This window comes from Lutra lutra, chromosome 1, assembly GCF_902655055.1.
Source record: "Lutra lutra chromosome 1, mLutLut1.2, whole genome shotgun sequence".
NCBI lineage: Eukaryota > Metazoa > Chordata > Mammalia > Carnivora > Mustelidae > Lutra > Lutra lutra.
In genome coordinates this window covers 135,409,009-135,942,040 of record NC_062278.1, presented here as the reverse complement: position 1 = coordinate 135,942,040, position 533,032 = coordinate 135,409,009, and the positions used below count along the sequence as shown (strand labels likewise).

Below are 533,032 nucleotides of genomic sequence, written 5' to 3'. Positions count from 1 at the left end.
CCCAACATTTGACTGACACGTCTTTAAAAAGTTATTTTTTTCTTTCAAAACAAGGGTGATGGTTCCTGCATATTAAAAAAAAAAAAATCCCCCATCAACTGGGAAACACAATCACTACAGAGTTTTGGCACACTACTTTGGGGGAAAGAGGTGATTGAGAAGAAAACACGCTAATATTAAGCACATTTGTTTAAAGCAAATGTCTAAGTTGTATCCCAGAGTCAGGGTAGATTCCAGCAATTTCTTTCTCATTCTGCATCTGTAGTTTTGGTCAGTGCTGAACAATGGTTATAATGTTGACCCTTATACACATTAAGCTCCTGACCATCAAAGGAAGAATAAATATTGTTTGGTGTAATGTCCTTGCTAAGGCAAAAGATTAGCCTAAAGCATTATTAAAAAGAAAATCACAAGCCCAAAACAGAGTCCCCTGTGCTAGGCCCATGTCTCTAAACCAAGATTAATACTTAACATACATGCAGTTTCGGTCTTCCTTAGGAATGTAATCTTAACTGGTCAGTCTAGAATTTCCTGGTCAGCACCGAAGAGGTAATTCATCCAATAAGATCCATTTGTCCCCCCCAAAAGAATGTAACTTTGGCTGAAATGATCCTTTTTTGTTGTTGATGATGACTTTTTTGTTCCACTCTCTCTCTGCCTTTAAAAATCTTCCCTTTTGTACAGATATTTGGCGCTTCTTTCCACTTGGTAAATGAGATACTGCCCAATTCGTAAATAGTTTAATAAAGTCAACTAGGTCTTCAAATTTTACATGGTGAAGTTTTTGTTATTTAACAAAATTTCAGAAAGATTTTCAACTTTAAGTGAAACAGTCATTTTAACCAAATGACTAAAAAAAAATAGAATCCGTATTCCTTGAGTACTCTGGTTAAACTATTACCTCATGTGTAAAATGAGAAAGTCCTCGTAGAAAGTTCATTCATTTATTTAGCAAAGTTATTAAGTGCCTAATTTGTGCCAAATGCTATGTTAGTGTTGGAAATACAGTCATGAACAAAACAAAATCCCTGAACTCATATGACTTATAGATTTCTGGGAGAGACAGATATAAAGCAAAAAATTACATAAACAATTCATAATTACAATTGTGATAGGCCCTACAAAGAGGAAATACAAGATGTTATGAGAAAGTATCATAGGGACAGAGAAACCAATAAAAACATGTACAAAGGTACTGAGGTGGGGGTGGAGCCTGATCCTTTAGAGAAAAGGAGAGTGGGAAAACAGCTAAAACAGTATAAATAAGTGTTCGGGGATGAGACCAGAGAACAAGCAGTGACTAGATCAGTCAGGGCTTTGTTGATCATAATGATGAGTCCATACTTTATCCAAATAACAAAAGGAAACAATGGCAAAGACACCTATTGTTCCCCAGTATCTGTTCACACCTTTTTCCTTTAGCAACAGAACCCCTGAATGTAGGCAGACACACAGCTGCCCAAAACAAAGGCTACATTTCCCAGACTCTTATGTGACTGATTTCTTGCCAATGAAATGTAAGTAGAAGTGATAGAAGCAACTTCCAGGAAGTGTCTTTAAATAAGAGGGTGTATTTTCTCTTGAGTGGGACTGCTGATCAGATGGCAGGAATCTGAGTACCCATCTTGGACCATGAAGGGAGAAGCCACATACTAAGGACAGCAACGCTACAAGGTGAATGAAGTCTGATTACGTATCATCATGAGGGGCCAAACTACTTCTGGATGGATACCTCTGAGCTTCTACTACATGAGAGGAGATTACACTGAATTATACATCTATTCAAGCCACTCTTGTCAGAGGCTTTCTGTCAGTCTCTGCTGAACCTCTTCTTACTTGATACAGAACTCATTTCTTAAAAGTGGAGGTTAAAGAAAGGTCGCTCATGATGGGATTATGATCTGTTAAACCCACAAATTTCTATGACATTTATGACATACCTGAATACTTAATCTAAGAAATAAAACTGGAGCAAAGCTTCTGTTTGCTTACTCGTTCATTTTTTTATTCATTCACTTTATCATTTGGCACCTGTCACATACAAAATACTTGTCTTAGGGGTTGTAGAGGACAAAATCACAAACTCTTTGATGCCTACTCTAAAAGGATTCACAATATGAAAATACAGATGTGGATAACCCAAGAAGATAGTTAAAGAAAAGCTGATGTTAAGAACACGGACAATTCACTTAGATAATAAAACCAGCATGCATTGAGTCTAATTGCACCCATAAAGCTACCACATAGCCTAAGCTCCATTCCAATTCAGAAACTATCTAAACTAATACTCTAAGATACAAAGTTTCAGAACAACAGGACGCTTTAAAGAAAGCCACTACCTATCTAATCCGATAATTAATAGGATTCTGTTGACCTCAGCAGACCACTCAAGCAAAGTAAACAGGCAAAGAACATTTCCTCCTTGAAACCAGGGATTAACAAAGAAAACTCAGCCAAACACTGGGCTTCAAACACCTGCTGATGAAATCTGTTTTACCATTGTCACTGCCAAAGCTAGTCCCCAGTCACAGGTTTATCATAGCTGCTGAGATCTTACTTAAGAATTAGCACTGCAGTTTCACAGGAGAGAAACCTGATGTGATATTTAAAAGTAATGTTGAAGGACAAACGCCTCAGCAAACAATCCTTTACGAACATTTGTGAACGTACACCAGCTGAGGGAGGAAGCCCATGGAAGACAGTGTGCTACAGTCTTGGGTGAGCAGGCAGTAGAGGGGAGGAGGGCTATTTCTGAGCACTTCTGTGCCAGGGATTGTTTAAGGCATGTATTATAGGAGAGTTTGTTTAATAGTGACAACATCTTTGTGAGATTTGAATGTTGTCTCCTTTAACACATAAAGAAACTGAGGCTGAAGAGGATATGATTTAACCAGATCATGCAAACCAGATGCGTTCTGTCCATTAAGTCTGGCAACACAGCTCTGTGGGAGACAGTGTCATCGACTGTAAATTGGAAGTGAGGGGTGTTAGCAGATGGTCTCCAAGGACATTTTCCTTGTAAAAGCCAACTTATAGTTCTCCACCTAACAGTCAGCGAGCCTGTTTCTGAGCCTTGAGGGTGCCTGCCAGTTCTAGCAAGAGTAAAGTCTTCCCTTTGTACTAAGATGATAAATTCAGCACAATAAACCAACTGTCTCTACAGTTACTCTTCATTCAAGGGAATCTTAAATCTTCATTTAAAATTTGAAAACATCTTAAGACATATGAAAACTGGCACTTTGAAAGGCTACAGTGCAAACTTCTATGGAAAAAAATGAGAAACATTTGATAGTATTAACATGTAAAAATTTGGATTCTATAATTCTATTTAATGATGGGTTATTTCCGTCTCATGTAAGAGTCTGGAGAAAGGCATTTAAGCTAGTGTAGTGCTCTGCTTGATGAAGTCCTCAGGGACATAGGATTCTCCCAGGCCAGTGCTCTAACATCCCTATGATGTGGCCCTTGTCTTCATGGTCCAAGAAAGGGGCTAGAACTCCAGACACAACATCTGCATACTAGGCTTTGAGATAAAAGACAAAGAAGGAGGAAAGAATGACTCAGCTATGACTATATCGCAAGTTCCACATAGTACCTGTGGTTACATCTCATTGGCCAAAATTTTGTCCTAGGGCCAAGTGTTCTTACAATAGAAATATGAGATATAGTCTTTATTCTGGGCAGCCAAAAGTCTAAGGCTTTATAATGAAGGAAAAGGAAGAAAATCACACTGGTAATAACCAGCAGTCTATGCAGTAAGTAAACAAGAAGGAGAGGAGTTTGTATAATATGCTATATGTGAAGAAAAGAATATATGTATATACATATAAAATGTCCACAGAAACACTCAAGAAACTGACAGTTTCTTATAGCCCTTCAATACTGTTTATTTATTTATTTTTTTAAAGATTTTATTTATTTATTTGACAGACAGAGACCACAAGCAGGCAGAGAGGCAGGCAGAGAGAGAGGAGGAAGCAGGCTCCCCACTGAGGAGAGAGCCCAACGCGGGGCTTGATCCCAGAACCCTGAGATCATGACCTGAGCCGAAGGCAGAGCTTTTAACCCACTGAGCCACCCAGGTGCCCCTGACTGTATCTGTTTTTAAAAGAATTTATTTATTTATTTGAGATAGAAAGAGAGCATGAGTGGGGGCAGAGGTAGCCTGCTTTTCTGCCTACTTGAGATTTCTCTCTGTCAAATAAATAAAATCTTTAAAAAAAAAGTTACAATCAAAAAGATAATCCAGAAAATCAACAAGATCAAAATTGGTTAGATTGATCAAAGAAGAAAAAAAGACAAGTCTAAAGAATGAAAATGAAGATATAACTTGAAATAATACCAATATTAAAATAAAAGATTATTAAGAAAAAAGAGTGCCAATACATTTGAAAACTTAGATGAAATACATAAACTCCTAGAAAAATAGAAATCAACAAAATTGATTCAAGAAAAAAGAACCTGACTAACTCTAATAATTTGACTCAAGAAGAAAGTACTGAATAATTCTATGAAATAAACTAAACCAAAAGTTTAAAATCACACAAAACAAACCAGACCTATGCAGTAACAAAAATTTTAATCCTGTGAAAAATATTCTCAAGTACAGAGAAAGAGGGAACACTCCTCAACTAATCTGATCAGGCTACCATAATCTTCGTAGTAAAAACTGACAAAGATAACATGAGGGAAAAAAAAAGAAAGTCAATTTCAAGTCATGAACACAGATATAAAAATCCTAAACAAAATATTAACAAACTAAATCCAGAAAACAGATTTACTGTTACTACTTTTCTTTAAATGTAGTAACGATGACTATAGTAGGCTTGTCACAGGATTGAGAGGTTAGTTTAAAATTATAAAATCAATTAACATAATTAACTATAACCTTAGTCTAAAGGCGAAGTATTACACATTATCTTAATAGACACAGTAAAAATATTTTTTTTAGAATTCAACATACATTTCTGACAAACATTCTTAAGAAACTAGTAATACAAAGAAACTTCCTTAACCAATAAACAGTATCTACCAAAATCCTACAGTAAACATTATACCTAATTGTGCAATATTGAAAGCATTTGTTTTAAGTTCAGGAGGGGGGGAAAAAACCCAAAAGAGCACCTGCCATCATCTCTTATATATAGTCAACCTTATATTGAAGGTCCTAGCCAATACAAAAAAAGAACAACAACAACAAAAAAGAATAAAGGTAAGATGTGATCCACAGTAAAACAGTCATTATCCATAATTGATATATCTACACATGAGTCCCAGAGAACCTACACACCAATATTACAGTTCATTAAAGATGTGAGCAAGTTCACCAGATGCAAAAACCCATATATAAAATTCTAGTGCATTTCTACATATAATCAATACTTTGAATAATTTTGAAGGGACACCATTTACAATAGCATTTAAAAAAATTAAGTACCTAGAAATAATTGTACTAGGGATATGCAAGTCCTAATGGAGAAAATTATACAACTTCTGTGAGCTGTATTTAAAAAGGCAAAAATAAAAGAGGAGTTATGCTATGCAAATATACTGGAAATTTTGATGTTATAAAGATATCAATTCTTCCCTAATTAATCTACAGAATCAATGTAGGTTTAACAAAAATTGCAACAAGTCTTTATTTCTAACTCAACAACCTAGATTCAAAAATGTATATGGAAAAGCAAAAGGTCAAGGATAACCAAAACATTCCCCCAAAGGAGAATAAGATGGAGCTTGCCTGACTATATATCAATACATATTATAAAGATATACACTATATAATTGATACAAGAATAGACAAAAAGTCCAATGGAACAGAATAGAGAGCCTAGAAATATATCTACACATATGTAGAAACTACATACACAGCAGAATTAGCAAAATGGACCAGTGGGTAAAGGATGGGTTTTTCTACTGTGTTGGGACTGTTGGTTATCTATTCTATACTATATATACTTCTTACCATACATCAAAATCAATTCTAGGTCAAGCAAATATTTAAATATGAAAAGCAGACATACACCAAGCATTTAGAAGACAATATAGGAATATAGATTTACGAACTTGAAGTAAGGAAAGGATTTCTTCAATAAAACACCAAATGGCACAAAAATCATATATTATATGATTAAAGCCTTAGTTACATTAAAATCAAGAACTTTTGTTTATCAAAAGAAAGAGAATAAAAAGAGAGGCCAAAATTTGGAAATCTTTGCAACGTATACAACTAAAAAAGTATCAGTAACAAAGTGCACTGTAAAAACTTCCACAAAAAGGGGCACCTAGGTGGCTCAGTGGGTTAAGCCTCTGCCTTTGGCTCTCAGGTCATGATCTCAGGGTCCTGGGATTGAACCCCACATCGGGTTCTCTGCTCAGCGGGGAGCCTGCTTCTCCCTCTCCCTCTGCCTGCCTCTCTCTCTCTGTCAAATAAATAAATAAAATCTCAAAAATTAAATTAAATTAAAAACTTCCACAAATCAATAAGAAAAAGACCACATAACCAAAAACATACTAAAAACTTAGGCACTTCAGAGAAAATATAAAATGGCCCATAAACACATGAATAGATGCTCAATCTCCTTAGTAACAAGGGGAATGTAAGTTGAAACCACACCAAAATAAAATTTCACTCCTACAACTAGCAAATTTAAGAAATCTGATAATATCTAATGTCAGAGAGATTATGGAGCAACAGAAATTCTTGAATACTATTGGGGGAGAGTGAATTGGTATAACCATATTGGAAGACACTTTGACATTACCTAGTAGTGTTGAAGTTTTGTATACCTTATGATCCAACAATTCCACTTCTATTTATGCCCTAGAGAACTTTTTGCATGTGTGTATAAGAATATTCATAGCTTCCTATTCATAATAGCACAAAATTGAAAATAATCCACATGTCCATCAGTAGAAGAATGAATAAATTCTTGTGTGCTAGATACACATAATGGAATTGTATACAGAAGTGAAAATAAATGACAGCAACATGCATCAACATGGACAAACCTCAAAAGTATCAAATTTAATAAATATATAAATCAAATTTGCATATAGAATCCATTAGCAAATTTCAAAATACGCAAAGCTAATCAATATGTTATTTAAAACTATAAACATGTTTAAACTATCACAAAAGAATGACAAATAGGAACATGTCTCAACATCATTAGCTCTCAGAGAAATGTAAATCAAAATCACAGAAGGTACCACTTCATACTCACCAAGATAGCTATAATAAAAAAGACAGATAATACCAAATATTGGTAAGGATACAGAGAAATTGAAACCCTCACATATACTTCTGGTGAGAATATGAAATGACTCAGTTACATTGGACAATATCCTGGCAATTCCTCACAAGGTCAAATATGGCATTACCATATAACCCCAAAATTCCACATCCAGGCACTGAAACACTCTAAAGAGAACTGAAAACAAGTCCACACAAAATATAAGTTTGCAAGCGTTCATAGCAGCATTATTCATAATAGTTAAAAAAAAAAAAAAGGGAAGGAAACAGCCTAAATGCCCTTCGGCCGAGAAATGGATAAATAAAATGTTGTCTATCCATGTAATATTATTAGCATTAAAGAGGAATGAGGTACTAATACAGACTACAATGTGACATTACACTAAGTGAAAGAAGCTAGTCACAAAGGCCACATATTATATGATCCCATCGATTTGAAATTCCCCAAATAAGCAAATATGAATATACATAAAGTTGATCAATAGTTGCCTAAGATGGGGACAGGGCAAGTTGGGGAATGGAAAAGTAAGGGTAAAAGCGTACAGGATTTATTTGGGGTATGATAAAAATGTTCTAAAATTTATTGTGGTGATGATTGCACAACTCTGAATGTACCAAAAACCATCCAGTTACACACATTAAATAAGTTCATTACATGGTATGTGAATTATATCTCAAAAAAAGCTGTCATAGAGATGCCTGGGTGGCTCAGTCAGTTAAGCTGCTGCCTTTGGCTCAGGTCATGATCCCGGGTTCTGGGATGGAGTCCCTCATCAGACTCCTTGCTCCTTAGGGAGCCTGTTTCTCTCTCCACCTCTGCCTGCCACTCTGCCTGCTTGTGCACTCTCTGTCTCTGTCTCTCTCTCTCTCTGACAAATAAATAAATAAATAAATAAAATCTTTAAAAAAAAAAAGCTGCCACGAAAGATAAAAGAAAATAAGGGCAAGGGTCATTAAGAGAAAGGTAAACCCATGAGGTGATGGGTGTGTTAATTAACTTGATGGAGGGAATCCCTTCACAATTCATACATATATGAAATCATGTACATTTTAAATATCTTATAATTTTATTTGTCAATTATACTTCAATAGAGCTGAAAAAAATAAGGGCAAGAGAATGTAAATGCAAAATTCAGAATAATGGTTACCTTTGAGGGGGAGAGAAGGGAATGGAAACAGGGAAGGACCCACAGAACATTTCATGGTAAGATGCTTTTTACCATACTAGATGGTGATACGTGTATCTATGTTGTATCATAATTCTTAGGACCATATATATTCAAAATATTTTAATGGCTAATAAGTATATGAAAAAGTTGAAACTCTCCAACACTAATCAAACACAATCACATTTTTGTCTTTTGTCCTATGAAACTGCTAAGGGTTGGCATTTCCATGGTGGAATACATGCTCTCATACACTGCTTGAGGGTGGTGGATACACATTGCAGGGGACAATTTGATAATCTGCATCATGAGTCTTAACACATGCATACTCTTTCTCCTCATATTTCCATTTCTAGGAGCATATTTCTATCTCTCTTCCCCCAGATCCTTGGCAGGCCCTATGACTTGCTTTGACTAACAGAATGAAGCAGAAGTGATACACTGGAACATCTAAGCCTGAGCCTTTTTAAAAAGGCTTATCTGGTAGTTTCCTCTTTCTCCCTCTTAGGAGCTGGTCACCATACTGCAAAGAAGCTCAGGTTTCACTATGAAATGAATTAAACAACAACAACAACAACAACAACAACAACAACAACAACGAACAACAACACATGGAGAGCCCTGGAGGAGGTGAGACTGTCTTTCATGATACAGCCCAAGCCAAGCTATCAGCTGAGTATAGCCACATGAGTGACTTCAGCTGTACCACATGGACAAGAATTTCCCAGCTGAGCCAAATCAACCCACGGAATAGTGAGACATCATGTCGCTGTTTTTAGCCACTAAGTTTGGAATGGTCTGTAACGCGACAACAGAACTAAAACAATATCCTAAAGAAATAATGAGAGATATCAACAAATACTTATTATAAGGCTGTTCACTTAAGTAATAGCAAAACATTGAAATTAATCTAAATGTCTGTGTTGAACTTCTGCTGTTCCTTTGGCTACTCAGCATTCCATTTCTTTTATTTCTTAAAAGAATCCACAGTTTCTTTTATGAAAACCTCCTTCTTCATTTTCAGTCAATGTGGTTCCAGTGAGGTTTCCCTTTGCACCAGGAGTGGACATATGACTCAGACTCAGTACTGGATCCCCCCCAGAGATTGGTTCAGGGATGGGCCATGACTCACACAATATGGTCACAATCAGAGTGAATCTCAAATTTGTATAGTTGCTACAGGAGAGAGTTCTTTCTTTCTTTTGAGACTGTTGATAGTCTAAATTTTTGTAGAGGAGAGTTCCTAAGAAACTGCAGGCAATAAAGAATGGAGAGAACCAGGTCTAGATGACATTTTTTAGTTCCTAGATCAAGCAAGCTACTCCCTGGACTTTCTGGGCATGTGTGCCAACAGGAGTCCTTTTTTGGCTTACCCCAGTTAGATTAAGTTTTCTGTCTCTTGCAACCAAGATTCCTAATCAATACAAGGCCTGTCTTAGATAAAGTTTGTTTGCAAAAGGAACAGACATCCATTCAAAAAAGACAGGAAGCAAAGGAAGAGGAAGGTCTTATGGGATCATGAGACCTGGACAGTTACCAAGCCACAAGCTCTGCATTTCTCATGGTCTCTATTTTAAATGTGTCTACACCATTCCTTTGCCCCCTCTGTACAGACTTCATTGTAATAACCTCAATATCCAGAGTTTATATTACCTATAAACCCATATCCATAAATATAACAGATAAAGTTTTAGTAGCCAATGTCAAATCCTCAAAGGGAAAATCTGATGGACTCAGCTTTGGCTGAATATATACCTGTGGTCTAATCAGCCATGCCCAAGGGCAATGATCATGAAATCTCTAGGTGTTGCTTTTTTTTGGAGCTGTTAGCTGAACAAGTACCTAAAGAAAGGTGCAGGCAAAAAGTAAATGATATGCATATCTAAAACAGTACAAGGTGAGGGAAGAATGTGTAATCAAGGAGTGATACACTATAGGATAGTAAGCAGTCACCAAAACCACATTTTCAAAAAGCCCTTAACAACCTTCAACAAATGGTGCTGCAACAACTAGATTTCCACAAGCAAAAGAACGAAGCTGGAGCCTCACCTCACAGCACATACAAAAATTAACTCAAAATGGATAAAAGAGCTAAGTATAAGCATTAAAACTATAAAACTCTTAGAGCAAACACAGGTGTAAATCTCCATGATCTTGGATTTAACAAGCCTTTGTTAGATATGACACCAAAAGCACAAGCAACAAAAGAAAAAAAAATAAATTAACTGGACTTCATAAAAATGAAAACTTTCTGTGTGTCAAATGACACTATCAAGTGAGTGAAAAGACATCCCACAAAATCGAAGAAAATATTTGTAAATTATATATCTAATAAGGATTTACTATCCAGGATATATAAAGAAGTTCTCTAAACCAAAAATAAAAGAAAAATGATCCAATTTAAAAATGGGGAAAGGACTTGAATAGACATTTCTTTAAAGAAGATATACAAATTGCTAGCAGATACATGAGAAGATGCTCAGTGTCATGAGTCATTAAGGAAGTGCCTATCAAAATCATAATGAGATATCATTTAATCTCCTTAAAATTCTTATAATAAACCATAAGTGTAAAATTTCATTAGGCAGTGGCTTCTTAGATATGACACCAAAAGTACAAGTGACAGAAGGAAAAATAAAGTATACAATCAGAAAGGGAAAAGAAGGGGCACCTGGGTGGCTCAGTGGGTTAAAGCCTCTGCCTTTGGCTCAGGTCATGATCCCAGGGTCCTAGGCTCAAGCCCCACATCGGGTTCTCTGTTCAGCAGGGAGCCTGCTTCCCTCCCCCCCCACCTCTGCCTACTGTGATCTCTGTCTGTCAAATAAATAAATAAAACCTTTAAAGAAAAAAAAAAAAAAGATAGGGAAAAGAAGACCCACACAACAGGAGATAATATTGCATCTGCATATAGAATACATAAAGAACTCTTACAACGCAACAATAAAGAGAAAATAACATAATTACTAAAAGGGGCAAAGGACTTATATGGATATTTCTCCAAATAAAACATATGAATGTCTTTTTCTGTAAAATGTGGAGAAAGACCTCTTACTAGGATGGCTAAAATTAAAACACAGACAATAAAAGTTGTTGACTTTTATTGCAGATGTAGAGAAACTGTGTCCCTTATACATTGCTAATGGGAATGTAAAATGGCATAGCCATTGTGGAAGACATTTCAGCAGTTCCTCAAAAAGTTGAACACTGCGTTACCATATGATGCAGGAAACCCACTCCTAGGTAGATACACAGGAGAACTGAAAACGTCCACACAGAAACCTATACACAAATGTTCATAGCAGTGTTATTCATACTTTTTAAAATTTCATACTATTCAGTCAAAAATAGAATGAATCCAAGTGTCCATCAATTGTTTAACGGATTTTTAAAAAATGTGGCACATTCATAGAATTGAATATTCATGAGCAATAAAACAGAGTGAAGTGCTGATACATGCTATTCCATGAATGAATCTTGAAAACATTATCCTAAGTGAAAGAAGCCAGACACAAGAGACCACATAGTGTAATGATTCCATTTGTAGGAAATACCCAGAAGAGGAGATCTATAGAAACGGAAAGTAACTTAGAGTTTTCCAGATGCTGTGGGAGGGGAGACTGGATAGTGAATGCTAAGGGCTCCAGAGTTCCTTCTTGGGGTGATGAAATGTGCTGAAATTACATAGTGGTAATATTTACACAATTCTGAATATATAAAAAATACTGAATTATATATTTAAAAGGATGCATTTATGATACATGTATTATATCTCATTAAAACTGTCACTTTTTAAAAAAAAATTTTTATAAACATATAATGTATTTTTAGCCCCAGGGGTACAGGTTTGTGAATCGCCAGGTTTACACACTTCACAGCACTCACCACAGCACACACCCTCCCCCAATGTCCATAACCCCACCACCCTCTCCCAATCCCCCTCCCCCCAGCAATGCTCAGTTTGTTCTGTGAGATTAAGAGTCTCTTATGGTTTGTCTCCCTCTTGGTCCCATCTTGTTTCATTTATTCTTTTCGTACCCCCCAAACCCCCCACGTTGCATCTCCACTTCCTCATATCAGGGAGATCATATGATAGTTGTTTTTTTTTTTCCGATTGACTTATTTTGCTGAGCATAATACCCTCTAGTTCCATCCACGTTGTCACAAATGGCAAGATTTCATTTCTTTTGATGGCTGCATAGTATTCCATGGTATATATATACCACATCTTCTTTATCCATTCATCTGTTGATGGACATCTAGGTTCTTTACATAGTTTGGCTATTGTTGACATTGCTGCTATAAACACTCGGGCGCACGTGCCCCTTCGAATCACTACATTTGTATCTTTAGGGTAAATATCCAATAGTGCAATTGTTGGGTCATAGGGTAGCTCTATTTTCAACTTTTTGAGGAGCCTCCATGCTGTTTTCCAGAGTGGTTGCACCAGCTTTCATTCCCACCAACAGTGTAGGAAGGTTCCCCTTTCTCCACATTCTCGCCAGCATCTGTCATTTCCTGACTTGTTAATTTTAGCCATTCTGACTGGTGTGAAGTGGTATCTCATTGTGGTTTTGATTTGTATTTCCCTGATGCCGAGTGATGTGGAGCATTTTTTCATGTATCTGTTGGCCATCTGGATGTCTTCTTTGCAGAAATGTCTGTTCATGTCCTCTGCCCATTTCTTGATTGGATTATTTGTTCTTTGGGTGTTGAGTTCGCTAAGCTCTTTATAGATTTTGGATACTAGCCCTTTATCTGATATGTCGTTTGCAAATATCTTCTCCCATTCTGTCAGTTGTCTTTTTGGTTTTGTTAACTGTTTCCTTTGCTGTGCAAAAGCTTTTGATCTTGATAAAATCCCAATAGTTCATTTTTGCCCTTGGTTCCCTTGCCTTTGGTGATGTTCCTAGGAAGAAGTTGCTGAGGCTGAGGTCAAAACTGTCACTTTTTAAATGTCCATACTGATTTTTTCATCTTTTTAAACTATAAAACTAAATATATGCTTTTGGAAAATATCATATGTTCAAGAGTTTATAACACAAAAAAAGAATCCAATAGTAATTTCCCACAAGGAAGCCACAAGTAATCGGGGGAGGCATATGCTGATAGGGTTATTTCTCTAAATATTAATTTTTTACAAAAATTGTACATTTTACACTATTACCTACTGTAAAATTTACATTTTGTAACTTAATTTTTCCTCTTAGCTTATACCAAAATGTCATTCTTAAGTCAGTAAATATAACTCTACTTCCTTTTTAATTCTTATGTAGTATAACGCTGCATGAATACAATGATTTATTTGATTGCTTCTGTACAGATATACATTGGAGTTGCTTCCAGTTTTCCTTTATTACAAATAATTCTCCAGTGGGTATCGTTCATAAGTAATTTTTTTTCAAACATTTTATTCATTTATTTGACAGAGAGAGATCACAAATAGGCAGAGAGGCAGGCAGAGAGAGAGGAGGAAGCAGGCTCTCCACGGAGCAGAGAGCCCAATGTGGGGCTCGATCCCAGGACTCTGGGATCATGACCTGAGCCGAAGGCAGAGGCTTTAACCCAGGCCACCCAGGCGCCCCCATAAGTAATTTTTATAAAAATTTCCATGTGGATAGAAGTCAGAGCAAACTATAGAAGTCTTTTTTGGTACACAATGGATAATGGATATCTGCTGTTTTGACCTGCCTACATCCATTCCCTCATCTTTCTGTAACAGATCCCATTTTTCTTTGGGGAATTGCCTCTCCCTATTCTATGTGGTTCTGGTGGGGCTGCAAATCCGAGTAGCCTGCTACTTGGGCCACGGTAATCAATCCAACAGGACCTGTTGACCCAAGCAAAGCTATCAGATTCCTTCTATGGGATTTTACACATGGAGGTGGAAAAGAGAGGAACTTTCTTTGCCTGGGGGTGGTTCCCTGAGACATAGGAACATGGAACTCTCTAAAGCCAGACTACCTCTTCCCTAGTTCCTATAGGGAGCCCACCTAGAGGCAGAAAAATAAGTGAGAACTGCACTGCACAGAGAGAAAGGGATGGAGACTGAGCTAACAACATCATTCCAGTTACTGAATTCAACTGTGTCTGAAGTAATAGCCATCCTGGACTTCCCAGTTATATAATAAATTCTCTGTTTTCAAGTAATGGAAAGCCTTACTGGTTTAGCACATTGTTCAGCATCTTTTCATGTCTGATGTCAGAGCCAGATTTCTGATTGGAGGGCTAGTTACTCCAAGTTTTCTAGTTGATGCTAGAAGAGAAATACCCCCAGTGCTCAGATATATGTAGTCAGCACAATTCACACAGTCCCTAGGCCCCTACAACTGTTTGGATAGATGGGTTCCCTGGTTTCCTAGCAACCATGTTCCCCTTCCCCTTCCTCAAACACTTACACCTTTTGTGACATCTCCTTTTAGGGCTATTTCTATTTTATTTTTTTAAGTTTTGTTTTTTTTTTTTCACTTGAGAGAGAGAGAGAGAGAGAGAGAGCGAGAGAGGGCGCACAAGCAGTGGGGAGCGGCAGAAGTAGAGAGAAAAGCAAGCTCCCCACTGAGCAGGGAGCCCAACATGGGGCTCAATCCCAGGACCCTGGAATCATGACCCGAGCCCAAGGCAGACACTTAACCCACTGAGCCACCAGGCGCCACCTTTTAATGTGTGCATTTAGGAGACAGAAAAGAAGGCATGGAAATACACACAGTGTAATTTACTCCAGGTCTTGAGACCTGAGACTGTACGTGAGGGGTGGCCTAGCTTATAGATTTAGAACATTCACTGGCAGATAAAAATAGCAAGAGATTTTGCTTTATCATTAAAATTCTAGTTTGTTTATACCTAATTAGTTTTGTAAAAATAGTAGTACCTATTTTAATCAGCTCAGGATGCCATAACAAGATACCATGGACTATGTGGCATAAGCAACAGAAAATTATTCTTCACAGTTCTAGAGACTAGAACACTAAGATCAGGGGGCAGCCTGGCCAGATTCTGGTAAGGTCTGGTAAGGTCTGCAAAAAGCCACCTTCTTATTGTGGCCTCACATGTCCTTTCTTCTGTCTGTGTGTGAAGATGGATGGGGTGGAGGATCTCTTCTTACTCCTCTAAGAAGGCCACCAATTTTATCATGAAGACCCCATCATGATCGAATCTAACTCTATTACTTCCCAAAGGCTCCCTCTCTAAATACCATCACACTGGGGGTTAGAGCTTCTGCATATGAATTTGGTGGGGAGGGAACATAAACATCCTGTCCACATCAGCATCAGAAATATTTTTTATATTGAAATATTTTTTATATTTTTAATTCATGACATTCACAACAGCCATGTAATAGGGGAGGCTACATTTGTATCACATGATGCAATCCAAGGACACATTAAGGGACTTGTCCAGAGTCACATAGTGTTCCCCTCACCTACGGACTAATTCATTTGTCTTCTGTCCTAGAGGCTTCTGATAATTTTCTCAGCTATGTGCAATGTCCTATTAGACATGGCAATGCTAGGACTGCACAGTGTTTATGCTACTTTTATTTGCAGTACACAAGGCTCTTTCCCTGTCTTTGGTTCAATACCAGATTATACTGAAGTCAGTTAATAAACAGGTAGGTACTGTAATAAATGTGGCTACATAGGGTGCATGGTTTTACAAGACAGTAACAGACTGCAGTGTCAAGAATTATGTTATTCTCATTCTGTGACATGGACTGCACTGGAACTTCTGTCCATCCAGTCTCTCACCCAGAGTCTGAGTCACCCTTGACCCCAGACTCTTGGCCTCACCCACTCCATCAATTCATTACCAAGGCTCTACTTTCAAAATGGGAGTGAGATCTACTCCATGTTGCCATCTCCAGCATCACCAATTCTTGCAAGATGATCCTAGCTGGTTTCTCTGTTTCTTCCCCCCCTTGCTAAGTTTGCCAATAACTCTGAGCACCCAGTTAAACTCGGGCAACTGATAACGTTTTCAGATAAACAATGAACACTCTTTAGTATAAGCACGTCCCACACAATATTTGGGACATGCCTATCTGTTGTTAATTTGAATTTCAAATTTAACGGGGTATCGTGAATTTTTATTTGCTAACGCCCTGCCTCTTGTCCGCCTCCAGTCCACAGTTAGTAGAGTAAGTTTCTGAGAATGCCAAACTGATCACGTCACTCCCAAGCTTCAACTCTTCAATATTGTGTCATTACTCTTAGGGAAAAAAACCAATTCCTTGACAGTAAGTCCTGCAGGATCCATTCTTGAAGGTAGTTTAGGTTCTGGAACCAAACTGCTTGGGGGCTTGTTTTGAATATCTCCCTTAAAGGAACCCTCCCAACACCCAGACCCTTACTGAGTAACTCCTGTGGTCCCTTATTGGGTCCTTTACTATCATACTTCCGCGGACCACTTATTCCGCACCCCCCCTGGCTCCAGCAGACCTCTACTGGAGTAACACGCCTCACTCCTTGCCTGCCGCTAGCGGAGGAGCAACGACTCCTCCGATTGGTGGCTTTAAGACAAGGAACTGGGCATGTGTGGCCCATCCCTCTTGCCAGGAGAGGCTGTCTGGTCTCCTCTACGCCTGCAAGGTAGGTTTGATGGCAAAGGCTCAGCCCTATGCATCGAGGTTTAGGGGAGAAGGGTGATATGGCCAATGCTGGAGGGAAATATTAACAAGCCTGGTTGGCCATACCTCAGCTGTATTCTTTTTTTTTTTTTTTTTTAAGATTTTATTTATTTATTTGACAGAGAGAGATCACAAGTAGGCAGAGAGGCAGGCAGAGAGAGAGGGGGAAGCAGGCTCCCTGCTGAGCAGAGAGCCCAATGTGGGGCTCGATCCCAGGACGCTGGGATCATGACCTGAGCCGAAAGCAGAGGCTTTAACCCACTGAGCCACCCAAGTGCCCTCAGCTGTGTTCTTTTGATCAGCAATGAAGATGATATTTTAATCTCCATCTCCTTTACTTATGTGTGTCTCAGTTTCTAAACCAAGGTGGGGTGTGTGTGTATGGGAGGGGGTCAGCGTCTTAATTCCTAGCCTCCTAAACCCTCAGTAGTACTCACCACAATTTGTATTTACATGTTTATTTATGTTTCTTTGGCTGTTTTTTAATGTGTAGAGACCATGTCTATTTTGTTGACTGTTGTGTCCCCTGTGCCGACTACACTACTAGGCACAGATTTCTATCTTCTCCATATCAGGATGACTGAATAAATAAATGAGACCTGTTGCTACCACAGTGCTGCCACCCCAGTCACTCTGAGCGGCATTAAGCCCAGTTCTGGGATGGCAGTTGAGTGCTAACTCTGATCACTTGGTGATAGGTGTTTGGAGTTCTGTGACCATGCCCAAACTCATCATGAATTTGCACACATGTCAGAGTGGGCATTGTAGGACAGCTTGCACAGATTTGCCCACCTTGGTTTAGAAACATCTGGGACCATGTTGTCACCACCAGATCTACTTGCTTAGAGCAATGTCAGTCTGGGTGGGATTTGAGCTGCTCTTCTCTTGTAGACACAGATTTGGGTATTTAGTCACCTCCTGCTGGTCTCATCCTACAGCTGAGCGAGTCCTGCAAGTGAAACCCTAGTCCGGCTGTTCCTGGCTTTCTTTGCTTTCCCACTGGGTCCAATGGAGGCCCAACAGACTGTGCCTATATGAATTATGAGAGATGGTTTCACGGCCCATAAACCTTGCTGCAGTGGGAGGTAACAGAGTGCATACTGGCTTTGGCTGAGGCAAAGGTGCAAGCAGTACCTTTCATAAGAGAGCCAATTTAGCTGTAATTCAAAGACTTTTCTTCTAACACTCGGAGTTCTGCCTAAGGGAGGTCCTTGGTGTGACCGTGACCCTGAAGTTGGTGATTTTCTGACTAACAAATATTTGTTAAATGCCTTCTATTTGAGAGTAGCATCATATGCACATTTAACAGAAGTGAATGCAACTATGGAATGAAAACAGTAATCATAACTAAATATTCTGTACCGCTTATAATGGGCCAGATACAGTCTTAACCTATATTAACTCATTTCATTCTCACAACAGCCTCCCCAAGGTTGGTGCCATTATTATCCCCACTTCACAGATAAGAAACTGAGCCACAAAGAGGTTAAATAATTTGTCTAGGTCACGACACTAACTAGTCAGTGATGGAACAGGCCTTCAAACCAAGCAGTCTGTCTCCACTGAACAGTCTCTTAACCATACCTCTCTATACCATACGCTTCCTAGCATGTGGATGACTATTTAAATAATGAGTGCAAGTGCACTCATTTGCATTTGTAGAAATTACCTATCAGTTTATTTATGAGCTTGGGGTGAGGGGTTCCCTTTGCCTCTCAGAAGACAAGTATCTTGCTGCACTGAGGGTGATTCTATTATTTAAAGATCTTACTGTTGAAACACTAACACAAGCTAGCTAGTTCATCTGCAGAAATAGTGATCTGTTCCCATGTTAGAGTAAAAATGACAGTATTGGCTTTTAAAGATGGCATGTTGGCCTCCAGCACAGTCACATCCTAAGGAAATGTTCAAGGGCAATTTTAACTATAAGCAATTTACATCTTAAATCCTGGCTTTAGAACCGAATTTCCATTTAAGACGCGCATGTGCCAAGTACTGGACATATAAACCCAGTCATTATCTCTGCTTTCATTTACACTCTTAGTAAGCCCCTTCTTCCTTGCAGACAAAACCCCAGTTTTTGTTCTGGGCAGTGATGTATCCAGCCACTGCTGATGAATCATTTTGGTCCCTGTTAATCATGGCAATTCTTTTCCCCAGTTTCCCAGCCTCTCTCTGCAGTAAGGTTGCATGATTTCATTCTGGCCAATGAGAGATAAAACTATAAATCTAAGTATACTGGAAGACTTCTGGAAAGCCACGACTTTCCTAATAAAGGGAGATAGAAGTAGCTTGATCCATACCTCCCCTATTCTTTCTGCATTGATTGTAGATATGATGGCTGGAATAATGGCAACAATGAAGGAAAATCATAGAGACAAAAAAAATTAATAGAGATACCGTCCCTAATATCACTGAGTATGAAACAATATCAGCAACTGCCTAGCACCAAACTTCTTTATGTGAAAAATATAAACATTGAATTCTCTACATTCCCTTAACTTGTAGAGACATTCCTTCACTGATACACCTGCTCTCATGGAGATTACCATTCAGCTGGGCACACAGACATCAATTAAATGTAGCATATGGATACATAAATAGATCTGTATGTCTGCTCCCTCCCTTCCTCTAGGCCTCGGCTTAGGAGAAACAGGGTATAAACCCAGTCTCAGGAACCTATTGAAATAATCTTTTTCCTACCTTCTCCATATCTCTCTTCACCCACCGGCTGCTAACCTAGACAATCCTTAGCTCATTCTGAAGGTAAGAGGCCTGCTGATCCTCATTCTGTATTCTTCCAAATTTACTGTCTTTGCCAGGCCCTTCTAGGCAGGGCCTAAAGTTTTAAATCTCAAAATCCAAGAGAAGATTCCTTTTTCCGAGAGGTCTCCTCTCTCCCTGAGACAGAAAGTATCCATTAATAGTTGCAAATGTTATCCTGCCACCTGATTATACAAAGAATATATAATTACCAACGGAGTGAGTGCCAAGTGAATTATTCAGTGAGAGAATATAACAAGGGGATCGGACCCGGTTTTGATGAGGGGCTCAGAGAAAGCCATTCATATTACCTTTGAAATATATCTTGAGTCTGATCACTTTCCCTCACTCTCTGCCACCTCAGTCCCACCTAGTATCATCTCTCACCTATATGTATCCTATAGGTTCCCATATATAGGATATAGGATGTATATAGGATACATACAGGATATATGTATCCTACTCTTGTCTCTGCTGCACAGAAGCCAGAGGGCATCTTCAAAGACAAAAGTATAATCATGTTACTTGGGGGCAGTAATTCCCCTTATCACTTGGTGGGGGGGGCGGATCCAGAGTCCTTACCATGACCTAAAGGCCCTCTATGGTCTGCAGCCTCTTCCCCATCTCTTGAAGACCTCATCTCCCTCAGTCCCTTCTTTGCTGCTCACCCTGCTGCAGCCAGACTGGCCTCCTTGCTCTTTGTGGGACAAGTCGAGAGCACTCCCACTTGCAGGGCCTCTGTACCCACTTTGCATTCCCTCAGTCCTTCTAGTCTCTGCTCAGATATCCCATTAGCAGAGAAAACTTTCCTGTCTACCTGTCTAAAGTTAACAATCCCATCCCCACCTTGGCTTCTTCCTTCTTACTGTGCTTTGTAGTCTTAGCACATCTAGCCTCCTGACAGATTGCATATTTTCACATTTATTTTATGCCCCCTTGCCTAGACTATCCACTTATGAGAGGAGGGACTTTTTCCTCTTTGCCCAGAAGATTGCCTGGCACTTAGGAAGTGACCTTATTGCTGAGAACTAAAGGGTGAGCAGGAGGATGAGAGAAGTTGGGGCGGGGGAGGGGGACTATTTCACGAAGAAGGCAACACTTATGCAAAGGTCCCGAGGTGAAGACAACATAGATGAATTAAGAGGTCATTGTGGTTGGAAAACAGAGTGAGGTAGGAAGTAGTACACGGCAGTGGGATGGTAGGAGGCAGCATCTAGATCATAAGGGCCTCCCAGGTAATGACTAGGAGCAATGAGAGGTGAGGAAAAGATAGTAAGCTGGGCGGGTAGGTGATAAAATCAGAGCTGCTTTTTGAAAGCTCATTCTGGATATGCTGGGGAGGCGATCAGGGAAGGGATGAGAAGAATGAGGGAGAGATTCTGTACAATATCCTGAAGAGAGAAGATGGTGGCTGAGAACCTTTGATTCTCACTACTAACATGCTCTTTAAGCACAGCTCTCCAAGAAGACATCTACTATTTCACAAGAATCCCTGTGTTGGAAAACAAAATAAATGTCTGCAAAGGCACCAGATATTATAACCATTTTGATAGCAGCAAAATGACATTTTATGAATGAAAGGATATCTAAGGGATGCCAATAATCTACTAAGTAGTGCAAATAAAGTATGCTTCATGTGAATATATAAATATTCATAAAAACTGCTGTACCTCAGATGACCTCTGCATGAGGATGAATTTTCTTGATTTGCACCTTTGATCTTCTAGTTAAAATGTCTATTTATTCTGACTTCTAAAACCTACTTGAAGGTAACACATTCATTATCCACAAACACAGACCTTATACAATTTTATTTCTGTATAACTGTGCATCACAGGACCTTCTGATCTCTGATAGTTTTGCTTACCTCTGTGAATTAGATGACCACTAAACTATCTCCTTTGCTTTTTTAGATATAAAATGATTAACTTGAAAAGGGCTTCTGTGTTTTAAGGGTTATAGAGAGAAATTCCAAAATAGTGCGCTTTTTTTGGTAAATGATTTCTCACGCTCATGGTATATTAAGACTACGTCATGCCTAACATGTTTTAATTTAATAAGCAGAGCTGTAATTACATACAAAGAACACCCATCCCTCCTCCTGTTGTAGGTTGGGTCCCTACATTCTGTTTACTTGGCAGTAGTTTGCACACTTACTATTAGTTAATTTGTTAATTAGTTAATTACCTCTGTCCATCTCTTCCACTACATTGCCCCAGAGCTTAGCCCAATGCCTAGAACACAGTAGGACTATAATGCAAACTCGCAGCCTGCCCCACTGGCTTCCTCATTGGTCCCTTCCTGTGCCTTCTTACTGGTAGCATAGGGATCAGTTCTGTCAGCCCACACTGACATTATTACACTCCCTCAAAGACTGCCTATTTCCAGTCTCTGTCACCTGCAAGCCATTCTGCAAACTTCTGGTAAACCCAGCTTGCTAAAATCCCATGTCCATAACACTGTGACTCTTCTCAGAAACCTTTAATGGATCATTATTGCTCATTGAAGGGAATTTAATGCGGTGGTTAAAAGTGGGAGTTCTGGAATCATCCTGCCTCAAGTCATATCCTGGTTTCCACATTAGTAGTTGTGTGACATTGGGCAAGTTACTTAACCTTCCTTGGTTCTATTTCTCTCATTGGTAAGAGAAGGGTAGTGTTACAACTTACGGTTGAGAGTTGCTGTGAGAATTAAATGAAATAAAATGCATAAAATACTTATAAGCATGTTTTTTTAATTTGTCTTAAAGTCTACTTTGTCTAAGAATTGCCACCCTTGTCTTTTTTCTTTTTTTCACTTACATCTGCATGGAATATCTTTTTCCATCTCTTCACTTCCAGTCTGTCTCTTTAGGTCTGAAGGGAGTCCCTTGTAGACAGCATATAGATGGCGCTTGTGTTTTTTTTTTTTTTAATAGAAAGTACTCAATAAATGTCAGAATTATTGATATTATTATGGTTTAAATCAAGTCCAAATTCCTTAGCGGTGTCCAGGGCATTCTACCATCTGATCTTAGTGAGTATTTTTACCTTTTTCTGTTCTACCATATCCCTTATCCCATGAGCCATCTGCTGAGGCTGGTAGGTCTGCCCCTATATCTTCAACTTTCCTACTTCTGGGATTTTGCTTATGTCTTTTGATCCTACTGAATGTCCTCCTACTGCTCTCTATTTGTATCATTTCCATCCCATCCTTCAGGGTGGACAGAAGTCCCAATGCTTATACAAAGCCTTCCCTGACCTGGTCAAACCCCACTGGTTTCCCCTACACGTCTGAGGAATCCTGTGCCAAGTTCCCCAGTTGAGCAAATCCTTCCCCAGGACAACTCATTTTTCTCCTCAAACAACTGAACAAAATTCTTAGTTCATAGCACACTATTATCATTGGTCCACGGAATAACCCTCATTTTATATTGTATCTTATTTGTTTTATTAAAAACATTTTCTTCTTTATCTTCCTGTCCCAGTCCCAATATTCACCAGTATTATACTCTACATCTCACCTGGCTTGTTACTCTCCTGCCTCAACTTTTTGTTTTTAAGGTTTCTCCTATGTTGATATATGGATATGTAAATCTAGTTTATTTCTTGTAACAGCAGAGTAGTGTTTTCTTGTTTGTTTTTCTTTTTTTTTTTAAAGATTTTATTTATTTATTTGACAGAGAGAAATCACAAGTAGGCAGAGAGGCAGGCAGAGAGAGAAGAGGAAGCAGGCTCCCCGCTGAGCAGAAAGCCCGATGTGGGGCTCGAACCCAGGACCTGGGATCATGACCTGAGCCAAAGGCAGCGGCCCAACCCACTGAGCCACCCAGGCGCCCCTCTTGTTTGTTTTTCTTAAACTACATTTTATTTTTCTTCTTTCACTAAAGGACATTGAAGCTGCTTAAAGTTTTTGCTATGAAAAATTCTGGGATGAAAATTTTTATTTAGTTCTCAGTTGTATGCCTATTTATTCCTTTTTTCAACAACTATTTATCAGGTGCCTACTGTATGCTACGTACAGTGAGATGTTAGGCATACAACCAGAACAAAAACAGACAAAGTCCCCTCCTTTATTTTAGCAGGAGAGATAATAAATAGACAAATATGTTTGTCCAGTATAATGCTAGGTTATGGTAAGTGCCAAGAAGAAAATAAATTAGGATAAAAGGATAGAGAGCAATGAAGGGCGCTATTTCAGATAGAGTGGTCAGGAAAGTGCTCTCTAGGAATGTAACTACTTTTGATAGAGACTTGATAAAATAAGAGTAGGCCATGCTGGTATCTGGAAAAAGAGCTTTTCAGGCAGAAGGACCAGGGAGTACAAAGGCCTTGAGGTGGAACTATGCAAGATGTGTTCCAGGAACATCAGTGGGTAGGGCTAACATGGAGGGAGTGGGGGGAAGATGAGATTACAGGGCTAGGCCACAGCTGAATCCGATGGAACACTATAGCCATGATAAGGACTTTAGCTTCCATTCTAGGTGAAATGAGAAGGATTTTGAGGAAAAGAATGAAAGATTGAACTTACTTTTTAAAAAGATACCACTGGTAGGGGTGCCTGGGTGGCTCAGTCAGTTAAGGGTCTGCCTTCATCTCAGGTCACAATCCCAGGGTCCTGGGATCAAGCCCCATGTTGGGCTCCCTACTCAATGTAGAGTCTGCTTGTCCCTCTCCCTCTGCCACTTACCTGCTCATGCACATGCTCCCTCTTAAATAAATAAAAATATTTAAAATACAAATAAATAAAAAGATGCCACTGGCATCTGAGTGGAGAGCACACTATAGCAGAGTAAGAGTGAGAGGGAAGTCCAGTTAGGAGGCCATCGCTTGGTGCTAGGCAGAGATGACAGTAGTTGGCCTAGGTGGTAGTTGCTTGAAAAAATTACATTTACACAGTGGTGGTGGGCAGAGGGGATAGGACTACCAAAGCATATTTTGAAGGTAGAGCCAATAAGATTTGCAAGTGGATTGGATGTGAGCTGTGAGAGGAAGAAAAGAATTAAGAGTGACCCCAAGAGTTATCACCTAAGCAGCTGGAAGGATGGAGTTGCCTCCATGGAACAAAGAGGATGGGGGGTCAGTTTCAGGGACAGATCTATAGTTTTAATCTTTTTTTTTTTTCTAAGATTTTTACTTATTTGACAGACAGAGATCACAAGTAGGCAGAGAGGGAGACAGAGAGGGAAGCAGGCTCCCTGCTGAGCAGGGAGCCCGATGCCGGGCTCGATCTCAGGACCCTGGGATCATGACCTGAGCCAAAGGCAGAGGCTTAACCCACTGAGCCACCCAGGCGCCCCTATTTTAATCTTTTAAGTCTGAAATATTATTTGGATATCCAAGTGGTAGCTGTCAAGTAGCTGACTTCTGGAGTTTGGGGTCAACGTCTGTGCTAGAGATAAAGTTGGGAAGTCATCCTTGTATACATAATCCTTAAAGCAGAGATCACCTAGAGAGTGAGTGCAGATTGAGAAGAGAACAGGTCAAGGGACAGGGTAACATAGAGTCTGTAAAGGCTGTGAGAACCAGCAAGGAGAGTGAGAAGTAGAGGCCATGGGACAGAAGAATCAAGCAAGAGAGAAGTATCCCTGGGGCACTGAAGAAAAGGTTTCAAGAAGAAGAAAACCATCAGTTGTTTCAAACAATGTTGACTAATGGACCCAGCAGGGGAAGACTGATGATTATAAACAATTCTTTGGAGAAATCTTGCTGTAGAAGAGAGCATAAAAATGGAGCAAAATATGGAGGCAAATGTGTAATAGAGGAAAGTTTTCTTTCACTTTTTTCCTCCTTTCTCCTCTTCTCCCTTGTCCTTCATCTTTTCCTCCTCTTCCACATCCTTCTACATGAGGACTACAACTGCCTGCTGATGTGACTGATCCAACAGGGAGAGAAAACTGACGGTGCAGGAAAAGAGAAGACAATCCAGGAGCAAACGTCCTGAGGAGGCAAGAGGCATCGGAGAAGTTAGTCCTGGGAAGGGAGGTAGGCAGAGGACATGGGCACCCTTATGGGCAAGTTGCTAGATCTGGTGAGGGGAACATGTGGAAGCTGTTTGCTTCCACTCTCTCAGTTCAGTAAGAAGTGAGGTCACCAGCTGAATGTATGGAAGGAAGAGAAAATATTAGAGAAGTTAAGCAGGAGAGAGATGGACCTAGGAGCACTGGACACTGACCTGATCTATAGCCCGGTAGGATGGGTGTGTGAGAGTTTGTATGCGGCACATACATAGGAGAGGATTTGTGAGACTGTACCATGTACCTTCACATGCAAATTCACCAGACACCAGCTGTTCTCCAGAATGGCTGCACTGGTTGTGCATAGGGTTTTGTTTCTCTAACACCACACAAGCACTTTATAGGATCCAGATTTTTAATTGTTGCAAACTTTTGGGAGAAAAATAATTCTCTATATAGTTTTCATTTTTCTGTTTACAGAAGTTGAGCATCTCTTCCCACACTTGTCCTTTCCTATTACCCCTTCTGTGAAATGCTTATTTCTATCTGCCCTAATCTGGGTTCTCCTAAAAGCAGACTTACAGACAAGGACTTGAGTGCAGGTCATTTATTCAGAAGCACAAGTGAAGGAGTAAGAACAATGGGACAAGGGAGAAGAAAAAAAAGTAGGTTATAAGTAGGTTACTATTGTGGGCAACCAGACTGTGTCTTTTTTTTTTTTTTTTTTAAGATTTTATTTATTTATTTGACAGAAAGAGAGAGACAACAAGAGAGGGAACACAAGCAGAGGGAGTGGGAGAGGGAGAAGCAGGCTTCCCACTGGATAGAGAGCCCAATGTGGGACTTGATCCTAGGACTCTGAGATCATGACCTGAGCCAAAGGCAGATGCTTAATGACTGAGCCACCCAGGCACCTCCAGACTCAGTCTTGATGGGGACTCTCTGAAGAACTGTGCCAAACATCCTCAGAATTATTACACCAAGAAATGGAGAAACTGAGCTATAATACACCACCCCTGGTTCTTACTGGTTGAGGGTTGCTCCTGGGAGGATTCAACCACCAGTACTTCCAATTTGCACTGCACCTAAATGCAGGGTGTCCTACAGTACCTCCAGAGAACCTTCAGGCCGAGGGAGAAGTTCCACATTGAGGTGGGAAGCTGTGTGATGCAGGGAAACATCAGCCTACCACAGCTGGGAGGTGAACTCAGAGGTAGGCCAAGGGATGAGGGCAGGACATCAGCAGGGTCTGCTACAAAATCCTTTATCATTTTCTGTTCTTTTTAAAATATTTTATCCATTTATTTCAGAGAGAGAGCACAAGCAGGGGAGGGGCAGAGGAGAGGGAAAAGCAGGCTCCCCACTGAGCACAAAGCCTGACACAGGGCTCCATCCCAGGTCCCTGAGATCATGACCTGAGCCAAAGGCAGATGCTTAACTGACTGAATCAGCCTGGTGCTCCTCCTTTACCCTTTTCTTTACTTTTATTTATCTGATTTGCAGGAATTCTCTGGATATTTTGTATATCACAACCTTGCATGTTACTACCATTTTGTCACTTCCAATCTATCACCTCTCTGTTAAGTTTGTTAACAGTATCAGAAATCTTCAATTTTGGTGTCATTAACTTCATCAGTTATCTCCTTTATGGTTTTCACTTTTTGACATCTTAAGAAATCCTTTTCCTTTCCAAAGTCACAAAAAAGGATACTGTACATTTTCTTCTAGTCGATGTATAGCTTTGTCTTTCATACTTGTCTTTTCACCTACCTAAAATTCATTTTTGTGTGCAGAACAAGGTAGAGATCTCATCCCAGTTTTTTCCATATAGTGGGCCAGTTTTCTAGAGACAACTGATGAATAATCTATCTTCCCTCTACCAGGTTGTGGTGGTGCTATATACACCAAGCTCCCCTATACCCATAGGTTGGTTTCTAGATTCTTTTCATTTGCCATCCACTCAGCTCTTCAACCAATTCTTTATTTTGGCAATTATATATTTTTAAAGCCAGTACCATTGGTGAACTCTCTGTCGAAACTACCAATTCTTATTTCATACTTGCAATATCCTACTTAGGATTAAGATTCATTTTCATTTCCTATCAGTAGGTCTCCTTCTGCTATACGTTGTTCTGTTTGTGAATATTCTCTCACAGTACTTATTTTTCTTAAATTGTTATATGATTTTTGGCTATGGGCTTATCTTCAGTCCTATGAGACCATTAACCACCTCTGCTTCTGAGGTCTAACTGAAAGATGTAGGAAAAGCCATGGCTAGGTAGGTGTAGGGAATGAGTGAGACACAACTCACAGGTGAGTGATCTTTCTACTGATGGTCAAGCGTAAAACACCAAATTTTCCACTGGGTACCTCTCAGAATATTGTACTCTCCCATCATCCCAAGTACCAGTGCCCTTGTGGGATGCCAGCCAATTTGGCCCATAGTGACAGTCACCATCCTAATCAGATTCTTTCTTAATCTGTCATCTGTGACTACCCCATGCCTCATTCCCACCTAACAAAGACTTCTTCCCCCACCCCTGCAAAAAAAAAAAAAAAAAAAAAAAATCCAAAATCCTTCAGTCATTCCTTATGTCATGGTTCTCAAACTCCTGATCACTTGCCAGTGGGAATCTTCTAATTGTCACTGTTCATCTTAAGATGTGGTATCCAGACCAGAATATAGTGCTCTGGGTGTTCATAATAACATTTGGCCAGGTGAATATCAAGGTTGTAAAAATTCTTTATTTTTTTTTAATTTAAATCCAGAAGTTTTCGTTGAAATAGTTTAATTGTTCAGCTTCTGAGAGGAAATCATAAGATGTGAGAAAATCATCCTAGCAAGGGAGAATGAGATTGTTCTAATCACAGGATGGACAGTAAGGAAAATTCTGATAGAAACAGGATAAATAAAAGAGCACTATTAAGCAATCTTCTTAGGCATGTGTATCATTATCAGCCATACCTGAGACGGAGAAATCACAAGGAGAATAAGGAGAAGACACAAGGAGATGCATGTAAATAAATAAATAAATAATAAATGAGAAAGAACAAAGGGTATGGGTATATTAATGGGGAGAAGGAAGATTCTGGAGTTTCAGAAAATAAAAAAAGAATTAGATTCAGAAATGGGAAGCCCTGAGGGGGAAAAAAGGAAAAATTCATGAAATTTTCCCCATTCATTTCTGAGAGCAATTTAAAAATGAAAAAAGAATGGATTATCTTTGGAGGTGAATGACATTCATAATATAAATTATTTGCATACTGCTGCCCAGCCTTTGCTCTCTGACTAGTACTTCTAAAAACTATATGATAGGGACATTTGCATGAGAAAATATTTAGAGGAATGTCTGCAACTAAATCAAGGAATGTGTTTTTGACAGATAAAACAAACTGGTTTTGAAATTTAAGAATATTTTCATTCTCAAGTATTGGAGAAGATAAAATGAAAAATTTCAGTAGGAAATGGGAAGATTTTAACTGTTTGCTATTCATACTAATGCCTCTTGTGGATCCACGTTTCAAAGGCATAGTGGTTTATATGTGTTTGTGGAATGAGTGAAGGAAAGAATGAATAAGTGAGTGAAAAATATGATGAAAGAAAGAAGGGGAGGAGGAAAGAGGGAAGGAAGAAGCAAAGAGTGTTGTAATACTATCAGAATTCAGGGCATCGGTGCCATTTGAATTCCTTCAGGAGTTTCCTGGCTAAATTGGGGTGGTGAAGATGACTTACAAATGAAACACTTGCACTATTACTTTCTCTTTCTTTTAGTCTTTACTTTCTGGAGCTCACGAATGAAGTCAGTCAGTATTTGCAAATACGTCAAATTGATAGTAATGATAGTGATGATGACAATATCAGATACCACGCCTTCTTCCACTGCTCTGTTTATCAGAATTCCCTGAAAAAGTTATTTGATGTGTTCTCCTCTCCTCACAGCTATACCCTCTCCAGTTCCTTTCCTACTCTTCTCTCATGAAGTCACTTCAGTCAGACACCAGCCCCTCTCCCCCGACCCACCACCCCACAAGAGTAGGGGAACCAATGGCCAGGTTTAAACCCTCATCTCTGATCTGTCAGCAGCGGTGACATCTGATGGAGCATCCCGCTCTAGAAATACTCTCTCCTTCTGACTCCCAGAAGTCTGCACTAGCGGGGGTTCTTCCTCACCTGGCTGCTCTTCCTGGGACATCTTTCCTGGTTCTTCCTTATCACCCTCATCACCAAACTGCCCCAGGGCTCAGTCTTTAGACTTGTTTTTGCATCAATATTTGTTTCTACCTATATGTTGGCTTCCTATTTTTCATCTGATTCTCCTTAGAGAGTGTTAAAAATGAAACAGCTGTGCATGTTGTAGTAGATAGAATAATGGCTCCTCCTCCCCCTGAAAGATACCCACGTCCTAATCCCCAGAACCTATAAATACATCATTACTTCGGATGGAATTATGTTCTCCAAACACATGAAAGTCCTTAAGTTGAAGCCCTAATTCCCATTATGGATATATTTGGAGACAAGGTAAAATAAGGTAAATTAAGTTAAATAATGTAATTAAGATTAAATAAAGTCATGATGGAGAGCCCTGATCTGACGGGATTAGACACTAACCTTTATAAGAGGGGACACCAGATGGTTTGCTCTCTCAGCCATGTGAGGACACCTTGAGAAGGCAGTTGCCTGCAAAACAAGAAAGAGAACTCTTAGCAGGAACCAAATCAACTAGTCCCTTACTCTTGGACTTTCCAGCCTCTAGAATTTCTATGTTAAAGCCACCCAGTCTATGGTGTTTTGTTCTAGCAGCCCAAGCAGACTAATGCAATCACTTTACATGGCAAAAGGGACTTGATAGGTGTCGTTAAGCATCTTGAGATGTGCAGATTGTTCTGGATTCCAAAAATGGGTGCAATGTAATAACAAAGGACTTTCTGTGGGGGAAGTAGGAGGGTTAGAGTCAGAGAAGATGTGACGGTAGAAGGAGAAATCAGAGATAGATTTAAAGATGCTTTCCTGGCTTTCAAGGTGGAGGAAGAGGCCACAAGCCAAGGCATGCAGGTGGCCTCTTAAAGCTGTGACAGACAAGAAAGGGATTCTCTCCTAAAGCTTCCAGAAGGAATGCAGCTCTGCTGACACCTCCAATTAGCCCACAGAAGACCTATTTCAAACTTCTAATCTCCAGAATTGTAAGATAATAAATTTGTGTTTTTTAAGCCCCCGAGTTTATGGCAATTTGTTACGGCACCAGTAGGAAAAACTAATACTACACCAGAATGTTTTGAAGTGAAGTATACTGATTCCTGAACCTTTTTTGGATATGTATCAAAGATATGAGACAGGTCTACTGGACAGACAGAGGGATAGCTAGGTGCAGAGATGTGTGATGAAGCACGCACAGCAAAACGTGAATGGTAGAATCTAGGTGGCGGGTACACGAGTGCTAACTTAAAATTCTTTTTAGCTCTTCTGTATGTCTGAAATTACAAAAATAAAAAATGTTAGGTAAAAACAAAAAAAATTAGGTAAATATTGTAATTTTTCCACAACTTGTTATTTGGCTTCCAGAAAAGAAAAATACATGTCTTCTCCTTGCCTCTTCCCTCACAAAGGGCTTGAATTTCTCTGGAAGTTTTGTTTCTACCTATTAAGCTGTTTAGTCCCCCTGGTGACTAAGTGAATGTATTTTAGAAAGGGCTGGAACACAGCAAAGGTAATTAGACGCTGTGGAGACTAAAGACTTAACCTTGACATCAATAGAAACAGGCAGTCATCAACTGGGTTAACTAGCCTAAGGGAAAAAAGCATATAACCCCAGGGGATGCTAATACGTGGGCTTGCAACTGAAATGGCTCAGTAACCTCTCAAACCTGAACTACTGTGAGGTACTCTGAAAACTGCTAACTCTCCTTACTGCAATGGGAAAAAGATAGGGAAAAAAATCATGTTACTTTCAAGAACTGTGTGCCACTCCCATCTTTATGAGAAACTTGTTTTCATAGTAAATACTATTGGATAGTGAAAACAACAGGCTGTATCTAGAGGTCTTTCCATCCACATCTTCAGATATGACTACCTGGGTTGGAAGTTTGACATTTGTATATCTCAGAAGCCACAGCATGTTGAATGGGGGTAGAGTTGGCTTCTTTGGCATGTCTTCTGATACGTATGTAGGGGAGAGGGGTATTATTTTAATACACAAGCTGCTGTTTTCCATATCTAGTAGTGGCTTTTTTTCTTACCCTACACCTTGCCCCAGCATCACTGCCAGGTGGGGGCGGGCTGAGCCCTGTGGGTTTCTGCCTAGGAAGGTGACTGCAAAGAATCTGGAGTCTAATTCTGGGCCTTTTAAGTTTCCAAGCAGGCCTTTGAAATTCAAGACAGAAAAACAAGGGTTTTTGTTACAGAATCTGTGCTTTTTAAGAGAGAACTTAGTTTTGAGTAACAAAATCTTGGTGAGAGTATCAAAAACAAAGCTCTGAAGAAATCAGGGTATATAATGCAGGCCAACACTGTCTTGCCAGGAGTTGAGACAAAGGCTAGATCTCTCTTTGGGTGAGATTAATTCCTCACTACACCCTTAAATTTTCTGTTCCTCAGTTTTCTCATTATGAAATGGATATTAAAATATTGGTCTTGCTGCCTTGTTAGGGTTAAGGAGGATAACATAGGTGAAGTTCCTAGCACAGTGCCTGGCATATACTGGCACTCCCATTCTTTCAGTCTTCTATTCTCCTGTTTGAGCAAATCATTTCTTAGAGAAAGAAAAGTAGAGTCCATCTTGGGTATGTTGACTTTAAAAATAAAAACTATCAGTCACTTTAATGGCAAAAACAACCCCCACAAAAAAAAAACCACACACAAAAAAAAAACCAAAAAAAAAAACCACGTTTATTTGGGAAGAGCAGAGAATTATAATTTGGGACAAACAAGCTTGGGTTACACCCTCACAAAATGTTCTCAGGTTTCTCCAGAACAGACGTTCTGGGAGTCTAGAGGTAGGCACGGATTTTATCTAATCTTCAGACCCATGGTCTTATGCCAAAATGACAAAATTCTAGTATCTGTGAAGTTCAGACATGCTTATTTTACAATTTATTCCCTAAAGTTATACTCAGTTTTTTATTATAATAATTATAATAATAGCTAACATTTCTGAGCATTTCCCATGTGCCAGATCCAGATCCTCAACTCAATACCTATATGCTACTTCACCCTCTCCCACAGCCACTTCACAGGGCAGAGACTGCCAGTGCTCTCAACTGTAGAGGGTGGGAGGCCCAGAGAGATCAGGCAGCTGGCCCAGGTCACACAGCTAGGAAGTAACAGACCAAGGCTAGACTCCAGGCTTTGTCTGCCTCTAGAAGCCATGCCATTAACCGCAAAGCACGCCAGGGGAAAGTAGCTGACATTAAAAAAAGATTGAAAAATAAAGAGCATAAGGGACAGAGAGAGCAAAAGGAGGAAATCCATGAACTAACAGGGTCTAGTGGTTCCAGCAGAAATTCTCCCTTGGTTCCCCTGCAGAATGAAAGCCTCAAGCCACAGGGAAGCAAAAGCTTGAAAGGGCCAGGGGAACTTATTCAGAAACTTTGTGGGGTGGGGGTGGGGGGGTGGGCAGCTTTGTGTTTCACCTCAACACTTTTCCTTTCTTCACATTCACTTCATCTTTCCTGAACCCGTATCATTCTGTTCCAACAATGCCCTTTCTCCCCGCTTCAAAAACCGTCATCTGGCCTAGCAGATGATTTTATTGACACCCTCTTCTCTTTGAGACTCCTAACAGGAATGCATATTAGGAATTTATAAACTTGCTTTCAAAGACACCACAGGAAGAGTATACAATTTTTCACACACTGCTTTGTGCCCTTCTAAGAGAAAAATAAGCTTACAATGGAATATAGTGAGTTAAAGGTCTTAAGTGATAGCAATTGATTTTCTGTGAAATCTTTTCTTCGAATGCCTCTTAGACACCAGCAGGGGTCCCCCCCCCCCAACTTCCCCGGGGGATCTCAGAACCATTCTTCCCTCTTATCTTGCAAGTTGGAGCTGGCACGGAGGTGTCAAGCCACACGGGAGGGCTGTGGGGGCTCAGCCCCAACCTTCATTATCTATTCAGGGAGGATAGCACGCTGTTCTCTAAGCGTTGCCTGAAACCAGCTCTTATGTCACACACCAGCAGCCTTTAGTCAGAGAATGTGGACATCGTTACCGCTTTTAATCTGGTCATTGTGTGTGTGTGGTGGGGGGGACTCCCAATCAAAAGCCTTGTAATATGGCTTCTGCATAACAGGTTTCAGAGCCTCGTGCTACAGTGGGGAGGCCTCCTAGAGGATAGAGCCCATGTCACTAATGATTTCTGGATCCTCTTCTTCACATTTGAAAAAAACAGTGGAGAGAAATGGTACAAACTACTTTCTTCCTAAGAAAAGCCAATTGTTTTCAAAGGTTTTACTAGAGAAGTGTTTCCAATAGAAACATAATGAGGACCACATTTGTAATTTTTTTAAAAAACATTTTATTTATTTATTTGACAGAGAGAGAGAGATATCACAAGTAGGCAGAAAGGCAGGCAGAGAGAAAGGGGGTAGCAGGCTCCTTGCTGAGCAGAGAGCCCAATGCAGGGCTCGAACCCAGGACCCCAGGACCCTGAGTTCATGACCTGAGCTGAAGGCAGAGGCTTAACCCACTGAGCCACCCAGGCGCCCCCACATTTGTAATTTTAACTTTTCTAATAGCCATGTTAAAAAAGGTTGAAAAAAACAGGTGACTAATAGGTGCCTAACAGAAATACATTTAATTTAATGCAACATAGCCAAAACATTATCTCAACACGTAATCAATATGAACTGGTGAATGATTCTGTATTCTTTTTTTCACTTGAAATATCTGACCTCAGGTGGATATTTTACAAGTACACACATCTCATTTTGGACTAGTCACATTTGAAGTGCTCTACTGAGAAGCATGTGACTCACGGCTATTGTTCTGAACAACACAGGAATAGATGTTTAATGTCAGTTCATGTACATACTGTTTTGTACAGATCTTGACAATAAAAGTCAGGATTCACATAAATCAGAGCATATAACTATTATTGTTTCCACTTGCTCTCAAGCAAATTGCAAACACCTTGGAGGAAAGGACCTAACTCATAGCCAGATATGTAGCATTTCCATGTTTATGAATGATGTTGGTAATTTAGTGGATGATTAGGCTTATCTGTTTCTATTGTTTCTTTAAATACCAATTACTTGTCTATCTGTCAAATTTTAATTTTCTTCTCTTTCCAAACATTTCATTTTTGGAGGAATCTCCATATTCTTATGTATAACCATTGGTCCAACCTCACCACCTAAAGCCATCTCCAATCCAAAATATCCAAGACTGAATTTTTGACTCTGTCCTCCCCCACCAAAAAAGAATAAACTTGCTCTACCTGCAATCTTCTGCATCTCAGTTGATGGCAGTTCCATCCTTGAAGTTACTCAGTCCAAAAATCTTAGTCATCTTGATTCCTTTATTTCTCCCATACCACACATCTAACCTGTCAACACATCTCTATCCAGAATCGACCACTTCGCACCAACATTCCTTTGACCACCTTGGTCCAAGTCACCACCCTCTCAAATCAGGATCCAGAAAAGTAAAACCTAAGTCAGACCAGTCTGTATTGCTTAAAAAAAAAAAAATCTGACAGCTCCCTATTTCACACTGAGTAAAAACCAAAGTACTAACAATGCCTTATAAAAGTAGATGTGATCTGCTCCTCCTCCTCCATTTCTTCTCAGACATTGTCTCCCTCACTCTCCTCTCTCCCTCTGTTCCACGCATACTGGCCTCTGCTGTTCCTTGATCTTGATGGAGCCAGGCATGCCCTTGCTTAAGAACCCATGCCCTTGAGAACACTTCCTCTAGGTAGCCACACTAGGTAGGCTGACTTCCTTCACCTCTTTCAAGTCTTGCTCAATCTCCCCTTCTAAGGGGTGCCTCCTCTGATCAATCTATTTCATCCTACCCTCTCTCTCCAGTCTGTTACCCACCTTACATTCCTCATCCTTCCTATCCAGATCTACTTTTTTCTCCTATAGCCCTGGAACACTCTTCCCTCAGGCAGCCACGTGACTCACTCCCTCCCTCACCTAACACATAACACATGGGAGGCACTCAAAAAATATTTGATGAATGAAAAAACAAAACAAAACAAAACAAAAAAATATTCGATGAATGAATTTCTTTCTTTTATGCCAAATAAAGTACAACAGTATAATTTTTAAGAACTTAATAATAATTGTTGAAGTTTCCTTTTCAAACCCTCCAAAGACAATTTATAGGCAATTTTGTTCAACCTTTAGTGGTTTTACTACAACAAAATGCAGGACCACTTATTCACAAATTGATGAAATGGTTAAAATTTCTCTTCCTTACCTTCTCGTTTTGTTTTTGAACACTGTGTCCCCATCTCTTTTATTTTTTGTCTTCTGTTTACTGAACACAAGTTAACCAGTTAGCATGAACACAATAAAAGAGTGGTGGAAATATCCCATATCTTTATTGTCCAGTGTGATAGCCATTAAAAATATGTGGTTATTGAGCACGCCAAATGAGGTTAGCACAACTGAGGAACTGATTTTTTTAAAGACTTTACGTATGTATGTATGTATGTATGTATGTATGTATGTATGTATATATTTATGAACATGAGCCAGAAAGCAAGAGCGGGAGCAGGGATGGGTAAAGGGAAAGGGAGAAGCAGGCTCCCCACTCAGCAGCGAACCTGATACTGGGTCCTGGGATCATGCCCTGAGCCAAAGGCAGACCTTAACCAACTGAACCTCCCAGGCGCCCCCTGGAACTGAATTTTTAGTTTAATCTAATTGGTTTAAATTTAAATAGTCACACATAGCTAGTGAAAGTACAGTTTTATCCTTGAAGAACATTTTTAAGCTCTTTGAGGAAAAATATGTCTTCCTACCACAATGCCCTTACAAACACCTCATGCATCATCATATAAATTAAGAAGAGAGCCAGTTAGTGATCCCTCCTTACATAGAATTGGGTAAAGTATTGTAGAAAGAAGTGACTTACTGAGAATCATTAGATGACATGCAAACTTTTAAATAAATGGAAGATGCCTAAGGTTGAGGGAGAGGGAGACTGGCGACATAGGTTTCTTCTTGTCTCTTTTCCATTTCAGTGCCAAGAACAGAGATGTTAATAATGTCCATTCCTGAAGCAATATGTAGGTACTTTGTTTTAATCAATACTCTTTTTTGATGAATTTTTTATTAAGATTTTTATTTTAATTCCAGTATAGTTAATATACAATGTTATGTTAGTTTGGGATGTACAATTTCAACAATTCTATACATTACTCAGTGATCATCATGAGAAGTATACTCTTAATCCCCTTCACCTATTTCACCCATCCCCTCTCCCCTCACCCCCTGCCCCAAGCATCAGTGTGTTCTCTATAGTTACCTCTGCTTCTTGGTTTGTCTTTCTCTTTTATTCCTTTGCTCATTTGTTTCTTAAATTCCACATATGAGTGAAATCATATATTTGTCTTTCTCTGACTGAATTATTTCATTTAGCATAATACTTTCTAGATCCATCCATGTCATTGCAAATGGCAAGATTTTATTCTTTTTTATGGCTTAGTTGTGTGTGTGTGTGTGTGTGTGTGTGTGTGTGTGTGTGTATTGCTTCTTTATCCATTCATCTATTGATGGACACTTAGGTTGCTTCCATAAGCTGGCTATTGTAAATAACACTACTATACACATAGGGGTGCATATATCCCTTTAAAATAGTGTTCTTGTATTTTGGGGATAAATGCTTAGTAGTGCAATTACTCGATCATAGGATAGTTCTATTTTTAACTTTTTGAGGAAACTTCATACTGTTTTCCACAGCAGCTGCACCAGATTGTACTTTTACCACAGCGCATGAGGGTTCCTTTTTCTCCACATCCTCACCATCACTTGCTGTTTCTTGTGTTTTTTATTTAGCCTTTCTGACCAGTGTGAGATGATATCTCATTGCAGTTTTGATTTACATTTCCCTGATGATGAATGATGTTGAACATCTTTTCATGTGTCTGTTGACTATCTGTATGTTTTCTTTGAAGAAATGTCTGTTCATGTCTTCTGCCCATTTTTATTTTTATTTATTTATTTTTGTTACCAGTGTGCAAGTTTTTATTTGTTTTTATATTTAAATGTTGTTTAACACAGTCCATTTTTTAATTATTATTATTTTTTCAGCGTAACAGTATTCATTGTTTTGCACCACACCCAGTGCTCCACGCAAACCCGCGCCCTCTCCAATACCACCACCTGGCTCCCCAACCTCTGCCCACTTTTAATGGGATTATTTGTTTTTTTGGATATTGAATTGTATTAGTTTTTTATATATTTCGGATACTAACCCTTATTAGATATGTCATTGGCAAATATCTTCTGTCGTTTAGTAGGTTGCCTTTTAGTTTAGTTGATTGTTTCCTTGCTGTGCAGAAACTTTCATTTTGATGTAGTTCCAATAATTTATTTTTGCTTTTATTTCCCTTGCCTCAAGAGACCTACCTAGAAAATTACTGCTATGGCCAATGTCAGAGTATTTCCTGTCTGTGCTCTCTTCTAGGATTTTCAGGTCTCACTTTAAACCTTTAATCCATTTTGAATTTATTTTTGTGTACGGTATAAGAAAGCAGTCCAGTTTCATTCTTTTGTATGTAGCTGTCCAGTTTTACCAACACCATTTGTTGAAGAGACGGTCTTTTTCCCATGGCATATTCTTTTCCTCCTTTGCTGAAGAATAATTGTCCATATACTTTTAGGCTTATTTCTGGGTTTTCTATTCAGTTCTATTGATCTAAATGTCTGTTTTTGTGCCAGTACCATAATGTTTTGATTACTACAACTTTGTAGTATAACTTGATGTCTGGAATTGTGATGCCTCCAGTTTCATTTTTCTTTTTCAAGATGGCTTTGGCTACTTGGGGTCTTTAGCGGTTCCATACATATTTTAGGTTTTTTTGTTCTAGTTCTGTGAAAAATGCTGTTGGTATTTTGATAGCGATTACATTAAATGTGTAGATTCCTTTGGATAGTATAAACATTTTAACGTGGAATGTCTTTCTATTCCTTTGTGTCATCTTCAATTGCTTTCATCAGTGTTTTACAGTTTTCAGAGTACAGGTCTTTCATCTCTTTGATTAAGTTTATTCCTGAATATTTTATTATTATTTGTACAGTTGTAAATGGGACTGTTTTCTTAATCTCTCTGCTATTTCATTATTAGTGTATAGAAAACTAACAGATTTCTGTACATCGATTTGTACCCTGAAACTTTACTAAATTCATTTATTGGTTTCTAGTAGTTTTTGGTGGAATCTTCAGGGTTTTCTATATATAATTTCCTATCATATGAAAACAGTGAACATTTTGCTTCTTCTTTACCCATTTGTATGACTTCTTTTTGTTGTCTGATTGCTATGACTAGGACATCCAGTACTATATTGAATAAAACTGATGAGATTGGACATCCTTATCTTGTTCCTGATCTTAGGAGAAAAGTTCCCAGTTCTTCCCATTGGGTAAAATGTTCACTGTGAGTTTTTCATATAGGGCCTTTATTATGTTTAGGTATGTTCCCTCTAAACCTACTTTATTGAGGGTTTTTATCATGTATGGATGTTGTACTTTGTCAAGTGCTTTTTCTGCATTTATTGAAATGATCATATGATTTTTATCCTTTCTCTCATTGATGTGATGTGTCCCATTGACTGATTTGCTAATACTGAACCACCCAAGCATCTTGGGAATAAATTTCACTTGATCATAGTGATTTTTTAATGTATTGCTGGATTTGATTTGCTAGTATTTTGTTCTTGCATTAATATTCATCAGATATATTGGCCTGTAGTTCTCTTTTTTTGTGGTGTCTTTATCTGGGTTGGGTATCAGGGTAATGCTGGCCTCATAGAATGAACTTGGAAGTTTTCCTTTCTCTTATTTTTTGGAATAGTTTGAGAAGAATAGGTATTAACTCTTCTTTAAATGTTTGGTAGAATTACCTGTGAAGCTGTCTGGTCCTGAACTTTTGTTGGGAGTTTGATTACTCTTTGAATTTCATTGCTGTTTGAATCTTACTGGTCTGTTCAAATTTCCCATTTCTTCCTGCTTCAGTTTTAGTAGGTTATATGTTTCTAGGAATGTATCCGTTTTTTCTAGGTTGTCCAATTTGTTGGCATTTACGTTTTCATAATACTCCCTTACAATTGTTTATACTTCTGTAACATTGTTTATTTCTCCTCTTTCATTTGTGATTTTGAGTCCTACCACTCTGTTCTCTTGCTCTCTTTCATGGTTTGCTGACTTTGTTTAGTGATAACTTGGATTGTTTTCTTTTTATTCTTTGCATATCTATTGCAGGTTTGTTTTAACCAATAATCTTATCAAGTTTTCACAATCCTCTGAGGCTCTTTAAACTGTTAACTCCACTTGACACAGAGAGGGACAAGCCTGGGAAGCACAACTTCCCCACACAGCCAGCCTGAGTTGCTGAGTTTGTCCCACACATCTACCCTGGGATACTGAGTCTGTCTGATCTCGGGCCTCAGCCCTGTCCTGTGCTACCTTTCACCCTCCTCCCTCAGCCCCGAGACTCCAAATATCTTTAAAGTACACTGAAGTAAACTGAGAGCATCTCTATCATCTTTGCTTTTTCTACACAAAAGACTAAGTGAGATTGGGAATGTAACTGATGAGAAGTAATTTATCAGTTCCTTAGCTTATTAAAAATAAACAAACAAACCAACCAGTGAATGCAGGGGAGTCAAACAGAATAGCCTCTTAGACTATTTGGTTCTAGTCTTGCAAGATGAACAGTTTTTGTCCTTTTGCTTTTCTTGACTCATATGGTTCTATGAAGGGACTACAGGTCTTATTTATATTCCCCTCATTGTAAAGATGTGAAAATAATAAATTCACCCATAGTTAAAAGCCAGGAAGAACGTCCCACCCTCAAGTATTCCCACCCTTGCTGTGGGCTTTGCCTCTCCACCCAGCAGGAGAGCCCCAGCATTTTATAATTACAGGTTAATGAAGAACAGAATCCTTCCTTGTTTTATTTTGCATTTCATTTCCAGAGTAATTTGATGTGTGTGTGGAGAAGGGCGGGTGTGAGGAAATGTAAACAGTGCTCATTTAATACAGCTTTAATTTAGACCAGATCTCCCCCTAATCCAATTCTGAGTAGCACAGTTTATACCAGTGAGCAGTAAACACTAATAAAGATCAGCTGCAGGAAGGGGAGGGCCAAAAATTCTGCTGGTATGCCTGTCAGTGAAAAAAAAAAAAAAAAGCAAAAAACTCTAATACATTCAGGATTTGCTACCTAATTTTGACTTATGTATAGAAAGCATGACACAATTTTAGTTTTAAACTGTTTAGTTCTATGAGGTATGTTCTTTCAATAATCTCTTGACTGCCTATCCTCAGACCCCCAACTATGCCTTAGCCTTCACTTCCGCCACTACCAAAACTATAAACCCTCTAAAATTTCAACTTCACTATCTGAATTTCTAGCTCCTCCCTCTGGTATCCTATATTATAGTTCTACTGCTGCTGTAGCAAATTATCACAAACTCTGCCTCTTAAACAATGCAAATTTATTACCTTCAGTTCTGTGGTTCAGAAATCTGACATGAGTCTAACCAAGCTAAAATCAAGATATTGGCAGGACTGTGTTCCTTTCTATGGGCTCTGTATAGGATCATTCCCATTCCTTTTCTAGCTTCAGAAGGCCACCTGCATTCCTTGGCTTATGTCTCACTCTGCCACCTTCAAAACCAGCAAAAGCAAGTTGTGTCCTTAAATCATATCACCCTGACCATTTTCTATAGTCATGTCTTCCCTGACTCTTCTTCTACCATCCTCTTCTATTTTTAAGGATGCTGTGATTACATGGGGTCCACCTGGATAATCTTCCTATTTTAAGGTCATCTAATTACCAAACTTAATTCCATCTGTAGGCTTAATTCCCCTTGCAATTTAACTTAACATAATCACAGTTTCCAGGAATTAGGATGCAGACATCTTAGGTAGGAAGGGATGGGGGGGACATTATTCTGCCTACCACATGTCTCAACTCCAGTAATGCTTCCACTCCCAAGGACCAAAAATCCATCGTTTCTACAACTTAGAATTCTGTCACCTTTTTAATACCTTCACTTCCTTCCTTACCCAGCTGGAATTCCATGATTAATTATTACGGTCATGTCTTTCATACATCTTCAACTCCCTGGTCCCCCTCTCCTATTTTGTTGTTCTTCCTTGGCAAAACCTCAAAGAGCTGGGTTGACTCCAATTCTCTGCTTGTTCTGCACCTGCATCCATGCCATTGAAACAAATAGAGCAAACACACTTCCAGACAGGACTGTAATGCTGCCCACCAACTGTACATTTTCCTGGTCTTTTCATTCTCTCACTCTACTACATGACAATTTCACACCTTTTTGTCTTTCTTTGATTGACTCCACATTTCCCATTCACACTTTCATCCAATGACCTTTTTCATTGAGAAAAGAAAGCAACCAGAGAGACCTCCTGCAAATTCCCTGCATCACATCAACCAAGGGTCAAGCACAGGTTCCCATGTGAGTTCTGCCTTCCCTCCTAATACTATAAGACCTCTATCCAAGACGAGTACTTCTCTAAATTCCAATCTCTCTACTGGATCATTTCCATTAGCACAAAGTCATGCGTTATTTCTCTTTTCTCAAGAACAAACAACAAAACCTTCTCTTGATCCCCACTGACTTTTCTGGCTACAATCTTATTTCTCTGCTACGTGTTCGAGCAAAACTCCTCAGAACAGTTATTTGTAGTTGCTGACTCCTAGTCCTTTCTTTCCGTTCTCTTAACCTTTTGCAGTCAAGCTTTGACCCCATCCCCCAAACCAAACTGTCTTTGTCAAAGTAACCAAATGACCAAAACTAAAGCCCCTAGAATCTCAACTTCACTATCTGAATTTCTAGTTTCTTTCCTCTAGTATCCTATATTATTGTTTTATTACTGCTGTAGCAAATTATCTCAAACTCAGTATCTTAAACAATGCAAATTTATTATCTTACAGTTCTGTGGTTCAGAAATATGACATGAATCTAACCAGGCTAAGAGCAAGATATTGGCGGATTATATTCCTTTCTGTGGGTTCTAGAAAGGATGATAAAACCAATGGTTTTTCAGTCCTGGTCTTACTTTATGTACTGATTGCAGCATCACCCTTGAAACACTTCCCTCCCTTGACTTTCAGCACTCCCTTCCTGTGTCATGGGCCACTTTTTAGTCCCCTTTGCTGGTTTCTCTTGGATTCAAGTACGAGATCCGTCTTCGGTGCTCAGGTTTTCTTGATCTATAGTGTCTCCCTAGTGAGCTCAACTATCTTTATGACTTAAAATCCATTTGATGATGACACTCAGACGTATATATCCAAACCTAACATTTCCCCAGAGTCCATATTCTTATCCAGCCACTTAAGTGTCTGGTAGTCATCTCAAAACTCAACATGTTCAAAACTGACTAGTGATCTTCTCTTTAAAACTTGATCTAGGGCGCCTGGGTGGCTCAGTGTGTTAAGCCTCTGCCTTCAGCTCAGGTCATGATCTCAGGGTCCTGGGATCAAGGGCCGTATTGGGCTCTCTGCTTAGCAGGGAGCCTGCTTCCCCACTCTCTCTGCCTGTCTCTCTGCCTACTTGTGACCTCTCTCTCTCTGTCAAATAAATAAGTAAAATCGTAAACAACAACAACAACAACAAAAACTTGATCTACCCACAGCTTCCATATTCAGTTTATGGTAGGTCCATCACCTTTTGCTTAGGCTAAAAACTTTGTAGTCATTCTTGATTCCCCTCTTTTTCTTACCCATACTTACTCTACCTAAAATCCTTGACTTTCAGAGTATCTCTAGACTCTGTCCATTTTTCACTATTCTCCTGGTCCAAGCCACCATCATCTGGCCTCAACTATTGTAATAACTTCTTAACTGTTCTTCCTGATTCTAACCTGCCTGTTCCTACAGTCTATTACAACACAACAGCCAGGGTAATCCTTATAAAATGTAAGTCAAATCTTGTCCCTTAAATACTCAGTGTTTTCACTTTTACTCAAAATAAAAGCTGAAGCCCTTAAATGACATACATGGCCCTAGAAGTTTTAGCCCCCACTGTTCTCTTAGTGCTCTTTCCAATACAATCACATAGGCCTTCTTGGACTTTTTTTCGAAGCACAGACACACTACCAACTGAGGGTTTTAGATTTGCTGTTCCCTCTGCCTGGACTACTCCTTCTCCCTCTCCTTCCACCTCATATAATCATGTAATTTACTCTCTTATTAAAGCCTCTTCACCAAAGAAATCTTCCTGGTCACCCGGTTCAAAATTGCATGCCTCATTATTTTCTATTCTATTTTCCTGCCCAATTTTCCTTCATAGGATTTACAGGCTTCGGGCGGAAAAAAAAACTGTAAAACATGTTTGTTTTGTATATTATTGTCTTCATTTACTGAAATGGAATTACTGTATTGGCAGGGATTTTGTCTGTTTTGTTCACTGCTGTATACCCAGTGCCTGGTGCATAATAGGTGCTCAGAAAGTATCAGTTAGATATGAATGAATGTGTGGTTCTTTTTGAAAAGATCACTTTCTGTCAAAAACTGGACAGTTGAAAAATTTTCAGGGAAGTTTAGCTTATTAAACACCTACACACATTTCTCTATTTAAAAGATATTTTTTAAAGAAATTGTAGTAAACATTATTGATTGCCTATAGAAACTGTTCTCTTTTCCCTCCCTATCTCTTGAGAATACAGCTCTGGTTTTCTCTGTACTTAGACAGTGTCCCTAGCTCCAGGAGTTTAATCACAATGAGTCTAAGCCAGTTATGGCAATTCTAGAAATTCATTTTTTCAGTTGCTTAGCCCCCTTCAGGTGTCTATGTGGTCCTACTACACACAGGGAAGTCAGTTGAGGCACATCTGAGAAGCATTCTCCTCTCTGATAAAAAGAGAGCTTTTTCACCCCTTTCTTTTCTGCTTTGAATCCCCAAATGTTTGGGAATATAATGTTTAGAGATGTGGCAGCAGTTTGTGACTGTGAGATGATAAACTTAGGAAGCAGGTCTTTATCCCTGAGGATGGCAGAGCAGAAAGATAGAAAGAGTCTGAATCTTTGATGATATTATCAAGTCTTTGGACCAAATCCTGGAGCTGCCTATTTTCAGACTTCTGTGTCCCAGCCCACGCCCCCCCTTTTCATTATTCTCTGATGATACTTCATTCTTTTTTTTTTCACCAGTACGTGTCACATAAACATTTGGCAAAAGGGTCCAACCATGGTACCTGTGAGGAAACTTTGTGGTAAAAACTATTTGCTGTTGAATCACTTTGCAAAAACAGTACAAAATGATTACATGTACAAGTTTACCCTGTTCAGGTGTCGGAGCACCTGACAATAACTTTGCTTTCACTTCTGAAGCCAAAAGGCCTATCAGGAACTCTGAGCTTTTCAGTTGTAGTTTTCTTCTGGATACTACACTTCTTTCCATCTGTGGGATAATGGGCTGGACAAGGGAAGTGGATACCCACTAGGGACAAATGTGTGTGGGAGGCCCACCACAAAAAGGAGCCCCAAACATGGCAATCCTACTTTGCCATGTTGTCTGGAATGAGCCTTACCTGAAGCCCACATTTCAGATGTCCAGCTTTAAAACTGAGTTTTACTAAAGTCCATCTTAAATGAGTGCTGAAAAACTGCAACTGACAGGTAAACCTTAAAGTATATATATATATATATTTTTTAAAGATTTTATTTATTTATTTGACAGAGAGAGATCATAAGTAGACGGAGAGGCAGGCAGAGAGAGAGAGAGAGAGGGAAACAGGCTTCTTGCTGAGCAGAGAGCCCGATGCGGGACTCTATCCCAGGACCCTGAGATCATGACCTGAGCCGAAGGCAGCAGCTTAACTCACTGAGCCACCCAGGCGCCCTTAAAGTATATTTTTTAAATGCTCATTTGCAGAACTGACCAACAACAACAACAAAGAAAAAGATTAAAAGATTAAATAGTGCCCTAGCATTATTCTTGATAATATATTCATGTTGTAGAGTGCTGTTTTGTAAAGTGATTCAACACTGAGTTTGTATGAATGAGCATTGATTCTTCTGATTTTCATGGTGTAAACATCATGTGAAAGCAGCAATGGCATGAATATCACACCTTCCTTTCTGTCACCACCACCCACTGGATTGCAAAACCAGGCATCTGCCTCCATAGCTCCTTCTCATGCATCTCATCCTGAAGTCAGTGCACAGTTGTACCCAACCTACTTCCTAATGACTCACTTTGCAGCCCCTCCACTGCTGTGATTCTTGTCAGGACCTTCATCTTTTCTCTTCTGGATTCCCCTGGCCTGTCCCACAGCCCCCTGCCTGCCCTCCCCACCCCCTACTTGCTTCCTTCTAATCCATTCCCCACATGGCAGCCAGAGGGATCTTTTAAAATTATAAATCAGATTGTGCCACATCTTGACTTTCAGACTTTGAGTGACTCTTCACAAGGAGTAAAAGCCAAGCTCCTTACTTGGCCTCCAAACCCTGAAGCAGTCTGATCCCTTTCCTCCCCTGCAGCCTCATCACCCTCCCCTCTCCTCCTTGTTCACCATACTCCAGCTACTGTGGCATTCTTGCAGCTTTGTGAAAGGACCAAGCTCTTTTCTGTCCCTGCTTGGAACTCTCTTCCATTTACTTCTCACCAGAGTCATTACCCCCACAGGAAAGCCATCCCTGCCATCCCTGCTATATATATTTGGCCTCTCCTAGGACTCCCATACTGTTCCTTCATACAACTTGGACCATGTGATTATTTGTGCAATGTGTTTCTCCTACTGCACTCTAAACTCCATGGGGGCAGAGATCTTATCTCTCTGATTGACCACCAGATCTCCAACACCAGACACAGTGCCAGGTTTATAACACTTATTTAAAAATGAATAGATTTTATTTTATCATAGCTCAATCTTACTCTCACCAGTTTTTCAAGGGGAATTTCATACCCAGAAAATAAAGGGTTTGATCTTAGATGTTGACAATTTCTATTTCTATAAAACACTGCATTCTATTAGTTTCCTGGAAGTAGAGGAGATGAACTAGAGACAAACTAGAGACGAGATGAACAGCAGATTGTTTTCACTGGGTCAAATGTACAATACACTTCTTACAAATCACTTTGAAAAAATACATAATATGTTGGAAGGTTTTAAGAACAGAGCCTGTAGCTATTACCACTAGGCTTAGATTCTCAACAAAACAATAAAACTCCTAGTGGTTCTGAATGCCGCTGAGACTTTCCACAGCTCTTCCTTAACTCCAGATCCTTGGAAGCGCCAGCAGTGGAAGGTCAGAGTTACACTAGATTCTACACCAAGCACACTTCATGTAGATCTGATTGCCCCTCTTCCAAGGCAGCATTAACTCACCAGGGAGGCAGGGGGATGTAGGAAGTTATTGGTGTAAGGGATGAGGAAAAGGAGTGAAGTGGTCCCAGAGATTCAGGAAGACACAACCAATTCTAAGGGGGATATCACTCAGGATTTGATCAGTGAAGCAGGAGAGTTATACACTAGGAGATAAATCTTCCAACAAGGAATTTATTTTGGGATTTCACCTTTTGCGATAATGGGATTTGGTTATATAGTCTCTGTAAGACATTCTGTCATGTTAGAGCCTGAAGTCATCTGCAGGTAGTGGGAAAGAGAAGATAGATATAAAGTAGCAGTTCTCAATCACGGCCAACTTTGCCCCAATCCTTCTCACCTGGCTTCACCTCCACTCTGGGGATATTTAATGGGGTCTGGAGACATTTTGGGTTGTTACAGCTGTAGGATGGGATACTGGCATCCAGTGGATAGAGACCAGGGATGTTGCTACACTTCCTACAATACACAGGACAGTTCCCCACAATAAAGAATTATCTGACCCAAATGTAAATAGTACTAAGGTTTAGAAACTCTGATGTAAAGTGAAGAACAAACTGAAACCTGTGAGTGTAGCCCAGAGCCAATGAAGATGGACTAGAACCGATGTGCCTTATTGCTTCGAACTTCAGGAATGCAGGGTGTCCTGCAGTAGTAGCTGGTGCCTTTTATCACAGAGCTAGCCGTGGGCTTGGCTTATGCATTAAGAAAGCCAAGAAAGGACCCAGGGGCAGGTGAAAAAGCTGCAGGCCCAGCTGCTATGCCACACCAATGAAGTGGACCAGCAGGTAGCAAAAAGGCATGAGCTACAACATCACCTGGTGCCTCTGCACTGAGTACCTGTACACTCTCCCAACTCTACCCCAACACATAAAACCAATAGGGCGACTGCTCCCAAATTGTGGGCAAAATGTGTCTTGTGGCCCACCTTCAACAGGGAAGAAAATTCTGGAAAATATAACATAACATTGTCAAGTTGACATTTTATTTATTTATTTAAAGATTTTATTTATTTATTTGACAGATCACAAGTAGGCAGAGAGGCAGGCAGAGAGAGAGGAGGAAGCAGGCTCCCCACTGAGCAGAGAGCCCGATGCGGGGCTCAATCCCAGGACACTGGGATCATGACCTGAGCTGAAGGCAGAGGCTTTAACCAACTGAGCCACCCAGGCACCCCAAGTTGACACTTTATAAAGCCACCACAGGATATACATAGAAGAGTAGTATATTAGCGTTCTCCAAAGAAACAGAACCAGCAAGATAGATGGATATGATAGATGGATAGACAAATAGATAGATAGCAGATTGACTGACTTCTTACAAGGAATTGGTTCATGCAGTTATAGAAGATGACAAGTCCCAAGGTTTGTAGTCAGCAAACTGGAGACCCAGTAGAGCTGGTGGTGTGAGTTCCAGACTGAAAGCCAACAGGCTCGTGACCTGAGAAAAACTGATGCTTCAATTCGAGTCTTCAGGCATGATTAGACCACTGTCTCAGTTCAGAGGCAGTCAGGCAGAAACATTCTCTCTTATTCAGCCTTTTTATTCTATTTAGGACTTCAACTGGTGGGATGAGGCCTATCCACATTAGGGAAGCCAACCTACTATACTCACATGTTAATATTATCAAGAAACACCCTTACAGACACACCCAGAATAATATTTGACCAAATATCTGGGTACCCTGTGGCCCAGCCAAGTTGAAAAATAAAATTAGCCATCTCAGAATTGCTTAAAGCATTTCCTAAATTGTGCATTAGTACCTATAGGAAGCTGGAATAAGGACCCTCTCTCTTCAGGCCTCCATAGAACCTTGAATTTTCTCTCTTATTAGGAGTTAGACTGTTCACCAGACTTCTAAGAAAGATTCAGGTCCTCCTATGTCAACATCTTCTTAAACCTTCCTGGGATATTCCAGAAATAACCTCTTGGAAAATTGTGTTAAAGTAAAAAAACAAATTTGTCTTTTCTCTTTTTAAGAATCTAGTAAGTAGAGAAAAGACATTAAGAGTTGATCTTTAAGAATAATCAATGCTTCAAGATCATTTTTCACATTCAAAACATAACAGTTAAGCAGCAAAGTAATAAATCCTAAAATCTGAAGCAGCAGGAATATACAGGAGGGAAAAGAGCAAAGGACAACCTGTGGTTCTACTCTAATTACAAAAGGTATCATTATATTCAGCCAGAGGGAAAAAGCTTATGGAGGCGAAGGTCCCCAGAAAAATAAAATCATTGCTTCTCTACTTTTTATGAAGGAGAAAAACAAGAAAGTTTGGAACTTCACTGGTCACCAAGAAAAGCCATATTACATCAAAGAGGTTTTTAAAAATTACATTACACTCAATAGGCCAAATAAAGAAGCAGAACCTCAATTTCTATAAATTTCTCTATGACACTAATAATTTCTGAAGTTATTATGCACCTTAAAACATGAAGGTTTTGGCAGCTCCCTAGTTTTCAATTGGTATCTACCCAGCATCTGTTATCTAGCATCTGTGAAGGAATTAGCACCAGAGAAGAAATGTTCTCAAATCCACTTTCCACAAGAGTCAGGTAAATGAATAGAATACCACAGTCTCCATTTTAGGGTTATCTGTCATAAGTAGTACCCAATAAAACAGATGAAAGTCCTGACTGAATTAGTTTCCAAATAATGTGAAATGTCTCTGGTTTTAGGGGAAGAAAAATTCCAGATTTGAATTTGAAAAAATAGGGATTTAATTTCTGTCTCTGCCACTTATGAACTATATGATCTTGAAAGGGAGAAGGAGGAGTGCTATGGATTGGACTATGCCCCCGCATCAAATTCATATGTTGAAGCCCTAACCCCCAGTGTGATGGCATTTGGAGATGGGGCCTCTTGGAAGTGATTAGATTTAGATGAGGTCATGAAGATGGAATCCTTATGATAGGATTACTGCCCTAATAAGAAGAGACACCAAAGAGTTTGCTCTAGCTCCCTTCCTTCTTCCTCCCTCCCCCTTCCCTTCCTCCTTTTTAATTGAACTATAATTGGCATCTTCCTTCTCTCCCTCTCTCTCTCTGCCACATGAGAACATGGCAAGAAGCAGACTGCCTGCAAGTTTAGAAGGGAGAGTCTCAACCATGCTGGCACCCTGACCAGGGACTTATAGTCTCCAGAGCTGTGAGAGAATAAATTTCTATTGTTCAAACATTCTAGTCTCTAGAATTTGTTATGACAGCCCAAGCTGATTGATACAGGGAGTCATTCAACTTTTCTGAACTTCAAAATCACATTTATAAAATGAAGATAATGATACATAAGCCATAGGGTTATTAGAAATTCTGTGAAATATTATGAGAGCTTTTAATAAACTGCAGAGAACAGTACAAATGCATGGTCTTGTTCCATGATTACTTATGTAATACTAACATTTTGTAGAGTACAGTTTATTATATACTTTTAAACATTTAATTTGATGCTTAAAATAACTGTATTAGGTATACAAAACAGATGGTATGCTTATATTGTTGTTGAAGAATCTGGAAGCCACAGCTTCCAGAAGACACAGAAAACCAAGTCTTCTGACACCAAATCTAGCAGTATTCCCACTCTGCTCTTACACAGTATTCTGTTCAACTTCAACAAGACCCCCAAATGGTGTGATGAAGGCTCAGTCAATAATACAGCTCCACACAAACATAAGACCTTTCCTCCCTAGCTCTTGCCCACTGGTGTAAGTGCTACACCATCTCCTTCCTTTCAGCGTTCACTCAGTGGGGTGGGATTGATTTGCTTCTGGCACAAGTTAGAAGTGTGAGCATCAGATTAAGAAAGAAGGTGAGAGAAGATCCACTAATGACTATAAGAGTTACCAGCAATCTGGAAATTTTATTTCAGCCCACATCTATTCTTTCTACTATACCAGACCACCTCGTTAGGATAACCTCAACTATCAGAGGAAATCCGTACATGTCCATTGGGCAAATGGGTAGGCCATAGTTTTGCCTTCTCAACCCTCTCTACATAGCTTGGCTTAGTTTGAACTGAAAGAAAGAAAGAGAGAGGGAGAAAGAAAGAAAAGAAAAGAAGAGAAAGGGGAGAAAGGAAAGGAAAGAGGGAAGGAAGGAAGGAAGGAAGGAAGGAAGGAAGGAAGGAAAAGAGATTAGAGCTAGTATTGTGGTTTTTGCAAACGATTATAGTTTCCATGGCAAATACAGTGTTATTGTATGATGAATTGGGGTCAGAAAGGACTTCCATTTTACCACACTAAGTCATAATCATCTTTTGAAAGTGAGTCCATTTTTTCTATACACTTATTAAACAAATATCTTCAGCCTCTAGAGACATTTTATAGTTTGTTGATTTCTTTATCTTCCCTTTTCAAAATACCAGATGGTTTTTATTGTAGTGGGAGGAAAAGATTAAAAGAAGTAGACAGGTGAGTCCAAAAACCATGATTCCCAAACACACATTGCAATGTGGAGAAAACACAACTTTTTGTCCTAAGAGTCATGGGAAATAGAAAAATATATAATAGTTAGATAAGGATTATCTTATGGAGTAAAATATGGTCATGATATAAAGGAAAGAGTCGCTTTGTCTCTGTTTAAATAAAAAAAGGAATAGATTCTAAAACTGTATTGTGGTCATACCGCACAGCTTTATACATTTGCTAAAAGTCATTAAGTTGTACATTACAGAGTATGAATTTTGTGGCATTAAATTTTCTTTCATTAAAGCCACGGAAAAATAATAACCAGTAAGGGGGGGGAGGTATGGATGAAATAAATTTGACAGCATATCGATAATTGTTGAAGCTGGGTAATGGGGTTTGTTATGCCTTCTACTTTTGTGTATGTTAGAAATTTTTCATATTAACAAGTTTTTAAAAAGGAATGGAGTAGAGAGGCACCTGTGTGGCTTAGTTGGTTAGGCGTCTGACTCTTGGTCTCCAGGTCTTGATCTCCATGCCATGGGTTCAAGCCCCGTGTTGAACTCCATGCTGGGTGTGGAGCCTACTTTAAAGGGAAAAAAAGGGGGTGGGGGGGAATGGAGTAGAGCAAAGGAGATACTGTAGCTTTGGTTCTCCCCATTAAACCTTAGATGAAGTGGTATTTTGCCACTATTCCACATTGTTCCATGCAATTAATAACTATAATGATAATTACAATAATAAGGATAGTAGGTGCCATTAATTGCGCTCTTAATATGTGCCAGGCATTGTGCTAAGGCTTTGTAAATGTCCTATCTTTACAAGAGCCCAATGACAGAGACACTGTTTTTGCTCACATTTTACAGATGATGAAACTGAGTTCCAAAAAGCCTAAGAAACACTTAAGGCCACATGACACTATGAAACTGCAGGTGAAGAAAACTCTATTTTTTTCCTTCTACCCTTTCAGTTCTCAACTGGGTCTCTGTAACAAAAAGAAAGACAGATTAAAAAGAGAAAAGCATACACATTTATTTAAGTTTTACGTTACACATGAGCCTTCTTAAGGAAATGAGGAAATAAAGATATGGTTAAACCTGAGGGCCTTTAAGCTAGGTTGGATGAGGAATGGAAAGTTGTGAGGAAATGTGGTAGGACAAGATTGTGAGCTAAGTGTTGTAAACTGGGGGGAACTTAGACATGTTTTTTTAGTTTCTTCTGGGCATGCCTCCGTCTTGGAGATAAGGATGCTCCTTTCTTCCAGGTATAGAGAAGACACCTTTTACATTAGGGTCATACGATCTGTTTCAGGGGAAGGTCAAAGCATTCTTTCGCTTGCCATTTCTCATACTCATTCAGTTTAAAATATTAAGTACACAAATACTGTATTTGGGGGAGAGCTGTCCTGAAACCTATCAGAATCATGTGGTAAGTGCTGCGCTAGAGAAAGAGAAACAATCAGTGTGCTTTGAAAGCACAAGGGGGTGGCAGTTACTTTTGCAGTCAAATGCTCTACCACTGAGCTATACATCCACGCCTGTGACAGTTACTTTTGAAGGGTGGTAGGGTGGGGACAGGGATATCAGAAGGCATTCACAAGGGGAGAGAAATTCAGGTTGGGAACTGAGAAACAAGTAAAAAGAAGAGAGAGTACGAGATACTTTCAATCACAGAGAACATCAAGTGCACATGTCCCAGGCAGCCACAGGTGCGAGAGGTGGGGAGTGGCTTACACCAGGGATGGAACAGAGAGGAAAGGCAGGTGGGGCTCAGGAGACCCACGATGGTCTCTAACCAACGGGTGCCAGTCCTGTGGGCACAGGTCTGACGATGGGCCGGCAGAAGACCTGAAGTGACCGTCAATGACTTCAGCTTGTCTTCTACTTAAGGAGGTCCTGACATATCTCCCACATAAGATTATCCAAGAATGCTGGAGCAAGAATGAGAATGAGTCAACATACATCAAATGCTTAACCCAGCACCAGCCCACTCGATAGTCTGTGTGGCACACAGAGCCAGGAAGAACCACCCAGCTGTAATAGAACAAAAACACAGGTGTTTTTTTCAAGTAAACAACCTCACTTCACCTCGCCTGAACTCACATTACATATTTCATTTTGTCTTGCTCACCAGAAATTGATCCAGGAATGCAGGAATTTACTGATAAGATGTTTCAGTTGGAAGGAAAGCTGAACTGCACACTCTTGTCCTTTTTTATTTATTTATTTTTAAACATGAGGGCCATTTCTTAAGGGGAAACTCAACCTGTCTATGAATTCATGCCCAAAGGGGTAAGAAAAATGTTGAAGTTTAGAGTTTCTGCATCAATTTCAAAAATCAATGTCCTAGCCCAGATATTGGAGTCCCAATATTTTTCAGTTCCCAATTTCTCACTTCTTTGAGCTAAAGGGAGGTCAACAGTTTAAATCAGAGATTCTCATAAAAACACTCAATGTGTACTTTTTATATGGGTTTAAAGAAGGGGACTATTAAATACTGTACATCTTCACTCTATATATGATAAAATACCATTATTAACATTGCCAAGTAATCCCTTTTGCCCTGAAATATCATAATGAATTATGCTCACCTAATGACCTGGTTTGAAATTCTTTATTCCCAAGTGCACAAGTGACAGTAAATGAACTCTGCTAATTAATCCTGATCTCTTGTCTGAGAAGAGACTTAGAATAATTAGAGGAACTGAAATTTGCCTGTGAGTGAATTCAGAGCAGACCACAGGAAGACCCTTCTGTTTCCATTGCTGCTGCTCTGTTAATCTCCAGGAGAAAAGGCAAGGAGCTGACGTGTCCTAGTCTGAAGAACACCTCGGGCGGCAGGGCAACTCAGGACTGGGCAGAACCTGTGCCTGAGGCCCTTTCAAGCTGGTTTCTCCCAGTGCTGAAATCCCTCCAGAGTGTCAGCAAGACCACCACGGTGGAACAGTCCCTTGGAGGTGTGGGAAACTAATGCCTTTCCTCAGGCATTAGTTTCATCCTCAACCACTTCACTGTTCATGAAGTGAAGGAAGAAAGTTCTCATTTTCCTCCCCCTTAACTATTCAAATAATTACTCTGGCCTCAAAAACACCCTGTGGATCGTGACTCTTACAGACACGGGACTTTCTCCCTGCCTTGAGGTAAAATGTCCGGTGGGATTACAGTGGCAATGCCAAGAGAGAATTCATCAGACTTCCTTTACAGGCACCCACTGCCAACTAAACCTAAGCCTAAGGCAGGTCTTTCTAAGTTCTCCGAAGCTGCCTGTGTCACTCAACTTAGGGGACTACAGGGCCCCCTTTTGCCAATGGCTGCTCAGTAATGATGGAGTTTAGGGGGCTAGCCATCCTCTTCTTGGAAAAAGTGGCCCCAAACATGTTACTCTACAGCCTACTGTACAAAAGGTCTATTTTTCTTGGGGAAAAAAAAATCCAGCTCTTGTCATGATAGCCCATGTCATCCTAACAAGAATCTTGAAATTTGAGATTTTAAAAGGCTCTTTCGAGACTATCTCATCTAAGCATGCCATTTTACAGATGAGGAAACTGAGGTTCGGTAAGGCCATATGACTTATGTAAAGCCCTCTAACTAATCAGTATCCCCTGGAACTGGAGCAGAAATCTCCAGGTGCTAGTCCAGTCCTTCTGGGGTTCAAGATAATAGGCCGGCAAGAAGCAGAGCCTTAGGGTTAACACAGCTAATTTTTCCTGAGCAGTTTTCATGCAGTAATAATCTAGAAAACATTGTTTCATACTAGAATGTACAGATTAATTTTTTTATTAAAGATTTTCAAGGAAGTTTCAAGCTTATGGTAGTGTTTAGAGCTGTGTTCCCATGCCATAAACAGTAGAGCTGTGCTGTCAGTATGGTAGCCACTAGCCATGTGAGGCTACTGAGCTCTTGAAATATGGCTAGCACAAGTCGAGATATACTGGAAGAGTAAAATGCACACCTGAACTGAAAGACTTAGCTCAAAAAGAATAGAATAAAACTTCTCAATAATTTCTTATGATTACATGTTGAAATAATATTTAGATACATTGGTTAAAATAAAATACACTATTAAAATGGATTTTATAGATCTTGGATATCAGCCCTTTGTCTGTGGTGTCATTTGTAAATATCTTCTCCCATTCCATGGGTTGCCTCTTTGTTTTGTTGACTGTTTCCTTTGCTGTGTAGAAAAGCTTTTTATCCTGATGAACTCCCGAAAGTTCATTTTCGCTATTGTTTCCCTTGCCTTTGGAGACATCTCTTCAAAGAAGTTGCTGTCGCCGATGTTGAAGAGGTTACTGCCTGTGGTCTCCTCTAGGACTTTGATGGATTCCTGTCTCACACTGAGGTCTTTCATCCATTTAGAGTTTATCTTTGTGTAAACAGGTATAAGAGAATGGTTGAGTTTCATTCTTCTGTATATAGCTTGCCAATTTTCCCAGCACCATTTATTGAAGAGACTGTCTTTTTTCCATTGGATATTTTTTCTATTAGATATTCCATTCGGTATTTCGAAGATTATTTGACCATAGATTTGAGAGTCCATATCTGGGCTCTCTATTCCATTCCATTGGTCTATGTGTCTGTTTTTCTGCTAGTACCATGCTGTCTTGGTGATCAAAACTTAGTAATATAGTTTGAAATCAGGCAACATGATGCCCCCATCTTTTTTTTCTTGGGGATTCAGGGTCATTTCTGGTTCCATACAAATTTTAGAATTGTTTGTTCCAGCACTTTGAAAAATGCCATTGGTATTTTGATCAGGATGGAGTTGAAAGTATAGATTGCTCTGGGCAGCATAGACATTTTTGTTGTTGTTACTCCATAAATTTTTTTTTAATAAACATATAATATATTTTTATCCCCAGGGGTACAGGTCTGTGAATCGCCAGGTTTACACACTTCACAGCACTCACCATAGCACATACCGTCCCCAATGTCCATAACCCCACCCCCCTTCTCCCAACCCTCCTCCCCCCAGCAACCCTCAGTTTGTTTTGTGAGATTAAGAGTCACTTATGGTTTGTCTCCCTCCCAATCCCATCTTGTTTCATTTAATGCTTATTCTTCTGATCCATGAGCTTCTCAAACTCAACATCGAAAAAACAGATATTCAAGTCAAAAAATGGGCAGAAGACATAAGCACTTTTCCAAAGAAGACATACAAATGGCTAACAGACACATGAAAAAATGTTCATCATCATTTGCCATCAGGGAAATTCAAATCAAAACCACATTGAGATACCACCTTACACCAGTTAGAATGGCAAAAATTGACAAGGCAAGAAACAACAAGTGTTGGAGAGGTTGTGGAGAAAGGGGAACCCTCTTACATTGTTGGTGGGAATGCAAGTTGGTGCGGCCACTTTGGAAAACAGCATGGAGTTTCTCAAGAAGTTAAAAATAGAGTTACCTTATGACCCAGCAATTGCACTACTGGGTATTTACCCCAAAGATACAGATGTGGTGAAAAGAAAGTCCATATGCACCCCAATGTTCACAGCAACAATGTCCACAATAGCCAAACTGTGGAAGGAGCCAACATGCCCATCAACAGATGAATGGATAAAGAAGATATGGTCCACATACACAATGAAATATTACTCAGCCATCAGAAAGGATGAATACCCAACATTTGCATCAGCATAGATGGAACTGGAGGAGATTAGGGTAAGTGAAATAAGTCAAGCAAAGACAGCCAATTATTATATGGTTTCACTTATTTGTGGAACATAAGGAATAGCATGGAGGACATTAGGAGAAGGAAGGTAAAAATGAAGCAGGGGAAATCAGAGGGGGAGATGAACCACAAGAGACTGTGGACTCTGGGAAAGAAACTGAGGGTTTTAGAAGAAAGGGGGGGTAGGCGGATGGGTGAGCCTGGTGATGGGCATTGAGGAGGACATGGATTGCATGGAGCACTGGGTGTTATATGCAAACAGTGAATCATGGAACACGACATCGAAAACTAATGATGTACTGTATGGTGACTAACATAACATAATTTTAAAAATAAATAATAAAAAATAAAATTAATTATACCTGCTTTTTTTTTCTAATATTGCTACTAGTAAACTGGAAATTACATTTGGGGCTTGTATTATACTTCTATTGGACAGTGAGTGGACCAAAGGGTAGATATTAGGGCTGGTCAGTAGTTGAGTTCTCTTCCTTCCAGGTACAAGGTAGGATTGTAGGTCTCTGCCCCCTTGGAAATTAGGTGTGGTCATGTAATTTACTTTGACCAATGAAACATGCGTGAAAGAGACAGGTGTTCTTCTGTGCAGTGCACTTAATTGCCCATGCAGGGCATTGCAGTGCACTCCAAGGAAATTGCAGATATGGAGACTGAACCCCTGCCATGCTGACTGCCAGCTGAGGCTCTTGCTGACTCACCCAAGATATGGAATGTGAGCTCAAAATAGACTTAAAAAAAAAAAAAAAGCAGTAGAGATTTGGGGATTGTTCATTCCTGTAGCATAACCTATTTCTAAATATAGCTTTCTGGTGTGAAGGTGGGTAGAGAAGGATGTCACTGCAGCATGGCCCAAGCTTGCTTAACTGCAGAACACTTTTGAAAGTCTAACTTACTGACTGGATAGTAATTAGAGCTCATGAGATAATCATCCTTAGATTATATTAGTAAAGACAGAAAAAACAGATCACATAGATCAATTAATTGAGCCAATGATCGAAATCTGATTTCCATGTCTTATTATTCTTAGAATAAAACCAAAAATAAGTCATTTTTATGTTAAAAATAAACAAATCAAGATCATTTCTTTTGCTTTTCAAAGTTTTGTTTCATCCAGATTTTCTTATGTGACTTTTTAAAAGTTGTCCACGCCATCAGAAACAATGTTGCTGATCAAGGGCAGCATGTAGTCTATTCCTAAATTTTGTCCTTAATACACTATAATCTGAAAAAATTCACATTTTCCAGAAAATTAAGAACAATATGATCAGTGTGCTTTGCTATATTTGGGGACTACTGAAGCAGGGCTCTACAAATTTCAATTATTTCATCCTGAATAGCTCACTTCCTTCTTTTTGTAGAAAACAAAGTCTGCGATTTTTCATTTTTCACTTTGAAGCATATTACTTTTTGCTTATTTTAGACTAACACAGTTTCCAAGCTATCAAGATTGCTTTATGTTTTAAACTGTCTTTTTTCAATTTCATATCTACAAAGAACACATTTGGTACAAATATTTTTATACACAATCAAAACTAAATATTACAAATTAATTTTTATCAAGATATGTCACAGCCTCTTAAAGTGGTTTTTAGTATATTCACAAGTCATACAGTCATCACCACTAATTTCAGGACATTTTCATCAACCCACAAAGAAACACTACCCTGTTACGCACAATTAGCCACTTCCCTGAACTTCTCTCCTCCTGGCAATCACTAATCTACTTTGTCTCTATGGGTTTGCCTTTTCTGGACATTTCTTATAAATGGAATTTAAATAAGATATAGTCTTTTATGTCTAGTTTGTTCACTTACCATGTTTTCAAGGTTCAACCATGCTACAGTATGAATCAGTACTTCATTCCTTCTTATGGTTCAGTCATATTCCATTGTATGGAGAATATGCCAAAATGTGTTTATCCATTCATAAGGTGATGGACATTTGTGTTGTTTCCACCTTTGGTAATTATGAATAATACTGCTATGAACATTCATGTACCAGCTTTTATGTAAAAATATGCTTTCAATTCTCTTGGGTCAAATTAAGATTTTGAGACAAAAGAGTAATTTTTAAGACAAAATACATAACACAGACGTGGGTAAATTCTGCCATTGCAGCGAAGTGCAGATTAAATATTCTCATCTGCACATGAGCACCAAGTATTTCTGGGGAATAGGGGTATGCTGGGAGATTTCCAACTGCCCTTTCTGGTCCCATCCTGGTGAGGCAGGAAATTTCACTTTAAGCCCCCATCATTACCCTACCCCACTCTCTAATCCAAGGAGTTCCTGAGCATCTGGGCTGTATGTACTTGGGATGAGTCATAGGGGGACCCTGAACAAAATCTCAGAGCACAGATGGCCATCACTCCTGCTAGATGACTGGGAAGCACTGTGCTGGCGACTGTCTATCAGCAGTCCTTCTGGACCACAACAGTGAGTACAGATAAGCCTGTGCTTGACTTCTGGAGGACCCCCTGGAACTGAAAGCATGTGTTGATTCTGGTGGGGCCTTTTGGGCTTGCTTGTAAGCTGCACCCCTTTCAAATGGTTCCTCCCAATCCTTCTCAATATATTTCTCCCCATCCCATTTATCTAGTCTGCCTTTCACTACCTCTACAATTGTCTACTTTTCACCAGCATATTTTGAATTCAAGACTCAAACATACCTCCTTTATTTTCTTGTCTTCAGTGTCTCTGTCCATCCAGAAGAGAAGGTAATTCATGTCTGACTGCCTGGGTTAGGAGAAGAGGCAAAAGATGCAAGTAAAGGAATTTGATTTTAAAACACAATTTTAGCGTGGAAAGAAGAATGTAAGAAGAGCATCAGTTGATTATTCTCAGTATTATCCCTCAAGAGCAGTGTTCTCAGTAACGCTGTACCATTTCTTAATGATAATTATCCCATGAGACTATAGGTTTGATATTTTTCTTAGCTATTTAAAAAGAAAGAAATTCATCAGTGTCAGTTTCCTCCCACCAAATCCTAAAGATGCCCTGTGCAAACGTAATCCTCTGTGGGACCCAGTTTTGGGAATGAGGCACCCCAAAACATGTAGCCACAAAATGTCTTTTTTGAGCTTTGTATCATTAAATGCCCTCAATTAGTCCCAGTTGAGGAGTCAAAATAGCTCTTTCAAGAAACAAAGGACTCCAAACTTGAATTGGCTTATAATAACAAGAGTTTATTTCTTTTTTTTTTTTAAGATTTTATTTATTTAACAGACAGAGATCACAAGTAGACAGAGAGAGAAAGAGAGAGAGAGAGAGAGAGAGAGAAAGAGGAGGAAGCAGGCTCCCTGCCAAGCAGAGAGCCTGATGCAGGACTCAATCCCAGGACGCTGAGATCATGACCTGAGCTGAAGGCAGAGGCTTAACCCACTGAGCTATCCAGGCATCCAACAAGGGTTTATTTCTTACATAGCTATGTACTCATGGAGGTTTGCTGTCACTCTGTTCCATGTCATTTTCACTCCAGAATCTCCAAGGACATCGCAGCCATCACAGGGAACATTGCCAGCTGGAGCTAAAAGAGCAATGTAAACCACACACTGCCTCTATGCCTTGCCTAAAAGTGACACACATTACTTCCTCCTACATTTTACCTACCAAAGCAAATCACTCAGCTATGCAAAGGGTCATAAGGTGGGAATGTATAATCCTCTCAAAGGGAGGGGCATGATAGTGAGGAGCCTTGAATTTGAGTGAATAGTAAATAAGTCAGCTACAGTACCAGAATAAGCAAGACCCACAAATCTTTGGAACTTTGTGTGGGACCTATCACTAAGCCATGCTTTCTCTTTCCCTCAGTGAGTTCTTCTTTGAGATCATATGAGTCCTTTTATACTGGGACCACATCTCCTGGTCAGAGCCATCTCATTCTATACCATCTTCCCCTAACTTTGCATCTCAGAAAGTAGGGATTAAGTTCTCAGACTCTTCCCTCTGAGAAGGCCCTTGGTCCTTATGCAAATTGGCTTCCCTCCTCTTTAGCAGTGGGCACAGCATTCTGTTGACTGGCTATTCTACTCCATACTCAGAGGCAATGTCAAGGGCAGGAAAGCCATCTCAACAATTGGCTACATAGCTAGCTCTGATCCCAGGCTGGGTCATGGAGAACTCCAAAGTTTGAGCCATTGTTTTCCCCTGTTCATGATTTCCTCTATATGACTTTGACCAGTTCTAAGATAAATGCCATATCTTGAATATAAAACCATATGATCAATTAACTCATGTTAACAGGAGCAGTAATAAGTTGACAGCATTCAAGAAGTTCTCTCAAACATACATGCTTGTATTTATATATTTATTCTAAATCTAAAACCCTTCCCTTCTTTGGTCACTATATCAATTAAGATTGTATTTGCCTGCAAATAACAGAAAACCCCCAAAATGACTTAAATAACTAGGTGTTTAAGGGACTATGTTCTTTTTCATGTAGCATGATGTTCTAAGCTAAGCAAAGCTAGTACCAAAGCCCAGTGATGTTATCAAAAGATCCAGGCTCTTTCTCCTTTTCTACTCCCCCATCTTTTTTTTTTTTTTTTTAAAGATTTTATTTATTTGTTTGTCAGAGAGAGAGAGGGAGAGAGAGCGAGCACAGGCAGACAGAATGGCAGGCAGAGGCAGAGGGAGAAGCAGGCTCCCTGATGAGCAAGGAGCCTAATGTGGGACTCGATCCCAGGACGCTGGGATCATGACCTGAGCCAAAGGCAGCTGCTCAACCAACTGAGCCACCCAGGCGTCCCTCTACTCCCCCATCTTAATGCAATGATTTTCACATCTACGTTTGTCAGTTCATCGTTCTCCAATGGTTGCTGCCCCTCCAAGCTTCATGACCATGTTCAAAAGAAAAGAGCAAGGCACAATGGGCAAGGAGCTTTCTCTTCAGGAGGCTTGGCCTTTTTATCCAGGAAGTGACACGCTAAGGGCTCCCCCTTATGGACTTCTGCCTGTATCTCATTAACCTGAAGTGTGTCATTTGGTCCCTAACTATAACAGACACTGAAAAAGAAAATTTCAGCTTTTACAGCCTCTGTAGTTGAGACAGATAAGGGAAAAGAAGACTGGAGGTCGAGTTCCGGTCAGGCAGCCTACAACATCTGCCACAATCCATCTTTTGTGAAGTTTTGCCCACTATCTCAGTCTGGTCTGTATGATTCCCCTAATGCCACCTACGTCTGTGCCCAAATTAAGCATTTATGTGCACTACATGATTATACTCTTGGGAGTGGTTGGTGTTCCAAGCTTCCTTGTTTGATACCTCTACAGTCCTTCCTTAGTAAATACCCTAAAGCAGTTGGTTTTCACCTAGTGTGTATAAGTCATATTATTCTTGGGTGATCAAAATTATTGAAATAACTATATGTTTGTTTTCTTTTCTCTCAGAGACACCAGTTGGTACTAATCTGACCTGATTTTGCACCATCCTTGTATTTTTAATTCTATTCTTGGTTTAAGCCTAGTTTTCCTCATACAGAGATAAATTTCTAAAATACTAATTGAACCTCATCACATTTAAATATTCTCAGTTTTGGGGCGCCTGGGTGGTTCAGTGGGTTAAGCCTCTGCCTTCCGCTCAGGTCATGATCCCAGGGTCCTGAGATCGAGCCCCACATCGGGCTCTCTGCCCAGCAGGGAGCCTGCTTCTCCCTCTCTGCCTCCCTCTCTGCCTGCCTCTCTGCCTACTTCTGCCTACTTGTGATTTCTCTCTCTGTCAAATAAATAAATAAATCTTTAAAAAAAAAAAATAAATAAATATTCTCAGTTTTGTCCTCACTGTTTGACTTCCTAACATGCACCAATATAGCCTATGTGAAGACCTGATATTAACAAGGCATAGAAAACTTCTATTGTACTCTTCCCTCAGAGAACTGGGTATGTCTAGTTAGATAGTAAGAAAGACCATTTTAAGTGATTCTTCCCTGAATAAAAAAAAAAAAGCATTACAAAGTAATTTGTTGTGTCTTACTTATAGAGTATTTCAGTTACAAATAGTATAACAATTAGTTGTAAAAAGAGCAGCACACTTTCAAAAGGGGGTGGACAAATAAAAACTATTTGTTCAAATAGTCTGTGTGCTGAAGCCAATAGTAAACAAAGGTTAAAAGGAAAAGGCAAAAACAAATATAATTACTGTCAAGGTACCTATGACCAATATTCTTTGAATTTAGTAAGATGCAGGAAATCATGGAAAAAGATAAAAGGAATTCGTATTTCAGTCTCAAACAAAAATATACACGCATATTTAAATTTGAAAGTTCCATCTATTCGATGTAACAGAGTTAGCTGCGATATATCCCTACTGATTCTTATAGCACCATCATTCCGCTTCCAAATTCTGGGTGGCTTCCAACAGACACATTGATGGTTGTGTTGAAGACAGCAAAGAGAGAGCTTTTCAAGATGTCTATCTATCTGTCATCTGCTGGTCTTCAAAGGAGGATATGGCTTGGTGGCTGCTGTCCTTAGATCTTCTATCAAATGCTCAAGGGAGAAAAATCCCAGAAATAGAGACAGACAAAAGTAGTCATTTAATTTTGAGTTGAGAAATTTCAGAAAATTCTGAACATTAGTAGATAAGCATGATTTCCAGGGAGGTTGCAAACACAAACTGAAGTTTCATTCCTGTCATCTTCTCTATCACTTCTCTGTCCTCACCAAAAATATACAGTAAGAAGAAGAAAACCGACTTTGGAATTTATATTCTCAGAAAATCAACTAAGGTAGGAAATATTCTCCATAGAGAACTTGAAGATAAAACAGATATGGAATCCATACATATACCCATACATATACACTTAAGATGAGGGGAGCACTTAGGCAGTGAGAGTAACTTTGCCCTTGCTAAAGGACACATTCAGTCTTTTAAAATTTCCAAGCTATGTCTGGACTTTATTTGTAGGTCTAATTCATAAGCACATTTAAAAATGACATTCAGAATCAAAAAAATGGTTTAACTAGACAATTATTTTCTCCCTGATGATATGCAGTCTTTAGAATTCTAGGGGAATCTAGTTAAACTACATGACCTCAATCTGAGAGACTAAGAATATGTAACTAATGCTGACATCTTTTCTTTAATAATGTTATTTATTATAAACTTAACATCAATAAGACATTCATATCATAATGAATTATATTCACATGCCATAGAATATACATATAAAATTTACATTATATATTATATATATTATAACTGTTACATGTAATATAGTCACATCATGTGAATATTATTCAAAATATATTTTTGAACCAATACCAATAGATAATATGTTCTGTAGTTATCAATACATATATCTATCTTGCTACGACCATTTAGGTTAAAATGTTCTATTATCTGCCAACAAATCAGTAAGATTTAAATTTAAAAATCAGATCAAAGACAATTATAGTCAAGTATTTAGGATAAAAAGTATGGGAGATATTGGGCAACTGCATTATATTAACAGTTTTGTAATGTGCATACAATTGAAGAGTCTTGATTCTTCAACCCATTGTTGCCTGCCATGATAAGGTCTGGTATTTCTATGAAGTGAAAGTAGGAATTATAAAACATGGGTCTTTAAAATTAAGGTTGGATTTGTAGACACAGGTACAACCTGGGCTTCAAGAACGTTCTGAAGCATCTAGTACACCTTATTTTGTAGAAAAGGAAATGAAAATCAAAGAAGCATTGACTTCCTCAAAGCTACGCAATAAGCTGGAGAAAAGCTAGAATTAGAAAGTAAGGGTTTTTTCGCTTGTTTGTTTTCACTTCTAGTCAAATGCTCTTTCCACATCACCATAAATTTGGAAACTCGAGAATGTTTTCCTGCAACTTGTTTCAGGATGGAATAATAAAAACTTTTCAAGTCAGAGACTTCTGGCTACCTCTCAATAACCATGTTCCCTCCTTCCATAGGGAAGGATTCCTCATTTTGGGTGGGCACATATTTGCCCACTATGCAACCTTCGTTCACAGCATTCCTTCCAGCTAGATGTGAGATAAGTGTCCTGTAGCATCTTCTTGAAGCTTCCTTTTATTTCTTTTTTAAGATTGATTTATTTATTTTAGAGGAGGGTCAGGGAGGGAGGGAGAGAGAATCTCAAGCAGACTCTGCACTGAGCACAACCTGACTTGGGGCTTGTTTTCACGACTCTGAGATCACAACCTGAGGCAAGAGTTGGATGCTTAACTGACTGCACCATCCCAGCACCCCTTCTGGAAGCTTCCTTAAAAGCCAGCTGACATTTACGTATTGCTTTTATTTTCCTTTTTTTTTTTTTTTTCTGAGAGAAAGCATATCCTGTCTTGGGCCATAAGATGATCTTGAGACTAAATGTCACACATGGTAGACTAAGCAGAGCCAAGCAGCCCTCAGTCATGGAGTGCTTCCTGGGGCCATATCTGCCCTGGACCTCCCACTTCCAGACTTTATATGAGAACAAGTCATCTTCAATCTTATTTATTCCACTATTGCTTTGAGGCAGTACTCCAGACAACCCTAACCCTGATACACAGTTGAAATACTTAAACAATTCTCCCAGATTTTTATATTCCCTTTTTGGGTGATCTGACTTTTTCCCATTTCCATCACAACCCCAGGAAAGGGAGGTAGAGCTTCTGGAAGAAGGAGGAGGAAGTTGGCATGACAAAGGAAAAAAAAGGCAGCCCTTTCTGCAAAGGGGAGCACAAGCTAGGAGAGCAGTATGTCCTCACATTCCAACTCAGGTCAAAGCCCCAAAGGGCCAGGATGTGTCAGATGAAGGGAGGCAAAACCAAAAACAGAGGGGTTCTGATAGGAGGAGCCTCACATGTTCACTGGTGGGCGTGTGGCATAGTGGTGACAGAACCAGGCTGGCCAGGGAGAAGGAACCGGTTAGCCCTGAGACCTCCGTGAGCCAGCTTGTCTCCTCTTCCCTTGCTGTGCTTTGTAGTATGGACTGTGGTGGGGCTCATAGAGCTGTGTTGCGGGGGTGCTGCCCAGGCCAGCCACCGCATGAATCGCAGACCCCTCGATCTCAGGCCAGTGAGGACTCACATGGAGCTAGGTAACCAGGGAGTCAACCCTGCCTGAGGACCCAGACAGAAGGGTCTCTGGAAAACCCCAGAGAGGAGAACTGGCTGACCACACTGCAAATGTCACTCAGGAAGGTCCAGCATAGGTCAGAGGCCCTTTTCTTCCAACAGGAGGTCTTATAAAATCTCCATCTGCCAGCTGTCATTTTGTCTTGAAACTGGAGAGAAGATTTAGTCTAATCCTAACACATAAATCCAATGAATTCACCCCAAAGGGATACATTAGCGCCAGAAGAAACTTGCGTATTGGCAGGCCAGATTAGAGTTTGTCTCCCCTTCACTCACACCTTCCTTTACCCGCCACAGCCTGTGACCCCCATGGGGACCTGTTGAAGAAAGTTAAACTTAAGGAAGCTACCTTTTTCTTTGCACATCAGAATGTTGCATGGGTGAACATTGGGCACCAGTAACCCTGATATCAACAGCAGTGGATCTTTAAGGATGAGAACTCTGTGTATAGGCTGCCAGTCCTGTGATAGGAAGGTGTGGTACTTACATAACATCACGTCCTGAAGCACTTTACTAAAACAATAGTGTTTATTTACTAGGTACAAGAGTACAGTTTTTTGTGGCCTCAACGTGAATTCTTAAGTGGCAATTGTTTCTGCTTAGAATCAAAACAAAAAATGTATTTTCTTTATTGTTATTTTGGATACATCTGCGGTCCAGTTGCAACATCTGGAATGTGTTGAATTTAGCTCTTTTTATAAAGAAAAAGAATTCTAATATTAATTTTGTTTTTTAAAGAGATGGATATTTACTTACACTGGAGCTGTTTGATATAAACTGTTCAGATGTTAGGAAAAAAACAGATTTGTCTAATTTGTGGCTTGAAACAAAAGCTTTTGGGATACTGGATTCTGGGAGAATTTTGGTTTTACTTGTCAGACTTTGTACAAATGCCCATCAAACTTTTGAATGATCTGCTAACAAAGTAGCATTCCTTTTAAACAATGAGCAAAGATGTAAGAAAAGCCAAATGATTTTAGACTAAAACATAGCTAAACAGTCTTTTGTTCATTTTAAAATCATGTTTTAAATTAAATAGGAAAAGAAGAAAAAAAATAGGAATTTTATTTTAAGTTCTTTAAGGGAAAATTTAAAGTTTGGTATCACGTGAGTTTTAAACTGTGTTAAATTTTGCTATAGGATTAATACTATTCTAAGTTAAAAGGAAATTAAAATCCAAAACTTATACTACAAAATGAAGGCCAAAGTTGGTATCCCTAATAATAAAGTTTAGTTGTATCATACTGTTAGACAAAAGAAGGGAAGTAAAGAAACATGTACTAAATGGCCAAATATTTTTTCCCAATTGCTTTACTTGAAATTAACATTTCTTTTTAGATTCTGAAAGTAATTCATGTCCTGCATAGAAAATTTGAAAGGGATTAGTATGATGAAGATGGATTTATAGTATTACCTTTCATAGGTAACACAACTACTGTTTTTATATTGAAGTAATCTCTTTATTCTTCTGTCAATTTGTATATTTTAAAAGATCTTAAATTGGGGCGCCTGGGTGGCTCAGTGGATTAAGCCGCTGCCTTCGGCTCGGGTCATGATCTCAGGGTCCTGGGATCAAAGCATGTGTCAGGCTCCCTGCTCAGCAGTGGAGTCTACTTCTCCCTCTTCCCCTCCCTCTGACTCTGCTTGTGTACGCTCTCTCTCTCAAGGAAATAAAGTCTTAAATATATATTATTAATATATTAATATAATATACTAATATAGTGTATATATAGTAATTATATATATGTATATATAATTGTATTTCCCTTTTGCCAGATATGCATTTATCTAGACTCCTTTTGAGCTGAAAGTGGATACATCACACAGTTCTGTCCGATGAGATACAAAAAGAAGCCTGTTAGAAAAGATTCTCCTCTCAAATAAAAGAGAGATAGAAGAGAAACCCTTCCTTCCTTCCGTACTCTTGACTCTGAAGATAAGTCATCCTTTATGGAACAAACCAAAGAATTCCAGAGGCGCTAATTCAGAGTCCTGATATCACTGAGCCTCAGAACTAATGCTGGAACTGCTAACATCTAGAGTTCGCTTTAATATATATTTTTAAAATATGTACTATTTAATCATTTTTAATCAGGCATTCTGTTATCTATATCTAAAAAGCTAGGTATCTCTTCTGGGGCTGTGACAGAAGTAGGTTCTCTCAGAAAGTGGTATGAGGACAGGAAGAAAATTACTGGTAGAGCCGGTATCGTCTTTTATGGGCCAGCCATGGTGCTAAGTACCACATAGCTATCCTTTCACCTAGTCTATCCTTCCCTTGATCTTCTTTTTTTTTTAAGATTTTATTTATTTGACAGAGATCACAAGTAGGCAGAGAGGGAGAGAGAGAGAGAGGGAGGAGGAAGCAGGCTCCCCGCCTAGCAGAGAGCCCGATGCGGGACTTGATTCCAGGACCCCGAGATCATAACCTGAGCTGAAGGTAGAGGCTTAACCCACTGAGCCACCCAGGCAGCCCTTCCCCTGATCTTCTAAAGTAAAACAGTATTCTCTCCCTTTCATGGACAAGAAAATGGATCTTCAGAGAGGGTAAGTAGCCTGTCTAGTGTCATTAAGTGCTGGAGACAATGCAAAACAAATGCAAATCCAAGAACTTGCTATACTCCTCCAATTTGACAGGTGTCACCATCCAAAATGGCACATTACATACTTTGGACATTGAAATAACCATGAGAGAAGAAGACAAAGGTGGAGTAGACAGAAAATTTCACAGACCTTGAAGCTTGACTAGACCTTCAAGAATAGGCAGAATTGGGGTGCCTGGGTGGCTCAGTGGGTTAAGCCTCTGCCTTCAGCTCAGGTCATGATCCCAGGGTCCTGGAGTTGAGCCCCACATCGGGCTCTCTGCTCAACAGGAAGCCTTCTTCCCCCCTCTCTCTGCCTGCCTCTCTGCCTACTTGTGATTTCTCTCTCTGTCAAATAAATAAATAAATACAATTAAAAAAAAAAGAATAGGTAGAATTCAGAGAGGAAAAGCACGGCTGAAAAAGCATTCTAAATGGAAGGAATACAGAAGACAGAATGAGAAGGGAATGTTGATGAGACAGTCTGATTAGGCCTATGTAGGGTGAGGTCATATATAAAAGGGTTCTAAGAGGCTGAAAAGGTTAAATTTAATATGATAAAGTTGGAACTAGGGAACACCAGAAGGTTTGTGAGCAGAGCAAAAAGCAAAATATTGACAGTAGTTGATGGAGACTTAATTGGCATGGATCCTAGTCATATAGCTATTGGAATCCTCCAAGCACAAAACAAAGAGAACATGATCTGATTGTTTTTCTTAAGCAGGTTACCTGCTATGGTCTAAAAGAAAGTGATAAATTAAAGGAAAACAAAGAACTTGATGACTGACCAGACATGGGAAACGATAAAAGAATGTTTCCTTTAACTATTTTTCTTTTTCCTTTTCTTTTCTTTTTTAAGTATATGTGCATTCTCTTCTTTTCATGTGTCTTTTTTTTCTTTCCTCTGTGATTTTCTTTCAAGTTACATTCTACTCTTCTGTCCTCTCATTTCATTTTTCTTGTCCAGGCTAGCTGAAATGCTAGCTGCAGCTACACAAAATAAAACACTTTCCAAAAGGGAAGCCATGGTGATTCTGAAATCATAGACAGATATTTTTTTCAGTCAGTTCCACATAGAAACTGAAGGAAAAATTCTTGCTGGGGAAAGGAAACATCTTAGCTTCTCCTTCTTAGGGTGATCAAAGATTAATTTATATTTATTAATGAAATTATTTTCAGAGAGACTTACCTGCTAAGCTCCACATCCTAGCCCTGTGAATGTTGTATTTATTCACCTAATGTCTCATTTTTCTCTACAGATATTCTCACTCTAAACCAGGGGCAAGAACAGAACATCAGAAGTTGTTGGACCTCAGCACATTGTTGGCCTCAGCAGATTTCTTTAAGACTGTCACATTGCCTAAGGAAAATGCAATATATAGAAAGGCTCAGCAGAAATCACACCCCTAACAGCTCTTCCTCTCTTTGGCAATTCCTTGAGATCCTAAAAAACGTTCTTTGAAAATAAGGGACAGGCTGATTTAAATAAGAGCTCTAATCTGGTTTGTTTAGGAGGATGTTCAGGAAAGAGGTAAAGGGCAAAGGCATCGCAAGGGTCAACAGTTGGTGTTTACACTAGACATTTCCTTTTCTCTCTTGTTTGTGGCTTCATTCTGGGGAAAGAAATTCTTGGAAATGAATGTAACTCTAGTTCATTACATTGGACTAGAACTTCAAGGAGGCACCAATACTCTTCATCCATTGCCCAAGAGGCCAAGGAGGAAAAGAAAAAAAGGAATCAGACTCCCACAAAACAATAAGAAAAAAAAAAATCCAGAAGAAAAATGGCTAAAGGCTATGAACAAACCATTCACAGAAGAACCTGAACATTCAACAAATAGTAGAAAGAGGCTCAACTCCGCAAGCAATCAGGGAAATGCAAAGTAAAATGAAAACAGATGCCATTTCTTGCCCATCAGGGTGGCAATTAAAGTATGATAATATCAATATTGGCAGGTGAATAGACAAATGGGACTCTTAGTCACAGCTGTAAATTGATATATACTGGCACAGCATTTTAAAGGGTAGTTTCATGCAATCCATTAAAATTTGAAATGTTCATATCCCATAATCCAGTAATACTTCTTGGTGTTCACTGCAGCAAAGGACTCATGTGGCTCCAATTAGATAGGTTTGTTGCATGTAATTTGTAACAATGAAAAAATGAAAATAACCTAGATGTCCATTGACCAGGGAATGGCTAAATAACTATGATATATCTACATTATGTTAAATTACGCCAGAGTTATAAGGAATTAGGTAGATCTATACAGATATTAGAAGTCTGTTGTTAAAGGAAAAAAAAACAAGTTATAAGATGCATAAAGCATGATACTATATGTGTTAAAAACATATAACAAAATACTATATATTCTAAATATATATGTACTTTAAGTATATATAGCATAAGTATGCATTTTCTACAAGTATACTAAAAGAACTACATATTCTTTATTAGTACAAGTACTTTCTGTAAGTACAAACACCAAATATTTTACATAAGTACACAAAAGGGAATGCCTAGAAAAAGGTCTGAAAGGATTCATACCAAACTACCAGCGGTAGTTACCTCTGGAAGAGATCTGGGAAACATCTGCTGGTCAAAAGGGGACTTAAGTCTTGCTTTCCATGCTTTAGTGTTTTTTAAGAAAGGGAAATACAGGGGCACCTGGGTGGCTCAGTGGGTTAAGCCTCTGCCTTCGGCTCAGGTCATGATCTCAGGGTTCTGGGATCGAGCCCCGCATCGGGCTCTCTGGTCAGCAGGGAGCCTGCTTCCTCCTCTCTCTCTGCCTGCCTCTCTGCCTATTTGTGATCTCTATCTGTCAAATAAATAAATAAAATCTTAAAAAAAAAAAAGAAAGGGAAATACATACATGTATTCTCAAAAGTGGGTAAGGAAAGGAAAAAACTTAAACAGAGAAAGAATAAAACTATGGAAATGGAGCTGAAAGTGACTAGGGGTAAATAAAGGAAGATGGGTAAGTTCTACCAGCTTTTTCTCCCTGCACCTCCACAAGTATTCAACAACTTCTGCTTCTCTGATTTACAAAAGTCTGCTCAGTGATGCCTCTTGACTCAGAAAATCAGTTTCAAAGTGATTGGGAAGAATATATGTGTGAGTAGGAAGCCAATGGTGTAGGCCAGGACTGGAGATAAGGTTGTCAGACATTAGATTTAATTCCAACACTTGAGAAAAGGACTAAGACATTCTCTAACAGGCAAAATTCAGAAGGAAATTTCTTTTATGTTAAGTGGGTAGCCTCCTCAAGGGCTGACTGTGTTGGAGCAATTCACTGGTGTAGGCTCGTTTAGGTGTCGATTTGGGGGGTTTGCTTCATTTTGACGGAACGTCTGAAGTTCTGATTCTGATCCTTATTAATGTAGATATACCAATGTAGATATATCAGAAATGACTAAAAAATTTTTTTTAAATCGGAAAAGACTTGCACAGCTTCCCTTTTTATTTGGCCATTCTCATGGAAACCAGGGATTTAATATACAACTTTGTCCCACTATATTAATTTTCTTTTAATTTTTTGTCCCACTATATTAATATAGCATAATGGTTAAGAACTCACATTCAGGGACGCCTGGGTGGCTCAGTTGGTTAAGCAGCTGCCTTCGGCTCAGGTCATGATCCCAGCGTCCTGGGATCGAGTCCCACATTGGGCTCCTTGTTTGGCGGGGAGCCTGCTTCTCCCTCTGCCTCTGCCTGCCATTCTGTCTGCCTGTGCTCGCTCACTCTCCTCTCTCTGACAAATAAATAAAATCTTTGAAAAAAAAAAGAAAGAAAAAAAAAAGAACTCCTCACATTCAGGGGACACCTGGGTAGCTCAGTCAGTTAAGCATCTGCCTTTGGCTCAGGTCATGATCTCCAGGTCCTAGGATTGAGCCCTGTGTCGGGCTCCCCATTGGACAAGGAGTCTGCTTCCCCCTCTCTTCCTCTGTCCCCCTCCGTCCACTTGTGGTCTCTCTCAAATAAATAAATAAAATATTAAAAAAAAAAAAAAAAAAAAGAACTCACATTCAGAAGCCTAACTAGTTTAAAAGCATCACTCTGATATTTACCACCTATGTGATCCGGGGCAAGTTATCTGACCTCTTTGTGCCTCTGCTTCCTTCTCTATAAAATTAGAATAATAATAGTATCTATTACTGTCATAAAGATTAGATGAACTGGCATGCCTGGTGGCTCAGTAGGTTAAGCGTCTACCTTCTGCTCAGGTCATGATCCTGGGGTCCTGGGATGGAGTCCCTCATCAGCATCCTTGCTGAGTGGGGAGCTTCTCCCTCTGTCTGTAGCTCTCCCTATTTGCACGCGTTCTCTTTCTCTTTCTCTGACAAGTAAATAAATAAAATCTTTAAAAAAAGAGATAGATGAACTAATAGAAGTAAAATGGTTGGAATAGTACCTGGTACATAGAAAACACCCTATCAGTATCAATAATTACTGTCGTTTTAACTTATTAAGTCAGCTTCGTTCAGACCAACCCCAAAATTCAGTCAACCTGCCTAAGAGATTAAGTGTTGAATTCATGAACTATTATGCAGATACTAGGATTAAAGGGGAGCAAGCCAGGCTTAAGCAACATTGCTCAGTGGACAGACATCTCTGCCAAGTATGCACAAGTGAATTGGAGATGTATGCTGCTATGCTGAGCCATGTGAATACAGGCCCAATAGAAGCTGAGGCACCATACCTTGAGATTTAAATGGAATTGGCTCAAACTTGGCCTACATACAGTGGGACTAGCACAATGTTTCTTCCTATCCCTCTGGGAATTCTGAGATTATGATTTATGCTTTCCCAGGTCACTTCTGGTGCCAAGCTTCTTTCCTGCTAAATTACTTCATCTGTGGATTGCCCTACTGTCCAGCATGTCTTCCCTGGCTGTACCACATTGCTATAGAGAGGGAAAAGAGATCACTTCCTTGATATCCCTCACAAAACACCACTGGTACAAAGCTTTTGTGTACATAGTAGAATCTTACTAAAGGTTAGGAACAATAGAGTGACATTATGTTACCAAGTCACAGACCAAAGATTCACAAGTCTTCTACCTCTTAACCCTCTTCCTAAAAGTGCTTTGACTGACTTCATTTATCACCAATTTCAGTCAAGGTTCTTTGTTACAAACAACAGCCACAGAAATTTTGGCTGATTTAAGCAGGAAAGGAATCTCATAGAGGACTGAAGAACCAGGTTGGAAGTCTGTGTCTCCAGAAATGACATGCAAAATCATGCTGCGGAATTGGTCCAGTGAAGAAGCTTCACTGTCCCTGCTGGGCAGTGAATTGCATGGCAGCTTGCACAACTGACAAGAGTAGACAGTGCAGCTCTAACTAATGCCATGGCTGCTGCTGCTGTTGCCACCCTTCTCCAGAATGTATTCTCTATAGTCCCTGCTTTGTGACATCATTAGTCCCCTATCCAAAATTTAAGGCAGGTGCATTTCGTTGCTGTGGTGTAGGTCACATGCCCAAGTCTAGCTGCAAGAGAGGCTGGGAAAGCAGACTCTTTCCAAATCCATCCATGCAAGTTGTTTATTGCAATGTTCTCTATGCCAGTGCTTCTGGAACTTTCATGTGTTTGTGAACCATCTGGAGATCGTGTTGAAATGCAGCGTCTGATTCAGTAAATCTAAGATAGGGTCTGAGATTCCATGGCACCCGGTTGTTGCAAAGCTGCTGGTCTGAGGACCACAATTTGAGTAGCAAAGCTCTATAGCGAAGATTTTCAAATGTTAGTTGCATATTGAAATAACTTGAGAAACACTTTTAAAAAAAATACTGATGTCTGGGTCTGACCCCCAGCTGATTTAATTGGTCTGGGTAAGGCCTGGGAATATAAACCCCTAAAGGCTTCAGATGATTACAATGTACTCAGATTGCATCTTTCACTTTAGGCTTCAACTTCTTGTCACTTTTCAAGGTGAGTTCTTTTTTTTTCAAATTGCAAAATGTCCATTTTTCCAGCCTTGCTTGATTTCCCTTTCAAATTCAATTACTCTCACTTATTATGCAGAACAATTTGACACTCCACCCCTTAGTTCCTTGGACCTAATTTTACACATCCAAAGATTAAAAGAATTCTCCCAGTCTAGCCCTTTCCAAAAGTATGTAACCTGTTGCTCTGAAAGAGTGTGATCTGAAGTGATCCTTGGGTGGTGTTTTTAAATTTTAATAGTTATTTACTTTGATCTGAATTGTTTTAAAAAAAAAAGTAACTAACACAATGAATGTGATTTCATAAATACTACTGCTTAGGACAATAAGTCATTTTTTAAAAATTAGGTAAATAATGATATAGAGATTCAGAGCAGATACAACAAAAATCTTGAAAATGGTGTGTAAATGAATGAAGTTTGAGGGTGCTTATACGAATTATAAGGCTTCTGTTAAAAATCCCAGGCTTGGGGCGCCTGGGTGGCTCAGTGGGTTAAGCCGCTGCCTTCGGCTCAGGTCATGATCTCGGAGTCCTGGGATCGAGCCCCGCATCGGGCTCTCTGCTCAGCAGGGAGCCTGCTTCCTCCTCTCTCTCTCTGCTTGCCTCTCAGCCTGCTTGTGATCTCTCTGTCAAATAAATAAATAAAATCTTTAAAAAAAAAAAAATCCCAGGCTTTAGGAATATAAAAAAACTGGCAGAGAAATTAATATCAGCCTTTTTTCCTCTTCTTTCCCTTCTAGTCCTTGCAAGATAAGGAAACAATATAGAGATCTATTTCTGAATTTATATGAATTATGCTACCAATCTTAATACACAAAAATGGCTACTGATTTCAATAATGGCTACTGATCTTAAATACCAATTTTTTTTCTATTATGTGAAGATTTCATAAAGTTTCAAAGTAATACCACCAACATTTGAAAAAGTCATAATCTAATTGAAAATAACTATAAGAATTGAAAACTGTGAGAATTAAAAATAGGTTAAATTCTTTAACCAGTTAATCTTTGACAAGAAAGGTGAAAAAAAATTATAAGATTTTATTATTTATTTTATTATTTTTTATTTGAGAGAGAGAAGGTGTATGTGAAAGAGAGCACATCAGGGGCTGGGGAGAGGGAGAAGCAGAAGCAGATTCCCCACCAAGCAGGGGGCCTGATGTAGGGCTCTACCCCAGGACCCTGGGATCATGACCTGAACCAAAGGCAGATGCTTAACTGACTGAGCCACCCAGCTGCCCCCAAGTGAAATTTTTTTAGAATTGTTGAAAGTTCATCCACAAACCCACAAAGCCAAAAAACTCCTAAGCAGAAGAAAATTTTCAAACTGCCCCAGTGACATCATTGTGAACTTTTTAGAACACCAAAGCAAAATAGATCTTAGCCAGTATTATATTAATAGATTTCGCAGTAGCAAAAAAACTAGAAGATGATAAAATAACAGGTTCAATATTCTGAGAAAAAAAGACAACTGTAAACCTAGAATTATATATCTAGTAGAATTATCTTCAATGATCAAGAGCAAAATAAAAGTATTTTAGGTGGGGAAAAATCTGAGCACATCACATTCTCATTAAAGGAAATTCTATAGAATTTACTTTAGGCCCAAGGAAAAGAATCCAGAAAGATCTGAGATATACAAAGAAATGGTAAACAAAATAGTTTTACAAATATTGGTGGCTCTAAAAAATATGATGTCTAATTTATAGAAGGAAAAGAACTAATAATAATAGTTCATAAATTTAGAGGGGTGGTACAGGGTTAAAACATCTTAAGAGCTTTGAATTATTTGAAATGAGTAAAGACATTTATTAGTTTTAGACTTGAAGTTTACATGCTAAAATAGTAGAATCACCTTAAAATATACAGAGTGTATTGCTCCAAGTGAATAGTGTGTTAATATTTTTCATTTTGAGGGTATCTCAAAGGGTCCTTTCTTATGAGTATTCTGTTGAGCGTTTTGTGGAACTATCCATCCAGGTTGGCTTTATGTTTGTCTCTGGAAGGCATTCCAGACCCCTTGTCCAAGATCTTTCCGGGGAAGAGGAAAGGGTTGGGGAATCAATTTCTAAGTTTTGAGATTCTAACAACATGTAAGTGCTAAAAATTAAACTCCAAACTCTTATGAAATGCAGGCAATGGGTTTCAAAATTTCATCAGAGTTAAATAATTTTTTTCTTTTCATCCAGAAATGGAACAAGCTTCCCCATCTGGTTATCTACTGGGTGTTTTATATTTTCCCTAACCTATCCTTTTCCTGAGGATTATGTCTTTCAGGGACAATGGCTTTCTGTATTGTACTCCCTTCCTGCTCCCACCTTGAACTACTTCAAACCCTTATCTTCTGCCCATATACTTCCAGACCTCTAGAGACTAACAACATCCTGCCCACATTGAGGATGGCCAACTAAATGGTAATCCTAAATGGTTTGCCTGGGACCTGGTTCTCTGGGTTTGGGTTTTTTTTCCAGGGCAAAAACCAAGAAAGTCCAAGGCAAACTAGTTTTGTTGGTCATTTTACACCCCAGTCCCCATACCTAGGACTAGAGAATAATCAGTGTAAGAAGTAACTACTACCGTATTCAGTTTCAATTTCTGGCATCTTCATATTTCCCTTCATTTCTTATGGGTTTGGCTAAATATTTAAAATAAGGCTAGTTATTATTTTATCCAGTAACACTAGGTATTGGTAGTGAGAAAGTTTTCAGGTTACAGAAGTTCACCACTATTCCAGCTCACCAAGTGACATTTTTATGCTTTTCATCAGTACAAAATAAAGTTTGAAGATTAAAGTCATAGCTGGTTATCCTGTGAGTAAAGAATGCTGGCGTGGTTCCCAAACGTGTGTTATTTGCTCTACCAACTGCCCTAAAGCTCACCCTTGCTCTAGGCCTTGTTTCTCAGACCCTGAGAATGTTCTAGAATTCTCTAAGCAGGCCTAGTTTCTTCCTGTAAGGCCTAGAAAATAAACTTTCGCCCTTACAATTTAAAACTCCCTGAGGTTAGAAATGTTCGCCTGTTTTCTTGAATTCTGTACCTGTGGTACCTGGCTGTAGTCACTCAATACCATCAAAACATTTCTTGGAACTGGTGAACGCCCTGAACACCAACCAAATTGGCCTGCCCTGTTTTTCAATCCAACTCCATCTACTTCAAACTTGGCAGAAAAACGCCCAAGTTTGTGGACTTTTGGGGTCTCCTTCCATGTTTTTATAAGCTTGGTTCTCTTTTCTCTTTCTGTAGGCATTTAACTGATTTTTGGGGGCGATGATAGGGTAATCATGATCGGGCTAATCCTACGCGTTCAGGGCGCCATTTTGAAATTAGAGCCTAGACGCATTAAAATTTTTTTAATTTTAACATATATTTAAAGATGCATATTCATTTCAAGTGCACCTCAAAGGCATTTTCAGGGTGACACCTGTGGGGGGGGGGGCGAGGGAAGGTCTGTCAGTCTGTCTCACGTCGGTACTTCCCTGGTTGCGGAGAGCCGGCCCGCGCGCACCCCCTGCACACCCCCGATCAGAGAGCCGGCATCCCCCCCTAAACCCCCCCGCAGGGGGCGGGGGGCTGCCACCCATTGGCTGAGGCGTCTACCACGAGCCCCCGTACCCGGCGCAGGAGCCACCTCCGGGAGCCCCGCAGGCCACGCCTCAGTTCGCCAGCGCCCCTCAGCCTCGCCACTCTGCTCTTAGGGCTCCTCAGCCTCTCCGCTCGCCTTTGATTTTCCTCAGTCCTCTGACTTTTATCCCTTTGCCCAGTCGAAGCCGGGCAGTGCCACGAGAAGACCCCCACAGCAGCCCCAAGAGTGGTGCCAGAAGCGCAGCCTCTGCTCCTCCTCGAGCCTCACCAGAGGGAACTGCTAGCTGCCGCCATCATGGTGAGCTGAGGAGAAGGCCTAAAGGGCCCATGCCGGGTTGGGTCCTCCCGGGTGGTGGAAACTCGGCTTTTCTAGCGCAGTGCCGGAGAGTGGCTGAAAGCGGGGTCACCCCTTTCCCTTCCTGGGTGCACCACGGACAAGGCCTGAGAGAGGAGGTCGAGGCAGCCCAGAGGGGTGGAGGAGTGGCGGCATTCCCGCGGGTGTCGCAGTGGGTGGAGGCCCTGAGGGCTCGCTGTCCCACCCGCTGCCTGCTGACCGCTGCCTGCTGACCACGTGCGGGGTCGCGGCCTTCACGCCGCCCCGCCTGCCTCCCGCCCTGGCGGGCTGGGTTGTGAGGGGGGCCCTTGGAGTGGGCCTCCGGGACTCAGCCGGGGGAGGGGGGCACCGCGCGCCTGCCCCACCCCCACCCCGCAGGCCTCCCTTCCCGCGCTTACCCTGTGGGGAGGAGGCAGCGCGTTGGCCGCGAGATGGCGTCGGGCTGCCGCCTACCGAACGCCCGCTGGCACCGACTCCCTGAGGGAGTCGCCTTTTGACTTGGAGGGCCGGAGTTTCCTCGTCTAAGGGTTCCTTCCTGGCGGATGGGTAGGGTGAGGGTGGGATGGGTGGGCGTGTTGGGAGCGGTGTGCTCCTGCGGGAATCGGGTGGCGGACGGGACTGGAGAGCCTCCGTGGCGACCCCTTGTTCCTGACTTGGCGCTGGGGCCTCCCTCGTGAGGCAACCAGGGATGGCAAACTCGCCGTCGCCATCATCTGCGCACGAGGTCGGGCCTGCCTGTGCTCCTCCCGGACCGCGGCCCTGAGTAGTTGACAAGTTTTGTGCTTAGGAGGGACCCTTTTTCTCTGGATAAACTAAGAATTTCGACATAACGTACCTACGGTAGTACTACCTCTTTGGGGTGTACGTTTATGTTGAGTTTGGGTAAATGTAGAGTTGCTTCACCACAAGATGCTACACTTTTAACCAACCTTACCTCACAGATGTATTGTATACTGTGTGGATTTATAGTATGATCGTTAGTCTCCAATTTTCGAGCTAAAGGGAGGAAATTTACGTAGTTTATATTCCTATATAGAAGTACTAAAATGAAAATGTATAATTATACGTATTATTCTGTAGTGATTATTTGTGTTACATCATTATCCATGTTACTAATTACTTAATAACCAGAGTTACTATAAAAAAAATTCCAGTATTTTTTTCACTATATTTTTAGAGGGAAAGGGGGAGATGCTAATAGCTGTTTTTTTTCCCCCTGATTATAGCAGTAGCATGTTAACTCATTTGAAAGTAATCAGTGTAAGAAAATATTGTCCCAACACCTCTAACCACTAGTCAAGTTTTGCTGTATGAATGCCCTTCCAGATTGTTTTTATGCATGTATTGCATTTAGAGAGGTGAACTTTAATTTATAGAATTTGGACCATGTCACATAATACTTTTTATATCCTCTATCCTTCACCTAATATAGCGGACCTTATTTCAAAGATAAAATGATTTTAAATATGTAATGTTAAGACTATAAGATTATATCATTTATTTTTATCAAATTCCCTTATAATGAATACTTTTTTTTGTTTAAAAAACAATACTGTAGTAAGTATATTTGTGCAAATGTTTTGGCATGACTATTCCATTAGTTCCTTGAAATTAATTGCCAGGAGTGGAAACAACTGGGTGAAAGGCTGATGCCCATTTTAAAACAATTTTAAATTATAGTATATCCTTCCAAGTTACTCTTTTCTTTTTTTTTTTTTAAAGATTTTATTTATTTGTCAGAGAGAGAGGAGAGCGAGCGAGCACAGGCAGACAGAATGGCAGGCAGAGGCAGAGGGAGAAGCAGGCTCCCCGCCAAACAAGGAGCCCGATGTGGGACTCGATCCCAGAACGCTGGGATCATGACCTGAGCCGAAGGCAGCTGCTTAACCAACTGAGCCACCCAGGCGTCCCCTTCCAAGTTACTCTTAATGGAACCAGGTCCCAGTGTGTATTCCCACTGTATGTAGAGTGATCTCTTCTCCACACTCTTTCCAATGAGAATTGTTACAGTTTTTGAATTGCCAAACTAATAGCTGGAAAATATGTTTTAATGTGTTTTTTTCCTTTTTGATCATTAAGTTGAAGTCATTAGTTTTCAAAATTTCTCATAAATTTTTAATGCACCTTTCTATTTGGATGTTTATCTTTTTTAAAGGATTTTTAAGAACTCTTATTAATTCTTTGTAATTTACAGTGGTGGTACAGAGTTGCCTTTATTTCCTAATTATAGTGGAAGTGGCGGATTCATTTTAAGCCCCATGTTAGCTTAAAACTACATCAACAGAAGACTCTTCCCTTTTATTTAGGTTTTTAAAAATTAAAAAATGAAAAAAAATTTAAAATGTTGTAGTTTTTAAAAGCTTTTTCAGTGGTGAGTTACAGTAGTAGCTTTCCTAAGAATGAACCATTCTTGAATTTTCAATATTAGAGGTTGAGGTGGACCATTTTGATAAGGCTTTGTTATTGAGGTGTTAGTTTTGTAAAATGGTTTGAGTAATTCTCTTTTCCTGTCTTTTCTCTGGAATTTTTTTTCAGTTAAAGTGACTGATATTTTTTAAAGTTTGTTTATTTAAGTGATCTCTGTACCCAAGGAGCTGAAACTCACAACCCTGAGATCAAGGGTCAGACACTCTACCAACTAGGCACCCTTGAATTTTTCTCCTGCGCACCTTTGAATTTTCTTTCTCCTACCCTCTGTCATCTGTCTACCATTGTTTCTGTCTTGGTGCCCTGCACATGCACAAATAATCAGTTTCTTTACAGTTTGAAAAAACTCCCAGTGAAACTGAGCCTAAGAATCAAGTATTCTTTCCTTTCTTTAGATTGTTTTTTAAAATTGACATTTTTCTAGAAAGTTGACTATTTCATCAGGATTTCCAAATTTACTTCCAGAGAGTTTTTACATAGCATTTATCTTACAATCTGTGGTCATAGCACCTTTTTCAAGAAAAATGTATATTTATGCTTTCTAGTTTGATTTATTGTTTGGATTTCTTCCCCTAAGAGTCCACTCTTGGATTTACTTAGGAGGTCTAATTCTGATTTTCATTTCCTATTTCCTTTTAGCTTTTCTCTTTATTAGCTGCTACTTTTATGGGTAGAATTTTGATGACTACAAATTAGACCTTTTTTGTAGTCAGTTTTAGATTTCAGTTTGCTTGCATGTAGATATAATAGTTGAATGAAATAATATTAGTTGACAGCCCAGGAGCTTTAGTAATGATACAGCTTTTTTCTGGCTTTTAGTTAATTTTGTCATTTTGTTATCCAAGTAGAACAGTGAATGTATTACCATAAATAGCAGTGATGAGTATTGTGTATATGATGGCCTCCAAGTTCCGCCCTATTTAATATCCTAGCATTACTCATCTCAAAACCCACCAACTCACTTGAAGGTATAATTAAGAAAAATAATTACTTATTATGTTAAATTTGCTTTAAATTTACTTTCTGTATACTATTGATGGTTAAGGTGAATACTTTTAACATCAAACTTTTGCTTTAGCCTAAGCATTTATTTGTGGAGTGTTTTTAGCAATAGTTTAAAAGTATTAAAAGTTGTTTATTGGTTGTGGATGTTGTATATATAAATTGTATATTAATCATATGTATAAATTATAATTATGTGTAAATATACACACAGTAAAAGTTTAAAAATCCCTTAAAAATCAGTCTTGGTAAAAATGGAATACTTTGCTTACTTTGTTAGCTTTGAGCGCCCCCTGCTGGCTGAGGACTAAGACAGGCTAGTGCCTTAAGATGTTAAGACACTAGTAAAATGATTTGATGAATATTACATTTAATTTCTCAATTAACCAAACTGAATTTGAATAAAGCAATCCCAAACCAAACTTCCTATAATATGCAATGGACTTCCCCCCAAAATTATTGTTTAGTGTCTCAAATATCCATTTTACTTCTATAAATAGAATATGAGAATCAGAACTTTGCTTTTCAATTCCGTACACACTATCACAGTTTCTCAACCATGACTCTATTCACATTTTGGGACAGGTAATATCTTGCTGTGGGAAGCTGCTTTTGCATTATAGGATGTTTACTGTATTCTTGGCCTCTACCACCAGATATAAGGAGTACCCCTTAGCTGTAACAATCAAAAATGTCCCTGGGCCACAAAATCTCCCCTAGTTGAGAAATAATACATTATCATAACTGTATATAATCTGGCACAGATTTCTGGCCTGGTACTATATACCTCCAAATTAAAATACATTAATCCATTGTCGTTCGTGGATAGATAATACTAAATAGTTTGCAAATAGAAAGCTATCCAAAGTTCATCCACAGATGAAGGGAAGATTGAGGAGAAAAGAAAGTCTTTAAGAATTTCAGAACCACTGTTTTATTTGTTTTGACTTCCGAAGGAGCTAACTGAAAAGGATTGGTAAGTTGTTTATAGTGAAGGGAAATCTAGTTAAGTTTCAATGGTTCAAGATATGTGGCTTATGTAATACAGTCCCATGTAGAAAAAACTAAAAACAAAAAATGAAAAAAGTTTAGCAACAGGTTTTTATACTACTGCATTGTCATGAAATATTACTATACTAGAGTTACAGGAAAGAATTAGGAAGTACCCAAATAGAAACACAAAAAAGTAAGTACAGTTGGCTTTTTTTTCTTTTTAAGATTTTTATTTATTTGACAGACAGAGATCACAAGTAGGCAGAGAGGCAGGCAGAGACAGAGGAGGAAGAGGACGCAGGCTTCCTGCTGAGCAGAGAGCTCAATGCAGGGCTTGATCCCAGGACCCTGGGATCATGACCTGAGCCGAAGGCAGAGGCTTTAACCCACTGAGCCACCCATGTGCCCCTACAGTTGACTCTTGAATAATACAGGGATTAGGAATGCTGACTCACCCTCCCTCCACACAAACTCAAAAGTTGGCATGTAAATTTTGACTCCCCCAAAACTTAATTACTAGTAGCACAAGTAATATATATATATAAGTATAACACAAACCATTGATAAACACAATTTGTATGTTATATGGATTATATACTATATTTTTACAATAAAATAAGCTAGAGAAAAAATATTTAGAAAATTATAAGGAAGAGAAAAATGGATTTACAGTACTGTACTGTTTTAGTTTTTTTTAAATCTGTGAATAAATGACCTGGACAGTTCAAATCCATGTTTTCAAGGGTTAATTGTATGTGCACAGATTAATAGAGAAAAACCCAAACACATTTGGTGATGGGACAGTTCGATTTCATCTCTAAATAGTATAACAATTTGTAGAATCTTAAATTTATCAGTAACTTCAAAAATCTAACAAAATAAGAATTCTAATTCAAAAAAATACTCTAGTATTGTTACTAATTTCTGTAAAAATCACTGTGCTCCTCTTTTAAAAAATATGTATCCATTGTTTTTTTTTACCCTGTTTTTCTCCAGAAGAGGAAATAGAATAGGTTTCTCTCTTTTGTAGTCTTTTGTATTTCCCTCTTAAAATCAATAGGCACTTCATAAATGAACTTCAAATAAGTGGATATACCATAAACTAGTTCCTTGAAGTTCCAGTTGAAAGTAGTTGTTAATTAATAAAACATCACAAAATAAGTAAATAGTAAAACTATTTTATCCTCTTGAAAATAAATTCAAATAACAGGACACTAACTTATATTGGCATACCACATTATACTTTACAAAATGGATTTGCAGATGTTGTCTTACTTCATTCTCGAATCAGTTTTCCCAGATATAAACAGCTGCCAAATAAGTGGCTTCTAACTTAGTAAGGCAAATGAATCTTGATCCCCTGACTAAATCTATTTTTCTTTCAATATGCTATACTACTTTTCCAATATATATATTACCAGCAAATTTTGCTTCAGAAAAATTTATATTAATATTAGTATGGAAAGACTAAAGATAGAGGTCTGAATTAGAATCCAGAAAAATAATGAGTTTCATGTGTGGGTCTCTTCAACTGAAAATAAAGATAATATCATTTTTTCTATTAGCCCACTGTGAAAATTAGAATTATCAGTGGGACTTACTTGGTGTTATTGAAGAAGAAAAATGTTATTTCAAAAGATGCTTTGAAAACCCTAGTACTAGAGGAAAAGATTGTAAGCCCTTTTCCAGCAGGAGCTATGATATGTGAGCAAATAATGTTTTCATTTCTAAAGTAAATGCATACTAACACATGGCGTAGTTAATTATAAAATCCATGTTGATTTTGGTGACTAGAAAGAGGAGGGAAAACAAATCAGTTTAAATCTTTGATGTGTATTTTTGATACAGATTTTTGAAAAGTTCATTTATATTTTTCAAAGATTTCCCGTGTTTTTTAATAAGGCACTTAATAAAGGGAAAGTTTGTTTACTGGCATACAACAGGATGACTTTAGGAGCTATTTTTACAAATCTGAACTTTCCAGTTCACAAACTCAATATAAAGTCAGTATTCTACTCTATGTAAGAGATGATGAACAACACTGGTTTTAAGAGGGTCCTATATTCTTTTGTTAAAATTTCATGCTGATTTAGTTTAGTTTACTTCAGTTTAGTTTTAGAGAGGGGTGGGCTTCCGGAGAAGGAGAGGGAGAGAGAATCTTAAGCAGACTTCACACCCAGCAAGGAGCTGACATGGGGTTGGATCTCATGACTGTGAGATCATGACCTTGACTGATTAAGCAACACAGGTACCCCTAGTCTGATTATTTTTAATCCTAAACCTAAACTGAGCTGTATTGCTGGCCAATTTACTGTGAAAGTAATTTTTATGAAAATATTTTGTATTTTAAATACAAAGATTTTACTTCATATATATGGTTTTTGCCTGAATGTCTAGTGATGAGATCTACTTTCCAAATTACAGTCTGCTGCAAATCCTGAGACTCCAAACTCCACCATCTCCAGAGAGGCCAGCACTCAGTCCTCATCAGCTACAACCAGCCAAGGCTATGTTTTACCAGAAGGCAAAATCATGCCAAACACCGTTTTTGTTGGTGGAATTGATGTTAGGGTATTGTATATTTCATTTATTTAAAAAAATATTTAGTGAATAAGGAGGTTGGGGCCCTGTTGTAAACATAAGGTTTTTTGGAATTTCATTCAGGTTTGGAATTGGGTTTATGTTTAACGTATAGGACTAAAACTATCATTGACAAAGATCTACAGGTGGTTTGGGGATACTTGGGGGAGATATTTCCACATCTTCAAATCTTCTTTATAGTATACTTAAAAACTTTGAATGTTGAGTTTTTACTCTTGAAGTCAAATTCTTCTCTATAGATGGATGAAACCGAAATTAGAAGTTTCTTTGCTAGATATGGTTCAGTAAAAGAAGTGAAGATAATCACGGATCGAACTGGTGTGTCCAAAGGGTAAGTACGTGTTCAGTGTGAAAATAAAAAATAACCTAGAAAAATTCAAAATTTGTGTTCTTACACTTGTATAAATCTGTTGCTTTGTTCCTTTCTTTCATATAAAGGGTAAGTTTGTTGTCAGCTCTTCTACTTGTCATTTTCACAGTGTTTATATGTAAATATTTTCCATCATTTATTTTATTTAAGTGGATTAATCAGTTTTATCCAAGAGTTATTTTCTTTTCTCTCTTTTTTTTTTTTTTTTAAGATTTTTATTTATTTATTTGACAGAGATCACAAGTAGGCAGAGAGGCAGGCAGAAGGGAGAGGAGGAAGCAGGCTCCCTGCTGAGCAAAGAGCCCAATGCAGGGCTCGATCCCAGGGTCCTGGGATCATGACCTGACCCGAAGGCAGAGGCTTTAACCCACTGAGCCACCCAAGTGCCCCACAAAGAGTTATTTTCTTCATGTATTAAGCAGTATTTTAAATTTTAACCATCTTGCCTTGGATGATAAATTCAGGTTCATAGATAGGAATTTTCTGTTAGCAAATGATGTTCTACACTACATTAATCTTTACACATTCTCACATAGATCGGGGAAGAAAACAAAAAACAGTAATACTAATAGAGGATCGATCATGTACATCTAACATATTTCAGTACATTCTTCATTTTTTATTATTATCATTTCTTTCAATCATTTCATGGAATATTAGAAGTTTTGTACTATTATGCTGGTGATTTTTACACATTATTTATCTGTGTTTTTAGCTATGGATTTGTTTCATTTTATAATGATGTGGATGTGCAGAAGATAGTAGAAGTAAGTAATCTTATGGCAAAATCTCTTAATTAGCTTAAGGATGCAATGCTTAGTGTTGTTTGAGTCCTGAATATATATAGCCTTGTATAAAATATAGAAATAACTTCCTGTTTGAAATCCAAACCTGGAGTAATCTTATGTAACTTATCAGACCTGTTTATTTGTAATTGGACATCTGGCTTCATGAACTAGAGATAGGAAAGGTTTCAGACAGAGTGTAAAATTTTTTGATCCAAGACTCTTTTCAACACTTGAGTGGTGAGATGTTAAGGTAGCTTCATGCTGATAAATTTTGATTGAGTATGTTGTTACTATTGATCTTCTCTGAGGGTATAGATTTTAGAAGACCTGGGGTGTTTACCAAAGTCTTGAAAGTAGACTTTTAAAATTGATTTTAGTTTCGTTGTTTATTTTCAGTCACAGATAAATTTCCATGGTAAAAAGCTGAAACTGGGACCTGCAATCAGGAAACAAAATTTATGTAAGTAAAGAGGAGAGTTATTCTTTTTGACATGTATAACTTTTCAGAAAACTAAAAGTGGGCTTTATTTTCATTTTATTCTTTAAAAAGGTGCTTATCATGTGCAGCCTCGTCCTTTGGTTTTTAATCCTCCACCTCCACCACAGTTTCAGAGTGTATGGAGTAATCCAAACACTGAAACTTATATGCAGCCTCCAACCATGATGAATCCTATAACTCAGTATGTTCAGGTAAGAATTACCTATATTCTTTTTCCTTTATTTTTTAATGGTTTTGGATATTTTTATTGATGGGGCCACCTTAAAAATAAGCCAATCTCACATTTTACTCTCTGAAATGAGAAATGGTGGAATTTCCATAATAAGTGATATTACTCTCTGAATACTTTGAGTGATGGGAAGGAAATCTGTTACTTTTGTTAGAAATCTTTTGTTCTTAGTTTTGTTTCTTATACCAAGCTAAAATCTGCTGCTATATAGTTCGTAAACCTTTATCTTAGAACTGACCTCTGTAGCTACAAAACATACTCATCTGTTTTTTCCCTGCCATGTGGTAACTCCTAAAATATTTGAAGGCAGCTTTTCTTACATGTTTGCCTGGTTTATTCTCTAAGTTTGGCAGTTCTAGTTATTCTTTATTTGCAGTGATTTTCAGATGCCTTCTCATACAGATTCCTGGCTTCTGGATGTGTTCTGGTTCTAGAATGGGGAAAGGTTTCTCAAGACAACTGTATTTGTAAATTCTGTGAGTTTCTGGTATATAATTTGCTTGGTCCTGGTTTCTTTAATATTTGTAATGGGCTTTGGAATACTTATTGATGATGAGTAACAATGATTTTTTTCTTTATTTCTTCAGTTTAAAAAACTTTTATTTGCAGGAAAAGAGAAATAGTAGTGAAGTAGTTCTGTAGTGTCTCTCATTAGTTTACATTTTCCACCTATCTGAAATGTAGGGTATATATTTGTTATTTTTCTGGCTCTAAACATGGTTAGAAGAAAACCCCTACTTGTTCCTAATACTTACTGTGAAGTATTATTTACTTGGGTCTATTCATGTATATATTACATAGACGATTTCAATCAGTAAATATTGAAGGGTGTAAGACATTCTATTAGGGGTTTTTTTCCCCCTTCAGTTTTAGGTTAAATATGGCCTTTACCTTTTAGAAATGAAATACAGAGCCATTGAGTATGTAGGAGGACTACACATTGGCTACACATTACCCAAAAGGAATACAAAATTTCTTGAAAATGTTTTAACAAAGAAATAACAGGTGTATTAATATAACTTTAACATGGAAGTCTATTCTATTAGAACTTTATCACCAGTTAAGGAAGACACTTCTTAGTAGAGGTAAATATACAAGTAAGATAAAAATAAATGGGTAAAGTAAGTCACTTCCCTCAGTTATCTCTTCCTCCTCCCCAACCAAAAGACTTAATATTTGACAAAGAATTTTTCTTCATGAAGCCAATCACTCCAATAGAATTCTGCATTTGTGTATAGAAAAATAAGATTTCTTTGTTTTCATACTTGGGTTGTATTAAGAATAATACTTCTTTTTAATTTTTAAGAATTTTGTTTGTTAATGCAGTCTTTCTACAAACTTTATTCTCAGGCCTATCCTCCTTATCCAAGTTCACCTGTTCAGGTCATCACTGGATATCAGCTGCCTGTATATAATTATCAGGTAATTTAAGAGGGAACAACATGATTTCCTTTGGAATACTATTGAGGCCTTTATTCATATAAATTTCTGTAATAGTTTGTTTAGTTGAGTATGCTTAAAATAAGGTAAAAAGTTAGAATGAGTCTAGGATTAGGACCTCTAGTTATTTAGAAAACATGGAATGTATTTTAACAGGAATGTACTTAGCACAAAGTTTTGTCTTGTATTGTCTTAGAATATTTGCTGTCCTCTTATGTATTTCAGCATACATTCTGCCATCCTTGTTGTCAAATAGCTGAAATGTCCTGACTGACTTTTACAATTTCTTCTAGTGGGATTGGTCAAAATAAAATGATTACTCAATTCTTAGAGCATTGGATTCCAATTATATTTGGTAGTGTTTATTTTAGCTGACTACTACAAGGGAGTAGGTCTCTGAATTTCTACCATAGATATGGCCGTATCTGTGACCCATGACCATTATCTATGGTCATAAATTCAAAGCTATTTTTTTTATTTTTTTCTGAAAGCCAACAGAAAATTGAGAAAAACTTAGAGTTTATATATGAAAGTAACAAACCCTCAGGTATTAGAAACATAAAGTCCTTTTTCCTTCCATTATGTTTCTGTTACTACAAGTTCAAGGATCCAGCTTGATAAATACCTCAACATTGTCTTTCACATTCGTGAAAATTTATAGGAATGGTTAACTAACTGTTACTGCCTCTCTCTCTCTCTCTTTCTCTCTCTCTCTTTTTTTTTTTAAGATGCCACCACAGTGGCCTGCTGGAGAACAAAGGAGTTATGTTATACCCCCGGTAAGGTGAATTAGCCAAACATATACTTTCTTTGATTTTTTATTATTTATTTACTTATTTATTTTTGGAGAGGGAGAGAGAGTGGAGGGGAAGAGGGAGAGAGAAATTTAAGCTCTTTCAGAGCAGACAATGGCTGCTCTGCATACAACAGGTGCTAAATTGTATATAATCCAAGAAAAATAGTATTAATACCTATGCTAATTCTAATTCAATGAATTTAGAATTAGTATTGAAACTGTCTCTAGTTTTCTACCCATAAAAACATCTGTTGAAGAAAAGCATATATTTCACTGTTAATACTGTTATATGAGAAATAAAAGAGGCTGTTAGCTCTGAAACACTTGAGCTTTTACCTTTTTTTTTTTTTCTTTTTTTTCCAAGCCTTTACCTTTTATCAGGATTGGACCTTTGAATAATATAACATGAGTTAAAATTCTCAGGCACTGGTAAATTCTTATTCTATTACTACATGTTGGAGTGTCTTTTTCTTAGAGTCCTTCTAATCTAATTTTGTTGAAGCTTAGAAGACTTTTCAAATAAAAGACTATCTTAGTGCTTTTCAGCTATTCAGTTTAAAGTTTCTGAAATAATACAAAAATGACAACACAACCCACATTTAAATGCTAAATATAAGCTCACTAATTTGAAGAATAAATTGTTTAGAAATGTATCTAATGTACATCTCTTTAATTATACTTTTATTGTAATCTAGGCTTATACTGCTGTTAACTACCACTGTAATGAAGTTGATCCAGGAGCTGAAGTTTTGCAAAATGAATGTTCAGTTCATGAAGCTACTCCATCCTCAGGAAACGGCCCACAAAAGGCAAACATCTAATTTTGTTTATTGATATTTATATTTTCACAATTATTTTTTGAAGTTTTAATAATGGCCCTTTGAGATGTAAGCATCTTTTTTCAAATTTAAGTATGGAAGCCAAAAATTACAGAGCTTAAGTAACTGACTAATAATTTGGCAGTTTTTATAAAAGTTGATGAAATTTCGGGTACCCCCAAGCTTTCAGTGTTTACATATAGTTTCTGATATAGTAGACCTTTTCTCTCTTATATTTTCATGGTTTTTAAAATCATACTTAAGTAACTATTAACGTAATTGGTAGAATGCAGAAGACAGGTTTCCTCAAGAATCCTCTCTTCAAGAGAGATAAGTATGAATTACACCTACCTTTTTTCCCATTTAAACATTTATTTAGCTGAATAGTAATATGTAATTATTTATTGTATTCTCTCCATAACATTATATATGGTAGCAGCTCTCAAGAGTGGTGGAGTCACTAGTTATAATTGAAATACTGAAATAGGTGGAGTTGCTTCTTTTTTAATCATTAGAACAAACTACTAGCAGTGCTCTCTTCAGTGCTCCTATGTTTTTCTTGAGTGTGGGAATGTGGAAGTAGTTGATGTGATAGGAATGTATATAATAATATTGAAGGTTTCCCATTGGATTGTGTGAAATTTGTCCTTGTGTTTCTCATGGAAGAAGCTGTTGAGAACTACTCCAACTACAGAGTAAAAAAAAAAAAAAAAAAGCCTTGATTTGAGTGATAAATAGTTAAAATTATCAGGTTTTATCCTGGATGTTTTTTCTTGGAATGTTGAAGTTCACTGTTTCTTATCTATCAGGAAAAATTAAAGAGCCTTGAGCAAATACCTGAGGGTTTTACTAAATTGAGCTTTACAACTAGTACTCTTAAGATTCTAAAAGATTTTGATAAAAGTTACATATTGACATGTAATGAATTATATGAAAATGTAATATATTGTAAATTACATAGTATTTTATAGATTACATAAGAATTCTTCAGAAAGAAGCACATGTATTCATTCAACTTTCTTTAAAAAGCTTGTTAAAGTGAGTAAAATACTTCTCTTTTTAGAAATCTGTGGACAGAAGCATACAAACTGTGGTATCTTGTCTATTTAACCCAGAGAACAGACTGAGAAACTCTCTTGTTACTCAGGACGACTACTTCAAGGTATGACAGAATAGTATACAGGATAAAAAGCATATCTGTCAGCTATGAAGCATCTTTTTTTCTGTGGTATATATGTTTTGAGATTACAAAGAGCATTTAATTGAACTCTTGGATTAGACTGTAACTAAGAAAACCTCTGTGAGTGAGTTTTACCTGGCTATTTTATGCTGCTCAAACCTTGATATAGTGTAGTTTGTCTTTGGGAAGAAACCTTTAGCAGAAGTTTATAATTGAAAAGGTTGTGAAAGAAGAGAGTTGAAAGAGAATATTGGCTTGACCAAATGGAAAAAGAGGAAATTTTAGGTACACAAAGCAGAACATACCTCGGAGATACCTCAGGTTCAGTTTCATACTGGTGCAATAGGATAAATATGCAATAAAGTAAGTCAAATGAATTTTTTTGTTTCTCAGCACATATAAAAGTTATGTTCACACTGCACTGTAGTCTATGAAGTGTGCAATAGCAGTATATCTAGAAAAAAGTATATATATATCTTAATTAACATATACTTTATTGCTTAAAAAATGCTGTCATCTGAGCTTTCAGTGAGTCAGAATCACTGACCCTAGATAACCATAACAAATAACAATAATAATAATGTGTGAAATATTAAGAGAATTACTAAAATGTAACACAGAGACACAAAGGGAACAAATGCTGTGGGAAAAATGGTGCCAGTAGACTTTCAGTTCACTCTAATGGGGGAGGAATATTGTGCAAAAGAAAGTTTTCTTTTTAATAACAGGTTTATTGAGATATAGTATACTACCATACAGTAAACCCATTTAAAACAATTCCATTTTTTAGTGTATTCACAAAATTGTGCAATCATGACCACAATCAGTTTTAGAATATTTTAATCCCCTCTTAAGCCATTAGCAGTCACTCTTTATTTCCCCCCAGTTCCTCTACCCCTAGGGAGTGACTAACCTGCCTTTTTTTTTTTTTTTTCAATAAAGATTTTCCTATTCTGGACATTTCATATAAATAGAATAATGCAATATGTGACATTTTGTGACTGGCTTCCTTAGCATAATGCTTTTAAGGTTCATCAATGTTACAGTGTATATCAGTACTTCATCTCTTTTTATTTATGGATATACTACCCTTTGTGTATTTATTACTTAGGAGACAACTTGGGTTGTTTCCACTTTCTAGCTCTGATGAAAAATGTGGTGAACATTCATGGACAAGTTACTCTGTGGACCTATGCTTTTATTTCTGTTAGGTATATACCTGGGAATGAAATTGCTGAACTAATAGTAACTATGTTTAACCTTTTGAGAAATTGCTAGAATTTTTCCAAAATGACTTACACCATTTTATATTCAAAGGGAAGTTTTTAACTATTGTTTTCTGTCTTAAAACAAGGAAAGGATAATAGCTTTTTTTCTGCCTATGAATGGGCATAGGATGAAACTTAAAGCCTTTTTAAAGGATATACTAAGGACTTCTTAATACAGAAGAAGAGCAGAGCCATAGCAGGATTAAGTTATTGTCATCTTCACAATAGGAAGTAAAACACATTGATTTAAAATTTTGACGTTTGTTCTCTTAGTATTTCATTATACACAGACAGTATAATTTAAAAGGAAAGAACTAGGGTTGTATGGCAGCCTACCTTTCCCAAAGTTCTGAAGGTTCAATAGGTAGTACTTAAATGATTTGTTTGCAAAAGAGAAGGTACTCTTTACACTTGAGTTTTCACCTGGTATTAGGCAAAAACCTTACTTTGAATCTTCAGTTTTCGATTCTTCTGCACTAGGAGTCAAAAGTTGGTAGTCTAAAATTGTCTGGTATCTAGACCTCTTTTGATTGGCTAAATGTTATTGTTGTTTTATTTGAATTTGAATGTATCAAGGCAAGGTATATACTTTTCCATGTTGTCTTTAAAATCTTCACATCCTACCTGACCTCTGAAGATAACTTGAGTTTGTGACCACTTTTCTGGGCTTTAACCTAAATAGTATATTATCCTGTTGACAGATTGCAAAATTTCCAGAAGCCACTCTTCTTTATATGACAACTGAATTTAATCTTAGGAAAAGGGCACAGTTAAGCTCTTAGAGAAAAGAAAATACCATCGTGTTAGTACTAGTTCATTCAGCTCCATTCCTTTTTATAAGGCCTTACTTCCTAATATTTGCACATCCGCAGGCAACATAAAGTGAAAGGAAATTTTATGTATTTTTTTTTATTTATCTCTTCATTTCCTGAAGAATGATATATCTTGATCACAAGTTAAGGGTATGCCTTTAAATACAGCAAAATTTTTGTTTTTTAACCTAAAAGCATAGCATTTCAGTTCGAAGTGGAGTGCTGTACTCAAGATGTGATTTCTACCAGATGCACTCTGTTAGTAAAAACAGTACTTTTAAAAAATTACGTATGTTTTCTGCCAGCTGTCTTTGGTGACATCGCTGCCAAATCATTAATTAAGAATCTTAATAAAGTGACATTGACTCCCAAGTCCTCTGTTTCGGAGTTTACTGAGATTTCTTTTTAAATTGTTGAATAAAACTAGGTCATTGGTTTATTTGTTATCTTAAAGTTCAAGAAAGCTTCCCAGAAAGGATCATTTTTCTCTGGTTATTTATAGTTTGTTTTTGGTTTTTTTTTGGGGGGGGTTTTTTAAATTTTTTTAATTTTTTCAGCATAACAGTATTCATTATTTTTGCACCACACCCAGTGCTCCATGCAATCCGTGCCCTCTACAATACCAACCACCTGGTGCCCCCAACCTCCCACCCCCCACCCCTTCAAAATTCTCAGATCGTTTTTCAGAGATTTATAGTTTTTTTTTTTTTAAACCCAGAATAAATGCTTTAAGTATTTTGCAACTATCTTAGGTCATAGTGATAATACAAAATTTCCAATGAAGTAAAAAAGGACTGTTTCTGTCTTTTCTAGGATAAAAGAGTACATCACTTTAGAAGAAGTCGAGCAGTGCTTAAATCTGTTTGATCCTCTCTGCTAACTTTCTAGTCTCGTGGAAAGTTGCTGGTTTTGAATATTAAGAAGAGACTGAAAGTTTTCACTATTATAGAAGTTTAATTCTGAATTTTGATAACTCACACTCAGACTTTCTTACATAAGTTGTGGTAGATTGCCTAGTTTTATTTTACATTGAAACTGTTCATTAGATATTTATTTAGAAACTGGTTCTGTGTTCAATATATAGTTGAAAGTAAAAAATAATTGAGACTGAAAGGAATAACTTTATCTGTAAGGATTTTTTTAAAATTGAAACTGACATTTTAAGAGTTTAAAAGCAATTGCTGATTTTCCGAAAATTAGAAAACCTATTTTGAAAGGTCAGAATTTTGATAGTTTGAATTTTCAAGCATTTCACTTCTCCAACAAGTACTTGTGAACAGTACAATATTTACAGTATTGTTCTTTACACTTATGATTTGTCTCGAAATTTACCACAAAAGCAGAGTTTTTAAAACTATTTTTAATCAGTGGAACTCAATATATAGTTAGCTTTATTGAAGTCTTCCTTGTCTAAACCCAGTAAAAGAGAGTCTAAACAAACAGTCCAATCAGTGGGTCTTAAGTTTATTAGTTCAAAGTACTTGTTTTTTATCTAGAATCCACACATAGATATCTTATTTGATTGGGATGCTAATTAGGGTAACTAAAATTCTGGGCATAATTTTTTTAAAAATCCAAAACAAAACTTTACTAGGTACATAAGCTGCTTCTCAGTGAGTTACCATTCTCCTTTTTTCTTTCATTTTTTTCCCCTTGAAATGCTAAACTCAATGGCTGTATCTTAAATTGTGCAAAATACTGCTATTAAAGAATGCTGAAACTTTTTTTATGTCACTTAAAAGGTTAATCAGAGTATCTGAAAGGAATTGTTTTTATAAAAACATTGAAATATTAGTTATTTGTTAAAGAGCAAATAGATTTTATTTTTGCCTGTTAACCTATTATAGTTCCCTTTTTAAAGTAAAATATGTTTAAAAGAGTCAAAGTGGCTGTGTTTCAAACCACTTAAGTTTTAAGTGTATCTCTAGAATATACTAGGACAGAGCTAACAATCATTTCTAGATTAGCTAGTCTCCTTGTTAGATGTTGTAAATTGTGACAGACAGCTAGAGCACTAGAGCCCCTTTGCTGCCCTTACAAGTCTTGATTTTCCAGTCTGTAGCACCATTCTTCCAGGAGGTTTGCTCCTTGAACAGATGATATAAAGAAGAGAAGTAGCAACTTAAACAGTTTGAGGGCTAAGCCTTGAAAAGGTGGCAACAGGACAAAACCTTTCTAAGGGAAACACTGGATCAGCATCATTTGACCTGCCATGAAAATGAGTTTAAAGTGGCTTCCTGGCCTTTCTTTCATTGGTCCCTTCACTAAAAACATGGAGACTCTATTTAGCCCTAACGTAACGCAACTACTGTGGGCCATATCATCAGTCTTCATTGTTGTCTTATAATCCCTAATAATTTTTACTCTGAATCTGAAGGGAAGAGTCTTTTAACTTAAGGATCCCTGAGAGGGCTTTCTTATGCCTCAGAATTTGAAAGTGCCCTGAAATTTGTCCTTTAAAAAATTCTCTGTACTTTTTTTGGGGTGTGCTATAACATTCTTACATGTATCATTCTGTGATTAAATTTCCAGGTTACTCTAAATGATACCTAAATTTGAAAGAGCCAATTCTAATTATCCCAATGTGACCTTAAGAAAAGTAAGAGAATAAACTTTATTTTTCTGCTTTTTTGTTGGACTGAAGTATTTAAAAGAGTAAGGTAGAAATAAGAGACAAAAAGTCCTGAACCTTTCAAAATGGAAAATTAATTTTAAACTTCTAAGTATGTTCCTATTGCCTATTGTTGAAACTGTTTTTGCATAAATGAATAAACAGAAATAAAGAAACTTTTTTTTCCCAAACGCATTTCAACCTACTTATTCATGTCATATCAGCTAAAGAGATAGTGGGGAGTTGGGTGGGTAGTGATGTGAAAAGGTTTAGATTCTTAAAATTCAAAAGTTGTAAATATTGTTCAATTTATTAATCTGATAGAGTTACTTTATGAAAGCAAATTTTGATACATTGCATTTTATTGCTCTCTTATGAAATTAAGAGATAGGTTTTTGTGAGAAAATAATCCCTCATAGGTTAAGTTGGAAATGGTTAATGGGTTCCAGTGCCATGAATTAACAGAGCGGTGCCTGGTGAGAATGCTGGTAAGTCACATGTAACTATAGTTTCATGACCAAGGTCCCTCTCATTTTGGACTCTGTATATAAATATTTTGTGTATTGCATACTTCGGACCTCACCTCTGTGACCCTTATTTGGAAGTATTGTAGTTGTCTATGATAGAGCTTAAATTTTTCATATTATATGTACTTCATATGAGGATGTATCCAAAAGATCATTTCTCAAGCTCCAGTACTCAAGAGTTCTATAAACTAAGGCCAGAAGAGATGAAATTCTCCCCTTTGGACACTCTTATGCTACCTTTCATAACTGACTCATTACTAGAAAAATAGATACTAAGTTTTTCTAAGAAAAAAAGAGTGCCTTCTGAATCACCAAAAATTAAGTTTTGATATTTAAAGTATAATTTGTTGAAGATTAGTAATCCTGAAATGTACATGTGTATGTAGGTATACACACATACATATATACTGACCGTTTTTCAGAATATTTGATTAGCCCTGACTAAGCTAAATAAAAATGTATAACATTTTGAGACCGTAAAGCTAGACTACATATGTCTTAAAACAGTTGTTCTAAACCTGCTTGAAAAGGCACCTGGGAGGCTCAGTGGGTTAAAGCCTCTGCCTTCGGCTCAGGTCATGATCTCAGGGTCCTGGGATGGAGCCCCGCATCAGGATCTCTGCTCAGCAGGGCGCCTGCTTCCCCCTCTCTCTCTGCCTGCTTGTGATCTGTCTGTCAAATAAATAAATAAAATATATTTTTTTAATTTATTTATTTGAGAGAGAGAGAGATCACAAGTAGGCAGGGAGGCAGGCAGAGAGAGGGGGGAAGCAGGCTCCCTGCTGAGCAGAGAGCCCAATGTGGGGCTCGATCCCAGGACCCTGAGATCATGACCTGGGCCGAAGGCAGAGGCTTAAGCCACTGAGCCACCCAGGCGCCCCAATAAAATATTTTTTAAAATGTCCTCAAACATATTTTCAGGGCACCTGGGTGGCTCAGTGGGTTAAGCCTCTGCCTTAGGCTCAGGGCATGATCTCAGGGTCCTGGGATCAAGCACCGCATTGGGCTCTCTGCTCAGCAGGGAGCCTGCTTGCTCCTCTCTCTCTCTCTCTCTCTGCCTGCCCCTGCCTACTTGTGATCTCTCTCTGTGTCAAATAAATAAAATCTTAAAAAAAAAAAACCTGCTTGATATTTATTTATTTTTTTTTATAACTTTGTTTATTTATTTGATAGAGTAGGCAGAGAGGCAGGCAGAGAGAGAGAGGGGGAAGCAGGCTCTCTGCTGAGCAGATAGCCTGATGCAGGGCTGGATACCGGGACCCTGAGATCATGACCTGAGCTGAAGGCAGAGGCTTAACCCACTGAGCCACTCAGGTGCCCTGAAACCTGCTTGATATTTTAAACATATTTGCAAGTTGAGGATTACCTCAAAATTCTCAACACAAAACCAAGTCTTTGGGATTGAAAAAGAAATTTCATATAGCATCTTTTTTTGGTAAAATGTTGCAAATTATGACAAAAATCAAGTGATGTCAAAAAGGTTGGTCAGCCCTGTAAGAAATATATTGTGTGCTTTTTCCCTCTTAACATGTAACCTTTGTATGGTTTAAAATAACTAATACTGATTACTCTATTTTAACTGCAAGGTATTTGTTGACTTTCAAAAATAAATACTCCACAGCAGTTCCTTGTATTCATAAAAGTCTCTATCCACTTTCCTAAAATTCTCTTGGTTGTCTTTAAAGGTAAACTCATAAAAACGGGCCGCCACATTGCTTAATCGTCTTGCCTGCTTTCATGACTGTTGTTTGAGGGTAATAAGGAGCAGCAGTGATAAGGCAGCGTGCCACTCTGCTTTTGCAAAGATGGCAATAGAGAGGGTGGGGGACAATAAGGGGGAGAAAAGCGGCAGTATTTTCCATTGACCAAGTCTTGCAAATAGGCCCAGCTGTTGAGTAGGATCATTTGGAATCCCTGAAACATTTCCAGATGAGGATTGCTCCTGTACATACATTGATAACTGTATAATCTAGCTCTTCCCGACATTCCATGTAATATGTCTCTCTGTGTGTAACTGAATCTTCTTGAGCAATTCCTCACCACCCATCATCAAAGACTCTGAGTTTTCCATCTGTAGACCGTACATTTGGTGGTAGAAAACAATAAACATAAGAAGCTTAAACTATAAACATGCGTTTTTGAATGCTCATGCAAAATATTCAATCTGTAGCAAAGAAATGATAGGTAATTCTGCTTTGCATTTAGAGTTAAAAACATCTGTCTAATATGGCTGTAGCTGTGGGCCAATCCCAAGGAAATGCAAAAAATTGTCTCTTGATACAGAAGTTGAAACTAGCACTGTACAATTAAGCTCTACGGTAGCGATATTTCATGTTTTAAACTGGTCTGAAACTGAAACTTCCCACTTAGTCTCTAGTTCATTTCCCCAAGGCACATGGAGGCCTTGTATCTTATGTGTACATCCATTAAGGCTGCATGCCAGGAATATGCCTTTTCCCACATAAAATTCCCAGATACCAGTTCAGTAGGTCTTTAACAATAGAACAAATGCTTGCATAACTGGGATATTGGGGTCATGAAAGCTCCTTATAAATTTGAAGCAATAATATTTCACGCAGTTCAGAAAGTTGGAGGTTTTATAATCCTTAATCAGTACTTTTTTACAGAAAACAGATCTAGCAAAAGTACATGAAGGTTCTAATCTCATCTATTGTCTTTCCCCAGAATAAAATGAATAGAAACATACTCTGTTCTGGCTCAATCTTGGGTGAAGCTATTTATTGTAGAAGAAAGGCAGGTCAAGTCAACTGATCTTTACTGGTATAGCCAGATCAACTGTTTACAGTTGGGCTGGTCCCCTCTGCCCTTGCACACTTGTTAAAAATGTTTAATATTATCAATTTACCACCATCCTCCCCCCGCCAGAATAAATGGCTAGACTAGTAGGAATAGAGAGAAATCATTTAAAATACAGAGGCCATTTTCTCTTTGTTTTTTCCTAAGCTTATCCCCTACCTAGTGTTTAGTTGCTTCACTGTGTAAAATCTGAACACTGCTTAAGTAATACACCTGCTAAATGAGAAAAGTTTTAAATGCATTTTTTTCTTCTGAACATAGTTTGGTTACTGTTCATCGTCTTGGTTTTGGTGGTATGTCAGTCTTTGACAAAATAAAAACCTATACACTCGCCTTGCAAAATTATATCTATAATTAGATCAACTTTTTGTTTGATGGGGTAAGTTTCCTCAATGATACCAATCAGGAAAGTCAGAGAACATCAGAACCATCATTTGGGATGCTTTTCAGAGATTAGATTCCTGGGTCTTAATCTCAGATGCTTTTATTCTGTAGGCCTGGGCTCAGAAATCTATATTTTTACCATGTCCCTCGGGGATTCTGATCTCTGCAATACTTTGAGGAATACTGCCCCAGATGAAGATCTCTCAGTACGTCATCTCAGGCTACCTCTAACTTTGAGATAGATAGATTTGGAGATCAACTCTGTTAGGTCCACTTTGACTCGTTCACAAATTATTTTGTTGGCATAATTCATCTTTTCCTGCCAAGCCAACAGGTTCAGGAGTGTCTGTTGTCCACACACAAGGGAGACTCACAAAAAGGCTGAAAAGTGGATCGAATGAGGTCTGAAAGTCAAGATATGTAGCCAAAAATAAATGTTAAGACAGAAGAGGGAGTGACTGCAGAAGAAAAACTGGACTCTGAGGCCAAGTGCTGGTATGCCAAGGGTATGGAACTAGGCTCAGCTGGGAAGGGGCAGAGTGCACATTAAGGAGGCAGAGATAATATACTTGCTTCCTGGAGAGAGGAGATCTACCTTTGGCCCACTTGGAAAATTTCAGTATACTACCCATGGATTTTAGAGGAGCATGGCCTGTTCATTGCTTATTTTCCGACCTTGGAATTAGTATCTCTCATCCTTAACAAGAATATTAATAACGAATATTGTTCTGTTTTGTTTTTTAGATGCTAGAAGCATTCATACTTTTTTCCTCAATTATTTTTTATTCCTGTTATTAAAAACTTATTCAAATTCAATTAACATAGTGTATTATTAGTTTCAGAGGTAGAATTCAGTGATTCATCAGTCTTTTATAACACCCAGGGCTCATTACATCACATGCGCTTCTTAACGTCCATCACCCAGTTACCCCATCCCCACAACCACCTCCCCTCCAGTAACCCTGTTTGTTTCCTATGATTAAGAGTCTCTTATGGTTGGTCTTGATTTATTTTTCCCTCCCTTCCCCTATGCTCCTCTATTTTGTTTCTTAAGTTCCACATATGAGTGAAATCATGTAATTGTCTTTCTCTGATTGTCTTATCTTGCTTGGTATAATACCCACTAGTTCCATAAATGTCATTGGAAATGGCAAGATTTCATTTTTTGATGGCCAAGTAATATTTCATTTTATATATATATATATATATATACACACACATACACACATACATATATATATGTGTGTATATATATATATGTGTGTGTATGTGTATATATATATACACACATACACATACACACACACTACACACACACCACATCTTCTTTATCCATTCATCTGTCAATGGTCATCTGGGCTCTTTTCATAGTTTGGTTATTGTGGACACTGCTGCTATAAACATTGGGGTGCACATGCCCCTTCAGATCACTACATTTGTATCTTTGGGGAAAATACCCAATAGTGCCATTGCTGGGTTGTAGAGTAGCTCTATTTTCAATCTTCTGAGGAAACTTTGTATTGTTTTTCAAAGTGATTGCACCAGCTTGGATTCCCATCAACAGTGTAAGAGATTTCCCCTTTCTCCACATCCTCACCAACATCTGTCATTTCCAGACTTGTTAATTTTAGCTATTAACCTCACTGTTGTGAGGTGGTATCTCATAGTGGTTTTGATTTATATTTCCCTGATGCTGAATGATGTTGAGCATTTTTTCATGTGTCCATTGACCATTTAGATGTCTTTGGAGAAATGTCTGTTCATATCTTCTGCCTATTTCTTGATTGGGTTGTTTGTTCCTTGGGTGTGGAGTTTGTAAGTTCTTCATAGATTTTGGATACTGCCCTTTATCTGATACATCATGTGCAAATATCTTCTCCCATTCTGTCAGTTGTCTTTTGGTTTTGTCAACTCTTTCCTTTGCTGTGCAAAAGGTTTTCATCTTAATGATGTCCCAATGGTTCATTTTTACCTTTGTTTCCCTTGCCTTTGAGACAATGTCTAGCAAGAAGTTTCTGCAGCCAAGGTCGAAGAGGTTGCTGCCTGTGTTCTCTTCTAGGACTTTGATGGATTCCTGTCTCACATTTAGGTCTTTCATCCATTTTGAGTTTATTTTTGTGTATAGTGTAAGGAAATGGTCCAGTTTCATTTTCTGTATGTGGCCATCCCAATTTTCCCAACCCCATTTGTTGAAGAGACTGTCTTTTTTCCATTGGACATTCTTTCCTGCTTTGTTGAAGATTAGTTGACCATAGAGTTGAGGGTCCATTTCTGGGTTCTCTATTCTGTTCTATTGATCTGTGTGTCTGTTTTTGTGCCAGTACCATACTGTTTTGATGATTACAGCTTTGTAATAGAGCTTGAAGTCTGGAATTGTGATGTCCCAGGTTGGGTTTTCTTTTTCAACATTCCTTTGGCTTTTCTGGTTCCATACAAATTTTAGGATTTTTTTGTTCCAGCTCTGTGAAAAAAGTTGATGGTATTTTGATAGGGATGGCATTGAATGTATAGATTGTTCTAGGGAGCATAGACATTTTAACAATATTTGTTATTCCAATCCATGAGCATGGAACATTTTTCTTTTTCTTTGTGTCTTCCACAATTTCTTTCATGAGTGTTCTATAGTTTTCTGAGTATGGATTCTTTGCCCCCCCTTTTTTAAATTTTTATTTATTTATTTATATGATAGAGACCACAAGTAGACAGAGAGGCAGACAGAGAGAGGAAGGGAAGCAGGCTCCCGGCTGAGCCGAGAGCCCGATGCGGGGCTCCATCCCAGGACTCTGGGCTCCCCTCCCAGGACCCTGGGATCATGACCTGAGCTGAAGGCAGAGGCTTTAACCCACTGAGCCACCCAGGCAATCCTTTGACCCCTTAGTTGAGTTTATCCCTAGGTGTATCTTATGGTTTAGGGTGCAATTATAAATGGAATCAACTCCTTAATTTCGCTTTCTTCTCATTGTTAGCAGAAATGCAACTGGTTTCTGTGCTTTGATTTTATTTCCTGCCACATTGCTGAATTCCTGAATGAGCTTTAGCAATTTGGGGGTGGAGTCTTTTGGGTTTTCCACATAGAGTATCATGTCACCTGCAAAGAGTGAGAGTTTGACTTCTTTGCCGATTCTGATGCCTTTTAATTTCTTTTTGTTGTCTGATTGGTGAGGCTAGTACTATGTTGAACAATAGTGTTAAGAGTGGACATCCCTGTTGTATGCCTGACCTTAGGGGAAAAACTTTTCAGTTTTTCCTCATTAAGAATGATATTCACTGTGGGCTTTTTATATGTGACTTTTATGATATTGAGGTATGTTCCCTCTATCCCTACACTGGGAAGAGTTTTGATCAAGAAAGGATGCTGTACCTTCTTAAGTACAATGATTTTTCTGCCATCTGTTGAGAGGATCATTCAGTTCTCATCCTTTCTTTTATTAATGTAGTATATCACATTGATTGATTTGTAGATGTTGAACCACCCCTGCAGCCCAGGAATAAATCTCACTTGGTTGTGGTGAATAATCCTTTTAATGTACTTTTGGGTACTATTGGCTAAAATCTTGGTGAGAATTTTCACATCCATGTTCTTCAGGGATATTGGTCTGTAATTCTCCTTTTTGGTGGGGTCTTTGTCTGGTTTTAGGATTAAGGTAATGCTGGCCTTATAAAATGAGTTCGGAAGTTTTCATCCCATTTCTATTTTTTGGAACAGTTTCAGAAGACTAGTATTAATTCTTTTTTCAATGTTTGGTAGAATTCCCCTGGGAAGCCATCTGGCCCTGGGCTCTTGTTTGTTGGGAGATTTTTGACTACTACGTTAATTTCCTTGCTGGTTATGGGTCTGTTCAGGTTTTCAATTTCTTCCTGGTTCTATTTTGGTAGTTTATAAATTTCTAGGAATGCATCTATTTCTTCCAGATTGCCTAATTTGTTGGCATATAGTTCCTCATAATAAGTTCTTGTGATAGTTTGTATTTCTTCGGTATTGGTTGTGATCTCTCTTTTTTCATTCATGATTTTGTTTATTTGGGTACTTTCTCTTTTCTTTTTGATAAGTCTGGCCAAGGGTTTATCGATCTTACTAATTCTTTCAAAGAACCAGCTCCTAGTTTCATTGATCTGTTCTACTGTTCATTTGATTTCTACTTCATTGATTTCTGCTCTAATTTTTATTATTTATTATTTCTGTTCTTCTGGGTTTAGGCTATATTTGTTATTCTTTCTCCAGGTTCCTTAAGTGTAAGGTTAGGTTGTGTATTTGAGACCTTTCTTGTTTCTTGAGAAAGGCTTGTATTACTATATACTTCCCTTTTAGGACTGCTTTTTCTGCATCCCAAAGGTTTTGAACAGTTGTGTTGTCATGTTTGTTTGTTTCCATGATTTTTTAAAAATTCTTCTTTAATTTCCTGGTTGACCCATTCATTCTTTAGTAGCAACCTCCATGTATTTGAGTTCTTTCCAAATTTCCTCTTGTGACTGAATTCAAGTTTCAAAGCATTGTGGTCTGAAAATATGCAGGGAATGATCCCAATCTTCTGGTACAGGTTGAAGCCTGATTTGTGATCCAATGTGTGATCTATTCTGGAGAATGTTCCATGTGCACTCGAGAAGAATGTATATTCTGTTGCTTTAGGATGGACTGCTCTGAATATGTCTGTGAAGTTCATCTGGTCCAGTGTGTCATTCAAAGCACTGTTTTCTTTGTTGGTCTTCTGCCTAGATGATCTGTCCATTGCTAGGACATTGCTAGTAGGATGTTAAAGTCCCCTACACTTATTGTGTTATTATCAATGTGTTTCTTTAATTTTGTTATTAATTAGTTTATATAATTGGCTGCTTCCATGTTAGGGGCATAAATATTTACAATTGTTAGATCTTCTTGTTGGATAGACCCTTTAATTATGATATAGTGTCCTTCCTCATCTCTTATTACAGCCTTTTCTTTAAAATTTAACTTGTCTGATAAAAGGTTTGCCCCACCTCAGCTTTCTTTTGATATCCATTAGCATGATAAATGGTTCTCCACTCCCTCCCTATCACTTTCAATCTGGAGGTGTCTTTGGATCTAAAATGAGTCTCTTGTAGACTGTATATCAATGGGTCTTCCTTTTTTTTTTTAAGATTTTATTTATTTATTTGACAGAGTTCATAAGTAGTCAGAGAGGCAGGCAGAGAGATAGGGGGAAACAGGCTCCCTGCTGAGCAGAGACCCCCCCCCCCCGATGTGGGGCTTGATCCCAGGACCCTGAAATCATGACCTGAGCTGAAGGCAGAGGCTTAACCCATTGAGCCACCCAGGCGCCCCTGGGTCTTGCTTTTCTATCCAATCCGATAACCTGTGTCTTTTGATGGGGGCATTTAGTCCATTTACATTCAAAATTCACTATTGAAAGATATAAATTTAGTACAATTGTATTATCCATAAAGTCACCAGTCCTGTATATTGTCTCTGTTCCTTTCTGGTCTGTGTTACTTTTGGGCTCTCTCTTCACTTAAAGGATCCCCTTTAATATTTCTTGCAGGACTGGTTTGGTGATCACAAATTCTTTTAGTTTTTGTTTGTCTTGGAAGCTCTTTATCTCTCCTATTCTAAATGACAGGCTTGCTGGATAAAATATTCTTGGCTGTATATTTTTCTCTCATTTGGCACCCTGAATATATCATGCCAGTCCTCTCTGGCCTGCCAGGTTTCTATGCATAGGTCTCTTGCCAGTTTAATATTTCTACCCTTATAGGTTAAGTATTTCTTATCCCAAGCTGCTTTCAGAATTTTCTCTGAAATTTGCAAGCTTCATTGTTATATATTGAGGTGTTGACTTATTTTTATTGATATTGAGGGGGTTCTCTATGCCTCCTGGACTAGATAGAATGTCCATTCCCTTCCCCAGATAAGGAAAGTTTTTTTTGCTCAAATATACCTTCTTTCTCTCTCTCTCTCCCCCCTTCTGGGACCCCAATTATTCTAATATTGCTTCACTTTATGTTATCACTTATCTCCTGAATTCTCCCCTTGTGATCCAGTGATTGTTTATTTCTCTTTTTCTCAGCTTCCTATTCTCCATCATTTGATCTTCTATATCATTAATTCTTTCTTCTGCCTCATTTTCTTAGCAGTTAGAGCCTCCATTTTTTATTGCATCTTATTAATAGCCTTTTTTATTTTGACCTGATTAGAGTTTAGTTCTTTTATTTCTCCAGAAAGGGATTCTCTAGTCTGTCCTATGCTTTTTTCAAGCCCAGTTGGCATCATTATAATTGTTATTCTGAACTCTAGTTCCAACATCTTACTTATATCCATACTGAGTGGGTCCCTAGCAGTCAGTAGTGCCTCTTGTTCCCTTTATTTTTTTAAAGATTTTATTTATTTATTTGACAGACAGAGATCACAAGTAGGCAGAGAGGCAGGCAGAGAGAGAGAGAGGAGGAAACAGGCTCCCTGCTGAGCCGAGAGCCCGATGCAGGGCTCGATCCCAGGACCCTGGGATCATGACCTAAGCTGAAGGCGGAGGCTTTAACCCACTGAGCCACCCAGGTGCCCCACTTGTTCCCTTTTTTAATTGAGTTTTTCCATCTTGTCATTCTATCCAGAGAAGAATAGATGAACGAGAGAACAAAATACTAAAATAGCAACAATGACCCCAGAGAAATAAATACTAAACAAATCATAAGAAACCAAAACCAAAGAAAAGAAAAGGGAGAGAATATAGTCATACAGATGAACAGAACTGAGCAATACACTATATCCTGGGTGTATTTTGCTCTGTTTGTTAGAAGAAAAAGGATCCCAAAATTGTAAAGAAAGAAAAACTTCTATATATACAAAAATGAAATTAAATACAATGAAAGAATAGAATATAGGTGTAAAAATTAAAATTAAGAAAGACTTTTTTAAAAGATTTTATTTATTTATTTGAGAGAGAGCATGAGAGGGGAGAGGTCAGAGGGAGAAGCAGATTCCCTGCTGAGCAGGGAGCCCGATGCAGGACTTGATCCCAGGACTCCAAGATCATGACCTGAGCCGAAGGCAGTCGCTCAACCAACTGAGCCACCCAGGTGCCCCCAAAATTAATAAAGACTTTTAAAAAAGAGTTGATAAAATAAGAAATTAGTTGAAAAGGAAAAATAAAAGAAAAAATTAAAATTGAAAGACTAATGAATCATGAGAGAAAAACACAATTCTATATACTATTTTCCCTTAGCACTGGAATTTTGCAGTTCTCATTGATTGGTAAACTTGGTCTTGGCTGGATGTTCTTGCTCCTCATCTGGGGGAGGGGCCTGTTGAATTAATTCTCAAAAGTCTGCCCAAGGTGGAACTGCACCGGCCCTTGCCAGGGGCCAGGCTGAGTAATCTGCTTTGGTTTGCTCTCTGTGGCTTTTGTTCCCTCAAGGCTTTCCATGCAGCTGTGGAGGATGAGAATGAAAATGGCAGCCTCTCCCTCTGCAGCTCCCAAGCTGATAGTTCACACCCGCCCCACTCATCCAACCCTTACGGAAAAGCAGTCAGTCACTCCTCTCTCCCTGGTCTACATCTGCACTCTGCTCATCTGGCCTATGATCCAACATTTCTATCTCAGACACATGACCCCGCTTTCAGTCTCCAAACCCTGCAGACTCCTGTAGTTTGCTCCTGTGCCGCTCCTCCTAGGGGTAGGAATGGAGGTCTTGCCATGATTCTGCTGCTTCCTGGGCCCCTACTCAGAGAGTGGTTGCCCAACAGTGCCACGGTTCATGGTTTATAGCAACCCTGACCTGAGAGGCCACTCTGGGGCTCACTGATTGCTCCCGTCTTCCCCGTTCTGATGCCTGGGAGCTCTGCCACACTCAGGCACCCCCGGTCTTTCTGTGACTCCAGGGATCCAGAAACCACACTGCTCCAGTGAGGGTTCTGCTCCCGTTCACCACTCGAGTGCCTTTCAGGCCAGGACATCCCTCACTGGATCCAACTTCTAAAAGTTCCAATTTTGTGCTCCACTGCTCTCTCACTTGCTGGGAGCTGACTGATGGAGACTCCCTCCCACTATGGTCTATCTTCCTGTAGATCGCCTAGGATTCACTTCTCTGCACCTCCTACCTTGCAGAAAGTGGTCACTTTTCTCTTGTAGAGTTACAGCTATTCTTTTCTTAACATCTCAGTTGAGTTCGCAGGTATTCAGAATGATTTGATAGCTATCTAGCTGAATTCCAGGGAGCAGGTAAAACTAGGGTCCCTTACTCCTCCACCATCTTCCTCCTGCCACAAATAAATATTTTTAATGAAATGTTTTAAAAAAAATCAAGTTCCAGAGACAATCTAGGGCATATTAAGATTCATATGTATGTGTGCGTGTTTAAAAAAATTTCACCTGATTTGGAACTCCTGGGTGGCTCACTGGGTTAAACATCAGCCTTCAGCTCAAGTCATGATCCCGGAGTTCTGGGATCAAGCCCTGCAGCAGGCTTCCTGCTCAATGGAGAGTTGCCTCTCCCTCTCCATCTGCTTCTCCACTCCCATCCCCATTCATGCTTTTCTCACTCTCTCTCAAATAAGTAAATCTTTTTCAAAATTACATGTAATTCATATAAAAGTATAAAATAAATATACCTTTGTTTAAAACATTTTTTTAAATAACTATGTTGAAAAAAGAATAATAAAAATAAATACCCAAATTGGCTTAAGGAAGAGAACATTCCATTAATTTAGACCACATCTTCTCCGACCACACCTTCTTTCTCCTCAACAAGAGGTAACCACTAAATTGAATTTTGGTTTAAACCACTAAACAATTTGTTTTTTCTTTTCACGTGTTTTTGTGTGTGTGTGTTTAAGGCTTTACTTTTTAAAAATGACTATTTAAAGACATTTTTTTAAGAGCAGTTTTAGGTTCACAGCAGAGCTGAGAGGGAGGTACAAAGGTTTCCCATCACCCTCTGGCTCCCCACACACATAGCCTCCTCCATTAACATATGACAACAGAGCAGTTACAATTGATGCACCTCCATTAACACATTACAGTTACCTAAAGTCCATTGTTTTCTTTAGGGTTCACTTTTGGTGTTATACTTTCAATGGGCTTGGACAAAATGTATAATGATGGTGTTCCAACATTATAGTACTATACAGAGTATTTTCACTGTTCTATAAATCCTCTGTGCTCCACCTATATATGCCTCAAACCGCACTGTTACCTTTAACCCCGGAACCACTCATCTTTTTGGTATCTCCATAGTTTCACCTTTCCTACAATTTCTTAACGTTGAAAAAATACAGTATGTAGCCTTTTCAGATTGACTTCTTTCACTAGTAATACACAGTTAAGTTTCCTCTATGTCTTTTTATGGCTGGCTGGCACATTTCTTTTTAGCACTAAATGGTATTGAATGTACCACAATTTGTCCATTCATCTACTGAAGGACGATTGGTTACTTCCAAGTTTTGGTAAATATGAATAAAGCTGCTAGAAACATCCACATGCAAGTTTTTGGATGGACAGAAGTTTTTGATTCATTTGCATCGATGCCACAGAGTGCAGTCACTGGACCATATAGTATGTTTCATTTTGTAAAAATATGCCAAACTGTCTTTCAAAGTGGCTGTACTATTTTGCATTCCCACCAGCAATGAAGGAAAGTTCCTGCTGTTCTGCATCCTTGCCAGAATTTTGTGTTGTCAATATTCCAGATTTTGTCCATTCTAATAGGTGTGTAGTTATATCTTGTTTTTTGGGGTTGCATTTCCCTAATGACATGGGATCTTTCTTATATGTTTGTCATCTGTATATCTTCTTTGGAGTGGTGTCCATTAGGTTTTTGGCCCATTTTTAATTGCCTTATTTTTTCTCGTTGAGTTTTTAGAGTTCTTTGTATATTTTGGATAACAGTTGTCTATCAGATAATGATATTATCTGATTATCAGATAATGATATTGAACATCTTTTTATGTGCTTGTTGGCCATTTTTATTTCTTATTTGTAGAAATGTCTATTTGGTCCTCTGCCCATTTTTTGTTTGTTTTTTAAAATAATTTATATTTGTCGAGAAAGAAAGAGAACACAGTAGGGGAACTAAAGGCAGAGGGAAAAGCAGGCACCCCACCGAGCAAAGAGCCCATTGAGAGACTCGATCCCAGGACTCTGAGATCATGACCTGAGCTGAAGGCAGATGCCCAACCAACTGACCCACCCAGGAACCCCCTTTGCCCCTTTTTTAATTTGGTTGTTTGTCATTTTACTTTTGAGTCATTAGAAATCTCTCTTTCTTCATCCCTCTCTCTCTTAATATATTCAAATAGATAGATCGATCGATCCATCTACAGATGTATTCACACAAATACCCATCTATATTTTCCTGGATACTAGACTCTTATCAGAGATAATTTACAAATATCATTTGTCATGAAGATTTATCCCTGCATGTTCTTGTTATGACACTATAAGCCCTAGAATTTCATAAATTTCCATAAACGGAATCAGGCAGCCTAGATTTTTTCACTCAGTATAATGTTTATGAGACTCTTCATATTGTTACATGTTTTAGTAGTTTATTCTTTTTTTTTACTGCCAATTAGTATTCCATTTGATGGAGGTACCACATGTTGTTTCTCCCTTCACCTATTGATGGCCATCTGGGCTGTTTCCAGTTATGAACTGTTATGAGTAATGCTTCTGTGAACATTCATGTAAAAGTTTTTGTGTGGAAAATATGTTTTTACTTCTCTTGGGTAAATACCTAGAGTAGAATTTCTGGGTCATATGCTAAGTGTCTGCTTCACTTTACAAGAAACTTCCAAACTGGTTCCCAAAGAAGTTGTGTTATTTTGCATTTTCATTAGCAATGTAGGAGTGTTCAGTTGCTCTACATTTTTACCACAACATGCTAGGTGTTGTCAGTCTTTTTAAATTTAACCATTCTGTGGGGGAGCAGTTTTTATACGCTCCCCAAGATTATCTGTGCCTTTCTGTATATAGTACACCAATTAAAAGTTGAGGGGGGAAAAAGAACTTCCTGCATGATTGTAATGTGCAGCCATGGTTGAGAACCGTTGAGTTCTCCAGACAAATGAGTTCCAAATACTTAAGTAATGACAGGTATTTGTGCTTCTGTATTCATGGTTTACTTGTTTTCACTCACCTACTCATTTACTCAAAAAGAGCTGCACTGACTCTTTACTAAGTGTTGGGAATATAGAGATACTATGGTACATTTGCCCTCAAGAATCTGTGTAAAGGTTTTTTTTTTTCTTTCTCTTAAGAAAACCAAATTTCACATGCCTGACCAGTATTTCAGACAGTTTTTTTGTTCATTAGTTTGTTTATTTTGTTTTCTACTGATCTATCTTGGAATTTTGAAGTCCTGGCCTAAGTTCAGTCCTGATGAGGGAGAGAAAAGGTAATGGGATCCTTCCTGGTGTTTGAGATGTTGCTTTTTTAGTTTTGTACTTTCCCTTCCCTGATTCCTATGTCTCATACTTCCTTTAGTATAATTCAACTTTGGGCACAATGTCTTTAAATGAGTTAGGTAGGGAGTTGTAAAAATAAAGATAAAATGGACATATTTTACCCTGGTATTTGCACTCTGGTGCCTGAGCATCGTAGAGCCCATGGCCAGGTTTTGATCTTTGTATTTTATCTCTCCCTTGTTTGTTTTTTTGATGTAGACATTCTTCAATAAACAGGATATTCTAATAAAAATAAGACAAACTGGCAAAACATAAATCCTCACCAGAAGCCTCATAAAGAAATATAGTAGATGGGTGAAAATAATTTGACCTATAAGCCAAACAAAACTCACATGTAAAATTGTGTCATTAAATAGTAAAGTATTTTCTCATTTGCTGTTAAATTTACACTATAGAAAGACTTTGGAATGGTACAACAATTCCCACCTCTTTGGAACTCTTAGAAAATAAAACCTAAGGTAGAGGTCAGTGTGAAGGTTGTTAAAATTGGCTGCCACTTAGTTGGAAAACAAATTCTGCACAGAGCAACTGGGGCCCTAGTGACTCCAGAGACCACAGAAATCTTGTAGGAAAGTGGCTAATGAAAAAAAGTCTGACAAGGAGTAGAAAGCTATTAGTGAAGCTCTGGTCTAGAGAAATCTCATCAGCAAAATGGATAAATTTTCATCAAGAAAATGTTTTCTAGAGCAATCTCAAGCCAGCTTAATTGCTTGATTGATATTCTTTACAATGCAGTGGAACCATTCTCAATATTTACTATATTTTATTTTTATTTCCCTGAATATTTTTACTGCAATTATTTTTCTATTTTCATTTTTTAACACAAATTGGATTAATTGATCCGTTTTCCCCAGCTTTATTGAAGATATGATTGACAAATAAAAATTAAATCTCTTTAGGTTGTACAATGTGATTTTTAAAGTGTACAACTGATGATTTAATTAATATACATTTATACTATAAAACAATTACCACAATCCAATTAATTAATATATTCATTACCTCACATACTATTTTGTATATGGTCAGAACACTTAAGATCTATTCTCTTAACATATATATGCTAAGACATAATATATAATTTAAACATATTATTATATTATTATATACTATTATATATGGGCTCAGTCATTAAGCATCTGCCTTCAGCTCATGATCCTGGAGTCCTGAGATTGAGCCCCATATCAGGCTTCCTGCTCGACTGGAGGCCTGCTTCTCCCTCTCCCACTGCCCCTGCTTGTGTTCCTTCTCTCGCTGTGTCTCTCTCTGTCAAATAAATAAAATCTTAAAATAATAATTATAATATTATATATAATAGTATATATTACATGTTAATATATAATTATATAAATATGTGTATTATTATATGTATGTATAAGATATAATATGTAATATATCACCTATTAATATATAATCATGTATTATTACATATAATATATTTCTATTATTATATATTATATATAATATAATATATATAATTTTTATATAAATAAATTATATATAAATATATAAAAACATATATGTTTATCCACATATACATACATATATAGATATACTGACTTCATTTTCTTTGAGATATATTTCATTTTCTTTGATTATATACCCAAAAGTGGGATTGCTGGACCAAATGGTAGTTACTTTTTAATTTTTTAAAAAAGATTTTATTTATTTATTTTTCAGAGAGAGAAAGCACAGCAGGGGGAGCAGTAGGCCAAGGAAGAAGCAGGCTCCCTGCTGAGCAAGAAACCGATTGTGGGACTTGATCCAAGCACCCTGGATCCTGAGCTGAAGGCAGATGCTTAACCAACTGAGCCACTCAGGTGGCCCCTCCTTTTTAATTTTTTGAGAAATGTTCATATTATTATCCGTATGACAGCGCTAATTTATATTTTCACCAACACTGTATAAGGGTTTCCTTTTCTCCACACCCTCACCAACAGTTGTGATCTCTTATCTTTTTTTTTTTTTTTAAGATTTTATTTATTTATTTGACAGACAGAGATCACAAGTAGGCAGAGAGGCAGACAGATAGAGAGAGAGGGGGAAGCAGGCTCCCTGCAGAGCACAGAGCCCGATGTGGGGCTCAATCCCAGGACACTGGGACCATGACCTGAGCCGAAGGCAGAGGCTTTAACCCACTGAGCCACCCAGGTGCCCCTCTCTTATCTTTTTTATGCTGGCCATTCTAATAGATGTGAGGAGATACACATTTGTGGTTTTGATATGCAATTCCCTGATTATTAGTGATATTTAGCATCTTTTCTTATACTTGTTTTCGTTTGTCTTCTTTTTGAGAAATGTCTATTTAGGGTCTCTGGATGGTGGTTATTAGTATTATTGCTGTTGGTTTATTTGGATTCCTTATGTATTTTGGATGTTAATCTGTCATCAAATATGGAAAAATGGATGTGGCTCAAGGAATTGATTTAGGAATTTGTCCTTTTATTGGACATGTGTCCCAAGATGTGTATATGACTTCTTTCATCAACAAAAATTGGCAACAAGCTAAATGTTTAACAGTAGAAGAGTAATTCAATTAGGACATTTTTACACTGTTTTAATACTCAGTCACAAAGCAAGGGTTGGCAAAAGCTTCTATCAAAGAACAGATAGTAAATTTTGAAGGCTTTGTGGGCCATATGGTTTCTGTTACAATAGTCAACTCTGCCATTGTAGCAGGAAAGCAGTCGTAGACAATGTGTGAAGGAGTGGGCATGGCTGTGTTCCAGTAAAACTTTATTAAAAAATGGAATTTGTTTATAGACCTTAATTTATAGGCCCATGGTTTAAAGAAATGATACAGATTTGCATTTATTGACATGGAGAGTTTATCATCATATACTATTGGGTAAAAGAAAAAAAAATTTGGCGTAAGTGATGGTACTTACGTAAAATGAAGGTGTATATGTGTATATATGCATAAGTGGAGAAGTGTCTAGAAGGATGTTCAGCAAAAATTAATGGAGGTATTATCTCTAGGTTGAAGGGCTTGGGATGATTTTTTTCTTTAAAATTTTGCATATTATTAGAAAAATATTTTCATTTAATAACTTCTGTTCTTTGTCAAAGTAATTTCGTGGCTGTTTTTAGAATCATCACATAGAGCTGTGAAGTGTGCACATTGCAGAGTTTCAGAAGATGCCATTGACACAGCATGATGGAGGCTGTCCCCCAGAGCTGTGTAATGAGGTGGCCCTCATCTCTATTCCCATCTCTGGGCAGCTTTGTCCAATTGATTCAACAAACATTTCTTTCACATCTCTTGTGCCAGACATTGTTCTGTATGCTACAGAAATACCAGCAAAACAAACAAAAATTTCTGCCCTTCTAGAACTTACATTCTAGCAGAGACATGAAGAGTAGAGAGTGAAGTATCTAGTACATTAGAGAGTAGTATAGAGCTGATTGATAGGAGGATCCAGAATGTTACAGCAGAGATGGGGTTTCCGTTCTAAGGAGGATGGTCATTGACACAGAAAGCTGCGATTGAGCAAAAACTTGAAAGGGGTCAAAGAGGAAGCCATGTTGATGACTTGGGTAACAGTGTTCTAGATCTAGGGGCCAGCCAATACAAATAAAGACCCTGACGGAAAAGCATGCCTGGTGATTTTGAGGAACAGCAAGAAGGTGAGTGTGGCAGGTAGAATAAGGGAGGGAGAGAACAGGAGGAGATGAGGACAGATTGGTGACAGGTAGCCAGATCACATAAGCCCCTGCAGGTCAGAGCCACTGAAGTATTTTTGAGCATGGCAGTGACCCGATATGACTGACACATTTAAAGGGCCACTCTGGATGCTGGGCTGAGAACAGGCTGTGAAGTACCAGGAGCCCTTGACACAGTGGTTTGTAATTTCCTTTTTTCCCCCTGTCTCTCATTGGCCTGTAGAATTCCGAAAGTCAAGGGGTGCTTTGTTATTTTCCTCTGTTCCTAGCACAGTTTTGGCAGAAGGAATAGCTAGAACAAAAGTACTGAGGCCTTTTTACTGAATGAAAAAACGCAGGCAGAGTAAATACTACTCCTGTTTTACAGAAGAGAAAAGTTAGAACTTACAAATGTTTCAGGGACGGCCCAGGGTCAAAACAATGTCAGCACCACAACCAAGGCCTTTCAACTCTGAGGCCAGAGTTCTTTCTGCCCTGGGACAAAAGACAGACATTACCTACAAGGTAAGGTAGAGATGAAGGAAGAGAGGTGGCTTGAGTTTATTCTGTGGAATTTTATGACAGGCCAAAGCATTTTGGCTTCCTGTAGTGAGAAGGATTATAGCTATATCATATTTTTAAAAAGATGTATATGAACATGTCAGGAGATCTACTACACACTGCTGCTTGGAAAAGGCAGATTGAAAAATAGCATTAGAGTATGATTCCCATGTATTTAATACAGGAATCCATTGGTGGGAAGATGTTCGCCAGTGTCAGTGATGTTTATTGCTTGATGGTAGGATTTCAGAGAGCTTAACATTTTCTTCTTTCTTCTTTTCTGGATTGTTTGAATTTCCTACAATAAGAGGACAAGAACAGAAGAAATAAAATACAAAGTGATGTGAAAAAGGTAACATTCAGCTAACATTTATATGCACTTTGCAGTTTCACACCACCTGTAGTTACCCCTATTTCTTTGTAAATTCTTCTAGGGCAGGAACTGTGTTTTATTCGTTGTTATAGGCCCAGCATGCAAAGCTTGGCACAACTAGGTGTTCAGTAGGGCTTGTGGAATGAATGCAAATTGCCTTTGTGAACTGTAGTTTTTATGATCTTCAGTAGACACTTAGGGGGTCCCAGGAATGACATGAACAAAGGTTCGAGCTGAGAGGAGTTTTATCTCTTTCCTGATTGGTGTTGCCATGGTACTCAGGAGACCAGGAATCTTTGTACAAAAGTTTTAAAAAGCTCAAATGGTAAATTTACAGATTTGTGATGCTTGGTCCCAAGTCCTACCTTAGCATTCTACAAAAATTGAGTTTTTCAGTGGAAGAGGCTTAATAAACAATCAGTGGTGGTGTCAGCCTTTACTCTGATAATATTTCAATCTAGTTTTTGGGTTTTTTTTTTTAAGATTTTATTTATTTATTTGACAGAGAGAGAGGTCACAAGTAGGCAGGGAGGCAGGCAGAGAGAGTGGGGGGGGGAAGCAGGCTCCCTGCTGAGCAGAGAGCCCAATGCGGGGCTAGATCCCAGGACCCTGGGATCATGACCTGAGCCGAAGGCAGAGACTTTAACCCAGTGAGCCACCCAGGTGCCCCTAGTCTTTGGGTTTTAATGACAGTTGTCATTACTATTGAGTTATGTCATTCCCAGGAAAGCCTTCCTTTACAATCAATAGCTCAGGGTTCATTTGCTGACAGTCAATTGCCTGATTATCTGAACTCCTCAAAAGTGCTGGGTTTTGCTTCTTGAATCATCTGTTTGGTTTTTAATCATTGTATAAAGATAATTAGGATTGAATGGCGTTAGGCTACCTGTTTAAAATTAGTAGCTTTAAAAATATTTGATTCCTGTTTTTTACTACTTATATTACTTATTGTTTACATAATTTAGAAAAAAAATGTTATGTTATTCACCATAGTACATCATTAATTTTTGATGTAATGTTCCATGATTCATTATTTGCATATAACACTCAGTGCTCCATACAATAATGCCCTTCTCAGTACCCATCACCAGGCTAACTCAGCCCCTCCCCTCTAAAACCCTCAGTTTGTTTCCCAGAGTCTATAGTCTCTCATAGTTCATCTCCCCCTCTGATTTCCACCCTTCATTTTTCCCTTCCTTCTCCTAGTGTCCTCCATGCTATTCCTTATGTTCCATGAATAAGTGAAACCATATGATAATTGACTTTCTCTGCTTGACTTATTTTACTCAGCATAATCTCCTCCAGTTCCATCCAGGTTGATGCAAATGTTGGGTATTCATTCTTTCGGATGGCTGAGTAATATTCCATTGTGTATATGGACCACATCTTCTTTATCTGTTCGTCTATTGAAGGGCATCTCGGCTCTTTCCACAGTTTGGCTATTGTGGATATTGCTGCTATGAACTTTGGGGTGCATATGGCCCTTCTTTTCACTACATCTGTATCTTTGGGACAAATACCCAGTAGTGCAATTGCTGGATTATAGGGCAGCTCTATTTTTAATTGTTTGAGGGACCTCCATGTTGTTTCCTAAAGTGGCTGCACCAACTTGCATTCCCACCAAGAGTGTAAGAGGGTTCCCCTTTCTCTACAACCACTCCAACACTTGTTTTTGCCTTCTCAATTTTTGCCATTCTAACTGGTGTAAGGTGGTATCTCGGTGTGGTTTTGATTTCAATTTCCCTGATAGCTAATGATGATGAACATTTTTTGATGTGTCTGTTAATCATTTGTATGTCCCCTTTTGAGAAGTGTCTGTTCATGTCTTCTGCCCACTTTTTGACTTGATTATTTGTTTTTTGGGTGTTGAGTTTGAGAAGTTCTTTATAGATCTTTGATGTCAGCCCTTTATCTGTGTGTCATTTGCAAATATCTTCTACTCTGTGGGTTGTCTATTTGTTTTGTTAACTGTTTCCTTTGCTGTGCAGAAGCTTTTTATCTTGATGAAGTCCCAAAAGTTCATTTTTGCTTTTGTTTCCCTTACCTTTGGAGATGTCTCTTCATAGAAGTTGCTGTGGCCGATGTTGAAGAGGTTATTGCCTATGTTCTTCTCTAGGACTTTGGTGGTTTCGTGTCTCACATTGAGGTCTTTCATCCATTTTGAGTTTATCTTTTTTTTTTTTTTAATTTCATCTATTTATTTGACAGAGAGAGAGAGATCACAAGCAGGCAGAGAGGCAGGCAGAGAGAGAGGGGGAAGTGGGCTCCCCACTGAGTAGAGAGCTCGAGGTGGGGCTCTCGATCCCAGGACCCTGGGATCATGACCTGAGCCAAAGGCAGAGGCTTTAACCCACTGTGCCACCCAGGCGCCCCTTGAGTTTATCTTTTTGTATGGTGTAAGAGAATGGTTGAGTTTCATTCTTCTGTATATAACTGTCCAATTTTCCCAGCACCATTTATTGAAGACATTGTCTTTTTTCCAATGGATATTTTTCCTGCTTTGTTGAAGATTATTTGACCAAAGTATTGAGGGTCCATATCTGGGCTTTCTATTCTGTTCCACTGATCTATGTGTCTGTTTTTGTGGCAGTACCATGCTGTCTTGCTGATCACAGTTTTGTAATATAATTGAAATCAGGTAACATGATGCCCCCAGCTTTGTTTTTCTTTTTCAACATTTCCTTGGCGATTCAAGGTCTTTTCTGGTTCCATACAAATTTTAGGATTGTTTCAGCACTTTGAAAAATGCCATTGGTATTTTGATTGGGATGGCTTTGAAAGTATAGCTTGCTCTGGGCAGCACAGACATTTTAACAATATTTATTCTTCCAATCCATGAGCATGGGATGTTTTTCCATCTTTTTGTGTCTTCTTCAATTTCTTTCATAAGTGTTCTGTGGTTCTTACGGTTTTTGGTGCTATTGTAAATGGAATCAATTCTCTAATTTTTCTTTCTACAGTTACATTGTTAGTGTAGAAGAAAGCAACTGATTTCTGTGCATTGATTTTGTATCCTGCCACATTACTGAATTGGCTATATGAGTTCTAGTAATTTAGGGGTGGAGTCTTTTGGGTTTCCCACATAAAGAATCATGTCATCTGCAAAGAGAGTTTGACTTCTTCTTTGCCAATTTGAATACCTTTTATTTCTTTTTGTTGTCTGATTGCTGTTGCTACGACTTCTACTACTATGTTGAACAATAGTGGCATGATTGGGCATCACTGTGTTCCTGATCTTAGGAGAAAGGTTCTTAGCTTTTCCCCATTGAGAATGGTATTTACTGTGGATTTTTTATAGATGGATTTTATGAAACTGAGAAATGTTCCTTCTTTCCCTATACCTGAAGAGTTTTAATCAGGAAAGGATGCTGTATTTTGTCAAATGCACTGTCTGCATCAATTGAGAGGACCATGTGTTTCTTCTCTCTCCTCTTATTAATGTGCTCTATCACATTGATTTGTGAAAGTTGAACCACCCTTGCATCTAAGGGATAAATCCCACGTGGCTGTGATGGATAATTCTTTTAATGTGCTGTTGGATCCTATTAGCTAGGATCTTGTTGAGAATTTTGGTGTCCATATCCATCAGGGATATTGGTCTAAAAATCTCCTTTTTAATGGAGTCTTTGTCTGGTTTTGGGATCAAGGTAATGCTGGCCTCATAGAATGAGTCTGGAAGTTTTCCTTGTGTTTTTGTTTTTTGAAACAGCTTCAGGAGTGTTTACATAAGTTTTAACATAACAAGGAAGTCATCACCCAGTGTCCTGTCACCCCATCACATAAATTTTTTGTTTTCCAAAGTATTTTTCCAGTTCTTGACCAAAATGCATGCATAATCATAGGGTGAGGCACAATTTCTCAGTCTTCTTACTTAGCATTAAACAGTAAACATTTTCACAATAATTTTTTAAATAGCTGCATAGTCGGGGTGCCTGGGTGGCTCAGTCAGTTAAGCATCTGACTCTTGACTTCAGCTCAGGTCATGATCTCAGGATCATGAAATCAAGCCTCACATCTTGTCTTGATTCTGTTTGTCCTTCTCTCTCTGCTTCTCTCTCTCTCTCTTGCTCTCAAATAAATAAATACAATCTTTAAAAAAAGTGAAATATCTGCGTATTATTCTAATTTGTAGATTTATACTGTACAAAACCATTGCACAAATTAGCAAACATTCTAATTGGTCCCCATTTTTCACTGACATTTAATTGGGTTGAACAAGCAAATTTTGCCCATTTGACTTTATTTTCCAACTACAGGCAAAATCTTAACAGATGTTTCCTTCTATCAGACTATTATTGAATTAATCTGAACTTATTTCTTTTTTTAATAGTATTTTGAGGGATAATTGAGATAAAATAAATACATATTTAGTGTACAGTTTGATAAAGTTTGATATATGCATTTACCTATGAAACCATTCTCATAATCAACATAGTGAACATATCCATCACCCCCAAAATTTCCTTTTGTGCCTAAGTAATCCCTCCCTCCTATCCTTTCCTCTTCACTATCTCCCCAGGGAATTGTTGATCTGTTCTCTGTCATATAGACTAGTTTACATTTTCTAGAGGTTCATATTAATGGAATAATACAGTATGTACTCTTTTTTTCCCTGTCTTCTTTCATTCCACATAATTGCTTTGGCATTCATCCATATTTTTGTATGTTCCCTTTTATTGTTGAATAGTATTTCATTGTGTGAATATATTGAAATTCCTTTATCTGCTTACCTGGACATTTGGGTTGTTTCAAGTTTGAAGCTTTTATAAACAAATACATGTTCTTTGGAATAGTTCTGTATAAGTCTTTGTGTATGTTTTCATTTTTCGTGGGTAAATACCTAGGAATGCAATGGCTGAATCATATGGTAGATGTATATTTGACTCTTTAAGTAACTGCCAAACTATTTTCCATTTTGCATTCCCACCAGCTAGTAGGAGAGTTTCAATTCCACTACATCCTTGCCGACACTTGGTATGGTTAGTCTTTTTAATTTAGCTTTTTAAATACATGTGTAGTGATTTTAATTTGCATTTCCCTAATGACTGATTTTGAACATCTTTTCATGTGTTTATTGCCATTTATATATTTTCTTTGTGAAAGTTCTGTTTAAATGTTTTGCCCATTTTTTTTAATGGATTTATTCCCTTTTTTGTCCTTGAATTTTGAGAGTTCTTTATTCTGGATGCAAGTCTCTTATCAGATACATTCTGTGCAAATATCTTCTCCAAGTCTCTAGCTTGTTTTCTCATTTTCTTAATAGTGTCGTCTGAAGAACAGAAGTTCTAAGTTTCGATGAAATCCAACTTATTAATTTGTCCTTTTATGAATCATGTTTTTGGTGTTATATCTAAGAAGAATTGCCTAACCCAAATCCATAAAGATTTTCTCTTGTTTTCTCCTAGAATTTTTATAGTTTCAGATTTTACATTTAGGTTCATGACCCATTTTCACTTCATTTCTATAAATGGCATGAAGTATTTTATTATTATTGTTATTGTTGTTATTATGTATGAGTATCTAGTTATTCTAGCAACATTTGTTGAAAAGACCATCCCATCTCCATTAATTGTATTTGCAGCTTGAGGAAAAAAAATTAATGTCCCTAATGTAGGACTCTTTCTGGACTGTCGGTTCTGTTTGGTTGATCTTCTTTGTCAATACTTGATGTCAATACCACACTATTTTTATTACTTTAGCTTTGTAGTAGGTCTTAAAATGAGGTAGTGTTAACCCTCTTAGTTCTTTTCCCAAATTGTTTTGTCTAGGGTAGGTTCTTTGGATTTTTATATTAATCTTAGAATCAGATTGTTGATTTCTAGAAAAATTTCTGCTGAGATTTTAATTGAGATTGCCTTGAATCTATCATTAATTTGGAGATAATTAACATCTTAACAATACTGAGTCTTTATAAACGAGATCTCTCTCTCTCCGGTTATTTAGGTCTTTAATTTTTCTCAGCAGTATCTTATGGTTTATAGTGTACAGATTTTTCACATATTTTGTCAGATTTAGCTCTATTTCATATTTTTGATGCTATTTTAAATGCTGTTTTTAAAATTTAAATTTTGATTGTTTACTGATTATTTGCTTACTGCAAGACTCTTGATATTTATGTTGATCTTTTATCCTACAACCTTAGCTAAAATCAATTATTCTCCTAACCTTTTGTGGATTCCATTGGGTTTTCTACATAAATGATCGTGTCAGCTATGTATAAAGGAAGTTTTACTTCTTTTCTACATTGAATGACTTTAATTTCTTTTTCTTGTCTGATTGCCTGCTCTAGGACCTCAAAGCAATGCTAAGTACAATACAATACTTATTTTGTTCCTGATCATAGGGAGAAAGCATTTAGTCTTTACCATTAAGTATGATGTCAGGTACAGGGTTTGTGTTGTTTTTTTAATTTATTCATTTGAGAGAGATCCGGGGGTAGGGGCAGAGGGAGAGGGAGAAAGAAACTCAAGCAGACGCCCTGCTGTGTGCAGAGCCCAATGTGGGGCTCTATCTCATGACCCTGAGATCAGACCAACAGTCGGTTGCTTAACTGACTACACCACCCAGGTGCCCAGGTATAGGTTTTTTAATAGACACCCTTTATCAATTTGAGGAAGTTCCTTCCTATACTTAGTTTTCTAGGAGTTTTTATTAGTAATAGGTACTAGATTATCACCAAATGCTGCTTCTGCATTTGTTGAGATGATCATATGGTTTTTCTACACCACCACCCACTTTCTGATATAGATGCCCTCCTCTACCACCCTTGGACTCTGATACCCTGTTCCAGGACACCAGGACAACCTTCTACGGGGATACCTTCTCACCTTGCTTGAGCCTCTGAACCCACATTCTGGGCCACATTCCCCCAACATGGAGGCCAACCTCACTCTGCTTGGGCTTTAAAACCCCATGTCATGCTGCTTCTCTGAATGAGCTCCTCTTCACCCGTCAGCTTATTGTAGGCCGAACCTATGCATGGACATCCTGCTCACGCTGCTGAAGCCCTGACCCCGTGCCAAGGCAGCATTTCTGTGTGGAGTGTGTGGACATCCTCCTTTCCTTGCTTGGGCCCTGTCACCTGCTCTGGGCTACTATGCTACCCAGGCTTGCCCTCTTTGTACTCTCAGCCGCTGATGCAGATGCCTATCTGGCTCTGTTCCAGCTAATCATTTTAGCAGAATCGTATGTTAAGGGAAAGGAAGACAAGAGGAAAGAATATTTGTGTTTTTAGTAAGTTCCCCAAGTGATTTTTATGATTGTTACAGTTGATCAATAGACCTTACTTGGATAAAAACTGGATGAGAACAATGGAACCCAAATACTTTGATATTAATAATAATTGGGGAATGTAATTTAGAAGGCGCACTGACACCATGGGAAATAGCTCATTGTTTTCTTTAATAATTTTGCCAGTAAGAAAAATAGTCTATATGAGATTAAGAGAGCATCTCTGATGTCAGTAAAGCAAAGGATTATGTAAAAGTGCTGTAGTTAATAACAGTTTCTTGAGAAATCCATAGATGAGCTTTACATGGATAATGATAAGGAGTGGCAGTGCTGAAATATGTTCTGTGCTTTTATTAGGAGTATCTACAAAGTCACATGGCAAAAGTAGTCAATATAGGAAGGTCTGAAAGACAGAATCTACCATCAGCCCTGAGGAAACTGATCGTCCATCTCTTCTTCAAGGCTCTCCTCATTAGGGCACCTGCTCCCCTCCATATCTTCCTCTTTCCCAAACTGTGTTTGAGATAGTCCATTCATCCTAGCAACCTTGTCTTTTTTGGCACCCTCTTCCCATATTCCTGGTTTGTTCTCCCAGAATTCCCATTTTCACTTTCATCTCTCCCCTTTCTCTCATTATTCCAGCAGCTCACAGGAGTGATGAACAGGCACAGCTCTGAAGGTGGGCAGGGAGGCAGCTGGCAAACGTTCACATGTTGCTGGTGTCTGCCTGCTACAGTTCAGTACTAACTATTAACATATCTGGGGACTCAGGCGTTTGCCTGTGCAGATCACAGTTGCAGAAGAAATGCTATAAGTGTTTCCATGGCCTTGTAATTATACCATATTTCACCTTGATCAAGTTTACATGTCGCTTCGAGATTAGTCAGGTCCCCCCGAGGTTCACTGTGTTTGATGTCATCGATAGCCAGTATAACTAAATACTTGTGAAATTCCTCACTTACTGCGTGTTTGTTTCACACATTAGAATGTGCACTCTTAAGGATAAGGACTGTGTCTATGCTATTCCCCAGCCGTATCGCCGTCTTTCCTGCACAGCCAATCCATTAACAAATGCTGTGAGCCCCGCTCCAGCACTTACCCCAATCTGTCTACACTTTGCTGCTCTATCACTGTGCTAATCCAGGCCCCTCCATCTTCAGCCTGAATTTCACTATGGCCTTCAAGGCCAGTCCTCTTGTCACTGTGTCCAATATATAGTCTATTCTCCACATGGTAGAAGACTGTTCTTTGACAGATGGATAGAATAGATAGCAAATCATGTTTCTGCTGTGCTCAAAATCTCCCTGCAACTCCTCACTGTTGGAATCTGACCCCTGGTTCCAGTGGTTGATGGGAATAATCAGCCCTTGGAAAGAAAGGACCCTGATTTGTAGTTTGTCAGGGTTAGTGGTGTAAATAATCTCCTCATGGCCTATTTCAAGCTTTTTTCTTTCCTTCCTCCTTTCTTTCCTCCCTCCCTCATTCCCTTTTTGTCTTTCCCTCCTTCCTTCATCTCTTTTCTTATTCTCTGCCTCCTCCAGAATGTGCATGCCATGACAGGAAGGTCCATGTTTGTCTTAGTCATTGCTTAGAGGAGCCAGATACATAATAGATGCTCAATAAATATTTGTTGAACGAACGATTGATTAAATAAATGGGTGCTCCATTCTTAATGCAGTATTGCCAGCATTTAAGAATTGTTCATGGGTGGATGGCCTAGTTTTCAAATAACCAAATAATGTTTAGCACTTTCACATTCACCCTGTACTACCTCACACATCTCATATGACCCAGGCACCATTCTGAGAAAAAGCCAGGGAAGGTGTTTGTCTCCTCACTTTACAAATGAGGAAATGAAGACTCAGAGAGGTAGAGGTGTCCCCTTCCAAGTCACACCACAAGTCATAGTGTCTGCAGGGTCTGACTCCCAGTCTTCCTCCTCTTCCCCATAGCTGCCAGTGACTGGTTCTTGGGAGGGGCTTAGCAGGGAAGCCTGATGCTTTGGAAAGAGTTGTCAGAAGAAACAGGAGAGAAAGGGAGGGAAAGCCAGAAGAGGCAACTGATAACAGGGCAGACCTACTTAGGCCTCCACCAGCTGTTATCTTTCAACTCAGGGTCAGTACAATGGGAATTTCAGACCCACTTCCCATTCCTGTCATTAGATTCAGACTGCCCCCTCCCCCAGGAAGGCAGGGCTGGGCTCACTCCTAGTCTCCCTGTCTTTTTACCCTACTATAGAACTGCAGCAGAGGTTCCAAGCTGGAGACCTACAGTCTGAATTCTGTTTCCAGGTGTGGCTTATTTAGCTCCTATACAGTTTTTAAAATTGAGCCCATTTACAAAGCAGGAGATTCCACATGAGTAAGTGGGTGTTTTTTGTTTGTTTTTTTGTTTTTGTTTTTGTTTTTGTTTTGCAAATAGGAAACTGGCCATTATTGATGGGGCTGACAGTGGCCTCCCCCTGAGACCAGACAAGTGTTTTTCCAGTTCACCACAGTCCCCACAATTTCCTATCACCTTTCCAACCTGGAGGAGAGCTACCAACTGCCATTTATTTTCATGCTTGTACTGTTGTTTTCCTTATTGTTGAGAAACATATTTCTGAACTCTCTACCAAAAGGAGGAAAACAAAATACATAGGGCCTCGTGATGTTATTACATGATGACTGACAGTCCCGAGTCCCTGAGCCTTGGATTACATCCCACTTTCAAATACACCCTCTCTGAATCCTCTCCACAATCCCACAAAGAAGCCTTCGAGAACCTCTATTTAGGTGAGGACTGGAGTCCAGACAGACTGAGGGGTTTGCACAAGGTTTCATAACTAAGCAGAAGCAGACCTAGAACTTGAAGACAGCATCTCACTGGGCATGGAAATCCACGTTAAATTGGATTCACAGCTCCACACTTTCTTTGCCTTTGTGTTCACCGTAAAGCCCTGTGGGCCCCTTGAAACAGCCCTTGTGTAAGCTGCCATGTGCCCATTAGGTGGCGCCCTAAGCCAACAAAGCTTTCCAGAACAATGCCTTTGTGGAAATTGGTTTTCTTCCATTATTACAGGATTTTAAGTAAGTACGGTTTATCCTTTCTTTTTCTCTTTCTTTTAAAATAATGGCCTTTCAACACACACACAATATAGTGTGGATTTTGTGCCAGGCATAAAATGAAATTTGCCTTAATCCATCACCTAGGGAGAAAGTATTTGTGTCACAATTGACATCTGTTAAATTTTAAATGAAGTAAGCAAGCAGTAAGAAGGTCTGAAATACAGTCATTGTTCTAGAAGTCATGCAGACACTGATCAGCTGCTCTGTACAATTAGGAATAAAACAAGCACCTTTTCTTCCCCAAAAAGCACTGCTGAAAGCCTCAGTCAGGAAAAAGGCAGAGGATGGCTGGACTTGCCCTCCGTGAAGTTAACACTTCCATTTCAAGTTCAGGCAAATTGGCTGGGCACAGCAGGGATAGTTACTCTGACAGCTCCATTGTCCTGGCCTGGGCTCTGCCCAGAGGGCTGAATGGAAGGAAGTGCAGGCCTCCCCTCCTTACCTGCTACTTTTTTTTGCAAAGTATAAGGCAGTGTGAAGAGCTTCATCCAGATTGGCCAGATCCATTTTAATCATCCGTTATATTATTGTGGTGAATCTATTCTTATATCAAAATACATTTGTTCTTTTGTATTTCGTACTAGCAAGGAATTTGGAACCAATCTCTCCAGTGCTAGCCCATGCCATCTATTATTCAAGCTCCATTATTAAAAAGAGGACAATAGCAGATACAGTTCTGATATGCATCTTAAATATTAGTTAATTTATTCCTTATAAAGATGTACTAAGATTATCAAGTGAGAAAGTGAAGACTTGCCTATAAAATAAAATACCATATTTGTGGGTTGGGGTATTTTGCACGTTGGATTATTTTGATAAATGGGAGGATCGGCAGAAAGCCCTTTCAACTTCAACTCTTTGTTTCGTCTTTTCCCTGATTCCTATAATCAGGTTACTGTCTGTGGCACTAACAATTAGTGCTTTCTGAATAGTCACACGCATTTCCTAGGCCTCCCTAAGGCTGAGTGGAGCCATTTGGATGAGTTCTGACAAGTGGGAATGTGATTGGAAGGGATGGGTGCGAGGCACTTACGAACAGCGTGGCTTTCATCTTCTCTTCCCTTGCCTTGAAATCCTGGAGGCCACATGCTCCAAATGGTGCTCCTTCAAGATGGCAGTGAGACTGTAGGATGCCAAACCCCTTCGCTGACCTGCACTGGACATGCTACAAAAGTGAGAAATGCAAATTTGCTGTGTTAAGCCATTGAGATTCGGCCTAACTTGTATTGCAGCAGATCCTATCCTATCCAAGAAGGCAGGACTTCTACCTTAGCTCACTGGAGGCAGGCCACCATGCAAGCTGACAATATTTCCTTTGATTATATGAGGTTTTCTGTTAACAAAGAAGGAGGAGGTGATCACTATTGGGTTGATGACTATTTTTGGCGATGATTATCTTTTACCTTTCTGAGGCTGAAGGTCAGTGACATCCCAGTGGGCTGATGATTCCTCACCCTTGATTTTCTTCTAAGGCCTCTCTCTGATTCCTTTTAGGTCATTGATGGAATGCATGCAGGAGAATTTGAACTTCTGTGGCACAACTATTTGCAAAACCCTGTTTGCCAACTTCTCTCCTTATATTGCTCTCTATAGATCATGGGGGCTTGTCTCTTTAGGCTGTTCATACTAATTGCAGATTTAAACTAAGCACTCAAAAAAAAAAAAAAAAACCCACTCATAAAATCCTAGCTTCCCTCTGCAAAAATTCCCCAGAGTAGGAGTTAATTTCACATGCTTACCAAATTTTAAATCCAAAAGCAAAACCAATTTGCCACTGTGCTACTACTGAAACTAAACCAAGTTCTCAGCTTTAGAGGCACATACTGGTGTCCTTGGTAGCATCTCGTGGCAGAGGCTTAAGTTAGGAATCTCTCTGATATGTTTACGTTTCCTTGAACTCTTTAAGCTAAAAAGAAATAAGCAAAACTTTCTTCCACATTTATACCAGTCACGGGAGACCTCTCTGAATAGCCAAAGTGAAGTAGTCCTCAGACAAATCACTTTATTCCATGTTCATACAATGGATACACTGCCTTGAACATCTGTGAATTTGCCTTGCCTTTCATTTTTCTGAACACTGCCCCGAGCCAATTTTAATGTATTTCTGATAATGAAAACAAAACAAATATACTTAACCTTCAAAAAAGGAAGGTGGATACAATCACTTCAGAGTTTGAAATAAAGGTCTGTAAACATCTGGTCACCCTAATCTACGTGATGATTCTTCTGCAATCACTAGATGAGTAAAGCTCACTCTTCCCATTTATTCTGGAGCTTATGTGAGGTGATTGTGATTTAAAAAGAGCAAACTCAAGTCATAAAGCCTTGTGGTAGTTTTACTTTCTCATCAAAGGAGGGTAGCAAATTTCCCATCATAGAAGGATTCAAGCACAGGGGTAGATCACTTTCTGTCCAAGATTCCTGAATTAGTAGAAGCTGAAGGTAAAGAATTTATTTAAGCTCTTTTCCAAAAGATTCGAGGGTAAGTCAGGAAAAACTATATTCATACGGTGCTTTATAAATCGTAAAACCCTTAGACACGTATTTTTCTCATTAAGTTTCACAACAAACCTGTCAGGTGGGTGAATTTACTACTTTCATATTATAGATAAGGAAACTGAGATTCAGATAGAGCTTAAAGGGATTTCTCCAGTCATACATAGAGAAGATGGAAGGTCTTAGAACTTCTGAGTCAAAGATATTTCCACACTCAGGACAAGGGGCCAGTATGAGGCCAGGCCCATCTCTCTGTGGCTGAGGCGGTGTCAGGGAAACCACACTGCTAAGCACAGAAGAAAGGTTCCTCTGGACCTTCCCTTTTCTCCTGTCCTGAAAGCTGGTTCTCGGCAAGGCTTGTGTCTTCAGGGTCCCTTTTGTACCCTTTGTTGTTATAGATCTGTGCTGTTCTGTCTCCTCAAAAGTGAAATTCGTGAAGCCTATGGTTAAAACTTGCTTCGTGTTGCAGCTGATTCCCAGAGTTTTTCCTCTTTAAAAGGACCATAGGCAAAGGCACCCCAAACAAGGGTGCTCTCAGGCCCTTGGCTTCGGCATGGGAGAACAGGGAATTTCTGTCGTGGGGTCTTTTCAGTCATGCCTCACTGGCTACTCCACCTAGTGTGAATTGTATGAGAGCACAAAGGACAATACTGCTGCTTGGTGGGGGAAAGAATGCTGGTGGAGGGGACAGGATGTCCCGTTTCAGTTCCCCCACAGCCCCCAGGCTCTGGAGTAGATGGGAGGACAAATCCCCTTGTGTAAGGGCCTGGGAACAGAGCTTTCTTCCACACATTTCTTCCTATCAGATTCTGCCCTATTCTGGTAATTCAATGGGAAATGAATCCACCCAGGAGTCTGGGCTGGCCTCCGAAAGGAAGGTAAATATAACAAAGAGAAAGTCATTGCCAATTTTAGAGACCATGTGTTAACAGGAATAAACAGGAATACAGCTGAGTGAGAAAATGGGCGTTTCACCATGGGTTGTATCTAAACAGGCAATAGTCAAGCCAGAAGTGTGCTTTGTATCCTTTTTCATTTGGGTTGTCCAGTGGGGGTGAGTGAGAGGGAATAAAGCATACACGGACTGCTCCAAATATAATCTCTCTAGGCTTTTAAAAAAAATTCAGTCTTGCTACTCCTAATGTAACCAGAGGCAGTTATAATTTGCGTCTGGAAGATTTTTTTCTCTCTGCCCGAATGTTCTTCACCACCATAGTATGAGCTTTGGGCCTTTTGGCGACACATTTTCTGACTCTGAGGGCTGAGGAAACTGACTTCCAGAGAGAGAGGTTCAGTGACTTACCCAGGGTCACAAGGTTTGGAAATGTGAAGTCAGGACTCTCAAGGTCTCCTGACTCCCTGTCCTGTGTCTCTCCGAACACCTGCATAAGACCCGCAGCAGGATGATATGATGATACTCATTTTTGTCATTATTTTGATCCCAAAGGCTTTCTCCCAAACTACGCTGGAGGCATCTGCTGTCTTAGAGGAGGGACGTTAAGGCCTAAAAAGTAGAAGCAAATGTTTTCTGTTTCCCACACGAAGGTGGTAGAGGTGCAGGAGCTTAAAAACCTGAGATCTAAGGAATTAAGGCCCTAAGTTTATGCCAGAAACAATAGATTTGGAAGGATAAACGAGATTGCAAGAGCCGGTTCTTATCACTCCAAAGAGTGGAGAAGAGAGGAGAGGCTTAGGAAACAGGAGAATTTGGATGTTAGTAAGTCTCACTGAGAAAGGGGACTATGCCTTGCTCCCATCACCCATATTTCACATGCACCCAAGCCAGGGGCGGTGGGCATCTCTGAGAGGGATGCAGCCTCAGAGAGCCCTTGGAAATGGGGCAAGGACAGAGAAGAGATCTTCATGGACAAGTGCCAGAACGCACAGGACAGCAAGGATGGTTCAGGGGCATGAAGAGTAGGCAGCGAGGCGCCTGGGTGGCTCAGTGGGTTAAGCCTCTGCCTTCGGCTCAGGTCATAATCTCAGGGTCCTGGAATTGAGCCCTGCATCGGGCTCTCTGCTCAGCAGGGAGCCTGCTTCCCCCTCTCTCTCTGCCTGCCTCTCTGCCTACTTGTGATCTCTGTCTGTCAAATAAATAAAATCTTAAAAAAAAAAAAAAAAGAGTAGGCAGCGATCGGGGGGCCAGATGGCCCAACCCCATCACCACAGAAGCCCCCTAGAAGATAAATGCAAGGGACGAGGGAGCTAAGTTACACTTTGAACCATACACATTTGCCATGTTTGTTGTTTAGAAATGATCAAACAGCAGCAATTTCACATGGTTCAGCATCACGTCTTAGGAAACCCAGAACTGCAGGCAATTTCGGTTCTATCTTCCGGCAGAACAGAGGTTTGAAATGGAAATCAAATTCAGTGCAATCAAACAAAGACACTTGTACTTACCCCCTGCCTGAAGGCTGCAGGCTTTGCTCTCTACACAGCATTGCCGCACACCCTTCAATTCTTGAGCCGCCCAGTGGTTCAGATCAGAGCCAGTGGGCTCCAAGACCGTCGGCGGCCATGACAGTGGATTGTCCTCCCCTGCCCTACCCTTTCAGACTCATCCAGGTCCAGGGTCTGGAGAGAGCATGCATGGAAGCAGGAAAGCCTCATTCCTTTCTTACTGTTCAGTCCAGTGTAGCATCTCATCTACGTCACAGAACACAGGAATCTGCGAATCATTACCTTTACTCTTTAAGTGGGTTGAGTTTTGCTTTGGCCTTCTCACTGGGGTAAGGCAAGCAGGGGTGGGGAAGCTTGGTTCCCTCCGGTTGAGGCATTGTGGCAGGGAAGTTGCTAGTAAACCCATTAGCCCCCATTCCTCCTGCATGACCCTGGGTAACGTGTCAAGATAGGAGTCTGGGAAGAGCTAAGGAAGTGATTTTCAGAAAGGGCAAAAGATGTTGCTCCTCCAGAAGAAGCCACATCTAGGAATAGTGCAATGACAGTATAGTTTATAGTGGTCCTTAAATTGTGTGCCAAGGCAGCCTGAGGAGCCTCAGTGAACACAGAAAAACACTACAGGATAGTTTAGATTTTTGAGGGAAACTCATTAACTTCTGTCAAATATTAAATAAAGCTACTAGCCCAAGATAGCTCACAGTTTCAACATTAGATTGTGACATCATGCCTTTGTAAAGCTGAGTTTCAGATGTTGTTATGATAAAAAGCATGCTGTATGTATAAATGAGTATAAAGTAAGAAATGGCAATGGTGGTATCCAATGAGTCCAAGGTCTGAGAAGTTGTGCAGTGCCCAACAGGCAAACACATCCCATTATTAAGAAATTTTTTAAAACAACTTTAAAAACAAAATGAAAACACCATCTCTTCTTTCAATCTATATGTGTTGTTTTTTAAATAGTTACTAGGTTCAGAAGAATGAGTGTACTTTTTAAAAATTCAGGTATAATTAACATACAGTGTTATAGCAGTTCCATGCATACAATATAATGATTCCTTTTTTTTTTAAGTTTTTATTTATTTGTCAGAGAAAGAGCATACAATCAGGGGGAGTGGCAGGCAGAACAAGGAGCCTGATGTGGAACCCAGGACCCTAGGATCATGACCTGAGCCCAAGCAGACATTTAACCAACTGAGCCACCCAGGTGTCCCTTATGTTTCTGTTCTACACGTTACTCAGTGCTCACCACGATAAATGTGAATGTGTATATATACATATATCACATCTTCTTTATCCATTCATCTGTGGATGGACACGGGTTACTACCATATTCTATATCTTGGCTGTTATAAACAATGTTGCAATAAAAATAAGGGTACATTTATCTTTTCAAATTAGTGTTTTCATTTCCTTTGGGTGAATACCTGGTAGTGGAATTACTGGATCATACGGTAATTCTATTTTTTAATTTTTTGAGGAACCTCCATACTGTTTTCCACAGTAGCTACACCAGTATACATTCCCACGAGCAGTGCACAAGGATTCCTTTTTCTCCACATCCTCGCCTGGGTAATGTTTGGAATTGTTGATCATATTATATGCTTGAAACTAGTATAACACTGTATATTGATTATACTTCAATTAAATTTTTAAATAAAAATATTTATTAGGTTGTTAAGACATAACTATTAAATTATTTGGACCTGATTAATTAATAAACAAATTTTCTAGGCATTTTTTTTTGACCCATAGGTTCTGTGTAAATTTACTGAGATGCTAAGGGAGCTGTGAACCAAGAAAATTTGGGAGTCTATCCTAGAAGATGGGCAGGTTAAAATGAACTTGGGTCCCTGGATGAGCTGCCCTGAAATGCCAGCATCCTAGCAGGTTATGTGGGAGAGAAACAAACTTCTGTTCTTTTTGAGCTACTGTACTTGGGGTCTCTTTGTTACAACAGCTTGGCCTTTTCCTTGTCAATACAGCAGCCCTCAGTAAACATCTGTTGATGAATTAAGTTTGGCATTGACCTCCTCCATTATTTCAGATTTTGAGTTTGCTTTTGGAACAGTAATCAAGTAAGGGGTGGTTCTGAAAAAATAAAAACATAACAACCAGAGGCCATGGAATGTAAGGATAAACTTCGGTCACTTACTAGTTACTTGACCTGGGGTAAGTTATTTGAGTGTCAGTTTCCTTGTCTATAAAATGAAAATAATTTATCTACCTGGCATACATTATGGTGGTGGAGAGTGGATAAGGTAATAATCATGAAAATATTTTGGGAAGTATTGCATATATATGTAGTCTTCATGATTGAAATATTTATGAAAATATTAATGCTGTCAGGAATCATCTCAAAAGGGGTTTGTTGGTAGGAACAAAAGCCTGAAGTAGGGCAGAGTCTGAATAATCAAGTTTCTTTTTCTTTCTTATTTATTTATTTATTTATTTATGATTTTATTTATTTATTTCTCTGAGGGAGCGAGAGAGAGCACAAGCAGGGAGGAGAGGGACAAGCAGGGGACACAGGGAGAAGCAGGCTCCCTCTTGAGCAGGGAGCCAGACATGGGGCTCTCATGACCTGAGCTGAAGGCAGACACTTAACAGAGCCACCCATGCGCCCCATGTTTCTCCCTTTATTAAGAAGTCAAATTTTGTTTGTTCAAAAGCAGTTCAGAAACACATTTACACACTACAATTTAGAGGCTAAGTTTTACCAAGTAAAGGATACCCTTGAAAGTCAAATTCCAGGCCCAGGAGCTTACCTACTTAAGTGGTTTGATTACCAATAAATTCACTGGGTTCCAAAGGATTTAATTCTCTCTTAAGCAGTTAAACAATCTTCCTTTCTTTAATTAGAAACATTTTTTTCGTCAGGGCACCTGGGTGGCTCACCAGCAGACTCTTAATTTCAGCTCAGATCATGATGTCAAAGTCCTGGGATTTAGCCCCACCCCCCACTCCGCTTCAGGTTCTGAGCTCAACAAGGTGGGGGAGGGTCTGCTGGAGATTTTCTCTCTCTCTCTCTCTCTCTCTCTCTATCCCCCCCCATGTGTGCTCTCTCTCTCAAATACATAAATCAATCTTTAAAAAAAAAAAGCTTTTTTGTCTTTGTCAAAGTCAATGCCACCGTTAAACTTCTTTCCACCCCTGTATGAGTTCCCATCGTATCAGATTTCTAGGATCTGAATTAATAACTGTTTTAGATAAGTTAACCAAATCCAAAGAACCCAGTAAAGAACAGTTTAAGAGGTGGCCTTTGAATAGACAGGAGGACGTTAGTCATTTAAAGGTTGTCTGGCATCTTCTCCCCTTTGTGATTACCCCTTCTTGGATTTTCCATCATGTGGGGCCCTGAGAAAAAGGAACACAGTCAGGGGATAAAGGCTTGGCCACTTGGGCTCAGCTTCCAGCTCTGAGACCTGGAAACCATGGTTCATCTCAGGCTGAGGAGGTACTTCCTGGGACAAAGTCCTTTTGAGAATCCCCTTGGTTCTGGGACTTTAGCCTACCATCAAGTCAGTAAGTCCCAGGTATCCTTCCAGTTACTCCCTTCTTTGTCTAAGAGAGCAGGAATCAGTTTTCATTATTTGTAATCAGATAGTTTAATATGATGCCTTCTGAACAGCTTTTCATTCACACTTTCTTGAGCTAATCTATAGTGTTATTGCTACAAAGCGTTTAACAAGAAAGACATCAGAGTGCTTTTGGAAGCAAGAAAATTAATTCCTGTCTCCATCTAGAATTCCTGAGTTGAAGATTTAAGATATATTTGGAAAAAATCTGTGTTCTTTTAAAATGTAGCCATGTCCATAATTGATGTATTATGCCTTTTTTCATATTTTTCATCTGCGTGTGGCTAGAGAAATTATAAAGAAAAGTTTGTTCCCAAAGGAGAACTCCTCTATGGAAAATGGGTTGTTGTTGTTGTTTTTTTTTTTTTTTTAAAGCCACAATCATGCTTCTGAGAATGTTTATCTCACTTTACCAAACATCATACAGTCCAACCTCATGGGCATTCTTTATTCTGACATGTATAACTCTGAATAAGAATACCATCCATCTTGGGAGAAAAAAAATAAAGAGATTATTTCTTTCCTAAATATGCTTACTGTTCAATTTAAAGGGTATCTGTGGTACAGAAGGGAAAGAATGGATTTTTCTCAAAACTTTCAAGAGGCTAGTTATTCAACATGTCTATTTTTAAACTTTACCATCTAAAATCATTAAGCCTTTAGGTTTATGGGTGTTGATTTTCTTGACTCCGGAAGTAAATCCAAAGAAAATGATGCAACACCAATGGGTATATTTTACCTGTATATATTTGCTCTGAAGAAGGGATTCTTTTTTTTTTTAAGATTTTATTTATTTATTTGACAGACAGAGATCACAAGTAGGCAGAGAGGCAGGCAGAGAGAGAGAGAGGAGGAAACAGGCTCCCTGCTGAGCAGAGAGCCCGATGCGGGGCTCGATCCCAGGACCCTGGGATCATGACCTGAGCCGAAGGCAGAGGCTTTAACCCACTGAGCCACCCAGGTGCCCCTGAAGAAGGGATTCTAATTAGGAATGCAGTTCTGTCTTCTTGTGTGTAGAATTATTTAGCTTAGCTTAAAGAGAGTGTGTGCAACCCGGGGGGGAGGGGCAGAAACAGAGGGAGAGAGAGAATCACCAGAAGACTCCCTGATGAGCAGGGACTCTGATGTGGCGCTCATTCTCACAACCCTGAGATCATGACCTGAGCAGAAACCAATGAGCAGATGCTTAACTGACTGAGCCATCCATGTACCCCAGCTCCTTAATTTTTGATGCAGATTTTTCTGTGCTGATCATACCGTTCAGTCAACTCTGAGTTATCTACTTCATACTGTTCAGTCAACTCTGAGTTATCTACTTCCTTCCAACTCTCTTGCCGCCATGTTGGTCCAGGTCACCATGGTCTCCTGGCTATATGAACACAACTTTGTACCTACCTTTGTTGCCTCCATTCTCACTCCTGAGCCCCATTCTCCAGTTCATTTTCAATAGCTGGAGAACCATGCTGAAAACATAAATCTAGTAACTTAATCCTCTGTCAAATATCCTTTGGTGTCTTTTCATTGTTCTTAGGATGAAAACCAAAATCCTTAACAGGCTGAGAAGTCCATCATTATCACTTTATTCTTAACATTAAAAAAAAAAAACAACCCTGAAAGATGAAAGAGTCTGGTAGTACATTATTTTGGACAAATTTACCAGAGCTATATTTTGAAACTCATAACTTACAAGGGCCTCATCTTTCAGTAACTTATTATCAGTAAATGATCTGTCAAATTTCATACTTTTGACAAAAGAAAAACACTGAGAGAGTGAAGCAACAGAAATGTCTGGTTTAATGGAAAGAAGATGTTGAAACTAAGCAAAAATGCTCAAACTGGCAAAAATTAGAGCCAAGAAAGAATGGGAGAAAAAAACCAAGGCCATCCCTCAGGCAGTGCCTGGGCCATGCCCACATCCAGACTGGAACGAACGAGCCCAGAATTTGAAAAATGTGTGGGCAAAATGTAACTTTGATCTATCACTTTTTTTTTTTAAGAGAAAGAGATACATACGTGTGTATCAGTGGGAAATAAAAACAAAATGATATTATTTTAGAATAAAATTGTTCAGGCCACAATAGCTTCCTCAGAGGGCAGTCGGCCATGCATCATAAAAACAACTTATGTCGAGGAGTCAAGATGGCAGAGAAGTAGCAGCTGAGACTATTTCAGGTAGCGGGAGATCAGCTAGATAGCTTATCTAAAGATTACAAACACCTACAAATCCAACGGGAGATCGAAGAGAAGAAGAACAGCAACTCTAGAAACAGAAAATCAACCACTTTCTGCAAGGTAGGACTGGCGGAGAAGTGAATCCAAAGCGACGGGAAGATAGACCGCGGGGGGAGGGGCCGGCTCCCGGCGAGCTGCGGAGCAACGGAGCACAAAATCAGGACTTTTAAAAGTCTGTTCCACTGAGGGACATCGCTCCAGAGGCTTAACTGGGGTGAAGCCCAGGCGGGGTCAGCGCGGCCTCAGGTCCCACAGGGTCACAGAAGGATCGGGGGTGTCTGAGTGTCGCAGAGCTTACCGGTATTAGAACAGGGAAGCCGGCTACAGAGACAGAGCCAAGGAGTTAAGCTCTAAACTCGGGGTTACCTTGAACCGGTCGCAGGCTCGGTCAGCTCGGAGCGCGGCCAGAGGCCAGGGTGACGGGAGTAATTGGACGCTGTTCTCTGAGGGCGCACTGAGGAGTGGGGCCCCGGGCTCTCGGCTCCTCCGGGCCGGAGACCGGGAGGCCGCCATCTTCATTCCCGTCTTCCAGAACTCTACGGAAAGCGCTCAGGGAACAAAAGCTCCCGAAAGCAAACCCGAGCGGATTACTCAGCCCGGCCCCGGGTAAGGGCGTGCAACTCCGCCTGGGGCAAAGACGCTTGAGAATCACTACACCGGGCCCCTCCCCCAGAAGATCAACGAGAAACCCAGCCAGGACCAAGTTCACCTACCAAGGAGTGCAGTTTCAATACCAAGGAGAGCGGCGGAATTCCAGAGGAGAAGAAAGCAAAGCATGGAACTCATGGCTTTCTTCCCACGATTCTTTAGCTTTGCAGTTAATTTAATTTTTTTTCTTTTTCAATTTTTTTTCTCTTCTTCTGCTAAATTTTTTTTAACTTTTACCGTTTTCTTTTTTAACGTTTTTTAAATAGTTTATCTAATATATATACATATATATACATATATATATATGTATATATATATATTTTACTTTTTATATTTTTTATCGGCTTTCTTTTTTTAATAGTTTCTTTTCTTTTTTTTTTTTTTTCTTTCTGAACGTCTTTTTATCCCCTTTCTCCCCCCTCACGATTTGGGATCTCTTCTGATTTGGCTAAAGCATATTTTCCTGGGGTTGTTGCCACCCTTTTAGTATTTTACTTGCTCCTTCATAAACTCTTATCTGGACAAAATGACAAGGCGGAAAAATTCACCACAAAAAAAGAACAAGAGAGCAGTACCCAAGGCTAGGGACCTAATCAATACAGACATTGGTAATATGTCAGATCCAGAGTTCAGAATGACGATTCTCAAGGTTCTAGCCGGGCTCGAAAAAGGCATGGAAGATATTAGAGAAACCCTCTCGGGAGATATAAAAGCCCTTTCTGGAGGAACAAAAGAATTAAATCTAACCAAGTTGAAATAAAAAAAGCTATTAATGAGGTGCAAACAAAAATGGAGGCTCTGACGGTTAGGATAAATGAGGCAGAAGAAAGAATTAGCGATATAGAAGACCAAATGACAGAGAATAAAGAAGCTGAGCAAAAGAGGGACAAACAGCTACTGGATCACGAGGGGAGAATTCGAGAGATAAGTGACACCATAAGACGAAACAACATTAGAATAATTGGGATTCCAGAAGAAGAGGAAACAGAGAGGGGAGCAGAAGGTATATTGGAGAGAATTATTGGAGAGAATTTCCCCAATATGGCAAAGGGAACAAGCATCAAAATCCAGGGGCTTCAGAGAACCCCCCTCAAGATCAATAAGAATAGGTCCACACCCCTTCACCTAATGGTAAAATTGACAAGTCTTAGTGACAAAGAGAAGATCCTGAAAGCAGCCAGGGAAAAGAAGTCTAACGTACAATGGTAAAAATATTAGATTGGCAGCAGACTTATCCACAGAGACCTGGCAGGCCAGAAAGAGCTGGCATGATATATTCAGAGTACTAAATGAGAAAAACATGCAGTCAAGAATACTATATCCGGCTAGGCTATCATTGAAAATAGAAGGAGACAATAAAAGCTTCCAGGACAAACAAAAACTGAAAGAATTTGCAAATACCAAACCAGCTCTACAGGAAATATTGAAAAGGGTCCTCTAAGCAAAGAGAGACCCTAAAAGAAGTAGATCAGAAAGAAACAGAGACAATATACAATAACAGTCACCTTACAGGCAATACAATGGCACTAAATTAATATCTCTCAGTACTTACCCTGAATGTTAATGGGGTAAATGCCCCAATCAAAAGACACAGGGTATCAGAATGGATAAAAAAATAAAACCCATCTATATGTTGCCTACAAGAAACTCATCTTAAACCTGAAGACACCTCCAGATTTAAAGTGAGGGGGTGGAAAAGAATTTACCATGCTAATGGACATCAGAAGAAAGCAGGAGTGGCAATCCTTATATCAGATCAATTAGATTTTAAGCCAAAGACTACAATAAGAGATGAGGAAGGACACTATATCATACTCAAAGGAACTATCCAACAAGAAGATCTAACAATTTTAAATATCTATGCCCCTAACATGGGAGCAGCCAACTATATAAACCAATTAATAACAAAATCAAAGAAACATATCGACAATAATACAATAATAGTAGGGGACTTTAACACTCCCCTCACTGAAATGGACAGATCATCCAAGCAAAAGATCAACAAGGAAATAAAGGCCTTAAATGACACACTGGACCAGATGGACATCACAGATATATTCAGAACTTTTCATCCCAAAGCAACAGAATACACATTCTTCTCTAGTGCACATGGAACATTCTCCAGAATAGATCACATTCTTGGTCCTAAATCAGGTCTCAACTGTTATCAAAAGATTGGAATCATTCCCTGCATATTTTCAGACCACAATGCTCTGAAGCTAGAACTCAATCACAAGAGGAAATTTGGAAAGAACCCAAATACATGGAGACTAAACAGCATCCTTCTAAAGAATGAATGGGTCAACCAGGAAATTAAAGAAGAATTGAAAAAATTCATGGAAACAAATGATAATGAAAACACAACGGTTCAGAATCTGTGGGACACAACAAAGGCAGTCCTGAGAGGAAAATATATAGCGGTACAAGCCTTTCTCAAGAAACAAGAAAGGTCTCAGGTACACAACCTAACCCTACACCTAAAGGAGCTGGAGAAAGAACAAGAAAGAAACCCTAAACCCAGCAGGAGAAGAGAAATCATAAAGATCAGAGCAGAAATCAATGAAATAGAAACCAAAAAAACAATAGAACAAATCAACGAAAACTAGGAGCTGGTTCTTTGAAAGAATTAATAAGATTGATAAACCCCTGGCCAGACTTATCAAAAAGAAAAGAGAGAGGACCCAAATAAATAAAATCATGAATGAAAGAGGAGAGATCACAACGAACACCAAAGAAATACAGACAATTATAAGAACATACTATGAGCAACTCTACGCCAACAAATTGACAATCTGGAAGAAATGGATGCATTCCTAGAGACATATAAACTACCACAACTGAACCAGGAAGAAATAGAAAGCCTCAACAGACCCATAAGCAGTAAGGAGATTGAAACAGTCATCAAAAATCTCCAAACAAACAAAAGCCCAGGGCCAGATGGCTTCCCGGGGGAATTCTACCAAACATTTAAAGAAGAACTAATTCCTATTCTCCTGAAACTGTTCCAAAAAATAGAAATGGAAGGAAAACTTCCAAACTCATTTTATGAGGCCAGCATCACCTTAATCCCAAAACCAGACAAGGATCTCATCAAAAAAGAGAACTACAGACCAATATCCTTGATGAACACAGATGCAAAAATTCTCGCCAAAATACTAGCCAATAGGATTCAACAGTACATTAAAAGGATTATTCACCACGACCAAGTGGGATTTATTCCAGGGCTGCAAGGCTGGTTCAACATCCGCAAATCAATCAATGTGATACAACACATTAATAAAAGAAAGAACAAGAACCATATGATACTCTCCATAGATGCTGAAAAAGCATTTGACAAAGTACAGCATCCCTTCCTGATCAAAACTCTTCAAAGTGTAGGGATAGACGGCACATACCTCAATATTATCAAAGCCATCTATGAAAAACCCACCGCAAATATCATTCTCAATGGAGAAAAACTGAAAGCTTTTCCTGCTAAGGTCAGGAACACGGCAGGGATGTCCGTTATCACCACTGCTATTCAACATAGTACTAGAAGTCCTAGCCTCAGCAATCAGACAACAAAAGGAAATTAAAGGCATCCAAATCGGCAAAGAAGAAGTCAAACTATCACTCTTTGCAGATGATATGATACTATATGTGGAAAACCCAAAAGACTCCACTCCAAAACTGCTAGAACTTGTCCAGGAATTCAGTAAAGTGTCAGGATATAAAATCAATACACAGAAATCAGTTGCATTTCTCTACACCAACAACAAGACAGAAGAAAGAGAAATTAAGGAGTCCATCCCATTTACAATTGCACCCAAAACTATAAGATACCTAGGAATAAACCTAACCAAAGAGACTAAGAATCTATACACAGAAAACTATTAAGTACTCATGAAAGAAATTGAGGAAGATACAAAGAAATGGAAAAATGTTCCATGCTCCTGGATTGGAAGAATAAATATTGTGAAAATGTCTATGCTACCTAAAGCAATCTACACATTTAATGCAATTCCTATCAAAGTACCATCCATTTTTTTCAAAGAAATGGAACAAATAATCCTAAAATTTATATGGAACCAGAAAAGACCTCGAATAGCCAAAGGAATATTGAAAAAGAAAGCCAAAGTTGGTGGCATCACAATTCCGGACTTCAAGCTCTATTACAAAGCTGTCATCATCAAGACAGCATGGTACTGGCACAAAAACAGACACATAGATCAATGGAACAGAATAGAGAGCCCAGAAATAGACCCTCAACTCTATGGTCAACTAATCTTCGACAAAGCAGGAAAGAATGTCCAATGGAAAGAAGACGGCCTCTTCAATAAATGGTGTTGGGAAAATTGGACAGCCACATGCAGAAAAATGAAATTGGATCATTTCCTTACACCACACACGAAAATAGACTCAAAATGGATGAAGGATCTCAATGTGAGAAAGGAATCCATCAAAATCCTTGAGAATACAGGCAACAACCTCTTCGACCTCAGCCGCAGCAACATCTTCCTAGGAACATCGCCAAAAGCAAGGGAAGCAAGGGCAAAAATGAACTATTGGGATTTTATCAAGATCAAAAGCTTTGGCACAGCAAAGGAAACAGTGAACAAAACCAAAAGACAACTGACAGAATGGGAGAAGATATTTGCAAATGACATATCAGATAAAGGGCTAGTGTCCAAAATCTATAAAGAACTTAGCAAACTCAACACCCAAAGAACAAATAATCCAATCAAGAAATGGGCAGAGGACATGAACAGACATTTCTGCAAAGAAGACATCCAGATGGCCAACAGACACATGAAAAAGTGCTCCACATCACTCAGCATCAGGGAAATACAAATCAAAACCACCATGAGATATCACCTCACACCAGTCAGAATGGCTAAAATTAACAAGTCAGGAAATGACAGATGCTGGCGAGGATGCGGAGAAAGGGGAACCCTCCTACACTGTTGGTGGGAATGCAAGCTGGTGCAACCACTCTGGAAAACAGCATGGAGGTTCCTCAAAATGTTGAAAATAGAACTACCCTATGACCCAGCAATTGCACTGCTGGGTATTTACCCTAAAGATACAAACATAGTGATCCGAAGGGGCACGTGCACCCGAATGTTTATAGCAGCAATGTCGACAATAGCCAAACTATGGAAAGAACCTAGATGTCCATCTACAGACGAATGTATAAAGAAGATGTGGTATATATACACAATGGAATACTATGCAGCCACCAAAAGAAATGAAATCTTGCCATTTGCGACGACGTGGATGGAACTAGAGGGTATCATGCTTAGCGAAATAAGTCAATCGGAGAAAGACCACTATCATATGATCTCCCTGATATGAGGGATAGGAGATGCAACATGGGGGGTTAAGGGGGTAGGAGAAGAGTAAATGAAACAAGATGGAATTGGGAGGGAGACAAACCATAAGTGACTCTTAATCTCACAAAACAAACTGAGGGTTGATGCGGGGAGGGGGGTTGGGAGGGGGGTGGGATTATGGACACTGGGGAGGGGATGTGCTATGGTGAGTGCTGTGAAGTGTGTAAACCTGGTGATTCACAGACCTGTACCCCTGGAGATTAAAATATATGTTTATAAAAAATAAAATTAATTAAAAAAAAAAACAAAAAACAACTGATGTCAGAGAGAGATCTTTAATATTGGAAACAAATAATATCTCTATTATAGCCTGTGACTTCAGATGAATTTGCCATTGGGTTGACTTCCTCCAGAGTCCCAGTCTGCCTATCAGAAAGGACTCATGCAGAAACATCAGTTTATTTTTTAATTCCCCTAGTAGGAAGTGATGGATCAAACATGCAGAGACCCACTGCTTGCTCTAGGATGACGTTCAGGAGACATATAAAATGGGATGGCTGCACGTTTAAGTTCTCCAGCCTGTGCTGGGGATGCATTCTTTACAGAGCCTGGTATTTTCATTCTCTGGAGGAAAGTTTGGAGACTTCCATTATTACCCACATCTCATGTGCTGCAGTATGTTCTGTGTTATCTTGTATATTTTCACAATGTAGCTTATAGTTGTTCCCATTTTACGGATGGAAAGATGGAGTCTTACAAAGAATAGACATGCTATATCCTCCTTGCTCTCAGACATCTTTCTCCCTTTTTCTGGTGCCAGCACCTTGGTTTTCTTTGGAGGACATGCCTTTCTAGTCTTAGTGAGGGTTTTGGGGGAGGCTTCCACTCATGGTATCCTACTCTCTTCTAGATAATTCTGTGCTTTTCCCAAAGAATCTCAATCTTGGTGAAGTACCACAGGGGTGGAAAGTCATTGAAGCTTTCCTAAAGTATCTGCTGCCATCTTCTGTCCTTCCTAAGGCCTGGTTCTTCAGCTTTCATTCTGGTACATATTTTCTTACCTGAGTTGTCCAGGGTCAATTTCTATAGCTTATAATCAGATAGCTCTGACTAAAACAAGAGTCAGTAGCTTGCCTGCAGATGTTCCCACTGCTCTTTCCTTCACTCTTTCCACTTCCTCTCTCCTTGACACCCTGGTTATGACTGCCACGCGCTGGGTGCTTGGTGCCCATGGGACTTAACCCTTTTCTCCACATAAGGAGAGTGAAGGGAGTGAGGTGTGTTGTGCTCCTGGGGCACAGCATCTCTAGTTCAAGGTTCTGGGTTTTTGTTTCTCTGTATAGCCTCACTACCTATGAGCTGAGCTCTATCTCAGTGTGATTTGAAGGTGGTCCTGAGACCTCTAAGTATCCATTCTCTGGACTGCTTCTGTGTCTGAAACTCTACCCAGAGAATCACCAACTGTGGGAGTTTTTCTCAAAATTCTTGATGAATAGCATTAAGCTAGGAGTTTAATACTTTTTTTTAAAGATTTTATTTATTTGTTAGAGTGAGAGAGAGAGAACCCAGGCAGGCAGAGTGGCAGGCAGAGGCAGAGGGAGAAGTAGGCTCTCCGTGGAGCAAGGAGTCTGAGGCAGGAGTTGATCCCAGGACCTGGGATCATGACCTGCACCAAAGGCAGTTGCTTAACTTACTGAGCCACCCAGGTGTCCCCAGGAGTTTAATTCTTGTATGATAGTAGTTGTGTGTACCAATCTAATGCTTATATGTTTTAATGAAATATTATTCATCACAATAGTGCTTATATACATTTGAAAAACAGTGGTATAACCCTGTGGGAGACACAGAAGAGATTAAGAGAGTAAGGTATTTGAGGATCTCCCTGCAAAAACTCTGTGTGCCCTCTTCACACCCAGAAGCCTCACAGCCTACAGGTGGGAACCACTGCATTAATCCGTGTGGCATTTGTTATCACATTAGGAGGTTTCATTCATTCATTCATTCATTCATTCCATGGAGAATAGCACCCGGAGAGAGAAGTTGTGCTGGAGTCTCACCTGCTACCCAGAACCATAGAAGATGTGTGTTCTGCAGGCACCTTTAAGAGGATGTTTGACTTAGGGAATGGCTTTAAAGACAAATTTTGCTGCCTTATGGTTTTCTTGCGGTTTTTTGAGCCAACTCTTTTTAAGAATGAGCAGTGGAGGGGCACCTGGGTGACTCAGTGGGTTAAGCCTCTGCCTTTGGCTCAGGTCATGGTCTCGGGGTCCTGGAATTGAGCCCCACATTGGGCTGTCTGCTCAGCGGGGAGCCTGCTTCTCCCTTTCTTTCTGCCTGCCTCTCTGCCTGCTTGTGATCTCTGTCTGTCAAATAAATTAAAAAAAAAAAAAAAGAATGAGCAGTGGAAATGGTACAGACAAGTCCTGATGTTAGGAACACCAAATCTCTTACTAAAACTTCCTTGTGCTTGAAAACTTAGGCCCACGGCTGGGGGTGGCCAGCCAAATAATGCCTGTCTGGTTTTCCAGCTGAGTCTAAGGGGCAGTTGATTGTGTGAGGGATTGTGTGGGCAGAGGTGAGTATAGGGTGGGGAGCCTAGTCTACAAGCAGAAAGAGGGTGTTTGTTTAATCATTTGGGGAGAAAGGCTTAAAATGGAAGAGGGGATAGGCCTCACAATGGAAGAAAGGAAGAAACAGAAAAAGAGGTAATTAGGGTCTGACACTATCCCAGCTTCAGGAGCTAAGAATAAAAACTGCCATTTATTAATCATTTGGTCTGTGTCAGGCACTGTGTGTCCTCTTCCTTAGTCCTCCCAGCAATTTTGTCACAGATACTATTACTATTATCCCCATCCTAAAGAAGAAGAAACTGAGGTTTGGGGTGTTAAGTAACTTTCTCAAAGTCAGATACCTAGATCTATGGCTCTTGGTAACCTGGCCTTAGTCCCACAAGTGATCTGAAGCCTCTCTGGGGCTGGACTTTAATGAAACTGAGACATGCTGCTGCTGCTCTCTGTGGACACACAGTATGGCTCCAGTGAGCAAAACCTGAAGGGGATTTTTTTTGGCACGTCACCATTATCAGCCTAGGGAGTCGGAGAATCAGCCAGTTCCAAAGATGGGGCATAATTCTCCTTCAGGAACTAGAGTGTACCCCAGCTGTGCAAACTTGAGGTTCAGTCTCTTCCTCTATAAAACAGAGATGGCAGGGGCGCCTCGGTGGCTCAGTGGGTTAAAGCCTCTGCGTTCAGCTCAGGTCATGATCTCAGGGTCCTGAGATCGAGCCCCGCATCAGGCTCTCTGCTCAGCAGGGATCCTGCTTTCTCCTCTCTCTCTACCTGCCTCTCTGCCTACTTGTGATCTCTGTCTATCAAATAAATAAAATCTTAAAAAAAAAAAAAAACCAGAGATGGCAGTACTTCCTATATCAGGCTTAGATTCAACTACAACGACAGAAAACACAGACTAACAATAGCTTAACAAGAGAAGTGTATTTTTCTCGCACATAAACAAACTCTGGTGATGTAAAGTCCAGAACTTATAGTGTGGCTCCGCAAAGTTGTCAAATACCTAGGCTTTCTACATTTTTGTTCTGCCATTCATACCGCATTTCTTCTATCTCATTGTCCTAAATAGCTGCTGTAGCTCCAGCCATTGCATCTGCTTCTACTCATCTGGAGGGAAGAAGGGGCAAAAATAGGTACACCTCCCTTTAAGGTCACCCCCATTCTGGAAGTTGCACATTCCCCTTCTCTTCACATCCCAGTGGTCAGAATACATGCCAAACCTAGCTGCAAAGGAAGCTGAAAAATGTCTTTATTCTGTTAGGCCAAATACCCAGCTAAACATCAGGGGTTCCACTACTAAGGAAGAAGGCGAGAATAGTTATTGAAGTTGCTGGAAGATGAAATGAGTTCAATGCATGTAAGTGATCCAGCAGGTCTTCCTGGCCCCCTAGGGTAGACTAGATAAACAGTAGTAGTAAATCTGTCTTTCCTTTGTGAGTTTCCTGGCAAACATTCCAATTTGGTCATATCTGCTTTTATATATGGATAAAAAGCTGATCAAACATGTATCTTTAGGAGCTCCTTTTTTCTAGAATTTTGTAATAGGAAAGGGTTTTGTTTTTAACGTATCAGTACTTTTTTAAAAGTTCCTTCCTGGGGTTGCCTCGGTGGTTCGGTGGGTTAAGCCTCTGCCTTCAGCTCAGGTCATGATCCCAGGGTCCTGGGATCGAGCCCTGCATTGGGCTCCCTGCTCAGTGGGAGCCTGATTCCCCCTCTCTCTCTGCCTGCTGCTCTGCCTACTTGTGATCTCTCTGTCAAATAAATAAATAAAATCCTAAAAAAAAAACCACTTTTCTCTTCTTACATTATAAAAAAAAATAATAAAGTTCCTTCCTATTCCTGAAGATTTCTTAATAAAACAATGGTCTTCCTATTGTTGTAGTCCTTGGCTCTTCACTTTCCCTTATTGTAGTTAAAGCCTGAAGGCAAATAAAATGATGTCATCTTATAATAAAATGTCATAAATGAAAAAACCAAAACATCATAATCATCTTTGCTTGGCTTTGAGATCACTGCTGATGTTCATGCCACTTTCTAAAAGACAGCATGGGGTCTACCAAGTGCAAGCTGTGAGAGCTTGGACAAGTCAGGTCCCTGCTCTAAACCTCAGTTCGCTCATCTGGAACCCAGGGCTGTGAGAATGAAGCGGAATGACTGATGGAAGCCAAAGTCTCAGCGGATGGCCTGGCACAATCTAAGTCCACCACAAAGGGGAGCTTGTATTTTTTTTTTTTTTTTTCTATCCAGAGGACTCCCAGGCTTAGCTGGAGATTTTTTTTTTTTTAATTTAGGTTTCCAGTTCATAATATTTTAGCTTTTGTTATAATAAAAAAATACATACTTAATGAGATTGTTCATAGCAGATCTATTCATAATAGCTACAAACTGAAAACAGCCCAGCCTGTCAACAAAAGAGTCAATAAAGAAACACTGGCCTATTCATACAAAGGCACACTGCTCAGCAATCAAAAGGAATGAGCTACTAATACACAATCTGACAAGGACGAATCTCAAAACCATTACACTGAGCCAAAAGAAGCCAGACACAAAAGAATAAATAATGTATGATTCCACCTATTTGTGGCAAAATTCATCTAAGGTAGAAAAGAACAACAGAATAGTGGTTGCTTCTGGAGGAGGAGTGCAGGGCATGAATGAGAAAAGATTTGAGGAAACTTCCTGGAGGGCTGATAGTGTTGAGTATCTTGATAGAGGTTTAGAGTACATTTGTCTAGAGCTCACCTAATGGCACATTTAAATTTTGTGCATTGCCTTGAGTGTGAATCTTAACCTCAGAAGTAAAAAAGAGATGCCGGGGCACCTGGGTGGCTCAATGGGTTAAAGCCTCTGCCTTTGGCTCAGGTCATGATCTCAGGTCTTGGGATCGAGCCCTGCATCGGGCTCTCTGCTAGGCGGGGAGCCTGCTTCCTCCTCTCTCTCTGCCTGCCTCTCTGCCTGCTTGTGATCTCTCTCTCTGTCAAATAAATAAATAAAATCTTTTTTAAAAAAAAGAGAGAGAGAGAGAGAGATGCCAACAAATATTGGGCCCTAGGATGATAGGCTGAAGGGTCTGGGGTGAGGTATACTTTTGTCTGCAAACTGGCGATGTGTCGTAAAAAGGGCAGCCTCCCTGTAGGCTGAATGGAGAGAACTGGACTCCGCAGCATAGGGCAGTGGACACCAAGAGAGAGGAGCAGAGATCCTTGCACTGGTAGAAAGCAAGAGGGAGAGTTGGAAAGGGTATATGGGCAAGAGTGTGTGGGGCCTTCGAGTGGGACAGGGGACAGGGCTGGGGCAGTGGCTCTGGTCCACGCTCACTGCTGACACTGGTTCTTTTTTTTTATTGTTTTTACACTGGTTATTAATGTTTCGTTTATTTATTTATTTCTCTCTTTTTAAAATTTAAATTCAATTAGCCAGGGTATAGTACATCATTTTAAAAAAAAATTAACATATAATGTATTATTTGTCCCAGGGTACAGGTCTGTGAATTATCAGGCTTACACAATTCATAGCACTCACCATAGCACATACCCTCCCCAATGGCCATAACCCAGCCACCCCATCTCTCCCACTCCCCTCCCCTCCAGCAGCACTGTTGTTGTTTCCTAAGATTGAGTCTCTTATGGCTTGTCTCCCTCCCCTTTTTGCATCTTGTTTCATTTTTCCCACCCTTCCCCCCACAACTCCCCATCCTACCTCTCAAATTATTCATATCAGAGATCATATGATAATTGTGTTTCTCTGATTGGCTTATCTAACTTAGCATAAAACCCTCTAGTTCCATCCATGTTGTTGCAAATGGCAAGAGTTCAGTTTTTTGATAGCTGCATAGTATTCCATTGCATATATATACCACATCTTCTTAACCATTCATTTGTTGATGGACATCTAGGCTCTTTCCATAGTTTGGCTATCGTGGACACTGCTGCTATAAACATTTGGGTGCACGTGCCCCTTTCAATCACTATTTGTATCTTTAAGATAAATACCCAGTAGTGTGATTGGGGCTCTTAAAGGAGGCTTTGGGCTGATGTGAGCCAGAGAGTGGGGAGTCATTTCTGCTACCTCTTACCCTGTATTTGTTCCACCCCTGGGAGGTATCCATGCTGCCCCATGAATCTCCCCCACTTTGCCATCTTCTTCCCCTTGCCACCATCACTCCTCCCAGTACAAGCCCTCCTCTCTCTCCAGGGGACATCTGCATTGTCAGTTACCTGGATGACCAGTATGCCTACTTCCACATGGACCCCCAACCCTTCCTCCACACTGTGGGCAGAGCAGTCTTCTCAAAAGGCACCTATTGCATGGAGCTCTGGGTGTCCTGCATCAACAATGAATCTTGGAACACTGAAAAAATAAAAAATAAAAAATAAAATAAATAAAAAATAAAAAGTAAATTAAAAAAAAAAGGGGGGGGGGGAATCTAATCCTGTCAATCCGATCAAAACCTCTGGGGAGTGAAAGGAAAGCTTCCTGTGTTCTGCGTGTCCCACCCACTGCTCTGCCCCCTCAGCTACGCCTGAATGCTTGGTGTTATTTCTACCCCACCAGTCATTTGTGGAAATCCTCACGCCTCCCATAATTTTAGGAGGCGGGTCTTTGGGCGGGACTTAAGTCCTAAGGGTGGAACCTTCGTGAATAGGATCCAGGGTCTTCCAAATGAGCCCTGACAGAGCTCCCTGACCCCTTCCAACAAGTGAGGACACAGCACGGCGGCGCCATTTCTGAACCAGGAAGAGGGTCCTAACCTGCCACCACATGCAATCTGCTGAAGCCATGATCTTGGAGTTCCAGCCTCCAGAACCGTGAGAAAGAAATGGCTGTTATTTGTAAGCCCCCCAGTCTGTGTTAGTGTGTTAAGGCAGCTAGAACTAAGACACCTCCCAGCCCTCCACCTGCCTGGCTTCCCTTACCCTACCCTGGCTGTGTCTCCGCCTCCTTCCTGCCATCTCCCACCGGCTGCACTTTGGGGGGTCAGGCTGTTCTCTCTTCACCCACTTAACGTCTATTTCTCTTGAGAAGTCCGCAAACCAGCAGGGACACCTTCTCTGAGCTCCCCGATGAGGTCCTAGCCCCCCTATTTTCAGCTGGCATTATTCCAAAGGCCTCTGCCTGGGAGCATTTCTTGTGGCGGTTTACTCTGCATCATCTGGTGGAATTCTGTCCTCACATCTGCAGGTTCCAGCAGGCTCACTCCGGTCCCTACTGCGGTAGCTGGCTAAGGGTAGATACCACTGAATGTTAACTGAAGGAAGGAGAAAGAGGGAGGTGGGTGTGGTGTCCATGAGGACACAGCCGGCCGATGTTCAAGTGCCAGCAGCAGAGGTGACCAAGTGCCCTGTCGCTGTGCCCTGAGCTGCAGCTCCACATTGGCACGGACGCCGCACCCGGCGCAGGTGGCGCCCAAAAGGCAGGCTGAGTGCCACAGACGCCTAAGCAGGTCCTGTTCCTGGGCAGTTTGTGCCTGTCGTCCCCAGGAGAGGAAAGCAGCACCCACAACACCTTGCACACAGGGGAAGCAAAGTCCCTGACACTCAGCAAATACCCATGAGAAGTAGGAGAAGCAGTGTTTTCCAGACGGGGTTGTGATTCACTCCTGGGTCAACTGAGTGGGTCTCAACCACCTTTTTTTTTTTTTTTTTTTTTAAAGGAAACTGAATCAAACTGAATAGATCAGAATGAGGTGTAGATTTCAGAAAATGTCACAGAAAGAAGGGGTCAGTTTTGTGTCCTGAATGTTTTGTTTCAGTTTTTTCATATAAGTGAGTTTGTACCAGGCTGTGGGGTGAAATATATTTCCCCATATTCCATGGGTCATGGTCAAAATTGTTTGCGAAACTCTGGTCCGCAGGATCATCTGGTTAAGTATTTCCCCAGGACACGTTTATCAACCAGAAAGTTCCTTTCAAAAGGGATTTCCTAGTCAAATATGATAGAGTTAACTCAGAGCAAACCACCAAAGAGAAAATCTCTATAGATCTCAGCCGACTTGGAAATGCACAGGAGTCAAGGTTGTTAAAGACTGTCTGCATCTTCAAATCTGTTGAGTGTAGAACTTTTCACACGTTTGAGCATTGACTGCTTCCTCCCTCCTTTATTTTTAATCACCTTGAAACACCTATGACTCTCTCCCTAGATACTATTATGGAGAGACCCTGACCCGCCCCCCCCCCCCACCCCCCAGTGGATTCCTCAATGCACTGTGCTTGTTGGCATGACCGTGGGTCTGGGGAGGTGGCGGACCCTTCACCTTGGCATCTAACCTCCCACTCAGGCAATGATTTTTGTATGCACCTTCTTCATAGACTCAGAGACCCACTCCATAGAACATAGATGCCCTTGGCTTTTTCCCATTATTCTCCAATAGTCCTCCTGGTTTATGCACTCTCTCTCCTGCTCCTTCTATGCCAAGTGCATTTATTTGCAAGACAACAGCCTGTCACTGAGTTAACTCAGCGGCCAAGAAGAGAGGGAAGTTAAGTAGCCCATATAGGGACTGAGCTTATGACCTGGCCTTATTCTTTACGCTTGGTGATGTAGAGTGAAACGATCAGGTGCTCCGCAATGAATGAAAGTTTAGTCCTGTCAGCCCAACAGAACACAGCTATTCTCCTATAACTGGGAGGAAGTTAGTTGGATTTAGAGGACAGTCTGGGAATCAGGATGTCTCAGTTCTAGACTGTGTCCCTACTGTAGGACTTGGGCACATTTCCGGGCCTTACGGGTAAAGTCAGGTGTCAGTCTAAGTGCTCACATTGACACAGAACAATAGAAATGAAAAGGGCCTCAGAAGTTTTAGTTTATGTCTTTGAGTGAACAGCTGAAGAAACTCCAAGCCCAGAGAGGCCAAGTAACTTTTACTAGTCCACACAGCACTTACATAGCACAGCACAGATAGGAACTCAGATGTCTCACTCCTATTTCAGCCCATTGCCTTCTGGCCAGTCTGTCATCCTAAGGTCCCTTCTATAGCAGTGTTTTCCAGTATGTAAAGTAATCATAGTAGAGGGCAGATGGCAAACACTGCTCATCTTTGAGGTCTTTAAGTGGGCTCTAAAAAAGGACAGGAAATAATTACAGAAATTGTAATTGTTTAACAGCAGCATTTGCATATTATGACATTTCTAAGCACTTTAAAAATCTTATTAGCTCAACATAATAAATACATGAAGTGTTTCCCCATTTCCCCTTGGCAAACCTTTTCCTTAATTCCAAGTAAATGGCATTTGCATTATTGGGTGTTTGTGCAACCTCTTAATTAATCAAGACTCTCAGGTGCAGTGGCTAGAAATGCAGCTAAACCAATTTGAACAAAAAGGGGAATTTTGGCTCATGTGAGTAGAAGTTCATCTACAATTAGATTGTACTTAACTTCTTTCTCCTTTGCTCTCACAAGCTGTTTAAACTCTGCATATCTCTGGTGGTTGTACCCTCATTTTCTCCTAAAGATAAGCTTTCTCCACATGGGGAAGATGTTTGCCAACAGCCCATTTCCAGCACTCCCGCTAAAAGTTGAGGATTCTTTTTTCTCTAACTTTAAATAAAAAATCCTAGGGAATAACTCTGGTTAGTCCGGCTAAGGCCACATAACCACCTATAGACCAATCACTGAAAGCAGGTGATTGGGTTACTGTGAGTGGCTGGGCCTAGATCATGTGCCTATACACCTATGGTCAGGACATCCTTCTGGATCAACAGTTTCCCTAGGATCTGATGACTAAGTCTGGGGAGAAGCACTTCCCATACTCAAATACAGAGCCCAATATGAAGGCTTAGCTGACTTGGAAAGCTGAGATGGGCTATGAAAGATAAGATAATTTAAGCCTAAATTCCAGGAATGAAGGCATTGGTTGGGACAAATATTTACTGGTTCACACCATGTTCATAGCTATGTATTTGCAAAGATAATGCAACATGCACCATGGATCTAACTCCATGGCTGATCTAACTCCCATTCTCAATCCTTCACCCTAATTTTTAACTGGGGGTGGCCAAGTTACATAATTCTGACCAGTAAAACATAAGTTCATATTTTCTCTTGGTTGTTGGGAAAGCATCTGCTTCCCAGATACAGGTGCTACCTCTTCCCTCTCCTTTCTGATGGAAGATGGATGTGATATCTGGAGTTTCAGCAGCCATCTTACAACTATGAGGGAAGGGTCAAAAGAATTGAGAGCTGCAAACCAGGGCCCACAAGCTATTGTGTTGAGACTTTTTTGTTATGTAAGAAAAATAATCCTTGTCTTTTTAAATCATTAAAGTCAGGTTGTCTGATACTTGCAGCAAAAATATTCCTGATACAATGCATAAATCATATTCATATGTAGCCATAAATAAAATCTTAAAAGTGATAGAGAATGGTACAGGTTTCTGTTTCTCAGAGTTTTTGGTTATCTGTCCTTTCAGACTTTGGGGGAGATAAAGAAGACACAGTTCTTTTACCCAGAGGAAGCTTACAATTAAATAGAGCTTAAAATTTAGGCCAGTGTTGAACAAAGAATTCCTTCTCATGTTTAATTCCCCAAAGATGTAATTAAGCCCATTTGCTTTTTATTTCATCCTCAGTAGAACTCAAGAATGGCTAGTTACCATCTTTTTAAATAAGGAAGATGACTTAATTAAAAATACTCTTCCATCCCTGTGCGGTGTATGTATGTGTGTGCGTGTGTGTGCACATGCATTTTTCAGTTTATTTTCCCTGGTTAATTAATACCAATTTCTTTGACTTTCTTCATAGATTTTATTTTTTCAAACCTCTAATCTTTATGTGATATTTGATCAAACAAAATGTACAATTTGAGTTGTTAAAAACCTGTGTGGTCACCAAGGATCTCCCATCGAACTGGAGAATAAAATTGTGATGACTTTTTGGCCTCCTGCTTTTGAATCCCTCCAGCTCCAAAGGTGGAGCCACATAGCCTCTTTCCTGGTTGATTAGATCTTCATGTGTGTACTCTGGCCCCAAATTCTGGAACCCAGATTGTCCCTGGACAGAGGAATCAGATGCAGGCTAGGCTCAGGGACACCTGACTCTGAATGGTTTCTGGGCCTGTCATGATAATTTTAGCCTTGCTATCCTAGTTCACTAGTGACTGGATACCTCACATGGTCTTTAATTTCCTTTGCTAGGAGTATTTTCTCTGGTCTTAAACCTCTTCTTCTGGTAACTCTTCCCTGACTTTCCCAGTGACATTGCCCCTTCTTTACTTCCAATCTGTGCTGTTCTAGTGGAACTGACTTCATCTTCAGCCCTTATGATGAGCATGTGACTCAGGCCTGGCCAATCACAGACTCAATCACATCACCTTGGCCATAGTGATTGTTTCAGAGATGGCCATAGGAACAAGCCGGGCTACTCAAAGCCAGTGACACTCAATGATGGGACTTTTGTAAGAATGATTGGACATGGAAAGCTCTTTCCTTACAGGGGTTGCTGAGCAGGAAGAATATGAGCCTAGCCTTACTGGCAGCCATCCTTCCACTAAAAGGAAACAAGCTTCCTAATAGAGCCCACAAAAAGGGAGGAAGAGGGAGAAGGAGAAAGTGAGAGAGAGAGAGAGAGAGAAGGGAGGGAGTCACTATGTGACCTTGAGGTTAGCTTATAAAAGGTGGTGGAGCTTCTGAATTTTGGAGTAATTTGTTGTTCAGCAATAGAATCTGGAATATGATCTAAGACATCAATCTTAGATTGATTAAGACTAAGACTAAGGAGTCTCTGTCCAAATGGGTTATAGGTCCTGATCCTCCCTGGTCCTCTTTGGCAGCCCAAATAAACCAAGTTGTGGCAATGTCTGTCAGTAGTCTTGCTGGAAAATCCATTTGGAAAAGCTGTGGCTTTCCAGGTTTCCATCATCTGACAATGGGACAACCCTGGCATTTGTGGGTGATCATTGTCATTCCCCTGACACCCAGGGGGTTGATATATCAGGAACAGATGACGCTCTACTTGTTATGTGGTCAGGCAGAGGAGTCAGGGGCTGTATTTTCCCTCCTGAACACATTTTACTTGTAAAATTAATAACAATTTCTGGGAAATTCCCAAATGTCAGGATTTAAAAATCCTGAAGCAGTTGTTAATTGTGTCTTGGTTTTGTTTAAGTAAAAATGTTAATGAAAGTTTCTTTTGAGAATCATAATGAGAAACAAAAATAGGAACTTGAAGGTAAGGTAAGGTAGTGGTTCTCAAAAAGTAGCAAGAGTACTTTTTGTCACTGTCCCACTTGTGGGCCAAAGGCCCCTCCCTCCAAATGATTTGAAGATTGATGTGTTTTACTGTGCAAGTCCCACAAAGAGTGCATGTGTGTGTGTGTATGTGTGTGTGTTTAAGAGCTTAGAGATGTGTTTCTTACATATTTCAGACCACATTTTTAGAACATGAAAATGAGCATCTGAAAAATATAAAAAAAAATACATTCACAAAATGCGTGCCTACCTAGACAAAACACCACCTGATATCTTTGGCTTAGTTTTGTTTTGTAGTAGGGACAAGTAGGAAAGGCAGGAGGGAGATGAGGAAACTGTTTTGGGGGAGTTTTATTTCAGATTGATAACTTTATTTTTAAAGCAATCTGTATGCCACCGTAATTTCAAGGTTTATGTTGATTGCTTATTTGCTGATTTATGTCTGTAGAACCAGGCACTCAGCAATGGGAAGTCAAAGGGAGATCAAGAAAATCTGGCTGGTTAGAAGGTCTTTTTTTTTTTTTAAGATTTTATTTATTTATTTGACAGACAGAGATCACAAGTAGGCAGAGAAGCAGACAGAGAGAGAGGAAGGGAAGTAGGCTCCCCGCTAAGCAGAGAACCTGACGCGGGGCTTGATCCCAGGACCCTGAGATCATGACCCGAGCCAAAGGCAGAGGCTTTAACCCACTGAGCCACACAGGCACCCCAAGAAGGTCCTGTTTAAACAAAATGTTTCTGATTCTTTTCTTTTCTTTTTTTTTTTTTTTAAGATTTTATTTATTTATTTGACAGAGAGAGATCACAAGTAGACGGAGAGGAAGGCAGAGAGAGAGAGAGAGGGAAGCAGGCTTCTTGCTGAGCAGAGAGCCCGATGTGGGACTCGATCCCAGGACCCTGAGATCATGACCTGAGCCGAAGGCAGCGGCTTAACCCACTGAGCCACCCAGGCGCCCCTTCTGATTCTTTTCTTACATTCCTTTGTTTCTGACTAGTCTGGTTAGCTGTGGCTGTATAATAAGGAACCCTAAAACCTAATGGCTTAAAACAAAAACCGTTTTGTTATTTCTCAGGATTTTTTGTGAATCGGGATTTGGGAAAGGCTAGGCTGGGTGGTTCTGGCTTGGGCCTCTCATCAGTTTAAGTCACTGTGGGACTGGAGTGGCCTGGGCTGGCTGGGCCTCTCTTTCTGTCTTCGTGTAGTCTTCATATGGTTCTCTCCATGTGGTCTCTACATGGGCTGGTTTGGGCTTCCTCAAACCATGGTGGCCTCAAAGCAGTTGGACTGCTTGCTTGGTAGCTGAATGTTTTATGAGTGAACACTAGCTGTCTTATCTTCTATCCACAGAGGTCATACAGCTTTATTTACACCTCATTCCATTGCTTACAAGTGTGTGGCAGACTGCTCAGATTAAGGAGAGGAAAATTATACTCTACCTTTCGATGGGGGATTGGGAAGTCTCTGTAAGAGCATGTGGGGTGGGGGACACTGTTGCAGGCCATCTTTGGAAAACACCATTAGCCACACTGTCCAAGCCTGGTTCCTCAGTGTTCCCACTGATTCTATTAACTACCCAAAATCCTTGTCTTAATTTTCTTTATACATTAAAGTAACTACAGCCCATCTCTCTAGCATGCTACAAGAGCCCTGGTGGGCCCAGTCTCAGTTATTTCAAATGAACTTTATTTATAAACTCTTGGTTAGAGCTGTTAACTGAGATTAGAGAAAGGACAAGAGTGGAGGTGGCTTTTGTAATCCCTCTTCAAGATAATCAGATCAGTATAATGATGCCATTAAGAGGAAAGGAGAAATAAGACTTGTCTTATTATGTCTCAAGCACTGAGGTCCTGTCCTGCATGACCTAGCTAGCTGTTTTTTTTTTTCCGAGAAGGGATAATGCTTCTAAAATATTAATAATTCCTTAATAATAATATTAGCAAAGATGCTTGGTACTAACGCCTGGAGAAGAAGGCAGATGCTTGAGTTTGGCCTATTGCCATCCAGCTGTTGCTTAGCCGAGGCCACACTCCAAAAGCAAGATTTTGGCCTGTTAAAAAGCCTCTCCAGCTCTTTCCTCACACCACCAGGGGCCAGGGCTGTCAGCCTGACTCTTGATACTTGGTACTGGAAATAGTAGGCCTGAGAGAAAAGGCCTCAGTGGTGATTGACGGAGAGCTCTATTCCAAAACTCCCATTTCAGCTGAGTAGAGAGATCGGCAGACAACAGGAGGGAGGAAAGTGGGCCTGCTGCCACTGACATTTAAACCCTTGAAATGTGTTTCAAAAGGAATGAGGAGAACAGAATGAGTTAGGAGGAGGGGAGAGCGGGCTTTGCAAGAAATATCAATCCAACATTGATGCATTAGCGCCTGGTCTGAATGTTGCTATGGTCTGAATGTTTGTGTCCTCTCAAAATTCATCTGTTGGAATCCTAAGCCCCAAGGTGATGGTATTAGGAGGTGAGGCCTTTGGGGGCTGATTAGGTCATTTGGATGGAGCCCCCATGAATTGGATTACTGCCCTTATGAAGGAGGCCTCAGAGAGCTCTCTTGCTCTTGCCACCTTATAAGGCTATATTGAAAAAATGGTCATCTAGAAAGTGGGCTCTCACCAGACACTGAGTGTGAGCTTAAGGGTCCATGGTCTTGGACTTCTCAGCCTTCAGAACTGTAAGAAATAAATATTTTTTGTTTATAAGCCATCTACTCTATGGTATTTAGTTACAGCAGCCTGAACAGACTAAGACAAATGGTATTCAGCTATTGATTCATTCCTTTGTTTGTTTATTCATTCATTCATATTCATTTTAAGCCAGGCATTCTAGGAAATGGAGAAATGACTAGATCAGGACCCTCATGTGGATGGGGAAATAGGAGAGGAGTAAAGGGCTACACCTCAGCCCATACAGTTAAATCTCAGTTAACAAAACCTTTTGCAAGAAGGCTCCTTTATACAAAATAATATTTGGAAGTGTGGGGGAAAAGGCAGGTATCTTGAGAAGCTGTGCTCATACCGTAGAGCCTGAACCACATGTTAGCAGTTAGGAAGGAAATGACTCTTAACTGTTCATATTTCCTTCTATGCAGTGAGGGAAGAGTGAGAGGAGGCCATTTTTATGTTTGTTTGCTAATCATCAATGTCAGCCTTCAACTGTCTAGTCTCCTCCCCTTCCATCACACACATTATCTCATATTAGCATAGCAGGTACTCAGATGTGCTAAAAATAAAACTTACCTTATGTTCCTTTTTTTGGGAAAGATTTTATTTATTTATTTATTTATTTATTTATTTGAGAGAGAGAAAGAGAACATGAGCAGCACGAGAGAGAGAAAGCGAGAGGATGGGAGGGGCAGAGTATGAAGCCTGATGCGGGGCTCGATCTCACAATCCTGAGACCATGACCTGAGCTGAAACCAAGAGTCTGACACGTAACCGACTGAGCCACCCAGGCACCTGACTACTGAAATCTTTGAGGGATTATTTACAGTCCTTTACCACTTCTGTGCTTCCTTCAGGTGCCCAGGAGATGTTCTCATTCTCCCACAGTATGGTAGGGTCCAGGGAACCTGGTGGCTTTCTCAGACCCATCTGCCCAGATGTACCATGCTGGGTACCAGCCTGAGCCCCACCTGGGGTAGGGGCCATGAGTCCCTTCTGTATTTGGGCTCTCCCTAACACACCTCAGGTTTTTATTACACCACCCACCGTTATTATTCACTTTTACATCTGACATTCAGTTTTAGAATTTCCGTTCGGGTCTTTCCTTTTCATAGTCTGCATTTCTCTGTTGAGATTCCCTATTTGTTCCTTCATCACAAACATTTTCCTTTACATTCTTGAGAATCGTGATAATAGCTGCTTTAACATCTTAATCTTATTTCAACACGGGGCTTATCTTGAGGTCAGTCTCCACTGACTCATTTTTCTCTAGGATATGGGTTACTTTTCCCTGCTTCTTAACACCTAGTAATTTGGGACGGTATTGTGGACCTTTTTGAATGATACATTGTCAAGACTCTGGATTCTGCTATGTGACTCGCAATAACATTGATTTTTAAAACACCTTAGCAGGCAGTTAACTTTCCTGGACTGGCATTCCAGCCTTGGTCTCTCTTGCAGTGGGTGCCGCTTGGAGTCTAGCTCAGGGATCAGCCAGAGGTGAGCACAGAGTTAATGTAGTTCAATGCTCCCCATCTGCCGCTCACTCACTTGTAGGGTTCTGTCCCCTCGTCCCCCGGCTGCTGTGATCACTCTGAACCGTTTCTTCTGATTCCTTAGCTGGTGCAACTGTAGGCTTCTGTTTAAGTTTGGGCTGCCCTGTGGGGTGCTAACTGGGGCCTAGCCTGGGTGAAAAAGCCATTAAAAAAAAGGGAAAACCACCCATGGAGGTTTCCATTTTTCAAGTGTTCCCTTTCTTCTAGTTTCTACCTATTTTTAGTTGCCTTTCATTGCCTTCAGAGAGTCGTCTTTTGATTTTTGTCTGGAGTTTGTTTGTAGAGAATTGGCTTCATATAAGCTACTTTACTGTGCATACTTTTTCTTTTTGCATATGCTGTAGGGGCCGGATACTGGGTCTCTTTTTCTGAGGGACTTACAAAGTCCACTCACTCCTGCACCTTCCTGGCTGCTGTATGGGGTGATCGTATGCACTTGGGAGATTTGGAGAGATCTTTTTCTGTCTCTTTAAGATTTTTTTTTTTTTAATTTTAACTCTCTTTGAACAACAGAAACTTAAAAGCTTTTGAGACCTCTAAGACTTTTCTTTGTCTCTCTGCTGAAATAACCATTTCCTGAGCTATTGCTGCCACACAGTTTAGCTGGTTCCCCAATCAAAGAGAAGGGGTGAGCTGACAGGATATGTTGGGACTGGAAAGACCATCAGTATTTCAAAAAACCTATTCCTCCCTACCAGGCATCACACCCATGTTGAGTGATTACTTAGTTGTGGTTTAGAACGAGCTAGATTGAAGGTATCTCATATTTAAATCAATAGTTTTAAGTAGTTAAGCCTTCTTATTTCATTCATTGATTCATTCAAGCATGTTTTACTCGTTAAAAAAAAAAAACAACATTTAGCGAATGCCTATTATTTGTCAGGCCCTGTGCTAAGTACTAATTATGGAATGAAAAGTTGTGCTTATTAAAGAAATTTCAGGTGTCAGCAAACATTAGGAGGGAGGCAGAAGCAGGCTCAAAGCTATACTGGTTCTGTGATTTTAAAATGGCTGGGGACAGAGTGGAAAGCCCAAGAATTTGGAGTAAAAAAAACTCAAGTTTAAGCCCAGTTCACCATTTATTAACTGCATCCCTTTGGGAAAGTCTCTCAGTTTCTCCATGGCCTTATTTCCTTTACAATTAACAGCTCAATGTTGTTAAAGTGAAAGCTTTCTAAGAATAGGAACAGTGCCAGTATATTCCCTGCTGTGTCCCTGTTCGAGCATAGTGTTGGCACGTAGTATGTTCTCAATAAATAGGTTAACATTAAATGAGTGAGTAAATAATAACTTGTTTTTAAAAATATATATTTATTTATTTGACAGAAAGAGATCACAAGCAGTGGGAGAAGCAGAGGGAGAGGGAGAAGCAGGCTCCCCACTAAGCAGGGAGCCTGATGTGGGCCTTGCTCCAGGACCCTGGGACCATGACCTGAGCCAAAGGCAGGCACTTAGCCAGTCAGGTGTCCCAAAAATAGCTCTTACTGCTTTTTTGATCATGGACTTTAACTGGACATCTTTAGAATTACTAAGATTCCAAGTTAATGTGGGAAATGGTCTTCTAATTGGACCCCACTCCTTTAATCTTCTAGCTACCAAATATGCTTGTGATGCCTTCCAGAATATCCAATGGCTTCTAACATGTAATATCAATCAGCAGAAGCAAGCTTACGCTGCAGAAAGAAACAACTTGTAGCCCCACATTGGGAGGGGGTGGTCCTTGCTCAGTGGGGAGCCTGCTTCTCCCTCCTCCTCTCCCTGCTACTCTGCCTGCTTGTGCTCTCTGTCTGACAAATAAATAAATTAATTTTAAAAAAAGAAGGAAAGAACAACTTGTAGCCTCAGTGACTTAAAACAAATAATTTCCTCTTCATGTTATATAATCCTTACAGGTTAGATGCATGGCTTAGCTTCCCACAAGCATTCATGGGTCAAATGTTGCCAGTGGCCTTGCTAGAGAGAAGAGAGAACTCTGGAGGGTCTCTTCCTGGCAAGTCATTGTCACACAAGTGATACACATCACTTCTGCTCACAATTCATGGGCAAGAACTAGTCCTATAAGCCCTCATAATCCATCACCAGGAGCTAAGAAGATCACTTCTACCATGGGACCAGAAGAGGACCAGAAATATTTAGGGAACAGCACTGATGATCACTACAGTCCTGCCATGTAAGGAGGATCTTGAGCTGGTCCACTTAGGTCCATCTAAGTACAGGCATCACAGAAATAGGTAGGAGCATCTTTCATACTCAGATCTTCGCACTGTCCCTGAGTGTGTGAAGAGCCCTACTCTCCATCTCAAGGGCTAAATGGCATCTTAGGCTATTAAATGAGGTTTGAACTCAAGGAATAGGAGTTAGTCCTCCTGGTTGACCCAGAGGTCATGCTCTGTCTGCTGTTTATGGGAGTTCATTGCCAAATGTAGAGGGAAGGATGAACAGCATTTTTCCTTCCTCTGCCGAAGATCTGTAGTGCTCCTGGACAAGTTCCAAGAGTTGTTGTCTAGTTGTCTACAGGGTTTCCAAGTGTTATTCTGGATGATTCTCCCTTGAATGGAGGGAAGTGGGCTTCTGAATTCCAATTGTAGTCAGTCTCCAAATCCTACCAATTGCTCCCTATTGACATAGCTCCTCTGTTTCTCTCAGCTCACCTTGCTCTCGTTTGGCAGCTTTGGTCTATATTTGGAAGGGGTGTGTGTGTGTGTGTGTGTGTGTGTACGGGATAGGGATAGGGGGTGGCTAAGGAAAGAAAGGAGATGTGATAGGGAACAATGGTTCTACTTGAGTTCATATTTTTCCACATCTTTTTTTTTTTTAAGATTTTATTTATTTATTTGACAGACAGAGATCAAAAGTAGGCAGAGAGGCAGGGAGAGAGAGAGAAAGGAGGAAGCAGGCTCCCCAAGGAGCATAAAGCCTGATGGGGGGCTCGATCCCAGGACTCTGGGATCGTGACCCCAGCTGATGGCAGAGGCTTTAACCCACTGAGCCACCCAGGTGCCCCATCCACATCTTTTTAATTTTATATCTGGACCTTGACTTTCAAAACCCCAAAGCCAAGAATTTTACTTTTTTCCTCTTCTATTGCCATGATAACTCTCTCTTGTGGCACACTATGTCTTCTCTAGTCTAAACTGATGCAAAGAGCATTGGTACAGCATCACAAGAAATACAGTGGGAGAGGGGAAGGAATGGTGGTAGGAGGGAAATCACATAAATGTATCAAAGTCTTATTCCACCATTTACTTAACGATTTACTTCCACAATCTTCTTTTTTTAATCTGTAAAATGTATAAGCTTCTATGTATTCATATATATGTATGTTTGTATGTATGTTATATATATATATATATATATATATATATATATGTATGTATGTATATACATACATTCATTCTCTGGTAATAAACCTTGTTTGCAAATGCAAGTCAGTAGAGATGTCCCAAGAATGGGATAACCAGTGAAGGGCTATTGGTGTGGATAGCTTTTGGTAAAGCCAGAGGGTTCCTCAGGCTGCATGAGGGGAACAAGTCTGCAAATAGCAGCATGCTTCACAAAATATTCCTGAAATTCAGTCTCATGGCTCTTTGCTCCAGAGAGCAAATTCTCTCTCAGCCACAGGAGGGCCCCTGCTCCCCTGAACTGCTTGTTGGATAGACTGGGAATTCAGAGGAAAAATGAGGAGTGGATTCAGGAGCCAAATAACAGTGACGATATCAATATCTATATCTATATCTTTATCTATTTATAGTGTAAGAGTGTGAATGGAACATTTGGCAATCGTACATTTCCTCAAACTGGTGACGCCTGTGTTGGCATTTGCAGAGTAGTCTGACCACACTGTGGACCAAAGTCCTTAGCCTTGGCCAGTCAATGCACACATACACAACATCCTAACAAGCTCCCTGTCCCCACCCCAGTTCACACCCCCACACAGCTGGGGGCATCCCAGGGCATGTTTGGAGCCTGGCACAAGTGTCTTGCAAGAGGGACACCACAGACTTGCAAGAGGTACATCTGTGAAGGCTTTGCCTGTCCTCATGGACGAAGGGCCGGGAGTTCTTCCAAAACCGCTGGCTCTGGGGCACAGAATCTGGCCTCTGCTACCATGCCTCCTCATAGAAACCAGTGTCACCCTACATGGGGCTGGCTTCTGGCCTCTATTTAGTGCGGAGCAGCTGGACAAACTGTGACCTCACTGTGGCAGCAAACCCACTTAAAATATTAACTGTGATGATAAAGATGAATAATTCCTATACCCCCAGGGCACGTATGAGTTTACTTATCTTTCCTATCAGCCCTGAAATGCCACTGTTTAGTTGTCCTGTACAAGATCTGGCTTTCAAAGCCCTATGAAAACACAGGACAATAGCTCTTCAGGTCCTGAGGCTTTTGATAGGTCTGCTTTCTGCATAAGTTGTTCTTGCTCTTTACAGAATAATGGGGGCCTGAGTTATTTTGAGCTGAGTTGGGGGGTGCTGAGTGTGGTGAAATTATGAGGTAGGGGTTGGGGGCGGGGAGAAGGAGGGCACTAAGAGAGGTTTAGTTGGGCTTCTCCTTCCTTCCAAGCTTCAACGTAGCTAAGGTACAAAATAGCTCTGGCTGCCAGTACCCATGGCCTAATCATCTCCAGAGTGGGGCGATGCTGCTGAGGCCAGGAGAGAGAAATGCTCCAGTGGGGGGTTCCTTTAACTGAGCTTTTGCAAGAATTGTACAGTCTGGCCACGGCTGCTGCTTACGCTTGCCTGGGCTGGCTTAACTCCTCTCGTTTCCATGGGGGGTGTGGGGAGAACCAGCTTCCCCATTAACTTGGGCCCTGCATTTTATCGACTGCAAACACTCAGGATCCCAGTTCTGGGGCCATCTGTGACCTGTCGTGCTATAATAGCTTGATTTTCCCCGTGTTCAGCTCCCTCCCTGAGTACTTAGTGTTAAATCATAGGGGGAGGAAGTGTGAGCAGAGGAAAAACAGCACTATTACATGACCCCCGATGAGACCGCTGTGATAGAATTAAAAGCTGCCGCCCTAGGACATTCTAACAGATGACATTGTGAGGTTGCCAAGGTAACCCACCAGGATATAGTTCCAGCATCTTTGGGGTTGACGCTGGGTAGGCGAGGTCAGTCAGAGGTGAGTCCCAGCTGTCCAGGGTCTATCCCCTGGCTGGCCAGTCCATAGCAGCCAAGTGGAAAATCGAGGTTGACCTCTACACAGCACAAACGAACCCAACATTGACTCTTCATTGGGTATTCCAGGTGAAAAAGAATGAGAATATTTCAGATAATTGTTCGATGGAGGTTACCCAGAGCCTTGAAAGATATGGAGGTTGGGGCGCCTGGGTGGCTCAGTGGGTTAAAGCCTTTGCCTTCAGCTCGGGTCATGATCCCAGGGTTCTGGGATCGAGCCCCACGTCAAGCTCTCTGCTCAGTGGCGAGCCTGCTTCCCCCCTCTCACTCGGCCTGCCTCTCTGCCTACTTGTGATCTCTCTCTGTCAAATAAATAAATAAAAAAATCTTAAAAAATAAAAATTTTAAAAGAAAGATATGGAGGTTAAGGACTCATCCATTCATTCCACAAATGTTTATCGAACACCTACTATGTATCAGGTAGGAAGTGTCAGAATATCTAGGGGGGAGGTCGAGAATTCTAGAAAACCCTAAAAAAAGGCAGATTCAAGTAGGGAAAAAAAGACATTTACACATTGTTAATACTCAGGAAAATGTTGAGTGGAAGAAAATGGAAATAATCAGAATAACTTATTCTGATAACTTATCACCCCAATGATCAGGTGTTTAAAAAATGTGCAAAAATTTATAGAGTGAAAATGATTTGCTTAAATGAAATCAACCTCTTCCCCCAACCACAACCAGGTTATGCTGCATTTTCTCTCTTTTCTCTTTATCTTCATTTAAATACTCCATGTTTACTTGTGCATTTCTGGCTAACACCTATAAAAGTTACTTTTTTTCTCTGTGAGGTAAGGATTAGAAAGGATCAGAAAGACTTCAGATGGGCTCTGACTTGCAAAACTCAAGGCCTTGGCAGATAAATGACATAAAGATCCTTCCTCCTTTTGGCCTCATAGGTGAGTGTTCAAAACCAGGGTGGTGCCACTGGGCCCTTGTGTCCATACACTTTTGTTTGACCCTAGACCTGGGCTGTCACCTGGTCTTATTATTTTCTCTCAGAGGGCAAGCTAAGGAGAGAGAGCTGGGGAGACTTTTACTGGTGGTGGTGAGTGATGCCGGGAAGTGGTGAGCTAGAAAGGGAAAGGAACAAAACACAAACAAGAATGGTGTTGGGTGCAGGAGGGAGGAACACATAACAGATGGCCATGGAAAAAGAAAATCAGGAAGAAAATCTCTGAGAGGCTGTGTGAAACAGGAATTCCTGAAGACAAAATAGCTCTTCCTTAACCTCTGGGGGGTGGTTATTAGTACCAGAAGGACCTCATTAAAAAACCAATGGGGCCCAAAACCAGCCCACTACTCTCTGGGCTCCAATGCCTAAGGCCCCCTCTTTGCCCAACGAGAAAATGTAGATAATTAATTAGATTATGTCAGCTGTCTTGTTGTGGTCCTCTTATAATATTAATAATAACGATGATAATAGCTAAGTTATAGAGTGCTTCCTAAGCAAAACCCAGGAGGAAGTGCTATTTAACAATTGAGGGAACAGGCCCAGAGCAGTTAAAGCACTTACCCAGATCACACAGGGAGTAAGTATAGAGGCCAGGGCAACCCCAACTGGCTTTAGGATTCCTGCTTTTAACCCTTACATTGTAATTTTGTCTTGTTTAAAAAGTTCTGAGAAAAAAAATACTTTTTAATGGGCTCTCTGCCTTATGTTTTCACTTTACCAAGTCAGCCCTGCCTTGGTGCTTTATTTATGTAATTGTCCCCTTGGGCAACCTTAAGTTTCAGTCCAAGATGGTTCCCCAGATCTCAAACCTTCTGGCCACCTGAAGTAGGTGGAATGGGGCGTGGCAAGGAGACGGTGGCATTATCCCTCTCATTAATCACTGACTCAATAAATAACTTAGATGGGGTGGAGGGACACCTGTGGAATGGGGAGGAGGAACTGTCCACTCTCAATTATCCTCCCACACCCTCAGCCCCTTGGTGGCAGTCACCATCCAGCACCCCAGCTAGGTGCCCTACGTGCCCTCCCGCCATACACACCCGTGGTTAGGAGGGGTGGAGAGAATGGATCACTGAGCCTCCGACCTGTGCGCAGAGGGGCAGCAAAGGTAGCCCGCGGGGTGCGGCGCGTGCGGCGCGCAGGTGGCCCGCCTCGTGGAGGAAGCGGCGCAGGGCGTCGAGGGGGTGGAGGGCGCCCAGGGGCGCGGGGCGGGCTCGCTGTTCCCGAGGCGGCAGTCAGGGGCTGGCGGCTCCCCCGAAGATGCAGCGCAGCATATTTTGCACATGAGTTCAGAGGAAGAGGAAGTGTAGCCGGCGGACGCGCGGCGGCGGCGGGGGCGCGTCGGGGCTGGAGCCGGAGCGCGCCAGGCTCAGGGCGCAGCGAGCGGGAGCGCGGTGGCCGCGGGCTCCGCGGAGGGACGGACGCACAGATCACGGGAGGGACGGACACCCGAGCGCGCCGCGCAGCGCCGCCGTTTCCCGCCCCCACCCACTGGCGCCCACGCCTTCCCCGCGCCGCCTGCGCTGTATGGCACAAACTTTCCTCCCGGGACGGAATACGCTGTCTCGGGCAGCCCGCGCCAGCGCCTTCTCCTCAGCCAGTCCCGAACGGTAGGTGAGCGCGCGGCAGGACCTGGGGTGTAGGCAGGCACAGGCCGTGCCATCTGGCCCCGCGGACCCGGACCGCGGTGGACTGGAGGAGACCCGCGTGGCGCCTCCTTGCAGGTTGCCGCGGTTGCCAGAGGGCCACCGCCCCCCCGCCCCCAACCACATCCCCAGCCCGGGTTGGATAGGGTCGGCGCCGATCCACAGCACACAGCGGTCTTGGCCAACTTTTTGGGGGGGCGGGGGGGCGGATAAATCGTCCCTGGCACGCTATGGGGAGAGGCACCTAGAGCAGTTTGTCAGGGGTCGTGGGCTCTGCAGGCTCGCGGCGCCAAAGAGAGAAGCAGAGGGGAAGCTTTGAGGCTACAGGTGGGTCTGGGACACAACTGCAGGGGGTCCTTGGCAAAGATCAGACAGGAGCTGGACACGAAGTGCGGGTTCAGGATGGCGCGAGGCTGGGTGGGGTGGGGAGTTGGGAGGCTCTAGCTGCCCTTCTGCGTGCGCCCTGGGAGGTGGGTTTGTTGGTGGCGCAGGGGTGCTGGATAGATGGGAGCAGACCTGCCGCGCGTCCTGATGAAGCGCCGCAGCCACCGGAGGCACAGAGACTCTGGGCGCGGGGAGTCTTCGGCACTGAAAAGGGCATCTCTCCTTCCGTAAGGGGATTTTTTTACTTGTCCTAACCCACTTTCCCAGGCTCAAGGGACGCCAGGGTAGGTCTTGGGCCAAGGTGGGGTGGTGGCGGTGTACATTTCAGAAAACCTGATTGTCAGGCACGCAACACTCCCCCACCTCCCCGGACCAGGGCTTGTGCCCTTGACCCAGGATATATCGCGGTCTTGGCATCCAGAACCACGTGGAAGCCAAAAGTGCTAGACTCAGGCACGCTCCCTGCTGCCTCCTGTTTGATCATGCTTAGCTGCCCCGTGTGGTTGTGGGTGTTCCCCGGGGACACTGGGTGGTGGCAGTGAGTTTATTGGGGGACTTAAACAAAATGTATGTATGTATATATTTTAAGTCTTGCACAAAAGCCTAATTTGAGTGCCTGCCCTGGGTTTCAGGCAATAGTCCTTTCTTGTAATTGGTACAGCTGTTTTCAGATGCTGGGTGCACAGTCAGGCCAGGCGTCTTCCAGCCCCTGCCATCGTGTGTCATCTCAGGATAAGTGAGGCCCTGCCAGGAAGGAAGGCGGGCTTAATGTGAGCCACCTCTGGGCCTGTGGGTAGGGCACACTAAGCATCCCACGTGTCCCTGGCTGCCGGGATTCCAATTCGTACCTCTGAACAGCTGAATTCCCAATGAAATTCAAGTGACCCCAGATGTCACCAAACCCCACAGAGGGGTTAAGCAACAAACTGTTTGGGGCTCTTTGGTGCGTGCGTGTGTGCTAACCTCAATGAAATCACTTTAACCTCAGGCTGACTCTGCATCCTCTTTTGCCTTCAGCAGGGTTTCTGGTCCTGAGAACTGGGACTTCATCCTCTGTGTATCAAGTCCCTGGGTTGGTGTTTCTTTGTTAGTCTTTTGGCTTAATGGACACTGGGCAAATGGAAGTGGAGTGTTATGCAGTTAGCTAATAGATTGGTGCAGGAATTGAAAGAGAACAAATTAGGAATGAGTTCTTTTTCTCCCTCTTGAGCAGGAATTTTTGGCTTCCATTCAAATAATTGCTTTGTCTGTAGGGAAACAGGCAGAAAATCTTTGGCATGAGTGATGGGAGTTCCTGTAAAGCTTCTTGTGTTCTTCCAATCTTCACTTTTCTGCAGAATTGAAACTATATGGGCCCATGGTTTGGTGGGCGTGGGTGTCTTGCCAAATTTCTAACTTGGGGGGGGTCAAGGAGAGGGTATTATGACTCCCCACCTATCTCATTTTTAAAAATATAAAAATGTTGCAAGAATAGGGGCACCTGGGTAGCTCCATCATTAGGCGTCTGCCTTCGGCTTGGGTCATGATCCCGGGGTCCTGGGATCAAGCCCGGCACCAGGCTCCCTGTTCAGTGGGAAGCCTGCTTCTCCCTCTCCCACTCCCCCCTGCTTGTGTTCCCTCTCTCGCTGTGTCTCTCTCTGTCAAATAAATAATAATAATAAAAAAACTTAAAAAAAACAGTTGCAAGAACAGTAACCATTCAAATACCCATATCTAGAGAGTAATTTAGCAGTACTGGCCTTATTACGCATCTGTCGATCTGTTCATCCCTCTGTCCATCTTAAGTCCCAACTTAAGTCCCATCCATCAGTAAATCTCAACTTATTGTTTTATGCACTTTAAAGTAAATTATAGACATTGACACAGGTCACTCCTTAATGTTTCAGTGCACATTTTATTATTCAGAGTTCAATATATGTTCATGATTGTCTTAAGGTAAAATGCATATGCATAGAGTGAAATGCACAAATCTTCAGAGTAATATTTGCATAATGTTTTGATAAATGTGTACACCTGTGTAACCCTAGTTGTGATCAAGATAGGGAATATTACCATCACCTCAGAAAGTTCCTCATCCCCATTTCCAGTCCGTCCCTGCCTCCTCAGTGGCAATGACTGCTGATTATTTTTTACTGTTAGTTTAGTCTGTTCTTAAATTCCTGTAAATGGTGTTTTATAGTATCGTGTAAAGCTTCTTCCATTTGCCATATTTTTAAGAATTCATCCATGTTGTATCTATCAGTATTTTGTTTTTTTTTAAATTGCTGAATTATATATTCCAGGACATGTCCATACCACAGTTTGTTAATATATTCCTCCCATTGATGGACACATGAGTTAGTCCCAGTTTTGGGGAAGTATTGTAAATGAAGCTGCTATGAATATTTGTGTACAAGTCTTCCTAGGGACATATGTTCTCATTTCTCATGGGTAAATGCCTAGAAATAGAATCATTAGGTCACAGAAGTGGTATATGTGAACCTTATAAGAAGCTGCTGGGTCTTTCCCCAACACGGTTGTACAATTTTTGTGGCCCTACCAGCAAAGAATACAAGTAAGAGATTCCAGATACAACAACCCTGTTTTCCTGTCCCAAAGTCAAGGGCATGGCTTGACCAGTGTTTCTGGGCTAGCGGGGTACAGCAATTGGATACCTTAGACAGTCCAAAGCACGTTGCTTTTTTATAGGTGGAGGAGTTGTGAGAAATCTCTAACTCTGCCAGTAAGTGAATTCACACTTAAATTATTACAGATGATCAGACAAATATTTTACTTGTTGAGATCTTCAGAGAAGGGAATTCCACAGGGTAATGTACCCTTGGTTGTGAAAGAAGATTGATTGAGTACTTTCTATATAAAGGAAAAATAACTCCCAAACCCACAGAATTCCACCACACTTCTGCTAGCTTGTCCTGGGGGATTTCTGACGTATTAGTCTGGTTGATGTGAACGTGGTGGAGGAGATTCCCGTTGGACTTAACCGGCTTGCGCAGCTGGCTGCTGAAACCGGGTTGTGTTTGCTTTGTGAGGCAAATCAGATTTGGTTTTTTGAAGGCTCAGAAACCAGCTCTGCTGTTAAAGTGATTTGGCCTGTCAATGAGAAACATGACCTGTCGACATGCTCTCGTGGTCCTGGCTGAGAAAACAGGCCAGGTCCCCTCAGGTCCCCTTACCCTTTGGTCCCGTTCCGTGGACCAGCAGCTGAACCTGGCCTTGGATGATTCAGGAAACAGGAATGGAGCCTCCCAGATTGCGTGGGACCCTAGAATGAAATATTTGCATCTGGCCAAAGTGTCTCAGTGGGGTCAGATGACAGATGGCACAGAGTCTCGAGTCTTTGCACTGTGTTTGGAAACGGTTGTGATCTGACAGCCTAGGACAGTGCCTGCCACAGAGTAGGCACTCAGTAAGTCTCAGCTGAATGATTCTGGTGACTCGTGGTGCCTGACTGGGTGATTGCCCATCTGGGGGTTGACTGTGAGTGCCGAGATGTCCCCAAGATATATTTCACGGGTATTGTACTTCACCGTAGCCTTGGAAACAAGTTCATAGTGTTTCGGCCTAGGAAAACCTGCCGGCTGTCCACTTCTATTTTAGTAGCACTGTTCTTATTTTATTGCAGATTTCACTATTGTTATTAACAAAATAATAATTATAGCTGCCACTTTCCCAGTGCTTACCCTTAGCCTGGCACTGTTAGGCACTCTACATGCATTCTTTGAATTTAATCCTCAGGAGAAGCGAGTACTACTCTTATCTGCACTTTAGCCTTGAGGAAACTGAAGCTTAGCGAGGTTAAGTAATTTGCCTTAAGTTCACTTTTTCATGTTTCCTAGACATAGGGAAGAGACCGTGACGTTCTGGTTTCGCAAATGAGACTACGTCTACAAGCACAGATTTCCAAATACATGAATCCATGGGGTGACAGACACCAAAACTGGAGAGGCACAACCGCACGGCAAGAAATGACACCCCCGAATCACTTTCTTCCATCTAAGTTTTCTGAGTTTGGGGCAGCCAGGGCCTGTATTGAGATACCAAGTATTTTGGTGATAATTTAAAACACTGTTGGTTGGCTGTGATTTTAGTTTCACTGGAGGAAAAGAAAAACGTTGCCAGCTGTTAAGTGTCCTAGCTGAGCAGTCCCGCCCCTTGGCCACCACCTACACATGGCCATGTACATTTCAATGTAAAATGAATTAAAATGAAAGAAAATAAAAATTTCAGCTCCTCAGTCCCATTAGCCACATTTCAGGTGCCCTAGAGCCACATGTGGTTATTGGCCCAGGCCTTGGATACTGCGGAGGTGGAGTATTTTCATCATGGCTGAAAGTCTTGCTTGCCCTATAGTAAGCGTCTCTCTCTTTTCCTTCATCGAAGAATGGGCAACACACTTGGCTAAGGCTTAGGCTCTTTTTTCACTGACAAAGAGGAACATTTAGCCAGACATTTCTTTTATGTTTACCTTTTAAAGGTTTTGCATGTGTGTGATCTTTCCTCCCATTCACATTCAGTTTTTGACATGAATTTAAGTTTCCCTTTGGTCCTGGGCCCGCAAAGGGGCTTTCGTTATTATCATTGCATATTTTACCAGAATGGTTTCTGTGAAAAGATTGGTACAGCAGGCAAGTGATGGCCACTGCTTGAGCCCTGTTAATTCCTTGCTCTCCAAATAAGAATTTGGTTGAGCTTTTAAATATGCATTTGTGTGACTTACTCCCCACCTGGGCTGAATTGAGGAAGAAGAATTGGCTCTCAGCGGGGCCAAAACCAAAGAGCTAGAAAATCAGGTCACATTCTATGCCTGATGGCTACCTGCCAAGACAGAGATGGAGGAGACACTATTTGGGGTATCGAGGGCTTTGCTTTGGAGTTTTCTTGGGTCTGACTGCCCTTGTGGTGTGTGGGGAGTGCAGGAGGGGGCCCAGCAGCATCCATGTCCTGGTTGCACAGGACGAGGCGGGGTGGCTCATATGGTGCCCTGGCTTGCCCCTCTTCTGTGCTTCAAAGGAGAGGGGACTTCAGCCCTCAGGTGTTATGGGGCACCAACACCAGCCAGTGGTGCAAAGTCCACGTCAGCTGTGTTTTGCCCAGCTCGTCTGATACTGAGCAACGCTTTCCTTCTTTCTTTTAAAGATTTTATGTATTTATTCGAGAGAGAGAGAAAAAAATGAGTGGGGGGAGGGGCAGAAAGGAAGGGAGAAGCTTATTCCCGCTGAGCAGGGAGCCCTATGCAGGGCTCGATCCCAGGACGGTGGAATCATGACCCGAGCCTAAGGCAGATACTTAACCACCTGAGCCACCCAGGTGCCCAGACCAACTGTGAAGTGACTTTATGAAACTGTATTGGATGTTTCCACATTTTTTCAATCAGGAAGCCAGCTGCTCTTTCAATGACAACTTTCTCAAAATGTCCCATTTTGTTTTTCTATAGTCAGGCCCCCTTGACTGTCAGCATTTATTTCTTGCAGAGGATTATCAGCTTCCATTCATGTGTACATGACTGTGTGTGTGTGTGTATGTGTTTTGAAATTTCCTACTTTGTATTTCACCCCGAGGAAATATTTCCTGAGGAACCCTTCAGGTTTTATGGAATAGTTCCCAAATTCCCAAGTTTGAAGAAATTACTGTAATAGACCTCATTCATAAAGTTGGATAAGGAGAGAGTTGGTTAATCACAAACTCTGGTGAATGGAATGTGACTGAATCATGTATTGCCAAATTTTGGAAATATAAAGCACAAGAAATCAGGTTGTTCATTTAAACACTTCTGTAACTTAGAGAGGGTTTTGGACCTTTTTCCACTGTCTTGGGATCCCATATAAGCACCGTTTGTAGACGGGTATAATTATGGCCATAGGCAGGTCAAAAGAAGTCTTTAAAGTGGATAACAAGTAATACTGGTAGTATTTCTAATAATAGTTAACCTTTATACTACTTTTTCTACGTATCAGAGCTCTTCTAAGCCCTGTTCAGTGTTAACTTATTTAATCCTCACCCTGTCAGTGGATTTTGGGGGTATCCCCATATTATAATTGGGAAACCTGAGGTTGAGCAGCTTTCTCGAGGTCACACAGTTAGAAAGTAGAGACGCTGGGATTTGAACCTAGGTAGTCTGGCTCCAGAACCCATGCAGCCAATCCTTGTGCTATGCTCTGAAGAAGAGCACATTGATTTCCCAAATACTCCAGAATGTCCATCCTTTACCAGATAATAAGTGTCTGTCCTAGTCCTGTAGGATGTTGATTTAGTAGGTATTTATTGTGCATCTAGGGGCATCTGGGTGGCTCAGTCAGTTGAGCATCCGACTCTGGATTCTGACTCAGGTCATGATCTCAGGATCATGAGATCGAGCCCTACCTCAGAGTTCATGCTCAGCATGGAGTCTGCTTCAGATTCTCCCTCTCTCTCTACCCCTGCCACTGCTCATGCGCACTCTCTCTCTCTCTCTCTCAATAAATAAATAAATAAATAAATGTGCATCTATTGGGATGGGGCGTTGGGATAGCTGCTGTTGGAGACGAAGAAGACATGATTGCTACCTTTAGGAAGTTAGCTGTCACATGAGCAGGTGAGGCAATACCAAAACCTCCAGAGCTCTCTCTGGAGCTCAGGACTGGTCTCTGCAACTGCCCATCCCACATGTCTACCCAATGGAGTTAACACATCTAAAATAATCTCCTGTCTTCCTCCCATAGCCATCCCCAGCTTGGAAGGGGGCCACTCTAGCCTTCCAGTTGCTCAGGTCACAAGCCCTAGATTTGTCTTGGATGCCCTCTTTTTCTCACGCCAAACTACCAATAAATTTCATGAAAATATACTTTCAAAATATATCCAGAACTTGCCCATTGCTCATAACCCATTACTATTTGGTCTCCCCATTTCCACAGTCATGGCCAGAGTGGTCATGTCTGCCTTTGGCTTGAAACACTCAGGGCTCCCATCTCAGAGTAAAGTCAGAGTCCTTACCGCCATCTGCACAGCCCACACAACCTGCCTCACCATGCCACTCTGATTTTGTGTGCCCCCTGCAGCTACTCCCTTTTTCCCCTAGGCAGGTCCTGGAAACTTGCACTTGCTGCCACCTTGCCAGGTACACCATCCCCCTCATCCCATGTTCTTTTTGACATTACCTTCTGGGTGAGACCTTCCCTGATCATCCTGTTTTTAAGTATTCCCTTGTCTTCCCTTGTACTTGCTCTCCTTCCTCCCTGCCTTTTCTTTATTTCTTTAAAATTGAATTTCCTGTATTATTTTATTTGTGTATTGTCTGTTTATCTATTCCTGAAGGCAAGATCCTTCAGGGCAGGGTTGTTCCTTTGTTGTTGTTGGTGGTGGTGGTGGTCTTTTGCATCACTTTGGTATCCTCAGCATTTACAATAGTGCTTTGCATGCAGTAGGTGCTTAATAAAGGTGAGTGTGATGGGTGATTTTATGTTTCAACCTGACTAGGCTAGGGTACTCAGTTTTTGGTGAGACAGGTCTAGGTGTTGCTGTGGGTTATTTTTCTTTTTTTAACATGATTACCATTTAAATCAAGAGACTTCAAGTAAAGCAGATTACTCTCCATAGTGTGGGTGGGCCTTACCTAATCAGTTGAATGACTTAAGAGAAAACACTGAGGTCTCCCAAGGAAGAAGGAATCCTGCCTCCAGACTGCCTTAGGACTTAAGACTGTAACATCAGCACTTCTCTAGGTCTCTGACCTGTTGGCCTTGCCTGTAGATTTCTGACTGGCCAGCTCCCACAGTCACATGAGTCAGTTTCTTAAAATAAATCTGCCCTGCCTTCTCTATATATAGATATCTATCCACACACTGTCCTCCTGGTTCTGTTTCTCTGGAAACCCTAATACAGAGGGTTGAGATGGAAGGGAAAGTGTCAGGTTGGGGTTGCACTGGAGGTAAAGGAATGGTGTCTGGAGAGTGATCAGTGTGTACAAAAGGGAGCACTGGCTTCCTACACCTGACACCAGGGTACATGAAGAGGAACAGCCAGAGACCGGGGAGGAAGTGGGTTGGGGGTGAAGTTGAGGTGAAGGACTCCAAACTGGGTGGTGTCTGTTTCTTATGCTCTTTGAGCCACTTGTGTGGCACAGAATGGTTAATGTGGAATTAGCCTATGCTAAGAATTAGTGGGCAAGAGACCAAGGGAAGCCAGATGCAGGAAGGCCTTTGAGGTCGTAAGAGGGTGGGCTGGCATGGACAATGAAGTGGTGGATGTAAGGGCCTCCACGAGCACCCAACACCAGGCCAGCTGTAGTGGCGACAACAGTGGCAGGAGCAGGCTGATGCCTGGTGTTTTGAGCCTAGATGTTGCAAGGACAGGGGTACTACCCTCAGAAGCAAGGAACACGGGAGGAAGAACAGGTCTTGATGGGCCAGGCGTTGAGTTCTCTTTGGAGCATATTCATCAGGAATTTCAGGAAAGTTCTGGGTGAAGATGCTGAAAAGGGTCCTTGGGGCATATTCACTTGGAGTTCACCAGCCTGGGAAGGAGACTGGAAGGTGTTTGCCCAGAGCCGGTAAAGCAGGGCCCATGAGGGGATATGAGGGCTAAGGGGGAAACTATAGTATTTATGTAACTTTCTTGAGTATACTCAACAATACCACAATTGGAGGTTCCCAAACTCCATTACAAAGGCACCCCAAGGCGCCACAGCAAACTCATGGAAGCGGGGCAGAAGGGCGTTTATTTTTCTTTTTACATTTCTGAGGGGAACGTGGTACTTGATGTGTTAGACAACACATTGCCTGCCATCTTGGGGTAGTTCTCAGTACCAACGTTAGACGGCTCCGCCTTCCTTTTGATGACGTCATACTTCTGTGCCGCGCCTTTTGGGTGGTTGCTAAGAAACCACGAACAGGAAAGGAAAGTGGTGGTGTCCAGCATGATTCCAAGGGTTGAGAAGTTGTGCGGTGCCCAAGAGATGCACACAGCCCGCTAGTGCTTGTGACTCAGGAATGAAAGAAAAAGGTTTATTCTTTCAATTTTTATGCACTGTTTTTTTCCCCAAAGGCTAATAAGTTGTTTGGACAGAAATAATTATTATGTTGTTTAGACTGAACTACTTAATAAGTGGAACTATAAGTATTGCTTTTAGCCTAGGGGTGCCGTGACGCTATAGGTGCTAGGAAGTGGAATGTCTCAAACCTCTGTCATGTATTGTTGTGGGTGTCACAGGTAGATTGTGGAAGAATAAAAGCAAGGACAGAAGGGGGGAGAAAGGAAGGGCACGGGGGCTGCATCTAAAAAGTCTCATTTCTTCAAAAATAAAAGATGTGAAGCAAATAAAGTAAAATGTAAGCATTTGTTAAATCTTGGTGGTGGGTACATAGATATCTCATTTTCTGTCCTCATCTGTATATCTGAAGTGGCTTATACTGAAAATGATTTTGTTTTAAGATTTCATTTATTTATTTTAGAAAGAAAGAGAACATGAAAGGGGTGGGAAGCAGTGGGGCAGGGAGAGAATCTCCAGCAGACTCCATGTTCAGCACAAAGCCTAACTTGGGACCCAGTTTTCTGACCCCGAGATCATGACCTGACCTGAAATGCTCAACCAACTGAGTCACCCAGGTGCCCCTATACTGAGAATGATTTTAAGAGAGAGAGAAGGAGGGCGGGGATAGAAATTTAGGGGTGCACCTGTGTTTGGAAGGACAGCAGCGAGGTGGGAAGAGGGCATCTGAGGTACAAAGAAGTTCAAGAGATAGGGGTGGGGTATCAAGGGGGTCAGTAGGGCCATGTTCTAGACTGGGGTTCTTAGCCCTGGCTAGGAGACTTAAGAAGGATCTGAGACTATACAGAGTTCAGAGAGGGAAAGCTGAGCTTGCTCCTAAATTATTGCTTTGCAACCCTGGCTGTCAGTTAGAATTACCTGGGGTTTTCAAAAATTCTGGTGATCAGGCCCTACCCCCCAAATGCCTAGGCATCAGGATCTTTAAGTAGCTCTCCAGATGATTCCAATATGCAACCAAGGTTGGAGGACCAGTGCCACAGATGGCCCAGCGTTTCTCATACTTTACTGCTGCTCAAACTTCAGTGAATCACTTGTCATTAAATGTAGTTTCTGGCTCAGCAGGCTCAGGAGGGCCTGTGATTCTGGATTTCTCACAGGCTCCCAGGAATTCCGGTGCTGCTGGTCTGAGAACCACGCTTTGAGCAGCAGATTCTTCTGAAAGGGAGCTGTGTTTGATTAAAGGTGTTTATCATGGGGACTCTGGGAAGGCAGACAGGTGGTCTGGATCAGACCCCGACTGAGATGTGGGGGGAGGGGATAGTAAGCAAGTGTTTTCCTTTGGAAATGTAAATACCCCTTGTATTCCTTATTTTTTGCTGTGTAACAAATTACTCTGGATCTTAGCAGCCAGGAATGACAGTAAACATTTATTATCTCAGAGAGTTTCTGTGGGTTAGAAATCCAGAAGCAGCTTAGCTGGGTGGTTCTGACCTGGGGTGCCTCAAGAGGTTGGGTCAAGATGCTGGCTGGGCTGGAGGCCATTCTGCAGGTGATGGATCTGGTTCCATATGGGTGTTGAGCTAAGCAGCAGTGTTGGCTGTTGGGTGGAGGCCTCAGTTCCCTGTCCTGGGACTTCTCTACAGGGTTAATAGACTGTCTTCATACTGTGGCAGCTGGCTGTCCCCAGAGTGAGGGATCCAGGAGAGAGTAATGCAGAACGCACAATGCTGCTGTAACCCAGCCTTGGAAATCACACTCATCATTTCTGCAGCGCCCTCCTGGCCCCACAGGTCAGCCCTAGTCACTGTGGGCGGGGACCACCTGTGAATGCTGCGAGGATTACTGAAGGTTGTCTTAGGGGCTGGCTATCTTACCTCTTATTGTTTTCAATGAAGAAATAATGTATGTGCGGCACAGAAAACTTGAGAAAACCATAAAGAGAGTGTCACCCATAATCTCATGACCTGGAGGAAATTTCTGAGAACACTGTGGTCTATGTCTTGCCAGATACAAAGAGAATGCATGTGTATGTATATATATACACATACATATATGTATACACATATACATATATATACACACATAGAATACGTATGTAATATATAATAATATGTGTGTGTGTGTATATATATATGTATATATATATATATATATATGCACTCAATTAGAAAAAGTAGCACCATACAGATAATACTGTTTCATATAGATTGTTCTTTATCCTTGGCATTGATTCAGGAATACTTTAAACAGGTAAATTTTTCAGGGTGCCTGGGTGGCTCACTGGGTTAAGCGTCTGCCTTTGGCTCAGGTCATAATCCCAGGGTCCTGGATTGAGCCCCACGTCAGGCTCCCTGCTTGGCAGGAAGCTCTCCCACTCCCCCTACTTGTGTTCCTTCTCTAGCTGTGTCTTTGTCTGTCAAATAAATTTAAAAAATCTTTAAAAAAACAGGTAAATTTTCTTATTGAACTGAGTTGTACAATGTTATATTAGTTTCTGTTACAACACAGTGATTCGACAGTTCTAGGCATGACTCAGTGCTCACCACAATAAGTGTAGTGTCACCGTGCAATGTTATTACAACATTACTGACTATACTCTGGACTGTACTTTTCATCTCTTTGCCTTTCTTATTTTATAACTGGGAGTTTGTACCTCTTAATCCCCTTCACCTACTTTGCCCAGTCTGTCAGTGGGTACATTTTAGTTATCCTTGGGTTTCTGTCTTAGACTATGTTTGTAGGATATCAAGATTTGATACCATTTGAATTCTCAAGTTTTCATTTACATTTCTGGGTAAAAACGTCTTCATCTGGATCATCAGTTCTTACTTTGGGTGACTGAGTGATATAATAAACACGCTCGAGGCTTTAAACACGGGATTTGAATGAAGAAATAAAAAATGAGTTTGCCTGGGGTGCCTGGGTGGCTCAGTGGGTTAAGCCTCTGCCTTCAGCTCAGGTCATGGTCTCAGGGTCCTGGGATCAAGCCCCGAATCAGGCTCTCTGCTCAGTGGGGAGCCTGCTTCCCCCCTCTCTCTCTGCCTGCCCCTCTGCTTCCTTGTGACCTCGCTCTCTCTCTGTCAAGTAAATAAATAAAATCTTTAAAAAAAAAAACGAAAAAAAAATGAGTTTGCCAGCTGATCCGGCATCATTGCCTATAATTGCCCCATCTCTGGTTGCTTGTCATGAGCTGTTGGCAATTGTTAAAATTAGCTTTACAGTCTGCCACGGATTAGTAGCAAGTGTGGCAAATGAAGACTCACTCTTAATGAACTAATTTGTATTTGGAAATATAACTACATTTATTGCTCCCATTATTTAAATGCACGTATGATCGTTGAGAGTAAAAATGAACCTTTAAACTGAAGTTTTAGAAATGCTAGCTGAAAAATAATCTTTTAAGGAAGTGATCCTTTTTCGAGTGGTTTTCCAGTGTTTTACGAGCATCTTGGGAAGCATTTCAGAAACAAATCAGAAATACTTAAAATTAAAATGTAAGGATTTCAAAATTGACAATGACACAGGGTATCATGTCGCATTGCTGATTAGCTTCTTCTGGAACCAGGTCTGTGGCAACGTGCTGTCTATTTCATATTCCTGTCTATTTCAAATCCGGGGATTTTCTCTGTACATCTCAGGGGCTGTCCAGACTTCCAGAACAGCCCGCCCCACGGCACCGCATACATCTGTTCACTGTCTTTCTCCTCCTTTCACCTCCAATCTGCTTCAGAGCAGGGCCTGGTCTTCCCATTTTTATCTTTTCTAATCGGGGGCCTGATTTAAAGCAGACCTTAGTGAACGTGGGCTGAATGAATGCATGCATGTATGCATGAATTTGGAGAAGTTCCCTCTAGTGTGGAGCTCACAGTTTCTGCATGAAGCGGGGCCACCTTGTAGCAAAGATATGCCTCACGCTGGGTTTGATTTGGAGAGAACTGATTTTCCAGAACATCACCATCTGAGGGCCCTCTGCTTTCTGGTCATTTGCAGTCTCTCATGTCCTTTCCTTGCAGCCAGGGTCTCAACCTCCCGTAATTACCTTATTTTCCTCCATAATCAGCATCCAGTTCCTCATTACTTTTAGCTGATTTCTGCTAGAGAACTATACGTTTATTTTGGCTCTCTCCCTACTGTCTCGCCACAGGAAAGGGGAAAGACCTCCTCTTTTTGCTTTACGTTTGAAGAATACGTGGAAGATTTTTCTTTGTCCCTCGATGTTAGAGAGACCCATACACATGGGTGCAGGGATGTATTCTGGGATGACAGAGGTAGAAACAGAAAAGCCTGCCATATGACTGTCAGGTAATCAAAGCTAATCCAGCGATCCACTCACACATCAAATGAGTAACTTGATTTACATTAGGTATCAATGTGGGGTGACTGTAGGAATATGGAAGGTCAGAGCTGTGGGGGTTGAAGCAGCGGGAGAATCTCATCACACACAAGCATCTGCCCTTTACAGAAACAGACAAGGAAAGCAGAATTAGCCAGGAATAGCAGGGTTCTCATGATTCCACCCAGGGAGCTGATGGTCTAGAGTGAGCAGGAGGTAGAGGGGCTAATCGGTCAGTGTCTCACAAGGTCTCACCTTCCATCATGCCTCTCCTGCGGTCAGCATCTGCCCACCGTGAATGTGGAAAGAGAAGTCTTATTCATTAACAGGACCCCTGCACTTACCACCAACCCAGCAATCCCACTTCTAGGTGTTACCCTAGAGAAATGAAACTTATGTCCTCATAAAAGCCTCTGTGAGTGTTTATAGGCACTTTATTCATAATCAGCTGGAACAACCAAAGTGTCCTTCGGAGTGTAGATGGGTAAATCAGGGCCCTAAATGTAGGCAATCTCGACTGGTGTTCTCCTGAGGAGGCAGCGGGCCATGGTCATTTTGAACAAACTTGGTGAATAAGTTAACTATTGAATGATGAATCACCCTAAAACTTAAAGGCTTAGAACAGAAACAATGGTGTATTTTGCTCAGGGATCTGCAGTTTTGGTAGGGTTTGGTGAAAACAGCTCGTCTCTGCCTTACATGGTGTCAGTGTCTTGACTGAGGCAAAGGCTCAGTTTCTAAGATGGCTCACCAGCAAGATGGCTGGCAAGTTGGTACTGGCTATAGGTTCCTCTCCACATGGGCCTCCCTTTGGGGCTGCTTGGGCTTCCTCTTGGCATGGTGGCTGGGAACCAAGAACAGGCATCCCAAGGATCAAGAAGTAGGTGCTTCTAGTTTCTTGAGGCCCAGGTCCAGAAGCTGGCACTGTGTTATTCTGCTGTATTGTATTGGTCAGGCAACCATGGAGCCCAGATTCAAGGTGGTGATGTAGACCCCACCTTTCAATGGCAGGAGTGTCAAAGGATTAGGGGGCCATATTTCAAAGCCATTATCCTGACCATTTACCTTCTGCCCTACTAGAGACCTTAATTCCTGAGGGAGATGTGCTTCCACTGAGATAGATGCTCCCTGAATGCGTGCCCTCTACTCTTCCCGCTACCTCCTACCTTTCACTGCTCTCAAAGGCCCATACCCATCCCTTGCCCCAAGCTCCTTGTGGGATTCTAGCATGAGCATGGGAACCTCACATAGTAAACAGTAATGTTAGGCACTCTTCTGTCTTATTTTTCCCAATTTTGTAAGCTAGATCTTCCTTGTTTGAGCATTGTTGGGACTGTGGTAGCTATTTTTAGAGTGATATGAAAATCTTTACTATTTTGACAGTGGAGGGGGATGGTAGAAGAACACAGGAAGGAACTAGAAGGAACACAGGTGTGCCAGGAGTAAATAAGGTAGGGCCCTCACCACAAAAGAGGAGGAGGAACTAATTCACACTAAGGTTTTATTGACTCACAATTGCTTCATATGTCAACCTTCTCAGAGAGAGTCATGCTATAAAAGCAGTTGCTTTACCAGTGTTGCACGTATTCCAAAGAAATGAATCCCTAAGTTTGAGACCTTGAAGATTCACCCATACTGCTGTTTTGCTGCAAGCTGGAACTGTTTATCTTTTCTGTGTCAGATCACATGCATTATTTACCCAGAACCTTGTCGTGTCCTGTGAATCAAGCACAGTGCCCTTCGGGGTGGAATTGGGCAGAGATCTTAAGTTTGGGACAATCTGACTGAAACCTTAAACTCCAAGTTTAAAATCGGGAGAATTTTTCTGATGCTTCTTGGAACACCATCCCCCACCTCCTTCCACCTCCTTAACTTTTTCGAGTCTTTTTGCTCATCCTGGTAATCCTCTCCTCTTTTTTCTTGATTGTCAGGGAACATAGAACATAGAACATAATAAATTATACATAGAAATATAATGTAGACATATAATATAGACAAACATAGAAAATAATAAATTATACTAAAATGTTAGTGGCTACCATAAGCTTAGTTTGTTGCTCTTCCTATAGACATATCTGTGGTTTCAAAGGAGATCCTAAGGGGCAACGATTCTGATTTCTTTTTTTTTTTTTTTAAAGATTTTATTTATTTATTTGACAGAGAGAGAGGTCACAAGTAGGCAGAGAGGCAGGCAGAGAGAGAGGGGGAAGCAGGCTTTCCGCTGAGCAGAGAGCCTGATGTGGGGCTCGATCCCAGGACCCTGAGATCATGACCTGAGCTGAAGGCAGCGGCTTAATCCACTGAGCCACCCAGGCGCCCCCGATTCTGATTTCAAAGAAATGAATCTCTAATGCTAGAATTGACCTAATAGGATAACAAGAATGGGAGCATTATTGAGGGAGATGATTCTTTTTTTGAGGGCCCCAAACTCTCAGTCTCTTTTAGGGAGGTAGGTGTGTAAGTGACTTACTTGGTGAGCCTCTGGGTTATTTCCAGTTCTGTTCGGGTGGTAACAGTGTTCATCTTGCTAGGTCACCTGTTCCCCAGTACACAGGAGCCTTCCTGTCCACTTCTCTTCTGCTTAGCCTCAGCAGATGCCACTTGGCTTGCTTTTTAGTAGTTAAATATGCAGCCTCTGTATATATCAGCTGTTCTATCTGCAGACCTACAGAGTATTTTACAAGTAATCAGTTCATGCAGATTGCACATAAATCACGTCTGCCCTGGCCCTTTGGACACTAATGTTCCCTTATTAAGGCATAAGTAAGCCTTCCTGTTCTCATCCATCCTTCCAGACTTTTTTTTAATTACTGAAAAGTATAGCCTGGTTGTCACGATACCACTCTCTTCCACTGCTCCCTACCCCCTAAACACTCATTGCTTTTCTGAGGGTCGTTTTGTTTTTCTGGAACTTGCCAGTTTGCCCTAGGAAGCTGGGTACCTTGTGAATGGATTAAGCAAAAGGAAATTCTTATCTCTAAAAGGAAGCAGTCACCACGTTTCTGTTTGTGATATTCTTGGCCAGTTCATATTTTTGTGAAATATGTTCTGATGGCAGCTCTGGTACCCCAGAGAAAGGGGGAAGTACTGGTCATGCGCCGTGCACAAAAGGAAAATATCTTCTGCTGACGTCTGGGGAGTGGATAAAAAGTCGTTTCATGGATGTCAATCTGCCTAAATAAACAGAGAACCCTCCTTATTTTTAATCTCTCAAAAGGCTGGGAGCTGAGCCCACCCTAACATGCACATTATCCTAACATTTCTCCATTTTTCTTTCAAACCGTCGCCACAGATCTTCGCTCTAATACGCGTGGATTTCTGCTTCCAATTTCTCTGGCCCTGCTATTAGTGTTCAAGCCAGTCTTCATTTTGGTCTAAAATGACTCTCTAAGAGCATGGAAGCATACTATTATTTCCTGTGGTTTGGTCTAAAAAGAATAAAAGGGGGACTTTTAGATGAGGCCCATCAAAATACCACTGTCTACTTTTAGAGATGTTTTATGAATATAAATTCCTGTCTAAATAATTACTGTTGGAGTTTGGAAATTGTGCCAACAACTTATTATTCTCTCTTAGCAATCACAGCAAAAGTGACACGTCTCTTGTTTTGTTTTTTCTTTTCAGATGGGCTGACACCATAATGTACCATATTGCTTTTAAGATCTCATTTTTTAATCATGTGTACAGATTAGAGTGGAACTGAGGCGCTCTGAGGTATTATTTTCCCCAGCTAGGGGAAAAAAGATAGAAAGCAGGTATGGTTTTGGTGTCATTATAGAAGTGCTGGATGGCTGGTAATGGTGTCCTCACAGAAGGAGAAGCCAGCCTGAGCCCTGTGCATAGCTCCTCCATGTTGGGGTCAGACACTGAATTATACTCTGGGTTCCATAGAGGCTGAGGTCCTCCATGTAGTCTTCAGGGACATATGGGGTCTTTTATACTGTGGTGTTTAAAAACAAAATCTCAGGGGAAAAAAATCACTCTCTTGTCCTTTTTTTGGTTTTGCTGGCAGCTGCTGAAATGGGTTGTGGATTGAACAAGTTTGAGAAACGCGATGACAAACGGCCTGGAAACATCTATTCGACTTTAAAGAGGCCTCAGGTGGAAACCAAGATAGATGTGTCCTACGAATACCGCTTCTTGGAGTTCACGACCTTGAGTGCTGGTGAGTACAGGTGGCCCTAGCTCCCAGTGGCTGGAGAGCTCAGACCCAGCTCCATGCCAGAGGTCCCCTCCCACCCTGTCCCAGGAGGAGGAGGAGGAGATGAGCAGGGTTGTGGGGGGCGGCTATGGGGAACTGGAAAAGTTGGACCTTTGAAAAGGTACTGCTTACAGAAATCCAGATTTTTATGTGGAACTTTTCACTTTTTAAAAGATAGTAACTAATTTATAATGTAATAAGTTAAAAGCAGGCATGAGTCAACTCGTACAGACATTGCAGGAGGTCCGCGTTTAGCCCACAGGCAACTAGTTTGCAGACTCGGTATCGTAGCCAGCTGTGTGCAAAAGGAAAATTTACCTTATCCCCTATTAATGTGCTTGTCCACCCAAATTTACCTGCCTGTTGTCTGGCATCTTTCAAGAGTGCTTGTCCATCCAGGCTTGGCTTCCCCTTGTCTGAGCTACAGGGTGTCTGGGTCACCCCACTAACAGTGTCACAGTGGCTCTGGGGTGACTGGCAAGTGATAGTGTTTTCACCCAGAGCATTTGATGAGCACAACTGTGTGCACAATGTTGGGCTGTTGCTGTGGGGGGATCGTGCAGTCTGTTCAGGTTTCCTGGAGCCTCTTACCTAGTGCGAGAGAAGACTCACACTCATAAAAAAAACAAAGCAACAAAAAACCTCAACAGACTATAATTTTAAGTAATTGTAAGCATCTGCTCACATCATGATCCCAGCGTCCTGGGATCGAGTCCCGTGTGAGACTCCTTGTTGGGCAGGAAGGCTGCTTCTCCCTCTCCCACTCCCCCTGCTTGTGCTCCCTCTCTCTCTCTCTTCTCTCAAATAAATAAAACCTTAAAATAAAATGTGTCTTCAGAAGAGGAAAGATCATTCTTTTGGTGTAGGAGGCAGTCCCTACAAGTTGCACACAAATAGGAGTGCTAACTAACTCAAACAACTTGCCACTTTCTTCCTGGGCTGCTGGGCATATTTTAAGCTTCTATTAGCAGAGAAGAGAATTCGTGGGAAAAGCCCTCATAGTTGGGGTTTGAGTCTGGTTCTGCTGTGGCTTCGGTCAGATGAGCACATGAATACCCGCCTCGCAGGGCTGCTGTGGAGACCAGAGGAGGACGGGCCTGAGAAGCTCTTAGCACAGTATAGGCACGTAGTGGAGCAGCTAGTGTTTCATCCACTCCTGTTCCTGCCACGACCGTCTCTGTGCCTAGCCTCCCACCGCCTCTTGATCCCTGAGAGACATGGCTGGCTGGGGGTCTCCGCAGGGACTTCTGGTCTACCCCTGCGTGTCACACACACTGAGCCCTGCGTCTTTCTCATCAGATGGGGCTTTTTGATGGTGCCCTGGGTAATCATGTCACCACCATCCTCTCAAACAGACTTGGCACCTTAGTCATCGATGACCATGCCTTGTCCTTACCCACAATTTCCATTGTGTCACCCAAGCCTGTTGAAACTGCTTTTGAAAATGCCTGTAATGTAGCTGATGTAACAAAAGCAAATCTGTACACAAAATCGTTGGGAGCATTTGGTCATCCATTATTTGGTGAACATTTGAGTGCCTGCACAGTTCAGGCCTTATAGAATGACGAAGGAGAAAACCAAAGTGTGTGTAGGAGAAGAGGACGAAAGGAAATAGGACAACATGTTAAGTATTGATTGTTAGGAAGTTGAGAATATGGGGGGATTCTTTTTTCACAAATATATATATATATTTGCATCCTTTATTATTAAGAAGAGTATGTTTAACTCACAGAGACCTTCATGAAGCTGTGCCCTCCTCTGTGTACACATTTCTCTGTCACTGACACCGGAGTTATCTCCCTCACCTCCTGATTTGTTTGCTGCCTTGCTGCACTGTGCTTTCTTTGATTGAATTACCTTTTGTTTTCTGATTATGAAATGAACATACCTCCATTATAAAAAAGTTAGGAAAATGTCAGACAAATCCCAACTGATCTCTTTCTTCTACCCTTGTCCCCTAGAGATCATGTCACTTTTCCACTCGAAGCCCTGCTGTGGCTCCCCTCCCTGTTCTCCATCCTCATGCCCTGGATGTTTGTCCTGTGTGATCTGCCATTCCAGCCTTCTTGTTTCTTGAACCCTCCAGGCCTCCTCAGGGCCTTTGCACTACTTGTCCCTCTGCCTGGGAGTCCTCCCAGATACACCCTTGGCTCAAACCCTTAACTCCCTCTTTTCTTTGAAACAAAACCTTCCTTGACCACCTGTTTAAAATTTCTACTTACCCCCTGACTCTCCATTCCTTTGCACTCTTGATTTTCCCCATGACACTTCCTATCATCTGACATGCTGTATACTTCACTTACTGTTCTTTGTTGCCATATTTGTGGTCTGCCTTCTTTCATTAGATGGTAGAATCCTTCTAATAAGTTCAGGGTTGTGTCTGTTTTACCCTCTGCTATACCCTCAATAGTTAGAACAGTGCCTGGCACATAGTGGATAATCAATAAATATTTGTTGAATGAATACTTAATATATATTTTCGTGCCCTGCTTTTTTGTAGCTTAACATTGTACAGTGAGGCAGTACCCTGTCGTACCATATGTTCTCAAAATATGATTTAATGGCTATATATGATTTAATCACTCAGCATACCATAATTTATTTAACGGTCTTCTTTTATTGGACATTTAAGTTATTTCGGGCTTTGGGCTATTATAAATAATGCTGTGATAAGCAGCACTGTCCATAAATCTTTGTGTGCATTTTTGATTATTTCCTCAGGAATTACTGAGTTGAAAGATATGAATGTCAGGACTCTTGATAAATTGCCAGATGGCCCTCTAGATTTGTGTAAAACACAAATCTGATCATGCTGAATCCTTTAGCTCGTTCCCTTGACGCCCTGGAGAGCCCTCCTGGTGCTCAGGGCCTTCCCCAGCTCAGCCTTGCCCTTTGTGGACCCTCCCCTACTCCTGCCTTGGAGGAGTGGGCTGTGTCCCCCACCCTCAACCCAGCTTCCACTCCTACACAGGGCCCGCCCCACCCCTCATTCCTTCCAGAGTCCCACCCACCGGAAACAGTTCTTTCCCGACATCCATCCCATCGCCATTACTCTCTTCGGCATGCCTCCCGTTTGTCAGTACCAGCCTTACGACAATTTTATTACATCATACATTAAACGTATTTGTGTTTCCTCGAGGGCAAAGATCAAGCCTTGCTTATCTTTCTGTGCGTCTTTCTTGTTCACACTTTTTAGCTGAGAAGAGCATGTCCTAAGTAACTGGGTTTGAGTAAACCAAAGTACTACATAGGCTGACTTGCTTCCCTGGCAGCCCGTCAAATTCTTTTCCAGAAGTTCTAATGGGATCACTTGCTATTGCTCCAGAATGGAGCCAGCATTGGTTGAGAACATACTATGTGCTCAGTCCTGTGATGGCTCATTATGTCTTCCCAACTTTTTCAACTTTATGGAAATATAATTTAAGCATATTACACTGCATGTATTTAAAATGTTCAAACTAAGGAAACTGTGACCTCATCATAGTTGCATAGATGCAAAACATTTCCGCCCCCCACAAAGTTTCTTCATGCCCCTTTGTAATCACTCCTATTTTTTGCATCCCTCCTTCCCCAGAAAACCAATGATACACTTTCCATCACTGATTTTATTTTCTAGGATTTTCTATAAGTGGACTCATGTTGTACATACTCTTTTTGGTGTGTCTTTTTCTACTCAGCTTACTTATTTTGAGATTCATTGTGGGTTTTTTTTTTTTAAGATTTTATTTATTTGATAGATCACAAGTAGGCAGAGAGAGAGAAGGGAGGAAGCAGGCTCCCTGCTGAGCAGAGAGCCTGATGCGGGGCTCGATCCCAGGACCCTGAGATCATGACCTGAGCCGAAGGCAGAGGCTTTAATCCACTGAGCCACCCAGGCGCCCCTCATTTGTGTTTTTTTTTTTTTAATTTTTAAAGATTATTTATTTATTTGAGAGAGAGAGAGAGAGAGAATGAGAACGTACACACAAGTGGGGAGGAGGGGCAGAAGGAGAGGGGGAAGCAGACTCTTCACTGAGCAGGGATCCCAATGCGGGGCTCGATCCCAGGACCCCAGGATCATGACCTAAGCTGAAGGCAGTTGTTTAACTGACTGACCCACCCAGATGCCCCATCTGTATTGTTTTGTCTATAGTAGTTCACATTCTTATTTTATGACTGATAGCATTCTCTTGTGTGGATATACCACAGTTTGTTTATCCATTCACCTGTTAGAGAACATTGGGTCATTTATGTTTGGTTTATTACAAATTAACATTCATCTTTGTGGGGCTTCTTATGTCATTTATTCTCACAGAAACCCAGCGAGGTATACGAGTGCACGCATTCCTTTTCTGCAGATGGGTAACCAACACTCAGAGAAGTTAAGTAACTTTTTTGAAGATGCAGTGCTAGGAAGTGATGGGGCTGAAATATAAACTTTGACCTCTTGGGCCCCGGAGCTCTTGTGCCTCATAAAAGGCAAGGCAGTAGACAAATAGGCTTTACCACCAAATAGAATGTTCTCTTTAGAAAAGTTATGTTATGATGTTGAGGGCCATAAGGCTATTCCTCTTCCATGCAGTTTTGGTGCCGTGGAAGATTTTTAAGTAGCACTTGATAGATTTCATTCTCATGGAGAAAATGTTCATTTAACTAATAAATTATAAGTCGGAGAAAGGGTGTAGGCCCTTCCTACCCAGTGGCTTAGGCAGGAAGGGGACATGTGCACTTTTATAAAAGTCAAAATCAGAATTCACACTGCTCCATTTGTCTCTTACTTAGAGCTCAGTGCTACTGGGGATGATACTGGAACCCTCAACCTCGTTTGTTGGGCTGACTGAGGTGAAAAGCAGCGGGATTCTTGAAGTGAAGCACAGAAGCTGTCAAAAATCTCAATTCTGGGGCGCCTGGGTGGCTCACTGGGTTAAAGCCACTGCCTTTGGCTCAGGTCATGATCTCAGGGTCCTGGGATCGAGTCCCTCATCGGGCTCTCTGCTCAGCAGGGAGCCTGTTTCCTCCTCTCTCTCTCTCTCTGCCTGCCTCTCTGCCTACTTGTGATCTCTGTCTGTCAAATAAATAAATAAAATCTTAAAAAAAAAAATCTCAATTCTGAATGATTTGATTGGGTCTTAAATTTTCAGTAAAGTCTGGTCACCAAGGGATGAACATGCCTTTGATGGGTTTCATTACAGATAGAGGCCCATAAGGCACCACAGTCTCTTCTTGGCAAAATGGTGCCTCGTTATCCCTTTCATACATATGTTTTGCCAGCTTCTCTGTGCCAGGGCCCTCTCATGCCACTTGAAAGCTACCTGTGTCAGCTCCATGAGAATCTGTTGTGTTTTATACATGTTTGGTGCTGGGGACAGTTGGCACAGGAATGACCTGAATAATGAGGTTAGTGCCCAGGGCTTGATTTTGCTCAAAACATGTGGTCTTATGCTGTCCTATACAGGAGCCACCAGCCATGTGTCTGTTTAAATGTAATAATTAAAATGAAATAAAATTAAAAATTCAACTCGTCTGTCACTCTAGCCACATTTCAAGTGCTTAACAGCCAATGTAGCAGGCGACACCTGTATTGGACAGTGCAGGTAGAAACCATAGCCACCATCATAGTAAGTTCTGTGGGGCTGTGCTTCTCTAGTCTGTTTTCGAGGGAGGGTAATTTGGGTCCAGGTCTGAATCTGCATTTCTGATTCAGATAAGTGGGCCATTTTATTATGAAATTTTGCCTATGGGTCCAGTAGGGACCGTAAGATGACAATTCATTGATTCCACAGACACTTACTGAATGTTGACCAGAGGCCAAATGTTGTGTTCTGAGGACATACGGATGAACCACACAGGAGGTATTCCCAGTTGCCTTCATTAGATCTATTGCCATAACAAAATACTCCAGACTGGGCAGCTTAAACCACAGAAATTTATTTTTTCACAGTTCTGGAGGCTGAAAGACTGAGATTAGAGGGCCAGCATGGTTGGGTCTGGTAAGAGTTGTCTTCCTGGCTTATAGATGGCCACCTTCTTGTGGTGTCCTCACATGGCCGAGAGAGAGGGACAAAGAGTGAGTTTTCTCATGTCCCTTCTTCTTCTTCTTCTTCTTCTTTTTTTAAGATTTTATTTATTTTATTTGACACAGAGAGAGAGCATATAAGCAGGCAGAGTGGCAGGCAGAGAGAGAGAGGAAGAAGCAGGCTCCATGGTGAGCAGAGAGCCTAACACGGGGCTCTATCCCAGAACCCTGGGATCGAGACCTGAGCTGGAGACAAACACTTAACTGACTGAGCCACCCAGGTGCCCTGTCAAGTCTCTTCTTATAAGGACATGAATCATATCAGATTAAAGCCCCTTTCTTATGCCCTCACTCAACCTTAGTTACTTACAACAGACAGTCACATTGGGGTTGGACTTTTGAAAGGGACACATTCAGCCCATAGCATCAGTCTAATCCACTAGTCTAGATTGGTTCACATCCCTTACAGATGAAGAACCAGGTGATTATAGGACTTGATGCTATTGTGATGGTGATAGAAGGGTCATGGTAGCCCCCAGTCTTGTTGGAAGTGTGTGTGTGATGAGGAAGACTTGAGATCTTTAGGCGTATTTGGATTTAGCCAGGCAGAAGATTGAGAGTGGAAGAAGATGGTCTTTTCAGGACAACCTTTGGGAAGGTCAGAACCTGAAGACAACATTGCATATATGGGAAGCTGTAGGCAGTTCAGTTAGGTTGGAGTATGACCTTTGGGAGAAGTAAGTGGAGGTCAGATGACTAAAGATTTTAGGTCTTGGACTGAGAAGTCTAGCTTTCTCAAGAATGCTGAAGGTTTTTAAGGTGGGAAGAGGGTGGGTGACATGATTAAATTCACATTCTGGAATGCTTGCTCTGGGTTTACAATGAAGGAGAAAGAAAAAGGTAAAACTGGAGAAGGAGAAGCCGTTGCAGTCATCAGACAAGGGGTGAAAGTGGGCCTCTCTTGAGAGAGTGGCAGGGGGACAAGAGGAGTGGGTGGGGAGTCAGGAGAGATCAGGAGGTGGTCCCGGGGACTGGCTGGCCAGTAAGGGAAAGTAGGGACTGGAGGAGTGGGTGGTGTGCTGGGTGCCTACCCACTGGATGCTCAGATTCATTTTAAGGAATTTTCAAATGACACATTCACTCCAACATCCAAGTAGCACTGGGAGTCAGAAGGAAAGCATAATTTTCTCCTCCCCTTCCCTCCCCCTCCTTTTTTTTCCAGAAGAGATAATTGCCTTGGTATGCAGTAAGTGGTACCAGAACCCAGTGTTTCACACAGGATTTACTCTTTCACACAGGATTTTTCTACTGCTCATGAAAGAGCGCCCAGTGCCTACCTGTCAGATGCACTGAATGGTGTCTCAGTGTATTTGTTCACATACATGTATTAAGGTACAACTTCTGAGCCATGAAATACACCCATAGTAATTGTGTGGTTTGATGAGTTTTAATAATTATAACCACCCATGTAACCATCAGCACACTTTAGATAGAGAACTTTCCTGTCACCCCAGAAAATTCCCTCATGCCTCCCCTTAGCCCATGCTCCAGACAACTGCTGATCTGTGTTCTGTCACAATAAATTAGTTTTGCCTCTTTTAGAACAACATAGGAATGGGATCATACAGTGTATCATCTTTTGTGTCTGACTTCTTTGTGATTTGTCTGGCTGTCATATGTATTAAGAGCTCATTCCCTTTTGTTTCTGAATAAGATTCCATTGTTTAGCTGTGCCATGATTGGTTTAATTGAACATTTGGGCTGTTTCCAGTTTGGGGCTATTATCAAAAAACCTGCTATGAACATTTGTGAGCAAGTCTTGTGTGGACATATGTTTTCATCTCAGTTGGGTAAATAAGTAGGAGTGGAATTGCTGGATTGTTTGGTAAATGTATGTTTACCTTTGTAGGGAACTGCCAACTGTTTTCCAAAATAGTTGCACCATTGAACATTTCCAACAACAATGCGAGAGAATTAGGAGCTTCATTTTTTTACATGTCATAGTAAGACCTATTGTTTATTCAGCACCAAGTGTTATATTCGTCAATTTTATTTTTTTTCTAAAGAAATTTTTTTAAGATTCTATTTATTTATTTGACAGACAGAGATCACAAGTAGGCAGAGAGGCAGGCAGAGAAAGGAGGAAGCAGGCTCTCTGCTGAGCAGAGAGCCCAATGCAGGGCTCGATCCAGGACCCTGGGATCATGACCTGAGCCGAAGGCAGAGATTTAACCTACTGAGCCACCCATGCACCCTGTATTCATCGATTTTAAAAACTAACAACAATCTCAGGGGCTATGTAGTTACCTTCATGGTGTAGAGGAGCAAATGCAGATCTTGAGTTTCAAGACCCACTTGCTCTCGGCCAGCAGCATGATGGATGTTTGGAGCCGTCGCTCTGGGCTCTCATGGTTCCTGGATCTCTTGTGCACTGGCTGGACTGAAGCGAAGTTGAAGGGCTTCAACATGAGAAAGTTGAAAAGATCCTCCTGCTCCATTGCCTGTCTTCTTCAGGCTCATGTTCTGTTTCTCCTCCTAAATTCTTGTAAATAAAGCATTCCTGTGACATGCATTACAATTTCTAGGATTAGTTCACATTGCCACATTTAAAAATTCCTGACTTGTGGTTTTCCTGTCCAAGAGGTCTTAAAGAGCTGAACTTTGGGATTCTTGCTTAGACATTGTGCTGACCAGGCTCATGCTTGCATTTTGGCTGCCAGCATTTTGGCCTTCAGCTCTGTATATATATTTGGGGTGGTCATGATCATGTCACAGAATGAAATTCCTGATTCTAAACATGCAGCTTGCACACTGAGTCATTTTAGGGTCCGGTTTTTATTTAACTTCCAGTCTGGGGTAACCTTAGCCCTCTCGGCAATTACAGAAGCAGCTAACAATCTTTGTCTGATTTAAGTTGTCCTTTTCATCTCGCTCCACAATCAGGAAAAAGACTAATATAAAAGGATGGATCATAATTTACATTAAGGCCTAGAAATTAACAGATTCAAGTGTTTGAGGCCTATTGGGTGCCTAATGGCTAGTTATAATTCCTGGCACTGGTAGCCTGTCAGATTTCATGGGTCATGAAGGGAGGTGATAAGCAAGATCGAAGATACCACCCAAAAATAATGTTAACCTTCAGAGAAAGATGGAGAGCTTTTAGGATATATCATTTCCTTAAAGTCACCTCCAGCTTGGGGGCGAATCAGAATCACCCAGAGGGCCTTCAGAACCCAGAAGTCCAGTCCCCAGCCCCAGAGTTACTGGTCCATTAGGTCTGGGGCAAGGCCAGAGAACCTGCATTTGTAACAAGTTCCCAGGGGGTGCTGGGGTCCACGTTTAGACAACCTCCAAAGACCAGGTAGAGTGCAGATTTCTTTTATCTGAGTGGGTATGGCAGAATAAAAAAGCTATGATTTTTAAGCATAAAATAAAGTCAATAAATCCTTACCCACCTCACTGTATATTATGACCTACTCATAACTTATTTCCTTTAAGTAGCTTGTAATATATTTGGAAGGACAGGCCGTACTCATTAAGACAAAAAGTAGTACAGGTGGATACAATGATTCTCAAACTTTGCTTAAAAAATTCTCATGCCCACCCTAACACCCCCCCGCCCCCGCCCGCCGCCCAATTCAGTCTGTCTTGGGGAAGGGACAGAGATGTCAGTACTGTAAGAAACTATGGGTGATGCCGGTGCACAGCTGTGGTTGAGAACGAGTGAGTGGGCATTTGTAAAGTGCTAGGTGGTTGGTATAAGTGTGGGCACCCCAGCTGGTTACCTCCAGGTGGGTCACACGTGTTGAGATTTTGTTTCCCGTCAGCCTTGGGACTGTTTGAATCTCCTGCAGGTTGCCTCCAGGTCCCCGATGTCTGGTTTCTTTCCCCAGAATGCTGAGCGATTGTGTGACCTGGTATAGGTTGGGAAGCTCTGGAATGAACAGTTCCAGACTTTAGCAGTTCTCGAAGTTTTTTGAGAACTTTAAAGTTCTCAAACTTTAGCAACACCAGAATCACCTGGTGGGCTTGCAGGGACATGGGTGGCTCAGCCCCTACCCCTAGAATTTGTCATTCTGAAGTTCTGGGGTGGGGCCCAAGATTGTGCATTTCTAGCAATTTCCCAGGTTATGCTTCTGCTTGCTGTAGCTGCTACGGGGACCACGCTGAAATCCACTGGGCTAAGCCACGCACAGTGAATTCCCCCGAGCTGCAAAAAACCTCCTTCTTTTCTGAGTTCTTTCTGTCTGAGTTGTAACTGAAACCCAACTGTCCCTAGTGGATACGCCACCTCCCCAGGGCACCCCCAAACCTTAAATGGTTATCCATCAGAAAAGCCAGTGCTTCTCAGTTTGGTTCCCTTTTATCAATGCTTCCCCCCATCTCCTAACAGCCATTCCATGAACCTACTCGCTGTTCCTGAAATGGACCCACACAGTCCTGCCCTTCTCTCTCTACGAGTACTGCCATCCACATGGAGCGATCCCGCCTTCCACCACACTCCAAGTCTGGGTCTTCTCTCTCCTTCAAGATCCAGGGAAAGCTTTCCCTCCTTCAGGCTGTCTTCCCTGAAAGCCCAGCCCCGGAGGCCGGCCAGCCACTGTGGAAGGGGACGCTAGAGAACACAAGAGGGAAGGATGGATGCGGGGATGACAGGCTGCATCTATGGGAATGAGTGTTAGCGAGGTGGTTACTGGGTGCTGCTTAAGGAAGAGGAGTAAGAGGTGGGTTTAGGGAACAGTTTCTTGCTGGCCAACGGGTTTGTAATCAGTGGTCTGGGGTCTGCAGGCAGCCCCTTCTTGGCTCAGAGACCTGGCTAGTGAATGCTTCCAGGTCATCAAGAGCTGGAAGGCATAGCCTGGCTTGCCACAGAACTGTGGCTCTGGCCAGCACACTGGCCATATTGGGAGCTCAGTTATATCCCCAATATCTAGATAGACTTTTATTTTCAGTTACATAGCTCATCACACTTAGTTCTAACCATGCCGCCTTAGAAGGTCTGTAGGCTGTGGTTGGGCCCCACCAGTCACATGGGTCAGCCTCTTCCTGGGCTGACCAGAACCAGAAAGGTTCTGGAAGCCTTTGCCTTAATAAGGCCGCCACCACCTCTGTTCTTTGCACCCCTTTTCTTTTCCTTTGCCTTGCCCTTGCCAGCCCAAGGAGGCCCCATACAAATGACTAGAGTTGAAAATCTAGAACAGGAGTGAATGGATGAGCTCAAGTCTGAGATGGATCAGGGAGTGGGCTAGGAGTGACACTTGGCTGCGGGGGGCCTACAGGTGTGGGTCCCCCTCTGTAGGGAAGCCTGACACAGGAAGGTATTGAAAGCAAGGAAAAGATTAGGGGGATGGGGTGGGGTGTTTATTTGCATTACAGGAGGATTCTTGGTTTAAAGTGGGTTTCGTCATGGGGTTCCTTTAGATGGAGCCTAAGTGCCCTGAAGTGTTTGTTTTGCCATCCTTAATGAGGTATTTATTACCTCTCTCTAAATATGATACCTGCAGCTTTAGAACATAACCAATTCATTTATAATATTTGCAGCCCTTCAGCAGAACTGAACATAAAGTCATTGAGGTAGATGGCATTTTTTCTTTTTCTGGTAAAACAAACAAAGCAATCAACCTTGAAGCAAAATGTCAGAAGCCATAAAGGAGGGGAGGAGGATGGATAGAAGGAAGGCCCAAAGGCAGCCCCATCTTGGCTCTTGATGTTACAGTGTAAGGCAGGAAATCCCCTGGTCTGAATTGGGGATAATGGCTCTTTGCATCCCGTAAACCTTAAGCTCATCCCTAGGGGAGAGTCTTCCTGCGCAACCCTGAATCTTAATGGCAGAAAGGCTCTTCCGTGCCTGTGCCCTCTTTTGGCTCGCCTAGGATCCCTTGCAGATGATAAGATTGTGAAAGGAGCAATGGGCCTGGATGTGATTGGTATCATTACTATTATTATTATTATTATTGATAACAATAGCAATAGTAAGAACAACTAATGAGCTACACACTGTGCTCTGTGCAAATGAATCTTCACAGGATCCTGATTTTACGGAGGAATAAACGGGGCTCAGAGAGGTTACCCCAAGATGTTGATGGTCACACAGCAAATACATGATAGGGCTAGACTCAGAACTCAGACTTGCCTTCTTCAAATCCTTTGCTCGTAAGCAGTGTTGGCTGTATCCCAGGTCTCTCTGGTACAGGTTTGAGGTCTGGTGGACTCTAACGTGTCATTCGAAGGCCCCACTGTGCTGGCCCTCCCTTAGACTGAGCCCTGCTCTAGGGAGAACTCATCTATGTGTTTTGCTGAATGAGGTAATGGGGATGAAAACAGCAACTGCGTGTTATGCTTAAACTTGTCTTATCGATGGGGAGGCTCCATCACAGGGAGATCGAGCAGGTCACACCCTGAGCTTCCGTCTTCTGATTGCATGTGACCTGTGGGTCTTGCTGCCACCGACGACCCTCAGGGTCTGGGGCTCGGAAGCCATGTGAAGATCACACAGTCCATCACGGGTTGGGAACCACTTTCTTATTTGCCAAGATCACGAATGTGGTTAATAACCCGCTAGAGTACAGTGTTGGCTTCCATTTGTTGCTGGTTTTCAAACAGGGCTGTTTGACCTCTAGCTCAGATTTGGAAGGCTGGGTCTAAACTCGGGTACGTGTGGATGGCTGCCACTTAGTCCTGGTTTTGTCACTGTGCCAAGCCCAGAGGTTATCCTGTGCTGAATATAGACTCCTCCTTTGCTGAAAATAGTATGTGCAGTAGGGTAGGGAAACATTTTTCTTTCCTAGAAAATCGCTCCTTGCTGCTCTAGGTAGCATCGACTTCTGTGAAACCATCTGTTCCTCCCAGTATAATTTCCAGGCTATTAGATTAAACAGTTTCTCCTGACCCACTTTCAGTTTCTGGTTCCTTTTGCCGCCGTTCATTAATAAATTGTGTAGCAGAGTTTTCATGGAGAGCGTGTGTGTTTATTTATTTAATTTCAGTTTGGGCAACAGCCATTGTTGGGGGCTGTAAACTTATTTCATTTCCTACCCATGTTTCATTTTTGTTTCAGTTTCTGTAATTGCTAAGAGTTGGTTGGGTTTTTTTGTTTTGTTTTTAAGACTCATGAAAGGAAGTCAGTGGCATGAGTTATGAGTTGAGGTTCTGGTTTGGGAGGTGTGCTAAAAACAAACCCTGTTTTTTATACAGAAGATGCAGAGTGGTAAGGAAATCGGTTCCCATAAAACATGTCTGACTGCAGATAAATACGCTTTTACAGAGTTTGTGGGGATTTTTAAAGATAAATGAGATAATATGCGTGACATGGCTTTAAGCTTTTCCAAGCAAAGCGACTCTAATATATCTTCTCTATTGTTGTTGCTTTTGATAATGCAAGCAAGTCTATTAGTATTAATGTTATTGTTAAATATTCACTAATGGAGGTAATAAGATTAGATTTAAGAGGAAGGAAGGCATTCTTTGCATTCCTTTCTTAATGTAAAAATTCTTCTGCTCTTTCCTCCACCCCGCTAATCCAAAGCCAGACCAAGAAACAACCCTCAGTGTTGTGTGAGAACAGGCTTAGGTTTGCGTGTGTGTGTCTGTATGTGTCTGTGGGTCTGTGCAAGCAGTAAATTTCAGCGACTTAAGGCTGCCTTCAGTAAAATGACATTTCTTGGTGAGGACTGTTATCTGTCAAAGCAAAACCAAATTATTTTTCTGTGGAATTCATAAAAGCAGTGCTGTTGTAGTGGGAATAATTTTTACCTAATTTGGTTAAAATGGAACAGAAAACAAGTTAATGTTCTATGTATTCTACTAATTATTGTCTCTAGCGATATTGCTTCAAAGAATTTTTATAAAGAGGCTTTCTCCAGCACTTTGACCAGATTTCACTGATCCTTCAAAGAAAGGAAGCTTGTTGAAATTTCGTCTTGGAATTTTTTTCAAAAGCAGTTCTGGTGTGAAAAGGCAGAGGATTCTGGCTTTAAGTTGCATGTCACTGTCATTATATCTAGAAAGTCATTTCCTCAGTTCCTCAGTGTTTTTACAGGTTAGATCTTCTGATAAATGAAACCTATATAGGTGATGGATACCTGCTATGCTTACCAGTTAGCTGAGATGTTTTCCCATTCTATTGCATGAACATACTTTTCAGGTGCATAGATAGAATTTATTAGGAGGAGGATACATTAGTTTGGCAGCCTTCTTCTCCAAAAAAGGGAGGGAATTATTTTAGTGGGGCATCCCAGGGGTATATTCAGAGTTGCTTAGTAAGCATGAACTCGGCATGGCACAGGGTAGAACGAATGTTTCTTCTGATCCAAGACTGATAATATGCTCCTGAGGGGGCTGGCATACTTGGTCTGATGGACTTTCCTTAACGGAAAAAGCAGTCTTGTCTGACGTGCTTTTTAGATAAAATTAATTCATTGGATGTTTACTGATTACCAATGTAATCATGTCCCTCCATGTAGGAACCGGTGTCTAAAACATTCCATCCAGTTCTACATTATTAATGTCCTAGCCCAGTGTCTGTTTTCTGCTATCTGGAAACCAGTCCAGTGTGGACACAGCCTTAACAGGGCTTGTGTGCTGTCTTGGAAAAGCATCTGCCTTAACTTCCCATGATTTATCTTGGACTCGGTAGGCTCTGCGTGGCTGGAGATTTGTCTGCTGTTTGGTGGGCACGGGAAGGCCCTGGAAATCAGATCGGAAGTCTGATCCCTGGGCCCACCAACTGCAGCTCGGAAAACCCCTGCATTAGTGCCTTAATCGAGCCAGCTTTGTGGGGGTGAGGGACTTGTCTGGGCTGCTCATGCCCACAGCTGAGCTTTTGGGGACTTAGTAGATGCATCCAGAATGCCCTGGGCTGCAGTCTGTCCTGGCTTTATTGGTGACCAATGGTCTGCTTGGCCAAGGTGAGGTAACCTTGTGGAGGAAAAGTTCTTGCTGCTTCTTCCAACAGCCTGGGCCAAGTTAATGCCAGGACCAAGACTAGAAACAGGGAGAAGGGAATTGAGGGTTTTCAGGATTGCCTTGCTTTATCCCCCAAACTGGTGGCCCATCTGCTCCTTTTCTTACCACTGTTTCTTGTGAATTTGGAAACTGTAAATTAAAACAAAAACTTATTTTTATTTCTACTTGGCAGTACTTACTACGGACTTCATATAAATGGATTAGACCAAAATAACTAAAATCCAAGAAAGAACCATCTTTTCTCCTAATACCCTTTACTTTCTTTGCTACAAAGTGAGATGTCAGATGTGCCTTAAGGCAGATGAAGGGTCCAGTGCCCCAAGGAGGTGAAGGAACCAAGGTTTTGTTGTTCAAATTGGAAGGAATATGAGTTGAGAGCCAATTTAACTGAGGTAAAAACAACTTTAAACTCAACTTTTATGCTTATTATTGTTAACAACTTTATGCTTATTGTTATTGTTAATATGCCATGATATTAAGCAGCATGGTAGGCATCCTCTGAGATGGCTGCCAGTGACCCTTTGGATGTTCACGCCCTTGTGTAATCCCCTTGCCTTGAGTGTGGAAGGACCTAGTGACTTGTTTCTAGTGAGTACGATATTGTGAAAGGAATGGGATGTCAATTCCGAGATTAGATTACAAAAAGAGGGTGGTTTCTATCTTGGACTCTCTCTTGCTCTCTCTTTCTCACTCCCTCTGAGTGAAGACAGATGCCATGTTGTTAGCTCAGTGGAGAGACCCACATGGTGAAGAACTTAGGGAGGCCAACTACTAACAGCCAGTGAGAAACTGGTCCCTTGTCTAGCAACCCTGGAGAACCTGGGTCCTGCCAGCATGGGTGTGTGCAAGCTTGGATGTAGGTCCTACCCCCAGTGGAGACTGGAGATCCCTTTTCAACCTTGGATGATGCCCTGATGTCCCCTCATGGTAAGCCTTGAGTCAGAGACCCCCAGCGAAACTACACCTGGATTCCTGACTCACAGAAACTGTGAGGTAATAAATGTTTGTGTTTTAAGCCACTAAATCTGTGGGTAGTTTGTTCCAGATTGTTATATAACTCATACAGGCAGTTTATGGTAAAAGCTCCGTTCCTCTAGGATAGACAGCATTGTGGAGTGCTTGAGGGCACAGACTCTTGCACTAGACTTCAAATTCTGGTTCTAGCCACTTGTTAGCTGTGTGACTTTGGGAAAGTCACTTAACCTCTCTGTGCCTCAGTTTCCCCATCTGTAAATAGGAAATGTAGCTTTGGCTTTCAGACTCTATAGTCCAGGAAGACTGACTTAAGGGAGGTAGAAATGGCTTTTGATTGACAGAATCCACAGTTTCTGCCACAGTGAGTAGAAAGAAGGGGCAATGTTGGTGGCTTTGGTGCTCTCATGCCTCTTAGACTCCCAGACCAGGTGGCTCCCGTTTAGCTGAGGGCAGTTTTCCAGAGGAAGAGGCAGCCAACACACAGCTGGAGGTTGGGGGCACAGGTCCCTTAGTCTGGAAGCAAATTATTACTGTTAATTTTTCCATCTTTGCCCTTTCTTTGATGCCCTGAGCCATGTCTGTAGCATCTCTCTGATTTCATGCCACAGGCCCTGTTGAACAGGGCATCTCCCTTCTCAAGACTAAATTATATGTTTCAGAAAAGCCTTCTGCTTCGACCACAGTTATTCATCAGCTTGGATGTAAATTGCTAAGCCTGCCTTCCAATTGTGAAAGTCAAGATTTGTGACATTTAAACATATTGATGAGATATAAATGCTCTGTGGATACCCGTCCACAAAGCCCTAGCACTTAGATAAATAAATGACCAAGAAGAAGCTGGAAGAGATGGGCATCCAAAGGTCTCTCTTAGATTTGAAAATTGTTCTTTACTGGATGCCAACGTCTGGTCACCCCTGTCAGTAGTAATGATGTTCGTCTCTTCCCAAATGTCCCCAGTTCACTGTGGGCTGGTTACTTGAAGATGCAACTAGAAAATTTTTTCCCTTCCTTTTTTTTTCTCTCTTTCTCTTTCTTTCTTCCATTTTCCCCCTCCCTTCCTCCCTCCCTCCCTTCCTCCGTCCTTTCCTTCCTTTCTTTCACTAGGTCCCTCTAATCTGGACACATATTCTAAAAATTAACATCAAATTTTGTCTGGGAAAAGGAAAAAATGCATATAAATGGTACTAGTTCTCCTTGACTTGAGTTTCTTGTGTCTTCTTGCTGTTTTCACTTTACTCTCTAGCAGGAAAATAAAATTGCATTCGATTGACATACTCTCCTGCTGGGAACCCAAGATATATTACACCCTTTCTGTGTGTTCCTAGTTGTGATGAAATGGTAGAGAATCCCTGGCAACCTTGAGTAAGATAGGCATCAGCGATTTATCCAGAATCAGGAAGGAATATAATAATTTACTCATTTTTTCCCCATTAAAAACACTGTAAGAGTTGAGGCAGCTGATGCCTGGTGAACAAGAATGTGCTTTAATGGAGACCCATTAATAATTTACCTTAATAGTGTAATAGTTGCTGTTTTTGTGCCCAAAAATTTGTTTCAACCCCTGCTTTATGGATGAAAAGCAGGATCAATTAATATTGAGTGATGATAGCCTCCCTGCAGAGAGAAAATGGGAAATCTTCGTGTCGTCATCCGCCTTGTGACAAGAAATAGCTTTTCTTAATTGTACGGAACAGAGAAACCCAGGGGGATGTAATTCATTTCTCTCCAGCTTACAATGTAAATTGAAAGTAAAGAAAAATAACCACATGCCAGACTGGGGATGTGAACTCAACCACTGAGTTATGTCTCGCGTGTAGAATTCGCTGGAAACAAGTGGACAGCTCTCTGCCCAAGATGGAGGGCATCCTTCCACAATGGCATTGCTCAGGTACCTCTGATGTCACATGGCTAGAGGATTTCTCTCTGATGGCGTTATGGAGCCTCTCTGCCTGGAAGTCTCTGCTCCCACATCATCTTCTGGTTCATTCCTTCTCCTCATCTGGTCTCTGCTTACATGCCACCTTTTCAGAGAGACCTTCTCTTAAGACCCTGCCTAAAAAAGGGTCCCCTTGCTCCATTCACTTTCAACCTTCACTCCTTGCTTGACTGTCCTCATGGAATTTGTCATCATTGGAATCTCTTTTATTGTTTTGATGTTATTTAGGGTGTCCCCAACCATAAAATGAGTTCCAAGAGGGCATGACTTTGCCTTGTTCATTGCTAAGCCTTAATGCTAAGGGTTAATGCTAAGACATGCTTGTTGTATGTCTGAATGAATGATTAATGAGTGTAAAAACTCTGTAATGCAAAAGAATTGAAAAATTCTTGGACGTGAAAAGAAAATTCTTGGACATGTACACCAGCCTTCTTAAAAGGTGTGTTGACTTCAGGTGGATGACACAGTCTGAATTGATCCTCTGAATGTGATTTGGTGCCATTATCCTTATATATTTGTGCCAATGGCCAGAAGTCCCCAAATGTAACCATTCCGCGGCCATAATTCTTCCATGACATACTCTCGGAGGAACCTGTGCATCTTCACAACATTGATCACAATTCCTTATTTGTTCAGTGTCTTCTCCCTTGCTGAATTTTAAATGCTTTGAGGATAGAAGCTGTTTCTATCTCATTAACAGCTCTATCCTCAGCCTCTACCATTGAACTTCATGGCAGTGCTTCTGGGAGTTATGAAAGGTGCTGGATGTTGGAACCAGCTGTTGCCACATGGAAGAAGTGCCACAAAGAGAAGGAGGTCCCTTCTCCCCTCTCCTCCATCTAATGTCCGACTGGAGCCCCCACTGGTAGAACTTAATAGGAACCTAAAAGAGAAGGAGGAATGCCATTCTCAGAGTACTGACTCACAATACAGACCAGGGTCTAGAAGGGTGGATGGACCTTAGTGGCAGTAACTGAATGATCAGCCCAGTCCACCCCTTCAGATTCCCAGCATCTAAACATCTTTCTTCACGTTTTTAACTCAACAGGACAACACAACAGCCTTGTTTTTGCCTAACAAGATGTGATCTGCTCTTACAGTGCTCTTACTCTTTCCCCAAGAAGAGGAGACACAAAGTTCCAAGTGGTACAGTGTCCTTCTCTGGACAACATGAGTGATTTTTCTAGTTCAGTCTGTAGGATACAGGGTTTATATGGGATTGCTGGAGCTGGAAGAGGTTGCAGTGTTGCTCAGCTGTGGATGGCTTGACTGTTGGGACTTAGCTTTTGCTCTCAGCCAACACCTCACCTGGTTGGAACTCATCACCTAGTGGAATAATCTAGATATCTAAATACTTAGTGGTCCCCAACCCCTGTTGCCTTAGTTTTCCATTAATATTTACTCTTGGACATGGAAGTATCAAGAGGCACACTAGAGGCACACAAGAGTCTCCCTGGGTTCCATTTTATGGCAACAATCTGATTTCCCCATGGAAATCAGGATCACTCACCCCAGCTAGTACAGTAACCACTTTCTTAGCCTTTTGGTTCTGTGGCATTCATAATCCAGCATGACCAAGGGGCTCTCTCACCTCCCAGCTCTGTGAAACTATTGCTATATTGTCTGGTAGAAGTATTCCTTCCTTGAGAACCAAGACCTCCAAACCAGCAGATACAAGAGTTTTATGGTCTGGAGACAAAAAATATCCATTAGGAAGAAGACCTGTTCCTTCTCCCACCTCTTGATTGCTAGAACTGTGTATTCCGTCTGTGATAGAACCTCATCCTGAAAGAGTGAACTCCAGCTTGTCAGGACATTGTCTCCCACCTGACTCCACAGGGAATGTTGGATTGGTGATAACTGGTGATTTTTTTTTTTTCAAATAATATACAGATTTTTCCAAACATGGTATTGGCTAAGACTGTTTCAGCTCTGCATTTCATGGTGAATCAGTGGTTTCAAAATTGCATTGGATGGAAGCCAATTATTTTGGTCTCCTCTCCTTGAGTGCTTTAAAGTAGCTGCCAGATGTCTGAAGGTGTCCAGTCCATTGTTCCTAGTATCACTCTTCACCATCGCTGGCTTCCTGGGGGTGTGATGGCATCTTTCTCATGGCCCCAGGATTAGCCTAGCCTGTGTGTCTTGGAGGGAGGAGGGAGAATAGCAGCTTCAACTAATTAGTCCACCACTATTTATCAATCCATCCCCTTGCCCATCAGGGACTAGCACTGGCTGAGTGATTAAAAGCATGAGCTTTGGTGGGGCATAGATCTGGGGTGAGGCCTACAGACATGGTGGGAGACCTGTTTCATTCATTTTGTGACCTTGAGTAAGTTACTTAGCATCTCTGGGTCTCAGTTTCTTTTTATTTTTTATTTTTTTTATTTTTTCAGTGTTCCAAGATTCATTGTTTATGCACCACACCCTGTGCTCCATGCAATACATGCCCTCCTTAATACCCACCACCAGGCTCAGTTTCTTATCTGTAAAATGGCAGTGTATTCCCTGGGTTGTTGGAATTAAATGAAATCATCAGATATGGCATTGGGTAGGCCCATAGATAAGACTTGGTAAATGGTAGCTGTTTTAATGATATCAAGTGCAAAGAAGAGTCAAGTTAGATGTGTGTCCATGAGGGCCTGATAGGATTTACTGCCTAAAACAGGAACGATTCTTTGAACCTTCATGCCCTCACCTGCAAAATGAAGTTGTGTGTCCTAATTGATCTTTCTGCAAGGTCCCGCCCACTGCAAGGATGTTGACAAACAGTGGTTCACTGCCCTGAGTGGCTAACTGTGAGATAGAATGGTGTGGAATGTGGCACAGCCCGGGCTATGAGAACCATAGGCATTAGTCGAGGAAAGGGCAGTGTTTACAAGGGTGAGGGCCCAAGGCAACCCGGGATGAGGATGGGGCAGGATAGAGAAAAGTGGGGAGACTTGAGGAAAAGCTCCCGCTCAGAGGTAGAAGCTGGCTGTGTTGGGGAAAATAGTAGTGCTTCAAATTAACAGAGGGCTTGCGAAAGAACGCAGCATGCTTTTGTGGCTCTTATTTAATCGTTTTGATAATAAGGAACTCTGAGTCTTACAGGGTTTTTCTATAGGTAGGATAAGAAGATGATCAGTCTGTGGAAATTTGGTGCCTTGTAGCACCCCCAGTGGCCTGGCATCATGCCATCTTTCCCAGTTTTTGAGCTGAGGTAGGTTTCTCTGGCTTACAGAGTTGAATGGGCTGCCCTAAAGAATAGGCATGGTAATTGCATTGAGAAAATATTGTGTGTGTGTGTGTATGTGTGTGTGTGTGCGCGCGCGCGCACACATGCATGCGTATGCACACACGCACTTCCACATGATAGGAACTGGGTGTTAGCAATGAGGACATTTATGGCCAACAGTGATTTCCTAGCAGCACTTAGAAGAGAGAGGAACCTCTGAGGTCACCCCACTCAGGTGTGGAAACTGAGGCATTGACAGAGAAAGAGCTTGCCCAGGACCAGTCAACCTGGTGGTGCCAGCCCCAGGAAGAGTCCAGATTTTTTGGCGACTCCTAGTCTCACCATGGCCTCGAATTGGCCATGTTCCTCAGTTTTTCATCATTTAACATTGTGTTAATCAGTTCAGCCTCAGATGTCCCCTCCTGTGTAATTAGGGCCCGACTAAAGGTCTGTGAAGGTCATTATGTGTTGAGACAAAGTCTGCTTCTTTCAAACAGGAAATTGTGTTCTCCTGAAATTGGAAACATAATAGAATGGTCTCCGCCTTGCTGAGGTTCCACATCTTAGTCTGGCTGGGTGTTCCTTGTAATTCCAGAATACTCCAGATAAACCCTCAGGGATGCCTCCTGGCCAGTCCTCCTGTGTACATCTGTCAGAATCTGTAACCTCTGGGCTTTTCCATGGTCTCCCTTCTCTTTCTGGCCTCAGTTGTTTGACTGGGTTCTTGTTCTGAAACATTTTTTAAAGTTCTAATTTCTTCTCCTCACTAAATGAGGCCCGGGACCTGGGGTCATGACTCAGGTTTGTAGCTACCTTTGGAGATGATCTTTGTTGGTTTTATATATCCAGTGTTTAATGAATTCCTTTATCTCATTTCTCAAATCCTGTCCTCAGTCACAGGAAGGAGGAGGGCTGTTTGGGGCAAGACACATCATCTCTCTCTAAGGGCTCCATATCCCAATGCCTTGCCTTCTTTTTTTTTTTTTTTTTTTTTAAGGCAAAGTCCCAAATTTCATAAAGTTTTAACATTTCTTATGTCATTCAGGGGAAAGAAATGTGACTTTGACTCCTTAAATTCTAGGCATTGTTTTTGTTTGTTTTGTTTTTTGCTTTTTTTCAGTGTTTTAGTGGCTTAAATTCCTTCATGCTGTGTCAGTTGGGGAGATGAAAAGGGACAGAAAAGAAAGACAGTAAATACAAGAAGCATAAGCAGGAAATGCTTGGTCCTCTCAACCCCACACCACATCCCATAGCTGCAGAGACCCTTGTATAGAGATGCTGTTGGTGGATATGTGTCCAGTGAATTCTGAGGCTCTGTGCGGGGGCCAATGAAAATGACTGAAAAGAAAAAAAAAACTAAGACATTCATGTGAATTTCTCAGGGTCCCCTTAAAAAAAGAATGGTGTCTTTCTAAACCATATCTTAAGACATTTCAAATTCAAAGGAATAAAAAAAAGTTTGAAAATAACACTCTGATTTTTAAAAAATGTTTTGGTCAAATTTGTGAGATGGCAGAGTTATGCTTCGTATGTGTTTTGTTCATGTTATAAGACTTTAGGAATGTGGAAAAACCAGCTGACACTGTATTTGTGCCTAACGAGAGATCTTTGATGAGGAAGTGACTTAAAATAGAGGGACGGGTCTGAACTCTACTCCCAGTTCTGTAATTGGCCAATGGAGCGTTGCAGGTCTAGCTACCTCCTCTCCCTCACTGCCTGTTTATTCAGAACTTGACTGTGTCCCAAGTCACTGCATAGACCTTGAATGTGAATTCTCACACCAATCCTGTGAGGCAGGTACTGTTATTATCAACATTTTCTGGCAGGAAACCGAGGTGCAAAGCATTTTGGTAACTCACTGAAGGAGACACCGGCTTTTGTGTCATGAAGCTGGGGATTTGCGTCCAGGCTGTCTGACACCTAAGCCCACAATAGTGCCTTATGTATATACTGTCCCCTCCTTCTGCATAAAATAGGCTATGGCATGTGACTTAATTTTGTTTTTTAAAATGATTTATGTTATGTGGGTGTCATAGGCCTTGATTTATAATTACACATTATTATTAGACTATGATTTATTTAAAACAAGGTTTTGATCAGAAATATAGTTCTTGAATATAACTTGTTCGTAGAGGCAAGGTGATGCATACTAAAAGTTTGCTTTGTTGTGTGTTTTGTGGGACTAGATAAGAAAAGTAGGAAGCACCTATATTTTTATTTTGTAGGTGTAACCATGTAAAACTTTCCAAAGCACTTTTTGCTCACCTTACCATATTTTAGCCTTAAATAACTCTGTGAGGTAGGTTAGACAGATATTGAGTGTAGTTATAAAAGTCACTTAAAAATCCTTGCCTGTCGGTTCTTACTTCCAAGTCAACTTGGGATTGGTCTTCATTGATTGTCATTTTTCTTGAGAATGAGTCACGTTTTAGATCACATTTTGGAACAATATTTGGATGATATCCTGGACATCGTAACTGTCATGTTGCGGAGACTCTGGATTCTGTTATATTTCTTTGGTTAGTGTGGATTTTTGTTTGATTGTATAAGCAGGTAGTTTACTTGATTTGACTCTAATTGCAAACAACATCTCTTGGGTAGCTCAATCTCAGCCTGACAGGTTGGAGGGTACTTCATGCAGGAGTGGTTCAGGAGTCAGCCAGAGATATGGACAGAGTTTAGAGACAGCATTTGAGGCACCTCACCTCTGGCTATTTCCTTTCTGAGACTCCCTTCTCCTTTCACAGCAGCTGAAGTCACCCTGGATTCTGTTTCTCCAAGCCAGTAAGACTGTGGGTTTCTGTCTGAGTTTTAGCTTCCTCTGTGGTACACACTAGGACTTGCTCTTAGCCAGAGACCATACATAAACTTACTTAGTCTAGAAGCTTTCCTCTAAGTGATAACTCCCCTCCAGTGTCTGCTTGCCTTGACTCACTCTCCAGTGCCCTCAGGTTGTTTTGTTTAGGCTTTTGTTCAGAGCCTATAGTTGTCATTTGCAGGACAGTCCATCTGATAGGAGCCTCCTCAGCCATACAGAAGTAGGGCTGGAGAGACAAATATTAACATCCCTATTTTATAGATGGACAAATGGAAGTACCAAAGGACCACATCTCTTGAGCTTGTTAGTAATGACTGAATATAAGTCTCTGGGTCTGTTGCCTGGTCCTCTTTTTTCCTTTCTGTCCCTTCCCATCTACCTCTCTGCTCATGTGACTTGGCTTAGTAGTTGAACAAAGGAGGTTTCTTTTCCATGTCAATGCCATTGACAATATACCTGAGGTTCTCCTGTTGACACTGATAAACTGATCATTACTGGAGGGCAGGTGCTGGTGTGCAGTGGGGAGGGCATGTTTTAGAGTCTCTGGCAGATCACGGTTCAGATTTCACTCTGCTTCTTGCTAACCCCGTGATCTTGAGCAAGTTACTTAACCTTTCTTTGCCCACAGCTACACGGGGTCATTGTCAAGGTGAAAGGAGATAACATATCTGGAGTGCCTGGGACAGAGCAGACCTTCAGGAAATGTCTTTGTGTCAACAGAAAGAGTCCTTGGGGGTGTATTTCTTGTGACTCATTGTCCTGTCTTTTTATGGAGCTGGCCTTGGCTCTGTGTCCAATCAGTGTTAATGTGGGAGGAGGGAAAAAAATAAGTTTCATGTTCAAGGTGAGCAAGCATCTGCCAGACCCAAGGTCTTCCTCCCTGGAAGTCCTGGAGGGACTGGAGTTCTGACTCAGATGTCTGTCCTAAGCCACAGGCCTTCTCCCTGGTTCCCTCCAAGGACCCTGTTCTGCCACTCTCCTAGAGCTTCACCTCTCCAGTTCTCTTGGCTCCTGGGCCAGGTTTTTGTTGAAGACTGTGGATCTGCCTTTGCAGTGCCTCTTAGTGTTGGCTCATGTTCTCCATTCCTATGGACACTGTTTGTTCAGTGTCCCGGCTTTGTCTTGCCTGGATCAATGTAATAGCCTTGCCGCTGGCTGCCAATGGCAACTCTTGCTCTTGTGAACTGCTTAACAATAATAATGCTACCACTGTGGAGTACTTAATAGTCACAACCACCACAGGCAGCTCATGTGGTGATTACCATATGCCAGGCATTGCTCAAAACCATTCACTTACACTAACTCCCTTAATCCTTATAATACTCGATGAAGTTTGTATTATGATCATACCCATTTTACAGATAAGCACACTGCTGGGAAGGAGGTGCCTGGGTGGCTCAGTCAGTTAAGCATCAGCCTTCCACTCAGGTCATGATGCTGGGAGTCCTGGGATCGAGCCCAGCGTCTGACTCCTTGCAAACCTGCTTCTCCCTCTGCCCCTCTCCCTGCTCTTGTTCTCTCTCTCAAATAAATTAATAAAATATTAAAAAAAAATAAAGGACGTTGCTGGGGAGTAGCACAGCCAAGGTTTTAACTTAGGTGCCTAGCTCCAGAGGCTTGAGCACTTCAATAAGCAGCTAGATTTTTTTTTTTTCTTTAACATGTAACCAGATGGGTACCTGTTGGGTAGGGACACAGTTGTTCTTCTGTTTATTTGGACCTGGAGTAGGTGAAGGACCCAAAGATCGCCAGTGGCCTGCTGCCAAAGGAGCACCTTACCTTAGTGGCCTGCTTAGTGGCCAAAGGAGCACCTTAGTGGCCTGCTGTTGGATGTGGTTCAGGCAGGCTGAGTGATGGCAGAATGGACCGGCCTTTTGCCAGGGTAGAGATGGCTGCATGCCTGCCTTCATGGCTCAGCCACAGGAAGGAGAAGCGAACGTACCCTTTTCTGGCTGTGTCTAATTATGTGGCATTTTCTGTCTCGGTTATAAAGATTTAATTGCTGCATTGTACTGGGGCATCGGGGCCTCTTAGAAGTCATCTTTTATGATTGGTGATAATTGGCCCAGCTTGAATTGGCTTCAGCTAGTTACAATTTCCTTACCAGTTTTAATCTGAGATCCGGTTTTAGCCTTATCTTTTTTTCTGAGTCTAGTTTGTTTTGTTTTTATTTTTTTCAACTCTGAATGCTAGGTTGCATGTTCAGCCTTTTTCTTTACGCTATCACTCTACTTGGGCTGACTTATGCATCAGGCATCTAATATAAAGATAGTGAAGACATAGAAAGAAACCTCTGGGAGGGTTTTGGTCGCTTGGTAGAGAAAACACCACAAAAGAGGGAACCCTGCCCCTCATTTTGTCAGTGCTGTTAGGATCTGAGGCTGGATCTCAGGGTGGAGCACATTCAACAGCCACGGGGTGTAGACAGACAGCATCTAATGGAGCCCTGCTTATCTACAAGAAACTCCAGACAGAACACACTCCATAAAAAATTAACGACAGCTAGGATTTGGAAAATCCTAAAGATAAGTTTCCAAATGAAAAAGATAAAAAGCTTGTCGTCTGAAAGGGAATGAGGTATGAGCCACATAAATTAAGCTGACAGAATTTCTAGAAAGAAAAAGTGTGCTGAGGCATCTCCAACTGTGGAATATAAATATATCTCACCCTGTTATCGTTCTGGGGTCTGTAGTCTCCATATTGATGTTTCTGTGCTTTGAGTAAGCACTTCCTGAATGCTCCAGTCTTTGAGTCTAGCGGGCTTGATTTATGAAGAAAAGAGGATGATAATGAGTGGGAAAGGTTGACTAGGAATTAATTGAGGGTTGGTGAGAGGAAGCCAGCTTCTCCCCACCGCCTTCCATGCTGGGTGTTGCTGACCCGTGGGTGCAGTGGGGTGAGGGACCATGTGCTTTACACCTTCCTTCCCATGTGGGTTCACTCCCAGCTCGGACTGCTGAGGCTGCTTGCTGTGAGTGGCTCTCAGCCATTTCTTCCTTCCTTCCTTCAGTGGAACTTTGTTTCCCTTCGCTTTCATCTCCTGAATTGATGCTCATGAACTGCGGGTAGGTGTTTGAATCTCTAGCGTCCCTTCCATGTCTTTGGGCAATTCATCTTTGTGCTCTTCCCCGCTCACCCTTAAGTCCGGGCATTCTCAGAGGTCACGTCTTGCCCCTCTTCTCTTACAGAAGCTCATCCTGGGGTAGGCATGCGCCTGGTGTGCTAAGGGACAGCACGCAGTCAGTGTGACTGGTCCAGGTAGAGAAGGGGAGAGTGGTCAGAGGTCGTGAGACCGGTCCTGTGCATAGGGCCCGTAGCTGTGTGGCTTTCCCTCCTGGAGCGTGTGAGTGGAGGCTGGCCGTGTTCTGGGGGGCCGAGCTTGTGAGCTGCATGGCCGCTGTGTAAGTGAGGCATTACCCACATTTTGCTCTTTGTATCCCCAGACTGAAAGCTCAAGGTGCTGTAATTTCTTCTTGTCTCCCCTCCTGCTATTCCAGTACCATCATACCCACTTGATTCTTTTTTCCATCATCTTTCTATTCTTCCCTTGGTCACATCCCTCCCGTGCACACTGGCCTAGGCTTTTAGTGCAGGAGTAGACTGCAATGGTGACTCCTCTCTACTGAAATTCTTACCCCTGCTCCTTCTTTTGTGCATCTCAACACAACACTCATTCTTCTCCACACCAAGGTAAGAATTGGCCTTGGGGTCTGTCATTTTATTTCCTCCTCTTTCTTGCTCCTTCCTTTAATCAGAGTGCCCTCTCTTTGTCCTCCCTGCTTTTCTCTGTAGCCTAATTACTCTGTCTTGACCTGTGTTAGATAGCTCACTGTCTAGAAAGAATGAGACACATATTGTTTCAGTTATCTTTTGCTGTATGAAACATTACCCTGAAGTTGGTGGCCTAATGCCTTATTTCTTATAAGTCTGTGGGTTGAATGGGCATAGTAGGGCAGCTCGTCAGCTCATGTGCTATGACCTATGGTCACTTAGTGTAGCTGCTTCAGCCAGAGCTTGGCTGGAAGATCCAAAATGGCTCCGTTTACTTCTTGGGCAAATAATGGTGATTGTTGACTGGGACATCTGATGCATCTCTCTCTGGTCTTGTTCTTCTCGTGTGTCTCTCTCATTCAGGAGTTTGTCCTGAGCTGGATCCCAAGAGGGTGGAAGTGGAAGCTGCCATGCTTCCAGGCCCAGGCCTGGAAATGGCACAGTGCCCTTCAGCCCCATGCTGTAGATCAAGGCAGGTCACAAGGCCAGCCTAGATTCAGTGGGAAGGGAAGTCGACCTTCCCTCTTGATGGAAGTGGCATGTACACGCAGACACGGGAGAAACTGGGGGCAGCCAGTTTTGTAAACAAATATGCCAATAAGCTGGCCTACAATATTGGTGACTGTAGCAAGAACAGAGGTATGCTTTCATTCATTCAGCCTGGGTTTACTGAATACTTACTGTGTCCTTGGAGGATTTATTAGGCAAACGAGGCCAAGACCCTTTCCTGAGCTTCCTCCAGAAAAGTGAAATGTGCTAGAAATGAATCTACCTGCAGGAGACCATAAGAATCGCTGCTCTGAGCCCTTCTCTCTACTGGGTGACATTTCTCTGCTGACTAGCCAGCTGGAACTTTTTAAAAAACATGGTTACTAATCATTTGTAATCATTTGTATTTTTTAAAATAGATTGCCTTTTTTTTTTTTTTTTTGTCTTTAGCTTGTTTTCTATTGGAATGCTTGTGTTTTTCTTTACCAATTTTTAAAGCTTTTTAAAAATATATTGAGGATTTTTAACTTCTTAGTCTCATAACATTTAATATTTAAGGTACCCATTTGAAATAATGTATGGTACGGTGGTTAGATTTCATGTATGTCTGTTGTATTAATTCTTCAACTACCTCTTATGTCCCTTAGGCTCAGAGACTCATTTTTATGTTTTATAGTCTTGTGTTAAATAGGTGCTCGTGGTAAGCCCTGAAGTGCCTTCCTTGTTTGCAGCTGAGAGAAGTGAGCGTGGGTGTCTGTACTCCTTTACCTCAGCATAGCCCTTGCTTTGTAGAGCTGCAAGCCTTGTTTGGCAGACAAGGGGTATGTTTCTGAAACCCTCAGCTCACAAGGTGGAAGAAACTCCTGCTGTAAAAAGTGTTGGTTTCTGAGGGTACTTGGTGTTTTACTTGAAAATCAGGCTTCAAAGAAAATGAGAGAATGACTGGTTTCCTGGAAACTGCCCCCCTCTTGGTGGTTTTATCAATGAGCAGAAAGAATCCTCTGCTCTCTTTATGGATTTCGTGAACCACCAGTTGGGAAATTTGGAATAGACAATGCAGGAGATCTCTTCGAGCTTCATAGGCAGTAACTTTTGCAATATTCACATATGGTATCATCAGTAAATAACAATAGAGATTTTATAGACATCCCAACTTTAAAATAAAATATTCTAACTTCTTTCATGTCAGATTCTGAAATAGAAATGTGGTCCTCAAGCAAAACTTGATTCCTTTGTAGTTGGGGCGGTGGGATGATGCATTTTGGAGGCATTCTTCATTGTAAGAGCAGAACAGACAAGGCAGAGTGTTAGCTGGAAAATGAGTTTGAGGGGAGACATGGGTTTGGGGGGCACCAAATATGCTGTGTCTGGGGCCTTGGACTCGAAAACAGGGTGTTGGGGACCACTGAAGAATTCACAGCATGAGTGGCATAAGCGATGAGCATTTAAGTGGCTCACTCATGGAAATGTGAGTTCAATTCTGCTTTTGCCTTTGTGTCTCCAAAAAAGTCTGAACACTGAGAGGATCAACTTTGGGATCCTCTCAGGGAGACCTTGAGAGCCTTTCCTTCCTCCAAAGTTTGCTTTCCTCTGCTCTGAGGGGAGTTCGTGTTTCTTTTTTTAAAGTCATGATTCCCTTACTTTTATAAATTAGTCTTTCTCCTCTCTCTTCCACGTTGCTTTGCCCTCTTCAGCCATAAGTCCATTTTTTTTCTGGAAAAACGGGGCTTCATAGTTGGCAAGATGTAGACATGCCCCGCACAGCTTTCTGCATAAGATGTCATGAAAAGAGTAGCTGCTCCAATAGGTTGTGTGTGTGTGTGTGTGTGTGTGTGTGTGTGTGTATTAATGTTGGTGATCTTATGATTCTGAAACTCTTAGCATCCATAATTGACATGGTGTGCTAAGTTGCACCCCTCATCAGATTGTACAATTTTGTGAAAAAGAAGCAATTTGCCAGGCATTGTGTCAAGCAGAGGAGGAGAGGAAAGATGGCCTTTCAAGTTCTTGTTAAGTGTAGAACTGTATCAGAATTTCCTGTTTTCTTGTTTTGTTTAATATAGTGTGTGTGTGTGTGTGTGTGTCTAAGCTGCCATCCTCTGCTGGGAACATTTCTTCCTCCAGCTCAGGGACTGCCATGATGAACGCTTATAACAATCAAATGGATAAAAATTGAACATATTCTTCAGGATTCTTTTCATTGTTCTGCCTTACATGTTCATTCTCTGAACAACAACAAAAATGCCTATGAAATGTTAAGACTTTCTTTCCTCCAAGTGGCATTCTTGAATCCTTGCCTTCCCCTCTTTGTTTATTCCAGCAGATTTCCAAGGTGACTGCCGAAACTCCCCAAATGCTCCAAAGATAGAAGAGCCCTTAATTGTGTTTGCTAGGACTCCTCATTTTTCCGGACTGAGCCGGATGAGTCATTCAGACTCATCTCCCTCTGCTTATTATAATAATCTTAAAAAATGATTATAATAAATCTTGGGAGGGAAAGCAAATTAGAATAGTGGGAAGGTGGCTAGGGGAAACATTGGGGGACCTTAGCTACTTTTCTGTCTCAAGTTAACTGGTGGGTCACTGGCAATGTCTGAGCCTCCTCTCTCAATATGTAGAGCTTCCTCTATATAAAACAGGCACTGACAAACTTTTTTAGTAAAGGGAAAGATAGTAAATATTTGGGGTTTGGGGGCACTGTGGTCTCTCTAGAACTACTCCACTCCACCAGTGTCATGCAAAAGCAGCCTCAGACAATATGTAAATGAATGCCTGTGGCTGTGATCCCATAAAAATTTACCTAAACAGGCAATGGGCTGGACTTGGCTTGCAATAGTTGTCATCCCCTAGTCTAAAAGATTGAAGTAGTAAATACTGCCTTATTCTTTCCCCCAGAGGCTTATAAGAGGGAAAGAAAATACTGTGGTGAAAGTACTCTGAAAAATATAAAGGAGGGATTTCTGCTTCTGGGTAAGATTGAGCAGTTTGAGGCATACGAATGATCCCAAGAAGAACAAGGAAAGCCATATAAAATACACATATACAGACACACTCGCAAATCATTCTGTTCAAAAGCACTGAGGGGTGTTGGGGCACATGGATGGTGCAGTCAGTTAAGTGTCTGACTCTTGGTTTTGGCTCTTGTTGTGATCTCAGGGTCCTGAGATTGAGCCCCACGTGGGGCTTCATGCTCAACACGTAGTCTGCTTAAGGTTCTCTCTCCCTCTTGCTCTGTCCTTCCTGCTTGTGCTCTCTCTCTCAAATAAATAAAATACATCTTTTTATTTTTTTTTAAAGCCCCTGAGTGGTATTGAAACAATGAGTACAGGGTGGGGGCTTTAGGAAGAGGATGAGGAGAAGGTCAGCCTATAGCTATGCAGCAGCTGTTTTCCTAAAGGCATTTCTGGTTCGGCGTGCTGGCAAGGGACTGGAAGTCCAGGCTTTGCCTGGCTGGAGAGAGAAACCAGCAGAGATTTTGGTAGCCTCATTGGACTGGATTGGAGAGACAAAATTGTCTAGTCGGTTAAGTTTCCTCCTCAAGACAGTTGCTGAATCCTGAAACTGCATGGACTAGGGAGTTCAAAGATCGATCAGAAAGCAAACGGGCCCCCCCCACCGCCCCCGTCATTCCCCCCACCCCCTACTCTCAGATGGTAGAAAGGCTGTTCAGCAGTCCTGGTGCTTGGGAAGATAAAGATGAGCATTCAAGACCTGCTTTGGGAGGTGGGAAGAGGTGGGAGCAGAGTTGAAAGCCTTGGCAGGCCACGTCCTGGGAACAGGAGTGACCCAGGGGACGTTAGTCCTATCTCAGTCCCTCACTGCTTGAGGTTCAGCCTCATCTTCCACCCCAGCTCCATCTGCCCGCAGAAAGCAGAGCCCTCTCTTGAGGAAAGCAACTTCATCAGAAGTCCCTTCATTTGTTTTATATGTAGGGCCTAGTATCCATGAAAAATGATTAGGCATGCCAGTGTTGCGCAGAAAAACAAGAGAGAAACAGATAATATAAATAGATGCACAGGAGGCCCAGAATTTACTGATTAGAGTTTGTAAAAAAAAAATAAATAAATAAAAACAGTGATTAATATGTTCAAGAAATTTTCTGAACAGGGAAAATGGATGAAAAGATGGAAAATTTCAACAGAGGATTGGCATCTGTAAAGACTCAAATGGGCATTCTGTTAGTGGGAAAATGGGAAATAACTCAGTCGAGGGGTTTAACAGAACATCCTACATAGCAAAAGACAAAGCAAAGTGGATTGGAAGGAAGGTTAATGGGATTATTCAGATTGAAGTGCGGAGAGGAAAAAGTGGAACGTACAGAACATAAGAGAAAGGGATACAGTGAGGAGTCTATGATATGTATAATTGGGTTCTCAGAAGAAGACAGGGAGAGGATGGGACAGAAGCAATATCTGAAGCGAATATGGCTAAAAATTTTCCCCTAAAGTATGAGAGATACTCACCCACAGATTCAAGATGTGAGAATACAATGAATAAACATAGGGTGCTGAATGAATTAGGATGTCATGAAAAAGCAAACGATTCACTGACATTCTCAATTACTATTACTAGTGGATAAGACCCATATACAGGCCCCAGACTTAATGCATTTACTTCCCTGAGCCCTGTCCTCCAACCAAACCTGTTTACCGGGTGTCTCCTAAATTTTCCCACTTCTCTACTTCTGTCAAACAAACAAACGAAAACAAACAACAACAACAACAACAAAACCCTCAAACCTATGTTATTTAGAGTATAACAAATTTTAATCCGGTAGACAATGGAGAGAATTCGATTTAAAATCCTTATGGAAGAAGCTGATGTGAATTAGCTATTGTGCGTTTTGATATTTGCTGATGGTGGAGGCGCTCTGGAAGGAAAAATTATTCTGGACTCACAGGCCAAATCTATACCATCTGAGTGAATTGAGGTAATTGCTCAGATTATATAGACCCTGCCTGCCAGATAATTGAGGTAAATGGGGTTATTAATTTGAAGTAGCTAGGTAATTGGGTTGCCTCCCTTTGATAATGTAAACATGGTCACATTTTGTAATTCCATAATTGCTTGAAAGGGCCCTATTCTTTCTCTTGAAGCACCTGCTATTGTCTGTAGCTTGGCCATTGGGTTATAGTGTATTAGATTATTGCAGACAAACCCCAGTACTTAGCCTGGGTTTCCTAGTGAAAAATACATACAGGTGTGTGTGTGTGTGTGTGTGTGTGTGTGTGTGTGTGTGTGTGTGTATAAAACTAAAAATGGGAATATAGGGAGTCTTTTAAAGTTTAATTATTTTTGATAATTCATAGAAGAGTTTCACAGAAATATGTGCCTCCAAGGTAAATCACCTCAGAGTCTTTTTGAGGAGATGGTCTCCCCTTTATAAGACATTGTTTTCATTGAACCCTACTATAATGTCTGTATTTAAATCTTCCAAGAAAGTCGTTATAGCAGAGCTTATTCCTCATCAAAAATGGTCATAGGACAGTCTGGTTCGGTTCATTAGCTGAATGTTGCCTAATGGGATCTATGCTGTGGTTTAGCTGTTGGGTCACGGACATTTGACTCAATCCATCATAGGCTTGCACGGGCCCATGTTGTCCCTGCCCCTGGGCTGCCTGAAGGGCCTCGATGGGCCTTTCCAGCTCGCTTTCCAAATGACTGAGTAGTGTGTTCTGAGACTTCTCTGATTTATACTGGGGCCAAGCCAGTGTTGTCTGTCATTTTGTTTGAGAAGTCTGGCCATTCGAGAGTAGGGGCTGCCTTAAAAAAGGTAAGAAATTCTGGAGTGAGTGGGTGGGAGGGAGTGGACCATGTCATAGCTGGAGAGGCCACACGTCTCAGATGTTCTGAAACCTTCTGGCTCTAAAATATTCTTTCTGGTTTTAGACCTCACATCCTGAATTTTGGCTTGGAAATTGAGGCTCAAGCAATGTCTGCTCGTATGTCTCTCATATTCGTTATTTGTATAACAGGCCTTTGATATGATACTTTTACCCTAGCCAAAAAAGGAGAAAACTGGGAAGAATATTTCAGTTAAAAAAATATATTCCCTACCCAACCTCTGAGTGAAATGTGAGGTTTTGATCTTGGCTAGTGATGTTGGTGGCTGACATCACCGATCTGCTTATTCTATTTCCTACTTCGCTTGGCTTGCTCAGATGTGGTCTGAAGAGGATGAGGGCCATTCAGACAAAAGTGGGATCAGCAAATTCAGATGAACTGCCCACCTGTGGCTCCTGAAGTCTTCCCTCTGGGCCGTGAGTTTATTTATAAACCTAATGGGCCTTGGGGGAAGAAAAAATGAGGAGAGGAGGAATTTGTTCCTAAAATGAAAACAAAATATGCTTAAGAAGAAAAAAAAATCTCCTGTGTGCAGCTTTTCCCACCAGTCTCCAGTAAAAGTACACATATCAAAACAACACACAGTAGATAAAAACCACATTGGATAAAGAGAAATTGAGACAATTCTGGTGTTCTACAGGGCCAGAAGAATCCACATAATTTATTCTCTCTGCAATGCATATTTTACATACCATATTATCTGATTTTGTATAATACTCATATGTGATATCTTGATCATCTCTGAAACTCACAAACATTCAGACCAGAGCTATGTCCACCTACAGTGTTGAAATGAGCCCATCACTTGGAAAGTTCATGCTCTCAAAAACATCTTGGCTGTGGTTATCTGAGAAGAAAAAAATCACATTTAATTTTCTGAGTTTTCTATTTTGGGCCGCAAATGTCAAACAACTTAAAGTTACAGAATGATAAGCCTCTCTCTAAACCTATTATCCTATAAATCTTAGAGCTTGCTTTTCTCTAGTATTTAAACAAATGGTCAACATTTCTCTAGTAATATGCTCACTCTTCATTCTTTTTCTCTAGCATGATGATATTGACTAAGTCATTACAGAAATAAAGGCCAGCTACTCAGGCAAGGGAATTCTGAACAGGGACTAGAATTGTTAAGAAAAATTTTGGAGAATTTTGAGTGTAGATTTAAGTTTGATTTTTAATTTTCAGTCTTTTGACATACTGATAAAATGGACATCAGTATTTCACATGGGTAAGGGACTCTTCCTGTGAGAGTTTAGATGTCTAAAATACTTTGTGGACATTACTTAGTCTTTTCTGCTTCCATGAAGACTAATTTCATTCATTTGAAATCCTGGTTGGTTACTTTAGAGAATTCGTGGAGCTGAGCATTGCATTTTCAGTTGATCTTCAGATTTCTGTATTTCCAATGTGCTAGGGAAAAAAGTGGAAAAACCCTCTATACCTTTCCATAAAATAAGAGTAACTATGGTGTGAGACAGTCTCCAGAGGAAACTGAAATTTATAGAAAGTAGCCATTTTTGAGAATTATTTTGGCGTCTTTGTGCTTTGTGTTTGTATGCATCTGAGTTTTTAGTTACTGGAACTTGACATCTAAATAAGAGGCTGTTACTGTGTTACGTAAATAGAACATATGGGTCGAAATGCTTGTCATTATGGAGGTTGGAAGGACAATTTATGATGTACAAAGACGGAAAAGCTCACTAAATATCTGTATTGCAGAGCCGGTGCAAGAAGAAAGCCATAGATAGATGGGCTTCTTGTGGATGAACAGAATCAAGGACAGGTTAAGGGAAAAATTCACTTCACTGGTACGGAAAATGTTTTCCAGATGTCAGCAAGGACAGTACTTTCTTCCTTCCCTCTGCCTCAGCTTGGGCAAAGAATGCAACTACCTGGGGCCCCAACATCCTGGGCAGACTGGGTTTTAATCATATAGCAGGTTACATGCTATATTGAACTATTTCCATGCCTGCCCCGACTAGACTGGGTAAGCCCCGATTGGCTGGACACCTTGTTGGGCTGCCTTCTTTTTTTTTTTTTCCCATCCTGGCATCTGGTATAAACCTGGCATTTGGCAGGTGCTTAATAAATGTCTAAATGAATTAAAGATTTCTTACAAAAATCTTTTTGTAAGAATTATTTATATTTAAATTATAATCACATCTAGGTATATACCATAAATATTTATATATTATAATTATGTAGTCATCTTATTTATTCCCCATCCCACTGTGAGATTAGTAGTTCAATTTTTGTTTCAGGCAGCATTCACCATGTTCCATCAGAAGGACTGAAACAAAACAGTAAGATTTTATTTTTAATTCACAGAATTAAATAATGGTATTTTTTTTTAGTAAGTTTATGGAGCTTATACTTCTGAACTTTGAGCTTAAGACTGTCTTGAGACTTTTGAGGCACCTCGTATATTCTTAAGGTATAATACCAACTGGTATTTATTGGGCATTTACTACGTCTTAGGCATCTAATCCTTTTGCTTTCTATAAAGCTTCTGTCAGGTAAATGCCGTTCTTGGCCCTTTTTATGCTTGGGGAAACAGAGGCGCAGAGAGATTTAAATAACTCACCCAAGGTCATTCACTAAGCGGCCAAGCCGGGGTTTGAGCCCAGGGAGTCTCTCTCCTCAGTGTGTGTTCCTGATCCGTGAGGAACACTTTGAGCTTCTTGGGAGTGGCTGACCTGCCCACAGTGTTTATTGAAGGCACTGAATTTACCGAGACAGGCCGGTCCCTTGGAAGAGGCATCTTCTAGCCCTGTGTGGAAGCAGTAAGTCATCTGGGCTGGTAGAGGCCATCAAACAAATGTGGTGGACTGTAAAAGATTAAAGAGCCAGTTTTCCTGTCATTCTCCCAGAAAGTTTCACACATACTTGTTGAAGTTCTTACAGAGCGGACATCTGCCATTTTGCAAACTTTTTATTGACTCATAATACACATAGAGTATTTTGTTTTTACGAGGGAAGTGGTGCTGGAAACAGTCAACATCTCTGTGTCAGCCAGACATGAGTCTAGCAGTTCTCAGAGTGTGGTCTGGGAACCCCAGGGAGCTCCTAAGGGGCAAACTCTTTTCAAATTAACGCTAAGGTCTTTATTCGCCTTATTCACTCATTCCCTCACAGGTGCACAGGGGAGTTTTCCAGAGGCTGCGTGGTGTACGATGACATCATCACCACTTAATGTGTGCTTGGATAATCTTGTTTTAAAAATGCCTTAGTTTTAGGGGCATCTGGGTGGCTCAGTGGGTTAAGCCTCTGCCTTCAGCTCAGGTCATAATCTCAGGGTCCTGGGATGGGCTCTTTGCTCAGCAGGGAGCCTGCCTCCCCTCCCCCTCTGCCTGCTTGTGATCTCTGTGTCAAATAAATAAATAAAACCTTTAAAAAAATACCTTTGTTTCAAGTTTTCTGATATAAAAAATATCAACATATTACTCATGCAAACAAAAGCTCTTAGGGAATCCTCAAGAATTTTTAAGAGTGAAAAAGCCATGCTGAGACCCCTTTTCTCAGAGTTTCTTCAATTGACAGTGACTATTTTTGGTAATAAATTTATTCCGAATATACCTGAGTTTGTAATCCCTTTCCAATGTGTAAGAAGTTGGGTAAGACGAAATTTGCCTTAGAAAGAGAAACCATTCTTCTCTTTGAGCCGCCTCGCAACTTTTAGGGTACTCTCAAAGCCAAAGCCGGAGCAATGTATTTCCTAAAAGGAAAGGTTTCCTTTCTCCCGTGGTTCTCCAAAGATTGGGTCTTCATTCTAACTTGCAGAGCATAATTTGAGAAAGAACAGTCCCAGTTACTGTACTTGCTAATAAGTCAGCTTGCTGAGCTCCAGAATCCATTCTTCTCTGTGTGATCAAAACCAAGCTGCATTTCTCCTTCCTGACAGTTCATCCCCTCCACTTCGAGGTTTGAAGAATTAGCTGTTCATAGATTAAGTGCTCTTAATCAGTTCATCTTACATTACAATGTAAAGTTTCTCTTGTGTTCAGCAGAGAACTTGATTTTCATTTGATATCTGCGATCACAGACTAGTAAATGCATTCCCAGGAAATTTCATGAAGAGCAATAGTAATGCAGAGCTGGGGTGGAGGTAGTGGGGGATGTGGAGCTAATTGATTAGTTTAGAATCTTCTAATTTCCATGAGGAATGGAGGAGCCCAATTTGTACTTCTCCTTGGCATGTGATTCTCACAGATTGTCTGATGTTTCATTATCATCTTGACAGAACAGCTGATGTATAATTCTGTTGAGTAGTATATCCGTTGTGTTTTTGCCATGTGCATTTATTACTTCGTGATTAGATTATTTTGTCTCTATTAGTTGATTATCTGAGAGCCCGAGGAGGGAGCTCAGAGGAACGTACATCCCTGGGTCCTGAATTTTCAGTGCTTCTGGTCCTTTGAACACAGTGGATGCCTCCTCCCCCAATGATAATATACTGTAATCTAGTGGGCTTTGGGGACCATAAATGACTGGTGTTAATATCTTCTCCTAATAAAACTTTTGTGCAGAATGTTCTCTTATTCAGCTTTTCCCTAATCCTTACCCAGGACCAGCTTCCTTGCTTTCTGTCTGTCAACACCAGTTCTTCGCCTGGTTCCAGGGTTAATTTGCACGCTTGTCATCCTGGGGGTTTTTGTTTTCCTGCCCCCAACCTCTTTATGGAGCCTCTTAATGGATTTGAGAACTGCGGAGAGGAGCGTGAGGATTTTCACATACACACGCAAAGCTCAGGCGAACAAATCATGTTCCTTTGCCAGATAAGCCTCTTTGGTGTCCCCCAGCCCCTAAAAATAGCATCAGTCCTCCAAGTGATAGTGAAAGAAAATCACCACAGAGCAAGCTCCTCGCCCAAACGATCACCACCTAGACAAATGGGGATGCGTGTGTGCGGCCGTTTCTGCAGCTGTTCGCTGGTCCCCGGTGCCCAAGTACATGAGCGAGGAGGCCTCGAGGGCCTCGAGGTCCTGTCCGGGCCCCCAGACAGAGGCTGGGGCTGGAGCGGGGAGACCTTGCTGGCCGCCAGTCCTCATCTTCTTCAGAGGAGCCGGGGATTGTGCTGGGAGGCTACACTGTGTAGAGGAGGAGACCGGTTTGCTGTCTTATCCTTCCCAGCAACTGGGTGTGTATTTGCTGTCCTTTTTTTTTTTTTTTTTTTAAATCATTTATTCACTTGCAAGGTAGTTGCTGAAGTCTGGTAATCAGCTAGGCAAAGAGGCTAGTTGTGAGGAGAAGAAAGGGGGCAAGACAAAGTTCCTGCCTGCCCGGAAGAGACACACTAGTCAACTGTTACCTTAGCAAAAAAGTGCTAGATGATGCCTTGAGCTATGGAGAGAGGCCTTTGGGCAGGCTGGAGAAGCCTCTACTAGAAAGAGTTGTGGAGGATGAGGAGGGATTTTCTAAGCAGATGGGGAATGGCAGGAGAGGAGGAAGGTTAGGTCGGGGTCTTGTATTCCCCCATTCCTGCCATCATGCAGGCATTACTAAGCAACTGTGAACTCTTCCCTGGTGGGCTCATCCTGGGCCTAACAGGCTTTTCCAGAACATGGCTCCCAACAGCCTCTCCTGCAATCCACCTCAGACTTGAGTGAGCAAGAGTAGTAAACAGCCCTGTTTGTTGCCCAGCAGATCTGAGCTATAGATCTGAGATGTAGCCTGGAGATAGGCATTCTAAGAGGGCCTGCTCTTCCCCTCCTCCCAGGTGACTGATACAGATGTCCTCAGTGACAGTGTGGGGAAAAAGTTTTCTGGCTGTTGATTTCTCGATTTACATAAGTACATTCCTGCAATATTATTTTAGTTTATATTTAAAGCAATTTTAAATTCTAGGCTCTGATAATGATAGGCTTTTTACTTACAAAGCATGGCCAGTGGGATTTTTAAAAAATTGTGTAGGGGTCAAGACAATTCTTTGTGGGGTTGCCTTGTGCCTTGTAGACATGTCACTTACTTGGCCTTCACCTGCTATAGTGACCTCCCAGTCATTGTAGTAACTAATAGTGTCCCCTTGAATCTCCAGAATGTTTCCTAAGAGGCAGTACCATCCCCTGTGGGAAACACTGGGCAGATGAGGGGTCCTGGGATTTTGGCAGGGGTTAGTGGGCTAGCCTTGTGTTGTAGCCAGACCACTGGGCTGCTGGTTTAGGAGCATGTAGCTTGGAGGTGTGGGCATGGTGATCAGGAAGCCACAGGAGACTGCCTGAGGCTGAGAGCATGGCTATGGAAAGGAGGGAGGATTAGAAAGTAAAGTCCAATGGATTCAACAAGATGTAGCAGCCAACTGGGTATAGAGAAGAATGAGAGGGAGAGGGAGGTGCTCGTTGTTTCCCAGGGTCCTGGTTTGTGCTGCTCTTGGATGTGATGCTATGGACCATGATGAGATGCAGGAGGCAGGGCAAGTGTTGGAAAGATGGGGTTTTGTTCCGAGCATGTTGGGTTCTGACTGCCTGTGGGATGTGCAGATGGAGATTTTTCTGAACCAGCTTCAGTGTGGGTCTGGAGCTCAGGAGATGGAGGCTTAGGAGAGTTGGGTACATGGAATTGTCTGGAAGGAAATGGTGGTGGGGTCATGGAATGGATGAGATGTCGTTCAGGCTTGGAATTCCTCCTGGACTAGTTAGGAGAGGGAAACACGGAGGTGTGGGCAGTGCTGGCCCTGCTGATGCTGGAGACCAGGCCTCTGTGTTGTGATTCTCCCCAGCAGTGCCCAAAAATGTTGGTCCAGGATGGGAGAAGACTCAGTTCCCCATCTTTTAAAATGAGGGTCCCCTCCAGCTCTAAAGTCCCAACAGTGTGTTTACTGAATTGCCAAGAAACAATATATTGGGCATGAACGCAAGGAATCTACAGTCTAAATTTGAATAGAATGGGGGAGGGGATAAGATATCTCAGTAGCTTCAGAGGAGGAGGGGCGGTCCTGGATATTTAGTTCACTCTCTTCTGGGGTTGTGGACCCTGCTCAGACACTCTGTTTCTGTACCTCAGCACATATACACAACTGGCTTACCAGGACTGTTCCAGAGGCTAAAGCCACAACTGGCCGTCATGGTCCGAAACCTAGTTCAAAGCATTTATCTTAGGGGTCAGTGACATCATTTTTAACCATAGAGGGAGCTTTCTTTCTTTCTTTCTTGGTCATTTTTTTCCCCTATTTTTAATTTTTTTTTCCCAAGGGAGTTTGCAATATAAAGATCAATGTCAATGTAAAAGCTTTCTAAATATGCCATTTAGCTCAGACGCCTGAAAAGTTTTGGAAGTGTGGACCACATACAACTTGAGAACTTTTATATGAGTCCTCCCGCATCCACGGTTTCACTTCCTGGGGTTCCGGTTGCCCGCGGTCAGCTGCAGTCCAGAAGCAGATTACCTACCTTCTGACTTCTCATCAGAAGGTCAGTGGTAACTTGACCTTACATCACGGCACCTGCATCACACATCTTGCTTCATCTCATCATGAAGGCCTTCTCTCATCTCTCATCACCACAGGAAGAAGAAGAGTGGGTACAGTATGATAAGATATTTTGAGAGAGAGAGAGAGACCACATTCATGTAACTTTTACTATAGCATGTTGTTATAATTGTTCTAGTCTATTCTTACTGTTGTTCATCTCTTACTGTGGCTGACTTATACATTAAACTTCATTGTAGGTGTGTATGTAGAGGAAAAACTACGTGCGGTTTCACACATCCATGGAGGGTCTCAGACCATATCCCCCGCAGACAAGGTGCCACTACTATAGTGAAAGAAAAACAAAATTGCAATATACATAACAGATTAAGGACTAATACCCATCTTATAGAAGACTGTACTATGAATCGCTAAGAAAATGATAAGCTGTGCTATGAAAAAATGGGTAGCAGGGAATCTTAGCTGAAGAGTAAGAAATATACAATTATATATGTATGTATTATATATAAAAATATTCCCAACTCATGACTAATTACAGAAATTCAGAATAAAGCAACAATGTCATTTTTCACCTTCTGGATTAGTACTATGGGGAAATACACGGTCTCACTCCACAGATCGGTAAGACAGTTGTAGGGCAATTTGGCAGTTGCTATTAAATCACGTGCCTGTGAAGACATCTGAATGTGGGATTTTAGAAGAGCATTAAAAATGATTACTGTTGGGGCGCCTGGGTGGCTCAGTGGGTTGGGCCGCTGCCTTCAGCTCGGGTCATGATCTCGGGGTCCTGGGATCGAGTCCCGCATCGGGCTCTCTGCTCGGCAAGAAGCCTGCTTCCCTCTCTCTCTCTCTCTCTCTCTGCCTTCCTCTCCGTCTACTTGTGATCTCTCTCTGTCAAATAAATAAAATCTTAAAAAAAAAAAATGATTACTGTTAGGAGAGCAGAAGTGAAGGGGGAAACTTTGTCACTTCCCCCAGGGGAAGTGCACTCCACATGTTGTTCATACTGGCCACAGAGATCTGCCACGACATCCTGTTAATCTGTCTGTGACTTGTGCTCTGCCTCCCACCTCTGCACTGTGGGCCAGCAGTCCAGCGACATGGAGAAGGTTGGTACCTGTCATTTGCGTTTGCCCAGCTGAACTACAACAGCCCCCACTTTATCAATGTCTTTGAAGATCACTGTTAAAATTTCAGTTTGAAAATTGGATTTGCTGTTAAGCATTTGCTTTGTTTATTTTCTTGTGTCCTACCCTGAAACAAAGCAGGTCTGGTTCCGGATGGTTATCTATAATCACGATGCAGTGATCCTTAGTTTTCTGGTTTTCCCATTGTAAATGTGTGACTCGCATTCATGCTGTACTTCTTTTTCCAGTCAAGCATACACTACCAAATTTACTGAAGAAATAAACATGGCATTTTTGAGAAAGGTTTTGTCCACCTTCCTGTGATCAGCCTTTCAAGGAAAGCACTGATCCAGCAGCTGATTACTGATGGTGCTTGAGCAAACCACGGAGCCTAAAAAGGAACACCCATGAGGCACACAGTTGTGCAGAAACAAGGAGTCTTATGTTGTGGTCCTGCTGCATTCGTTATAGTTTTGTGGGATGGTAAAAAGAGCACTGGATCGTGAGTCCAGGGGTCTTTTATAGTCCTGATTCTGCAGCTAGCTATATGTTCATAGCTAATTGTTTCATCCCTGTGGACATCACTTTACAATCCATGAAAATGAGTGGGCTGGGTTAGGTAGTTAGAAAGAGTTCATAGTTAAGGGCATAGGTTCTGAGTGATTGAATTTGAGGCTTGGGTTCATGAGTTACCAGCTGTGCAACCTGAGGAATGTACTCAACCTCTCTGATCCAGAGTTTCCTTATCCTTAAAACGGAGGTCATAGAGAGGTGGTTGGAGTATTAAATGAGGATGCCTGTAAAGCACCTAAAACAATGTCTTGTGTATGGCATATGTCTAGTGGATACTGGCTAACATCGTCATCATTGCTATTATTTCTTTCTTTCTTTCTTTCTTTTTTTTTAGATTTTATTAATTTATTTGACAGAGAGAGAGAGAAAGATCACAAGCAGGCAGACAGGCAAGCAGAGAGAGGGGGGGAAGCAGGCTCTCCGCCGAGCAGAGAGCCCGATGCAGGGCTCAATCCCAGGACCCTGAGATTATGACCTGAGCTGAAGGCAGAGGCTTTAACCCACTGAGCCACCCAGGGGCCCCCATTGCTGTTATTTCTAAGGACACTTCTCTTATCATCATCTCTAAGGACTTTTTCAGCTGTAAAGCACTTTGAAACCATGATTCTCAGAAAAGCGATTCAAAAGCAGTATCTAATCTCTCAAAGACTAAGGAGTTGGGAAGGAACAGGCAGTATAGCGGTCAGGAGGCAGTTGACCCATCTGCAGCTTGCTTCCAGGTACGTTCCTCCACACCCAGCTGTCGCCCCCCACACCCCTGCCCCCAAGGCTGCCACCCACTTGCGACCGGGGGAGGGGGGAGGCAGACACTGTTCCTGCAGCCTCCCCTTTATCTGCGGTAGCTGAGGACAGAATTTTAGGGCTTTTTTTCCATTTTATTTATTTATTTATAATATTTATTTGACAGAGAGCACAAGCAGGGGGAAGGGCAGAGTGAGAGGAAGAAGCAGGCTCCCCGCGGAGCAAGGAGCTTGATGCAGGACTCCATCCCAGGACTCTGGGATCATGACCTGAGCAGAAGACAGGCGCTCAAGGGACTGAGCCACCCAGGCACCCCCTCACTCTTTCATTTTAAAAGTTACACCCACAGTGCTTCCAAGTGGAGCTGCAGGCAGAACAGGCAGGGGCGGGGGCCGGGAGTGGGGGGGTGGCTGTAGAATTTAGGATGGAGTCCTTGTTGGTGGCTGTTAGGAGAGGAATTTAGGATGCATAGATGAGGAAACAAAGGGAAGAGACTGCAGTGACCTCTAGGTTTATGCCTCCTTCAAGAAATATTTTTTTCTTTGCACATTTAACTTCACAAATCTGGGATGGATTCAAAACAGACACGGAGAGTGGTCAGAACAGGGGTGACATATTTCTGTCCCGTCTCCTGCCGGATGCCTTCCTCTTTACCATCCCTTTGTCGTCTTCCTTTTCTGGGCACCCTTTGTGTTCAAGGCTCTGACTGGGTCTCCCGCCATAGTTTCACCTCTTTTCTCAATCAGCTCCTTTATTCTTTTATTCCTTTTGGGCCGTGGTTAATGGGCCTCAGTAGGGCCTTCTGCTGTCCTTCTCCTACTGGTTCCTGGTTACTCTTACAGATGGTGCCATTTTCTGGAACTGGCACTCTAGGCTTCTCCAGTCCCATTGCAGCCGTGCCCCCCCCCATTCCTCCTCATGCCCGTTCTGTGATATGAAAGTCTGTGGTAGCGTCTGGTGCAAAGCTGGTGCTTTTCTCGTTTTTTTTTCTGAGTCCTGTTGCTCTAGACCATTGGGGGTTCACGTTCAGAAACCAATAGAAGTTCAGACCAGCATTTAAAAGAGCATTGCAGAAAAAATTGCAGGCCTGTGTTTAGGCTGAGAAATCATAGTCCTGGGTGAAAACTAAAGAATATTGATGTACAGCTTCAGTGGTTTCAGACATAGGATCCATTTACAGACACGGAGACCTGTCATGCTTGGTAACAAGTGTGGAGATGCTTAGGGTTATTAATAATAATAATAATATGGACGATAATGATTTTAGCAGCTCCCATAAACAAAAGAGCTCCAGGTCCCAGGTCCAGTTCTAGTGCGTTATGTGCATTATCTCACTTACTCCTCATGCCAGCCTAATGTGATGGATACTACTCTTATCCGACACAGACACAATCGAGGCCCATTAGGGTTTATAACTCACCTGAAGTCCTACAGCTAGGAAGGGGTGGCAGTGAGATTTAAACCCAGGTAATTTGGTGGGGGGAGGGGCAACATGGGTGAGGTAGAGAGGGAGATCCAGTCTTCCAGGTATGGAATGAGCAAGCCACGGGGATGAAAGGTACAGCACAGGGAATGTAGTCAGTGGTATTAATAGCATCGAATGGTGACAGATGACAGCTCCGCTGGCGGTGAGCACAGCATAACAGAGAAGAGTTGTTGAATCACTATGTTGTACACCTGAAACTAATGTAACATTGTGCGCCAAGTGTACTTTAATTTTAAAAAATAATAATAAAAGAGGAAGTAAACCCAAGTGGTTTGGCTCCAGAGCGGGAGCCTTGACCAGCACAGGGTCTTCTCTCTGCCTTAGCCAGATTTGATACATCACCAGCTTTCTACCCTATAATTCAATGCCAGATTTCTGGATCTGCACCATTTAGAAATAAGACAAACTATACTGCAGTTGTAACAAAGTAATAATAATACTCACTTCTTACACGATGTGAGGATTCCTAATGTCATGAAGCCACCCATCCTACCCCCAAAGAAACCAGGTAAGGAAACGCAGGAAGGGAGACGGCCCTGTTAAGTCCAGCCATGAAGACCTCACACATGAGTTTATTAAGGGCGTAAGGGAAAATTTGTATCTCTTGGATATAACGTGGATCATCTAGAAAATCCAGTACAAAGCACTTCCAGGCACTCAGCAAAACAGGCTGGAGGGTTCACTATCTCCTGATATTTCTGATATGAATTATCTCAGCCAGGACCTGGCCAGCTGGGAGCCCCTAGCACTCATTTCCAGTTACCAGAGCAGTGATTCCCAGCTTGAGAGCTCCCCGCACCCCACAGCCTGGCACATGGGGGGAGAGGTGTGACTCAGGAGGGTGTATGACCTGCTGATGGAGTAGCGACAGAAAAATGGTGAGAATCTGCTTGCTCCAGAGAGGTAAACACTTTAGAAGCCGGCGTGACTGTGTTACTAGAGATTCTCGAAGAGCGGTATTCAAGAGTCTCAGGGACTAAAATATCAAATGTGAAGGCAGCACGAGGTTTTGCTTTCTTCCACCAATTTGAATTGGCGACAGCTAGTAAAAAGAGATTTAATAGGGCCGTCTGGATGGCTCAGTGGGTTAAAGCCTCTGCCTTCAGCTCAGGTCATGATCCCAGAGTCCTGGGATCAAGCCCCACATCAGGCTCTCCACTCAGCAGGGGGCCTGCTTCCTCCTTTCTCTCTCTCTGCCTGCCTCTCTGCCTACTTGTGATCTCTATCTGTCAAATAAGTAATAAATAAAATCTTTAAAAAAGAGAGACATTTAATATACATGACGCAACATTACCCATCCAATCCCACACTGTAAATATTTTTGCAGCTTTTCCCCATTCCTTGGTGTCACAGCTTTATTTTGGGAAAAGAAGTGACCTTATTCATAACTGTAGTTAAAGGATGTTTAGTAAGGAATTAAACTGACACCTTAATAAAGGCAGAGAAGTGATCACATGTTTTGGGCTAAAATAAAAGGAGTCTAGTTTAAAAAAAAGATTCTAGAATGGATCTGCCCAATAGAAATATAAGGTGAGCCATGGGTTGATTTAAGGTGTTCTAATAAGAATTTTAAATTAAAAAATTAAAATAGGTAAATTCATTAGTAATTAATAGGTAAATTAATTTTAATACAGTTTATTTAACTCAGTATATTCCAAATGTCATTTCAACATGTAATCAATAACAAATTTTTATCAAGATATTTTACATTCTTTTTTTTTTTCCACATGAAGTCTTTGAAGTTGTGTGTGGTTTACACCGAAAGCACATCTCCATTCACACTAACCACATCTTGAGTGCTCAGGAGTGATGCGTGAAAGGAGGAAAGAAACAAGGGAGAGAGGAGGGGGGAAGAAATGTTAGCAAAAACCTGAAGATGCCTTATATAAACTCATAGATGCCTCTCACACCCTCTTTGGCAGTCTCAAAGGCCACACTTCCTGGTGGTCCTTTTCCATAAATTCACACTGACAAGTCAGGAAAATCCTTTCTCCTGCCTGGTTAAAATCTGTCTTTCCCTTTTTGTGCCAACTGTTGCAGATAGATGACATTTTTCTGGATGTAAATAAAAAATTCCGCTCCCTCCCCTATTTCTTCTCTGTTATTCTGGAGAACCTCCCTTGGCCCTTTGCTTTTACCTAACCCTTCTACCTAATTTCACTCTCCAGCTTTTCTCCTCCTCCGTTGGAATCCATGAGAAGGCAGCTGAGAGGGACACACAGGCATGCAGAGACCCTAGACACTATTTGGGACTCCATTTTTATAGTGGGAATCAAAATACTTCTTAAAATTGGCCTCCTCAGGCATCAGAGATCCCCATCTCTTCCACGGGCAAAAAATAAACCAGAGTGCTGATGACAGTTTTGCATGCAAATTGGTTAGCGGAGCCCGGGGCTGCTCAACTTGTGTGTATGATTTTCTGTTTCCATGCACCAAATTGGGAGTTTGCGCATGAACGCAGTAATTGTTCATGCAAAACTGAAAATGCAGGTGTGGAAGCCTTTTTTAGAGTAAGGGAACTGTCTGGCCTGAGTTCTCATTTGACTCAGTTTTGTTGCATCTTTTGCAATGTCATGTAGTTAAGAGTGTTATTTATTAAAATGCATTTCCAAGATATGGAACTTTTTGTAAGCTTTATGAATGTTTTTGTGACTGTGTCATGGACTAGATGGTATGTCTCCACTATGGCAAGGAAAAGGAGAGTCTGCCAAGGTGAACTTACTGTTGTGTCTGGGCATAGTGCCTTTGAACCAACAAGTGGATTTCCTTTGTGGGCAGGAGATGTGCTAAGCTCCCAGATGGTGGAATTTATTCTTGTCATAAGATCTGGAAACTATTCTTGCACATGGTGAATTTTTGTGCTTTCCAGCAGTTTCTGTAGTGCATTATTTTATTATTTCATATATTTTTATATTACTGTGTTCATAAATTTAAAAAAATTCTCCTAAGCCAAGACTTTATTGATATACCAATGTGAAACTCTATTGTAGACTTGAGACCTTTGTGATAATAAATCAAGGTAAAAAGAAACCAAAGTTTTCTCTTGTGGCCTGAGTTAATGCCAGACTGAAGTGTGCTCATGACTTTGGGGCACCATCCGTTCGGGAAAAAAAAATTTTTTTTTTCCATTGTATGTTGTTTGGGGTTAGGATTCCCAGTCACCTCTTATCTATAACCATGGTCTTTTGTCTTGTCACTATTTGGCCATCTCTGCAAGGTGACAGTTTTACATTCTTCCTTTGCTTTTGTTGTCATATCCCCATTTGGTTTTTCCTTCAGGTCAGAGGTATGTATCCAACTCATGTTTAAAATTGCTACTTAATAGTCTGTAGTAGGGATGAGCCATGGCAGAGTCATGGCCATTCCACCATTGATGGATTTCATTGTGTGCATGTAGGGAAGGAATGAAAATGCCGCTTGGCTGCTTCAGACTTGAAAAATGCGCCATGTCCCTTCTTGTTCTGAAAGGGCTGACTGCCTGGCTGGCTCTAATGGGGTTGGCCCATGTGGGCGGTGGGGAGAACATGTGTGGGAATAGGGAACCACGTGGTCTCCAGGGTCAGGATGTGTTTGCTGGCTCGTATACTGCCCATTTTAGGCACTCCTTTGGTTCCTTTAGCTTCTTTGCTTTCAGCACACCTGAGTAAGAATGTATCAGGGCAATCATGCTTCTTAGTTGATTCTCCACAGCTCCTTATAAAGGTGCATTATTTTTTGACATGCCTTCTCTGAGAACTTGGCCGCAGTGACATTATTTTTTCCAGTACTGATTACTTTTATACAGAGTCTTCAGACTTTATCCTAGAAATCCATATAGGGTCCCATTTACATTCTAAACAGTTTCATTTCCATACTGTTTGTACATTTTCATTAGTGGCTGGTCTGGGATGCAATCAGTTTATTGTACTCTCAGAATCTAAGAGAACTACATGGAGTGTCAGCTCTCATGATGATATCATGCTCAATTAGGAAAATGGCATAAAATACGGACAATGAGCTTCCCTTCTGACTCGCGCTAAGCTCTCCTTGGGTTTGGTGTGGCCCAGTTTGAATAGAAATTCTGAAGACTTGGTGATCCTTTGCATCTTCTCTTCACTAGAAAAAATATTTTTAAGTACGTGAAATATTTTAATATTCTGAGTTCAGTTTCTAGCCTGTTGCTTTTAATATTTGAATACCCCACTGTGAAATCCAAGCAGCGTGAGGCCTGTGTCGCTGGAAGAGCTTTCTTGATGAATCTTTGCCTGGGTCTTCTCTGACAAAGTGGACCAGTGAGATGAGCAGTAATGCCATCTTTTGGGTTTGAATAATGGGTACAATCAATGGGAATTATTCAGCACTCTCCTTCCAACTTCTAGACACTGAATTTTTTGGGATGTGATGTTGTGTGTGTGTAATTCAGTGACTGCGGGTGAGCCTTTGAAATGACAAGCAAACCAATAACACCTTGACTCCCCCTCTCCCTCCTCCCTTCTCTGTACACACGTGCACATGCGCACACACGTGCACACACCTGTTGTCACAGCCTCTGATAGTCTGATGCTTCATAGTCATTCGTAGTCTTGTGGCATGCATCTGAAGAACTCATGTGATGAGGCATCTGTTGCTTTACCAGTTATTCTGTGATTGACCTGTAGAATCCTAGATTTTATATTAAGCTTAAAGTAGAGTTTTCAGTCTTCCTGAGATTTTCCCCTTGAGTTATCGAGGACTTAGATATGGTGTTGAGAACTGTGTTTTATGAAACCTGATTGGTGGTTGCCAAAGGCCACAGAGAGAGGAGAATGGGGAGAACTTGCTTAACAGAAATGGGGTTTCCTTTTGGGCTGAGGAAAATGTCTTAGAAATACAGAGAGGTGATGGTTGTATGACATTACAAATGTACTAAATGCCACTGAATTGTTCACTTTAAAATGACTGATCTGTGGATTTCACTTCAATTAAAAAAATAAAAAAGAATAAGTAGTGTTCTAATGGTGTGGTCTCCTGGACCTGGATAGGCTTTATATTATTATTATTTTTTAAGTTTTAAAAACATGAATTTATTTGATGGGGCGCCTGGGTGGCTCAGTGGGTTAAAGCCTCTGCCTTCGGCTCAGGTCATGATGCTAGGGTCCTGGGATCAAGCCCCACGTTGGGCTCTCTTCTCAGCAGGGAGCCTGCTTCCTCCTCTCTCTCTGCCTGCCTCTCTGCCTACTTGTGATCTATGTCTGTCAAATAAATAAATAAAATCTTTAAAAAAAAAAAACCAACAGGGGCGCCTGGGTGGCTCAGTGGGTTAAGCCGCTGCCTTCAGCTCAGGTCATGATCCCAGGTCCTGGGTTCGAGCCCCACATCGGGCTTTCTGCTCAGCAGGGAGCCTGCTTCCTCCTCTCTCTCTGCCTGCCTCTCTGCCTACTTGTGATTTCTCTCTGTCAAATAAATAAATAAAATCTTAAAAAAACCAAAACATGAATTTATTTGATAAGACGGTGACAGAAATCTGAATTCGGAAAGCCTCAAAATGAGAGTTTTAACTTATTCTGCAGCTTTAGAAATGACACAGACAGAAGACATTGGGCTGCAAGCACTATTTAAAAAACGAAATTCTTATTCCTTACCTATACAGTAAAAACTGCACATTGAAAAATGATTGATTTGAGCATTTTGCTAAATTGAAGCTACTGCAGAGCCCAGGCAGACTGGTGTTATAGAAATAGCGGCCTTCAAGGAACTTTAAAAAGAGAGAGAGAAAGAGAGATTTGGTTGAACAGTGTCATTATCAGCTTTACCTGCAAGGGAAATTACCCGAGGGGTATGGTGTCATTCTCTCAGGTTTCACTCCCTGGTATTGACAGATCCATTAGCAGATGTAATTAGAAAAGCAGAGTCGGACTTTGAATAATTAGGTTAAAGTCACACATGATGGCTGAGCCAAATCACAGAAGCTGTTGCCGTTCACCCTGCCGTTGCCTGCTGTAGGGTAGAGAGAAGTGTGCGGGTGCCGAACACCACTGGTTTCCTTCTTGTCTGGGAACCTGGCGCTCTCCCAGCAAGAAAGTTTGAAGGGAGCAAAGCTGTCACTTTGGGTCTTCTGCGGATGTCTCAAGGGCTTCGTTTCCAGGGAATAAGTGGGGCGCAGAATGTTTTTGCTAAACAAAACATAGTCATAGCAAAAACAAAATCTACTTCATCCCAGGAGTGTTAAGAAATGTGTGGTTTTGTGGCTGAGGTTTCTTTCCCCCTGTTTGCATTCCTTTTTTTTTTTTTAAACCCCTGGAATAATGGTTTATTTATTTATATGAAGTTATTTTCTGAAAGGAAAACAAAACGCTTATTCCAAAAGATCTCTGGACTCTCATGCCACCCCAAATACCTTAACAGCAGTACTTTCTATATTTTGATTTTTTAGAAATCAAAAGCCTGTTATTGGTAATTGAATGAGGAAAAAAATATTTCCAAGGGATTCACACTGTAGTTATATGGCTCTAAACTTTCTGTTCATCTCTACATCAGCATAGAGGAGAGAAGATTTGGAAATAGGGGGCTGTGTCGAATACGTACAGTTGTAGCCTTGAAGGCTGCCATGAATTGTGATGATCTGGGAATGAATGGAATCACAAGCTCTTCAGTACATGACCGAGGTTCATACCATGCCTTGACAATGTGAAGATTGGGGACAGGAAGGAGTAGGGAAGCATCCATCCCCCTACATTTATCAAATGCCCTATCCAGACTCTGCAACCTACCAGGTCTTGGCTTTGGGCCATATGGACTTGAAAATCAAATGGGAATTACTTGCCAAATCTAAAGATTAGCAGAGTTTCTATGAGGACCAAGACTATGGAGTTCTTTAAGGTAAGAATTAGAAGTTCTGGCACCATTGGGCCTATGTTCCCATTGGCAGTAACCAGGCTGGAAGGACACAATGCCGCCCCCTTGGTGAGATGGAGCTTTGGTAGTCATTATTCTTCCCATAGCTCTGTCTCTCATTTGCTTTATCCATCCGGCTCCTGGCAGGCCCCAGTCCCTGGCCTTGTGCTCTGCCCCAGAACCTCTACCAGGTCATAAGATAAGAACCAGTTCCTGCCCAGGCTGCTGGGAGAGGCCAGCTGGAGAACTGGGCTTTGCACAGCAATAGGTCCAAATCCCTGTGTCGGTGAAGATACAGCTCCCTCAGTGGGAGCACAGGGAGCATCCAGCCTGGTGCCTGGGCTTGGCGACTGATCCCTGTCTATAAAAACTTGGGAACTTGACGGATTGGAAAGCGTGATCTTCAGACAGACACTGGGCCCTAACAGTGGCATTGCCTCAGATTGGAATAACATTGACCAAGACAGCATCATCAGTGTCCCTCGTCTTCAGAATATGAAGTTTCATATTTAGAAATTTTAACGAGATGAGGTGGCTTCTGTAGTTCAGTCCTGGAGAGGACTCCTGATAAAACCCCAGGAAGTCAGAGGAACTTCAGATAACTCACACTGTTGTCCTTGTAGCTCTCCACTGGGAAGAGAGGAACCCATAGCCCCCAGGGATGCTTCTTAAAATACCCCTTTCCTCTCCCACGACTGTGCAGGCATCTCTTCCCTAGAATGCCCCTGGAAAGCTCCCCACACTCCCAGGGACAGTCAGAGCAGACAACATCCTTTCCTAGTGCCTGCGATGGGCAGAAGGCTGGGACCCTCACAAACAACAGTGATTTTTATTCTACCCTTCTGGCAACAAACTGTTTTTGTGCCTCCCTTTCTCTCCATCTTTCCATCCACCCACACCTGTGGTTTGTCCTTATTCCCATTTTGCCTCTAGTTTAGGGGAACTCTTTGAGTTAGCTTTGTAAAGCATTTATTATATTATCCGATATCTTTTTTTTTTTTTCCAGTTAGAAACTGGGCGTTACTCTTCAAATTGAATAATGAAATCATTGCATTTTAAAGCTGGAAGCTCCCTTCAGAATTGCTGATCCAGGGGCTTCATTTTATAAACAATGGACCCAAGATGTGGGGTGGGAGTTACATGACTCACCCAAGGTTACATAATTCGTAACTGAAGTCAGGCAAATCTTACAAAACAAAAATAGTAGAGAAGTTATCCTGGTGGGTGGGATGAGATTTAGAGCAAGAGGCTACAATTGGTATGTCCATCCGAACAGATAAGTCATTCCTTCCTTTAATTTTCCAGGAATAATACTGGAGAATTGGTCAGTTTATAAGAACTAGAGTTTTTCTGAAGGTGAAGGTTCAAACAGAAACAAGAAATTAAGGTCCTTAATCATATTTACAACAAGAGCTTTTTTTTTTTATTGCAACGAGATTGTTGAGATTCATTTTTATTTGTTTTTTAACCGTGAAGCTAAAACTTACTTTGCCAGCATGCATACCAAAAATTAAAGCCATAAAATTGCTGAGTTTTGACAAGAGATACATCTTGATATTTTAAGATAAAAATTTTAAAGGTATGATGTTTTATTCAGGGAGCATTTAACTAGAAAGTGGTTGATTGACTCCTGTTTGGGGGGCACTGATCTTTAAGCCTGGAGGGTAGGGGAGTGGGTGGAAATGGGGAACAATTTAGTGGCCCAGCACCACGGTGTCATCACCAGCCCCAGCTGACTGGTGTCCCCATCCACCACTGCAATCACCACTGACCATGATCTTTTGGAGCTTTGTCGATTCCACGTGCAACGTCCCATTTGACTCTTAGAGCTGCTGTATGATGTTAGTAGGCCCATTTTAAATAAGGAAACTGGGTTTTCACGTGCCCAGGGTTAACACCAGTGAGGAATATAGCTAAAATCCCAGATCTTCTCAAAGCACCGACTGCTTTTACTTTTTTATTACAGCACGATGCATAAGGGGGAACAAATCTATAAATGATCAGCATCACAGGAAAGGCTTATTTTATTATAGCAGTAAGAGTTTTGAGATACTTGAAACATTTACAAAACACTGCACTGTGGAGACTGGCTGAGTGGGTGGTCTCATATTGGTTGACTCATACATACTTTCATCAAAGTGGAGGGCTGCCTAGTATTTTTAGGTTTGATTGACATTGTGAAATTACCTTCCAAAAAGGGCTCACCCACCTACCAAAAGTCTGTTCAGTTTTGCGAATGAAACAGCCAGCATCGATGCCATACACAGGGACTCTCATTCGGTTCAGCCACTTTGTGATCTAAACCTGCCCCTTTCCCTTGGCACAACCCACATGTGGAATGGCTCCTATCAGTTGTAGGGCCCAGGCACTAGAGTGCAAGAGATATTGGGCCAGAACCAGCACTAGGGTGAGGCAGGTGAAGCAACATTTTTTAAAAGGACGAGATCACGGGGCACCTGGGTGGCTCAGTTGTAAAGCATCGGCCTTTGGCTCAGGTCATGGTCCCAGGGTCCTGGGATCGAGTCCCGCATTGGGCTTCCTGCTTAGTGGGGAGTTTGCTTCTTTCTTTCCCTCTGCCTGCCCCCTGCTTATGTTCTCTCTCTCTCTCTCTCTCTCAAATGAATAAATAAAATCTTAAAAAAAGATGAGATTAGTAAACTGCTGTACTAAGCCATATTGGAGCTTAAGGAGAAAGGAAAAATCAGTAAGACTGATCCCATCTTTATTAAAAGTTTTGATATTTTGTTCATGATGGACTTTGGATGAATTTTCCCTTTTTAACATATTGCATTACACTGTTATTTATCTTGCTGAGGTATTGGTGCTCCTTAATTTCTGCTCCTGGGGCAGTGTTTCCCCACAGGGTGTTGTGCCCTAGTCTCCATCCTGCGTGGGGTCTGGGGGTGCTCAGTGGGGGCATAGTCCTGCCTTGTTGTAAACTGGAGAAGAAGACTGTGCAGGCCCCCACAGCGGGCCTGGGGCTATCAGGGCAGGGAATTCCAGGCTTGATTGTGTGAGGTTGGGCTGTGGGTGACAGGTAGGTGCATGTCCTTAGGTCTCTGGTTTCCTTGCCCGAGGAGGGGAGAAGAGAGGAGAGGAGAGTGCCTGGACAAGGGCCAAAGGAACCTTCTGGAGAGGAGTTCTCAGCCTCAGAGTCTCCTGGAGGGCTTGTGAAGATGTAGATCACTGAGATTCTGATTCTGCAGGTCTGAAGTGGGGTCCCAGAGTCCCCATTTCTTTTTTTTTTTTTTTAAAGATTTTATTTATTTATTTGACAGAGAGAGATCACAAGCAGGCAGAGAGGCAGGCAGAGAGACAGGAGGAAGCAGGCTCCCTGCTGAGCAGAGAGCCCGATGCGGGACTCGATCCCAGGACTCTGAGATCATGACCTGAGCCGAAGGCAGCGGCTTAACCCACTGAGCCACCCAGGCGCCCCAGAGTCCCCATTTCTAATGAATTCCTCCATGCTGCTGCTGGTGGTGTACCAAAGAGCATAATCGGCTAAGCCCTGCTCTAAAGCAAGGGGTCCAGGATAGGGGTCCCCTTGTCTGGGTATAAGGGGGTACTTAGAGGGTTTCTGTGTATGGGAATTTGGAGGGGCTGAGCATTCTTTACCAGACTTGTCTTTAGATATCTTTTGTCTAGCAGCATATCCAGAATGTACCCTTCAAGGGGAAAGACTGCATACTTTCCTGCTTTCCTGGCCAATCTGCTATTAGTCACTGTTATTAATGGAGATTTCCCCAGGATTCTGGAGACTGTTGCTATAGATTTCTTTTTTTCCTGTAAATTTCTTGCATGATATATGGAAATGAGGGCTGTAGTAGCTGATGTTAAGTAGTAGTCTTAAGTAGTCCTAGATTTTTTTTTTAAGTTTGTGTTTTATTTTTTTAAAGACTTAATTAATCAGAGAGAAAGAGAGTACAAGCAGAGGGAGGAGTACAGGGAGAAACAGGCTCACCGCTGAGCAGGGAGCCCTCTGTGGGACTCCATTCCAGGACTGTGGGATCAATACCTGAGTCGAAGGCAGATCCTTAACCAACCGAGCCACCCAGATGCCCCTATTTATTTTTAAGATTTAACTAATTAATTAATTAATTTGAGAAAGAGAGTGCATGCATGCGCAAGGTGCCAGCACGGGGCGGAACAGAGGGAGAGGGGCAAGCTGACTCTACTGAGCTGGCCCCATGCAGGGCTTAATCTCAGGACCCTGAGATCATGACATGAGCCGAGATCAAGAGTCTGATGCTTAACCAACTGAGTCACCCAGGTGTCTTGAGTTTGTGTTTTAAAATAACACATTATTTTTAAAAATACATAAAACACTTTAAAATAATGTTTTTACATATAAATAAGAAACAAAATGTCTCATAAACCCTCACCCAGTGACCCCTGTGGATGGTAATAGTACTGGAAGTACAAAATAAAAACCACCTTTCCATCCTGCTCTCTATGCTCCATCCCTCTCTAATAGTCATGTTTTTGTGATTTCTTTCAGAAAAAAATTTATTCTTGAAGAGATTATCTATCTTTCTAATTATTCGTACACAAGACTATCATAAACATTGTTAGACACCTTGCCTTTTAACTTAGTAATCTATATTGGATGCATTTCCATCAGCACATAACAGATTTATCTTAATCTTGTTAAATGGCCCATAGAATTCATCACTGGGGTATCCCAGTGTTAGCCAGCTAGCCCTCCAGTGAAGAACAATTTGGTTCTAGGGTTTTGCTGTATGAACAACCCTGTAGTGAGTATCTTTGTCCATATATCTTGAAAAACATCTATGAGTCCAGCAATAGGCCTGATACCTAGTGGTAGGGTCATTGGACAATGGGTGTGTGTACTTTAGGGATGAAGGCAAACACCATATTGCCTTCAAGAGAAGCTCACCCCATTGGCCGTGAAGAGCATGCCTATTTCCCCAACATTCTTGCCCACAATGGGTGTCATAGAAGTAAAAAGAAAAAATATGTTATTCCAATAGTAAAAACAAATGGAATAAAATTGATAAGTGTACAATATCTATGGGAAGAAAACTTTAATATGTGCCTGAGGGACTCCAAAGAAATCTGAAATAAACAAAAATTATACCTTCTATTTGGACAGGAACTTGTGGGATGATGAAAATAGCTATTCTCCCTCAGTTAAGCTATAATATGACATGATTCAATCATATCAATAAAATTATTTTTTGGAAGGAGGTTTTGATGAACTCGCTTTAAAGACCATTTGGAAAAAAAAAATAAGAATAGACAGGAAGATTTAGAAACTAAACAGGAAGATAGGAAGTTTCAGGAAATAGCCTGACCAGATATTAAAACATAACATTAAAATTATTAATACAGATTAGTGGATCACAATCATAAACTTAAGTATATTAAGGAATATAATATGATAAAGGTGGCATCTCAAAGTAATGAGGAAAGGGGTGGAATGTTGAATTCATATTGCATAGATTCCAAATTGGATCAAAGACTCATATCCAAAAAGTGACATATGTAATCATAGGAGAATTGTTTTATAATCCTAGATCTCTCTGCTATGACACAATACTCAGAAGTCATTGAAAACAAGATTGAGAAGTTCAGCTTCATATAAAAAGAAATTCTTCATGACAAAACCCACCTTAGGCAAAGTCAAAAGACAATAAATTGGGGGAAGATATTATAATTAGTATGACAAATAAGAACTAAATTTCCTAATATATAAAGAATTTCTACAAACCAATAGAAGAAAGGACCATTAACCCAATAGAAAACTAGGCAAAGATTATGAACAGATAATAGAAAAGGTGACACAGATGGTATTTAAACATGAAATGTTCAGTAAGAAAAAGTAGAAGTTACCTAGTAAGAGAAATATAAATCACCCCCACAGGGATCATTTTTTCACTATGAGATTAGCCAGGACATGGTAAAAGGAAGACCTGTACACATCACTGATGGGAGGTAAATCCTTGCTATTCTGTAGAAGAAATCGGACCATATCTGAAAAAATTACAGTGTGTTTTTTGTTTGTTTGTTTTGCCCAGCAAATTCCTAGGTATGGAATTCCTAGGTATGATGTATTGCATGTGCACCCGTGTGAAATTAGCTAGGAGTGATATTTTCCACGAGCATTACTTATAAAAGCAAGAGTTTGAATAAACTATGGTCCATCATATGGTGGAAGACTGCGTCTGTCAGAAGAATGAGAAAAAGCTCTGCGCACTGCTATTGAACGGTTTCTAAGAAAAGTATACTGTCAATTGATAAAAATTAGCAAAAAGCCATATGTGTAACACTGTGCTACCGTTTTTTAAAAGATTTTATTTATTTATTTGTAAGAGAGAGCATGAGAGGGGAAAAGATCGAAGGGAGAAGCAGACTCCCCATGGAGATGGGAGTCTGATGCGGAACTCTATCCTGGAACTCCAGGATCATTACCTGAGCCAAAGGCAATCACCCAACCAACTGAGCCACCCAGGAGCCGCTATGCTACCATTTTTATAAAAAGGGAGGGAGATATGTAGACATTTTTACTTGTATATGAATTCAGCAGTTGTTAACATGTGTACAAAAAGCAGATAATACTGATTTCCCCTAGGGAAAAAGTCTAAAGGGTGATAGGGCTGGGATGTATACTTTAAATTGGGTATTTGCTTACACCTTTTGATTTTTGATTCTTGTCCATCCTTCTCAAAAAAGATTTTAAATCCAAATCTTAAAATAATTCAGTAGGTGAGAAATATGTTTTGTGTGCTTCTAATGTGGAGTTAATTTGAGTGTTTTTTCAGATATTGGTTAGCTTTTTGTGTTTTTTTAGGCAATTGCCTTTTCGTATATTTTGGCTTTCTCTCTCTTCCTTGCTTCCCATTCCCTTCCCTTCCTTTCCCTTCCCTTCCTTTCAGCTTCGCCTTCCCTTCCACTTCCTCTTCCCCTTCCCTCCCTTCTTTGCCCTCTCCTTCCCTTCCCTTCCTCTTTCTTTCTTCTCTCTCTCTCTCTTTCAGTGATTTCTTTGCAAATTAAGGAAGTTATCTCTTTGTCTTAAGTGTCACAGAAAATATGTTCCAATTTGTCTTCTGACATTGTCAATGCTGTTTTTTGCCACCTGGGAATTTTATATTTGCATGCAGTTGTCATTTTTCCTCCTCCTCCTCCTCTTTTTCTTTTTTTATTTTAAGGGGGTGGAAATGACTTTTCCAATGTGATCTCTGAGAAGATTGACTCTAGATTTAAAATATCCAATTAGCAACGCCTTTGGATGAGTTGGAAAATAATCTGTTTTTTTAAGTTCTCTTTGACGACAGTAGTTAAGACAGGAGTAAACCCATTCTTAATAAGAGGTGACCTGGAGGTCTGCAAGGGCAAGGGGAGAGGGACTTGGGGGAGGGCGAGCCCTTTTGTTACGTCCCTAATAAGCCTCTCCTCTCTGCACCCCCAGCTGAGCTCCCGAGGTCTTCAGCGGTGAGGCTGGCCTCCTTGCATGACCTGCCCGCCCAGCTCCTGGAGCTGTACCAGCAGGGCTTCTCGCTAGTGGCCCTGCATCCCTTCGTGCAGCCAACCCATGAGCGGGAGAAGACACCACTTGAGCACATCTTCAGGGCCATCCTGATCAAGAAAACTGACAGGTAAGTCCTCTGAGGTGAACCTTAGCTTCACATTATGAGGTGGCTAATGTGTGTTGAATGGAGAAGGGGAAGTGAGAAGGGGTGGCGGGGGGAGTAGAGAATATATTTGAATTTTCCTGGTGTCCCCAGGGCCTCTGCCCTCTGACAGGTAAGGCAAAGTGAGAGACAATCAGACAGAAGTTTCACAGTGTCCTGTGAACTGCCCACACGCACTTGGCGTGAGTAGAGAGTTCCATATTATATCCTGACCGTCCTTTAATTTATTGGATTACACTCAATTAGAAAGATGCCTCTTCAGAGGAGGTGTGCTCCCAGAATATACAGCTGGTGAAGTATCATACTGTTAATCTGAAATGTATGGCTACAAAACACACTATTTTTTTGAAGGCTACAAACTTATTATCTTCCTCCAAACTCCAGAAATACTCGGATATTTTAAACTTACCGTATGTTCCGTCAGTCACTTGGGAGGAGAAACAAAACCCACTTTATTCAAGTGCTGTGTTTGAATTGTCTTCATTTTAATTTCCAAGGCTTTGAGGGTATTTTCAATATGGTTTGTCCACTTGAATGCTTATTCTTATATTTTTATCAGGTCTAATTAGGAAAAGAGAAGTGGAAATTTGTTTCTCAAAAAGAGCAGTATTAATTTTAAGTGATTTAAAAAAAAAACAGCAAAGTGGGATAGTAAGCACGGTATGTTTTTGTGTTTTATTTTGAAATAAAGTCTGGCAAAAGAAATCCATCAGATCTGTCCTTCGGCCAAGCCTCCTGGGAGGAATGACAGTGTGTGCTGTAGTTTAAAAAGAGAGAGTGCAGAATGACTGCTTCTTTTTCTCTCTCTTTAAAAGTTACTTTGCCTGGTAGACAGACATCTGGCCCGTGAGCTCACAGGGACAGCTGTGAGGCGGAGGGCTGGTGACTAAGACGGGCCCCTCTGGCCAGTAGCGTTTCTTTCTTCATGGCTGATCAAGCTCTGGGCTCTCAGTCAGAGTCAGCCTGGGTTGGAATTTGAAGAGAAAGATGGCCAACACCTTTGCTAACGTTCAACATTACCATGGCTTTTGTAGTGAAACTTTTCTCAAGCCTTCTTTTTTTTTTTGAATATTCATTTTTTTAAAGATTTTATTTATTTATTTGACAGAGATCACAAATAGGCAGAGAGAGAGAGAAGAGGAAGCAGGCTCCCCGATAAGCAGAGAGCGGGACTCCATCCCAGGACCCTGGGACCATGACCTGAGCCGAAGGCAGAGGCTTTAACCCACTGAGCCACCCAGGCACCCTTTGAATATTCATTCTTTATGTGGATTTGTTACATCCAAGTCAGTCACCAGAGGAAATCACTGTGGACCCACAGTGGTTTCAGGTTCCACCAAGACACAGGGTTTGCGTGATTATCAGGGGTCACTCATGTGGCGTGCTCACCATATGCCAGGCTTTACAGGTATCATTTCGTTCTCATAAGCAGCCTTTGAAAGAGGTACTCTTTTTTATTTCCATTTTATTTATTTTTATTTTTTTTTAAGATTTTATTTATTTATTTGACAGACAGAGATTACAAGTAGGCAGAGAGGCAGGCAGAGAGAGAGGAGGAAGCAGGCTCCCTGCTGAGCAGAGAGCCTGATGTGGGGCTCAATCCCAGGACTCTGAGATCATGACCTGAGCCGAAGGCAGAGGCTTTAACCCACTGAGCCACCCAGGCACCCCTTTATTTCCATTTTAAAGGTAAGGAAGCTGAGGCCCAGATGTTGACTTATTTGTCAAGGTCACACAAATGACAGCGAGCAGAGCTCTGATTGGTCCTGGGCAGGGACCAGGCAGACTCCCATCTGAATCCCAATGTGAAGTACTTGCTGTGTTCTTGTCCTCTGTGATTCTGTGGACAACCCCCTTATGAAAAATGCGGGGAAGAGATCTTTGATTTTTAAATGAGGTAATAATTTCATTATTTCTGATTTCCTCCATATTACCGCTCAATAATCTCAAGCAAGTCAGAATTTCAGAAAAGAAACAAAATAAAACCATCCTGCCGTGTACCTTCCAGGTCACACGAGGCATTCACTGAGCATTGGTGTTTCTGCCTCTTTCATCATTCCGTTGGACTGGATGTTTAGAGGGGAGGATCCACTTTGGTCAGGTCCCAAGAGTATCCCTCAGTATAATTCTGCTGCAGGTGATGTGAGGATGGGATTTGGCATGAAGTCAGCTCATCATACATGAATTTGACTGTAAATGTGAAGATGCACTTTTTTTGTTTTTGCTATGGAGTGGCACCTTTCAAACTTTGAGGTACCCCTAAGCATCTCCTGGGGACATTCTTCAAGGGCGGTTTGACTCAGCACATCTGCGGTTGGGCCTGGAACTCTGCATTTCCAGCACATTCCTAGATGATAGCAATGCTACTGGTCCATGAATCACACCTAGAGCAGCAAGGGTGAGAGGACCTGACTAATTCTTGTCCAGCTCCATGCCTGACACTCACCAACACTACTCGGAGATCGCCACTTCCCTGCTAGGGAGAGTTCTGAGCACCGGAAAAAGTGAGAAAGAGCAGAGGGTTCCTAGGCTGCGCTGGGCTGTGAGGGAGTGCTGTAGGGTCAGGGGCACATTAGTAGATTTTTCTGGTACTAAATGATATGCAAGACCTGAGCTAAGTCTCAATGATATGATCAGATGAAGTGGGTGAGAAAGCTCCTCTTAAGGATTAAGAACCATCACTTTTGGGAATAGTCCATAACCAGATAGCAGCAGAGCTGAAGTTTTACATACACACACACACATACACACACACACACACACACACCCATATATTTTTGTCCCCACTTCTTCTGAGGACCATCCCTGAGTTAATGAATTTACTTTCCAGGAAGGGAAAATGGGTTAAGTCATTAAGAAGAATGAGACATGAGTGTGCAGGAGGGTTTTCAAAAAAGAGAAGATGGCATTCTCCTTGGGTTTAAGTTCACTCTAGTCTACAGTGCCTGGGGTCTGCCTACTGCTGGATGGCTTTAGGGAACATTCCAGGTTCTTAATAAGTAGATTCAGAGAAAGAAATTCTTTGGATAACTTTGTGCCAAATCTTTGAAGATGCTCTCACTCCACCCTATTGTGTTTTTTTTTTATAGGAAATTGCTAAAGCTTTTTGATTTGTCATGATAATGAGAATGGTAGTTTAGCATTCTCATGGCAAAAATGACCAAGAGATTTTCCCTCGCTTCCATTTCCCATTATTATTAGGTGGGAGGAGTGGCAGTGGGAAGCAGAGTGATTATACAGTATCATTTTAAGGGACAGGCATTTTCTCCCCTGGAAAACCCAATAACCATATTTTTGCATCCCGAGGAAAAGAACCCACACTATTAAGAATAAATAAACAAAAACAACAGAGGGGTTTTTTTTGTATCAATGGGGAGTTTATGTGATAGAAACGAACGAAGGGAAGTATGTGATTAATTTTTAATAAAGACTGTTAAAATGATATTTTTCACAAAGTCTGCCAAAGTTCTGATAGCTGTAGATGCTGTTAAATGAAATGATTTAGCTCTCAAAGAGGCAGTAAATGCCTGGTTAATATTTTCTAACTGAACCATTCCAGAAGAGCTATCGGTAAACTTTTTAGAGTACTATCAGTCCAAATCAAGTTCATTCTCAAGAATTACCATGGGATGACAACTTGAAACCTGGATATGAACCTTAATATGTTTGAAAGGCGAACATAAAGTTTTTAGCAAATAACTGGCCTTTGGGATCTGTAGCAGGGCCAGGAAAAAGAATGGAACCGTGCAAGCTTACATTCACTCTGTCACTCATTCCTTTACAAACACTTACTGAACTCTACTCTTTGTAAGGTATTTTGCTAGGTGCTCTATGTGGTGGGGAGGTGGAGGGTGCAAGGTTCAACTGGACAATGGAGCTTGCCTTCTAGATACCTGTGATTTCACTGAGAACATAAGGCATGTACCTGATACCATAGGAAAAGGAGAAGTCACCTCCTCGTGGAAAAGAAGCAAAGGAAATGTTTCTGGAGGTAGGGGCTTTTAGCTTGGTCCTGATTTCTTTGGGGACAAAAATAGGAGTAATGTACATGAGGCAGGAAGAGTTTATTAGGTCTTCTAATGCAATGTCTCCTGATGGAGTTTGGATCATTTGAGAGCATCAATGACAGTCGGACTGGATTATTAATGAGTCACCCCAGAAGCTCAGTACAATAACATTCCTTTGGGCCCTGTACTATTTTGGCGAACTTTACTTAAATCCATGAAAGATCACCTGATCCTTTTTCTTGAAAAATCTGGTAAAGGCCACCCACGTTCCTCAGTACAAATTGTTCTTGATCCTAGGTGTGTTGAATTTACTTGAAAACTGACAGAGGAATGAATAGTTGATTTTGAGATATTTAATGAATAAGTAGAAAGAGAGTTTATACTACTTTCCCGAAACGCTTTCTTTAGAGCGCTTAGTGATTTTTAACAGACACTATAGTTAGTGTAGTTCCACTCACTCGGAAGTCCAAGTACAGTCAAGTATCCTTCATTTTTGGGGGGCAGTTTTCCTTAGAATGAGTTGCCAAAGATCTCAAAACTTGATGGCTGAGAGAAGTCACTCATTAACATGTCACTTCTGCTTTTTCATGCATGTGGGTTTAATTCTAGGCCATCTTATGGTGGTAGGCATGACCACAAAAACACACTGGGCTGCTCCGTTTTCCAGCTGCTGCTTTGTCATTGTTCATACATAGAGCCGGTTCAGGGTGTCTGTGATGTGTTTTTTATCACTAATGGGTGAAGCCATTTGGGTCCAGGTCCCCTGGGATATCGCCTTATATGATACAGGGGACCACAACATCTGTGAACCCTGTGGACATGCATCAGGTGCCCTTGGGCCTCAGGTGAGGAGGTGGGGTGCACAGATGAGCTACTGCTAATGCAAGGGGTGGGACGCGGAAACCCTTGTGGATGGTGGAAAATGCATGTAATGAAAACTGCCCTTGAAAATCTCTTTACTTGCCCATGAAATGTAATACCGGAGCATTTCTCTACCTGCCCGATGCATGTTTTCCTTCAGGATGAGATCAGCTTGGTGTTTCCAGCAATGAACCCCACGGGGAAGTAAGCTGGTTCGGTTTAGAATGAGTGTTCCTTAGAATCACATCTGAGGGGGTGAGGCGCTGCACTGGGAGAGGCGTTGGTGAGAACGGAGGTGGAGGGAACGGGATCTCCATGCCTCCTGTCTCCCATCCATTCTGGGACTCATCTGCCTGTTGATTAGAACAACTGGCTCCATTTTAAGCGGTGAACAGTCCTCTCATTCAGTGAGATTTGTCTAAGATAAGCATGTGTGGTGTAGCTTCACTACACAAAGATGACTCCAAAGAGATCTCAGCTCTCAAGAAACTCATCTACCTGGGTTGGGGGGAGGGGGCAGTTGTCAAATATATATGATGCAAGTGATGTGAACGGCAGCTAAATCTGTAGGTCTGGGTTCTCAACTCTCACCCAGAATTTGTTAATGGGGGTGCTTTAGATAAAGAAGCAGTCTCCATGACCCCCTTCTGCTCTGGGTCTAGAATGATGGTGGATTTGAACAGGGAAACGAGAGATGAGGAGGGTCTCCCAGGCAGGGGGACTGGCCCAGGGGAGCCCAGAGCCCTGATAAGCAGACCATGGATGGTGTGGCCTGACCGGAGCACAAGTCAGAGGGAAGCAGGGAGAAGAGGCATGAGGCATGTGGATTGGGAGGCCTCTGACAAGCTGGGCTAGGAAGTTTGAATTTTATCCTGAGGTCAGTGAGGAGCCATTGCAAAATTTTTGTTTTGTTTTGGAGGAACAACCCTTAGAAGTGCCGAGTTTTCAAAGCGAAAAAGGGGGAGCTAAAAGGGAAAGACAGTGGAGGCTGAGAAAACACAGTCAGTGAGGGAGGGAGCCAGTGGGGAACTGTAGTAGGCTGCGGGGGAAGGGAAGGCAGAGTTGGATGGGAGATGCTTCTGATGCGGGGAGACAGGGGATTGAACATTTAGCCACAAAGGGACAGGGTGAAGGAAAAGGAAGAGTCGAAACAGAAGACACGTTTGACTTCGAGTGGCTGGGTAGGTTAACTGGAGGAGGGAGGGTGGGGATGGGGTGGGGCTGTGTCTTGGTGGGATTTCCCAGAAGCAGATCCTGCAAGATCATCAGGGAGGTGTTCCCCGGAAGCCTCAGTTAGGAGTGGGTCTCCGGACAGGGAAGGGAGGAAGCCATCAAGGGTACAGTGTCAGTTTTGGCCTGATTCTGCAGGAAGCGGTGAGCCCACCTTGAGGTTGGGAACCAGCTTTCCTCTCCCAGCACCCAGCAGCCATTTGCCACGAGCTGCCTCAGACAATTCCCCGGTCTAGGACGCATCCCGGCAAGGCATTCCAAACAGCCAGGGAAGACCGGGAAGCGTGCAGAACCTAGGGGAACGCACAGAACCGGGACGGGTTTGGAGGGGACCTGGGTGGAGCACAGGCAGCGGCCACCACAGAAGGAATGTGAATGACGTCAGTCTGGTTGCATGGTGTTTGCGGGCAGTCGCTGGGGGATGAGGTCCAGTGGCAGGTGTCTGCTGGGAAGTCAGGAGCCAGGAGAGAAGCCTGAGCTCGGTGAGGCTGTGGGGGGCTGTGGGAATCCATGGTGAGCCCATGAGGACAGGCCCGCTTCTGTGTTGCTGCCTGAGCCCAGCCTGTTGTGGTCCTTGTTCTCTCTACCAGATGCCTCTAGTAATTCTTAGAAGAGACGCAGTGGCTTGTGGAAAGCTGTGCTAAATGAGCTGCTCAGTTCCAAATTGACCATATGCTTGGAGTTGGAGAAATTTTTCCTCTCAGACCCATCAGCAGGCTGTACTCCCAAGTACTTACGAGCAGCACAGATTGCAGGATGAGTCAGCTTTGGCCGCCCAGTGTCAAGTGATGCAGTGAGAGACGATACTTTTGGCTTTGGGCTGTTTTATTTCCAGGAAAGCAAATATCAGAAAATGCCCAGCCTTTCCCCCTTATTCCCTTTTTGGGGCTGGGAATCTGAAATCCTGAAGACTGCCTTTTTTTTTTTTTTTTTTTTTTTTTTTTTTTAAGATAGGGCTTGCACTCTCGGATGTCTCCAGGGCCCAGGACCTTGGGTGGGAGCTCGTGGGTGTCAGAGAACTGGTACCTCACCCTGCCCTGTTGTTGCCAGGTGTCACCAGATCTTGTACCTTTGTTCAAGAACAGCCAGAAATCTGGATTTTTATATGAAAACTTCTCTCTCTTTAAATGGGGCCTCACTTTTTTCAAAATACAGACGGCTTTGTTGCCCTTTTCAGATCCTGTGTGTTTTACAAAATGAAGGTTTGTGGCAATCCTGTGTCAAGCAAGTCTATCAATGTCATTTTTCCAAAAGCCGCTCACCTCGTATCTCTGTGCCACATTTTGATATTGCAATATTTCAAATGTTTTCATTATTATTATATTTGTTATTATACACTGTGGTCAGTGATCTTTGATTTTACTATTGTAATCGTTACATGGGGCCCCACAGAACACACTCATATGAAGCAGTGAATTTAATAGATAAAAGTGTGTTCTGGCTACTCCACCAACCAACCATTCCCCCATCTCTCTTCCTTTCTTTGGGTCCCCATATTCCTGGAAACACAGCTGTTCTGAAATCAGGCCCATTGATAACCCTGCAGTGGCTTCTAGGTGTTCATGTGAAAGGAGGAATCGCAGGTCTTTCACTTTAAATCAAAAACTAGAAGTGATTAAACTTAGTGGGGAAACCATGTTGAAAGCCAACATAAGCTGGAAACCACACCTCCTGCACCACACAGTTAGCCAAGTTGTGAACGCAGAGGAAAGTTCTTGAAGGAAATTAGAAGTGCTGCCCCGGTGAACACACGGATGATAAAGTGAAACAGACTCATTGCTGACATGGAGAAGGTTTCAGTGGTTTGGAGAGAAGATCAAACCGGCCATAACGTCCTCTTAAGCCGAAGCCTAGTCCAGAGCAAGGCCCTGACTCTTTTCAATTCTGTGAAGGTTGAGAGGTGGGGAAGCTGTTGAGGACAAGTTTGCAGCCAGCAGAAGTGGGTTCATGAGGTTTAAGGGAAGCAGCCATCTCCATAATATCAAAGTGCAAGGGGAAGAAGCCAGTGCTGATGTAGAAGCTGCAGTAAGAGATCCAGAAGATTGAGCTAAGATAACTGGTAAAGGTGTCTACACTAAACAGATACTCAGTGTAGACAAAACAGCCTTCTATTGGAAGAAGGTGCCAACTAAGACTTTCACAACTAGAGAGAAGTCATTGCCTGGCTTCCAAGCTTCAAAGAACAGACTGACTCTCTTGGTAGGAGGTAATATAGCCGATGACTTTAAGTTGAGGTCAGTGCTCATCGACCATTCTGAAAATCCTAGGGCCCTTAAGAATCACGCTATATCTACTTTGCCTGCTTTATACATGGGGCAACAAAGCCTGGAGGACAGCACATCTATAACATGGTTTACCAAATGTTGAGACCTACTGCTCTGGAAAAGAGGATTCCTTTCCAGATATTACTGCTCATTGACAAAGCACCTGGTCATCCACGAGTTCTGGTGTACAATGAGATTAATGTTGTTTTTGTTCCTGCTAACACAACATCCATTGTGTAGCCCATGGATCAAAGAGTAGTTTCGACTTTATATTTAAGAAACACATTTCCTAAGGCTCTCACTGCCAGAGACAGCGGTTCCCCTGATGGATCTGGGCAAAGCCAATTGAAAACATTCTGGAAAGGATTCACCATTTTAGATGCCATTAAGAACATTTGTAATTCAAGGAAACAGGTCAAAATATCAACATCAGCAGGAGTTTAGAAGTTGATTTCAGCCCTCATGGATGACTTTGAGAGGTTCAAGGTTTCAGTGAGGGAGGTCACTGCAGATGTGGTGGAAATTCAAGAGAATCAGAATTAGAAGCAGAGGCTGAAGATGGGAGTAGACTACTGCAATCTCACAATAAGACTAACACATGAGTATGGATGAGCAAAGGAAGCTGATCTCTTGAAATGGAAATTACCAGTGGTGAAGATACTGGGGAGACTGTTCAAATGACAACAAAAGATTGAGAATATCACATAAACTTAGTTGAGAAAGCGGCAGTTGATAAAGTGTTTGAGAGGATGGACTCCAATTTGAAAGAAGTTCTTCTGTGGGTGAAATGCTATCAAACAGCATCACATGCTGCAGAGAAACCATTTGTGAAAGGACAAGTCAATGGATATGGCAGATTTCATTGTTGTCCTATTTTAAGAAACTGCCCCAGCCACCCAGCCTTCAGTAACCGCCACCCTGATCAGTCAGCTGCCATTAGCATTGAGGCAAGACCCTCCACCAGCAAAAAGATTAGGACTAACTAAAAGCTCAGAGGATGGTTAGCATTTTCTAGCAATAAGTACTTTTAATTAAGGTATGTACTTTGTGTTTTTAGACATAATGACATTGAGCACTTAATGTACTATAGTTTAGTGTAAGCAAAACTTTGCTCTACAATGGGAAACCAAAGAATTCATTGCACTAGCTTTATTGTACTATTTACTTTATTGCAGTGGTCTGAAACCAAATCTTCAGTATCTCCAGGGCAGGCCTATAACATTGTGCAGCCCTAACCCACCCCACTGGCTGCCATCTTGCAATCTTTAAGATTTCTGTATGATGCTTATTTTGGTGGAGTTAATCATTCTGCCTTTGAGCTGTCTCTTCTCCTTTCACCCACAGCAATCATTAGACTTCTCAGACTATCTTGTAATTATTTATATATGTCTTCCCACCCTTTCTCCTCCTTGCTAAATATTCTTCCAACTTTGGATTCCCATTACTTACTTAGAGTGCCAGGTGGTGAGTAGGTGTTACTCAATAGAATTTTCCTGAATTGAGTGGAATAAAACTATACCCTGGAATTTTGCTACCATCACTCCCTAAAAAGGTCATAAATTCACTGCAAAATGGATCTGTCTTTGGTTTACATATTTACCAGTACCAAAAGTGTATCTTGATAACGCAGCCACACCATATGGACCCCAGGGAATGGAACACACACACACACACACACACACACACACACACAGGATCCTTTCATTGTCCAAATAAAAGTAATTTGCTACAAATAATACGTTATTTTTTACTCTTTTTTTTTTTTTTCCTTTTAAAAAACATCCAAAGGATGGCCTTCAAAGGAAAGGAAATCTTTATGGACTTAAGTGGAGTACAAATGCATTACATTGCCTTTTTTTTTTTTTTTTTGCCTTTTTTTTCTTTACAGTCCACAAGATAACATGAGCATTTTCTTTGGCATTTGAAAAGGGCAGAATTGGGAAAGTACAAAATTATACTGGAACTGAAAAGAAAGTTCTCTTAAAAATTATAATCGAAAGTGTCCTCTTTAAGTGGCCTTGTGTCTCTTCATGTCTAATTTCTACCAATTACTTTGGCTCTTGGGAGAATTACAGGGTTTCTAGAAAGAGGTTTCATAATTAAACGAAATACACAGGGGGTGGTCGCCTACGGGGGTGTGCCCTAGAAAATGCTCGCACACGAGGCTGGGGTTCAGCCCTGGAGCGTGCTGATTGTTGGAATCACACGTGGGGAAGAAAAGTAACACTGGGTGTAGCAGTGATTGACATGTGTTACAGTGGTGGAGAGAAACCACAGCAGCTGGTTTATTCCCAGACAGCGGAAATTGAGGAAGGTGAATTTGAAGTTCTTTTCTTAAATGAGAGCAGGGAATACGAAGGTGTCTGTTTCGCATGGGGGTCGTTATTTTAGATTCAGTTATAAACAGGGCCCCCACTCTGGGCTCGCAGCTGCCCCTTATTGTTGGTGTGGTATCAGCCTTCATCAGTTTTCTCAAGCTTCCCGAGGTGTTTGGAGGACTTGATTAGCTCTCCTGGGCTGCCACTGTACCCCCCAAGGAGCTGTCCAGCATCACCGAGGACTACCTTAATTTATTCCTCCTATTTCCCATCTCACACTGGAGTGACACCCTTTTCTGGTGTGTTGAAGTATCAGGATTCACTGTTAATTATTGTGTTTGCACTTTCCAATCTAATATGCTGGTGTAAAGCCACATTCTCTTGGGGGAAGAGAATTTTTTTCACTCCACACCCGTAATGGCTTGCCTAGTTACTCTTATTCTCCTCCTCCAAAGTGTTGGCCTTTGTCCCAGTGGAGAGAGCCAGAGAGACAGACATGCATAATTCCCTGAAAGCTCACCCCCCACCGCCCCCCACCCCGTTTTATAGCTGTCCTTGATGCCTATGTCTTTCCCCATGTTTTATTTTTATTTATTTATTTTTGTCTCCTCTGAGAGAGAGAGAATTAGCATACTAGTGATTTCCAGTCTTTCCCCAATAGCTTAGAACGGCAGAGAATAGCGAGCAGGTATCAAAACGCAGAAGCACAAGGCAAGACATTTTTTTGAAATTTCCTGTTGATCTTATGCAAATACCACAGGACCATGAAATGTCTGTATTTGTTTAAAATAAAATAAATAAGGGCCCCTTCCTCCCACAGTCCACGCAATCTTTCAGTAACAATGGAGGATTTATTCTGTGGCATTACAGGTGGGCTGTAGGGATTCCTGCCACTGTTTTGAGGGCCTTGTGCACACAGTGTAGGTAATTTAGTTGCAAATACTTTTACTGAAGTGTTAGATTTTTGTATTTTTATGCCCATTGCATATTAAATTTAGGAACTCAGATTGCCTTACTTTAAATATTCCTGGCAGTCTTTTTTGTTTTCTCTCTTCTTTGTCAATCAGACTTAAATTAGATTGTGTGTGTTTTTCAAGCTGAGAAAGGCATGGGCATTACCAGTGTTGGGTCCTGGAAAAGACTAGTATGAACTTAATCTTACAGGTTTCGCTATGAATGCAGCAGCAGGGGACAAATAACTTTCAGATCCATATAAATACATTATCAGTGATTTCAGTGTTCTTAGGAATTTGATATAATGATTATCTTTATGTCTATCTAACTGTCTTCTATAATTTTTAAGTGGCTGAAAGATGGAACCATTTTGCAAAGAGGTAAATGCCATAAATACGATTTAGTGGAGTACATCATTTCATTTGCCTCCCATTCATCAACCACGAGTTGGAACTGAAAAATGGCTCCAAAGGCTTTAAAAACCAAATTAGTAACTTGTATTTATACAACACCTGTTTCTGAGGATCTGAGAGCACTTTTGCTTCACTCCTATGTGTTAAGTCTTGTAATTTATTCTCATGTGTCCTCATGATGGTGGTTTTTGTGGTTAATATTTGTTGAAAATATTATCATGTGTTCAGTGGAGGTTTCAGACTTAATTCTGTTTTGTAGTTGCAAGGTACCATTTTCTTGCCTTATCCCCCACCTCCCATTTCATACCGCAGGAAATCTAGCCTGAAGAACTTACTAATGAAGCACCTGAGTGGCTCAGTTGGTTAAGCGTCTGCCTTTGGCTCAGGTCATGATCCCCCAGAGTCCTGGGATCCAGCCCCAGTCCTTACTCATTGGGGAATCTGCTTCTCCGTTGTTCCTCCCCCTGCTCACGCTCTGTCTCTCAAATAAATAAATGAAATCTTTTTTTTAAAAAGAAGATAATTATTAATGACTCCTTTAGTATTGAAGTGTAGGGTGGGTGAGTGGGACTGTGTGGTGGGTATGGGGCTTAAGTTCTATCTTGAGGCTCATGGCACAGAAATATACCATCTGTCAGCTTAGGAGCCCTGGAATTACAGAAGGGCCTTCAGAGAATTCCCAGATCCTCTGGGCTTTGCAGGGTCTTCAGTCCCCACTGCTAGGTTCTGGAACCAGAGGTGTGGTCATCCCCAGACTTGTTTCAGGGCACTTTGACACTGCAAAGCATTTGGAACACCCCAGTTGGCTCCTTTTGGGAGCCCGGCTGGGTCTTGTCAGTTTCTGCACTAAAAAGTTCTATTCCAATGGTTCTGAGGTGCTTAGTGCATTATTTTTTCTCTGTTACCTAAAACAACACCCCCGCAAAAAAACCTAAAATGTATTTATTAGGTGTCTTGTGTCTTCTAAGGTAGTAGCTTTTGTTAGAATGAAATGAGCACAGTCCCTGCTCTGGGGGGGTTTATAACATACCCAACTTGTTGAAGTTTTTATTTTCAGACTTCTATAAAGTCCCCCAAATGGCTCTGGGAAGCAACCTGGATCTTAATAGGAACAAAAAGCCCACTTTTCTTGTGAAGAGTATTTATATTTTTATAGGCATTTCATAATAGGATTCATTATTTATGGAACCAGCCGTAACAGCTCCCATCTATTTGTGGCTGTGTCTGGCCAGCATTCCCACTTGTTGCTTCATGATGTACATTATCTTTACTCCTGAAAGCAAGACGAAAAAGACAAGACCCAGAACGGTCACTTACCCAGAGTCATGCTTTTGCTAATCGGAGAAGCCAGGATTTACATCAGAATCTGTCTACTACTAACACTGTTCCTTTCTCATTTTTTAACCATTAAGGTTAGGGGTAAGAGTAGGGTAGGAGTTCTCTGCCTATATAGTGTCTCAACTTTTGCCAGTTTGGGCTGAAACTGTCCTGTGCACTGTGGGATATCAGGCAGACCTCCGGTGCGCTACCCACCAGTTGCCAGTAGCAAACAGCACCACTGCTGCCGCTAACCCTACAGTTAATGAGAGTTAGAATGTCTCTAGATATTACCAATGTCCCCTGACAGGCAAAACTCCTCCCAGTTGACTGGGCTAGTGTTAGGGTGTGCAGTAGGGATCCATCTTTATTTTCTTCCAAATAGCTGTCTTTATCAACAGCGTTTATTGCATTCTCCTGATTTTTACCATGGAATGAAATGGCACCTGTATCATCATTTGGATTTCTGTATATGCCCTAGTTTGTGCCCAATTCTTTATTATTCCTGTGATCACTTTATTGATTTTTGTGCTTTCCCACGCTATTTTGACTATAATAAATTTGTTGCATACATTAATATCTATTAAGACACTGTTCTTTGTTTTCAGGATCTTAACAACTTTTGCGGGTTGCTTTTTCCATATAGACTCCAAAGTTATTTTCTCCAATTCCCAGTAAATTCTGTTGAAATTGTAATTACATTTACATAATCGTTTGAAGAGAGTTTCCACCATGTGTTTTCAAGAACATAGAGTTTGCTATTATTGTTGGAAGTAAAGTTTTATTTTAGAGATTTGTGATCATTCTGAAACTTCTATGCATTTATCTAAGCCAGTATTACCAAAGTGAGGTACATACCCATGTTGAAATAGTACTGAGCTTCTGTGTATATTTATTTATGTTGACAAATTATGAGAGAAATTATGCATTACTAATATTGAGCATTCAGGTTGAAGGTGATGCCCTGGCTGGGTGCAGAGGTCAGGGGTCACCTGTCTATATGAAACAGGAGGGCTCCTGAGAGACTGGGTTCAGAGGAAGGCTTTCATTTGAAAACTCAGTGAAGTGGATTTGTGGATTATTTCTAGTAGCTTAACCCTCATGAAATATACACGTGACTTAAAAAATTCCTGTAAGGTGGTTGAGGATTGAGGAAAATACCAGTAATGGGAACATAAAATCCTTCTGTCTTTGTCTCTTTCTTCCCTCTCTCTTTCCCTGTCTGTCTCTTCCTCACACACACACTTAGACTCACACACAGAAAAATGACCACACTGACTCCTCTCTCACTGTTTGTCGGAGCTTTCCTAGTGAGATTAAAAAAAACAAAACAACAAAACAAAACAAAAAATGCAATGCCTACCTATTCAGATCTGAGAGAGGATAGCCAAAGATATTTGGATGCATCAAGAAGCCATTTTGAAATGTGGGTTAACTTCCACTGTTGTTAACAATGAATCTCATTTCAAGTGTCTATTAAGTCTTGAAATATTAACGATTCATAATATGAACTTACTGTAATTATAATTTTAAAATATTGCTTATTTCAGTTGCTTCTCATCTTTTTAAAATTTGTTTTGTATGTATTTTATATGACAAAAATGTAAGATATTGATACAGTGGTAGTCAGGAGTTTTTACGGACCTAGTAGGCTATCAAAAAATTTGGAGACGACTGATTCATGAAACTTCTGGGTCACTTGGATGGTTCCTGAAGCAGTTAGAGTTTTGCTACTCAAAGTGTAGTCTGTGCACCAGCAGCACTGGCGTCACCTGGGAGCTCCTTGGAAATGCAGATTCCCAGGCCCCACCCAGCTCGGCTGAATTGGAATCTTAATTTTAACCAGATCCCCAGTGATCTGTTTTCACATTAAAGTGTGAGAAGAGTGTTAAGCTGTCCTTTCCTATTAGCCACGTGTAGCAATGTAAATGTAAATTCATTTAAGTTAAAATTAAAAATTCAGTTCCTCATGGGCACTAGCCACATTTTAGGTGCTTGGTAGCAACATGTGGCTAGTGGCTACTGTATTGGACAGTACAGATAGAGAACATCTCCATCATATGATTTAGTTCAAGGGTGTAGGTAGGTAGATCAAGAAAAGGAGGAAACAATGAATGAATTTTAATTTGGAACATGTACATTGAATGTAAGCAGAGAAGGGACTTCCTGTCACTCAACTGGACAGGGCCTGTGAGAGAGTCCTAGAGAGCATTCTTCTGGGGTGCAATTACTTACTGTTAGTTTTGTTCGCAGATAATGTGACTTCTGAAGTAATATCAGGCAAACCTGCTTTTTATTCGGTGTTAGGTTTGTGATAAAATATTATTTGTGCATTAATACTAATATTAGTCCCTTTGGCATCTTTCAGGGTAAGTTAGGAACCTTACAGGATCCCAGAGAAAGCAGGACCCTGCCCCAGATCCCATTCCTTGGGGTTTTTCTCTTTTCTGTAGTCCAGCCTGGTGGGCATTGAAATTCTTTGACACTGTGTTATACAGGGACCACAGGGGTAAAGCCCGTTTGTTTTCCCATCACTTTTAAGATTAACGGTGAACTCCTTGGGGTTGCACAGTCCCTGACAGTTTATCTACCAGACAGCTGGCTCTGACTGTAAACAGTGAGACAGGATGTGGCAAGATTTCTCTAGAATAAACAGCAGTACTGTAGTACTGGGTAGTGAGATGCCCACAATGACTTGCACGCACTTGGCAGAGCGTAGCTTCCCAAGAGAGTGTGTGGTTAGGGTATCATTTGCACAGTTCCCCAACCCCCATCATTTCCCAAATGTTCCTGGTGATACCAAACCCTTATCAACAGAAGTGGTGAATGTCTGTTGGTGAAAGAGGAAGAGAAAATCAGAAGAAAAGGCAGTGACCCATCTATGAGTTCATTCTTCTCCTTTCTACTTCTTACTTCAGAACTCCCCTGATAAACTGTAGAGTTAGGTCCTTTATTTAATAATTTGCTAGGATTTGTGTACTTGGATTTTTTTCCCCCTAAGCATTTCTTAAGCTTCACTAATAGGGGACATTTTTGACTCCAGCAGCTTCATTTTTTTTTAATTTTTAAATTTTTTTGTACATTTGATTTATTTTGCAAGGGGAAGGAATCATAAAATGATTGGAAGTCTTTTCCCCATTGTTCTGAGAGCATCTTTGGGGAGCAGCATTTACTCCCCTCCCCATCCTACCCCAACTCCCACCAATTGCAGAGATGGGAAATGCCTAAACTCTCTCTCCCATCCGTCCACTCCCTCCACAAAACCTTAGCTCATTACTGCTCTCCAAAGACATTCTTTGCCTCTTCTTCCATCCTACACAATGCCACGTGCCTCATCTTCCTGAAGTCTGTATTTTAGTGTCTTCTCTTATCTAAGACCATCCATGGCTCCCCTTTCCCTCAGAAGGAAGTCCCATCCTGCAGGGGCACACCCCACCCTTTCTTTCTGACCACGGTTCTCACTTCTCTCCTGCCCACTGTAGACACATCACAGGTCCATCCTTATAGCAGATTCATCAGGTGTTCGCTGGGCTCTGATGTACTGGTCCTGCCGATCCTGATAGCCTGTCCTCACCTTTTACCAAACTTGACCGTTTATTATTTCCATCCTGTAACTCATGGTTTTTTCCATCTCTATCCTTACTAATCTCTGTTCTCAGTGCCTGGAATAGCCTTTTATCCATTGTCCCATGACTAATTTCCATTCAGCTTTAGGCTCAGCTGACACACTTCTTGCTTTTTAAAAGATTTCCTGATCCCTGACACTGAAAGTAACTGAACTCCCATTAACGCTTCTCTTTTTATAGGGTTTGCATACAGTAGATAGCACTTGCATAGTTAGATGGCCATCTTGAAGGCAGGATCTAACATAGTACCTGACATGTATGTGGTCAGTGGTCAAGAAGGTGCTGAACAGATGAATGAAGACATAGACCTTTTTATTGTCATGAGTTTTACGTTAGTTAATGAAACTAGAAAATGCCTTTTTTTTCTTTCCTTGACAAAACTTCAGATCTGTAGTTCATATTCCTCTCTCCTACTACTTAGAAGGAAAAAAAAAAAAACTATTCTGATTATTTTACTTGAACTTGGTATTGCCTTGGGGGAAATATCTTAAAAATCCTTCCTGTTTCCCAGACATAGAGAATTTGTTTCTGTCAACTGACATTCAGTATTTTTTTTTTTTTTTCTGTTTGGAGAAGTGCCTAGTAATCTAAGTTGGAGTTTACCACCATTTCTTTCTGATTATTCCTAAGTGAAGCAAAAATAGTTCTATTGATGAACTGCACATCCTCTCTTTTCTTTTCACAACTCAAGTTCAAACTGGGCCTGGTGTCCTGGGAAGGAGGAGATGTTGTTTAAATCATGGTCTTTGAAGTTGTCGAAGGGGTTTATGAGTTGGAGAGAGATCTGTTACATGTTTATTATTTAAAAGTAGTGTGTATGGTATTTTTTTAATGGTATGCTTATTTTTTAAAAGTATCATTTATAGTAGTTTTTTGACAGACATTTATTTTTTAGTAGATTGATTTCAGATCTGCTAGTGAAACCAAAATGGGTTTTTAATTAACTACTTGGCAGTTTGTCAGTATAATTTGAGGATTAACCCTCTTGCCCATATTAATTTTGAATATTTAAAGTACTCATAGACAGTAGGGTCTTTGCTAACAAACATGTTCTTTCAAAGGCTTAGCCCAGGGTTGTGTCCCAGCCACTGAGGAATTGGCACTGGCGAGATCGTGGGTTGTCCGGGAGCAGAGAGGGGAAGAATCTGGCATGAACTATCTGGGTTGAGTTTATGGGTTGGCTATTCTGATTGTAATTCACTTAGATAATCTGCTCACTCTTATCTCTTCCCTGAGATCCAGCCTTCTGTGACTCACGTGGTAGCTGCGGCTGCTGCTGCTTCTTTTTTTTTTTTTTTTTAAACATATAATGTATTATTAGTTTCAGGGGTACAGTTCTGTGATTCATCAGTCTTACACAATCCACATGGGAGCTTTGTGTATGTAGCCGAGAGGCCAGAAACTGGTGACTGGAAGGTCAAATTCAACCCCAAGAGGTTGGCCAACATAGCAAAAAACATTGTGTAAAGCCAAAATTTTGACAGTTATGGCTGACATAAACACACAATTTAATGAATTCTTTAAAAAAAAAAAAAAAAAAAAAAAAAAAAACTAGAAGTTTTGGCCATCCTGGCCTGGAATCGCTAGCGATGGCTGGGATGTAAACTGCCCAGGTTACCAAGGTTTCCACTATTGCCACTATCTCCCCGACACTGTAGTGATGTGGCATCTACTATTGAACGTCGCTCCTACACTGTGACTTTTCTCATGATGGAGGCAGGTTTTCTCCCAACTGCATTGCTTTCAGGAATGGCATTGCAAGAGGGCATCTGATAGGATTCTGTGTTCGAATGAAAAGCAGAGAGAGCCTATTTTTCCGCGAACATGAAGACCATTCCTGTATCTCTTATATGAGAACAGTGTGTCTAGATTATGTATTTTGGTAAAAAAATATCCTCTTCCACTCACTGCCTGTGGGTCTTGGAGTTTGCATCCTGGTGTGACATTCTGACCCTCTGGCCCCCTGGGGAGTGACTGTATAACTCTTGGGCAGACATGATTGTTGTAATGAGCCCAGCTCTGATTTACACTGTTTTTATGACAGTTCATTTTTGTGTGTGAGTAATGAGGTCACCACGACACAGAATAGGTGGTCTTCTCTTATGATCTTAAACAACTCCGACATCTGTGGCCAGTTATGCTGACATCTGAGGTACTTCAGCCTAGGGGCTCTTTGCTCTCCTGCCCTACAATTAAAAGAGGTTTGTGCACAAATGCTCAGTGTCTAAATCTCCTTTTATGTGTTTGTTGTACAAGCATTTTTTTTTTTTTAAGTAGGCTCCATGCCCAGCTCCAAGCCCAAGCAGGGCTTGAACTCCCAAGATCAAGAACTTGATCTTGAGATCAAGACCTGAGATGAGATCAGGAGGCAAATGCTCAACTGAGTGAGCCACCCAGGCACCCCTGCAAGCATTCATTTAAAATTTTCTATTCAGTTTTGGCCCACATTCCGTTTATAAGAAGTCAAATAAGTGAGGGCTGTTTGGGATGATGAGAAAGTTTTGGAAATTGTGGGGACAGTTGTCTGGCCTTATGAATGTGCTTAATGACATTGAATGAACACTTAAAAATGGTTAAAATGGTAAATGTTCTGTTAAGTGTGTTTTAACCACAATAAAAAAAGTAAAAAGAAGTGAGGAGAGCAAGAAGTTGGATATACTTTTGAGTTTTCCTGATCAAAAGAGGCATAGAGAAAGGTTCTCATTCTTATTTTATATTTCCTTAATGTCTGGTCTTTTTTTTTTTCTTTTTTGGAAGTTTCTTTTCTTCTGAGATTATAGGATTCTATATTATTGGTCTCTACAAGTCATTCTCTCTGTTTTCTTTTTCCATGGACTTGTTCAGTTCTTGGCCAGGGAAAATCTGGACAGTAGCAGATACAACATACCCAGCCTGGCCTGTGGTTCTTCACTCTGACCACACATTAGAATCACCCATGAGTTTCCAAAGCCCCTTTGCCGGGCCATACCTAAAACCAATCAATCAAAATTTATGAGAGCTCCCCAAATGCTTCCAAAAGTGAATGCAACCAGGGCTGAGGATGCCCTGTGGGAAGCCCTGTCTGATTCACAGAGCCCAAGGTTTCTCATTAGATTGTTCCAGTGCCTGAAGTTGGGGCACATCAAAAGCCACTTTCCTTTTGTCCTCCAGATTCAGTTATTTTAGAAATTGCAGTGATGTGATTTGAAGGGTCTCTGATAGGAAGAGTATAGTAGGCAGGGGTGGAGGGATGGATAGTTTTGTCTAGAGACACTGACTCAGAGAATAAATATTACAGAGTCAAAACAGGAAATACATATATCCCAGAAAAGTAGAATGCCTTTCTTGCTTTTTTAAAAATAAATTTTATTTTGGAATAATTTTATATTTAACATAAAAGTTACAAAGAAATTACAAAGAATTCCCTTATGCCCTTCATCGAGTTTATCCAGCATTAGTATCTGATGTTACCATGGTACCTTTGTCAAAACTAAGACATTGACACCAGTACATTACTGTTCAGTAAATTGTGGATTTTATTTGGATTTCACCAGTTTTTCTATTAATGTCCTCTTTTAGTAATGGGACTCAGTCCAGGGTACCACACTACATTTAGTTGTCATGTTGTGGTGGCTTTTTAAAACTTAACTGGGCTGTGAAGTCTTAGCTGCTTCTCCAGCATCCTAAGCAGTCAGGACCTCCATGTTTATGTGCCTTGTTACCACGATGTTCATTACGTTAAGAATTTGAATTTGTTTGGTCTTATGTATTCTTGGCTTTCAGCACATCACATCTCAGGAGTATCCTTTTTATTCCTCTTCCTTTCGGAAAATCCCTTTGGAGTGGAAATAAACCCCCCTCAACTCTCCAATGCTGCATCCAAGTGGGGGATTCAAGATGTGAGAGGGGTTAGAGCTCTTTTCACTTAATTATCGCTCAGGTGGTTTTTGAGAAATGACCTAGCAGCATGAAGATGTTTTTATTTTTTCAAGGAACCAAGCTGTATGGGACCCAAATCAATGGATTAATTTGATAATTGACCCATTTTAATCATAATATAAACAGATTACTTTGCACTTTTTCCATAGGATGGACTAAATCCACTTTCCCTTTGGGGATTTCAAGACTATTGGTAAACTGAGGAGAAGATTATGAGTCTGTTAATTGAAGAAGTTGACAGGGTGGCCCATACCTTTGCCTCTTGACATGATTCCTGCCTTTTACTTTCAGGACAGACAGCATGTTCTGGTTTTCTTCCTTCCTCTCTGGTTTTTCCTCCTCCTTTGGGCTTTCTTCTTTTTTCTCCCAATGTCTTCTTCATGGTCATGGTCCCAAGGGTCAGTCCTTGACTATTCTCTCTCTACATTGATTGAAATCTCACCCAGTTTTTTGCTTTAATACCATCTGAAAGCTGATGACTCTCAAATTCATATCTCCAGCTCCTCTCCTGAAATCCAGATTGGACTTTGTATTAAACTGAATTTATGACTGCTGCTACGCTGCTAAAAACCCACTTTGAGCCATCATCATCTCCCTGCTGGACCACTGAGTTAGTCTCTTAGCTGCCTCCTACAGCCGTAGGGAGCCTTGTATAATAAACCAGATCATATTACTTCTCTGTTCAACAGTCTCCAATTTCCCAGTTGGAGTCTCCAGGCTTCCTAGTGACTTTTCAGCCTTCTCTTCTCTTCCTTCTCTGCCCTTTATTCACTGAGCTTTGGCCTCAGGGCCTCTTTGTATTATCTTGCCTCAGGACCTTTGCACTGGCTACTCCCTCTGCCTGGAAGCTCTCATCCTAGATATCAGCATGGCCAGTTCCTTCAGTTCCCATAGATCTTTGTTCTAAATGTCACCTTCCTGGTGAAGCCACCCAGACCACCTCATTAAAACTACAGCTTCTAAGAGCACCTGGGTGGCTCAGTTGGGAAGCCGAATCTTGATTTTGGCTCAGGTCATGATCTCAGGGTCCTGGGATGGAGCCTTGCATCAAGCCCCTCACTGGGCTCCACGTTCAATGGGGAGTCTGTTTGAGGTTTCTCTCTCCTTCTTTCCTCCTGCTCATCCTTTCTCTCTTCCTAAAATAAATAAATAAATCTTTAACAACAACAAAACTGCAGCTTCCCCTCAAACACTCTTCCTGATTCTCTTCACCCTGCTCTTTCTTTTTTCTTCTATTCTTATCCCTGCTGAACATACTGTTATATGCTCATGCATGTGTATTTGTTTTTGCCTATCCCCCTCCACTAGACTGTCAGCTCCAGGAGAGCAGAGATTTTTGTGTTTGTCTATTGATATATGCTAAAGAATAGTGCCTGGCACATAGTAGTAGTTATGGTCAGTATTTCTCAAATGAATAATTATGAACTGTGAGGAGTGTTTGGAAAGTAAAGATGCAATTATAGATGATAGTCACTAGGTCAGCAGTGGCTAATGTTTGCTGAGCTCAGACCTCCTGTCATGCCCTGTGCTAAGGACTTTACATGTTTTTGTCTTATTTAGTTTTTACAAGGATGCTAAGAGACAGCTACTCATAATATTCCCATTTAGCAGTGAAAGAAACCAAGACACCGAAAGTTTATATAAATTGTCCAGAGTCACCTAGAGGTGGTTTAAATTGTCCAAAGTGAACTAGAGATGTATCATTGACCTCTAGTTCTCATTGATCCCCTTCTAGTTCACTTTAGCACCTGTAGCCTGTAACTGGCAAATCTGGAGAAAATTATGGAATAAGCAATGGAGGGAGGAGGTGAAGCATATGTCATTGTTGGCAGTACTCTGCTCAGAGTGCTTACATTTAATTTCAGAGTATTTGGTGTTAATTTCCAGATGAGGGAGGGTTTGGTAGTTAATCCTGCATCTCCAGAAATGCACTGTGTCCCTCCTTTTTCTTTTTCTTTAAACCCAGATCTCTCTGTCCTTTCCAGAAGTGGAAGCCATCACAGCTTCATTCGAGGGCAAGTTTGGTGGTTTCTCATTTCTTTTTCCCAGAATAACACAAGGACATGACCTTTGGGGAAACATAAGTGGTGTTTCCTTCATGGGAGGGTGACAAATTCCTCCTCAGCTGAGAGTTTCATGCTAATGCTTCTTTCCCTGGGGACTTGAATGACTGCAGAGTATCTATTCCCTCCTGATGTGATCCCTTAGAGGGCCACCCTGGCCCCTGAAGCCACTTCTGTTGGGTGTCAGCTTCTCTCTCCCAAGGTGGTCCTGGCCCTCAGAGACGGGAAACCTCATCACCTGTCAGTGACTGCTCTAGGTGTTCTTTTTTTTTTTTTTTTAAAGTTTTATTTATTTATTTGCCAGAGAGAGAGAGAGAGAGAGAGAAAGAGCAGAAGCAGGCAGAGTGGCAGGCAGAGGCAGAGAGAGAAACAGGTTCCCTGCTGAGCAAGGAGCCTGATTCAGGACTCGATCCCAGGACCCTGGGATCATGACCTGAGCCAAAAGAATCGGCTTAACCCACTGAGCCACCCATGTGTCCCCTCTCGGTGTTCTGAGTAGATCTGTGGGCCTGGGCCTAGCCATGGTCACCAGTGGGAAAACACGAACCTGCCTTGTCTTCCTGCTCAGCAACTGCTACTGTTTTTCTCTGATCTGTAATAGATTGCCACAAATTTAGTGTCAGAAAACAACATACATTTATTACCCCGCAGTTTCTGTAGCTCATCTGGGATCTTTGCATCTGGTCTCCATCAGGCTGCAGTATAGGTGTTGGCTTGGGCTGTGATCTCAACAGAGGCTCACCTGGGAAATAAATATCTGTTTTCACTGCTCCCTCAGGTTCTTTGCAGAATTCATCTCTTTGCAGTCATAAAATTGAAATCCCTGTTTCTTGCCAACTGTTGACCAGGGGCTGCCCATGGTTCCTTGCCACTTGGCCCTTTCATAACATGGCAGCTTGCTTCTTCAAAGCCAGCAAGAAGAGTATGTGGCTCTAGTCTGCCAAAATGGAGCCTTACAGTGTTAACTCAATCCCAGGAGTGACAGCCCACCCTCTTTGCCGTATTCTGATGGGTTAGAAGTGAAGTGCAAGTCCTACCCTCATTCAAGGGGAGGGTTTGTACAATGTCATGAACACTAGCAGGAGGAGAATATTTGGAGGAAGGATCACCTTGGGTGTGTTCACCACAGCAGCCATATTTACTGTTGCTAAATTGTGGAGCTAATTCCTAAAGGCAAGGGAAGACTGATTAGTTGCTCATCTATTCCCTCAGCAGATATTGGATTTGCTTTGCCAAGACTATAGGTCAAGATGTGGTTTTTCATGTTTCATCTAGAAAATTTGTAGTAATGCTTATTTTTGTAGATATTTTGTGCTCCTTTCAGCTCAAATGTAACTGAGTAAATTAGCTGATGAAATGAACCAGAGATGCCTTCCTTCCTGTAGTACTTCTTGTTCTAGCACCAAAGGTGGTAGTTACTAGATCCTGTACCAAAGATTATTTCTTATGAACCTGGGTTGTAAGTTGCTTAAAGGCAGACTCCATTCACTTTATGAGTGTTTTACTGAGTGGATATGGTGTCGACTTATTTAAAATGATCACTGGTTTTCAAGCTACTCATTTAAAATCTCAGTGGGTGTTTATAAATAACCTCTCACGGTCTGACATTTGTCTTCATGTGACAGAGAAGCTGGGATTTCATATCTTAGAACACCTCCTCCCACGCCTGTCTTCGTCGTTTGACACAAACACCCATGACAGCATGTCATGACCAAGTCTTTGAAAACTCTAAAATCTTCTGCTTTAGTTCCTCTTAATATGTGTTTTGTGTGGGGGTGGTAGGGGATGAGAATGTGAGGAAAAAACGAGAGCTAGTGTCTAGTCTGACAAATTTTAATGCAAGAAGGCTCAGGCACAGAACTGGTTTCTTCTTTTGGTGTTAGTTTATTCCAGTTTGACCAGTTTGGAATCCATTTATTCTTTTATGTTTCGAAAGTATGTGCCTCAATCCCTACTCCTGAAAGGATGAATTAGGAGGAAAAATAAAATCAAGATACACTATTGACGTTTGCTTACCCGATCACAATTGCACACCTGGGAAAAACCAAATCCTCTTTAAATTTTTTTCACTTTCAAATTTCACATAAATCATACCCAGAGGGTTAATGGCAATGTAAGTTGCTTTTAATGATATATAAGAATCTTAGAAATTCATTTTTAAAATATAGCAAATATGCATATTCAGAAACCACTTATTTGGTAGGATACATGTGTATGAGTTCGGTGTGAAAGTGCCCACTTTAAGAATTTTCTGGCCACACCTGCTCTTACAGGGGCTGGCATGGGCCTTTCTTTGGTAGAGCTCCTCATAAGTGGGCCGAGAGAGCCCTGCTCATCCCTTGGCCAGTGAGGTGTGGCTGTGCTTGTGCTGGAAACCCCGGACAGAGCCCAGAATCCTGGTCCCTCAGTCCCGATCCCCGTGACCGGCTAGCCAGAGAGAGAGCATGCACGCTGTGCATACACTTAGCAACAATCCATTTCCTCTTGCCTTATGCCTGGCTGGGTGGGCCAAGGAATCACCTTCCATTTCTGATACTCTTGTGGCTTTCAGGAGTTCCTCATGCCCGCATAAGCGTCATGTAGGAGTCCCTCAAAGGAACGGCATGAAGTGGTGGGAGTTCCTTCTGGTGATCACTTCCTACTGGCTCTCCTGAATGCACAGAGTGTCCCATCATATGCACGAGGACATGGTGGGAAAGAGGAAAGCAGCTGTGCCACTTGTGTGGGGACATGGCTGGGCCATGCTGGCCGGCTCTGCACCAACCAGAACCCTGCAGCTGTTTGCCACAAATGACCTTTATACCCACTCTTTCCCCAGGACTTCAGTTGCCTTATATTCTTTCTTTAATGTATCTTTAATTTGATGGATTTTGCCAGATTGCCTTCTGTAAGGGTTGAACCTTTTAAAAGTCTCTTTAAATTAATTTTAATTTCCTAAGTGCTATTAGAATATATTCTTTTCAGAAAAAGGGAAAAAAAATAGGGATATAGCTAAAGTCGCTTTCAGTTACCCTATCACCCCTAGATCCAGCTCCCATGCAGACCATCTCCATCCCCCAGAGGTAGGTGCTGTTAGTGGTTTGGTGTGTCTCTTTGTCTATGCCTTGTCAGATATTAACCCATGGGAAATAAACATTATGGGAGTATGTGTGTGTTGTTTAATGGATAAGCTATACTGTCCTAAATTTCTATAATGGTGTGTTTTCCTTGATAGTATGTATAGGTCTTTCCATGATGTGTATAATTAAGTAAAAAAAAAAAATATATATATATGTATATAAAATTTGAGTTTTATTATAAATTATTTTTCAGCAGTGCTTTTCAACATTTACTTTCAGAAAAGATTTTGGGGTTTCATTGAATACCCAACAATTCATATATATATAAATATATATGTGTGTATATATATATTTATATATATCATATATTTATGATATATACATATATATAGTGCAAAATCTTTATGTGTTTTTTTCCTCTCTTCAGATCTCAGAAAAGTGATCTTCACAATGAACGCTACATCTTGGAATTAGATTGCTGTTCCTCCTTAGACCACCTGACAGGCCAGAAACTCATCCCAGAGTTCATTAAGAAGGTGAGCCCTATGGTCGGGACAACTGACCAGGTTTGCAGTGCCAACTGCCAGCTGGCTTAGGGCAGTTCGGCCATACTCCACAGGCTGGGGTAGGAGCCAGGGACTCCTTGGACCTGGGTCTTTGAGCAGCCCCATAGGGGTGCAACCCCCCATTCCGTACACACATGGCTCAGGCTGAAGATGACTCAGAAACAAGGTAGCTTTCCCCCCTTCCCAGGCAGGCAGGATCCTGGACCTTGTCTTTTAAGGCTGGATTGGCACTAATGGCTGATAGGCCTGGGCCTACTACTCAGACTCCCTTCAAACTTTCAAGGTGGTATGACCCACCACCCCCCCCCCCCCGCCCAAATCCCACCTTCTACTTGTCCTGTGCATCTTCATTGCCATGAGCCACCTTTCTTTCTAGTGCGAGAGCACCCTGGAGTCCTGCGGCCACTGGCATACAGTTATACCGGAGAAAATTGCCTAGTTGCAGGAGAATCATTCTCTGCCCAGTAATGTGTCTGGTTTTGAACTTCTCTTCATGCCCTATGAGGTTTCCTGCCTCATTGCAGGGTTCACTTGTGTTTCAATACAAAATATATGGCTGAAGGAATGTCCTTGCCCAAACCGGGGCTAAGTTCATTCCTTAATGCTTTCCTTGTTCTCTCTCACCCACTCTTCCACAGTAATTGACAGTTCCCTATCCCAGAGAGGGGATGATGCTTTGTTTGAGATCCAGTCTGTCCATTAGTGAACTCATTAATGAATAGTGTTGGCCATCAGCTTTGGGCCAGAGTCCTTTCCCCCTTGGTGCTTGGACATAGAGGATGAAACGCCTGTGTTCCCTGACCTCATGTCCTCATACCTAGAAGGCAGACCCGGGAGGAGGCAGCAGGGCGGAAGGGCAGCAGACACCATGTGGCCTGGCTGTCGGGGAGGTCCCTCGTGCCAAGACAGAAAGGATGGGTAGGGGTCCCCTGGTGATGGGGCTGCACAGGAAAGGCTGGGGAGACCTCCAAACAGAGGGAGCAGCATGTGTGAGGGCCTGGTGCAGGAGCAACTGAGGGGAATCAAAAGATCAGAGAAGCTTTGGGGAAGTAAGGGAGTGCAAGGGGCGGGGGTAGGGGCCTGGATTCTGCTGTAAATGCCAGGGGGTGGGGGGAGTGGCTTGCTGTTCAGAAGAGTGAAATAGATTGTTTCTGTAAACACCCAGTGACTCTTTTGTTGTTGTTCTCTTCCTGTCCACTTGCCTTCAACGTCGATTGAGTGTTCAGGCTCAACAAGTCCTTAGGAATAACCCCCAGCCCCCATGTATGGTTGGGGACTAAGACCAGGAGACTGGGTCAACATTCCTGATCATTTTACTGGGATGATGGAGACTCTTTCTGCTCTAGTGTAATTCAGATCATTACTTAAGAAATGGCGGGGGGGGGGGGTGTTGGGGAATAGGGAAGGAAAAAATGAAACAAGATGGGATCAGGAGGGAGACAAACCATAAGAGAATAAGAGAGTCTTAATCTCACAAAACAAACTGAGGGTTGCTGGGGGGAGGGGAGTATGGAGAGGGTGGTTGGTTTATGGACATTGGGAGGGTATGTGCTATGGTGAGTGCTGTGAAGTGTGTAAGCCTGATGATTCACATACCTGTACCTCTGGGGCTAATAATACATTATATGTTAATAAAAATAATTAATTAAAAAAAAGAAATGGTCAGCAAGGCATTTTTTTGTTCACACATGCATAAGCCAGACAATACAAGTATTTGTATAAATCACGTAGGTGTCTACATAAAAAAGGCCCTCTTTTCTGGTGATGCAGATAAAATGCTCTAATAAACTTGGGTAGTGATATATTAAAGGTGGAACTTACCCCATGATCTGAGTACTGGGAAAAAAATCATTTTAGAAATAGGCTTGTAATCAAGAGTGGGATGCTTAGAATATTTAAGGGGTAAGTGGGTAAGGTGGGCACATGAGACTTTGTCCATACAATCAAGTGTGCTCTTTTAAAAACATATGATTTGAGGGGTGCCTGGGTGGTTCAGTCAGAGAGCAGCCAACTCTTGATTTCAGCTCAGGTCATGATATCATGCATCATGAGATTGAGCCCTGTGTTGGCTCCTTGCTCTGTGGAGAACCTGCTTGGGATTCTCTCCCTCTGTCCCTCCCCCTGCACCTGAGTGTTCTCGCTCTCTGTCTCATGAATAAATGAATAAATCTTAAAAAAAAAAAAAAAACCCATATGACTTGGTGTTTTTGTCTTTAACAAACCAGATCACTGGCATGACTGTCCCATTACACTGTGCCTGTATCAGGTCTTAAGGAGAAAGCAGCCTGATCAGTGGGCACCCAGATACTGGTGTGTGTAGTGTTTATAGTGCAGGTAGACATTGTGTGTGTGTGTGAACACACATGTGTGCACATCAGTATCTAATAGTTCATTTAATTAGCTCATTCTGTGCTTCTGTAAGAATTATGTTTTTAACACTTTGAAAATTATATACTTTAAAAAGCCCACTGGTGACATCCTGCTCCTACAGTGCCCCTGGGTTTCAAACAACAAGCATTGGATCCAGACAGACTAGACAACTTCCACACTAGGAGATTTCTAACCCACAGTTGGTCTTCTTCTGTATATCCCAGCATCTCTCATCTCCATTCCTTTAAATAGAGGATTGGTTCATGGTCATGGTCAGCAGGCGCAGGTAAGGTTTCCCGCCAGTGGCTCGGGGTGTTGAGATCGTCCCGCCATTTGTCCCTTCTTGTCCAGTGTGGCCGAGGGCCGGACCTTGGAAGGATCCAGCCAATGGGTCTGGGCCTCCTTCCCTCTGCTCCTCTTCTCTGTTATTAGACAAGATTTCTGGAGAAGGCACCACTTCTGTGTGCAAAGAGCAGAGGGGAACCGAATGTTCCTCTGTGAGATCAACAGCCTATTCCAGCTGATGGCAGAATTCACACATGTGTAAATTTTTCTGTCATCACACAGGTAGAAGACCCCGGGAGCTCCCTGGGAAGAAAAATACCAAAAACCACTTGTGTCTTTTCAGTAAATATTTAATGAATATCCTGGTCCCTATTTGTATATAGAGAGAGTGGTGACACTTGTTAATTGCCATTCACTTAGGCCAGGATGAAGCTGAGCCACCGGCGGCTACAGCTTATAGTCATTACTTTTTATCTAGGTCATTATTTTGTGTGAAATAATGGCTCCTGTTCCTATGACAAGCAGATCCATCTTATGATGAGATGGTAATTAACTCATTTTGTCATTGTACCATCACACAGGATAAGCTCATATTCTCTGCATATTAGAATTAAATTCAAAGTGATTAGATTTTTTTTTTCTTAAGAACAAGGGCCCGCTATTATTTTTCCACCGAATGTTTCAAATTAGCAGAACTTTTGGATAGAGAGCATGGATGGCAGGAGGGAAAGGCGATTTCATTATTTTCCACAATTAGGAAAAATAAAATCATCCGTATCTGTGTCATGTAAAATTAGCTGAAGGTGCGGTAATTTTCAGGCCCTCTCCATCATGATTTTCTGCAGAGGGCGAAGGGAATTATATCAAGATGACTCTGTTCCTTTCAGTGTGGTCTGATGATTTTTCTGCACACTTTAGCTGCTCAAATTAAATCTGGGCTACCGCTTTTTGTTTTTCCCCTCTTGTTTCCTGCTGTGCTCCATCCAACCAGCCCTTTCTGTAAATTATTTATTATGGATGACAAAACATTTAAAAGGCAGATTTATGGGCAGACTCAGAGAGACTGTCTGTTCCAAGTCCTGGAACCGAATGCTCCAGGGACAAAGAGTCTCGAGGCTCTTGGAGAGCCGAGGGGCTGCCTTTGCTCCTATGAGACAAAGATTTGGTCACCAAGTACTTCCGGAGCCTGTCTCGTGTGGCTGGTGGATTTGTGGGGCCCCTTGGAATTTCCTGTTCTTCAGAGTTCCCAAGGAAATTGTAAAGAGACAGAATGATGTCATATAAAGGGCTTACATGTTCATCTTCGAATTCCTTTATGTTCTTTGGAGCTTCTTGGGAAAGTGCTTGAATGTTTGGAAAGCCCTTTGAAGATCTCAGAGTTGCACACATTTTCTGGTTTGTGTTTCAACTAATTTTGGTCAAGAGGCTTGACTGGCAGTGGTGTCTCCCTTCTAGGCAGGAGGAAAGAGCTCTGAGAGGATGAGGGCTTTGCCCAGGTGCTGGGACTGTTCAAGGATGCAGCCCAGGGAAGGTCTTTCTACAGGAGAGCCAGCAGTGGATGGCAGTGGGACTCGGTTGGAGAGGAAGGCTCTGTGGCCAAGTGGGGAAGGTTTTAGAGAGGTGTGGTATAGAGTGAAGGCCCTGAAAAGTGAGGGGTGAGGCCGACTGTATTGTTCTTGGTAAAGATAGGAGTGTGGAATGAAAGCTCAAGGCTGAGAGTCAAGTTCTGTTGGGCTGCAGTTTGGGATGAACAAAGGGAAGAGGAAGCCTGTTCTGGGCAGGGTTCTTTTGATGACTTGAAACAGAGCCCTACTCAAGGCAGCTCAGGAGGGGTACAGCAGGCGGGGTTTACTACAAAGATGGAGGAACTGGCTGAAGCCCCTGCAGCAGAATACAGAGGAGGGGGAGGGGGAAGAGGAGGACTGACAAGGGGACAGGGAGGAGGGGGAGGAGAAAAGGGAAGGAAAATATTGGGCTCTCTGGCTGTATTATATGCTGCTGACCCATATTTATGTATCTATAGGTTTATTTGAATTTTAAATGGGATTTCACTGCACCGAGGGAATTTCTCTGTGTGCCAGACACTATAGTCTTCACCCCCATCTCATCCCCTCTGAAGGCTTAGCCCCGTTTTATAGGTAGAGAAACTGAGGCACAGAAAAGCTATGCAGTTTGCCCAGTTACAACTCTGAAAGGCAGAACTAAGGTCTGAAGCCAGCTTGTGTGAGCCAGAGGCCACGTTTGTGACCATTGGGCCATGTTGCCTCTTTGTGTGGTACTCAGGGACTGAGGGGGGCTGTCCCAGTTGGAGGAGAGACCGCCTGGGAGGCGGACAGGTGTAACTGGGTCCGGTACATGGAGACAGATTTAGAGCCTGGGTCTCTAGGCCTTACTGCCCATCAGAGAGAGCCACACTCCCAGCCATTGTCCAGGTGAGACATCAGGGTCTTTGCCTTCAAGCTCTCAGCTCTGGGCTCTGCCCCTTGGTTCACACTCCTTTATGATGGAATGGGGAGCAGTGACCCACACGATCATCTTAGAACTAGGTCTAACACCGGACCCCAGAAACATTGGAATGTAGGCAGTTGAGGGATGACGAGGCTGACCCCTGTCTTGTCCTATGGGGGCTAACTCACAGTCAGAAACTCAGTGGCTTGGATTAAACTAGATGCGTTGTCCTTTCAAAAACCAAATGGTGCTGCTTAAGTCTTGACTGTAAGAAAAGAACTCGACAGATCTTTGAAATCTAAGCGGCTTCTTTTAATGAAATAGAATATCCTAAATCCTCAGGATTACGAAACTTTGCCTATAGTATATAAATGACTCATCATTTGCTTTCTGTCTGATTGCTGAGCATTAGGGCCTCGTTTCTACAAGTGTGGTGCAGAGAGTTTAATTTTAATTAGTGCAAGACAGGAGAAATACATTTAGAAGGTTTCCCTTACATCCCTACACCCCCACCTACCCCCAAGCCAAGCAAATTGTGCCATTTTAAAAAGGTGAATCTGTCAGTAGCAGGGGTGGAGTGAAGGCAGAATGGCGTGTAAATGATCATGTCCTCAGAGTGGAAGACAGAACTGGGTGTGGGGGGGAAGAGGCTGGGGTGACAAGTGAGGCATTGCTGGAGGAGAGGGCTATCCTGTTTGTTTTGGTCTCCAGAACTTAATAAATATTTGTCAAGGGAATGAACAAATTAAAAGAGAAATGCAGAGGAAGAATCATTAAGATTGTTTCATAGAAGGGGAGGGAGGACCCTAAAATGACACTCAGGTGACTGAAGTGTGAGGTAGGGTCACTTGTGAGGATGGGGAACACACAGCATGAGGAATCAGAAAGGTAACGAGGTTGGTGATGGACTTGTTAGGACTGAAGAACTGGTAGTACACCCAAGGGAACATTCTAAAAGACAGTTGTGGTTGTTGGACTGGACTTCAGGAGGACTCTAGGAATGGAGCTGGTGTCATATGAGGTGCAGACACAGAGGCCCACAGGATTGGTAGGCAGTGGCAGGTGATGACAGAGGGAAGGAGGTTCAGGTGGTCATCTGGGTGGCACAGGCCCATCTCAGAGGGGCAGCCACCACTCAGCATCCACTCACTGTTGCCTAGTGGAAATACCAAGCCAGCTGTATTTTGGTTGGCTAAACTTGCTCTACAGCAACTTTAGAGAAGTTGATAACATTTTTATTTTCTTACTGTGAAGTCCCTGGGTTTTAATCAGAAGCTAATCGGAAAGTTTAAAACTGTAAGAGCTAGGTCAGTGTTTCTCAAATTATCTGTGGTGAAGGACTAGTTCTTTGTTTCTTTGATTTTTTTTTTTTCTAGTCCGTTAAGAAGTGATACTTCGGAAAATACAATTAAAATATGGTGTCAGTGTTGAAGAGCCAGAAGAGTGTCTACATGCTCACTCTGACTTCATGCACCTATCTGGTCATGGATTGTTAACAGAAAGTTGGTGGAGCAGCAGTGAGCTGAGAACCACACGTTGAATAGCCACTGGTTGAGGTGGCAAAGCCTTGGGTGGAGTCATGACCTGAGAACAATTGTGCTTGCAGAGGGGAGAGAGGAGAGCATTATGGCTAGAGTACTGGGGAGGACCCAGAGAAGGAGAAAAAGAAAGAACTTCTCTGAAGTAAGGGGAAAAAAGGAAGAACATGATGTCACAGAATCTGGGGTAAGAGAATAGTACAAAAGGAAAGAGGTCGAGTCAGCAGCCACTGGTTGGGTAACCCACCGGGTTTGGCCACCAGAAGCTATTGGTTAATCTTGCGAGAGCAGTTTTTAACAGTAAAGATGGCCTCCCTCCATGGGTTTAAGAGCCTATGAGTTTGGAAAGAGAGAAAGGAAGTGGTGGCTCAGGATATAGGTGGAGGAAGTTTTGTTTGCTGTCAGTGGGAGCTAAAAGCTACCAGTAGAGAGGAGAAAGTTAAAGTCAGAGGTGAGTTAAAGGTGGAGGCAGGCCCAGGTTGGCTGAGCCCAGAGACTGGGCATCAGCTGCTGATGGGACTGGATGCCCAGTCCTCAGGCCTGGGGAGGTGGTAGGCAGACCCTCATAGGCTTAGATGCTCAGAGTGGAGAGAAAATATAAGTCCTGCTGCCTGGAGGCCTCTGTTTTCTTATCAAGTGCCTTTCCTGCCCCAGCCCCTCTTGATCCTCTGTCCCCTTGCTATTTTCTTTGACTTGAGACCTTCCTGTTCTATCCAGGGAACTTAGTTGAAGTTAATCTGAGCCTGAGGGGAGGGAGGGAGCTGTATGTTTGTCTAGATCACTCCCCAAAAAAACAGGACAAATTCTTCATCTTCATTGTCTCTCTCTGCATGAATCCAAGATCCGGCAGCAGTGGGCCAAAATGCATTCATGCTCTTTTGACAGATCATTGGGGACCCCTATGTGGGGGTGTCCAGGGATTCCTTAGTGAGCCAGTGCAGGTAATGTCCCTAGTCACATGAAGCTTACAGTGTAGCTGAGGACACAGACACGGAGCAGGTCTCCTGATGGAGGCATAATCACAAATGGGTAATGCTCCAGAGCAGAACATGGTGAGAGACACTGACCCAGGCTACAGTCTTCTTTGTACGAAGAAGTGGTGTTTGCACTGCAATCTAAGGGAGGGTAAGCAGGGAGAGTCGGGGCTAGTGGTTAGGGAATAGCTTGGACAGAGGCCACAAGGTGGGAGGGAGCACGTTTGGTGCAAGGAACAGGAAGGAGGCCATTGTGATTTGACCGCAGAGAAAGGAGGGTAAGTGCTGCTTAATGAGGCTGGGGAGGTAGCTAGGACTCCCCTCTGGGCTCAGGATTTGGGTCTTACCCCAAATGCAATGGAAAGTCACTGGAGGGTTTTAAGGAGGAGCTAAAGAATGATACCAGATAGATACTTTGGGAAGAGATGTGAGGACTGGATTGGAGGCAGGAGTAGGTGGAGGTAGGACACTGTTGGAGTATCTCTGTGTAGACGATTGGAGATTGTAGCTTCGCTTACAGCTGGAGTGAAGGTGTGGAGAGGAGGTTTGACTTGAGAACTATGGAGCCAAGGAACTCAGCAGGGTAAGAGAATAGTACAAAATTGGATTGGGTAACAGGGTATGGTGGAGAGGAGCAGGTTTGGCCTGTGCAACTGAATGGACAGGAGCCTTTGCTGAGATTAGGAGGACTATGGACCAGGGCCTTATTTCTCCAGTGCAGGAGCTCACAGCAGCCATCTGGGCTGGGACACCAGCTGGAAAATGCTAATTGAAACTTGATCATGGATGAAATCACTGAGGAAGGAAGGATGCTGAGCCCTGGGGAATTCCAGCACTGACTGCCATGCAGAGAAAAGAGGCAGAAAGGAAGTCACTAAGAGGTCTGAGGGAAACTGGAACAGAGAGGGTGATAGAGGTTGACGGTATCTCAGCAAGGGAGGGTTGTCAACCCTGTTCGTGCACCAAGACTACAAATCAGAAAGGTGGTGTGGTTGTGAGGTCATTGGCCACCTCTGTGGAACGTGGTTTGGTGGCTTCTCCCTTTCCAGCATGCATTTCACAAGGCCTGTTCCAAAATGTCTTTGCGTTATGCTTAAAAACCACTGTCCTTTACCCCATAGAACTCGTGTATGTTCCTGTGTTCTTCCTGGTTCTGAGATTTCTGGTCTTGTGGGGTGGGTTGGTTTTTTTTTTTTTTTCCACTTTTAAATTTAAGACGTTCTTCCTTTCCATGGGCTTGCTGAATTATCTTCATTGTTCTCCTTAATGTAATTTTTTATTAAGCAACTGAATTTTAACACCCAACAAGGGGATTAGAACTTGCTCATGTGTGAAGCATTGCAATTATATGTAATTTTTAGCTTTTGCAACACATAGTGCATGAAATAATAATAATAAGCACACTTGTAGGTTAAATCGGAAACAGAATTAACTGGGGATTCCTAAAATGGCATTTAGATGTGTCTAGAACAGAAAGCAGCCTATTATTGGCTGTGTGGGCAGCCTGTGGCTGTCAGTCCTGCATTCCTTTGTGGTCTTCGCAGAGAAATTGCCCTAAAACCAAGGAATCAGATAACATTCTAGGGGCTAGTGGAGCAGACAAAAGACTAGAGGGAAAAGAGAAGATATGTCAAAAGAGAGGTGGCTAATAGGTGCCCATGAATGTTTTATTCTAAGGAGAAATTCAGCCTGGGTGTCAGACTTCTCAGGATGCCTTCCCACCCTCCTGGGTCGCATTTGGCCCAGTGGGAGGCTGATATCTCTTCCATCCCCACTTGTGGGGAGAAGGCTGTTGATGACAGGGCGCATACAACTTTCTCTAGTTTTAAGGGTTTTAAGGAGGAGCCGGATGCTTGGTTGGCTGTAGGCCAGCCTGTGAGGTGCTGAACCTGAGGAAGATGTGTGCTTCTCCAGGACACAGCTGTGGCCCCACTTGAGATGTTCCTCGCTCTCACAGCTATTGAAGTCGGGTCGGCATCGGAAGGAGTCTGGTGCTGGCTGAGCTGGGATGACCACCACGTTCTAGTTCCCAGCGCCTCCAAACTCTGCTTGTAGCAGACAGTGATGTTCCTTTGGGGCTGAGGGTAAAGCCCCAAGGAGCTATAGATCTGGAGTTTCTTCCTCTTAAGCCAGTGCTTCTTGAAAATGTGCCCTTCCTGCAGTGCTCCTCAGCAAAAAGGGTGCTGTAGTCCATGTGTTTGGGGAACACACATGTTGTAAATCCTCTTGGAAAGGGTCATGATGCTCCTCAAAAGAGTCAAGGTTCTGAAAAGGTCTTCAGTAAGCAACCTGCTGATTTACCTTACCTTGGCATTTCTCAGGTATAACTTAAGAACTCTCCCCTTGCTTCTCCTCTTTCCCAGACACCTATTTCTGTCCCCACCAGGGACAATCACAGGTGGTTAGCAGCAGAGGGGTCAGTCTCTTCTCTTTTTACAGTGGGATCCTAGTGTCTCCTAGCTGCACACAATGGCCATTGCTCACAAGCGTGAAAGACTTTATTGCACTTTCTCTGTTCTGCTAAAACAAGTTTTTATGCCCAGACAGACACTTGGTGGTTCCTAACCCTCCCCCAAACCTCTAATGAAGGGAAAATCTGGAACAGAGCAATTTAGAACTCCCTCCTCTCTTTTGTCACTCTAGAAAGACATGTGCTCAGCGCCTCTGTCATTCTTCTTGCTTTTTAATAACATACACGGCAATCTTCTAACAAAACCAGCAAAAACTAGGTCATTGGATTTGTTGACAGCTGTGGAATCATAGATAGCAGTTGCCCTGCTGTCTGGGTCTGTTCGTGCTTATCTGACCATGGGCCTTTAAAAGAAGCACTGGGGGTGCCTGGGTGGCTCAGTGGGTTAAGCCGCTGCCTTCGGCTCAGGTCATGATCTCAGGGTCCTGGGATCGAGTCCCACATCGGGCTCTCTGCTCAGCAGGGAGCCTGTTTCCTCCTCTCTCTCTCTCTCTGACTGCCTCTCTGCCTACTTGTGATCTCTCTCTCTCTCAAATAAATAAATAAAATCTTAAAAATAAATAAATAAAAAAAAAATAAAAGAAGCACTGGTTTCTTGGGCACGTTTCCCCTTTTCTTCTTTCTCCCCCCCCCCACCCTGCACTCCACCATAGTTGTTAATCAGATCTTCAAATATATTGGTTTTTCCAGCTTTGATTTCTCATTCTTTTATCTCTCCCCTGTAGTTGCTAATCAAAAGTGGCATTTTATTCCTTGGCAGTGCTCTCCAATAGAAATATAATTTCAGCCACCCATGTAATTTAAAATTTGCTGGTAGACATGTTAAAAAGGTAAAAACAAGGGTGAAATTAATTTTAGTATTATGTTTTATTTAGCTATGTTTAGTACTATGCTTTGTTATATATATATATATATATATATAACATAACCAGAATACTATGTTTTCAACCTGTAATGAGATATTTTATATATATTTTTTCAAATGAAATCTTTGAAATCTGGTATATATTTTACACTTGTATCACATCTCAACTTGGATGTTACTTTTCCAACAGTTAAAGTGAAATATCCTACAAAATAAGGTTGTGTTTAACAGAAAAAGAATTATTTTCTACTGCTTCATTTTTAAAATTTAAGTTGAAGTTAATTAAAATTCAATAACGTGAAAAATTCAGCTCCTTCATTGCTTTGCCCACATTATAAGTCCTTGATAACCACTTATGGCTAGTGGTTGCTATCATGGACAGCATAGTTTTGTGGGGTTCATTTCTTTTAAGCAGTTTCAGTTCTCCGTGTTTTCTAGTTGACACAAAAAGAAATTGTGGTTGAGTCTTGTTGGCCACAAGAAGCAAGGAACAGTATCAGTACATAGCGTATATTGGATAAGAGAGGAAAACTTTCCCCATGGAAAGATCCAGAACACAGTTTGGAGCAACTTTACAGCCTTTTAAATTTTTGTTTATAATATTAAGTATTAATTTAGTTGTGCCTGCCCTTTTTTAGACATATAAAATACAGCCATTTGGAAATAATACTTTTCTCCCCATGTTTACATTTCATGAAACATTTTTATTCCTACTCTTTTCATGCATCTTTGCCTTCAGCATCTTTATCATCACCAGAGTGACTTTTTGGGGCATCTAAAATAAGGATTCAAGCTCATCATATTTACTTTCATCCAAGTTGTTTGGAATCCAGCACTTTAAAGATTCATGAGTGATGCCATCACTAGAAGCTCTAAGTAAGAAAAACTCATTCGTTTAACGCTAGGATAGTTGTTTTTTTTTTTTTTCTTATCCAGCTCAGCGGTGAATGAGAAATCTCCGTAATGTAACCCCTTACTCTGCATTGCCCTTTTTAAAAACTTTCTATTAAAGATAAGGTAAATACAGGAGAATGCATCAATCCTAAGTGTACAGCTCAGTGAGGTGCACAAAATGAATGCACCTGGGTAACCAGCAACCAAGTCAAGAAATGGAATAGCCCAAAGCCCTCTTCTGGCCACTCCCGTCACTTCCCCCCACCTCCTCCCCAGAGACAGCCTGTGTAATTTCCAACACCAAAGATTAGCTTCGCCTGGTTTTGAACTTTATATAAGTGGAATCTCTTGTAAATGGCCTTTTTTGCTCAACAGTCAACACTCTGTGAGTCCCATCAGGGTGCTGGTAGTTTGCTCTTTTGTGTATAGAATTTGTACACGGCTTTTTTAAATGCCGTCTTTGAGAAACATGCATGCTGCAGCCCCCGAAAAGGTTGTTTCATGCCACAGGAATTATTTTAAATTTTTGTTAGATGTGTTTCCCTCCTAAAAAGTTAAGTCCATCAGATGACTTTAATTAAGTTCTCAAACCAGTTTTGATTAATGTGTTTTCCCTAGTAAGCATTTTGTTGTTCAAAATAAAGTGGCAGGGAGCCCTTGTATTGTGAGAGACTTTGTAAAAAGTCTTGCAATGTGTGAAGTAATGCATTCCCTCTTTCCTGAGAAATAACATTTATGGGGTAAAACCCAGAATGTAGCCAGGAGATCAGCGTGGGACTGGGTATGGGTATGGGGCTGTTTCAGCTTACAGCGGGGGGCTGTGGTGGGGGGGTCATCATATTGCCATTAGTGAATGCTATTTTAACTTTTGTCAGGAGAGATCATTTGTATGGACTTTACTCCCCCTAAATATCTGCTTGGCTGACTTCTTAACCTCCTTCAGATCTCTGCTCAAGTTCACTTCTCAGTGAGCCCACCCACCCTGCCCACCATTTTTTTTTTAAAAAGAGCACCTAATGCCTCGCCACTCCCCAGCCTCCTGATTCCCTTTACTCTTCTCTCTCGATCTCTCTCCCCTATAGCTCTTTTTGCCTCCCAGAGCTATTTTACTCTCTTCACTTGGTTATTATGTTTATTGTTTCTTGTCTCTTGTTTCCATGCCAAGAAGAGTGTAGGTCCTACAGCAGATGTGCGGGGGATATTTATGGAATGAAAGAGCGAGAGCTGGTGGGTTTCCGAGGCTTGTGCGATATCAGAATTGTGTAGAAAGATGCTTTCAGAGGTAATGCAGTGAAGATAAAGGAGACAGACGTTCATACATTTTTCTTTTTCCCTGTAACTTGCAGTAACTTTTCCCAGTGTTCAGGGTGTTCGAAACCTGTTGAGTATAACCCTTTCTGGAAGTGACTTGTGAAGGTCCTCCTGTCACCCGTTTCTACTCCGTGCTTCTCAGCAGACACGTTTACAAATATGGAAATTGCTGTTATCACCAGGAAAGTTTCCAAAGTGGCATGCATGCATCTATCTCTCTATCTTTCTTCCTTTATGAGATGGAACATGTTTTGAGTGCTAATTATGCACCGTCAGTGAACACACGTCGGGTTCGCAGCACAGGTTGAACTTCCCCGTCTGCGTTGTTCAGAGGTGGCGAACATCCCCACTCAGTGAGACCTCCTGTCTGCCAGATTTGTGTGGGATCCAGCACAGACAATGAATGTGGGAATCTGGAGCGGCCCCACGGCATGCGGAGGGTGGGGTACTCCTCTGAGAAGCGGAGTTTATCCTGCCAAGCAGTTAGGCTGCCTCTTGTATCTTCACCCGAAACTGGAAGGTTTCACTTGGATTGCTTGAGATTATGTGGAGTCTTTCTGAGGGTTTTTGAGAACCAATGTGACAGGATTACCACCCTGTAAGGTTTTCCCCTTTACTGCCTTGGGGGAGAGTTCCCACTCAGAGAGCAGGTCACGCTGGGATCGGTGTTTTTTTTTTTTTTTTTTTTTTTTTTTTTTTTTTAGATTTTTTATTTATTTGACAGACAGAGATTGCAAGCAGGCAGAGAGGCAGTCAGAGAGAGGAGGAAGCAGGCTCCCTGCTGAGCAGAGAACCCGATGTGGGACTCGATCCCAGGACCCTGGGATCATGACCTGAGCTGAAGGCAGAGGCTTTAACCCACTGAGCCACCCAGGCGCCCCGAGGGATCGGTGGTTTTGAACAGGCTTGTGGGGAAAGGTGGGGGAGAGCATTTGGACACAGAGTATTCATTTACTGGAACTGACTTGCCTCCTCAAGGAGAACTCTGGAATTTTAAAAGTCCAATTCCAGAATTTTCTCCTGATTCCGGTAAGGGAAACTTGTGACTTAAGCAAGGCACAACACTTTTGAATTCTTTGTTTCTTCCCTGTAAAATGAGGCTTTTTCACATTGGTAATCTCTAATATTCTGTGATTCTGTGGTCAGTCTAGCCTCATCAAAGAGGTTTATTTGACTAATTTATTGTGGTTTATGATGGTGGCATGCTGGATTTGAATACCAGACGGGCTCATTTTAGTATTCCCTGTGCTCTCCATCCAGTAAATCAATGTTTGCTGAGTGATAACTGTTTTTGTCTTTCCCCCTTTACTAACAACTGTGACTGGAGTTTAATATAAGGGTTTAATATAAGATTTTTATATTGTAAGTATTTATAATATAATATAATATAATATAATATATATTATAAAATATTATAAGTACTTATAATATAATATAAGTATATAAGGGTTTAATATAAGATTTTTGCACATTTCTTTCTTTTTTTAAGGTTAGAAGTTGGCGTTGAGGTCTGAGTGAGACTCCAATTGAAAAAAGCATGTTGTGAGGAAAATCAAAACTTTAAATGATTCACTTGTTGAATCACTTCTGACCTAAGTGCTTACAGGACTAAAAACTAAGATAGATTATCATGATGTGGGTGGTGCTGTGATCTGTAAAAGGAACACAAGGATATGTATGTTTGGACAAAAGATCCAAGTAGTCTAATAACCAGCTATTACACATCTAGCCTAAGCAGTCAGAGAAAATGGATCAAACCAAAGTTTCCCATCTAATTAATTACTTCCTAATCTACATCTTCATTCTGTTAGCCTTATAGAAGTATTCCTGCATATTGGAAAGGTAGCTGGAGAGGATGGGTAGTAGGCACGTAATCAGATGGGATATTAGGGATGTTATTGTTTGGGGTAGTAGCGGTATTATTGGTGAGGGTGATAGGAATGGTATATTGGTAGGAGTAGTGGGGAATCTTATTTTTTTCCCCAGCTTTATTGTGATATGGGACAAATAACACTGTGTAAATTTAAAGTGTACATGATGATTGTATATACCTACATATTGTAAAGTCATTGCTACATTAAGGTTAATTAACATATCCATAGTTACCTTTTTTTTATGGTGTGAACGTTAACCTCTATTCTTTTACCAAATTTCCATTATGCAGTGTGTACAGTATTGTTAACAAAAGTCATCACGGTGGGCATTACATTCCCAGAACATATTAATCTTATAACTGTAAATTTGTACCCTTTGACCCCCAGTTCCCTGTTTCTCCTGCCCCACCCCCAACCCCTGGTTACTGCCATATTTTACTGTTTCTGTGAGTTGCCTTTTTTAGATTTCATGGATAAGTTCTATCCTACAGTATTTGTCGTCTCGTGCCTGAGTTATTTCACTTAGCATCACGCCCTCCAGGTCCACCCATGTTGTTGCAAATGGTAGGATTTCCTTCTTGTTAATGGTTGTCCATCATTTACATATACCACGTTTTCTTTAAAAGCGGTTGTTATTGGCAGCAGAGATGGGGATGTTATCGGTGGAGGCAATAAGGGTGTTATTGATGGGGTGATAAGGATATTATGGAGCAGAAGACAGAGAAGGTTTTATAAAGAAAGCATCTTCAGGGAGGAAAAGGTTGGTGTATGGAGGACACAGGGAGTAGAAGTCAAAAGAAAATACCTGAAAAGATGGAGAAACTTTAAAAGAAAATGTTTAAATACATTCCTGACAGAAATAAGGTTAGCTTTTGATGGAACTCTTTATCATTCAGTTGGTGTAGAAACTTCCTTTCAGTGACTTCCCGTTTTGAATGAGAGACGCAGCTGCTCCTCTGACTACCTTCTGAGACCCTCCCCAGAGGGCAATGGAAGACTCTTTTTAGGACACCTGAAGAATAACACAGACGAATTTTTTTCCCTGAGCCTCATGCTTAGCAGAGGTCTTTACAACCCCTCCTGACTCTGATGGTGCCTGGGAATGTGGGCATTATTCTGTGTCATTCTTGAGTAGTAAAATGTCATCATTAATTCACATTCTGCACATTTGTAACTTGTGATAAACAAGAACCGAGCTCATGCTTGTCTACAGGTTTGCGCAGCCGATTAATAATGGAAGGCACGCTGCAGAGGCAGTGCTTACCTCTGAGTACCCGCTCATCCCAGCAGTTTGAATGCATCATCACAAACTGTGACGCTAATTACAAACCCTTCTTACCTTTCGATGTGAGTGTATCCCTCAAGGCCCACTTCTTGGAAGTATTCATGTTATCCTTGTTTACATTTCTGCATATTTGAGAGCGCTGCTAGCTGCATCTGTTAAAAAAGATGTGGGTTTGACTTGAAATGGCTCTAGTCTGGTATCTTCCCAGGGGTATGAGTTAGCGAGGACTGCTGTATTTTAAGAGGTCTGTTGCCATGTAATGAACTATCCTGTTTTGCTCACAAATCTACAACTTGTGCAGCGTTTGTCAGAGATAATTAATCTTTGTTCCACGTGGTGTAACCTGGGGCAGCTTCACGTGGCTGGGGGACCCATCTTCAAGATGACGTCCTCACATGGCTGACAAGTTGTTGCTGGCTACAGGCCTCTCCAAGGCTCTTGGGATTCGTCAAAACATGATGGCTAGGTCCTAAGAGCAAGCATCCCAGGAGCACAAGGTGGACATTCATTGAACTTTTATGACAAGGCCTCACCTTACTTTGCCTTACTCATTGGTCAAAACCATCACAGAAGCTCATACTGGTTCAAGTAGAAGGACATAGACTCTGCTTTTTGGTGGCACGGTTCTAGCAGACCTTTTGGAACGTGAAATCCTGTTGTGGCCATCTTTGGAACATACAATCCGCCACATACATGAATTTGAACATGCTGTGCTCATTTACAGTTCATTCTACGGGGAGAGAACTTTGAGACCATGCTAGGGCAAATATGGAATACATAAAAATAAAAAGGAAAGCAAAAAGTAGAATTGAGTATTGAATATAAGGGTTATTGGACATTGAAAATAATTTTAAGTGTAATTCTCAATGGTAGTGAATGCAAAGCCCTCCCCCCAAAATAAATCCTGTTTGTTACTCAAAGAGATCACATATCTTCATGAGATCTGAAACTCCCTCAAATCATTTCCATCTTCCAGAACTGTCCGGGGTTCTCCAGGGTATTTACAAAGGAACAATAAAACATTCATTTCTTTAGCACATTGTAATGAAAACCATCCCCAAGTACTTAGTTTAACTGCTCTGTTTACCATGGCGGTTTCAAATGCCATTAGGACCATGTTATATTTTTGTTGGTCTGAAGTCATGGGAATAGAAAAGGTTGTTTTGTTTTTTTTAAAAAAACCAAGAGGTAAAACTAAGATAGCACTGATCCAACCACACCATCTCAACGTTTTGTTCAAGTGCCTTTCATCAATGTTTTGGAGGCCTATGTAAATCAGGGACTGGCACGGGGGAGAAAATCGCAAATACTGGATGTTAAAGCAGTGTGGTGTGAAGAGAAACATCTGCTCTTGGTTAAAGTTCTTTAAACTTACGTTCTTTTGCCTCAATCATTTAACTGTGGTGCTGAGATTTGAGTTCCATGAAGACTCTAAAACTGGTTTTCCAGAACATTCTTAGGAGTCTTAATAAGCCCTTAAGGTTCTTTGCCCCAAGCCTGTAATTCCAGGGTCACCGGTATCACCAAAGTATAAAACTGGGGTTGTCAACTTCAGCAGCTCCGGGATTCTGAATTCTAGCTGTTTTGTTCCATTTTGTTTTTTAAAGAAATGCATAGTCTCATGTTAAGGTAGTTCCTTTAAGAAAGAAGGCTCAAAGGAATGCCCAGTTATGAGGCATTTTTTTTACCTTGATAAGAAGTACTGATATGAACAAATTGTTTATTGCTGTATATTTTCTTTTGCCTGAGGGAAAGATTGACCTGGTTTGTTATGAGATGGACTAGAAACTCAAGGGACTACAAATAATTTTAACAGTTGGCTTTCTTAAGATGTACCCCTGGACCTGCAACCCCTTAATTTTTCTAGGCTTCAGGTTTTTTTCACTGTTAAAATGAGATGAGTAGCAAATGATGTGCAGATTTTCAAAATCTCAATTGAATGTTATTTGCAAAACATTATTGGTCCCAGATGTATTGTTCCTGAAATTGTAGAGTCATAGATGTTCCACTTAGAAGTAACCTCAGATGCTGCAAATTTCATCTGTTTCCTATTCTTCCCTTTAGTAGATATTTATTGAGGACTTATAAGGTACCAACAACTGTTTCAGATGCTGGAGACACTGTAGGGAACAAAATAGACAACGTTCTTGTCTTCACAGAATTCTCATTCAACTGGGAAAGATAAAAGTTAATAAGGAAACAGGTGCAAGTAAGTGATATGATGAAAATTAAGGAAAGAGATATGTTGAAGCGTGACCAGGTGACACTTTTTAGACTGGGGTTTCAGGGAGGGCCATCAATGGGAAGAGAGGACCCTGGTAGCTAGGAGAAACTGGTCATGGGGGGTTTGGGTGGAACAGTCTCCCAAACAGAGGGATCTGCTTAGACCCCAAAGGGGACGAACTTTGAATGATAAAAGAACAAAGCTTCTTAAAAGTGGAGGGGCATGAACAAGGTGTTGGGGAGGCCCTCTAGGGGGAGGACAGGAGGGCTGGCTAGGGGTGGATAGAGGGATTGCTGGTCAGCACACTGTCTACTCATGGTCTAGATGGAAGACCTCGAGCCAGCCTTGTGACCCAGGGTGGGATGGGATGGATTCGACATGTTGGGAGGGGCCAGGCAGAGAAAGCCAAGGATGTAACAGCAGGAGAGTGATGGAAGAAGCGGACCACATGTTGGGCGGGGAAGGATGAAAGAGAGCAGTCATGGGAGTCTTTTTTAAAGCAGCTTTCTGGGCCTTCACTACTGGTCATGTTTAACTAGGTGGCCATATGCCTCAGCCTCCTTAGTTCCAACTCGTCCCTGTCATCACAGCATTATTCCTAATAGTTCCACCTTTTTCACACATGTCCGTGTTTGGGTGATGGCCAATAGTTTAGCACATCAGAGTCCTTTGGTGTCTGTCCTTTTAGTCGGCAGACTGCTGTCTGTACTTCCGGTCTTCCATCTGTCTGTCACTTACATCCTTCCCAGGCAAGCGTAGCTCTTGTGAACTTTCTCACAACCTCTGCAGTGACTCCCAGGGCCTCAACCACTCTTTTTGCCTTCCGTCTGCTTGCTTCTGTTACTGTCACCCCCACCTCAATCCATACCACATCCTGTGGATGGTTCAATCTTCCTCGGGAGAAACCTGATTGTGTCACTGCTGCTCAGACACCGTGATGGCACCTCATTGCCTACAGAGTAAAAAGTCCAGACTCTAGATTTGACCATCTTCATAATCAAGCCCTGCTATTTCATAATATGAGTTAGAGTACAGGCTATAAGACAGACAATATAATGCTGAACAGTATAGGTAGGAATATGGAGTCTGAAACCAGACTGCCTAGGTTTGAATCCTACCTGCCATTTACGGGCTGTGTGCCCTTGGGCAAACTTTGCAACCTCTCTGTGCCTCCTTTCATCAGTTTTCTGATCTGTAACATGGGGATGAAAAAGAAACTCTCTTGTTATTATAAGGATTAAGCGAGTTAACCCTTATCTGGCCCTTAAAATAGTCTGCAGCACACAATGAGCACTCAATAAATGTAAGCTTTTGTGATTATGGATTTTCTGTGCAGGCATACTGAGGATTTCCTCTCCTCTACATAACTTACGGTACTTTCTTACCTCTTCACGTTGCTAACATTTGTTCCAACAATCCAGCTAGATGACTTCCATGGGAGCCCTCCAGCTCTGCCCTGGCCAGAGCTGATTGGCCCAGAAGTGGACACCTCATCTGAACTGGGCCAATCAGAGCCCTTCTCTGGGATCTTTTGCCATGTGTAACCAGGAAGTTTGGGCATTCTATCTCCAGTAGCTAGGCTATAAGCAGAAAACTCAGAAGTTGGCAATGATCCTGTATCTTGCCACATGGAGAAAATTTGTCCTAAATAAGAAAGAAGAGTGATGCTAACAAATAAAAGGAGAGACAAAACTTGGAGAAAGTTTCCTGACTGTGCTGAAGACACTGGTTTCAGGTGTTCCTAAGGTCCAGCTCTGGCCCTTCCCTACTGTCCACTTGGCTGCTATGTGAGATACCGCTGAGTCATTCCTTGCATATCGGCCTTTCCTCGTTTACCTCCCTTTTGCATCTTTGATTTAGACTTTTGACAGGTTTGGAGTCCTCTAGTGGGTTGGTTTTCAGGGGCACCAATAACTAATTGAAGATCTTTGAGGAATAAGAATTAAACAGCACACCCTATCCATTCTACTTATTTATAACTCCCATAACTGCACTTTTAATAGATTATGAAATTATAGGCACACTTTAAATGAAAGAACTAAGTCAATTAATGCAGGTAATGAGGACCAATAAAGCTCCTTTTGTCAGAAATGCCTGCCCTGAAGAGAGCTACCAAAGGACGTATCCATTCTCTACTGCCACCAGGACACTGGCCTCCACCTCCTCCTTTTGTTTTCAAGGGAGTTTGCAGCTTTCCAAGTTCTTCCAGCATCTTCTGAGCTTCCTACCAAATCACCCTTAATAGTAGAGGAGAATAAAGCAGTACATCTTCCCCCCAACCCCAGCCCTGCCAGGGACAAGGGTAAGTGGTGGCCCTTCAAATTGAGCAACAGACAGTTGGAGAAGGATTGAACACGTTAATTCTTCAGAGTCTCTAAGTTACCCCTTGAGCTGGATCAAATTACGATGAGAGTGCAGGCGTCCCTCTCCTTATCATGTCCCCTGCTCCTACTTCCTAGCACACAGTAAGGTGTTGAGGTATGGAATGAATGAATGGGTTTTATTAAATCCATTTTGTAAATGAGGGAACTGAGGTTCAGATTGATCCACTGGCTTAACCAGTCACATCGCTAGTGAGTGGCAGAGTTGCCAAAGCTGTAGGTCTCAGACTCCCTGTCCAGGACTCATTCTGAGACCTCCCAGTCATTAAGGGAGAAAACCGCAATACCAGCAGGTTTGTATGATAATGGTGCTAAACTCCCAACAGTGCTTAGTAAAGGTTTCAATTCCTAAAGCTAAATGTTAACACGTAAGAATATCAAGGGCATCTTCAGACTTGAGCTAAAACCGGTGTTATTTTTGAACCTTTCTTTTCAGAAGGCTGTACAAGAGTTTAGGTGACAAAAGATGAGAACGGTTGTGTGCATATGATAAAATATTCACCGTAAAGACTCATGTGTAACCGTGCAACTCAGAACAGCACTTTTGTGTCTGTTCTTGACATAAGTGCATGCCTCTCTAGGTTCTCTTTATATTTCATAAATCCCAAAAGGCATTAAAATGTCTGCTGTCACGGAATGCTGGCCCATGAATTATGGGAGAGGGTCAAAGTGGGCAGTGGTCTGGTCTAGGGTAAATGTGGGGGGGGGGTGAGAGAGAGAGAGAGAGAGAGAGAGTCTTAGTCTTTTCCCTATGTTATATGCCTCTGAAGTCATTGTTGAAAATGGTTTCTAGATCTCTGTCTGTCAAATAAATAAATAAATAAAAATTTAAAAACCCTCTGTTTCTATTATTCAGTATTTTATATGATTTATTTTGCCCATAATATTTATTATTGTGTGATGATGGAAATGTTCTGTATCTTCACTGTCCAATAATATGCTCACTAGCCATGAGTGGCTGTTGAACACTTGAAATGTGGCCAGTGTGCCTGGTAACTGAACTTTTCATTTAATTTTATTTGAATTAATTTAAATTTAAATAGTCATACCTGGCTAATGGCTACCATATTGGAGGGCACAGCTCTATATCTGTTAAAAGTCTGTGAGGTTCTGATTCTAGCACTAATGAGCTAATGTGTTGTGAGAATCCCATCAAATTCATCATAGAGTTAGAAACTGCCTATAATTTGTAGAAGTTAACTCTACCAGTTATGAATGTACCTTCTCCCACCTCAAAATGGGTGGGGCTATTTCCTTTATCTGGACAATAGGGACCACTAGTAACCTTCTTGCCATGCTTCTAACCTCTCCCCTGGGACCTTGAATCAATGCTAGATTAAGTCCTAATGATCTTGTTTCTGGGTGGGACACAGTCTCTCTCCCTGCCTTTTTGGAACTCCTGGTCATCTATCTCTTCATTTCCCACCAAGTCAGGTTTAGATTCAGAGACCTTTATCAGCCTGACCTGTGCTACCTTACATCTCTCACTCCCTTTCCTGGTCTTCCTCCTGTATTAGTCGGAATTCTCTGGAGAAACAGACCTAGTGGGATTATCTATCTAGTGATTGATCTATCTGTAGAGAGAGAGATACTGAGACTAAAATTGATTGGTTTTTAAGGACTGTGGGAACTGGCAAGTCCCAAAGCTGCAAGACTGTCCAGCCAGCTCGAGGCTCAGGTAAGAGTGATGCTGTAGTCTTGAGTCTGAAGGTTGTAAACTCAGGCAGATTTTCTAGGCTGTTGTCGACAAGTAGAATTTCTCTTTGGGAAAATCTCAGTCTTTGTTTTTAAGGCCTTCCACGGATTGAGTGAGGCCCATCCACATTACGGAGGGCAATCTGCTTTACTCAAAGTGAGTTAAGATGTTAATCACATCTTTAAAATATCTCTACAGAAGCATCCAGACTAGTGTTGATCAAACAACTGATCGCCATAGCTTAGCTATCTGACACATAAAATTAACCTCAGTACCCTTTTGGCTAGATTCTGGTAAGGTGATCTCTGACAGACTCCCACCCTTCACACGTGCTATCTAGTATGGCCTGTGGGCCCTCCTGATTCTTGTTGACTGGTCAGCCGGAGCCTGTTATGCTCCTTTCTCCAGGTTACAGATAGCTTCCATTGCTACAGAGTCCAGCCCACGTTCCATGTCTCTGTAACTGGCTTCCCCCTGACCAATGCATGTCCTCTAAAACACAAGCACACACTGGACAGAGTGCAAGTATCCCCCACCTTTGGAGCATTCATGTTATGCCACTTCCCTTTTGCAAAAACCTACTTTAGTCCCTGTTTTCACCAAGTGGAAGAAATCCAGTAAGGATTTTTGCTTTTATGAAAAAAAGACAAAAAAGCAAAAATAGCATCCATTTGTTTTGCTGTAAGCCATCATAGAGGCAGCGTGCACCCCAAACAGCAACAGTGAGCTTACCAGTCTCCTTCCCCAGGAGCTATACTCCGTATCTCAGCCTCCAGCCTCCATAACTTTGAGCTGTGTCCATGAGCGTCTGTGCTTTATCGCCATCTGTTTTGTGCCTCTGTCAGCAAAATGTGTCCTAAGGTATCAGAAAGGCTTAAGAGAGGTTACTTTTTGGGTCTGGGACTGCTCAAATTTTTTTCCATAGAAATTAATGGTAATTGTTTCTTCGCTTTATGTCGTTGCAATCAACAGAAGCTTTCACAGGAACATACTACCTTCAGAAAGTAGGGAAAAGTGGTGTGTATATTTGAACTTATCTTTAGCAGCGGGTATTGATTTTGAAAGCAGAGTAACAGACAATACATCTTTGATTTTCTGGGACGATTCCAAGGTCATGTTATTTTTCGTGAAAGTGATTCTTTAAATGTATAACTGGGGCACCTGTGTGGCTCAGTCGGTTAAGCGGCTGCCTTGGCTCAGGTTATGATCTCAGAGTCCTGGAATCCAGCTCTGCATCGGGCTCTCTGCTCAGCGGGAGTCTCCTTCTCCCTCTGCCTTCTGCTGTGCCCTCCAGCTCATGATCTCTCTCTCTCTCTCTCTCAAATAAATACATCTTTAAAAAATATATGCATAACCAAAGAAGCTCTTATTTTTTATAACAAGTTGAGACTTTTCATAGAAATAAATTTTTTAAAAATAAAAAAAATATTTTTCACATCATAATCTCTGATTTTAAGTTGGGAAAATAGAGTTACTATCAAATTTGTGCTTACTCATTACAGAGCAGTTGAGTGAAGTCTTGGATTGGTTGGTTGAAAATGGTCTTACTTCATTTTTGCTGTCTAAACCAGCAGTGTTACTCCTCTAAGTGTTGGGGGTTTGGTGGTTCTTAAATGTAGCAGAAATAAGAAGGTGGGTGCAGGTATATTTCAGTTTACACTGGTATCAAACTGAGCATCTTGGCACAGGCTAGATTACATCCAGTAGAAAGGGTGGTACCATTGAAGGAGCATTGGGGTGGGTCTAGGATACTGAGCTCAATCTGGACTTGGCCTGTGATTAGCCCTGGGTAGTTCGGCCAGTCACAGAACTGTCCCAAAGCCGGTGTCCTCTTCTGTAAGGTTTTATTTGGGGCCTAAGATCATGCACGTTAATGTTCTTTGTGGAAGCATTATACAATCTTGACAGTTATTGTTTTAATAATCACAGTCATTAGAGAAATTTTTAGGCATGTGTGTGCCTGTCTGCAGGGAATTCCATAACAAGAAGACCTGGGTGTTCATGATTTGATCTTCCATACTAATTTAACTCCATGCTCATGAGGACCTGGTATGGCTTGGAGAAATGGCAGTGCCCAGCAGCAGAGAATGAGACCTGAAATAAATTGATTTTAGGTGTATGGAGAATGGGGGGGGGGATTCCAGAAATGATGGGGGGGATAGATCTGGCAGGCTGTGGTGAGCAGATAGGGTTGGAGAAAGGCAAGAGCTCAGGAAGACGCCTGTGTCTCCAGTGGTGGAGCTGGCAGCTGTGATCATCGGTTGTGTAGGTGTGAACTCCAGAGGAAAGTCACAGCTGGGGAGTCCGAATTTGGGAATAATTAACATGTGACTAGTGACTAAACCCAAGTGAGTAGGGAAGGTCACCAGGGGGAGTACAGAGTGAGGAGACCAGGTGGCTGAGGGTGAAGCCCGACAAATGACAGCTGGTGCCCCCCATTAGTACGCTCAGGAGATTTGCTCAGTAAAGGCTGTGAATGAACAAATGAATAACGGAGTGAATGAGAAACAAACAAGGATCTGTTTAACATAGTCAAATGACTTTAAGAGAAAAAAAAAAGTGCTGTACTAGAGTTAGAAGCCCTTAGGGTCTAGCCAAATATTGATCTTTATAAAATCTAAATGCGGTTCCTCGGTTAAAAAGGACTACTCCCCACTTCGGGTAAACAATTTGGCAGCCTGTATCAAGCCTTTGAAAAGTTAATATCCCTTGACCCGTTAATTCCTCTTCCAGGAATCCACCCAAAGGAAGTAAGCAGAGCTGCAAAGATTTATGCACAAAGATGTTTCATATTCTTGGGACATGAGTTTCTCTGTCACGCTTGGGTTGGAGGTGGGAGGGAGGCATTTAACTTTGGCATCTTTTTAAAAGTTTTGATAGTGTACAGTACTGTGGTGCAGGATACAAAATTCTCATTAGTGTTTAAGATAAAAGACGAGCATTCAAAGAAATCCCGTGCTTTGCCCTCAGACCTCCATTCTCTGCTCTTGGAGTTACTACAGTGGGAAAGTTGGAGAATATGCTGGCCTGCAGGGTGAAGCCACAGCCTTTGCTGGCATGGCTTTCAATGACATCCATGATATGGCCCTTCTGATTTCCAGCCCCTGCCCCCAACTCCTGGCTTCTCCGGTCATGATCCAGAAATATTCATGTATAGAAGTTACTTCAATATATCAGGCTGTTTCAGACCGTCTAGTTTTGCCATGATAAGCCTTCTTTCTCTTTATCTGCATTGCCATTCTCCCTTTCCTTCACCTATCTCGTGAACTCTTATTCATCCTTCAAAACCTCCTGCAGATTTGATCCCTAAATAGGTTTTGCCTATCGAATTTGAATGTGTAAAGTGAGGCATACACACTCCAATTCTCTCAAACCCCTCACCTCTTCCTATTGTATTACATTATTTCATTTGTTACAGCCCTGACCTGTCAGAAACTTTTCAGCCTCCCCTTGAGGTGGAAATAATCACTGTCATATCTATGCCTGTATATCCGATACTATATTATCATTCTGTATAAGAAATTTGTGGAGTATTTACATTTTTCAATTATAAAAGTCATATGCATACTCATTAGAAAAAGTTTGAAAAGTTACACACTAATAGAAATATTACATAGCTGTCATCATACTATGTCTATAAGGTTTAGAATCTTGATTTTTTTTAACATCACATTATAAAATAAGCATTTTTGTGCCTTGCTGGTATAATTGTTTTTAAAATCTATTTACAATAATTAGCTGAATCTTCTTGAGAGCTGGGATTCCTATTTTGTACTCCCAGCAACTAAGTACAATGTTAGTCTGGGCCAGTGTAGGAACTTAATACAGTGTGTTGAATTCTGGAACTGAAAAATTCATCCGTCTGCATCCCCACCTTCACTGAGCTCATTCTGGGAATGGAGACATACTTATTCACTCACTATTTATTGTATTCATTCGTTCATTGCCCGGATACTTACTCTACATCTGACATCATTCTAGCACCACGGACAAAGCCATGCACAAAGCTCTGCCTCCGTGGCATATATATTCTAGAAAAGTGGTTCTCAAATTTGGGGTACACTGGAATTACTGGAAGCCTTGCTAAAACACAAGTCTCTCGGCCCTACCCTCATGTCATGATTCTGTCATGATCCAGAAATAGAAGGTGCTAGGCAGAACCTATTTGGGGACCAAATCTGAAGGAGGTTTTGATTCATGGTTTCTGAGCCAGCGAGGCCTGAGTATTTACGTTTCTAACATGTTCCCAGGTGATGCTGGTGCTACTAATAAGGGACCCCACTTTTGGGAACCCCTGGCATAGAGGATAAGTTTGAAGTACAGTAGCTCCAAAGATGAGGGTTGTCTATTAAGACATGAAGGGCACATGTCCGATTAATGCAAAAGCCTCTCCAATTTCAAGTCCCAGTAAAGAAGGAGAGGACTGGGATAATGGCCTGTGTCCAGAGTCCTCGCCTCCTTACTCTGGGTGACTGTCAGCCATCTCGGCAGGGTCACAGAAACCTGGGACCTATAAGGAGCGAGGGTAGAGCAACAGTGACAGTTAGGAGTACCTTCTCTGTGCCTCTCCTTCCACACACCTGCCATATGGAATGTCTAATCTTCAGAGCAACTGCAAGAGAAGTATGATTCCCCCAGGTCCCCTGCATTTTATGGGTGAGAAAACTGAGGCCTAGAAAGTTGTGTAACTCTGGTTCCAGAGTCTCACACCTCGAGCTCCATGCCAGGCCTTTTTTAGCCTTCAAACCCCATGGCTCAGGCTGAGACTGGCCTATGGTTGAGCCCTCAGTGGGACCAGCTTTTCAAAATGCGTCAGCATTCAGAGGTGTCTTGTCTGTGGGTGGGACACCCGTAGCAGGGGTTGGGTGCGAGTGTGGGACCCTGTGCCCACAGGGTCCCTGTTCCTGCAGTGCCGCAGCGAACGGAGAGGTTCAGATTTGCAATTGGTGAAGGAGTGAGCCACGCTGGAGTGTAGGGGACTGACAGCTGAAACAGAGGTCTACAGCCTGGGGGGAGATGGCTCAAGGTCCTTCCGCTAGGAGCTACATCTGGAAATTATTAATAGTATTTTCTCACATGTGACAATTTGTGGCCGTTAGGTTTCGTTTACTTTTACTACAGGTTTAGTGCCTTGAGAATTTGCATCACATGTTCAAAACTGTAAAAAACCTGTTTCCAAACCCCTTCCGAAGAAGTGGAGGCAAGTCATGTGTGAAATAGTTAACAGATTTAGAAAATTAAGGTCAGAAAAAAAGCCACCTCCATCCCCTACAGTGGGAATGGGAGGTGTCAGTACGAACATGGCCAGGGTCCCCAGCTCTGAAACACGCCCGCATGCAGCTGTCCATGGCTACCTGGACCACATCGCTTTAGCTGCACCCCTGTGCTGTAGCCTCCTGTCCTAGCCAGCTAGCAAGGGTTAACAGTATATAAGTGATGTAAGAAAAATGTCTCTTCATTTTCTGTAGAACTGAGGAAGACACATTTTACACCATGGTGCTACAGGAGTCCTACAACAAAGTTCTCTGTTCCTTGCCTCCAAATTATGCTTCTCTCTTATGGACCTGGCACGTTTCCTCATTTCATTTGAGATTTGTAGGATCCATTGCTTTGCCTATGTTGCCAGAAAGCTCAGAGCTAGGCTTTGTAGCCAGCAGCTTCCCTTAATCTAAGGTTCTTAGACAGTATTATCTTCCCCTCTTCTCTTTTGAAAACTTTTGTTACCTGGTCTGCTTTCAAAAGCTTTCCAAAACAATTTCTTTTCTTTTTTTTTTTTAAAAGATTTTATTTATTTATTTGACAGAGAGAGATCACAAGTAGACAGAGAGGCAGGCAGAGAGAGAGAGAGAGAGAGAGGGAAGCAGGCTCCCTGCTGAGCAGAGAGCCCGATGCGGGACTCGATCCCAGGACCCTGAGATCATGACCTGAGCCGAAGGCAGCGGCTTAACCCACTGAGCCACCCAGGCGCCCTCCAAAACAATTTCTAAAAGTAGGTGGGTATCACAGATTAATAGGCGAGAAATGAATTTTCAGAATGGGAAATGGTTTGTTTCATGGAAAGTTTCTTTTTTGTAATGGTCTTTGAAGGATTAAACAGAATGATTTATGGAAAATGCCAAGACAGTTTATGGAAAATGCCTAGTACAGTGCCTGGGACACAGTAGGTCTTCACTAGATGGTAATTTCTCCTATTTTTGTCATTATTTCTAGCACAGGCTAGATTTTATAGAAAGACTGGACTGTACATTTGTAACTGCTCTAGATTGCTTTCCAGAATATGCAGTACTGAACTAAAATTACCTTTGGCTGTAAGTTAGGGTGGTTCATCCAAGGAGGCCTGCCGCGGCTTGGTTATCTCTTAGAGTAGCTCCATGCTGGCGTTTCTTACTAATTCTCAAATGATGGTGGATGATCCCTGCAGAAGCCTCAAGATTTTCTGAGGTCATCCACTCAAGGGTTTGGTGACTAAGACTTGTACAACTCTGGGGTCTTCCTGATTTAGCTGTAAAGTGACCTGAGCATCCTTGCCCAGAAAGTCCCCTAAAGCCAATTTCCTAGTTTGGAATAGCTCTTGCTTGATTTTATTTGGCTACTCTTTTCCATTTTTCTTTCCCCTGTGATTATTAAAATCAGTTGCCAGGGTTATTTGTCAGGGAGGGAAGAGTTAAAGTGCCTTGGTACTCTGCGTGACCATTAGCCCCCCAATCTTGGGGGCTCAGGAAGTGAGAAGCAAGTTCCCTGTGGCCGGGACTGGATGGTGTGCACCATGGCTTGGAGACTCATGAGTCTGCCCAAGCAACACCTGCAGGTTGCTTTTTTGGGTGGTTTTTGGGTGCCTTTGGCAGAGGCGGAGAGCACTACGGAGCAGGTGTCAGTCAGATTTCCCCGCTGTGGGGAACGTGCACACCAGCTTTCATGCGGTGGTGATTTTCCCCACCTCCGCCCTTCTCTGCCAAAACCATTGTTGAAAAGAGGAAGCTCTTTGGGTCATAAAATGTCATCTGGTAGTTAGTATATGGCTATATAGACCTACTGGATTACACAGTAGCCTGATTGGCAGGAAGTAGGTGATTCATCAGAAAAAAAAATAATAATGAAAAAACAAACTCTTACCAAAATGAACTTCCTCTTTCAAACCCTTTGTTCCAACTCATCCTTTAGAACCTTCTTGTAGCCTCTTAGAAAAAAAAAAATAACCAACAGAGGACTGATGCAGTATTTCAAAGAAAGGGAATCTCAGCCCTGTCTAGCCACATGCTTCATAGTTAAAAAGGGCAAGCCCCATGCCGTCTGTCCCCAGTGGGACCAGGCTTAGGGTGTAGCCGCTGCCTAGAGGGGACATGGACATCTGCCACCTTGAGAGATTTCATGTCGGAGACTGAAACAGCCACAGACGCCTTCAGTGAGGTGTTTTGGATGCTGCACACGGCCCACCTTTGACAGAACATTCCATTCACCCAGTCCCTTTCATTTTGTTTGCCTCACAGGTCCAAGAGGCTGCAAGTCAGGGCCTGAAATTCGTGGGTGTCATACCTCAGTATGGTTGCCCTGCGAAGTCAGCAGGCAGCAGCCCCCCAGCGGACACCAGAGCTGCAGAAAAGGAGCTGGGCAGGTGCAGGGAGGACGAGAACCCCGGGGCTCCAGCGGGGACAGACAGCAGCCAGGAGCCAGGCCAAGGCCCTGGAGGGGAGACGCCCATTGCCGAGCAACCCACCTCGCCCTCTGGAGAAGGGGACGGTGCAGAACTGTCCCCACACAGGGTGAGCAAGACTCTGGATGGGCCAGATGGTGACCTGTTGGAAGTGCATGAGGAGCCACTCTCCGGAAGTAAGTATGTCAACACAGGTACTTTTGACCCACTTACAGAGAGCCTAACAGCTTTCCAGTAATCCCCACGGCATTTTAGGAAAAAGAAATGGAATGAGAATGTACAGACAGCAGTCCATCGCAGGAGAATCTGGATTTTTCTGTGCCTCCTGACTGGTGGCTTACAGATGTATGACTTCTGGGAGAGCAGGACTACATGAAATTGACTTACAGTGGCTCCAACATGTCACATCTGAAGTGGATTCTAGGACTCGAGGGATTTTATCCCCACGCTCTTGCACTGCCCTTGAATGACCCCACTCCTCGCACAGGAAGTGTTCATGTGCAGGGCACCCGTGCAGAATCGATGCTCCGCTTTCAGTCTGTTCGTTTTGAATGTCCACCCAGAGAGAGAAATCCAGAGAGCCAGTTTGGAAGACGAATTGGGCAGGGAACTGGTGATTCAGCTCACTCAGCTGTAAAAAACGCGGTTTCAGGGAGTGTGTCTAGTTGACAGGCCCGCACTGTGGAGGGAATACTGCCACGGAGAGACCACCAATGTGTGAACCCTCTTATGTTGTAGCAGCCGTTAGAGCGTGCACGTTAACATGGCCATTTCAGATAACAACGTAACAACGATGATAGTGACCAGCGGTTAGTGGTACCTCCTGTACACCAGGCCCTGCCCCAGTAAGCACCTCACATGACTGATCTCCTAATTCTCTCTATATCACTGCGATGTGGGCTGCTGTGGTTTCCTTGTCCATTGTACAGCTGAGTAAACTGAGGCTGGGAGAGTACATCTTCACCCAGGCTGGAAACTGGCAGAGCTTGTCTGTGAGCCCAGCTGCCTTAACCACCATCCCTTCAGGCCTCTCTCTGCGGTCTCCCCTGTGTGATACTCTCATACACCAATAAGATTCACTGAGGCCTTCAGTTTATAGTGAGTGAAGTTTCTCTCCATTTCCCTGTCATTCCCTTTCTTCTTTCTCCAGAAAATCTAGCATCCAGCCATTTCCAGCCATTTCCTGAGAGCCAAGCACTCGTAGGAGCTTCATGGCCTCCTTCAGCCTTTATAAGGTGCACAAGCAACAAGACTCCCAGGAGATCCCCAGGCCTTAGGAGGCCTTTCTCCTTAGCCTTAACCTTCCTTGTTAATGTTATTATTCATTTACTGAGTCTTGAAATTAGCCTCTTATTTACTTATTTGTTTGAGAGAGAGAGACAGAGACAGAGAGCAGGGAGAAGAGTAGAGGGAGAAGGACAAGCAGACCCCTTGCTGAGAACAGAGCCTAACCGAGGGCTCGATCCCACAACCCTGAGTTTATGACCTAAGCTGAGATCAAGAGTTGGATGCTTAACTGACTGAGCCACCCAGGTGGCCTGAAATTAGCCTCTTATTAATGATGAGGAACAGTTTATGCTTTGAGAGTAGAAAAGAAGGTGGAACAGTTTATTTTATTATATTAGGTCAGTACTTCTTGAAAAGGAAATTGTGGGATGGTTCGTTCTGGGCTTATTTACAAAGTTGATTTAGAGGGGGAGATTGGCACTGCCTCCATTCTGGGATATATTGTGATAGTTGTTTAATCAAGGTCCAGATCCTTCTTAAATATGTACTAAAGTGGGGCTCTTCATTATGAAACATTTTATACAGTTTGAGGTAGACTTCTTCCTCCAGAGTAGCTGAGACTCTGGCGTGCCTCCTGATGAATGTCTAAATCTTGTTCTGGAAACCATCTTCTTACTGGTGTTGGGCTGGATGTGTTGGTCTGAATCCCCAGGAAGAAGATAGTCCTCCTTGGAGGAGCATGCAAGGGTGAGGGCTCAGGGCAGGCATAGGCCCTCCAGGAGAAAAGAGTAGGAGTCATTGAGAGGCAGGTAGCACTGGGTTAAGAACCTAGACTCTGGGGACGCCTGGGTGGCTCACTGGGTTAAGTGTCTGCCTTCAGCTCAGGTCGTGATCCCAGGGTCCTGAGATTGAGCCTAATGTTGGGCTCCCTTCCTTCTCCCTCTGACTCTACCCCCTCGTGCTCTCGCTCTCTCTCAAATAAATAATAAATAAATAAATAATCTTTGAGAGTCTAGACTCTGCTTACATTCATTCCATTTGCCATCTTCTCTTTAAGCGGTCTTGGGCAAGTTACCCTCCTTTGCCTCAGTTTCTTACCCTGGAGAATAGAGACAGAACAATAGTTTCTTGTCGAAAGGTTACGTGAGGGAGACACTTAAGGCACTCGGCACTGCTTGCCTCTTAAGTGTGAACTGTTACCACTGACATGCAGGCTCAGTAGCCCCGCCCACGGACCTCTGCCTCTGTACGAAGCCCTGGCTTGGAGAAAGGAGGGCATCAATACTGAAGTACCCCTTGGGACTTTTCTGATCTTTCCTGCTCCAGAATCGACCTTTCTCTGAGCCTGCTTCTGGACTTCCTGCCCTCTGTGGTTGACCCAAGGGAAAATTCACTGGGAAGAATTGTACTAGGACCATTTCCCCCACATGCTCCCCTGGGGCTGTTTGCCTCCCTTAGGCAGAGACTCCGCTCCATTGCTGAACACACAGAGCCCCTCAACACAGGTGGTGTCTTGGCCTATGTCTCATTTCTTCAAGACCCTGTTCTCTACTAGCAGACCAGATCCTGCTGAAGAATGATGGGTTAATGCATGTCTGGAGGTGGTCAGCCCAATAGTGGATGGAATTTTGGGCCTTGGAGGCCGAGAAGTATACCACTTTAATCTCACTCAGTGGGCAGCTGGCTGTCTGTTGTCTACACATGACTGGGCCTTATCTGTCTGCTCAGGAGGCCACAGGTCTCTGAAATTTTGGCAGCTTGTTGCTATCCTTTATTCCTTGTTGTGTGGCATGAATGAGCCCTTGGACTTGCTTAATCAGTTCACGAACATACAGGTGTTACTGGTACACATACATGGCCTCGTGGGGGATGGGCAGACGACAGTCATGATGGTGGCAGCTGAACCGGTCTAAGTTCTTCCGATGGGCCATTTTGATGGCACCTCACAATAGCTTTATGATATTGGACGCTATTATGAAGTCCATCTTGCAGATAAGGAAAGTCACCGTCTATGCCGTCACGTAATGAAATTTTATCTCCTAGCTTGAGCACCCAGCCTCCCCAAAGGCCGGACATGCAGAGGCCCTGTCAGCATTGGTCATGGCCTTCACCTGACCCCAGCCTCTCTTGTCAGTCTCTTTCCTGAGAAGTCTTACCATTTCCTTCCACCATCACCCTGTGCCCCGCACCACCCCCCCAGCTTCCCCTCCCTGCTGCTTGCTCAGCTTTCAGCTTGCCTTTCTCTCAGGGCCCCCTAAGGAGGGTGAAGTGTTTTTACTCCTCTTTCTGCCAGGTGGGCTTAAATAGGCAATCACAGCAAGACAATTAAAAAAAATCCAGAGGGAGTCTCTCTCTTTCCCCCTCCTTCCCCTCGTTTAATTTATTTCCTGCAACTGCTCCCATAAGGCTCACCAGCAAATTCACCATCCAGACATGCGGCAGGCCACCCTCCCCATCCCCGTGGGCTCTTGAACGGCTGCTCTGGTCCAGAGGTTCTGCTCCCCTTGCCCACACAGGTTCCTCTGGAGACCAATCTTGGGGTTCTCTTCCTGATCACTGACTTTTCTTTCCTGGTCCTGGAGAATTTTCATGCATGCAGAGATCTCCCGAGCAGGTGCAGGAACAGCCCGGGGCCTCACTCCTGGACACTGCCATTCCCACACTTCCCCCGCCTTATGGTGAACACACAGCACCCCCCGTAGCTGTACACAGAAGAGCATGAATGGCCCCTTGTGATGCATTTCTGTTGATAGGGAGCATGCTTTCTTCATCTGTAAACATCAGTCCAGGTGGGGAAGGCCAGTGCACGGAAAGGTTAGGAAGGCGTCCCCAGATGTCCACCTGTCACTTCTCTCCTGGCTGGCAGCATTCCTATCTGTCCTTCTCTCAGCATCTCTGTTGCATCATCTTCAGTCAGAGAAACAAGGAGGCCAGGAAGGTCCATACAAATTCAGGTTGTTCTCACCATCCCTGAGATAATAATTGAGCATCTTCCAAGTGCTGTCCTTCCTATCCTATGCCTAGCCACTTAAAATGCTTAGAAATGCCAGTCAGAAACCTCAGTGACCTCAACTGTATTTCTCGGCTGAGGAGTTTTTATTCAGTAGGCCTCCCTGTGCAGCCAGTTCACTGTGTGGGGAGGGAGAGGTGGTGTCCTCCTGAGTCTGGCCTTTCTGGTGTGTAGCCACCCCCCATCCCACACTGAGCCAGTGCCCTCCCCTCCCCTCTCCGTACCCCCAGGATGGTTCTAGCCTGTGGTTCTGCCTCCTCCCAGATCTGCCACCTCCCTCCATCTTCTTGGCCTTTCACTCAGTCCATTAACAAATAGCTAGTGAGCTCCCACCCGTGCTCAGCGGCTCCTGCTTTCTGTGTACTGATGAAATTAGCCTCTTGTTAGATTTGGAAACAGCCCAAGGTCTGGGGTTGGAAAGACTCTTGGCTTTGCCACTTTCCAGCTTGTGATGTCTGGGGGATCCACTCAAGGTTTCTAGGCACAGAACCCATGCTGCCCCTCGTGTGGGCTGGGAGAGTCACATCAGATGGTGGAGGTCAAAGTGTCCGTGGTTACCGCTGCCCTTGCCAGGGGCTTCCCGTGGAATGCTGTGTATGCTGCAGTTCCCCTGCTTTGTCCACACAAACAGGCTGCACCCAGACCCAGAGGGGCCCTGCTTGTCCTACCCACGCCTGACAGACGTCTGAAGCAGTTTCTCTCAGATTCAGGAATCTGGATGGGCTCCAGGTCCTTCTGCCCTCTTGTCGCACCACAGAGCCCACAGCCCTGCTTCCCAGTGCAAACCTTTCGTCTGAGCACCCCCACCTCCCTGCCTGTGACCTTAGCAGACCTTAGCCCCCGCTTAGTCCAGCTACCAGGTCAAGTCTGACTCCCACATGTTTCTTCCCACCCAGGCAACTCGCCAGCTTCCTCCTCCACCCACTCTAACCCTTGGAGCCCCGTGCTTTAAACAGACGCTGAACTCTCTCTTCCCTCCAGCCTGGAGGTCTCTTAGAACACCAGGACCCAACCAGCTTGCCTGCTCCCTGCCAATCACAGGGTCTCTAGGGCCTCACTTGCAGACAGACTGCAGACTTCCACCCCGTGCCTAAATCCCCACTGCCTGGCGTGGGCCTCAGAACTGGCATCTTCCTTCTTTCCTTCCTGCTCCTGAGGAGCTTAGCAAGGCGGTGGCGGGCCTGGCTGTCAAGCTGGAAGCGCCCAGGAGGCCCCATGCCCCTCCTCTTTCCCTAGCTTGTTGTACTTGTCAGGTTCAAGTCAATCCGGCAAACGTGTATGTATCCCCTATCATCATTACAGGGACTTTTCTGCACATGGGGGATCTAAATAGCACGAGGCAAGCCCCCTTGTGTGAGGGAGAAAGAGAAAGACAAGAAGACAAATAAAAATCCAAGTCAAGACAGTCCTGATGCTCCTTGGATGCTCTGCCAGACCAGTTCTTCAGCTGTTCTCAGAACGTTCTCAGAAACAATGCTTTCCCCCCTCCTTTGGGACTTTCTGTCCCATGTCTGGAAAAATCTTCCAGCTGGGGTCATGGCAGAGTCACAAAGCAGCTGAGAATATTTAAACAAACTTGGGACTTCTTTTTGGAACCCTCGGTGCCTGCCCATGTGATGATATGTGCTGGAGATTCAGAATATTAAAACACCAAAGGGCATCATTTGGGGACAGTTCTGTTGTCCGGTTTCCATGTGAGTAGTGAGAGGATTGTGGCCAAGGATCCAGCGGGAGAGGGGAGTTAACTGAAGGGTTACACATCTGAAATCAGATTTCTCCCAATATTTCATCGCTACTCATGCTTTGGAGGCTCCTGAGTCCAGCAGCATTTCCTTCCCTTCCTGACAAATTTATTTCTGTCTCTGGCTTCGGCCCTCTTCCCTGGGGAGGATCCCGATGGGAGAGCTGGGACACGGTCAGCCCCATGCTGTCTACCTTGTCTGGCAGGCTCTGCCTTCCCTTCCCGTCCAGCAGCCCCCGCTTCCCCTTTTGGCCTTCCCCTTTTTCTGTTTCATTACGCGTTTGGGAAAGTTGTGTTTCTGTCTTGCTGTGTGAGTGGGGAATCCTTGTGGGTGATGAAGTGTTGTCATGTGTTTTTGGACTTTGGCCGCTGTCAGGTTCTCCACTCGCCTCTCCCTTGTAGGGGCTGTGGTTTCTTTTTCTTTTTAATATCTATACGTTTGTGCTTGACCAGAGCAGACTTGGTGAATGGTGCTCTGGCCCACGCTGGGGTCACCTGAGGACGGCTGTCCTAGCCTCTGCCTGCAAGTGTTCTCTGAAATGAGAACGTGCCACTGCAGGCCAGACACCCCCAGGGAATTCGTACTTCAGGAGTGGCCCTCAGTTCCTGAGGATAAATGCCCAGGCTTCCTTGCCCCTTGGGAAGGCAATCTGAGGTGTGTTCTGTACAGGGTCTCAGGGGGCTCTGTTAACTGAGCCCCAATTGCTACAGCAGTAACCCGCTCATTAAGGCACCCTTCACTGGCTTTCCTCTCTTCCCTATTTCCTACCCCTCCTCCCTCGCTCTGTTTCCTGGGATCATGTCCCAAATAAACTACTGGCACTCAAAACATACAGGGTTCGCTTTGGAAGAAATCCGAATAAAGTCAGGGACTCACTAAAGCATTAAATTGCATATCCTCTTGTCTTTAGTAGCTGTGGCTTTTATTTGAACTCCTAGCACCTAAGCACTGGAGAAGGCCTGATTCTGTAGTTCACATCCTGTCCCCCTTAGCGCCAATCTGTTGCATGATTTCCCCACCATTTCTTTGCATGACTCCATTCCTCAAGTGTGTATTTCAAAGTCATGAATATAGTCCAGTGATTACCACCTCATACACCAAGACCTAATTTCTTGTGTGAAAACATTTACTGGCTAGAGGTGGCTTCCTGAGTCAGGCAAATGGACTGCGAAATGTAATTGGGAGTGGGGATCATACATAGGCCAGATTCGGTTGCTTAATATCCAGGTGGCCACTTTTAAAGATGGGCACCTCTCTTTCCTAATTGGTTCTATACAATGGAGACCCTGAAATGGTCCCCCTGCTAGCTTAACTCTTTCTGGTGACAAAGGGTCATGGCCTGGCATTGCTCCCGAGGGACCTTGGCTGATGTTTGCTCAGATGGAGCTGTAAAAGACTTCCTTTGCCCGGAACACAATACCTATTGGGATAATTTTAGCTGTTGTGTGGATGGACATATTTGGTGTTAATGTGCCTCATCATTCCTTCTGTGTATAGCGACCGGTAGCTGCTTCCCTGATGGTCATGAAGCAAACGTTCCCTTTTAAATTCATTTACTTAAATAAAGGAAAGCGATTGTGCTTAAAAGAATAATAATGCAGCTAAGTGTTTGGATACTACAGAATCGTGAGATACTGAAATACGGTGGGAGGCCGCATCCCAGAAGGTGGGTCGAGGCCAGGTCTCTCCTTCAGGGAGCATGAGTGTGCTTTGTCCTTTTTGCTCATGTCAGCCATTGTTTACGACTTTTAAAATATTTCTTTGAAAGAAGGGTGGGGATTTTCTTATTATTCCAGTAGCTATTTTTGGAAACCAAAGCATACTACTGACTAGACTGTGTGAGCAAAGCTTTTTAGGTTGGGTAAACTCTGATCGCTTGACTACATGAATAACACAAAAATAGACCTTCAAGACTTAGATTGAAATTCCAGGTATTCGTTCCTCGAGGCTGATAACACTCGCTCGTGGCCAGCAGCACGTACGGCCAGTGTGGGGCAGCTGCTGGCTGGTAGTGAGTATTGATTTTTGAAGAACTGAGCTATATACATGAAGGAAGGAAAAGCTCAGAGCCCCACTCCCAGTGCCATCTACCTACCACTCCAGGCAAGAATTCCCATTTACGGGAACATATTTATTTTTACATATCAATGGTGTGTTTTTGATATACTTGATTAAATATTATGGTTTCGGCCCCAGGAAACACCGCTGCAGTTTATAAATAGTGAGTTCAGGGGTGTACGAGGTTCCTGGAATTAAAGCAGTATTTTTAGTCTTATGTGCCTCTGTCTCTTCACCTTTTTTTAAAGGACCAACTCTCACCCAAATACGTCCACTTTTTTTCCACCAAAACACCTTTGTATGAGTTTCTTGAAATGTCCCCAATGTCTTCACAAACACCTGACTGTACAAACTGATCCCAGATAACAGTTGTTCATCCTCCTACGCCAGATTCAAAACTCAGGTACCCACCGGAAGCTCAGTCTTTGATGTACATGTCATTTTCAAGGCTCCCTAACGTACAGTTGGAATCAGGTTTTATTATTCGGCAAAGGTGCAACCTAACAGAGAGTTTACCTTTGAGAACGTTTCTCCTGGCTCCTAAGAGATTCCCTACTAGACCCAAGGAAGCAGGTTTTTATCACTGTTTGACCTCTTCTCTCCCACCTCCTTTACAAATCCCAACAGAAATGGAGATCCTCGCCCTTTTCAATAAGCCGAAGAGCCATCAGAAGTGCCGCCAATACTATCCTGTCAGCATTCCTCTCCGGGTCTCTAAGAACGGCCAGACGGTGAGCGGTTTGGATGCCAACTGGTTGGAGCACATGAGTGACCACTTCCGGAAAGGAGGCATGCTGGTGAATGCTGTCTTCTACCTTGGCATGGTCAATGGTATGGAAGTTACAAACCTTGGGCGGCCCTTACCAACTCTGCTTCTCTTTTCCTCCTAGCCCGTCTTCAGAGCCTGCCCCATTCAGATAACCCCGCAACTGATAAATTCACTGCATTTGATTTCTAATTCACACAAAATCCACCCCCAGTGCTCCCAGAACCTCCCTAGGAATCAGCCAGGTATCTTCTGAAATGACAGAGAAATGGAAGTGATTCTGTGTTTTTCCTGGTGGCCTCAATCCACGTTGCTTTTAAAGGCTTTTAAAAAGATGATTTCGCATTTGTTAATTGCCCCCTGGTGTCATGCCAAGCACCCCCTACCCAAGTGCAAATTGTTTGTAAACACTATTGCCTTGGAAGTAGCAGTAGCAACACCCAGGATTAACCCCTGAGAAGTGAATCAAACTGCTTTGTTTCTGTAAGCTCTGTAGAAAAACACACTGTCTCTGGGTCTCATGGCACCTGGTACCCCTTCCCTAGTAATGATCTCTTTCTGGGGGAGGCTGCATGGAGTGCTTTGACTGATGGCCGCTCTTCTAAAGCAGAGAGTATGTGCCCACAGTGGGGAAGGGTGTCAGGCAAAGAAAGAGTTTGCGGTGAATACAACGGCAAGTTGAGTCAGTAGGGTGCATCAGAGCTGGGAGGCCGTTTGGGGAGTGGGGCCAACATCCTAGCAGGTAAGGATCCTGAGGGCTACCTGTCAGCAGGATTCCTAAGTGAAGCCTAACACCAAACGTGTTGATCCCAGCAAAGGCTGGCATGGGGCATTGATAGCACCGTGTCTTGGTTGTAGAGCAGTTTTCTCCCCAAGAATTAGCAGAGTCAGTAACAGAGGTTTGGAGTCTACCTTATTTGTAATCCTTGAAATGCCAGCAAACATCTGTGGAAGAGACATCAGTCTTAATTCTGAAGGTACACGCTTTAAATCATCGGAAGCCTTGCAACATCGTACAACACAGACAGGTTTTAATTTTGGATGCGAGTCCCTTATTCTTATCTACATGTCAATATCTCATGTTAACATATTAATACAATAACAGCAGGCATTGTAAGTATAAGGGGCCAGAACCATTTGTGGAATGGATAAATGATATAAGAGACGTGGCAGGCTCATTAAGAATACCTGTCAAGTATCATGATCCAGCAGAATTTTCTATGATGATGGGAACGTTCCATATCTGTGCTGTCCCATATGGTAGCCACAGCTACATGTGGCTATTGACCACTTTAAAGCACATGAATGCAGGGTAGGTTACTTGATGTGCTTAGCGGCTAGTTGCGTATGAGTGCGATTCTAGAGTATACATTTCATTAAGGCAACTAATGAAGAGCCAAAGTGATCCTCTGGTGGCAAGGTTGGTAGCATTCCTCTGTAGGAGAAGGCCTTCCCTGGGTGCTTGTGAAGGTCCTGGAAGCCAGAGAACATCACGGTCTGTTTTGAAATGCACCATAAAACACCAGTGGCCTCTACTCGGGGCAGATGTTTACAGCCCTGATTCACTGGCCTTAGGGGAGGTCAGGGAGGAGCCCCTTGGCCTCCTGCAGGGACACCCTATCACCCATCTTGGGTGGTGCCAGTGACTCCTTTTATCTCCCCTCAGGCCCATAGAGGCTCTCTGAGGCCATATGCCCTTCTACATTTCTCCCTGGGAAACTGATGGTTAGTTGTACTAACATCTTAAAGATGTTCAGTGACTCACTGAACGCAGCAGCTACACAGGCAGTCCCGCTTTGGAGAATTCGGGTGTCAGAAGGGAAATTTTCTCTGGTCCTACTGCCCGGCATGTCTGGGGCAAGCTGAGGACAGCTCGAAAGTTCACGATGCCGTTTATCATCTTTTGGGCCATTACGGCTTTGGCAACCAAGAGGGCTCCCTACTCCCTTCTCCTTCCCTGTTCTCTGACCTCAAGTCCAGAAACACAGATAATTCATAAGAGTTTTTTTCTTCAGATTTGACTTGAGAGTTTGAAATGCTGTTATATCCTCCCTTGGCTTTAGCCGCGTGAAATCCAGCCCTTCTGCCTGGAAGACAGAACATGAAATTTCCCCTGGCAAGTGCAGCTGGAAGCCGAGCCCCAAGCCTGTGGCCTGTCTACAGCTCCCCAGCAGCTGCCCGGCTCAGTCTCAGAGAATGGCTGCAAAATTCTCAGAACAATATTTATTTAAACCCACTCAAAATTCAAATTCAATTTCACCCTATATGTTTCTGATGGGAGGGGGATGTGACTTAGGAGCCATGCTCAGTGGGTTAGGGTGTTTCTGCTCTGGAAGAGGCCAAGGTTTCCGTGGGCCAGGGATAAAATACACATATGCTCTTTTCCCAGAATTTAAAAAAAAAAAAAAAAAAGGCAAGTGGGTCATAATTCTAAAAAGGAACCTATTTCTAATAAGATAATTAGCGTCCTTACAATAAACCTGGCAGAGTTGGAAGCACATCTTTAAGCTGTTTGCAATCTGGAAAAACACCAGTCTTGATTCTTAAATGGATATTTGTACTCTGAAATATTTTCCACAGAGTCATAAAACTCATGAGAACTTTGTCCCATAAACAGGGTGATGTCTTAGCCTGAATTATTCAGTTAGGACTCTAGCTTCTGTTTTCAAGCCTTTACCCCTTAGGACATGGGAAAACTTGAATAGTCCTTAAATTTGGGCCTTTGCTGAGTCTAGGACTCCTCTCCTGGGGTCAGTTATGAAGCCTTAGAAGGACCAGGTATCTTGGGCTGGGTAGACTATGCCCTTGGGGCCTGGTAAGCCAAAACACAGACAAAAGGGAAGCATAATGATGCTAATGGACACCTAGCAATTACACTGTGCTGGTCCTCGTCTAAGCAGTTCAAACATAGGAACTCATTTAGTCCCCATAACTCAGTGAAGCAGATACTGTTGTTATCCCTATGACACAGCTATGGAAACTAAGGCACAGAGTGATTAAGGCATTGCAAAGTTTGTAAGTGGCAAGGAAGTAGTACGAAGAAAGTAGGGTAAGGGAAAGGAAAAAAGACATGAGGAGAGGTTAAAAGAGGTGACCATGTTGGCAAGAGGTCTAGCCTCCCAGGGAGGGCTTGGGTGGCCCTTGGGAAGGGAGGGGAGCTCCAGTCACCTTTAGGGTAGTAGCGGGACCTGGGTTCCCAGCCCCCAGTGTGAATGAGTGCAGGGGTGGGTCAGACAGCCAGGCGGACAGGCACACAGAAACACCACCCTGTCAGACTAAGGCCAGAATCTCTGCTTCCAGAGGGTGGGAGAGGCGGGGGTGGGGGGGAATCCTTCTGCTGTTGATGAGGAGTCGGGTGGGTATCCCCAAGGGGAAGGTCAAGGTGGAGCTGGGTGCCCACCATTTGAAGACCCACCCCGGAGCCTGCTTTTTTGCCAAGGGCCTCCAGGCTGACAGAGTCCCCTGCTGCGATCACTGGCCGCCAACGCTACTGCTGCCACCACCCACTCTCCCTGCCCGCCCTGGCCCTCCCTTAGTCACCTGGCTGGCCCTGTCCTTGCTCTGCATTCCTTGTTCTACCCTTGTCCTATCCTCGTCCCCACTTCCCCCTACCCTTGTGCCGTGCCCCCTTGGCTCTGTCCTGACTCTCCTTCCCCTACTCCCCCGGCCCTCCCCTCACCCTCGCCTGCCCCTCCCCCTCAGTCCTTATATCTCTGGCAGTATCATCCTTACCCACCCTGCATTCAGATGTTTTCAGTTGTTTCCAACATGTCCTTTGTAGCAAGTGATTCAAACCAGAATCCAGTCCACTAGCATGCGCTGCGTACGGTGACCATGGCCTCACTTCTCTTTGATATAGAGGAATCATTTCTTGATGACCCTCACTGCTTGAAATAAAGCCAGCCTCTCACCCTGCAGAATGTCCTGCATTATGTGTCAGGTCGCTGCCTTGTGATGTCATCCACCTAATTCTTTACCCTCTATATCTGGCAAACTGGTGTTTAGTTCTAAGGCCTTCCTAAAGGCCTGTGACTGCGGCACATTTCAGATGATGCTGAGTTTTACCTGCTGCACCTCATCGGGAGACACAGTATACCTAGATGTCTCTCCATTGCTGTCTTTTGGAAAGATTGTCTTCCCCGAGACCGTCCCTGATGCCCCAGCCACATCTAAATCCAAATGGCATTTGGTCTTTTGGCATCTTTCTTGATGCCTAGCATAACCTACATTACTTTATATTTGCAAAATACACATGTAAAAAAGTACCTATTTCAAATAAAATACACACCAAGATACATGTTTTATACAGATGTACTTACAAGCCTTCGGGTGAGTTCTGCATCCCATCCTTCTTAGCACCCCAGTGTCGGGGCACCACGCACCATATACAGGAGGTGATGGATAAAAGCTTCTGGATGATGTTTGGTAATGCCAGTGGAGATGAGGGGAGAAGCTGGTATTAGGGTGCGCATCACAGGAGCCTGGGGGCCTGAAGAACTAGGTGTAGGTGGAACGGAAAGGAAAGGAGATGAGGCAGTTCCAGGTGCTTCCAGCAGCCACTTCCTTGGAACGCCGCCATCTCCGGGAATGTTTGGCCTGCTGATTACAGGCATGGCTTGTGTTTTAGAGGAGCACTTACTAATGTGGGGGGTGGACCTTCCGTATACCTTACATGCATTTTCCCTTGTATCCATAGTGCATCTTCAAATGAACTTTTTATTCCTGTATCACACACATACAGAAAACTATGCACACTATAAAGATAGAGCCCAGTAATTTCCACAAGGTGAGCATATCCATGTAACCAGCACCAGATCAAGACATAGAATATACCAGCCCCCTAAAAGCCCCCCTCATATACCCCTTATAGTCCCTATCCCCCAAGAATAACCATAGTCACACCTTGAAATGCCAGAGATGAGTTGTAAACTTTACATGAATGGAACACGTGAATGAATGCCCTCCTTGTGTTTGGCTTCTTTGACTCATTGCATTTGTGACACTCATCCACATTTTTACATATAATTGCAGATCATTTTTCTCCTCACTGCTGTATGTTATCCCTTGTGTTGGTATATACATACCTGATCCACTTCCAAGTATATTTTTATTTTTATTTTTTTCCCCTTAGAGGAAGGCATGGCGTATGTACAGTTTTAACCCCAAAAGGAAGCCCTAAGGCCAGTCTCCCTGTGACCCCACTAAGATGCCACCCGAAACACCACGGCTGGAGTAGGGTGTAGTAGTCAGGTAACTCTGCAAGGCTAGGGTCCAGAGTTGGGGATGACCACGCCCAGCTGGAGCCCCAGCGCCTGGCACAGTGTGGTAGCTCAGCGAGGTAGCTCAGCGCATCTCTTCATGTTTGAAAGGGCGTAGGTTTCGGAATCAAATCAACCACGGTTTAGAGCTAGTCTGGCCCTTGCATTCCATTTGAACATGAACACATGAATGAACTCCTGCGACCTCTGTCCGCTCACCCACTAAGAGGGAATGAGTAGCCTTGCAGATTGGGGGAAAAGATTCCAGGAGAAACTGTCAGCTGTGCCTGATCTTATGTCTCAGGGCCAGCAAGCACTGAATCAGAGCGTTCCTTCCCTGTCTCGTTGGTTAAATCGTTCTGCCCTTGCTGGCTCACCTTGCTATAACTGAAGAGGGGGGATACCTCCTCTAGATCACTCACCACTTAAAAGTTGGAATGCAGGATCGAAGGCAGGCCATGAGGGCTCAGGAAATGGAAGGCAATAGGCCTGCTCACTCTTTTCATAATGTCAGCCAATTAGGCATGGTCTGGTTGTTGGTCAGCAGCATGGTACCATGACCTGGGGTTGCATGACCAGTGATTACATTTATGGTGGGGGTTACAGGTCCATGTGACAGCAGGCACAGTTACGGTTATGCAGTTGGCACGTTTCATTGCTGGAACCGAGGTGGGGCTGTGAGCCGCCTCTGATGTAGAATGGGGGTCTCTCAGGGACCCAAGGAAATCTGTTAGGCTGGCTACCCAGTAGTCCAATCTAGCTTGTTAACAGGACAATGGTGACTTTTTATTTCATCCTGCAAAACCAGACTACATACCAGTTGTCACCATGTGCACGTTTTCTAACTGAACTCTGGGGAACACCACGAGGGTAAGCCTGAAGTTTAGCTTGCTAGGTCCCAGAGGCTGCAGGGGAAAAGCGGTGGCCCCTCCAGAATTCACCTCTTAGAATAATAGGGCTCATCTCCTTTTCCCACATCCTTCTTGTAAATCATAAGCTTGGAATGTTAAGGTGGCCTTTTGCCAAAAGACCAGCATCAAATATTTATACGATACCGGGGCAAATAGTTCTCTGTGCACAGTAGGGAAGCATCTTTACTTTAATAAAAAAATGCCGTGATAATGGAGTGTTTTCCATAGATGTAGGGTGATTTAACCTTTTATGTTTAGAGCCTTCACTCTAAGCTAGACCTCTTCATACCCAGCTTGGTGCACATTATAGCAAGCCTGAGCCAGTAAAGGCAATGAGAGGTTGGGGAGTGGACGAAGGTGTCAAAGCGAGGGGCTCTTTAAAAGCCCAGTTGTCTGCTCTCTGTGCTTCACTGACTTTTTTGCTGTTACAGATGATCAAATTTTGACAGCCATTCTGAACTTGCATCAGAGTTAAGCAAGTGAATCAGCACTCTGGATTCAGAATAGCAGAGTAGCGGACTGAGAGGCGGGAGAGCAGACAGTGGATGAAACAGCTAAATAAGGACCCGGTTCATTCCTACTTCACAGCCCACGTCTGGCCATACTTCTCCCCACTGGCCACACAGTCGTCCTTCCAGGCTTGTGAGCTGGGAGGCAGGAGCGGAAGCCAGGCCAGGGCTGGGGAAGGATGTCTGGCTGAGCGGCAGTGACTCCTTCCCCTTTCTGGACCTCAGCTCTGCCATACGAGGCTGTTGGTAGGCGAAACACGCACCATCATGCTTCTGTCAGATTGCCAAGCACATAGTAGGCACATTTTAAGGGCTTACACGTTTTCCATTGAGGAAGTTTGTAAAGACTTTGGAAATTGGAGAGAGCATCTTTTGGTAGAAGCCTTGTGGGAGTTTGTGCTGTGTTGGTATAATCCTGAGGGAATCGTTGAGTCTATTCTAGTCTCAAGAATCCCCAATTCTAGTCCTAAGAATCCCCAGGTCAGGACTTCAGAAAGCTTTATTCAAAGTGGTTCTATAGGGCGTTCCTACTGCGGCAGGAGCTCCAGCTGGATCTTAAAGGTGAGTTTGATGATGGTCCCTCTTGTCCTAAAGCCTCAAATACTTGTAATGTGGTTCAGCTGAAGAGCAGCCCTGTTCTTCCCTGGTTATCTCTGTAGAATGTCCGTTAGGAGGGCCTCGAGCAAACACCTGGGGAAAACTTTTTAGCAGAGCAGATGAGAGAGGCAAGCTTAGCACTTTTGCTAAAGCTCTTTGATAACAGTCTCTCAGTTTAGGAAAACAAATAAGGAACTGGCACATGGTTGTTGTTGTAAGTTGATTAAGTTACATTGATCTTACTTGAAATGGAGTATTATCTTGTCAGGTTAGAACAGTATCTGGGTAAGGCTGCTGGGCTCCAGGAATTACTCTCAAAGCTGTGGTTTGTTGAGGTGGTCAGGCCTATCATTCTGGAATAATCAAGAATACAGCCAAACCAAACAAAAGTACACCCATCAGTCAGCTATTGCCACAATAATGCTGTGCAACAAACCACTCCAGAGTCCTTGACTTAGAACAGTAATGATTTATTCTGTCATATTTGTGGGTTGGCCTGAGCAATAACATGAGGCAGTTCTGCTGACCTCATCGGGGCTCACTGTCAGGTCTGTGGGAGAGCTGATCTAAGCTGAGCTCCCCTGGGGAAGCTCTGTTCCATGCGTCTTCAAGTACTTGGAACCAATGGGTCAGCTGGGGCATGTCCTTTCCAAGTGGTGGCAGAGACAGAAGAGGTGAAACTCAACCACTCAAGTGTTTGCCAAGCCCTGATGACATCATACCTGCTAATATCCCATTGGCCTGACAAATCACATGGCTAAGCCCCTCGTTGTCTTATCTCCCCACCAGTCATCTTAGTCTTGACTTCCTTCTCTCATGGTTCCATTGTTCTTGCGGTCCTTGGCTGTCCCTCATTCACTGTGCATTTCTACTCCAGCTCTGTCCTCTACCTAGAACTCTCAAACCCTGAAGATCCATAAGGCTTCCTTGCTTAATTAAGTTTATATCTCTACTCAAAATAGGGATACCTACCCTGATCACCTCTTCCAAAAATAGCCAACCACTGCCTCTGCCTTCCCCTTAGCCTCCTTTATATTTTTATAGCATTTATCACCTGTGACATTATGTTACTATCTCCCTCCCCCACTGCAAAGGAAGCTTCATGAGGCAGAGACTTCATTTGTCTTGCTGCCTGCAGGATCCTCAGTGAGGACAGGAGTATCTTGCATGAAATTGACACTTGGTAGGCATTGGAATGAATGAACCAGTAGCTAGAAAGATTTTCAGTATAAGCTTGAATGTTTCCAGTGAACACAGTGCTCGCTCTTCTGAGGTTTTCTCTTCCATTTTTTAGAATACTGTAAGGAAGGTTCTATTTATATTGTACTAAAATTTTCTCTCCATAGTTCCTAAAACTTTTTGATTCTAGTTCTGCCTTCCAGAACCATGTAGAGGAGAGAAAAAGAAAATTATTTTTCATCTGTATCTTGTATTATGCTTGTGTTAACTCTTGCATTAACCTTGTAGAAAATGCAAATTGTACTTAATTCCACCATTCATACCTACTACTAGATTTCATGTATTTCTTTAAAGTTTGTTTGACCCCTTTTAACAAAATTCACATACAGCTCATACTGTAATCTTGTATTCTGTTTCTTTCTTTTTTTTCTTTTCTTTATAACATTGTCTCTAAGGAATTTTTCGGAATCATTAAATTCCCATGATTTTTTTGTGACCACATGGTATTTAATCATATGGAAGTCTCCTAACTTACTTAACTACTTTTCTATGGTTGAATATTTGGATTGTTGAGTGTTTAGATTATTTTTTAGATTTTTTAAAAATTTACTTATGTGAGAGAGAGGGCATGAACAGGAGGGGCAGAGAGAGGGGGAGAGAGAATCTCAAGGAGATTCCCTGCTGAGTGCAGAGCCTAACACAGGTTCCATCTCAGGACCCCTAGATCATGACCTAAGCTGAAATCAAGAGGCAGACGCTTAACCAACTGAGCCACCCAGGAGCCTCTAGATTATGTTTTCAAGGAATTTTATAAGTAATGCTTGTAGTTAAATATTTGATGGCTTTAGTGATTATTACCTTAGAATAGACTGAAAGAGGTAGGATTTTTGGGTCAAAGAGGATGGACTTTTTTGTTTCAGGCTCTTGAGACATTGTGAAATTGCTCTCCAGAAAGATCATGCAGTTAAAAATTCCCTTGAGCACCATGCGCTTTTTATACACATATAAAAAATGTTAAGCATAGCCATTTATTTATTTATGTTTGTTGTTGCAAATAATTTTCTCACTTAATGGCCTTTGGATTTTGTTTATGAGGTCTGTTGGAAGACAGAGGCTAAATATTTGTTAAGTATTTACATCTGCCGGTCTTGTTTTTTTATGGCTTCAGGAAAATGCTGGCAGTTCCTGAACTCCAGTTTGATTCAAAGGACTTTCTGAATTTTTTTTCTGAAGAAAAACTCTCTTTCTGATAAAAAAATATATATATATTATTATTATGTGCATTATCCTTTTGAAATAAAAATAGTATATCATTAAACATATTTCTTTCTTTCTTTCTTTTTTTTATTAAACATATTTCTATGTGTATCACCATAGCAAAATACCACAGACCGGATGGTTTAAATTAGAGACATTTATTTCCCATAGTTCAGGAGTCTGGGTGACCATGGTTAAGGGGCCAGCAAATTTGGCTTCTGGTTGAGGCCTTCCTTCTTAGCGTGTACACAGCCACCCTTCTCTCTAGATCCTTGTCTGGTCTTCCCTCTGTGCAGGGTGAGGGGAGTGGTGGGGGGATGCTATGGTGTCGTCTTCTTCTGGTAAGGACATCAGTCTTTTTTTTTTTTTTTAAAGATTTTATTTATTTATTTGACAGAGATCACAAGCAGGCAAAGAGGGAAGAGAAAGTAGGCTCCCCTCGGAGCAGAGAGCCCAATGTGGGGCTCAATCCCAGGACCCTGGGATCATGACCTGAGCTGAAGGCAGAGGCTTTAACCCACTGAGCCACCCAGGCGCCCCAAGGACATCAGTCTTAATCAGACTATGGTCCACCCTTATGACTTCATTTAACCTTAATTGACTCCCTAGAGGCCCTATCTCCAGATACAGTCACTTGGGAATTTAGTTTTTCAAAATATGAATTTGGGGTGTGGGGGAGGACACAATTCAGTACATAGTGGTGTGGCTGATTTGTAGCATGGAATCTCGGGGCCAGGAGTGATTCTGTATCCTCAATCCCATATCACAGATGAGAGACCAAGTCTCTGAAAGGGGTCACGTCCCTTTTCTTGACAGATAATAGATCCAAACCACTTGCTTCTCTGGCCAGTCTTCTTTCCCACAATCTCTTATCTAAGTGAATTTAGGGGATTTAGGAGCCATTAAAAGGGGGGGCAGAAAACACCACTGTAATGATTTCTACTGTGGTGGGGACCTTGTTGTAATTTTCTTTATACGCCCCTTGCCTAAGACTATGAATCCTTCTTGAATCCTGTTATATGTATACTGTAAGTTTGTTGAATTGTGTGGAACTCGGGACCTGGTAGACTGACTAGAGCAATGCCTGAGGAAACATTTTCAGTGGTAAATTGTTTGGGAAAATTTCCCTTTCCCGCAGATTCTGCCTTGACCAGAGCTAGCTGAAGAGCTGTCCGTACAGCTGCTCACATCATGAGAACTTCCAAGAATCTGTGCATCTAGAATGAATCTGACAAGCTGAGATCTGGTGTGTTATATCTGTCCCCCTTAAAAAAAAAAAATCTCTTCTACCTAAATATAGTTTTCTTTTAAAAACTGTCTCTAAATGACTGTGTTTTACCCTGAATAAGTTCTCCCCGGTGCATCCTGACGTTGGAGCATGAAAAAGAAGGTAAACGCATGAAATCAAATGGTGATTGCTAACAATGAAATTTGGGCTCATAAAATCAAGGATATTATTCAGAACTGCGAGGTAAATTAGTCTCATTCACTCTGATGGGGCTAGACTCTATGGTTGTGTGTGCCTTCTTTAATTAACATGCTGAAAAGATGTTCTGATTGGGATTATTAATGAATGCAGTGAAAATTTTTGCTGCTTGTAAGGCTTCTGCCACAGACGGTTTACAGAACCCCCCCCACCCCGCCTTTTTCTTTTTCCACAGATTCCTTCCACGGCCTGACAGATGGAGTATTCATTTTTGAAGCTGTTGCCACAGAAGATAGCAAAACCATGCAGGGCTATGATGCTATTGTTGTCGAACAATGGACAGTCCTGGAAGTAAGTGTGGGATGGGCAGTGGAGTTTCTTTTGTTTGGACAGTGATTGTATTATCCACTTGCTTGGTCTGCCTGTGTCTGCAGTAGCTTTTCTCTGAAAGGCAGTTTGACCTGGGTAGACCCTACAAGGTCCCATTCATCCTTTCATGCACTTTAGTTGAGGGTATGGGCCCTGCTTTCCCTTTCTGTGGGAAAAACACTGTGTGTGTGCTGGATCATTGGGTGGAAGGAGAGTCTTCTTGCATTCATTTGCATATAACTGAAAACTCCAAGTGACATAAATGAGGCCAGCACAGAGTCTGTGACTGCCATAAGAGTGACATAATAATTGGATTTAGACCCTCTGGCTTCCTCTGCCAAGTATCCTTGGAAGAAATTTGGGCACACACACGTAACCTTTGCAATAATCCTAGGAGGCAAGTACATGACTGCCCCCATTTGACAGATGATGAAACTGAGGCACAGAGGGGTTAGGTCCCTGGCCCAAGGCTACACAGTAAATGCTGAAAGATGTCTTTTGAGAGGTGTTGACCCGTGAAGCGATGAAGCTGCTGTGGACAGAGGAATTCCTCAAGCCACATTCCCCTGGGACGCTGGAAAAGGTGATTTATTTCTGAGATTCGCCGGTATATACGTTGATGGTGTTTCTCCGGCCATAGGAGGATAGGCTTTTCAGACTAGTCTCTTACCCACCCAGCATGCTGGATGTAAAGGGAGAAGCCCTCTGAACCTGCAGGACTGATTTCTGAGCTGATATCTTACATGGGCCCTGGAAGAACACAGGGTTGGCATCACCCTAAGGATCTTTCCCAAACTGGGCTCTCTGTGCCAAAGTAGGACGGATGTGGGTGCAGCTCGCTGTAAGGAGTATGGGGGTGCTGGGTCCCACCAGCCCCCAGGGGGTGCTTGCCACGCCCTTGTGCCCTCTGGAACTGCCACCTGATGGCAGGTGACTCCCTCATCTGGTTGCTGGACAGCAGCAGGTGCCCCAAGGGCACCATGACCCGTTCTCGAAGCCGGAGCAGTTCTGAGAAGACTCGAGATGGGCCATGGAGCTGCTGGGGGCATGCCCGTGTCCGACTTATCACTGCCTGCAAGTCTGAAAACCGCAAAGGACAAAGGAAAACTGTAGTAATCAATCAGAAACAAGAATTCCTAAAACATAGCATCCAGGCCCAGTTAGGTTAGGGGTCAGGGGTCTTTAAGGAAAGAAAGAATTCAGGGGATGACCTGTTTGCTATCAGCCTGTGCTACTTCTTCCTGCCCAGCTTTGGTCTCAGTGGGTCTCCACGCCCTTAACTGGAAACGGGAAGCAAAGGAGATGAGGCTCTGACTAGCATGGAGAGTCCAGCAAGGGCAGGTCACATCCCTCTCGGGCCCTGAGCTCCCTGCATTTAAGATGGGGCCATGTTGTTCATGAAGCCCACCACATGCGGTTGGATGAAATATGACATCATAGGAGTAGTAACTGAGGACCTTAAGGACCTCATTAAACCAGCCCATGTGCTTCAATACTCCGTAACTCTGTTTCCTCTGAAACTCTCGGCCGGAACAGCAAGCCATGCATGGCCACACCAGAAACAAGTGCTTGTGGGCAAGTGATTGGCAGGCCACAGGCGGGGTGTAACATCTCTTGCCATCTGCACATTCAGATGACTGTTAGGGGAGGACAGTGTGCTTTTCTCAAGAAAGGTGACTTGATGGCAATGATCCAGAACCTCACTGTGTGGTCCCAGGATCAGCAGCATCATCGTCACCTGCGAAGTTGGGTAAATGCGGAGTCTTGCAGCTGTCTGTGGTTGTGTGCTGTATGACAAAGGTGGTGTTGGGAGAACACACCAATGGCCCGTCTTTCTTTACCCCTCAAAACGGTGCCCTTGCTGGGTAACCAGAATGCGTACATCCTTTATCTAAAATGTCTGTGGGAGGAAGATAAGGTTACAGACTAGAATAAGAACACAATTGTCTTTTTAATTCAGAGTTCAGTTTCCTGGATTAAGAGCCTCGATCAGGAAAGATTAAGATGTATTCAGAAAGTTTTCCTGGCTATGCAGATTGGTTTCCATTAGGTTTATTTGTTAATTTTATTTCTTTCTCGGATGTTTGAGCTTTCTTTCTCATGACCTCTTCTTTTTGTGCATTAATCTAGTTGGTGATATTAGTTTTGGGTCATGTCGTTGTGGTCCTTTGTCCCTTTCTCCCCCTGCCCTCGCCTGCAAAGCCAGTTCTGTGTGTCTCTTCCCAACTTCATACTCAGTGACAGATTCAACCACATGGTAGCTCGAAGCTGGCCACAGTGGAAGTACTGCACCATGAAAATTGGCAAAGCCCAGAAATCAGGGGTGGTGGTGGTTGTTTTTTTATTTTATTTCTTTTCCCCACAGAAACCCAGTTGTAAGCATTTAGCAGCACATCACTGGCTGGTCCTTTATTCCATCACACGTCAACATGATAGGCAGGTGTGGCTGGCTTCCAGTTCGGCAGAAACACATTTTCTTAATTTTCCTGATGGTGACAGGCGGGTTAATGGTTTTGATGTAGGTGTTCACCAGTTTTCCCTGCACAAGTCTTCAGACTGGCTCTTTTCTCTCGTGCCTTTGGAACATTCCCAGACTTCCCACAATGGAAACAGAGCCTTGTCCATTTTAGCAGCATCAGTCTCTGATTGCCATCTCTTGAGGACCAAAGGAGGGGAGATCTGGACAGACTGTACCCCTCGGCATATGGGTTCCTCTCCCTCTTCATGGCTGGTGTGGACAGACTGAGGGTTAGCTCATAGGTCACCTCCTCCAGGAAGTCTTTCAGACTCCTTCAGAGTTAAAGACTCGTCCTCTGTATTTCCATGATTCTCTGTGCATAAGCCTATCAGCTCCTAATCCGATGACTGTGATTTCTTTATCCACGTTCCTTCCTTCACTTTGAGTTTCTTGGCCTGAGGTTGTTCGTATTTGTTCTCTAAGGCTTCCAGTAAATGCTTCCTGAATTGGGTGGAAGCCTTTTTGGTTCAGCATGAGGTATACATATACTTCTCAGAATTGGGCTTTAATCACCTAAAAGCTTTCAAGCACACAGATACCCAGTTCTCCCCTACTGAGTTTCCTTTTCAAGCCCACTTTGAGAATCCCGCCTTAGCAGAACCACCTGTATACAAGTATGTCCCAGCACAGCCCAGCCGTGTCCAGGCCAGAGCATGCTGGCCCACGGCTCAGCTCTTTGAAGAGGCTCGGTCAGACCACCCACTAGTCCCCCCACAGACGGCCCCACTTCTGCACAGCCCCCCACTTTTGGGGGTGTTTGTCCAGCAAACCCACCTTCCACCCTTGAGACCCAACAGCTTCCTCTCTTCTCCACCCTTTGGCCTCTGGGAAAGGTCTTTCCTGTTCAAGCCCTGGGCAGGTCCTTCTTGGCTCGTGGCTGACCCTGCCTTTCTGGCAACCTCTGTCCTCCCAGGCCTGCCCATAAGCTCCTGGGCTCTGACCACAAAACATTTCTGACCAGCTTTTTCTCTTTTTTCACAGTTGGGACTGGCCTGTTGCTTTTCAGTCTCTTTACTCCCACACATATTCGCAGCCTCAACCATGTGGACAGATGGGCCATTCTCATTCAGCCAAGCCACAGCTGCCTGACTTCCCTGTCTACACATGAGCACACATTCGCACACACACGTATGCACGCTCTCACGAGAAAGCCCACCTAGCTCTTCACAGCTCTGCAGACACTGCAATATGTTGGAAAGAGAATGTAGATCTCAGAGGCTGGGCGGGGGAATGCATCCTGGCTCTCTCATTGCCAGCCAAGTGACAGAGTGTATGAAAAGTCAGTCACCCTCCTCTTCATTTTTTCCCTCTTTCTGTTGTTAAGTGAGGATGCTGCTAACCTCTCAAAGTTGAGAATGAGAAAGTAATAATATATTAAAAAGTTGCGAGTGTGCTACTTGGCATTTGGTAAGTAAATAGTACTTTCTTTGATTGGTCACCTGGTGTAATCAACTAGAAAGATCCTCCCCCTGTTGCCTTCATCTTGTTCTAAAAGCACAGCAGAGGTGGGCTAGGGGAGGTGTGGAGCCAAACGCATTGTGTTTTTCTCAATTGGAAACCTGTGGCCTAAATTAAAGGCAGTTGTGAGTAGTATGGAACTACTATTCATAGAACACTTCTAATGGTTATTTTGTTTGCCTTCTTTGAGTTTACAACCTAGAGGGTGAGCTGAGGAAAGGGAAATGCAGATGAGTAGGTCAAGAGTAAGAGCTGGAAGGAAAATGGCAGGGACCCTCTTCTTCCTTCTGAGGCTGCATACCCTCAGTCTGACAGCCCACCACTGCTGTGGACACTGACAGGTGCCCCGAGGCCATCTTCATCCCTCTCCCTGGAACTCCTTCTAGTTCATCTGTGCTCCCTGTGAAATTTGCTGCCCGAACTGACCACAAGGTAACAGGGAAAGCACTTTTAGCCGATGCAGTTGGTATGGTGGTTGGAGAGTTAATTGAAAAACTCAATTAAAAAGAACCAAAGAAAATCACATTCATATTTCACACATTTTATTTTAATGTAAAATACATAACTACGCATATATTTGCCAATCTTTTAGAGTTTGAGGTCCGCTGATTGGAATTCATCTTTCTTGTGTAAACCACACCCAAAGTGTGACACTGTCACCGGTGTCCTGGGTCAGTTTCATGAAAGTCTGGGAAAGGGATCACACTACAGAATCCTTGTTTCCCTGATTTTTTTTTTTCTTAGTCTTTTCCAGCCCACACCACTTTTAATTCAGCCACAGTTGTTATTTTTAAGCAACCGCACTTTGTCACATCTCTTCAAGGTGTTCTACTTAGCTTGCCTAAAAACAACTTCTTTCACGATCCATTTAAGTAATTTAAGTGAAGACACGTAATAATGATAGGGTCTCACTGACCTACAGAGGTCTGGTGACACATGGGACTCAGCCTGGTGTGGTCAGTTGCTGGGCTCGGGGCGGGGGGCATGAGCAGCCTGGAGAGCAGCCTGCCACCCATGAGCACGTGGTCCCTCGATAGCTGGACTTGGGCTTCTGCTAGTCTAGAGGGAGGAGGGAGCAGCTGTGGGGGCAGCCATGACAGGTTTTGTCCTGTCTGGTGGCATGGACTTAGCTCTCCCCGTCCACTCCCTATGTAGTCAGTCTGTTGTTGAAGAGGTGAAGGATGTTGAAGGATGAAGTTCATCTCATCCTATTCTGCCCATTTTTCCAGCCTGTGGAGACATTTTTGATCATGACTTATCACCGTGCATTTGGGGAGAATCATCTCAGCTTTGGCTTCTCTGAAGGTTTTGTATGTACGATGGCTCCCTTTCAGTCCAATGTCAAACACGCTAGATAGAGGACATGGTCCTTAGGCATGATGGGAACATCTCTCCTCTAGCCTCTAACACGACGCCAACCCCTTGGCAGAGGTTTCAGGTGGTTCTGTTGTTCCCCCTAACCTGTCACCATCACCCCTGAAAGAATTACGGGTGGCTCAGGGAGATGCATTTCCATAACTGACATCCACTCTGGGGAATGGCCCCAACCCTGTCCCCCCACACACAGGTCCCACTTGTTCTCCACAAATGTCTATATTCTGTAGGCTGCCGGGGACCCAACTTTTGTTTCTAGGGGCTCCCTACCATCTCTTGAACAATCCACACAGGATTTACCAGGGAGTAACATCAATTTCTAGGGTATCTAGAGTCCACCACCTTCTGCTATGACAAGGGAGCCAATATTTATTCTTATTAAACCATCTGGCATTCTTTTCATTGCCACAGTTTCTCTAGGATAATTGTTTGGTTCTGAGATCATAGCCTTGAGTGCCAAAGACAGCAGTTCTCGGTCTTTTTCCTGTGATTCAGAAGATTTTCCCGTGAATAATCACTGCCATGAATGACCAGGACTGAAGACATAACCCTCCCCACTCCCCCGACTTTCCATCTCCACTCCCCCCACCCCATCCCCTGCCCACCACCAGAACATCACTCCACCCTTTTCCAACCCAGAGCAAATCACAGCACAGAGGAGGCCTGTGAGGTGCTCAGGACAACCCTGAGTCTGTTTTAGCAGCTCTGGGCACTTTCACTTTGATCTGATTCCTTGTGTCCCATCTCAGTTTTGATAGTTACACATCAGTGTGCTATTATGACTGAACACCTTTTCCTTAAATGTCATGCAATTACGCTTGATGAATTTTAAGTTCCTCATTCAAAAATTTGAGGTTTGCTTTGGAGAGCAGGTTGCTAACCTCTATTAAAAATGTGAAATGCCCACTCCTACCCATGACTCAGCAAGCCCATGCTTCCCATGCATCCCCCTCTTCTAGAGAAACGTGCACCTTTATTCATAAGAAGCCATGCACAAGGACATTATCTCAGCATGATTAGAGTGACAGAAAAAAGGAAGCAATGTGCATGTCCATCAGTCGGGGAATGATTAAATAAAGGATGATATATCCTTAGTATGGATGCAGTCATTCCGTATAAACTGATAGGGAAGGGACTCCAAGAAATGTTAAGTGAAAAGACAAGATGCAGAATGAGGCTGTGATGGTTCATTTTATGTGTCACCCTGACTAGGCTGTGGTGCCTGGTTGTTTGATCAAGCACCAGTTTGATGTTGCACCGGAGGGAGTTTTTATGAACATTCATATGAACAGATGTTGAGTAAAGCCGATTGCTTATCCTTCATGATGGGGGTGGGCCTCATCTAATCAGTTGAGGGCCCGCCCCACAGAGTTTGGACTTGCTAACCCCCACAATCACAGGAGGTAATTCCTCAAAAAAATTCAGTCTCTCCCTCCCCCACCTCTAATATGCATACAGGTCTTCCCCACTATCAGAAACCATAGCACTCCTACGAAACCTCTTATAAGCCTGATGTCAAGCAAAGAAGCAATTACCATTCATTTCTGTGGAAAATTTTTGAGCATTCCCAGACCCACAAAATAACCTCTCTCAGGCTTCTCTGATACTTAAGGTCACAGGTGCTCACAGACACAGGTCGAAGCTCAGGCAGCTAATGCAGAAGAGCCTTGTGGTTCCTTGGGAAGGAGCTTGGTGGGGCTCTCCCTGTGCAGAACTCCAGCTGCCCCTGCATGAGCTTGCTGCCGACCAGCCACTGGTAACTATGCTAACTATGGCCTTTTTTCACAAAAGCAAAAATCCTCATCAGATTTTTTTTTCCAGTTAGCAAAAACAGGTACTGATGTAGGTCTTCTGTAAAAGTGAAGAGGTAAAAATGTGAACTTTTCAAAAGCAGTGGTCGGGGGGGCACCCGTATTGGTGTATTTCTCTGTCTCTATCTGTCTCTCTCTCTCACAAGTCCTCCTGGTTCTGTTCCTCAGGACAAGCCTGACTAACACAGATTCAGAGAGTGTGATGCCCTTCATGGGGAATATGCTTCCCAGAACCGTAGGATTCATTTGCTGTGGGCATCCGTGAATGCAGGAAGAAAGCTTGGAAGGGTACCTGTCAACCCCGTAGAAGTGCTTCTGTGGGACTTGGAATGGAGGAGTGGGAGGCAGCTTTATCTATTAACTTTTCATTTTTCTATAGAGAACTATTCATTTTACTCAGGTAATTAAAAGTTACATTTTAAAAGATAACTGGTGATGTCTCACCACCTACTTTCTTCTCTTTGGCTTTAGATATATTTGTTTTCTCCTTGTAGATAAGGAAGCAAAATGAGGGTTGAATAATTCCACTTTCTCTTATCGTCAACACTTTGTACAACGTCTTGCTTGGAACAGAGCTTTGAAAGGTGTGTGTCTGTGTCTACGTGTATGCAGTCACGTCTGCCCAGTCTCGTTCTGGGCTTAACCTTTGTCCTTTACTGGGTTTGCCTCACTTTGGTCCCCACCCCTGGAGGGTCAGGTAGCTCCCTTCTGTCCTCATAACTCCATTTTCGTCACTCTGCACAGGCTCTTGGTTTCCTTAGGTGCCTAGAACTTTTAGAGTGACCCTGTGATCTAGAGTCAGCTTCCCCTCGGGTGTGTCTCACGACGGGGCCATATTGAATTTTCCTGAGCTTCTGACATCCCTTTTCTTCTTGTCCCTGGAAAGGGTCTCTGGTGTTCTTGGCTATTAGGAACTTGGCAGAGGACAGCTTAGTTTGTAGGTCTGTGTTCCCCCAGGTAAGTCACTCCTCTTTCCAAAATGATGGAGATCATGTTTAAAACCAGTGATCCCTAAAAGCCGTAATCAGGTCATGGAGTCCTGACTTCTGATCTGAGTCTTAGGCCCTTTGCTGGGTGAGTGGAGCCCTGGATGGCTGTCTGTCCTTCTTTTTCAGGCAAAATTTTCCCTCTGCCTCTTTCTAGGCAACAGTGGCTTAACTTGAGGGTCCTGAAATGCCATGTGGATTGTGGCAGCACTAGCAAGATATTCACAATGGGCTTTGGAATGAGAACCAGCCTTCCAGCTTCCCCATGGTATGGCTGGCACTTGGTGGAAGATTATGTAAGAGAAAAAAAAAATTGGGATGCCTGGGTGGCTCAGTTGGTTAAGCGGTTGCCTTCTGCTCAGGTCATGATCCCAGGTCTTGGGATTAAGTCCCACATCGGACTCCCTGCTCAATGGGAAGTCAGTTTCTCCCTCTCCCTCTGCTTCTCCCCCTGCTTGTGCTCACTCGTTTGTGCCCTCTCTCTCAAATAAATAAAATCTTTTTTAAAAAAATTGAGGCGAAGAGGTTTAGTGCAAACAAAACAGAGAACTCCCAGGGAATTAGGAAACCCCAGAGGGTCAGAGAGAGGGATCTGCTCTTTGCTGACCTGGAACAAGAACGCAAAGGGGTGTTTGCTCAGGCTCCTACCCTCAAGGAGCATACAGGTGGGCAGAAGACTTCCTTCAGAGTAGCAAGGTCCTCAGTGCTGGATGGTACCCTGCTGACCAGTGCGCCCTGGGAAAGTAGAGACCGACCAAGGTTTGCTGGACACAGTGGGCTCCATTGGAGTGCAGTGAGCCAGGGGCATTGGGAGGGGGGCTTTCTGCCGGTGGCAAGTGGCAAGAGCAGAGGCAGACCAGAAGGGAAAGCATATCTGTTCATTTTATTTTTCCAAATTAGAACATTAGTGGTTAATGTCAGTGTTTTTCTAGATCCTCAGATCCCTTCTTTATCAATGTGCTTTCACTTCCAGCAGCTGACGCCTATGTGTCTTTGCTGACTCATGCACCAGGGCTGCTGGTGTCTGCTTTGTGCTCAGGCAAGACAAGCTAGAAGTGCCTGGGTGCTTAGATGTCCCTGGGATAATTCTTGTCTGTGACTTAGAGGAGGGATATATGAAAGCCCAGCTCCCTTGTCTCAGGTTGGACACCTCTGAGTATAGCTGACCCCCCAGAGCTTCCCAAAGCTACTACTGTTCAGGGGATGTTGCATAAACCCGTGTCCTTGCTTGGCTTCAGCCTTCTGTCCGCCTCCCCCCACCCCCTCAGTGCCTTATAATAAGCTACTTACATGTAAATCCTCCTCTCAGGGTCTGTTTCTGGGGAAACTGGCCCAAGATAGAATATGTCTGTTAAAAAAAATTCCATGTGATAGTGTGAATTATGTTACAAATTGAGATAAAAAATTATTGTGGGTCTTATAATAATTTTAAACACAATTCTTAACAATCCCAAAGTGTATATATTAAAAAAGTGTATCTTCCCACCCCCTCTGGCCCTCCATTCCCTAGTTGCCCTCTGGGAGCTCCTCCTGGAGACAAGCAGAGATGGGCGACCCACACAGACATACATGTGAGGTAGGCTGGATGTTGCTCTCCAAATGTACCAGCTTCTAAACCCCAGGACCTGTAAACATTACCTTCTTTGGAAAGAGGATTTTTGCAGCTATGATTGAGATGAGGCGATTAGCCTGGGTTATGTGGATGGGTCCTAAACACAGTCACACACAGCCTTCTAAGAAGGAAGCAGAGGGATATTTTCCACACACAGAGAAGACGTGAAGGCAGAGTAGGGAGAGATTTGCAAACGCTGCTTGGGAAGAGGTTCTGCAGAAAACTCTGTGGGACAGGCAAGAGCCTGGCTTTGCAGTGGGCTGAAGGGGGTCATGGTGGGGATCTCATCAGATAGCCGTGAGTCCAGACAGTTGGCCCTGAAGTGGCATGTTGTTGGGAGAGATAGACTGGAATGGAGGGAAGGTAGACACTTGGGGGAGAGGTCCCAAGATCAGAGAATAAGGGTGGCAGTCATGGTATTGGCCAGGATGCTTTCCATGTCAACAGCAGAACATCCAACTAGAAATGGCTTAAATAGTAGGGATTTCTCTTCTCATCTCATGGAGCGGGAAGTCTGGAGGAACGTGAGGTGGTTGCAGAGTCAGCTTTTTCGGTGGCTTAAGGACATCACAGAGGACCCAGATGCTGTCACCTTTCTGTATTCTGGTCCTCAGCATGCCTAGCAGGTCTCTCTTTGGTATGCTAGGCCCAAGGTGGCTGCAGCAGCTCCAAGCATCTCATGTGAAGAACAGGTCATTTCCTGCTATGTGCCTTTTTTTTTTTTAATTAGCAAATAGAACTATTCCCAGAAACTCTCAAACAGAGTTTTCTTGAATCCCTTGGCTGGGGCTTGGGTCACAGACCCATATCATTGTCAAGGAAATGGTACACTTCCTTTACAAAATTTAGTTCTGCAAGTTAAGTTAGACATTTTAAAACATTTATTTCACAAGTAAATATTGAGTTCCTACTGTGTGTCAGCCACTGTGAAAAAATGATAAATGGAGGGAATTGGGGCAGGAAGGATTGATGTCTTTCACTAGAGAGTAGGAATACTCTCTAGAGTAGTCATTAAAAATGAATTCTCACTCCCTGGCCTTTGCACGACCATAAAAAAAAAAAAAATTCTCTTTGTTGTTATAAGTCCTGAGGGTAGTGAAAGGCACTAAGTCACCAGGACCCTTGTGGAGCTGGTGAGAGGAGACCATGAGGCAGGGTGATTTCAGAGCTTTGCTGCAGAGGAAAGGATGGTGAAAGTAGGCAGCACATTTCCAGAATTTTGTAACAAATGCATTTAAAAAACAACAACAACATATGCTTTAAAAACTTCATTGTATGCTACAGAACAAACAAGAAGGAAGCAGACTTCAATGTGATTATGATAGGCTTGTTCTTTAGATTTCCCTGGGAGATTGACATGGTGGAAGCTAATTCTGCAAGAGCGTTGAACACATGCACACAAAATTACTGTCTTACCGTTTCTTTGGGTCAGAATCCAGGTGGGCTCAGCTGCTTCCTCTGTGGAGGGTCTCACAAGGCTGAGACCTTGTTGTTGGCAGGTCTGTGTTCCTTACAGTGGGCTGTGGGGCAAGAATCTACTCCTAAGCTCATTCAGGTTGTTGGCCAAATTCAGTTCCTTGCGGTTGTAGGACTAAGGTCTTTGATTCCTTGCTGGCTGCCAGCCAAGGGCTGGTCTTTGCTCCTAGGGACTGCTGCATTTCTTCTCATGCTTTCCCTGTGGCCCCCTGTAAGAACTTTTAGGTGAATAGACATCCTTTTAGGTGAATAGACAGTCTGCAAACAGCAGATGAGGAAGGTGAGATGGTTCTCCAAGAAGAACTTAGTGTATTAGAGGGTTGGAAGGTGTTCTTGTAATTAAGTGAACCTTCATTGCCACTTCTTGGAATTTGTCCTTTTTGAAATTCACTAAGAAGTTTAATAAAACTAAATAAAAAGGAAGGGCTTAGGGATGGAGTGTGACTAGTTGAGAGGATATACTCAGCAAAGATGTGCTTTCATTGGAGGGAGGTCTTTGCTCCTGAGGCCTGTGATGCCATCTTGTGCATTGGCCTCTTTGCTTTTTCAATGGCTTGTGTAGAGATTTAGAAGGTGATGGCCTGTGGATAAAGATCCAAAGCTGGGAGGCCATAGAGGATCTAAAGAACATGGATGTTCTTAGGCTCTACAAAGACCTTCCCGTTGGGCATGGGAGGAAGAGGATGAAGGGTGCGTTCAAGAGTGGAGAGTGGGGAAGATTCTGGACAACCCATCCATGCCAGTCATGTCAACAGGATGGCTTTTTCTGAATCTCTGTTTCTACACGTTGAGTTTCTAATTTAGATTATACTTGGTGTTTGTGGAAAGTGCCCCACTACTTTAAAAAAAAAAAGGCGGGGGGGGAAGAAGAGAAAAAAAAAAGAAACCTTGAAAATTACTTACCTAATCCAGCTTCTGGCTTGAGTAGGTTTCCCTGACTTCTTAATTCCCTTCTAATATCATTATCTCTTAATTTATCAATGTTGGATCAAGGCCAGCCTGATAAAATGTAATGGGGGTACATTTAAGTATCAAAAAAATTAGTTGCATTTAAGTTAAAAATAATCAATAATATAGAAGGGAGAATACCTGATTTGACAGCAATTCTAATGAAAAGGAATTTAATATAGGCCAACAGTATACCTACTACTCCCCTCCAAATGCTCCAGATGCCTTGGGCTATGACAAAGTGGGATTTACGAGATCATACCCTGTGTCACTTTGTCCCCTCATTGTGTTCTCTGCTTTCCTCTGCTGAATCCCTTTTCCATCTCAAGTCTTCACCTTAGGGATCCTCATCCGCCCTGGACCAGCTCTTTGTAGAATCATCTTTGATACCATTAGCAGGATTTGCGCTCCCTTTCTTTTGACACTTAACACATTTCGCCTTACTCTAGAGTTATTTAATTTTTAAAATGCCTGTGCAAACTCCATGACAAGCCATTCAGCTAACCATTATGATAGTCATGCTCCCTGCTCCCAAATTAATTTCTCTTGTGTTACAAGTTTTCTGCAAACATTGGTTGAATAAACAAAGAACAGCATCAGGTTACTACTATTTACAAAAGAGAACTGGTCACATTTATGAAAATGCCCACAGGAGGTACTTATCCTTCTGTTCTTCAGTCTGGTACTGGCTGACTTAGACTCTGATGTCCCACCACAAGCACCATATTTGACGAGAAATGCAGAGAGACTATGGGGACACAGAAGAGAGAGATGGGGATGGAGGGTACGCTTGGAAATGCTTGAAAACAGTTGGGCATATTCATCTTGAAAGAGGAAAAAACAGGCAGTCAGATAGTTGACTCCCCAAGTTTGAAAGGCTGACCTCTCATAAAGGAGGGAGACTCTATTTTCCTTGGTGGCAGGGAAATAACTAGGTCCCTTTGGAGAGCCCCTGTGGAACCGTTTGGCGGTGGAGGTGGCTGGGGCCTATGGCCGTCAACAAGCAAGGATCAGCGTGATTCAGATGTTCAGTCAGTAAGTGGGCCTCCTCCTTTTGGCAGAAAGCACCAGAGCAGTGGTTCCAAATCTTATTGATCCTCACAATCACCTGGGGACTTTAAAATGCACATTCCCAGGCACCACCCCTGGAGACTCAGTGTCAGTAGGTCTGGAGGTAGAAATGAGGGATCCACAAGGGAAACAGTCCACTAGCCCAAGAGCCACAGGACAGGAGGACCACGCTGTATTAATTTGAGAGAAAGAAGGCAGAGCGAGCAGGAGAGACCAAGAATGGGGGGAGGGGCAGAGGCAGAGGGAAAAGCAGGCTCCCTGCTGAGCAGGGAGTCCCAATGGGGCTCAATCCCAGAACCCTGAGATCATGACCTGAGCTGAAGGCAGACTCTTAACCAACTGAGCCACCCAGGAACCCATGGCCCATTGCTTTTAAGGTAGTGGTCTCTCTGGAGCAGAATTCTTAACATCCTCTTCAGCTGAGGTAGAAGGGGGTGTCTCTTTGCTTACATCACTTGGAAAACTGATTGAGAAAGCTCAGGAGATAGTCTAACGAGGCCAAGAGGTCTGTTCTTTCTACAAAAGAGATCCATGGAGAGTTCCTCTAATGTCAATAATTAATAGTTGACATGTGACCCAGCAATTCCACTCTTAGTCAAATATCTGAGAGAAATGAAAACATATGTCCAACAAAAACCTATTCATGAGTCTTCATAGCCCTGTTATTCATAATATCCAGGGGTGGAGACAATCCGTATCACCAGCAAGTGCTGAATAAATAAGTAAAATGCAATATACCCGTACAATGGAATGTTGCTGGACAATAAAAAGGAACAAACTACTAAAACGTGCTACAGCATGGATGAAGCTTGGAAACATTACGCTAAAGTGAGAAAAGCTAGACACGAAAGGCCACATGATGTATGATTCCATCTATGTGAACTGTCCAGATTAGGCAAATCTATAGAAACACAAAGTAGATTGGTGGCTGCCATGAGGTGGGGAGAAGGAAAGGGACTGCTAATGGGTATAATAAATTTTGGGGAGTGATGAAAATGTTCCAAATTTAGACTGTGGTGATGGTTGCACCATTCTGTGAATATATTAAAAACTGTTGAATTGGAGACTAAGTAGGTGAATATTTAGATATTTCATTTATATCTCAATAAAGATGTTTTTTAAAAGTGGTGCTTATAATTGAAGGCATTTTAGAAAATGCAAATAAGGAAAAGAAAGCAAAGACCCTACTCTCATCATCACTGAGAAAGGAGCCACGTAACAATGTAACATCTTGGTATATTTTCTTCTAGTATACATTCTGTCTGTATTTGCATATTTAGGATCATACTGTTCATACTGTTTCTACTTCATCCATATAAATGGCTGTAAAGTATTTCTGGGTGTGAACAATCATATTTTAATTTACTTCATTAGTTTTCTGTCAGTGGATTTTAGGGGATTTCCATTTTCTTGTGCTTGTAAACCATGAATGTATTTTTAAGAGAGGGAGAGAGAGAAGAGCAGGGGGAGAAGGAGAAAGAGAGAATCCTAAGCAGGCTCCACGTCCAGCATGGTGCCTGTTGTGGAACTCGATCTCACAACCCTGAAATCATGACCTGAGCCAAAATCAAGAGTCAGGCATTCAACCGACTGAGCCACCCAGGTGTCCCAACCGTGAATATTCTTTAGCTTTTATCATTATACTTCATATTACTTTTTGATTTAAAGGTCCATACTTCTTTAAGATAGCCAATTTTTATTTTTATACCACTAAAACAAAAGTTACTTTTTATTTTACCTTGAAAGTTCTTGCTAGTGTTCAGAAGGGGACATTGGGCAAGAACGTAAAGGTCAAGGCTCATCACAGAAGTACTGCCCCCTTCAGACGTCATTGGGCCAGGAGATTCTGTGGAGCCACCTTCCCCTATGGGGACAAAATACCTTTGAAAGAAGCAGATAGGGGCGCCTGGGTGGCTCAGTGGGTTAAGCCGCTGCCTTCGGCTCAGGTCATGATCTCAGGGTCCTGGGATCAAGTCCCGCATCGGGCTCTCTGCTCAGCGGGAAGCCTGCTTCCCTCTCTCTCTCTCTCTCTGCCTTCCTCTCCATCTACTTGTGATCTCTCTCTGTCAAATAAATAAATAAAATCTTAAAAAAAAAAAAGAAAGAAAGAAGCAGATAGACTTGTCTCTATTAAATTGTAGTTGGCTGTTTTGTTTCCTAGTCTGTATCAGTTTTTGCTGTGTAGCAAACCATTCCAATCTTCATAGCTCCCAACAGCTATTTACTTAGCTCAGGATTCTTTGGGTCCACTTAGGACCCAAAAGGTGCTCCACTATGGAGCACCTTTGCTGATCTCTCCTGGGCTTTCTCATGCCTCAGCTGGTTGGCCCAGAGTGGTCTCGCTCTCATGGTCAGTGGTTGGCTGGCTATTGGCTGGGGCAATGGGGTCTTGCACCTCTTAACACCGAGAAGGTTAGCCAGGCTTCTTCACACGATTCCAGTTACAGCGTTCCCAAGAGCCCCAGTGTGCTAGCTTATTTCATGCCTTGGTTTGCCTCACATTTGTTAATATACCATTGTCCAAAGAAAGTCACAAACCCAAGTTCAGGCTCAAGAGCTGGGGAAATAAATGCTGTCTCCTGGTCAACAGGCAGCAACACGCTGTGTGGCACAGGTGTAGGGAACAGAAGCATTGGTGTGTGGCCAGTTAATAATTTACCAGGTAATTTTTGCTAAAATATCCAGTGGCCTTAGTGGTTGGTGACCAGCATGTGACACTGTACATTTAATTTTCATACAAGGATCTACTTCCAACTTCCACATACAGAACACCCAGGAGAATGGTATCATACCCTTCTGGCAGATTAACTGACATTTTTTTAAAATTTTTTATTTTTTATAAACATATAATGTATTTTTATCCCCAGGGGTACAGGTCTGTGAATCTCCAGGTTTACACACTTCACAGCACTCACCATAGCACATACCCTCCCCAATATCCATAATCCCACCCCTCTCTCCCAAACCCCCTCCCCACAGCAACCCTCAGTTTGTTTTGTGAGATTAAGAGTCACTTATGGTTTGTCTCCCTCCCAATCCCATCTTGTTTCATTTATTCTTCTCCTACCCCCTTAACCCCCCATGTTGCATATCCACTTCCTCATATCAGGGAGATCATATGATAGTTGTCTTTCTCTGATTGACTTATTTCACTAAGCATGATACCCTCTAGTTCCATCCACATCGTCGCAAATGGCAAGATTTTATTTCTTTTGATGGCTGCATAGTATTCCATTGTGTATATATACTACCCCATGACCCAGCAATTGCACTACTGGGTATTTACCCTAAAGATACAAACGTGGTGATCCGAAGGGGCACATGCACCTGAATGTTTATAGCAGCAATGTCTACAATAGCCAAACTATGGAAAGAACCTAGATGTCCATCAACAGATGAATGGATAACTGACATTTTTTTAACGGTAAACTCATGTCTCATCAATGTTGAATGTGATTTACAGCAATTTTTATAAGACTTGAAGAATATAGGACAGCAACAGCAGAACCCACCCCAAAAATGCAGTGGCAGGTGCATTCATTCATGGACTCAGCAACTCTTCATTGAGCACTCACTTGAGCCAGACGCTTCTCCAGGTGCTTGGGATTCCTCAGCAATGGGACAAATAAAATCCTTTGTGGAGATTGCGTTCCTGTGAAGGAAAGGGCAATCAATAGGTAAACAAATCTGTGCCAAGTAATGATTAATAAGATGAAGTGAGAAGGCAGGAGACAGTGAGAGGGGGATTTTTTAGAGGACACCAAGTAGAGTTGGCCAGTCTCTCTGAGATCATTTTCATTTTTTCAACTTTGGTTCTTCATCATCTCGTCCTCTGGTGAGTCATTGTGAAGATGCTGATGGGAACCCAAGAGGGCTGTTACAGGCTTTGGTGGATTTACCTCTAGGTTGTAGAGGAGCAGGGAGCCAGAGAGAATGGAAGGACTCATGGGCTTAGGGTACTGAACAGTCAAGGATCTGACGTGTCCTGAAGGCTGGATGTTTTTCTTAGATGCGCTATTAGAAGTCCACTTACCAGGAGCAGCGTCCTCAGAGGACATGCTGCAGGATTCGTGCAACATAATTTAGCCTGAGGGAGAAGGGAGCACAGAGAGACAGCTGGGTTGGAATCATGGTAACCATAGCAACAAGACGCTGACAATTGGGTCACCAGGAAGAGAAAATTGACTGAAGAGAGTATTGACCGAATGCCAAAGTGGGACTGTGGCACCTTGAATTCACCAGGTGGAGAAAGTCAGGGAGAGAAAATCTGTTGTGTTGAGCTTTGCACAGCATCAGGGTCTTACCCACTTTCTTTTCAGAGTGAACCCAAGGCCAATGTAGCCCAACACACCAAGACACCCAGCTTTCTTTAGCTGTTTGTTGCTAGTTTGCACAGCAACAGTGGAATAATCCTTTCCTTCCCTTTCCTCTTCTGCTAAGATTTTGAACCAACCTTTTTTCAGGGCCATCTTTTAGCCCTTTAGCTCCATCTTTTAACCCCCCAGGGTTAGCATTTTATGATTATTGATAAGGTGTCAGGACTCTACTGTAGAGGAAGGTGGTAATTCTGATACAGTCTTAAAAGTTCTAGAGTTTTTGCGGGGCCTGGGTGGCTCAGTCAGTTAAGTGTCTGACTCTTGATTTTACCTCAGGTCATGATCTCAGGATCTTGAGATCATGCCCCGTGTAGGGCTCTGTGCTGGGGGTGGAGCCTGCTTAAGAGTCTCTCTCCCTCTGCCCCTCCCCCTCAAAAAAATAAAATAATTTTTTAAAAAGTTCTAGGGTTTGGGGGGCACCTGGGTGGCTCAGTCAGTTAAGCATCTGCCTTCAGCTCAGGTTGTGATCCCAGGGTCCCACATCAAGGTCCCTGTTCAGTGGAGAGTCTGCTTGTCCCTCTGACCCTCCCTGCCACTTCGTGCTCTCTCTCTCTCTCATTCTCTCTGAAATAAATAAAATCTTTAAAAAAAAAAGTTCTAGGGTTTTTGCAGACAGACTTTCCAGTCCCCCAAACTCCTAAGTAAATACTTATAATTATATCCTGTTATTATATCCAGGAAAGCGCTTTTTAAATCCTCTCTTTTCCAAGTAGTTGATAAGGTGAAAAAAATAAAAAAGGTTAGAAAATGATCCTCCATCCACCTCAAATTGTCTAAAGAGGGAGTAATAAAGTGGCAAATCCTATTTACTCCCAGAAAGCCTAATTTCCTCACTCATCAATGCAAGTGGGAGGGACTTGGCAAGTCCCTAGATAGAGAAAACGTTTCTTGTTTAATTGTTATCAAACAAAGCTGCTTCCAAGTCTGCTGGGGAGGACATGCTTGCCCCTGATGCATTCAGTATGTGTGTGAAATGTCAGCTTCTGGAGGACTTAAGCCCCATGCTGTGACAGTATGAGGTCCCACTGAGCAGCCAACAAGACGTAGCAGCTCTGAGCTGCTTAACTGTTTGCACTCGGAACTGTGGCCGTGGATGTCCCCACTAATGGCCAAGGTTTGCCCAGGCGTCACCCCCTAACCTCAAAACATGCAGCCTCATCACCTCCAGCATAATCCCTGAGGCCTCTAGTGTAACATGCCTCCTGGGGTCTCGCCCCACCAGGGCAGGGGCATGTCAGCAGAAAGCTCCGATAGCGTGTATGGCCCGCCATCGCCTGCCACCCACCACCCCTTCCTGCCTTCAGAGAAACCCACGCGTACCAGGACCAGATCACCCTGCTCGTCCTCACATCCAGGAGAGTGTTATCTTGCCCCTGCAGGTGGGGTTTTCCTGCCAACTTGGCGTGCATGGTTCTTTAGGAGAAGCCAGAGCGGCATCTCGAGCAGGGCTGCTCTTCCCCAGTGGGGGTTTTTATCTCTCCCTCCCAGGGTACCCGGGGTGGGGGGCGGGGGTGCCGTGCTGGGCCTCGTGGTGGGTTATCAGCAATTAGGCTTCAGGGCTCTGGGTGTAAAGTGAGGTCACAGAGTGGCTGGCAGGGAGGAAGTGAGGGCTGGGTGTGCCAGCCTCGAGTATGGTGAAAAATATAAAACTCTGAATTCCATTCAGTCGCAGCTCTTAAGTTTGGTTTCTCTCAAGTTAGACCAGGTGACTCTCGTGACGGTCTTCCTTTGAGACATTTGCCTGGGCATCTGGCTCTTCCTAGAGTAATAAGAACAGGGCAGTTAGCTTCTCCTGTGGAATAAAACAGCTAACGCTTAGCAAATTAAAATAACAACCCTTTATTATTGCTAATGAGTCCACAGATCAGCCAGGTGACTCTGCTGATCTGGCCTAGGCTTGACTCATCCCACCTGGGCCCCGCACATAGGCCTCAGCGGCCGCTCACAGACCCAAAATAGCATCTCTTAAACTTCTGCCATCCTCTGCCAGGCCAGCCTGGGCTTGTCCTCAGAGCATCAGCGGGGCTCCACGAGAGCAAGTGGAAGCAGCAAGGTCCCTCGAGGCACAGGTTCAGAACTCCCATAAGGTCACATCTACCTACCATATTCTGTGGGTCAGAGAAAATCACAAGGCCAGACTGGACTTAAGGGATGGAGAAATGGACTCTCCCTCTTTATGCAGAGTTATGTTGTAAAGAGGCCTGGATACAGGGAGGCAATAATTGGGGCCATTTGTGCAAACTACGCATCTCAAACAGTAATAATGACGACCATTATTATTTTGTTGGGCTCTCAAAGTGCTCCAGAGCCCGTTACCTTTCTTGCATGGTGGAGAAAATCGGGCAAAGACGTGAATTAAGCAGCAGGGGTGGATAAAGACTCTTGGGCTGGGAAGACTCTACATCGCCTGCATTTCATCTGCCCCCTTTTCTACATCTGAGAACTAAGCTTTTTTTTTTTTTTCTTAACATATTCTCTTTGAACGTTATGAAAGCCAAAGTTGTCTAAAATGAGACCGACTGCTTTCTTAGACTCTATTATGTTGGCCTAATTACATATCAGGAAAATGTTTTTCTGGGGCATTGTGTGTAAAACAAAGAGGAAAACAACATCTCCAGCCGGCCCCAGAGTCCTTGCCCCTCCCTCTGGCTGGCAGGGGCTGCATCCCGCAGGAGGCCCCAGGGAGGAGGGAAGATGAGGGCCTGGGAGGCAGGGCTGCTGCAGCCCCAGCTGGCCTCAGAGAGATTTGCCCAGAGAAAGCAAAGGGGCAAGTCGTTCCTTCCTCTGTCCTTCCCTCCAGCACATGGTGGCTTCCATCTGGTGGCGGAACCGTGTTTGTCTCCTCACAGTCCCCAGATCAGGATCTCCTGCTGCAGGAGAAGAGACTTCCTAAGATGTCCTGGCCATGGTCTCCCAAGACCTCGCTGTCAGCTACAGAAATAGTCCCTCGGGCTTTGGGTTTCTTTCCCTCTTGTGACATTTGATGGTGTGAATCTTTCTCCTTAGACCTCTTTCCCACCCTGGCTACTCAAGGGCTGATTTCTGTCCTTCCAGTCTGTGTTTTTTTTTATTCTTCCCTCACCTCCTTACCAGGACCTCCCTGAGCCTCCTTAGCCAAACTCGAGGCTCCTTGAGTTTGCGGCTACTGAGTGTTGGCTCTCCCCTCCAACTCTTTATTTTCATCCTACCTGTCCCTGTCTTTACCTGTGTATTAGGTTCCTACTGCTGCTGTGGGCTTCAAACAATGGGGATTTATTCTCTTACCGTTTTGGAGGTCAGGAATCCAAAATGGGTTTTAAGGGATTGAAATCAAGGTGGTGGCAGAGCTGCATTTTTTCTGGAGACTGTGGGAGGGAATCTGTTCCCTGACTTTTCAACTTGGAGAGACCGTCCTGCTTGGGGCCAGTCACTCCGACCTCTGCTTCCATCCTCATACCTCCTTCCCTGACTGACTGACCCCTCTCCCCGACACCCCACCACCTGCTTCTCTCTTCAGAGGACCCTTTTGATGACATTGAGCCCGCTTGGATAATCTCTCCTTCTCAAGATCCTTAACTTCATCACATCTGCCAAATTTCGCTTATCATGGAAGATGACATGGGCCCAGGGTCCAGGGATTGAGGCATAGACATATTTGTGGGAGTGGGTGAACATATCCTTTCTGCCGTAGGTCCCATCTCATCTAGCTGCCTCCTGGACAATGTTCCTTGAACTCAGCATGTCTAAAATGGAATTCACTCCCGCATTGTCCTCCTTGTCCTGGTCGCCTTTGTTCAACACATGATCAGTCAGTACCCAGGCCCCCAATCATCATGTGCATAAAACATAATTTAATTTAGCAAGCCTGAAATTGATGGACACTTGGGTAATCTTTAGTGTTTTGTTATTGCAATCAGTTCTCTAGTGAATAACTTTGTACATTTGTCATTATGTGTATATATATATAGATATAGATACAGATCAGTTCCCAGAAGTGAGATTGTTGTGTCAAAGGGTAAATATATCTACAATTTTGAGAGATACTGTCAGATTGTTCTCTATGAGGTTGAACCAATTTGCCTTCCTGCCAACAGTGTCTGAGAATGCTCACTTCCCCACAGCCTTGTCAACAACGTGATTGTCAAACTTCTGGGTTTTTCCCAATATGATAGGTAGAAATTCGTATCTCAGTAGTTTTAGTTTGCATTTCTCTTACTATGGGATGTGGTGTTTTTCTTTTTATGTGCTTAATGGCCGTCTGAATTTCCTTTTTTGTGGTTCTCTTCCTGTTTGTGTCCATTTTAAAACTTGGATTATTGGATTTTTTTAAATCAAATTTTAGGAGCTCTTCCCTTTTCATCTGTAATATGAGCTACAAATGTTTTCCCATCTTGTCTTTTGTCTTTTGACTTTACACAGCTTGTCTTTTGTCTTGCAGAAGACACCAAATTTATTATTTTTTATGTCACCAAATTTATTATTTTTACTTTATGGTTTCCAGACTCTAAGTTAGTTAGAAAGGGCTTCCAGTTGGCTCATTAAAATTAAAATAATAAAGCTGCGTTCAGTGTGGGGAGTTGGACACAGGCATCTATTTCTTCTGAAAATTCCCAGTGAAATGATACAAAAGGAATGATAGGTAGGAGGTAGGCATAGAGATAGATAGATGCTACAGTCAATTCTCATTATTCATGGATTCTATATTTCCAAATCCTACTTGCTTAAATTTATTTGTAATCCCCAAATCTGTTCCCTTGTTGTTTTCACCATTACTTGCAGGCAAATGCAGAGTGGCAAAAAATTTGAGTTGCCGACTTTCACGTTCCCGATTAAGGAGATGCTCTGCCTTTCTGTTTTAGCTTTCATACTATAAACAAGTGTCCTGTTTGCAGTCTACTTAGTGCCACACTTTTCACATTTTTGTGACTTTCATTGTTGATTTTGCTATTTAAAGTGGCTCCAGGTCTCATGCTGAAGTGCTGTCTGGTATTTCTAGGCATAAGAAGGCTACAGTGTGCCTTATAGAGCAAAGATACGTGTTAGGTAAGTTTTATTCAGGCTTGAGTTCTAGCGCTGTTGGCTGTGTGTTCAAAAGTTAGTGAATCAACAAAATATATTTTGAAAGGTGTCTTTAAACAAAAATGCACACAAAACAAGGTTCTGTATTGATCAGGTGATGAAGATGCTGTCATCAGAAGCTCAAAGAAACCTAACCCTGTATTTCCCCTACAGCATTGGCTCCAAGTGTTCAGTAATTCTTGTGGCAACATTATAGAACATAATTCCCATGAATAATGAAAACTGACTGTAGGTAGGTAGATAGATAGATAGGCAGGCAGGCAGATAGATAGACAGGTAAGGTATCCACAGGAACAAAAAGATTCGAAGAGAAAGTAGAAAAGAGGAATGATTTCAACACAGTTTTAGAAAAGGAAAGTAAATAGTGGATGCTAATTGGCTTAGTAAAGTGCAGGAAGCTGTCACCTAACAGACAAGGAGCCATGTGAGAAAATGAGAAAAGCTCTGGTTTTCAAAGCAGAAATGACCATGGGACAGTGGGAAGTGAACTGCAAAGCTGACAACCGGGGCATTGGTTTAAAGTCCTTATGTATTGTGGTAAGAGTCCTAGCTCCCGTCTCTGCAGCTTTTGGGTCTTAAAAATAAGGCTGCAGAAAATTTAAAAAGGTAACAAAAAGGCTGAAAGAGAAAGGAAATCTTTCAGAAGGAAAATAAAAAGAGTAAGAAAATGGGGAGGGGTAATAACATGGAAATATCAGCCCTCCATTTTGACTTATTGAAGATCCAGAAAGAGAGAAAATGGAGAAAAGGAAAACTCTCAAGGGAAAATAAAAGAACACTTTTCAGAACCGAAGGACAAGAATCTCAGATGGTGAGGTCATCAAGTGTATGACCCACACCAAGCCACATTGTGAAATTCTGACACCTCATCGGGAAAAATATCCTAAAAGCTTACAAAGCTCATGAGGTTGTAAAGTATTAGCAATCAAAATAGGTATCTCCATAGCAGTGCGGATCTCTAGAAGCCAGTGGAGAAGTACTTGAAAAATCTCAAAGGAAAAGTAGGTTGCAGCCTAGACTTCTGTACCCAAACTGTTAGTTAAGGGTGAGAACAACAGCACTTTTATGAAAGCGCAGATTCGAGTGACTTACAGGGCATTTGTTTCCCGGGGAGCCATGGGAGGACACACTATAGCAATATGTAGACGAAACCAAGAAAGAGAAAATACCAGCCTTAGATAGCAGTGGGAGAAGAACCCAGCCATGGAAAGCGGCCAGACCAGGATTGGAGAAATAGTGCAGAGAGCTCCAGAAGTGATGTCTCCAGTGGAGGAGGGAAAAAAACAAACAAACAAACAAACAAACAAAAAAACCAGAACTAGTGTATTTAGGCACATGGGATATTTATCGGTGGGCATAGAACAGAGGTGTTGGAGAATATGGAATAAATTAGTGATGGGTTCACATACAACCAGACATGTGAAGAAGAAAAAAAATTGAGGACATGATTAACTCCAGGAAAAATAAAGTATCATGTGAAAAAGAAGGCAGATCACAGTGCATTACTTGATCCAGCATTGAACAACATCTGCAAAGTTGTAATAACACAAACACTAACTTTTGATTTGATTAGAATTACTAGGACCATTTGGGGGCACTAAGAAAGAGGAAGTAAGAAATGCGTATGGGAATGTGAAGGCTTTATCTTCCGTGGTAGGAAATCAAAGGATATCTAAAATTGGTAAGTTAAACAGTCGCATATGCATACCCAGCCTGTAAGTGTTGAGCATTAGTGTTTTGGCAGCCGGTTTTCAAAAGACATAACACATGTTTTTGCAGTTTTGTACCTTCACGTGCTCTCTCCATGAAAGGCGAGGGCCCAACCAATTGGCAGTCGGGAACAGGGGCAAACATTCCCCAGTCACTGTTTTTCAGGCATGGAGACCATCCCAGTGATGGTCCCGCACACTTTTCAGATATGGGAAATTAAATTCCTCTCTTCATTTACACAGTTGTGTAGAAGGAGCCAAATCTTTTCTTTGAAACTGCTTTTCTCCCAGATTGCTTCCACAGATTGAAACAGGAGAAAAGAGAAGAGCAAACTGACATTTGGGATACAAACTCTCTCACTGGACCAGTGTGTTACCTCCTAATTACTTCCCTGAATGGAGGATCTTTAAAAATGATCAAAAGACAAAGGCATTTCTTAAGAAACTCTACATGCTGTTGTCATGAGTTTTGGAGGGTAAGGGATGGTTGTGTTGGATGTCTCTTTCCTTAGTTGATTTGCAACCACTGGAGAAATTATGGGGAACAAAGGGAAAAAAGAGCCATAAATACAAATGAATTCCTTTTACATGAGTTGAAAAACCACAGGACATGCTCCATTTTTTTTTAGCACTCCAGGTGTGATCGGAGATTACGGATCCACACAGGAGAGTGGAGAGTTAATTAAAATTTGTGCTCCTACTTCCAGAAAGAAATGCCTTTCCGTTTGATAAGCAGGCTGCCTTTGGAGTGCTGTTTGTGCTTTTCTGTCCTCACTGGAGTGTCACAGAAAAGCAGATCAAAGGGAGCTTCCATCCAGTTAGGTTTTCTACCACCTTTCTGAGCTAATGGACTTGAAAGCCTCTTCCCCTGACTGCTTGGGGCTCATGTCATATGCTAGAAATGTCGTCTGCGTACAGTATTGATAATACGTGAAGGGGCTTTGATAGATGCTTACAGAAAACCACATTTACCACTAATTAAATCAGGACCACCCCAAACCATCAGGGCGGGGGAGTCTGGCGGAGGGTTGCCACCTCACCCCTTACCAATTGTATTTGACTTTTCCCCTCTCCACGTGACGGCCAGATTACTACCACTACTCGCGAAAGCAGGGTTCTGTTTTTGTTGTGCTTTCTCTTGTCCTCTGAGTCTTTGTGCTTCTGCACCCTCTGGCTGACATCCCCTACCCTGAAGGGAAAAACTGTTTGGGAGAAAGCCTGCTGTCTTTCTCTTTAAGATAGTGACAAAACGAAATAAACATAGAGCAAAATAGAGGCAGCCCGGGCTCACCCCACGCGAGCGGGCAGGTCAGGCTGCAGCGGGGGGCTGGCCATTGTTTCGCTGCTCTGGGTGCCTGCGGAGAAAATCCAGCCGGGCCGCAACCACTAATAAAAGGACTCCATTCTGCCACTCAGGGCTTTGTGAGGCGCCAAAGCTTGTCCTAGTTGCCATGGCTACTGTCTGATTGTGGCGGGTTTGTCACAGTGCTTGATAAAGTGGGAAGGTTATTCTTGATAGGCCTAAGTAATCATAACCTCACAAAGCTTGAGAGTGTGGCTTTTAACACTTTTTTCCTCCCTTCTTGAAATCGGGAATGCAGGGATGGGGGTTGGGTTGTCGGGGAGAAAGCAGCCCCAGCAGGTGGTGAGGGCCAGGCCCAGCATGAAGGATACTGCCAGCTGGTGTGGATGGGAGTTCCTCTTGTGGCCAGGGGGCTGGGCAGAAAGGGGTGTCACTTGGGTCATCTGCCATCCCTGGGCCTGAGTGGGGGCTTCAGAGAAGGGGTCAGAATGGGGGCCACTCCTGACCCTTCCATCAAGTGATTATTCTTGTACTCCTCTCTCCTTTCCTCTTTTCCCTTTCTGCTCCTGCCTCTATTATTAAGGGGCCTCCCTTTCTTCCCCCTCCTTAGCCTGCCCGTCCTCCCCCTTTCCTCTCCCTTTCCTTACCCCAATTCCTTTACAGAACTGGGCCTTTCAGAGCCCTCTACTTTCCCTTTTCAAGTGGAGAAGGATAGGGAAGGTTAGCTCTGAGGTAACAACTGACTGGATATGGCCACAGAATTGGACTCTCCTGTCATCAGAAGAGACCCGAATTAAGGGGCACTTGGGGGGCGCAGTCAGTTGAACGTCCGTCCGACTCTTGGTTTCAGCTTGGGTCATGATCTCAGGATCATAAGGTGAAGCCCCGTGTCTGGCTCTGAGCTCCACACGGAGTCTGCTTAAGACCCTCTCTCTCCCTCTGTCCTGCCTGCCCCCCCCAAATAAATAAATACATCTTTAAAAAGAGAGACCTAATTGATTACCCAGGCAGTGCTTCTGTAACTTGTGCATCAGAACTACTGAGAAGGTTCTTTCAAACAAAAAGAACCCCCAGGTTTCAGATCTGGTAGGTCTCGACAGGGTCCCAAAACTCTGCATTTCTAACAAGGTCCCAGGTCGATGCCATTGTTGTTGCTTGGGGAACCACATTTTGAGAACCACTGTCAGAGGCCAAAGCTTATTTTTTATAGTTGAGGAAACAGTCTCCCAAAGGATCAATTACTTGCCAGGAGTTCAGGCAACTTGGTAGCCATGCTGGGATGGGTGCCCAGCAATAGGGGTTTCAAAAGCCATTTGAAGAGGGAAGGTTCATCTCTCTCCCAGCCCCTTAGCCCAGAGCAACTAGATGAGCTGGTTCTGTTCCCCAAAAGCCTCCAGCAACACAGCCAGTCACCACCTGTGGTCCCGCTGTGAGCAGTGCCACTCCCAAGTGAAGCCCACCTTCCTCGGTGCTCTGGGCCCAGTGGAATCTTCTGTTGTACATGCTAGGGTTCTCCCCCTAGAATGCCCCTTCCCCAGCTCCACCTGTCAAATATGTGCCCAGCCCTTGGGCCCCAGGAAGCCTGTGTTGATCACGTCTGGCATCCTTCCTCTTCTGCTGACTTCCGAAGCCTCGTGGTCCTGCCCGTGGGCCGTCTTGTATTCCCATCACTTGCCTGTCTGTGCTGTTGCCCCCTCCAGCTGTGAACACTAGCAGTGGAACTGTGCCTTCCTTCACCTTTGTCCCCACCACTCTGAAATGCTCGCTGACTAGCGGTGGTTGGAAGGAATCAGAACCTGTCTGAGATTTTCTGTAGTTCTGAAGCCAGCCTCATAGAGACGGGGAACCCACTGTAGACAGTGGGCAGGGTGGGGGCCACACTTCCAGCGTCTGCGAGGAGCCCAGAGGGGGAAGTGAGGCCCGCTGCAGTGAGAGAGCAGGACGTGGCCTCACAGTGCGGTGCTCTCTTGCAGGGGCAGGACTGAGTTTCTCAATTGAAAGGCGAGTCAGAGCCCCCAGCACACAGGTGCACACACTGATCTGAAATAAAACACAGGCAGCGCTCATCAGCCCATTCGTGTCAGGCTGTGTAACACAAGTGAAGCTCCCGTGTGTGTGTGTGTGTGTGTGTGTGTGTGTGTGTGTGTGTGTGCATGCGTGCACTCGTCTGTGTTGCTGCCGTGTCTGGATGTGAACAACTTGATCATGAATGAAACGTGATCTAACTCCCCGGCATGCACTCCGGAATCCTCAGGTGTGTTGTCGTCTGCCCTGAATATGGTTCTGAGGCCAGGTAACTGTGCTTCTGCAGAGACACTCACCGGAGGCTATCTGTCCACGAAAGAATAGAACCAAATTAACGCATTAATCCTCTGGCTCTAGTTCCCATCCAAGTGGGGTCTGTGGGGCAGGACTTCCGGGCTGCCGGGCGCCCCACCCCTTTCCTGCCCCATCGCCTCCGCTGGCTGATGGAACATCCCCCTCCGTCGCCCAGCGGCTGACTTGGGGCAGCCGCAGCCCTCATGGTGGCCTTTCTCCCCCAGGGTGTCGAGGTGCAGACCGACTATGTGCCCCTGCTGAACTCCCTGGCGGCCTATGGCTGGCAGCTCACCTGTGTGCTACCAACTCCCGTGGTGAAGACTACCAGGTAACAACAACAGGCCTCGGCATCATCATCGTTATCACTCAACACCTGCTTGGGGCTGTGCCCTTGACGCATGTCACTTTTTTAGTCCTGTGACAACCTCTGAGGCTGGTGCGGTTACCAGACTCTCCAGCTTGGGAAGTGACAGAGCTGGGATTTCAGATCCTTAACCCCCAACCCACAGGGCATCCTCTGCCCCTCTTCCCACATGGGGAGTCTTGGCCAGTGAATTGTGACTGCCAAGCACGTCAAAGGTGAGCCTTCTGGGTTGTGGGGGCCCAGGGCTCTCAGGTACAAAAGAAATCGAGCCCCTACTGCATGCCCTGTTCTGGCTTGGGTAGGTACCTTGCATGTAAAATTTCATTTAGTACTCAAAAAAAAAAAAAAGTCCTACAAGGTGAAGTCTTTTCACTAAACCCATTTTGCGACTGAGGAAGTTATGGCCAGGGAGGCTGAAGGACTCACCCAAGATCATGGCCCTGGTCAGTAGTCCCACGAAGAGCATGTAAAGACCTGCATCTTGACCCTGGCTTGTGGCATCCCTTACAGTTTCACATTTAGGGGCATTTGTCCACCTTAGCTCAGCCCACCCTCCCTTGACCTCGCATGTCCCTGAAAGGCCTTTCATCTGTATTTGGGGTTTATCTGAATGAATTCTCTTAACTATCCCATGTGGTTATAGCATAGATATCATTCCCATTTTATAGATGAGAAAATTGAGGCTCAGAGAGGCTCTGTCACATACCTGAAGCCACGCATCCAATAAGTTGCAGAACTGGGACTAGAACCTCAGTCTCCAGAATGAGTCTCCTATCTCTTATGTCAGGCAGGGTGATGGCCAGCATGAGGCAAGGCTGGTGATCTGGGGGGGACAACAGGGCCGTGCAGCCGCAGAGGCCAGACTCAGGGTGGAGAATGATGGGGGCAATCCATACCTTCCTTCCTGGGTCCCTCTAGGAGGCCGTCTGGGCTCTCAGCATGTCTTCCTCCTGACATTGGGCCACAGTGGGTCTGCACACTACCAGGCACCTATTTGCAGCCACCTTTTGGCCCCAGGCCATTGGGAGCTTCCATGGTGCCTTACAACCAAGACTTCTGTGGGTATGGAGTGATGGAAAGAACCAGGGTGGGAAAAAAAACCCTCGATTTGGGACATGCAGACTTGAACCCAGGTCAGACCCTTCCATTTGCTAACTGTCCATCCTGGCCAAGTCCTATAGCTTCTCTGAATTAGTTTCCTTGTCTGTAAGATGGAAGAAAGCCTGCTCCACCACCCACTCCAAAGGACAGGAGTCACGATGAGAACTGGATTTGAATGAGAAGCTCCCACTCGTTTTGAGCTCTCTAAACCCAGAGAGTACAGACAGGTGCTTCTGTCTTCCTCTCAGATCTCCTACCTGCTCAGTAATCCCCCCTAATCCTCCACTTCCCTGTGCTGCACACGCCTCCTCGTGGTGGAGTGGAGAGCTTGGGGAACCGGGGAGGTTTGAGCTCGAATCCTCACTGTGAGAGCTCAAGCCCACTCCTTAAATGAGCTTTCGTCTCCTGTCTTTACAGACAGGCTGTGGTCCCACTCTTTGGAGTGGGCTTACTCCAAGTGGGCTTACTCACTCCTCGGGGGTGAGGCTTCAATGAGCCATGATGTGTGAAATCACCCAGCCCAGCCCCAGCACAAAATATGTTCATTTTCTCCCCCCTTTCCTTCTGACATTCCATGCCATGGCGCTTGCCTCAGCAGAGAAGACAGCGATCTCCCTCACAAATATTTCTGCCATCTTTAAAGGCCGCTCTGTGGGGGCCCAGAGGAAAGTGCACTCACTGTGCCAGAAAAATGAGCAGTGCTCCTCAGCACCCCTCCCCTGTGCCTGCAGGAGCCAGGCTGCCTCGGGGCCCAGTGAGGCCGAATCAGGCCCATGGCCGTGCCCCTGTGCCCAGCCAGCCTTCTGTAGAGGCGGCCGGGAGGCTCACCACCTATCCTGGGCCAAGTTGACCTCTCCTTGGCTCCTTCCCAAAGCAGAGTTGGAAGAAGCTTCTACCTCTTGAGATTCACGGAAGAAGCCAGTTTAATATCATTTGGCCAAGATGCCAGCTGTTACCTCACATCGAGGGAAGGGGAGCCCCTAGCTATGAAGGTGACTTGGCAGAGATGCCCACAGAGCTTTTGTTGAGCCCCTCACAGAGTCCCCTGGAAGCAAGGGCCGGGTGGATGGCCTGGGCTGGGACGAGTGCTTCTTGACTGCTGACATCTCCCTGTTTGGTGGCAGTTCTCCGTTCTGTTGGCACTCGGGCTCAGCAACCTTAGGGGTAGACACATTGGTGAGGTTTGGGGCTGGCCTGGGGGTAATGGCTCATTCTCACCTCTGTGTTCTAGGGAGGGGAATGTATCCACCAAGCAGATTGTCTTTCTTCAGAGACCGTGTCTACCTCAGAAAATCAAGAAGAAGGAATCAAAGGTAAGTGACCTTGATGGCCTTTTTCAGTTTTCCTTGGCAGGGCTTCCTCCACAGCTGGATTTTCTGTAACAGTTGAGTGGGCAGCTGGCTCCAACTTCCAAGGGCTCTCAAAGGAACATCTGAGCCCCTTGGCAAACGGGAGCACACCTGAGGCTGCTGAAAAGAGACAGATGAGGGCGCTGGGCGGGGGGGTGTCTTGTCTGTCAGGTCAGAGAGCAGAGTAGAACCATTCTGTCGGACACGCAGGTAGTCCAGATATTCCCACTAAACTAAAAATAGGGGCCTGAAGTCAGCTGCCTCCAGCCGGGGTGTGATGGCTTGAGTTTGTGCCTAGCTTCTCTGTATCTTAATCCCATGACAAGCTCTGGCTGCAGCCTGTTGGATCCCTCAAGACATCAGAAGTGTGGTGATCTTGGCAGAGAGAGACCCTGCCAGAGCTCCTTGGCGTGCCCCGACCCCAAGGCCTCTCAGTGACAGTGGCTGGTGTGGACACAGTCCATGGCAGAGTCCTCAGGCCCCGCTGTCTTGGGGGTTGCTGGTGGCCTTCATCCCCTCCCTGGACAGCACATGGCCAAGCCTGGAAAACACAGTTGTGCTAAGAGACTGTGGCCATTCTGAGATATTTCCCCCATGTTCCCAGAAATCAAATCCAAGCACTTCCTTGTGTCAGATGATTTTGATTCTTCTCACCCCACACTTCGCAGCCGGTGGGTGATTCTCCTGTGGGTGATTGGCCATTTGCTCGGGAAGAGATGAGAGAGTCAGGGGGACTTGAGAGAGCCCAAGTTAGGTGTCACCTGAAGCCCGCCTGAGCCACCTTTGTTGGCCAGCGCAGTGCTCTCTGGCAGAGCCTGACAGACCTGCTCTGCTCCTCAGGCTTGGCACCCTCCTGTGCTCCCCTCTTAGTTCCTCATGTTCTCTGGACATGGAGCCTGGACAGGGACGACAAGCAAGCGAACAGATTGCAGCAGCCCCTCGCCAGCCGGCAAACCCACTGGGTTGGTGGGGGGGCTCCTGGGAGGAATGCCAAGGAGAAGGCGACCTGAAGCCAGATGGTGTAGAATGCAGAGGGAGGTCTCTCTCTCAGCTCCAAGACGCTAATGTGACAGGTGACAGCAGCAGAGGGCCAGAAGGCAACCGCTGAAGTCACCATTAACCACCAGGAGCAGTCAGCCGCCGGCTGGAAGATGGATCTTCCCCGGACCACCGTTAGCTGCCACTCGGCCCCAGGCTCCTGGGGACCGCGTGCATTCACGGTGACATTCAACAACAGCACAAGCCAGGCTGCCATCAGACGCCAAAACACGCCAACTCAGCCTTTAAGAGAAGGAGGCGGTGCTGCCTTTTCCCGCCAGCCCTCCCCGGTTGGGATGTGGGCGGTTCCCAAAGGAGAGCCATGGGGTTTAATTTCGGTATGAAGTCTGTGCAGCTCACGGAGGGAGACAAGCAGGAGATTTTAGAGGGAGCATTTTTAAAGCTGCTGTGAGGAGGTGGACCAACTTCCCTCGGGGAAAAGCGAGAGGATGGAGTCATCTATTTTCTGAGCAGTAGACTCTTCCAACCCCAGTCAGCTGTGCTAAAGTGGGTGGCTGCTTTCTCTCTTGAAGTACTTCCTTACCTCCTGCTCATTCATGGGATTGGCTCCTGTGGAGCACAGGTTTTTTGTGTGACCTGGAGAGGTCACCTCACTCACTAGTGGAGTCTGGGCGTGGGGTACGGTGGGGGGGCTTCACAGCCAGATGGGTTGTCTCCCTCTCACGGTCCCAGCCAGTGGCTCTGCTGCTGACTCAGGTTGGCAACCTGCTCCCGCGAGCTGTGGGTACCCCAGTGACCATGGCAGTAACTCCATCAAGTCCTCACCATGCCTGGGTCTCCCAAGCACTGACGCTCTTGATCCCCCTCTGCCTCTTGAAGCTCCTTTTTGTCTGGGCTCTGGCCCTGCACTGTCCTGGTCTTCCAGCAGGTGGTTCAGACCCAGCCCCATCTCTCTCTCTCTCTTTCTGGTCTCTTTCTTAGAAAATCTCATTCATCCCCAGAAAGAGAAATCTGACCCTCTTAGGTGATGACTCCCACACCCGCATTTTCAGTACTTGTTTCTGCCCTATGACCCAGGACCACGGACCCATTACTACCCAGCATCTCAGAGGGACTTGTGACCTGGCCAGCCCCACCCCCACCTGGAACAAGGGCACTGCCTCCATCCAGAGACACCCACCCACCCAGGGCTCATCCTTGACTCCCCATCACTTCCATGGTCACTCTATCCTCAAGACATGTCTGTTTTAGATCCTAGGAACTTGAATCCCTCCACTTCTCCCCACCATTCTGGGCCTCAACAACTCTAATCCTCTGGTAATAGGTCTCCCCTTCAAATATGTCATCTACTAGGAGCCAAGGGAATCTCTTACAGAAGCACACGGAATCACGTCCCCCCACGGCTTTAAATGTTTCCAAAGCATTGTGTAATTCTTAAGATAAAGACGGGAATCTGCATGAGATCCACAGGGCCATGTGTGGTCTGGCTCTTCTGCCACTGTCCCCATCTTCTGCATTCCAGCTACTGTGGCCTACAGGCTCTTCTGTGTCCCTTCTTGCCACAGGGCCTTTGCTCTGGCTGTTCCCTCTGCCTCAGACTCTCTCCTCCTTTGTATGTATAAGTAATGAAATGTGTGAGCCCAGGACATTCATGTTCTGACTGGATTGAAATCTAAGGAAAGGGACCACAAGGCTGGTACACCAAGGACACAGCATTTTGAGGCCTCTTTTAATCAGCAAAGTAGAGAAAATTCTCCCGTCAAGACTTTTCAGCATTTGAAAGAAACTTCTTTGTGAGTGGGGCTTTCAAAGCAAGTAATTAAACTCCATCCGAAGTAATAGATGATTTCTCCCACACCCAAGTCTTCCTTCCAGCTACACTCCTTGAAGTGGGGGCAGGTAACAGACAGTTTTTAAAATGTGGGAATTAAATCCATTAGCCCTTGCTGACATGGAACTCTGGACCCACACTGCTGTCAAGTGAAGGATTTTTTTCTTTTGCACACTTCTTTCTGACATGGATGACTAGTGAAAATCTTTCTGAGCGTGGACGCCAGCGACACAGCCAAGTGCCACAGACCCACTGACTGGGAAGGCCCTGGCGTTGGAGTGGGCTGCTTGATTTGTTCAGACGCTCTCCCTGGTACTGCTCCAGATATGGCATCCCTCCTCCTGGCTGGGCTGCCAGCCTTTAAGAGTGTGGATGTTCCAGACCTCCCCAGAAAGCTGTCACCGTCCCGGGGGTGGCTGTGTCCCTGCTTCTCCTCATCTTGCTTTCTGAGACAGTGCCTTGTTGAGCCTTGGGATCTGGAACAATTGTGTTATTTGTTAAAACCCCTGACTGTCCTCTGCTCAAAGGAGCAGAAGGGAGTGGTGAAGGGGATTGGTGTGAAGATGGGAGGGAGACAAGGAAGTCCTTCCATGAGGGGCAGAGCTGGGGCTGCAGGAAGACAAGGGGTGTCTTTGTCTTAGCTCAGCGCTTCTCAGACTGGGGCCCATGGACTAGCAAGATGGGCCTTACCTGGGAGTTTGTTAAAAATGTGAGGTCTCCCTCCCCTTCCCAGGTTGCATTGAGTCCGAAACTGTGGGATGGGATGAGTGTTCTGTTTCAGAAGTCCTCTGGATGGTTGTGATGCCCGTTCAAGTCTGCAGGCTGGTGTCTCAGTTATCTAATGTAGGGTCCTTTCTTGGCTCACCTGTGCACTGCCATTCAAATTTTATCATTATTTTTAAAAATAGGCCTGTCAGGGAGGCTTTGGTGTAGATCTTTTTTTAAATAAGCCAAACCAAAGTATCTTTAATGGCAGTTAAATCTGTATTTCCATTAGCTGACTATTTGGCCTAATGAGCCAAGCACCTGACCCAGCAGATGCCACTTGACATCAGACAGTCTGAAAGGGGAGGCACTTGTGTGCGGGGCTGAGCCCTTTCAAAGGGGCGTGGCCTCTCCCTCTGTTTCCTCTCCTCCTTGCCCCTAGGGTGAGAGCCTAAAGCCTTTCTTCCACCAAGAATGAGGTTGTAGGGAGCCAGAGACACCTGCATCTGAGTTCCAGCTTGCTGTTCTCTAGCTGTATGACTTTGGGCAAGTTACTCAACCTCCCTGAACCTCTAAGCATTCATCTATCCAATTGTACTAACCATGACTAGTGAGAGTACTTCTTTGGAGATTCAGGGCCATGGGAAACCTTGCCACAGTGTGAGAGACGTGGTTGGCACCCTGGTATGTGCTTGCTCCTTTGCAGGCGGGTACCTCCTGGTAGTCCGCCTTTATACTTTCGAACATTTCACTTTTCAGATGTCCCTGGGTTTGGGCTCCTGCTGCTTCTCTGCTTCAGGAGAATGCCTCCACAATAGACTGGAGAAGAAGGGAGAGTTGAGTCAGGGCCTCCTTGGAACTCGGCTGCAGCACCCATGACAGCTGTGGTGGGATGGGGACCCCCCAGGCAGCAGGGGGACTGAGTGATGGCACCGTGGCCCCTCTGAGGTCACAGGAGACTGTAGTCCTAGAAGGCATTTGGTTTGACAGATTACCCTGTGGTGACTAAGAAGGACAGAATACGTTGGCTGGGATTGTGCCCACCAGCTCAGTGCTCACAGCCCGAAATCCTCCACCCTGTAGTCCCTGGAGAAAGTGGCTGGTGTGTTCCCCTGGTGGCTTATACCAAATCAACAAACTGTGATCTTCTATAGGAAAGTAGATATGGCTGGGCTTCCAGAGGCCACATGGAAGTTCTTGCTTCATTAGCAAGAGCAGACCCTGAGAGAAGAGCTGGGTTTGCATTACATAATAAGAGTCCTCAGGGCGCCTGGATGGCTCAGTCCTTAAGTGTCTGCTTTCTGCTCGGGTCCTGGGATCAAGCCCCACATGGGCCTCTCTGCTTGGCAGGAAGCCTGCTTCATCCTCTCCCACTCTCCCTGTTTGTGTTCCCTATCTCGCTGTCTCTGTCTCTGTCAAAGAAATAAATAAATAAACCTTTAAAAAGAAAATAAGAGTCCAGGATAACATCTGGCAGAGATAAAATCTTCGGTGGTTCTACACCACCCAAGGGCAGGGGGCGCTGTCTGCATCTACCACCGCATGACCGGGCCCCAGAGGTGCAGCTCCACCCTGGGGGCAGACACCTAGTTGAGAGATGAGGAATTTGAGACTTGGAGAGATTAATGACTTGCCCAAGGACCAACAGCTAACTTCCCTCTGGGGTAGTCTGAGCTTCCTCTACCCAAGCCCTGAGCTCCAACAACAGGATCCCTGTGCTGGCAAGGCGAGGCCTCAGATCCCTCAGCAGAGGCTGCCAGGCTGCCATCTGGAGGCCACATGCCATCCATGCAGGACACTGACTTTGGACCTCAGCACCACTGCGGCCCCCAATAGCAACGTCTATGGCACATGGGCACATGATCATGGGGCCTCTTCGAGCCCAGTCTCACCTCATAGTTTCAAGGTGATCCGTTCTTGCCCAGCTCCATTACTGACTGTGCAACCTTATCCTCTCTGAGCCTCTCTTGACTTCCCTGTCAGTGGGGAAATGCTTAGTTGCAGGGAAGCTCCCCAGGGAGCAGCCTCTGAAAGATTTGGGTGGAAGAAAGTTTTAGGGTGAGTGCCCCCGGGAACACCTGTGGGGAAAGAAGGGCACAGGAGTGGGCAGGGGGAGAAGCTGAGCTGTGAGGCAGTCACAGCAGTGGCTGTATTAGCCAGCCCCCATGGGAACCCAGGAGCTGGGATGGCCTTTTCAGTTGGCCCCAGGTTCTGTGCCCTTCTAACTCTGGTGATATGGCAAGAGAATGCAGGCCCGTGCTTGGTAACCCACAGCCCACTTAGAATGGAAGCACGTACCCAGAGCCCTGGCTCCTAGGATGGGCAGGCCCCATGTCTCTTCTCCCATCCTGCTTCTCCAAGTGATAGGATGTCAGGATCTCCTTTCCCAGAGCCAACTGAAAGACATACCCCTCGTCCCCAGAGACTCCTGAACTGCACGTCTGAAACACAGCTCATGGAAGGCATCAGGCTGGCTCTTAACAGTGGGTGTGGTGTGTTTGGGCCATGATTCCAGTTTGGCACTGGTAATGTTCTGCTCCAGGAACACCGGGAATGGTGTGTCTTGCCCCAGGAAGCGACGTGGGTGGGAAGGCAAGCAGACAATCAGGTGAAGCTCTGGGTTCTCAGAGCCTGTGTTTATTTATCCCCATCCTCTCTGGTTTCTAGTTCCAGTGGCGGTTCTCCCGAGAAGACATGCACAGCAGGCAGATGAGGAAATCCAAAGGTAAACTGAGCGCCAGAGACAAGCGACAAGCAGAAGAAAACGAGAAGAACTTAGAAGACCAGTTTTCCAAAGCCGGAGACGTGGGAAACTGTGTGCCAGGCCCGCATCAGGATGACGAGGCCTCTGAGGAGATCAAAGTCCCCATCAAGGAGGTCACAGAAGGAAAGCATCATCCTGACTCGCTCTGCTTGGAGGGCGGGGCTGTGCAAATGGTCCAGCCGGGCCCTGCAGGGCCCCCACTGGGGGCTGCACTGGGCACTCCCATTCTGGGGAGGGTGCCAGGGAGGGAGATGCCGGGGAAGTGGCCGCAGAGCCTTCCTTGGGGGATGGCAACTGAGTCTAGAGCATTGGTGTTGAAAGCCTGATGAGCCGGCAGACCCGAGGCTCTGTGCCAGCATCCGGGTTGGGGGCCGGTTTGCCCCAGTGTCCCGTGTTACCCTTTGGCTTGGCTTGACCTCTTCTTGTAAGCTCACCTGGGCCCTCTGAGGGCTTGGGTCCCTGACTGTGTTGGTCTCCGCACATCCGTTAGAAATGTGTCGTAATGCCCCAGTGTTAGAATGCAAGAGGTCAAGTTATTTCTTCTCCGTTTCCCAGTCCCACAGGAGGGACTGGACCAGCCAGTGCCTGTGTCCACCCCCAGGGCCTCCAGGGAGTATTTGAGTCAAGTCCATCGTTGGCTACAAATCAAGGCTCTCTGTTGTTCATACCACCGCCCCCTTGCTGGCACCGTCCATCCCCCGCTGTTCTCTGCAGCTGCTTGGTGATGTGACAATGCCTGGAGGCCATCAGGTGCCCTAGTATCTCCACCCCACAGACCCTGCTGCTTTGGTGAAGAAAATGACAGTGGGGAGGGGAGGTGCCGCACCTCCCAGCTTTTCTCGAAGTATTCCCATAGATACTGGTAATCTGGAAATGAAGAGGTAATTCTGTGTGTGCCCCTCCTCTTGCAGAATGTCTGAGAAAGTATTCTGTATTAGTATTAATGCCAAAAACTTTTTTAAGGGTTTTGTACTCAGCACATCATACGAACACATGTTCCTTCCATCATTTCAGGGCAACCCTGCCAGTTGGGAGCCCTTGTTATGTGCTATTTTAATCAGTGTATCATTGGCCGAGTTGTTTCCATGTATGCTATCACGTGTTTATATTGTCCCAGAAAGTATTGTTCAGGCTTTAAGTAGATGCAACTGGCAAACTGTGGAGAGAGAATGCCGATTGTCTTGACCCGAACAACTGCCTGTCTCTTCTCTTTCTTGTTTAGTTACTTAAAGCAATAAATCATCTATGAGTTTAGTGCATTGTAAATACTGAGTATTGTGTCACAGTGAAAAGTCCTAGCCTGACGTCCAAAGGCTCAGTAAGTTGCTATCTCCTGGCACCATGATGATTTTGGAGAAGAAAATGAAGTTCCTGTGGAAAATAGCAGAAGCAGTGAAGCACGCTGTGCTTTCCTGTCATTTATAGAAAGAAGATGGCAAGTGGGGGATTCAGGTGTCACCTGCTAAGGCAGGGCACAGCCACCTCCCATGGCCTGGGGTGGTAGAGACAATACCGTTTAAAACAAAAAGCCCAGGGTGCCTGGGTGGCTCAGTGGGTTAGCCGCTGCCTTCGGCTCAGGTCATGATCTCAGGGTCCTGGGATCGAGCCCCGCATCGGGCTCTCTGCTCGGCAGGGAGCCTGCTTCTCCTCTCTCCCTGCCTGCCTCTCTGCCTGCTTGTGATCTCTCTCTGTCAAATAAATAAATAAAATCTTTAAAAAAAAAATTAAAAAAATAAAAACAAAAAGCCCTATATCAGTTTCTTTGCATGTTTTCAGACTTTTTTTTTTTTCCAAAAAGATTTATTTTAGAGAGCGGGAGAGAGAGTGCATGCACACTCAAGTGGAGGCAGGGGCAGAGAGAGAAAGAGAAAATCCCAAGCAGACTCCCCACTGAGCGTGGAGCCGGATGCCAGGTCAATCCCAGGATCCAAGAGATCATGATCTGAGCTGAAATTCACCACTCGGGTGCTTAACCGATTGAGCCACCCGAGTGCCCGTTACCAGACTTTTAAGTAAATTATTTTGTGAAGCAAATCTCTTCCTTGTTTGCAAGTTTTGCTAAAATAAACACATTTGTACTGTATTTTTATAAGGAAGTACTGGAAACCCTTGTACGCCGCATTATACAATTGTTTTTCTCTGGGTTTTTCAGCGAACTTCCCCCACCCAGCCCAGAGCTTCCCTAAAAAGGTTGAAGGCTCTGATCAAAGAGAAAACAACTATTTAAAATTAACATTTTCCACAGTTATACTCAAGAATATTTATATATTGATTTAAAAAAATTTTTAAAAATCAATGCTTTCTTAGAAGATCACGGCTTTTTAAAAATATGCTAGTTAGCAGAGCCTGGGGCAAAAACACTGCCCATCTCTCACGACTTTGGAAATCAGTTGGTCCCAGGCCACACCGTTCACGTGGTGGCCTACATCACTCAGATGTGGGTACATTTTTTCAATAATTCAGTGACATTTATGCTGGCTGCCTATGTTATGGGGAAAAAAAATTAAAGGTGATTGTAGCTAATTTGAATTCCTCAGGGAGTTTGGCCCTAGCACCAGGCTGACAGTAATTCCTGAAGGTCTTGCCTTTTCTCCCCCCTTCTCCCACACCTTGCTGCTTATCTGGCAAAATATCGGTCTACCTGAGGCGGTTCTCAAACTGGCTGGCCTTAGAATCGCCGGGAGAGCTTTAAACATTCCTGCTACCTAGGTTCCATCTAGAGAGTGGCCCGGGCACCAGATTCTAAGCCCCCTGGGATTCCAGGTACAGCCAAGGGTGACAGCCACTGGCCACAGGGTTGCCGTGAGTTGAATCACAGCTTGTTCCTTGTGAAATGCAATGCTTTCTACAAAAGGTAAGTAACCAAGGCCCTAACAATCCCAACATCCTCATGTGCATTTCAAGTGGCTGCATTCCTGAAGGAAATTGTACTCTCCTATGATGGCCAATAGGGTCAAAGGCTATGGTTCGCGCTGACAAGGCCCCATGACCAGAAGATGTAGAAGCTTGTAGTGTTTGGCTCCAGGAGGCTTGTGCACATGGCAGTCAGTCTTCGGGCCACCCCTGTCACAGCAGGTCTGGAAGGAATGGGGCGTTCCGGGTGTGATCAGGTGATTTACGTGTGGACCGAAGTGACTTTGATGCCCCTGCTGCCACCACCATGCAGCCTGATGGGGCATTCCAGGGAGTCAGAGGTAGTGCCATCAGGGGAGGCCAAGTCGAGCCTCACGGGAGGGACCGAGCGACTGCCATGGAGGGTTCTGGTCATTTTCTGGCCCAGTCGTTACCTATGGAAAGAGGTTTTTAGAGAGAAAAAAAAAAAAACCTCCCCCAGGAACAAAAGCAGTTCTTCTGAAGCTGTGGCTGAATTCTGAGTCTTTGGCTAGGAAACTATTTCCAAGACCTTGCCACCTCCACGGGGGCTCAGGGGAGGGGTGTGGGTGGGAGGAAATCTTACTCTGCTTCACGAGACGCAGGCATAGTGCTCTCAAATGCACCTGGGCACAAGGTCGGAGAACTGACACGTGGAAAGCCTGAGGACACCCATGTTCAGGAAGCAGTAAGCCTGTTTGACATGGGGCCCCGTGCAGTAGAAAAGCCCAGTTGGGCTTTGGAATCAGCTGGTTAGGATGCTAACCTTCACATGCCATCTCAAATTAATTTTGTCACATCTCCAAGTACCTGTGTCCCCATGTGTGAAAGGGAGCTGACACCACCTCATCAGGTTTTTGGATGCAAACGATGTATGCAAAGGGCTTGGTGTGGGGGGCAGGTAATCATAATGCCAGCAGGTAACACACGTGGCAGAAGTGGTCAGAGTTCAGCCCAGTGCCCACCAGCTCCTCTACTTCCGGCCCCTCTAGCAGTCTGGGGCCCCGTGACTGGGTTCTGACCAATGGGACCTGAGCAGATGGGACGCAGGCCACTTCTGGGCTTGATCTTTCCAAAGCACCCCATGCTACCTCTGCCCTCTCTTCCCCAACACCCTTGGCAGAATTCAAGACAGACCATGACATGAGGATACAACAAAATGAGCTACAAGCTAAACCACTGAGAATGTTACCTGTTACAGAAGCAGAGCATAGCCATCCTAACAGAAATACTTTAACGATTTTATAATAAGTTTAGAATACTTATAAACAATGTTTATAAAATCTTAATGTATTCGTGTTTTTAAGATTTTATTTATTTTGAGAGAGTGAGAATGAGCCAGGGGGAAGGGCAGGGACAGAAGGAGAGAGAGAACCTCTGGCAGACTGCCTCCTGAATGCAGAGCCCAGTGCAGGGCTCCACCATACCCCCAAGATCAAGACCTGAGCCGAAATCAAGAGTCCCGACACTGAACTGACTGCGCCACCTGGGGCATCCCTATTTGTTAGTGGTTTATAAGCAACAATACAGCCAAGGTTAGTCCAGTCCTTGTCTGCATTTTTCCAAATCTCCAAACTGATTATACTTCACTGGAGTTATGCTCGATGGGACCAGCGTCAAGAAAACACAAGGACGAGATGTTCTAATTCATTTCTTATGAGGCACATTTTATCAGTACTCTGAACATATTAATCACGGCCGGTTGGAAACCACAAGACAACTTTCAGGCATAGCTCTCGGACTAGCAGTGCTCATTATTAGGAGGTTCCTGTTCATCAAAACTCATCACTCAGGCAACCTAGTTCAGTTGCTTGGGGTCTCACTGACTCTGGGGGATGTGGGCAATGGGTGTGGTCCGGGCTCTGGGCTCCCAGCACAGGCAGGCCAAGAGCAGCACTTGGGAATAAAGACTGACTTGTGAACTGGGGGGGAAGGAGTTTTTGAGGAGCGGGGAAGAAAGGGGGACTGCATGTTGGCAGCACCTTTAGGGGGCCCAGCACTGATCCCCCGGCTATCCCAGCAACTCCCGTCTCCAAGAGCCCTGTCAGAGGGGCAGAAGCCACGACACGAGTGGGGCCCAGTGGGCCCTGGTGACAAGCACTCCACCTGCTCATCAAACCTCCAAGACAAGTGACGCAGCCTCCTGGCAGAGTTGGGCTCTCCTGGACCTGGTCCCCACAGTTTGGCACCGAGAAGTACATGGACAGTAGATCTAAGGACAAGAGCCAACAAGCCTCTGGCTGGGATTTCTGAGGTGACTGTGGGCAGAAATGGAGGCAAAGCGAATGTATATCACAGGTTCCTGTTGGGTGTGATCGTGTCTATGGCCAGTTAGTTAAGAGAACTCCCTCTGGTCTGCTCTCGGAACCCAGTAGCTGCTTGCTGTCCCAGCCCGGCCAGGCAGTGGGCTATGCCATTTCCCTGTGCGTTTCTCCGGACAGGAGAGATAAGATGGTTCTCCATACACATCCGTAGTTTTTAACTCCTACACCACCATGCCAGGTGCTGGGAAGACTGCGGTGAACGAGCCAAACCCAATCCTGGCTCCCTCGGGGCCCACAGCACACGATAGGTCACTTCATCAGGTGCTGTCCCTGGGGAGCCGCGTGGAGAAGGGCCAGATGTGGGGAAAGCCTGGGCAGGCAGAGGGAACCTGCTCAGGGAAGGTTTACAGAACGACCAGCCATGGGGGGAAGCAGTCAACGGGGGGGGGGGGGGGGGGAAGTGCGCCTCGCAGCTCTGAGTGTGGACTCTGACCACCCTGCCTGGCTAGAAATCTGACTCACCAGTGTGTGTGACCTTGGGCTAGTTACTAAACCCTTCTGTGCCTCAGTTGCCTCATTTGTAAAATGGAGATAAAAGGTGTGAGAAAGGAACATATGCTAAGTACTTCGAGAACCTGTGGGAAGTAGCAGTGAGGAGACTGAGACGAATGGGCCAGGGCCTGACTCCAGCTGAGCCTCACGAACCATGGTCAGGAGTCTGGTCCTCTTGGGAGGAGTGATGGGAGGCTATGGGTCACTTTGAAGTAGGGAAATGACATTAAATTTGTCTTTTTAAAAGATCTTCCTGGCTGTCGGAGGAGAAAAGTGTGTAGGGGTTCTAGAGAGGGTACAGAGCTGTGAGGCCAGTGATCTGGTCCAGGAGGCGGTGTGGATGGTTTGCACCTCAGTGAGCAGGAGAGCCGGGGACAGCTTTGAGAGTCATTTGGGAGCACAGACTGACTGGATTCTGCAACTGACCGGAGATTGAGGGAGTACTGGAGTGACCGGCCATACCAGAAAATGGTTTAAGTACTGACCGTTTTCGAAGTTATTTCCTCGGAATAATAAATATTTCAGTGAGACTGCCATTGTTTAAAAACTTTCCTAGCACCCCTCTCACGGATTAGTTTTAAGGATTTGAATGACTATTCTACAAAGTTACTAAAATGTAAGTCTTGATAGTTTCCTTAAGACCCAAAGAATATGTCTTTAATTTTTGGAGGGAGGAAGTTGTTTGCGAACAGATGCAGCTGGTGGGGAGGTACCACAGGTAAGGCATGTGGCTGTCTGACTGCAACTCCATGTCCTGGGTCAAAAGGACAGAGCCCAAGTTTTGTCCCAGAAGATTTTTTTATGGTGATGCTGACCGACACAGTCACGGCTATCTGCTGTGGGGACTGTGTCTTAGAAATAGAGTGAAGAGGAGGGGGGCACCTGGGTGGTGCAGTTGGTTGAGTGACCAACTCTTGGTTTCAGCTCAGCTCATGACCTCAGAGTCATGGGATTGAGCCCCACATCAGGCTCCGTCCTCAGCGGGGAGTCTGCTGCTCTCTCTCCCTCTCTATCTGTCCCTTCCCCACTTGTACACACGCCCCCGCTCTCTCTCAAATAAATAAGTAAATCTTTAAAAAAAGAAAAAAAGAAATGGAGTAAAGGGATTTACCTTTTAAAAAGGTAAGACCACTTAAAAACATGGATCCCGGGGCACCTGGGTGGCTCAGTGGGTTAAAGCCTCTGCCTTTGGCTCAGGTCATGATCTCAGGGTCCTGGGATCGAGCCCCACATTGGGCTCTTTGCTCAGCAGGGAGCCTGCTTCCTCCTCTTTCTGCCTGCCTTTCTGCCTACTTGTGATCTCTGTCAAATAAATAAAATCTTAAAAAAAATAAAAATAAAAATAAAAATATGGATCCCACATTGGTTGACTGGTAAAAGAAAGTAAGCTTCCCACTCTGTAATGAATGCAGTCTTCGATAATAAATCCTTCTGTATTTAAATGTGCTGCTCACTAGTCATCAAATTCAGTATGGCTTTGTATTTTTCTGCTGCTACTAAATAATATAAAGGCTTAATGAAGGTAAGAAACAGATTTCACTTATCGGGGTGAGTATTTAAAAAGCTTCCTGTAATGAGGCTCTGTTTGTGAACCTTGCAGGGTACCTCTGCTTCTGCTGACTCTCCAACAAAAAGAACAAGAAAATCATCCTGGAAGGAAGGACAACTGGCAAGCCTGCCAGTTTCTGGATCCACGAAATGCCCAAGTTACTAACTACTGAAAACTTTGACTTCTCACAAAGCCAGGGAGCTATCAATTCAGCTGCTGTCTCAGTCTAGCCCACCTTAAGCCCCAATAGGCAAATGTTGTCAGTTTTCTTTTTTATTAATGGTGAATCCACCTTTTCTCCTGAGCCCCAGCTCCAGAATTTAATCAGCACTGTGGTGCACAAGTCCTCTACATCAAACCAAACTCTTCCCTTGCTTCAGTCCAAGGCAGTTTCTTCTTCTTCTTCTTCTGGTGCAAGCAACAGCCACCGCAACAGTGAATCAAAGACCTGAAGACAGCTAAGACCCTCCTTAGTCATCTCTCATCAGAATGGCCAACCTCAACTACCCCCCGCCCCCAAATCTCTAAGGCCTGTTTTTTCCCATCAGGAAATTGCAGAATGGTCATGCCGAAAGGGATGGTAAGTTGCATAGTCTCACCCACTTGCCAGATCAGGAGAGCAGGGCATGGAGGGATGGTGAGTCGTGCAGGGACCAAGTTGTAGAACAGGGAGGGATGATTCAGGTCTTTCTGTACCTTTCTGTACCTCTCCAGCCTACCACACAGCCAACTAAACTTGCCTCATTCTTTGTTTCTTCTCTCTAGGCTCGTACAGTCCCTAAGAACAGAGAAGCTTAGTTGGATTTTTTAAAAAATCTCACTAACTGGAATGCTCTGGCAATGGGGTGTTCTGGTTAAATGACTCTCTCTTAAAAAAAAAAAAAATGGTAGCCAGTCTATCCTGTTAATGGTGGGGACAACATTGGAACAAGCTCAAGGATGCGTCTGTGGGGGCAGAAAGCCCTCTGAAAGGAGAGGAAAGAGACCAAATCCCAGTCCCATAGTTCTAAATTTGTCACTCCCAGCCACATGGTCTTGGGCAAACCATCTAACCATGCAGTCTCATTTTTCTTTTTGGTAAAATGGGAAGGCATCATCACCCTGATCAGTCCTGCCTACTGCACATAATGTGGATAATTTAATGAGATAAAATGAACAAGCATCAAATGTCAAGTACTTCTGTAGGACTCAATTGATACTAGAACTCTAACCAAAATCTAGACCACCAGTGAGTTCAATTAACCCCTGAGTTACTATTTCCCATCACTTTCCCTCTATAACTTTACCTGTGAAAAGGAATCTATATCACTATGCATTAGATCTTTGTGTTTAAATAACCTGGAGATGAATAATAGGAGGTAAAGAAAATACAGAATATACTAAAAAGTTAGAATAATTAAAACATTAATAATTAAAACAGTGTTATACCAGAGCACAAACAAATAAGTAATCCTATGGAACAGACAGCCTAAGGAAGAAAAAAATCCATCTGTAGGTGGGAATTTCACATGTGATAAAGGAAGCATTTTAAATCATGGGGGAAAGTGGATAAATGGTGGTGGGCAACTGGAGAGCAGTACGAAAAGGTCAGATGCCAATCCCTGGTCGAGCACAAAAATTAATTCCCAATGGGTTAAAGGCCTGCAAAAGTATCAGTAGACTATATATGTAGAAAAGCTGAGAGAAAAGATAGGTATATTTGAATATATGTATATATATATATATATATATATATATATATATATATATATATATATTTAAAACTCTGGTGTTAAGTCATAACAAACAGAATTCAGCAACAAGTATCAGAGTAGGAAAAATATTTGCAACACATATACAAACAAAAGAGTAGCATTCATTTCTATTTTATAAAGACAAATCAGTAAGACATCAAAACAGACATAAAATGTGAACATACCATTCTAAAAAGAAATGGCTAAAATACTTCAGCTACTTCCTGGCATTTTTTTTTTTTCAAAAATCATCTTTGATTTGATTGACAGAGAAAATACACTTTAAAGACTTAGACAATCTAGTGTTGCCAGAAGGTAGAGAAACGGGTGCTTTCAATACTCTATTAGAATATAAGGGGCGCCTGGGTGGCTCAGTGGGTTAAAGTTAGCTCAGGTCATGATCTCAGGGTCCTGGGATCTAGCCCCGCATTGGGCTCTCTGCTCAGCAAGGAGCTTGCTTCCTCCTCTCTCTCTGCCTGCCTCTCTGCCTACCTGTGATCTCTGTCTAATAAATAAATAAAATCTTAAAAAAAAATATAAGCCAATTAGGCATTTTATTTTTATTTTTATTTTTTTTAAAGATTTTATTTATTTATTTGACAGAGAGAAATCACAAGTAGGCAGAGAGGCAGGCAGAGAGAGAGGAGGAAGCAGGCTCCCTGCCGAGCAGAAAGCCCGATGCGGGGCTTGAACCCAGGACCTGGGATCATGACCTGAGCCGAAGGCAGTGGCTTAACCCACTGAGCCACCCAGGCGCCCCCCAATTAGGCATTTTACAGGGTAACTGGGCAATACCAGCCAACTTTTGATCTGGAAATGACACTTCGAGTAATTCAAGAGGAATACTTGCATAAAAATTATACAAATAAGTTTGTTCACTGCGATGCTGTTCGTAACAGGGCCAGACTGGGAACAATCTAGAACAATCATCATAGAGATGCAGTTACATACACTGTGGCACACATCCACAGTGGAGTGTGTGAGAAGACTGAAATTCACCAGCACACGTATCTGTATATATATACAAGGTGAATACACTGTAAAATGTCTAATACCTAGCAATCTCTTTATATTGAAATTCATTCTAGGCCAGGGAGTGGGATGGGAGAGAAAACTTTGGCAGTTTTGTGTACGTACCTTTTCATATTATTTGATGGTTCATGACATATTTATTAAGTAATTTAAAGAGAACAAAAGAATAGACAAAATCTTGGTATGCTGAACGCAAGTGAACTGGGACCCGGGGATAAGATGTAAGAGACAAGGTCAGGTTTATGGGCTCCTGTGGGGTTTTTAAGAACCCGGAACAAACTGGACCGAGATGGCTGCTCGACAATGAGGAAGTCTGGATTCCTGAACACAAACACTTCTAAATGCATGCCTCGAGCTGATGGTGGGTTAGAAGGTATCTTCCTATGTCATCACTACGCTTGCTGTGGAGGCATACATTAGGAAAGAATAATATTAAAGATGAGGCATCTCACTATTTCTCTAAGATGAGAACAGAAAACATCTTTGAGTTTCATTTAAAATAAAATGAAAGAACAGTGCTAGGGTTAAATTATCAGCATAAGATCATCTGCAGTACCCAGGAATGAAGGAAATTGCTGTTTTCTATCCTTCTAGAAAGGGAAAAAAAAAAATCTCAGGCAGAGGCGCACGACACTAGACAGAGCGCACATGCACGCATTACTGTTGCTCACATGAGCACATGTGAACATACCTTCCAGAGCTGTGCACCCTGTAGAACCCTCCTGAGCACCGGCTCCAGAGTGTGGGCACAGCCCTTCCCATGGACCCCCCTGCACCTCCACTCACAGGATGTCATCCTTTAGTGACTCCCCCCGCCGACTTTCTATAGCTTCTCTTTTGACCAGTGACTGGTGCAAAAAACAAAAAACAAACCAAAAAACTTTTCCCTGAAAAGCATTTCCACTTTCAATCACAAAAAAATAGTTTTCCGGGACGCCTGGGTGGCTCAGTTGGTTAAGCAGCTGCCTTCAGCTCAGGTCATGATCCCAGCGTCCTGGGATCGAGTCCCGCATCGGGCTCCTTGCTCGTCAGGGAGCCTGCTTCTCCCTCTGCCTCTGCCTGCCATTCTGTCTGCCTGTGCTCGCTCTCTCTCCCTCTCTCTCTCTGACAAATAAATAAAATCTTAAAAAAAAAAAAAAGGCTTAGCCTTTATATAAAAAAAAAAAAAATAGTTTTCCGAACTCCTTAACTTTCTCAAGATAACCTTATATTTTCCTGTCTTCAACGACTAGCCCAGTGACTGCACAGACTAGACGCTCAATAAATCACACTTAACCGAGTTATCGTCCTCCAGAAAAAGGTGTCATTTCCCCAAATGGCATCCCACTGAATGATTTCCTTCATAGCTTGTCAGGCTGTTACTTCTCTCATCTTAAAAATACCGTTGTTTAGTTAACAGTACTGTACCAACTTACCTGTACTGTTGACTTCCTAGTTTGGGATAAATGCACCAGGGTTATGTAAGATGTTGATATTCAGAGAAGCTGGGTAAAAGGTTATGGAAACCCTTTGCAACTCCTCTATAAACCTAAACTTATTTCAAAATAATAAGCTATAAAACAAATTTTTAAAAAAATGAATAAAAAGGTGGGGGGAGTTCTCTTGACTCTACTTGGCTTTCCTACCCTTTTCCTTCCTTTTATAGTAAAACTCTTTGAAACTATTATCTATACCCACTCATTATAATTTATTTTCTCTCAGTTGTTCCTAAACCCACTCCAACCTTCTTCTCATGCTTTCCTTCATAACATCCTTCTTATGGGGATCACCAGGGACCTTCCAGTTGCCAAATCAATTGCCACTCATGGGAACTCATCCTTCCTATCCTACCAGCAACATGACACAGCTGGCCAGTCCGTCCTCCTTGAGACACTTTCCCCTTGTAGCTTCCTGACACCACACTCCCCTCCTTTTCCTTCTTCCTGCTTAGAGCTCTGCTGGCACTTCGGACAGCCCCAACCCTCATCATCCCACACAGCCAACACACACCCCCCCCCCGCCCCCAACAAGCTGAGCATCAGAAAATTGGCCTTGGTACATACCATCAAATGTACAAAAAGCCATGAGTTCATAATAATACTTTAAAAAAATCTCACTGGTAACCATCTCTGGATGTTGCTAGGGCATCAACTCATATTAGGCCAATTGATAAACAAAGGGGACTAAATCAAGCATCGATTCTGTCTTTCATCATTTTCCTAACAAGATTTTTGAAGGAGAGGCTACTGCCCCGAACCAGGGTTCCAGGGACCATCTTTATCTCAGAGCTCCACGTCCACCCGCGGATACCCTGTTGCTAAGGAATGGCAGACGATTTGGGAAAGACCAAGTATTTGATCCATTTCCTGGGGAGTGCTGGTGCTCACAGCAACATTTCAAGTTTGAGGAAGACTCATACATCAGCTTAAGCTATCTCTTGCATATACTGTAGAAGGGTCTCCTGTCATAAGAAGAAACATCTTCTCACAGACTCAGGCTGGAAGGATCTTCCAGAATTCCTTTAACACAGCTCATCAGCTCTGGGCAGGTCCTTTCACCCACGTGAGAATATTTCTTAAGCACTTGTTTGTGTGCCAAGCCCAGTGCCAAACAAGACAAGGCCCTACTTGCATGGAGGTTAAAGGTCAGTGGACTAAACCTAAGTCATCCAGCCTATTAAAATGCTTTAAGAGGACAACGAATAGCAAATTAATAACCCACTCAAGCAGGGCTCCTCCAAGCACTTTCTATGGTTTATCACATTAATCCCTGTAACAGCCCTAGCAGGTATGGCGTATTATCTGTTTTTATATGTCAGTTGCAAGTGTGTGCACCATGTGTAATTACAAACTGAGGCATGCCACAGTTGAGTGACTCGCTCAAGGTCATCCACCTAGTAAGCAGTATGACTCACGGGCTCTCTCTAGTCTACATTCTCAGCCACACACCACTATGAATCCAAGCCACCTGGCTGGCCGTGAGCTAAGTCGAGTACCAAAGAGATACTGAGTAGCCTGGCAGACAAGGGCAACAGATTCATTCTTGGCCAGCCAACCAGAACTGCTGTCCAGCACTCAGCACCCGAAACGACAGAGCTGGTCCAAGACAAGGTCATGACCTGGCCATCTCAGCAGGTTACAGACAGTGACAGTGAGTCACTGGCAGGGTGGTGGGCAAGACCTGGTGGGCCTTGCTCGGCGACCACGGCAGGCAGGCAGGCAAGCAGGCAGGCAGGCAGGCAGACAGGCTGTGGTGGTGGGTGGACAGAGGCAGTGGGTGGCATCTCCCCAGGCTCCCATCTCATATTACGCTTAAGATGCTCACCGATCACAGAAAGGCCTGGGTTGGCCACTTTCTCTGTACCTTTCCTTCCCTTGCCAGATGCGTTTGCCAGTCAGCAGAAGAGCCCCCTGCTGCTCCCGCATCCCTGAATCTCAGGGTTCTAATGCTCCTGTGCATCTTAAGTGCTCAGCCCTAAAGCCCAGCCCTTGGCCTGGGTCCTTTGGGGTCAACTGATGAGTCAGGCTCCTTATAGTAGCCAGAGCTTCTCATATTCCCCTCACCTCTGAAACGCTGCTGACCTCTGCCTGAATCAACTTTGAAATTCCCATCAGGGCAACAGCCCCTTCTTTCCTCCTGCTGAATTTAAATCTGGGATTGAAACAGTTGAGAAATGATCTCTGCTTCAAACTTGACAAAATTCAAAATGGGCAGAGGCTGGAATACTGGTGCCAACCATCATCAGGCCCCAAAAGTTAATGAGCCCCCAAAGTCCTCACACTTTAAGGCCCACAGCCCTAGAGATGACAAAGGACCAAGCTGTCTTTTCCCGGCAGCTCAGGAACAGAATTTCAGCTGGGGCTCCTGTGTCCCCAGGACTGATCTTTCTTTCTCCCAGATTCCCTTTACCCTCACAGTGTTCTCCAAGCTGGTAGCCTTGGGCCCGACACTGTTGGTCACAGAAGAATGGCCTGGCCTCAACCTATGCCCTCCTTTTGGATTTTATAAAATCTAACGAAATTAAGGACAGCAGTCTGCTTTCTAGCAGTTTCATTAGAGCAGCCTTGGGATGAGAGGAGGCTCCCCCATTGTCTCTAACTATCCTGGAGACTGCCCCCAACCCTGGGCTTAGCAAGGAGTTAAATGTCATTTGCTTTCTTTCAGTCATTTAACAAGTATGTGTTGAAGAGCTGCTGGTGCCAGAAGAACCCAGGCAAAGAATGAAATAAAGACAGGAAAACAGGATTTGGAAGTGGCTCTGTACCCCCTAATCAATCCTCAGCACATTCTTATAGTCAGCCAGCCTAGTCACTGAAGGCAGGTCCAACATACAATCCAGCAGTCACCAGTGCCTTTGTCCCAAATAAGAAGCCGCCTCCTACACAGGGTGTGAAGGCAGGCGGCCAAGACGCAGAGCACGGGAAGGGTTTCGTTTGAGGAGAAACTAACAATTAGTCAGGATACATACTTAGGACATTCATTAACATTAAGCAAACGTGCCAGATACTCAATTCCCTAAAGAAGTTTTCCTCATATCTTCCACTTCCAAACCCACCTTTGATGGTCTGAAGAAGCAAGGCTTCCAGGTACAGGAAGGTGAATGAAGACATTAAATATAAGAAATTTCCAAAGTAAAATTCCTAGGAACTTGTTTAAATTTTAAGTTTATTGAGCATAAGATACAAAGGTTGCTATCAAATAAAGAGAGCTTACATTTTACACACAAAACATTTTATATGATTAATTTAAGTCTCTGTCTCCTTTTTCCCTAAGAGGAAAGAAACTCAAGATACATCATGAGACAATCAGTTATTAATAAAAGAAAATCAATAAAGTAAAAAATAATTTAATCAATGAAGTCTTTGTAAAAAATTTATCATCTAAGTCTGTCAGCTGGTTTTTTTTCTTTTACACTCCATCTGGTCACTTAGTTCAGCCTTAAAAAAAAAAAAAAAAAGCAAAGCTGAGTAGGGGTAAATCCGTCGCGCCACAAATCCTGTCTCTGTTGCTATCCTGAGGAGACTTTGCACCTTTCTCTTTTCTACCTTTGCCCGCTCCCTACCACCACTTCTCAAAGCAAATGTGTTCTGGGGGTACATGGCTGTTTTCCAGTTGCTTGGAGAAAAAGTCTGTCATTGGAGGTGGGCCACAAATATAGAACAAAGTCTCTTTCGAAACATGATCACTTATCTCCTTTTCCGTTATTCTTCCTTCTAACAGAAAAACAGAAAAACACCAAATAAGCCCAGCATGCCGGTACTAGAACGAGGAAGGACTAACCACAACTCAGTAGCGGGGTTTACTTCCAGTAACCCAAGCCCCGAGAGTCCAGCGCGGATGCACTCACACACCGGCGCCTGGTATCAGCCCCGGGCGCCAGACCCAGGGACAGGGTGCGCCTCCAGGTTCCCCAAGCGTACAGCGAGCCAAGTGGGGCGCTGACCACCATGCACTCTTCAGACAGGGCCAGTTAGCTTCCTGGTCTCTGGTAGAGATTCAGGACTGGCTTCAGCAAAGTAAATAAACTGTCCAAGCAGGGGAAACTACGGGTAATTTAAATGACCATTAATGGCAAATGGCATCAATTCAGTCGAGGCCGGAACATAAATTCTTTGTATGCATACTACAGCGATGACGCAAAGGTCCCTTTAAAATATGTGGAAAATAAATTTTTAACATGGGCAGTAAAAACCCTGTATATAATAAGTAAATCCCACCAAATCTCTCCTCCTTTTTCCATGATGAATCACCTCCCAGTTCCCCAGGTAGGGACATTCCCAGCCGGCAACTCCAACAGGAAAGTGTCTTCCTCCACCAGCTGCCCCAGGGCCACCACACAACTGTGTGGAGAGAGTCCAGATCCCTCTAAGGGACTCACCCGTGATGTATGGCTTGAGTTCTGCACTGATTTGTGTTGTCTGTTTTGTAACATGCAAACGGCACGCAATCTTCTCAGGAAATTCATTTACTAAATCGAGGATATTTTTCTGGAATGTCAAACGTATCTGGTCACACTACAATTTTAAAAAATCAAAACAGATGTGCACAGCCACTGCCGCTGAACCTCGACTCCCATTCTGCACACGTCTGCCACTCTCTCCACTTAGAGAGGTATTGTTTGCAGCCTAGTGGGCCGGAGCCTTCGGAGTACAGAAGGCTATTTGGCTTTAATTGAAATCTGAATATGCTAACAAGCAGATTACTAACTCTCCAGGAGTTTTTTCTTTTCCCTTTCCTCAAGCATTGGCAATTAAGAAGGAGTTTCACTGACCACAGTTGTGTCTTTTAACTGTTTCTGTTCTTTTGTTCATCCCTGCAGCTGCAAAAGCAATCCAGAGTGAAAGGCTTCTCCTATCCATGTACTTCCTTTCAACAGACAGAACGGACAGAGGTTTCATTCACCCGGTGGGGGCCAAACTCGGTGCCTCTCACCTCCACCTGTACCCGTGAGCCCCCCCTGTAGGTCTCCTGACTCCGCGGCCGCTTGGGCTGTGGTGACCTTTCTGTTCATCCGCCCCCTGAGTCAGGCCCACCAAACCCATCCTTACCCTGTCCTTTCACTGGAAGCCTCAACACTAGCTGTTTCGCTGTCCTGCCTAACAAATGTTGCTTACTCCCCCACCTGAGCATGGTTAAGCCTTGCCATGCCTAATGTTGCAACGAACTCCTCTGGAGAAGACAGAAGTGATAGGAAGAAAGTTCTGTGGACGACTCACACACCGCCATGCATACGCTCAGGGCAAGCTAGGACACGTCTGCTTCTCCCTTACCTTAAACAGGAGCTCACTGGTGTTTTGGGCACTGTAGAAGAGCTTTATCGTCCCCATCTCATAGCCGCCTCCTTTGTCTGCCCATTCTCTATGCAGGTCGGCCGCATGCCGCAGGATGGAGAGCAGAGGGTTAATTCCGACTCCCCCTGCAATCAACACGAGGTTTCTGGGGGCATCTGCAGGCTGTGGGTCAAAGAAGAACTCTCCGCCCACTCTCACGGCCACTTCCGAGTCCAGTGTACACTATGGCAGGAAGGAAAAGATCCATAAGTGCCTTGGGGCACAGGCCTTACACCTAATGCTCGTCTTTAAGAAAACGGACTACATTCGCCTCCCGCCTTTTTATCAGTGTGGAGCATGATTTTTACAGCCGCTCTCAGTTGTTGGGGGTGCCTGTGACCTGTTCCACTTGTCCATTTCGTAGGCTGTTCGCTCCTCTGCCTTTGTGATCCATACTGCACAGCTGCTCCAGAACTGAGAAGAGGCGACTCCCTTCAGTCATGCTGCCACCTGTTCACTTCTTAGGGGATGAACCGGGCTGTGAGAGAGACACTGGACCCAGGGGACAGCTCTGAAGCAGGAGTTTCCTGAGTGGTGCTCCTTTTCTGGTCATAGCCATGGAGCAGGGACAGGCAGGTGGGGCAGGTGTCATTACACTGCGGATGCCCTGGGCTGGTCAGAGAAGACTCTGGGCCCCAGGGAAGCTCCCTCCGGGCCACCAGCAGGGCACAGCCAGAGCTGCTGTGCAGGCTTAAGGCCGGGACTGCAGTGCTGATTGGGACTGTTTGCTTCTCTCTGGAGCAGCAAGAATGGGCAGCTGAGGCTTCCCTTACCAGGCGGTGACTACCATACCTGCCCACCCTGGAGAGCACCTGTTGGGTGAGGTCACTTAGGAAACACCATCAGAGCTGAATGCACCGGTTCTCCATGGGGGAGACAGCAGCCCTGGAAAGGGGGTGTTTGGGAAATACATGGTGATACTCTTTTATTGTCAGAATGGTTTGGAAAACCCGACTGGCACTTAGAGGGCAGGACCAGAGATGCTAGATGTCTTGTGAAGTTAGCAGTGCCCTGGAGCTGGCTCCCACTCAGCTAATGGTGAAATTTTGAAGGATTTCATGAACTGGTATTTTTTTTTAAAAGGTTTTTTATTTGAGAGAGAGAGAGGCAGCACAAGCAGGGGTAGCAGCAGGCAGAGGGAGGTGGAGAAGCAGGCTCCCCTCTAAGCAGGGAGCCTGATGCAGAGCCTGATCCCAGGACCCCGGGGATCATGACCTGAGCTGAAGGCAGATGCTTCACTGACTGAGCCACCCAGGCGCCCAGTGCACCAGTTTCTACTGGTAGTTTGAGATCGGCCATTGAGGGAGTATCTGCAATACAGAGATCAGCAAATCCCGCAAATCACGACTTTTCGTACTCAGCTGGTTTAGCGGCACATCCTTGTTGCCAATCCACAGGACTACCCTGCATAAACTGCTGAATGGCCCACGGGACATACATGGAGGTGAAACCTGGTTTGTAATGATCTGAGACTAGATCCTAACTCATTTACAAAAAAAACAAAGCATTGTGTATTGATCTAGTGGAGTCTGAATTTTCCAGAATGTACCCATTGTGTAGACTGTACTCTACTGAATCCAGAACATCACCAAGTATGTTCATCACTGTTCTGGCCAACCACATGCCAGCTGGAAACCTGCATGTGTGGTCCTTCGTCACCACACAACCGCCTGTCCCATCCATACCTGCAGACAGGGCACTCACTGATTATATGCCGAGGAACAGCCATCTGACCAGTTCATTCTCTCTTCTAGTTAAGATCTGCCCAACCACTGACCTAGTGAAATACATGGTCTGTGACTAGGAATCCCTTCTTTTTATTTCTCCCTGGCATTACACCTAAGAGAATTATGCCAAAAAAAAAAAATCTTTCATGTGTTGATTACATTAACTTTGAATTTCATTTCAGGATAGTTCTAGAAAGAGGGCATTAGATCTGACAGGGCTGAGACCTCTAGTTTGGAGAAACTGTACTGACGTAGGAGTCAGAAGACTGAATTTTAATCACAGTCTATGAAATCCATCAAGTTCCTTCATTTCTCTGAGCCTCTGCTGCCACATCTCTTAAAGGATACCAACCCCTGTCCTGCTCACCTCACAGGGCTATGGTGGCCATCACGTGACACCCGGTGGGAAGATACTCCCTGCTGGCATCGAGCTCTATTATAAGAGAGGGTTTCAGTCATTGAAGCTGCCAGTGAAGAAAAAGTGCTGGGGGTGCCTGGTCCCTTCTTCTCTGTCACTAAAAGCAATCTAGGACTAAAGAAATTTGTATGCAGAGCAAAGGTTTTGCTCCATTACATGTTCCTGACGTAAATCAACAAAATGAATTCCCTCCTAAGAAGCAATAAGTTGTAATGTGCTTTTTAAAGACCAAACCCTCAGCACTCACTCCTCGGCGCCCTGCATGGCAGATAGGCAGTTAAGTACTTTTTGACATGACTTTACGTTGGGGCTTTACAACTTAAAAGAAGAAGTCAAATCTCAAAGAAGAGTTAATCTCAGAGAAATAGAAGAAAAAATGAAAATTATTTAATTCACAAAAGAGGTCCTTTCTTGTAGAAAACTATTAATGAAGGGAAATCCTTTCTCTGAGGGAAAAGAAAACATCTAAACTTAATTTTAAATATGTGGGCCATTTTTATATGAAGGAGGATAGGTGGGTTTTATTTTTGACAAAAGAAATGAGCAGCAAGGGAGCATTCTGTTAGGAATAAGTACAATCTAGGAATTACTACACTGACCACCAAAGTGCTTTAAAATGCCCCTTCTTTGCAAGTTTCAAAAACAGAAGCTATGGTATGAGAAGTTCTGCCTAATGACGCCAACAGATTGAATCTCTCTGTCCCCTCCCTCCCAGTCTCGCTTGCCTGTGCACCTCTCTTTATCCCTAAGAATGGAAGAGTAAGAGAGACGAAGAAATGAGAGAGAAATCGTTTTCCCCAATGGTCATCTTTAGCAGGCTTAGTAATGACAACAAAGCCTTTAGGATACTGTTTTTGAAACCAGAGTATTTTTAAAACCTGAAAGTTGGCCAAAAATTTTTTTTAAAAAAAATCATTAAAAAAATAGAAGAAAAGAAAATGGGTCTGTCATCTCCTTAGTGACAAAATAATCTTAAATAGTCTGCCTTCTCATCTGCTAGCATCTGGAAAGAACGAAAAGCCATCTTTGTCTTTTACTGATCAATAAAAGCTGCCAGGGTAGCACGAACACAACACCTCAAGTACCGTACACTGTAATACGGAAGTGAGCAAAAAGACATTACCTTCCATTATGCGGCCATGTTTCGGGTATAGATTTTCTACTTGTAAAATAAACAACTTTTCCACAGCAACTGGAGCCCAGCACACAATAGGCGTCTAGAACCCTTTACCCTGCCAGGAGCCTGAGCCAAAGCAGATAAAATAAAGGAAGACATTTATGGCACTTTATCCTATGTCCCAACAGAGCAGCCTGTTGCCACCCAGACATTCACGTGCCTCCATTGTCCACTCTAATGGCTTAATAAGACAAATCCTCAGGAGGAAAACAGCCACCTGAGAATGGCTCCAAGAAAATCTGACTTCATAAGGGCTGTTTGCAACTTCCACCGGCCAGAGTGGAGCAGGCACTACAATTAAAATGTGCATTCAAGCAATGCCACTTGGAGATTTTTTACAGCCTCCAAGAGTAAGTTCCTTCATTGAAATGCCAATGAGGCATGAAACCAAGCAGGGGGCTGTGGAGCAGCACCAGGTCAGGTCACATGGGCGGCAGATAACCAGAGGGAGCTCCATGGCCCTAGGAGCCGAGATGGCCAAGCTCACTGCAACCCTGGGCAAGGGACGCACGGAACCCTTAACAGTCCCACCCCCACGGCATTTTTTAGAGGCTCAGGATACAGCCTACAGACAGTAATGGGTGGAAATCCAAAAAGAATCTAAAATGAATGAGGCAGATGAGGACACATGGAAGGAATGACTCAGAAGGTCGGAGGGTAAAAATGTGACAGGACACACTTAGAATGGAAATGCTAAGGGAAGCAGCTGCCTTATTCTGAACAGATACAACTTGACATGTAAACCATAATTAGATTAGACATTTTTGTGCCCCTGTAGATTTAAAAACCTTTTATTTTATTTTTTAAATTATCTTGCAGTAAAACTTGCTTGGGGAAGCAGGGGAGGGAGTATAGTTCTGTGGATTTTAAGACACACATAGATATGCCTACCTCCCACCAAAACCAACATACAGAATAGTCTCGTCACTCCCCAAACCTCCCTCTGCTTTCCCTCTATGCTCACACCTTTCCCTACCCCTAACCCTTGTTAACCACTCATCTGTTTTCCATCCTTGTATTTCTGTCTTCCAGAGTGTGACAAAAATGGGATTATGGAGCATGTAACCTTTGAGACGGGTTTTTTTCCACTCAAGATGTGGCCTCTGACACTCACCCAAGTGCAGTGCATCAATGGTTCATCCATTTTTACTGCTGAGTAACAACACATTGTATGAATGGATTACAACTTGTTTATCCGTTTACCTCTTGAGGAACATTTGGGATCTTTTCAGTTTTTGATAATTATGAATAGAACGACTATAAGTGTTCAAACACAGGTTTTTATATGAATAAAGCTTTCAGTTTCTCTAGAGTAAAGATCCAGGAGCAGTATTACTAGGACTTCATGATAAATGTACTTTAATTTCATACAAAACTACCAAAATGTTTTCCAGATTGGCAGCAGTATCTAGCACTCCTGCTAGCAATATAAGCTATATAACAGAGTTCCAGTCACTCCACGTCCTTACCAGCACTTGGTATTGTCAGGATTTTTAACTTTAGTCATTCTAATAGGTGTGTAGTGATATCCCACTCTATCGGGTTTTAAACTGCATTTCCCTAATGGTGGTCAACATCTTGTCATTGCTTACTAGCTGTCCTTATATCCTTTTTAGTGCAGTGTCTATTCAGTCTTTTGCCCATTTTTAAATTACACTTGTTTCCATTCTGCTGACTTTTGAGAGTTCTTATGTATTCTGGATATTACATATCCTTTGTTGGGTATCTAATGTGCAAACAACTTTCTCCGAGTCTGCAGCTTGCTTCTTAACATTCTGCTAACAATGACTTCTGCGAAAAACGTTTTAATTTTTATTAAGTCCTGTAAATCAATCTCCTCCTTTACGGATCTGGCTTTGGGTGGTCAAGTCCTAACACACCTGCCCTCAAGTTCAGAATATTTCCTATGTTTTCTTCAAAAATTGTTATAGTTTTGTGCCCTCTACTTAGGTCTACAACCTATTTTGCGTGAATTTTCAACATATAGTAGGACACTTAGGACAAAGTTGTTTTTTTTGCATATGGATAAACAACTGTTCTAGCACTGTCTATATGCTGAAAAGGTTATCCTTTCGCCACTGAATTTCTTCAGTGCTGTCGTCAAAAATCAAATGGCCATATGTGTGTTGGTCTACTTCTGACCTCTTTATTCTGTTCCATCAATTTTATGTGTCCATCCCTTTACCAAGACCACACTATTTTGATTACTGTAGCTTTAATTTTAAATTTGAGCAATGTGATTCTTGCCACTTTATCCTTTTCCAAAACTGTTTTAGCTATTCTAGTCCTTTGCCCTTCCATATAAATTTTAAAATCAGTTTATCTATAGCTACACTCTTTGTACTGGTACATTCCTTTCTGGCAAAGGAGATAAGAAGATGGGATGGGATGGGACGGAGGTTGTTGGTAACTACAGAAGGCACACTCTAGAAATAAAAGGGATGGTCAAAAACTAGGAAGACAATTGATTTGTGCTGAGCTCATTCCTTGTTATCAGAGTTCTCGGAGGTAACGAACAGTCAGCTTATGTGGGATTGTGTCAGGTCCCATGGTGAAACATGAGTGAGAAGTCACAAATGTGGATTTCCTGCCAGGATCCCGTGTGAACAGCTCTCCAGAGAGGTAAAAGCACCATGGATTTACCCGCACTGAGCTCTGGGCACAAGCGGGATGTATTCAGAAATCAATACCTTTCAAATGACAGAACAATAGTTCAATTCCTCTTACTTAAGATACTTAGGGGACAAAATAACCCGATTTATAGATTTACCATTTATAAGACATACAGAGAGCCAATTTAAAGAAACTTAAAGTAAAATGTTTCAATACTAAAGTAGTATTCAACTGAACACTGGTAACCTAGAAGATATTTTAAGATCCCAAAGTATTTTTGCATCTTCCTTAAGGCATCAGAAAGTTTCTGCTTCTTTGACCATTATGGAGTCTGAGTTCTGGGTATGGGGGAGCTCACTGTGAGCATGTACCCCTCCCATTCAAGCCTAGGTTTCTTGGGTGCATTAAGTGAGTTGAGCACAAACTTTGTGGGTAGGCAGAGATGCCCAGATCTCCAAGTTTAAACAGGTTTTGCTCACCTGATTGTGAATCCAGAGAGCAGGAGGGTGGTTTGTATATTTCACTGCCAATTCTATCATTCTCTCTTCTTCCAGCAGTCTGGGACTGGAGCATATTGAGAACCCACCAACCACTGAGACTCCTGGGATAAAGAAATCAACCCTATAAAGAAAGGCAAATAAACTGAAAGTGGGCAACAAGATAACTAAAACTGACAAACTTTAAGCTAGTTAAGAGAAAAGATAAAATTAGTAAAATCAAGAGTAGAAGAGGGGACATCATCACCAACCTTATAAAAATAGAAAAGGTTATTACAGGAATTCCATGAACAACTGTATGACAAAAATTTGGGCAACTTAGATGAAATGGATACATTCCTAAAAGACAGAAGTTACCAAATTGGACTCAAGAAGACACAAAAAAAATCTTAGACCCCTAACAAGTAAATTGTTTTAGTTAATTTCAAGACTTACAGAAAGAAAAGGATAGGCATCACTGGTGAATTCTACCAAACATTTAAAAATGCTAATCTTTTATAAACTCTTCCCAAAAAACCAGAAAAGAACATTTACCAACTCATTCTATAAGACCAGTATTACCCTGCTACCAAAACCAGACAAAGATATAAGAAGAAAAGAAACTACAGTTCAATAACCCTTGTGAATATAATGCAACAATTCCAGGAATACTAGGTTGGTTTAACATCTGAAAATCAATCAGTGAAATACACCACTTAGTAGAATAATGGGCAAAACCTAGGTACCAACTCAATAGATGCAAAAAAAAAAAAAAAAAGGCATTTGGCAATATTTAAGACCCTAACATATAAAAATACTCAACAAACTATGAATAAGTGGGAACTTCCTTAATCTAGTAAAGGACATCCATAATATATCCAACATTTAACGGAGAAAAGCTACAAGTTTCTCCCCTTAAGACAGAAACATGACAAGGATGTCAGTTCTTACCACTTCTTTTTAACACTGTACTAGAGGTTCTAGCCAAGGCAATTAAGCAAGAAAATGAAATAAAAGGTACGAGATTAGAGAGGAAGAAATTGCAGATGACATGATGTTGTATATAGAAAATCCTCAGGAGGGCACCTGGGTGGCTCAGTTGGTTAAGCGACTGCCTTCGGCTCAGGTAATGATCCTGGAGTCCAGGGATCGAGTCCCGCATCAGGCTCCCTGCTTGGCAGGGGGTCTGCTTCTCCCTCTGACCTCTTCCCTCTCATGTTCTCTTTGTCTCTCATTCTCTCTCTCTCTCTCTCTCAAATAAATAAATAAAATCTTAAAAAAAAATCCTCAGGAATCTATATCTACTATATCTACTATAAGGATATTAGAACTAACAGACAAATTCAAATAGTGTTGCAAAATACATGAGTAATAAAAATCAATTGTATTTCTATACACTAGCACTAGCAATTAACAATCTAAATATGAAATTAAGAAAAATAATTTTATTTATAATAGCATAATAAAGAACAAGACAACTGGGAATAAATTTAACAAAATAAATATATAAGACTTGCAAACTGAAAAATTACAAAACGTTATGGAGAAAAATCAAAGAAGATCTAAATAAATAAAAAGACATCTAATGTTCATGGACTAAAAGAATTATATTAAGATGGCAATACTCTCCAAACTGATCAACAGAGCCAATGTAATACCTATCAAAACTCTAGCTGGTTTCTTTGCAGAAACTGACAAGTTGATCATAAAATTAATATGGAAATTCAAGGAATCCAGAATTTAACTATAATCTTTTTAGATTTGTATCTTGTCTGAAATGAGCAGGAAATAGAGGTGGCTGAGTGGCTCAGTCAATTAAGCACAGTACTACTAATGTCTACAACACAAACATCCAATCTAGATGTTTCTGTGCCATCAAAGAGCAAAAGTATCATTTATCCCCATTTTGTTTTCATGTAAGCCAGGAGGCCTACATGAAAATCACACTATGTTCTCTACTGATTTGATTTATGACCTTAAAAGATGTTCTCTTCTGATCTGTGGCCTTAAACATCTGGACATTTTCTGAGTCTTAAAAAACCAGTCTGGACTGGAAGTGCTACAGAAAAGGTCCCCAGCATACTTTTGTCTATAGTCACTTGATTCTTGTGCTCGCTTCGGCAGCACATATATAGTCACTTGATTCTTTTCCACCAATATTTTTATTTCCTTTTTTTTTTTTTAAAAGATTTGATTTATTTATTGGAGACAGAGAGAGCGAGCGAGCCCAAGCAGGGGAAGCAGGAAAGGGAGAAGCAGTCTCCTGGACCCTGGGATCATGACCTGAGCTGAAGGCAGGTGCTTAACTGACTGAGCCACTCAGCCACCCCTATTTCCTTTTCATTTCAGACAAGATATAAATATAAAAAGACTATAGTTAATATTTATTAACACAGTTGCTGTATGCTCTCAGAAGAAATAGAATAGTATCTACACAGCCTCCATGTTTAAAAAAATAAGTTAATCGATGAACTACTCTTGCGGCTTCATCTCCTGAACTCTAGTGCCCTCTGCTGCTTGATGTTGATCAAGACCATTCTCTCAGGTGAGTGAAAGGGGATCCTTCTCCAGTAACTTTGGAAAGCAACCTTTAAAAAAAATAAAAGGACTCCTTCATTAAATGCTACAGAATTCAAATGACATAAAAACTTCATCTGAATGGATTTAAGAAAATATGCATGATACATATTTAATGAAGCATCTGTGTAAGAAAAATTTTAAGTTTTAAACACACACACACTTAAAAATGCCCCTTGCAAGATTAGCATCTTGAAGCCGAGAGCTGAGGCACCTACTGCACTCTCAGGTGAGTGTATATTAGAAGAACTGGGAGGAAGAGCCTATTTCTGTAGTGAAGCCACATATCTATATCCAGCTGTGACCCCAGGCAGCCCCGTCCCGCCCACAGATGCCGCCCAGTGCCCAGTGCCCAGCACACAGCAGACACAGAAGTCGCGGCCGAATGTCGATGCTTTACCATGAGATCCTAAAACTCTTTAGTCCTCAGCGTGAGGCTTGGAGGCCCTGCCTCATCCCCTGGGCGCACACCACAGACAGCTCCTGCTCATGATCTACAGGCACCGCTGTCGGTGCCGGAGGTAGAAATGCCAGCATGTCTGGATTCCTGCCCTCAATAAACTCACCCTAACAGGAGGAAAACTAACAAATGTAATTACATGGGCTCTGACAAAAATCTGCTTGGAGGACAGAAAATGCCCATCACTTAAACCTATCTGGAAGAACTGGTACTTAGTGTAGATTTCTTCGTAGCTCCTACATACGTGATTCTGATTTTATCAGGAAAATACTAATAAAACCACTATTTTATTTTTTTAAACATCTGCTTGGAAAGCAGAGGAAGAAACAGTCAATACTACCAGGCGAGCAGGGATTAACAAAGACTTCACAGAGGAGTCTTAAAAGACATACAACACTCACCAGACAAGCATGGACACCAAGGACTGCGGCACTGTCTCTGTGCTGAGAGACACGGGGCTGTCACATGTGAGAGGCAGGGCTGCCGAATGCAGCCATGTAGGTTAGATGCTGTCTACAATGCAGCGGCCCTGCTAGAGGGAAGGGGTAGAGTCCTTTTTCTCTAATCTTACTCCTCTCGTCTATTTCTTCTTGGAGTCCTTCTCTCAGTCACTTTCCAACATGAAAACTATGTTCTCTCATCTTAAGTCAAAGACCTTGCTCTTTCCAAAAATGCTTTGGCCTTGCTTCCTTCCCCTCAGTGCCATGCAAGCCTAAGTGTCGAATGCGTACTGACTAAGCAGGAAGGGTGCCATCTTAGTGGAGATGCGCACTCATCCACTACTATCTGGCCTGCTGCGCTCCCAAACAGCAGGGGAACCGGCCAAGGAACTAAGAACTGGAATCTGTCCCCTGGGCCTCACCAGCACAGATGACTTAACTGAGTGAAACACCAGCTATAACAAAAAGCAAAAGCAAACTAATGAAGTTAAACATTAGGCATTGTGTTAAACACCTGACATATCCCAAGACAAAGGAATATTACTATTCCCTCTTTAAAGACATGGAAACTGGGGCGCCTGGGTGGCTCAGAGGGTTAAAGCCTCTGCCTTCGGCTCAAGTCATGATCCCAGTGTCCTGGGATCAAGTCCCGCATCGGGCTCTCTCCTTGGTGGGGAGCCTGCTTCCTCCTCTCTCTCTCTGCCTGCCTCTCTGCCTACTTGTGATCTCTCTCTGTCGAATAAATAAATAAAATCTTTAAAAAAAATAAATAAATAAAAAATAAAGACATGGAAACTGAACTCAGAGAAAGAAACCACCCACAACACAGAGCTAGAAAAGCCAGCATGTGAGTCATGTGGTCTTCAGAGAACTAGGCATATGACACTGTGGTAGAGACTCCCTCAGGGGATGGACCCTGCCCACAGCAGTGAGCTCCACAAGAACGCTGAATCTGTCAACCTCAGGCACGCACACACTACGTGAGGACTGCTGGTGGCACTCTAGCCCCAAGAGAGAATCCCAATCTTTCTATTATCAGGAAGGAGAACTGATTAGGTCAAGAGTGGGACTCATGAAGGACCTACATGCTAGGCAGTGGATCTACTGGTGATAAAAACCTAAAAGGTTTAGTCCTGCTCCTAGGAGCAATGGTTTTGAGGGAGTACCCTCTTTCGACCTTTCTCTTTAGATTGGATTTCTTGAGTTCTTGGAACTGGTTTCCCAGTATAGGAACTAGACCCCTCTGTATAGCACAGGAGGAGCCCCAGAGGCTGATGTCTGGTCTATACTGAAGGTGTTTACCTGGAACTCTGTGCCCAAAGTTCCAGAACATTCATTCACTTATTTAGAGGCCAGTCTAGAGCCTCCCCGTCAGTCTGGCAGGTGTCAGAGGCGGCCAGTGGTCAGGAATTCAGAGACATGAGATCATGGTCCAATCTCTGACCCCAAAGATAAGCCCAAGAACAACCCTCTTACCTCTAGTAGCACTCCACTCCAATAATCCTAACTGTACCAGCTGCCCGGAAGCTACAGCCATACTGTCTCTCTCTCCCTGACCCTTCCTTTCTTCCCCAGAATGCCATATGGAGCTTACTACCAAGCTGATGACCTCAGAGAGCACAGAGTGAAAGCCATCCCAGCAACAGCACCGAAGATGCAGACATCACCAACCCAAGCAAATGGCCATTCTGTAACCAAGCAGTCATATACCCAAAGGAACTTACAATCCCCAGAGCCACACACTAAGTCAGTGGTAAGGGAGCAATCTTTAAAAAGGGGACATTCAGATGCCAGGAATGAATGCTGATGCACACCTGACAGGGAAAGGTCAATCGGTACTTAATAGCCAGAGATGACCCTCGAGACATCTGCCCTCTGGAGCAGGGTCCGTCAGGCACATTCTAAAGCCAGTCCCGACATCAGTGAGATTACCAAACCCATTCATCGATATGGGATATAGAACACCAACCCTGAAAAATTTTACCTTGAGGACCACAAGGGAACCCTATTTGTTTCTGTATCACTAAAAATACCACTATATATTTTTCTGATCGGGTAACTGCAGTTCGCAAGAGCTAATACACTTGCAGGCCCACCAAGGTAGCAGCATTATAAACCAGCGCCCGGGCCTTCTCTAATCCAGAGTCTTGGTGCAATCCAGAGCCAAAGGCCCAGAGACAATGCTGCGCACGGGACCCAAACGCTTCCACAGAAGGGAAGTATGGAAAGACAGATCACTACAATTAAAGTTTCCACTTTTCAATGGAATAACTGCTTAACTATTTTTGAAGGGTAAAAATGTTGCCCGCCCCCCTAAAACAGCCCAAATGCATTTAATATGTATCACTGAACATGTGCAAAGATTGCAGTAAATTGCCTCACAAACGCAAATTAGTGCAATCAGCATCTTGTTTTCGAGTTCTAAATTCAAAGGCAAACTATTAACACAAGACTGCTCTCTCGCTATTATCACACATCCTCCTCCTAACAAAACTGCATTTCCAGATGGACTGCCAAAATTAGTCAAGTGACTCCTAAGAAACACTACCAAGATTGACACGCCAGAAATTCACTTAGAAATGAATGCTTTATTTAAATAAAGGAAACATACACCCAAACACACCTTTCCTAAGGAAATACAAGCTGCTTTCTTTACAACTCCACTTGAATTGCAACTTGGTAAGGCCATTCGCAGAAACAGTGGGACAGCTGGGCCTGTCAGTATTCTGACCAGTCCCAGACCACCCCATTCAGCAGGGAGTCAAACCGGGCAGAATCAGGAGCGTGGTGCAGGTTGGGCCCGGTTGGGGAATCCTGATAATAGATTCAGCAAAAAATTTAAATACAACTCAGACAAGTAAGGCAGGAATTCAGTCGAGAGGGTGGTCAGCTCTGTGACCTAACTGGGCATTCTTCTTTCCAGGCTGCTGTGTTTACTCTCTATCTGACACAACAACTAATTTTTAAAAATGTATCCATCCCCAACAACAAATAATCAAGCAGATTAGATTATTCCAGTGCATTCTATCATAGCAACCATTTCTGAAGAGCATAATCATCAGTTATCAGGTCCGTGGCTCAGAACTAAGCTTTTTTCAATCTACAAAACTGAAGGCAGCAATTTTCATCTATGACTGAGAAGGTCAAGGGCTCAAAACCAAGGTGAGCTCTGGGGCAAGGAAGGGAATCAGATTCTCCATGCCGAAAGAAGGCTCCTCCTGAATGGGGGTGGTCTAGAATTCCTATTCCTCAGGAGAAACAGCTAGCCACAGTCGTCCTTTCCAGAAGAAAATATAAGCCCTTCTAGGGGCACCTGGGTGGCTCAGTTGGCCGGGCATCCAACTCTTGGTTTCGGCTCAGGTCATGATCTCAGGGTCATGGGATCAAGCCCCACATCCGGATCCGCACTCACGACAGTCTACTTGAGATTCTCTTTCTCTCTCTTTCTCTCCAACCCTCTCTCCCTCTTCCTGCTCTCTTTCTCTAAAGAAATAAATAAATAAATATGCCCATGTAGTTGACAGCACCTTCTTGAACACACAAAACTACGGAAACAGAAAAGCCACTTACCACTGGCCAGCTTTAAAAGAAAAGTCTTTATCCTCAACAAGCAGGCGGAGCCTCTTCACAGATGGCGACTCCTTCGCAGCCCCACACACCTTAGCAGCTGACACGACCTAGAGCCAAGAGATGAACTGTGGCTGAGGTTAGTGTGTCTACACACCAGGAACAAATAGTGGCTTTCTGGTAACTAAGGTTTGTTGAAATCTACAAAGACGTGATTTTTGGGAAAACTATAAAAAAAGGAAAAGCACACTTTGCTTTAAAATGCTGCCCACCACCTGGTGAACAAATTTAGTTATAATTTAATTATTTTTGAGAGACTTGCTATCCTACTAATTGAATTTTATTCTGCAGACAAAATTCATCTCTTAAAGGGGCTGTTTAATAAGTGTTGGTTTGTTGAGCATCTAGTATGTCCCATGTACTGGGCTGGGTGATCTGGAAAGAGCCTGGGGGAATGGGAGCCCTGTGAACCACCTGCCTAGCGGGAGTATGTATGACGTACATAAAGTGAAACCCACTGTAGGATATGAGCTTGTGTGTGTTCTGAGCCTGCGAGAAGTCCAGGACTAGCAAATTTCAGAAATTACAAGCAAGCACTAGAAACTTTTTTTTTTTAGCAATTTCACAGTCTGTTGAATCTAATTATGGACAACAAATTGGGTTGTATTCCCTATGTTTTCGTTTTTTTTTTTTTTCTAAATCAGTGTTGATTATCTTTGACAAAATACAAATAATCCACAACCTTTGAACAGTATCAAAACAGCCCTTCACTACACATAGCTTGAGAAGCACTATTCGAAACAACATACCTGGTTTCTAGAAAATCCTAAAGTGTGAACTAGGCTCTCTTCAGTGTCATCCACACCTCAGCATCCCCCAAATTCAAAATGCCTCTACTTCCTCTTTCCTTTTAGTTTCTTCCTTCCTTTTTTGTTTCTTCTACCTTTGAGTTTTTCTTCCTCCTGAAATCTGGAGTATTTTCATGACAGAGGAGAAAAGACAATATGACTCTTTCCCCGACCTCTGACTGCCATTCAACTCCACTTCTGGAAGCAAACAAAAGCAGTAGCAGGTGACCAAAATACAGTCATTCTCCTCAGATGGTGTCAGCTTCACTCTTTCATCCAAGCGTGCCTTGGAAAGTTGACAAGATCAAAGGACCTCACACCCTAAATCTGGCTCCTTCAGCCCCTTTCTCCAACAGGCCTAGGTTGAATCCAACTACCAGTGGGAAACAACTTATAAAAACCCACTGCAAAGTTCTCCAGATGGTTGGTGGTCTCCCTCACCGACTCAAAACATCTCTGGAAATGTCTTACCCTTCTCTTGCTCCCATAAAATCCCTTGCCTCTCTTCCTCTGGATTTTTGCCAGTCTTCCTTCTCCTCTTCCTGAGAGCAAGTGGGTTGGTGTCCACACCGAGCTTCTTCCTGCACTTTTGATCCTAGTCTTGCCCTCCCTCTCCGAACCTACTCCCACCGGCCCCTTCCTTCACGGTAATGATTCCTCCCCTTAGACCTCCTGTTTATCAGACACGGTACCTACTGCCATTTGCCTGCCCTAACCAGTTCAATGACAATAAAAAGCAGCAGCATAGTGTGGCTGCCAACAGCACGGGCTCTGTCACCACACTGTCGCACACTGCCTGGTGTGTAATCATGCCCCCAGCACACACTTAGCAGCTGTGGGCCTCTGGGCACATTACCTAGTCCCCCCTCGGCTATAAAATAAGATCAACACCTGTATCTCAGAGCTGCAGGGAGGAAGTAAAGAAGTAATACATGCAAACCACTTATAATGCTGCTGGCTCAATGTTGGTTATAATGTATCTTAATGCATTCATTATAATTAGCTTATTAGTGTTTATTATGTTATATTATACATTACCCTATATTCATATATTGATATCTATACAAAACTACCCCAGGGCTGCCATGCAGGCCCTCACGCACTGATTACTGCACACCCCTGGGGGCCTATTCTCATGAACAACACTAAGCACCTATAAAGTACAATGGTCTCGTACCACATCCTAGCTATTTGCCAGAACAGACTTCAAAGCCATACTGTCTTTAAGCTATTTTAGAAATCTTGTCTTTAATCTCTGGCTCTACTGATACTTCCTCATTCAACAGAATCTTCTCCATCCATGACACTCTTGGTCAACACAGCTAACTGGGCTCCCACTCTACAGCAACAATTTCTAAAGTGCATGGACACCTGCCTGAACAACCAAACTCAAATGTCCAGGCTCCGCTCTCCCCCTCCCTGAGCTCTCTGCGCTCCATACTTTTGACTTCCTTCCCTCCTGACACATTCTCCTTGCCTGGGAGAGCTTACACGGAACTCTCCAGGTCTCCTCCTGCCTCTCTGACCTGGTCCTCGCACTTCAATGGCCTCTCCCTCTAAACTGCCTCGTTCCCACGCCCTCTCCCACCTCTAGGCCACAGCTCTCAGGTATTCTCAAAGCTACTAACACTCACCCCAACTCATCGTTACTTTTCTGGCTATCAGGCCCACATCTGTGCTCCCCTGTGAGTAACAGTCAATGACTGAGGAGCGTTTATCTCAGGTGTATTCTAGGTGCGGGCTTAAGGGTCTCATGGACACCAATTCATTTAGTTCGTAGGAATAATTAGATTGTATCCCAACGGATGCTGCTACCCTCCATTCTGAATGAGGCAACAGAAAGGTTTAATACTTGCTCAAGATCACTCAGGAATGGTTGAGTCAGGATTTGAACCTAGGTAAGCTTGGCCCCTTATTCACGTGACAGTCCCATCCCAATGGCAAGCTCACTTATGTGTCCAACGAAATCCACCATATTCATCCCTTCCACAAACATTCCCTGAGCATGTGCTGCCTGGCACTGGAGACGCAGAGATAGGGTCTCACAGAATCAGCTGCTTCCCCCCACCAGGATTTCCATTCAGTTCTTATCCTGAACTCAAGAGTCAAATCCATTTTCAACTGGTGCATGTATACACGTAAATGTACACACACACACACACACACACACACACACACAGAATCTTTGACTCTCTTCCAAGCATCCTGTCCCTACCATGAACAAGTTCCACAAATTCAGCTCATGTCTTTTCCTCCCCATGCTCACCCACCGGCATCCTAAGCCAAGAATTTCTTCTCACTTGAACCACTGCCTTAGCCTTCCTGTCTCTCTCAAAGCAGCCAACAGCTAAATACTGCTAGTATTCTGACCTCACTGAGTGACCCTCCAGCTCAAAAACCTTCAGTGGCTAACACTCAACTGAAAAAAAAAAAAAAAAACCCACAAAACAACAACAACAAAAAACGCTAAATGGCCTTTGTAGCTTGACCTCTCTTGTATCCTTAGGCTAGTGGTTTACCAGCCAAGCTGGACAATCTGCTGTTCTCAAAGGCACCTGACATTTGCCGGCCTCCCAAAACCCTACCTAGGTCATTTGGCACGCACCACACTCTCAGCCCTGTCCCTCAACCTCCTACTCACCCTTCCAGGTCCTAATCAAAGACTAACCCCTGCCTGACTTTTTCCTGCTTCTCTCCATCCCCTCAATTCTACCAATAAAATGTTTCCATCTTCTTATCATACTTAGCACATCTTAATGTAACCACCAATCCTCAAGAACCTCTCTTTCCACCACATGAGACTACAAGCCTCCCAAGGTCAGGTACAAGGGTTCAATCTGCGTCTGTATGAATTCCCCAGATCAAGCACAATCCTCAACACATGCTGAAGATTGAGTAAATACTTGCAGAATGAATGAAAACTCTAACTAAGAGTCACTTAAAGTTAGTTTCCTGAACAAAAATTAGACGTTCAGGAACCTTTTGTTGTTTAAGAAGAAAAGGAGGGGTAGAGGTAACCACTACAGAAAATCTAGATTCATGCTTAACACTGTGAGAGAGGAAAGGGAAGGTGGAACTTCTTCAGTAGAACAGGAATCTTCCTTCGTCTGCCAGATACTATTTCAAATACCTTATTACAAAAACAAGTAATAAGATGCACCAGAGGACTCTCCATTATGTTATTGCTCTTATTTTTCTTAGATATACCAAAAAAAGTTTATTGTATAAACATTTTCTTTCAACATAATAATCTGTAAAAACATAGCCAAGAGCTAGATTATTTCATTTATAACAGTTTAACTGGCATCTGTTGGATTCACTGATAAAACTAGACAACTTTAAGAACATCCTCAAGAGTCACCTGGGGGCAGGGAAACCAACATTCATAATCACTGAGGGGGAGCCAGGCAGAGGGGCACAGAATTTCAGCTGGAAGGTCAGCATGCTTCAGTCAATGAAAATGAAATCAACAATCGTTTGCTAATGTTCAAATATAAAATTCAGTGAAGAAAGGAAAGAAGTTACACTTTCTATTAAAAAGTCATATTTTCACTGAGATAGCCTCTATGAACAAAAATGTTCCCAGACGTTTTATGCTTATTGCTATTAATGCAAACGGTAATACACCTGTTGTGATCAGTCCTACTAACCTGGGCAAACTGCTCTAACTGGTCACACAAAATATGTTGCATGATTCATTATTTTTTAACACATGCCTTCCTATTAATACTTTATTTTATTCAATTAATGCAAATCTACATACTACATAAAGAATTCTAATAACGTAGATTAAAAACATTAGAAAAATCTTTTTGAAGGGCACATCTTTATTTTATTCTGGAGCTAGTTTCATATAATTAAGATCTGTAATCATGGCCCTTGTTATATGCCATTCTTTCTTCATTTTTACGAATAAGCAAAACATGATGGAGAGACTATACGTTTTAACATTTGTATTTGTTCTCATGCTTAACGGATCAAAAGATTTCACAACTGAAAACCTCAACTAGCCATGCCCTAAGTTAAAACACATGGCAGGAAATGAAGTTTTCCATAAAATAACATTTAGACTCTTCTACTGTTCAATAAAATAACAATAGGTTTGCCAACTTTTACTAGCACACATTTTTAATGGTTTGACGGAGTCAGCATCTAAAGGAAATTCCATCATACCGATTTTAAAAACTAGTTTTATGTAGGGTACTTTGTTGTTACTGTTGCTGCAAAACTCTCTGTGCAGGAAAGAGGTCTTTCTTTGGGAAACCTAGCTGGCTTCCTCTGTTCACTCCCATCCATTTGTTTGCTGTTTAAAAATGTAGACAAAGCCAGGATTAGAGAAAACCTTAAACAAAAATACCATTAGGACACAAAGGATTTCAGAGTCGAAGAAAATTTTAGTCATTATCCAAAATAGTACATCATTTTACACATAGGGAGATCAAGGCCCAGAGATATTCTTTAAACTGTGGCAGAAAACCAATGTGATGAGTAGGAATCTGACTAAAAGAAACTGATTTTACTGAAATGATTTACTGACAAGGGGAAAGATCACAAATTCCTGCCAACTGGATACCTTTGTAAGTAGCTTGGCCTGTCCACACCTTGTCCTGGCATGACAAATGGAATCTCCTTGCTCCTACCAAAGGCTAATTTGTCCCCCTGGGCTGAGTTTCCTCTCTGCTTTCTCCAGCAGTACCCTCTCTCACACATCACTCCTCTTCTTCCCTCTCCACAAGACACAGAGTTTCGCAAGCACGCCATCTTCCACTCACCTAACGTCAGCCGCAAACATCTACGCACAACTTACCTTGCGCCAGGCACTTCGTGTGCACTCATTCATGCATTCTTTGCGACAGCTCTAGAAAGCAGGCATTATTATTGTCATTCCCATTTTTTAAAAAATTTATTTATTTACTTTAGAGAGAAAGAGAGCATAAGCAGGAGGGGGCAGAAGGAGAAGGACAGAGACAAATCTCAAGCAGACTCCATGCTGATATCGGTGCCCACTGCAGGGCTTGATCCCAGGACCCCAACATCATGATCTGAGCCAAAACCAAGAGTTGGAGGCTTAACTGACTGCACCACCCAGGTGCCCCTCATTTTATATATTTTCTATATTACAAAACTGAGGTCCCAAGGCTAGTAAGTGGCAAAGCAGAGATTGGAATTCAGGCGTCAGGCCACTGTGCTTTGCTGCTTCTCAAAAGACAAACAAAACAAGACTCTCCCTTAATCCAGTTGTCTGGCCGTTTCTCTGCTCATATTCACATAAAACATTTTCAAAAGGGCATATAGCCCTGGCTTCGCTTCTTTCTCTCCCATTCTCTCTCCAACAAAGTCCAGTCAGGCTTTCACTCTAGCAATGTACTAGCGGTCATTCTGGTCACCCATCTTCTATTTTGCTATATCCAATGATGCCTGTCCACGTAGAGTTCAACAGTTGGTCACCCCTTCCTTAAAACCCTTTTTCCTGGCTTCCCCAACACCCTGCTGATTTCCCTCTGGCCTCACTGGTCCCTCCTTTTCTGCTGCACCTCCAAATGTTGACACATCCCAGGGCTGAGCTGCAGGTCCCTTCCCCTACTCTCTACAAGGCTAAAACCTTTTATTTCCAGCAGGGAACTCCAAACTTATATATCCAACTGCTAATTTGAATTTCCATTTCAAATGACACATCCAACATAAAACTCTTTTATCTCCCCAAGCTTCTTCCTTTTTATTATTATGGGAAATTGAAACATATACAAAACCAATAGAAACAGTATAATGAATCTCCACTGTATCCGCAACCCAGATCCAACAGCTGATAGGAGCTGATGAAACTTAAGGCTAATCTTGTTTCATCTCTAACTCTACCCACATTCCGTCCACCCACCCTGGATTATTCCAAAATTGAGCACTTTCTTTCCTCTCCTCCAAATCGTTCTTCTCCACATTAGCAAATATATGCATCATTATCTACTCAGATTATTCGAATCCCAAAGCTAGAAATCTCTTGGTTTCTGCTCTTACTGTATCCACTAAAGCCCTTTCATTCCCAGTCTGTGAATCCTATCAGCCCTTCCTCTGTCTTAGTTCCCCCCACCTCCACCCCTACGACCCTATTTGAAGCCACTGTGACTTCTCCTGTGACTGTGTCCTTAGCTTCTAGCTGGTGTCAAAGCCCATCAAAAGCTATGTTCTATCCAGCAAGAGGTGAGCCATTGAAAATATAAATCATATGGCATTTCTCGGCTTAAAACCTTTCTTCATTCCCCTCAGAATCAAATCCCAACTCCTTATACAAGCCCATAATAGTTTATACAACCTGGGCCCTGCCTATCTCTCATCCTACCACCTTCCTCTGAATATACCAAGCTCATTCCTGCCACCAAGCCTTGGCTCTTGTCTGTTCCTCTGCCAGAAATGCTGTGCCCGTGGCTGGCTCTTTTCCTCTTGTCTTGGCTCTGGTGTTACACACCAATTTAGAACAGCACCCCCGCCGCCAGCCAGTCCTGCCTCCCAGGACCCCACCTGTGTTACTGCCTTCAAGGATCGATGACCTCTGACATTCTCTGGCTGACCTGCCCCAGAATGAAGCTCCACACAGAGCAGTGGCTTTACCTGCTTCAGGCACTGCTGTAGCTGCTGCACCTGGAACAGGGCTGTGCACACAGCAGGTATTCAGAACAGGTCTGCCGGATCTCAAATAAAATCTATTTCATCAGATTAGATCCCCTAGGGGGAAAATGGAAAAGAGCCTTGCTTTTCAAATGGCTTAATTTGTTGAGCAAAAGTGTGTCTGTGAAAAGCACTGACACTACACATTTTATTTATTTTTTATTTTTATTTATTCATTTGAGAGAGGGAGAGCACAAGAGCACAAACAGGGGTGAGGGTCCGAGGGAGAAGCAGACTCCCTGCAGAGCCAGGAGCTCGAGAGGGCTCGATCCCAGGACCCTGGGATCATGACCCGAGGGGAAGGCAGATGCTTAACCAACTAAGCCACCCAGGCACCCCTACACATTTTAGACAGTAATAAGTTCTGGGTACTGCTAGGAACTGGCAGTATAGGCAAGTCCTCATTTTTCACGCTCCCACCTGTGCAGAACCACACAGTATACTCGCACTGTCACCAAGTTCCTTGAGATGGAGGCCATTACCATTCCTACTACAGAGTCACTCATCCAAGGCAGTACAGGTGATCAGCCCCAGGGAGGTGGGCGGCAGTTAACACTCGTTTCTTCTACTCAGTGAACATGGAACGAGTGAAAATGGAACATGGCCTCTGTGCCACCGGGACTGTGCTGGACCCTCTGGATCAACACTGGCATGCCGGGCCTTCCACCAAGGAGCCCCCCTCTCCGTTGGCTTCCACCCGGAGCAGGGTAGGAGCCATAGGCCGGCTGCCAGGACATCATACTACACGGCCCTGGGAGTCTCACCGCAAGACTGGGCCCAGGCCCTCCACAAGCCGCACAGCTACCTCTCAGAGATGGAGGCCTGAGCTTTCTCCCCACCATGCTCTGCTGTCAGAGCTGACAGTGTGGTAAGACTAATGCTGTCTACAGCTCATCCTAGACTGGATAATCTCTCCAAGACTATCTATCAGACACAGATAAGCACAGCAAATTAGGCATCAACTGTTAGAAACATTCCAGATTAAGGAGATACCTGCCCAGAGGCCCCCAAGTTGGAGAAAGCCATTCCAGCACCCAATCTTCCCAGAATGTGTAGGTAATGACTGGCAAAGAATTTTAAGGGTTCAACTCAGGACACAGTCCAGATCTCCAGCTAAGCAGCTCACCCCGCTCAAACCCAAGCCTCCACAAAACCACAGATCAAGCAACTATTAGCACTTGTCAGCACGAGGCCTATAGGACCCCCAGAGCTCTCTGTCCTAGGAGCCCAGCCATTTGACTTTATTAACTAACTACTGTGCCAGCCCCAACTCTTACCTTTCTTACATCATCAACACTTAAGTTTTGGTTTAGAACACAGATGAGGGTATGTGAAATTTATCTTCCATTGTGTTGCTCTATTAAACTTGGTCTAAATCAAGTGTCACATTGTTCTGTCATAGTAGAAAGAGAAACCAATTTGATATCAAAAATCTGAATTCAAGGCCTGAGGCCCCCACTTACTAAACAAGTCCTTCAAATGTAGGCCACAATGTAATCTGCATCAAAAACAGGGCACTTGAGAGAGTGAAACAGGATGACAGCCTGGGCAAATCAGGAAGCAGGGTCATCCCACCTAAATCTCTGAAATCTTCACTTCCTCATCCGTGAAATGGGGTGAGGACCCCTTCACCTCCCTTGCAGGGTGCCTGTGAGAATGAAGTAGCAACTTGTAACAATGCAGTGCTTTGTCAACAAAAAGGTAATGACACACAGAAGGCATTTCTGGAGAAGGCTTATTAGGCTTCTAAAAGAAGGAAACTAGTACAATTGAAAAAGGATCAGAGGCTTCTTGGCAGTGAACCAGGGGCATAAAATCAGCCTCTTCTGATGAGACTCCCACTAGAACATGAGGTCAAGGACTTTATGTAACACACTCAGTGCTGCAACCCTAAAACCTAGCCTAGTGTCTGGCATGTCTCCAAACAAATGCATTCGAATTTGTCATTTTAAAAATGCTTTCCTTAGCAAACTCTGCTGTCAAACTGAAGGACAGAGTCCGTCTTGCTCAGTGGGCCGGCCTTCTAGAGGCCAAGCTTGGAGTGACCCCTCCAGTGAAATCTTAGTCTCACTTCAACAATCCTTACAGCATTACATAATCTTACTTTTATCTCCTTGACATTTCTAAGGTTACCCAGACTGCTTATTCTTTGAGCCTTAAGAAAAAAAATCTGAACTTGAACACCAACAGTCAAATGTCATCCAATTCAGACCTCAGCTTCCTGCATCAGCATGACCTCAGGCTGGTTACATTTAGAGCCCCAGATAAGAAAGAAGCATTAACATCATAATATGGTCATTCAATAAATTCTTCAGGGGAACACAAGCCCGAACTAGGAAAAAACCTTTCTGTGTGGGTGAGTACTCTATTCTTTAGCCACTCCTGGAGGGGCAGCAGGGTCCTGAGGCCTAGGAGTCAGAAACAGGGCTGGAGCTTCCCTCAGGGAGAGCCACTAGCTTATCTCCTCGGCTCTGCTTCCTCTTTCATAAAATGCAGATGCTGTCCTGTTCTGAGGCTACCTCACAGACTTGAACTCAAGAGCAAGTGACATGCCAGGAGTCTTTTCTGTAAAGTGCACTTGCAGTACAAGTTAAAGGCCAGAGTGGAATGAGTTGGTGATCTATCCAGTTCCATTAGGGCCCAAGCTGAGATGCTATTCATTTCGGCCAAGTCCAAGGTCAGGCTCCTGCTGTATGGCTAGGAGCCATCCTCTGGAGGAACTGGGATGAGACCCCACAGACCTTATATACCCACTGAAGCTGTAGCCCAGACACCATCTGGCTTTATCCAGCTCCTCCCAGCTCCCATTCTGCTTGGGAGATGAGAAGAAATAAAAATGGAAGAAAAAAAGAATTGCAAATGGAAAATTCTTCTGCCAAGGTCATACCATGGGTGCATTTTCTGACTTCTGGACATTACAATTCTTAACTTTGCAATCACACTATTAGAGCTTACATTAACTTCCTGTGTAGTTCTCTTAAAACTTTACTCAGGGGCCCCCGGGTGGCTCAGTGGGTTAAGCATATGCCTTTGGCTCAGGTCCTGATCCCAGGGTCCTGGCATCAGGCTCCCAGCTTGGGGAGGAGTCCACTTCTCTTTCTGCCCCTCCCTCTGCTTGTACACACTCTCTCCCTCCCTCTCTCAAATAAATAAAATCTTTAAAACAACAAACTCCTCTCAAAAAACACCCCAATAGTTTCAATACTTTTGTCCTATAAAATTCTGAAATGCGATTCTAATTCAGGAATTGGCAAGCTATGATCCACAGGCCAAATCTGGGTATTTTGATAAATAATGTTTTACTGGAACATAGTCACTCAGATTTATTTATGTGTAATGTATGACCACTTCACACTACAAAGGCAGAGTTTCGTAGTTGTATCTAAGACAACATGGCCCATGAAGCCTAAAATACTTACTATCTGGCCCTTTATAGAAAGTATACCAAACCCTATATACCAAAGTATACCAAACATCAGAAAAGAATGTAGTTCAAGCTGGTCAAATAAACTACTTTTTCTTCAAAACTGGCAAGACTTCTTTTTTTTTAATTAAAAAAATTTATTTATTTATTTATTTATTTGTCAGAAAGCAAGAGACAGCGAGAGATAGAGAGAGAGAGAGCACAAACAGGGGTAGTGGCAGGCAGAGGGAGAAGCAGGCTCCCAGCTGAGCAAGAAGCCCAATGCAGAGCTTGATCCCAGGACCCTGAGCCAAATGTAGATGCTTAACTCACTGAGCTATTCAGGTGTCCCAAGATTTCACTTTTTAAAAGAAATCCTAAGAAGTCACATATTTACAGAATGAGCATTTTTGTATGTTGAGCAAACCAAAAAGAAAAAAAGAATTTTCAGATTTATCATCACTGAGGAAACTGTACTTTCCTCTACATCCATAAATCTATTACACTGAACTAATCTCAAAAAAAAAACATTGGCCTAAAACTGAATCTACAAACACACTACCCCTAATCCCAAAGCAATTTTCTTTAGAATTAGCTTGAAAAATGGGGCCTAAACAATAGTCTTTTACATTAAAGTATTATCTTACTATTAATACTAAAAATAAAATTCCTGCAACAATATGATGTCTGACCATGTTTATAGAAGTGTTTAATAATTTTCTTACTGTTTGAATACACAACAACACTAAGCTAAATATATCTAAATATGTGAAGAATTACTCAAAAAGCAAAATCCAATATCCAATTTATGTTTGTAAAACAAAATGGGATTACTCACTGAGTTAAAGGGTGAGGATCCTTTATTTCCCAGCCCTTGACACCCCTTCAGGTGGTAGATTAGCTTTCTAGGGTCTGAATATGGTGGAAAAAAATCTGCACATGGGAAGGAAAACAAGAGCTCATCCACCTTCCTTTCTCAGATGTTAGTGCTTTCTCCTCTGATGAATAAGAAGTTGTTCTAAAGTAGGGATAAGAACAAGGACTTTAATCAAGACATGATGCCAAAAGAAGCAAACAAATAAACAAACAAAAAAAGGAAAAGGTAAGCTACTCATAAAATGTAGGCTGTCAAAGTTCTATCCTTACAATATAACCCTAAACACTACACATGTCCTGAGCGTAGGTCCCTCAGTTGCTGTTATACTCCCTTCATCAAAAATTAATCCATTTATTCTCAGTTTTAAAGGAAAAATGTGAGTATTTAGCTGCCAACTTTTCGAATCAGTTGTCATATGTCTTATCAGAAAAGTTCTGAACAAAAGCATAACAAACTTTCCCAGACTGTCCTTCAAAGGGATGGAGCTCATCTACAGCCTCCTCCATGAGCTGGTCATTAACTGTGTGCACTGTCAAGCCTAGAAAAACTTGCCATAGCCCAAAGATACAAACCTCCCGACGAACGACACTGGCAGTTCTCTCCAAGTGATCAGTTTTCCTTTTGGATTTCATTATGCTTTAATAGAAAGTAAAATTAGATTATTAAGTATTATCTTCATAAAAGTAATTAGTTGTCCCTGTAATATCATGATTATCCAAAATACACTAGAACATTACAGATCCTAGAAAGTGGTCAGTGACAATTTGCACATCTAACTCAAGTTTAACAGTCTATGGGTGGCAAGCATTATTTTTTTTTTTTTTTTTTTTTTTTTTTTTTTTTTTATTAAAGATTTTTATTTATTTGTCAGAGAGAGAGGAGAGCGAGCGAGCACAGGCAGACAGAATGGCAGGCAGAGGGAGAAGCAGGCTCCCCGCCAAACAAGGAGCCCGATGTGGGACTCGATCCCAGGACGCTGGGATCATGACCTGAGCCGAAGGCAGCTGCCAGGTGGCAAGCATTATTTAAGCAAGATGCTCTGCTATGCCTTCAGGAGTCTGATAAGCCTCCCATGACCATCAGCAGGTCAGGTCTTTGAATCACCTCAAATGAGCCAGAAACTCAAAGGGCCAGAAACCCACCTTGTCAGAGTAAGGTGGCGCAAAGCGCTGGTTGTCAGTCTCAGTGAAGCAGCCGGACTGCAGATGGTTCCAGAAGAGCTTCGCAACAACCCAGGGACCAAGACAGCAGCACAGGCCATGACACCTCCTGGGCAAACATAAAACTGAAGTTAAAATATTTTAAGAAAAAGTAGGGAAATACCAGACTATTTTAGGGGCCAGTGAAGAAGGTTTGGATTTTTGCTTGTAGTGTTATGAGCTGATCTAACAAAACAAAGCAGTTAAAGGCCTAACTCCACTCTGACAAAATTTCTGCCACTATTTAGAGCTGATTCACCTGATCTCCACAGTACATATATATGTAATTAGTGGTACCATCAAATACTCATGCTATTAGTTTCCAAAATCACTAACCAAGCTCATGTGACTAATCTTGTGCTATGATAGGAGAGTAGATTTTATAACTGCCCAATAATTGTACTCCACCCAAACAGCACCACATAAGTCTTTAATATTTCTTGCTAGACGAAGTGCAAGAAGCAAATCTTCCAAGGCCATGAGGATAAACTAACTACATCAATATGCAGGCACACAGATGAGCATCAAATACCACACCGAAAGAAAAGAGTAAAAGCTGGACTCAAAAAAAGCATATGTTGCATGAGTCCATCATAAAAAGCACAAAAACAGACTAAATTAATCTATCAAGTTCAAAATCAAGTTAGCATGTACCTTTGGGCAAGTAATAGCGGCAATGCTGTTTCTTAATCTGAATTCTGATGGTGTGGGTATTTTCATTTTGTAAAAATGCATCAAACCACATAAGATTTTTAGGGGATTAAAGATACTCTGTCCAGTACCATAGTGACAGCGATAGATACATGTCTTTATCCGTTTGTCTAAATCCATGGAACATGCCACACAGAGTGAAGTGAACTACGGATTCCGGGTGATTACGCTGTGTCAGGGCAGCTCGACAGCTGTCATGGATGGACCACTCTGGTGGGGGACGCTGACAATGGGGAAAGCTACCCAGGTGTGAAGGCAGGGAAAACATGGAAAATCTCTGTACTTAGGCCTCGATTTTGCTGTAAACTTAGAAATGCTTAAAAAAAAAAAAATTAAGTCTTAAAAAAATTAATTTCAAGCTGTCCAAGGATTTATGTACTTCTGTTTCAATAAAATGTTAAAAAACAAAACAAAACCAGAAAAATTACCCAACATTTAAACTTATAGGCTTATCAAAAAAAGAACTGATAGTAAGTCGGATGATATTTTTGGTTCCTACCATTCTGTTGTCCTCTGCCAATTTTTGAGTATTTGTCTCAGATGGTCACATTTAACATATTACACTGCCATATATAGTTGTCCTTTCCTATATTAGAGAATAAATGAAAATGTATATACACAACCTTTTTTCTGAACTTTTTGGAAGATACTATGTAAATTAATTGTAATAAATTTAATGTTAGAAAAATTCAAGCGTGTGCTTACGTTCCTACTTCATATTTGTTAAGTTAGTTTTTCATCGGAAAAATATTTATTAAGAGTCCATTATGTGGCAGACACTGGGGATACAGACATAAATGAAACGAAGACCTTCTGAGGGAGATTATGTTTTAGAAGACAGAGTCAGAAAACAAATAAAAGTAAATAATCAAGTGATATAAAAGTCAGTTATAACCAAGTCATATCAAAAAGCACTTTCTGACTAAAACATCTATTTCCTGTCACAGTGTGTCACAGCATCATTGTGGGTAAACATGCTACTCGCTTTTCTAAGAAATGAAAAAGCATAAGGCCTTTCACCTCATGTATGACTACTAAATGTAGTTTCTCTCCTTTGAATGTACTAAACTAAAAATGGGACATTCGTTGTTGAAAGAAGGAAGGCGAAACTTACTTTAGAAGTCCATGAGATTTTAGGAGTCATTAAGTATGTGGCTGGCTGACTGCCTGACATGCAACACTTTGGTCCTGGTATTATAGTGAGACCTTTGGATAGACAACAGTTGGAACAAGGGCGGTGTTTCCATATACTGAAATTCTCACAAAGTTCCTGCAATAGCAGAGATGATATGTAAGAACCATGTTCTGGGAAACCGTGAAAAGGCACTCTGGGCTGCAAAAGGCAAGGCTCATTACAATCAGCAAGCATCACCTCACAGCAAGTCTACTCTTCACCACCTCCTTCCCATCAATTCTTCCTCGTGTTTCCACTTCTCTTCTGATTGTGTCCTCTTAACGCTTCCCTTTTTCAGCTTCCTTGGCCTGTCTTTGACTCTTTCTCCTTATGATAACCTGCCCCCCCACCCCATGAAAGCCCAGAGCAGGGGCCCCTGGGTGGCTTAGTCAGTTAAGTGTCTGCCTTCTGCTCGGGTAATGATCCTGGGATTGAGCCCCATGTCAGGCTCCCTGCTCTCTCCCTCAAATAAATAAATAAAATCTTAAACAAACAAACAAAAAAGACCAGACCAATGGCTGGAATGATATAGTTACATGTCACTTAAGGCTAAGTTCCCTGATAAAATTGAACTGATACAGAGTTAACGTGATAACACTGTTTTGCTCAGTTTTTTAGGAAACCATTGCTAAAAAAAATTGTCCTCAAATAAGACACACTTTTTAGTGATTATGCTGTTTAAAGGGTCTACTGCTCAACTGAACTTGAAAATAAAGATGTCTTGGGGCAGGCATCTGGGTGGCTCAATTGGTTAAGCATCTGCCTTTGGCTCAGGTTATGATCCCGGGTCCTGGGATAGAGCCCTATATTGGGCTCCCTGCTCAGCAGGGAGTCTGCTTCTCCCTCTCCCTCTGCTTCTTCCCGCTGCTCATGCTCGTGCTCTCCCTCTCTCAAATAAATAAACAAAATCTTAAAAAAAAAAAAGAAAGAAATGTTAATTTTTTTATTAACATATAATGTTTTATTTGCCCCAGGGGTACAGGTCTGTGAATCATCAGGATTACACATTTCACAGCATTCACCATAGCACATACCCTTCCCAATGTCCATCACCCAGCCACCCTCTCCCTTCCAACGACCCTCAGTTTGTTCATGAGATTAAGAGTCTCTTATGGTTTGCCTCCCTCCAGATCCCATCTTGTTTTATTTTTTCCCTCCCTACCCCCACGACCTATCACCCTGCCTCTCAAATTCTTCATATCAGCAACATCATATGATAATTGTCTTTCTCTGATTTTCTTAAAGAAATGTTAATTTTTAAAAGCTGTTCTCTTTAAAACTCTAAAATCTGGTTTTTTGAATGCCAGTAAGCATAACCAAGAGTGCCACCTACTGGTTAAAAGAAGGTATTTTTATCAAATTGTGTTCAGAGGGCCCTCCAAAGCATTAAGGTATTAAAAACAAAATAAAAGGCAAAAATCTACCCATTTTTTTGAAATACATCCAATGGTTTCATATATTCAATGTAAGTATTTGATTAGCTATAAAAAGTTAACATACATTAAGGATTTTCTAAAATGATACAAGAATATTCCATCAATGTTTCTATTTTCACAGGCCTTGCCTCAACCAAAAAATTCATACTTAACTCTATTACTGAAACAGGAAATTATCTTATGATAAACAAACCGTATCCACTTAAGTCATAAAAAAAATTACTGCAGGCAACAGATTAAGATTTAAAATGAACTATACTGGTTTCTGTTCAATAAGTACACTCATTTTATTTAAGAATTGCTGGGGTGCCAGGCACTATTTTGGGTTTGGAAACACACTAAAGAACCAGACACAAAGCCCATGTCATCATGAAGCTTTAAGTACAGTGTGTCCAGCCAATGATAGTAAACAGATAATTAATGAGACAAACATAGATTACAATAAGCATGATAAAGGAAATGAGTGGAGGAATATCAGGAAAGCGCACTCTCAAGAGACATCTGAGCTGAGACCTGAAGGATGAGGAAGAGGCAACCATTCTGACAGTAAGGACAGAGCCAGCAGGCAAAGAGGCTCAATCACAGAAACAAGCCTACTATGTTACAGGAATCACAACCAGTATGACTGGTGAGCGGGGAGCTAGGTGACAGTGACAAGAGGTTAAGTCCAGCAGACAGACATGTGCTAGATCATATCAGACCACGGACAGAATATTTACTCTAAGAGCAACCGGAAGCAACTGAAGGGTCTGAGTAAGCCTGGAAAGGTTTACATTAAAGGATCCAATTTACATCTGACAGAACAACCTAATTTACATTTACATCAAAAGAGCACTCAAGGGACGCCTGGGTGGCTCAGTTGGTTGAGCAGCTGCCTTCGACTCAGGTCATGATCCTAGCGTCCTGGGATCGAGTCCCACATCCGGCTCCTTGCTCGGCAGGGAGCCTGCTTCTCACTCTGCCTCTGCCTGCCATTCTGTCTGCCTGTGCTCGCTCTCTCTCTCCCTTTCTCTGACAAATAAATAAAATCTAAAAAAAAAAAAAAAAAAAAAAAGAGCACTCAAGCTACTGTGTGAAGAATGGATCATAGAGGGAGAGAGTCTCCAGTTAGAAGGTTCCCGTCCAAAAGGAAAGCAGGATAAAGTTATGAGATGGCAGAAGTAGATGAACAGGGAGTGTATTTTGGAATCAGAGCCCTGCACTTGGTAACAAATTGGGTAAGGTGTGAGAATAGTTAAAAAAAGAAAGACAGGTAGAGAGAGAGAACCCAAGAATGTCTCGTAGAGCATTTATACACTGAAATAAAGTAAATTCACAGAACTATCATGGCACCTTTTGATTCAGAACCCTAAGTGTCACTGAGGAAGCAAAGGGGCTCCCAGCATCTAGCTTTTGGTAAGGGAACCCTAGCAGTACCAAAGTTACGGAGTGCTTGACCTGAAATGGGTGAAACAAAGCTCAGATCTGATTCCTTCCTATTTTTTCATCTTGAGCGAATCACCTCTTAAAATTTTTTAATTGGAATGCCAATACCACTTCACTAGATTGCTGAGAGGAACAAATGTCCTGGCAAGCAAGAGTGTTACTAAGAATCAGGTCAATCCCATTAACCCTTGCCCTCTGCTCCCTGCCGAACTCCACCTAGAGACGGTGGGATACCACCAATAACAACTCCCCTCAGCCTGATACACAACCTCATTCACAAAACAGTTTCTATTCAGAATTATGAACTAAGTTCTAAGTTTGATCATATGCTGAGAATTTTGGTCATTTTCCACAGCAGCAGTGTTAACATTTTATGATTGAAAAAGAATTTTTTTTTCTCATTAAGCTTTTAACGGGTCTCAAAATTCTGTGACAGATTTTTGGTTGTTTCCATTAAAAAGTACTGATTTTAAAAACTAATAACTTAAAACTGCCATATGCACAAAAAAACACAAATGGTCCGCAAAACACTCTTCTTTCCTTCTGGAGGTTTTAGGATGCGTTGCTATCATTACCCATTTACTACTAAACGTAAATGGGCAATAGATACAAATAGTTCTGAGGCCATTCTTGCACCACTGAGTAAGACTGGGGTGGCATGAATGGGGGATCATATTCATTTAGCCTTCTGAGCTTTCTGGGCAGACTTGGTGACCTTGCCAGCTCCGGCTGTCTTCTTGTCCACTGCTTTGATGACACCCACAGCAACTGTCTGTCTCATGTCATGAACAGCAAAACAGCCCAGAGGATGAGTCAGAGAAGCTTTCAACACGCATAGGCTTGCCAGGAACCATATCAACCACGGCCACATCACCAGATTTCAAGAACTTGGGACCATCTTCGGCTTTTTTCCGGAACGACAATCTATCTTCTCCTTCAGCTCAGCAAGCTTACAATCAATGTGAGCTGTATGACAATCCAGCACAGATTTGGTCTGGATAGTTCAGGATAATCACCTGAGCCATGAAGCCAGCTGCTTCCATGGGTGGGTCATTTTTGCTGTCACCAGCCCCACTGCCACGCCAAACATCTTCGACAGATATGTTCTTGACACAGAAGCCCACGCTGTCTCCAGAAAGAGCCACACTCAAAGCCTCATGGTACATTTCAACAGACTTGACTTCTTTGTGAATTATAAGTTTGTGATTGCAACTGATCCTATAGCAACTAGTAAATCTACTTTGGTCCTATCCTCACAGTCCAAAAATGGCTCATTACAAAACATTTCCACTCCCTTCTAGGAATCAAAGTAAAGTTTAGTAGTCATTGTGATGTTTTATTTAAAAATGTTAGGTGGAGTAAAACAAACAAACAAACAAACAAAAAAACTGCATTACATGTTTGGTTATAGGTTTTACTTTCTTCAGGACAACATGAACTCAAACTGGGCAGCACCATACAGGGAATCCCCTCTGGCAGACAAGGCCTATGGCCAAAAGACAGCAGGATGAAAGCAGTATGGAAAGCCAAGCAGACCCCCAAATCTAGGTTTCAAGGGCACCAGCACTGCTCTAGCCAGACAATCTCAGCAGTCTGCAGAGCTTCAGGGCTGGCATGTTTCATCTAGTTCTGCTTCAATGCCATCATATCACAGATGACAGCAAAGTTAATTAAGAGCCTAAGTTCTAGCATCTGACAGATCTGAGTTCTAACCACAATTTACTGCCACTTACCAGCTTTGCCTCCTTATGTAAGTTCTTCAGCCCCTGGTTTCCCAATGTTGATGATGGGATTAATGATACCTACACCTCACTGGCTGTTTAATGACATCATGTATACAAAACATTTGATACAGTGCCTCACACATAGAGTCCATTATTACTGAGAAGTGGTCCATTAGTTTTTCTTTTCCCATTTTAGGTAATACACACTCCAAAAAAGTTGGGAAGTTACAAGGAAATTATAAAACAAAAATTTACCAAACAACGCCTGTAACTTCCAAGGCTATTAACCACAAATTTTAAAATTCCCCAGCATATCGTTTTTGCTAAGTCCAAATTGCTTTCAAAGAGGTCTATCAATTCATACTTCCAAGCACCAAATATGAATGCAATCATTTCTGTACATTCAAAAATGGCTCATCTTTAATTTGTACGTACTTATGCTGAGAGGTACTGAAGAACTAAAGATGATTCCCAACCTCAAAATGATCACTGGGACTACAGAACAGACCCTGGAAAACTCTCCCTTGTCTTCCTGTTTCCAAGGGACTACCTGGAAAGTATCTGTGCCTATAGAGATACAGGGAGCAGCCACGGAGCTGGGTGGGCTTTGCTGGGATTTCTCCTCTGCCCAGTCACACCAGAATCACCCCAGTTAAGCCTCAACAAGTTTCACAAGTGTTTCCTAACTACCAGGTAGATCTTCAATTATCCAAAATGTGAGGCCTTTGGGATAACCTTCCAGAAACTTCTTAAATGTAACTTCTTGATTTTCTCCCAAAGACTCCTCTGCCTTCAGGTTTTCAAGCCTCAAACCAGGTGCAGCTTCAACTCAGTATGCACAAAATTGGTAGCTTCATGCAAACCTGAGTATGTGTATATAAATAAGAAGAGGAATGTGTATACATGTAAGTATTACATGAAACATACCATGTAAATATAAAGGAAACATGGTATATATAAACCAGTAAATCTCGTAATTTCCACGCAAAAGTAGAATGTTAGATCCGTATGTGATCTTGCATATCATCTCTAATCCAAACCTTTTTTAGTCAATAGACAAAATAAGGCCCAAAAGAATGTAAATATCTAGCTCCCAGAGCCAGCTCCCAACAGTCAGAGTCTGATCCCAGACCTATTTCTCAAAGTATCTTTTCCACTGCACTGCATTCCTTCTCTGCCGAAATTTGAATAACTGTGTGGTGATGGAGCAATATCCCCACGGAATGTGGTTGTATTAAAACAGGCAATACCATTGCTTTCAGGACAAACCACCTTTTATTTGCATTCCCTTTTAATGTATAGAGGCCTCATGGTAGTATCTGCCGGTGACATTCCTTTTACAAAGAAGAAACTGTGGTTCAAATAAACTAAGTAGTTTGTCTCCAGGCTTCGGGGACAGACAGGACCTTCATTTCCTAAATGAGCGATTTTTCTCAAGATACCCAACTCTCTGTATCTCAGTTTGGAGGTTAATAATATGGAATAACATCTAAACTCCCGGGGTTGATGTTAAGAATCATACCCAGAGCGATAACCTGGTACATAGCAAACTCCCCATAATAAAAGGGGATGTTATTACTATTTTACAAATCACTGTCATAATAATGATATGCTTGGCAAACACAGGACTAGAACGCAATCTGCCTTCACTCTCTTGGTCCTCTCGACAACACAGGTTAGGGTATTTGAAGATAACCCTGGGTGAGGAAGAGAGCTGGGGGTGTACCTGAGTAGGGGAGTGCAGCCACAAACTACAAGGCAGGCGTCGCCCTGAGCTCAAGGTCACTCGGTGAATCAAAATTCCAAGAGAACTTTTCGTCCGTCACCGGGGACGCAGGAAGGGAGGTCCGAGAGGCAGAGGTGCTCCGGCCGCCGCCTGAGACCCAGCAAAAGAGCGACTCCCCAAGGACGTCAAGGGCCGGGTCGATGCCACCGATTCCGCGGACCCAGCTTAAGGCCTCTCTAAGCTCCGCGGCCTTGAAGACGGCGGCCGCAGAAAGGGACCTCCGCACGGCTCGCGCCGCGGGAACCAAGCAAGCCGACCTGCCGAACTCCGCCACCCTCTTCGGGAACTTCCGGTGACGTGACGTCACAGCAGCGCGAGCTATCCTCACGTTTTATTGGTCAGTAACGCGGACCGCCGGCGCGGAGCGCACAGAACCACGCCGCGAGCCGCCACATCCAGTGTCTCCGCCTCCTAGCTCCGCCATCTCCATGGGGACCGCCACCCGGTCACCCATTTGGCCTCAGAGGCCGGAGTTGCGTCATTGTCTATGCGCCGGAAGCGATCGCTCCTGAGCCGGCGCCGGCTGACAACACCCGGCTGGGACCAGCGCCGGCGAAGTTAGACCTTCTCGGGCAAGTGTCGGCTGGCGGGGGCTACGCGGCCCTTGGGACAATGTCCGTGTTTCACGACGAAGTAGAGATCGAGGACTTCCAATATGACGAAGACTCGGAGGCATATTTCTACCCCTGCCCGTGTGGGGATAACTTCTGCATTACCAAGGTAACTTCAGAGTCCCGCCCGGCGGTTCGTCGGAGCAGGCGCGTTTGCTCTTCCTCGTTCCTTCCGCCGTTCTGTCACCTTGCGGCTCACACGCCCTCTTTATCCTGTCTCTGAGTCCCCGTAAAGTTGATACTTTGATCTGTCAGTGGGCACATCGTCCTGGCCTTTAGTCTGGCCGAGGGGTGGAGAGTGGGGGTGGGAAAGGCTGGATGGCCGGAGCATGAGTCTTGCCCTCCTTCCCCATTTAGGGTCCCACTTGCTGGGATAGTTATTTGGAGGCAGGGTTACGTTGTTGTCATCTCAGGGGTTTGAGGCGACGAACCTTGGCTAACCTTCCTGGGTCAGGTCTGGTCTTTTTTTGAGAGAGGGAGTAGAGGCGGGGTGGGGGTGGGGTTACGGCATAGGAGCCGAGGTAGGAGAGAGAGAATCTTAAGTGGGCTCCAGGCCCAGCACAGAGCTGGGGTGGGGCTCGACCTCAGAACCCCCAGATCATGACCTGAGCTGAAATTAAGAGTTGGTTGCTTAACCGACTGAGCCACCAAGGAGCCCCTCTTCCTGGGTATTTTTAAGTACCACTTGGCGGGAAGAATGGAGTTGGTATTTCTCTGGGCAGGCCTTTTTGTCCCTCACAGGCCTTTTAGGGAGGTGAGCCACAAAGGAGCTTGCCCCTAAGGGTGGAAGGAGTTTGGAAGGAGGAAATCGCAAAGGGAAGACAATACCAAACGGTTTTTTATTTTGTTATAGGAAGATTTGGAGAATGGGGAAGACGTGGCAACCTGTCCTAGCTGCTCTCTTATTATAAAAGTGATTTATGACAAGGTAAGTAGTTGAATTTTAAAAGGTGTCAGGGAAGGTTGCCAGGCAAGGACCTAGAGCGACCTATCTGTAAGTGCTGGAGAATATTTCTTGACAGTGTGTTATGTAAATGTTATGTTTTTTTTTTTTTTAAACAAATTTTATCCCCCCCAAAAAAACCAAAAAATTTTAAAACTATTACTAAATAGCTGTACTGTAAATCATAACTTGAAAAACTCAAATTAATTCATTTTAACTTTTGAGAAGGAAAAAAAAACTGCACTGTAGTTAATGAAAATTGTTGATTACTTGTTAAATAGAAAAATAATATTTAATTGGCAGTCTATTCCTCCTTTATTTAATAAGTAATTAAAATTGTCAGAGCTTCTAGACTTATTTTGGAGGGAACAGTTGTATAGTATTTCTTACTTGGCTTCTACGTATACAATTCCGCATTATCTTGTTTGAGGTATGTCATAGCTGCAATTTTACAATTTCATTTTTGGCCTCAGTAAGTGAAAAACTTACTGTTTTTCACTCAAAGATATTGACAGTAGAAAACAAATGTTCAATAAGAACAATAAGCCCATCCCTACCACAGCTTTTGGCCAGTATTTTGAATGGAGTCTTAAGTAAAAAGCTTTAACAGGATTTTTTCATTTTTCCTTTTTTTTTTTTTTTAAAATATGATTGACATATAATGGAAGTTAACATTCTTAAGGCTGAACCCTAATCTGAGTATAGGGAATGTAGCACCAGGCACTTAGTCTCATGTGACAAGCTTGCTATAATTTAGAAGTTTAAAGATTTATTCTTATATCAAAATGTGTTCTAGAACAAAAACAACAGGGTAAGGGAGATTAGGAGTGCTGGTAGGAGAAGAAGTTGCAATTTTAAATAGGGTGATCAGGGCAGGCCTTATTAAGAAAGGCCTTATCACACGTAGATTGAAAGAAGTGAGGAAGTGAGCCCTGGGGGATAAAAAGCAGTCCAGCAAAGGGAACTTTGAGTGGACAGACCCTAAGGCAGGAACGTGTCTGATTTTATTGAGGAACATCAAGTGTGACCAGAGCAGAATAGATGAAGGTGAGAGAGTAGCCCAGGAGGAAAGTAGCAGAGTTGGGCAGATCACAAAGGCATTTGTGGGCCACTTTAAAGACTTTGACTTTTGCTGTGAATGACTTGGGGAACCATTGGAGGATTCTCAAGCAAGGGAGTGCTGCAATCCAACGTAAGTTATAATAGAGTGACTTTGGCTGCTGTGTTCAGAGTAGACTGTGTGGAAGCAAGGATAGGAGTTAGGATATAGCAAAGGTAGCAATTAGGAGGCCCTTAGATAACCAGAGTTGGAGATGGATGGCTTGGACCAAGCTGTGGCTCTGGAGGTGGTGAAAGGTGGTTGGATTCTGAATACACTTTAAAGGATAAGGATTATTTTTACTGATTGAATATAGAATATGAGAGGAATCAAAAATGATTTCAACATTTGTGGCCTTCATAACTGGAAGGATGCATTTACCATCAACTGATGGGGAAGTGTCTGCAGGCTTAGGGGCTAGAGTTAGACATACTAAGTTTAGGAGGTCTTTTTTTTTATCCAGTTGGAGAGCAAGTGAGAAAGCAACTGGATATGCAGGTCTATTGTTCAAAGAGAGAGATCAGCTAGTCCTGTAAATTTGGGAATTATCAGTATATAAATAGCATTTAGAGCCATGAGATTGGAAGAGATCACCAGGGCTGTGAATATAGGTAGAGATGGACAAAAGAAAGGACTGAGCTCTGCCATTCCCAATATTTAAAGGTTAGGGAAGAAAGTGGGGAATCAGCAAAGCTGGCCAAAAGGGAAGGAGGAGGAAACCAGCGGTACCATATCCTGGAAGCCAGGATATGGTAGAGGAAAGTGAACAACCTTATCAGATGCCACTGATAGATAACTGGAAATTAACCATTGGCTTTAACGGCTTTAACCGGGAGGCCATTTGTATGGTGGTAAGAGCAGTTTTGATGAAGTAATAGAGACGGAGCCTGATTGGTGGAAAGCTTACTGGAGAGAAGAAGAGAAGAATTTGAAGTAGCAAGCATAGATGTTTTTTTCAAGGAGTTTGCTGCAAAGGGGAGTAGAGACATGGGGCCTGTTGATAGAGGATCAGGAGAGGGTTTAAGGTGGTAGACATTCAGCTGTGTCGGTGAATATAGACACAGGAAGTTAGATTTAACCAGGTTGGTGGTTTTGTCAAGTAGGTAGGAGGGAGTGACAGAAGAGGGATTGTGAGAATTGACCATGGACTTTAAACTGGGTCCAGAAAACACAGAGAGGAGCAGTGATGATATATGTCATGACATAAGAGTCAAAATTGGTGGGTTGTAGGGAAGGAAGGAGAACAGTGGCTGAAAGGAGCAACCAGGCCCTCCTCCTATCTCTGGTACCAGCACTCTGAGAGAACTCCCAGCCACTGGGGAGGTTATAGGGGAAGCAGTGTCTTTAGGGGATGGCCTGTTCTCAGACTCAGCGTTATGGTCATTTGGGGCAGAATAACTCTCTGCTGTACAGAGCTGTCCAGTGCATTGTAGGGTGTTTAGTAGCATTCCTGGCCTCTACCATTAGACGCCAGTAGCAGTTCCCCAGAATGTCTCCAGATTATTGCCACATGTCCCCTGGAGACAATATCAGCACACCCCTCCCACTACCTCTTGAGAACCACTGTGTTAGAGGCAGAAGGTGTGGGAATGTTTTTAAGGAAGGGGTTGAGAATATGGAGCAATGTGCTGATTGACAGATCATAAATTCCAAAGAGGAAGTTGGGGTTGGGGAGGAGGCCTCAGGTGCTGGGCAGGAGTGAAAGCATGGACACGATGTGGACTGACCCTGCTGGGGATCAGCCTACACGAAATGAGGGGTAAACTGGAAAGCACAAGTGTCTTGTGGTAGTAGACAGAAGCCAGGATACATAATCAGAGACTGAACTTCATTTACAACGTAGATGACCCTGCAGGTTATCTGGTCAGGAAACAAAGAGCTACCCCTTTTAGTTGGAAGAAGTGAGTACCTTGAAGAGGATAGGTCTTCAAATGACTGAATAGTGAAGTAGAGAAGTTTTAGTGTAGTAATTAATACAGAAACTTAAGATGTGATATATCTTTACAAATAAGGCGTTTTAAGTGTGAATTCAGGGCTAAAAACTGAAAAGCACTTTTAAGATTATAATTCTGATGCTGACGTGGATTCTTTGAATAAGGACAAAGTGGTGTAGCAATGAAAAATGAACAGACCTTCTGGGCCCATAGCTGGCTCAGTTGGAAGAGCATGCAACTCTTGCTCTCGGGCTTGTGAGTTCTAGCCCTATGTTAGGTGTAGAGATGACTGAAAACTAAATAAACCTTGAAACAAAAAAAAAATCTTTTTTAACCTTAATAGCTAGATTGATTCTGCAACAAAACTAAAGTCAAATATTGAATATTGAATATTGAATATTGCATTTGTGATACACTCAGTGATTAATATAATTTCTTACTCTGTCTTAGGATCAATTTATGTGTGGAGAAACAGTGTCACCCCCTTCCACCCACAAGGAATTAGTTAAATGCTAAAGAGGACTTTAGGAATCTACATCCTGAACATTTGGGAATGAGCCAAGCTGGAAGAATCAAATGCAAAGTCACCGGCTTCCTTCATGGGAACAACTCTTCCATAGCTGGCTGTGCCATTAGTGTGTGGCTCCTTACCATTGGCTGCTGAGTTCATCTCCAATTAAAGAAGCAAGTCCATGACATGACATGCCTGGATTTTGTGCTTAGAACTTTGAATTGGAAATGTTCTCCATTTTCCATGTGAGTTTAAAGGAAGATCTTTTCAAATCAGTGCTTTCTTTCTCTCAGTATCATTTTTGTGTCTTACACCTGATTTCTTCCTTATCCGATAACAGCATCATCTACCTCAAAGTCATTAGGATTCCTTAATAAAAGGGGGGATTATATTTTTGGCTTAGTTATTAAGATTATTAGAATTAGCCCTTTCTTTGAAATTGGACATCCTCTTTGCCATTCTAAACTTAAGCAAATTTGTTGCTTTGTCCCACTGTGTTTTCAGGTCCCACACCAAGCCAGTCTGCTCAGTCTTGCATTCATAAGAACTCAGTTCCTGTTCTGCGTAGCATACCATTTCCATTGTACTTCCTGCATTCAGTTCTGGTCACGGTATTATAGAGAAAGTGTTCTAAGCTCATAATTTTTCCAGAGCGTGAAGATAGAAAGTAAGGTCAAAAAGTGAAAAAGTGAAATGGTCAAGGAATTGGAAGTTTCCTTATCCATATTCTACATGTGCCTTGAAAATTGGGACAAGATAACAAGAAAAGCAGCCAAAGGAACTGAAGTTGGAAGCAGAACAAAAAGAAAAATTTGCCAACTTAGTAAATTGAATGCTTCAGTGGCTTTGCCAGATCCGAGCAGACCATATTTGTGTGATCTGGGTCTTGTCTGTCACACTGTGTTTAGCTAAGGCTAATGACATGGTGCGAGAGAGGGCCCCCTGTCAAGGCTTCGTGGCTGGCAGCAGCGCTTTCGGCATCTCCTCTGCATCGGGTCACTAGCCCTGAAACGTACAGCTGCTACAACAGCTCTTGCGGAGGACGAACCTGAAGATGAGATGCCTGTTCTAAATAAATGTGTCCCTAGGAACACATCAAACCAGTGTTTATAGGCTGTAACTGAACCAGACATCCACTCTTACAGAGAGATGTTGCCCTGGAAAAAAAACAGATTTATAAAGGCAGGCTATCAGTCCTCCTTTGCTGTGGATAATAGCAAGAAATTAGAATCACGTGAAAATCCAAAGATGTCTTTCATATACACAACTTTGCAGTGTGTTTCTAAAATTTAAAAAAACAAAAAACAAACAAAACAACCTCACTGATGCTTGGCAGGTTGTTTTGGGAACAGCTCCTGCAATTAAAAAAAAAACAGCTTGCCAGAATGTGACCATTCTGAACGTTCTACTACTGGTTGATAAATAGGCTGCATTAGTCTAAGACCTAATAATTCACCAAAAATTATATGTCAGAAGGACGGGGTACATTATGTATTATTATATGACATTCTTCATGGCATGAGAAGTCTCATGGCTATTTGGGGACACTGATGTCCCAGAATCCACCCGTGGATTAGAGCCAGTGGCAGCTCAGACGAAGAGAGCATGGTATATGTTACCTCGTGGGAATGAACTTCAAAGAGCAAAGAACTGTTCCATGCTCAATTTTGTTGGTTTTATAGATACCGGTAATACCAGCTCCTTTGGCTGATGATGAATTTAAAACAAATGGGCACCCTTGATGTGAATATCGAAGGAATAAAAGTTGCCCCACTCCAAACATTCCAGTAGGAGTGAATTAAACTGCACTGGCAATCAGTGACCAGTGGTAATCCTGCAGTGATGGGAGTGAGTTCATTTCTAAAGCAACTGAGTTACTAAATTTGCTAACTACAAAAGAACTTTTCTGTTAGCAGAAAGTAAAACCAAGGTCTTCCAGACACGACTAGAGTTCTGTGTGATATTCTGTGCCTTGTGCACCTTACCAGACATTTCAGACCACCTCTGAGAACTGATCTATAATCCATGCTCTGTCTCTTGCTAGCTTTGTAGTCTTTGGCAAGGCCAGTGGATTCGTCATCTCTCCAATTAGGAGACTAGATCAGGGGATTTTTAAACTGTCGGTATTATAACTTGCAGGAGCTGAAATGATAATTGAAACCTTTATAGACTCAAAACTAAATCATGAACTACTAGAGAAAGACAGTGCTTCTTTATAACTTGATGTCACCACACTTCTGAGTTTGCAAATAAAGTCAGCTATTTAAAGGATTCTGCATATATTTTAGTGTGCACATTTGGAAGCAGTTTTCCTGGGAAGCACCCAACACTTTTGATTGCTGTACAAACTAATTTATTACCAGAATAAATTATTGACATACTAAATAAAGTCATAATTCAAATCAGTTTGTTTTCATGTGGTTTTCTTCCCCTAAATACCAACATCTTACATTAAAAATTTTGGGGGGCACCTGGGTGGCTCAGTGGGTTAAGCCTCTGCCTTTGGCTCAGGTCATGATCTTGGGGTCCTGGGATCTAGCCCTGCGTGGGCTCTCTGCTGGGTGGGGAGCCTGCTTCCTCCTCTCTCTCTGCCTGCCTCTCTGCCTACTTGTGATCTCTCTCTCTGTCAAATAAATAAATAAAATCTTTAAAAAAAAGAGTGCAAAAAATTTTGTTGTAATTTTGTATGAGGTAAAAGTCTTTTTAATCTGTTTTGGAAAATTGTAAGGAAGTTTCTGGTATGAACAGATGAGTTTTGAAATGGTAAGAAATTGCCACTGATTCTACAGTTTGGCCACATGGGTTTTAATTCTGGATTTTTTTCCCCCCTGGGAAAAATCTGAGTCAAGTGGTGAAAAGAGTTGACATTCTTAGATGAGGAATTCAGTTTTTGCTGGAAAAGAAGGCTGCTATTCTATTTAAGGCTGAGGATCCATTCTTGCAGCAGTTTGAGAGCCCAGCTATGGTCAGAACACAGTTTGAACCTCAGTTCCTCCACTATGATCTTGGACAAGTTACTGAATCTTTTTGTATCTCTCTGTGCTTTTATGTGAAATGCAGATCATTATAATATCTCTCCTATGGTTGCTCTGGATTCATTCATTAAGGAAGTGCTTATGGAGTCCCCACCATATGCTGGGAACTGGGTAGGGTCTCTGCGTGCAAGTGGAAGAGAGGAAGTAAGATTAACACGCTGCTGTTAGGGCCCAGAAGGAAACACACTAGGTGATGGGAGCTGCGGCAGGCGCATTGATAAAGGGCAGGCAGAAGGTGTCTCAGGTCCCATACTTTTTCCAAGATCTGAAGGGTAAGAAGTCTTGTGACAGTAAGATTAAGCGAGCTAAAAAACTAAGACATTTAGCACAATGACTGTCATATGTGCAAAATAAAGGTTAACTCTGCTAATCCAAAAGGAATTCAACATGGTTTTGAACATTGACAGCATTCTTAGACTGAATATGTGAGGTGCAAATTATTGGACACCCTTACTGAATCTGGGGTGGGTTTTAACAAGCACTGCAAGTGATTCCGATGCAGTTAACATTTGAGAACCATTGGTCGAGAACTGGTATTCAAACTTCAGCACATTGGAATCATCAGAGGAACTTGAAAAGTGATGCCTTAGAGAAACAGACTTGACTGGTCTGGATGCAACTTTGGCACCAGGATTTTTAGAGTCTCAGTGTTGATTCTAATATGCAGCCAAAGCTGAGAACCACTGGACAAGAGAAACAGAAAATTCATAATCACAGAGTATAGAGAATCCAATTTTTTTTAAATGGTCACACCTGCTTTGCCTGTGGAAAAGGACTGTGGGTTCAGTTGACCACACCTCCTATTCAAGTGCGCAGTGACAGCTTCTGCAGATGTTAAGTAATTAGGATTACTCTAACTCCATTTGACGATGCCTGCCATTCCCTACTTCCTACAAAGCCAATTGCTCATGATTACATATTTGACTGGGAAGCCATTTTACAAATGATTCCTCGTTAAGGGTTTAAAACAAAGATATATGAATAAGAAATAGTTAAAAATACTCTCACCCCGCCACCAGCTCACAAAATGCTTAAAATGTGGGAGGTGTATCTAAGGAAGTCACATGAGGGGCATTTGATGAAGGAAGGTGTTCGATTCAAAGTGGTTCCCAAATAGAGGTAAATGTCTAGTAAGGGATCAAGCATCCCAGTAAGTGGCACAGGGTCACAGAAGCCACTTCTGTGGGTCAGCACTTGAGACTGAGGCAAGTAGTTCCTATTTGAGACCTTATCATGGTAGCAGGGTTTAGTCACTAAGCAAAGATTTGGCGGCTGACTTCATTCTTAGAGGGGAACTGAGTTCCTGGATAGGGGCAAATGTGAACCTTTGGACAAAAATTGATGCCAAGATTGAGGGTGGAGAAGAGAGAGAAACAAACCCTTAACCCAAACCCACACCTATGTTCCAGGCTCTTTCTGTAGGAACAGCACTCGCCATCCAGGGTTACCCAGAGGGCACTGGGTCCCAGTCTGCAATCCCAAATGGAAGAACTTGGAGTATTACTGTACTGGCAGGTATCTCTGAACTACCAAGTGGTGATAATGGCAAGAGTGAACCAGCCTGGACAAGGAATGTGGACCACTTAACGAGATGAAATGAAATAATACATTAGTTAGAGTGCACATAGTAAGGGCTCAAGAAATATTTAATCTCACATATTTCTTGCTCTGTTGGAAGTGACTCACGACTATGGGTCTGGGGAAGTTGCCTGAATTTACATGTTAAGACAACAGATTCAGTCATGATGTATAGGGGTCTGTCCAGAGACACCAAAGAACCATTAGTGAGAGAGAATGAGGGATTTGTTAAAGGATTAGACTACCCAGTTGTGAGAACTGGAGGCATCCAAGCAGGGCTGTTACCTCGGGATTGAGCCTAAAGTAGCTATAAGTCAGCTAACGAGGTAGTTGGAAGAGAAAGCTTGATATGAACAAGAGAAAATGAAACGTGGAACCCACCTCTGTCTTTCACCACCTCCAACCTTGATGCTGTGGGTGACTTCAGGGGAAGCTGGTGTCCTTCCTTGTGGAGTTGCATAGTTAGTCAGCCTAGAACAAGGCAAGCTAGTAGATCAACAACAATGTATGTGAGCACCCACTGTTCCTGGTCCCCTGCTCCAACCTTTAGAGCATAAAAAATATGTCTGCTGCTTTACAAGTCTTTTTCTTGTGGTCACTGCTAACTTAGGACCATACCAGAAAGGGAATTCTGGGAAGGCAGTCCTGTAGTCCCAGTTTAGCTAATTTGGCACCACATGCAATGCTGGGGAAGCCAAGGCAAGAGTGGGGCACTTACCTGTTCTTAAGCAGGTAAAGTGATAACAGCAGGATGTCATTTAGATTACATAGTGATGTTGATATCATTATCCCTGTGTTAAAGGAAACAAAGTCTTTATCAATATGTCAATCAGGTCTTGTATTTCAAACTACCCAAAACTTAAAACAGTAGTCTGATAATGTTTTTTATGTGTCTAGGGGTCCCCTGGGGTTGGTAGATCCTAGCTGGGTTGGTGGCTGTGAACAGCAGGCTGGGTCTGGATCCGGTCCCATGCCACCCTTCTTCCTCAGATCAGGAGACTAGCCAGGACAGAGGTGCAAGAGCCATGTCTGCCAGTTTACTGTTGGCCAAAACAAGTCACGTGGCTGAGCTCAATGTCAAGGAGACAGGGAAATACAATTCTCCCGGGGAGGTGGTGGGAAGCGAAGGAGCGACTATTTTTAGAAAGTAATCTAATCCACCACAGTCATTAAGTGTCAGGCTTGGCATTTCAATCCAATACTTTTGACTCCAAATCTCATGTTCTTTCTTCCGTGGCAGGGTTGGAATAATTGAAAAACTTCCCAAGTGATAAAATGGAAGCGGTTTAAAACATTAAAGCAAGTCAGCCACTCTCATGTTGTCGGCCAGACATCAGACAGCAAGCCCATGGGACTAGTTTTTGCTACATATGCATTTTGAGATGCGCAAGGCTTTGGCTGCCTTCTCCATATTCAAATTCAGAGCAATATAACTCTAGTCACAGCAGATTAATATTTCCAAAGTCTGCCATGAAATCCAGTTGAAGGTATTTATTAGCTCTAATTATAGAGAGAAATGGGGCTTGGGTTCATATGATGTCATTAAAAATGAGATGTAATACCCACGGGAACCTACACTACCCACCTTCCTGATGTATGTGTTTCCTGGTTGCTGGAACTTCAGGAAGATCATTTTGAATATTCCTATGGCAACTAATTCTCTGACGCATTCCAGCGGTGCCCAACAGTTTGCTATCCAGAATTTCTCAAATCAGGTGAGCAGTGCTCACTTCAAGTCTCAGATGACTTGTGTTGCCATGTCTGAAACCTTGAACTCTGGACATTGGACAAAGTCTGCTAGTTAGAGCTTACATGTTTCTAGCCAAATGTGACCTATTCATGACTTGTCCATCTGGCATGGCTAAGCACTCACCACTCTATGCTGAGCTGGGGAAAAAAAATCAGTGAAGTTAGACATGAAACAGGACTTTCTGCTTATAAAAGTGTTAAGATTGTTAGTAGTTACCCCCAAAATGGATAAGTAGTGTCATTCAATCAGTAAATATGCTTGAAGCATTTTTTTTGTTTATGAGAGTTGAGCCTAATCTGTACTGGGGGGGGATTTAAAAAATAGAATTATATTATGGAGAATCTTTAAGAACGGGATGGAAATGTTTTTCATCTGTAAGTGACCCAAATGCCTGTGTTGGTAGTTAAAGGATTGGAAACTTGGTGCTCTTTGCCAAACTTATGCCTTATGCATCATCACTATTTGTTTTTTAAAAGCTTTTACTTATTTGAGAGGAGTGGGGAGCATGAAGGGGGGTGCAGCAGAAGGAGAGAGAGAATCAGGCTGCCTGACCAGGGGCTCTATCTTAGGACCACAGGATCACAACCTGAGCCAAAGGTAGGTACTTAACTGACTGCAGGTACCCCCATCATCACTTTTTTTTTTTAAGTATTTTTTTAAGACTTTATTTATTTAACAGAGAGAAATCAGAAGTAGGCAGAGAGGCAGGCAGAGAGAAAGGGGGAAGCAGGCTTCCGTGGAGCGGAGAGCCCAATGTGGGGCTCGATCCCAAGACCCTGAGATCATGACCTGAGGCAAAGAGGCTCAAACCACTGAGCCACCCAGGCGCCCCCCCATCATCACTTTTAAGGGAATCACTGCATGGATGTAACTAGGCAGAAAGAACGCTGACCATGGCCAGATGGCTCCAGTTTTCTTGCTTGCTCCTGTACCATCTGTGAGCTCAGTGGGTCAGGGCCCTGGGCAAAGAGGCCAAGGACATTACTGGTCACCTGTCCAGGCTTTGGTCTCTCAACTGTAAAACCAGGGGGGTGTGAAGAAATAATTCTGAAGGTCTTTCTCAGCTCTGTTCTGATGTGACTTCTGAGCAGGTGAACGATTATTTCTCTTGTTTGATGCAGTTGTCCTGATCTGCCTGCAGGAGGAACCCAGGGATGAGTGCTGTGCTCTGGGATGGGGGAGGAGGGGGAGGAAGAGAAGGAATGGAGAGCTGACAGGAGCTAGGGCTGTGGAGGGAGCCAGAGCCACACAGGACGGGAGTGTTGACAGCCCAAGCCCATGCCAGCAGCTGAAAACTCCTGGGCCCACATGCTCTCCTTCCCAAGGGGCAGCCTACTTAAGGTAAGCAACATCTGTGGGAGCTTCACTCCAAGGTCTGAGGCAAACACAGCCGCCTGTTATTGGCCTACGTGACATCTTGAGACCACCTACCTAGCATTCTGGCTTTTGCATTCTGGAACTGCCCTGTCCAACATGGTAGCCACTGCATACATGTGTTTTTGTTTTTTTCTTAATCTTCATTTTAATTCAGATGAAATAAAGTTAAGAAGTCAATTCTTAATTTTGAGTACGCGTGTACACATGTAGCTGTGGCTTGCGGCTACCACATTGGACGATTCAAGTAAAGAACATTTCCATCATGACAGAAAGTTCTATTGAATGGTTCTGTTGTAGAATGCCATGCTGTGCTCAAACACTGAAGAAATATAAAATGCCTCTCCCAACTTCCTCTTCTTAGTTACCTTTCTTTCTTCGCTTGCATTAGAATGGCCTAGTAATACATTCTTAGAGACTGAAAAAGATGAGATGTTTGACATCAAAGACCTGGGTTCATGTCTGAACTTCCCCATAGCAAATTTACAAAAGTCACTTCCTCTGTTTCTTTGTCAGTAAAATGAGGGTAATGTATCACCTCCCCCAGGCTGTAAAGATCAGATGGGATAATAAACATGAAGTTATTGGTAAGCCCTATGCACTGTACAAATTCTCATCAAGTAATGCAGAAAGAGTAGAAAGAGAGGAGATTGTCATTAGAATTCTGTCCAAAAAGGGTTGGGTTTTGGAATAATACTGGTGGGCTTCTCAGAGGGGACTGTAAAGGTAAAATAAGGATAATTTCCTTGAGGGGGAAAGCATCTACCTCCCACTTCCCGATGCTTAGGGGGTCTTCGTGCAAACACAGTAGGCCTGAGAAGAGGCACGACCTTGTGATTTTATAATGCAAGGTCAAGGGCCTTCTGACCCCTGGAACTGTAAACATATACCGTGAACATGAACTCAGGAGTCTCTGGAGGTACTTGGAAGATCATCAGGAGGCCCACCATTTGTCTCAAGGAGAGGAAAGGCAAGAGAAGTTTTCCTTCTTCCTTCTGCCACGTTACTGCCTAAATTCATGTGAAATTGTGTCCACGCTCCAGTCACTTTCAAGTCACCTCCCATGTGAGTCTGTTGGTTCTCACCTAACAATAAATTGTTAATAAATTAAATTTATTTAATTTATTATTTATTTATTAATAAATAAATAAATTGTCAATGCATTGTCTCTCTTCTGTATAAATGTGAAGGGATCTTTTTTGTTGGCAAGATTGTTTTCTTTGTCCAGTAGGACCAGAGGATACTTGGATTTCTGATGTGGAATGGAGGTACCAAAAGGAAAGCCCCCTTCTGGAGGTGATGGGCTCAGAGGAGGCAAGGGCTGGATTTCTGGCTGATTTCATGCCCGGGATGCTGCAAATGAGACCTAAGCCAGAGGATAGCAGCAGCTCTGGTACCCCGAGTCGCAGCAATGACGCAGCTCAGGGAGGGAGAGGAGTACTACAGGCCAGTCTTCAGACTGCTGGCTTTATGCCTCTAGGATGGCAGACTCATCAATGACTCTAAAAATGTTACCTCTGGAAAAGTCCTTGAAGTGAAATCTCTCTCTCTTTTTTAAAGATGTTATTTGTTTGTTTGTTTGTTTAGGGAGTGAGCAGAGAGAGAGGGAGAGGGAGAATCTCAAGCAGACACCACGTTAGCACAATGTCCCATGACGGGCTCGATCTCATGACCCTGAGATCATGACCTGAGCCAAAAGCTGAGCCAACCCGATGTCCCTGAAATTTCTGTTTTAAGTGCTACAAAGCTTTGGCTTACATGGGATTTCAAATCGCTGAGCTTTCAACAACAACGGAAGTCCTCTCAGTTTCCCAGAAGCTGGGAAGGAGCCCCAGGTCATCCTATGAATTAGTGGTGGAAGCAGGTGGCAGATTTGGGGAGCCCATGTGCCCTTTGCAAAAGGGTGGTGGGTGATGACACACACCTAAGTACAGTGCGATGCAGGGACAGGGTGCAAGGCACAGGTGCAGGGTGAGGGGCGCCCAATGGCAGTGAGAACTGGGATGGCCAAGGGACAAATGAGGGAGGCAACCACTTCTCATCAAGTCTGGAGCTCACGCTTGGGTCCAAAAAGCAAGTCAGCTGGCAATTTCTAAGACGAATTTGGCCAAAACCAATACATATATATATTCCAGTCAATATTTTTTCCATTATTCCTAATTTTGTTACATCGTGGCATATGATATTGGACAACTGCTTTGCACATGTGTACACTTTCAGGGATCTTTTCCCTCACTCTATCTCCTCATGTAGTCATTTCATCATGTCACATCATCACAAAAACAAGAATGAGGACAGTACAGTAAGATATTTTGAGCGAGAGAGATCACAGTCACATAATTCTTTTTTACAATATCATTATAACTGCCCTATTTGTTTAATTAGCTGTTGTTAATCTCTTCCTGTGTGTAATTTACAAACAAGACTTGAGCATAGGTGGGTATGTATAGGGAAAAACAGTATATGTAGGGTTCAGTCCTATGCATGAGTTCAGGCATCCATTAGGGTACTGGAACGTATGCCCCAAGGGTACGGGTTGGAGACTACCATAGTGAAAATGGCGAAGAGAGGCCTGCAACCGAGTGGGGAATGGAGCAGTGGGTGCGCAGAGGGAGAGTGACTGGGATGGGGAGTTATAATCACCCAAATGTCCTGGCTGCCCACTGAGGAGCCGGAGGTCTCTGTGCTACGTGCAGAAGCCCTGTGGTTCCCAGGAGCACCATGTGCCGTGGGAAGTGTTGCCAAAAAGCTGGGCCTTGTGGGCACAAGGTAGATCTTCAGTATTCAAATAGGATGGAAGGCAGCAGATTGGGGTTAAGGGAAGCCTTGGAAATTTGGATGGGTCAGGGGGATGGTAAGGGGCTTCTATGACTCTCGTGTAGAGAAAACAAATTTGTATTTCAATAGAAAACTCCGCTCGATCTAGAGGACACTCCTGCAGGTTTTCTGGATCCAGCTTTTCATTGTCTTTGAGCTATTTTGCAACTCCAGAGTTGTAGGCAACCCCAGCTTCACCACTAGACCATTCTGGCCTGCACGTTCTGTATTGTCCAGTAAAGGTTTCCATTGTCTGCCCTCCCACCACTAGAAAAGCCAGATTGTGCCTCCATTTGCATATTCATTTCAATATTCTTCATCCATGAATGTGTCTCTTCCTTGGATTCTCTTTTGAACTGGTTATAACATCTCCTGGTCTCTCCTTACTTAAATAAAATGGTTCCCCCATTAGTTAAATATAATCTTTAACATGTTCCCTTTCGTATCTGTATGAGGCTCATGGTTTTACCATTTGGTTGAGAATTATCTTCCCAGTGTTCCCAGGATTGTGGAGAGGGCAGCTGGAAGTGGGTGAGGAGGAAGAGCCAGCTGGACATACCTGGGCGCATGGAGAAGTCGGTGATGGACACTGGGTATGTGTGGAGGGGCAGAGTATGAGGGAGGGACAGAGCCCAGGCACGGGTGAGGAAAGGAGTTGGGGGTATTGTCCTGAGAGTCTGCAAGGGCTGGATATCTGGGAGCCCCAGGGAACCCACTGTCCTAGGCGAGGGAGCTCTGTACTGGACTCCCCCTAGCACAGCGCCGATTCTCTGGTGACGAATTTTCTTATCCTTGAATCCCTTGTCTACAAAACTGAAGGTCTTAGGTGCTTTCTGAGCATCCCCGCAGGATGAGGATTCCACGTTGTTCTAGAAACATTTCGGGACTAGTCCATCGGTTCTGCTAAGAAATCATCTAAAACCTATAAACAAGGCAAAATGATGGCTGTATGTCCTTCCAGTATCATAGCGGGATATTAACCAACAGAACCTACCTAAGGATGATCTAAATCTCTTTAGACACGTGAATCTGGCTTACAATTTATTATTGACTAGGGCTGGACTCATGAGATTAGGTGTTAATTTAGATGTTAATCTGTGGAAGAGTGCAGAGTTCTAAGTGACTTGATCCTGATACAGAAGCAAATAATTTCTATCCACCAGAAAATATAACTCCCAAAGGTTTTCTTGCCCTGTGAGACATTATCTAATTTCCACGTCTTACTTCAACATTCTTTCTTCCTCCACGTGATTATGCCAGTCTCTCCTATTCTTCTTTGAACCAACTTTATCATTCTGTGGATTCCCTCATAAATGAGCTAAATAAACCTTGGGCACATGCTCAGTACACTTTGAATGAGGGCGATATTTTTTTAACCTTTTGAAATTTACAATATTGACAGTGGGGTTGGCAGCTTGCGGTAGACTCTGCATGGTACCATCCTGAGGTCTCCCCAAAGAGCAGAGTGATCCCCACTCTCCCGTTATACACCCAGTGCCCACCTTGTGCCTGACACCAGGCTGCGTGCTGAAGTTGCGGGGGGTGGGGTGGGAAAGAAGCAGACACTGAGCTCAAAGAATTCACACCTGTGGCCAGAGAAAACTTGTTTGTTTCTTAAATTGACAATTACAATGAAGTGTGAGTCCTGTAATAGAGGGTTTCCAAGCTAAAGCTTAGATACTTACAACAACCCCCCGCTGACGCCTGTGTTCATGTCATCTTTCGCATAATGGGCATTTAAAATGGATGTTGAAGATGGTAGCTGGACTTCAAAAGGAACGAAATCTTGACATTTGCAACTATGTGGATGGAACTACAGAATATTACTCTAAGTAAAATAAGTCAGTCAGAGGAAGACAAATGCAATATGATTTCACTCATATGTGGAATTTGAGGAACAAACGCACAAAGAAAAAACAACTCCCTAAACAGACCCTTAAACTATAGAGAACAAACTAATGGTTACCAGGGGGGAGGAGGGAATGGAAGTGTGGGAGCTACAGGTGATGGGGATTAAGAGTAACAGGAAGGAAGGGAGAGAGGGAGGGAGGGAGGGAGGGAGAAAATGAGGAAAGAAGGAAAGAAAGAAAAGAAAAGAAAAAAGAAAAGGAAAGGAAGGAAGAAAGAAAGACGAGAAAAGAAAAATGAACAAATAAAACGGTAGCTGGAATCTTCAGCGGCTGAACTGGTTTTGAGCTACTCAAAAGTGTGGTGACTTTTGAAAGGAAATAGGAGCTTCCTCTCTGAATCATTTCACCCCATCAAGGCATGCCCAGCTGCCCAGGGTTTTGAACTTTCCTGAAATCTCCTGGCACTATTTGTTCTTCTTTCGTATTATGGTGGCATTAGTTTTTGTTGACTTTTTTGATCATGGTGTTGGGGTGACGGTGGGACACAGGCCCGTTTGTTTTTCCAAGTTTCAGGAAACTTTCAGGGGCGTGTAGCCTGCGGTATTAATTGTCCGACGCGCGAGGACCTGGTGCCTATTCCAATTGTGCCACTAGATGGCGCAAGTTCACCTATCTGGGCGGCCGCAGCTCCTCACGGAAGAACGCTAGGGCACTGAGATCAGTGCTTCGGGATTTGAATCCTTTGTTAGTTTCGTGACCTTGGACAAGCCAGTTTCTCCCTCTGTAAAACTGGGATGATGCTGGCTTAGGACAGCTCCGTCAGGACCGGGTTCGTGGGCCAGTGTGCCCTGAATGGAGAGTGTGTGAGATGTGGTCTTTGTCCTAGACAATGGAGAGCCACAGCAGCCTTCTGAGCAGAGGAATAATGGGACACTATCACCTGTCATGACCCCTGGAAAGAGCAGGGACTGCCCAAAGCTGGGGACTAGATAATTTCATCCTCATTTCCTCCCCAAACCTCCTTCCTTCACCTACCTCCTCTCTTTCTCACCTTCTCCTCCTTCCTTCCTTCATTGATTGATTCATCCATTCAATAAATATCTATTAACCATATCCCATACTGAAGATATGTTTTAAGTACTCAAATTAATCAGTGAACAGCAGTGACGAAGCTTCTTCCTGGAGCTTACAGAAACCCATTCACATTACTATATTTGTAGATTCATTTGTCTTCTTTAATATGAGCCTCCTGAGCTGTTTGGGGTCACCTTCCTCTGCATGTAAAGAATCTGTGTCATGCTACTCTGGGTCGTCCAGCCTTTCCTTCAATTATACGAGATACTAAAGTAACCTAACTCTGTATCTCCCAGCCTCTGTAGGACTAAGCACACTTAAGTGCATGTCTGCCACATGCTGGCAAAAGGTGCCTATTAGAAAGGCTGACCCATCAAAGGAAACTGAAAAGAACTTCTTGGTTATGTTAGGGGTGCAGGACTAGCCCTATAGAGGGGCCTGGGGCCCCGTGGCAGGATTCTCAGAGGCCCTGGCCTAATTTTGCAGCCCTAAGTTGGAGAAGGAATGTACTAGGAGAAGGAATGTGTTAGCCCGGAAAGCTAATGTAATAAAGGAAGACTGTGTTTATGTGTGATTTCATTTAGATTCTTCTGAAAGCAGAGCCTGGGGCAAGGCTTTGGTACTAGTGGTTGACGTGGGAGATGAGCCTGGGAAGTAGGACTGTGGGAGTGAGGAAGTGAGATAGGAAAGAAGGAAAAGCCAATTTAAGGGCACATTCTCAAAGTTGCAGCCTGATTTTGCTAGACCCTTCCGAGAAGTATACAGAATGCATCCTAGAATTATCCAGCTAAAAAAGGGAGACGGGAACTTCCTTGCACAGATTCCCATCCCCGCGCAGTGACTAAGAGTTGCCTTGGGATTGTTAACTTGCCCAGCAAGCCAAGATTCCTGCTCCCCGGCTCTGTGAACACCTCTGTTTTCAAAGAAGACCCTTAGCATGGGGCGACGGGAATCAGAGCCACACAGAGCTGTCCAGGAGCCGTGGCTGGAAGAAGTGGCCTGATGGCATGTGACGCAGGCACCGGAGATGTCTCAGCAATGCCTTACTGAACTTCGTAGTCATAATAAGTTTTATAACCCAGGCTGGGTGAGACGCTGCTGGCTAGATGAGGTCGTCTCTGGCTTATAGCCAGAATACTAGCCTCTGTGCATAATTCCGGTCTTAAACATGGTGAGAAAATGTTGAGCTTCCAGAAATTCTGATGAGATCCTTCTTTGATTTTGCACAGTTTCAGTGGCAATGTGAGGTTGATTTGGGGATCAAAGCGTGTGAACCTTCTTTGGAACATGTAATTTTCTCTATCACGTACCCTGACTCTGCTGACTTTCTTAAACCTTTGATTTGTCCAATGGCATTAAAATGCCTGACTGTCCTCTAGCCTGGGCCACTGTAGGCATTGGTCAGCATAGTGGCCCTGCACAAACCCTGCTTCAGAAACTGCTCCACATGCTCCAAGTCCTGTTTAAAGTACTTTTGTGATGGTTGCAGGCAGCCACAGAGTCTACAACATGTGGCATGCCTGTCGCTTTCCTCCCTGACAGCCTGACTCCGTTTAGCTGAAGTATTTTGGGGCTGGGAAGGTTATCTGAGCCATCGCCATCATGCTTTGTCACCTGCAAACAGACGGCAGGAAGTGAATTGGTGAGCCCTGGCGGTTTCTGAGGTTGGGCCGTGAATATCATGGTTGTGAGTCACTGAGAAGATAGAGAGAATCTTCTCCTGTATCTCCAGTCACAGTTAGAGTTTTTCGAGAAACGGAAGAGGGCTCCTGATCTGTGCCTACTCTTCTGCTCCTTGTGCTTCATGAGTTGATTTTGCTCAGAGCCATGCAGCTGGGCTAATGAGGGAACCTGTCACTTGTGAGGGCAGAGCTTGTATCATATGACACCTGAGAAGAAAAAGACAACAGCCACCAAGCCTGGCACCCATACCTGGGCTGCAGAGTTCCCTTCCTGCTTAACACACAATGTGATGAACATCAGCCTTGGACAAGGTCACTCTGTGTCCAGGATGGAATGAAACAGAGCAAGTCCACACTGACAGCATGGGTGAGCAAAGACAAAAGCAAGAGCTGAGCAAACTACAAGAATGGTCCAATAGCATTCTCTTGCTGGAAAACATGAATTGTTGTTGATCAATCATACTTTAGTCCCCCTCTTTTCCTTCCACTGCCTTCTATTAAAAAACTACTAAGATGCCCAATCGTAAAATTACCCCATTTTCTGACAGCCTCCAGTCTAGAGCAAGACCATACTCCCTGGCACTCTTCCCAAGTCACCCAACCCGAGCTCTGATCTTGTAAGCCTCTTTCAACAGCCTCCTACATGGTTCTTCATGGTGTGTGGTGTCCCTTCTTGCAACAAGTGCCAAAGAACCTGACTTGGATTGGCCACAGGTGGTGTTGGCTGGTGCCACCGACAGGCCCAAAGGGAAGATGGTCTGTGCTGATCTGCTGCACAGGAGGGGCCTGTGGACGCCTGCCACATCTACTGCAGAAACGCTCCCCAGAGCCACTTGGCAGGGTGGTTTGGGCTCTGACCCTGCAGGGGACATTGGTTGGTTGGCTCGTGTGGCAGGTGTTTTTGATACCTAGAATCACATCCCTGGTCTTTTTTGGATTTCAGCATCAGCTCTGGGAACACATTTCCATACAGGCTAGACTTGTCTTACACCATATGAAGGTCAAGCCCATGTCTTCCCACTTTTCTGCCTAGGGTCTTCTCTGAAGCCTTGGGAGCCTGCTTTGCTTCTGCAAGTACAGCCTGTAAGATGTATTGGAGATGCCCCCAAGGGAAGCCTCCAAACTAAGGGAAGAGAACTTGTGGGAAGTTCCCAGGGTAGAAGAATCAAGCGTCATTGCTCACAACATTCTTATTTTGGCTCTTCCTCCCTCCTTGTCTCATTCCCACTACTCCCTCCCTCTTGCTCCCTGAGGTTACTTCCCAAATAAAGCACCTGCTTACAAGACCTTGTACAGGTCTGCTCCTTAGGTTACCCCAAATTAACATCCCTTCCCAGGATCCATCCACCACCATTCCCTCCCTATAGGATTCCTTAGCCATAATATTGGCTGGGATTATATCTACACCCAGCCCCAATCACATGACACCAACTGGAGCTACATGAAGCAGAGGAACTGCCTAGTGGAGCCATTCCCAAACACCTAACCCACAAAATTGTGAGCTATAATAACAACAGTTGTTTTAAGCCATTAAGTTTAGGGATAATTTCTTGCACAGCTATAGAGCACTAGAGCAGTGTAGGGGGTGGGGGGGGTGAGGTCTGGAATGATTGTAGTCAGAAGAGGAGTCTAAAGCCATCAAGGGGCCATCTTGGGGAACCAGGTAATAGAGCTAAACCAAAGGAAACCAGAGCAAGTGATGGATCCTTATGATCCTGTTTGAGTTTTGGATCAAGCCAGACCTGCAGGTAAACTACTCCAGACTTGCCAATTACTTGAGTTTATTATTTCCTCCTTTTGCTTAAACCAGTTTGGGTCAGGTTTTCTTTTGCTTGTAAACCAAAATATCCAGAATCATCCAACTCCCCCGCCCCATTACCAGTTTTCCTTTATGTTGTGAAGAATATAAAGTTTAGTTTTGTTCTGGCGTCTGTAATTGTTGAAGGGCAGTTACCTGATAAGGGTACATGTCAAGGACATCAGAAACCCCTGAACCTGGCTACATGTCAGAATTCATCTAGATAGAGATCACCGGGTCTGTAGCATTTACTGCCTCAGGGGAAAAACAACAATTCAAAGAAAAGGTTTGAGAGTGTGTGAAAGCCTGGGTTCTGAGGGAAAATGAGGGTATACCCCCATATCCTAAACTCTCCTGAGGAGCCAGAGAGAAACATCCATACAAGCCCCCACCTCGTTGTCTGAGAGGTTGGACATGCCCGGATGGAGCCCGGCAGACTTGGGAGAGCAGTGGGGTGGGGTAGAAGCCGGTATGTGCTTTGGAAAGGATGCTGGACCAGTGCCCACCCCCGACTCCAATCAGGGGGCTGTTAAGTGCAGGGTACATCTGTGGCCTTGCAGGAGGAACCCCATCTCCCTGGTTTGCTCTGAAACCCACAGATTCCAGGTAGAATGCCACGCCTTCTGTGGCAGGGGTAGACGGATATGTACTTCCCACCCCACCCCCCCGGCACTGGTGTCTTTCCTGTCTACCACTTCCAGGCCCTTTGAAGCTTTTTTCCTTAGTCTCCTCGGTTAGAAAAATGAGTTGTGCTCAATCCATTTCTAGTCAGAGCACTCTTGGCTTTTCTGATTTGTGTCCCTGTGTGCACTATTTGGAAAAAAAATTTTTTTAAAAAGACATTCTACTTTGTAAAAAGGTTCCTTTTGATCTCAATGAACAAGACTTGTGTACTCTTCAAAGAAAATCTTTTCTCCACTGATTGTCTTTGTCTCCTAGTCTATCAATGCTGGAAGACTGAAAAGTGATCAGGACAAAAGCCTCTGAAGTTTGACCTCACGTAAGAGCTCTTGGGTGACTGCATTTAAGTTCTACAACTTTTCTTCTCTTGCTTTTACTCCACCTGACTCTGCATACACACACACACAAGACACCATGACCACTTCAGTTCAAATTCAATAAACATGTGTTGTGTATCTAACAGAAGTCAGAAAGTGTGCGAAGGACTCCAGGCAAAAAGATATGCAAAATGTAATGAGTCTAGTGGAGGAAATGTGTGCAGTTATTGTAATACGGAGTGGTCCATGTTTAGGCAAGAAGGCTCACGTTAGGTCCAGAAGAGGTGCCCTTAGCCCAGCCTGGGAGTTCAGAGAGATGATGGATGAGCAAGTCTTGCACGATGAGCAAGATGGTTAAAGGAGAGAAGGGTGCTCTGGGCAGAGGGAACAGTGTGGCCAAAGTAGAGACAATAAAGTGTTGTGTTTGAGGACTATATGTTAAGAGATTGCCAGTGAGTCCAGAGGGTCAGGCCCAGGGTGAGAAAAGACCTCGTGGGCAGGTTGTGTTGGGATGGCAAGGCATTGTTTTGAAGGCAATGGGGAGCCATGGAAGGATTTCCGGCAGGAGAGCACTTAGGCTACATTACTTGGGCTCTAGTGTCAATGGTAGGTGCCTGGATGAGTGGGTCTGAGGTTCTAGAGGAGTCCAGGCTGGAGAAATACCTGGAAATGATCTTAGCATAGCTGAATTATATTTTAAGGATCACTGTCGGCTGGGCATGTCCTCATAGCAATTTTGGAAAAATAATTGTTATGTTGTTTACAAATTTAGGTCTATTTTGTGTCCTACTTGGCAAATGTATCAAAAGGCACATTTGCTTCCTTTCCTGGAATTGTTTTTGAAATATCTCTGCCTTCCCAGAAACTGAAGAGTACATATCCAGCTCGGAGACTGAGCAGACACAACATGCAGTGAAGATGATATTTTGCAATGTTTCTGATTCATGGGTGATTCATCAAGATCATCAGAGCTAAAGTTCAGAATACACAGGAGACAAGGACCTGGAAATGTTCTCAGCACATAGTAGATATTCAAGGAATATTTATAGTTTTTTGTTTGGAAAGTGACCCTAAGAGTCTAGAATTAACTCTGGAAAGAGCATTATAATCTGGATTTATAGGAGTAAACGTATCACTCAGACACTTAACTTTGTGCTTTGTAAACCTAAGCCAAGCCATTGAAATGTCTGGGATTTTCACTGCATTGCCTTGCTTTCAGAGCCCAGAAAGATTTTAGCTTTCCAACTTAACCCTCACAGGTATCAGCCAGATGCTCTTGCCTTCTGTGGTTACTGACTGGATTAAGAGGGAGAAGATTAGAACCAAAGAGCTGGGAGTTTTGTATTAAGCCCTCGCCTTATGGAAAAGCCTTGAGAAAATCCAGAGGCCCCTTGACATGATCGCATAATAGCTTTCCTGCTCATGGGAAACAGATGGGTTCACAGGCTGTAACTTGTTTTAAGCAAAATTCCCAAGCATCTTCCTATATCATATACTCAGTCCCATATGATATACAATAAAGGAAGAAAACCACAATACATCCCATGGGAAGATCACCCTCTCATATTTTTAAGCCATGCTTCCTTGTTTTCTATATTTCTTTTAAAAAGCAAATAGAAACGTGCCCCTGGGAGACAGAAATAAAGGAAAAGGGCTTTTTGGGATGGTACTTTTGGGCCGTAGTGTTTTTCAAATGATAATAAAAGAGATAATAAAATAGATAATAATAATAATAAATAATAAAAGAGTAATAAAAGAGATCAAAACACTTTTGCTTTATAGGATGTCTGACCAGTTGGTGGTGATGGAGGGTCATTTCCAGATGGCAGGCACCCTTATGCCTTCCTCATACCCCAGCATGAGTAAACTGAGCCAGGTCTGGGGCAATTGAAGAGTCTTACTTTGGGCAGGGGGTAGGAATTGATCAGATGACACCATGGGGTTGGGTGCACAAAACTTTGTAGGTCTTTGTCTCAGTGTCCTGCCATTTTTGTCTCATAATGATACACTTGATCTTAGCCAAAAGGCCGAGAAGCGATCATCATCTCATAATGATAAAAAAAAAAATGAAAAAGAAAAGAAACAAAGCCCACCCTTGCTTGAGGGAGGAGTCATTCCCCAAATACAGACACTGTTACTGGTTAACCATCAAGCAACTTCCCATCTTCTCCACTTGCAGATCCCAGTTATGTTCTGGGTGGCACTGTGCCCGGCCTGTTCCCACTTTGCTGAGGTACCTTCTTGGTCGTTTTCCCAGCTTTCCATGCTGCCAAAGGTGACCATGTGTCACAGTTCTGACCAATGAGACCAAAGGAGAAGTCCGCTGGGGAGCAAGGGGACCTCTGGGGAAGAATAGAAATAAAGACGTTGGGGAGGAGCTTCCTTCTGCTGCCTCTCTTCCTTCCTATTCGGGATATGGGGGCAAGGATGTTTGGTGTTGTGGTGTTTGGTGTTGTGGCGGCCATCTTGTAATGACAAGGAGATAGATATCAGAATCAAAAGCCACGGGGGATGGTAAATGGAAGGTTAAAAAGATCCTGGGTCCTAGATGTTGTCTCTGAGCCATTGCACCAAATATGGAACTAGCTACCATTGGATTGGGCATGTGTGATGACTTTTAAAAGATCTTTAGTTCTTCAGCTCTCGGGAGTTGGTTATTCGGTTACTGACGCCTGAACACATCCAGACTAATACATCTAATTTTGGCAGGTCCCAGGTCACCTTGGCCCTGATTTTCACCTCTCTCCATTTGGAAGGTCACTGCTTTAATTCATTTTCTTTACTCACAAATACTGGGAAGCAGTAAAATGTGTAGGACAAAAGCAAAGGCTTCTGGGCCCATTTATACCACTTTCTGGTTGTATGGCCTTGGGAAACATATCTGTGTAAGCTTCACTTTTCTCAACTATAGAATGGGATAATGTAAAATAGAATAATAAAGGTACCTACCTCATTGGCCTATTTTGAATATAAGAAGAAATAATGCAAATAAGAGCTTAGTACAGGCTTAATACTTGTGGTTATTACCATTATTTCTGATGATGGCTACATATATTTGTTCACAGAGGTCTTACTGGTTATTGCTCATTTGGTATCCAGAGTTTTTTAGACCTGATTTTTCTCCCACCTCTTGACATTTCATTCTTCTGTATCCCACCTCCTGGATTTTCCTTCTCCATAATATAATCCACGTAGTAAAGAACCCAGCCCTGTGGTAATGGTAAGGGAAGAAACAAGGAAGTATGGATCATGGCTCTTTGCTTTAAAAAAATGCCTATTGCTTAGTCTGGAATATAATTCCACCATGAGCCATATTGAATAACAACATAAGACAGGAGTCATGTTAAGACAACCTGTATCGTGTTTCCATCAAGATTCCACATGCAAGGTTAGGGCTAGCTGGGTAGGGAAGCTATGCAAGGAAGTGGCAGATGGCTTGGAGAAAGGCTGGAGACCAACCTGACCATTTGGCCATTGCCCAAACAAACATGTGAAGGGATGTCATTGCTGGGCACAGAGCTGGAACCTTAGGGAGACAGTGGGGGCTCTACCACCCTGCAAACCAACCCACCTCCTAGGGCTATGTGTGAAGGCTTCCCTTGGAGAGTGGTCAAGGATATTCGCAAAGAATTGACTGAAGAAGAAAATGATGTTCCCAATGAATAGTAAGAACAGGGCTTCTCATTCTTCCATTACTTTAAGCATCTGATGAACACGGGGGAGAAAACAGGATCTCCCCAAAAAAGAAGTCAACAGCCTTCAACTGTGGCTTCCATCTGGGTAACCTGAGCTATGGAGTCATCTGTCCCTTGTGCATGGTGAAGGCACACGGGGCAATAACAGGTGGCATCAGCATGTGGGAGAGTAGATACCTCTCTACAGGTTGCAAGGTTGAGATGGGCTCGGACAGCTCGGGCCCTGTCTGTGATAGTGGGGAGGGGAAAGCACCCTAGGCTTTTTTTTTAAAAATCTGGAGCCAGTCTTGGATGTGCTAACATTGACACTTGAAGGGGCATGATGGACCAGCAGCCCCAAACATAGATTATAAGGGTCAGAAGGCGCCCCTGCGTCTGGCCTCTAAGCATGTGTTACAGGCCTGTGCTGGCTTAGGAGCACAAGGAGTGAGACTTGTTGGCCTGGTACACCCCTGGCCTCAAGCCAAGCTTTTGGAAATCCCTTGGCTCCACTTGACTTTTGCTGTTTGTGTTTTGAAGCCTGGTGAACTTGGATGTCAGGGATGAGAGTTTCTATAAATACAAAGAGGTCATCACTTTTGCCCACATGAGAGCTGGTGCCTGACTGTCTTCAAATCCCAATTGCAAGAGAGAACTGTGGCAGGAAAGGGAGGGAGGGTGTGTGTTTTCCTTTGTGAGCATCTTCACCACAGTAAGGAAAACTACGGTGACAAATTTTATCTGTTAGCACAGTGTCATCCCCCCGGCTTGGCTGAAAGGCTTCTTAGCAGCCCTCCCTCCCACGTTGCTGGTCTCACTGCAGCCTGCGGGCTCACTAAGAAGGCTTGGTCCGCCTAACTGCCAATGACAACAAAGGCCTCTGGAATCCGTATGTCCCCAAAGGAAAGAGGACTATGGGCTGAGTGTCAATGTTTTATATTTTGATGAAGAAAAAAAGATTTATTTGTTTATTCCTATTTCTTTCTAAAAAGGACTGAAATCTGCTTACACTGGGAAGGTGCTATACTGTTCTGTTTTTCTTTGCTTTTTTGTTATTTATAGTACAGAAATACTTTGTTTTTATATTTTTCAAGGATACTTACAATTTCTTTGGTACTATTTTTCTGTTTTTTAAAATCTGTGATTTATTTTCTTCTGCAGCTGGGTCAAAAACTCTACTCCCCGGGGCGGGGGGGGCGGTGGCAAACTAGGGTTGAGGGCTAGCTCTGTTTTCGAAAATGAAGTTTGATTGGAGCACAGCCATACTCCTTTGTTTACTATTGTCCATGGCTGCTTCTGTGTTACAGTGGCAGATGTGAGTAGTTGTGACGGAGACCAAAGAGCCCACAAAGCTAAAAATATGTATTGTCTCGCCTGGTATAGAAAAAGTTTGCTGATCCTTGCTCTGGTCCATAGCCTAATATAATTTTAACATACGATCTTGCCTCAGTGAACTCATCCTTGTTGACATGATGTGGCAGAAAGAACTTGTGTCAGTTCTTCTATACACCAATGTTACCCTGCTTCCACCGAATGCCTAGTCTCACTGGTATCGATCTACCCAACCCACACAGGCGCTCTCTTCCTTCTCTGTCCTGGACAGGGAGCTCAGCCTGTTCCTTGATTTACATCCTTCAACACAGCACACAAGTCAATACATAAGTCACGGCCAAAAGTGTCTGGTGAATATAAGGAAACACCTTTGTAGTGTGAACTAGTCACCTAACTCTGAAAAATCCTTCTGGCAACCCCTCTTGCCCCCACTGGAAAGACGTCCGGGATCACCTTGCTCTTCGGGACTTTACCATATTGTCTGGCCCACCTCTTCCTCAATACCCACCTTATATCTGAGTCCCCACACTTGGTCATGGAGAACAACCATGCTCTCCGCTCCTAACTTACATGGTATACCTGTACATCCTCTTACACTAGTATGTACTAGTTATTGGACAAGAATTAGTTATGAAAGGGAACAGTGTGTTTGTGTGTGTGTGTATGAGAGAGAGAGATATTCAGGGGGAACCTAGGCTCCCTCAGGCTTCAGGTTTCTACAAGAAAGGATATCAGGAGAATACTTGTGGCCTCTCTCTACGCCCTCCCTCATTCTTCCCCAGGGAGGAAAGATGTCTAATATTATTGAATATTTGGGATAAAGTCTGTGCATATTGCTCTACCTCAGTCTCTCCCTTCCTGAGACGCAGCTGCCTAGAGATCCATTCTCTGGTCTTACATTTCAGTGGAATAAGTTCAGCTCAGGGGAGCGGGGCATCTGATGGAGTGGGACAACTGATCAAGACTGCCATTTGATGATCAGAATAACTCACTCAGGTGGAAGGTTTTTGAGGGCCAGGCCATGTATGTGAAGGCGGGTTTGCCATTAAGAGACACTGAAGTAAAGATTTCAGTATAAGTGGTTTACCTGGAAGGTGAGTTTGGGAAGCACCAGTGGGGGATGGGGTAGGAAAGGAATGTAGCCAATTGAAGATGTATTATCAAGCCAGCCAGCGCTGTGGATGATTGGAGTGTAATCCCACAGCAGGCTCTGGGAAATAGTGTGGAATTTGCACCTCAGCCTGAACCTACTGGAGCGGTGAGGGAACTGAGGTATCTATACTCTCGGCAGTCATTGATTGAGGGCTGCTTCTTGGGGGTGATTTTCTGCCCTGCCCCACATCATAAAGCAGACTTCTTCAGCTTTAGGAAAAACCCTTAAGCAAAGAAATGCAGATACTGCTGGTTGGAAGTTCTTCAGGAGCTCCCTGAAGCTGTAAGACAGGAGGGAGGTGGGTTGGGCCAGAATACTCTGTGTCACCACCAGAGACTCCAATGTCAAAGGGTGAATTTGGCATCTCCTTCTTGGTTACTTGTGCTTTACCTTTATTGTGTGACTTAAGGTTTGAGAGAATCAAATTTTGGGCTTTGGCAGGATTTGCTTTCTGGTCATCTAATCTTATGTCTGGCTATTAGATGTGGCCGTATTCAGAGGTCACAGGTCCTGGCCCATCTCCCAAGGGTTCCCTATATCTTCCTCTCTGTAGGTCCTCTATATAGGGCTACCTGCCTGCCAGACCCCAGCTGCCTCCTCATACAAGGGCTGTATTCCCATGACCAGCAGTAGATCCTTTAGTAACCCAGTCATCTCATGTCCATCTGAAATGATATGTCTACTCCTCCATACTCTGGATTCTTCTTGGAGAGAAGCTAGGGCTGAGGAGAACTAAAAAATCCAACAATTAATTGGTGTGCTCAGTGCTCCAAAAATCCTTTGGAGAAACTGATGGTGCTCACTCCATCAAGATTGGTCAGTTGGACTTGGTGATGGAAGGGCATAGAAGGCCTGAGAGAGGAAAGGGAGAATGAGAGAAAAGCTGTCACAAGACCATGGATGCTGGAAAAGCAGCCTTGATCAGAGACAAAAAAAAAGAGGGAAGCTGAGGACAAGATAAGGAAAGTGAAGAGATCATAACATAACCACAGGCCAAGCAGCAAAAAAACCAAGAAAGATAAAGAACTCTCCTGGTCGAAAGAGTAGAACTAGTAGACAGAATGAGAAAAGAGGAAAAGTGTTGATGGAGAGAGGAAAAGGAATTACACTGAGCAAGGTGTGTTGTCTTATATCATACAGGAGCAAATCATCCTGCCATGTGGATTCAAACAGAGCTCGATGAGAAGCAAAGAATAAATAGTCCAAGAACTGGTCTGGTGGCCATTCTCTTAGTTCCAAGTAGCAACAGACTGCTGTTCACTGCTTAGAAAGTGACCTACAGACCAGCATCAGCATCCCCTGGGAGCTCATTAGGAAGGCAGAATCTCAGGTCCCACCCCAGACCTACTAAATTAGAATCTGAGTCTTAATATAATCCCCACATGATCTGTGAATACAGTGAAATTTGAGGAGCACTGGATTGAGCCAAAATATTATGGCATGTCTCATGGACTCTGAGGACAGGGATCTAGCAAGACCTCAAGAACAAAACAGAACCATCAACCTGAATACAATCAAGATGCTCCATTGATCTCTTACCTCTACTGCTGAACAATAAAGTCCAATCATAAAAGTGAAGATCAAATTCTTGGGAATCAAATCTTTCAACTGCCAGGTTTCTCTACTTTTAAAAATGATCGTGTGGATAAAATCAAAGCAGAGTCCACAGAGAACAGAATTTGAACACTTGGTTACACTATGAGGAGAAGGTTGAATGTCTTTTTGAACTAAATGGAGACATCTGTTTTGTTTAAATTAAGGATTTGTAAGTACCAGCTAGGGACTGAGTTGACAGCCATTTTTATAATAAAGTAATAAATCATGGGGATGGTTAAGGAAGCAAGGAACCCTACATTCTTGCTTTATTCAACCAATTAAGCAATAAGCCATCTGGGTCCTTTTAATAATTACTGTCAAACACAACTTAGACAATTGAATTCAGCCTTTTATTTAATTATATTAATTTATTCCAGCAACTTCAAATACTCACAATGCCAATAATTAAGTTTATTTAAAAAAATAGAGGTCTTGTTTAATTTTTAGTTTGCAACTATTAATACCATTTACAAGGTTGCTGTCTGAGAATTTTTAGCTCCATCTCAGCCTCAGGATGTTAGAGGAATTTGTTTTAAATATAAACATGTCTGAAGGAAGAAGACAGTGGCTAAAATCTCTTCTCTCAATGGGATGATCAGTCTATCCAGATCAGCACTGTCCAATAGAACTATCTGCTGTGATAGAATGTTCTATGTCTGTGCTCTCCAGTACAGTAGTCACTAGGCATGGGCAGCTATTAAGCCCTAGACATGTGACCAGTACAACTGAAGAACTGAGTCTAATTTTTTTATTTTTAATGAATTTACATTTAAATAGCCACATGCGGCTAATGGCTACTGTGGACAGCACAAGTCTGGAGTGCATTCTGAGGAAGGAGAAATGCAGTGGGCCATTGACTTAAGCTGATGGAAAAAGAATACATAATTATAATAGGCATTGTTTAGTAACCATCATGTCCTACCTAGTTTTTCTTTTTTGAAACACACTGACTTCTGAGATAGCCCAGAGGAGATCAAGATCTTTGAAGGGAGGTTTCTAAGCTGACCCTAGGGAGAGCGAACTCTCCTCGGAGGAGAAATAGGCATAAATGGTGTCTTCCTAACAGCAGAACCAAGCCCACTCAACAGCTCCTTATGTCCGAACTAGGTAGGCCAGGTCACAGCAAGGAGAGCCATTCAGGTCTTGCTAGCACTGGATCTGCTCTATTGGAGGCATGTTCATGTTCCTTGCCCAGCTGTGATCATTCAACCCGCAGGCACATATGGGGGTCCCAGGCTAAGAAATGGCCACGTTAGTCCTAATGGACATTAATACCCAACTCTGGTTCCTTTCATATGAATTTTGGCTCAAATGCAGGCATTTCCCTACTAGCAAGCTTGCCTTTTTGTGGAGGTTGCTATTTCTGATCCAGTCCATGCAAACCCTATAACCGGGCATCAGGAGAGTTTCTCAACTTCGTTATTGGGAATGCTCAGTCTGAGCTGACCCTTCCAATACCAACGACTAAAGAGAAATACATTGCACAAGATTCTGGTTGGGGTTAACCAAGGTAAAGAAGGGCTAGGGCAGGGTTAATGGAGGTAGAAAGTATGGAGGAAATTCTCATTTATATGAAAACATCCTATTCCAGGTCCGCTGGCTCTTTCCAGCTGCCAGGCTGAGCTGGAAAATTAAGTCAAAGCTCTTCCATCTCTCTTCAACCCAATTCTTTGCTCAGTGGCTTCTCTTCCTTCTTCTATGGCTTAGCCAGTGAACATGGAATTTGTCCTAATGAGCTTAATCCAAAATTCTGGAAACTTCAGGCCTTTACAACCTCTTCACACTTTAATTTTCATTGTTGGCTACACAGATGATCCAAAGTAAGGCTATTTGCAAAAAATTTATCGATTGGATTTATGTATCCTTGGAGGTGTTACCTGAGACTGTCCATGCCTCTTTCCTTTATGAGAGATAAAAGCAATTATCAAGTGCTCAATAGAAAAAAAAATCTTATGTACTATGTAATGACCATCTACCAGTGATGAAGACAATGAGACAATGAATCCTCTTTTTTCTTTTTCTAAAACAGCCAGCAGTCAATGCAATAAGGTGCAAGAAGGAAAGACTTTCTATATTCATTCACAGAGCTTTCTTCTCTACTATCACCAGGAGTACAAACACAAAAGGATCTGCTTCATGAAATATACATGCTCTTGTAACTCTCTTGGGGCCGAATTGTGATGACTCAGCTTCTCTATTCCCTCTGACACTGGCATTCATCATTTATCCACACTGCTGACATTGTCAAATCGCCACAGCTGGCTGGCTTTTCCATCACACTGGCGCAGGTACAAATCTTTACTGTTTTCCTGCACCACAGCTTCCATGCATTTCCCAGAAAGAATGTGGACAATCATTCCATTCTGAAAAGAGGGAAAAAAAAAGGAAAAGAAAAAGAAAAGAAAAGAAAAGAAAAAAGAAGAAGAAGAAGAAAAAAAAAGTCAGTTCCCAGCAATCAGTTGGCAAAGGATATTCCTAAGCTTTATGCTAATCATGATGAGACTCATAGAGGTGGTGCGAACTGGTCTGGTAAGGAACTGCAGTATGTTGGTTAACATAAAATATAATTTAGGTAGCCCTAAATAAAAATATCATTTGTAAGCTTGAGGTCATTAATTAAATTATCTTTATTGAGATTATATAATTGTGCTATTTTGGAGAGTTCTGGTTGGTAGCATGCCAGTATGTAGAGCATGTTTAGTCTATATACCTTACTGGTGACATTCACTGTTATCACTACTTGTACATTTTTTTTTTCGAAAACATTTAGTTTGGGGGTGCCTGGGTGGCTCAGTGGGTTAAGTCTCTGCCTTTGGCTCAGGTCATGATCTCAGGGTCTTGGGATTGAACCCTGCATCGGGCTCTCTGCTCAACAGGGAGTCTCCTTCTGCCTCCCTCTCTGCCTACTTGTGGTCTCTCTCTCTGTCAATAAATAAATAAAATCTTAAAAAAATTTTTTTTGGTTTGATCTCTGCCCCTTGTGAATCCTGCAATTTAGCACTTCTGCCACCAGGTTGCAGTAGAGAGTAAAGGCTCAAGGATACACAGAGGGCCAGTCAGTCAGGTTTGGAGGATGATGGCTGCTTCCTGCTCAAAATCCACCAGATTTGATATTGAATCCAGCCATCCCTTTTTCAACAACAACAAAAAAAGATTTCTTGTTGGAAAGTTAAACATTTAACCAACAAGGCTGATAATGTCCATTTGTGTGTTTGTTTTTTGTTTTTTTTTTTTAGATAAAATTCACAAATCACAATATTCCCTCTTTTCAAGTATACAACTTGATGGCTTTTAGTATACTCACAGAGTGTATGCAATCCTCCGTGTAAAAAGAAACCCACTATCCATTAACAATAACTTCCTGCCCCTCCCTCCTTATCCTGGAAATCACTAATTTGCTTTCTGTATTAATGGATTTATCTATTCTGGACATATCTTATAAATGAAGTCGTAGAATACATGGCCTTTTGTGATTGGCTTCTTTCACTGCATGATATCTTCAAGGGTCATCCATGTTGTAGCATAAATACACCTAATTTCTTTTTTTTTCTTTTCATTGTGGTAAAAACAGATAATATAAAAGTTACCATCTTAACCATTTTTAAGAGTAAAGTTTAGTAGTGTTAAGTATATTCACGTTGTTGTGAAACAGATATTCAGAACTTTTTCATCTTTCAAGACTAAAACTCTGTACCTATTAAACAACTCTCCCCTCCCCGCCCAGCCCCTGGTAACCACTATTTTACTTTCTGTTTTTATGAATTTGACTACTTTTGATACCTTATGTGGGTGGAATCGTACTGCATTTGTCCTTTGTGACACATTTATTTTACTTAGTGTGATGTCCTCCAGGTTCATCCATGCTGTGGCATGGGACAGAATTTCCTTTCCTTTTAAGGTTGAATAGTATTCCATTATATGTCTACCACATTTTGTTTATCCATTCATCCATCATTGAATGCTTGGGTTGCTTCTACCTCTTGGCTATTATAAATAGTACTATTACGAACAGTACTTCATTCCTTTTTATGGCTGAACGACAATACTTTAAATTTTAAAGTCTTAGTTTTTAATGTCTGAATTATACTGGGTGAATCTTACTCACTAATCTTTTCCTTATTATTTTAAAATGCTCTTTTTAAAACATATCTTATCCACAGGACTTGGTTAGAATGATCCTTTATGATCATTCATAATGGACCTTAACTTGGTTTCTAAGATGTCTTTGAGCATGTGTGAGTCCCGAGTTTTAGGTTCACTTGTCACCAAGTAGAGAAAGAAGGGCCATTCTATCGCTCCTAAAACCACATCTCTGAGGTAGCTGACTGCTTCTGTAATATGCTCTGTGGTCTTACTGGTGACCTGAACTAAGAAACTTCAAAAAGGGACTATCTCCTCTGTCTGCCATGGTCACAGTCAGAGCTTTACAGAGATGTGGCAAATCAGTACACTTCAAGGTCCTGGTGAACCAACTTTGCTGCAAGGTTGGCTTTACTTCCCTCTGAGGACTTAATGCTAAGTCACTAAGTTCAACAGCCGGGGCACTGGCTGGTATGGTAGTACTTGACCTCTTGGAAGACACTGGGACACCGTCCCAGCTGGAAACACTACTACACACTTCCCGAACAGATTACATACCTCTTGGAAGTCCCAGTACTGTTGATGGATGTCAGGGCCTTCCTCTGTGCAGTTCTGAAGAATCACCTGCTCTTGCCTGACAGCAAAGCACAGGTGCTGTGGGCTGCCAAAGTGGATCCCCTTCCTGCTGGTGTGCTTGAGGTGCTGGGACAGGGGAATGGTCATTAGCATAGCTAAAAGGAGATCTTCTCCAAAGCTGGAGATGCAGGAAGAAGAGCTCACCATAGAGCTGAGGTCCAGGGGTAATCTTTAGATTTTACGAGGGTCAGCAATACCATATCTCATAGTCAAATCTACACATACAATGCTAGACTACACTTAGCCTCTGAAATCTCCACATGCCACCTGCTGTTGCATTCATATTTATATGTTCTGGCATGTGTTCCCATTATTCTATTTCCTGCATCACAGATGAGGCCATAAAGAATGCTTGTGTTGTGGGAGTGCTCTGGAAGAGGAGCAGATGAGGAACACTCTTGGGGCCCAAGGGGATCTCTTTCTGGAGAGATCTGACCTGGCCTGTAACTAATTCTCCTGCTGTCTGTTGCATCTGCTGACTCTTGCTCACGGTCATTTTGTCCTCCCATTTTTTTTTTTTAAGATTTTATGTATTTGACAGAAATCACAAGTAGGCAGAGAGGCAGGCGGCGGGGCGGGGCTGGGGGGGGGCGGGAAGCAGGCTCCCTGCCAAGCAGAGACCTTATGCGGGCCTTGATCCCAGGACCCTGAGACCATGACCTGAGCGAAGGCAGTGGCTTAACCCACTGAGCCACCCAGGCGGCCCATCCTCCCATGTTTCATAGTATTGGATGTGCATGTCTTTGCAGAGGGGCTTTAACTGTAGGAAGCCTGTGTGGCCCAGCTGGAGAGCACTTTCCTAACAAAACCATTTTCTGTTCTGGCCAGGTGCAGCCTGAATGATTTTTTATATTAATTTTGTGGCTGAGAGACAAAGTGATCTGTGCATTCATGTGAGGTCTCATGCCTAGAAGAGTTCAACGTTTTGGGTTTAATATACTTGGTTTAGTGTTCTGTTGTTACTATCTTGAAATTCTTAATAATTGTTGAATGATGGATCCCCACATTTTCATTTTGCACTGGGACCCACGAATTAGGTAGCCAGTCCTGCTTAAGTATTCCCATACCACACATAAATTTGAACCCTAAACCCAAATTAGATGCAGATTTGTGGTTAAAAGAATTTTTTTTTTTAAGTTCCTTTCTCCTATACAAAGACCCTGTGGAGACAGACAAGTTTCCTTGTCATCTTCCTGGGGCAGTGGGTGGATTTTTCTATCAAACTTTTGGCAGATAGGTTACTCTTTGAAGGTCAAAGTTGGCTTTATGTAATGTCTCATTTCCAACTTCTCTTCTGTCACAGGCTATAGATAGGCTCTCATTAACTACTCTTACATGTAACTAATGACTTTGGATTCCCCAGTTTCCCTCACCTCAGGCAGGGAGCTTGGCCAATGCCATATGGCTCCATTTTCGGTTGCCTTCTGATTTTTGGCCCCTGGAGATTTCCCTTTGTTACAAATTCAGTTAGGTATGTATTTCTTCTTAATTTTTATATGGCATATCTAAGTGTTTTGAGGAGAAAGGCTTTCAGCTTATCTAGCTCATGACTTCGCTACATATCAAGTCCTTGCTAGTCCCCTCTTCCCCACCAAGAATCAGAACCCCCACAAAAGTGAACATTCTGGTGGCACACAGGAGACTGCATGATTCCCAACTGCAGAAGAGGAAATCAAGACTCGGAGGTGTTAAGAAGGCTTCTGATATCATGCAGCTAGAAAGTGGTGAGCTGTTTCTACCACATCACATGGCTTCCTCACTTAGCTTTATATCTATGTCCTCCTCCCCTGTGCCAGGGGTGAATGCATTTTGGTATGATCTGGAACACTGGTAAAGGGCAAAAGTGAAAGAGGCCACATGGATCCTGAGCGCCTGGTTCCACACGTGCCCTCCTGGTACAGGCCTTCCTCTGGGATCCCAGGGCCCACACTGCCAAGCCTGGCTTCATGGGTCCTCCCTGCAGGGCTGGACCCCAGACCCTCCAAGACATGTTCTGGAGTTTGCTCCCGGGCTCTTGGGGCCTTACTTGACTCATTTGTTCAATGATCAACTTGTACTTTGTTGTTTATTTTTAACAGAGGCCTTAAAGCAAAGGCCCCTGTCACAGGCTGAAAGAGATTTGGGGGAAAGCTAGGCTTTCTAGGTTCATCCAAGTTGTGAAATGAGTGGACCCACCAACCCTCAGCTAGCATCACTGAGGCTTCCCAACACCTTGGGAAGTTATTCTGTGATAGAAATTTGACAAGAATCTATACCATAAGATACAAAGAGACCTTTCCAATAACCAAGAGGCCTACATGCATGCTGGAATGACCCTGCAGCATCTAGAGTCTTCCCTGACTTAGTTACCTTCTTCTCTCCTCAGGCAATAACGGGCATAAAGTTTATCAGCCTCTGGGGTACCGCAGGAAGAGACATGGTTTTTCATTTTGACTCCTTCCTTTAGCTTCTGGAAGTTACGAACCAGGGGTTGTAGAGCCCATGGACCATAAGGGGCTTCAAGAGATCCATAAACCCTGATAATTTAAAAAAAAATTGTCCAGATGTGCTTATATGTGTTTTTTTCTGGGAAATTGTCCTTAGAATTCATCACCTTCTTAAAGGAACCATGTGACTTATAGTAAAGATTCTGACTCCAGGTGTGATGTCTGACCTCTCAGATTTCAAGCTCCACCCCCTTCGCCTTATCCCCTTCCTGCACTTCAGGGCAAGCTCATAAGAAATCCCAGTCCTGGTGTGCCTGGGTGACTCAGTGGGTTAAGCCTCTGCCTTCAGCTCAGGTCATGATCCCAGGGTCCTGGGATCGAGCCCCACATCAGGCTCTCTGCTCAGCGGGGAGCCTGCTTCCCACCCCCGCCCCCGCCTCCTCTCTCTCTGCCTGCCTCTCTGCCTAATTATGATCTCTGTCTGTCAAATAAATAAAATCTTTAAAAAATTTTTTTTCTTTAAAAAAAAAGAAAGAAAGAAATTCCAGTCCTTTCTTCTTTGGTGCTGGCAGGAAGTTCAAACCAGGTCAGCCCTGCTGGACCTGGGAACACTCACCTGGCCCATCCCCCGACCACATAAGCGCCAAAGCCAATTGCCACCTGCCTGGGAGCCTGCCCTGCTTTCTCTGAGAAAGTCTCATGATGCTTTCCATTCTGTCCTGTTGCATGTGTGGAGTCATCAGTCTCCAGATCGGAACCAGATTTGGAGTCAAGGGTTGATCTGCCCCCATGGGGCAACCGCCATATATGACCTAAAAAGGTTAAGAACCACAGGTGGGGAATGGACAAGCCACTGGATTGACCCATCCTTACTAGGCCTAGATTTTAACCAGGCGCCACCTGGATTTCTCAGTGTTGATTTCAGACAGTCTGCCCTGAGGTGAGCCATCTCTATCCAAGAACAGGAGCTCTGGCTCTGGGAGGGGCCTCTCCCTGTGGCAGGGTGCCTGTTGGGCATGTTCAGCCTTTCTCTTCAGCTGCCCTTTGGGCCATAAGCTTCTGCTGTTGCCAAGGCAGCCCCATCTTTGTCAGGTCCTGCCAGGGCCAGCTGTGCTGCAGAGTGGGGCCTCGGGGGAAAGCCATGCTTTTTTTCTGTCTTCACTGAAGCCTCTTGTCCCCTCCCCAAACAAGGTATCAGAGCACTGCATTGGAGAGGGGTCCTACCAACCTGGGCATCCCTGCAGAGCTCCTGTGTTATACCCCTCTGCTCCCGAGGGACATTTGTACGCTCTGCTTTCCTTCTGAGCATGCAGGAAAAGGCTTCCTCCCTGTGGGAGGCATTTCACAGACTAAATTGCTCTGTGCTTGGGAAATGTCCTGAATGAGGCCAATGTTGAACCCAGGAGCCAATGGCTCCATCTGTGTGTAAGCCTTCCTCTGGCAAGTGGAGCAGATGGTCACCTGAGGCCATGAGGCCTGTCTGCCCCAAAATCAGCCCTCCTACTCTGCTTCACACAGACACACAGACACATGCGTGTGCACACACACGTGTGCAGAGACACCCACACAGAAACACAGACACACACACACCAGATTCCTGTGGTGCCCGAAAAATCCCCCCTTTGTGCACTCTGGCTCCCATAGAGCCACATTACATTCCTGAAAGCCACAGCACACCTGCGTGGGGGCCTCAGAATCAGGGGACTGAGAAAAGCCTGTAACCGTGAGTCATGGGTTTGAGGCACCACCGCAAATGGAGAACACTTTCTGGGCTCCCCTCGCCTCCTCAGTGCTTCTGTGTCTGCACAACCCACTTGGGTGACCCACTTTCCCTGTCTCTGGTCCTAGTTGGCTGAAGATCTCTGGCTGGTCCACATGTTTCTGCCCACGTCCCGACGGAAATGTATGTGCACGTGGTGGTTTTCTTTGACCTCTGATTATAGATGTTTAATTTAAATGAGGAGATTCTCCATAAACCCTGGGTTTCAAATGTCTTTTAAAATTTGGGGGTGGGACACCTGGGTGGCTCAGTTGGTTAAGCATCTGCCTTTGGCTCAGGTCATGATCCCAGGGTCTTAGGATCAAGTCCCACAACAGGCTCCCTGCGCAGCGGGAAGCCTGCTTCTCCTTGCGCCTCTGCCTGCTGCTCCCCCAGCCTGTGCTCTCTCTCTCTCTCTCTCTCTCTCTGATAAATAAATAAATAAATCTTAAAAAAAAAAAAAAGGATGTGATCTCATATGTTGAGCCCACTTTCATACTGAAGAGAAGACATCTGTTGGGAAAGGTACCACGTGCTTTCAAATGGGCATGAGCTCCTCAGGCCCAGCAGCCTCCACCCAGCTCACTGTGCTCACCCCCTTTCCCTGCCTGACCCTGGGCATATCTGAGCTTGTAACCCCCAGGCTGGTCACTCTCTGAGCCTCAGTTTCCTCATCTGCTCGATAAAAACATCAGCCAGATAGTCTCCGTTTCCCTCAAGCCCAGATATATGTCTTCTCTGATGATGGCCCATGTTTGTGCTTGTGCCTGGGGGCAGGGTAGGCAGAGTCAGACAAGTCAGAGGAGCGGGGGACATGGGACCACTGAAAGGAGGTGCCCCAAAGGGAAGCGAGGAGCATCCCAGGAAGACCATTCTCAGGTCATCCCTTGCTGTGACCCTGAGAATTCTGATTACCCACCTGCTGCTGCCGGCTGTCACTGCAAGGAGCTAGCCTCATGGCGCAGCCCAGGATGTCCCCTTCCGCCTGGCAATCTACACAGAAGCCAAGTCCAGTGTTGTGGAGCTGAAAGTGGACACCCATACAGAAGTGAACCCCAACATCCACTGTAAAGACACCCTCTGTCAGGCGCCATTCCTCTCCTCTCTCTCCCCAGTGTAGCTCATGGGGTCAGGTTCAGACCCAAAATGAGCAACGTCAAGCTGAAGCCTCTAATCCCAAGGGACAGGAGGCAGGCCACACGTGTCACGAAGAAGGACCCTGAGACAGGTTTCATGGCAACCAGTCACCTCCCTCGGGGCAGGCACGAAAGCCTCTGGGGCCCCATGGACTTCGGGACTGTGTGGCCAGGGTTCAGTTTCTGTCTTAGGAGGCTGCCCACCCCCTCTCCTTCCTATTCATCCTCCCCAGGTCATGCCTTGCCTTTCCAGAGAACCTGGGCCTGCACTCCGATGGGTACAGCTCAGGGTAGATGTTGGCCAGAAACCAGTGGAACATCCGACAGCCCAGCCTCCTTTGCAGCTGCAGGCGTTCTGTGCAGTCTGGCTTCTCGGTCTGAGAAAGACACGGGCAGTGAGATGGGGAAGAAGCCTGCTGTTCGCCACCATTCATGCATGGGGGAAGGACAGAGGTGATTGAGGAAGTGGGACAGAGAGAGGGGACCAAGGCCATGGATCCCCAGGGCTGCAGACAAGGGGGAAGCTCATGTGTTGGAAGAAGAGGTTTAAAAGGGACAGAATAGGATGGATGCTCCCTAAAGAGAGTTGTGGAACCAGCAATGTGGGTGTGAGGTCACTCTCTCCCCATAATCCCTCACATTTTCGGTCAACAGAGACCATTATGCCGGAGCTCTAAGGACTTTTCTGTGGAAGCTGGCAAAATGGTGGGGCTTTGCTGGTGTGGTGCAGCACTAGAATGAGCCTTATGGAGGCAGGAAATGGCCCAAAGGCCACTCAGATGAAATAAGCTGGGAAATTGTGGGGTGCAGTGGAGACAAGGCAAGTTTACTTTTCTTCCCCTCTAAGTGCCCAATCTCTTCCATTAATGAATCATTCCTTTGGGTGATGCTATCCGCTTTCCTTGAGATTTTCCTTTATAATACAGTTGTCCTGGAATGATTATCAGGTAAGTCCTTAACACTTTAGTATAAATTTACCTATTTGGCTATATTGATAAGATCTGAGAAAACCTGCCCATACATTTGGTACTAAGTCCTGGTTTAGGGAAGACAGGGGTGCTAAGGAGTGGTTAGAAAGATCAAAAACAAAAACAAAAGTGGGGGGGCACCCGGGTGGCTCAGTTGGTTAAGCATCCAACTCTTGATCTCGGCTTGGGTCTTAATCTCAGAGTCACGAGTTCAAGCCCCACTTTGGGCTCCATACAGGGCATGGAGCCTACTTAATAAGAGAGAGAGAGAGAGAGAGAGAATATTTCCTGGGGTGAGGAGAAGAAAGGAGAGAGGTCTGGAATAAGAAGTCCATTTCAGAGTTCCAGCCTGATGGCCTCTAGGCTGCCAACTAGACACTGGGCTAACAGACTGTATGAAGTGAGTTTGGTTTGATTCGGCTTCCTCCTTCTTTACTCCTCAGATGGAAACGTTGGAAGGAGTAAGGCCTGAATCCTCCATGCTGAAATGCTCTCGGTATTCTCCTTAAATTGCGATCCAGAGCACCCAGCTCAGAAATGCCCAAGGAGATTGTTAAAAATGCAGATTCCTTGGCCCTAAGCACAACATTATGATTCAGTAGGTAGGGGCAGCACTCCAGGAATCTGCATTTTAATCATCTCTCCCGGTGAGTTTCAGCCACAGGAAGTTTGAGAACAACTTCTCTGAGGCAGGAATGTCTTGCTCACTCAGCATTTGTACCTACCATTAAACAAAGAGATCTATTACTCTTTCACCTAGGAAATCAATATAAGCTTTTTTATCATTTCTTGGCATTCTGAGTGTTTGCTTAAGACCCCGCCAGCCACGCCTTAGGGTTGGACTTTGCTCCCAGAGCAGGAACATTCCTTCATGCACATCCCATCCCCTTAACCTTTCCTGGTAATGAAACAAACTGGCAAATCTACCCTGTCCTTGTCTGACCTCCAATGAGGAGGCATGCTGACAATGAACTTGTCCTTCTGTACAACCTTGCCTGAGAAGAAAAAACAAGACAATATTAACTCTTCCAACAGTGAAACCCTGGCCTTGTCTCTTGGGTGCCCAGAATTTCTGCATCTCAAAATCCACGTGAGGGTTTTGCAGGTGGAGTGGGAGAGGGGAAGGAAGGATAGAAATTGTAGAGCGAAATTAATTTTTAATTATTTAAATTTAAAGTTAAATGCCTCTGCCTTCAGGGAGGCAGTGATATTCTTAACATCTCGACACTGACGTCAGCAACAGGACATTTCCAAAACAGGAATTAATAGGAATGCTCAACAAGGTTGAACAAAAAAGGTCTTCTCATTTACCAGTAGGAGGTGCCATTGTCCTTGTGAAAGTCATCAGATGAACAGATGGGGGAGATCTGTGGCTCAGAGAATAAGAGAACACCCAACAGTGTAGGCTGGCAAGGGGCTTGTGGGAATTGTCCCAGGACCTTTATGGGTCCAAGACATTTGTGGGTCTAAATCTTACCTTTGGAGCCCCTACTCCCAGCAAACATCAGTGGGAACGCACATCTCACGTTGAATAGTGTGTATGTGTCAGCCCACAAGAATTGAGCTGAATGGCAGCTGAAAAAGCACTGCTTACGGACATTTAATTAAATGTTTAAATTTTAATTTTTCTGTGATTTGTTTTAGATCTTTTCTGTTTATTTTTATACTTTATTTGTTTCTTGTCTTGGATAATTTCATAGCCTTGAGCACTTTGCCCAGGATGAAAGGGCCCTCTGAGACCTGTTACTGTTTTTTCCTGCCCAATCTGTCCTCTGCTCCCAGTGTCCTATGCCACTTCCCATAGATGTCATCCCACGGACATCTCTCCTGGTGGGCTCCAGGCCAAGACCAGCTGGGAGGCTCTGATTCCTGGAAGAAATGCTTGGGAGAGATGGACAGCCCTGCCTGGTAGAAGAGCCCCTTAAGAGGGGCAACTTAAGGGAAGCACAAGCCAAAAGCTTTTATTTTCCCCTCCAGACTAGAGGGAGAGGTCCAGAAGCCCCTGCCAGGATCTCTCCTTACCTTGCTCAAGGAGAAGGCCTCTGGGCTCTGCCTGTAGAAGGTCTCTTTGAAAGAGCCCAGCCAAGTCTCAGCAATGCGAACCTTGTTCCGCAGAGTGGCCCCCTGATCAACGGGGGAGTGGGTTTCCCGATTCCGGTAGATGTGTCCCACCCGAGAGCAGGGGAGGATTTCAACGGAGCCACCACAGAGCCAGACCTGCCAGAAAAGGAGAAAAATAAACATCTGAACACTATTCCAAGTTCACGGGAAGTGAAGGATCCAGGGGCTGGCAAAATGCACAAGAAATCAGGAGTGCGAAACGGGAAAGAGAATTCTAATCCTCGGGGTGCCACAGAGTTTCTGGGTCTGGGAGTTCTGGGCTGGGGAGAGACAGGGTGGGAAGAATGGGTCCAGCTGTCCTGGGACAGAGCCAGTGGAGTAAGGGGGCCACATCCACACAGCAACCTGAACATGTCCTTCCCCTGAAGCACACCCACACATTTAGAGCTGCTAGACATGTGGTTAGTATCTCTGTTCCCCAAAGCTGCTTCCTCAGGGAATAAGGGGTCCCTAGTGGTCAGAGAATTTCTCAAAGCTTGTGATGTCCTCTGTTGCAAAGGCACCAGAGCCATTTATGTGGAGATCAAAGCAAGCTTTCCTTAAACATAGTCAGTCTCCCCTTTTTCAAGAAGGTTCTCACTATTCTCCACTAACCTTCCTGCCTATTCCCACAGGCCTGGAATTCATTTGACAGGAAGCCTTTCATGTCATCCTTAGGGATAAAGAGGAAAAACGAAAACGTTCCTAGCATAGGCAGCATATGAACTGGAACACACCAAAGATGGGGTTCCCAAACTATATGCCAAGGTACCCCAAAGGTGCTCCAGCAACCTCAAAGGGCCTCAAAGGGGTATTTTAAGTGTTTGAGAGAAATGTAGTAACATCTGTCAGATGTTCTGCAAATGACAAGCTTGAGGTAATTCATGGTTTCAACATTAGATGGCTGCACTTTGTATAATAAACATCTCTACTAGGTTGGGCTTTCAGTGGTTGCTGTGATGAAAAAGCCAGTATCATGTTAAAATTGACATGGAGCAGGAAATGAGGGTGGTCGGGTCTGATCTGATTCCGAGGTTCAAGGAGCTGTGTGGTTCCCAATGGGTGCTGAATTTTTAGGACAAATACTTATTTTTTGGAGCTACAGTAGTTCCCTCTTATCCATGGGAGATATGTTCAAGACCCGTTGTAGATGCCTGAAATCACCGATAGTTCTGGATTCTCTGTATACTATGTCTTTTCTTAGACATACATACATACGTACCCGTGATAAAGCTTCATTTATAAATTAGGCACAGAAGGAGATTAACAACAATAATAAAATAGAACAATATAATGATATACTGTAATAAAAGTTACATGAATGTGGTGTCTTTCTCTCAAAATATCTTCCTCTTTTTTTTTTTTTTTAAGATTTTATTTATTTATTTGACAGAAAGTAAAGGAGAGAGATAGAGATTAGAGAAAGCACGAGCACGGGCAGCAGGAGAAGGAGATGCAGGCTCTCCTCTGAGCAGGGAGCCTGATGCGCGACTCCATCCCAGGACCCTGAGATCATGACCTGAGCCGAAGGCAGATGCTCAACCAACTGAGCCACTCAGGTGCCCCTTTCAAAATATCTTCTTATAGGGTACCCGCCCTTCTTGTGATGCTGCAAAATGATAAAATGTCCCTGTGATGAGATGGAATGAGAGAAATGTGGCAGACACTGTGACTTGGCGTTCGGCTACCACCAACCTGACGATACCTCAGAAGGACAATCGTCTGCTTCTGATCTTGGCTGACCATGGGCAAATGAAACCATGGATAAGGGACCACTGTACTTAGGGCACAGAACTTTCTGGCATTGGTTTGGGCCTATGGGTGCTGCGAATAATGACGGGGCCGTGCAAAGAGAATGTACGGGAATCCCTGTGTGACAGTATTCTTGGCTGATACCATGCCCTTTCCTACAGGCAGGTTTCCTAGCTGGCTTCATGAGGGAAGCTGGGGGCACAGTCTAGGTAGGGCATGAGACAGATGGGAAGGGGAGATTTGACATACCCCATTTCATGATTTTACACTTTGCCTGCAGCCTTTGACCTGACCAGGAGCATTTCTAATGGCTGCCCCCAAGCTGGGGCCTTACCCACTACTCAACAGAAGCCCCTGGCTCCTCCCTTGGTCCAGGACATACCTTGAGAGACAGCTCGAGGTTTTCGCCACCCTGCAGAGACATGAGAGGGTCATACGCTCCAGTGTTTTGGAAGTAATGTCTGTCGATGGCCACAACCCCGCTGGGCACCACGGGGCTCCTGGGCAGAGAGAAAATGGAACAGACGGCAGTTCAGAACCCTGAGCGTATCAGGAAGGCTTATCCTGCAGGAGCTCTAGTGGCCAAGAGAGTGGGCTACAGGCCCAGATAGACCTCGATGCTTTTAACTGCAAGACCAGAGCCAAGCAACCACGTCAAAAATCCCAGCATTTTATGAGAAGGGAGCTATGGTTGCCTGGACCCTTTATACCTCCTAAAGGGAGAGCCATGGCGCTGTACCCAAGGCTCCCCTGACCTCTGGCTTGAGTGCCTCTAGAGAGACCTTTGGGAAGAAGGTCTTGGTTCACATAATATACGCTAAGACAGGTAGCACCAGGCCTGCACAAAGGGAAACAGGATTTTTCTTCCCACATCCCAAGGTGGGACTTGGGCAGATACTAAGAGGAGGGCACAGGCCGCTGGGAGCCGGGTGTGCCAACCTCTGGCCAGAGGCCATGACCAGTGAAAGTGCATCGTGGTGAACACTGATGCTGGATAGCTTGAGCCCAAGGTGGGACACTCCCTCCCCACACCGATGCTGTACCTCCCGCGGAAGTCTGGAGCTCAAAATCAACTTCAGGGAGACAGGGAGAGGGGACAAGCCTAGATGATAGATTTGAATATGAGGTCACTAAGCTGTCATGGAATTTGACTAACTTGCATGGAAGTTTTCTGCTGTTAGATGCAAGGGGGGTTAAGATAGACATGACCTAAGTCCAGTTATTAGAAAATAAAGACCATTTTTTTTTTTTTTGCACTTCTAAGCTTGTGGCTTATCAAACTTCTGTTAGAGTCATACTCCCTTGGGCAGACCCTTGGTAAGGCCTATTTGTGCCTAATGCCTTCATTCTGTGTCCCTGTACTAGGCATTCAGAAGCCAGCTGGATAACTGGTGGGCATTGGGCAGTGTATGATGGAGATGGACCATGGCTAATGGAGGTCAACTGCCCAAGATGAACACCACAGGATTCCTTGTCCCACGGGATCTTCTTACAATGTGACATTGACATGAGGGGTAGGGTCTATGTCTCCTTCCCTTGAACCTAGGTGGGCCTGTAATTTTTCTGGAAGTGACCCTGGGTGACTTCTGAGGCTTGGTGAGAGAAGGGGATACATCCTCTAAAACATTATACTGAGTGAAAGAAGACAGGAAAGGTCATACATCATATGATTCCATTTATATGCCATATCCAGAATAGATCTATACATAGAGACAGACAGTGGTTGCCAGGCACTGGGGGGAGGAGGGGGCGGAGAAAACCACTTAATAGGTATGGGAATCTACTTTACAGTGATGGAAATGTTTTCGGCACTAGATTGAGGTCGTGGTTCACAACTTGGGCTACTTGCTGCAGGACTGTTTGTATTTAAATGGCTCATTTGTGGTATGTGAAACTCACATCAACAAATTGTTTTTTTAAAGGGAGAGGGGGATACAGCTTCTTTCACTTGGCCATCTTGGAATACTTTGTCTCAGGACCCAGTGTCATCATCCAGCAAGCCCCAGGTGCAGTGGCCTGCTGGAAGGATTGGGTAAGTTCCCGTGGGGGTCCCAGCTGATGGCCAGTATCATTGGCGTCCCACCCCCACTGCCATCTTGAGCCATTTCCTGCCATCTTGGATACCATGCAGCAGAAACCACCAACCCTAGTGCTCTCTTTCATAATTCCCGACCCCCAGAATCTGTGAGCTTAATAAAACTGTTGTTGTTCTACAGCACCAAGTTTGGGTGGTTTGTTATGCAAAAGAAGATATCTAGAACATCTTCTTAAATAGAATACTTGTCCAAAACCCAAACATGCCCCAACACCAAAGCAAACAACCCATAAAATTTGATATATTTTGAGAGTTAGGGTATCTTAGCATTCACCTGATTGAATCCTTCTTTCTTAGCAAGAAAGCACCTGAGGTTAGGGAAATCCAGTGTTACCTGAGGAGGAAGAGTTAAGTCAAGATTCCAGCTCAGGTTCTCTCACTGCCCCAAATGGAGACATCCACTGAAGAAACCACCTGAAAGAGCTTAAGCTGGACCCCATTCCCATAAGAATATACTAATAATAACACCAAGGGTTGAGTGCCCGGTACTCTCTCCGTGCTTTTTGCATAGTGACTCTTTCAATCTTCACAACAACCCTATTATCCCCAATTCACTGATGAGGAAACTGAGGCACAGATTGAGAAACTCGCTGGGAAACTTGCGGGGCCAGGATTTGATCCCAAGCAGTTTGGCTGCCGAGTCCTTCCTGAGGAAGCAAAGGAGAAACAGGCTGTGTGAAGAGCCTCACCTGATGGGGCTAATGGGGGATTGGAGGGCCTTCCTGTCTCGCTCCGGCAGAGGCTCCCAGTGGAAATCCAGCTTCCAGTCCAACACCCCACGCTGCAGGTCCTTGGAGGGGTAATACTGGAAGGTCTTCCAGTCAATTACATCTATGACAGGAGACACCACTCGGCTCCTGGAAGGAATCGTGGAATCAAATAAGGGATACAAACCATTCACTTGCTGGGGGATAGACATGTAATCTATACCCACGCTGCGTAACATGGCAGCCAGGAGCCCCATGGGGCTGGAGGGCACCTAAAATATGGCCCGTCTGAATTGAGATGTGGTGTTAAGTACAAAAAACACACTGGATTTAGAAGACTTAGTATGAAAAAAAGATGTAGAAATCTCAGTAATTTTGACATCGATTACATGTTGAAATGGTAACATTTTGGATATAGTGGGCTTACTAAAATATATTACTAACATTAATCACATCTGTTTCTTTTTATTTGGTAACATGACTATTAGAAACATTTAAATTATGTACATGGCTTGTCATATTTCCATTAAACGGCACTGTTCTAGAAAGTATTTTTTCCATAAGGAATCAGGGGCCCATTTAAGTAAAGAGCATGCCTGCCTCTTTCTTTTTTGAAAAACCTCTGTTGACAGCAGCAAAGGACAAGAGAGTGGGATTCTAGGCTCAGCTCTGCTTCATGTGTCTGGGCCTCAGTGTCTTCAGTCGTAGAATGGGAATTTGAACCACTTCCCATAGCTGCCTTTCTCAGCTGTAACGTTCTGAGACTATGGCTCTTGACTTCTTTGGGGGCCTTTGATCCCTTTGAGAATCAGGGGAAAACTATGGACTCCTCTTCAGAAAAATAATCACATGCACATATCCAAAATATGATGCACAATTTCAGAAGGTTCACGGGTCCCTGCTCTAGGGTCCAATTCTTTTTCCTCCCTGTATCAGACAACTTGATGGGCATGAGGAATGAGGACTGCCAAGCTCCAGCAGCGTCCCTGGTATAAAGGCACCTGTATGAGCACGCGGCGTCTACAGGCCAACCACAGTCCCAAGCTGAGGCTTGCCTGCTTACCCACTTACTGATGCTGTTGGTGACTGGATTTTACCCCCTTTTGTGCTGTTGTTGTTGTTTGTTTTGCTTTGCTTGCACGGCCTGGGGTATGACTTCAGAAAGGGTGATGGGGGGAAATGATACAGGTCAGAAACCTCACATTTTAACCGAACAGGTCATCACTTAGGCATACTAGGAGCTGATCTCCTCCTAGCCAATATCTCAGTCACATTTTTTTCTGGCCTCTCATGACTCTTACTTCTAAAATCTATGCCATGGTGTGCCCGAGTGGCTCCATCAGTTAAGCCTCCAACTCTTGATTTTGGCTCGGGTCATGATCTCAGGGTCGGTCGTGAGATCAAGCCCCGCACTGGGCTCTGCGCTGACCCAGGAGCCTGCTTAAAATTCTCTTTCTCTCCCTTTCCCTGTGCCCCTCCGCTTCCTCCCTGCTCGCTCTCACTCTCTCTCTCTAAAATAAAATAAGTTAAAATCTATGCCATAAAGTGGATCAGGCCTGAACTCAGGGGGTGCTGGAAGTTCTCATTCGAAGAGAAGAGAGATTCCTGGCAGAGAGATGCCTGCCACACTGTTTATACTTCTATCGATTTCCATCTCTATTCCTTCCATCTCACAGATGGCCAGGCTGGAGTAGCCCAGGCTACATGGAGAGGGCCAGGCTGGTCCTAGGCCTCAATTATCTGTCCTTAAGTGGCTGACATTGACAGAAGAATCATGGGGTTTATATTTAGAACAAAGATCCCAATATGATTTTCCTGCCCTTTTCACACTCTTCCGTCTGGAAGGTAAAGGAAACTTAATCTGTCTGGGTCCCCTCTACTTCTGGCATCCTGAATTGATCTGAGAAAACTGAGAAGCAAGATCAAAGGAAAAAGGAGGACACCCCGCCCCCCTCCCAAGTCCTCACTTACTGGGGAGTGAACTGAGCAGATGGGATGGATTTGGCTACTGGCAAAGCATTTTGTGGAATTTCAGAGTCAAGAGCCAGGGAAGCCATGTGGCTGAATCCTGAAGAATCCCATCAAATTCGTGCCATCTTAGTAATCACAGCGGGATAGGAAAGGACATTGTATCCAAGCATCCATACAACTAGCTGGTCTTAGATCTTTGAGCTGTGTCCTTCCTGACAAAGCTGTACATTACTTTTGACCAGAAAATGGGAACTCTAGAATACTGCTAGCTTTCTCTATTTGCTCTGTTTTGCTGGAAGCTCAGAGTCCTATGCAAAGATCATGGTTGATAACCATACCACCCCAAATATCCAATGTTATCTTTTTCTGTTTGAGATCTCCCTTTCCTTCTGTTTTAATGAGACACCTAAGTGAAGAATCAGGAGACACTCTGAGTGCCTTTTGGATAGAGATAAAGAGGATAGCAGCTGCTTACCCACGGCTGAATTAGGGAGTAACTACAGTCTCGTGAATCAAAAATAGTGATTTAAAAAACCCAAACAGTCTTATATTTAGTTTCAGGTTCCATACCTACAGATGTGTCTGGTGTTCTTGGAATACATTTAAAGCAAAATAGCAAGGCTGCCCTGTTTGACTTGGAAGGAGCTAGAAGTGACTGCTTACACCTTCATTCTGTCTTGCAAATTGAGTTCTAACTCTCAGGCAAGTACAAGGTTGATTCTCTCTTAAGCTTTTCTTAGCTCTAGGAAGTCAGGCAGCTGGGTTTCCAAAGACAAACAGGGGTCATAGAGCTGTCTGCAAAGACTGGCTGACTGCAGAACGTAAGCTCAGCTAATAAACCACTGGCCAAGTCTTCAAAAGGTAACTGTGGCTTCAACCTTACCAACCGGACCTAGGCTACTCGTCAGCCCTAGCTTACCTCATCCCTCTTTGTTACTCCTGCAGCTCCCTGTTCCTCCTGCTCTGTGATATCTAAAGTTGTTTTGGAAGTTCACACAAATTCTTGGTGTTGCAGAAAGTATCTTATATCGAGATGCAAAAGTCTCTGAATGCTCTAATCCCAGAGCTCTTCCTTCTCAAGCATGCCCCCAAGACTCGAGAGTCAGCCGTTTCAGGACTCTGTCATGTTGAAGGGTGTGAGGTAGGATGAGGGCTGGAGAGTTTCCTTGGGGCAGGAGACCAAAAGTAGGCTGCTCCCTTTGTGGGCTGGAGGTAGCTTGGTCCCCCGTTGCTCCTCACCTCCCCACATACACATTCACATGGGATTCCTCAGACTGCTTTCCATCATTTAACCCCTTGCAGGGCAGGGTGATGGGAGGTGGTTTGTTCCCTGTCTTACCTTGCTTCTCCCCATTGAGCAACCTCGCCTTAGCTGAACACTATGTGACCTCATGAACTAGATGTCTCTAAGATACAGGACCAGATCAAATTCAAGGGGAAAACAGCTTGGACAGCCTGTGGAGCCAGTATCACCCCTCGGGGGTGTTGTCTTTCAGCACTTCACAAAGGACTGCCCCTTTCCCACTGGAAACCTTCATTTTTCTAGCACCATGACTCTCACTCCATGGCTTGGCTATTAGAGCTGACAGTTAGCAGAAGGCAGTTGACAGCTGGCAGCTGGAATAACAGCTACCCCTGATCTTCATCTTTGTTACTTTACCCGGAAACCAACTACCAATCAGCACCTCCAACACTGCTCTAAAAAATGCTCTTTGAGCAACTCTGTCTGCTGCTATGTACAGTTATGTGGGTTGTGCACTGCCCAAACTTAGAGAATGCTTCAAATATCATAGACACTGTAATTTGCATACTTAATTCTAAAATTTCTGGCAGTTATCATTAAAGTAACTTGTTCTAAAAAAATGAATGTATTATGACACATGTTCTGAGAAATGAGAGTAAAGGGTAATGAGGAAGGGAATCCTCTTACCAGTTCACACAAAGTTGACATATGGCTCTCTATAGACCTGTTATGTGGGCAGGGGTAGGGAAGCAGAGCTAGGAACCAGGACTTGAACCCTCTGGTCAGGATGCTGAGGAAGTTATGACTCTTTGAAATAGCTGATTTATGGCTTATTACACTGTTACTCATCATCTCACTTTACCTTTTAAATGAAAGGTCTTAAAGACCATTTCTTGCCTTCTGCACAATGGGTCCTCACCTGGGGACAGAATGTTTCTTGCCACGAGCTTCAGAGCCATCTGGGGCCCCTTTCCTCTCTTCAAGAGCAGCAGCTGTTAGAAGTGGGCCCAATGGCTTCTACAACTTTGCTCCCCATGGGGTGAGCTACCATGGGAAGGCAGAGGAAACACTTGAGCAAAACTGCTGTAGGAGCAAAGAAGACCTTGAAAGGGCCACTCTCCCAGGCCATGGATTTCAGAGCTTCACTGGATGTAGAGAGAGATGAGAACCCATGAGAGCTAGCTTTTCTTTCAGACCATCACCTATGAAGGCCTGCAAGCCGAACACTAGGGCCCAAAGAAAACAGGGAACACAGGAAGTTGTGAAAGAGGTTTGGGATGACAAAAAGATGGTTAAACTATAGAAGAGAGGGGATGTGAAAAGGAAGCCAAGCCAAAATGGGGTATAAGACCAGAGGCCATGTGTGCATGAATGCGTGTTGGGGGGCGGAGAGGCAGGGGGAGAGGGAAAGAGAATAAGAGGGAAGGAGAGGGGGAGGGGAGAAGTTGGATAAAGAGGGGAAGGAAAGAGCCCAGGAAATGAAAATTTCATGGACCCACCTCTTAACTGTGGAAGGTTTCTCAGGGAGCCCCATTTTATTTATAGCTGAGGACACTGAGGGATTGCCAAGTCTTCCTCTCTCAGCCTAGAGTGAGAAATCTCCAGATCTGTGAAAATGGCACCAATGTGAGAAGCAGACGTGAGGGGCTCGTTCTAATCAATGTTTTAACACATGTCTCACAACGAGGGTGGAGGGAGGGAATGAGTAAATGTCACTCCCTGATCAACTTCTCCAATTCTTAAAATAACTCAGACAACAAAAAGAGCAATAGACTCAAAGTTAGAACACCTGACACAGTGGCAAAGTCTCCGCATGCCCTCGTAGATCACTTCACCCCGTGAAACCCCACTATCCCTCTCTGTGAAACAGAAACAGAAGTACCTGCCTCAGGCATCTCATGGGGGGGTCAGTAAAGAATTGTATGAAAAGGTCTATTCGGGTTATACATACATAAGTCTATATATTAAGTCTTGGATTCCTAAATGTCTGCATAAAAAAAGCATAGACAACAGCCTAGCTGTTGAGTGACTGTGTGACCCTGAGGGGTCTCCTTTGCCCTCCCTGGAACTCAGTTCTTTTCAGCAGTGAAATTGTGAGATAGGTCTAGATGACCTTACAGGTCCCTCTGAAAGCCATCCTTCAGTGACATGGGGATGAGAATTAGATGGGGAATAGGCTGGACCAACTTTAGTTCCCACAGCAATGATACACGGTCATTGTGATTTTGAGGGCAGAACCCAAGATGTCAGCGTTTGTTGGGTTTGTGTATTTGCTTGTCCTCGTCCTGGTGCTGGATTTATACACATCTCCTATCTCCTTTTCTCCTGAGATAATAATAGACAGGAGTGGGTGATAATCTTTATCACAGTACTGGTCAAAACTAATCCTTCCTGATTTCAATTAAACTCTGATTGTTCTTTATTAAAAAGGAATTGTTGGACTATTAGCAATTGACATCATATTGCTTGAAACCACGTCATCGAGGGGAATATGCTAATTCCTCTACCTCCTCATCCAGGAAGGGCTTTTCTCAGATGTTGTCAACCCCAACTTCAAAGGAGAGAGTGAACCTTCACCATGGGGAGGAGTGCAAAAATAGAAGTCGTAAGGCTTGGTTCTGGCATCAGCCCTATTTGGCTGGCCATCATCAGAAACAATTGTTTGTTGAGCTCCTACTGTGTGATAGGCCTTCACAAACCCCCAGGAGTATGCCTGGGTGGGGGAGCCCAAGGTGGGCTAGCCACCAGGTTTTGCTTTCCTTACTGAGATATTCAGATTGAGGAACATGGTTGACAGGACATATTTAGGAACTGTACGAGGAGAACAGGGAAGTGGGGAGTGAATGACAGCATGATGGGGGAAGAACAGAGAAATGGTCAAAGAAAAATTTTTAAATGTGGGGCTAAGGGGTGTGTAATGACTTCACATTCCTGAGGCCTTGGTTAGAACCTTGGAGACCGCTCATCCCGAAAACCAACGCTGGTTCTTGATGGAAGTTTAGCAATCACAGAGTCTAACACGTTCTGTTTAGGAATAAGTACCTATGAGCAAAATAGAAAGATTTTTCCCAATTTATCTGATAATCCTGATTAAAATTCCTCACTTTTCAACGAAGGGAGTGATCACCATGGTAAGACATTACCCTATCCAGAGGTGTTTGCCACTTAAAGAAGCTGTTTCTCCAGGCCCCTGTTTTGGTCTTTAGAAAACAAGACAGATAGGCTGGAGGACCTCTAACTTCCCTTCCAATGTACCTCCTATGCTTTCAAAAAGGCTCGAACTCAAACATCTGAAAAAGACAAAGAAACATGTTGCTCTGGCATGGGGGAGCCTTGGGGACTTGTTCAATGGTGGCTAGATGTTCTGTGAGTAGTGGAGACTGTAGACTCTTTCTCCCAGCCCCAACTCCGCCCCCCAGAACCCAGGGACAAAGTTACCTGTCACCAGCTATTCTGCTGAGGAGGGGCTCCAGCCAGCCCGGGTGGCACTCACAGTGGGAATCCATGAAGACCAGCACATCCCCAGTGGCCCTGGTGGCCCCCAGCATCCGGGCCCCAATGGCCCCCAGCCTCCTGTTGCTTCTGAGCAACTTCACCCCCTCCAGCCTGGCCACATACTCGCTGAGAGAAGACTTGAGTTGTCCTGGAATCAACAGAGTTGTGGTCAGTGGGGTCACAGATGCCACAGCCAATGAGATCATGATGACTGTCCCTAGGATCATTGTCAGCCAGTCTCTCTCTCTCGGGAGCCATGGTGAGCACCAAGGTCTCAAGACTCAGATACATGACACTGTGGTTGTTGCTAAGATATAAGTTGCTTCGTTAGTTTGCAGTGGATCAGTACTCTCTCCAGTAAAAGCCAGGAGAGACGGTGTCATAAAACCAGGAGAGGGGAGAAATGGCTAACCTTCTCTAAATGCATGCAACAGGGAGGTTACACAGATACTGTTGGTGCCTGACTCAGATGGCCTGGGGTCCCTTTTTAGGTTTGGTTTGGTTTGCACGTAGTCAGCAGCTATAGGTCTGCTGCTAACCAGTCTGCACCCTTCTCTGGAGACACACCTTTGGGTATCAAACTGCCTCACCAGCGAGTGCCAGTGAGTCCTGCAGAATGCCGCCCCTGGTCCCAGGTGCCAAGGGTCAATGACCAACCAGCTCAGGGCTACCAAAGCCCACTCCCTTGCCTTGAGGCAAGACAGACTCTGGGATGCAGTCGGCACTGCAGAGCTCTCCACGGGATCAGGCTATGGCTGGACTTCATCTGAAAGCTCATCTTGGTTCAGCTCCTTCCTCTATGTTTCCTGCTTCCCCTACCCTCCTACAGGCTTCCCCTGAGAGTACATCCCCTAAAATTCACAAGCCCATGAATCCCATCTCAGGCTCCACTTCTAAGAAATCTGACCTAAGACAGTGGTCAAGGAGGTCAAAGACAGAGGTCCATTAAATATGGCCACCAGTAGATCATCAGGGGTGCTGGCCAAAGTGGCTTCATTGTAGTGGTAGGGGTGGATGGACAATGCAGTGGGTCGAAGAGAAAGTGGGACATGAGAAATCGAGACCAAGAGTCTGATGTTCTTTTAGGAACCATGATTCTAGAGGAGATAAAGGAAGAGAGAGGTTTATTAGGCTTTGTGTTTAAGATAAGAAAAGCTGTGTGTGTGCACCCACATACATGCATACATCAAGATGACCAAGCCAGTGGAGACAGTAGAAATAACGCATTCAATGAGAAGTCCATGAAGTCTTGGAAATGGGGCACCCCTAGTCCACTGAACTAAGGTCTCAAGGGCAAGGATTATACCTTCTGCATTTCCAGGGCTCTGATCCCTAGCACAGGGCTGACGCATGGTAGGCATTCAGTATATGTGTGTTGAACAGAACTGTGCCAAAGAACAAGGGTTTCCCTGGTTCTCCAGCCCAGAGGCAGTGTTGATGGGAATGCACATAGACTTGCTACTTTGGTAGCTGCATCTCCAGGGAGCTGGGGAAAGCTCAGGCAGCCTTACCTGAAGACCCCACCAGACTCCCTGGAGAGCTGTCTTCTGAGTAGCATGCAGCTAGCTCCTTAGGGAGACTTTTCTATAAAGGAAACTGTCCTGAGCACTGGACATAAGGATTCCCAGTCAATGGCTGTTGGATTTCTTGGTGGCAAAATATTATGCCAATTTATTACTTTATAATTATTTTTCTGGTAAGCTTGTTAGTCCCAAGTCCATTCCCTAGAGAAGGAGCTCTGTTAGCAAAGCTATTAAAATTTCTGAACTTGACTGTATGAGAGCCAGCCCCTCGGTGACCCCACAGTACTGAGAACTGCTAGTTGTCTTGTCCAACATTCATTTTCCCTTCTACCGTACTAGCAGAAACTTGATTTTGTTCAGAGCCGCTAAAAGCACTAACCTACCAAGACTCTCTTGCTGTTGCTAATAGCCTTATAATCTAACTCTGGTGGAAATATACTAGGTGAGAAGATTCTGGAAAAACTATTGTTTTACTGATTTTTTTCTAAAGGACAAACTTGGCTGACCTCTGTCTATCTGCATTTCTTCCTTTCCTGCTTGGAATGTGATGTGATATCCAGAGGCAGAGCAACCTCATTGGATTATGAGAACAAAAGCCACACTCCCAAGTAGGGCTAACTGGAAGGAAGAAGATGCAGAGGGCGGGGCGCCTAGGTGGCTCAGTCAGTTAAGCCTCTGCTTGGGTCATGATCTCAGGGTCCTGGGGTTGAGCCCTGTTTCAGGATCCCTGTTCAGTAGGGAGTCTGCTTCTTCCTCTCCCTCTACCCCTCCTCCCCGCTCTTGTTTTCATTGTCTCTCTTGCTCAAATAAATAAATAAATAAATAAATAAATATTTTTTAAAAGTTGAGATGATTTAAAATAATTAAATTAAAATAAAATAATAAAATAAAATAATAAAATAAAAAATAAAATAAAATAAGAAGAAGATGCCAAGGACATTGGAGGACCCGACTGCCCTAGGGCCCAGCTCCTCTGCTTCTACACACACAAGGAGAAGGGAAGGCTACCAAAGGACACTGACATAACACAGTTCATCAGCTGATGGGGGAGGAAGCACAGATGTGCTCTTGGGAGGACTCTGGCACAGCCAAGAGTTCAGAGACTGTGGGTACTTCCACCAGCCAGCCTAGCCCAGCCCAGGAACCGCTCAGTGGTCCTGCCTAATATGCAACTGAATGTACCCCAGTAACCTCATGCACTTCCAGAGCCTCTGGCTCATCCAATTCACTGCCATGCCCGAGCTGGGCAAATTCCCCACATGAGGACCCACAGAAGACCTAACAGAGGCCTGTGGCTACTCAAGCTTGTCTTCTGTCATTCCCCTCAGAAAGGTGTTTTTTGGACCTCAGCAAGTGTTCATTTTCCCTGGAGCAGTCTGTTCTCCCCACAGAGCCAGGAGGGACCTCCACAGTCCATTTGGTTGAGCCAGAAACAAAGCCTGAGAAGAGCAGTGGTTCTCAAAGTGTCATCCATGGACCAGCATCATGCATGTCACCTGAGACCTTGTTAGAAATGCAAATTCAGGGACACCTGTGTGGCTCAGTGGGTTAAGCCTCTGCCTTAGGCTCAGGTCATGATCTCAGGGTTCTGGAATTGAGCCCCGCATCGGGCTCTCTGCTCGGCAGGGAGTCTGCTTCTCCCTCTCTCTCTGCCTGCCTCTCTGACTACTTATGATCTCTCCCTCTCTGTCAAATAAATAATATCTTAAAAAAGAAAAAGAAAGGCAAATTGGCGCGTCCAGTGCCAGATCCAGAAACTCTGGGGAGATCCTAGCAATCAGTGTTTTAACAAGCCTGCCAGGCGATTCTGATGTACATTCAAGCTTGAGAAGCACTGACCTAGAACCTTCTTCTGGCTCCATCTTTTCTGAGTGACTCAGCCATTCAATGGACTGGTCCCTAGGAGTGAGTTCCCCATTAGTGGAAACATTTGAGCAGATTCTGTAAGTCTGGGCTCTGGGCCTGACTCTGCTGCCCTTGGCATGACTCAGTCCTGGTCAATTCTCTTCTCCAGGCCTCAGTTTCCTCGGCTGGAAAATGAATAGATCGGGCTAAACGAGAATGATTTGGGGACTCATACATGTCAAGTGCTTCACTCAGTGTCTAGGAGGCAGTGAGACCTTAGGAATGGCCACCCGGCTGTGATTCCTGAGTGTCTGGGGAAGAAGCATATTGGAGATGCTGGGACTGGGAGGGACCCCGCTGGAATCAGGCTGGAGTGCCCCTCCTGAGATCCTCACCAGAACCTCCTTGTCTTGATTGGCTGCTTTGTCTTCTCTGTCTTCTCCCTGCAACTGCCTTACTGGGTGCCCCTGGGGCTTTTCACTAATGAGTTACCTGCACCTGATCATCACCTGGAGATACGCTTCTGGGAACCTTGACTCTGCAGGCTCTAAACCCTAATCTTTGCGTGGAACTCCCTCTCGCCCCTCCCAAGGTCTCAGCCCACCCGAGGAGCCAGGAGGTACCCATAGCCACCTTGCTGACTGAGGTCGTCCACCAAGATGATCTCCTTCAGAAAGGCCCTGGGCACTGTGTCAAGGATGCTCTGCACGGTCCTCAGGAGGGTGGACCAGGCCTCGTCGTGGAAACAGAGGATGATGCTGGCGGTGGGCAGGCTGTCTCCATGGTGCTGCTGCAGACACCTGCAGAGAAGAGGAGCAGGGAGCCATAGGAAGAGAAGACCAAAAGGAGCACTGAACCTCCTCTAACGCACTCCCTTGGCCCTGGCTGGGGCTGCTTTAATCAGATAGCTCCCCTGCCCCCAATGAACTCTCTGGATTTGCTTGAAATTTCCATGGAAAGCGAACCCATCATGTCCTCACAGTAACGCTGTCTGCTGTCTCCCAATCCTCAAATCCCAAGAGCAACGCCTCTCTCATAGCAGTTGAGAGATACTGGCACTCTTCCCTGCAAACGACTGTTCTAACCTATAAAATGGGAATGAATGACATCACCAACCTCATAGAGCCTAAAGAGGATGAGGGACATAGTGAGTGTCCTGTGAGCATGCCTTCTCCTTCGTTTAAGGGCAGAAACACAGTTTTCTTTATTTTTGTATCTGTATAATCTAGCACAGCACCTGTCACATCATAAATGTTAAGCATTATTAGTGTTCTTGAAGGAGGGAAGGAGGGAACATTTGTGAGTGCCAACGATATGCCAGATACTGTGCTAGGTCCTCAAACATATTACTGCTTGTTTACACTGAAATAAGTTTTTGGTTTGGGCTCTTAGCCCCATTTTATGGATAAGGAAACTGAGGGTCAGAAAGTGGTCAAGACTTATCAAAACTCCCAGTACTGGTAAGTAGCAGAGCTTTGAGCTCCTGGGCTGTTTCCCCTCTGGGGGTTTGCTGCTGGAGATGTAGGAGTGGGAGGTACCACCTTTGCGAGGATCCTGCCCAGTTCCCTCTTTCCTTTGCAGATGAGTAAGAAACTCTGTATTTGCATTGCATCTGGGGAGAGTTCTGAGTGGAAGGACTTATAATAACAATCGGATGCTGAGAGCAGTGTGTGGCTCACAATTGTTCACAAAAGGCACTTTTTTTTCTAGGTAGCTTCTGAATGTCCCTCCCGATTTGCATTTGATGAGGGGTTGGCTCAAGGACCTCAAACTCCAATACTGAAAGGCAATTGTGATGGTAGAACTGTCTGCCGACAGACTGCAGGATTAAGGCTGGCCCAGCCGGAGGGAAAGGCACTGTCCAGTACAATCCTAACCAAGGCTGAGCCTCTCAATATGCAGGACACCTGCGTGACTCCACGTAAAAATCCTACATCAGGGGGTGGAGGGGTAATACAAGGTAAGTGCTTTAAGGTAACAGTAAAACAGAAATTCTAGATTTAAAAAAACTAAAAACAAACAAAAAAAAAACAAAACATACGAACATCTCACAAACCAGCTGTCAATTATTTTATCAGTTAATATATTAATGCACTATAATGCACTATTTCTTTCCATAAAGGATTTGAAGTCATTCCCAAGGACAATGCACAATAAAATAATGGTAATATAAAAGTAAGGATGGGGGCACCCGAGTGGCTCAGTTAGTTAAGCCTCTGCCTTCGGCTCAGGTCATGATCCTAAGGTCTGGGATCAAGCCCCACATGGGGCTCCTTGCTCAGCGGGGAGCCTTCCTCTCCTTCTGCCTGCCTGCCTACCGTTTCCCCTGCTTTTGCTCTCTCTCTCACTATCTCTCTGTGTCAAATAAATAAAATCTTAAAAAAAAAAGTAAGGATGAAAAGTCAGGAGGATGGGAATATAAGTAAGAATAGAAAGTCAAGGGATGCCTGGTGGCTCAGTCAATTGAGCAGCCGATTCTTGATTTCAGCTCAGGTCATGATCTCAGGGTGGTGAGCTCGAGCCCTGCGTGTGGCTCTGAGCTCAACGAGGAGTCTGCTTGAGATCCTCTCCCTCTCTCGCTGCCCCTCCCCATGCCAGTGCCCTCTCTTTCTCTCAAATGAATAAATAAATCTTGAAAAAGAAAGAACAGAAATTCAACATCTAAAGAAAGAACATAAACATATAGGCCATAAGGGCCTTGGAGTTTCCAGAATGAATTTTAAGTTTGAGCTTCCCAGTAGCCAAAGGAAAATGGGAGGTTTGCTCTGCATGAGAATTGTCACCATCAGAGAAGCTATATCCTAGAATCTTTAGGGAAAGTGATGCTCTTTCTAGGACTTTTTTTTTTTTTTTTTTTTTTTTTTACAATTTAGAACTTTTATTTTGAAATAGTTTAAGACTAGCAAGAAGTTGCAAAAATAGTCCAGAGAGTTCCTGTGTTATCTTCAGGCAGCTTTGCCCAGGGACGATAGATTGCATAACCATCCCCCACGAGCAGAATCGGGACTCTAACTCAGTTCAAGTACTATCAGCTCAAGTACAGGCTTTATTCGAACTTTGCCAGTTTTCACATCTCACACTAGTTTTTAAGAGAAATTCCTGCAGACTTCAGAAGAAGTCCCTAAATGGGTGACTGTCCTTAGAAGAATCCCTAAGACGAATGAAATCATGAATTTTATGTGCACTTTTCCAGGCTGCTTTCAGGGCTGCTCACATAACATGTCCAAAGTGGAACCCCAACCCGCCCGGTAAGGTTTGGGGGGGGGTAACAGAGGCCCCAGGGCTGAGGCTCTGCGGAGGGATTCCACCCCTGGTGCCCCTCTCCGCTTTCACCCTCCTCTCTCCTCAAGCCCTGGTGGCGCTTTGCTCCCCTACCTCACCTGACTTCGAGAATTTCCACTCTGCACTCAAGATTGCTCTAGACCTGCTCACAAACAGGTTCAAAATTTCTGTCGTGTCCTAATTCCTTTGAGGTTGGGAGAGTAGGGAAATCCAAGTGTCTAGGATTGGGGCCTCCAGTGGCTGTGAGAATAAATCATGCCTCAGTAAATTCAATGGGTACAAATGAAACCAAAAACATTACTAGGGCAGTGGCTCGGGGGCTGGCTGTTTTGCAACTCAGGAGAGATGCATGGGGACAGGGAGGCCTGCATATGGCATTCTCGTGGCTGCAGTTTTATAAGGATTGAAGTCTGTCACCTGAGGGCAGAACACAGTCATGCCTTCCAAAAGGACAGGTCTTTTCTCACCCCGAGTCCATAGAATTCAAGCACTGAGAAAGCACAAGTGTGTGTGTGTGTGTGTGTGTGTGTGTGTGTGTGCGCGTGTGCGCGCACACAACGCACTTGTATGTGCTTGCGTTCATGCATGTGTGTCCTTAAGAAAAGGTTAAAGAGCTTAGACTTCAGAATCAAATTTATATTACAATCTTCACCCTGTTTCCTAACCCTTTGGGTAATATACTCAATATTTACAAGCCTTAGTTTCCTCATCTGAAGTCTGAATAATATTTACCTCTGGGCCTGTTGTGAGAATGGAAGAGTAATTATAGGCATTCCACAGACAGCGGCCCTTTTATAGCTATCTTTGAAAAAATGTAATTTACATGTGTATTGTATTTATGCTTATCTTTGTAAAATATAACGATCTCTAAACAACCACTCTACCGGATAGTGTGAAGGGCTGCCTGAATTCCTTTCGGAAGTTGTCTCCTCATGAGCAATAAATAAGGATCATGATATCTATGGTGTTTCCTTTTTCAGTCTGGCCACCAGGAAGCTCAGAGTAAGGAACCAGGATATTTAGTCATTGAGAGGGTTCTATGGATTGCCTACCTTCGTCCTAATTTTCTCTTTGATCCTAACATTCCCTCTTTCCATCCAATCATTTAGCAGATATTTCCTGACAACCTGAAGTCTGTGAGGACTGAAAGATGAATTAAACAGATAAGATCCTTAAAGCAGAATCTGTGGTGCCCCACCCATAGCCCCTTCGGCTGTATCCTTAAAGTACACCACACCATGCCTTCTAACTGCCTCAGGGCTTTCTCTGCCTGCTAGAGTTGCTCTCCCCATGCTGATCTGAAGAGCTGCCCTCCCCTGGGAGCCGCCCTCAGCCTGTGACTAAAAGGAGCTGACGTATTAGTACCCTGACCCTAAGGAGGTCAAACATGGATAGGCTGTTCCACAGCCCCTCCCAAATTCCCCAGCAGGCTGAGCCCTAGTTGCCCACTGAGGCACACACTTGAGAACACACCTTTAATCGGTCTATTTTCTGCTTCACATTCCTAGTTCCTTACCAGGGCTCCCTGGCATCGAGCGCAAAATGAATCCTTGTCTCAGGCTCTGCTTTGGAGAAACCCAAACTAAGACAGTCTCTGAGGTCATGGAGTTTATATCCTGTGAAGCTGATAACCAAATAATTACTTAACAGCCACACCAAGTGCTCCAAGGAGACCCTCAGGGAGCCAGCAAGCTGGGCAGTGGTATGGAAGCCAGGACCAGAAGGGTGGCCAGGATACCATTTAAGGAAGGGGTTTGGGTAGGGAACAGGGTTCCTGGCAGATGTCACAGCCTCTGCTAGGGCCTGTGGGTGAAAAGGAGCTTGGGCATACAAAGAGCTGAAGGGGAGGTATTCCAAATTGATTTCCCCTTATTTTGATTAATATTATATTAATAGCAATTTTCTATTTTATGATGTATTTTTAAATTGTCTGAGGGAATGAAGTAGGTAGGTAAGCAAACAAGTAAGCAAAAGGGCCCCAGGCAAGTCACTCCCCCTCTGCATGTTTCTGATTCTTTCTGTCAAATGGGGGTGCACGTTCTTCCTGCTCTACCCCTGCCATGGCTTCTCCAGGTGGGGGGATCGGTGAGGTGGTGCCTAGAAACTGGTTTTGAGCATTGCAAAGTGGTCCCCAAATGGGACAGGTGGCTGTAAAGAGGATCCCTGAAGAAATGCTTGTTCTCCTTCTTTCCTAATGCAGTTACTTTCCTTGTCCTTCAACCACAGAGCTGGTGGATATTTCGCGCTCTCAGTGAGTACACTTCCACGAGCTCACCCTGCCCTCGTTTGTCCATCTTTCCGAGCAGCAGCGGGAAAGGAAAGACCAAGGGCTTCGGAATCAAATCAACTTGGCTTTGACTCCTGGCTTCATTTACATTCCCTAATTAGCCAACAGAGGGAGGCTGAAGCGTTCATATAGCCCAAGGGTGCGGCCGGGATCAGAGGACTCCTCCAGACCCAAGAAGGTTGCTAAATAAATGTTAGCTTCATATCTTCACGCTCCGAGATCAGAGGAGCCCAAGGTCTGTGTTTACACACAGATGCACGCCCTCGCCGTGTGCAGCTCCAGGATCCCCTGTGAACTCAGAAAATGCATTTGGACGATGATTCTGAGAAGGATGAGTCACAGCTTTGCACCAGATGGCCTGGCTAGGCCACCAACACCACCCCCACCCTTTCCGTGCCTGGCCAGCGTAGAAAGGATTCTGCTGGGTTTTCTGTTTGGGGGTTACTGACCTCCAGCTTCCACCAAATCGGTGGAGGTCCCCCACTCAGATGAGTTTCCGTGTCACCGCCTGGAGCCCACCGATGCAACAATCTGGGGCCTTACCTGCATCCCTCAGGGCTCCCAAGCCCCTTGGGTTTAGGGCTGGCTCTTGCTCACCTTCTCACCTTTCATAGTCGCTGAATAAATATTTGTTCAGCAAATGAAGGTGTGGGCACTGCTCTTGCTTGCAAGGAGTATGTAGACTGGTGATCTAAAGAAACAGGCAGGTAAGGCCACTGAGTCAGTGCTCAGTCCGTTTTGTCTGTAATTGGTGGGGTTTATCTTGGGAATACCAATTTCCAGGCCAGGCCTGGAGACAGAAGGGCTGGGACACAACCTGGGAGTGATCCTTTGAGGGATGGACAATTTCCTACAAATGAGAGAGGTGGATGGGACAGGCTGGAGCCTAGAGCTGAGCCTGAGGCTGCCTACCCATCATTCCCCAGAGTTGGAGAGAAGTCACACAAGAAGCACATAGTCCCCTTCTCTTCATGCGGCCCGCAGAAACCTCACAGCCTCCTCCTGAGGGCTCCAGGCCTCCTTGACTCTACTCTGATTCTGCTCCCCAGACCTGGACTAAAGATGGGCTGACACTGACCAGGGCCCATAAGGCATCCTGGGGCAATTGTCCCCCTAATAGGCATAACCTTCCCCAAGTCATTGCCAAGGGAACTTTCCAGCCCCTCTATCTCAAGGAGTTTGATATTCAGACATACAAAGAGGGTCAGCAGTTGGTAGCAGGTCATAGAACAGGCAGTAAGCCAAAGATGGGCAGCAGAAGCTGAGAGGTTGCTCAGGGCCTCTCAGATGTCAACGCCCCCCTGTCGTCCCCTTCCTTCCCTGTCCCCATCTCCATCCCTAAACGCAGATTTGGATCCCCAAGGCTGCCCTTCAGGTGGTGCTGATGCTGCTGGCCTCTGGACCGGAGCCTGAGCACAGGACAGTGGTTGTTAGTGGTGAGACATTAGAAGGCGAGTAGCCAGGAAGACAACCAGCTCACTCTGGGGACACCAGCTGCTGGAGGACATCAGGAAGGCCCAGCCCCAGAGGGGCTCTGGCTTGTGAGCCTCTTGCCTGTCCTCCTCCTGCACACCCGGCCCTCCTCCCTGGGCAGTCCTAGCTCCTCAGGCCCTGTGCAGACAGCTGTGAGCCCACCACCAGCAGCAACACCAGGGTCTCTGCTCCTGCGCACCCCAAAGGGCAGCTGCACACTAGCATCAGTTAGGAGAGTCCCAGCAAGCTGTATTTCACTGGCTGGTCTGGGGTGGGGCCCGGGCGCGATGAGCTGTGAAACTCTCCAATTGATTCTAATGCGCAGGCAAGGCTGTGAACCACTGGCCTCATCAGAGTTTCTGAAACTCTGACATGAATATCAATCCACTAGGGATCTCGTTAACAATAGAGATTTTCATCTGGTAGGAGTGGGGCCTGAAATTCTGCATTTTCAATGCTGCAGGCCTGAGGACCACACTTGCAGGGGAAATAGCAGTTTTCCTAAGAATTAAAAAGATAAGAGAGGAGTTAACCACCTCTGATCTAATCCCCCAGCCTAACCCGAAGCACAAAGCTAGACTTTGCTGCATGGACTCCCGTGAACACATTTGATCTCAGAAAGTTATCTTCAGCACTCCCGTGAACACATTTGATCTCAGAAAGTTATCTTCAGCCCGTCTACAGCATAAGCCCACTAAAGTGTGACAGATCCAGAATGGAAGTTGAGGGGCAGGGCAGGGAGGCACCGCTCCCAGCTGTGACTGCCCTGGGCTTGAGGACAGAAAGCTTGGTACATGTGTATGCCCTTTGGACTCCACTGGCCAGGGCCCAGAACCAGCACTCCTACTATCCACACTTAGTATCCTACTAAGACAAGGGAGGTTGTCTTCCCTCCCTTCCAGGTTGGGAGGGAGGGTAAGCTGAGCTCCAGCCCAAGGTGACTGCCCCAGCCTGCTCCTTCTGCTCTCACCTTGCAGCCCCCACCCTGGGATCGTGCCCACCCACCCCACTCACTCAGACTTACTGATGCCTGCCAACTGTCTTCTCTCTCTTTGGCCATCCAGGTGTCAAAGCCAACATCCTGGGGTGACTCTCCCTGCCTGCCGGGAATGGTTGACAGGAAGGTAGACTGCAACACCACCCTCTCCTTGATAACAAAGCTGCTGCCAAAGCAGCCTCTGGGCAGGAGGGAAGGAACAAAGGACAGGATACCCCTGCGAGGGTCTCCCCACTGGCTGTGGACCTGGGGCCTTGCAGCCCTGGTTCTTGGCCCTGGTTGTGCATCAGAGTCACCTGGGGAGGGCCAGGCCTCTCTCCAGACCAACTAAGTCAGAATCCCTGAGAGCAGGACCCAGAATGAATAATTTTTAACACTTACCAGGTAATTCCACTATGCCACCAAGTCGGTGATGATTTAGTAGCCCATGGGGTAGAAAATAACTCTTGGATCAGAGATAGGACAGTGACATGCTGTCCACAGCTGCCTGCTCTTAGTCTTCTCCATCTCTCAATTCATTCCCAGGCCCTACACTCAACAATAGGATAAGGAGGGCGCCTGGGTGGCTCAGTCATTGTCTGCCTTTGCCTCAGGTCGTTATCTCAGGATCCTGGGATTGAGCCCTGTATCAGGATCCCTGTTCAGTGGGGAGCCTGCTTCTCCCTCTCCCACTCCCCCTGCTTGTGTTCCCTCTCTCGCTCTCTCTCTTTCTGTCAAATAAATAAATAAAATCTTTTAAAAAAATATGATAAGGACACCTTTTGTTTGGACTTGAATACCGAGGGGGGAATCAACACACATTTTATCTCATTTAACCCACAGCCCACAGGACGGTGTTATTTTAGTTACATTTTAGAGGAAACTGTGCAGGGAGAAGTTGAGTGACCACGTGGGTCCCACAGGAAGAGCTGGTGCCGGAATTCATCCTCAGGTCTGCTGTTCTTTGGGCATATGTGTTAGTCACTGTTGTGGGGATAAAAACCAGGGAGACATGGGCCAAAATAGGAATGCAAGTTCCAAATTGATGCAAGTAGTTAGCACACAGCAAGGTAGGGCTGAGCTGATATTTATATTTAAGTACAAAACTCTGGGTCATGAAAGGGACTGTGTTCTCTGCCTCTCCTTTCTATTTTCCAATCCCAGTACCACCTCTTCCATGGAAGCTTCCAGAACTCTACTCCCTCTCCATTCACTGTCCAAATCAGCGGTTCCCTGAACAAACATCAGCTTTTAAAAATTCAGATCACTGCACTCCAACTCAGAAATGTGGAGAGTCTCCAGCAAAGGGGTCTGAAAATCTGCATTTTTAACAAGCCATATGGGGAATCTGACAAGTACATACTTTCGTGACCCAACAGCCCCTTGCTGCTCAAACACGTGGTCTGTGGACCAGCAGCCCCAGTCCCAGCTAGGAGCCTGATGGAAGTGTCACATCTGGGGCCGAACCCCTGGCCTACTACTCTAGACTGTGCATTTTAACCAGAGGCCTGGGGGGCGAGGTTACATACACTTTAATGTTTGAGAAGCGCGGCTCCGTCTAACCTGTTGGGTATAGAGTGTCCGCAGATCAGCAGCTTGAGCATCACGCAGGAAATGTGTAGAAACCAAATACTTGGGCCCCACTCTTGACCTACTGAGTTGGGCGCTGCAGGAAGGGAGGCCAGGAATCTGCATTTCAGCAAGACCTCTAGGTGATCCCAAGTGCACTCAGCTTTGAGGCTCACTGCCTGGACCAGGAGATCCCAAAGCACTTTCTCAGTCGGGAGCCTCTTTGATCCTGGCCATCGGTTGCCCTACGCCGGATGCCAGGATGATCAGAGAGCTGGGCCTGGAGGAGCCTTGAAAGCTGTCCTGCCACACAGACTGAATGGGCAAGGCCTCTTCCTCCCCGACCCCCTCTTTGATAGCAGCTTTGAAGGACTGAGTCTGCCCTGGTCTTCGATCTGGGCCTCTTCACTTCATCCATGTATTCATTCACTTCTACTCCCTCCAGTGCCCCAAGCCCTTGCCCTCCCCAGAGCATGGCCAGTCCCTGGAGCTTCATCCATTCTTATAAAGAACGCACTGGTCATTGTGCCCAGAGCTCACATTCCCCCAGTGATGTCATGCTACGGACCTCTTTTCTGCGTCTCATTCGCTTCGTTCCGCGTGATGCTTGAAGCGCTCCCAACAGTATTGTGCACCAAGTCTGTGCCTTCTATCTCCCCCGGAGTGCCTCTGGGAGGCACCCAGCTCCCCCAGCACCCTCTGATCACGTGCTCAGGTGGCTTCCCACTCCTCAGTGCCACCAATGACGCTGTGACAGACACCGTCCTCCCTATCACCCTGTGGACCCATGTGAGTTCTCTCATTTACAGGTGGAGAAACTTGAAATGCTTCCAGCCCAAGTGACTTGCCCAGAGGGTATGATGTGGTGGTTAAGAACATGGCTTTGGTGCCAGACACACCTGGTCAGATAACCTGGCCTCAGTCCCTTCTTTTTCTGTGCCTCAGTTTTCATATCTGTAAAATGGAAATGATAAAGTATCTAGCTTAGGTTCTTTATGAAGATTAAATGGATGAAAACCACTTAGCAGCATCCCCAGCACATAGGAAGTGCTCAGATAAATGTTCACTGTAATTTGGCCTTTCTTTCCAGAGCCTGCCTTTTGACTTTTTATACCGATTTTTCCCTCCTGTTTCAGTCCTTTTGTTATTATTGACTTCCTTGCATGCTGCTTTTCAACGTGACCTTCAGCAGTGACCCTAGAGGTCCTCAGATAAAGCCTGTGGCTTTGGGGGCGAATGAGCAAAGGCCAGGACTGGTTTGGAGATTTTGGTGCACGAATCGGGGCCAGCAGGACAGGCTTGCAGGAAGCCCTGGGAATCGGGGCCAGCAGGACAGGCTTGCAGGAAGCCCTGGGACGGGTGGTGCTCGGTACACTACAGCTGAAGGTAGAGGCACGGGATTTCCAGAGTTCTCCTTGGCCTGGTGGAAAAGCAGTGCAGGCCTCACGTGGGGTAGGACCTTCATACACGGCTGGTTTTTTATGAGCTGGATTTGGGCCTGGTTTTGTAGTGGGAGAGGCGGAGGGTCCCGTCCCCCTGGTTGCCTCACTTTGCAGAGAATCCCTTGTGGGTCCTGAGAGGGGCAGGAGGGGGAGACAGCAGCACCTGAGGGGCAGAGGGGAGAGGACAGAGAGGCTGGGGGCCAAGGCCCTGGCTGCACAGCCTGCATGGGGGAGCTGAGCCAGCAGAGGGCGCCACACACCTCCACACGGAGCTGATGGCGGGCCTGGGAGAACCAAGGCAAGCTGGGCGAGGGGGTTTGCCTTGGACTGTGGGGTTTCCCAGTCTGGAAAGTCCCAGACAAACTGAGACCAGTGGGTTACTCTGGCTTGAAGAGGCGCCCACAAGAGGCTCCCACACACACGCGTCAGTGAACATTGCACACGTGACACAAACCGTACCCGCACTCATACCACATCATGCGAACAACACACACATGCTCTTCACATCCCAAGCATAGCACACGCAACACACTTGCACACACACGTACAACTCGCCTGACACACTTACAACATGTATGCAACACATTCAATGCACACACGTACCTGCAAACTTGCAAAATAAGCAGTACCTCATAACAGACATGTGTACACCCCACACCCACATACACGCCACCTACAGGTGCACAACACACACTCTGCAAAATTCACCCAGACTTGCATCACACACACACACACACACACACACACACACACAATACTCATGCACTTCACACCACATGACTAGTACATAACGCACATACACAGGTACAACTCAGAGAACAGGTTGATACGACACATGTGCAACACATGCAACCCGCACACCCACACAAGCACATCTGCACACGTAACGCAGTCATCACACAGTGTCTACTCACGCGTGTGCTACAAATACACACACAAAACGAAACCCCAGTCACAACATGTCCCTGCATAATGCATGTCACACTATGTGCAAAACACACATAATCACAAATGTACCAGATATGCCCCTTCATATATCAACATGCACACACATAAGAACATGGACACGTGCATGTGTGACTCCACACCACACAACTCATACCTGTGCACAGCATAACACGACACACGCAGGATATGTATGTATGTCCAACACAACAGACATGTAATGTACTTACTACACGAAACACACACATGCACAAACACATATATACAAGGCACCCACAGATATGCGTATGCACAGTGCATTTCCATAAAGTCCACACACACACACACACACACACCTGTGGGTAGCCAGAGACCTTCTTGTTTAAGGCAATGTTTCTTATTGGCAAGATGAAGACACTCCTTGCACTATGCCAAAGCAAAAACGTATGCAAAGAATTTGAAAACTATATATTCATTCATTCAGCCCTCATTTCTTTCTGTCTGCAAGGCAGGGACCTGAGCATTGAGCAAACGTCAGGGACCACTTAGTTTTGGTTGTAGTGAGTGTGATGAATTCAAACTTCTGAGAGCACAAAATCACACTGGGGTGGGCCTGGCTGGGTCTGGAAGTTTCCCGAAAAGAGCTTTTTAAGCAAAGACCTGAAGCTGGAGCAGCAGGGTTGGGATGGATAAGATGAGTGAGGCAGGCACACGCGCAAAGTAAGGAGCCACTGTCTCACGCATGGACCTGTATTTGCATGCCCCGAGGTTGATGCTGGCCAGTCAGGCTGCCAGGAAGCCACCACCTCCCCATCCCCCTGCCGCTGCCCACCCCTGGGCTCAGAGGAGCACATCGCCTTGCTCTTGACTGCAGCTCTACGTAGACCTGCCCACCCAGGGAGGGTCAGAACTTGTGTTTGCTTGGTGGGAAACTCGCTGGGCTCTAGGAAGTGAGGTGGCTTCAGAGAAGGAACTTCCCAGAGCTAACGAGCCACCTTGGCCCTGGCTGCTGGACCAGAGCCCTCTCCTGCAGCCTGCCATGGTGATGGTGGGGGAGGACAGGGGATGCACAAGGCAAGCTCAGCATCTCCCTGGGTCCAGCCTGCATGTTGTCACACTTCCCAGCTTGCCTCCTAGGGTGCGGCCAGGCTAGGTTGCCAGGCTAGGCTGCCGCAGCACAGCAGTCTAGCCCTTGAGGACTGGGACTGTGTCCCGAGTCTAGTAAACAAAGGAGGGTGGCATGAGGTGGCAGTCCAGGGAGACTGGAGCTTCTTGGATTCCAGTCTCTGCTTTGGTAACTGCTGGCTGTGTGACTGTGGGCAAGTTACTTGACTTCTCTGTGCCTTGTTTTCATACCTATAAAATCAGTCTGAAGGTAATCCTCTCACTCATCTGACAGAGTTGTAAGGACTAATATATGAACAGCTCTTAGATTAAAATCAGGCACCTGGCAGGAGTCACAGAAATGTTAGTTTCAATTGTTAATTTGACCCAAAAGGAAAGCAAACAATAGCAACAACCATAATATCCAAATGCATGGAGGCAGAGTGTTAGAGGTGGAAAGTGGGCTGGAGAACGTTTGCCCCATGCTCACTCTGTGTTGAATGGATAAAGCTGTTTGACCTGATAATCCCGAGACAGAAGGACTAGCACCGGAGTGGGGAAGAGCAGTAAGAGCTCCTCCTTTTCACACCTGGAGGGCTGGTTAAATCACCGGACCTACCCAGAGTTTCTCACTCCCTGCATCTGGGATGTGGTCTGAGACCGCCCATTACTAACAAGTCCCCAGGTGATGCTTCTGCCACCCAGTCCAGGGACCACATCTTGGGAATTACTGCCCTAAGGACAGTGGAGGCAGAATGGAGAACATTGGCGTCTCTGAGTCTGCAGATAAGGCCTCGGGAGCGGGGGGAAGGGAAAGCCAGGACCTTACTTACAGTGGATGCCGTACCTCAGGCAGCGCCCTCTGCAGGGGGATACGGGCACTGAACGCCTCCTCCAGGCTGCGTGGGGTCAGCTCATCTTCAGATGCTGCCCCATCTTCCTCCTCCGCGGCCCAGTCTCTCTCTGGAGGAGCCTCTTCATCCTGCCTTCTGCTTGGCTGTTTGATGAGCCGGTAGCTGCCACCTCTCCTGCTCTGGGTCTTGTTCCTTCTGGCCCTGGGTGAGGCCACGGCCACCAGGAGCTGATCCTCCCTCAGAGAGATAAAGGGGGGCAGGCCCTCCAGGGGGCTGTACTCTTGGCCCTCATCCTCGGCCTCCAGCACCCATTCCTGGGATTCCCCAAAGTCCAGGCGATACCCAGCATCTGGGCTGCGCTGGGTGGCCTGGGCTGTGACCGCAGGGTGTGGGGCATGCGGGGGAGGGAGCAGCACGGCCACCATCAGCAGCACGCACCCCAGCATCAGCAAGAGCAGCAGGAATGGCAGTCTGCTCGGTCCATGCCGGCATCGCTTCCTTAGGAGCATGTTGCTGGAACTTGCCAAGTGCAACAGGTCATATTCAAGTTTGCGTCCTCCTCCAGCTCCAGGTTCCTTCAGGCTTGCAGGAGAACCTGGCTTCCTAGATCCACCTGGAAGTTTCTCGCTGGTCACTTAACCTGCTCCTTTTTTTCCATCTGGCATTTGCCAACAGCATGTGCAGGACTGACTACTCACAATCAGGAAGCCACGGGACCCAGGTCCCACACTGGTTCCTCCCTCTCTGAGTGGATTTCTGTAATTGCCTTCTGAAAGCCCATTCACGGGGTCTTCAAATGGAATCGTTTTGCCCCTTTTACCCTCTTTATCTCCTTGGGGGAAAAAATTATTCCATTCTGCTCAGGTGTTTGGTCTCATGTGTTTCGTCTCCCCCCCACCACATGCGCTCACATGAATGGTCAGGTTGCTATGCGATGTCTTGAGGGGAGCTGGTAGGTCCTCATTCCATCAGAGCTGACAGTCGTCCTCCTTTGGACACTTCAAGTCAGGTCAGATCAACAGATGTGAAGCCGCAGGCAGCGCCTGATTTCCTTTCACACATAGCTCCGAGCTCAGCTGAGAGCCCTCTGCCAGACACATCGGGAGCCAAGCGTGCGCCTCGCTCCTGGTCCTAATGCCCTCACTGTTCCCAGACTTTGCACAATCCCACAGAACACAACTCTGGGGCAAAGTAAACACCGTCACCGCCAGGACCAAACCCAAACAGGAACGCCCCAGGAGTTGCAATTTGAATCTCGCAGATAGGAAGACTTCTTTCCTCACCCACAGGGGCAGTCAAGAATGTTCCCTCCCGATTTCAGGAAGGCTGTAACCTGGGACATAGACGCAAACAGCTAGCTGTCTGTTTGCACCCTCAGCCTCCCACAAGTGATCTGGGAAGTCAGGCTGGACTCTCCCTCCTTCTTGAGGACCGCTGTCCTCATCCTTCTGAGAATGAGGGAAGCTGGGGGGAGATGCTCTTACACTTAAGCCCCTCCTGCTCACAAGAGCATCCGAATGCCTCCTATACATGGTCACTAAGTGGGGAAATCAGGGAAGGAGTGGTGTGTTCTTCAGTTATAAAACCTTCATTCAACCAACCGATTTTAATGAGCACCTACTATGTGCCAAAACTATTCGGGGACTGGGAGTGCAGCAGTAATAAAACACCAAAATTTGTCCTTCAGACTGGAGTTTACATTCTAGTGGGACAGACAGACAGATAATTAATTGAAAAATGCAGTGGGCCAGGTGCTGGTAAGGGCTCAGGAGAAAAATAAAACAGGGCAAGGGGCTGGGGAGCATGCACTGGGGGTTGACAACAGACACTGAGTGGTGAGAGAAGATTTCACAGAGGAGTTCAATTCCGTGGAAGGAGAAGGCCAGGCAGCAATGTGGGGACGAGCATTGGGGTCAGGGGATAGCAAAGGCAAAGATCCCACAGCGAACATGTGCTGAGCCTTTCCAGGAGCAGCAGAGAACCTGTGTGGCAGGAACGGAGTGAGGAGGGCAGAGTGTGGTGGAAAACAGGATGAGAATGGTAAGGGGGTTAAGAGGTGAGGGGGGGTCATGGAGGGTCTCGGAGGGTATTGTAGGGATTTGGACTTGTCCTCTTTACTCTGCATGAGATAGGAACCCTTGGAGTGTTGTGAGTGGAGGACAGACACAACTGACTTAGATTTGAACGAGATCACTCTGGCTGCCGTTTCGGGATCACATTGGGGGAACAGAAGGGAGGAGCAGGGAGACCAACTCAGGTGCTGTTGCAGCGAGAAATAATGAAGACATGGACCAAAGCGGAGGTGGGGAGGAGCAGTCAGCTTCTGGACATATGCTATCCAGTGTAAAGAGAAAGAAGAGTCCAGGGTGATTTCAAGTTTTGGGTCTGGTGGTTGGAAGAACAAAGTTACCCTTACCCAACAAGAGGAAGGGCAGGAGTTGGTAGAAGGAGATGTAGGACAGCGGCTGGTTGGGCCATGTGAAGTTCGAGATGTCGTGTAGGTAGTTAAGGGGAGGTGACGGGTAGGCAGCGGAATATGCAATGGCTGGGGGCTGGGGGAGAGGTCTGGCCTGCTGATGGTAAAGCTGCACAGGGACGGTGTCTGAAGCCATGAGATTCAAGGGGGTGATATAGATGGGAGAGAGGAGGGAATCCAGCATGCTCAGAGTTCCTGGGCTTCTGGCTGGCGTAGCCAATTAAGGGTGACCAACCATCATGGCGAGGTGCATTTCTTCTCCTTGCTGCAGAACTGCTAGGTTGCCCGGTAACCAGGAGTGGGGTGTGGGGTGGGTGGGGGGACTGCCATTGGGGAATTTCTGAAATGAATTACTCATTGTTTCTACTTTGATTTTGATCTTAGAATGTGAACTTAAACATCTCATGGAAAAAAATGTTTTTCCTTTTGATTCAGTTGCTTCTTCCAGAGCTTGAGCTCAGTGTGTGTGTGTGTGTGTGTGTGTGTGTGTGTGTGAGCATTTTCCCTGAAGACATTCGGAGTCAGAGGCGACATAGTTATATGTGACTGTTCTTCACAGCCCAACGTAGTGTCCCGATGACAGCAGTTAGAATTGCTGGATTGGGCCGTATCTTCCCAATCCCACATCGGGGTGGAGTGGGGTAGGAGTTATATGACTTTCAGGTTCAAGAGGCAGGCACTCTGGGAGATGTCATTTAGAATTTCTGGGACATTTCGAGGTTAACCAGGATGATTCCAGGAGACTTCCAGAGAACAAAGCAATGCTTGGTCTCCAGCCTCAGGGCATAACACCCTCCCTGACCCTCTCCAGAAACACTGGTTTCAAACTCATCAACCAGCCCTCCCCTACCCCTGCCCAGGGCCTTTACCTGACTGACAATTTGCTTGACATTTCCTTCCCCAGAAAGCCACCCAGAAGGCTCACTTACTTGCTTTTGTGTTTCTTCCGATATTGCCTATTCAAGTGAAGCGTCCCCGGACCCACCTTTCCACACCAGAAGCCCCTCCATCTACACATGGCATTCTGTCCTCTTGCCTCGCTTTCTCTGAGGCTCTGTAGATTTGCCCCAACACTTGATAAGTAAGATAACTCTGTTCTTCGTTGTCTATATCCCCATCCCTCCCTCATAAAAGGTAAGCCCTACAAGGAGAGCTGTTCCACCCATTCATTCACTGATGTTTCCCCGGAGAACTGTGTGTCTGAGTGGGCACTCAGTAAATATTTCTCGAATGAACGTAGAGACAACAATATAGCTATTCTGATTCAAGTCAAGTGAGGTCAGCATGTCCTCTGAGACTCCCGGATTTGGATCAGCCCTAAAAGAATCCCACACAGCCCATAATCATGGGATGATACTTGATGATACTTGAAGTCTGCTAAGAATGAAGTAAAATTCCCACATACTTCCCCCATGGACAGAGTCACTCTGAGCTGAGGGAGTGGCAGGCCTTTCTGGCCCCAGGCCACTGGGACCATCTATACATGTCTGGCTCACGGGAGCGAGCTGCTTGTACACCTCCCAGCTAGAGCCTCCCTTCAGCACCCAGATGTCAGCAAGTCCTCCTCAGTCTACAACCTTGGCTCTTAGCTTCTGTCTTTGTGCAACTGGAATTTTTTCTGATCACTGAATTGTTGAAAATGCCAACCATATTCTAAAACTATGGTCGACCAGTTCTTGCTAATGCTGGGTGTTAGGGGATGATTTGAATTTTGTTGATCCTACACTGAATTTTCACTGCTATAGTTGAGAATCACAGGCTCTAAGTGAGTTTCTCTAAATGAATTTTTTTTCATAGTTTTGTAACGATACGTATATCTACCAAGAAAGCTATAACTTAGGGTTTGGTTGCGGGGGGGGGGGGGTTTAATTGTTTTTTTATTTTTTCAGGATGATTTGTTGATTTTTCTGACCTTCCCGAAATTTGAGCTTAGACCTCAATAGAACAGGGATATTTTATGTCACACAACTGCAGACAAAGAGGAGTAATCCTGGGAGTGGGGACAATGGACACTCCAGTTAGACATCGGGATGTCTGCATCTTACTTCCTTTAACCTTTTATCTGCCTGTTCTAAGGCCACAGCCCCTTTAGTGTAGAAAAGTCTGCTATTTGCCTAGAAAAAAAGTTAAGTCTTCAATGCAGTGTGGCAGCAGGTCAAAGTGCCTGAACAAGCCAGAGACGGAGGCCTTCACTGAAGGAACAGCGGACATCATCTAGTAAATAAACTCCCAGTCACGCGACAAGACACCTGGCCCAGGCCATTCATGACGTCATTAACAGGTGAATGTCTGGTCACTATTTGGTTCCCTTATGAACTTGAGGTGGAAAGAAGAGCTAGAAAAAAGAGGAGAAGAGAAAACAGTTCCCCCCAAGTGCTTGACCACAGGCATGTGGTCTGTGAGATTTTGTTATGTTAAATGGTGATGACTGTTCACTTTTTGGCCTCCCCTATTAATGGTCGCTCCATCTTTGTCTCTCCCACACATAGCACGATGCCTGGTCTTGCAACATGTGTGACAGAGATGGGATTAGTACACTAGACATCGTGCACTGACTGAATCGTTGACAGTAAGGTAACAGCCTGGGATGGGTATCAATGTTCGGCCTTAGAAAGGGGAGAAGGGAATGAGAGGCCATGTCAGCGCCCCCTCCTCCCTTTCCTCAGACCGCCTGACAGGACCAGGCCTGAGGTGGACAACCTCACTCCAGCTTCTCTGACAGAAACCCTTCGGCTCAGCTTTCCTTGTGCGGGGACCCTACTGGGAAAGAACGTGATCACTGATCGGAGTGTATCCGTGTGTGTAAATACCACAGCTATAAGCAATGACGGAGAAGAGTTTTCACACAGGGCTGCCTTAAGGGAGGAGCAACATCTATGATGCTTCTAGGGTCATCTTCAGATGTAAGAGTGGCCAAGAACAGAGGCCCTTCTTAGGCCCTTCTCAGACTTCCTGAGCTAGAGTTGATGGAGGGTGGGCTCAGGCATCTGTGTTTTAACGAGCCCTCCAGATCCTTCTAATGTCTGCCAGGGAAGGAGGGCTCCCTTGTAAGGAAAATTGCCAAATCACTATGCTGTACACCTAAAACTAATATAATATCTAATGACAGCCCTATTTCAATTCAAATAAAAATTTGAAAAATATATAAAGAATACCTCTCCCCTAACATGACAAAGAAGAAATCCAAGCTCAATTTGCTTCTTTCTGTCCTTCTCTCAAGGCCGGGACCTCATCTTCCTGGGCATGAGAGGGCAGCAAGGGAGCTCAGTTCTGTGTGTATAAACCCCAGATGTGTGAGGCCACATTCTCCTTGGTGTGGGTTTATGAGCTCATTTGCCCCCAAAATAAAAACACTCATCTGGGTTCACACATAAGCTAGTCTTAGGCCCTCACCTGTCCTCTTCCTAGTTATTTACCCATGCCACGGTCTCCTGAAAGGGCTCTGGCTCCCAAATGCAAGGGTTCCTGGGGCCACACTCCTTGAAGCCCAGCCATGCCACTCTTCTGGGGGGAGGGGCACAGGGAGCTCTGTGAGACCACCTCACACTCATCAGCCTAAACCCATGCAAGACTTTTCTCCTGCTCGCACAGCATGCTGGTTGTAGAAGACTCTGGGGGCTTGTCACTGCCCCGGACCGTACCTGAGCATGGGGACACTGGTCTTCTCTCTCTCTGGGGCTTCGGTCGTTCACCTCCACATACGCTTTCTGCCTTGGGGATTGGCTTGGAGGAGGGACATAGGGCAACTTTCCAGGGATTCACTGGGATCCCAGGTCTCTTTGCTCTCCCTTCAACTTTTCTTCTCCTGGACTACTGCGTTTAAAAATAGGTACATTTAATATATATATTTATAATTTCCAAAGGGACTGTAGCAGCCGCTGTACTAGGTCCCTCAGCCTTGCTCTGAGTTCACCTGCAGCTGCAGACAGACGTTGGCTGTGCCCACAGACAGGGCACCACGGTGCCCGTGTCTCTGCCACAGGGGAACTCGCTCCCGCTTTGAGCAGAGCAAGGCAGGAGTGCTAGGGACTTAACTACAGGAGCAACTCTAGTCATAAAGGAAAGGAGATTGGTGGATAAATGTCTCAGTGAAAAATACCAGATAAGCTCAGTGCAACTATTCTGAGATGTGGCTTACATAATTCATTAGAGAATTCCTAGCGGTACTGAAGTCCCAGCTGTCCACAGTGGCAGTCTGTTCATCAATACCCTTTATCCACATTCTCCCTTTTTCGTCTCGTTCTCACCACCCCCTCGCTTGTACTTCTTGGTTCTCTTCCCAAGTAAACTCCTGATACCTAACTTCTTACCCCAGAGTTTGCTGTCAGGGGAATCCAAAGTAAGATAGGGATGCCACCAGCATAAATACTTGATCTATCCTTTTGTTTTCTGGTTGTGGAGGACAGTAATCACTGAAAGAGGTACCTTCCTCTAGTATTCTGCAAGGTTATTTCTGTCCTTTTTGTGTAAGTGGGACTGTAACATGTTTGCTGATCTATGCTCTGTGCAAAATATGTGATCAGCACTCTTTTAGATCTAAAGTCCTCAAAAGAGTGAAACATTCTTCAGCGTATTCTGTATGATGCCTAGAATATGTTGCAGGGTAAAGGCCATACCCGACATTGTAAAGATAGCCTGTCTTAAAAAAAACACAGTTAATCCCAACAATCCTAACAATATTTTGGAATTCATTCTGACCACCCAATTCCACTAAAAAAAAAATTTTTTTTAAAGATCCTGTTATTTTGTTTTCAAGTCACAGTTATGTATTTTTTTTTAAATTGTATTTATTTATTTGAGAGAGACAGAGAGCACAAGTGGGAAGAGGGGCAGAGGGAGAGGGAGCAGAGAGCCTGAGGCAGGGCTCCGTCTCAGGACCCCAGGACCCTGAGACCATGACCTGAGCTGAAAGCAGATGCTTAACTGACTGAACCACCCAGGCGCCCCATGATTATGTATTTTTTAAGGGCAACAGCTTTTCACCTAAAAATGACTTTTGTTCCTAAAAACAAGTACTCAGAAAATTACCTCTGTTGCTCGGTAATAGCAGGTGGGGGTCATATTGGGAGGAAGATCATGGACACTAAGCTTATTCCCCATGGATCCATCCAGATAGGGTGGTGGGGAGGGAGCTCTCTTGATTCTGGCTGCCTGGGGAGGCCTAGACTCGGGCAATGGCCATGACCCAAATCAGCATCTTGCTGAGCCCAGAAACAAGACTTGAGGCAGCTCCTGCCAGCTCCCAGCAACAGATGTACCGGAAAAATAACTCCATACAAATTCAGGCGGTGTGCGTGTCAGCTTCATGCTGTGGGACGCTCCAGGAGAGTCTCCACTTAGTTCTTCCATCTTTTCAGCTACCACTGACTCTCTTGTCCCTCTGAAGGAGGGACCGGGGCTGGGACTGAGATTCTCAGACCACCTTCAGACTAGCCTCATGAGCCCCTTCTGGGTGACATCAGTCACTGTCAACACCACAATCTACTCTCAACAGACTACTCAGGGGACATTTGGCTCTTGTACAGAACAGGGAGGCTCTGTTACCAGTCTTCAGGTGTTCTTTGTTGATTGATTGATTGGTCGCTTGCTTGAGGTTCCTTTTTAGTCTATTGAACCTGGAAAGCCGAGCATCTGACTTCTTTGTAAGCAGCACTCTTCAGTGTCCCCTTTTCCCCAAGGCAATGAGGATGGGCGCCAGTTGTCAGAATGGGGAAGGGCTAGGGCACAGAGGAGATTATGGAGAGCAAACTTCTCAGGCATCCTGCCCCCAACCCCCCCCACCCCCCACCCCGAGTTCCAGGGGTCTTTGAAGGTTGAATCTGGTCTGGGAGAACTACATGCCTCTGTCCCTCATTGTTCTAATTCTGAGAACAAAGGTCTACTTTCTGTCCTAGCGCAAAAAGCAGGGTGAGCTCAGCGCTCTCTGTACTTGAAAACTTGTAGCTTGTCGGTGCGTGTGCCCATGTGGGCATGCGTATGTGTTTATACTATACATTTGAAATAAACTTTGTGGATAATCACACTGACTTGAGCTGGGGTTGCAAGGATTAAAGATGCTGCCAAACTTTTGAGAGGACCTGGAAGACTAATTGCACAGGGCGTGTGTGGGTTTTGGAGATAGAGATGAGTTCTGTGACTGATGGATGAGGTTTGGAGTATCTGTAATGATTCTTTTGAAAAAGCACTGTGAAGCCCTACTCGGTGTATTTACTATTGCGCTGTTTCCATTCATTCTAAAGACATTACCGAACATCCACCAGGTGCCAGGCAAGGTACTCGGCATGCTGAATAAAAAGATGAACAAGGGGCGCCTGGGTGGCTCAGTGGGTTAAGCCTCTGCCTTCGGCTCAGGTCATGGTCTCAGGGTCCTGGGATCAAGCCCCAAATCAGGCTCTCTGCTCAGTGGGAAGCCTGCTTCCTCCTATCCCCCTGCCTGCCTCTCTGACTACTTGTAATCTCTGTCTATCAAATGAATAAATAAAATCTTAAAAAAAAAAAAAGAAAAGGAAAAAAAATGATGAACAAGATGTGGCCAGTAAGACAGGTCCACAAGGTATGATAACCACATACCATGCTGGGAGTACTCCTGGAGATATGTACTAACTCATATTTGGGTCCGTGTGATGACAAAATAAAATGTACAGGCCTGATGTTTCTGCAAGCCTGTTGGTGAACACCAAAAGTCCAATTACTTCTCCGCCCGCCCATAGGCTGTAAGATCTTAGAAAGCTCTTGGGATCTCCTGAGCTTGGCTCCTGCTGGTGCTGTGACTTCAAAAGGGCTTTTTAATAGTGTGTTAATAATGAATTAAAACCAGATTGATTCCAGCTTCAGGGCTGGCACTCTCAAAGCCTGGCTTTCTGTTCTATGAGATAGAGACAGAGCTAAGAAGGAGTTTATGGCAGATGACCTTGAAGGAGGAAGGTAATCCTGCCAAGGGTGATTAAAGTTTTATTTATACAATTTCCCACTGGGTCTTGATCCACAGAAGCTGGGTCTAGAGGGAACTTTTTGTCTTCACCAGTTCATTTTAACCATATGGAGGATTCTGATCATAAGGAGAGCTTTTTCCTTATCGACCCCGTTCCTGGACTTTTTCTACAGCAGCTTTAGGAAAATGGATAGAGAGACACCGAACTAGAGAGGACTTGGTAAAAGGAATGAATTCTTGTGTTGGTAAGTTCTCAGGTTCTGTTTTGGTCTGGGAGAATCTAAACGATGGGCCAAGTGGAGAAGAAAGAGAAGAAAGAGACAGAAGACTGAGAGCCACCAGGAGAGAGGCTATATAATACAATATATAATATATATTATATGTAATAAATATATATAATAAAAATGTAAGATAGGAGAAAGGAAAAAAATGAGGAAAGCCTGATGGATTAGGCATAGAGAGTGAGAGATGTCAAGTTGGAGGAAGAGATGCTCTGAACTAACCTCAGGGAACACAGGAGGAGAAGAGAGGAAAGGAATTTTAAGAGGTGTCTCTGTTCTTCACTTATCAATAGCACAATACACATTCTTCTGAAGTGCGTATAGAACATTCTCCATGATAGACCACATGTTAAACCTTAGAACAAGCCTCAATAAATTTAAGGATTGAAGTCATACAAAGTATGTTCTCCAGCATACTTTTTGTTCTCCAAGAACAATCAATACCAGAAGGAAATTTGAGAAACTTACAAATATGTGGATATTGAACAATACATTCCTTAATAACCAATGGATCAAAGAGGAAATCATAGGGGAACTTAGAAAATACTTGGAAATATGGGGCGCCTGGGTGGCTCAGTGGGTTAAGCCTCTGCCTTTGGCTTAGGTCATGATCCCAGGGTGCTGGGATCGAGCCCCGCATAGGGCTCTCTGCTCAGCGAGGAGCCTGCTTCCTCCTCTCTCTCTGCCTGCCTCTCTGCCTACTTGTGATCTCTCTCTCTGTCCAATAAATAAATAAAATCTTAAAAAAAAAAAAGAAAATACTTGGAAATAAATGAAAGTGGAGGTAAAACATACCTAAACTCTTGGCATGTAGCTAAAGCAAATTTGGAGGGAAATTTACAGCCATATATGCCTATAAAGAAAGAGAAGAAAAACTTCAAATCAAACCTATCCTATTACTTTAGGGGACTGCAAAATAAAGAGTGAACTAAACCTGAAGCAAGCAGGAAGAGGAAAATAAATTAAAAATCTTGGGGGATTTTCTCATGTAAGAATTTATAAAGCTGTTTCATTTTATTTAATGGCCATATAGTATTTCATTGACTGGATAAACTATTCAGTGGTTAATTTAACCAGTCTTGTACTGATATACATGTCTATTATCAATTTTTTGCTCTTATGATAATCCTGCCTTAAATACCCTTAGACACACAAACTCTCATATGTACGTGCATATACTTGTAAATTCTTTTTTTTTAAGATTTTATTTATTTATTTGACAGAAAGAGATCACAAGTAGGCAGAGAGGCAGGCAGAGAGAGAGGAGGAAGCAGGCTTCCTGCCGAGCAGAGAGCCCGATGCGGGGCTCGATCCCAGGACCCTGGGACCATGACCTGAGCCGAAGGCAGAGGCTTTAACCCACTGAGCCACCCAGGCGCCCCTACTTGTAAATTCTTGGAAGAGAATTTCTGGATCAAATAAAATATGCATTAAAAACTTCACAGCTATTACAATTTGTATCCAAAGAGGCTGAATTAATTTACACTTACGATAAAATATAAAAATGCCCATATCCCCATAATATTACCAGTATAGAGTATTAGTAGCCCTTTTAATCTTTGCCTACCTGAGAAGTGAAAAATGGTGTCTCAGCCACAAAAGCTTTAAGGTACCTAGTAATAAGTTTCACAAAATTTGTGGGACAAACTATAATCTTTACTGAAGGAATAAAAGTAAACCTGGAGAGAAATAACATGATCCTCGGTGAAAAGAATATCATAAAGATCTGAATCTTCCTCAAATTCATCTATAAATTCACTCTCATTTCATTTGAAGTGCTAATTGAGCTCCATAGATCTTCACAAGCCATCCTACAATTCCTACAGAAGGGTAAAGAACCAAGAATGGATAATTATGAAGAACAAAGGAGATCCCTTTCCCTGGATATGCAAATTTATAAAGTTATAATACTTAAAATAGTGTAGCATTGGAAAATGAATGAGAAAGAGATCAATGAACAGAATAGAAATTCCAGATAAAGACTGGTAAAATTTTTAAGGCTGATGATATCAATTCAGTCAGGGATGTGGGGGATGGGGACTGTTCACATCACCGGAGGAAATGTAAACTACCTTTGAGGAACATTTTGCTGATATCCAGTAACATCGAGGATGCCCATATTAGACAGTCCACTGTTTGCACTTCTGGAAAAATCTTTTGTATATTTCTACAAAAACAGATGTGCAGCAATATTCACTGAAACATGGTAATGGCAAAAAATAGGAAATAACCAAATGTCACATAATGAAGTCCACACAAACAAATCTCTAAAACACCACATCAAGTGAGAAATTAAGTTATAACAGGACAACGTAATATCTACACGAAATTTTTAAAGAATCAAAATGATACTACACATTAAGCATATGTAGTAAACACAGAAATTATTAAAAACTAAAACACTTTTAGGAGATGAACACTACTGGGAATGGAGAAAAAATAGAATAGAATGGGGTAGCAGGGGTAGCTGTATCTGTAATTCCAAATACTAATTGAAACCAAAGTTCTGAGGCTAATATGACCACAAGTCAACTTTTTAAAGCCTTAGAATGTAAATATGAGTCATTTACATTATTTTCAGTGTGTTTGAGACATTTCATAATCAAAAGAAATTTAACAGGTATGTTACTGAGGTTTGAATAGCTATCTCTGCAGGGCCTCAGCCATTATTTGTGGTAGATCCATATCATCTGAGAATGGGCTCAGAGATGTCCATTGAAAAAGTCAAATTCACAGCCATTTTTATGTTTTACCATCTCATAGAAACAAGAGCTATGAGACCTTAGTGGGTATTTAGGACATTTCTCTCATCTTCATTTTGTTGCTCTTGTCATTTATCCTTTCTCATTAATGAGTAGATGGTCTTAAGACAAAAGGTTCCTGTGTTTATAGGAGGTCAAAAATGAGGGAAGGAACTGGAGAGACAAAAAACTCCATAGCCATTCTTTCCATTTCCTGGGAAGAACATCCCTTAAAAGTATAGCAGACAACTTCCCAGCAAATCTCTAAAGCCTGGAAGAAGAAAGCTGGGGCATGTTGGAAGCCACCTTAAACTGAGCATGGCAGGAGGTTTGTCCATCCCTTCCCCTTGACAGTGTATCTAGGGAACTTGGCCCCTAGTCCAGCTTCCCCATTGTGTCTCCTCCCAAGGATCACAAGAGCCCATATACCATAAGGTTCCAGGAACAGACCTAAATGACCTTCAATTAGAAGCCACACTCTAACAATGCCTCTGACTTCTCTTACTCTTTTCCTTTTTGAATTTCATTTTCTATTTCTAGTTTCTATTGCTCTGTCTTCAAGTTAACTAATCTTTCCTTCTGTAGCATCTAGTTTGCTGTTAATCCCATCTAGTGTGTTGTTTCATTTTTCATCTTAGACATTCTGTCTTATCACTAGCAGTTCTATTTGGATCTTTTTTTATATCTTCCATGTCTCTACTTAATATACTCCATCTGTCTTCCACTTTTAAACATATGAAATATAGTTACAATAATGGTTTCAATGTTCCTGTCTGCTAATACTACCATCTGTGTCATTTCTTGGTCTGTTTTTATTAATATTTCTCCTTACTATAGATCATATTTTACTGGTTCTCTGCATGCCAGGCAATTTTTTCTTTGATGCCATATGTTGTGAATCTTATCATGTTGGAAGTTGGATGTTTTTGTATTCCTGTAAGTATTATTGAGCTTTGCTCTGGAAGGTAGTTCACTTAGTTGGAAACAGCTTGGTCTTCTCAGCAGTCTAGCTGAGGGCCAGTTTTTTCCACACTATCAAGGCAAGACCCTTCGAGTACTCCACCTGATGCCCCAGGAATGATAAGGTTTTCCACTCAACTGGTGGGAACACTATTCGCAACCCTGTGTAAGGTCTGAGGATTCTTCCCTCTGTTCCTTTAGGTGGCTTTGGTGTTTCCTCAAACACATGCTCTGATCAGAATTCATATGAGGGTTCACACATCCTTACAAACCTCTAGAGCACTCTCTGAGCACAGGTATCCACTCTCCAGTACTCTGCCTTGCCAACTCTAAACACTTTGACCTTCTTGGTCTCCCAGCTCCATCTCTTCAATTCAAGGTGACCCTCAGGCTCCACCTGGGTTCCTCTTTCCTGCAGTATAGCCTGGAAATGGTCTCTGGGTAATATTCTGGGGAAATCATAGGGCTTACCTCATTTTTCCCCCTCTCTTGGGGATCTTGTACTGATGACCATTGGCTGAAAACCATCATTTTATATTTCTTCCCCGGGGTTTTAGTTGTTCCTGAATTGAGGAAGAAAGCATTTCTATGGTGCTCTCTTTATTTGGGGTCCCCTGGAAGCGGACTCTGGGGTATAGTTGATATTTATTATTTATGGACTCTGTATTTGTGAATTTGCTTCTTTACTGTAATATTTGTAACCTCAAAATCAACATCTATGGCACTTTCATATTTATTTGTGGGCATGCACAGAGTGGCAAAGAGTTTGAGTTACCTGATGGGCCCATTCCCAGCTGAGGTCAAACAAGGTAATGCTCTGCCTTCTTATTTCAGTTCTTATGTTGTAGAAAAGTATCCTTTTTATATTCTATTTAGTGTTACATTTTCCCCTTTTTTGTTTTTTTCACTGGTGCCCCCAAGCCTAGTATTGAAGTGCTAGCCAGTGTTCTTAAGCCCAAGAAGGTTGTGATGTGGTCTATGGAGAAAATATGTGTGTTTGATAAGCTCTATTCAGGCAAGAGTTAATGTGTTGTTACCTACGAGTTCAATGTTTATGAATCAACGGTGTATATTGAATAACATATCTTTGAACATAAACACAAAAAACCAAGGTTCTGTATTGATTGGTTGAGGAAAACATTGTGACCAGAAGACTAGGAACCCAACCCCAGAAGCAATGGTTCAGTATTCACTAATTCTGCATTCACAACAACTGCATAAAACACAGCAACTACAAGTTCTTATTATTATGCAGTAAACTGTACACTGAATTTATTCAGGTGGCAGAAAAGAAAAGAAAAACTGCTAGTGGAGAGAGAAGAGAATGAAGAAGGTAAGGCAGCCTTTAAAGGGCATGTCATCTAGGCAGTTACCACGGTGGGTAGAGCTTAAGGTAGAGCTTAATAACTTTGGGAGTTCCAGGAGCCAGGGTACAACCTGTGTGTCAGAGTGATCCCAAGTGGAGGGAGGAAGCTGGGGTATTTATCCACCAGCTCCAATCAGTTGGAGACTGCTGGGAATGAGCAATTGATGACCTTCTGGGGAACAGACAGAGGAACGAAAGTCCTCAGGCAAAGAGGTATATTCACTGGCAATTGAAGTCCAGCCTGGACTCCCACTACAGTGGGAGAGGGGGATCTGCTACAGACAGGATGCCCAGGGCTGTAAACTTCAGTGGCTTTAGAAGGCAGGCAGGTAACAAAAGCAAGAGAAATAAGCAAGGTGGGGTTGCAGGAGCTGGCAAGTTCTTATCCCTGCTGGACAAGAACAGCTGTCCCTTAGTATGGCCAATTTTTGCCATGCTGGAAAGATAGGCCTATCCTTGCCAAATCTTCTGATTTTTCAAGAAAAGTGGGAGATTTATATTTTTAAAATGTGAAATCCCCAATTTGCAAAAGTTGGCAATAGATTCAAAAATTTTAAAATACACTGTCAAGGCCAAAGAAAACACATTGGCAGGCCAACTTCAGCCCACAGACTGCCAGTTTGCAACCTCTATGGTGGAAGATGTATGAAACCCCACCTGTTGGGTATGAGCCCAGGAAAACGTATCTTTATCTCCTGCGCAATCTAAGCCGTTCTAGCTGGAGCAAGAGATGCCGAGAAGTCTGCCCTGGCACGTGTGTCACAAGTTACCTCCGTGTCTGTCTAGTGACGTCATCTCTCTCTCCTGCCTGGAGGTTTATTCAATGTCCAAGGACTGCCATTTGTCATGGCTGGTGAAGCTCTCCATGATTTCTTGTCACTGTTCTGCCATTTTTCTTCTCGTGATTCTTTGACTCATAGTGACCCACAGGGCTTCTGTAGCCAATAAGGACTTTTTTTTTTTTTTTTTTGGCTAAGTCCAAGAGGGCTTGGCTGTTCTGGCCTGTGACCTCATTGTTTATCATCATGTTTTAAAGCTTCTGCCTCCCTTCCATAGGCCAGATCAAAGCTGGAGACAGCAGGGTTGATGTGTGAAATAAACTCCAGCCAGCGTTACTATAATCTTGAACATCCAAACAATGGGTCACATGTCTACAGCTCGTGACTTCTCCACAGCTAGGCTGACCCTGAGCTCTTCCGCTCTTATCTGCCATTTGAGATGAGAAGTGTTGGAAACAGCTAATCTGTGAACATTTACAGTATAAAATCCAAATGGATAGGGAAGAGATGAATTGATGAGCAGCCCAGTCTGAGCCCTCAAGGAAAGACTAGAAAATACATATATAGTCAGACATGCAAAGATCTGTCATGATCCAGATGTTGTCAGTTTGGCATCCAACCCTCCCTACACTGTACAGCACCTGGAAGGGGGAAGGTGGGGTGCCATAAGACATTCAGGTGTAGGAGGACAATGAGGACAATGGTTCCCAAGATGGAGGACTGGGATTTACTCCCCGGATGTTCTTCCCACAGTGTCCCAACTTGCAAGAGTGGAGCTGTCTCTAAAGGAGACTCTTGAAAGCCTTGTATGATCTCTTTATAAACATGAGATGATCCCTGAGAGAAAGAGGCTGGAGATGACTCTTGACAACAGTGGTTTGCTAAGAATCAAGACTGGAACAGGCAGAAATGTAGGCCTTCCTTGAATTTAGAGAGGAGGCAGGGCTGGGTTCCCAAACAGAATTCTCATGGCCTGCTGGAGCCTTCTAGTAGGCCTCATGTTCAGAAGGCTATGTATCCAAACAGTTTGGAGCATAGACCACCCCCACTCTCCAGGCACTTTTGCAATTCTCGAAAGAAGTACATTGTCACGAATGTACCTTGGATGTACTCAGTAAGTTGGAGGTAAGTCTGGAGGAACTTTCTGAGAGATTGTCTTAGAGGCTAGAATTGATGTTTACACACCTGATTCTGGGTTGGTCACAGGTATGGTGGACATTGGATCCCAGTATAAATTCTGCAACTCCTTCTATGTGTAATACTGGAAATGTTTCTATATATTCACAGAAGAAAAGGGCTGGATACAATGTTCCCCAGAGATTTTTCACCACTCATGTTCTATGATGGAAACTGGATGTGCATTATAAAATGGAGATTTTACTTGAGCCACTTATCCTGAATAGTCATGCAGCTGGAGGAAAGTGAATAACTCTTAAACATTCCATGTAGCCTCCCTGCTTTCAGAACAAGAGTTCTTGGAATAACCAAATTCCTAGCATCTGCAAATATAACCCCATTTACAACCAAGTCATCAGCCACAAAGAACCACAAGACTACCCTGCATTCCCATTAAAAATGCCCATGTTCTTGGCTCAAAATATTGATTTACGTTTTCAATTATATTTGCATATGGGTTTCAAAAGACACTTCCACCCCACAGCTCTGTAAGTAAATAAAATAAATTAAATAGGAGAACTGATTGTGGTAGCATTCCAATCCAGCTGTGAAATCACTCACAAGTGCAGAGTTAAGCTTATAAACCCATCAAGATGATTGTGTCCCTGATTGGGGAAGAGAAGTGTGCTGTTGAAGGTAATCATCTGCTCCTTACTGGGACTCTGGGAGAGACCAGGAGACAGTGTCAGAGAAAGACCAAAGGCATTTCTTGGGTTGGGTATTCAGGCATTAGTACTTTTTCTGTATGAGTCATGGGGGGGAAGACTGAATCTTGCAAAGGTAGCTTTGGATTGAACATTGGAAGCCTTGCATCATGAGAATCAGCATGATCTGCTTTGTAGAGTCTGTCCAACATTTTTTATGCTCAGTCGCTTCCTAAAAATAGCTATTACCATCTGCATTTTATTTATTTATATTTCAGGCCTTTCTTCTGAAAGGATTTGTGGCAGCTTGTGTGTACATTCAATTTAATAGGATGGAATAAATAGCTAAGGACTCTGGATGGAAGGGAAAGTCAGCTTAGAGAGTATGATGAAACCAGAAGAAAAGTTAGCACATGAAGCTTAGACCACAGTCTATGCAATTGCTAAAACGGAGCCACTCTGATCTTCCTAGCAGCCAGCGTAAAGAAGAAAATATGATTAGTCTTCAGATTCACAGTGTTCATAGATTAAGAACATCCTAACTGGACAATCAGTAGATTCTCCTGGTCATTGTCCATGAAACCTGAGGTCCAGGCTTTTAGTCTTTATTTTATTTTTTCAGAGTTTTAATCTTTAAAAGGCAAGTACCTAGAGAGAAAATACCTATGTTGGTCAGTTAAAACCAATGCCAAATGCTTTGACAATCAAGAAAATGTAATATAAGCATTATATTCTTTTTGGTTTGAAAAAAAAAAATTGTTCACACCAGGACTTATGCCTGTATGGAGATCCACCCCATACTTGTGGGGAGGTGGGCTGGAGGAGATTGTGAATAGATGCAAAATTTTCCTTAGAAAACTGTTTTTTGGACATAGGAGCATTTAAGTGCTCAGTGTTCTAGGTCCTAGGGCAGAGGAACTCAACCTTGGCACACATCAGAATGACTGAGAGCTTTGAACAACATTAAAACCCAGTCCCCCAGAGGATCCTCGTGTATAGCCAGAGATGAGGACTATTGCCCAGGGCATGGATGGGGTTGTTTCAGGTGGGAAAATCCCAGGGAAGCTAATACCAATCACCAACCATAGCCCTTGCTATATCTGATTGTGAGTGATGAAAGATCCTGGTGAACAATGAGGGAAAATGTACCTAGAGATAGTAAAGGAGTTGACCTGTTGCATTAAATTGTTGGAACTTAGCCAGTTAGTCTTGGAGGATGCCCACAGAAGGGACTTAATTAAGCCTTTTCAGAATGGGGCCTCCTCCTGTGACTTTAGTTTGTAGCGTGACCAACCATCTCAGTTCTCCCAGGCTAACCAGGCCATGGGGCTTTTGTTGCTCAAACTGAGATGAGTTGGTCATTCTGGTGCTTTGGCTTCTTCTCAAGATAGGATCAAAGAGTAGAAAGAGGTGAGTTGGCCAATGAGGAAGAGTCTGAAGCAGAGCAGAGCTGTGGTTCTCTGTGAATGTTTATCTGGTCAACTGTGGCCTCCTTTCTAGAGGGGCTGCCAATGGCAGGGTTCTTTGCCTTCACCTCTGTCCCTATCTCCCTGGGATTTCTCTGTGTCCTATCCAGATTTCAGCAGTGTCCCAGGGCTCTGGAACCTTTGAGGTCTTGAGGAAGTGGAACTTCCCTAAACCTTGAGATCTGTTCTGTTGGACCCCGTAGAATCATGGCTCTCCTCCAAAATCAGGGCACAGGCTTTCAAGACTCACTGCATTTTGCCTGGAAGCCTTGTCCTTGAAAATCAGATGGGCAGCCCCTGGGTTACAAACCCTCACATAATGCAAGATCTCCACAAGCAAATGGTGACCTGTTACCAAGGTTGGTTTCGTGGGTGTTCACAAAGGGCCCGTGATCAGAAGGGTCCATGTTTGGTTTAATAGTCTACTGTCACCATTTTGAAATCTTCAATAAATTTTGAGCAAAGTATCCCACAGTTTCATTTTATGCTGGGTCCTGCAAATTATGTAGCCCAAAAGTTTCCCCAGCCCAAAGGCTTCATTTCACCCCAACAAATGCCTTCTGCCGCCTTTGCCAGGGATGCCATCATGAAAAAACTGACAATAAGATGGAGAGACTTGATCTCAGGAACTCACAAGCCTGGCCAACACCTGAGACTGTTTTACGGAATGTCACTATAAAGTGCTTCCAGATACCATATATGTAAATAATCTCAGGTGCCTAGATAATAATAATAAAATGTAATAAAATAATTAGGAAGTGATAGATTTTGAGTATCCATTACCTTTTCTTTTAATATACCTCACTCAAGTATACATTTACATAATTTAATATTTAATAATGAGTATGTTCAACAACCAGCTAGTAAGATTCCTGAAATTTAACAACTGACTCTGTTTAGCTAGCACCTATTGGCTGGAGCACATCACCACTTCTAGAAATGGGCTCAGTGATTAACAGGGCTGTGATCAATTAACAGTGTCTCTTAAGGACACAGAAGGGAAGATAGGTGGCACACATTTTCTAAATGTCAGTGACTTTATGAAAACAACTTTTGTTTTTTTAATTGCAAAGAACCTGGGAATGAAACAGTACATTTCTCCCTGGGAAGGAACATGTAGATCTTGCCCTGGTTTATAATGCTCCTTCAAGTGCTCTCTGACGGCCTCTCAATGGCATTGTCAAAGTTCTGGAGAGAAAGGAGACGAAACAACCTGGGGGAAAAGTTCTCATTTTTGCCCCAAGTTTCTAACAACTCCATTAGCACTGTACATTCCAGAAAAGTCAACTGCTCAAATGTGGGCGCAAATAGTTAGCAGATTCTTTTGTTGGAGTAGAGAGAGTGTTTAAGGTCTGAGTCTCACAGTTTAATATCTCCTCAAGACTTTCTGCACCACCTTTCCCATTTCCCTTTTGTTTTTCCTCGTGGTATTTGCCTGCAGATGAGCAGATCCAGGGTCTGCCCAGTTCTCAAAGGGCCCAGGCAACAGCCACCTCAGTAGAAGTATGGAGGAGTTAAGGTGAATTTTGGAGTGTCAGAAACTGTCTTAATGAGCTGTTAGCATTTAGGACAACTTGCCTCAGAGGCTGTAACTTGAGGACTTCCAGATATTGCTTTTGGAATTAAAAAAGGCTCTCCGAGTTCTGGAGACCAGGCTTGTTTCCCCTCACCCTATCAATATATCTGTGGTTATTGCAAGAATCTGCCCATAGTGAGTGTTTGGTAAACCTTCATCCCAGGTTGTTCCGTTGGAGGGTGTTAGTTATAGTGAAGAGATAATCGTTCTTACCAATAGACATTTTTTTCATTTCTTTGTTGAGTTATAATTTACATATAATAAAATACACATATCTTAAGTGAACAGCTCAATATTTTTTGTATATACATTTGTAAATATCCATGTGACCACCATCCCATCAAGAAGTAGAACATTTCCTTCATCCTAGAAAGTCTTCTCGTGTCCTTTTCCATTCAATGCCAACTTCCCCAGAGGCAAGCATGATTTCCTTCTTGTCTCGGGGTTGCATAATAAAATATCATAGGTTGTGGCTTAGACAACAAAATTTATTTTCTCATGGTCTGGAGCCTAGAGGTCTAAGAATCAAGGTTCTGGCCAATTGGGTTCCTGTTAAGAGCCTTCGTCCTGGTTTGTGATGGCTATCTTCCCACTGTGTCCTCACATGACCTCTTGTTTGTAGGCATATGAGCCCTCTGGTCTCCCTTCTTAGGAAGACACAAATCTTATTGGATCAAGGCGTCTCCATTATGTCCTCTTCAAACCTCAGTTTATTTCCTAGAGGCTCCATCTCCAAATAGAGTCACACTGGGAGTTAAGGTTTCAACACAGGAATTTGGGAGGCACACAAATGTTCAGTCCATAATAGACCTTGATTGTTCTAGAGCTCCATATGCATGGAATCATACGGTACACACTCTTTTGGGTGTGCTTTTGCTCAGTGTAAGGCTTTTGAGATTCATCCAGGTTGTTGCATGTGTAAGGATTTGGAATACTGAGAGGTAGTTTGTTGTACAAATAAGCCATAAATTATTTATCCATTCTCCTATTGATAAATATTTGAATTGTTTCCAGTTTGCCAAGAGATGTATTTTTTTAAGATTTATTTACTTATTTTAGAGACAGAGAGAGAGACAAAGAGAGAGAGAAAGTGGGAGGAGGGGCAGAAGGCGAGAATCCTCAAGCAGACTCCCCACTGAGTGTGAAGCCTGATGTGGGGTTTAATCCCAGAACCCTGAGATGGTGACCTGAACCAAAAGTAAGAGTTGGACGCTTCATTAACTGAGCCACCCAGGTGCCCTGAGATATTTATTCTTTGTAGGTCATTATGGTAGCTCCTGAGCTATAAAGAAATGTAAAATATGTTCCTGCCCATTAGAAGCTTATGCTTGGGAGTCTGTGTTTGAAAAATAGCTAAGACTACACCAACATAGCAAACAAAATATGACTCTGACTCAACGAATAGAGACTGAGGCAAGGACTCAGGAGGAGGGAGCTTTGAAAGGAACGTCAGTAAAGTCTGTTTGTAAATACAAGATGAGGCAGCTTAAAAACATCAGTGGCCAGAGAAGCTAAAGCAACAGCAGACGAGCTCAGAGCTGGCTGGTATTTGGGCCTGTTGCATGGGTACCGCTGGGAGGCCTCACAAATGTCTCATGGCCTGTGTCCTGGGCCAATGAGCTCAATGAAATGGGAGCAGGGTGAAAACATTCCCCTTGGAACATAGCTGGCTCCTGTTTTGTTTTTGTGGTTTTCTCCAAGAGGGCGGGAGGGAAAGGCCTGTCCTCAGAAGGACAGCGAGATGCCACGTCCACGGTCAGCTAGGGCCCTCTGGCCAGGCATAGATGTTCCAAGTGGTGGGAAGGCAGGGTGGGCAAAGGGGATATTGGTCCTGGGTCCCAATTTGGGGTCTAAAGGGTACATATTGAGCAACTCTTCCCCAATGGTGGATTTGGGTGAGTTGGGTAGAGTTTGGCTTTGCCTTTCCTTGCTCTGGTTACATAGCACGATTGAGTTGAAAGTGACCTTGGAGCTCCTAAGCATTCAGAAGGAGTGAAGGAGTGATAGAATGGGCAAGTTTGGGGAGATTTCTGGAGAGTTATTCAGTGAAATCTCCAAACCATGGTTTCACGGCCATGTCAGTGGCAATGACATCAATAAGTTCCCATAATATTAGTGTTCTGCTTGCTTGGGTTTTAAATTTTCTTTTTTCTTTTTTCTTTTTTTCATTGAAAGGACAAAAAACATCTTAAATAAAATTTGGAGAAAAAAAATCAGAAATCTTCCTAATAGCATTTCCTCACAGATAATTTCATGTTTGTCTTAACTTCAGTTTATATTGTATATACTGTCTTCTCACATGCTCACCTCCGCATTTTCTGTGTTGCTACAATAGTTTGACAATGATTATATGATTATAGCTGCATGGTATTTAATGTTGATGTACCATACTTTCTTATTTTCCATTGTCAGATATCGTAGAGTCCAGATTCTGTTATTATCTGTAACTCTGCAACTGAGTAATTCCTTTAAAAATTTAAAAAAAAAAATTTTTTTTTTACCCAGAAGTGCCACTTACCACAACCTTGAGGGAGGCCCATGGTGTTGTCAGTGACTGAAGAACAGAAAGATGAAGAGGACCCATGACTTGAAAAACCACATTGTTTTGGGTCCAAAGAGAACCAAAAATGGAGGTGCAGTGGGGGGGAACGGCCCCAAGCATAATTTTTAAAATGCTAAAAAACATAACTCTCATACAAATACTTATGAGTACATGCCGAAGTTTTAACTCATTAGTAAGAGAACCACGTATACAAGATCTATAAGATGAGGGGCGCCTGGGTGGCTCAGTGGGTTAAGCCGCTGCCTTTGGCTCAGGTCATGATCTCGGAGTCCTGGGATCAAGCCCCGCATCGGGCTCTCTGCTCTCTCGGGGAGCCTGCTTCCTCCTCTCTCTCTGCCTGCCTCTCTGCCTGCTTGTGATCTCTCTGTCAAATTAAAAAAAAAAAAAAAAAAGATCTATAAGATGATGCATGTATGTTAGTAAAAGAAAAAATGTGGAATGTGTCGGTGCCTGAGTGCCTCAGTCACTTGAGCATCTGTGGTTTTGGCTTGGGTCGTGATCTCAGGGTCCTGGGGTCAATCCCCCTGTCATGCTCTACACTCAGTGTGGAGTCTGCTTGAGACTCTTTATCTCTCTCTCTCTCTCCCTCTGCCCCTCCCCCAATTTGGGTGCATGCACAAGCTCTCTCTCTTACTCTCTCAAATAGATGAATAAATCTATTCACATAGAAAATTCACATTTTCTTTAAAATTGTGAAATAAGTTTACTAAGTTAGATATAATACTAGTTCTTTTTCTTCAATGCTGCAAAACTCTAACCTTTAGAGTTACAGTTTCTCTCAAACAAAGTCATTTTTATCTCTACAAGAAAACCCATTTGTAGCACTATTGGATAAACACCATTTGTATCTCAGTGATTTTCAACAAATTAATAGCTAATCTTGGAGAACTCTAGCATGTTGGAGCAAGAGTAAATAGTAAGTCAAACAAAGTTACTAGAAAATCAAGTGACCCTGAGGCAGGCTTGACCATGAGGGTCATGCCTCTATTTTGCTTTATTTCTGACTTCGAGGGGTGCCTGGGTTGCTCAGCGGGTTAAAGCCTCTGCCTTCAGCTCAGGTCATGGTCTTAGGGTCCTGGAATCCAGCCCTGAATCAAGTTCTCTGCACAGCAGGGAGCCTGCTTCCTCCTCTCTCTCTCCCTGACTCTCTGCCTACTTGTGATCTCTCTCTCTGTCAAATACATAAATAAAATCTTTTAAAAAATTAAAAAAATATATTTCTGACTTTGGGATATTGTTTTTCTTGAAGAGACAAGTGACCAGAGGGGAGAGTCCAGGTGACTGGTGCTAGGAAGCGCCCCTCTAGTTATTTTAGTGCAGGGATGTAAGTTCTCTGGGCCCGAAGCCAAGTGGGATCCCCAGGGCCCTTGAGCACAAGAAAGGGAACTTGGAATAAGGAAAGCTCTGCCACTGGGGATGGACAGACGGAAAGGGAGGGTCCCGGCAGTTGAGAGGAGCAGGAGTGGAGCCCTGAGATCTGGCGAGAGGCCTGGACTGCCCCTAACTCCCAGGGATTCTTGGAAAGCTGCCTGGGAGGAACCTTAAAAGCTCAGGTGCAACCTGGGTTTTTGTTGTTGTTGTTTAAGTTAGATTAAATTAGCCAAAACAGATGCATATGACATTTTGCAAAATGGAGTGATCCTTTCCTTACAGGGTGGCGTTCTGCTGTGGTGCTTTTGAGCCATTAAGAGTATCATTCCCTTAAAAGAAATAAAACTTTTCTGCTGATTAAGGAAAAAAAAAAAGTGTTGTTCCCTTTACACCACTGCCACTGTCTTACCCCAAACATCCCTTAATACCCTGAGACCAGAAGCCTAAAAGCCTGGCTGTGCCTCTGGCTCTTTTCTTTCCCTTCCAGGCCCTGGCCCAGGATCATCGTTACCCCTTCTTGTGGTTCCAGAGCAGACCAGCAGAGCAGTGGGGGTAGCCTCTGTTTAAGGAAGGGAACTCCACTCCACGCATTTCCGGGACTTCCTGGATTAAAATACAGAGAGTGCCACATCCTAGGACCCCCATCAGTCCAGGCAAACCAGGACAGTTGGTCACCCTCACTCCAGGCCCGCTTGCCATCCAAGCAGCTGTTGGATGCTGCCAGTCCCACTCCTGGCGGTTCCTTTAACTCTTTCTTCTTCGGTTTCCTACACCTGATGCTCTCCTTGCAGCTCTCTTAAGTACCCTCTTAATTCCTGAAGCTCTGGCCATAGCTCAGGACTCTTTTAACAGTTCCCTCCCTGTGTATTTCAGTCTGGACCAGAATTGGATACCAATGTTGCAGTTTTGTTTTCTAGCCCGGAGATATTGAACAGGATGGGGTGTTTGTTTTCCTGGATCAGAAAAGAATCCCATGGTTTTCTTTCAGTCATGGCACAAAAAGATAGTCACAAGAAGGAAAAACAGAAAAAAAATGTTTTCTGGTGGAGATTTGTGAATAAACGCTGCCGTGTGGAGACCTGGGATTTCGAGACAGAGATGGACAGTGGTTGACTGTGGTTCAATCTCGAGGGACGCTTAACTTGCTATGCTTATTTACACCAGGGGGTTGTTTCCAAATGTTCTTTCTAGGTGTTTATTCTGCTCCAGGGTCTGCAAAAAACAAAACAAAACAAAACAAAAAACCCCACCAGATTTATAATTGGCCAAGGGAAGGGAGGAAAGAGGGACTGTGTCAGTGTGGAATGGTCCATGGCCGAACTCCTCTCAGGGATGAAGGCAAAAACAGATCCCTGGATAAGGGGGCATCACGCACAGCTCTGAAAATAAAACGTTATTGACTCAAGTCTGAAACTGTCAATTTCCACTGAGATGGAATATATTACTCAGAAAAGAGAAGCACCAAATATTATGCAGACTGCCTTTGGGGAAAGGAAAAAAAAACACCCACTTCTTATAAAAACACTTTTTTGGGATGAAGGATTTGATTTCAACTGATGAGTCATCACTGTTTTTTTTTACCACCTAGCCAAAAAATGAGGTTTTTAAAAAAGCATTTCTTGAAGCAAATTCTTCCATTGCTTGGGTTTCCCTCATCTGAGAGAAAAGGCATTCTAAGCACTTAGATCCACAGTGCCAGAAGCTGTCCCAATTAGCAGGAGAGAAGTAGCGGGACAAGATTCGTAACTATCAAGTTCCAGAGTCATCATGAACAAGCAACCTCAAGGTAATAATTATGATTTAGAAGAAAGAAATGACCAAAAAATAAATTTTAAGGTATAAATTTCAATGAGTAAAGAGTATGCTTCAGTCTCATAAAATGACACAACGTATGTCAGAGAGGCAATGGAATTTAAAAGAGCTCAGTGAGCATAGTAGTAGAGGTGACCTGGCTTGGTTTACCAAGGCCAATTTTATTCATACTTGAAAAGCACCCAGTTTTACTCTCAAAATGTCTTGCTTTGGACAGTGAGTTATACGGTCACTCCAGGTGTAGTGGTTCTAAAATATGTCTGCAGACTCATTGACACTCTCACCATCAAGAAGCAACATCTGGGATGCCTGAGTGGCTCAGTAGGTTAAGGGTCTGCCTTCAGCTCAGGTCATGATTCCAGGGTCCTGGGACCAAGTCCCTCCTCAGGCTCCTTGCTCAGTGGGAAGCCTGCTTCTCCCTCTGCCTATTGCTCCCCCTGCTTGTGTTTTCTCTCTCTGACAAACAAATAAAATTTTTAAAAAAAGTAACACTTATTTAAAAAATAAATAAAGTTAATGTTCCCAATATTCACTAGGTCCTATCTGCTTAAGCCTACTTGAGACTGTCAGTTTAGAAATTCTTCATTGTGTCCTGTAATAAGGACTTTTTGTAGGACTCTTCCTAGATTATTTCCATGTGTATGTAAACATTATTTCCCTCATCTTAAAAAATCTTCTATTAAGGGGCACCTGGATGGCTCAGTCAGTTAAGTGTATGCCGTCAGCTCAGCTCATGATCCCAGGGTCCTGGGATCAAGTCCCACATCGAGCTCCCTCAGCAGGGAGTCTGCTGCTCCCCCTGCTGTGCTCTCTCTCTCTGACAATTAAATAAAATCTTAAAAGAGAGAGAGAGAGAGTCTACATTCCCTCCCCTTGAAAATGGGTGAACTTTTGTAACTGCCTGGATAAGTAGGGTGTGATATGGTGGAACTTCTATCCTGCTATCTATCAGGACACACAGCCTAGAAACCCAGCCACCACCTTGCAGGAAAGCCCAGGCCACATGGAGAGGCCACATGTATGTGTCCCATCTGGTAGTTTCGGCTTAGGTCCCAGTAGGGGCGTGCTTTCCCCTTTGAGTGCTCATCAACATGACGTGATCTATTGCCATTGTTTTAAGACTAGGCTTTGGGATGGTTTGTCATGCAGCAACAGGTAATCAGAACACTGCTATATTTTTATTTCTTAGAACTATCCCAATTGTGATATATAAATATTTTTAAATGATTTCCTAAATGTCTGTTTTTCTTCCTAAATTGCAAACTACATGAGAGCCGGGACTCTGAGGGCCTTATCCATTGTGATATTTCCAGCACGTGACTGTGGCTGCTCATGCAACAGGTGCCCTTACATATGTTTATGGAACGAATCATGTATACAAAGGCCTGAAAAGTACATGGGAATGCCAACAAGATGGAAATGAAAAATAAGAACAGTCCCTGAGGATCTAAAAAAAATTATTTTGGTTATTAAAAAAGTGAGGAAGGATATATTGCTCATGCAAGACATCTGTGGAGCTGGCTGCCATTTTGTAGTTTTCCATTTACCAACCATCCATCCACATTTGGGTGCACGTAACACGCTGTCTCAACAAAAGCCTTTTGTAATCTTTTGGCACCTGAAGAGTTGGGTTCAGGGTAGATTCTCGGTTCCCGCAATTTCATTAATGTGTTTATACAAGATTTAGCTGTACCCACATACCAAAACAAGTATCCTCTCTCCTGGGTGGAAAGGTGTGTGTCACCATAAAGTTTGTTTGAAGGTGGGTTTATTCAAACTGGCAAAGTAGGAGACTTAAGGAGTGAACAAGTGTTATTGTAAAACACTTAGCTATTATTTTTGAGAACATGTGGAAGACCGAGGTTTCAGAGGGGGAATATTACAACAGTGTCCATCTTTTCAAAAAGAAATAACTTCTCAAGGAAGGAGAGGGGCGCCTGGGTGGCTCAGTCCATTAAGCGTCCACCTTTGTCTCAGGTCATGATCCCAGGGTCCTTGTATCAAGTCCCACATCGGGCTCTCTGCTCAGTAAGGAACCTGTTTCTCCCTCTGCCTGCTGCTACCCCGGCTTGTGCTCTCACTCTCTGAGAAATAAATAAGTTAAAAAAAAAAAAGAAAGAAAGAAAGAAAAAAGAAAAGAAAAGAAAGAAAAGAGAAAAACAGAACAAAGCACCAATTTATGAATTTGTGAATGCCAGTCCTGAGCAACCAGCTTGGCTAGAAGAAGATGGATTCAGAGCCAGGACCAACTAGTTGCCTCCGATGAGAGTGACAGACTATGTAAACAATGGCAGAGTCTGAATGACTGCATTTGGGCTTCTCCAGTGTTGACGGCAGGTGAACCAATCAAATGCCTCTGCAAAGAGTTGGGCCTAAGAAGAGTTGGGGGGAGAAAGAGACAGCCTTGTGAATTGGAGCCACTCAACGTCATATAACTTCCACGGGTCACCCTTCTGTGTATTACCTCTTCCATCCATTCTCTGGCTCAGTTTCTCCAAGGACGGCATCTCTAGTCTCCTCTGAGATGGGAGAAGGGTAGACGTCAAATACCAGAGATGGAGAAGGGGTCCTCGCCTACTGACTTTAGCCAGTAAAGTAGTGATGCCCCTCCTCTTTTATTATTTATTATTTATTATTTTTTTAAGGTTTTATTTATTTATTTGACAGAGATCACAAGTGGGCAGAGAGGAAGGCAGAGACAGAGAGAGGGGGAAGCAGGCTCCCCGCTGAGCAGAGAACCTGATGTGGGGCTCTATCCAGGACCCTGAGATCATGACCTGAGCTAAAGGCAGAGGCTATAACCCACTGAGCCACCCAGGCGCCCCACCCCCACCCCTTTTAAACCCAGTGTTCTATCTGTACCAGTTAGAGTGCAGTGGACTGAATGTTTGTGCCCGAGTCTAATTCATATGTTAAAATCCTAACCCCCTTGCCACCATCTTCGGAGGTGGGACCTTCGGATGTAATTAGGAGTAGTGTGCTTATAAAAGGGACCCCAGATTGCTCTCTTGCCCTCTTTCCACAGCGTGGCACTACCACAAGGAAACCACAGTCTACAACCCCGGAAGAGGGCTCTCACCAGGACCTGACCGTACTGGTCTGATCTCTGACTTCTAGCCTCCACAACTGTGAGAAATACATTTCTGTTGTTTGTAAGCCCCTCCGGTTACAGTTATTTTGTTCTAGCAGCCTGAGCTAAGACATCTACCAAACCTCTGTCCTTTCTGAACTTACTGTGTTCTCTCTGCCCTCTGTAAGTTTGCCCTGAAATGCCTGACCCTTGCCCCTCCTATATACTCCTGATAGTTAACCTTGACTGCTCTCCTCTCGAGGGTCAGTTCAGGCACTGGAGTAGAAACCTCACCCCACCGAGATCCCCGGTAGGTAGCAGGTCCGCTCACTCCAGCTGCTCAAAGCTGCCTCCTTCTCCAGAGATTCACCCGCTGCCAGCAGGAGCTTCTCCCAGAATAACCGACGCAGGCCCTTTCCCCCCTGGGGAGCCGCCTGTAGCCTGAAAAGGAGCACAGAAGTCTGACTTCTTTGACCCCATGAGGGGCAAACCTGGTGTGATTTACACTCCCTCCGGATACACCTTTGGGATCAGACTAAGGCTAAACCCCGCGGCTGAATTCACATCTATGCACACATCTATCAGGCTTCCCTCATTTATTCACAGGTTTCTTCTGATCTCCTTCAATAAATCACTTGTCCAAGATTTCTCCTCGCCGTGGGATATTGGTTAGCACCGTTGAAAATGGAATGCAGTCTGGTAGGTGGGTCAGTGAATGATTATCAAGTCAGTTATATTGGAAGGTTTTGGTTTGTTTTTTTTTTTTTTTAAATGTCATACATGGGCCTGACTTCAAACAACTTAAAATCCAGTTTGGGAAAGATTGATTGCAAATATATGAAGGACCATTCCAGAGCAGGACACAAACTGACTTCTAGCCCCAGTAAAGAACAGGAAGAAATGGGTTTAAATCACGGCGAGAAATACGGTAAAATCTCTGAATCAGCTTCCTGATGGCAGGACACTGGCAGTCTTGTCAGCACGGACAGCCTCTGTCTTGACCAAACTTGAGTCAGGCTCCTCCGTGCCCTCTTATTGAACAGGCCTCCCCCTCCCCCTAGGAAAACCGCAGACTTCCAGAACAAATTATTCTTCCACCTTTCACACCGAGAGACTTAAACAACACCCGCACAGCTTCTAGCAGCTCAGCTCAAGGGCGCATTCCTAGAATGATGGCCCCAGTCTCTTCAAATTCCTGCTTTGAGAAAGTTCCATGCTGCCAAAAGAATTTACTGTTTGTTCTAAAACATGACTGTAGGCTCCTGACCTCCATTTTCTTAGAAGCATTAGTTTTAAAAATGTGCGATTGTAAATCTTTTCTCTGTCCTTTTGTGACTTAACTTCCACAGGCCAGGAATGTTTTTCTCAAGGACCTGGGAGCCATCGCTTTGAAATGCAATCATCAAGAAAGGTAGGACCCTGTCACCCAGTTTCTGGGGGCGGGGAAGAGGCTGACTATAATAAGCAAGCACGGGTGGCCTATTCGCATCAGTCTTCCTGCCCCGACCCCAACTTTTCCCAGTACTTTTCCTTTAGCACACCCCAGCACTTGAAAACCTTCTTGCCTTTCATTTCAGTGAGGTCAGACTGAGGTCTCTCCCGTGTGCAGTAGTGCTGGATGAAATCGTGCTGCCTTCACTAGTGTTTGGCTGTTTGTCTTCGAAGGCATCCAAGGGGAGCTGTGACTTCAACATCAGTGGACAGCTCTGAAGAGAAGAGCGATGGGGTTCCACATCCAAGGTTTCATCCTGAGTGAAGTCAGAGGTGGGCTCAGTGACCTTTCACACCCCTCTCCTGGCCAATTTGTCAGATTCGTTGGTAAAACATCCCTTAGCAGCTCTGGGAGTTTAAGGAAAGGACCAGGCAATGAATTAAGTCCCCAAAGTAAATAGAAAAGTTGTCTCTCTAGTAATTAAAAATGAGACCGGTCTTGACCTCTGCTTCTCCATTGCTGGGTGACTTTAGATAGATTACAGAACTCTCCCGCACCCCGCCTCAGTTTCCCCATTCTTTAAAAAGAAGGGTTTGCCCTAGATGATGTTCAAGCTCCTTCCCTACATCCCTGAATTTTCTGGAAAATCCCTCCTGCTAATCACCGTTGATGCCTGTGTTGAAATCCCTGTCATCTGTGCGTTGAGGTGGAGGGGAGGGAGCCCTCTCCTGCGTGCCAAGAAAAATCTCTCACACCTCTTCTGGGGCCATATGTGGCCAGGATCCCCCGGGAAACCAAAAGCACACATGGTTGCCAGAGAGTCTAACTTTGGGACTCGGCAATTGCCATCTGCTAAACAGCTTTTAATTGAAGCTCCAAGAGGCAGGAGCTGGCTGGAAAAATCTTGCAAGTTGATCCAACAGGATTATCTTCTCTAAAAGAGGATTTTCTATGTTTAATTAGTTGGAAGCCATTTTGCTACAGATGGATTTTTCAGGTGTCTGTCCTTTTGGTGCCCTGCCCCCTCCCCTCTGTGTCTGAGTCCCACAGATTCTTTATTTAGCAGCAGCCTCTGATTTTTTTCCACCCCAGAGACCGCCCTGCCCATCCTCCGAGGCAGCCAGTGTCACGGAAGCCTTTTCTCCACCACTCAGGACCCAGGTGAGCTATTTTGCCATGGAAGGAGAAGGCAAATGCCATCAGTTCTCAATTTTGGGTAATCTGAGTCAGTGACTTACACTCAGGAATCAAAAAAATCATCGTCACGTTGATCCGCACTGAGTCATCGGAAAGGCACGAGCCTGAAAGATAGCACTGACCAAAAGGAAACCCCAGTCATTTCAGGGGCAGAGTGGTAACCCTTTGCAGTCAGGGTTAGAGAAGGCTTTCAGCTTCGGCAGGCAAGAGGTGGATGAAGTGATAAGGACCCCAAGTTAGAGGCTTCTTCCAGTCTGGAATTTAGATGGCTGCAGTTCCTCATCTGTCCTCACAGGGCGTAGTGTGAGATTCTGCTGTGACAAAACTGGCAGAATCAGGCAGTGGAGACAGCATGGAACCTACGTCAGATGCGGCTACACCAATAAAGATGCTGTTCAAAGTACTTCTAGGTTTGCAGTTGGGTAAAATACTCAATTTCAACATGCAAGTAGGTAATATTTTCTTCCTATAACCTTTTTATGATGGATAATTTCAAAACATACAGAAGTGGAGAGAACATTTAAAGAATTTCCATATACCAATTGCCCAGTTTCAACAATTATCAACTCGAGGACAGTGTTGCTTGTTTCTTTCATCTACACCCCACTAGTCTCCTCATGCCCACCTCAGTCCCCATACAATGTCCTCACATTTCATAAGGAAACCAAGGCTAAAAGCATAAATGGGGAAGAATAAACTGGGCCAGTTATCCTCAATGAGTGGGGAGAGGCAGAGGGTAGAGGGCATAGATACGTTCTTCAGCGTGACGTGTATGTTTTGGAAAAAAAAAAATCCATAATACACTGTTATGAATTAACACACTGATAATACACTGTTATGTATGTTATGAAACATGAGAAAACCATACCTATTGTTTTCATAATATAAATTACAGAAAACAAAGCTGGACAAAAGTTTTCATGAGTCAGAAGTTGGGAATGACATCAAACCTCTCAGTCTGTGAGATTTTTATGTTTATCAGAAAGAGGTCATAGGTGAGAATAGGTCACAAAATATAGAATTAGAATCTGTCCGAAGTCCCTTTTCTCTTTCTCCTTCCAGGATTTACTGTCCTAACATCTGGGAACAGGAGGCCATGCCTATTCTCTTTTATAACATCTAGCCCCAGTTCTGTGTAACCAGGAGACTCTATTAAATGCCTTGGAGAAGTGGCCTTTCCTAAGACTGTAAAAATATGAACCAGTGGGACTCTTAAGGGAAATTGCTCATAAACAAATTTCACATGGCATTTCCAAATTGGAAAAATAAGCAATCTCCAAATTGGAAAAATTCTTTAAAAATAAGCGAACTCTGTAGTTTTAAAACTCTGTTCCCTGGAACCTTATGGCTGCAAGAGGGAATTGGTCAGCACTGACATGTCCTGATCAACCTTGGAAGAACTGAACTCTGTATTGATTTTGTTTTATATTTGGGTTTTGCTCTATGAGTTCATCAGCATTTCAAAAATGAGTTCTACTGCTAAAAAGCCAGTGATGATAGTCTCCTTCCCCAGGGGAGGAGCTGGTGATGAAGAAAGGGTGATGTTACTTGCCCAAGCTCACACAACAGGGTAGTGGAGTTGCAGGGAGCAGAGCCTGGTATCCTGGGATCTATGGGTCCAACACAGTTGTTGAACTGGAAGCCATGGACAAAAGGGCTGTCCACACAAGTTCTCTCTTCCAACCCCAGGTCAGGCCCTGCAACTTTCCAGTGGTTGGTTCTGTAATGGTTCCAGGGAAGGAGAGGCACTGTGGTCCAGGAAAACAAATGAATAAATGAACAAACAAAAAGCAGAATCAGACCTATAAATGCCTAGAACAAATTGATGGTTGCCAGAGGGGAGGAGGATGGGGGCGGATAAGGAAAATGGGTGAAGGGGAAAGGGAGCTACAGGCTTCCAGTTATGGAATGAACATGTCACGGGAATGAAAGGCACAGTCAATGATATTGTAATAGTGTGGGGGGACAGATGGGAGCTACATTTGTGTGAGCATAGCATAATGTATAAATGTGTCGAATCACTATGTTGCACACCTGAAACTAATACAAAATTGTGTGTCAACTATACTGAAATAAAAAAGTTTAGAAAGAAACAAAGAAAAGAAAATGTCCTAGATCACCACGATGCTGCTGGTCAAGAGACACAGTATGCTGTGCCCCTGAGCTCACAGCCAGAGGCTCACCTTTCCTAAATGTTCCTCTCTCACTCAACTAATTCCCCAGAAAGAAGACCACGGACCCATCACATCATTAAGGAGCATTAGAGGAACTTTGGACAGGATATTTGGGAGGATTCCTGCAGAGGAAGCCATTGCTCGGAGACATGGCGACGTGATGAGAACACAGGCTATGGTTTTCTCTGCTGAGCCGGAGAACCTTTAACTCATGGCCCTTGGAGTACCTGCTAGCTAAGCTAGGGCTATGTCAGTGGTTGCAAAGGAATGGTCAGTAGACTGAGCACTATCCTCAGCTGTGTTTTGTTTGGCTTGCCTCATGTTTGAATTTTTTTTTAATTAGTCACCAACTTAAATTGGGAGATTAAAAACTAGATTTCTGGGGGGTTCCTGGGTGGGTCAGTCGGTTAAAGGTCTGGCCCTTGGTTTTAGCTCAGATCGTGGTCTCGAGGTCATGGTGTCCCAGTTGTGAGATGGAAACCCACAGTAGGCTCTGTACTCAATGCGAAGTCTGTTTGTCTCCCTCCCTCCCCTTGGCCCCTCCCCACAAGCATGCACACACCCTTGCGCTCTCTCTCTCTCTCTCTCTCAAATAAATAAATAAATAAAATATTTTTAAAAAAACTAGATTCCCGGTATCTCTGCAAAAAAAAAAAAAAAGAAAAGAAAAGAAAAGAAAAGAAAGAAAGATCTGTTAACACCGGACAACACTGACAGCACATCCTTTTCAGGATGTGCTGGAAACTGTACTACATCCTTCTGTTTGCTTTGATCCCTACCATTCCCTATTACCGTACACGAGCTTGCTTCACTTGCTCAGTTTACCTCCTGGACCCTGTAGCAATCCGGCTTGGTGACTCAGTATTCTGACAAAGTGCTTCAAACAACAAGTCTCAAAGGCAGCATCAGAATCCTCTTAGTGCCTGCCTGGGGCTCTACGCAAGAGAGCCTGATTCCAGTGCATTCTTAAGGCTCAGGATTTGCACTGTCAACCGGCAGCCCCCAGGACTCTAAGGCGGGTGATTCTATGTCATCGTTTAAGAAAAGCGACCATAAAGTCAGATTCTCAATACCAGGTGCACATTTGAATCACCACAAGGAGATTATATAATACATTCAGCTCTTATCCCAAACTAAATCAATCAGAAAACACTAGCGGCACAGCCCAACACAGTTAATATTTCTTCATGGCTTTTTTTTTTTTTTTAATTCCTCCCAATACACAAAATTCTGAAGAAGAGTTCATTCAACTCCTTTAAACTTATCTAAATGAACCACGGGTTAACATCTTGCCACATCCACACCATCCCACACCGTTCCCTTTAGCCAAACCATTCCAGAGTTGGCTGGAGACGCTTGCTTTTTGGTCCCTGAAGGTTCCAGCAAGCCTCCCTTCAGAGTGTCTTCCTTTACACAACCACACAGTCACCAAGCCTGAGAAGAATTACTGCTTCCCGGTGATTCGATTCGGGTCAGATATTTCCAGCAAGAACCTCCCATAGGTGATTCTTGGTGACGTTGCATACTTCCCCCGACCCACATCAGGAGGTAAATATGTACTAGTTCACAAACTTTCATGTGCACCTGGAGGGCTTGTTAAAACCCAGGCTGCTGGGCCCTACCCTGGTAGATTCAGATTCCAGGGGTCTGGGACGGGGTCCAAGCACTTGCACTTCACACGAGCGCCCGGGTAATACTGATGCTGCCAGACCAGCCTCCCAGCTTGGAGAACAAGGTCATCCTGCCATCGCCAGAAGTATCAGGGACTATGACATGCAGGCAACATTAAGCCCCACCGCTAGTCTGGCCCCCTGATACTCAGATACAGCCCTCCGAGCCACCGCCACAGCATCTCACAAGGTCCTTATAAGAAATGTGCGATCTCAGGCTCCACCCCAGATCTACCAACCCAGAATCTGCATTTTAACAATGTCCACAGTGATCCAGGCACACACTCAAGTTTGAGTGCCTGGGAGCTTCTCCCACATCTGGCGCCTGGGGGCTGTGCACGCATGGCACCTGTGTGGGGGAGAGGCGCCGGGTATCTCTGGGAGTCAGTTGGAGCCTGCCATGGTGGGAGGGCCCCAAACCTGGAGGGAATGGGGGAAAAATACCACCTACCAGCTTCTCTCCGTGTCCACTCTCCCTCCCCTGCTTCAGGTTTGTCAAGCCCTTTTAAAGAGCCCTCACTTGAGTTCCCAGATACCGCTAAGTTGGGTGCTTTATATGTCTTACTTCTCCGGCTTGGGGTCCTCACACATGGCCTCATTTAATCTCGGGATTTCTCAGTACACAGTGTTTTGCTAAGCCCTGAAGATATGCAGGGGACTAAAGCAAAGTCCCACCTCAGGGAGCGTAAGGCCTGGTTCTCTGTTTCCCACCTGGCCACCTGCATGGCCTTGTAAGGTCCTCACCTCAGCCTCAGAGTCTCCCTTCAGTGGCCTGTTGTTCCCACCCACTCGTTGGCTCTGGACCTGCAAGGTTGGGTCGACATTGCAATCGTCTAACCTCTTTTTCTTTTCTTTCTTTCTTTTTTTTAAAGATTTTATTTATTTATTTGACAGATCTCAAGCAGGCAGAGAGGCAGGCAGAGAGAGGGGGAAGCTCTGCTGAGCAGAGAGCCCAATTCGAGGCTTGATCCCAGGACCCTGAGATCATGACCTTAGCTGAAGGCAGAGGCTCTTCACTGAGCCACCCAGGTACCCCCTGACCTCTTTTTCTTTCCAGTTTAGGGGCGGAGGCTATTTGGGGCCAGCTACTATCAAATAGTCATTCATCAAACATGTAGAGGGAACCCATTGTGCAGTAGGCCTTGGATCCTGTGAAGACACGGTTCCTGGCCTTTGATCACCTACAACATGGAAGAGGAGATGAGGCACTTGTGGAAAAGGAAATGATGCCAGGAAGACTGTGTTTGGAGACATTAGTGAGATTTCAGACTGGGGAGAAATCACTTCCCATTAATGGGATTAAGGCAGGCTCTATGGAAGAGGGGTGACATGTGGAAAGAGGCAGTTGCCATCTCCAGCGTGGGCTAAAATAACCAGGTAGCTCGGTTCTGCTTTGAGACAGGCCCAGGAGTTGCTCAGATTCAAACACTGTTTACTGGAAACCCACTTCCGCACCCTGGGCGTCAAGGAGAAGGCAATATATTTGCTCATAAAGCATTTTACAAGCCTGAGCAATGGGGCATGGATCGTAAAGGGCTCTAACTAATTCAGTGCTGGGGTGGAAATAGCTTCAATATGTGGGAGGAGAAGAACCAAGTGGCTAATGTGACAACTGGGGATTGGAAACAGCTGCCAAAAGGACTGGTCTGCACTTTCCTCTCCTGGCAGAGAGCAGGTCCGTCAGGAACACAAGCAGATGCCTGGCCAGGGAGCCCCGGAAGCAAACCTGAGGCCGGGCAAACTGTTGTCCTGTGTGAGAGTGAGTTCGGGATGGTCAGGAGAAGGGGACAGAGAAGAATCAGAATGAGAGAGGCTATCTGCCCATCACAGAGCACTGGGCAAGGCAGAACCATGATTCCAGCTCTTGGTCATCGGTTCAGAAGGAGGCCCCTGCTGGGGGTGGTCAGGGAGGGCTTCATGGGGGAGGGAAATCTTAAGACTTGAGTGGAGACTTTCCAGGTCTCTGTGGAGTAGTGGGAAGGTAGAGAACAGCCCACAGGAAGTACAGAGGTGTGAGCTTATGTGCTGTGTCCTGGGAGTGATAAGACCATGACGAGCCACCATGGCCACCCCCGTGCTAGCCATGCTTCTTCCCCTCCCCCTGCATCCCTGGTCTTTGCTATGAACCTGGGGTACCCTCCCACTGCAACTCTGGCCCAGCCCTGTGCTTGCTTTGACCAATAGGATGGGACCGGAGAGAAGGCAGGCAATAAAGGATGAACTCAGCAAGTCTGATGGTCCAAACCCTGAGCATTACAAAGGAAGCTTTGGCCCTGGTCTGGTACCTGGTTCCCAGGAGTTAATCTTTAAGACCTCAGAATAGCCTGATTGATGCAGGCGAGGCCTGGGGCCAGGCCAGATAGTGATGCCAACAATGCTATTAACGATGGGGTCCTTGGGCTCCATGGTATCAGCTTGATTTCTGGAAGGACTGGAAATGGGAATCAACCACACGGCAGTCAGCCAAGATTCTGTGACCAACGCCCAGTGAGAACCCTGGGCACCAAGGCTTGGGTGAGCTGCCCTAATTGGCAATAGTCTGTGTATGTTGTCACCCATCATTGCTGGGAGAAACAGCACTGTTTGTGGAACTCCATGGGAGAGGACAGCTGGCAGCTCACCCCTGATGTCTCTTAGACTCTGACCTGTGAGCTATTGCTGATTTACTCTGTATCCTTTTGCTAGAGCAAATTGTAGCCATGAGCACAACAGCTTTGCTAAGTTCTGTGACTCCTGCTACACCTGAAGGTGGCCTTGGGGACCTCCAACCTATACAAGGTATGCCAGTCCTGGGCCTAGGACTGAAGAAGCCTTAAACATGTTTCTCCTTGTTTTCTTACATTCATTCAATTGCCTTAGGAAATTGTCTTAGGAAGAGTATGCTTGAGGCTGCCCACTAGTCCAGGAGGGGAAAGAGAGGTGCATGTAGCAAGGCAACTGCCAACGGGTTTATCCTAGACCAACTTACCACCAGCTGGCTGTCCGGGAGTGAGCCCCGCTGAGAACAGCAGAACCAGTCAGCGGCACCACCCCTCCCCGACGCCAGGCTGCCCCATCGGCTTGTGAGAAAGAATATACACGTGTTGCTTTAAGCTGCCGAGCATTAGAGAGCTGCATTGGTCCAGCAGCAGTAGAACTGATAAGCTCCCTGGTGGGCCTGGCGTGCTCTAACTGACAGCAGGGCCTCAAAGGGCCTCGGAAGTGGGTTAGTCTGAGGGACTATCCACCCTCCACCTCCAGATCAGGTTACAGTCACAAAGCAGCCAACCACGCATCTTTAGTCATGCACACGCAAGAGATCAAGGTCTCCAAAATATGCCCTCGTGTCCCCAAGGCTCAGAGGAAGGGGCACAGGTGAGTGGAGAAGGGTGGTCTGAAAGCAGGTTAAGGTAAAAGGGAGAAAGAGTGGGTCCCAGGGAGAAGTGCAGAAAGAGGAGAAAGAAGAACAAACATGAAGAAAAGGAAGGTATGGAGGGTGCAGTGTGGAAAAATATGTCGGGAGTGTTTTTTACAACCTTCCATCGGGTTTATGTACTCTTACACCAGGCAGGACGTATCTCCAAAATGCTTTAGGCTTCCCAGGTTCAATCCTAGATGCAATTATGTCTTTCCTCAAGCTCCTACTCTTCTTGGATATACCATTGCCCTTTTGGACTTCAGCACAATTTTGAATTCTCTGGCTCTCTCTGTCCCCTCCCTCAAATAAGGTTTGCTTCATCTCTGGATCTATCCACTCCCAACTTTCCTGCTGTTCCACCCCTACTTGATGGAACCCTAGTCGCGAGGATCCTCCCCAGACTGATGCCCTCCAGCCCAGTACTCTACTGACATTTGTGGTAAGTCAGATTACTTTAGAACAAATATTCCCTACCTTTACCCCAGCTCCTGGGAGTTGCTCACACACACATTGATAGAGAGCTCGCCCATGTGACTTGGTTTGGGCCAGTGAAATATGAGCATGAGTAAAAATGTTCTCATTCCAAGCTATGTCTTAAGGGACATCAGGTTTCTGCCTGTTCCTCTAGGAGATTCTCTTCCCCACCATGAGAGATCATGTCCCAGTTCCTGCTGCCTCTTCATCTCAGGTCCAGAAGGAGGCCTGGGGGGTAGATGTGAACTTGATCCTCAGCTTGAAATAGAGCTACCTTGGTCAACTACGGGCATTTGCACATTAAATTGGCTGCTGACTAGTGCACCACCATGAGGGGGGAGCCAACATCTTGCTGAAGTGGGATCAGCATTATCTACCACAAATCGCTAATTAAAGAAGATTCTTTTTATTCAGAGACACTTCCATAAGCCCATCCTTGGTGTCACCATTTTTTTTAAAGATTTTATTTATTTATTTATCAGAGAGAGGGAGAGATCACAAGCAGGCAGAGGGACAGGAAGAGGGGAAGGGAGAAGCAGGCTCCCTGCCGAGCAGAGAGCCCAATGCAGGGCTCAATCCCAGGACCCTGAGACCATGACCTGAGCCGAAGACAGAGGCTTAACCCACTGAGCCGCCGAGGCGCCCCTGGTGTCACCACTTTTAAGCTGCATAGGATTTGGCTATTAGTTGTTCATGAGATTTGGGGAAATAATGCTAAAACATGAATGCTTAAAAGAAAACTCAAATGAGAACTGGTCTACTATCACCAGTCCAAATGAAGTCAAGATACTAAGTGTTATTATTGTCTCAGGGAAAAAAACTTGTACACAGGCACTTTGGAAATCCCTCCCCTTCATTTTCATTTGGCTGCTTTGACATCGGAAGGATCTAAATCTGAGGGTATGGGAGTGCTCCTTTGATATCCTGCTGCGGGATGGGCTTATTAAAAAGGATCTTGCAGGGGCACCTGGGTGGCTCAGTCAGTTAAGCGTCTGCCTTTGGCTCAGGTCATGATCCCCAAATCCTGGGATCTAGTCCTACATCAGGGTCCCTCCTCAGGAGGGAGTTTTGCTTCTCCCTCTGCCCCTCCCCCTGCTCATGTTCTCTCTCATTCTCTCAAATAATATACAAAATCTTTAAAAAAAAAAAACCTGATACGATAGTTATCTTGGAATATGTGAAGGGTTGCTGGGGGGAGGAGGGATTAGACTAGTTTTCTGTGTGAGATGGAAGACATAGGAGTCAAATCCATATTCAGAAGAATTCTCTGAAAAGAGACACCATGTACTGCCAAAGGAGAGGAGTTTTCCATCACCGGAGCTATTTATGTGTCGAATGGATGATCTCTTTCATTCAATAATGAAACTCAATAAATTCCATTCAGTTACTATGTCTGTAAAGCCTACCACATGCTGGGTGTTGTGAGAGGAGCTGAGTGATGAACAAAGCAAGCATAATACCTTCCCTCCTGGGGTTTTGAGTCTGTTGGTGAAATTAGGTATTATACATGCAACACATAAGTGAATATATATATATGAGTGGCAAGTTGCAGGAAGTACCTTAGGAGTACAATGACCACTTTCCATTGGGTGGCCACGGAGGATACATAACAGACATTTGTCACTAATGTGTCAGATTACTTCAACTTCAGGTGCTAGAAAACACTTTTATCTCAGGCATACAGGCCCTTCTCCAGGACCAGTAGATGACTTGAAGTGGTTCTAACCAGTCAGTGAACTCTCATCTCCCTTGATTAGTGACATGGTTGTAGGGAGGTTATTTACCAGTGAAATCAAAGTCATTTCTGGCCAATGAGAGGAAAGTCAAAGTCTGCTGGCTAGGCCTTACTAGAAAACTTTAGTTTTCTGCTAAAAAAGTGGACAGACCCAGACAGAATGGCCTTTGCTTTTTGTCCTTCCTTCTTCATTCAGACTGAAATATTTGGATGATGTTTGGAGGTATGGCAGTTATCTGATGACCATGAGGCCACAGGTCAAGTATCCTAAGAGTAGAGAGATGGAAAGACAAGGAGAACCTGGTTCTTGACAATATTACCAAGCTGCTGCATCATCTCTGAACTATGTACTTCTGACCTCTTCTTGAGTGAGAAAAATAAGGCCCTATTTGTTTAAGCTAGAGAAGTTGAGTGTTCGATCATCAGTCAAACACATTCCCAATTGATGAGTCCAATAGAACTTTACTGATGAATCATTGAACACTACACCAGAAACTAATGATGTACTATATGTTAGCTAATTGAATTTAAATTTGAAAAAAGAGAGAGAGAAAGATTCTCTGAGGAAGTAACATTTACTGAGACCTGAGAGACAAACACATGCTATTTGAGTGGAGAATGAGACAAAAGTATTGCAGGTAGAGGGGCAGCATGTGTAAAGACTGTTGGCAGGAAGAAGCTTGGCATGTTTGAAAAAACTAAAAGAAGGGCTGGTGATCTGAAGTTAAGAGGGCAAAGCATGGCCAGATCAGGCTGGGCCTTGTAGGATGGGATAAAGAGTTTTCTTTTGTAATCCACACTACACGATTTCAACATTTAAAAGATTGGAGTAATGCAGCCCACCCTCCAGTCCCATGCCAACAACGCCAACCATGTGCTCTCCCAGAGTACAAGTCATGTGCTACTGATCTCTTGCTGAGCCTGGACAAACACTTCCCTCTATCTTTCCCTCAACCCAATTAGTTGTGAATGTGCAGGCAGAGTAGGAAAATGGGACAAAATATTTGGTGATTTGATTACTGGCTGGTTTGCCTTGGTGCTAGCTATTGATCATATAAAGAGAAAAGTAGCCATCTTTGCCCTTGGAATATGGATTGCATCATTTTTGCCTTGACAATGGAAGGTGGCTTTTCTTTCTTTTTTTTTTTTTTTCTTACTATGAAGAGAGTTGATAAAGGCACTATTTTTGAACTGTGTAGAGAAACCCCAAGGCATGATGCAGTATTTTTGAGACACCACCTCTAGAGCTGAAGGTGCCAGGAGAGAGAATGTTGCTTGAGGACTCATAAGGGTGGACATAGCAGAGACCCAGAGAAAGAAAGAGTTAAGTGACAAGGGCTTCCTGGAGGAGCTGTGATCTGTCGAGGGACAATCAGCTCACAGAGACTCTGCAAGGAAGGAGCCAGAAGAATAAACATCCACCTTCCGTCTCCTACTCACTCCCATCTCACCCCCCAGTGGTCCTCATTGGCAAAGTCCAGCCAAAAGCCTGGGGAGCATGGGAGAAGATCCCTCTGACTTTTAAATGGTGAGAAAAGGGAAGGTAGGTTTTAATGTAACAGAAAAACAATATAGGAAGGAAAATTTCCATACTTTTGGAGAAATAACACTATTTGTTTATAACTATTTGTTATAATTTTTAAGAGTCTAAATTGTGTCCATTGAAAGTATTTCACTCAGGACACATCATCTCTACTTGGAACTCCAGTCCGCTGGAAAGAGGCAGAATCATCTAGCTTCAAAACTATGTCAGTCAGGTGTCTTTGGGCTCCAGGAGATGGAATGACACCAAGCCAGTTGGGAGGCAGGCTGGATGGTTTCCTCCTTCACTCCCCACATTTGCTTTAACACATGTGCTGAACCCTCCTACCATCCCCACCCTACTGTTGAGGGTACACGGAGCCATTTCAGACCAACGACCGAAATGGGGACTGTAGAGGCTTATCCATGGGATCTCAGAACACACGGTGAGAAAATTCTCTAGTAGGGACAGCTGAAACCTAGACTCATGTCCAGTGGATTGACATAGGCACCTTGGCCTCAGTCACCATGACTAGGCATTCACTCAGGGAAACACTGAAGTAAAGAATAATGAAATCCCCAAGTGCTGATGGTAGGAAACATTCACATGCACCCCATGAGCCTATAAGCACATTCCTTCCCTACATTCCCCTTGGCAAAGGTGGGTGGGGCTTGCATTGTCCTTAATATGGGCTACACCCCAGAGTGGGTATACTTGAGCCGCAGGGTGGCTTGCCTTGAACCTTGTTGTGTTTAGAGAAGGCCCAGTACACCTGGGCCTATCGAGGAAGAGTAAAGATGAGACAAGATAGAACACCAAATAAATCCCACACACAGGATCATAGTACCTTGACCTCCTCCCATTAGAAAATCATGGACTGATAAATGTAGACATCACTTCCCAATGCTTGGGCCTTGCTGCCATCCCCACTGAACCACCCAGTATGTCTGCTTTTGCCCCCCACCAAGTCTAGAATTGCCGTCTCGCCACCATATTTTTTCACAACATCTGAAGAACACATCCTTTCTAGGATAGTTTCTGACCCATTCCTGACACGTACTAGCAGATCCGTCAGAGCGAACTTCACATCCACAGCTTCATGACTCTAGGTGATGAGATTTCTACAAAAGAAAATCAATATTTAGTTGCCACAGTGGAGATTTATTTATTGTATTTGCTATTACAGTCTGATGGCTAAAATACGTGAGTGGCCATAATTGTCATTGATTGGTGCACAGATGAGTTAATGGAAACAAGGAGGGCTGGGTAGGAAACTCACAGTTTTCACTCAGAGCTGGACTCCATATTTGCACGTGCACAACAAAAGAAAGTCATGGACTGACAATCTCTCAGGCACCAGCAGAGATTTTACCAACTGGGTTTGGACTGAGAGGGAAACTTCTGGGACTTTGCCCATGAGGCTCATGTGTTTCTCCTTCCTCCTTTCCACAACCTTCCACCCCTTTTAAATCCTACTTGCCAAAATTGCCCCCAGACCCTGCCCCATGCTTCTCCCCTCAATGATCCATAAATCCAGCCTTTAGAGATATCTCCTTTTGGAACTCTGCCACCTTTATTGTCCAAGGCCCCAGCACCTCCTTTCCCACCACCTCCACGGCCCTGACTTCGGCTGTCACTCAGCAAATGCTGCTGTTTGAGAGTTTTCCCCACTGAATTGTAATCTCTTGGCAGTCAAGGACTCTTGGTGACCCATCTCAGTCATGGCTCCTTATAGTCATTGTCATGGATGATAAATTAAGGTGTGATTCTATCCTCAGTGATAGAAAGAAATGCCACACCTCCTATTTTTCTCCTTTGCTTACTGAAGTTAAGGTATACTTGGTCCTCCAACTTTCTTTTTACCCTCACCTTTCAGGAAAAACTGCTTTTGGGTTGTAAACATTGCTTCCTACCAGTTATCAACACAGGTACCCCAACCCTCCCAAGGGGTTTTTTTCTGGGAGGTTGCAGGGGATGAGGTTCTTTGTTTACTGAAATTGAATGGACAAGGTGCTTAAGGAAGCATTCACAATTCACATGTTCTTCTCAAACCTCCAGAGGCTCTCCAGAGGGGAGGAGATTGTAATCCGTCAGCCTCAGGAGGAGAAATCAGAGCCCGGGTTCATCTGGAGTGTCCCAGTGGAGTCACATTAATAACGAAAACCCAGGTTCTCTCTCTCTCAGGACTTCTAGACTCCTGTAGGGCCATCACTTCTGGGCCCCCATGGAGGATGTCTCCAATGTGTTCTTAGAAAAGTGCTCTTGGCCACCCTGTGAGGGCCACCTTGTTCCCTGGTCCTGCTTGGGTAGCCAGTCTCCAGATGCCCCCTCCCCAACAATTCTTGCTTTCCGGTTTTCATGCTTTTGTATAGTTCCCTCCCACACTGGATCAGGCCAACCTATTAGCCAACAGTATTGAGGATATGATGGTGTGTGACTTCTGACTAGGTCAAAGAAGACACTCAGGCAAAAAAAAAAAAAAAAAAAAAAAAAAAGAAAAGACATTTTTAATCCTCCTAAGATAGGAAAAATTGCCATTCCATTGTAAAAAGAGATTGAAATAGAAAGGCAGGGCAGGTGATAATGGTATGAGAATTATCACGCAATTTATCAAGATACAAGTACTTAGACATTCTTTTGTTTCTTCAAATCCCACAATCATTATCCTGCTGTGGCAGAATAGTCTGTCCATTTCAGGCAGATCACCCTCGCTCAGCTGTGTATGTTTCTATGCAGCCTCATTCCCTTGCCTAAAATTGGTACCTCACTTTGCTGATTTATTCTGAACACAAATAAATATGGGCTGCAGACATTCCCGTGCTTGCTTTGTTTTCATATCTGCAATCTTTTCTGGGGATGCCCCAGTTTACAGGTTAGACACTGAGCAGGTGCAGCGGGGTGGACTAAGGAGGGAAGGCTCTGAGTGCTGTCTGGGTTGTCCTCAACCGTGTGCCTCTGGACCACTTTGCCTCTCCCTGCAGGTCTCAGTTACTTTATTTTCAGTAACCCTTCAGGGTTGTGGCAAGGATCAAAAGAGAGTTGGACAAAGAAGCACTTTGTGAATTGTGATGTTCTATAGAAGCACAAACCTCGAGGTACCGAGGGGAATGTAGAAATGAGCAGGACTCTGTCCTTGACCATGGGCAGTCCTGCCCTGGAGCATGAGGTTCTCCATGCACACAGCAGTAAAACTTACTAGCACTTTGCTTCTCTTCCTTTGGTACCAGCCAGCCCAACTAAGCGGCTTCATCGCCTTCCCAGGCCACTCGGCCTTTCCCTGGGTCTCATGGGCACTAAGCCCACGATACAGCAGCCAGGGGAATTGTTTACAAATCTAATCCCATCAGGTCACTCACACACTTAAAACATTCTGGCAGTTTCTTCCAGTTGTCTTGAAACCAAGTTTTAAGCTCTCTCCGTAACCTCCAAGAGTGGGTTTGCTCTGCCAGAGCCCATCTTTCTAGCCTGAGTTCAGACCCCTCCCAAAGACTCTGTCCCCATTCCTTGTCAGAATGTAAAAGGATTCTCCCTGCCTCAGGGCCTTTGTTCATTCCCTGTCCTCCGCTAGAAGAGCCCTTTCCCTGTCTTTCTCTCCACACCTGGTGTCCTTTCAGATCTCTGGGCAGCCTTCAGCAGCCCCACAATCTCAATTAGATCATTCTAGTATTCTTTTTCATTTATTTCACAGCTCTTTGTAATAAGTATTTTTCGTTTGCTTAGTGTATGTCTTCCTGACCCAGCTGATAGGCTCTGAAAGCTGTGATTATGTGTGTTTCATTCATTTTTGTATCTGTCAGGGTGTTTTGGATGAAAGCAACAGAAATCAGTCTGGCTAATGGAAGAAAAAGGAAATTCGTTGGAAGGACATCTGGAGTTAGTAGTCAGGCCAAAGAATAGGGCTTGGAAACAAGTAGGAACAAGGCAGCTCTAAGTAGGAAGCTAAAATGGCAGGAAATGTTCTGGTAAAAACAGCCTGACTGGAGTGTGAGATCCCTGAATGCCAACTTGTTTTCAGCCTCTTTAATAATCTGTTTTGATTTAAAATCCAGAGTGAGAACATTTAATTGGCCTGACTAACATTGTGGGCTCACCCTCGGTTTGGGGAGGGAGAGGAGCCTCCCTGGACTGGATCCAAAAGCGAGAAGTAATCTCCATTCTAAATGAACAAACAAACACATCGTCGGTCTTCCAAAGGGGAGAGTGTGTGCTGCCTAGCCTCAAACGAGGTATCTATCAGGCCACTGTATCGATGCTGGCTGAGCATCCAGACAGGGTAGCTACCCAAAAAAAACACTTGTTCAGTGACAAAATGAAAACTTACTTGCGGGCAAAGTTCAGAGCTTGCTCAGTACATGTACTTAAAAATAAGTGATTGTAAATACCGATCTTAGTGCTTCAGAATATAAACCTCTTGGTGCATTTAACAATACTTGGAACCATACATCCTGACTTAGTGTCATGGAATCCATAAGCAGTTGGAGATACTAGGGGGTCGTGTACCTTCAGCTGAGGGTAAACCAAAAATATTCCTGAAATGTCATACCCAGTACTACTTTTAATGAACTCAGAAGATGGTAATTTTTATCTCTTTGGGTAACTTTCTCTGGCATTGTCCAGGAGAATTTCCTCTTCGACCTGTAAGGATATACAACCCATCACACACTGAGCCACCTCACAAGAGATTGGGCAATAAGACAGGAGGCATTTGAAGGGTGTTTTCTCTCTTGGTGTCTCAGGAGGACCAAAAAAATCTATGACCTTCCCTTAAACTGATATATTTACTGAGGAGGAAACTAGATACGTGAGAAAGGAATGTGGGGCAAGGAGTGAGGGCTTGGTCTTATCTGGCTAGTTGGTGCAACATTCTTATACCTCACGCTTTAAGGATTTATTTTCTTTTCAGGATTTGTGAGTAAAATATTTTCAATTTATAGGAGAGGGGGAGAGAACAGATACATTTCCAGATTCCATTTCCAGGGCCCTTTGGCTACCTTCCCAGTGCCAGAACATTTTCTCCAAGGGTCCTAGGCCAGACATCTGGGTTTCCAGATGAGTTTTGTAGCCAAGAAAATTTTAGAGAGGAGACCTGTTTCAGTCATCTTTTGTAGATTTATAAACCATTCCCAAAACAGTGACATAAAATAGCAATGCTTTCTAATTCTTCGTGATTCTGTTGACAGACTGATATCAGCTGAGTTGTTCTTCTCTTTCACATGGTACAGCTGATATTCGGCTATATTCTGCTGCGAGGCTGACTGGATCTGGGTCATCAAAAATGGCCTCTCATCCTCTAGGACCTCTCACCAGTCAGTAGTTTAGCCCGAATTTCTCAATTTCATGGCAATTGACTTTCAAGAAGGAGCCTTTCAAGAGGACAAGCCCCGACGTGAACTCAGTTATCCATCCTCTGTTGGCATTACCTTGCTAATGTCTCAATGACCAAACCAAGTCTTGTGGTCAAGGGCAGAGACAGGGAGGGGAGTACAAAAGGGAGTAAACGCCAAGGTGTGGTTCATTGGAGACCAAAAATGTATCAATCTACCCCCAAAAGAGCAGTGAGCTGGGCAGGCTGAGTCTTCCCAGTGTCAGTGATTGTCAGTGATTTTGCCATTCCAGAAATTCACTGTGATTGGGGTACATCTAGCCCCATCATTTTCTCTGCAATTGCCTCTTATCTACAGACCCTGCCAAAGAAATGAGTTTAGGTTGTCATGTTTTTATTTCAAGATCTTTTCTCCTTTATTTCTATTATAAACCACTGGTATTTTTGAGGTTGTTTATTATGCAACATTATTATGCCAATAGCTAACTGATACAAATCTCGATGTTAAAGGTCCTGATTGGCCAATTTTCTGCTCCACTGATCCTTGAGGGCCTCAGTCTCCTTAATCTTGTGGTTCTACCAACCCCTAGGGTATGATCCTGAGCTGCATGTTTGGAACCTGATTACAAGCCTATTCAGGCTTTGGGAAGAAGAAAAACATTCATCATCTTTGGGAAGAAGAAAAACACATGAA

General features: G+C 43.2%; 5 protein-coding genes, 2 long non-coding RNA genes and 1 pseudogene across 15 annotated transcripts; 3 read left to right on the top strand and 5 right to left on the bottom strand.

Moving 5' to 3' along the window:
• The first annotated feature begins 78,554 nt into the window (after positions 1-78,554).
• DAZL (deleted in azoospermia like) lies at positions 78,555-96,881 on the top strand. 2 transcript variants are annotated; one of them, XM_047702491.1, is made up of 11 exons: positions 78,555-78,832; positions 85,715-85,861; positions 86,131-86,222; positions 86,977-87,028; positions 87,446-87,509; positions 87,600-87,739; positions 89,128-89,199; positions 89,946-89,996; positions 90,709-90,822; positions 91,895-91,993; positions 94,905-96,880. In XM_047702491.1, the coding sequence occupies exons 1-11, from the start codon at positions 78,830-78,832 to the stop codon at positions 94,956-94,958; spliced, it is 888 nt and encodes a 295-aa protein (XP_047558447.1). In that variant the 5' UTR covers positions 78,555-78,829; the 3' UTR covers positions 94,959-96,880. The 2 variants fall into 2 exon arrangements, with proteins under 2 accessions (XP_047558447.1, XP_047558531.1); XM_047702575.1 differs by lacking the exon at positions 78,555-78,832 and adding an exon at positions 79,484-79,708 and having other exon boundaries at positions 94,905-96,881.
• Positions 96,882-167,838: 70,957 nt separating this feature from the next.
• RFTN1 (raftlin, lipid raft linker 1) lies at positions 167,839-361,492 on the top strand. Its single transcript, XM_047737591.1, is given in 11 exon segments — positions 167,839-168,159; positions 185,887-186,039; positions 245,713-245,899; positions 272,393-272,501; positions 302,634-302,973; positions 311,462-311,665; positions 322,973-323,088; positions 351,350-351,453; positions 353,822-353,903; positions 360,142-360,403; positions 360,406-361,492. Coding segments are annotated over 10 exon segments (1,680 nt in total). The 5' UTR covers positions 167,839-168,159; positions 185,887-185,894; the 3' UTR covers positions 360,537-361,492.
• LOC125104765 (uncharacterized) lies at positions 339,768-348,823 on the bottom strand. Of its 2 annotated transcripts, none has more exons than XR_007128728.1 (4): positions 348,551-348,823; positions 342,057-342,495; positions 340,341-340,447; positions 339,768-340,012 (listed from the first exon to the last, which is right to left on the bottom strand). It is a non-coding gene; the product is annotated as an uncharacterized LOC125104765 (long non-coding RNA). The 2 variants fall into 2 exon arrangements; XR_007128729.1 differs by having other exon boundaries at positions 340,394-340,447.
• A 13,367-nt stretch (positions 361,493-374,859) lies between the features above and the next one.
• On the bottom strand, positions 374,860-412,026 carry OXNAD1 (oxidoreductase NAD binding domain containing 1). Of its 5 annotated transcripts, XM_047737553.1 has the most exons (10): positions 411,687-412,026; positions 405,316-405,471; positions 404,701-404,787; positions 403,434-403,560; positions 402,864-402,927; positions 390,507-390,613; positions 383,463-383,604; positions 376,989-377,231; positions 376,097-376,205; positions 374,860-375,431 (listed from the first exon to the last, which is right to left on the bottom strand). In XM_047737553.1, the coding sequence occupies exons 4-10, from the start codon at positions 403,550-403,552 to the stop codon at positions 375,277-375,279; spliced, it is 939 nt and encodes a 312-aa protein (XP_047593509.1). In that variant the 5' UTR covers positions 403,553-403,560; positions 404,701-404,787; positions 405,316-405,471; positions 411,687-412,026; the 3' UTR covers positions 374,860-375,276. The 5 variants fall into 5 exon arrangements, with proteins under 5 accessions (XP_047593509.1, XP_047593493.1, XP_047593501.1 ...); XM_047737537.1 differs by lacking the exon at positions 404,701-404,787; XM_047737545.1 differs by lacking the exon at positions 404,701-404,787 and having other exon boundaries at positions 403,434-403,557.
• On the bottom strand, positions 407,873-412,200 carry LOC125102142 (elongation factor 1-alpha 1-like; annotated as a pseudogene).
• Positions 412,176-419,249, top strand: DPH3 (diphthamide biosynthesis 3). 2 transcript variants are annotated; one of them, XR_007128725.1, is made up of 4 exons: positions 412,176-412,466; positions 413,211-413,285; positions 416,784-417,089; positions 417,349-419,249. XR_007128725.1 is itself a non-coding variant. In XM_047737576.1 (3 exons), the coding sequence occupies exons 1-3, from the start codon at positions 412,359-412,361 to the stop codon at positions 416,847-416,849; spliced, it is 249 nt and encodes an 82-aa protein (XP_047593532.1). In that variant the 5' UTR covers positions 412,176-412,358; the 3' UTR covers positions 416,850-419,249. The 2 variants fall into 2 exon arrangements, 1 of the variants encoding a protein (XP_047593532.1); XM_047737576.1 differs by having other exon boundaries at positions 416,784-419,249.
• A 214-nt stretch (positions 419,250-419,463) lies between these two features.
• On the bottom strand, positions 419,464-422,344 carry LOC125084689 (uncharacterized). Its single transcript, XR_007122679.1, has 3 exons — positions 422,176-422,344; positions 421,839-421,928; positions 419,464-420,144 (listed from the first exon to the last, which is right to left on the bottom strand). It is a non-coding gene; the product is annotated as an uncharacterized LOC125084689 (long non-coding RNA).
• Positions 422,345-442,886: 20,542 nt separating this feature from the next.
• GALNT15 (polypeptide N-acetylgalactosaminyltransferase 15) lies at positions 442,887-485,407 on the bottom strand. 2 transcript variants are annotated; one of them, XM_047737506.1, is made up of 10 exons: positions 484,182-485,404; positions 470,925-471,091; positions 466,867-467,071; positions 460,197-460,364; positions 457,795-457,912; positions 455,583-455,777; positions 452,838-452,969; positions 452,376-452,480; positions 447,194-447,337; positions 442,887-444,918 (listed from the first exon to the last, which is right to left on the bottom strand). In XM_047737506.1, exons 1-10 carry the CDS (start codon positions 484,709-484,711, stop codon positions 444,775-444,777), a joined length of 1,908 nt encoding a protein of 635 aa, XP_047593462.1. In that variant the 5' UTR covers positions 484,712-485,404; the 3' UTR covers positions 442,887-444,774. The 2 variants fall into 2 exon arrangements, with proteins under 2 accessions (XP_047593462.1, XP_047593472.1); XM_047737516.1 differs by lacking the exons at positions 452,376-452,480; positions 452,838-452,969 and having other exon boundaries at positions 484,182-485,407.
• Positions 485,408-533,032: the final 47,625 nt, after the last annotated feature.

Coding starts and splice junctions, on each gene's coding strand:
- GALNT15 (XM_047737506.1), bottom strand. CDS start 484,711: ATGCTCCTAAGGAAGCGATGCCGGCATGGACCGAGCAGACTGCCATTC. Junction 460,365..466,866: donor AGCAGAATAGCTGGTGACAG/GTAACTTTGTCC, acceptor GATTCCTTCCAG/GAGCCGAGTGGTGTCTCCTG. Junction 452,481..452,837: donor GGCCCAGGTTCTCTGGAAAG/GCAAGGCATGAC, acceptor GTCCACTTTCAG/CTCCACAACACTGGACTTGG.
- OXNAD1 (XM_047737553.1), bottom strand. CDS start 403,552: ATGGCCTGTGCTGCTGTCTTGGTCCCTGGGTTGTTGCGAAGCTCTTCT. Junction 402,928..403,433: donor CGCCACCTTACTCTGACAAG/GTGGGTTTCTGG, acceptor TTTCTATTAAAG/CATAATGAAATCCAAAAGGA. Junction 383,605..390,506: donor TCTTTTAAAGCTGGCCAGTG/GTAAGTGGCTTT, acceptor CTTTCTTTATAG/GGTTGATTTCTTTATCCCAG.
- DPH3 (XM_047737576.1), top strand. CDS start 412,359: ATGTCCGTGTTTCACGACGAAGTAGAGATCGAGGACTTCCAATATGAC. Junction 412,467..413,210: donor ATAACTTCTGCATTACCAAG/GTAACTTCAGAG, acceptor ATTTTGTTATAG/GAAGATTTGGAGAATGGGGA. Junction 413,286..416,783: donor TAAAAGTGATTTATGACAAG/GTAAGTAGTTGA, acceptor ACTCTGTCTTAG/GATCAATTTATGTGTGGAGA.
- DAZL (XM_047702491.1), top strand. Junction 85,862..86,130: donor TTGGTGGAATTGATGTTAGG/GTATTGTATATT, acceptor TCTTCTCTATAG/ATGGATGAAACCGAAATTAG. Junction 91,994..94,904: donor CTCAGGACGACTACTTCAAG/GTATGACAGAAT, acceptor TGTCTTTTCTAG/GATAAAAGAGTACATCACTT.